Raw genomic sequence first — 526,465 nt, 5'->3', positions numbered from 1 at the left:
GTATGATGTAACAAGCCCCTGGAATTCAGAGGCTAGCATTCAGGAGTTGGCTCTAACTTTTGACCTTGTAGAGGTGGATCTGCCCTGTGTCTCTTGTGTTGTGTATTCCAGAATAAGTCACCCTCACACTTTCTAGAAGTTCTCTAATCCTCTGTCTATGATCATGCTATAATAGTGCTGAGATTGGAGATGAATGGCACCAAACCTAGCCTTTCAATTTAGCTTAAAATCTGTCTAAAACCTCAAAATTTGCATTCCATCAATCAATCAGAAGCAGGGCTAATGATCAGGACCTGTATTACCAGCCTTCCATTTGCTACCAAAGAACTTTGAGAAAATCCACTTCTTGACACATATGCGTTGAATTACTCTTTTCAAAACATGCAGAATTTTTAACAGTTGCAAAATATTTACATGCATCATTTTATTATGGTTCCTTAAATATTTTATTATGTTATTAATCTACAGAGGTGGATATTAAAACAAAATCATTTGAACGAATTATAATTGTACAAATGAAAATATTAATGCCATATATTTGACAAGAATATTTTACAAATGCCACACAGATTGCCTTGTAATCTGAAATGTTGTATACTTGTGTGTTTATTTTAGAGGTCTGAAACATAACATGATTTAACAGTAAATAAATTTTAGACAATTTAGTTCTTTAAACTCATTCCACCTATCTCTATTTTACAACCTATGAATGTCATGCCATGGTTCAGCACCAAAAACCATATAAAAGTTTCTAATCAAATTTCTTATTGATCTGAAGTGGTAGATTTGTTTGTTGTTTTTCTTAAGTTTAATAAAATACATTATAAATGCTACTTCCAAATGTATCTTTTGTCTAATGAGACTATATGAAAACTTGGGTTATATTTTCTTATTTTCATTTCACAGACAGGAAAAGGAGACAGCACAAACACCTACATGTACACACACACACACACACACTCAAGAAAGGAACTTAAATGTCATGAATTTAATTTGTCAGTGTATAAACTGCCTTTGAGACACTAAAGTACATGTAGTCTCATAATACCCTGCTCTTTTCTTTCTATTGTAATTTTTAAAAAGAAAACACAACAAATGTGTTTCTTACCCTTCAAAATATGGTGTTAGGAAATAGCACAGCAAGCTTCCTCACCAGTTCCAATAACTAGCTCAGTGCTACTGAGTGCCACTCAGCATTAACTGGCCAGAATCACTCTTTCTTGTAGCTGTGTCCACAGTCTCTAGATGAACCCCTGAGATTTTAAGTCATGCTTCACTCGACACCTACAACCACACCTAGCTTTTCCACATGATTTCTGGGGTTCAAACGCAGGTTATCAGCATTGCATATCTGCCTGGCTCCTAAGTATGTCTTTGTCTGAAGCAACTAGGACAGATATAATTTTAATTTTTATGACACATTTTCATAATTCTTGAGACAGATAAAAAATCAACCAACCAACCAACCAAAACCAAATACACACAAATCATAACTACAAAGGATACTAACTCTTGACCTGCAAATCTGAGTTGTTCCTGGTTCTGCTTCTCCTGGCAAAAGTCTATATATTTTAGAATAAACCATATTTTTATGCCTGTAGTATGAACATCCAACTCCCTTTGAAAATACTTATTTAAAATGTACTGGGATTTCTTTTTGGATCTAATTTGCCTATCAATCACCAGATCACTTTCAGTCGGCCAATATAAAATAATCTGTAATCCACTTTCAGAAATACTCACTCTGACTAGACCACCAGGGACCAGGGCGAACTTTAAGAGTAGAGCTAGGAATAGCCTTAATCATGTCAGACACACATTCTTTCATTCTTTCAAACCTTTACATCCTACTTTTGGTTTCTAGTCTCTTGTTAAATCATAGAAAACAAAGACACTCACAGAAATACAAATACTAATAAAATACAAGTTGTCAGACAGAATCTGAAGCTATTGGAAAGAAAAGAAATATTTTGTAAAGATCTATTTAATATGTTGACTTTCCTCAGTATCTCAAGAATTATGCAAGGACTTTCAGTCTTCCAACTGTGATATATTTCTAACCTTCATAAAGTTAATTAAAATAGTATGATTTGTAGCAGTTGGGTAAAACTAAATATTACAAATACATGTAAAGCTCTCAGTAACTGTTCAGTATGTATATTTCTCCTGCACATGTTGTTTTTACTGAGTGGATGCAAAGCATGTTTCTGTCACAGTCCAATATTATGGTCATAACTCCTTATTACTGATACTTTTCAAGTAACACTTACCCCAGGATTTTCCATAGCTATTTGTTCAAAGAGCCTATGAGTGAGAAGAGGAGCTACCTAGTTTGTAAGGACCCCTATGTTTGGATGCCTTACCTCTCTTTTAGGATTTCATTATTGCATTCATCTCACAAATGGAGGACCTGAGCTTGTAAGAGTTAGTTACTTAAACTTGATCCAGACCATACAGTAGTAAAATGTCAGTGTTTGGTCTTCATTCATTTGAGTTTCCTGTTGAGCAAGAAAGGTGACCTCTCCAGAATAGTTTCTCACGTAAGTTATGTAGCTGTTAATGCTAATATTAATGCTGTTAAGTAAAGTCTAACTTTGTAATGAAGTAAGAGTAGTTGCTTAGTAAGTACATCATCATTTTAAAGTGTGACTTATAGCTGAATTTATACATTTAAAGCATATTCAACTTGGGGGGCATATCTCCAAAATGAATTTGATAATGATAGAATCTTGGACAGTTTACATACAAATTAGTAAGATTTCTATCATCAAATAAGAAATAAATCATGAAAAGTCCATAGCTGCAGGTTATGGAGGTACTCAAGTGAATGTATGCAATTTCTATTTAGTAGACGTCAAAAAATGATCGCATCCATCAATTTTACAAGAATATTTTGAATTACTATTGTGCTATGAAGTCTATGTTGAAAAGTATTTTATTATCATGTGTTTACTATTGCTTCAGGAAGACAGTTTGTAGCACTTTTTTGTTGATAATCACCTTTAACGAGACTAGCTAACAACAAAGTGTTTGTACTCCAGTGTTTGGATGATATTAACTACTGTGACCTAATAACTGATACTCAGAAGATATTATAATCTTGCACATAAACCTGAATGTTGAGCAATGTTGCTGGCAATCTCTGTGGTTCTTCAGGCAGCTGGACTGTTTTAGCAGCTGTGTGACTAATAAAACATGACATCTGTTTTCTAATATAGAAACATGGCATTAATGCTGCTAAGCATTATTACAAACTGGGTCAGACCCTGGTGACTTGGTCTCTGGAAAAAAAAAGTGATAGTGCTACAGTTAAGGAATAACCTGAAACAAAGTGGAATGCATTATTTTCTTTTTCCATATACCATTTTTTCCACAAAACTAAATGCAAAGCATTGCAAAAGGAAATAAAAAGATCATGGCACTATTATTAGCCTATGCACAGAATAAACTGCATAATGAATAGTGTTGGGAAGAATAGGAGAAATATATTTATGGATTGGCTATTCTACTATCAATTTTTTGAAAAATGCTCTTATTTATCTTATTTAAATAGGCTATTGTATCTAACTATTATAGAAAACCTTGTGAGATGATGCTTTTATCTCAGTTTCATTGATAAAAATGAGAACACACACACACACACATTACTGTTTAATGGTGGGAAACTTCTTTCCAATATTTTATACTCTCAGAAAATGAGCAAGAGTATTTTGAAGAACAGCTATATCATTGGGTTCCACAGCAACCTTGGAATGGAAAAGATGGAACACAGTAGCTAGAGATGTCTAGTTGTGTCATAGGTTTTGACCAGATGCCAGAACCCCTTCCAGAAGCTTGGTTAGTGTATCTCGGTTCCGCAGAAAAGCCAAGCTCTACTTTCCAAGATTATTCACTGAATATGGAAGGCAATAGAAAGGGCAATAGGAAGGCCTTATGGAGGCTGAGATGGTTCTTACTGGTAGAACTGAGCCAAGAGTTAGGTATTTCACCGAAGGCAGGGCCTGGGAGGCACATGACAGCATTCAGTTCAATGTTTCAGGTAGGCAATGGCATCAAACAATATCATCTAGCTTAAGAAAAAGTAGTAGGAAATGATATTTATTTTCTGTGAGAAATATTCTCACATATTGTCATTTTACAAAGGAATAGATAATCATATGCATTGCATATAAATAGAGTAATAAAGAGTGTGAGGAGGAAAGGTAAGAAAAATACCGCTCGTAGAAGGTCTGTTTATTGTTTTGAATTCTTTAATAAGTACTTGTTTTCTTACACATTGTTAGAATTCCCAGCTCTTATTATACCGAGAGAGTAAAAAGTAAGAAAAGTTGTTTACTGTTCAGCCACAAATAAATTGCACAGCTTAAGACAGCATTAGTATGTGGGATTGATTCTTAAGAAAAATTTGAAATCTCAAGAAAGATGACAGAAAAGCCACATTGCAAGGGGAGTTCTAAAAGTATTTCACAGGGAAGAGAGATGTTAAGACCAAGGTGAGTATGAACATGTAGCAGGCTTCAGTAGTAGAAGAGTAACTTTTAAAAAAAGAAAAGATCAGTGTGAGAGAAATGTTACATTTATTAGTTAAAGCACATTCTAGAGCAATGATTGTAAATGTGCATTTTTCTCTGAATTAAATTGAATCTATGAGAAATTTTGTCTGAAACAAGTATATGATTTTTTTTCTGCCTCTTATTGACGATGGCCTGAACAGTCATTGTGCATTGCAGGCTGTTTTTAGTTAAGTTGGGTGACTGCTGCCTTTAGGTTTGCATCTCTTCCTATTTCTATACCCTTTTGTTAGGCCTATTTCTACTCATTTCAGATCTCTTTCATTTTTAAAGAGAAATGACATGAAGATGAAAGCAAATGACAAAAGTTGATAACATTATCTAAAGAAATATTGCCTGGACAAAAACAAGTGACAGTTTGAAGGGACACTGAAAAACAGGATAAAGTTCTGTTGTCTCTGCTTATTAAGCATTGAGCGGTCAGCCCTGATGCCAGTAAATCTCAGGAAATAGCAACCTTGTTGGCACTTAGACAAACCCTCAGTAAATACTAAAGTAAATGCAAAGTTGAGAACAAAAAGAATGCAGTTTTAGTCACATAGATGTGCACTGGGCATATTTCACGCGATAATGTGAAACTGTTAGGACTAAAAGGAGGTGTTTCCGGCATTGCCTGAACATTTCTCCATATGACTTTTTTTTGAGAGATTATCTATCACATCTGATTTTTTCCCAAGGACAAGGCTGTATTGTTAGCAGCCATCTTCTCTGTTAAACTACAGTTTTGAGATATATCTTGTAACATAATTACTAAAAATAATATTCACCAAAAGATCTATGTATTAGATCTCAGGATAAAGTTTAGACTGGCTTAGAGACAATATTTTGAGGCTGCTTCTGAAGAAAAACTTGTAACTTTGTTAAAATGTCAACAAACAGAAGATATAAGGCCCAGAGAGGAGCAGCATACTTCTATTACAGAGAGAAAATCTTCCTTTTATAGTTTCTCTTGATCCTCACCGCAGTGCTCCTTTTGATCTTGGGTCTTAGAAAGCTTAATGTCTCAGAGACAAAGTCACAATAACACACAAGATGAGATTAAGATACTGAGCAAAAGGCAGAAAAACACCATGTACTTGTCGAAAGAAATGATCACTTCAGGGAAAACAAAAAGTGGTTGTTAAATTTTGGACTGGAAAGAAACAACTGATAAGTCTGTTGTGGTCAGCAAGAGGGCCCCTCTTGAAATTGATGAAGGGAGGAGAGATAATAGGGATCGGTTTCTTCAAAACCAGTAGTTACAGTGAACGCTTGCAGTGCGCGTTGCACTGCCACCCTTCTGCACAAATAGCCTTGTAGCTGCAGTGCATGTGCAACTATTCCCCGCCTGTTCTCTGCTGTTTTCTAATCCTTACTCACATTTGCCCAGTCCACAACTCTTTTTACTTTATATGATCTTTTCTGTGAGTCGATTCTTCTGTCTTGTGATGGGAATCTGTTTTGTCAATGTTGCTAGAACCCTTCTTGCTCTCTTAGTGTGGATACTGGTGCTAGGGTGAGGGCAGACACTGTGCTGCTGGTGGGGAGGGTGAGCTATGAATCAATACGAAGACATTTTAACCTATGATATTACAGCTGTCTTAGACAGAGGCACAAGTACAAACAGTTCTCTGGGTACTTTCTGGGTATCACCATCACTATACTTACAGTCCTTCCATTTTCTAGTCACTATGAAATAAAAATATGTTTTCTCCCTCAATACTTTGCCCCTTAGTTGCTTAGTTGGAGGAGACCACACTTCCTATGGTTGTCCTTTTGCATTTGACTCTCAATTGCAGCTTACCTAAGTGACTTGGGTAACTTACTCATCCAATCTGAACTTTGGTTTTCTACCCACTTTAGTGATGTCTAGTCATTGTTTAGACAGTAGACTTGAGTGTTGGCTCAGACACTCAAGTGGGGGGTGGGGTGGGGAGGGTGTTGTTTTTTGTTTGTTTTTTAACAGGTTTGCTAGTTACTCACATCTTTCCTTTCAATGTGATACCAATTATTGTATTTTGACACATTTTAGTTGGATAACTAAAAACAAGTTTTTAAGCTTCCAAATTATGATTTTTGGAAAATTGTTTTTGTACATCTTTCCTTTCCCAGGTATTTAATATGGGTCCAAGGGTATGAACTTCATTAGTTCTTAAGTAGCAGAGAAGAAAATGAGAGCAGCACACACATATTAATAGATTATGCTCCATCTTGACTCCTATGGGATTGCACCAAGCCATATGAATTAGCTACCTATACATAAATGCATTTAATTACTGTTATATTGAGTCAAAGAGAAATGAAAGACTTGTGGGGTCCATAGTCATAAGGATAGAAGATTTTGCTGTCAGTCAAAAAGAGAGAAAAATACATGAAGTAAAGATTGACTCAAAAAGCATCAGACTTCAGCCTGAAATTATATGTGATCTTATCAAATTATATACAATGTTACTTTTATAGTTATTCTATTAAATGTGAAATGTAATGAATGATTTTGAAGTGTTGTTAGTTTCTCCAAAATAGGAAATTAATGCAATATAAAATGAGCCTGTATTATACCATTCTGTTTTCAATTGACTTTCCAGTGGAAGCAATTACAGAATATGCTTGGTTTAATTTAATGACTTTCTCACATAGCTGTTATAACAGTCATTACAAGACAGTATTTTATTTGTCATTCATTGTCTTTGCTGTTTACGTTTTGTCATTCCACTTGTCTTGAATACTGATAGGGAAGAGAATGTATTCCCTTCCTGTTCAATAGACTAATTTTAAGGTATTTAGAAGAATAGGTACTTAAAATACAAATTCACATTTACTACTTTGTACATCCACCAAACTAGATTTTGTTAATTTTCTTTCAGGTTATTTTAAAAAATAAATGTACTAAACATAATACGTGACATGTATAAAAATTGTCTGGTAAAGCATACGGAAAGTTTGGTGAATAAAATATTTGCTCCATTTTCAAATATTATGAATATGTGTATTGTTTAATATTATCTTGCATTTCTGTACTGCATTTCATCTTTTGAATTAGCTCCATTAAGGACATACAAAACCTTAGAGGAATTTTAATCCAGCAACAATGCTACTCTGGCTTGAAGAGAGACAGGTGCTTAGCATACACCTTTAATCCCTCTGGCTAGAACACAGACATGCCCTTAGTACACACCTTTAATCCCAAACAGTGAAGGTAAACTTTGTTTGTAGAAGGAAGCACCTATGCTTGAAAGTGATGTCTAATTGAGGGGCAGACAAAGTGACAAATCAGAGAAAGATCTGACAGAATGAGTCAGAGATAGGATATATCCAACTCTCAGGAGAACAGAAAAGAAAAAGTTAATACTCAAGACAGAGGGAGATCAGAGGGAGAGAGAGAGGAGGTAGTTTTACTGGAAGAGTTTTACAGAGACATGTTGTAGAGAGAACAAGCTAGACACAGGTAAAGACAGAATGAGCCAGAAAATGAGGAACTGGAAGATTAGAAAAGATCGCTAGAGTGAGTTTGATGCCAAGCAGAGCAATTCGGTCAGAAGCTGAGAGAAGCCAGTTTGAATCAATCAGCTTGGAGAAGAGTTTGAGCCAGAACAGCCTAGCTGAACCAGCCAGCCAGAATTTAGACAGAGTTAGAAAGGGTGAGCTTCTTCAGCGTGGATCTCAGAGGCTGAAACCATTCTACGCCTAGGTTAGAGTGTACAGAAGCTAGAAGCTTTCAGGACTAGGCTTAGGTTAGCAGGTGGAGGCAGTAAGCCCACAAGGAAATGACTGCATCTGGTGAATAAAAGATACTTTTACATGAAAGATGACAAAACATTTTCTTTAGTATTAAAATAATGTCATCCACAAATATTTTAAGGAAGTCCTCTGTAAGGTGCTCCAAAAATAAAACATCTCCAAAGAATTGTGTTTTTGATGAAGAATGCTTATAAGTGATTCACAAATCACCTTCTGGCCATGATAAGCATGAAACTGTCCCTAGAGGAAGATTAACTCAAGTGATGTATGGCCAAACTTTTTTTTAAAGCAAACACAATAATTTTCAGAGTTCTACCCCGCCCCCCACCACCGCCACCCAGAGGATCTGCTTATAGGATATGCCGCAGCAGGGTTCTGAAATCTGAGGACAGAGGTATGGTGTTGGTGAAGGTGGAGACATTGATCACCTGCTGATTTTCAAGCAAGTGAACCCAGATAATTCGAGCTATCTTTATTTATACGATCACAAGCCTGCTCACTTGAAGTTATTGCTTATTCTTTAAAGAAATTATAACATCAGCATTACATAAGCCTCACCCCCCAATACTGCCAAGACACGGTAAGCAAGTCTTCAATAGTTCCTTCCTCACAAATATGTCTGCCAGATATATTGGGCCAGAAAGCTGAAATGGACACTTCAGCATTACAAAGAGTTTTGGGTGACTATTCAGGCAGCAAACTGTCGCTTTCATCTTCTCATATGGAAAGCTACTAACATGCACTCCCGGCATACTCAGGAAATCAGTTTTATTCCTTCTCAAGTCTTTGATGGGGTTGAAGACCACATAGTTTAATTTTAAAATTAAGCTTAGTTGTTTAGGGGTTAAGATGTTTTAAGGTCTAGGTAGATGTTTTAAGTTAATAATGACAAGATATGATAGATATCGATATTCACTCAGAATTTTAACTGTATCAAGATAGGAAAGATGTTTTCTTCAAGGCTGTCAAATACAAATAGCCGAAACACTAAGAATGTAACATTTATATAATTCCTGATTGTGTCACAGTTGTATATATGTGTAATAATATAAATGTATATGTAGAAATAAATGCATATGTAAAAAATTAAAAAATGTTAAATAAAAAACAAAGACCCCCAATAGTTTCCCTTCCTTTCTCCCCTCCTACTAAGTTAATCATCACCCCCACCCTGGTTTTCATCATAAAACACAAAAGTAAACTTCTAGCCAGCCATGTCTTGTGGGCATGAGCACATACCCAGCTGGCAGCAAATGCAGTTACACAGTTATGCAAGAAGAGAGACAGATTAACCATTTGTGAATATAAATTAGGTCATCAAATAACACCCCTTTGTCATAATAGCTTTTTAATTGCAGACAGAGATGTGCTCATTGTACCAAGCAACACTTCCTGACATGCACCTATCAATTCCTAATAGCATCTTTGCAAGAACCATTTTTTAAGGCTCTATCGATCAGACACAGCTTCCCCATTGTTTAGGTGTTGTTTATTAGACACAGATCTCTCGTTTTTAAGTTTCTGTTGATAGGACACAGTTTCCCCAATTTTTAAGTCTCTGCTATCAGACACAGCTTTCCCAGAACAACTATGCAAGCAGGACCTACCGATTTCCACAACTGCCACAAGCTCACTCAGTGTGACTAGAGCTGTTTCTTGAGGGACATGATTATGTATCCCCAAACACCCAGGATTAATGGTCACATGTGGAGGATATATAGAAGTAGGGGGAGGAGAGCTGAGTTTTACCCCTTGTAAGAACTTTGAGAAAAACATAGAATCTTCCACAGTGCTTTCAGCCTGCATGATCCGGCCTTGCTCATGACTGAAAAAGGGAAACTAAATACTGCTGTGAGTATTAACAGCACAACAGAAGCAGGGAGAGCTTGTAGCGTGCACGATCTAAGTGATAAGCATAGAGGCCTCCAAAATTTACCACAGTTCCTTGCCACATGGGAAGGGGCCTTGACACAGTAGGGTCCCATCAATGAAGCACTCATGTATCATTCCCTCGAGATGTTGCATGGTCAACACCAAGGATATATATTGGAACATTACAAAAAATTTTTGAACATCTTTGACATGGGAGCTCAATTCAAATATAAGTTGATGCTTCACAACAAATACTTCAATGTTGAAGGGTTTCTGAATCCAGCGGTCTGTAAGAGCCATCCTAGATGAGAAACATCATTCTTATCCATTTGCAGAGTGGTTATCTTCTTCTCCATTGTAATAGTGTCCTCCCGGGTACCTGCCATAACCTTTTCACTTCTGTTTTATAGACTTTGGACTGTACATCTCCATATCTGTATCTTTGATATTAATTGTCTTACTTGTGGGTCTATAACTATAGTCCCTACCAGGTTTAGGGTATTCACGATTTTCTTACTATCCCTTATTATTTATTTATTATTACTATATTATTTATCGCCTTGTTGTTATTCATTATTACTTTTTTATTACCCCTTTTTTTATTATTTATTGTTCTTTATTATTGCCTTGACCAAATACCTGATGAAAAGCAGCGTAAGTATGCATGGGGCATTTGGTTCATAGTTTGAGTGCGTGAAGTTCTTTATGGCAGGAAAGGGGTGGCCACAGGAGCTTCAGGTAGAGGGTCACATGTGTCAACAGCCATGAAGGGCAATAAATGCTGTGGCTAGAATTATTTATCTTCTTTTTATTCAATTTTTGCAGTCAGATTGGGCTTTTACCACAAATAGCCTAATTTATAGAAATTCCTCTTAGATACACCACTGGCTTATTTTACTGATGGGTCTAAATTTGGTCTAGCTGGTGATAGATATTAAGTATGAGGCTTGTGCTTTTTTATCTCTACCTCCCTGGCTGGGCTGCCTCTCCAGGCTACAGAGGAAGAGGATGTGCTCAGTCCTGATGTGACTTGATAAGCCGGGATGGGTGGAGAGGGCTCCCCATTTCTTAGGAATAAGGGGGCATGAGAGAAGTGGGAGGCAGGGTGGGACTGGGAGGAGAGGAGGGAAATGCCTATGATTAAGATGTAAAGTGAGTAAACAATTTTTTTTTAAAGGGGCATCCTTCTGTGAAGAGGACCATGTGCTGTCATGGTGCACATGGAACCAGAGATTTGCCATTTTCTATTTACATGACATCCAAGATTTCTTTGCTAAAACCTTGATATTGCTGAGTCTTCACCTTCACAACCCCCCCCCCCTTCCTCCACACACCCAAAGAGCACCAAAGCTGTGGGACAGACATCCCATAACGCTGCTGGACCTCTCTTAATAAACATGTTCACTGATGGTGGAAGAGGGGACTACAGAGCAAGCTCCTCTCCTTCAGATCACATGACGATGAATTCTAGTTCAGAAATTCAAAAGTAAAAGAGTCAGTCAGAAAGACTGAAAAGTTGGAGGGGTTTAGAGAATGTGAATACTTAGAATGTTACAAAAAAATAAGAAAAAAATTATTGCATCTTTGGGGGCATATTTTCAAATGTCCAGTAACACTGATTTTTAAAGATTAGTGTGTAAATCATAGCTTAATTTTTAAGCTGTATTTGGCTTTTCAAAAATAATGTATACCAAACAAGGAACACAATGCCATTGCTAATTTACTGAAGTCATTTTTTAGAGTCATGAATTGAAATTTTTTCTGTAAATTTATACATGGATATAATATATTTACAGGGAGTGGGGCATTTGAAATTGCGAGTTTGCCTTAAGGATACTTGACAACATATAATAAGCTTTCATATTTTATCACTTTTCTTGCAGAGGCCTGGAGTTTTGGTGTATGTATACACCTGGGAATCAGTAAACATAAGCACATTCTAATCTCTGTGGAGGCTTCAGCCTTTACATGCCGCAAAGAATCATTAAAAACATAATGGCACCCCTGAGTGGCTAAGCATGTAGATATCAGCCTAGTTGGTAAAAATTGCAGTTTGTTCATGTTGTCTAGACTTGATACAAACTTATAAATTAAAATGCACTTACCGTTGCTTAAATGGATCAATTGTGAAAAAAAAAATTTTTCAAAAGTGCTCTCAGCTTAGGAAAATGCCACACTCAGTGAGCTCTTGTTGGCCACTGAAGCAGGCAATGTTCCAAAGGCAGTTTATATACTGTGCTCACAGTCTTTGATGTCACTTCAAAGAGATGTATTTGTTGATAAAGAAACATTTAAGAACTGATTTGTTTCCAAGTGGCAAATGTTAGATTAACAAGAAGACTTTCCTTGAGGCTTCACTTTTCTGCAATTCTATTTATGTTTACAAATAGCTAAACCTCATTTCTGGGGTTACCTAATGTACACGTGATTAACATAGCATTGCTGTAGATTGTTGATATTAAGAAAATACAGCTGACTTGGCAATGTGAGCAACCAGATCTTTTTACGCATAAAATTTGCATCCTGAGAAAGCAGGGCAAAGTATAAAGTCTCCACTTTTAAAATCAGTGGTTATTTAACAAAACAAACCAATACAATATTGCCTTTACTGTACTTGACTTCCGTGTGAAATTTTGCTTTATGGCTATACAACTAAATCAAAACTAATGCTGGTTAAGTTAAGATGGTTTGGATACTAAATAGTGTAGTTTGAAAGGCTATATGATATGTAGCCGTTTGAATCAAGTCTGTTAAGTCATTTTCCTAATTTGAGAGCTAAACTCTTAGCTACTAGTATGTTTGTCTCTGGTGGGATAAAGAATGCTGGCAAGGAGCTGAGAACCATTCAGAGAGATTTTAAATGTTTTGTAAATTTCAATCCAGTGTCTCTATCACTCCAGTTTGAAAAAAAAAAAAAAAAACTCAATCATTTAACTCATTACTGCTTTATTAGATCACTGAAATGTTTAAGGCCTAAATAATATTTATACACAATCAAATTTCTCTGAATGTTATTTGTGAAGACAAACTAATTCCAGTTGAATAGAAACCCAACAGAACTTAAAAATAAACATTATATTAACTTGAATACTCAGTGTGTATTTTTGTTTACATCTGAAATCTCTTAACTACATCTACTTTCTGTTTCTTACTGTCTGAGTTAAATATTTTCTTATTTTTCTCATAGAAATACATATGTAGGGGGCTAGAGAGATGGCCCAGAGGTTATGAGCACTGACTGTTCTTCCAGAGGTCCTGATTTCAATTCCCAGCAACCATGTGGTGGCTCACAACCATCTAGAATGAGGGCTGGTGCCCTCTTCTGCTGTGCTGTTGTACATGCAGATACAACATTGTATGCATAATAAATAAATCAATATAAAAAAGAAATACGTATATATTTTTAAGATAATATTAACATTGCGACCTTCAGAAGAAAGTATAATTTATGAATATCTATTAATTCTTAAATGTTATATTTATTACTAAGATGTTTTTTGCCGGGCATGGTGGTGCATGCCTTTAATCCTAGCACTTGGGAGGCAGAGGCAGGTGGATTGCTATGAGTCCAAGGCCAGCCTGGTCTACAAAGTGAGTCCAAGACAGCCAAAGCTACACAAAGAAACCCTGTCTTGAAAAAAAAAAAGATGTTTTTGAAGGAAATAAGGAGATTGGTGTATGAAAATCTGTAGCTGATGAATTAAAAGCTTGACAAGTGGGCAGTTGACCTCTGCCTTGAATTTTGTTAAGGGTTTGATATACATGACATACTTAAATTAATTACCAGGTAACAATTAGTTGAATATTTTTAGGCCAATCTATGAGCAGGTCAACCTTATAAAACGTATTCATTCTGAGAAACTGTAAAATCTAAACTTCTGACCCCAGAGGCTTCTCCCAGTTCTTAGAACTGCTAACCTCAAGAGTTCCACCCTAATTCCCAGAATAGTTACATACAAATTTACAGATATCAGATGTCCTTACAAGAAGTTCCCCCAGGCCAGATGTCCTAATATCCATATGGATTCCAGTGATAAGCAACCCCACCTGCTTTGTGGTTTTTGCTTTTAAAACTAGCCTGTAACAGCTATTTGGGGTCATTCGCCTCCTGAGTGCTGAGGGACCCTGACACATCAACAATTGGGACCTTTGGTGTGTCAGTAATAAATTTTACCTACACCTATACCTCTCAGCTGGCGTAACTTGAGTGGTTTCCTGCGGCGACCCCTCCCCTTCCCGAATTGGACTCCCAGGGTCCAACATTTTGGGCCAAGGTACAACAATTCCTATGACTTTGGCTCAAGTCAAAGAAAATCTTGAAAAAATAAAGTATATTTGCAACACACACACACACACACACACACACACACACACACACACACACACAGAGTTTGGCTGATCAGTTATTCTTAGAAATATGGCAAAACATATTTTCCTTATAAATTATTATCTTATTGCAATGATCATGAAACCATTACTGTTAAATAATAAGACCATATACCTGGGCAGCAAGCTATCTTATTACTCAAAGTCATGGTTAAATAGTACTTTAACACATTTCCTGATACATAGAAATCATTTCATTCATTTGGTATTTAACCTAAATGAGTGGTAAGGTATCTTACTCTCTTTTCCTGTTGTTGTAATTAAATACCAGGACAAAGGAAAATTAAGGGAGAATGAATTTATTTTCGTTCACAGTTCAAGGGTACATTTTATGCAGATGGAAATGTCAATGACCCCAGGAGCTTAAAGCAGTTAGTCGCATTGTGTTCACAATCAGGAAACAGGGACATGGCCTCCCCCTTTCTCCTTTTAAAGAGCTCAGAATTCTACCCTGAGAATGGCAACACTCGCCACGGTAAGGCTTCCCAAATCTATTCATCCAATCAAGATAACTCTATACAGCCAACCTCGAAACTCATCTCTTAGGTGACTCTAAATTGTGGGGACCCGGGCCAAATATGTTAGGACCCAGGCCAAGTTCTGCTATGTCAGAAATCCTGTGCTTAGGCTGTAGGCTGTGACCTTCGAGTTGCTGACCTTTACCTCACCACGAGGTCTCCTGTTCCACGCTATCCCTGGACTATTTACCTTTGAAAGGAGTAGAGAAGTCTCAACTTGGACCCACCCAGAGGATTTAGGAAGTTCTTACAAGGAACTACTCAGAGAACTAGGAAGTTCTACAGGGAGCGATTTAGGCTATTTTGCATTCTTCCCCGGGGGCTAGGGTGAATGAGATAAGAATAGATCCTATTGACCTTGCCCTATATATGTTCCTGCAAGTCGGCAATAAAGTGAATCTTGATCAGAAATCTCCTGACTTGATTAGTTATTTCTTGCATCTCTGTATCCTACTTTCAATCCCCACTCGCTCTTTCAGGTGAACCCTGATTCGATTTTTCCCGCGGGATGGGACCCGACACTAAATGTTGCCAAACTGACCATCATCAGTAACCACTACACCTCCACACCTTGTTCAATATATCAGTTTTATGCCATAATCTTCTGCCTCTTGTCCCCAGTGGTGCACGATTCTCTTATAGTGTGAAATGCAGTCAGACCACTTTTAAAAAGTCTTTACAGTCTTGTTAACAACTCTAACACTTTAGAAGATCTGTACCCAGATCCCGAGACCCCCAGAAAAGACCGCCAGGACTCAGATATCGATGCAATACACATGAGGACCTTTAATCGACTTGAGCATGCCTCTGACCGTCACCAACACAGTGGTATCCAGAAAGAGCCCTGTTCGAGTCGATTCAAGGTTCTCATGTATATTGCATTGGTATTGAGTCCTGTGGTCTTCTCTGGGGGTCTTGTGATCTGGGTCCAGCATTTGGGGGCTCGCCGGGATTCCCTAGGCACCTAGAACCCCGAACCAGAGGGCCTAAACCCAGGTAAGTGTTGTAAATGTCATGCCCATGTGTCTTTGTTCTTTGTCCTCTGGTGAGCACTCAAAGCAGTGTGAGATTGCAACAGGTGTGAAGTTTACAGATAAGCTGGCTGTGTGCGGTTACTGATAGACCCTAGATGATATTATAGGATACCGCCACCTCGGGCGTCTGAAGGATGCCTTAGACCTTGGGGGGAAGGAGAGCCCCAAAAGTGGAATGCTGGATCCCAATAGTGGCATGCTAGATCCCAATATGCGGTGATAGTGAACCCAAAAAGTGTAAAACTGGGTCTCTAAGACAGTTTAGTTGACTGGCGGAAAAGGAAGCAGGTCACTCCCACACTCGCCTGACAGAATTTGTTGTCTAGCCTTGTGTCTGTCTGTCTGGTTATTTGTGGTAATTGTTCTTATTTGTTTGGATGAGACTTTGGACAACTAAGACATATGCTAAGAGACAGACCCCCCCCCCCCATATCCCTGTACTGAATTCTGGATCGTTTCAAGGAGAGCCTGGTTACTATATAAGCTGCTTCTGGTTAAGTTTCTGGAGGAATGTAACAGAGCCTGCTAGTTTGCAGGATCTGAAGTTCTGACTTTTTATTCTTTTTTTATGCACTGTACAGGTATAATCCTGTTTGTATGGTCTTTTTGCGTTTCTGTTTGCTTGTAACCATCTCAGTTGTAGAAATTGGCCAGGTCTCAGGGAGCCTGGCGCCTCCCACTTCCTACTTGAAAACTCAGTTGCTGCTAAATCCTGGGTGAAGAGGCCTCCCAAACACAGAGGGCCCTCTGGGAAACCCTGCCACAAACATGGAGGCTACTGGACCCTTGCTGGGTAGCTGCTGTTCTGGTCTTCGTTAAAGCTTTTTCCAGCTTGCAGTCTGGTTGCAAGACTGCCCTTCTCCCACCAAGCACAGTACATTGGTCACCTGATCCTAGACACCACTGAAAAACCCCAGCTCCTGCCTACATTGATTGAGTTCAACAGGTGACAAGGTACTTTTCCCTTGAAATTACAGCTAAAAAAGTTTTAAAAAATGTTTTGTCTGTCTACCTTAAATGTATTTATATATATGGCCACTATATGTTTGTTACTTAAATATATAAATGTAAAGTATTCTGTACACCTTGGTTTTAAATTACTTTGTTTATTGGAAATGGTTAAAAATCTTTAACATATGTAATAAAAAGGTTAACTTAAACTTGTTATTTTAAAGTTGGAGCCATTAAGTAGCAAATGGTCTAAGCCAACAGGCCTCTAAAGGTACTTTTAAATTATGGTTTTTATGTAATTCTTGTCTTGTATTTAAAAGTAGACTTATAAAAGATAAAAGATTAAATTTTAAACAATGTTTCAATGAACCTGTCAGAGGGGGGAATGAGATACCAGGAGAACTAAAATTGAATTTCAGGGTTACCAGGGCAAAGGTTAAGACGTAGGCCTACAGGAGATAATCTATCCAGTTGCCAAGAAGAGCCCCACTAGAGATAGCATTGCCTAGTGACTGACCCAAAGGGTCTCACCAGAGATAGAGTTGATAAGAGACCCAGTTTTATGGCCACATTTTTTTCTGCCCACTGCAGATAGGGTTAATAAGAAACCAGACACTTCCCTGGACAAGGTAGTGAACAAAGAGAACAAAGAAAGCTAAGCCATGGGCGGTCTTGGCTCAGCAATGAAAAGCATCAGCTGCTTTTCTGGGAGACCCAGACTAGATTCCTACCATGTACACAGTACCATGCAACTATCTGAAACTTCAGTTGTTGGGAACCATGCATCCTCTTTTGGGTTATGTTGGCAGCAAACACACAAGTGGTACGCAGACAAATTTGCAGGCAAAACACACATACGTATAAAATCAAAATTAAAACTCAATAGAATTGTTCATACAATAGGAAGGGATTGTTACATAAGAAGAAAGAGTCACACATTTTTATTTCTATTTTTTCCATTTAGAAAGTTGAGAGAAATCTGAGAAGTAAAATAATTACCTTAAAGAAGCCCAGGAACAACATGAATATGTAAAGTATAGTTTGCTCAAATCAGGCCAAAAACAAAACAAAACAAAACAAAACAAAAACCAGAAAGTTAATAATGAAATTTATTTTAATTAGTTTCAAAAAACTTAGAACTAAAAAAAAAATTGCATGAGATAACAATTCAGGAAGAACAATGAGGAAAATGTGTTAAACAGATGAAAAACTATGAACTCAAAGAATGATTATTTGAGAAGACTCTGAGAAGAGATGAAAAGGAAAGAATATTATGAGATTCATGGGACAGAGCCTAAGCTTACTCACTGCTGGCCAGAGGTAGCATGCTGAATGCTTGTGTGGAGGGTGGATCCAGTGTTCCTATGCAGCTCTGACCTCTACAAACTACAAGAACAACTCATAAGCCAAGATGTTCCCAGTGGCATAATAGTGCAGTGGTTATTATAAACTGTTATAGTAACAACCAATCCATCTCTGGTTGGATTCAAGGCCTTTTCCACCTTAGGAAATTCATGTCAGGCAGTATACACATGTTTTAAAAACAACAAGAAAACATGTATATGGAGGTCACAGTGCTAGGGAAGAGCTTATTACTGTGGTCTCTCTAAATTGATGTAGCGTTGAACTGGCTTCTAAATGCTTAAATTTATAACCCATAGATTATTGTTGCTTTCGGTTTAATCAGAGAAACAAAACAAAACAAAACCCATCTCTTTACAATGAATGGTGGTAAGTGCAAGGGAGAATCTTGCATCCTCATGGTGCTGGAAAAGAAAAGCTGACCAAGTGCATAGTCCCAAACAGGACATTTATTCCAACCCTTCTGGGGCTCAGGAACATTGTAGGAAAAAGCAGAGAAAAATTCATGGACTCATAGCAGCTAAGGTTGACTGCTCCACACCTACATAAGGCAGGACCTGTCAACGCTCAGGTAAGGTGGACACAGAGGTCAGGGGGCTCATCCCTCCAGGGTAGAGAGAACCGTCAGCTTCACATGTGTTCCTGTTGGCAGTACTACCAGGCTCCATTGGATAGTTTCAAGGCCCTGGTCACTTGGAAATGCATGATTTAACTCCATGGGTCACAAAACAAAACAAAAATGCATAAACTTGGGTAAAAAGCCTGAAGGGAGATGTGGAGGGTGACAGGGGTGGCAAGATCATAAGAGACAGTGAGGAGTGAGAATAATCGGAGCGCATTACATCCATGTGAAAAAAATGTCAAAAAGCAAAATTTAAAAAATTTAAAATTTCATACTTCTACTATGGGAGATGCAAGTGTTTTTTTCCTATAATGAAAACTAACATTTTTGAAATTACACCAGAGAAAAACCTCCTTTGCACAAAATTAGTTAAATAGCAAAATTATATAGAATTATGTTTAGATACCCAGAAACCCTAAGCTGAAAATGTTTCTGAAATATACAGATAAGACAGCCTTTATATACAGAAGTAAGGCAAAAAAAAAAAAAAAAAAAATCTTCTCAGATGGAGTTTGAGTATTGTAGATAAATAATAGTTTTGTTACATATTTCCGTTTCTTTGGTATCTGGAAAAAGTCAACTAGTATAATATTATCAGCAAAATGGGTTAGTTTCCTTATATATTACTGTTACCAAATATCTTACTCACCTTTGAGCTTATCTATAGTGTTCATTTTAGTTATTAAAAAAAAAAAAAAAAACAATACTGATCTCCCAGTTAATTTCTCATCTTTAAAAATAGTGATGTAATGATGTAGGCTGGCCATGGTGGCGCATGCCTTTAATCCCAGCACTTGGGAAGTAGAGGCAGGTGGATTGCTGTGAGTTTGAGGCCAGCCTGGCCTACAAAGTGAGTCCAGGACAGTCAAGGCTACACAAAGAGTCCCTGTCTCAAAAAAACAAAAACAAAAATTGTGATGTAAATATATGCATTTAGAAATGGAATAGTTTAATAACTTCACACCTGTATTTTCATTTGTTTTAATTACATTTAAAATCTCCTAAATAAAATTGCCAGATGGAAAGCTATTACTTGATAAATGATGTATGGAAAATTACTTCTATATCAATAAAATTAATCATGTAAATTATTAATCAATTAATCATGTTAATGATTTTATTAACTTTTTAATCTCATTTCCCCTTCCCCCATTTATCTAAATGTAAAGCAGGAAATACTTAGAGAACTTTAATATATCTTTTGGAGAAATTGAGGACAGCCATGTGTCTGAGAGTCTGAGACTACATACCAGACTACCAGTCTGCTTTGGATTTGTCCAAAAACAAACAAATAAATAAGCCTGATAACTCCCCCTAGAATTTAAGTGGAAAAAACACAGCATCTTATTTTATAGCCCTATCTGGTTACTTTCCTTGGGCTCTTTGATATTTGAGGAATGTCTCTTGCTCTCCCAAGTGAGTGCTGTTTGCCTTCCAAGTCCCTGAAGGGCCTGGCCACAGATGTTCATGCCTTTGGGAGTGCTCTGTTTTCATAACGGCCTGGGCTGATGCCTACTATGCCCTGATTTTTCTTGGCTTATTTATGATACAGTCTATACCAGAGCTAATGTGATCCTTAACATGCCCTGCACAACTAGGTTTCTGTGGTGCTGATGTTCTTGGATCCATTGGTTTTTGCTTGTTTTCTATATGAGCCCCTGACTTTCTGTGATTCAGGTGAAACAGACATTAGCAGCCCCTGCCTCTAAGAACATTGTAAAGAAAGCTGGGAAACAATGCAATCAGTACCCTTGTTGGAGCAGTGAAGAGGTCTGCAATAAATCCATAGGACTCTTTGCTGCTGCTCTGAAGCTTTGAAACAGGCCAGTTTACCTTCTCGTCTGCAGGGTGCAATTCATTAGACTCCTGCTATAAAACTTTTATTGGAGAAGCTGGATCATAAAGTCAACCAGAAAGAGAGGATTTGGTAATAAGTGGTGTAAGTGCTGTAATAGGAAGAATAAAATGCTACAGACAAAATAAAGGTATTTATTCACTGCTGCTGGGAGTGAAATGGATTGTAAAAGATAACAAGACGAATTCCCAGGAACAACAGATTCTGTTTTCCAGTCTCCTGTGCTTTAGGAGGGCAGCTTGCATGTTGCTTTGAAACCAAATTGTTTTCTATGCCATGTTATTCACCTACATCTTTATCTGTGAATTCACATGTACAAGTATGTGTATTTAATACATACCTGTGGGCTTAAAGATGATTCTTTCATTCATTCATTTATATACATTGCAAAGCTGGCAACTGAACCGTGTATAGACCAGGCAAATATCTTGTTGCTGAACTTTATTCCCAGAGCCCTTTTTAACTTTTTATGGAAATTTTGGGAAGGTTGAATCCTTGTACTCAAAAACTTTATCCCTTATGATTTGAGTAGGACTTGTACAGATGAATTATTGAATAAATGAACAAAATACAAACTACCTATGTGGAAAATTGACTACGAAGTAACCAAACAAATGTTGTACCCCAACTCAGCTTCTCTCTCCTTAGCGCTCACATACCCTGTCATCTTATATATTTGTCTATCTATCATTGATCGTCTTTCATCTATTTATCTATCTGTCTGTCTGTCTGTCTGTCTGTCTGTCTGTCTATCTATCATCTATCAATCAATCATCTACCTATTCTTTTTCTTCCTTTCACTGTTGATTTTCATATCTTTCAGAATTGGAATGAAAAAAATGTGAGATATCATATTCTAAGAATTTCCTATAACATCTCAATTCATACTATAATTGAGTATTTGAAGAAAGTGCTAGCAACTCCTTCCCCAAATATCTCATTATATTTAGCTAATTTAGTAGGAATTTTTCATGCTATGAGGAGAAAGAAAAGCTTCCACTCTATTTTGGGGGAGGGGTGGGGGAGCGTATGTTCTTGAGACAGATGCATTCTTAAAATACTACTCTTACCAGCTCTTCATCTCCTGTCTGTACTTATACTCAGATAGTTTCTTCTTGTTTTTCACATATCATAGCCCCTCTGCTCAACTCTTTTTTAAATAATATTTATGGAAAACCTTATAAAATGTTGCTGAGATATCCAGGTACAGGAGAAACTGCTGAGAACGAAGACATTCCTTTTTTGGCGTTTATTATCTCATCAGGAGAAAGAGAAAAACAAAGGGCAATTCATTTACAGTTGGCAGAAACTGATGAAGAATAACTAAGCAGAAAGCCCATGGAACCAATTATAGTGGTTTCCATGCCAAGTATGGAAACACATGCTTGGCAAGATGATACTTAAGCAAGGACTAGAAAATAAGAAATGATGCAAATATCTGGGAAGTTGTACTCACGTAGAGAAGACATTGAGCGCTCTGAGATAGGAAGCTTCTTAGTAAGGTCAGATAAGTGTACGGAGGCTCATTTGGACATAAGATGGTGAGGCAGAGGCACAAGGTGACAGGGAAGTTAGTGAAATAATTATTTCATGTTATTTAGGTGTAACACTTCTTTGTGACTTTTCCTAAGGGCAATGTAAAGAACGTTGAGTCACCCTACATGAAGGGACACAAACAGAAAAAAGAGTGGTTCAATCTAAATGCAACCTTGTGAATCAATACCTTTATTGGGATTACTTTGAGGAACACAGAAGAATCAGAGGCAGTTAAACCTCTGGAAGTCTCCTGTGGAAACTTCTAAGCAATAATTAAACAAATGTAGAGTTCCTTCCCAGTCAACTGTTTACCTCTATGTCACTTTGGGAAGGGAAGTGGTCTTGGGGGGTTTGGTTAAAGGCTTATGAGGCCCATGACTCTTGTAAATACTTACTCCAATATCTACCTGTAGGAAATATTAATAGATCTGATTCATGAGTGATGATCGAGGCTGTTCTGATTCAATATAGCAATGCATAATAGGAAGAGACAGCTTTATTATACTTCTCCTAGGGCTCTTGTGGTAAAATCTCAGAATAGTAGAGATGGAACTCTCAGGAGATAGCAAAGCTAGTTGGATCACTGGGCTATAATCTCTGCAAAAGACTAAGGCAGTATTCTAGAATGCTGAATTGGTTGATGTTAACAAAGTCATCTTGTGCATTCCTACCATATTGTCATCTGTGATGATGTTCTCACCAGAGCTGTTGTAATGTTGGTGCCATCTTGAAACACATGGACAGTGAAATTAATACAGCCTCTCGATTTGATAAGGGACACGGGCTCAGACAATCTGTTAAAGTAACATAACATGGACTAAAACAGCTGCTCTGGCTGAGGCAGAACCTAGTTACAGAAGCTCAAGTAAGAAATTAGAAGAACTGTTAGTTTCTTGTCAAAGAGATGCAGGCTTAAGTTAGGATGCAAGTGTTGGGATTGCTGTGGAGTTTTCAGAACCTGAATAGTTTCTGAGACAAAATATGGCCAGGCATGTTGAAAAGTGAAAGTTTGAAGGAAAACAAGAGTGGCTAATTGCAGAAATTCCCATCTACCTTTTCAGGAAGCAAGTGACCCTCTATTCTTAGCCCCAGGAAATACTTCCATCTTCCAATAAATAGGCACATAGAGAGTAATGAGCTTCATTCTGATATTCTGTATGTGCATGTGACTATGCTTTGTTCTAACTCGCTGCTCTCACAGCCTATTACTTTCTCCTTGGATCTGGTTCCTTCTGATTCTGCTTTCAGAGTAGATAGATTTTGTGACCATCTCTTGTTTCCCCTCTCCTCCCTTAAGCCATTTTCTCCTTCCCTATAATCTTCTCTCTACTTTCATGTGTTTAATATATATATCATATATAATAATACATGTGATATTTGTCTTCTGCATCTAGGTTATTTTACCTAATACAATGATCACTGGTCCATTATTTACCTTCAGTCGTTCTGTCACACTATTCCTGGAGAGACGTTAACAAATGTTTAATCACCTCTGATAGAAAAAGAGCAATGAACCAAAGAAAGCAAAATACCAATGTCCACCTTGGTATACCAATGAATTTATTGAAGTTATTTATAAGAATATGCATGAAGGTTTACTTATAGCAGCAGAAATGACTCAAAGATAGCTGAATCACAAAAGCCCACTTTAGCATGCCTGATAGCTAAACAAAGTCTGGAATTTTGAGTGCACTGTTCAACATGCATGAATCTCAACAGACTGAAGAGTATCTCTGGTGGGTCGGGGTGGTCTGGGTGTCTTCCAAGTAGCTCAGTTGATCTCTTCTTCTGGGCTGCTCAGCCGCTCTCTGTGGCTTGACTTGTTTGAGAGCGAGTTCAGCAGTACTTACAACTTATATATGCTTGGGAAGGGAGGAACCCTGTGTTTCTTGTCAGTTTCAGGGACTTCCTAAAACCTTTGAGTTGTTTATTTCCTGTGGTTGTTGAGTTTCTCTACAAGATGGAGTGTTTTGCCCTCTACTCACAATATTCTGGTGCTTCACTTTCCTGTAAACAGTTGTTATCTGTCAGAATTCCCTTCTCAGACACAAGATTTTGATATCAGAGGAAATTGCTGTATAACGTACTGTCTCAATAGCATCCTTTTACTGCTGAATATAATTCCAGTATATACAGCATCCCTTAATTTAGATATTCTTTCAAAATATCTTCAGGATTTCAGGATTAGATTGCTCTTCATTACATATTTCTCTTCCACTGGTGAACTCAGTGGGCCTGAGTCAATCTGCTTAGCCTTACCCAGGGGAAGTTTGGCTCTACTTTTCTCTAATGCATCTGCTGGACTCCTGGGTTCTAAGTTGCCCTCGATTGGCATTATGCCTGTAGCTGTTGCCTCTCTACTTACTATGCCTAGCAGTCCAAACTGTCTCCTTTATCTTGAGGGATAATTATCTTTCCCTTGGCAGACTTTATCATCTTCACCTGAATATGCCTATCATAAATGTCTTCTGTGACTCCCCTCTTTGGCTTTGAAGCCTCCCAGAAGCTCCTTAACACAGAGTTCCACTTTCTATTAATGTTTGACTTACTAACTCCAGCTCTACACAAATTTTGCCACACATTTCTCTTTCAGTAACCCAAATAGACCTCCCCCTCTGCTTTCCCTTTTTCTTATCTCCCCTAGATTGCCCTCTTACTTTACATATATTTTTAGATGTGAGTCTAAGTCCATTAGATCAGGCAAAAACTACTTTATAAAAATCTTACTCCACCAAAATGCTCAGAAAAAGCCACTAAAGCCATAAGGTCTCTGCTCAATGGGCTTTGTCTTTAATTTCACTGTGATCATAGGCCTCTTTGCCCAGTGAACTAAGATTTTAAAATTCTAGTCCACTCCATAGCACCTGACCCTCCTCTAACAGGATCCTCCAAACTCTGATATAACCAATATTCTTAACTGCACTGACAAACTAGCCCATCTTGGACAGATTTCCCTCATATTATCTCAGGCTATGCAGCCTTTACTTTAAAGAAGAATAGGTGGTTGCTGTTCACTTTTTCTGCCTCCACAGCAGCCAGACTGATGCCATTCACTCCCATGACCCACAACCTCACAATCCAGGCAATGACAGGCACTCTCATTGCTGCTGTAAAACTCTTTCCCAATTCTAGCAACTCAAGTTCCCTGTAAGGGACCATTGCTAAGGCCCATCTGCATGTTTCACAATAGATTTTCCCTTTTTTTTTTCTACTACAGATAATAACTAAAGAGTATCTGCTTATGCTTTTACCATCTCTATATTATCCTCTAAAATACTTGCCAAATCCAAGGCTAACAGAGAGGAGGCTAGCCACATCTCTCTTTCTTGTTGTAATCCCCCACCCCATGTACAAATGAGTTCTTTTTTAGCTACTCTCTTGGCCTCATATGCATTCCTTGGTACATACCACAAAGCCTGCTACTTGCCACCAATGTTGGTTCCTCTAAAACTTTAATTGCTTTCAAAGGATTTTCAGATTTATTTGTTAAACCCCACCAATAAATCAGATGTGCCACCCTATACCAGATCAGAAGACTTCCATCCTGGGATTCCTTCCGTAGACACTCCTAATCCTGATAACTCAGCCTTAGTTGCACATCTCACTACCCATAGCAAGAACCATGCAACTGTTGCCATTTTACAAAGGCACATTAATACACACCTCAATTACATATCTTGCTAAGTATTACCAGGACAATGTACTCACCCCTCCCAAACTCATATTTGGTTCTGTTGGGTCCCTATTCAGGTGTCAATTATGTTGTGTGATTGACTTTTCCTAGGCAGACACAGCACACGTATATGCCTTTCACTCTATAACAGACCAACTCTTGAGGAGTGATCAACCTAGTGAATCTGGTAAATTTCACGAACTTCCTGAAGCTTTTGTAAGGTTTCTGTCTGAGTGTCCCTACAGGATGTAACATTGAAAATATTCAGCTGCTACACACACAGGGGCAAGTAACTATGCACGCCAAATGTAGGTTCCATTTATCAAGATGGCTGGTAAACAACTTTTAGTCTTTCTAGTAGGGAAGAGAAGCCTCAAGTCTAAGACTGGATAGATGGATGATGAAGATAAGTAATATGCCTGCTAAAGTTAACTCCCAAACAACTCTCAAAAGTCTCAAATTGCTCTTCACACTTATGCCTTCTTATTTGCACCAGTCAACCTAAGCACTTAGAAAGCAGACTATGTTAATTAACCCCACTACTTGCTGATATTTGGAATGTATAGATTTTTATATTCATGTTAATACTTAGAATTCTATTAATTTATTTCAATATTTAGTACAACCTTAACTGATTTGAAATTGTATAGGTTAAGAAAATATTAGAAGGCCTGGGGGACATGAGGGTAGGAGAGAATATATCTTAACACAGTAAATGCTATATATGCCCATGTCCCCTGGAGGGGGGAGACCTGGTGGCACTCAGAGGAAGGACAGCGGGTTACCAAGAAGAGACTTGATACCCTATGAGCATATACAGGGGGAGGTAATCCCCCTCAGGAACAGTCATAGGGGAGGGGAATAAGGGGAAAAGGGGAGGGAGGGAAGAATGGGAGTACACAAGGGATGGGATAACCATTGAGATGTAACAAGAATAAATTAATAATAAAAAATTTAAAAAAAACTTATAGCTAAATTTTTATGCTAAGTGCAGGAAAAATTGAAACATTTTAACTTAGACCAGGATCAAGACAAGGGTGTCCACTCTGCCTGCTCTTACAATAGGATAAGAGAAGAAAATAAAAGGGATATCAATAGGAAGGAAATCAAGATAATCTTACTTGTAGATGATAAGATTTTACATGTAAAATTCATAAAGACTTCTCTAGAAGCTTATAGAACTGATCGCCATTTAAAGCAAAGTGGCAGGATGCAGAGTTACCAGACAAAAGTCATGGACATCGTCAAGACATCAAATGATGACAAATGCTGGTATGAAACTCAGGAATGGAGAATGCTTATTCGTCATTGATAGCAGTGTAAATTGGTACTGCCAGTATGGAAATTTTTGTGGTTGTTTCTCAAAAGTTAAAAATAGAACTATAATGTGATCAGCTCTGGACAAATACCCAAAGGACCCTACATTTCCCCACAGGGATACTTGCTCATCCATGCTTTTTTTTCTGCTACCTTTACAATAGCAATCAAATAGAATGAGCCTCAATGCTCATGAGCTGTTGGATTGAAAATGAACACGTGGTACATGCATGCAACTCAGTTTTGTTCACCTGTAGAGAAATATAAATTATTAAATTTGCATGAAAACAGATGCAACATGAAGCATTGTTTTAAGTGAGGCAATATCAGGTTAGAGTTGCTACTTTTCACAAAGGCACATTTAAACACTAATTAAGTGTAAAGCCAGGGTCCTAGGGACAAAAAAAGAGGCCTAAAGGATGAATGGATAATAAAATAGATGTAAAATGAAAACTGAAGGGGATAACAAAAGGTTGGATTTAAGGAAAAAGGAGGCAAGAAATTGTGGACAAGTTACTTGGAATAGCAGCTAAACTAAGGATAAGAGAAAATGCCAGAAGAGAACATGTTAATAAATGAGTTGGTCATAAAATAAAATACATTGCAAGGTTTAAACATGCACACCCTGTGAGTAAATACAAAGCTGCTCTGAAACCACAGGTTACTAGGCAAAAAGTGCTTTGTCCTAATAGCAAATAGCAAAGGAGGCCTTTGAGGACTCCAGCCATTTACCATGGCTATTGGTTACCCACTAGAATTGATGGTAGGATCTGATTACTGAAGAATCTGCACACTTAAGTCAGAGGACAAGGAGAACATGCTGGAAGTTATAATGTTAAGAAGGGTGCTACTGAGGCTGCTGTGGGAGAATTGTCATCAAAAGTCTGCGAGCTGCACTACTGACTAGTCTGCCAAGAAATGCCTACTGATGCAATAATGGCAAACCAATAATGTTGGAAACCAAATGTTCTGTGATCAGATTTGAGTCCTTGTTCACATTAGGGGATCCATGCCTGAAGTACAGTGCTCAGGTGCAAATGGAATTTTTGTATCAGCTCTTTTCAAGGCTCAATCACAGAAGGCATGGTGTGAGATGTGAGATGTTAAGATACTGGATGTGAGATCTGGAGGAACAAGCCAAGTGCTGAGGGTATTCTGAATCTCACAGCAGTTGATATATGTGCTGGATTTTGCTCTCAACATTCTGTCATGATGGGAAAGGCCGATGATGAGGAAAGACATTGGTGAGAGCTAGAAGTTAAAAGAGAGATTAATTGGTGGTGAATAGGATCAAACTACATTGTATATGTGTATGGATATGACATAATGAACCTAATATTATATATAATTATTGTATGCTGTCTTAGTCAGTGTTCTATGGCTGTGAAGAGCCACCCTGAGCATGGTAACAATTAGTTGAGTTGGTGCTAGTGTGCAGTTCAGAGGTTTAGTCCATTATCATTATGCCAGGAACCATGGCGGCATGCAGGCAGAATGGTGCTGAAGAGGTAGCTGGGAGTTTTAGACCCTGATTCCCAGGTAGCAGGAAAAGACAGAGAGCCACTGGACGTGGCTTGGCCTTCTGAGACCTCAGAGCCCACCCCCTGTGACACACTTCCTCCAGCAAGGCCACATCTCCCTATAAGTCTATGGGGGGCATTTTCAGTCAAACCATCATATGCCAATAAAACGTCCCCCATAACACAGATTTACAAGTGATGGGAAGAGGTGTTGTTGCAAAAGAAGAATTAATTTCCATCAAATTTCTTGAGTGTAGATGGAAGCTGATGATGTAGTAAATACCATGTTTGGGGTGAATGACACAGCATCCGTAAAGCTGTCATCCATGACAAAGAACAGACCAAATACTTTTAGGAATATATTTCTACCGTACAAGCTATAATATCAAATACTTTTGTTAATAATAGGGTCTTTTACACACAGAAGATGAACTCTGCTAGAAACTAGTTATATTGTTGAAAAACTTAAAATGTAGACTCCAGGCATTGTAAGATTCAGAAATGTAGAAACTAAGAACTCTGCTAAACCACAGTAATATAAGAGGAGGAGGACTAGAAGGAGGAGGAAGAGGAGGAGGAGGAGGAGGAGGAGGAGGAGGAGGAGGAGAAAGAGATGGTGGCAGAGATTAGGGCAAAAAAAAAAAATCGATGGCATGAAGCAGATGGAAAGATTAGCATCTTGTGCACAATCCGTGGTGGGAGAAGCTAACAGAGGCTTTATAGAATATACTTAGGAAGTTTTGAAATAAGTATGTTAACAGAGAAGTCATGAATCCAGATTTTAGAAAATAAACAAAAAAGTGCTAGAGGGCAAAGGAAAATGTACTCTGTTCATTGGCATAGCAATTGCTTATAAAAGTCAGGCCCTAGACTCCGCCCCCAACTTCAGGTGAGGGAGTAAGGTGCAGGTCAAGACAGAAGCCAACCAAGAAGAAAAGCCTCCCAGGGCTAGGTGGCTTCAGATTTTCTCACAGAAGTACATAGTCCTTATTATGTTTTGAAAACTTCTGGCCTCCAGATCACCACATTCAGACCAAATGTGCTCTATGGCCTTTAGTGCTACCCCACCATTGTGTGGCTATCCAGAAGTGAAAGTCATTGGTGCTGGGACTACCAGAGCAGAGGGAACTGTCTCTGTCCCTGGTGAAACAGATGACTGAGACTGTCTAACTGCCCTGGGCAAAGTGACCTGAGAGGACCTTGCTAGATCTTCCTCAGGGAAAGCATAACTTGCAACTAGGTGGAACAATTCTGATGGAGAATTTCTGACTATTTATGAAACATTTCTTTTAAAATCAAGCTGGGCCACATTTTCCAACCACCTTTCAGGAGAGTCTGCCTTTGCCACCAGATTCTGACTAAGGTGATATGATATGTACATATAATTCTAAGACTTGTGAAAACACCTGTGACTGACCATCCCTTGTGCTTCAGGCTTAAGGGTTGATGCCTAGTGTGAGGATGGAAACCATCAAAATGTATCTATTACAGAACAGCAACTTAAAATTAATGTAAAATTATACTTTACTAGTAAGTTTTTTTTTGGATCTAAAAGATACTTATGTTTAATTACTTTATTCAGGCAAAGTCCGTATAATAAGGTGATCTGAAGTTTACATCCTTGTCTGGTTTTCAGAATATAATTTTGTTGCTGAGAAATCACAGATCCTGGCCTATAACCATTATTCCTTTGGAATCTAGCCAGTTGACAACAGAGCGAGACAGTTACTTTTAGTATACTCTAACTAGTCCACAAACCCCACCTAATGGCCCCAAAATCAGTTAGAAAGAAAAACAAAACAAAACATACCTGCTTGTTGACCCAAAAGAATGCGTTACTGAATTTTACTACTTTGTGGATCATATTTCTCTTGATTGTTCAAGATTCATCAAGATAAATTCACTTTATCAGTGCTAAAATCTAGGTACAGGACTGCCAATGTCTCTGTACCTAAACACTCTTCAACATCCAAAATGTTCCGAGGACCTGAGATGACCATTGCTTCCCCATTTATTGACTGCACTTTGTGAGAAGACAGACATCACATCTGTATTTTTGTCCAGCTTTACAAGCAATTCTTAGGGTTTAGCTCAGCTGTTTTACAGTATTTCTTTGATTTGGAATTCTCGAACGTAAAGCCATATAATATTGATTTAAAAATGACTGCTTCTTCAGCTAAAAAATTGGCAAACTCTTTTGATAGAGAATCACATAATCAGTTTTACAAATTCTTAGGCCATAGAAAACTTTTGACTCATAGCAATCTTTGGTGATCTTTTATTTTGGCTTTTGTTGTTATTAATTAAACAATTAATTTATGACAAGATTTATATATATATATATATATATATATATATATATATATATATATATATATATATATATTTCAGGCTGGCCTTGAATTCATAATTCTGCCTTAGAATTCTGGATGTTGGAATTACAGACAAGAGTTGACAGAAATGGTGTATATTCTTATTGAAATATTTTAATAATAATATTTTAAAATATAAAGTCTTTATTAGCTCCAGGACATTGTGAATAAAAAAGATAGTTTGGCATTAGTACACAATTTTCTGCAATGATCTTGCTGTTTAACATATGCCTTCTCTCTGGTAACACGAAGACCTTTACCTTAAAGAGTGTTGTGCAAGACAAAATATAAATAAAATCTTAAAATAATTTGAGATTGTATTACACACTCCAACAGCCTCATGAAAATTCACAATGTACATCAATATATGTTTAATATTTGAACATTAAAGATACCCAGTCAATTAGTTTTATTTTCAGAAATTCTTCCAAAATATGGAATATTTTCTCTAGATTCCTATTAGTATATTAAAATGATTTTCCATGGGATATTTTATAGAACTATTCCAGGATCATAAATTCTTGGCTGTGAGTGAATATTGTGAGACTCTAATTTTTAGTTCCTGTATTGCAGTTATCTTTCCCCAATTTCATGATCTAAATTGACGTATTCTAATCTCCAGTTTCTTCTGGAACTCAATCTTTCCTTTTCCTCTTCAGTAACGGCTCCTTACAGTTTCATGCTCTCTTCTGCAGGCATGAGGATCTTTGGTGTTAGGGACAAATTCTTTCTTGGGAGAGGAGTGTAATTTAATGAAAGCAGATCAGTCTTTCTATGACAACCTTTTATTCATTCATCTTCCATATTGGTTTACTTGCCCGAGCTTCATCTTCAGCTTTTTATTTCCATTTCTTTCTTCGGGAAGAAGTGAGGGTCACAAGAATTTCACAGCCCAACCAACCACATGCATACATGTTTTTGACAAGAACAGGAACTTATAAATATATAGAGGTGGCAGGCTGTCTCCTCCTTGTCACTCAGAATCACCTAGTGACTACAGAGTCATAATTGTTTGGAATATGCTGAAGTCAACACTCTGGGGATATATTTTTAAAATACATATTGTGTGTCTTCCTGATGTTGCTACATGCCCGTTGCTGCTTTGGGATCTTTCACGTTGTAAGTTATATAATTCTCACAATAGCTCTGGGGTAGCTGTTACTTTCACTTGTAGTAAAAACATCAGCAAACAATGACACAGTGAGGATAAACAAAGCGTTTGGGAACAGCCATAGTCAGAAAGTGGCCATGCCGTGACGCAAGCTCTTCCTCTAGCTCCCCCACTATTCTTTCCTGTCCTTCTGATGGAAAGTATTTTTAAATAGATTCTTATGTGAGGAGAGGTGCACGAAAAGGTGATGATAATAAGGTGGTTCTTTCAAAGAAAAAGTAAAGTAGCTTCTAAATGTTTGTATTATGTGTGTTGGTTAAGGGCAGCTGAGGAGAGAAGCGGATGGGGTTTGTATCCATTGTATGTGTGCCACAGGTGACTTGTCTATGTCTGTTGTTGTCATGATTCTTATTAGTTTTTCCTGCCCTGCCCTTAAGTGTCATCTGAGTTTAATAATTTGTGTTTCAGCATACACAAGTTAATTGCATATGCTTAATTTTTTAAATATGATAAAGGCTTCTGGGTAAGAACACTAATTTTTAGAAAATGGTCTAGAAACATTACAGAGGTTTAAAAAAAAAAAACCATCACCATGCTGAGAATTTAGTGACTAGACTCCTGCTTGAATCTGCAAGGAAAAAAAAATTAGGTGTGCACCTTCAGTGTGGAGAGTGTAGACTGCAGGAATCATTTCAGATAACTTAGACAAATCAGTCTTGGTTTGAACCTCAAAAGCAAGCAGATTAGTGTACCCATCACCATCAACACTCAACACTGCAGTTTATTGATTTTGTGGTCTATCTTCATCAGCAAGCATAGGGGGAAAAAAAAGAAAATATATCAGTGTAATATTCTCTCTCCTGATGCAAGGTCATTTGTACATTTGTGCATCTCGCTCCTTGTCATGTCAGGGTACTTCTGCTTCCCTGTCAGAAGTAGTGTTGTTGTTTCTTCTTGGAGCCGTGTTACACATTTTTTTTCTTTTATCCCAAGTCTGGTAACTGAAAATGTCCTTTGGTAGCTACAAAGAGTTGTCCTGATTCTTTTTTATCTTTTCCAACAGCTTTCTCTTCTCTCTTCAACTGTGCTGTTGTGCAGCCATGCTTGTATTATGTTTCTGGGAGGTCATTTGGACTTCTGAAGACAATTGTGAGAATTAAGGAACTAATAAAGAGAGACTTAGATTGTTGATACTATGCAAGAAATACTTGCGCTTACATGAGTATGCCTGATTATATAGAGACATTTTTAATTCTATTTTAATTCATGATTATTCTATTCCTACAGATGCATTAAACATCTCATTAACAATTAATATATGATTGTCTTTGTCAATGAAAAAAAAATCTGAGACTTAGTGGCTTCCATGGTCAAGTACCAAATCACCAATCTGTATCCTCTTCAGTAGATTGAATTTTTAAATTAGAAGCCACTCCCTTTTCCCCACATTCAGTGCCATGCAGATAGGCAGCCTTTAGTTTTTCCTCTGATCATAAATGAACAGATTTGTGGGAAGAAATATTGTGAGATCTTTAAATCAATGTGAAAGAACAATAGTCAGAGTAGTTTAAGTCTTCAATCTAAGGATTTTAAAATTCATCTGTGGGGCTGAAAGATAATGCGGTCTTTGCTGAAACACACTTCTTTTTGGCAGGGAGGCCTTGCCAGGGTACAGAGGAAGAGGACACAGGCAGTCCAGATGAGACTTGATAGACTGAGGTCAGATGTTAGGGGTGGAGGGCTCCCCTTTCTGAGGACTAGGGGAGGGAGGGAGAAGCTATGAGGGAGGGAGGGTGGAATCTGGAGGTGATGAGGGTGGGGCTACAATTGAGTTGTAAAGTGAACAAATTTTAAAAGTTTTTAAAAAGGGAAAGAAAACAAAATAAATCTTTTAAAGAAAAATTTAAAAAGAAAAGAAAGAAAGAAGAATAGAAAACCTGGCTAGAGATGTAGATTTGCAAACATAAAATTACATTTAGAGAGCAAACCAAACTCTTCAACCAAATGCTTTAAAAAACATGTGTCTGCAGCCTGCGAACTAGAGAATGACTTAGTGTCTGTAAAAATATGTGCTCAGAAATTGCATTTAACCTTTAAAAACCAGATAAATGAGGATAATTCATAATTTCATGTAACATTACCTATTCTATGACATATTTTATGTTCTGCACATGTGATACACTAACAAAAAGACATTTTCATTTATTTTTATAGTGTTTCATGTAGCTCTGTGTGAAAAATTATAGGACCAACTACATATGAATAGCATAATCTAAGCATATCAAAGTATCTCTATTAATGCCCTGGCATTAATAGCCTGGCACCTAATGAACTGAGAGAGCAGTGAAAGTCATTCAAGGCAGAAATGGAAGTCAAGTCTTATGGGATTGAGAGACAGTATTGCTGTATTGTAAACAGGAAGAAATTAACGAGGGATGGAGAAATAGATTTCCATAGCTATGCTGGTTGCTCAATGTTCAAATATTAAAATGTTAGGAAATCAACAATGCCAACACATTTAAGAAATATATTAAGGAAGAGACAAAAATAAGGGCTTTAATAGCTCCCGTACAAATGTTTAGAGTATAAAAATTGTAGTATAATTGAAAATGCAAATGGATTGTTACTTGAATTTTTAATGTAACTTTTTAAGTGCAGAAAGAAATATATGGAAGGCAAATCCTCAAATTACATTAAAATCTTGCTTTGGATTTAAAAAACATGTATTTATGGCGATATTAAAAGTTTGGAAATAGTGAATGATCTGCTTCTGTTTTCATGCAATAATGCCCATTTCATCAGTGGTATAGGGTATGATTTACGAAGAGGTGGAAGATCCCATTCAGAGTCTATAGCAATAAGAGGGCTGGTGTTAGTCTGTCATATAACAGTGGTCAGAAATTTGAGGTGAAGTAGAAAATTAAGGTTCCCTATTATGACGATATAAAATCTGGTAAAAATCAGGAGGGCATTAGTGGGCCTAACCTCAAGTTCAGTCTCGTCCTACTCCTGCATAAGGGTCTCTTTGCTCAAATCCACCCAGATTGGATGCATCATGCTGTGTCCCCATATCCCTGTGTGTTTCCTTTCTTTCCAGCATATCATTATATTCAGATGAGCTGCCTATGTAGTTCACCTGTGGAAACAAAAGGTCATCTCCTCCTTGGACCACAACATTTCTTTCCTATATCCCCTGGATGTTCAATCTGTTCCAAACTCTAGGCTCCTCGTTGGCCTGTGTGGCACTCAAAGTCTTGCCTGACTGCATATGGTTACTAAACTACTGTTGACTGTGCCTGTCCTATGTTAGACAGTAAAAGCTCATTCATTTCATAAAACTATGTAGAAATCCCCCTTCCACCAAGAGAAGGAACAGTGGGCTACCAAACAGACAGCAAATGAGAGGAGAGTAAAGATCCTTGCTGTCAAATAGGATAGCTTTGGGGACATGTGGCTCTTGTACACTCAAAATGTGCTGTCAAAGTTTTAAGTGTTACAGGGATCAAATGCCAATGAGATTTTGAAACCCAATCTAGACATAGAAATATAAATTTCTCAATATTTTTAATTGTTTGTCCACTGATATATCTTGGATGTGTTATATCTTTGTTGTAAGGACACAGAAAATAATGTTGTTTGATATTTATAAATATAGAATAGAAACATGTATTAAATTGTTTTTTTATCTATGGGAGAAAAATCTTTCATTAGCTGGTTAAAGTTGAGATTTGTAAAGAACTCACAGACACTTTTCTTATCATTTTTAAGTAAAGATTGATAGCTTTAACTCTTTATTATATAATGCCTTTGTATAATATATTTTCACATATGCCACCATTAAACTTCTCTTTGTTGACGAAATTAAAGGTCCCCACCTGGTATTTTTGGCAATGTATCCACTGGGTTAGAGAAGAATCACAGAGAGAGACAGAAAGAACAGAGAAAAGGGGACTAATCAGAGAATAAATGAAATGGTGTCTTTGGGATGAGGATAGGTGATCTGAACAGAGACGTGTTAACCTTGGTCTGAACGCTGATCACCAGAACAGAGCAGAGAGCAGCACATCATCTACTTTGGGATAATGATAGGATTATTGGTTCTCATTTGAACAAATACAATTATCTAGTTTATTATATATACTTTATTATTAACAGGAGTAGAAAATACACATTCCTGTTTGATGGGAAAGAGCCAGGGCTAGTTACACATGGTATTAGGACTGACATGTTTAAGCGCAATTATTTCAGAGATTGTGCAGTTATCCAAACATATTCTTACCAAGAAGTTATAATTCCCTTATGGGTATTTATTTTATTGTCTTTATTTTACAGAGGAAAAAAAAAAAAAAAAGACTGTGGCTCAAGGAAGTTCCACAAATTATCTAAGGCCACAAAGCTACTGAGAGGTAGAACCGGGAAGAAGACGCCAATTTTGAAAACCCATCCCCAAATCTGGGGAACAAGCCTTTGATGTGTGACATCCAGGGAGTGTGTATTCAAAGCTGAAGACATGGGAAGAAGTAGTTGATGGGCGCTCAAAGACCATCTTCAGGAGGAACATCATCACTCCAGTGGCTGTCCCAGCGGTAGGGTTTCTTATCAAGAAGAGACAGCCAAAGTCCCTGATGCTTGGGCAACAACCGCTGTTTTAACAATTTCACTTCGGTCAGTTCAGAGTTTTCTTTTTGCTTATCCAGGGTTTCTCGCTGGCTTACAAAAAAATTATTTGTGTAATCAGAAACTCTTTAGCTTTCTCAGATACAAACTATTTATATATAGTTGCACATTTTGAAAGGTGTGTTTAGTTTTCTGCCAGAATGGCATTCCAAAAGCTGTTTTTGAAAAAAAAATTTGATATGCACAGATAACTAGATTAGACAATCTGCTTTATGAAGTCAATTGGTCAGTGTTATTTTTGAGTACCTCCACCTTTCTCTGGCAAACAGCGTTTTCTGCCACTACAGAAATAGAAAGCTTTAATATTGTTTCTGTATAAATACCTTGTGTTTCCTGTAATTTAAAAAAAATCAATCAGTAAGTCTAGATATAGGTTACTTTGTTACATTAAAGCAGTAATATTTAAAAAGCAACAGAAGAGTAAATGTAAGTTGGGTTTGTTAAAATTTAGGAATTAAAAAAAAAAAACCCTATAGGACGTGTCTGTGTATACAAACCAGTAACGATGTTCTTCATGCCTCTTCAATTGTGTTTGGGTTGTTAGTAAATAGAATCTAAATTTTATTTTAGATGTATTTTTACAGTGTAACTTTTAGGAATTAATATCTGAAACATTTAAGTACTATTTTTCCAGTTAACAAAATGAAGTAGTTGACAACTATACTTGTAAGTCGGGAAAGGCCCCTAAAATCTGGAAAAGTATGAAGACACATGCCAATATGCCAAAGGATTTTTTTTTTTAAAAATCTAATATTTAAATAAATGTATATTGCTTAAAACTGAAGATACAATCTAAAATTCTAACAAATTACACTATTAAATCCTGAGACATTCTTGAAGTGAGAAGAAATCTTAAAAAGGAAAGTATTAAAGTTGAGACTTCCTAATTACTACAGTGCAGCCACATCTAGATTCCCTCAGACTTTTAGATGAAGGTTTATTAAATAATTAATACAGTTGCTCACTTCATTATCAAAGATAGCAAGAAAAATATACATAATGATTGGAATAACCAGAAAAGAAAGAGAATAGTTAAATTTTGGTGACTTTTTGATTTCAGTTATTGGTAGGTGGGTAACTGATGTTATACATTATTAAAATGTGATAAAAATGAGGAAAATCTATGTCACTCTTAAATTTGGTGATGAGTTGGATGTTCTTGAGTTATATAGATTTTATTTGATATGATAATATCCTCTTCTCATTCTAGAACTATCACTTTAATCTCCTGTGAAGGAAAGAGAGTGTCTCTAGGTCAAGAAAATAACTCAGTGCTCCAGTGGGGAAGGCAGGATGGCTGCCCATTTGAAGTCAGGCTGAGCTACATAGCAATAGCCTGTCTCTGCAAAGCAAAAGAAAGTGGCAGAAACAATGTACCTGGGAGGAAAATGGTGAATAAACAGGAATGGTCTAAATAAACAATTATGGTTATTATTTCCCCATTTTAGTGACATGCATAACACTGATATAAGTAACAACGGTGAGAATTTAAGGCCTGCAGCTAAAAGTGAAACTGGAAACTTATTATGATTTATACCAATAAAGAAGAAAAAAATTCTCATTTCTTTTGATAAAGGTCAAGATACTTTATATAGGAGTGCTAAAAACATCATAAAATAAGGAAAAATAATGAAATATAGATGACAGGTTGAATTCTTGATAGGTAAAAGATACCAATACTCCTTTAGAATAGCAGATTTTCTTTTGTTTACCTAGTCCATCTCGGCTCTCCCGAAAACAAAAACAAAAACCTATGTGCTGGTTATTGAATTAATGCAAGAATAAATTCTCAAATATTGAAGATGAATGAATTATTTAGAGCTTTTAGGAAAAAATGCTTTGGAGAAAGATTTGTGAGTAATGTTCTCAAAGTCACCTTGGTTAGACTGTTCTGGTGAAATTTTACATCATGATTCACAAAAAAGATAAACAAAACTTTACCAGACCATAACTGACAAAGAGGATAAACTTCCAGCCAACAAGACATTATATAGTCTTCAAATATTATAGGAACCTGTAACTCAAAACAAAAATAGCACTTCTTGTCTGAAAATGGATTTGTGAGTTTTATGTCTATGAAATTGGGTTCAACTTAGAGTATTTGTGATGTTCAAATAGGTAGGTTTAGGGTAAAACTTAAGCTTCAGATATCTTTAAAATAGACAGTAAAATTTTATTATAGTAGATACAGTGTCATATATGAGACATCGTGCTCTCAAGAGATGGACACATTTCTTACATAGACGGCACGATGCCTATTTAGACCTGCAAATTCATCTGTGTGTTTACATTTCTATTCAATAAAGGGTTTTCTCTTCCTAGTTAGAATAGAGAAATATATATATTAATGCTGCGTCACTGCCAAGGTGACAAAACCTAGATTGGTAATGCGGTAAGATCATGGGCCAGTTAATGATGACCCTTACCTTCTAGGGTACTACAGTTCAGATTCACACTCTCTTGTGTTTCTGGAGCTCTCTAGAGACCGTTGAAGGTTACTGAGGATGCCATGCCCTTGTGATGACATGGGACACTCAGGGAACGTGGGTTCACCCCATCCAAGGACAAGGTGGACCAATAGATAAATGATGCAGATAAATATGCTGAGTAACATTAGCCCTTATTTCAGACATTGGTTTATATCTGAATTCATTGATAGACACTTTACTCCTTCCTTATCTTTTCCTCACAATTTTAATTGGTAATTTTCATATGGTCAGACCATTAGTCAGGTGGTGACCTGACAGCTGGATAACAGAGAAAGGGAGATGTTGATGATCCCCAGACTAGAGACTGGATATTGCCACAAACCCCACATTTCGTTTCCCAAAAGCCTTAAGTAAGGATTAATGCTAATAATTGCCAATGCGTGCATATATGTCTTCACTTGATGAAAAACATCAAAGGGAATTTATTCACAGTCCTCTCCTGACAATCACAAGTGTATGAAAAGGATAAGGTTGCATGGTTTGCCTTGTCTCCTTAGGGATGACTCAGTGTCATGTTCTCCTTGCAGGTGCTACCTCACTTTCTGCAGCTCCTGTCTCAGCCATGAGGGCAGGGGCTGCCCCAGCCTGTGCAGCAGCTTGGAGAGCTCCACGTTGTGGCCGCGGTAGTAATTGGAGAGGAAGGCTCTGGACTGGAATCACAAAAGGAGATTTAGAAGACACTTAGTTCATCAAGCATCTACACTTCAGAAATATTCTGGCACAATATGTATCTACAAAATGATAATTTGCTATTTTTCTTCCATCATTTTACATTTAGAGAAATTCTGACTAAATCATAGATGTAAAATAAAAGAGGTACAAGAGTGTCTTTGGAAGGTTAACTACTGTTAGGGCATTAAAACATTCTGAGACACACAGAGAGAAAAAAAATTCAGTATCATACCAGAAAATGAGGATGTGTTCATAAACGAGCAAATATATGGGGTTGAGTAAGATAAAAATATATAGATGTCCTTTAAAATTACTCCTTATTCCAAAAATTAAAAAATAACTGTTGGTAGAGATATAAAAATTAATTATTAACATAATTGAGTACCTTATAGTTTTTAAATTTTTTATTCAGGAATTTTCTCTTCATAAAATATTACATATAATATCTTTGAAAATATAAGCTTACTAAAAATTTCTTGGATTCCTCATCAGTCTAAAAAGTTTGGGTTTTTTTGTTTCTTGGGTTTTTGTTTTGTTTTGTTAGATAAACATGGGGCATTTATGTTTTAACATTTTCTTCAAAATTTTAAGGTTAATTTTTATTTGTATGCACATGTGTGCCTCTCTGTGTATTTTCATTGTGCTCAGATGCCTGCAGAGACTAGAAGAGGACGTTGGATATGCTAGAGCAATGTTGGAATTACAGCAAATACTTCTACCAATGAGCTACATTTATGACCCCACATAAATGTGTGATTATATGTATGTAAAATACGTATGTGTTTATATGTGCATAGGTATAGATATTATATTATGTATATATACATGTGTATATGCACATATTTGTATATTTATATAATGTGCATACATATATGTGTATACATGTATATACATATGTATATATTTACACATATACACACACACTTTGGGAAAACAGAAAATCTTTACTTGCTTTTCTTTCTGCCATATTCTTGTACAATAATCAAATAAACATTTGTCTTGTTTTGTTATCTGCATCCTGTAAAGTTTATCAATACTTTCATGTATAAATATTTGTAGTGATCAAAAATATTTCCCATTGCATAGAAATTCTACCATCTCTCTAAGCTTTTCTCCACATTTTTTTTTAACACAAATGAATTTCTTTCTTCACTGAACTCCAATAAAAACTTTTGTGTACTGTAGAAACGGATTTAAGACAATTACATTTCATCTTGCACCATTCTCCAAGCATTTTGTTATTTTTCTTCCCTTAAAGCAGATGGTAAGCACTTCAAATGGGGAATAAAAAGTTGATAGTAGTGGGAATACTAGATCGATGTTTGGGGCAGATTAAAGTGATTTGTGAAGCCCTTTAGAAATTATTGAGTTCAAAAGTATATTAAGGACTTTTTGGGACTTTTATCACCATAGCAACACATGAAGAATGCATCCTGGACTTGCCCATCTTGCCTTAGGAGAAATTCTCACAGTATCCGGCTGGTTTCCCAGTTATCATCTCATAAAAGGCACCTTTCCACATATTATCATTTCTACTAATTTTTTTGTCTTTTTATAGTTTGGTATTATTTTACACATCTTATTATAATTCAGTGACTCTCAGTTATTCACCCCACCAATAAATTTCAGTTCAGAGCCATTTTATCCTTGTGTCTTCTGCGTTGCTTAGCTCAGTGTCGGCCATGTTAGCAGAATTAGATGTGGTTGTGCTGATTAATCTTTGTCAACTCGCCACACACTAGAGACATCTGAGAAGAGGGAACTTCAACTGACGAACTGGTTCCAACAATTGGCCTGTTGGCATGTCTCTGGGACAGTTTCTTGACTTTTAATCAATGCAGGATAGCCCAGCTATCCTGCTGTTCACACTACTGTAGGTAGTGTGAACCCTAGGCATGTTTTCCAGGAATGTTTCCTGAGCAAGCCAAGGAAAGAAAGCCCATAAACAGCATTCCTCCATGGTCTCTGCTTCCATTCCTGCCTCCAGCCTCCTACCTTGCTTTACTTCAATGTTGGATTGTGACTTGGAAGTTGTAAGTGAAAACTCTTTCCTCCCCAAAGTTGTGTTTGAGTCATGCTGCTTATGCTAGCAACAGCAAAGCAAACTAGTGCAGGATGCAGTGAATTAGGTGTTAGTAACACTTCATTTTTTATATCTATGCTTACTAACAGAATTATTTTTAAGTCTTTTCCAATATGGAAAGGACTTACTTTTCTATATATATATATTTATGTCTGAGTTGAACTCTAACAGAAATAAGTTTCTAGTGACATTTATTACTGCTTTATCTCTCTCTAACATCTCACTATATACAACTGTTGAGTACCAAGACATATCAGGAAGAAAAAAAAAGAAGCAGATTTTTCTTCCTAGTTTCAGACAGTAACTTCATTTCTCCGGAGACATTAAAAGCAAGGAAACATTACCTCTGGATCCATGGGAGGGTATTTTCGGCCTTTGCTTTTCCCAAGGCATTTGGTTTTCCCTCCTTCCAGTAGTTGACACCAAAAGCCCTTTTGGGGATCAAACCTACAATACATAAAACATATAATAGTTGAACATCATATTCAGTAAATGGCCTTACCAGACAGATAAAAGAAAGTATTTTGTATGCCTGTTGCTTTCTACATATGTTAAGCTGATTGGAGAAATGATAATAGACATTAAGGATGCTATATTTTAGTATATATTTTGAAGTAGTTCTACTTTATGGGGAAGGCAGATAGATGGACTTCCAGTACAATTTTGTGTTGAAATTGTTGTGTTCCATATTTTAGTTATGAGTCTATAAAAAAGCAAAGCTCTAAACATTACAACTACAGCCTAAATAAAAAGGGCCTTTGTATATTTTGCTTATTTATGACTGTAATTTCCACATCAAAATATATAGAAAGATTTCTATAAAAATCACTTAGTGAGTTATATTAAAGGAACTGAATTTTAATAGGTATATTTGTAAGAGAGAGTGGCCCCACAGAGTCAGTATAGAACACACCCAGACACCAAATTCTGAGCACAAACATTTATCACCTGAGAGTGGCAAGTAGGGATGGGGAGGAGTGTGCTACTGGACCAGGTACAGGGAGACAGCAAGCAGCAGCAGCAGGTGGTTTGGTTTGGTTTTTTTGTTTTGTTTTGTTTTTTGTTTTTTGGTTTTTTTGTTTTGTTTTGTTTTGTTTTAAGAAAAAAAGAGGGTGCGGGGATCCTGTGCAAGGGAGAGTTAGTAAGATCTAGTGGACCTGTTAATAATAAATTTTGACTGTTGGACCTCGGTATTTTGTCTCAGAAATGAGTCAATGGCCAAATAAGGGAATGGAACTAGAGGACTAATCTAATGGTTAGATGATTCTCATGGCAGTATTTCTGTACTGAAAGGTTTTCACTTCTGCCACCTGCTATATAGCCCAAGACTATTTCACCTTCATATTGGGGAGGTATCACATTCAAATATGTGTAGACTTGATACCTTGCTGTTATGATACTGAGACATTTTACAAAACAGTTACTTTTAAGAAAATAAAGTATATTTTCCTGAACTAATAGCAACCCGTTCAAAGACACAGTCATTAGAAATAATCATTAAGAGAATGTCAAGTTTATGGAGGAAGGCATTCTGGGTCTTTAAACCTCATCCTGTGCCAAGGCAGAATACATGCATCACACAGCAACATGTGTCTAAGACCATTTCTTTGCCCTTGCTGGTAAAGTTCAAACATTAAACCACCATTTCCTGAAGAACACATTGCCGCAATCTTTCAAGTTTACAAGATGTAAGTTAACTGTTTATATCCATACACCTACCATGTTACATCTTTCCTAAAATGACAATATAATACAATAAAATGGGAATCTGGATTTTCCACATTGACCTCATCATACACTAGATGGCTTCACGGTCTTCAGTAATCCTCAGCTCTTTCTAGTGGAAACTCCGTATACAGTAGTGTGTGAAATACAAAGTTACAGCCACATGTAGATTGAGATCCACGATGTGATTGACATTGTAGTGACACACACAGCTTTTTCTGAAGATAAAATTGCTGAGAGGTCACGGCTGACAGCACTGACACTGAGTGAGGTTGATCAAGGGTACCGTCAAAGCTCAGAGGATTTCATCAATCAAAACAGACCATTTCAAAATTTGGAAGAATGAAGTGCACAATTCCACTGTTACTAGTGAAAACATTTCAGGCAGTGTTTTTTTCCCCTTAAATGGGAAAATTAACTTACTTAAAATCAAGGTCATAATCAAAAACATCTCCCTGGTTTTCTCAGCCAAGGAACAGCCTGCAGTTAATGAAGGCTCTTTCTGATTCCTTATCTGTGGGTCAGTCAACATCAAGGCTTTCGCAAACCCAGAGAAGAAGCCAATGCCACCAACATGTCTGAAACCTCTCCAGTGTGCTGCCCAGCTTCTGGAGCACGTGCAGAGCTCCAATGCCCACCGTTGTTTCAGCCAGGCAGCCAGCCAGGTACCATTTGGGATTAAAACTTCAGAACTCACAGTTTAAGTTCTCCTTGTCATTTCTTGCACTTGCTATGTTGATCCAGCCAAAATGCAGAAGCTGAATCTGTTGCTCCTAATTTAAAGCTAACCTAGTGCAAGGAACAAAAGTCTGAACAGGACTAATAGCAGGGATAAGCACACACACACACACACACACACACACACACACACACACACACACACACACACCAGCTCCAATCATCCCCAGTAAGTCAATAAGGACAAGATGCCCAGTCCAGTGACCACTCAAAGACTGATCAGCCACAAACACCAGTGCTCCAAGCAGCAATTCTGTTTTCCAAATGATGAAGAAAGCGCAAGAACAAGAGACAGTTCACAGGCACTGCCTGGCACATACATGCCAACCACCTGAAAAGCTTCTTGACACTTGCAGTTACAGCCAGCTGCAGATAAGTTTGGATTTTGAGAGAGCCCTGCTGGCACACACTGTCCTTGATTCTGGGGCCTGGAAGGGAAGCAATGCTGTAGCTTTGACCCAGTCAGATCCCTAGACACTCACAGAAACTCTAATGCTATTTAATTCTGTGGTTGCAACTTAGTTGCAAGAGAAAGGATGTGTGGCCTAATTGTTTTGCGTAAAGCCAAATACATGAGAATTTCTGTTGAGAACTAACAAGATAGGACAAATGAAAGAATGAACCAAATAAGAAGGGGAAATTTAAATTTATCGCTATGGGACTTGCTGCATGCATAAAACATGGGAAAGGTTTGCATTTTTGTTGCTCAGCAGATGTTTTAGAAATATGAAGCATAATTGACTGGGATGTAAAGTTAATTAGTTGCAGAATATTTTGTTGCCCTGGGCCCATTCCTATAATACCATTACACCTGCAATTTGCCTCTGCACATATGTTTTCTCTTTTATGGCAAGAGGGGAATTTTCTTTAGCTTCGTTCCTGACCTATTGTTAGGAAGACCTAACCCATGCTGTCCAGGTTGTACTTGTTACCAATTAAAATCAAATAGATCAGTAGTCAAATGGATCAAAGAAGACAGAGTCATTTCCAACCTGGACTTTTCAATCTGCTCCCTGTGTATTACAGGGCTTCCTTTAGTTTTCAATAATTTCCCAAGAGAGAGAGAGAGAAAAATAAACATTCGTCCTGCTGTGCAAAATGAGATGGGGACACCGGCAGCACAATGGCCTCGACCAGCATTTTCTTCCTCAGGATGAGAATATTTAACTGCATTAAGGCTAAATACAACACTGTTAACAAAACTCAAGTGTCTGGACCCATGCTGACCGCGTCTTCCCTCTCAGGTGTCGGGTAAGCTGTTGGCTTTTCTTGTTCTGCGCAGCAGGTGTTGTGAGTCAAAACTTGGTTCAGACTGAGGAATGAGCCATCTTGGATACTGAAGGTCATTTTAAGCATAGGGGTTTCTTGACCCTGACTGTCTGGGGTCCTGTTCCATTTACTGCATAGCTAACTTTATAGACTCTAACGGACGGCTCTTCTCTAGGTTGTATCAATTCATTGTTTGCATTTTATTTTAACAGTCATGAAATTGTGAACATAATATTAAAGCCTTTTCAGAGAATTGCTAAACAGTGCTTAGGACATGTGATGGATGGCATTTGACTCCCTTTATTTTACCAAATGTCACTACAGTGACTAAATTTTGTGATATGTGAGATATATTAAAATCTATATATTTTTGCTTGTTTATAACCTCCTTCATAAGTATGATTTTACAGGTTTATTAAGTCATAAGTAAGTATTTGTAGTAAACAGGACAGAACCATTACCCAGGGTACTGCTGAGAAGGGCAAGATATGCTGGCATCAGTAACTATTAATGCAAAATGCATTATGGGGAGCTCTGTCTACTCAATCAACAGGGGCATGCCTTGTGCTGATGCTGTTTCCATGTGTAGGTAAGGACTTCATTAGGATTGTTTTGGTGGATAAGGAAAAACCCAATCTCATTACTGCTTTTCCTGTCCCTCCATTACCCTCTCTAATTGTCTAATTGCTGAGTCTAATCTGCTGTGAACTGGGAAATTATATAATCAGGCTTGTTAGAATTTCGTCTAAAATTTAATAGGCTTTATATCAGAGCTTGGGGGGCGCAGTCTTTTATGAGTAAAGTACATGGCCTCTTAAAGTGTGTTTCAGCTGCTTGGAGCACTTCTTTTTGTTAACTTGCTTCCACCGTTTTAAAATTGCTTGAATAGACAGTCCTGTTTTCTCAGGATGAGGACAAAATATATGACACTCCACATGTCTTTTTTTTTTTAACATAGCATTTTCCTGCTTGCCAAGACAGGGGTTGCATCTCCACCTCTTGAATTTGAAGTTGATTAACTGATTGTTGTGCCCAATAGAATGAAGCTTTATGGATGTCAAGTCTAGGTCACAGTAGTCATGGCGATCTTAAGCCGCATGGTCCCTCCGCTTTGCTTTCTGTTTCAGAATGCAGCCACTCACTGCATCCTGGAAAACGAGAGAGAGAGAGAGAGAGAGAGAGAGAGAGAGAGGAGGGAGAGTAGGGAGGAGAGAGAGAGAGAGGAGAGGGCGGAGAGGAGGGAGAGAGAGAGAGGAGGAGAGAGAGAGAGGGAGGAGAGAGAGAGAGAGAGAGAGAGAGAGAGAGAGAGAGAGAGAGACTCCATGGAGAAGCCAAAGATGTGAGTGAAGTGTCCAGATAATGTCAGTCTTTGGCCATTTGAGTCATATCTAGGTACCCAAGTCTTCCTAGTCATGACCTCACGTATCGATGGGTAAACAATAAACCTTCTGAGATTCACTCTCAGAGGTGCTTAAGTGCATGAAGGCTCAGACCAAACAGCCTGGCAGAAGTAGAGATCAGTCGAACAACCTGGAAGGAACTGGGACCGAAGAACCAACTCACAACAAATGGGCAGCAGTCAAACTGCCTAGAAGCAATAAAGACTAGCTGAGCTGCCTGGATGAGACTCAGACCAACTGAGACAGCAGTGATGAAGACCCTCCGACCTATAAAGCTCCCTGCAAGCTGTGGGGTGTGCTCCAGGTTTGCAGTTTTGTCACCTGTTCTGGGACAAACTTTTGGCAATAACAGTTGTCTTTTAGTTATTTCAGCTCCTCTATTAACCCAAATTAAATTCATTGGCTTGCCAAAATGGATTTTAGTGGTATCTGTAATTTTATCTATTGTCAGTTCTCTATCTGGACTAAGCAGACATTTGTTCATATCTCCCCAGGAACAACATTACACAACAAATACGAATGCACATCTCCATATCTGTTGTAAATACTGTTGACTATCTCACGGGGAATGATGCTTTCCATGTTAACCTTCTACCTTGCACCTAGAAAGCAAATTGTTTTCATCTTTGTTACTTCAATCATAATATTGTACACAAAGTAGACATATAAAATGTCTGAACAAAGTTATATTGGGGGGCAGCTCAAAAACAATAAGATTTACCATAATATAAAATATCTATTATACTGTATAATGCAAAGCATTCTGTTGTTCAAAGGGAGATGCCTTATGAGTAATGAGGATATTTCTTTGACTGTGCCCAAGTAGCAGAATGATGTATAAATTCATAGCTTGTATTAATGATGTTATATACATACATAACAGTGATAATTTATGAGGGCAAATAATGAAAGTGAAATCAAGCATGCGAATAGACTCACGTTAGTGCTTCGGAGTAATTATAATGAGGTGTAACTCCTAGAAACTTCTGGACTTCATCCATCACAGTAGCTGGGTCAGATCTCAGCTGTTGTCCATCAATAATTAGCAACTGCAAAAGCACAAAACAGTCACTTTAATAAGAACAAAAACTGAATGAAATCAGCCAAACCGACTGTCTTGACCTGGTATGGCATTAATAAATCAGGCCACTCCATAGAATATATTTAAATGTTGCTCTTGCTTCTTTCCTAATTAATAATAATTAAATTTTTCCATAGGCCTTTGTGCATGTGTGGGAATTATGAACTCAGTTTATTCTTAAGCAGATATATAAACACAAGTGTCTATTGCTTTGGAACTTTAGTAGCGACAGAGGTTTCCCACCTATAATGTACATTCCCAGCTAACCATCCAGGCTACTAATGCCATCACTAACCTTGGAGCCAAAGGCTCAAGGGTGACTACTTAGGAGAAAGTATCCCATACAGTCTTACACACAATGATTTGGGATTTGTAAGGAAACATTAGAAAGGGAAAATGTTTGTTTTTGACTTTTTCACCTTGGATGACTGCTGGAGAATATCAGACTTGCCCCCATGGGACTGTATAAAAAGAGTGTTAATATCAAAGTCTCCTTAGAGCTTAAATTGTGCCTTGGGCTGGAATGAAGAAAATGGAGGATGTAAATGTTTTCCTTAAATCTTACTGCAGTCCTAGCCCATGTCTTCTGGGCTCTTTTCTTTATGGCCACCAAGCCCAAGAACCTGTTCTTTACTAATAAGTTTCCCACATAACAGGGAGAACAGCAGGAATCCTCACGAAGACTTCTACAAAGTCCCTGACTAAATGGCTTCTCTACTATTTGTTGAGAACTGGCAATTTTGAATTATATGAGACTTCCCTTGTGTCAATGTATTCCTTGAAAACAGCTGATAATCAAAAAAGTCTTCTAAATGTGCACTTTAGAATCATGTAACTATATTGAATGGTATTAATAAAGTAAAATTATGTAAAAATTATAGCCCTCGGCGTCTTTATTGTAAACTGTGGTTAATGGTGAAGTTCATCATGTTTTCTGTTTGTCAGTGCAATGCCATCCTGATATGATAAATGGTAACTGTTTTCATGCCATTACCTGGGAAGTAGAAAAGTAGGTCAGCCATCTTTCTATGTGTACTGCATACCACCCAGGTACCAGACATCTCCTCTGCAATGTTTTTAGATCAGGTGGGGCCCAATGTCCTGTTGTGATAACTTCATAGAAATTGAACCTCAGGGCAGCTGGATCTTCATGAGATCGTTGGTGCTTTAAGAAAAAAGCAAAGTGTAGAATTAGATGTACTTTTTAAAATGTTTGCATCAGTCTGTGTGTGCAGTTGTGCACTTTGCACATTTCTTATTTTGAAGACCAGACTTTGACTAAATATAAAGCAACAGCAGATACATTTGGGTTGTTTTGCATTCAATATATTTAGGCAAATGGCAAAGATAGAATGAAAGTATTTTCTAAAGGGTCTGATTAGAGATGAAAATATGTCAGAGACAGAAACATTATACTTGGTAAACAAAAATCTGTATGGACAGGAGTGAGCTCATGTGTTACTTGGCCACTTTCTGGTGGTTTCCTCTCTGTGCCAGGTCCTTTGCATACAAACACCTCAGATTCTGATTTCTAATCATTGCTTAGATGTCCTAGTCAAGTTAAGGTTGTCCAAAGTGGTTTTGCTCTATGGGTCTTCTCAATATCAAGGCATAGGAAACTTTCAAACAAAAGCACCATTTGGCAAAACAGCAAAGCCCAACTAATGAGAGACAAATTTAATCGTACAGTTGTTTGGAAATATACTAATCTCATCTATAACAAATAATGATAGATTCAAAATATAAAAAGGTATGAAGCATAATTGTTGTCTTTAAGGAAATGAAACATAGTATGGCTACAGTAGAGTAATAGTTTAAAATGTCATATATTTGACTGATATATAAGAAATTACTTAATGGTGAAATCAGGCCAATAAAGGAGTAATCCAGACTAAGAAATGAAGGGAACCCCAATAGTGTCTGAAACCTTTGAACTAAAATGTACCAAGAAAAACTTCAATAATCAGATAATAAAAATATAAAGAAGGAAAATAGAAGTGGGTAATGTAAGGTAAGTGTGAATTAAGGTAGAAAAGGTGTGTGCATATAAAAGACCTGAAGTTGCATTCTATCTAAAAGTTAATATAAAGAAAATCTAAACTAGAAAAGTCAGGGTAAGATATAGGGCATGGCATGTTTAGCAATAGGTGTTAGGTTTTACATGTAAATTATTCTAGAGAAGCAAAGACACAGTTTAGTGAGAGGTCAAAGATCAAGAGGTTCCTTAAGTAGAGGATGAGTGAAGCCAACGTTTTGTTTAAGCATCTTGCTGAATACATCCTGCAGATTACCTAATCAGGCTAATCAACAGGCTAAGCAACAAAACATCTAGAGATTTCATAAATTAGAAAAATAATTGTGAATATGCAGTGTGTGCATATTAAAAGAGTACAGCAGGGCTTGAATATCTGTTGTGAGCAGTGACAAGAGTGTGCTCAATCTGTTCTTATCGACTTATACAAATTTATCATTGAAATTTCTTTATACCCATGCAACGAAGATTAGCATAAAAATATGACCAGAAAGCCACAAAGGAACATATTTTATAGAAAATAGCACTTTAGTTTTTCTGTGAGGTCCATTATAAAAATGTGGGGTAGAAATTACAGTGGCAGGTGACATTTGTGAAGCTCACACCTGCCGAGCTTTAGATTAACGGCTGTTACTGAAAAGACAGGTCCACCTAAGTAATAGGTTTCATTATTTTGAAATGTGGGGCACTTTGGGGCCCTAGTCTCAGCAATACAGGCAATAAAAAGTATTATCAGAAAAAATAATTCCCTTAAACCTGTGAATTCAAAGAATTTATTTGGAAAGCAGTCAGAAACAAGCACTGTATTGTGTATATTCTATTTCATCCAAGCAATTTAATCTATATAAATATACAATTTAGTCTATCGTAAATAGATTATACATTCAGCATTCTCAAAAATATTTGAATTTAAAACTTTTAATTCAAGTTTACATCTAAGTGTTTTGGTAGGGTTTTTTTTTTTTTTATAAATTAACTTTATTATAAAAAGCCTTGCAAATAAAAAATTCCACACATCCACATTAACCAGACTCACAATCTATATATCTTAATGAACTTTTAAACAGTTTGACTAGGCATTCTGAAGTTCTGGGGCTTCACCTTAGACTTTACACTTTCACTAAAGAATGTATCCTACGCGCTCATCTGCCACCAAAACTAAAAAGTCCATAATGGAGTTAGAAGTCAAAAACAATTATCTGTATATCCTCTTTCATAACTCGTGTTTATTGTTTTTATTCAGTCATTCTACATACCCTAATAGCCTTTTTTATTTTTTTGTACTTTTATTCATGTTATGCACTATGTGCTGGCTAAATTTATATCAACTTGGCACAGGTTAGAGTCATATGAATGAGGGAAATCTCAATTAAGAAAAGGTCTAATAGTAGGGCATTTTCATAATTAATAATTGATGAGGAAGGGTCCAACCTATGGTAGGTGGGATCGTTCCTGGGCCTCTGCCTCAGCTCCTATCTCCATGTTCCTCCCTGTTTGAGTTTCTCACCTCGTTTTCTTCAGTGATGAACAGCGACGTGGAAGCATAAGCTAACGTGTTTCTTTGTAGCAATAGCATCCCTCATTAAGATACCTAGTATATCATTTTTGGCAGCATTTTTTAATGGGCTTATCTTGTTTTGCCTTATAAGTTTTCATTTCAAAAAGGTATTTTATTTTGGCTTCTGTCAGTGAAATACAAATAATGTAATTGAGAGTCAATCAAATATATTTCTCACTCTGAGATCACTTTATGAGTTTTAAAAGGAAAACCTTTTCTAAAATTCTCTCTACTGAGATCTATTAAATTTTGATAGCCTAGGCTGGCTCACTTTTTTGTTTTTTTGTTTTCACAAAAATCAAAGTGTATTAATGCTTTTTTTACAATTACTTTTAATAGTTTAGTAACTTTTTAGTAAACTATTTCTTTTTCTCTCAAGATATTACATAAGTGTTCAGTATATCTTGCTCTTATCCACACTTCACCTCCCAATTCCCGGTCCCCTTTGGCATTTCCCTTCCAGCTTTATATCTTCTTTTATGTTTACCGATTGATTAATTGATTGATTGATTGTGTAACCCACTGAGGCCAGTTAGTGCTGCCCATACGCACATGAGTGCTCAGGTCATCCACTGGATCATGGCCAACACATGAGTGGACACACTCCGAAAGAAAAATGATTTTTTTTCTTCCCCAGTAACCATCAACTGCCAACAGCTTCTCAGCAAGGGCTGGCCCTTCGAGAGCCCCCTCCCTGAGCCCTGCTGAAACTTTTCATTGCCTTGACCTGCGCAGGTTAAACGCAGGTAACCACAGCTGCTGTGACTTGTGTGCAACAGTTATGTCATGTGCAAGAAAATGACATCTTACAACATCCCTCGTTGTTTTCTGGTTATTTTATTCAGTTTTATGTTTTTAAATATGTCTTTCTATCTACTAAAGTATTTGCCACAAATGTCTCATTTTGCATTTTTACAGAATTGGTTGTCCATTTGTTTCCTACCGTATCTTTAATCTTTTCTCTGTAGAAACCTGTTCTCTCTCTAAGCCTACTTTTAATCCTGTATAATAATGATGGTTTTTGGTTTTCTCCTTCAGAGTCACACCTTTGAGTTTTTAACAATGGTTGCCATAATTTCTTCTTTCCCATTTCTGTATTTGTGGGCCATACACACATGCTTTCATTCTTTTAACCCTTTTAGTAATGGCCACACTTCCTTCACGTCATTTACTTCCATGAAAGTGATTCAGACCCTTTTGTGTATTTCCCTCACTTTTTAGCAACTCTTTGGCACTTCAGTCATAGCCCCCCATCGACAGCATTGCATTTTCTTGTACTTAGAGCCACTGTGTTCACCGTAGTTCTTCAATTCATCTTTCTGTGAATTTTTCATCTCTGGACTCTGTCGCTAGCTGATTTCACTATTTCTGCTTTCCATGCTTCATGCCTCTGACTCAAAAATTCCTGTCCATAGCTCAGGTATCTCCTCAGAGTTTCATATGTCTGTCTCTATTATATACATTAGCATAGGGCTCTGTACGTGTCTATACACTGTCATCTCCATAACTCTTGCATTCTACCTCTCATGCTCACACACTTTCCCGCACTCACAACCTGTTTGCCTTTCAGCATTTCTTATTGCATGGCAATAAGCTGCCCAATGTGAAAGAGACTTTGTTTATTCTTGAAATCTCTTCACCATGCTCTGTTAGTTCTAATCCCTAACAACATACTTTATACTCCTTTCAGTGTCTACTTGATATCTCAATAGCTTTATCTACTTTAGATTTTTTTTTTTTTTAACAATAGCTTTAATGTTGAAATCTCTGAATGGTCCTTCAAACGACCCCAACCTATACTTTCCATAGCAGATTTTTATGTTTACTAAAGAAAATATGGTACTGGTAGGTTTTAGTTCCTCAGAAGATGGCACACCTGGTGGATTTCAGTCTCAATTTTTTTAAGTCATCACATAGATTTTCCTTGGGGCCATAATGGCACTACTGTTGGCCTTTTAAATGTGGTGTGAGTTCTTACAACCACAGGACTTTGTCGATAATATTATTCCTCTGTCCTTGTCTTCTAGTTCATACAGTTGAAATGTATCCTTCCCTCAATTTTAAGTCCAAAGTTCATGTTGACCATGGAGAGCGTTTTCAGCATGCATTTACAAACTCCCTCAAAAGAACCTAACAAACAAATGTAATTACACATTATTATGTATAAAACTTAGATAAAAATACTTCCACCAACATCTTATTGATTCAAATTATAATTAAATATAGAAGCACAGTGTTTAAGCCTATATTAGTCATGTTTATTTTATTATTTGCTATTATTTTATAGATAGGTATTCAATGTACCTAAACATTTGTCCATCCATTTGATGTTTTTCTTATAATCAATTCCAAAGTTAGTTATCACAACCCTATTGTGCTATCATCAATATATTTTCAGTAATTTTCCAAATATAATTTTACAGGAATGTTTGAGAACTTTGTAGTCACATCTTTCCAGCAAAGTAATACAACACGGGTCTCCTCATTATATTAATGAAACATGTCATTTTAATTTATATTTTATTGACCTCTACTTATTTGGCAATTTTCACATGAACTATTGAGTGGTTACACTTGCTGTATAGCTGCCTGTTTGTTTACTTTCCTCACTTATTTATTGATACTATTATTTATTTATTTGACATGTTGGAGAACATGCATAAATTAAAGCACAAAATAATTTTCCTTGTGTTGTTAAAGACGTAATCCTGAGATACTGACTTTTAGTTTCAATATGTTTTGACAGACCGACATTTTACATGTTTGATTGATTTTAGAAATATACCAATTCTTTTTTTTTATTACTTTTTCTGTTATTTTATAGGTTAAATTCTTTGGACAATTCTATATGAGTTAAAATTTTAACTCTTTATAGTTGAATGAATGGATGCATGGATAGATAGATAGTTAGATAAATGATAGATGATAGGTAGATAGATGATAGATAGATAGATAGATAGATAGATAGATAGATAGATAGATAGATAGAAACATAGTTTTATTTTACATTAAGATATTTCCACATTTGACAGTTCAGTGTATCTGGGTTTTATGTAATGGTTAATTCAAACTATAACTGATTGTACGCAGCACTCCTCTTCAGTCATACCTGGTACCAGGAATATGCCCTGTCCGAGGGATCTATGAGGATAGTAATGATCTTGGCTTTGGGAACAAGAGATGCAGCTCTCTTGGGAGCCTCTTCTGAGTGGAAGTAGTTAGCGCTCTTTTCAAATAGGAAATCACTGGTAATGTTTGAAGGAGTGGGGAAAAAGTCCATGTACCTGCAGGTAGGGAAAGATAATTAATTAATTCCAGCAATATTTTTTTTTTTTAAATTCTGCTGTGCTCTGAGTAGGAGGAATTTCACCAGGCTTTTATACATTTTTGCGTGAAGTTCAAATTAGTGTGTTATAAAATCATTCAAATGGGCACAACGGGGTGTACTTCGCATGTGAAGCAACCCAGAAGGTTGTGTTCTTTTTTTCCCCATAATCCACAGACATCTTTTTTATTTATTTGTTTGTTTGTTTTTCCTCCTGTTTTTAATTTGTTCACTTAACATCTGATTTTAGCCCCATCCCTCATCACCTGTGGTCCTCCCTTCTATCCCTCCTCACTCCCCTCTCCACTAATGCTCTGAAAGGAGGAGGCCTCCTCCCCTATTGTCTGACCTCAGCCTATCAGGCCTCATCTGGACTGCCTGCATTCTCTTTCTTAAAGCATAGCAAGGCCACCCCACCAGGGGAAAAAGATCAACATGAGGGCACCAGAGTCTTATGACTCCTAAGGCAGAGAAAAGAGCAAGATGGATTAAGTGGGCTGATAGTGAATGATAGGAAAATACAATAAATCTGAGCTGTTGCTCTCTGCTATCACAAACCAAATCTAACTCTCCAGTTTATGGCTGTAAAATCCAAAATTGTACCATCTTGCTTGACTGCTAGTTTAAATAGTAAATGTGTGTTTGCAAATTTGAGTGCTAAGATTCTTAAGGTTAGATTAAAGTCCACAAGACAGAAAGACATGTGAGTCAAAATAGCTATTAAAATTAAACAGATTAGGCATAGCTGTTCTCCTTTTTAACATCTATAAAATTTAGTAGTATATGCAGTAATATCAGCACATTATAATTTATCCAGAGTAATTAAGGGGATATTTTCTGCCAGTTGATCCTGCAATGGCTCCATAGGCTCACTTCTCCATATGCTGTCAGAACATTCCTCTGTGTGTAGATTATAGAATCAATATGTTCTGAGGCTAATTCAGTACACGGCTTTAATTATGTGTGTAACCCTCTTTAGAGCTCATCACTTCTCTCACCCTCAAATGCTCTAGAAAAAAAAATGAGAGTAATTAAGAATTCATATAAGACACTTATTTTCCTCTTTGACATTTGTTATTATGTTTCCCAAATGAAGAGTGCTGAAGAATCTCATCTGTATTCTTGCTTGAAAATTTGTGTTCCATTTGAGCTCAGAGATAAGAGAAAATTGCTTTTTTTTCTTTAATAATTTTCACGCAATTCAAAAATGTAGAAGTAAGACAGGAAGGTAGCATCTTCGCTGCAGAGTGAACAGAGTGTCACTTGAGATGAGGAGTGAGATCTGCTCACTGGCTTTGCCCTTGTCAGGCATTAATTCTAGAAGGTTCATGTGTTATGGTAGCACACAAAATTACATGCTACAAATTGTGCATTGAATGGAATTTTCCTCACATGAGATTTTCCTATATGCTTAGGAAGTACAAATCAAATCTAGGCTCATAATTTCTTGGAAAGTTGGGATATAGCCAGAAAATTTTCCCCAGAGTGAACACCATCTCCAGTATTAAGTTTATTAATTTTAGCTTGTGGAAAGTATTGTTATTTTAAGTATTTTCCATCATTTATCAAGTGCCAATTAATGCTTATTCTGTGTGTGAGAGTGGAATTGATATAGTTTAGGAAAAGCTCTATTATAATTTGCATGAAAAATATTGCCTACATTGCAATTCAACGTACACAGCTCATGTGGTTAATGAAGACTCATATCCCAGAGAACAAAATAAAGCAACCTCAGGCATTGCTGTGAAGACAAATTATGTGTTTAATAAAATAAATTGAGGAATTGTAAAATAAGAGTATGCTTAAAGAGAATTTAAAATATCCTTATAAATAATTCTGATGAAAAATACCCTGCAATGCTCTTTATTCAATCATATTAACTTACCAGAAAAATATTATCATTATTGCACTGTCCAAATCAAATTATAAGCAACACTGATTAAACATATCATCATTATAAATTAATTTCTAATTCACTGTGGTAGAATTGAGCATAACAAATTTATTCTGTAATTATGCAGATGCCATGCACACATCTGTAATTGCTCTGCAATGATGGAGCATGTGTTAATATTGGAGTTCATTTTTTGTTGTTATCCTTACCACTCGATTCCCTTGTGATAGTTGTTGCCATTGAAAAATTGAACTTCTTCAAAAGTTTTCGGGCTAGGGAGATTGCTGATGATGGAAGGGTGCATAAGGAGAAACAAATAGAGTGCTGTTGTTCCTATTACAAAGGAAAAGAGAGTATGTTAAATGATAGTAAACAAAGAGATTAACACATCAATGTCAAATTTTAACCAAAAATAATATTCAGTAGACCAATTATCTCCTTGCCTTCAACTAGGGACTTCATTTTAATAGCAATCCAGTAGTGTTTATATTAGTCTTTGTTGTTCTATGTATCTAAGTATCTGATTCAATATTGCTATGTATCCAAAGCAAAATGGATGAGAGACCCTGTCAAGACAGAATTTAAGAAATCTGGTTTCAATTTCCCTCTGGAGTGAGGTGTCACAGGTATAGAAGGCCTTTCTAATTTTTGGAAATAAATCTGGTGAATCTTTGCTTGATGTTTAATTTCAGTCAAGTAGATCAATGTACTCAATAGAAGCTGATATGCTGTTCATCATATACCACAGGAGTGATCGTTGGTGATAATTCTTGATTTAAAAATATCCACATGAAGAACGTTGTGTCCATTGGCTCCCTTGATAGGGAGGCCTGGTGGCACTCAGAGGAAGGACAGCAGGCTACCAAGAAGAGACCTGATACCCTATGAGCATATACAGGGGGAGGAGGTCCCCCTCAGTCATAGTCATAGGGGAGGGGATTAAGGGGAAAATGGGAGGGAGAGAGGAATGGGAAGATACAAGGGAGGCTACAAGAAACTTAAGTTTATGTGTATACTTGAGACACGTCCATAGGTAATAGAAGGACTGAATAGAGGTTTGAGTAGCTAAAGAAAGGCACTAACAATGTATCGAAAGGAGCCATCACTTTTCATGGAAGGCATATTCAATATGTAGGATATTAAACATATTTAACATGTGGCTCCAAGTTTTATTGGTTGATTAAATAAGGAACATAACACCCCTTTAAAGGACAGGTAGGGGCTGGAGAAATGGCTCAGAAGTTAAGAGGACTGACTATTCTTCCAAAGGTCCTGAGTTCAATTCCCAACAACCACATGGTGGCTCCCAACCATCTATAATATAGCCTGATGCCCCCTTCTGGCCTGCAGGTGAACATGTGTACCACTGTATAAATAATAAATAAATCTTTTTTAAAAAGTAAATAAATAAAGAACAGATAGACAATATTTAAGCAAAGTTAAACACAGTTGAGGGATTTAGTTTCCTAGATTTGTTTGTAAGTACCATTTAATTAATTAATAATCAATTAATTATTTTTCTGAATAAAAAATTATAGGGAAAAGCTATTTGGTCTCATGAGTGACAGCTCTAAGACTCTGGCTAATCCCATCTGAATGTCTTATGTAGGAGCTGTCACCCAAGACATCTCTTCTTTGTCAAATGTTCTTAGACAACCTTAGTGCTGTCATAGTTATTTATTTTTTTAATAAAGTTTAAATGAAAAACAAAACAAAACTAGGTACAAGCCAGAGACATGGAAATAGGGACCCTCAATTGAGAACTGACTTCTGTCAGGTTAGCCTATAGGGGGAATTTTCTTGAGTAATGATTACTCTGGGATGGCCCAGCTACCCCTGGGCAGGTTATATTGGGAATTAAAGTGTAAGTAACAGATAAATGTGAACTTGGGGCAAGCCAGTAAGCAGCATAGGGCTTCTTCTTCAGGTCTTGACTCGAGGTATCTGTCTTGAATTCCTGCTCTGACTTCCCTCAGTGATGGACTGTGATCTGGGCATGTAAGCCTGATAAAACACTTTCTTCCAAGTTGCTTTTGGTCATGGTGCTTATCACAACACAGGAATAGAGAGCAAACTAGGGCATACAAGCTTTAAAAGACTAGTTGCTAGCCAAGCTACACCTGGGTTATCTCTGTTTCTGTGTCTGTCCTCTCTCTCTCTCTCTCTCTCTCTCTCTCTTTCCTCTCTTAGATTTTTAAATGCTGAAAGCATAGGTGGTGTGTGCACACCAAGTTTTGTGAACTTTAGATGTACCTGCCTTGCCTGAAGCTATTCTCATTCAGGTTGTGTCTTTTAACTGACTTGGCAAAGAGCCCACAGTTGATATAATGCAGGGCTTGTGATTGGTTTCTAGGTAAGACTCGTAGTTGGTGGTACTGGAAGCCATGCATATACATATATTAGTAAAATTAAAGTTCTATCACAAATGTGACATTTCTTTTTAGGCAATAGAAGCAGGCTACTTCTTAGTCTTGGGTTAGTTGGGTTCTTCTATGTATTGCTTTTTGAATTGCAATACAAAGCTCAAAACCTTTTTTCTGTTTTTAGCCATTTAACAATATTTGTTTTTATTGTATTTTTATTAGTCCTTTGAAATTTTTGTACCATCTATTTTGATCATATGCAGTACCCTTCACCTTGCTTACTCCTCCCAGATCTGTCTTCTCTAAACACCCAACAATGTGTGTGTGCTTTTTTTTTTTTTTTTTTTTTTTTAATTTTAGGCCATCAAACCCAATTTGTGCTACCCATAGTCTCTTGAGTAGATAGTATTCCACACCCTCTAATCTCTGAGCACTGGGGAAGAGTATTTAATATAGATATCCAATTTAGACCTGCACTTTCCACAGTACTCATTATTCTTAACTAGTTAGGGTCTGTCTGTTAATTGTCATCTATTGAAAAAAAAAAAAAAAAGAGCTGCTTAATTTACAGGTATACTAAGAAGTCACTAGTAGATAGTTTACTCCTATTCTCATTTGGCAAAGAGATAGTAATAATTTCTTCTGTAAGGCCCATGGCCTGTCAATCTGCAGAGTCAAGGTCCAGATGATGAGTAGTTAGTTAGTTGGTTACTCTCATAATGTGTATACCACTACTGCAACTGTATGTGTGTGTGTCGTGTGTGTGTGTGTGTGTGTGTGTGTGTGTGTGTGTGTTTTCCAGGATAGTTATTGTAGTACTCAGAATACAGAGCTAGATAAAATTGATGATTCCTTTCCCCCTCTTCCAGTATCATGGATAACAGTATTCAGATCCATGAAGGCTAACCAACATGGATGAACTTATGGGTCAGAACCAGCTTGAGGTCTCCATGTTCTATGGTTCAAGCATGTAGTATCTTTAGCAGTAGAGTCTTACCATTAAGACCTAAAAGGGAGCCATGGATATTGGCAATGACTTGTAATGTTTGATTGATGAGACCTTACTTGGCAATAGCTCCAAAGATGGTAACTATATCTGCCAATGGCTATTTCAGGCTATGTTGCCTAGTAGGGATTTGGTTGCTCCATTCTAGGGTAACTACACATAAACTTTTTTATTTATGCATATACTTAAGTTTATACTTAATAGATTTCTATATTACTTTTTGAGAGACAATTTGTGTTACTTATCCCTCTTCTAGATTGTTCCCCTCACAATCTAACCCTTCCTGTTCTATTAGCCTCCTTTGCTCCTTCATACCACTTCACACTATCTCCCTGCTCTTGAATGCTTCCCCTCCCTGCACTTTGCCAATTTCCTGGCCTCTATAGGTATTCCAAATGAAATACATATATCTGGAGATTAAAAGATAAGCATATTTAGAAAAAAATTTATGTTTTTATTACGTACAGTGTTCTGCCTGCCTATATGCCTGTACTCCAGAAGAGGACACCACATCTCATTATAGACGGTTATGATCCACCATGTGGTTACTGGGAATTAAACTCAGAACCTCTGGAAGAACAGTCAGAGCTCAACAACTAACCTCTGTGCTACCTCTCCAGCCCAGATAAAGCAGAGATTGATGAAATGTCTAGCCAATCCCTGGCCCAACCAAAGACCTATCCCAGGGGAGAGAGCCAACCCTTGATACTATTAACCATACTCTGTTATGCTTGCAGAAAGGAGACTATCAGAATTGTTCCCTGAGAGGCTCTAACCAGAAGTTGTTGGAAACAGTTGCTCAGACTCAACCAAACACTGGGCAATGCATAATGAGCCTTATGGAAAAGTGGAGAGAAGGAGGAAAAGACCTAGAGATGATAAGAGTTGGAAAAGAAGACCAACAGAACCAACTAGCCAGAACCCAGAGGGGCTTGCTCAGACTGAAGAATCAACCAAGATCCATGCATGGACTGGACCCAGGCCTCCTACACATATGCAGCCAAGGGGCAGCTCAGGGTTCATGTGGGTCTTCTAATAAGAGAAATAGGTGCTGACTCTGATGCCAGCTTTTTGATCACTTCCCCCTGGAGGGACTGCCTTGCCAGGCCACATGGGAAGAGGACACACACAGTCCTGATGTGACTTGGGGTGAATGGTAAGGGACCTCCCCTTTTCTAAGGAATAGGGGAGGAGAGAGAAGGGAGAGGAAGGGAGGATGGGACTTGGAGGAGAGGGGCGATGAAGCTATGACCAGGATGCAAAGTGAATAGAAATAGATGATAGATAGATAGATGATATTGTTTCCATATTTTTCTCAATATGCTTGTTGTTTATTTATGGAAAGTATGCAGACTATTGTGTATTAATTTTGTATTATTTTACCTTACTGAATGTATTCATCAACTGTGGTCTTCTAGTGGAGCCTTTAGGATCTTGATGTTGAAAGCCATATCTAAAACTAAGGATATTATGAGTTCTTTCTTTCCTATTTACATCCCCTCTATGTCTTCATTTACCTTATTGATTTGGCTAATACTTTAAGTATTATATGGAACAGGTATAGGGGTAGAGTGAACATTCTTTGTTTTTTCCTGTTTTTGGCACTTTTCCTTATTAAAAAGATGTTTGGTAGAATATGTTTAAAATTTATGTATGTTGATGAATCTCTGGAATAAAGCCTACTTTATAATTTTAAATAATCTTATTAATTCTTTTTGAATTTAGTTTTCAAGCATATTGTATTGAAAGGCCTAGTATCTATGTTCAGCAGCAAGACTGACCTATAATTTTCTATTTTAAATGGATCTTTGTCAGATAATTGTGTCATGATGATATGGGCTTTATAAAAACATGTGGAAATGTTCCTCCATATTTTTAGTAAATAAAACATCATGAGAAGTATTAGTGCTAGTCCTTTCTTTATATTTTATAGAATTCTGTATAGAATCCAAATGACCCTTGATTTTTGTATGTGAGAAAATTTTTAATTACCATTTCTATGATATTGCATACTAAAATGGATATATTTAAATTATTTATTTTATCTTTATCTTTGGTGGGAGTTTGTGTGTGTGTGTGCATTTCTTTTAGGTTATTACATTTGTTGAAATACAAATTTTTAAAGAATGTCTTTATTAGTCTTTGGATTTTCTCAGGATCTCTAGAAGTCTCTCCCTTTCAGTCTCCAATTTTGCTAAATTAGATATTTTCCTTATTTTGTTGAATCTAACTAAATTTTGCTTGTTACTCTTTTGGGAGTATCAACTTGATTTCATTTGTCCTTTGTATTTTTTATTTTCTATTTTATTAATATTAGCCATGATTTTGATTATATCTTCTCTTTTACTTTATAAGAATGTTCTTTTGTTTTTGAAAGACATTAAGATGTATCATTAATGCTTTGAGGATTTTCATATTTTCCAATATAGGTGCATAGTACTATAGATACTATTATTTCCAAATATTTTGGAATGTTATAATTTCATTTTCATTAAATCCTAAGATATTTTAAAATTTCCTTCTTGACTTCTTGACACAAATATAATTCACATTCAGAAGGGTATTGTTTTGTTCTTTTTAGTTTAGTTTGGCTCATTTCTATTGCCAGTTTTATTCTGGTGTACTCAGTATTCATATTGTTATTTTCATTTTTTATATGAGTTGGGACTTGTTTATGTCCTAATGTATTAAATTTTGGAGAAAGTTTGATGTGTTGCTGAAAAGAATGCTATTTTTCAGTGTTTAGGTGAAATGTTCTGTAGATCTTTCTAAGGTTACTTGGTTTATGATGTCATCATATTCCAGAATTTCTCAGTGCTAGGGTAAACTTATTTCAAGCTCCTAGGCAGAGATGCCGAAGACAAAGGACTATATCTTATAACCAGAAGACATGGCCTAGAGATTATAACCCCAAATGTCAGATAAGCAAAAGAAAAAAATCAATATCTAACCCTACTATGGAGTAGTACATTTCTGAATATTGTAAAAAAATAACATTTGATAACTTGACACAAACCTTTAAAGCCAGAAAGCCTGAAAAGACATATTCTAAGCCCTAAAACCCACAAATACCAACCAATATTATTATAGCCAGCAAAACTATCTGTTAAAATTGGAAAAGAAATAATGTGAAAACCAGATAAAGAAGCATATGACAATGCCAGCTCTACAGATGATTCTAGAAGAAATATGCCAATCGATAAGAGAAACATATTCATGAAGTCACAGAAAACAAAGTCACTTTGGACTGTTTCTTGGTCTCAAGGATACATAGGGCTACTAGATAGTTTCAGTTAAGCTGAAGACAGAGCTCTAGATATCCAGGTTACAAAGTGGTTGCTAGAGTCCCTCATGGGGAGCCATCTTGGATCTGGGTCTCAACAACATCCTTCTCATTGCCTTAAGTTGTCTTTATGCTGACTAGTGATGGCTAACATAGTAACACTGAAAATGGATGGAATTCTGGGTTTCCAGCTCTAGACACCAACATCTAGATGTAGTCCAGGTAGAGGCCCTGCAGGCTATTATTGATATCTTTAACATTCAAAGTTCAGATACCACAACACTAGCTACACAGTGTAGACTTAGTGACTTTGAAAGCCCACTGTTTGTTTACTGAGTACCAGAATGTAGGTAAAAAGTTCCAAAAGATAATGGTGGACAAAAGATACTTTGGAAATTACAAAATGGTGGAAATATCAGGAAGCAACAGGAAAGAAGATATAAGACCTGAGAACAGAGGGCTGCAAAGAGTTGAATCACTGAAACAGTGAACTTCGTTGCTTTTGAAGTTTCAAAAGGCTTTATATGTTTTGGCAGGGGGGCACTCCTGACATCGGTAGTTGTGACCTACAGCTGTGGGGTACAAGGCTCCTGGCTTTAAAGGTTCACTGCTTCCTCAGACCTGAGCACCCTAGTGCAGTAGGTTTCTAGCCATGAGAACTTTGAGCTATAAGTCTCCATGGCTAAAATGTCTAGAACGATAATTTTTAGAGGTGTGCAGATATGGCATACAGGATCTCACACATGTCTACACTGGGAAAACTACCTCTTATTTTCATGTTAGTGAAGTGAAAGAACCTAAGCCAACTGTTTTTGACAGAATTTCAAAGAGTTAAAAAAGAATCTGTATACAAACCTAACACCCGTTTGAAAGCTTATTATTTAAGAAATAATCATTCATCCTATTGGGACTCTAGATGAGAGAAGCATGGGAGAATAGCAAACTAGAAGGATCCAGAGGGTCCTAGAAAGCTACAAGAAGAACATTATGATAGGCAGATTTGGGCCCAGGGGTCCTGCTCAAACTATGGCTCCAGCCAAGGACAATACAGGCCGTAAACTTTAAACCCCTACCCAGATCTAGCCAATGGACAGGACATTCTCCACAGTTGAGTGGAGAGTAGGGTATGACTTTCACACATACTCTGGTGCCTCATATTTGGCCATGTCCCCTGGATGGGGAGACCTGGTGGCACTCAGAGGAAGGATAGCAGGCTACCAAGAAGAGACTTGATACCCTATGAGCATATATATACAGGGGGAAGAAGTCGCCCTCAGTCACAGTCATAAGGGAGGGGAGTAAGGGGAAAATGGGAAGGAGGGAGTAATGGGAGGATACAAGGGATGGGATGACCATTGAGATGTAATAAGAATAAATTAATAAAATAAAATTTAAAAATAAAAAAATAAATAATCATTAACGTAAATCAGTGAAGGAAAGAGAATGAGAGAGAGATAGTTAAGAACTGAATGGAACAATGAGAGACTGAGTGTCAACCAGAATAAGAGTCTCACACACAGTAAAAACAAAAAGTTTTTAAAGTTATGAGAACAGTCTTTAAAGAATTAATCTGATTTCTTTTGAAAACTATGGCTAACAAAGAAGAAAATGTGAAAAGAACCACAAGTTCCAGAGAAAAGTGAGTTAGACTGAAAAGTGGAAAGGACATGGAATCTTGGGGCTCCATAGCTGTTTTTTCAGACTTGAAAAAAAAATTAAATAATGATGAGGAAAAAGAAAGAGGAGAGATACAGAAAGGCTTGATTTCTGTGTTTAAGACCTACAAGAGAGCTGAGAAAATTGATAGTTTAATATCTATATGGGGTTTGAACATGGTTGGATCAGGGCACAGATAAATTAATGCTTCAAAGTTATTGCTGCATTTCCAATAATAGATATTTTATGACTTCACTCAGTATAAAGAATTGTTAATCTTCCTGTGGCTGTGGTATTTTAGCCAGATGTGAGAAACAGAAAATCGTAGCCTCTGCAATCTGAACTCTACATCTTCATGCCATCAGGAGCTGGAGGATGTGGGGTGTCCTTTTGTCCTTTGGCAGCAAGGACAGGAAATGCAGGCTGCCAGGGAGGACAGACCTGTGGCTTAGTGTTCTTATAACAGGGCATGCATCCTATGTCAGCTGCCATAAAATATCTGTGTTTTTGTTTTCTTTTTATCATTCATTACCAGTCATTTGTTACACAATCCTTTTTATATTCTTTGTGGAAATGGAGGACAGAGTTCTATCTTAGTAATAATCAAGAAAATATTCTATTTTTATATAACCAACCGCTTTTAATTTCCATACTAAGGCAGGAAAATTATGAAAAAATTAATTTTGAACAAATGGCATTTAGAATTAGCTGCTGAACTTGTTGCTATTAGAAAACTTCTTTCACACTGGTAAAACAGTTTCTGAGTGATATGCGTGCAGAACCTTCTAGAACATCTAGAAACATCATGTGGACTGCCTTAAGTCTAGGCTCTTCTGTCTTCTGTCTATTTTCATCCCCTGGTTGATTTCAACAAAAGATTCCATCTATGATCCAGTGTGGGTTTTAGGCTTATTTTTTGCACCTCATTTTTATTTCAAGAAGTGAATGTATCATGGGGCAAAAATTAAGTGTGCTCAAGGGTCGAAAGTTAGTTGACACCCGAGACCCCTCCTTCAGGATTTGCAACCTCTTGACTGCAATGGAACTCTTGCTAATATAGAGAACAGATATCTGTGGTTGGATTTTTCAAATTATTAGAACCATATTTATATTAGAATAATATATTCATTCCACATGAATATTGACATACAATTTCTTTGATCTGAGGAAAAAAACTACTAAGAGTTTTATCATTGCCACATGGATAGGGAACATATTAAAAATAAAGGTATAACATATTGGTATTATAAATACAAATAATAAGGAGGAACAAGATTTATGGTTAATAATGTGTGGTTTTCTAGAATAACTAAGAAGTAATAATATTCGATGACAAATGATAGAGGGTCTGTCTTTAAATTAAATTTTAAACAAAATTTTACAACACTGGGGTGTTTTATTTCTTTACTATTTATTCTCGAGTTAGCAGTGCTGTAGAGAGTTGCAGAAAATTAATGCACCTTTTAAACAACAGAAACATGATATATCTGAAAATATGTGTTGTATTTCCACCCTCCCTGCACATGTGTTAACATGCTGTTGTAATGCAATTTACATCCCTAGAGGAAGAAAAGATTTCTACAGGCAATATCTAATAGTCGAGAAATTTTGCCCACAACCTTTAAAATGATCTACTTGCTTGTATTACAAATATCTTCTGTGCAGCAGGCATATTTACTGTGACTGTTTGCTTTGTGTTATGGTTTGTGCTCTCCCTGGTGAAGGTGCTTCAAGTCCAAGTAGTGAATTCAAATTACAGCAACTCAATAAAAACTTTAATTAATCAGGATATAAGCAAAGTATATAAAACTGTCACACGCTGAAGAAAGTGTAAAATATTCTAATTGAAAGTGTCATCTCATTGGTGAAATACTTTCACTCTCTTTTACTACATCCTGACACAGTTGTCCTTCAGTGCAAAGGAAAATACCAAGGGCTGGGGAAATTGGGGCATAGCAGAAAACAATTCTGCAGCACATTAATGCTTAATGATTATTTTTAACAACACCCATATAAAATAACTTGTGAGGAATAGCAACCGTAGTTCTGAACAGAAATCGATGCAAGCTGCTGTACAGTGTAAAACAGTCTGAGTATGAATAATAAATCACCTTTTTATAACTTAACTTGAGGATTAATTAGACAAAGCCACAAAAATTAAAATCCAGGGGAAGAGTGACATCAAAACTTTGTCAAAACTTTGATATGCGTGTTAAACAATTTAAAACCCCATATCTAAAATATTTAGTGTTCAAGTCTCCTTAACGGCAACAGTAGCGTCTTTTTGAGGACTGTAGGATAAAAGGTGTATCATGAAGAGGTTTACAGAAACTCAACAATGAGCTTGCACAGGTCACAAAACAAGATCCCATACTGCAATGTCACATGTATAATGACAACAGGGCAAGAAGCATCACGGCCTAGCCTTACCTGTTTTCTGTGGCCCGATTACAAGGAATTTTGGCAAATGGTCACAAGTTTTCTCCCTCGACCAGATGTCTTTGTGTCGTTTATCATCACATGGATTCTGCAAGAGAGAATAGCATATCTTACTGAACACTGAATCCTGGTTCCTATGTGTCTTAACAATGTTTCAAAGAATACAGGATGAGATTCTTGCCTGATCTCCTGGGCATTACACCCTGTCCTGGTTCATTGATTCCCAAATCCCTTCCTTGTGTGGTGATTAGCTGGTACCCCTACCCAAAGCTGGATAGAGCACACCCTCAAATCAGTCCTGCTGTGAAGTTCATGTGATCTATAACAGATAGTAACAGAGACCCTACTCTACCTGTGGCCTGTGTTTTATGTCTGTCTATTAAAGGGGCTTTAAGTTGACTGCACCTCATGTGACTATAATTTCACAGCTTAGTTTCTTTTTCTTTTTCAAAATTGACACATCAGTATATTGGAGGCTGGATACTTTATCTTCAATTCAAGATTACTTTCTTTGAGACATGTTTCTGAAGATGATACCAGTTGGATGAGTTGTTTTGAATTATAATTCTTCCTACTATCCTGACTAATGTAGATAAAAATCATAGCTTTCAATATTCCATTCTAGGATAGAATGGATGTTTTATGCAATTAATGATGCTAGACCTGTCAAGAAATGGTTACACAAACGAGCCTCCATTTTTCAATTAAAGAATGCAAAACTGAAACCTTTTATGTCATTTTGACACTTACTAGTTAATTTGTTTAATCTCATTTATTGATTTAAATTTTTATTTTAAAAGATGAGAGAATAAAAGTGCTAATACGGCGAATATATTATTCCTAGGAAATGCTTTTATAAAGCTTATTGGGATGTGACTGGCCTCAAATTCTTGAGTCCAAGTGGTCATCCTGCTTGGACCTTCCAAGCACTTGGGATTACAAATACATATCACTATGGTTTTAAATCTTTTTTTTTTTTTTTTTAATTAATTTATTCTTGTTACATCTCAATGGTTATTCCATCCCTTGTATCTTCCCATTCTTCCCTCCCTCCCATTTTCCCCTTATTCCCTTCCCCTATGACTGTTCCTGAGGGGGACTTCCTCCCCCTATATATGCTCATAGGGTATCAAGTCTCTTCTTGGTAACCTGCTATCCTTCCTCTGAGTGCCACCAGGTCTCCCCATCCAGGGGACATGGCCAAATATGAGGCACCAGAGTATGTGTGAAAGTCATACCCCACTCTCCACTCAATTGTGGAGAGTGTTCTGCCCATTGGCTAGATCAGGGTAGGGGTTCTTACACCCATCAGAATGGCTAAGATCAAAAATTCAAGCGATACCACATGCTGGCGAGGATGTGGGGAGAGAGGAACACTCCTTCATTGCTGGTGGGAATGCAAACTAGTACAGCCACTTTGGAAATCTATCTGGTGCTATCTCAGAAAACTGCGAATAAGGCTTCCTCAAGACGCAACTATTCCACTCCTTGGAATATACCCAGAAGATGCTCCAGCACACAAGAAGGAAATTTGCTCAACCATGTTCATAGCAGCCTTATTCATAATAGCCAGAACATGGAAACAGCCTTAGTGTCCCTCAGTAGAAGAATGGATAAATCTTTTCTTTTTAACGTTTAAAATTAATTTGGTTAAAATTATTTTCTCATAACAAAACAAAACAAATGAACATATAAAAAAACCCACTTCACTGTTAAAATGAAAGCACAATGCCTCATAGATTAAGGTCTTTTTGCTTGGGCACTGCCCTTTTCTGACAGAATGCCTGGATAAACTCTCAAGAGGACAGGGAACAGGGAAGAAGATGTCTAGTGTCCCAAGACAGTGCCAGAGCCACCAGATAAGACTTTGAGTAATTAAAAATGAGCCCAAAGCAAGAAGACCCACAACAGAAGACAAGGATGGAAGGGAATTTTGGCTGCTACTTTGGCAACAAACGTAGCAATTCCCGAAACAATCGTCTTTAAGGTTTCCTAAGGAGTGGGTTCTTGGAAATCGTGTAGAAACTGCCCACTTGAAGTCAACCAATGTAAGAAACAAGTGGAAGTGAACCAGCATGTAGTATTTCCTGTAGAATTCAGCTGTTCTGCTGAGTAAAATGTCTGCAGACCACAGGCCTTCCCGGACCTTCAGCTGTTAATGGTGTTCGGGATTGGGCTCATGATGAAAATGCTTAGTGCCATCTGACTGGCAGGTCACACTATGCATCCCCTCCTCCTTCTCATGGGCGGGCCATATCCAGTGTTCAATATGAGGTTATAGGAGGACCCACTCCTCTCAGGTGACACAATTGTGTGTGTGACTAATTCCTCATGAAGGCCAAGGGAAGACTATACTTCATTGAGGTCACATTCTTACTCAGATTTCCCTTTCATCTCTCCACAATTTTCCTTATCGGTTTCCTCCAAAAAAATATTTCCTTTGTAAATCCTTCTAACAAACACACTTTTTTTGGCAGCTGCCATTCACACCTCATACAGTTTGAAAATGCACGTGATCTAAAAGTACTTTACATCCCACTCCCATTGAGACTATCTTGAAGTATAAATATGACAATATTATCATTTTTTCTTTGAGAATTCCACTTATTCGTGCTCTGATCAAATTCACCCCATGTCCTACCCTATAATTCCTCGTTATCAATTTTCTCTTCCAACTTCATGTGATCCATTCTTACAGCCTGTATGTGCCTGCAGTGGGGCTATGTTGGAGCATGTTCAGCCTCTCATCGCTTGGGTCCCTGAAGAAGATTCTCTTAAGTTTTGTAGCATCCATCAACTTCAATAGCGCCTCAGCCATGGTAAGACTTTATTACTACTCCCCTCACCCGTGCTAGGATTTCATGTGGCTTTATCTTCACCAGATCGCGGACATGCTACCGCAAGCACTGTGACCTCAAACCTGCAACTTCCAGTTCTACCTCGAGAACCCCTTTGTGGTAGTAACTCATTGCCTCTGGTTTTTACAAAATTTCTCTCCTACTTTGCTCCATTATTTCTGAGCCTTGGGAGGGGAGACATGATACAGATATTGCATTTTGGGTTAAAAGATCAACAATTCTTCAAGACCGTTGATGTTGATGCATGTGATAACTTACTTAGAGAAAAAATTAAGAAATATTGCTTGGATTTTCCAATGAATTCATGCATTTAAAAAAGTCAGAAATTGGTTTTAAATGTAAGCTGTTAAAGACAGTGTGTCTTCTTTTAAAAATGTAAAAACATGAAATCCATTATACGTTGACCATCATCTATTTTTTTACAATATTTCTCTTCATTATTACATCTTCAACCCTCAATTATCTAGGCTTAGGTTAACTCTAGCTGTGGTTTCCTACAGTGGCAAAGAAGGCTGGTCTAGCATCATATATTTACTTTTAATTTGTTATTGTTTTTAGTTAATGATGAAACATTCCTTATTTTACTTAGTTCCCAGGTCATCTAACTAGATACCACATTACATAGCCTCTCTTGAATCTGTCCTCTGATGAAAAAACTCTTACACTATTGAAAATGTGACAATGACAGGAAGTCTCTTTTTAAGATTAAAACCGCTTCTTCTGGGTTTCTTCCTTTTCAGTTATTGTTGGCGACAAAATGGCTATAACTGAAGAATAAGCCTGCCTTGCACTCAGAGGTGAAAACTATAGGTGGGAGAACTTACTGGTCCCATGCTCTAGATGACTATATGGGACCGATCTGTGTTTCCTGCAGTGCTCCCTTTAGGACAGCAACAGGAGTAAGGATCACATTTCTGTCTTGTTTCAACCACAGTGTATTTGAATGCCACTGTACAGCATCACCTCTAATCTCATGTAATGTCCTTCAGTGTTCTCTTTCATGAAAAGTAAAGCTTGAGAAGGAATGAGGATCGATACACTCCTTGCTTCAGCTGGACCACTCCGCTGTGCCTTGTAGTGAAACACCACTGAAACAGCCAGTGGTCTGTAGGGACCATAGTTCCTTCATCCTTTGAATGTGCTTCCTCTCTTATCAGTGTGCAGGCCACAAGTGCTTGATGCCTGCTCCTGGACCACAGTGAGTGCCACTTGATGTATTAGCACTGCTCTAGTGCATCAGTCACACTACATTCTCCCTCATAGAAAGAGGAGAGTCTGCTTCACAGTCTGAATAATTTATTTTCCTGTTCGATGCCCAATTTCTTTACCCAGTTAATAGTCAAAGTTTTGCCATTTTTTCTAGCTTATGCTAGCACCGACTCCCAACTCCCTTTAGCCCAGTCAGCAAGAACCTGAGCCCAGGGGCTTTCTGTGTTTTAATCAATGGCCTTAAATCCCTAGACCTCAGTTTCTTTATTTGTAAAACAATGATTAATAGTTTCTACCACATATGGTTTTTCTACACATTGAATTTGTTACTAGTTCTAAAATAATAAAAGCTGTATATAAAAGGGTCATTATTATCTCATTCATTGCAAGCCTCCTCCTTTTCTTTGCCCTATTAAGATGGCTTGAGCAAAGGGAACTTAATTTGGCCAATGGATTAGACTATTATGAGCAACTATCAACAGTTCTGTTTCCTTCCCTTGGGTACATAGCAATTTCTCAGTACATGCTTTGTATATACTTTTGTGTCTTATTTTCTTCTTCATATTTCAATACTTAAATTTATTTTGTTCATGTGTGAAATAATTGCATACAGTTAAATTATAGTTGCTGTTTATCTAAAGTCCATTGGCAAGTACTCTGACAGTAAGGCCATGTTCTGGGCCATGTTCTGTGTTCATCAAAGCTAGTCTAACACATGAAGTGCTTAATAAATGCTTGAAGACTGAGTGACTGACATGCTCACTTCCCGAAGACACAGGAAATATTAGGCAGCCTGTACAGATGGATTCTGATGCATGCTTAAAATCTAGTATGATATGAGCTGTTTAGACATTTGTTTTCCAAATTCCGAGAGAAACAAGCACACAGAACTCTTTACTATCCTAAATACTGTCTCTCATGGCATCCCTGAAACTGAGATCTTAATATGCATCTATGCAGTCCAATTTAGAACTTACATGTACCTTTTTTTGTATGACATGTATGACCTCCTTTGTAGATTTTAGTCCCTCTGCTGTCTTTTCAGAAATTAAGAAGTGTTCAGGACCTATGGTTACTGAATTTCTCGACACACAACTCAACAAAAGCCAGCATTAGGGCTGGCGCTCTATTTGGTCAAATGCAGATTTCTTACAGCTTAGCACAAGGCAGAACAAATGAATGCATTACTGAGTGTCACCAAGCAAAGTCTGTTGCCAATCAGTGAGAGCCTTCCTGGTTTTTATATGTTAAGGAGGCTGCTTAGGTTCACATATCACAGTGCATGTCTTTCTTGCTCATATTTCTACCTTATAATTGATGGAATGAAAGCTTTCTGGGCAAGCAAAATGGCTCAGCAGGCTAAGGGCTTGCCACCAAGCCTAACAAAGTAATTTAAAAATTTTCAGAATCCATATCATAGAGGGAGAGATCTGACAATTCCACAGCGTGTCTTCTTCCCTCCATTTGTGAAGTTACATGTGAATGGACACACACACACGCACACACACACACACTAAATGTAAAAATTAAAATTTCTCTCTTTCACACACACAGAGAAAGAGAGAAAAAACAAGAGAGAGAGAGAGAGAGAGAGAGAGACAGAGAGAGAGAGAGAGAGAGAGAGAGACAGAGAGAGAGACAGAGACAGAGACAGAAAGAGAGAAATAAACTTTCCCCTAGCTGTCAAAGAACAACACTGGTTAAATTAATGTACTCAGATATTGCACTAAGAGATACAAGCTAAACGTACAATTATTTGGGTACTAAGATGGTCGGGTGCCCACTGCTCCACCTGCTTTGCTAGAATAAAAGTTGACATCATTTCAGACCTCCCCACAGGTTTATTATGGTCCTGGCCCAGTGCTCACAGCTCGGCAGACTGTCTTCTTTATGACTGTGCTGTATCTCTATTCTAACTACCTTGGGGCTTTCTAGCTGCCTCTATTTCTGCTGTCACCTCTTCCCTGGCATATTGAAGGGGCCCCCCTGCCTGTTAGTTACAACTGTATTGACAAAGTATTTGCATTTTCTATTTTGCATTCTGCTAGCGGTTGTTTAGACTTTCCCTATGCTGAGTTTCAAGATATTGTCTGATTATTTCAATGCCAACGAATATAATATCCAACTTTTATTGATCACTTTAAACATTCCAGGCATTTGCTTGACATAGATTATTTCTAATCCTCAAAGTAACTTGGCAAGACAGATTTTTATTATCTCTTATTTATAGCGGAGAAGGGTAAGATTCGAAGGGTCTTACTGAAGGTCACACAGCAAGGTAGTTCAAATTTGGAATCTGAAGCTGGAGTTGTCTCTGCAGTTAAATTGTGGGGAGGGGTGGTGGGAGGAGAGGACGGAGAGACAGAGACAAAGAGAATGACAGTAAGGTAAGAATGCAGTTCGTAAAATCTTTCCAGGCAGTGACAGAAGCAGTTCCTTCACTTTTATGCTCTGTTCTAGTTCTATTATTTTAATTTTAAAAGTCAGGACATGACAGGGCACTTATGTAGAATCCATCTCATTCTGCAATATGCCTATCCGCGTGTAACTGATATAAACACATAATAAATCACAATAAACAGCGAGTTACTGCTTTATGTATCTAGCAGTATAGATATATTTAAACTTTGAAAACAAAATTAAGTTAAAATTGCTTCAGGCAACCTATGTTTACAGTGCCAGGCTGAGAATGTGCTACTCTGCCCTCATGATGCCAGGTGACTGGGGAAGGGGGTTGGTAAGTGGAATATCTGAAGCAATTTTACTTTTAAGCAAGTACATAAGTGCTGTACGTGGAAAATTCTCTGAAGCAAAAAAGCAAGAGTTAAAAACTGAAGCCAATACTAATGAAACCACACGCCCACCCAGGATTAAAACATGGATCTTGAAATTGTCATGCCGTCTAATTCATTCTGAAGGGCATGCTTTCACAGACAGGAGAAGGACTTTTGTTCCCAGGAGACCTGGTTAGCCCAAGCCTACAGTACTCTCTGCTTCCGAGAGTCTTGCTGTTTTCCTTGCTTCTGCACCGGCTCCTTCCAGGCTACCACGCAATCATCGGTTGGGAAGCGGTTAGTGCGGTGTGGGTCACATGCCTGTTCCAAATAGCGCGAGGCCCTATCTACACCCCAATGATGGAAGGGCTGTTTCATTAACCACAAAACACAGACTTTGCTCTTCTCTTCATCTCCCCATCCGCTTGCCTTCTGCTGTTCCACCCTAGCTGATGCAACAACGGTATAAAAGGCGTTCGTAACTATTACTCTTTCTCTTCTCTACATGAAGATGTTTTGAAACGTCTGCTTGTTGGGTTTCTTCCTTGCACACATCTGTAAAGAGCTGTTGCCAAGGCTTCACCACACAGTGGAGTGACTTGCAACTTTCTGTCACTGTCACTTATGCCTTACACAATTTACACGCACTGATGAGATATTTTAATAAGATAGGGATGTTTATTCTCAGTGCCTCGATCAATAAATCCTCATGGCACCTGTGGGAAACAGTCCTGATCTCATATTCTGACTGTACCTGTATTTCTTGAATCCCCTCTGTGTCCCTAAACAGCTCGGGAGAGCCTGGCCTTCCTGAGAATGCTGACCAATAAGAACTCTTTTCACAGATCTCCTGTGGCACCTGGTGGTCTCATTATTTTTCAGAGTTCACTATGAAATCATCAAATAGCAGAGAGGCATAGGATAAGCACCAGCCTGTATGCACGGGCTGACCGGTGAGGGCCGTGGTTCTGTGTGTGTGACTGGGGTAGGTGAAATTCTCAGCAATGCTACTGTAGACACAAGCTATCTCTAATTTACCCCAAACCACCTATGTCTTGACACTATACTAGAGCTGTATTTATTAAGGCGAGTGGTTACTCTTAGTATTTCCTAAGAAATGTTTTCTTAGGAAAACCCAGAGGGTTTCATTCTATCACTTCCTCTACTAACAAATGGCTGCAGACCACTGTACACAAAACTTTTTGCTACTATTTGCGATTTTATAAATATCCTATAGGAAATAGATACCCAACTCAAAAACAAAAAACAAAAAAACAAAAAACAAACAAACAAACAAAAAACAACAACAAAAAACAAGCCTTCGAACTCCCATGAGTCAACTGGTTTAATAGGCGATTATTCATTTGGTGTACACAGCCAACATTCAAGCTATTAGAAGTTTCCATTAAGCACACATAAGACAAGTTTCTTTTTTGTTGTTAAATGGGGTGCTTCAATAAGCTTATAATTATTTTAGAACATAAAGTATGAAATTATTATATATTTCATTATTTTTAAGGAGTTATCTGTCCTGACTACATCCTAGGAAGTATTTCTGTGGTAAATTGGCAAATTAGGCTCTTGATAAGAACATATCTGAAAGTGATTGATAGGAAATAGAAAAGTTAAGATTTTATGTCATCCTCAGATTTCACAGTCTCTGACACCTTGTAGAATCAAAATGGTGGTGTGCTTCACTAAAAATAAAACAATTTAGACTGGGGAGAGTTATTTCCACATTTGAAGAGCATTCCTGATCATTTAAAAAACAGTGTTGTGGATTAAGGAGGTGGGATGTTAATACGTAGACAACTTTTCACTGGAAAAGTAATTAAACTGTCTCAATTATTAAAATGACTTTAATTAATAAAAAGATGATGTCTGTGTCATAACTAAATTGGCGATTTCACTATAAGGCTGAAAACAAAAGAAAACAAAAACAAAAAACAAACAAACAAACAAAAACCCAGATAGACCCGAGGTTTGAAAATACTATTTTCCTCTTGAAGTGGGATAATTTCATCACTCATAATCTTTTCATTAGCTTCATTTACAAACAAAACCTGCCTCTTGCCGATCAAGGCATTGCTGTTCACTGCCAGAAAGCCACTCAGAACTTCCCTGTCTCAAAAATAGGTTGTTTTCCTAACTTTATATTTTTCTAGTCTTCATTATCTTGTAAAAATGTTGTCTACTATTCTTTCTGTAAACCATCTTTCTTTCTTTACTCTCTTCCCCTCTTTTTTAGTTTGCCAAGACAGCAACCCCGGTGGACTTAGAAGCATCTAGAAGGCTGTGATACTCCTATAAAGTATACCTGTAAAGACATGTGCTGAGCTATATGCCTGAGGAAGGAAGACCCTCCCTGAATAGTCTCATCCCATGGGCTGGGGGACTGAGACGAATGTAAGGTGCAAGAAGAAGGAAGTTATTACCCATTCTTCTGTCTCCTGGCGCATCATGATGTGCACTGTTTGGCTCTATCATGCCCTCACTGCCTCCCTAGGCTGAGTCTGCTCAGTCATGAACAGTGCATTTGGATGGGTGGGTGGAGGCGCTAATAAATGTTGACAAAGCAGAGTGCTATTGTGTGTCGACAATGGAGAACCCAAAGGGGCAGGGCACAGACAAGAAATGCTCCGAGAGTTACAGCGGCTGCATGTGCCCCACACAATATGAAAGCTGTGCATTGGGACTTTGTGTGGGTGTCACAGGAGACCAGGCCCAGAGACCCAGGAAGACCTGGGGAGTTAGTGCTGGACCACATTGTGGAACGCAAGGGACTAGATGACCTATGCAACAGCATCAGGGATGGCCGCTTTCGAGAGCAGAAGTTCTGCCTGAAGTGCTCTGGCCTGGGACATCAGGTATACTTTGTGGAGGAATATGGGTATGCTCACAACCTCAGCCTTCCTGAGATTACGTTGCTGCAGGCTGTCACAAATACCCAGGTCACTGATGGCTTCTTCGTGAAGCATACCACGGATATTAAGGAGTCAGCTGGCTACCTGGTCCTTTGGACAAAGGGCCTGGAAAGGCTGTACCAGGGCCACGCCCTACACAGCCATCCCTAGGGAACCCCAGGGGATGCTGAATCAGGAGTAAAGCCTTCCATAAACCCTCTCTGCTCACTCCTCACCTTCAGAGACTTCAGTGTAGAAACTGTCAAGAATAAGGCCCAGTCTGTGCGAGAAGCCAGCAGCTGATGCAGGTGTGTGGCCCAAGTGGGGAGAAGGCAGCAGGTCTGGTGGATTAATACAGCACCCCTGCCAGGCACCACGCTGCATATGAGGCCTGTGCTACCCCTAAGGAGCAGGAGATGCTGTTGAGCACTATCAAGTGTGAGGCTCTGCAGAGAAATCTGAGATCTGTTCTGAGCAGGACTCTGTTCCAGCTGTATTGCAGCCATTCCCCTACCAACAGAGCTGCACCAGGAGACACACCCCAGCACCCATCTTCATCTCTACCAAGGCTAGGACCCTTTGAACTATAATAAAAATATAAACGTTTGTGGTAAAAAAGAAAGAGTGAAAGAAAGAAAGAAAGAAAGAAAGGGAAAACGAAAAGAAAAGTAACTATCAGAGACTCACAATCACCATGTAGCCCTGGCTAGTCTTGAACTTGTGATATTTCTATTTCAGTTCTCTACAGTACTGAGCTTAAGGGCATGGACCACCACAACTGGTTCATCTCCTTCCTCCCCTCATGATTCACGGATAGTTGTTCTTTATTGCAGGTCAGATTCAAACTCATGGGCAGATTCCAAGTTTCCACAAGGACGTCATGATAATCCTAGGGGTTCCTCCCACTCCACCTGCCTCTTTCTCTAAGAAGCAACTGTGCTGCTTTTGTTACTCTCTGTGTACCTCCATTGTGAGGTTTTATTGAAAGTGGCTTTAGTATCATTAGGTTTCCAGCTTGTAAATAAATGTAAATATAAAGTATGCCTGTTTTGCAAAATAGGCATGTGTCTACAACATGGGTGGTGATGTCGCAACAAAATTATAAATAAGCTGCAAAGTAGTAAAGAGAGTAAAAATGTGAAACAAAATTTACAAAGGTACTTTTTTTTTTTTTAACACAGTAAGGAACTGCTGCAGTTTGTATATCCCATGGCAGTAAAACTTTCCTTTGTTATGTAACTATTTCTGAAGTGTAGTTTTAGCAAATTCCCACCGAAGCCATCACGAGATTTTTCCAAGCTTCAAGAGAGAACCCGTGATGGAAAGAGACTTGTCTTTCGGAGCATAAAATCACCAAACTGCATCTGAACACAAGTGAGAAAGCCTGGGCTTGGTCCCAGCTCATGTCTAATAAGTTAAGGGACTCATTTCAGTTCCCAAGATTGGGTTGGATGTCCCTAACTTGTTTTGTTCCTACCATTTTTAACTCTGTGTCACCATCCATTTGTTACTTCACCAGACAAATATTAATAGAGGTGCAGTGTTGATGCTGCCTGTTTTGGGATTTGTTTGTACCGCTGACATTCAAATCTCATCATTTCTAACTAGGGCCCAATGCTTTGTTATCTAGAAACCACCAAAGTGCTAGTTAGTCACTTGCAGTTAAGAACTGGATTTACTTCCCCACATCTCTTGCTCTCTAGCTCTGGAGACACTGGCAGAGACCAAGAAGACAGATTTTTGAGCATTTCCCTGGACACACAGGAAGCAAGAATCTACTTCATGCTTGGATGTTAGTTGGCAGTGAGACTCTAGAGCAGGTGAAGGGAGATGGAGGCTGAGCTAACTTGACAGTTTGAGAGCTTAAGAGCATCGATTATATCATGTGTGAATCTGCCCTTCCCAATGCATTCATCTTTGTGGCTTTGGTTCCTATTATAGAAGGGTTTTGTTGATTCATGTTTTTTTAAGAAGAAAACTATTTTATGCTCTGCAGGGATTATTCTATCAAAATAATAAGCAATAAGAATTAAAAGGCAAAGACTATAATTTTAAAACGTTAACATAGTGAAGACAAAGCTGTTAAAAAGCCAATCCAGGAATTATACTTTTCGTGTGCGTGGATATGTATGTCTGTATTGAGCAGCTTTAGAATAATCTATTTCCCATGAGATATGAGCACTTCCACATTTTGTAGCTGTTCTTCCTGCTGCCTATTGGCAGAGACTCACATTGCACTTTTTAATTAGGTGACAAAGCAACCTCACATATAGAGTGGTTGGTGCTAATGAAAATTTACATAAGGAACCAAAGGAAACAAACAGATGTGAAGATTACCATTTTGCACTTTTCATTCTATTTGTAGTAATAACGGAGTGTGAATTGAAAACGTAAAGGAAAATAGCAGTTGAGTTCTATTTAAAAGTGAAGGTTACCAAATAAGAACTTCTACTCAGAACTATAAAGAGGCACCTGAACGTTTCATTCTCACAATAGTGAACAGCAGTGAAGATTTACTACTTGCCTATCTTAACTCTAGGTAATGGTGACAGGGTGTATGTATTTATCAGCTAATTCTGGTTTGGCTTCCATGTAGAGCTGAGGGTAATTTCCACTTCATTTCAGTTAGCTTTCTTGAATGTGAATACAGAAGCAGACACAACCATGGGGCAGGTGACTCAGAGCCCTGTATACTGTATTACCACTTCACCAGTTTGATTTTTGACATCACTCTTGATTGGTAAAGTCTATCCAGTTTTCTGCTATAAGTCAAATGCTATCAATATCTCATATACACAAATGATTTCCTCTTGATCCTAACTATTCTTCTGTTATCCGTTCTTTGTTTTGTTAGTGGAAAATGTGTTTTCATTTAAATTTTTAGTAAAAATATTCATATAAAGAGACTTATGCACAGGTGAGCAAATGAGTCACCCAGTAAAAAGACGACATTTCAATTGTAAATTGAACACGCTTCAATAGTGTAGCTCTTAGCGTTGTGTATGGCAGCCTCTTAAGCCTTCTTTAAACAATAACATTAGTAATATACATTGTGGGCTCTATGAATTAACTATACTCTTTTTAATGCTCTTATTACTCTATACTTTACCTAGGTATTAATTCACTATTTTGTTAGGCAAATATTTATTTTATTCTTATGATACAAAACCAGTCCTATGCACTCATCCCATTGTGCTATTTGAAGGTAAACGTGTGCGCACTAGCACTTGTTTCAATATGTCTATACTTTTTTTTTTTTAACATTTCAAAATGACTTATTTCTTTTAAGAACAGTCCTACTTTTATTTATAACTGTAAATTTATCTCAATCTGCCACCACTGTAGTTTATAACTGCATATTTGAAAGAGGATTCTATTGATGTTTGGAAACATCATGTTGATTAACTCATGTCATAGCAAGGATTGTTTGTTTCTACCTACTCTTGTAAGAAAATAAGAATATTGGGCCAGTGAGATGGCTCAGTGAATAGAGAAGCTGTCTGTTGCATCCGGTACATGTAAGTGCAATCCTCTGAACCTATGGAAAGGGTAGAGGAAGAGAACTGCCTCCACAAAATTGTCCTCAGATCCCCACCTTTGTACAGTGAGATGTGCACACCAACATCCACATTCACATACACACATATACACCACAGAACAAACATATCAGCTGTTTTAGAAAGGTGAACAGTAATCTTGATGATATCCAGTCATCATCAAAACATTTTTCTTGTTGAAAGTTCAAACAATCTTTAAAAAATTAAGCTCAATGTTTAAGGAAAAATTTTCCCCTAAAAACAAATTAAAGCTTCGAGCCACTGAGGTGATTGATCCTTTATGGCAACAACCTGTTTAAGATACATATTAATTTGAAGTTTTAATTGATGTATTGTATGTTATGTGGTTTTGTGGGAATCATAACAGTGAGAGCAGGTGTGTCTCTGACTCTTTTGCCTGCTCTTTGGACTTTTCCTTCCCTTGGTTGCCTTTTCTACTCTGATAGATGGGACTTTTGTTTTGTCTTATTGCATCTTGTTTTGTCCCATTATTCTGTTCTCTTGGAGGCCTCAAGAGGAAATCAAGGGAGAGTGGATGTGGAGGAGAGGGAAGGTTGGTGGGGGAGCTGGGAGGAGTGCGGGGGGTGGGGTGGAGGAAGGTTGGTGGGGGGAGTACCGGGCAGGTGGGGGGGGGGGGAGAGTGGATGTGGAGGAGAGAGAAGGTTGGTGCAGGAGCTGGGAGGAGTGCCGAACGGGGGAGAACTGTGGATGTATGATATGAAAGAAGAGTCTATTTTCAATTACATACATACACACACACACACACACACACACACACACACACGTATATTAGTGTGAAAAATAATTGTTTTACCTTATAAAAGGGAAGTAGGCAGTCTACTGTAAGGACTTATGTTTACTAGCTGCTGCTAAGTTATCAAAAGAGGACACAATTTGAGGCAAGAGGTCTCTTTAAAACATAATAAAAATTCTCCTCTGGAATAGGGAGAAAATAGAGTATTTTATTCTTCATTGCATGTCCTAGAGCTAGCATTGCTGTATTCGTGGCAGATCCTTAGTGAACACAGGTGGAGAGAGTCCTGGCCATATGCACACGGGGCTGTATGCTGTGGTGGATGGAATAAAGAGAGGCAGATGTTCTAGAAGAAAGGAAATGGGGAAGGTTCTGAAAGTCCATTTTTGCAGTAATTTCTCATTAATGATGATGCTTCTTTTCTACCGACTGCTTAGCAGGGGAACATCTGATCTGCTCTCTGCAGCCAGCTCATTGATTGTGTGGGTCGATGCAATCTGATGCATAAAGAACCCAGTAAGTGGGAGGCAGTGCCTCCTGGATAACTGCTCAGAAGAGATAGTTTACATTTGATGCTTTCAAGCTGTGCGGCTTCACAGAGAGTCAAATTAGTAGTAAAAGCCGTCCTAAAACTGACCGGACTCTCTTTTATTGATATGCCTAATGTTGCAGAAATTAGTTAGGCTTAAAGAAAAGTGAAATATACCAAACAGACACTAAAACCTTATGAGTAGAGGGAAGATGTTAATCTTTCCTTTTCAATGTACTCTGTGGTGTGTGTGTGTGTGTGTGTGTGTGTGTGTGTGTGTGTGTGTGTGTGTGTCTGTGTGTGTGTGTCTGTATATATATATATGGATTCATGACAGAATCTTGTATGACAGAGGCTCTTTCTGGTTTCTCTTTTTAGTTTTCTGAACTGTCCCCAGTACTGACCATTTTACAGCAGCTAGCTAGTACTTGTGCATGCCCAAAACTCTAACAATAAAACACTACCCTACTGCCAAGTTTCCATATGAATAGAACAAATAAGCAAAATAAAACTGCAAATATAAACGTTTAAATTGTAAAAGATACAAAAATATTATTGAAGAGACTATGACAATTGGAAAAGGGAATAATTTGTATTAAATATCTATTTCAATATGGCCTAACATATTTAATTTATTAAATTAATATTTATTTAATAAGTTCCTTATATAAATTAAACAGTAACCCATTGCTAACGTTTTTCCTTGTCGTGGAGAAAAGGTTTGAATGTTACCTGCCAGAGAGGGTCTTTCTGCTCAGGGAAGAGCTCAAAGTACTTGTGGGCCAGTTGCAGCGGAGGCAGAGTCTGCAGTCTCAGGTTGGTCCAGCTGTGCACAAAGTTCGCCAAGTTCACAAAGGTGTATAACCCTAGGCGGTCATTCCCATAATTAGACAGATGTGTCATGAAAATGCTGATCTGAAAAAGAAATTAGAATGACCACTGTATTTCATAAGTGTAGTCTCAAATGTGGCAGTTTGGGACCCAGGCAACAACTCACCTAACTTCAGAATTTCAAGGGAAGTATAGTTATACTTTTGGGTGAGAAGCCACTTAATTTTTTTTTTCTAAAGTATCATTTAAAATTCCTCTTAAAATGAAAGCCAAACTGGAGATTGTCCTTAGTGCATTGCTAACCAGAAGTACACTGCCATTTTCAAAATGGGCTTTGCCCTATTGTGAAGTCAATATCATGAGGCTCCAATCCAGTAATTTCTGAGAAACCAGAATGAACCAGCTGTAAAGCAAAGCAAAGGTTCCACTTCTCTTCTCATGTAGATGCACTCTGATGGAATCAGGATGGCGTAAACTTGTTTCTTTGTATTATAATGAGGCTCTTATTTGTTTTCTTACTGAAAATAAGGTTAAATATGATAAATGTTTGAGGATATAACTAACTAATTGAAACATTCCACAATGTATGTATAGAAACATTACAGGGAGGCACACAGTGTTTATGTCTTAATGGGTGCATTAAAAATAAATTTAGTTTAAAAACCACCTTTGCAAAGGTATTTTTTTTTTTTGCATTAGCCAAGAACTACCACATTCATTAATCTTTTACAGCTTTTCAGACCTCATGTGAACTCTAAAAATATTCTGCCATTTCTTTGTTGCACTTTGTATACCACAAACTACGAAAAAGTGACAAGGTTCTTGAAAGACCATGCAAGAATTTTCATGGTATTACAGATATATGACTTAATATGCAGTCCATCAGGCATTGCAGCACAAATTCAAGGATTAAATATAAGGAAAACTGTACAATCCTGCCCTAAGTTGCAGAGACTATTAATGCATCTCTAAAAAAAAACTCAATCATTTTCTAGCAATAATAATTCATGCTGTTTTTAGTTTCCATATCACTTTCTAACATGCATTTTGAAACCTAGATGAATTTTACTACTAGTTGGACCTATATGTATTTTAGAGCAACCCAAATATTCTAATTAAGGACTTTATTAACTTCATTTTAAAGTAATATTCCCATATTGCCAGAGTGAAAAATATTAGGACATGTGTCTGAAATTGAACCATAGGCAAATGCTCAAGAAAAGCCAGGAATACATGGCTACTGCTTGTATAGATGTACACTTTCTCTTCTTTTGGAGATATTATCACTTTATGTGGTTATTCATTTTGTTTGGAAATAGTAAAATAAAATTGGGAGTACAGAAACTATTCCAACACCATTTTTCACTGCAACATCATTAGATTAGTATCCAAGATGTAATGTCACTGAGCAACCATACATGCCCAAGAAGGAAGTTTTTATCTGAAAAACATAAGTGCAGTGTTTTGCACTAGCATATAGTAAATGGTATTATGTTGAGAAATTCTAATTTCAAGAACCAGTTTCATAATCTGAAGGTCTTTTCTCTTTGTAAAAGATGTTATCTTCCGTCTGTCATACTAAGACCCTGAAATTGTCCCCAAGGACAGCTACTTGAAATTATCTGAAAGTCCTCACGGTCCCTGAAATTAAAACTGAGAGGATGAGAATTAGGCCCATGGGCCATACAGTCTTCAAATTATAAAATTAATACCCCAAGTATGTAAAACTGACTTGTGGTAGTCATGAATCTAAGATGTTCACATATATCAAATCATTAAATTCTTATTGTTCTCTTACAAGGTAGGTAGTTTCATAGACCCCTTCATAAATGAAGAAATTGAGCCAAAGAACAGTTATGTAAATTGTCCAAGTCTCCATTCATTGAGTAAGATTCAGAATAGGAAAGAAATTCCAAAATCCAGCAACATGCATGTGTGTGCTCTTTTCCTTGACCATTTTTTAATGCATTGAACTTAACATAATATATTCTCTCTCTCTCTCTCTCTCTCTCTCTCTCTCTCTCTCTCTCTCTCTCTCTTTTTCTCTCTCTCTGAAAAAAATCTGTAGAAGACATTGGTAACCCTTTATGTACCATTTTGGGACACACTTTTTTTTCTTGAAGTAGAATTTCAAAAGATAACTTATTTAAGGTATATTTTAATATTGAACCTAGGGTCTTAGCTCTGTCACTGGTCTGTACCCCTTACCCTGTTTTGTTGCTGTTGTTGTTGTTTTGTTTTGTTTCTTAAGACAGCGATTCTCTCTGTAGCCCTGGCTGTCTTGGAATCACTTTGTAGAGCAGCCTGCCGCGAACTCACATTGATCTGCCTGCCTCTGCCTCAGCCTCCCGAGTGCTTGGATTAAAGACAGGTACCACCACACCTGGTCCTAGCCTTGTTTGTTTTTGTTTTTTTGTTTTTTTTTTTTTTTGACACTGGATCTTAATGTTTCCTAGGCTTCCTTGAAATTCACTTTTCTAAGTTGCTTTTGTTCTTTTTAAGTTATTTATTTCACTTTATGACTGACTAGCTTGCCTGCATGTATTTCTGTACACCACATGCTTGTCTGGTGCCCCTGAAGGACAGAAGAGGATATTGGATCCCATGAACTGGAGTTTCAGATAGTTACGGTGCGTCCTGTGGATACTGCGAATTGAGCCTGGGTCCTCTTCAAGAGCAATAGTTTCTCTTTTTGTGTGGAGCTTTCTCTCCTAAGCTGGCTGTGAATCTTCAATTCTCCTGTCTCAGCCTATTGAGCACCTGTGATTTCAGTCCCACAGATTTCTGGGATCTTAAAGGTAAGCATTAAAGACAATGAATGGGAGTGTTATTTCTGAAAATAATAACATCCCTTTCGTATTCTTGCTCATTTCTTCTTCTCTAGGGTTATAATCAAAGATTCATACTCTAAAAGTCAAACAATTGCATTTTTTTACACATAGACCTCCAGTTAGACCAGCACCATTTGTTGAAGATGCTATCCTTTTTCCATTGAATGGATTTGGCTTCTTTGTCAAAAATCAAGTGACCATATGTGTGTGGATTCATATCTGGGTCTTTGATTCGATTCCACTGATCAACCAGCCTGTTGCTGTGCCAGTACCATGCTGTTTTAATTACTATTGCTTTATAGTACATACAGTTTGAGATCAGGTGTGGAGATTCCTCCGGAGCACCTCTTATTGTACAAGATTGTTTGAGCTATTCTAAGCCTTCACTTACCAGGAAACTGGGACAGAGGGGAGGACATCCTATTGGGACTCTAGATGAGAGAAGCATGGGAGAATGGCAAAGTAGAAGGATCCAGAGGGTCCTAGAAACCTACAAGTAGAACATTATGATAGGCAGATTTATGACTTTCTCACGTACTCTGGTGCCTCACATTTGACCATGTCGCCTGGAGGGGGAGACCTGGTGGCACTCAGAGGAAGGACAGCAGGTTACCAAGAAGAGACTTGATACCCTATGAGCATATACAGGGGGAGGTAATCCCCCTCAGGAACAGTCATAGGGGAGGGGAATAAGGGGAAAGGGGGAGGGAGGGAAGAATGGGAGGACACAAGGGATGGGATAACCATTGAGATGTAACAAGAATAAATTAATAATAAAAAAAATAAAAGTCAAACAAAACAAAAGAAGGGATATTTACAACAAGGTTATCTGCATAGTGAGTTTATGTAATTTATGAGGAAATTTAAAGTAAGTCACTGAACTGTTAGCTGACACAATAATTTTCCTACCTGAAATGCATTTGGCATCATTTGCATAAGCTCTTTTATCCCAAGTAGCAACTGAATTTGCTGCAGGGCTTAAGTTTGGATCTTCCAGAATCTAGCATGGTATCTGTAGTCAGACCTCACATAAGCGGTATTATTATGAAGTCACTACAGCCATGAAGAAATAAGAAAGCTGAGGTGGTATCCCTCAGCATAATTATCCCCAGGTCTGAAATTATTATAAAAGCAAGGTGTAGGCTGGACATCATAAATAATGCCATAAAACTTTAGAAATCTACCATCTGCCTCTATCACTGTTACTTTAAGATAGATTTTTAGGCACCTATAAATAGCCTAAAATCTGAGCAAAAAAATATAAATAAAAATGGACTCTGAAAATCCTATAAGGATTATTTATTTATACATCACAGGTAAGAGGATATTTTCATTTCATTTGCTTATTACGATGATGATGTTAGGAGGTCGTTACAGAACACTAGTTTTTAGCAGTTTTTCCATAATTTCTGTAGAAGCTGCTTTGATTCATGAAGGAAGCACAAGACTTCATCCTGGGGAAATGGGAAAGCAGCCTCTGGCACAAAGCAGAGATGTCTGATGAGCTGTGAGAAGCCAAGGCTGGTTGCTGCACTAAAACTTCCCTTAGCTGCATGTGTAAACGCGCAGCCAGCCACTATGGCTGCAGTGACTGTCATATGGGGCATTGTGTGCACATGCTTTACTGCTTAAGAACAAATTAGTGCTGCTGGATGGTCAATTGACTGCACTTTAAGAAAAACAGTTTTGCAAGCACAGCTTAGCTGTGCATATCTGGCTTGCTAAAAGCATCTTTTGTGCAGACAGAGCACTTTAGCCTTAGCATTTCTGGACAAATTGCTTATTTAAGAGGGGGAAAAAACTGTTCAGAAAGCGTAGGGTGAGGACAAATTAAGGCTGTGGCTTGAGGTCTAAAGAAGGTAAGTCAAGGGATAAATATGCAGGACAAGATAATAGCAAATAATCTGACTTACAATGTGCCGCTGCTACTTGTTATGTGTCAGTGGCTGCTGCTCTGCTCACTGCTCCCTTTAATTACTCGTTTTGATCATTATCTTCTTAGCACCTACTAATAATACCTTGACTTATTATGACCCACAGGATCACCTAGAATACGTATGACTATGCCACATAGGTGCACAAGATTGACAGAAGTCCCTCTGTACCTTGAAATATATTACAGCACAGAGATACGAGCCAACTCAAAAAAATCTTCCCATGGCAGACTACAGGCAAGTTCATCTTAGTCAATGGATTATTTCGAGAGTGAGGTATGGAGTGCTGACATCTTTAAGCCTCTTGGAGCCAGCCTTCCAGAAGTCAGGAGGTCTGGGTAGCTGTGTTTCTGTGGTTAAGCATGCCTCTGGGCCATCTTTATCTTGTCCTGAACACTCAAGTCTCTCAACTCCATTATAACAAAACAAACAAACAAACAAAAGAAGTTTAAATGTTTCCTTCTCCCAGGTGTAGGAATATAAAAGCAAGTTCACAGGCTTCATTATAGGCTAGTAATTCATTAGGAATTGGGAAGGTTTCTCGTAGGCTGATGGCCAGATACACAGTATGTTTCAGAATCTACTATTAATGGAAGAGATTAGGAATGTCCTTATAGTTCTTATGGTTCAAAGATTGCACATGCTTGTCATCCCAGTACTGGAAATCTGAGGCAGGACTGTGAGTTCCCAACCACCCTGATATACAAAGTGTAATGGAAGCCTACAACACAGTGAGTCTCTGTTTCAAAAAAAAAATTTTTTTTAAAGGTTTTAATGTTCAATATGTCCATCTTCATAATAGGAAATTAGATGACTATAATTGAGCTTTTATTGATAATCTTTTTTTTTTTTTTTTTCATTTTTGTTTTTGCTTTTGCTTTTCGAGACAAGGTTTCTCTGTGTAGCCTTTACTGTCCTGGACTCACTTTTTTGACCAGGCTAACTTCAAACTCACAGCAATTCACCTGCCTCTGCCTCCCAAGTGCTGGGATTAAAGGCGTGCGCCACTTTGCCCGGCTGGTTATTGATAATCTTTGGCTGAGTATAAAAGTGGTGCTGTAGTAACGGATGGCGGATTTGTTGCCCCCAAACCCCACCTGGGGTACAGGGTCTCATAAGGCTGCCCTTGAACTCATCATCAACTGGACTTACTCTCAGTCTTGTGAGTCCTGAGGTTTCTGATGTGAACCATGGCACCTTGTTCAATTAATTGTTTTCTATAATCATTCCTCCTGTGTTATAAAGCTCCTAGTGTCCAACGTGTACAAAGAAGAGAAAGGGAAAATAACAAAAATAAATACCTCATTTTTATCTATGAAACTGAGCAGTGATATTTTCTGTGTTAGGTTAGAATATTTTGAAAGTAAGCACACGAAAAGTTCCCATGCTTTTCCAGCTTGTATGGCAAATACAATGTAACTGAGCAGCATGTCGTCATGAATATCAATAGCCAGAAAACATTACACGGTCTCACAATTTGAAAATTAGGGACACCTTTTATAGAGCACATTGTTAATTAAAACACACTTTAAATATCTGAGTACTTAGATATGAGTGCTACCACAGACTTTAAAAATAAACTGTAAAGTAAGTATATCTTTCATAGGGGGGAAAAATAAACTGTGTAGCCCAGAGAGACATGAAGCTCACTTGAGGCAGCTTGCGCCATGTTCACAACAGGATTGCTCAAGATAAGCATCAAGTCTTAGCAGTCAGATTCTACTTTTGTCCCTGTGGCTCTGACAGCATGCCTCTTTTCAGAATGATTCCATTGTGTTTAAAAATATGTCCATTAGCTGGTTAAATTATTGATTAGGCTTTTAGACGTGAAAGTGGATGGAATTCAGGGGAAGAGCCCCGATGCTTCATCTCATGGGCTTTGGCACTGAACTCAGAATTGTTGTAAAAAGGGTAATTTAGATTTTTTTCTTTTATTCTAAATGTAGGCTGTAACCACACAGAGAGAGTAAGCATGATGTTATGCTTAACACTGCCAATTTGCATGCAATGCTACCTCATTTAAGCACAGATAACACAGTTGCTGGTCATAATTTCAGGTACTCATATCTCTTTAGTTTGGTGATATTAATGTCTTGGTAGAAGCACGCATCTATAAAAATATCCAAAGTAAGGAAAGCTTGCCAAACCCTAGGTAATTATATTCTTCTGCCATGATCTTGAGGACCACTACTTACAATAAATAGTGTGTATATGTCCAGATGAAACAAACATTGTGAGCCGGGCGTGGTGGCGCACGCCTTTAATCCCAGCACTTGGGAGGCAGAGGCAGGCGGATCGCTGTGAGTTCGAGGCCAGCCTGGTCTACAAAGTGAGTCCAGGATGGCCAAGGCTACACAGAGAAACCCTGTCTCGAAAAACCAAAAAAAAAAAAAAAAAAAAAAAAAAGAAAAAGAAAAAGAAAGAAAGAAACAAACATTGTAATAGTTGGCTACTGTTTTATCTTTCTTTACTGGCGGAGAGGGCAGGGAAGAAATGTTGATTTACTAATAAAACTCCACAGTGTGATTATGTTCATTTTCCTTTTGTTTGTTCAGTTGTTTGAACTAGAAACTACACCTCTCTAGAGAAAAGGACACAAGAACAAAGAGGTGTGATGGCCTGCCCGAATCAGAGGGAAACGCCAGGAAATCCAATATCAAATGCATAATCAAGTCCATTACACACTTATCCTGTGAGGTGGGTAGATATCATGTCAGATATTCAAACTACAGCAAAATAAACTTAAAGACAAAAGAGTCCATGAGTTCAGAATCTGTTTTCGCTCATATACTCTGTCTCTACCAGAATGTTGCCAACACGTTTGTTGCAATTCGTTTTATTTTTATAATCTCTGTTATCATCTCAATTGTCTGGGTGATTTATCTGTAACAACTAACAATAAATCAATTGGGAATGTTTCTCTCAATTCATTCATGTGAAATCTCACTTACATATCTTTAGGAATGAGGGCCATTAAAGATGCAAAATCTGCATCTAAATGCACGCAAACCTCTCATCTCAGTACTGACTCTAGTATTTCCAGACAATAAATACAGAAGTTGAAAATAATTATTCCATATAATAATATTTTACGTCATCAGCACCTCCAACAGGCATTGAGGAAATGGAAAGTAACTCTTGTCCTCTGGCCTCAATCAGACATTTTGAGGATTTTGAAAGACTTTTCAAGGTATATTAGCTAAAAGTGACTCTTACAGGGAGAAAGGCGACAAAGAGAAAGAGGATAGAAAGAGAAGGGACAAAGAGGGAGAGAGTAAAGCAAAAGAAAATTTTAGAATCAAATGTATTTGCCTGTAGATCAAGGTGGGTGGGTGGGTAAAAGAGGCTTCTGAATGTGGCCTTGTGCGTGCCTGTATCTCCACTCAGAATTAACTTTATTTATTGATCTTCCTCAGGCTGCTTTCCTTACCAGAGGGGCTTCTGTGCGGCATGTGACTTTCATTGTGGTTTCATATAAGATGTGCAATACCACAGCATTCATATTTAATCACCACTCCTAGCTAGCGTTTTAACTTTCCATACCCCTAACTCCTCAAAGGACATCTTTTCTTGGATGGGTAAAAACTAAACACTTTGAATTTGGAACATACTTAGTGAAGAAAATAATGTGTCGATATTATTTTTATTTATACTCACTGTGGAAATCTGAAAGTATCCAAAAATGACCTTGAGCCAATGTAATAACTTATTCACATTGTTTTGCTTTGCAACAATGGGAGGTTAAAGACTTGAATCTTTGAATCTAGAATCAGAATGCCAGGCTCAGCAGAGTGGTACTCTGAACCACATGTTTCTACACTAGCTAAATGAAAACAATATCTTAGTTTTCATGTGTGTTCTAATACTTAAATGAATTGTGGTATATCAAAATAGCTTATAAAGTGTAAAACATGGCATGTTCAGTTAAAGTAAATTTAGAATATAATAATGCCCTGTGTTTGTGGATTTCTTTTAGAGGTTTTAATTACCTGTAGTCAACCACACTGTAAAAAAATATTAAAGGCCGGGCGTGGTGGCGCACGCCTTTAATCCCAGCACTCGGGAGGCAGAGGCAGGCGGATCGCTGTGAGTTCGAGGCCAGCCTAGTCTACAAAGTGAGTCCAGGATGGCCAAGGCTACACAGAAAAATCCTGGTCTCGAAAAACCAAAAAAAAAAAAAAAAAAGAAAAGAAAAAAAAGAAAGAAAGAAAAAGAAAATATTAAGTAGAAAGTTCCAGAAATAAAATATTCTTGAATTTTAAATAATATTTAGTAAAAGTATATTGTTGATTGTTCTTTTATTATTAAATCTCTTAATATACCCAATTTGCATATAAATTTCATCATAGAAAAATATGTACAGGAAGCAATATGATGTACATGGTGATCCTGGGCTTTTGGAATACACCTATTGACTGTAGTTATTGTACCAAACACATATGAAATTATTTGAATTATACTTCATAGATAATTGTGTTTCATAATCAAAGTCCATGTTTCTTTGTCTATCTGAAATTATATGTGTATATCATGACTTCTGAGAATGAATATGACTTCTGGTCAATACAGAAAATATTGAATATCTGTGTCCTAGTGTGACTATGTCTAAGCTTGATCACTAGCAAATGATGCTATTATACAGTTTCTGTGGTGTTTGTGAATAAATTAAAGTTTTATCTACCAGACTCACCAGTGATGGGTGTAGTTTAAAATCAATTTAGGATGGGATTGTTAGACAGAACCCTCATTTTCAAAAGTACTAATCATGGAGGTTAGAAGCAGATAGCACTAAGGTATAGTGTGATGGGCAGGCTTCTTGCTTTCTCTTGGGAGCACTGATGCTTGCCACAGCATTTATTTATTTGGTCATTCATAGTCTGTCCCTTGATCCTCACAGTATAAGGGAAGCTGCTGGCCACTGCTGTAGCCTCACTTCTTTCTAACATGAGCACATGATAGGTGTTCAACAGCAATGTGTCAAGTGGACCAATGTCTCCTTGGTAACACTAAACTTCCTCACGAGCAGCAAACATAGAATAACTTAATTGCTTTCCAATTATTCTCCCAGCTCTAAGGACATGAGGGCAAAAACAAAACATTCTATCCCACAACCCTGAAAACAGCTGGTATTTAATAGGATGGGATGAAATGCTAAATTACATTTTTATTTGTGTTTTCCATTTCTGTGATGAGACTAAATGCAGCAGAGGTTCCATTCTGCATTTGATTATTTACCAGCGTTCCCAGTTTTTCAGTCATAATATTTGGTTAGTGAATTATTAACAAATCAGAACTGTTTTGATTCAGGACCCGACGAGCGTGTAAACACTGATCTTCCTGAATAGCAAAGCAGGGCTGCCGCCTCATCAGAGCAGTAAACAGGGCAGCTGTTCTAACAGAGAACAGAAGGCTCCTGATGGACTGCAGTGCACAGGACCTCTACTTCTCATTTGTCTTCTAAGTTAATAGAGGCTTAAGTCACTAAAGGGAAACATGTTTGCGACTGAATCACCATTGCATACGCTTGTGTTTTGTTTATCTGTATTAGCCAAATCAGGACTGGGAAGTTAGGTGTTATGCTTTTGATCAATGATTTACACAATGGAGAAGTACCTCTGTTGCTTCCCATCTGAGCTACTGACACTACCTGGTTTTTTTTTTTTTTCCCCTTAAAAGATCAAGCTTCTTTTCAACAGTGTTACAGTGATGCCACATAAAAGTCACCAAAGGACAAATGCACTAGCCTAGGAATGATGCTGGATAGTGAAGTCACTGGGTAGAGAAAATACGCCCATTTGGCATCACTGTATACTTCTGAAATGGCATCAGGAAGATTTAAACTTGATTTGATCAATTAAAAACTCATCTTAAAGTGTATTGAATAACCAATGAATTCACAAATGTATATTAAATGCCTGTTATACATCTGTCAGTATATTAGAATTAGAGATATAATAGTGAGTAAATTCTGTGTGCTATTTGTCTAGAGGAATTAAAGTTATGGAGGGGATACAAAGTAAGATAGTGATCACCCTTGGATGTGCAGGACCTGAGTTGTCAGGACCTGGAGTGTGCAGGACCTCAGGCAGCCCGGCAAACGGCTTTTTGAGTAGAGAAATGTGTAACGTGGAAATGTGGGAAATTTCAGGCAAGAGAATATGTCAAAGAAAGAATGAGTGGTATGGTGAAGAGATTAGGTGACAGGGTGAAGGCAAACACCAGAAGCAGCCAGAAAACAGTGTAGTCTGGAAATTAAAGAAGGTAAAATGTGACCCATGCAAAGGGAAGGTGCCATGAAAGAGTGAGATGCCATTCATGTTGTACCCTAAAATTCTTACGTAGTTTGTGATTTAATGCCAGCCACAACAAAGAACAGTTAAAGGACTAGAAGTAGGGAGAGAGCAGCACAAAAATATATTTTGCAAATGAAAGTCTCCTATTTCTTGTACAAAAGGAGGGAGGCAGTAGGTTTAGGATGTCGTTGCTAGCATATAGCTGAAAAGGAATAGTGATACCTGAACAGTGATAACGGGAATGAGAAAAAGTAAACAGATTCAGAAGATGGTAGATTTTGAATCTTTAGTGATATGAATTTGAGTTAATTCTCTTATCATTTGCATTTGATTATCATCTGGGATGAAAAGGAAAATCAGAGTTGATACTCAGATCATTGGCTTAGGAGAAATTCTGTACCCGCTGCAACATGAGAGATACTCCAAAGAGAGATACTCCACCTCTTGCTTTGACTCTCAGCTATTGAAACACAAACACCAAAGAACTAAAACAGGAGGGAACTTTCCTCCCAGGAAGAGAATCACACATTCTTGACAGTTTTTACTTGTACAAGTTCCTTGTCTTGTGTTTTATCTTTCACAGAAAAGGCAGAAAAATTAGGGATCTTTCAGATTTGGTCAAATTAAATGTATCAAAGTTCCTTGGTCAATTTGTCTCCTATTTTTTTTATTTTAAAAGAAGTGGCAGGTTTGGCACTCTAAGTGCTCATGGAACTGGGGACAGTGGAGGGCTGGGCAGAATAAAAACTAAGTACCTAGGAGCTAACAAGGGAAGCCTAAAAGCACCCTGTTGCCACTGAGAGACCAGGTGAGCCCCTACAAATTTATACAGACTTAAGTCTGGACAGTATTTTCCAGCAGTGCCCTAGTTCTAAGCCAATTGTAAGTCTATGGGAACAAGATGTGTAAAGTAGCTCCAGGAGCCCCAACAGTTAAGGCTCAATGCCCTGTCTCAATAAGCCAATTAAAAAGAGAAATAATGATGGAAAACAGAGAGAAGAGATCTGTTCAGGCCACATAGCAAAGAGGAACAAGTTTTCTAATTACTCCAAGCAGTCTAAATAGTAAAGTGAATTTTAAGTTAAAAAAATTAAAGCAAGGATCAAGAGATATGCATGATTAAGCAGCCCTGATAGAATGGGTGCATTGATAGTTGCCTTAACTCAGGGTCTTCAAAGTAGTCTGTAGAAGTTCTTAGTACTGTCAGTATCTTGAGGGACTCAGTCTGGTTCCTTAAAGATGGTCAGTTCTGCTTTGGGATTTAGCTTTACTCTTGTGGATAACTGTAATCTTGGAGGGTAGGGGTTGGGGTGGACTATCCTAGAAGATTTTGTTCTTGCTAGGATGTAAGGTGTCGGAAGTTTAGAGCAATAACTTATCGTGAATAGGTTAGACAGACACTCCTGGAATGGTTTGCATGCTGATCTACAGAGGTAAGCAGGTGACCCAAAGCAAAGGAGACAGGCTTAACGTGAGGGCAGTGCTGCCAGGCTTTAATTCTGCTTTTAGTTACATTCTAGAGTCAACTGATGAGGCAATGCTTTTACCAAAGGCAACCTCTAAGAGTCTGCTTTAGTAAACAACATTGCAAAAGACTGACAGTTACTTGGACACTGTTTAAGTCTATAGTATTCACATACCTTATAACTGCTCAAACGTCAAGACAACCTTCAGATACATGGCAATAATGAGAGTAGTAATATACAGTGCATTCTTCTCAGGAATAAAAAGAGACAAGATGGAAGCCATCTTATGCTGTGTCAATACACTTTCCTCTGCTGATTGGTGTGTTATGGTGGGAAAGGGGGGAAATGATTTGTGCAAAAGTATCAGGTAGTATAACATACTCATCATAATGATATAATAAAGACAAAGAGAAGCAAATAGAATATTCTTTAAAATGTTGGTTACTGAAATGTCTCCATAATCAATGACAAAAACTACATCAAATAGCCAGGGAAGAAACAGTAGTCACACCAGAAAAATCAGAGGTAAAACTTTTTTTTTTTTTTTTTTTTTTTTTGGTGCATAATATTTATTTATTTATTTTTTAGAGTTTTTTTATTAATTTATTCTTGTTACATCTCAATGGTTATCCCATCCCTTGAATCCTCCCATTCCTCCCTCTCTCCCATTTTTCCTTTACTCCTCTCCCCTATGACTGTGCTTGAGGAGGACTTCCTCCCCCATGGACAGAACATTCTCCACAGTTGAGTGGAGAGTAGGGTCTGACTTTCACACATACTCTGGTGCCTCATATTTGACCATGTCCCCTGGAGGGGGAGACCTGGTGGCACTCAGAGGAAGGATAGCAGGCTACCAAGAAAACATTTTTTTTTAAGTTGTGCAATTATGCAAATAACATTGGATTTTTTTTTCATAAGAAACAGTGTTTTTGAGAAAGAGAAAAATATTTAATGTGTGAAAAGAGAAGCACCAATCTAGAATTCTATGTTCAATAAAATTGTTTTTCAGAAGTAGAGTTCATCCTTTGCGGTGCAATGAAATCCCACACCATATTTTCCCATGTGTCAATCAGCATCTAGGCTTTGTCCAGGTATTTTGAAAGAAACAACAGTAAACTAGGATAGGCATGTGTCTCTATGATAAGAAATAGAAATCTTGGTTTATATACCCAACGGTAACATAGCTGTGGTGTCATGAGGCAAGTCTATTTCTAGGTCTCTGAGGAACTTCCATACTGATTTCCATAGTGCCTGCTCTGGTTTACACACCCAGCAGGGAATCGGTCTTCCTCTTTCCCCACAATTCCCACCAGCATTTGCTGTTACTTAGTTTCTTGATGATAATCATGCTGCCCATGATAAGAAGGATCTTAACATAGTTTTAATTTACATTTTCTGATGGCTAAGAATATTTTATAAGTAATTATTGGCTATTTGCTTTTCCTCCTTTCTAGACTTTTCTTTTCATTTAATTAGGCAGTTTACTTGGTCAAAGGGTTTCTTTTTCTTTTCAGTGTTTCACTTTTGCAGTTCTGCAAGTAGTAGTCTGGATATTAGCTTTCTGCCTGAGGTAGGTGCAGAGATTTCTTCCATTCTATAGGCTAATTGGTCACTCTGATTTTTCTTTGCTGAGTAGAAGCTCTTTACATATGTATAATCCCATTTGTCTTTTTTGTACACTGCTAGAGTACTTTTCAGAAATATCACCTATGCTTCTATCTGCAAGTGTTTTCCCTGTACTTTCCTCTGGCAATTTCAGTGGTTTAAGGCTTTATATCCCAGGTCTTTTATCTATTTTGGATTGATTTTGTGCCGAGTTAGAGATATGAGAATGATTTCATTCTTCTACACGTAGCTATAAAGTTTCCCCAGCACCATTAGCTGAAGAAAGTGTTTTTCTTCAGTGTGTGTTTTTGACATTTGTCAAAAGTGAGGTGGCTATAGCTGTGTGGGTTTATTTCTGGATCTCTATTCTATTCCATTGATCTGTGTGTCTGCTTTTGTGTTAGTGCCATCTTGTCTTTGTCATTATGGCTCTGTAGTGTAATTCAGTATTAACTATTTTGAAGCCTCTAACACTGTTCAATTGCTTATGATTTCTTTGGTTATTTGGAGTCCTGGTATTTCACTTGATTTTTAGGATTTTTTTTTTTTCTAGTTCTGTGAAGAATGTCATTGCAATTTTGATTTAAGTCACTGTATGGAACTGGGAGTTATTTTAAGTAAAGTGAACCAGACTCAACAAAACAAATACCATATGTTTTCACAGATAATAGGTGGGACATGAAAGTTGAAAGAGTTTTCCTGAGAGGGTTGGGAGAGCAGGGGCAGTAGGGGAAGAGGTTGATGGAGGGAGAGGGAAGGAGGAACAACGAAGTGGAAGTTTTTGTGAAAATATGAAAATGCCATAGTGAAGCCCACCACTCTGTGTGCTAATGTTTAAAAGAACAATAAGACAGAAAGATAATAATGGAGAAAAGTGAGGCATGTTTCTGTTCTAGAGTACTTGAGTACTTGCCAAGCATGTGAAAGACCTCCAGTCTCTCTCCCTACAAAAGAAATAGAGAGACTCTCTACAAAAGAGAGAGAGAGAGAGAGAGAGAGAGAGAGAGAGAGAGAGAGAGAGAGAGAGAGAGAGAGAGAGAGAGAGAGAGAGAGAGAGAGAGAGAGATACAGAGACAGAGAGACAGAGACAACGAGACAGAGAGAGGGCATAAGAGAAGTAAAGATCTATCACATCCTTCTCCAGGGGCTAGTCAGATGAGTCATCCTTACATCCTTTATATATGCCTTCTCCTCAGCCCATCAGATCTAGCCTGAAACTCATGTCCTGGACTGCTCTAGCCATCCCAGTCTACTCAACAACCAATCTCTAGATTTCTGCCAGGGCACATTCTACTCCCAACCCACAGGCCTTTCCTTTGCCACATGCAGCTTATGTACCCTATCCGACCTACCACCATACTCCAGGTTTGAGAGAGAAGGAGCATCTAGTTCAACAACCTTTATTCCACCCATGTCATTTCCAACTTTAGGCCCAAGCTACTCTCATATCTTCTCTTTTGTGCAAACCTATTTTGTCCATTTCACACTTATACATAACAAAAGAAATGCATGTGCCCAGATCTCATTGGAAATATACAAACGATATGAAAGATCATGCTACCGTCTTCTTTCCAAAACCCACCAGCGCTGTAACAATATTTACAAATAAGAATTACCTAGATGAGCACCAGAACACAACAGTTAAAAGAAAAACTGTAGCCTTCTTCGAAGAAGAAGGGAGTTTAAAGAAGACACAATGAAAGAGTGCAATAAAGTTACGGAGAAAGAGATAAAGGAGAATAAAGACCTGATTGATATCCAAAAACAAAAACAAAAATGTAAGGCTGATTAAAAGGACAAATCCAGGATTTGAGAACAGAATTAAGTCAGGAGATAAAATCATTGAGGAGAACTCACTGAAGTGAAATTGGAATTGTAAACCCCAGTAACTCAACCAGAAAACTCAAAAGAAAGTCTTGCAAGTAGTATAAATCAAGCAGAAGGTATAATGTCAGGACTTCAAAATAAAGGAGAGGAGGGATCTAAACTCTAAACCAAATAAAGCAAACACACACACACACACACACACACACACACACACACACACACACACACAGCCCACAGTTAAGGAGAATACAAGAAGTGCTCAATAACACTGAAAAAAAAACAAAACAACAACAAAAAAAAACAAAACAAACCTTCAAAATATAAGCATAAATGAAGGAGAACTATCCCAAGTCAATGCCATCTACCAGATTTTCAACATGATTGTAGAAGTTGGCTCAGAAACCTTTATAAATATGTTCAACATTCTTAGGCACTAGGGAGATGCAAAAAAAAAAAAAAAATAGTTTAGATTTTATCACACCCAAGTATAAAGGGCTAAGATTAAAAAAAAAAAACAAATAAAACTAAACAAAAACAAACAAACAAAAAACACAAAGGAATATGGACGTGGGGAAAGGGAAGCATTGATTCACTGCTGTGGGAATACAGCATGTCCAGCCACTATAGAAATCAGTGTCGAGGTTTCTCAAAATGCTAAAAGTAGATTTATCCCATGATCAAGCTCTACCATACACTTAAGGGTCTCGATATCCTAATATAGAGATATCTGTTTATCTATGTTAATTCATTTAATAGAATTAGGGGGAAAATCATTCATGGTAAGGTAATTCAGACCAAAAAATACAAACATCACAGGTTCAGCTACATTGTCTCATTAGAATATCCATAGAGATCAGTAACTGCTAAGAGACTATAGAGAGTGACTTTCTAAGGAAGGGAGATAAGTGTTCTTATATAAAGGATTAACAGGAAGTGATGGCACAGGAAGAGGAAAAATGAAGTGAAGAAGAGAAGCAAGGATATAGGAAGGTGTAAGAGGAAGAATAAATAACACTAACAAATTCTTTTAAAAATCACATGAAAATTAGAAGCATAGATATTTATACATATAAATTTACAAAGTTATAATGTGGTTATCAAATAATAGGGCAACAATAACCCTACTAAAAATCACAGGATAACAATGAAGAACTCTGTTGCCAGAAATGAGTTAACTCTTTTACAGTTGCTTCCCAGTGAGTTTCTATAGAAGATCAAATCTCACAGGCTATTTCTAATACTTTTTGTTACACTCCAGAACTTAGTGGTAAGACACTGTTCTTGAAGACACTTGACTGGCCGTATATGGATGCTCTACTCACTGGGATGCTTCCTCCTCACTGACTAGCTTCTGTAGTTAGTGCTCAGGGGTGCTATCCAAACTACCAGAGGAGATAAGTAACAATCAAACTTACCCAACTATGAACCTTGAGAGCTACAGTGACTCTTGCCAAGACATGAACACAGGCCTGATAAGGGCATGGACTTCAGGGGAGTATCCAACTATGTTCTGATTGGATATGAGGAGAAACCCATATCTGGCACCATTGTTGGCCTAATGACCAGAGCTTACATGGGCTATAGGCCCCAAGGGAGTAACTGATACTATTATTTTGCTAAATGGGCATAGTACTAAACTAACTCCTAATGACTTATCACTACACACATAAATTAATGTGTTCATTAGCTCTCATCAGAGAAATTTCTAATTGCAATAGATATGATTAATATAGAGACCTACAACTAACTTAGGTTTAGAGAACAAAAGACTACAGACTCCTCAACCCTCACCTGGACTTTTATATCACATCTCCTTCTCCCAAGATCAAGGAACATTGAGGAAGAGGGGGTGGAAAGGGTATAAAAGCCTGAGGCAGTGACTGACAACAAGGAAAATGTCTTCCGGACACAGCATGGCAGCTGGACACATGAACTCACAAACATTGTGATGGCATGCACCATAACAGGAAAAGCCACAAACAGACTAAATACCAGCTGGAGAGAGAAATTGGGCACAAAAATCCCACTGCTGGCCAAGAAGCTATTGGCAAGTGTTAGATTCTGAGGGACAGGGGAGGGGGAAGGGGGGAAAGAGAGAGAGAGAGAGAGAGAGAGAGAGAGAGAGAGAGAGAGAGAGAGAGAGAGAGAGAGAGAGAGAATGAAGTTGCACTGTACATATTTTTTTGAAGATTAAAGTTAAGTAGGAAGAGAAGAGAGAGTTAATCTAGGAAGAGTTATGATGGGGGAATATAATCAAAACTTGTATGAAAATCTTGAAATAAAATATATATATATATATATACAAAACAAAAAACAACTTTTTGAAGTAGTAATGGAAACAATGAAATTCACAGTTACCAGTGTCTAATTTGTAATGTCACAGTAAAATGAAAAACATCTTGTAAACACAAAAAGGTTGTAAAGTTTTATAGTATCTATTACAGAGGAGTCTTACACAGGTACAGAAACAGTGTTGCTCTTTGTGACTCTGTGGAAAATACTACCAAACTGTGGTGGTAGGCCTTTCTTTCAGAGGAATATAACAGCAAATACTTCACTGTGAACTACTTATCCGTCATCACAGTATAGCAACAATGGGCATTGACATAACAACAGGAAAGGAGTGCACAGTCAGTATCCCTGGTAAGCTGGCACGTTGTTCCCAGAGAAGCAGAATCAGAATTCAAAAAACGGCATTTTTGTCGACTCTTTGTCTCAATTAACTTTGGTGGGGTTCTTTTTGTTTGTTTTGGTTTTGGTTTTGCTTTTCGGGTCTCTTTTTTGTGTGTGTCTTGTGTGTGTGTGTGTGTGCGTGTGTGTGTGTGTGTGTGTGTGTATGATTTCTGTGTTTTTGTGGATTTTATTTGTGTATATGTGTATTTCTTGTGCTTTCTCTTTCATATTTGTTTTTTTTTTTTTTATTAATTTATTCTTGTTACATCTCAATGTTTATCCCATCCCTTGTATCCTCCCATATTTGTTTTTAATCCTCATTTGTGTGCTTTACTGTTTGCCTGTTTGGTTTCTAATGAGAAGGAAAGGAGGCATGGAGTTGGGTCGGTAAGGAAACTATAAGGAAAATATATTATATGAGAAATTATTTTAAAGAATCATTCACATTAAAAAAAAAAAAAACAAGAATGTCTAAGTCTCTGTCTGATCCTTTGAAACCTGTAGTAAATTCTTTGTTGTGTATGTTTACTGTGAAAATTTTTATGCTTCAAATATGAAACATGAAGTCCGGAGGTATTAAAACATATTGAGAGGGATGAGTGCCTGAATGTCCATATGTTTGGAGGCCAGAGGAGGCCCTTAGACAACAGTCCTCTGCAGCCATTCATCTTGGGCTTTTGTTGTTGTTTTTGTTTTTGAGACAGAGTCACTGAACATGGGACTTGCCAAGTAGGCTATACTGGTTGGCATGGGAGCCTCACACTCTGTCCCCATCACTGTGATAGAAAACATGAGCCACCACGTCTGGCCTCTTTCCTGTTTTGGGCAGAACCCTAGGTTGTCGTGTAGACACGACACATATTACTCACTGAACTTCCCATCTCCAAACATGCTTTTAATGTAAAGAGTGAAGTCAGGAGCTTCAGAAAACAACAAACATGCAAATGTTGATCAAAACATGCAAGACAGGACTGTATTAAAGATCATGGAGGAGACGATCACACTAATAAACAGTATCAGGACTGTTTACAAAAATACTTACCTTTACATGCAGCCATTATGTTCACTGCAGAGCTTTAGACTAGCAAGATAAATTAGCTTTTAACTGACACTATCCACAAAAAATAAGCAGGCATCCATGCATGGATACATTTAATAATTACTCCATGAAATGAAAGAAAAACTATCTAGGTCATTAATTTTGTATTTAAAAATCCTTTTTAAGCCTTCTGCTTCCCTGAGCCCATTCCTCTCATTTGTTAAGGTAGCAAATTTGTGTCCCTCTCATACAAGTTAACATTTCCATCTTTGAACAAGCAGTGAACAGGAGAAAGCAGCATTCTTCAGCCCATGAGTTTTCCACTTGGCTGCCACTGGGTAACCCTCGAGTTGATCATTACTGGTTTTATGATGGCAAAGCAGGGCATGGATTCTTCTTATCTAATTGTTGGCCTGATTGCTAGCTGACTTCTTATTTGAGGGTATGCCCTGTTGTCCATTTCTTCTATTATTCACCTGAGAAAGTTAGTAGACTTGCTCATACCAGAAAGTGATTAAATTTTACTAATGATGAAGAGTTCCAGGTAGAAATCATGCATCTGGAAAGTTCCATTCCATCCTGCTCAGTCAGTATGACTCAAGCCTCACAAGCTGCTTACCTAAACACCAGTGAAGAGGGCAGCAGGAGGTTAGGGTGTTAAAACACTACTGCTTGCAATAGCTTCAGTGTGTTGGTACTTACTTAACTGATGAATTGATGAAGATGCTAACACTTAGCATCTTCTTGTCTCAATTTTCAATAAGCTTCAAGCAATTTATTTTATTGAAGTCCACTCTCTATAGATACAATGTTATTACTTTGTAGTTTCTTCTAGTTAATCCACAATTACTACAAACACCCACTTTAGTTTTTTAATTTTGTTGGTTTTGTTACTGCTTCCCCATCACCTAGTAACCTTTTACTCTGGCCCTTGTGCTGCCAGTAATGAACAGTTCCTCTGTAGTGAACATAGACCTTCATGGTAGAATCTAGCTCTGACACTCAACACTCATTTTGATGGATGGGGGCAGGTGTTGCCCCATATTTCTAATACCATGATAGATAAGACTCACGAACATATCTCTACATAAGTTTTATCTTCCACATTTTATTTATTCTTGGTTCCTTTTGTCTTTTATAATAATTTCTACCTGTTCATATTCTACCATACAATTAAGCTCAGTGATGAGTTCATAGCACCTGTATTTACACATGCTAAGTAACAGCCTTCTTTCTAGACAACTCTCATGATAGTATAAAATATGCCCATCTCCATTTTCAAAGAAAAATTCAGAGAGTTTATATATTCAAAAATATGCGTTTGATCAAAAGTAAAGCTATGCACTTTGCCGCTACATTGGATATTCATAATCCTTTGTTAGGAAAATATAGACATTCTTTCAACTGCCTATTCAAGTTATGTGTGAATAGCTTATTTCAAGACATCCTTTTGGTCCTACTTCCTCCAGACAGGTGATGAATATACAAACTACACAACAGGATATTGCTTATCAAATATTAAGGGCAAGACAAACAAAGAAGTGCGGAGCAGACCAAGACTGACCTTGAAGTATGTATTGAGTCAAGGAAAGAAGCTCAGGATCATAAAGTAAATGCTGAACCTGAGCACTCTAGTATAGATATTAAAATCCTTGCTCATATTAGATAATAAATACTTAGGCTAAGCTGTACTTGGAGCAAAGCACAAAACTTGAGAGAGGTACAGAAAACTGATAATCCTTATAGAAGTTGACAAAGACATTGAGAAAATGCTAAAGCAAAAATCAATCATGAGCTCTTTTAGAAATTCTGCTTCCAAATGGAGCCGGTCACTGTCCTCGGAGGTTAGGTGGAAGAGGAAAACAGTCGTGGGTCCTAGGTTTAAGGGGGCCTCACTTCTAACGTCATCATTTCCCACCTGGTTTTAAAAATGTATCTCTTGACAGCCTCACTGACTCCATCAGTGAGAAAAATAATAGTGACATCACCTTGCTTTGTTGTTGTTGTTGTTGTTTTATATGTAGGAAAATACTTGGCTAGAGTGAATAAAAAAGCTCTGAATGTAGGATATGTTCACAAGATGCAACGGAGTTAGGTTTAAGGGAAAAAAATTAAACTTTTTCTGGAGCAATGCTTTAGTGCTTTTCATCATCTATAATTTCTTATTTTTTTATTCTCATGGATTTTTTCCAGTTATTTTTATGTATTTTTACTCATTATGAGCAGTTAATAAAAGAAAGTTTTGTTTGTTAAATGTTTCTTGACATGTATGTTTGTAATCAATATCCAGCATTTTCTAGGAGGAAGATTCAATGCAAGCATAACTTATTAAGGGGAATATAAGATTATAAATAACATGTTAGGTCCACCTTAATTAAACAATAAGTTATATGTTGGTAATGATACACAAAGCCTAAGAAACAACATTGCCTTAGAAATAATTGGAATAGGTTACCTCACAGGGTTTCTAACTACAAGAAGGAAACTAATGCCATGTTCTGTATGTTCTATAACTAATGCCATGGTCTGTATGTTCTGTAACTAACGCCATGGTCTGTATGTTCTGTGAGAACTTGTCCTCTAGGTGACAGTTACTTCTTCCTGAGTTCCAGGAATAACCATGTACTACCAGAAACTGCACCTGCCAGCAGTCTCCAGAAATTCCACCTGGGCAATTCGCTATAATCAGCACCCAATGTACCTCTGAGATTAAAAAAATAAAACAAACAAAACAAAACAAAAATCAAATAACAAAAAAAACCTCTACCTTAGCCTCCACCCAACCTGCCTAAAGGTCAAAATTCCTGTGACACATAACCTACTTAGGCTTTTTCCCTTTATAAATTCATTACTCTTGAAGTAGTGGGGATTAATTGCCTAACTCCATTCCATCCTGTGAACATGTCCTACATTCAGAGCTTTTTATTCACTCTAGCTAAGTATTTTCCTTCATACAAAACAACAACAACAAAACCCAGTGATGTCACTATTATTTTTCTCACTGATGGAGTCAGTGAGTCTGTCAAGAGATACATTTTTAAAAGCATCACTCTCCTATCCTGCTGTATCAGGAAAGACTGTGGTCTGACCTTGAGCCTGTATTAAAGGATCCTGTGTGTATTGCATCTGTATCAAGTCCTGGTGGTCTTTTTTTTTTTTTTTTTTTTTTTTTTTTTTTTCTGGGTACAACATAACAAACACCTTCTCTTAGGAGTTACTAACATCCATACAATAATATACAGTCATGAAATACAATGCAGGAAATTCCTTCCAACAGAAATAAAAGTTGTTATTCTAATCTCTGGGTAGGACACCTAGGACGAGAGATTTCTTACATTGTAACTGCTTTTTCCAGTGTCTTCATAATTCTCTTTATTCCTTCAGGAATCAAAAGACTGGGCTCCTCCACTTAGTCAGTCCTGTGTTCATATGGCACACTTTTCTGTCTTCCAGGAACTTTTCCTATTAATTACTCATCTTACGTAAGGATACACACTTGCAAATTTATTCGGCCTACTCCTCACTATCATTTTGACTAAAATCATCTGATCGTTTTATTCTCAGATAGGCTGGAATTTACCTATGCCCTGGAGCTGTTATGCAAACTTTCTACTACTGCCTCTTTCTCAGAGAATTCTTTAAATTACCTGCCCCACTTTCCCTCAGGCATTGACTCATTACTATCACCATCTTTGTATTTTGCTTAGGGTTTGACCTCTTTCCTGGAGCTTCTCGTCTCTCTTCCAAGTCACTAATGACTGCTCTGCATCTGGTAACCTCTCCCTCTTCATTTGCATTTTTATATTCAAATTTAGTCTTCCTTTGTCTCTTCAGCTCTGTTTGAAGGACGACAAACCAGACTGAACCTCTATCCCTAAACCCACAACTATTTCAGCATCAGCTATCACATTTCCACCATAGAAGTCCTCTCTCTACACCCCAGAGACCTGCTGGCATTTAAGCTGCTTCAAAACTGTTTGAGTCCTGGGTCTTGACCCTGATACAGCCATGTGCCACTTGCATTTCTTCAATTCCTATCTTTTTCTCATGTCTTACATATACTCTTTTCTCTGTAAATGCATGCAAACATTAGATCTTAGTCTTTTCTATCAAACACAGTTAAACTTGTGTTTAGAATAAAGAATTCAAATCCTTTATCTCCCCCATTTTGTAAGACTTTTATGCAAATTTTTAATCCCACTACTCAACAAAGCAAAACAAACAAACAAACAAAAAACAAAAACAAAAATAACCTATTGTTTCTTGTAAGTGTAACAGTTCTGAGGGAAAAGATCCTCAGTGCAAGTGTTATAGCTCTGAAAGGTATCCTGGCAGTCAGGAGTCAAGGGATACCAAGAAGTCACACCGTACAACAAACCTCACAAAAGAAATTTATTGAAGGGGGCCAAAAGGGTGGCTATAGGGAAGTAAACAGGAGACAGGTTTATATAATGTTTCTTTGGGGTTCTTTTTCCAGGTTAGAGATTTCTAGTTTGGGGATTGATGGGATTTCAAGTCAAGGCCAGAGATTGGTGGGTTTTCAAGGTCAAGGAATGGTGGATTTTGATAGGTTTTCAATCCCAGAATTGGGCTCTGACCTTTTATCCTACATTCACCATCCTGCTTTATTCTAAGAACGTAAGTGACTCAAGTAGACTCTTCTTAATTTCCTTTGCTCTGATTCTTTTAAAACTATCTAGTCATAAAATGTTGTGAGTCTATGCCCCAGACAGTGGGGAGAAGATACAGTCTCCATCTGCATTAAAATAAAAACCCCCTGCAGTCTGTTTGTTTAGCCCTATTGAAACCTTTCAATTTGAGTGGTGGTCTTTTTTTATTTATTTTTTCTCCTTGTGGTCCTGAGCTTTTTCTAGCAACATCTTCCCAATTTTACCTTTGCAAAGTCTATGTCTCCTTCAAGCTTACTCTGTGAGCAACTGAAGCATTTCCCAATTTCACTCTGCTTTTCCTTACATATCGCTTGGTGTTTTCCTTATAGTGCACAAACCATATAAAATTGTCAATTTGTGGGAGAAATGTATGAGCACAGGCAAGTTTACCTGGTGTGCATGCATGTTTTTCCTACTAGATTTGAGCTCCTTGGAGTAGAGATAAAGTTTTATTTATTTTAAATTGTTTGGTACATTTAAATTTATTGTCATTTAATATTTATATACTGACTGTAAAATTTTGTAATGAATACCAGGTATAACATTTACAGGTAAATACATTATTAAGAATGTAATTAGGGGCCTTGTAGCTCATTTCTCATTCATTGTTTATAATATTCTTTGCTTTGAAATATGAAACATATAGAGAAAGTGAATATAAGTTGTTTACATTGTACTTGGGTATCTAGTTGTCTCATTTCATTTAAAAATTAATTTTAAACTAAATGTTTGATACAGTTTCACTTTGCCATGCTGGCTGACCTCAAACTCCTGCAGCTCTGCCTCTGCCTCCGTAAAACATGGATTAAAGATATGTGCCAGGACACCTGGCACTTCATTATTTTCTTCTCTGGTGTAAGAATTATCCCCTCTTTCAGTTATTTTTTTTCTCAGCACTGTGACAGAATATGTGATGGAAGTAACTAAAAAGAAGAACTTATTCTGGTTTGAGATTTAAAGGAGTGCACTCATCAGAATATGTAATGGAAGTAGCTGAGGAGGACTTGGGATTTAAGGCAGTGTAATTCATCATGTTAGAGGAAAAACAAAACAAAACAAAACAGAAGCTGAGATTTTTGTCTGAAGTAGTAGCTGAAGTGTGTTAGATAGTTATATATTAGTAGGCTTAGGGCACATGATCAGAGATGAAATAGTCTTTCATAATCAACAGCATGTAAAAGCAAGGACTGGCACTGCAGGTCCCTCTTTCTCGGCCATAGGAATGGAATCTGAGTTCTGTGAGGAGAGGGGACAACCTGAAACGCCCAGAAGGTCATGGTAACTAAGCCTGATTTTTAGAAGCCCTCTACACCTTGCAACATTATTAGACATATAATTTCTGATAAGCAACAGAAGCATAACATGGCCCCTTCCTCTAAAGGTCAGATGTAATAGACTTGTCTAACACTCATAAAAGAAAATAGCCCTCAGGAAAAGCCATCTGTTTTGGAGATCTTAGAAATGTTTTGCCTGTTTAAAGGGAAAATGGATCAGTGGTCTCTTAGAATTATCTCCTTTTACACATTTAGAGTGCTCTGCTCTGCGATGGTCCCCTTGGTCCTCTTTTGTCCTTTCTCACTCTTTGACAATATGTGTTTCTCTACATTGTAATCTATTCTGGTTATCTTTTACTCTGCAGCCTGTCTCCCTTAGACAGAGAACAACAGGACACAGGAGCAAAGGAGAATCTACACGGAGGTTCCTGTGACATCTGTCGGTGTTTCTGCCTAAGAGTGACTAGGTTCTTCCTTCATCTTCCTCACAATAAATCTCGGACTCTTCTTCCTTTGGTTGGTGCATGGGAGTACATACATGCTTGTTTTGCTTACATCTTCCCTCAACACACCCCTGCCCTGAGTTTGAGACTTCTTTATTTTCCCATTTGGGGACTATACGCTTCAAAACTCTCACTCTTGCTCTATATCTGTCTCTGGGTACATGCATGCTAACTAAAATCAGACGCTTTTCACAAAATAGTAATGGCTACCCACATTTGATATTTTCCAAGTACCCCTATTGACATGTGATAATATCTATATGCTTCCTGTGTTAGAGTAAAGCAGGAATACAGGTCATCAAATGGTAAACTGTTCTGGTTTTTGAGGTACTTACTTTGGATAACAGTCTATGTTTTGAAAGAGACTTCCCTTGTGACTATTAGCTTCTAAAACATGGCCAACATGTGTAGTTTTTTTTTTTTTTTTTTTTTTTTTTTTTAATTTGGATTTTTCTCTGAACTCTCCAGGTACTTGTAAGACAAAATTCCTGTTATAAATAAGACAGTATTATTGTTGCAGGATATTTCATCTCAATGTGATCTATGAGATTGTGAATTGTAAAAAGATATCTTTGATCCCACTGTGATCCCTAACATTGCACTATAAATCCCTGTTTCTTGTGGTTGAGCCCCAACACACCTTTAATCCAAGAACTTTCTCTTTATTGTAAACAGGTGATTAAAGTGTGGTTCAACCAGCCTTACACACACCTTTAATCCAAGAGCTATCAGTACACAGGATTTAATAAAGTTAACCCTAGATCAAGAGGCGGAGCAAGAAACAAGTTGGCAGGATTAAAGAGTAGGAGGAACTTTGACTTGAGGGGTATTTAAGAAAGCATGTAGAAGTAGAAGGGGCCTTTGGCATTTTTAGCTCTTGAGCTTTACTCTTGGGATTTTAGCTTTAGCTCTTTAGCTTTTAGCTCTTTGCCTCTTATCTCTCTAGCTCTTGAGCTCATCAGCTCCCTGGCCTTTGGCTTTTTGGGCCTTGAGCTAGCAAGCCTTTGGCCTTGGGGTTTTGAGTCTTTGCCTCCTAGGCTGTCAGCTTAGCTATTAGGCCTTTTGGGCCTTCTCCACTGGGACATGAGCTCAGAAGGAAGTTCAGCTGGATGCTTTCTCTGTCTTTCTGAGCTAGCAGGCTTTTGACCACAACATCTGGCTCCCAAGTCTTTATTGGTAATATAGACCAATCTGGGATTTTGTGTGTGTGTGTGTGTGTGTGTGTGTTTGTTTGTTTTCAAGACAGGGTTTCTTCCTGTGGCCTTGGCTGGCCTCAAACTCACAATGATCCACCTGCTTCTGCCTCCAAGTGCTGGGATTAAAGGCATGTGCCACCATGCTCGGCTTGGGATTTTCAATTAAAACAGCATATTATCTTTACCATGGACAAAAGGGGGGGGACTTAATTTATTTTATGTTTTATCAAGATAATTGATTATAGTTTGTGTCAAGTTTGTCAAACTCTTAACTGTTTAGAAAACACTCTCTACAGAGTGAAGGTTTGTTTAAAATATCTTTTTGTTCATTTTTATCAAAGTGTTATAGAATAGCAAAAAGTAAGGCAGTATTCATTCTTCAGGACTGGTGTAATTGACCCTCTGGGTGTTCAGTAGAAAGACCTAGAGGTCAAACGCAATAAGGATAAATAGGCTAGAAGAATAGCCTGTATTTTGTCCTTGCTGTATGTAAGGCAGGTTGCAGGGGACAGTGGCATACATCTAAAAGTATTACATAATCCTGGTATGTTGCACATCGTTTTGATCATAAGCACCACAGATACCACAAAGGGCAAGAATTTAGCCAGTGTATAACTGCAAAGAGAAAGGTAATTATATAAGGAAATATCCTCAGTGCTCCTAAGGGACACCCCACATGTTCAAGACACTGACCCACCGTAGCAGATGATGGGAGAGGAAAATAAGTTTACAGAGTAACCAGTAATAAATCTTGGTGGACCTGAACAGAACAACAATAAAAAGCTCAACATTTAGACAGGGATGTGTTCTTAAAAACTCATGAGAAGGGGTTACCAAGGATTTTAGTAATTGGTAATAATACAGAACAAAAAAACAGGGCTACTGAGAATGCCCAGTGGGCAAAGCCACTTGCTGTCAAGTCTGAGAACTGTCTCAGAACCCACATGGAAGCAGAAAGTTGACACCTACAGATTATCCCCTGACCTCTCTATCTATGATGTAGCAGCACCTATACAGAAATAAATGTAAAACAAAACCAAAATCAGGCTAGATTTTCAAGAGGGACATCAGTGATGCCATCTTTATCTACCTCTCCATTAAACCCCCAAGTATGAGCTACTGAAATGCCAGGTACAGAAATCATAGCAACCTCAGTGTAATCAAATTAAAAGAACCCTGAGCCTCTGAACCAAAACCAATATTTTCCTCCATTCTGAAGCCTATGTGAGACTTCAATCTCTAATTAATACTCGTGTCCATTATGGGTTGTTTACTATTTTCTGTTACCCCTGTCATACAACAACACTGGCTATTAAAATTATCCTTTTATGTGCCTAGAATGACTGTCTTCTGAATTGCTTCACCCAGCAGCTGATGGAAACAGATGCAGAGACCCACAGACAAACAAAATGCTGAGCTGATGAGTTCTGTGGAAGTGTGGGAGGAAGTTAGCAGGAGCAGGAGGGGTCAAGGATACCACAAGAAGTACAGAGTCAACTAGCCTGCGTCCATTAGGGTTCCCAAAGACTGAATCACCAACCAAATAGGATGCATAGTCTGGGCGTAGACCCTCTACACATTTGTAGCAGATGTGCAGTGAGGTCAACATGTGGCTTAGTTAGCAATGGGAGTAGGGGCTGTCTCTGACTCTGTTGCCTGCCACTGGATCCCTTTCCCCTAGCTGGGCTCCCTTGTCAGGCCCCAGTGGAAAAGGATGTGCTTAGTCCTAGTGCTGAAACTTGAGGTGCCAAGGCAGGTTGATACTGCTTAAGGGAAACCTGTTTTCTGAGAAGAAGAAAAGGGGGATGGGGAGAGCACCTGAAGGTAGGATTGGGAGAAGAGGGAAGAGGCTGGGATCAGGCTATAAAGTGATTAAAACAAAACAAAACAAAACAAAACAAACAAAACAAAAACAGCCCTTGATTTTGTTTCTCAAGATCTCTTCATAGCTACAACAATTCTTTTTGTTTCTAAGATGACTCAGTCTATAACTAAGTCTCTAGGAACTAGATATTAACTTCACTTCCACAGACTTCAGTCCTTTGGAAAAGTGGGATGGGCTAAGCAGATTCTAAGGCAATCCATTTTAAATGTTTCTAGGAACTCATTTTACCTGGAAGGCAATCCAATAACCAATACTCTTCCTTAGGAGTTCATATAGGCCCCCATTCAGCTCATGGCCTTAACCTTTTGGCTGGGCCTTATCATACTTTTTTTTTTTTTTTTTTTTTTTTTTTTATTTCGGTCATCTTTTATGTGACAAAGCCCTGTCTTTAAGTCAAATTGCTTCTAGGCTTAGTGAATTCCAACTCTGTATTACTTACTTTTTTTTTTTTTTATTGCTGTGATAAAATGCCATTAGCAAGTCAACTACAGAAGAGTCCTTGATATGGGACAGAAGTTCTTGGCATCTGGAGCAGATGTAAAGGTCTCTAATCTTGACCAACAAACATAAACATAAGGAGAACTAGTAATAGCTTGAGACTTTGAAACCTCACAGCCTGCACATTTTCTTTCTCCAACAAGGCCACATCTCTTAAATTTCTCTAGACAGTGCCACCAACAGGGAAACACGTGCTCAAATGCCAAAGGCTATTTGAGACAATTTTATTCAAAACACCACATCGTTATCAAAGAATACTGTTGGCACTCCCTAATTCACCAGGAAAACAGGATAAATCTCTTTAGGATTCAAGTGCTTACTGAATATTTCAGAGGGCGCAAAGGGTGAACAATCAACTTCTCTTTGGAATAGTCATTTAGCCATACTTTTATCATTTCCAACTAGGCCTATGTATTGCCATCTGGGTTTATCACTCTAGAGTTAAGTTTTAGAAAAAATGACAACCAAGAAGAGTATTCACCACTACCATAGACCTTGGTAAAGTCAACACAGAAAATGTTAAATAACTGTTCAAATAAAGAGTAAGAAAAATTTATTGTTACCCCAAATTCATGTACAGGCACCCTTTGCTTCAGTCTCTTACACCAAAGGTGACAACTCTAGATCACCCTGCTGGTTTACCTGTGTTAGAACTTCTGGGCTGGGATGGGTATGGTCATCTAGCTTCCACTTTTGTTTCACCTATAGGATAGCATTTCACACAGCAGAACTCTTTAAAAACACATACTAAACATACGAAATGCATTTGGGTTTAAAGGTCACAGCCAAGGGAATTCCTCTTCTCATTTACAAAGTCTAAATCATATGACTTTAGGCATACTTACAGCTACTCAAAAGACACTTGAACTACTACCAAGGTTGGCTGCTGTGTATATATCCCTCACATTCCCACAGGTGCCTCACCTGCCCTACAAGATCTACAGAATCAGATTCTGTCAACATCACCCAGCACCATCCGTTTGACAAAAAGCTGTAAGGCTGGAATTCTTAAGGAAATGAATTATACCTGAAATACTCAGAAGTGATTCTAATAGACTTTAGATTATTTTTAGAGTCTGTTGGTTTAATCTCATTTATTTCTTCTTATGTACAGTCAATCTACCCTCAAATGATCTATTAACAATCTAACTGTATATTTAGGTAAGTTAACTATCCACTGAGGCCTGAAAGTCAACTGGAGTGGAAAGTCTAAACCTGTCTATGCTCATGGCAGCTGAAAGTGGCTAGATCTACTCAGTGCTCACTGTTTAAATGGCTTGAAGAGTGATTGTTAGGTTGCTACCTGGCTATTTATGGGATGAAAATTCATTAGGAATGGACATGTCATTGGAATCAACTGTTTATAAAATAACTGACCTCAAGACCTCCTTCCTAAATACTAACTTTCATGGCATCAGAAGGTACCACACAAGCTTTCAAAGAAAGAAACCAACCAATAGTAATAATCTGCTATGATGCCTATAAAACATAATAATGCCCAGCATGGCACAGTAATCCTAAGGGTTCATTAGTGCATCTAAGGCTCAGGGAACACTGCGTAAGACTGTAAATGGCAGAGGATCAGGGAGGGTGCTGTGATATTGTGTCTCTAAGTAATATCAGAAGCTTCACCCATATAGTCTCATCAACATGACTTCCTAAACATGAACAGAACAAAGACACAAACACTATATGCCAAAATGGATGGAGGAAGGGCTAAGGAATATTGATATTAGGAGAAATAATCTTCCTCAAGAAATAGCATGCCAGTTGGTTATCCAGTACCAAATTATCAGCCCTGAAAAGTACAGAAAAGTAACATTACACAGACTGAACAGGTTGTGTTTAGGCATTTAGAAATATGTGTGTACATAAATAATACATACATACATACATACATACATACATACATACGTACAAATGCAAATAATGGCAATCAATGAAAAAATAAGCCACGAATGTGAGATAGAACAAGGAAGGGCACTTAGGAGGGTTTAGAGAAAGAAAAGGGAAGGGGGAAATGATGTAATAATAATCTTTAGAAGTAAAGCAAAACAAAAACAAGAGCAAACAAACAAACAAACAAGTCTTTTAATACTAGGCAGAAGAATGAGTCTAGAATGATATCTCTGGCTCTGGAGAAAACTGTGATAATATGGAACAGTGGGATAGTATCTTACATGCTTCCAACCCTAACATGGAATAAGAAATCAAGTGTGGGCAACACGAAATATCTTTGTGTTCACAGATAAGCAGCAGACAACCCAGCAATGTAAAACATACAGGGTTGTCCCTTTAAAGGAAGGTGTGTATGACCTGTTTTCTACTCAGAATGATGGGATCTGACGTGGTTAATAGCCTGGTGACCGTTCTGTTACCTATATGGCCAAGATCACACTGGTTCTTCCTTCAGAACCTTATGGTGAGCTTGTCAATCTATGGAACTCATTTTATGAAAGATGTAACAAGTAATCAATCTATAGAACACTTATGGAACACATGTACTTTACAAAGAGTATCAATATAGTCACAACTGAAGCTTTATTGTACAAAAGGCATTGAATTAATTATCACCAGGAATTTTCCATTACATTGTGCTGCATGTAAGTATACCTAAAATAAGCTATGAGGTCAGACTCTTTAACTTTAAACAATACCAGCTACTGAGAGCCATGTTGCACTGGAATACTTTCTTCCCTCCCACAGCCTATTGCTCTGCTGGCTCTGGTGGTCTCAGAGATCCATGTAGCAACGGGTTGGACACAGGACTCGGTTACACCCATCAAAACTTAAGCCTCCTTAAGCCCACCTCCTCCAGCTAGGCACCACTTGCTTAAAGATTTATAATACTACCAAGCAGTTCATTTAGGTATTTGTACCCAAGAATGTGGTCCATCTTGATGAGCTTCCATCTATATGAGAAATAGGTATTTTGCTGATTTGGATAACTTTCTCCACAGATGTTCATCTTATGTTCAGCTGACTCATGCCATTGCTGAGGTTCACTACCTCTTTACTGATTTTATGCCTAATAGAGTTTATCTCTAATAGATACTGAAGTTCAAGCTAAATAGTGATTAGTTCATTTCCCTGTAGCGGTTATATCATGTTATGTCTTCAACAATTTGATGCTGTGTTGCTAGGCACATAGACATTGGGAAACACTAGTTTGAGGCTGGAGCGATGGCTCAGCAGTTAAAAGCACTTGCTAATCCTGCAGAGGACCAGGATGCATTTCCAGCACTCACACAGTGGCCTCCAGTCGTCTTTAACGTTAGTGCCAGAGGACCCAGCTCCTTCTGGTCATGATAGAATCAGCCCTGTACAAACTTCACTTAAACCTTTATTAAAATTACAACTTTTGCTTTTACACAAACTATTTTGATGATGTTTTCCCCTCCTAAAATTCCTCCCTCTCATATCCTCTTCACCTCCCTCCACACACAACTTTATATTGCCCCCTCTGTTTTTCCAAATACAAACAACAAACAAAAAATAGCAACAAAATGAAGCCAGAAACAAACAAAAAACAAAACTCATAAAAATGCAAAATAAAAATAAAAACAAATACAGAAAAAAAACAATAGACAAAAGGAAAGAAAAAATCATGTTCATTTTGTGTCGTCCAATTATCTCTGGTATGGAGCCTACCCTGCAGTGAAGGAGAGATAAACCTGTTTTTTAGGATTCCAAGTGCGGGATCGGACTGGTCTCGTCAGAGAACAGGTGAGGCTAATTCACTAGAAGAGCAACCACCTCGTGAAGGAGCTTAATTGTTGCCAGCTGAAAAGATCCTGTGAACAGACTCTGGGAGGAGATATATAAATGAGCCCAGAACTAGAGGCGTGGGCTTTTTGGAGACTTGGGATAGATTTGGCTGTTCATCACTGCAGTTCAAGACGCTCCTAGAGAAAACCACTAGAGGGAAGGCTTTGGGGCTCCGGGTCCTGCTGAGGCTCTGGGTTCTAGTTACCCCAGGTTCCAGCGGAAGAAATCTTACAGCTCATGCTCGGAGAATTGTTCCTCAGAACTGATAATCCTTAAGGTTTTGTTATTATGTCCATTAATCCTCATTTCCTATTGTTTTGGTTAGTCAGGTTATAAGTGGCGTATGCTTGGTCACTAAGTTGTTAATAAAATATATTGGTTAAGAAAATTGAGCCTACACTGCAGTAGTTTACTCTCCATTTGAGAAAATAAATTTTCCCTTTCCTAGTGAGTATCAGTTGGAAATACTTCTTGGTTAGGCATGAGAATCCATATGTCCACTGCCCCCTCTCAGTGCTGGAAATCTGGTTTGAACCTGTGGAAGTCTAATTATTGATCTCTCTGTTTTTCAACATTTCTTTCAAAATCAAAATTTTGAGGAGCAAATTTTATCTTCAGTTAAAAGGTATTTTCTTGAAACACAAAGATTTAGATTAGTATCTCCACAAACATCCTAAATATTTCACTCTCTTCTCTATTTACATGATGATACCTCAGACCTGATTCCTGTATTTGTTCCTCCCTAGGCAATGTATTTTCTTTTTTTTGCAATGTATTTTCTTAATTGTTCATTTCTGTCAGAACTTTTAGTCTATGTCTTAATATGGTTTGCATATGAGGTGTTTAGATTTTAGTTTTAAAACATTTTGGTTTTAATTGATCAATCCCTTTGGGGTTTTCTTAGCTTTGTGGCACTGTAATTTAGTGGCTGGTATTAATTTGAGAAAATTCTCATTCAAAATTGCTTCAAATATTTTTTTTTCATTTTTCTCTATTGTCCTGGTATTCATATCATGCACAGATCATTTTCTTTAACATTGTTCCTCAGGTTGTAGATGTGCCCTTTATTCATTTTTATTTATTTATTTTTCTCTCTTTGGGTTTTTTGAGGCTTCTACAGAGGTAGGTTCAAGCTCAGAGATTCTGTTTTCAGTTGAGTCCCAATCTTTGTAAACTTAAAGAAGGCATTCTTCATCTCTCTTACAAAATGTCTATTGTGTTCCGTTCTACTTATGTTTGTTTTTAATTGCTACCTATCACATTATTACAGCTGATTATATCGTCTGCACAGTCCTGTGTGTAGTTTTTATCCAGCACATCCTTGCCATAGTATTCATGGTTGCTTAAATGTTTTTACTGCCGTTTCCAATGTGGCTGGATGGTGTGGTTCTTATATTTACTCTGTCTCCTCAAAATATGCCCCGTGTTTCAGTGCTTTCATGATTTCTTGTGGTAGCTATACAAAATTAGCAGGCAATAAGAACAGTTCTAATGGAACTTAGTGTCTCGACAGTAAAGTGAGACACCCAGGAGAGAATTATGTTACTACTTCTCATTCTTTCACTTATCCTTTCCTGTTGGCATTTCATGTGCACTGTGTAAGGATTCTCTTTGTATTATTTAGATGCTGTTTTTCTCTGCCCCCCCCCATATGTAGTTGTAATCTAGACATGGCATTGTTAGTGCTTATTCTAAGAATCTCCTGTCTCAAGTTTATGTAAACACAGCTCCCCATTTATTTTCTGATTTGCCAATAAAGCTGATCAGAGGAGAAAATAGGAGTGGACTTCTCTGTTTCCAACAAGGAGAGGGTAAAGATTCATCAATCCGTGAGTAGAGGTCCAGGAGAAATCACGAGAAAACTGTTGGAGCAGAAAAAGCCTTAAAATCCAAGTACACTGGGGATTTTGGCTGGGAGGTGCTTACATTAAAGGATCATATTGCTCAGTAATTACGCATGAAAACACGTTAAATGAAACTAAGTTTCTATCCATTATTTGGGGCTATCTAAGCTATATCACTGACTGCTCTTCCAGAGGTCCTGAGCTCAATTCCCAGCAACCACATGGTGGCTCACAACCATCTATAATATGATCTGATGCCCTCTTCTGGCCTGCAGTTGTACATGCAGGCAGAACACTGTATATATAATAATAAATAAATAAATATTTTTAAAAAGAAAAAGAAAAAATGCCAACTTTAATATACACTCAACACATTGCCACATGGCTAAAATGGGCTGGATTTCTTATATTTCTATTTAAGGCTAATGGAATTTAAAATAGGTTTTTCTTTCTTTCTTTCTTTCTTTCTGTCTGTCTTTTCTCTCCTTCCTTCCCTCCTTCTCACCTCTTTTTCTCTCTCCCTTCCTTCTTTTGCATCTATTATCTATTATCTATCTATCTATCTATCTATCTATCTGTTTGTTTACCTATTATCTATCTATTTATCTACTTATCTATCATCTATCTATGTATCTATCTGTCTATTATCTATCTGTCTATCTATATACTATATGTGTGTGTATATATATATATATATATATATGTATATATATATATAATCTATCTATCAACTACCTGTCTATATAATCTATCTATATTCTACATGTACTCATTTATTCATGTACCTGGGTGTGCATGTGCCATGACATGCATATCAAGGTCAGAGCAAAACATTCAGTATAACCCCCTTTCTCATCTTGTGGGTTCCTGGGATTCAACTCAGGCTCTTAGACTTTGAGAAAAGTGTCATCATCCTAGCTGCATTTTTTTTTGCTTAATTATTATAATATGGTTTATCAAAGTCTCATGAAGGTCACCCTGGACTCAAACTCATTAGTAGATGAGGGTTATATCTTGATCATCTGATCTGCTTCCTTTACTCAAAAAGCTAAGATTATAGGCATGCACCAGTGTGACCAGTTTATATGTTCTAATGATTCTCCTCATGGCTTCATGCTTGAAAAGCACGCTGTCAACTGAGCTACATCCTCATCCATTCACACCAATGGGAGAGTAGCATGTGATGTCCCTTTACGTATGCTTCCTTTGTTTACTAATTTGTACTGTACAATCTCAAGAATAATGATTGGCATGAGAATATTCACTTCAGTTGCAGTTATCAAAGGGAAAGTTAATAGGATGATGTAGATGTCTTCAGAGAATATTTTAAAACTTTCTCTGAGGTTGACATCATGTGTTACAATTGTGATCATGCTTTAGAAAATATTCATCTTGGTTTCAATGATTTACATAAAAGTAGTGGTTAAAATTATAAATCTTTAATTAGTCATATTTATCAGAAAACATTGGGTAAAGAATTAGAGATATTTTTTTGGTTCACCAAAATTATCCTTTCTCTCCAGATTATATTTGAACAAAAGTTTTTATGACCACAAAGTCAGACAACATAATTTAGTAGCTATGTGTGCCACATACAGAAGTATGTGTTCATTTTGCTTCTAACAAGTAATTAGTAAGAATTAATAACTTGATACCTGTATTAGGTCATTTTTAGTTGTGTGATTAAAACAACATAGAAAAGGAAGTTTATAGGAGAAAGAATCTATTTGGGCTTACAGTTCCAGGGGACTAAGAGCCTGTCATGGAGGGAAAGTAAGAAAGAGGGAGGCATGGCAAGAGGATCAGATAGCATTAGGTACATAGCATTGGTGAAACACCAGCACAATGCACTAAGAAAGATGCTAGGTGGTGAAACCTTAAAGCCCATCCCCTGGTGCCACAGCCCCTCCAGCAAGACCACAATCCCAGAGCTATGCAAATATCACCACCAAGTCTTCAAATCCTAGCCTTTGGGGGGCATCTCATTCTAACCCCTACAGTAAGCAAAGTGTAGAAACAAATTAAATTTGTTAATTTAAACTTTACATAGTTGTGATTAATGCAAATTTCTGTTTTTCTCACTAATAACCTGGCATGTTATAAATACTATAGAATCATTCCATGTAGTTATGGGCAATAAAAAGATATAAACACACAAACATGAGGAAAGCAGAAATTGGTTTTGTGCACTTAAAGTTAATTTGACAATATCTGACAAATTACTGTTTGTACATGTTAGGAATGGGTGAATCTTAAATTATTTATAATATTATACTAATACTTTTGATATGTTTGATCAATGTACCTTTCTTCTGATTTACATAGGTTTTATAAAACAAAGTAAATATTGACAATATTATTGATGAGTATACAAAATTCCCAGTAGCTGTTAGTTGTTAGTCCTTAATACTCTTTACTAACTACTGTCTGTGCACTATATGGGCTATGGAAATTTTCAGATAATCGATATGTTTTAAACTTTTGTTGTTTTTCACCATTCATACAAGTAACAGTTAACTTAAACTTCAACAAACCCAAAATGGAATTAAGATTTTACCTATTTTTTTTATTTGACACAGGGTTTCTCTGTGTAGCCTTGGCTGTCCTAAACTCACTTTGTAGACCAGACTAGCCTTGAACTCACAGAGACTCACCTGCCTCTGCCTCCTGAGTGCTGGGATTAAAGGCATGCACCACCATGCCTGGCTAAGATTTTTCCCTCTCTTGGTACAAGTCATTAACACAGTTAATATAATCTTAAAAATACTTCATCCACACCATCAACAAGAAAGAAAAGGGAGAAATGAACAAAGAAACAGGCTGTCATAATTTATTTGAATTTTATTTCTTTTCCTACAGGTCTTGTTCAAATATAATGACTAAAATTATTTATTTTCCCCTCCACTAATCACTGGTAGCTTCAGCCTAATTAATATACCACCCTATAGAATCCTTGCATTTTTTTTTTCTTCCCTTAACCACTTCACTGCTGATTGGTGTGAATAAAGCTTACTAAATCCAGTCTATCATCCCAGATACAAGTATACATATAATATTTAGCCTTTTAAAGCCATTGTGTGGCACATAAAAACCAAATCTCTCTATAATGGGGTTATAGAAAATTCTTATCAATGTATCAGAAATATACAAAGAACACTTACCCTAATTTTTCAAATAAGAATATCCTTTTAAGAGAGGGCAATGGTTGTATTCGATATTGCATCAGACCAAGGATGCTGATTTTATCTGTTTTTTTTAGAAAATTTCAGTTATAAAAATTGCAAAGATCAGTGAAATTGAGATATTAAAAAATACATGTTCTGCTTTCATTCCTTTGTGTTTAACAGACTGATTATAGTCAGCTTATAACAAATGATGCCTCTTTTATGATTGAAAGTCCTTGCAAGTAATAATTAAGAGCCATTTGGAGCCCTACTATGCATAAGCAAACCTTGGAATTAACTTTATCCATTATTCAATAAGTTCATTAGAGGTTATTATAGTTTCAAATCAACCATTTTTTCCAATTAATTTTGAATAGTGAACGGCACAGTTGCAATTCTGTTCTTTTCCATTTAGTTTCATTAAAGATTCATTTTGGATAATCAGAGATTTTTGTATCAGCTGTTTTTTACCTTAAAGGTTCTCTTCTGACACTATAATAAATTATCTTCTCGTCTGTGCTAGAAGGTAACTGAATTTCTTTCCTCAACAGCCCTCTCTTTGACACTTGTTCATTTATTACTGTTTCTTTCATCAGCTGACTCCCTTGAGGCTAATTCTGATGAAATGCTTTCAAACAAGGAGTACTATTGGTTTACATTAACGAGGAAATGGTGGAAAGGCTGCCTGCGAGCAGGAAAAATTAGAGAAAGAAAAATTATGAACCTTGGGATCAATTTTTCTATGAGTCATAACATAATTAACTGTAAAATATGAAGTGGAAAAGTATTATTCTCAGTAGACTCTGATATTTTGCTTCATTTAGGAACTTGTATTATGAAGGAGACACATTGAAAAGAAAGATAGACTTAAAATCTTAGTTAGGAAGAAAAATTGTGCTGAAAAGCTTGAGTTAGGAAGAAACAGATTTAATCAGGTATCTGGAGTTGGATGATAAAAGTCCCTCTGACTTTTATGTTTGTACTGTAATTTTTCTATCATGTTATCACACATTGGAGTATTACTTGTGAAAGGAGATATTTGGGGAAGATTATTCTATAGATGAGTGTAATTTCTGAACTTTCACACTGTAAACAAATGGTTGTGACTGATCCATTCTTTCTCATAAAGTTAATCTCTCAGGCTTAAAGCATACAATGATATGGGAAGCAAGTGCTAAAGTTTGGATGTATTAGTTGAAGGATCGTTTGTTTTTAAAACATTTGGTGTTAAGGAGAGATATACTCTAATATGACCTGCGTCTCGGCTACCAGGAAGCTTGGGGCCACGTGGACTGGGAAGTACCTAAAACTCCAGATTTGCTAATGACCATGACACATGTATTTTTCACAATTAACTTGCTCCTCAAGTAAAGATTATTTTGCACATTTTTAAAAAAAGCCTTGCTCTCAATGTATAAAATCAGTTAGTGATTCATGATTCTATTTTGTCTGAGACTGCCTCTTAATTTTGCAGAAACGAAGCACTATGTCAGCATAATTGTACGAGGAAGTGCAGCAGAATGAGGGAAGAATTAACTACTCTGCTGTGTGAAGCCATCTAACTAGCTCAGAAGCCTCTGTAAAATCATTTGTCCCTTATACTGTTTGAGGCTCCGCGAAAAGGTAGAGACAGCGAGCATGCGTCTTTGCTCTTTCAATTCCTCCTCTGCTTTAGTGTCATATCTCAAGATTGCCATTTGATTTCTTGTAGAGAAAGAAAACATCAGGCTAGAATCTTGGGCTCTGCCGAACTTGCCTTCAAAACCCAGCTCTGACACGCTCTGTATGTCACATCGTACACACATTATTTAGCCTCCATACACCTCAGGCCCTGACTTATTAATACATGGTATGTGACAGCACATCTCCTACAAAGTTAGCATGAGGCTTAAATAAGTTAATATATACAAAGAAGCAAGACAAAATTATGTTTCAATAAACATTGCAACCTCTATATGGCGTGAACATTTGTAAGTACAAGCCCACATTGATTTTTCAGAAAGAAACCAATGCACAACCTCATTTTCAAGTTGCTCGCCATATAAAACAAGAGTTATAAGTTAGTAGATATTTTAATGTGGTAAACTCACATTTAGAGAATTATATAGCATAATATGGAAGTTCAGAGTCAAGCACTTTTCTTGGCTAGGGAGGAGGGTAACTTGGGAATTTTCATTAAGGATGTTGAATTAAAATGGGTGTAGAGGAAGAAATAGGTGGACAAAAAGATAAACGAGAGAGAAAGATGAGCACAAATTCGAGTTCATAGGCACGAGAAGAGCAGGGCCCTTTCTTTTACATTGTTAACATCAGCAGTGTCGCATGGTATAATCAACATAATGTTGTGAGGTCAAAGCTACCCTACGCGTCTTGAATGGTCCCCTGAAGATAAGTCACTAAGGAATTTTGGGACAAGTAACACAAAAGATTTTTGTTGAAGGTAAATTAGGAAATAATACTGGTGATAACTATTAAAGAACAGGGACATAATCAAGTTAATAAAGTATTGGAAAACTCTCATGTTTGCATATAGCAACCGTTTAGAATTGAAAATCTTTTACATAATTCTCATGTTGGGAGAAAAGTTATCATGCTTGTATACTAAATAAAAGGTGGTATCTTAAAAAAAAAAAAGCATGGAGAATATCTTTAATAAAACCAGAGAAGAAAATTTCATACATTTAAAGAAAAAGGTGTCCAAGTACAATAGGCCTAATAATAAATTTAAAAAGAAAAAAGATACTCAGATAATATATTGTGAAGATTTGAATGGGATGTTACCCATAGTAGTGGGAATTTAAACCCTTGGCCCCCAGTTGGTGGTGCTGTTGGGGAGGTTTAGGAGGTGTAGCCTTCTTGGAAGAGTATGTCATTGGAGATGGGGTTTGAGAGTGAAAAACACTTGCCATTTTGAGTTCTTTTTTTTCTGTTTTATGCTTGCAGTTAAGGATGTGAGCTCTCAGCTGCATCTTCAGCTGCCATGTCTTTGCTCTGCCATAATGGACTCTAACCCTCTGGAACCACAAGCACAGATTAACCCTCTCTTTTATGAGTTGTCTTAGTCATGGGGTATTATTCCAGCAATAGAAAAATTAGTAATTTAGATGTCAGGACCAGGATAATGGGATAATGTTGTGATAGACTTGCCTATGTTGTTTTTGTTTGTTTGTTTGAGGCACAAGGAAGACTTTGGAACTTAGGCCTAGAAAAGTGGTTGAACTATGTAATCAGAGTGTGATGGGCCTTCCTAGTAGGAGCTTGGCAAATAGTAATGCCATTAAATCTATGGCAGCCAAGATCAAGAGGTTTCAAAGTTTAAACAAGATTACCAACGGTGCCAGAGACTATTCTTGTAATATCTTGGCAAAAATATAGAGTTGCTTTCTACCCTCATCCTGAGGCTAAGAATAAAATTATTGGACTAATTATTTGGTGGAAGAGATTTTAGGAGATACTATTGATCCTGTCCTGTTGTTATTTGCAGTCATTCTCATGCAGGTCTACAATGAAAAAGAGAAAATGGGGGAGTAAGAAATACAAACTGCACAATTTGGAGGGAACAAAAGATGCTGGAAAGCTTACTGTGCAGTCAAGAACTCTTCTTGGAGAGAGGCTACAAATGTTTAGGAAAATAGTGCCATTGAGGAAGGATGTTATGTGTACTAGAATGAATGGAAAGCAACCATTAGGGCATGACCTCGGGCACTATGCCTCCAAGTTGTGAATGAAAAGGCTCAGTGCTTTCCAGTTCCTAAAAAACACCAACAAACAAAAGCTACTGCAAATTTATTCAAAGGGAAAGGGAAGAATCTACTCAAGCTAGCAACCTAATTTGTCAGTGTTATCTGCATGGCAGGGATTCTAGAGTAAGGACATCATGGAATCTTCCTCTGTGGTTTCAGAGTTTTTCTGAGGCCACACGATGTGTGATAGTCCCTGTGTGAAGTATTCTAAACAAATGGACTAAAAAAAAAACAAATACAGCTATTCTAACTTCTCACAACATAAACTTCATATCAAAATTATTCAGAAGAAGTGAAAAGCAACACTTCACACTCGTTAAAGAAACAGCTACACCACCACCACCACCACCACCACCACCACCACCACTGCTACCACTACTGTACTGTACAATACAATACATTCCCACTAACTAGTCATAGTGAGAGGATCTGACATTGCCAAAAGGCCCTTGGCTAGAGTCACATAGCCTCCATAAGCACCAGCCAATCCCAGTTGGAGTCACTTAGCCACAGGTAGGACTCTGCTAGAAGCCTTTAGAAGAACTCACAAGCTTCTCCTTGTCATCACTGTCATTTTGTATGGATGGTTGACCCCTGCATGCAGAATGTTTCTGCAGAATAAGCAGTCCTTGTGTTTACATACAGTTTGAGTCTAGGGTCTTCCTTCAGTGATTCTCAGATCCTTGCGACTGCATTAAATCAACTCTTAATGATTTATTGTTATACCGGTAGATCAATGCATGTTTCAGTCCTCATTAGAAAAACTTTTATTTCTGACAGTCAGTAGTTAACACAGAGACCCACAGTCATTCAAGGTGGAAAGAGTAAGATACTGAAGAAAGCTTAGCCCTAAATGCGACATTTTAAAAAAATCTCATCATCCCCCTAAAACTACAGGATCATTGGAGAAGAGGGGATTAGTAGATTAATAGATAGAATTGATGTCTTCTTGACATATCTGGGCAGCTACACGTGTGAACTCACAGTAACTGAAAGCGTACACAATCTCTATGCAAACTCAATACAGACTACATCTCAGCACGGAGAGGGGTCATAGGCATGGAATTTCTTCTCCCATAGCCAAGGTGTGATTGTCAATTGACAGCCACAGCAGATATTTAAAAGTGAGAGAGTTAAGAAGGCCACAAAGTTGAGTGGATAAGAAAAGGGAATGGATCTAGAAGAAGCGAGAAGTGGGTGATTATGATTGAGCAGAGTGCATATGTTTCTCAAAAAGCTATAAGTAAGCCTTTAAAAATAAAAATAAATGAAACATGGCCAGTGAGATAACTCTGTAAGTAATGGTATCTCCTGCCAGTCTTGACCTCTATGACCAGGGTCCACACAGAAGGACAGAATGGAGTATGTGTTCTTTAACCTCCACATTTATGACATGAACATGCACATATGTATGTATACACATAGACGTCCACTGTACATACATTCATATATATATATATATATATATATATATACTTCAGAATATCTTAAACAAAATTTCACAAACTTATATTACAAATACAATGCATAGAACAGAGCAATCAGTTCTTTTACCCCACTACCATGACCTCTACTACCATCTTCCTAAAAATATGTTGATTTGACCTAGATTCTAAAATAGAAATATATCATATGTTTATATATATATATATATTGTTCATGAAAAATTGCTTTGTTTTGCACGTAGATATCCTTTAGTGAAGAACAGAAGAAATAATGACCATAAAAGAATAATTCAACACTTTCCCTTCATTGTTAAAATGTTGACGAATAAGGAATATTGAGCTGGAGGGACTGGAGAAAGACAATAAATCACATCATGCTGACAGAGTATCAGGGTTAAAAGCTTAAAGCCTCTCTTTTGAGAATTACTGAAAAGCAAAATTATTAATTTAGATTAACTGAAAGAGCATTCAGTGATTGAAAAAAATCAAGACAGTACTAATTTCTTGAGCTAATTCTCATTAGTATAGACAATTTTAAGGGTAGTGTGAAATTAAAATTTTGTGGCTGTGAGTAGAAAAGTATCCCTTAGATGCCAAAAAAGTTGTTAATATCTTACTTGAAATGTAGATTTTATTTTTAATTCTGATGTGTAGAGAGCTCTTCATGTTGGGTAAGTATTTATCAGAACTGTAATTCTTTGGCTACAGTAAGCAGATGGCATTTAGAGGGCATTTGTTTGCTTATCTTATCTATTCAGCATTTATGAGCTGGTTCTTTATCATCTATAAAAGCAAAGGGAACATGAACTATGAGCTACAACAAAGAGATATTGTGAGACCTTGTGAGCACCGAAGAGATATTATCTGCGATACAGATTCCATCTCCTCATGCCTTCAATCTGCCAGAGCACATTTTCTTCAGATGCAGTCAAAACCTCGGTAAAGGAATAGGAAAATTAAAGGCGAGGCATGCATGCAGTCTGTGAGCAAAAATGGAAGGCTCATCTCATTCCTCCATGTCCTTGTTTCTGCAGAATTGCCAGTTGGGGAAGTGAACATCTTTGTTACAAGAGAATGAAGATAGTAAAGCATAATATTTCAACATTATGATTTTCAAGAGGATGGTGTGTGTGTGTGTGTGTGTGTGTGTGTGTGTGTGTGTGTGTGTGCGTGCATGCGTGCACATGTGCGCACGCTCTCACGTGGGTGCGTGTGCAGGCATGCATCATAGCTTGCTTTTGTCCTAAAAAGAAAACATTTTCCTTGAAATTATTAGCAAGTGATAGCCCTGTATGAATAACATTTCTAACTATGCAGACAACATTTGGTATTGAAATGTATTCTTGTGCTCTGCAGGTCCATCACTCAGTCCTAGTACTTTATATGCTGCCCCAGTGCTGACTTTCTTATTGCTATTCACCTCCTGGACTATGAACTCACTGAGCCAAAGGACTCATGTATTGCATGTCTATAATTTATTTTTAAATCAACATATCAATAAATGTGCCCTTTATGGTTATTTCTCCCAAGGGGTCTTCTCACTGGGTTGTCCATTTTTGTAAATTATCTTTTATATATTCAGTTTAGGCTAAATTATGAGGCCCGTCATTGCCTTCTCTTTCCTCTATAGCCCGCAACTTATTTGCAAGCGATTGCATATTTCACCAACCATATCTCATTAGACACACTATTACCACCTAGTCTGAGTCTAAGTTCTGCTTCTCAATAGCCTACTAGCTGGTTTCCTTGCTTTCCTCTTCCTGGCTGCAGCCTTATCGCCCACTCTGCAGCTGTATGATTTTAGATTCAATCTGTATCCGAAACCTCTTCTGGAGCTGCCAATGGAAGACTTCAAATGTCTAACCTCTGGCCTCAATGCATATCTTCAAGAACACACACACACACACACACACACACACACACACACACACACACACACAGAGAGAGAGAGAGAGAGAGAGAGAGAGAGAGAGAGAGAGAGAGAGAGAGAGAGACAGACAGACAGACAGACAGAGAGACAGACAGACAGACAGACAGACTCACTCACATATTCATGAAAGTCACACACTCAGAGGGGTGTGGGTTTAGAAGATCTACAAAAACAGTAATAACAAAAAATGTAGGTGCGAAGGAGAAAGAAAGCCTTAGGTGAAGCAAGTGTAGCCTATATAAATACTCTAATAGATGTTAGCATGGAGGAGAAATGGAGGAATTTCAAGTCTGTTGACCTAGATATGTGCATGCTTAATTCACTCTGTGCCAAGAGGAAGCTGAAATGTCCATTTCTAATGTACTCATACTGAAAGCAGAAAATGAGCTGGGAGAAGGACATTCACCATCATTTCATTGTATCTCAAAGTAATAATTTTCATTTTATTTTATTTTTATTTATTTATTTATTTTTTGGTTTTTTTGAGACAGGGTTTCTCTGTGTAGCCTTGACTGTCCTGAACTCACATTGTAGACCAAGCTGGCCTCAAACTCACAGCGATCCTCCTGCCTCTGTCACCACGCCTGGCTCTCAAAGTAATAATTTTTGAAGTAAAATTATTTAATATGTGAAATTAACTAATGACTAAATACTGCAACTAAATATCTTTAGGTATATCTTTAGGTATGCATCTTTATGTATGTCTGCTACACTGGTAAGATCACCAGTTCAAAGCAACAAAATAACTGTCAAATAAAATAATATGTTCTTATTTCATTTTTGAACACTTAATTAATTGTAATATTGTTTAGCTGGGACATTTAAGTCTGAACTCACAGAAAGAAAGAACGGAGATAGTTCCCAATGCCAAGAAGAGGGTAGTTGAAGAAAGTAAATATGTGAGTTCTTGTTAGTTCTCCTAAAGAGGGCAAGCATTAGGAATTTATTTCACTGTGTGAACTCAGTAATAATGGATAGTATATTCCAAAATTTCTAAGACAGATTAATGCACAAAAATGACAGGCTAACTAGCTAACTTGAGTCTTTCTGTTCTTATAGCATTACACTGGACACCGCAGCTTGTTATGACTTACAGTTAATGTAAGCAAGTTGGGATTTATGGGAAAATGACTATTCTTCTGTCCGATTTGAAGAGAAATCATTAATGAATGAAGATCTGAAAGAAGGATAGATGTGGTACTTCCAGACATGATTCAAAGGGACATTTTCATTATTTGCCTAAAAGAGTAAGACAGCAGGTTCTGTCTTCCCTCGTTATATTACAGCAGGTGAGTTTTTAAAATGAGCATTAATAAGTTAATGAGCTCATACAAATTAACATTTATCCAATTTCTGAGTATGAAACAAGTCAAGGAAAAGTCAGTACAATTAGAACTCTTTAAAAATAATAGTTCCAATTATATCTCTATGGCCAAACATATATATACACACATATATATGTATATGTATATACGTGTATATATATCCTTTCTTCCCCTTCCCTGTTCACTTCATTCTTCTCTTCATTCTTTTGTCAAATTGAGGATTAAACCTATCACTTCACGTGTTCCAGACAAGCACTCTATCATTGAAATATATTCTTGGTGCTGTTTTTTGTTTTTGTTTTTGAAGACACGGTTTCTAACATTGAGTATAATTAATTCTATATTACCTAATAATATTATAATATTCTAAACCAAATGAGTTATCCAAATGAGTTAATTTGGATTGTTTTTAAACACTAACATGGGTTTGACTATGCTTACGTTTGATATATAACTTTCTGAAGTTTTCAGTAAGAAGTAATTGTACCCCTCAAACTTGCTAATGTATAATAAATGTCTTGAAGTGTTGATTTATTTTACCCATTGACATCAAGACCTCTACATTTTTATTCCTATGCTCCCATATGTAGAGAAGCACCAACCTGAAGAAAAATGATTTTGTGGCATAGGATGAGATCACTACCACAATGCATTTTTTTGGCTATTAAAAATAGACTTAAATAACACTTGCATATAGCTGTGTGTGCCAACTAAGAATATTTTTCCAGTATATTCATTAGCTTTTCAATCTGCTCTGGTGGCATTCCCCAGTAATGACACTATTTCTTAAAAGAGAACTTCACAACTGTATTTGTATTTGTTTGGAATTCCAGTAAAATATATATGGTACACTATTGTGGCTGTATAGAACGAATAATATATATATATATATATATATATATATATATATATATATATATAATGCATATTTAAATCTGTGTTTATGAACACTTTGATGATATTTGTTAAAAGTAATTTTGTTAGTATTTTTTCAAAGTCTTGTGTGCCATGGAAATAGAAGAGATTGATTGTATCTCATTGCCCACAGGAAGATAAACTAGTTGCACTTTACTAACTTGCAGGCATATTAGATGCAAGCATTGGATGGTGTGTGAAGTAGGGAGAAATGTTAGGTGTTTAGTGAAAAAACTACCACATTCAAAGCCTCTTTTGTCCAGATTTTCTTGGAACTTCAGCAGTTAAGGTTGCAGTCCATATTCATTATTTGGGGCTTGGTTATGTTAAATTTGAAGTCATAGGAAGCTTAGATAAGGACCACTTTAACTTCTTTCCTGTCCTTTTGACCACTGTCTTGTGCAAGGTTTGAAGAAAGTCGTGTTTCTCTTTTTTTGTGATCTTTGTTTTCCTTTTTAAAAATATTTTTTATTAATTTATTCATATTACATCTAAATGGTTATCCCATCCCTTGTATCTTCCCATTCCTCCCTCCCTCCCATTTCCCCCTTACTCCCCTCCCCTATGACTGTGACTGAGGGGGACTTCCTCCCCCTGTATATGCTCATAGGGTATCAAGTCTCTTCTTGGTAGCCTGCTATCCTTCCTCTGAGTGCCACTGGGCCCAGGTCAAATATGGGCACCTGAGTTTAATCTTCCTTTTACGAGGCTTCTGAGTCCTATCCTTTCTCCTCATCTCCTTCCTGCCCATCTTCCTATTGGTTTTATTTGGTTGCTTGGTTTAGCTTTTTAAGCAGTCTCATGTTGCTCAGGTTGGACTCAGAACCCTTGTGTAACCAAGGGGGAATTTGAATTCTGGATCCTCCCCTTTCTGCCTCATAATGCTAGATTATTGACAGGTACCAGCACACTTGACCGTTTTAAATTCTTGTCATTCCTGATATTACCAGCAGAGAAAAGGTGACTTTCTCTAGACCTCTAGGTACAAGTGTAATATTTTTATATCTGTTCCTAACATTTCTCCTTTGTTACTCAAAATCTGATCTTTATTTCACCTTAAATTATTAAACTTGCACTATCTATAATAAAATAAAAATGAAGGAGAAAACTGAACAGAATATATTGCTCAGCAAAATGGGGAACAGGGCAAGGTCCTTCCAATAGTGGGTAGGGTAAAAATATCCCTGGAGACAAATGTTCTCACTCACTTTACACAGTGCTCAGCAACCATAGAGAGAAGTGTGGTCCATGATCTCCCAGCTCCATCTGCTAAGAACAAAGCAAGAACCCAGTCAACTTCTTAGAAGAAGCACAAAGAGATTGGACTTTGCTATAATGGGGACAGTGAACCAACTGAACTTGAATTTGATTGATTTCATTTTTTTCTCTTTTCTATTCATTTATCCCTTCCCCTGCCCTACTCTCTCTTTTTTTCTCACATATTATTTATATGTATATGTATGTATGTATATATGTATGTGTATGTGTGTGTGTGTATATATATATGTATGTGTATATATATATGTATGTATATATATATATATATATATGTATGTGTATATATATATGTATGTATATGTATATATATGTCCAAAACAAGAGGCATGGATTTTTGGTGTTGTCTGTTCATCATTCCCCTTCAAGATGTTCCTAGAGAGAACTACTCCTACAGAGGATGAAATAGAAGTAGGAAAGGAAGAAAAGGAAAAAAAGAAGAAAAATACAAATGGAAGTCTGCTATCTTCCCATCTCTCTCCCATGAACACTTCACCTCTAAAATTTATTTCCACACCCATTTTTATTTTCTAAAAGTTCTACCAAGGAACTGAAATTCTCTCTGTATTTTATAAAACAAAAGGATCCTTGTTTGAGAAAACTCAGCATTTTGACAGACTATTGTGACTGAACAAATAACAATACGATCTTGCCTTCCAAATCTGAGTGTGTCATCCTTTGCTCACTCAACACTGTACCTATCCATGTCTAAAAGCCACACACCTACCCAAGACATTTCCAGCCCCATTTCCTCTCATCTATACCCCTCTTTCTCTCTTTCTCTCTCTTTATGATTTGTTCTTTCCAGACCCTTTGCAATTATCCCTTCAGATAACGGTTAGCTCATTAACTGGGGTGTGAATCACGCATCTTTCAAGAAAGATACAGGCTTTGTCCAGATCAGATGATACATCTTTTGATATAGATTTTTAAACTAGTTAAGATAGAAGTCATTTTTATCTTTCTTTATTCACATGATTCTTTCTTCTTTCTTTCTTTTAGCAGCTGACAGCAACTTTTCTTCATATTTTCTATCGTGTGATAACCTGCCCTCTTTTGTACAGATTTTACTTTTAAATAAAAATAAGTCATCTGCCCACTAACAATGCATAATGTACACTTATGTGACAGTATCTTTATGTTCACTTCCTTGTTCAATAAATATTTATATTGAGAATAAAGAATATATATAATGAGATAAGAAACATGGACGCATATGTACTTGAATTAATTACTTTACCATGCTATAATAAAATATCATGACAAAAAGCATCTTATGGAATAAACATGATTATTTTGTCTTGTGGTTCCAGAGGAATATGAATCTATAATTGTGGAAGATTCAGAAAGTTTCAGGCATTGCAGCAGGAACAGGAAGTTTCATTTGCGAGCTTTAAGAAAAGGGAGTAAACTAGAAGTACAGTAACCCTATAAACTCAAAATCTGCCCTGATCATGTACTTTCTAAAGCAGTGCTGAGCCAGCACCCAGACTGTACTACCAAATGGAAAGCAGTTGTTCAAATCTCAGAGTCAGTGGCAACCATTTGCCATTTAGATTACCACATTACTAATAGGATATAAAGAATATTTTCTACTAAGACTGTTAAAAGAAGTATTTGTTGAAGTAATAACAGCTTTGAGGTGAACATAGAACTGTAAAAAACAATACCTATGCTGTTACACATATTTTCAACCTTTGGAGTTAATGGAGATCAGTTATTGCTCCTGAAAAAAATCATGTTTTCTCAAGGTATTTTACTGTTTAGACAGTAGTCAGCCTTGGTGAGACATCATAACACATTAGTGGAAGAGCAGAGACATATACCCTTTTGAGGTTAGTAATGTAAACTATACTAAAAATCTTCTTAGACACTCATGGAATATCTATGGTCTTGCTCATTAAACTGTGAAGTTACCTCTATGTGCCACAACAAACAAATAAACAGGGGCTAATGTTGACTTTGTCACATTTACAGATTTAAATGTCTAATTTGTTGTTAGATATTATTTTTACTCAAACATTTTGCAAAACTTCATAAATATGTATTATATTTATATCATTTATGCATTCTTTTTTCCTCTTCAATACTTTATATATCCTTGCAACTCTCTTTAACATTTATGGCATCTTTTCCACTAATTATTATTGTTAATCACGTACAAACACATGTATGATTAAATATCAAATATAACCTGCTATGTCCATTAAGTGTTACTCCTATGCATATAGTTTTAGGGTTGATCACTTTGTTTTGGATAACCATTTAAGGCAGTGATTTTCAAACTTGTGGGTTGTGAATCCTTTGGGGGACAAAAATCTTTTCATGGGGGTCCCCTAAGACCATCAGAAAATACAGATATTTACATTTTGACTCATAAGAGTAGCAAAACTACAGTTATGAAATAGTGATGAAAATCATTTTGTAGTTGAGACCACCACAACACGAGGAACTGTATGAAAGGGTTACTGTGTTAGGGAGGTTGAGAATCACCGTCTTAAGGCCTCACTCCAAAGACCAATTTTGCCTTCCTCAGCAGTAGTTAATTGCCTACAACTCTTAACTTAGGGATAGAGCTCTATGAAACTTCCACATCTATGTTTCCATGTCAACTGTGGTTTACACTACATTCTGTTGGACTTTCATGAGTACATCTTCCCTGCCATATACAGAAGCCAGATCTCTCAGCAGAATTTCTGGACCACTGGCTTTTCCAAACTTTCTGTCTACTTTTCCATGATGATTCCTAAGATTAGGAGTAGAGGTTTTATTGTAGATTTAATCATTGGTGCTTGACATCACATTGTCAGTGGTTTTCCAATTGTTAAGCTCGGTTGGTCTCTATCTATTGTATAAAGAAGCTTCTTAGATGAGAGTTGAGAACTATACATACTTGTGGAATAAAAATATATATTTAGAATGCAGTTAGGAGTTATACCGCTTTATGAAAGTAACTTTAGTAATTCTTCTCTAAAATCTATGACTTCACTAGCCACGTGTAGTTGGCTACATTTCCAGGAACAAATGAAGAATTCGAAAAACAAAAACCAAAGCGTCAAAAAACAAATAAACTAATTTTTAAAAGGTGGGCTGTGAATCTGAGAAGAGATATTTCAGAAGAAGAAATTAAAATGTCTAAGAAATATCTCAAAATTGTTCACCATCCTTAGCAATTAGAAGAATTAAAATTAAACCACCTTTGAGATTTCATCTTACCCCAGACAAAGTTGACTAAGATCAAGAAAACAGCTGGCATGGGATGAGGAATAAGGGAATCCTTATTCATTGTTGATTCTAGTCACTCAGAAAATCTGTGGGAAAATCCTCTAAAAGCTAAAAACAAGTCTATTATACTGTGGTGGTTTGAATGAGAATAGTCTGCAAAGGTTTATATTTTTGAGTGTTTGGTCCTTAGTTGGTGGAGCTATTTGGGAAGGATTAGGAGGTGAGGCCTTGTTGAAGAACCTGTGGACTTGTGGAGGAGGTAAACACTGGTGATCTGTGAGCTTTGAGGTTTCAAAGCTTAGCTTAAGTTTAGTCTCTCTCTCTCTCTCTCTCTCTCTCTCTCTGTCTCTCTCTCTCTCTCTCTCTCTCTCTCTCTCTCTCTCTCTCTCTCTCTCTCTCTCTCTCTCTCTCTCTCTCTCTCTCTCTCTCTGCCTGTTGCCTGTGGATCAGAATGTGAAGCTTTCAGTTACTGTTACAACAGATGTCTGTCTGCTTCACCCCATGAAAATTATGGGTTAACTCTGAACTGTAAGCAAGCCTCAAGTTAAATATTTTATTTTTTAAGAGATGCTGCTCTTCACAGCAGCAACAGAACAGTAGCTAAGACACATATGACCCACCTATACCACATCTTGGCATATGTCCAAGGACTCAGCATCCTAGTGCGCAGATACCGTATGCTCAGCCATGCTCATTATTGCTCTATTCATAAGAGCTATGGAATGGAAACAACCTAAATTTCCTTCAACAGATATGTAGATAATAAAAATGTGATATGTACACACTATGGGATGTTATGCAGCAACAAAGGAAAGTAAAATCATGAGCTAACTGTTCAGCAAATGGATGGAACCAGAGAGCTTTATGTTGAGTGAGGTAATACAGACCCAGAAAGACAAACACTCATGCCTTCTTTCATTTGGGAGTATATAAGCTGAAGTAACCACAGAAGCCAGGGTATTTATTTTTTATAATTATATATATATTTTTATTTTTTTATTAATTTATTCTTGTTACATCTCAATGTTTATCCCATCCCTTGTATCCTCCCATTCCTCCCCCCCCCCATTTTCCCATTATTACCCTCCCCTATGACTGTTCCTGAGGAGGATTACCTCCCCCTGTATATGCTCATAGGGTATCAAGTCTCTTCTTGGCAACCTGCTATCCTTCCTCTGAGTGCCACCAGGTCTCCCCCTCCCGGGGACATGGTCAAATGTGAGGCCCCAGAGTACGTGAGAAAGTCATATCCCACTCTCCACTCATCCTATTGGGTCTCTAAATGAGAGACACATGGGAGAATAGCAAAATAAAAGGATCCAGAGGGTCCTAGAAACCTACAAGTAGAACATTATGATAGGCAGATTTGGGCCCAGGGGTCCCGCTCAAACTAAGGCACCAGCCAAGGACAATACAGGCGGTAAACTTTAAACCCCTTCCCAGATCTAGCCAATGGTCAGAACATTCTCCATAGAAGCCAGGGTGTTAAAAAGGGATAATAAAGGTCAGTTGCTCTAGAAATGGAGATAATTAAGATACAGGTGAAGTAAAAATGTAGATGGGGAAAAGGAGTAGGGGCTTTAATTGGGAGGGGGAAGGAAGATAATACAGAGGAGAGGAATGAATAACACTAAGGGTATTTGAGAATGTATGAAGTTATGCCGCTTGGTGTGATTATGTAATTCCTAAGAACCCTAGACTAATAAAATTCCCAGTTCCAGCCTGGAGGTGACTTCTGATCTCGCATGTTTGAAGAATTGCAGGAAAGATGAGTGACGTCATCAGAGTGTAGATTAAAGTAAAACTTGATATCCGTAAACAAGGAAGTCAAGGGCCAGAGATTTTAGAGTTTAAATTTAATTATAAAATTAAATTAGAAGACTCTGGCATCTTAAGAATGGTCATGGTGGTGTTTTCTTTATTTAAAATATCACTAGCCTTGTTCTGGAAGCAATGGGTTGAATGGGACCAGAATGGTCACAGTTCTCCGTGTAGACATCACCTGGTGGAGATGTTGCAACGATGGGCATCAAAGTTAAAATTTAGTGACATTTTATAAAATAGAGTTGAATGCTTAGTTTTCAATTTACTCTTCAACAGATGTATATGAGGACATAGTATGGACATAAATTTTTATTTTATTTTATTTTTATTTTTGAGACAAGATTTCACTGTGTAGCCTTGACTGTTCTGGACTCCCTCTGTAGACCAGGTTGGCCTTGAACTCAAAGATCCACCTGCCATTACTTCCCAAATGCTGTTATTAAATGAGTGTGCCACTAGACCTCATGGACATAGCTTTTAAACATGTAAAGATAAGTCACTAAAAATTTAAGAGTCATTTTACATGGTAGTCAATATAATTTTCAAGAAGTGTTCATTAAAAAATAGCCTAGAAACTGTCTTAAATTGGCAGAAATGTGATGTATTTAAATTCCTGTTTTATCTTTCTGAATTCCCTAATTCCTCGACAGTGCATATGAGCCTAATACCTCACCCATGAGGAGTGCTCTGTCATAGAGACTTGATTGCTGCAGCAAATTGTTTAAGTGAACTACAGAATGGACTTCTGAAAAGAAATTGCAGGAGGATGGCAATTTCAACAGCACATCTTTTATTCACATTTGATTTGAGTGTGTACCTGTGTGTGAAAGAGAATTTAAGTGGCTATAATAACAGCTTCAAGAAGGAATAAGATTCTGTTACTTAGATTTTATATTTTGAATAGCATTATTGAACACTTTACATTGCATTAAAAATGACAGCCACAAATCAGCAAAATACTCCATGTTCAGAATCTTATCTTTACATTTTTTAAGCGAGTGATTTCCATAGTGTTCCAGGAGGCTGGTGTTATCTAAAACTTTCCATTTACTTGAACATGACCTTTTCCTTATTTCTAAATCTCCTGGCTGCCTCTCTGGCTTTAACTAATGTTCTCACCAGGAGGTAATTGAACACTGACTGTTCTGTTAGGTGGGCAGTTCAATGGAGACAGGTCTATAGGATCAATGGCTGAGGACAATGAAGAGTATCCTATCTCTTTACAAAGCTAAAGAAACCTGACGGAGTTTTCTGATTGGATTGAAGGCTTGCCTTTTCTCTTAAATTCACCTAATCTTTTAAATCATCTCTGTAAATATGCAATAACTGGTAAGATATTCAATGCTTGATAATTTTTACATCCTGAATATACAAGTTATTTTAATTTTACTGACCATTCATTGGGGAAGAGTTGCATAGCAGTAATATTGAATGTGGAATATTAATGGGACAGCAAAAACCAAACTTATAATTATAAAAATCAAGAGGCCTTAAATGAGTAACATTAGTAAGCAAAACTGAAGTAAAACCAAAAACAAAGTGAAAACTTGGGCTGAAACATCTGAGGTGCTTTGATCTAAAGCAAAATCAAACGAAAACAGCAGTCTTGACTGACCGAGCAAGCACTGCATTTGATGACTCAATTTGTTCACTGGGATGAAAAGTAATGATAGAAATTTTATAATTTAAAAATAGCTCAGAAAGCCCAGTCAACTGACACACCACCCAGAACATTTTCAGTAGCAACACATGTAATGAACTAAAACCGTTTATAATAGAGGATGTCTTTATAGCCTGATTTATGTGTCAGAGCATGGAGGAAGAATTAGACAGAATTCAAAACCCAGAGTCACCGGCTTTCAGAACAGCTCACATATCATTTGATATTAAAACTGACTTACACTTCTATTGTTACTGATGGGAATTTACATACAAGTTATCACCATTTCTATGTACTCAAAAATATTTGCATTTCCTGTGCAAAAGGATAAAAGACAATTTTATTTTGCTCATTTAACATGCAGTAATATTTAAACATACGGATTTTGCAAGATGTTTTTTCAGTACTGAGGAAACCATAGTGAATTGACAAAATTTTAGAAAAATCTTTTGAGGTTTTGTTAGTGGATTCTGTAGTAACATTCCTTTATTTTACATAAGAAGAGAAACAGTTTCCAGTTCTCTCTCCCCCTTTCACATTCCTTGTCCTCCTTCCCTTCAGGTCCATCTGTCCTTTCATTCCTGTCTCCTCTCCTGTTTCCATTCCTGCTTTACATTTCCTTTTCTATCTTATAAAACAATGTAAACAACTCCTGAAAGAAAGCACGTCTTAGACAGATGCAGTTACAATGGCATATTTTTTCATTTGCTGATGATGAATCATTACAGTCAGTGTTCTGAGACAGTATTACCTGAGGGTGTGGAGCTGGGCTATATGCACCATGAAGGCGAAGAGGAGCTTAATAAACTAAATAGTCCACTGTGAAATGTGTCACGCACACAGCTGTGTGTATAGAGAGGGGACATTCAGCTCAACAACTGTTCGGACTCCAGCGGTCAGGAAGTAAGACTCAAGGTGAAATCTGAGTGATAAATAGTGAGGTCAAGGTAAGAAAAAGTAGTAAGGATGAAAAAAAAAAAAAAAAAAAAAACAAAAAAACAACAACAACAACAAAAAAAAAAAAAAAAAAAAAAAAAACCCATACCACTTGCTTCAGAATTGATGCATACTAAGATCTTCTGATCCAGAAGCAGCCCCCAAACTTTAAACACAAGTAAAAATTACAATTGTTAGTTCATTCAGTTGCACCTTTATTTAAAGTTATCTCTTCTATTCAACAGAGTAATGGAGTTTGCACTGTCAATAAATCATGCTGAACTTTTCAGCATCTTATTATTGCAGGATCCTACAACTTTATCTTATATTCCAAATATGGTACCAAATCTGCAAATTTTCAATAGTAATTTGCTATATATAACAGCGTGTCTATTCCCTCGGATCGGAAGCCCTCCTACTATCCTCTCTCCATGGCACACTCCAAGCATGCTACCCTTGTGTCTGACGAACCTTTGTTTTTGTTCAGGTCAACTCAAATTCCATTCCCCACGGACCACATTATATTGTATTCTTTGCATTAAAAATACACATGAACAAACACACAGTACAAGTCTCATAGAAAGAGTTTACCAAAAAATGTTCCTTAACAAAATGATTGAGATATAAGTTTGGCAAACTAGAAAATTTATGCCACTCTAGCCATTCGTTATGAATTATGCAACAAGTTTCTCATTGTTTTAATTGATAATCTAAAATACAGTATTAGATCATTTCAAAGAAGAAAATAAATATGAACTAAAACTCACTTTGGTGATAGATGCAGGTGGACAGTAAATGATAAGATTTATAATATAATTTCTTATTGGATTTCACCAAGTTCAGAATCTGCATAAATACTTTATCTTTCCAACTCACCATCAGTTTATAAGTCACTATTGAAACAACAGGAAAAAGTTTCCACTTTTCTAAATCTAAACCCAGGAATTATCCACATGTTTTATATAGAGAGATGATATGCTTTCATTATCATTATAGTTGACTCTGAAGAAAAGTTGGAGAGAAAGAATAAACAAAGAAAAACAAGGTAGAGTGAGACAAACCAGTGTTCGTGCTGACTGTATTTTGCTTTGTTTTGTTTTTTCTCTAATTGTTTTTCTCTGTGTGTAGTTTACACATATGCAGGTGTCTGTGTCTCTGTGTGTTCCGAAGCCAGCGGAGGGTGTCAGTGTCTTCTTTCATCCCGCTCCACCTACCACTTTGAGACAAAGCTTCTCCTAAACCTCAACAGAATGATTGCTTATCAGATAATCTGGCAGGCAGCAAGCTCAGTGTTAGTATTTTTTAAAATTTATTTTATTAATTTATTCAGATTATATCTAAATTGTCATCCCCTCACTTTTATCTAAGTGCTAGTATTTTGCTTCAGTTTGCCTAGCTGTGATGTCATCGCCAAACTGCCATGTGGGCATGGCCCTGCCCAGGGCTATATAAAAGGACAGTCCAATCTTGCCCCTCCCTCTTTCTCTCTCTGCCCTCTCTTTCTCTGTCTCTGTCTCTGTCTCTCCTCCCTGGGGTACCCCTCCTTGTTTCTTTCTCTCCCCATACTCACTTAATAAACGTCATATAATATCTGTTGCCTTGCACCTTAATATCTTATTACTTTATGCCTTATTATCTTAATATCTGGTATCTTGCATCTATTTTATATCTTATTATTAATCATAAAATTGGTGGCCCATTACGAATAAAAGCTCTTCCATGACTATTTTAAGTTATTAAGCCTGGGATCCTATATACTGAACTCCATTCTTCCAAATTTCATTCTAAATCTCCATTCATTCCGGTCCTAAGCCATTATCACCTTACCTTCAGACCGTGATTCTAAACTAAGGTGACGTAAATTTCCGCTGCTACGATCTCTCCCTGGCTCAGAGCACAACCAATTGGCACTGGCTAGCCGTCTGAATGCCCCACCAGTAGCTATTGTCCCTGCCAGCACTGTTTTTGGTAAGCAAATGTCCACCACAGACAGTGACCAATTTTGGGCCCCTCTGGAGGAAGGACTTTGGGTTGGCCATGCTCTGCCAGCTAAAGCCAGACGCCTGTGGCACTGATAGGTCTGGATCGCAGCCCAGCCATCTGAGGCTTCCTTTCTGGGATGCCAGCCTTCGGCTCTGGGGGTTTCATGAGGGCTGAACAGAGCCAAGCCCCCTCCCCTGGGCAGGACTAGATAGAACGGGGTAGGCAACAGAGCCATTGCGCAGCCTGCTGTGCAAACGTGCCCACGCGCTGGCAGCTACAACAGCTGGGCATCATGGCAACCTGCTAGCATTTTAAATCTGCCCACTATTACAGTCGCTGTGTTGGTTCAGGATGGAGGAGGTGGAGCTTTTGCAACCACCATGGCTAGCCTCCATCTTTAAGGACAGCCACATGACCCCTGCCTGCTTTCCGCAGCTGCCCTGGCCCTTCCCCCTTTCCGGGATTCAGTGATGTACACATGCTTGGCCCCTACGCACTAAGCCCCTTCTGCCAAAAGGCAGGCCTGAGAAGGCCAGGGTTGGAGTTAACCTTCTTCGTGAGGTGACCAGCAACAGGCAGCTTTGCTAACTTGGTTGATCATGGGCTAAAAGATTATGGGCTGAAAAAAATCAAATACAACTGCCCCTTTCTCTAAAACTATTTTCCAACTCTTAAAAATGAAAGTTGTCTCTAATTTCTTTTTCTACTATCAAAAAAAAAAAAATCATACGATTGTTTATTGGCTATATTTTTACCCTGATCCAAGGTGCTTTGTTTCTAACACGGCTTTACTAATTTCTAGACAAGTAAATAAATGCTGTTTCTCCTGTCACCAGCTAACCTGGATTCAATCATTCCTGGCTAATGGGTTTGATACGGTTTTAAAATTATTCTATAATATTCTACTGTATTAACATTTATTTGATTACAATGTTAAAATTTAAACCACTGCCTTAAAACATGTTTAGCCTAAAATTCTAAATGTGGTATTATTGATCATTAAAAAAAAAAAAAAAAAAAAAAAAAAAAACTGTCCTGTTCTCTTTTATGGACTGTTTTTGGATTGCGTTTATGTTTCTAAGGCTCAAACTTAACAGGCATAAAAGCTAAATTCCTAGCTTTAACTGCTAAAGTCTTATAAATGACCAAGTCATTTAACATGTTCAAAAATGTATTTTTAGTCATGCTAAGAACCAATGTGAGTAATTATATTTTCAAGGTCAAACATAGAATGAGATCACAACATTCTAGTTTATGTTTACCAAGAATAGTTTAGAACAGATAACTAGCACTTAACTCAAATATGCCAACCCTCAAACTTGTCAGAGATCTGTTGAATATGGCATTTAACATATGTAAAACAGAAATTATTATAGAAACAGAGATTCCCAGATCATAACGGTAGTTCCCAAGGTCTCAGAACACTTGTGTGCAATGGCAAGTGACTTCAACCGTGGAGTGTGGTTTCTGGCCATGGAGCAACACTGCTCCCAACCTCAGCTATGGATCAGCCTTTGGACAAACTGGACACCCGGAGAGTCATTGTCTCATTTTGATGAAGACAAGGTGAGGTCAGTCTCTTCCATGTTCACCTTCCACAGAAATAGCCTCTCATCCTCTGTGCCTGATGCAAGACTGTCTCTACCCATGGTGCCATGTTGCCACAGGAGACAACTGGGACCCTGTCCTTTACTGAGATATGACTTAACTAGTTATCCCTGTCATTTTTATTAATACATTGATTCCTTTAGGTTACAATTTATCCTTCTCAAGTCTCTGATCACATTGATGGCTAAGCTGATGTTAGTTTCATAGCTAGGAAACAGACAATGATCTCCTTAGCCCAAAGTAATCTGCCATGTTAGTTCATTGGTCAATTCAATAGCTAGTTAAAAGTATTAGTTACTAGATCTCTTATATAAAAGGGCATACAGGCTTGCCTTACTCACAGACGTCAGGTTAAAGATAAACAGACTTCAGATACTTTCCCGTTCTTTTAGCTAAAGGACAGTGACTGCTTACAGCAATTTCACCTGTATCTTAAAGCTTCCAACATTTATAAATGTTAAAAGGTCTAAGAAAGTGCTCCAAGAAGGTATTTTATGATTGATACATGCAAGTTATGAATGTTAGAAGGTCTGAGACTGTGGTTTAAGTTGGTAAATGCAAGTTATGATGGTCAACATGTCTCACGGATGCTTCATTACTTCTTGTTGCTATCCTATTGCTAAGACATTGTTGTATTAACTGTTCAAAGTATTGACACTGATCAACGAAACCCTAATTTATTAACATAACTATGGTAAAACATTCTACTGTATGATGCTATCGTAGTTCCAAGCCCAAGATTTTAACTTTCCTTTGGTTTGTCTTTTCTTAAAATGTTTCTCAGTGTGCTTAAATTACCCAGTCCTCTAAACAGAGGGAAGAAGCTCCTCTGTCATGATGTGTACTGATGCTAAAGTGAGCTTTTCCCTCCTGCTCTACGGGAGATTTCTCTCCTCCATGTGTTAATGCTCCACAGAGGCTAGAAAGGCTTCTGCCTTCGCTAAACTCACCCAAGAGTATTGTGCCATTAACACAAAGTTCTTTTCCCAAGCCTTTGCTATGTTCTATATCTACCACGTTTTCCTATAATGTGTTCATCTCTAATAATGTATATTTTACTACCGATTTCAAACAAGGATGACACTAACGTGTCTAAAATTTATCTCCCTTTATGAACTTAAAAGAATTCTCGTAAGCTACAGGAAATCCATCTCTCAGGTCAAATGAAATTCAGATAAATACTGCAAACCAATGCCTAAGTTTCTCATCTACCACCTATCTCAATTGGTGACATTCCTTCTCCTTTTTACTGGTTTTGGGACTCCCTTCTCCCTTACTACCTGGTTGCCACTTTTCTGCACCCAACACCAGATACACTTCCCCTTCCTAGTCGTGTAAATGCTTTCCTTTTTCTGAGAGATGGTTGACACCTCTCTGGTTCACTTGGAGTGGAGGTGCCAAACCCCCATCCTCCTCACTGACCTACAACTAGGTTTGTTCTCATCAGGCGAGCTTTCAGATGTAGCTGCTCTCCTGCAGCTGTCCTTGCCGTCCACAGCCACTGTCTACATCCTGGTCACCGGGTGGCTACTTCTCCGGAGTCAGCTCATCCTCTGTCGAGCTGCACTCTTGGTTGCTGGTCAGGGCTGATGAGCTACTGACCAGTCTGTATCTGTCCCTTGGGTCCCTGTCTGTTTTAGGGGATGCCCTAACAGGTTACTGACTTCACCTCCCTGAGGGAAATGTCCAGATGCCTGTTCCTCCTAGCATGCCTTTGGGATGTCTTTTAGGGACTCCCAAATCCCTATGCCTACATTAAGGGTTCCTAAGCTTACATGTCTCTGCAACCAAATTTGGACAGTTCCAAAGCTAAAGCCTTTTAATTATTGCCAGCAATCCAGGTAAAATTGAAGGAAGCTCACTATATCCAAACCTTTTTTTTTTTTTTCCTCTCCCATGTTCAAGCCTTTCCTAGGGTGAAATAGAAGGAAGCTCCCTATATCCAAGCTTTTTTTTTTGCTCTCCCAAAATTCCAAGCATTGTCAGCATTGTCTCTTTCCTTATTTTCAAGACTTTTCTCTTTGCTTTCCCAAGACTTTCAAACATACATCTAAAGGGAATTCTCTCCCTAACCTACTATCTTTGTCTTCACCGACGTATATATTACAGTATCCTGCCAGACTTCCTAAAGCAGCTACCCACAAGTGTTCCTGTCCAACTACACAGATTGTGCCAGCTGGACCTGCATTGTTCCTCCTAGCTGGACCTGCATTGCCCTTCTCAGTAGCAGATGTTCTCAGACACAGGACAGCAAATCAACAGGCTGTTCTTCTGGAACCTCGGCAGTATTTCAGCCTTTTAAGCCCCTGTTGCCACCCTACTGCCCTCAGGAAGTAGTTAAGATGATTACTTCACTCCTTGTCCATTTGCAAAAGGCTGAAATGCTGTGCTCCAGGCCCTGGACAGACAGCTCCAGGTCCTCCCAGTACTCCTCAGTCCCTATCTGCTGCAGGACATGGCTGACACAGCCTGCCCTCTACCCTGAACTTTCAGGACAGAACTCTTCCTTCTTTTCTAGCATATTATTTGGACATTTATTACTACTGCTTTTTTTTTTTTCTATTTCTTTACTCCCTTACCTACATTTATATACTTTAAGTTACCATATGTAAATACAATCCAATGTTCCTCATTTTTTATTTTAAATTCTAGGAAAAGGTAGGAATGTTAGCATTCTGCTTCAGTCTGCCTACCTGTCATGTCCTTGACTACCTGCTGTGGAGGTGTGGCCCTGCCCAGCTACATAAAAGGATAGTCCTACCTCAACCCTCCCTTTTACTCTTCCTCTCTTTCTTCTTTTCACTTTTCCTGTCTCTGTCTCTGACTCTGTCTCTGTCACACTCTGGGGTACCCCTCCCCCCTTCTCTTCTTCCCCCATGCTTATTTAATAAACTCCTCTACAACATAATGTCTGCTACCTGGTATCTCCTATTACCTGATAAGAGATAATTAGGATCCCCCCAAAACAGAGGCTTTTCTATCACTTCACTTCATTTTTGTTGCTCATCTCTCCACTTCGAGATTCTCCTAGAGGAAAATGCTCCAGAGACTACTACCATGTTCCAGAAGCTGCAGTTACGGTTGCTTTTGCTGAATTGCAGGTTTGCTGTTTAACTGGTCTGCTGGAATCCATATGACAAAGAGTGGAATCATGCTGAGGGGGCCTGGTTAAATAAGCTTAAGCAATTCCGTGACAGGCTTCATTTTCTTGTTAGTTTAGGACAAGCCTAAGTCTCCATTTCTCAGAAATGAACTCAGCAGTTACTAGAAATATTGCAGAAAATGAGCAGCCAATCAGACATGGCCTAGCCATCTGGCTAGAGGAAGATATGATTGCTTAAGGCTGATCTACTGGCTGTCTGGAGATCTCTTATCTTATGATTAACTAATGATTAAGGTTGCCAGTGTCTTTTCAAGTCTGTCTGCTTTTTCAGTCTGAGTGCTCCAATAATGTTAAAGAATACCTAACCGCCCACCCTGTTGGAATTCCACCTGGTCACCATTTTGTCTAAATGGTGACTCCAGCATGCTGGATTTCTACAGGATAAATGCTCTTTATTGCTTGCATACTATTTGGGTCCGGGGTGTTTTCTTCAGCACACTCTGGCCCCTAACAACCCCAAGGAACTGAGTCTAAGACGGTCTATTTCCTCTGTCCCTATTAACCTTCTTTTTCTCCTATTTAGGACAAGTGGGTTGGAAAGGAGGTAGAGGCATTAAAGAACCCTAAATAAAGAAGGTTTTAGAAAGATCAAAGCCTATATAAGTGTGTTTAACATCTATGTTGCTTCCTGAGTTCTTTATAAATGATCTTAGAGAAATAAAACTAAATGCTAAAAATATGCACACCACATATAATTTTCAGGAAAGATAATAAAATACCAAATGTTGAACTCTGTGGGAAGGTGAAAACAAAGAAAGTTCACATTTCTAATTTTTATTTAATGAATTTTAACATTTATTTTTAATTTAACTAACCCACAAAACATATAAACTCTGGTGGGGGAGAGGCATTCTTATTTCCATATCATCAATAAATGTCAGGAATACCATGCAGGTTTAATCTGTAGGTTAAATTTTCAAAATATAAAGAGAGGAAAAATATTTTGTTTGTTTGTTTACATTTAGCACATTTTAGCTAATGTTCACATAAATAGGAGATTGTAGTTTTGCTATGAAAATTTATTTATGCTAAAAAGCCTTCTACTATTTTCATTCTGTGCTTTGGGAAGGCTAAATTATCTAGTTATATTGTATGAACTAGATTTTCCCAATAAAGTATTGTTGTTTTCACTTATTTTTCTAAAAAAAAAAAAAAACAATATTGAAAGACAAAAAAACCACAATGCAATCTTATGGACTTGTTCATAGTCTGGAAATATAGAGGAATGCAAATTGTATTTTCTCAGGGCTTGCTCCAATTGCTACACTGGAAAGATGCCTGCATGTCTATGCAAGAACAGTGGTTTTCTTTTAGTTTGAGAAGACAGGATTCAGGGTAAGGAGGCAAAACATTTTGTTCTTTGGGAATAGCATACTTTAAATCCTATGTTACTAATTTATAAGTAAATTCTGTATTAGAAGATTACAACATGAACTAATAAAGAAGTCAGAAAAAAAAATCAAAGTTTGGTCACATTTTCTGCCTCATTATACTATCTTGATTCTTGGTTTTCAGAGTGAACAGAAAAAATAATATCATTCATTGTAAGGCCAAGGATCTTAGCTGACTTCAGATTTTACAAAATCCCTGCTGTGAGTGTGAATCACTGTGGAAATGGTGATTCATGTCCTTTTGTAAAGGTTAGTCCTGCAATCTTTAAGGTAGGGGGAAAATCAGATAAGAGGTGGAGGGAGGGGGGCGTAGGTGATTGTAGGCCTCTCTGTGAGGGGAAATAGAATTTTTCACAATCTATACACTCTGTGGGAGTCCATTCTTCTCACAGCTGGTGACTGTTCTCCTGGGCCTGAAGGCAGAGACCCAAAGATTCCAATAATTCTAATTGCTTCATAGTGTCTGTCTGGAAAGAAGCAGATTCATTCACTGCAGTAGATAGACAAGCCCACTGTTAATTTCTATAAAAATAAATATGAACACCCATAGAAAGCCCACAACTTCTCGTAAGAAGTATCCGTGTTGTGTTGTTCCATAGGAAAGTGTGTTTCGAATAGATGCAATTGTTTTGTTCTTCATGAGATGTGTAGCATTGGTGCTCTTATGGCAGGATCAGAGGTGCTCAGGGTGGTATGGCTATGCCTGAAGATTGAGTATTACTCTCTTCTGAAATGGTCCAGGCTTTAGAATGAAAGTTAAGATTCTCAAAAACATATGCCTTAATATCAAAGGAATGTCACTTTGTCTTATTTCATTACAAGGACCAAGAAATAGATTTCTGTAAATGAACTTGCTTATCTGGCTCTCTCTTATTTCACAACTGAAAAAAGAAAAATCCTGAAACTCTGGCTCAGCTTATTTTGTGCTGATGTTCCCCTGTGTATCATTGCTGCCTTTAATGTGTCTGGAGAGCTAGCACTAATCCATGGCAGAGTGTGCTTGCAAGAGATTCCACAAACTCACAGGCTGATGATACACAGGGAGGAAAGCTCCTTAGCCAGTCTAAGCGTATGAACATTTCAGCAACAGTGCATGGGGAAGTTGGATATGTCTCTGCACTTACTGCTCTGGTTTAAATTAAGATTCTTCCACTGTTACTATCTTTGCTCCTTCCAGGCATCCTGATTTTTAAATTCCTTTAATATTAGCTATAATATTTCAGTTCCATCAATGTTACGCTAGACACAGACAACAAAAATAAGTAGTGATATCTGGATTACAATATGGCTGATAGATAGTGTAACTCAGAAATGTATTCCTTATTGGTTTTGGTAATCACTTCTTTGTCCTTTAAGAGCTGCCTTCCTGAAGTCTCAGCTTCCTCAGACTCTAGGATAAACTCTTGTCTGTGCTGGGACATGGGCTGCCATGTACTATAAACTGAGGCTTCAAAATGAATCAACATCTGGGCTGGCCTGCCAATAGGTTACGCTTGAATTGTTTCAAGCTTTGATGATGGGCAGCAAGGTGGGGAGAGCTAAAATGTTACAGGTCCAAAGCCAATACTGTGTTGGGTCAGTCTATTACCTCCCTTTCTCAAAAACTATTTAATGGGATTAATTTTGAGTAACTATGTAGCAACCCTATTAGGTCTTATCTTTGTTCCGTGCCTTCGCAACAACCTCCTCTGAAGCAAAACAACACAAACAAGAACAGCAACAACAACAGAAGCAAATAAACAACCAAACACACAACAACAAAAGAAACTTTATGAGCACTCTCCCATCTGCCGGTTCTGTCCTTAAACCTTCTGTTTACTTTCTACCCACTGATCTCCAACTCAAAAGAATTTCAAAGCTCTACATAGACTTCCTACTTTATCCTTGTTAATATATTTTTAATTTTTTTTGCTTCTTATATCCATAAATGGCTCCCTTTTTTATCTGCATGCTGCTCTGACTGAATAACATCTCCTCTATGAATCACCTCAGCCCTAAAGACTTACACCTGCTATTTGCTCCACATACGGAAGGCCTTTCATAACCCTTTGATGTCGAATTCCAGTTCATAGACGGTAGCTGAGTTGTCAACCTCTATCCTTAGGTCTACTGCTCTACTTCCCTTTCCTGTAAAATTATTTTTTTTCTACTTCCTTATACATATGTAAACAAAACTCTGGAGTATAAAAATGTAATGTTAGAATCCACTTGCTGTTCACATCTTAATACACGTAGGCCTTTTCCCTTCACTAACAGGCATCTCTAGCTAATAGATTTCTGGATGCCAGGATCTCCCTTCTGCACAAGTGAGTTTACATCAAAGGGACACTTGTGGCCACACATCTTCCCCACCCCTTCCCTGCTCCTTGCCTATGGACCAGAGCCTGCCTCCAGGCTTATTTTGTGAAACAACACTCCCTCAACCCCTCATCATCCCATCCCCTCTCTTCACAAAGGCATAAGAAGACATTCCCTACTTCTGCTACTTGGCCTCTGATTCCTCTCTTCAGAGATCCTGCTGTACTGCTTTCTTTGGTGGCTGGGGCCTGAACTGTCAGATTCTCCATCATGCCACTGTCTGTCTGTCCATGGAATCGATAGCTGTTCTAATGAACTTCATACCCCTAAAATCCACCTCCATGTCCCCCTCAAACATCCATGTGAGACTCCAGAAATATATTATTGTAGTTCAATTATAGTCTACTGTCAGTTTCAAGCATAGCACTATTTCAGGCATGTATTTACTGGTTTATCTGAACTTAACAAGAAACTAGTAGACTTGGCAAGGAATAGTGAATCTAAGCATTGGCTTGAACTTTAGAAACACAGTAAATATACTGTACTCCAGAAATTGCACTAAAGAATCCTGGATTTTCAAATGTATCAATTAAAAAAAGACTAACAACAACAACAACAAAACCCTAGAAACTCATATTTTCATAATGTACTTTGTATACCACAAAATTAAAATTAAGAAGAGAAAAACTTAGATCCAGTAGGGCATATTCATTTCAAGCTTTTTATTCACTGGTGACACCATTTGATAAGATTCCAGACATTTTCTTTTATTTTTTAAAGCTATTGTCAGTTACTGCATATTTTATACGGTAGTGTCTCTACTTGAATGATGGTGAACTACCTGGTATAAGCTGTTACACCTCAGACATGATTAAATTATATTTCTTCCTGTCTGAACAAAGATTATATTGAAAATACAAGAAGGATTCGGCACTAGGGAAATACATGTTAGTATTTGACAAGTGAGGAACGGTGCAGGAAAATATCAATATGTGATGTGGTCATGTAGGAGTCTAAGAAAAATAACAGAGAGTCATAAGAATGTTAAGTGGACAGGAGCCTAGCTGTTCTTTTGAGATGTCATTCATATAGCTCTATACAGTTTTCTATCTTGATGCTAATTTGGCCAAAGCAATTGGTATCCAGGGAAATCAGACACCCAATTCCTTGTAGTTCCCTGAAAAACAAAGACCTAAAATATAATGAAAATTAAATTTTAGCATGTAAAAATTATTCAAACTCACATTTTCTGCTACAGGGGCTACTGGAAATTAGTGTTATATTTTTAAATGTGTAACATTACAGAAACCGTGAGGTAGAGAGATGCACAGTGGTTAAGACTGCCTTCTATGGTTGTGAGCCTAGCCTTTAACGGCTGAGCCAGGGGAGAGTGGGGTCTGACTTTCACAAGTACTCTGGTGCCTCAATGGGGAGACCTGGTGGCACTCAGAGGAAGGATAGCAGGCTACCAAGAAGAGACTTGATACCCTATGAGCATATAGAGGGGGAGGAAGTCCCCCTCAGTCACAGTCATAGGAGAGGGGAGTAAGGAGAAAATGAGAGGGAGGGAGGAATGGGAGGATACAAGGGAGGGGATAATCATTGAGATATAATATGAATAAATTAATAAAATAAAATAAAATAAAAAGACTGCATTCTACTCTTGCAAAGGACCCAACATTGGTTCCAGTCTCCACAGACAGTGTTTCACAACTGCCTACATCTCCATCGCCAGCCGACCTAGGGCCCTCCTTAGGTCCTGCTTGCACATGGACACATCCACACAAAAGCACACACTGAATTTAAAATAATAATAATAAGCTTAAAATTATCGCACCAACAAGATGCATTTCTGAATGCCAGATAGTCAATATTAAAATTAAATTAAAGAACCAACTGTTGTAAAAACAAAAAAGGACAGTACTTTACTGACTTTTGAACACTGAAATAACAGCTCCCCATTGATATAGAAAACACAAGGAGCAGGAATATTTATGTTGGCAGCAGGATGGAAAAATATGCTGCCCCTCTTAGTAGAGCTCATGCCTTTTAGACTTCAAGGTAGTTATAGAAGTTCAATGATAGAAAAATATAGAACTTTCAAGTAATTTAATCTAGTTTCCTTCCTCCAGGCACACATGAATTCCCAAGGTGATAGAAAGAACTATATATTTTCTGATTCTATATTAAGCACATTAGAGATGGGGGGTGGGGGCAGATACTGGTGCTTTATGAGCCATCAAACTTTTATTAGCCTTATAGTTTCATATGTATATGTATTTATATGCACATATACATAAACATAACCATATACAAATTCAGACACTACTGTCCAAAATTCAAAGTGATTCTGTCACATCTGCAAGTAGCATTGTGTTCAGGATCCTAGTCATTGAAGATCATTTTCCACTTATGCATGTATCTACTTGTAAATGTTATCAGGCTTTATGTTTCTATTCTTATATATGTTGATGTGTTTTTTTCTTCTAAATTGTAATATTCATAAAGATACCCATTTACAAGACCAGTTTGTAATGTTTCAATGAAACTCACATTTTATTCTTAATGTTTTTAAGTGAAAAACAGTTTTAAAGTACAATTGTTTGACAGTACATAAATCATTATTGCTATCTCAAGAATAAAAGAAGTGATTGGCTCCCACATTCTTACAGAAGTTCTGTTAGGGAAAAAAATCTCAGTTGCATAGAGTTTAGTCTGTCCAGTGAGGGCCTACAGCTATCTCTGTACAATGTTCGCCATCACACATGCTGAGATTATTCCATTAGCTTTCTTTACTACAACTGGAAGTTGGCATTACTCCCTCTTAATTTGTATCTTGCTAGATTTGGTAGATTTGATCTGTATTCTGTACAAAGAATAATTGATGCTAGCATTATCAATTGGTTTATTCCACCTTCAGTGTCAGCATTGTGTCTTGAATTTATGAACAGTATATTGAAAATTTGTGTTAATTCTTCCATCATGGAGGTCAACTAAGTTTCAATTTGAGCTTTTTTGTTTTGTTTTGTTTGGAGATTTTTATTATTGCTTCTGATTCATTCAGGTTTTTTAAAAGGACTATTTAAATTACTTACTTCATTTTGATTTAATTTGTTAGGTCATATATATCTGGAAAATTATCTATTTCTTTTAGATTTTTTAGTATATGCCTTTATAACATGTCCCTATGCTTCTCTGAATATCCTTTACACCTGTTGTAATGTTTTCTTTTTCATGTCTGATACTATTAAGTTGTATCCCAACTTCCTTTTGGTAAATTTGACTAAATATTTGTCAGTCTTGGTAATCTTCACCAAGAACCAAATTTTCACTTATTGTCTATTTTGAATTTTTAATTTCCTCCTTTAAATGTTTAAATTATATAATACGTACATTATTTCTTTCTCCTCTTTCCTCCCTGCAAGGCATCTCATATACCCCTCCTTGCTCTCTTACAAATACATGGCTTTTTTTTTTTTCATTAATTCTTGTTAGTAATGTCAAAAGCTATACTCACAACCTCACCAACATGACTGCCTAAGCATAACCTGAACAAAGACAAAAACAGTAGCTATGCTAAAGTGGTTGGCGGTGGGGTGTGGACCACAAGGCTGCGACTTCACACAAAGAACTTCAGCCTTACCTCACTTTTAATTTGTCTACCTGTCTATTTATTTGTTGTTTGTTTTTTTCCAAGGACTTTGGGTGAAACTCGGGTGGAGCTCGGCATGCAGTTTGGGGCCAGAATCCCTAACTGGGCTTGGCAGACAGGTTGGTCCCAGAGACCCTAGCTGAGCTTTTGGCACAGTCTCGGCTGTAAGACTCTGGTTGGACACAGTGCACAGTTTGAATCCAGACTTCCTGGCTGAGCTTGGCGGATGGTTCGGGCTTGAGTCTCTAGCTGACCACAGCACACGCTTTGGGGCAAAAGCCCCTAGTTGAGCTTGGTGCACAGTCCCAGCCCAAAAATTCTGGCTGGACTCTGCGTGCATTTTGGGCCCAGAGTCCCTAGCGGAGCTCAGCAGATGGTTTGGGCCCTGAGAATCTAGCTGAGCTCTGCACGTGGTTTGGGCCCAGTGTCCCTGGGTAAACTTGGCAGGGGACCCAGAAGGCTGTGGATACTTTGGCCTGATCCAACGCTCATTCAGAGACCAAGAACGATTGCAGGAACCACAGTACAGGGGATCTGAGGATCACTAGCTGTGAGAGTCTAAAATGACAGGGCTAGCCTCCTGCCATCTTCACCAGTGAAGCATCAGCGCTTCTGGCCTAGGGAAATCATGAGAAAACAAGTGAATCTATCATCAGACTCCCTCCATCCAACTCTAGAAGCTACCCAAGAAAAGCAGAGACGGCAAGATGTCTAAAGGACAGTGTAAAAGCAAACGCAAAAAACCCCAAAACAACATGGCGTCTCCAGTTTCCAGCTATCCCAAAGAAAACAACCCAGAGAACTCAAACACAATGGAAATACAAGAAAATGACCTCAAATCCTTAGTAATGAGGATGATAATGGAGGAAACAAATAAAATTCGTAATCAAATGCAGGAAGACGCAGACAAACAGGTGAGAGACATAAAAGAAGCACATAGAGTGGAACTGGAAAAATTGCAGGAAAATCCAAACAACCAGATAAAAGAAATAAATAAAACGGTTCAAGCTCTGAACCTATAAAGAGGCAATGGAAGAAATTCAGGAATATACAAAGAATCAGATGAAGAAATCAAAAAATCAGTTCAAGATCTGACGATGAAAATGGATTCAATGATAAACACATAGACAGAAGAAAAATGAGAACATGAGACCTCAGAGAAGGCAAGCAAAACTGAGGTGAGGTTTTCTAACAGAATCTAAGAGATGGAAGAATGAATCTCAGGTCTAGAAGATACAATCACAGATCTTGAAGCAACCATTAATGAAAATGCCAAATCTGGAAAACTTCCTGACACAAAACATCCAAGAAATTAAGGACACCATGAAAAGAAGAAATCTGAAGATAATAGGAATTGAAGAAAGAGAAGATATCAGACTCCAAGGCCCAGAAACTATTCTTAACAAAATCATAGAAGAAAATTTCCCCAATCTAAAGAAAGAGATGCCTATAAACATACACGAGGCCTACTGAACACCAAATAGAATTGACCAGAAAAGAAAAACTGCCCCACACATAATAATCAAAACACAAAACATACAGAACAAAGAAAAAAATATTAAAAGCTACAAGGGAAATGGGCCAAATAACATTTAATGGCAAACCTAACAGAATTACCCCCAACTTCTCAGCAGAAACCATCAGAGCCAGAAGGGCCTGGACAGAGATCCTGCAAACCCTAAGAGACCACAGATGCCAGGCCAGACTACTTTACCCAGCAAAACTATCAAAAACCATTGATGGAGAAAACAAAATATTCCATGACAAAAACAAATTCAAACAGTATCTATCCACAAATCCAGCTTTACAGAAGGTACTAGAAGGAAAACTCTATCCTAAAGGGTCAAGCTACAACCAAAACTACTCAGGAAATAGATAACTATCCCATGGCAAAAACATAATTACACAAATGTTCGACTGGAACCAACATCAAAATTAAGACTCTTAACAGTCACTGGTCACTAATATCTCTCAACATCAATGGTCTGAATTCTCCAATAAAAAGACACAGACTAACTGAATGGTTGCATAAACAAGATCCAACATTCTTCTGCATTCAAGAAACACATCTCACCCATAATGATAAGCATTACCTCAGGGCAAAAGGTTTAAAAAAATATTCCAAGCACATGGTCACAAGAAGCAAGCAGGCGTAGCCATTTTAATAGCGAACAAAATAGACTTTCAACCAAAAGTAATCAAAAGGGATGAGGAAGGACACTTCATACTCATCAAAGGTAAAGTCAACCAAGATGACATCACAATTCTGAACATCTATGCTCCCAATACAAGGGCACCCACATTTGTAAAAGATCTGCTAAAAAAAGCTTAAACCACACATCGATCCCCACACAATAATAGTGGAAGACTTCAACACCCCACTCTCACTGAAGGATAAGTCATTGAAACAGAAACTAAGCTGAGAAATAACATCATTAACCAAAGCCATGGGTCAAATGGATCTAACAGATATCTATATAACCTTCCACCCAAACAAGAAAGAATATACCTTCTTCTCTGCACCCCATGGAACCTTCTTCAAAACTGATCACATCCTGGGTCGCAAAGCAGGCCTCAATAGACACAAGATGATTGAAATAATACCTTGTATCCTATCTGATCACCATACTCTTAGGCTGCAATTCAACAACAACAGAAATAACAAAAAGCCTACACATATGTGGAAACTAAACAACTCTCTGCTAAATGACACCTGAGTCAGGGAAGAAATAAAGAAAGAAATCAAAGAGTTTCTGAAATTCAATGAAAATGAAGGAACAACATACCCAAATTTGTGGGATACATTGAAAGCAGTGCTATGAGGAAAATTCATAGCACTAAGTGCTTTTAAAAAAGAAACTGGAAACATCACACATAAGCATCTTAATGACACAACTGGAATCCCTAGGAAAAAAAAAAGAAGCAGAAACACCCAAAAGGAGTAGACGTCTGGAAATAATCAAATTCAGGGCTGAAATTAACAAATTAGAAACTCTGAAAACAGTCCAAAGAATCAACAAAACCAAGAGCTGGTTCTTTGAGAAAATCAACAAGATAGACAGACCATTAGCCAAACTTACTTAAAGGAGAGAGCCAGTATTGAAATCAACAAAATCAGAAATGAAAAGGGAGACATAACAACAGACACTGAAGAAATACAAAGAATCATAAGATCCTACTTTGAAGGCATATATGCCACAAAATTTGAAAATCTAAGGGAAATGGACGATTTCTTGATCAATTTCACTTGCCAAAGTTGAGTGAAGAACAGATAAACAAGCTAAATAGTCCCATTTCCCCTACAGAAATAGAAGCAATGATTGATAGTCTCCCAACCAAAAAAAGCACAGGGCCAGATGGTTTCAGTGCAGAATTCTACCAGACCTTCAAGGGCGAGTTAATACCGATACTCTTCAAGCTACTCCAAAAGATAGAAATTGATGGAACATTACCAAATACATTCTATGAGGCCATAGTCACATTGATACCTAAACCTCACAAAGACTCAACAAAGAAAGAGAATTGTAGACCAATTTCTCTTATGAGCATCGATGCAAAAATACTAAATAAAATACTTGCAAAACAAATACAAGAACACATCAAAGATATCATTCATCATGATCAAGTAGGCTTCATTCCAGGCATGCAGGGATGGTTTAATATATGGAAATCCATCAATGTAATCCACCATATAAACAAACTGAAAATAAAAAACCACATGATCATCTCCTTAGATGAAGAGAAACCATTTGATAAAATCCAACACCCGTTCATGTTTAAAGTTTTAGAGAGATTGGGGATGCAAGGCACTTTCCTCAACATAATAAAGGCTATATACAGCAAGCCAATAGCCAAAATCAAAGTAAATGGTGAGATACTCAAGGAAATTCCTCTAAAATCGGGAACAAGGCAAGGCTGCCCACTCTTTCCATATCTCTTCAATATAGTACTCGAAGTTCTAGCCAGAACAATAAGACGACAAAAGGAGATCAAGGGTATCCAAATGGGAAAGGAGGAAGTCAAATTATCCCTCTTTGCAGATGATATGATAGTGTACATAAGTGACCCTCAAAATTCTACCAGAGAACTCCTACAGCTGATAAACACCTTCAGCACATTGGCTGAATAAAAAATTAACTAAAAAAAGTCTGTAGCCTTCCTATACACAAATGACAAGCTTGCAGAGGAAGAAATTAGGAAAACCACACCCTTCACATCAGCCACAAACAATATAAAATATTTAGGAGTTACTCTAACTAAGCAAGTGAAGGACTTGTTTGAAAAAAATTTCAAAACTCTGAAGAAAGAGATTGAAGATGACATGAGAAGATGGAATGATCTTCTTTGCTCATGGATCGGGAGAATCAACATAGTAAAAATGGCCATCCTACCAAAAGCAATCTACAGATTCAATGTAATCCCTATCAAAATACCTACACAATTTTTTAAAGACATTGAAAAGTCAATTCTGAACTTCATATGGAAAAAGGAAAAACCCAGAATAGCTAAAACAATTTTGTACAATAAAGATCCTCTGGAGGAATCCCCATATCTGATCTCAAACTGTACTATAAAGCAATAGTAATTATAACAGCATGGTATTGGCACAGCAACAGGCTGCTTAATCAGTGGAATCGAATCGAAGACCCAGATATGAATCCACACACATATGGTCACTTGATTTTTGACAAGAAGCCAAATCCATTCAATGGAAAAAGGATAGCATCTTCAACAAATGGTGCTGGTCTAACTGGAGGTCTATGTGTAAAAAAATGAAACTGGACCCATATTTGTCACCTTGCACAAAACTCAAATCCAAGTGGATTAAAGACCTCAACATAAAACCAGAGACACTAAGTCACTAGAGGAAAAAGTGGGGAAGAGCCTGGAACATATTGGCACAGGAGACAACTTCCTGAACAGAACACCAACGGCCCAGGCCTTAATGTCAACCATTAATAAATGGGACCTCATGAGGCTGAGAAGCTTCTGTAAGGCAGGAGACACTGTCAAGAGAACAAAGCGACAGCCTACAGACTGGGAAAAAAATCTTCACCAACCCTACATCTGACAAAGGTCTAATATCCAAAACATATAAAGAACTCAAGAAATTAAACACCACCAAACCAAATAACCCAATTGAGAAATGGGGTTTGGAACTAAATAGAGAATTTTCAACAGAGGAATATCAAATGGCTGAGAAACACTTAAAGAAATGCTCAACCTCCTTAGTCATCAGGGAAATGCAAATAAAAACAACTCTGAGATTCCATCTTACACCCATCAGAATGGCTAAGATCAAAAATTCAAGTGACATCACATGCTGGCGAGGATGTGGGGAGCGAGGAACACTCCTTCATTGCTGGTGGGAATGCAAACTAGTACAGCCACTTTGGAAATCTATCTGGTGCTATCTCAGAAAAATGGGAATAGGGCTTCTTCAAGACCCAGCTATTCCATTCCTTGGAATATACCCAGAAGATGTTCCAACACACAAGAAAATTTGCTCAACCATGTTCATAGCAGCCTTATTCATAATAGCCAGAACATGGAAACAGCCTAAGTGTCCATCAGTAGTAGAATGGATAAAGAAACTGTGGTACATATACACTATGGAATATTACTCAGCTATTAAAAACAAGAAATTCCAGAAATTTGTGGACAAATGGATTGAGCTAGAAATGATCATAATGAGTGAGTTAACCCAAAAGCAGAAAGACTCAAATTGTATATATTCACTTATATCTGCATACTAGCCCTGGGGCATGTCCCATGAAAGCCTTCACTTACCAGGAAACTGGGACAGAGGGGAGGACATCCTATTTGGACTCTAGATGGAAGAAGCATGAAAGAATAGCAAAATAGAAGGATCCAGATGGTCCTAGAAACCTACAAGTAGAACATTATGATAGGCAGATTTGGGCCCAGGGGTGCCGCTCAAACTAAGGCTCCAGCCAAGGACAATACAGGCAATAAACTTTAAACCCCTACCCAAAATCTAGCCAATGGTCAGAACAGTCTCCACAGTTGAGTGGAGAGTGGAGTATGACTTTCTCACAAACTCTGGTGCCTCATATTTGACCATGTCCCCTGGAGGGGGAGACCTGGTGGCACTCAGAGGAAGGATAGCAGGTTACCAAGAAGAGACTTGATACCCTATGAGCATATACCGGGGGAGGAAATCCCCCTCAGGAACAGTCATAGGGAAGGGGAATAATGGGAAAATGGGGGGAGGGAAGAATGGGAGAATACATGGGATGGGATAACCATTGAGTTGTAACAAGAATAAATTAATAAAAAATTAAAAAATAAAAAATAAAAAAACAAGTTTCTTACTCCAACTTTTTGTTTCATATTCTGTGTGAGTCCAGCATGCCAATCCAACAGTCCTTTCTGTTGATTTAAATAAATATTCACTTTGAAGGGAAGAGTTTTAATATCCAGATAACTTATTTCTTTTTTACTTTAAGTCACTATTTTTGTTTAATTTAAAAATAGTTTATAATTTTTATACAGCACAGGTTTGCATACATTGATTTCTTTATGACTTTAAAATATTTTATATAAATTACCTAACAAAAGCCATTTCAAACATAGCAGATACTTCCTTAGAGTTTTATTTAGAGCATGCACCCTTTGCGCTCTGCATGAAATTTTTTTACATTAGGTCAGGTGGCTATAGCATGAATCCCATTATCTCCCATGTTCCACGTGCAGTGAGATGTAAATGAAGACATGCTTCTCTGAGACCTCAGAAACGAAATCATTATGAGGGGAGAATCAGAGAGATGAAATGACCCAAGCATCTCATGGTGGTGTATTCCCTTAGAGCTGGACCTGCACACATGTATTTATTGCAAACATTGATAGGTAAAAAGACAGAAATAAACAAAAATAGACTAAATTCTGTATGAGATGTTACCAAAAGTTAATAAAGGAGCCTTATGTCACCTGAGTGTAAGATAACAACCCATTGTTACATATTTTCAACTCAGATTCCCACATATGGATACTTTTAGCGATTTTAAGTGGGTCTACTGATACATTAACCTAGAAAGATATTATTGAAGCTGAACAAGTGCTGATGATTAAATTTAAAACGTTAAATTTTGGGTTCAGACCTATATATCAATGTACATATTTGCTACATTTTAACAATTAAAAAACATTGAGATGCCAACTGATAATTATTATATTGTAAATATAATATAATAAGCATCCACACATGCTTAACGAAGTTTTTTTCTTGGCAATCATCATAAGGAATCATACTTTTTGAAGAATGAAGTCTTCTGTCTCTGTAGTATGCCTAGAATTTACCAGCCAGTCTTGAGAGGGATTGTAAAGGAATTTCTGAAAGGGAAGTTAATATAAATATATAAAAAACACTCTCAAGTAAACGCCTGGCTTCACACTTCAAAGAAGTAGGGGAGAAGACAACACTAAGCTCAAAGTTAGCACAGAGAAGGATACGGTCATGATCTGAGCAGAAAGAAACAAAATAGAAGGACAGGGTCTCTCTGTGTACTCTGGACTGCCCTGGACTGGCTTTGTAGACCAGGCTAGCCTTGAACTCACAGAAACCCGCCTGCCTCTGCCTCCCTGAGTGCTGAGTGCTGGGATTATAGCTGGGCACCACCCTGCCAGGCTCCAAGTTGGGATTAAAAAAAAATTAAACAAGTTGACAGAGTAGAAGTTGTAAGCACACCTTCCTCCAGGCTGCTTCGCAAACTATGAAGTCATCACAGGCCCCCCATCACCAAGTGTGTGCCCCTGCCTAGGTTATAAAAGGGCAAAATCACCTTGTCTCTCTCTTTTGTTCTCTCTCTCTCTCTCTCTCTCTCTCTCTCTCTCTCTCTCTCTCTCTCTCTCTCTCTCTCCTGTCCCTTGTGTGGTACCCCCCCTTTTTCCTGTTCTCCGCATATTTCTACAATAAACCTCACATCATATATGTTGTGTGGTGCATATTTCAGATTTAACAGAAATAAGATGATACATTTTAGAAAATGGAGTCAGGATGTGATAGAAATTGATCTACATTCAGATTTTTAGATGCCCCAAGATAGGAAAGATGTTTTCTTCATGGCTGTCAAATACAAATAGCCAAAACACTAAGAATGTAGCATTTATATAATTCCTTATTATTTCATGGTTCTTCTTGCTATAGATAGTGTATTGTAAGTACGTGTAATAAAATAAATGTATAAATAAAAATAAAAAATGTTTAATTAATAATAACAAAAAAGAAATGGAGTCAGAGACGAAGGAAGAAACATTATAACAGACACTACAGAAATACAAAGGATTTTGAGAGTACCATAGGTATCGCATATCAACAAATCAATGTACAAGACAGAATCTGCTAGACATATTAGTCTAACCATTGTCACAAAGAGAAAGTCCAAACAGAGCAATGAAGAAAAAAGTTAAGCCAGTAATCAAGTTTCTTAACAGGGGCTAGAGAGACAGATGTATTAGCACTGAAGAGCACTGGTTGCAATATGCACACTAATGGATGAGAGAAAAACCATGAGGCTTCAACCCTATGCAAAGAATTATAGGCAACTAAGGGATGCTGAGAGTAGGAGACACAGTCATCCCCAGGGAAGAGAACATCAACTGGTTATTCAACACCAAATTTTAAACTCTGTATATGTAATACACATAACATTATACAAAAGAAGCAGGTTGTATGTTAAAATATACATTTATATTTATATATACATGCAATAACGATTATTGAAAAAAGAGGCTATGAGTTTCAAAGAGAGAAATAAGGCTATATGGAAGAATATGGAGGGAGGGAAGGAAAAAAGGAAATGATGAAATTATATTAATCTCTGGAAATAGAACCGCTTGTTACCCAAAGTAACTCAAGACTTGCGAATTTCACTGATGATTAAGCAAATATTTTGTGTTAAAATTAATTTGTGTCAAATTTGTCCTAAACTTTGATGAGGAAGTAAACTTCCAAACAACCATAGTGAAACCAGGGCTATCCTAATAGTAAGTACGGAAAACAACAACACAACAACAAAGGAATTACTTGTTAATGTACCTTATAAATATGGGCATACAACCTCTCAGGGGCCGGAGAAGTGGGAAACACTAGCCAAACAAATTCAATGTTATATAAAAACATTCTTCACCTTGCTCACACAGGATGTAGGATGAAAGGACAGTGCAGAATATGAAAACCATTGAATGCTATCTCTATCAAGTTAAGAAATGAATCAAATGGATATATAATTCTATCATAAATTAAATGACTTTTTACTCCCCCACCAAAAAAGAAATGAACAAAGAATTTTAAAAAATCTAATCATGTACTTGTGTATAGAAGAGATTTCATAATGCCAACATCTTTCCATGATAAAGCTTCACAAATTAGGGATAAAAGATAATTATGCCAATTCAATAAAAACAATATATACATTCGATCCACAGCCAACATTATACTCACTGGTGAAAAGTTCCCCAGAAATCGAATTGTATCAAGGAAAGGATTTGAAACACAGATTTTAATTCAGTTTCAGTAAAAATATTTTGCTCATAAAGAATAGAATCATGAGCTGGGTATGGCAGTACACACTTTAAACTTCAGCAGAGGCAGGGGGAATCTCTGTCTTCAAGCCCAGCTTTATTTATGTAACAAGTGTTAGGCTAGCTAGGTTATCTAGTGAGACCCTGTTAGAAAAAATAACCTCAAATTTAGATTTTAAAATGCAACTTATTTGAAAACACTGATGCTATTGTAAAATGATTAGAACACATACTGGATTTAGAAGGATTGTGAGGAAAAGTTCACCTCCTTTGATACTTTTATCCAATTCTTGGGGTCCTCCTGGATACTCCTTGTAGAAAATAGTATGTGTGAACAGCCCACAGGTCTGTCGAGGGAGGACCTAAGGGCAAAGAGGTAAAAACAACACACTGTTGAGATTGACTAAGAACTGTTACCACTCTCATAACTTTACAGCCAACAAAATGTTCCTGTTATCTTATTACAATCAAAAGTTTTGTTGCTTTAGTTTTATAAATGCCAATATAGCAACTGAATCAAAGAAATACAGTGTATAGAATATGTGCCCAGTTAACCTAGTTCTCTAAATCTAAACTATTGCCTGACCCGTAAGGAATAAAGACTTGTTTTAGGGTTTGGCTTCCATGGTTACACTTCTCATTGCATCAAGCTTCTCCTCTCCTTAATTCTGATGCTCAGTCTTGCATAATGCGCAGGGGATAGGATTCAGAATCAACATTCCTCACCATTTCTACTTTGTTTTGTCTCTGCTACACACAAACCTTAAATAGTATTCAAACTATTGAATGACTGCTTCTGGAATATTTTGTGTTTAATTCTGCTATACATCTGGATGTTCAGCAGACAAACTAAATAAGCAAATTGACTCTAAAACTCCTATTTTGAATAATAAACTATTTACAGTATAATCGGATACACACTCAATTATCCAAGAAAACTAGGATGGTATTTATCTTTCAGTTAATTTTCATGATGAAATTGAAGGTAAAAAAAAGCACGTAGTCTTGTGTAAAAGGAACGTTTCCTTTCATGACATGTTGGGTGATCATGTAAAGAAAGAAAATCTCAGTACTTTCTCTATTTTTAAATTTGTGTAGATAATTCATTTTATTCATCCTGATTTTGACAAGAATAATGCAATAATGAGATAGAGACTGCATAATTGGCATTATCAATAATTTCAGGTAAAAGTCTGTGTTCTTTGGTACACTGCTGCTACATTATAATAATGTGGTAATTAAATTCATATGATAAAATTTACTGAATACCAAATACAGCTAATTATACACTCCTACCTCTTCTTTTTAGATGGAGATTAGAAATAGAGATAGAAAGATCAATGGATGGAAAATTCTAGTAGCAATATCAGTATTGGACTGGGTTACTGTAAATATTGAACAGAAATAAGATAGTTTGTAAGCTGTTGCCTTATCTTGACAACTAATGATGGGAATATCATCAAGTATACATAGAACTGGGGTGGCTATTTTAAAACTGGCTATTTTAGAACTAATAGAATGGTGCTCCTTTTAAAAAATGAATTATGCTAAATTTCCACATAATATTCATGTGGTTTCACTCTCATTTATTATAACAAATATGTCATTTTTAAATTGGATTTTGAAATTTTTAGCTAATACACATGGAAAATATTTTATGCTACTTTCCCTGAAATATGCAAGAAAAAAAAAAAGAATGAAAGTGTACAGTGTCCTAAGTGCTCTGAATGCTTCAGTGTCAAAAACACTAGACAAGTAGATTTTGCTTTTAGATGTTACTGTTGCCTTCTATCTGTTGGCCATGAAGTAATTGGAGAGTTATTTTCTGGATCCATGGAACAACATATTAGTAAAACCACTTACACAGGTAGTACTGAGGAATTCCTTAGGAGAAGCATAGGAGCCCCTGACCAAATTTTACTTTGAAAACGTCAGTGGATATTCTATCCAAAACACACCCCCACTATTTCCAGATTGTTCCACAATCACTAAAATCCCTCCATAGCCTAGAAAGCAAGCTTGTAGTCGAACAGTATGTCATCATGTGTCCAGTCACCTTCAAAGCATGTTGGAAACTTCTGAAAGTCATGTACAAGAAGTTCTGTGTTACATCCTTAGAGTGTGGATCTTTTCACTTACACACAGGTATCAAGGGCCTTTGGACACAGCAGTATGTGCTCACCATGATGCTATTGTGAATGAAGCCCTTCCTGTACCGTGCAGGTTTCAGATGTGGATACTCTTCAGTGCTGGTGACCTGAATACCCCAGACCTTCTTCCAAGCTGCATACAGCTGAATATGGACCGGGTAGACCCCTGAGTGATGTGGGGCCACTGCATAGCCCAGGTTGATGGGTATTCCATGTTCCTAAAAGAAGTCAGAAGAACATCATCATGGAATGGGGCAACTGAGTCAATTATCAACGTTTATATTTAATTGGCATATATATTGAGATCCCCATTAAGTAGAGGAAATATAAAAATAGGAAGATAGAGCTTTTAATCTTTCTTCAGTTATTTAGCTTCATAGAGATCTGATGTGACTATAATGAATGCAGCATTATACTGGGCTTCCATTTTTGTGTAAGTTTGAGAAAATGATAATGTTGTGATTGTCCTCTAAGCCAAGCAGCCACCATTTTAGGGCATTCAGGTGTCCTTGCAAATTATAACCCCAGTTGTGCTTGCTGATGATTTGCATCCTTGAATACCAGATTAAGAAAGGGCCTGCGTAGGGGTTTAAAGTATACCGCCTGTATTGTCCTTGGCTGGTGCCTTAGTTTGAGTGGGACCCCTGGGCCCAAATCTGCCTATCATAATGTTCTACTTGTAGGTTTCTAGGACCCTCTGGATCCTTCTACTTTGCTATTCTCCCATGCTTCTCTCATCTAGAGTCCCAATAGGATGTCCTCCACTCTGTCCCAGCTTCCTGGTAAGTGAAGGCTTTCGTGGGACATGCCCCTTGGGCTAGTATGCACATATAAGTGAGTATATACCATCTGAGTCTTTCTGCTTCTGGGTTAACTCACTCATTATGATCATTTCTAGCTCAATCCATTTGTCCACAAATTTCTGGAATTCCTTGTTTTTAATAGCTGAGTAGTATTCCATAGTGTGTATGTATCACAGTTTCTTTATCCATTCTTCTACTGATGGACACTTAGGCTGTTTCCATACCCAGATCTAGCCAATGGTCAGAACATTCTCCTCAGTTGAGTGGAGAGAGGGATATGACTTTCTCACGTACTTTGGGGCCTCACATTTGACCATGTCCCCTGGAGGGGAAGACCTGGTGGCACTCAGAGGAAGGATAGCAGGTTACCAAGAAGAGATTTGACACCCTATGAGCATATACAGGGGGAGGTAATCCCCCTCAGGAACAGTCATAGGGGAGGGGAATAATGGGAAAATGGGAGGGAGGGAAGAATGGGAGGATACAAGGGAGGGAATAACCATTGAGATGTAGCAAGAATAAATTAATAATAAAAAAAAGAAAAGATAAAAAAAAGGGCCTGCAATTCTCACTTGTCTCTAATTTCCTTCTATCACCTGGTATATGCAACTCTGCCCTAGTTGCATGTGACCTCCTCCAGAGAAGGGTCGGGAATTTATAGGCCAGGGATGACTGGAACACCATCTGTGAACTATGCGGTTATGGGAAAGGTCTCACTCTATTTGTAAGGATTTTCACATGGAGCATTTGGGGAAGGAGTACTTACATTCCTGTTATAGGAAGCCCACTGAAGCTCCTCATAGTGAACTTTGGCAGAATCATGGCTTTGTTTGTCATTGGAATCCCAGGAGAAGGGCTGGACATTGTCTATTTCTTATCTGGGAGGGAATTTTACCTACAAATAGCAATTGCATTTTGCCCTTTATCAGGCAGATGAAGAAAAAATGTATAATTTAGAAATTTCTAAACATAGAAGAGGAAGACAGAAGAGCACTGTATGTGTGTCTGTGCATGCGCATGTGTGTGTGTGTGTGTGTGTGTGTGTGTGTGTGTGTGTGTGTGTGTGTATGTGTGTGTATACCAGGAATGGAAATCTCAAACATAAAGTAATAAGAGATTTTGGGTTTTGTTTGAATTCAATAGTATTTGAAGCTCCTGAGTTTAGAGAACTAAGATGTGTTTGTTATTGATTTCAAGAAAAAAACTACTGGACTGTCAAGATCAAAGTTTAGGAGTTATTACTGTGGTAATAATTAGTTGAAAATGGATAACAAAACGAAATTACACTTGGTCAGTTTAAATGGTAGGGCATTAATGAAGGCAGGAATAAGGAAAAGTTAAAGTCCAGGATTATTTCTACGTGAAGTCTAAAGGGAAGGTAAAAGTTAAGATCTCATCCTTTGTCCATAAACTTTAGAAAGCCAGTTAACTTTACAAGGCATATACCTTATCATGAGGTACTCTGGGCTACAGTCAACTCTATACGACTGCAAGTATACATTTAAAGCAAGAATATGAAAACATTTTCAGTCATTGATATTCTATTTCTAGGTGTGTGAAATAAATATGCTGTTTTTCTCATTTCTACTTCTTGTCTAACTTTCCCTTTAAATGCTTATTTGCTTTATAAAGTCCCCTTGTAGGACTGCATCTCATCAACTGAGCTTATACATGAGGATATACAGTCAGATATGAAAGTTGATTGAATCAATAAAAAGAGCACACGATCGTTGATGATTGCTGTTTATATTGTTTGTTAGAGGCACACAGCATGGGGAAAGAAATCAGTCTTGGATGAGAAGCAAAAACTGAGTTAATCACATGTCTTCAGTGCATAACCCACTGCCACATTAGCCCCAAAAGGGGGTCACTAAATAGTTCACGTCACTATCACTTTCCTAGCATGGGATGACCCTTAATGAGTAGCCAAAGTCAGTTCTTTTTCATCAAGACTGTTTTCTTACATCTATTATAATAAATGACTCAATAAAAATACTGAATTATGAAATCAATGCTGTAAAATCAGCTAGAGCTTTTTCCCAGGCATGAGGGAAAACTGATTTCTTAGTACTAGCAAAGAAACGTATTTCCTGAAAAATCCTCTCTCCTCTCCTCTGCTCTCCTCCCCTCCCTTCCCTCTCCCTCCTATTCTCTCTCCTCTCCTCCCTTTCTCCCCCCTCCTATCCCCTCTCATCCCCTCCCTTTCTCCCCCCCTCCTATCCCCCCTCTCATCCCCTGCTTTCCTCCGCCCTCCTATCCTCTCTCCTCCCCTCCCTTCCTTCCCCCTCCTATCCCCTCTCATCCCCTGCTTTCCTCCCCCTCCCATTCTCTCTCCTCTCTTCCCTTCTTTTCTCCTCTCCCTTCCTATAGAAATCAAATCCCATTCCTCATTTATGCCACATAAACTTTCTAATTACTGAACTAAACACCAACCCTTAAACTTGTATTTTCTGTACAAAACAAAGTTGGAAAACTTCAAAGAGGTAGCAGTTATAAAGCCAGGGTTCATCACAGGGTCCTTACTGAACTGCAATCAGCCTTACTTCTATTTGGTCTGGTCTGCTGCCTGGTACATGGTTAAGCCATAATGAGGGACCATCCAGGAAGCAAGGTGTCCCCCCACCATCACATTGACAGTGAAATGGAGAAGGACTTCCTTTTGAGAGCACTCCAGGGATGAGGGTGCTTAATCCCTTTTGGCAGGTAAATAGAATTGGTGTGGCTCTTTTGCCTGGAAAGGTACTTGTGACACACAGGAAGGGGAAATACTTTCCTGCTATGTTGCTATTCTTCCAAATGTTTTGTACAAAGGTTTTTGTAAGTCTCCTATAACTTAGTAAGTGACAAAACAACAGTGTAGGAATCCTACTATTCTTTAATAATAAATTTGTTGGTCTCATTTTCTACTGTCGTGTGATCCTTTATTCCCAATGTGAGGCTTTGGATGTCAAATAAATATGGTAGTGTCATAGAAACATAGAGACAAGAAAAAAGTCTGTAAGGCGAATTGAAATAACAAACAACTATAGTCATCTTACAAAAAGGCATTTCACTTTTGATATGTCATAAGAGGAGTTGTAGAACTTTTCATGAAAAATCAAGAGGGAAAAGCAATTGACTCAGTGAATGTGAAGGAAGGGTCAGTAAAAATGAGTTTATTATACTTATTGATTTCTGGGGGCTCAACGTAATACTCTCTGTAAGGTCATGCTATCGCAGGGGCAACTAGAGCTCAATCAAAATAGTAAATCATACTAGGTAATTATGAGTTCATACTTTTTCAATCAGAATGATAACAGAAAGTGAAAAGTAATTCCCTAGTAACCCTTTTCCTGTTATCTAGGGGCTTATTGAACTAGAAAGCTTCATTCTTAACTGTCCACAGCTTAAAATCCAATTCACAGAGAGTTGGTCAACTAAAACATAAACTAAATGTCATATTTACACAAGATCACAAAAGATACAGGCTTCAGAAGGGACTTCAATGTAAATATAGGAAACACTCAAGCCCTCTAAGATACACATAAATGACAGTTGATAAAACAAAATTGAAATAAACCTTTTATTATTTATTAACAAGGACACATGATCAAAATATTTAAAGGTAATAAGCATCACAAACATCTAATATAGCTAATAAGCAAGTGCCAGCACTGGGTTTTAAAAGTGACATCATTTCAACCGCATTTCAGGATCACCCAACCCTCACAAAAATTCACCAGTGTTTGACACAAGTCACATTTTCCCACTTAAATTCCTATATTCTGTGGGGGGGGGGGGGAAGCATGGTGGTGGTGGTGAGACAATGTAGCAAATTATTGATATGAGCAGTAGGGTCATTGTCAAAGAATCAGTATATAATAAAATGCATTTAGGACTAGAGTTCATAACAGCAACTGAAGTGAAGGCACTTTTTAAAACAACCCCCAGTGATCATGTATTCCTGGTAATTGATATGCTTAATATCTATTAAGTGGCTTTCAGTTTATTTCTAATGTGACCCTAATGATAATTTTGTTACAAGAATTGGGAACTATCCAAAAATGTGGAAAGTGACGCTTAATGGCTGTTTCATGTTAGTAAGTGTGAGAGGCAGTACCACACCCAGGCTCTCAACATTCCGTCTGTGCCTCTGCTTAGCCATTGTCAGCATCTACAGCAACTGAGCGGTATTGACTCAAATATATGTTTTGGAAGCAGAACAGCTCTCCATTCTGGTTTTTTTTTTCTTGGAAAAGTTATATAGAGTACAATTTGCCATTAAAAAAAAAATCTCCTTTGCTGCTAGCACTTTTCAATGCAAATGAGTTTCAACCAATTAGGAGTGCTCAGGACAACTGGAGAGCAGTAGGAAGCAAAGGTTAAATTCTTTTTGGAGAGGAAGACCTTGAAAAACAAGATAATCTGCTGGCAGTGCTAGTGCATACTTGCAGGGCGACGGGAAGCCTGCCACGTGTGAGTCGGCTCTAGTGGACTCTGAAATAGTAGCCCCTGGGGCACCAGTTCTCTATGGCTTCTTTAGCCCCTGAGAAGGTCAGGGTGATCTGCCCCTCTGCCCTTAGAGATTTTGCAAGCCCTCAAGGCACCAAATAGAAGCTGTCCTTGTGATTTTTTTTTTTAAATTTGGAAACCTGAAAAACAGAGGTAGTTTTGCATTTCTTAATATATATAACAGGTTTAACAGATTCAGGTAAGGCGTCTAATGGTTTGTCTTCTAGAAAAACACGGGGAAAATATAGAACCATACAATATTAATTTTTATTATCTTATATTTATATTATAATTTACTTAGGTGCTTGATATTGTTAAGTGTCTATTCACTGGCCCGAGTAAACATTACATATAAACATTTTATAAATTTATATGTGCATATAAATATGTGCTTATGATTGTGTGTGTACATGGTATGTGTGCATACGATGGCTGCATGTTGTGTACTTGGTAGCCTGCAGATAGCCTACAACAGCCTCCTACAGGACTAAAGACTTCCTTGCAGACTTTCCTACATTATATTTTCAATACGTCATCAATTTGGCTCCAAAATCTCCTATAGGAGACTATTGATGATTTACATGATAAACACTAGAGACATAGCCTAGCAATCAGATTTGCTCGGTCTGGTGGCACAGAATTAAGCCCAACACTTTGGAGGTAGCGGTAAGAGGCTCATCCACTCAAGTTTGTACTCTGCTATATAACAAGTTGCAGATGAGAATGAGGTACACTGAGGTCCCATTTCTAACAAACAACAAACAAAGAATTCAATTCCTTTACACTTGAAATAATTATTTTTGAGTTCATGATTTGTGTCAAGTGCTTTCTTAAGTTCCAGGGCTTCACTGGATGTAAGCTACCATTTCTACTGCAGTTTGAAATCTGGAGACTGCTACAGAAAAATATAGGTCAATATTTCCCAGTTCTTGCTGAACTTGGCCTATGAACATTTGACTTTAAAAAATACCATTATCATTTGAACATTGTGTTTTGGTGGGAAAAATGATGTCCTTGACATAAACATCTATTAAGATTTCAATTTGCTTCCAACTAACACTAACTGATGAATCAGAGCATTGATATCTAGCATATAAACTAACTTTGTGGTGCCTTTCAAAGATCAGAAATTGTGTTTACGTTTATGTGCTTTCATGTCATTGCTCCCTCACTTTAGGTTGCTTGGTTGGCTTAATTTGATGCCTCGCAGACTTTCTTCCATGTTGACCTTTCTACAATGCACTTTCAATACGTCATCTAGTAGACTCCAAAATTTTGTGTATATATAGTGATTTTCCTTCTCATAGCACTAACTACAGCCTAAAATGCTGCAGGGAATAGTACTAGTAAAATAAATTATTTACTGCTACAAATGGTGTCACAGTGTGTGATGGACTCCAAGGAAGGTGGCTAAAATTCGATTATGGTTTGTGTGACTCTGAGGGGCTTACATGGCTTTTCTGCTTCTCCAACTCCTTATTTATAAAATCAAGTTAAAATTATTAAAGGATTAAATAATGACACATATAAATAAGTTAATATTTACAGGGTTAAAACATTATGAAGTCATTAGCTCCCATTTAAATATTTACTGGTTCAGAAAAATTACTTAGATCATTTTAGGAAATATGTCAACTTTTGCAAAAACAAATATAGGGGACATAATTTTTAGGGAAGAGTAGTTACTAAAGACAAAAGCACAATAGAAATTTGCATTAATAGAAAAAACATGTTGATTCTTGTTAGTTTCACAGAGTGACTAAGAATAGAATATCAGAAATACAGTGATTTGTAGTTTACCACTGTCAACCTTTTCTTCCACAGAAGGTGTAAAATATCTCTCTGGGTTCTGTAGCTTTCGTGTAGCTACTTGAATTTAGCAAATAGAAAATTCTGATAGGTAAGAGGTAAATGAGAATGAAACTAGGTAATCTTATTTTCTCCCTGTAAAGTTATTTGTGCTGTAAGACTACTTCAATCAAAGGTTAAAACAGCTATGAAAGAGGGCTTCTCATGTTTGGTAATGGGTTTTTTTTCTTAGGTGGTTTTTGTCTCTTAGAAGGAACACTGTCAGCACAGCTGAGAAGAGTTCATTAAAACTATGATTGTGTATTTATGCACATTATGTGCATATGCATTTTTTCTTATAGATGGCTAGTTAATAGTATTAACTATTGTCTCCTTCTTGTGGTCTTTTCAAACATACTTAGTGTTATTTTATCCACTTTCCTTTTTCTTCTGTATTTACATCTCTCTCTGTTCCTTGAAGACCCTGTCCTTTTTCCATTTTACCTGTCAGATAACTTATATACCGAACAAGGACAACACCAATAGGCATGTAAAAGTGGGCAAGGAATAGTCCAGCACACCTCAATCCTACACAAAGAATTTCAAGCAACCAAGAAGAGCTGGAGCCCCAGTAGATTTTCCAGTGCCAAACGGCCAGCTTTTATTTTTTTATTTTTTTATTTTTTTTTTATAAGTCAAACCATTTTAATAACCTTGTGATTCACCAGGCTGAAATTTTTATTACATTATTACTTCCTCCTCCTCCACATTCCCAAAGGTTTAGAAGAATGGAGGTGAACGTCACCCACAACTGAGGGAGAAAGAGTATTCAGAATAAAGTTTAACTCTTCTTATCAGCCTATGCCTTTCTTTGTCTCTTCAACCCTTCCCAAACATACATACAAGTAACATTATCATTATATGGACTAAACAGGTTTTATACACACACTTACACATATTCTATCTCTCTCTACACACACACACACACACACATACATACACTAAGGATTATTTAAAAGCATTATGAAAAAGATGCCATGAGCTTGAAGGACAGTGGGGAAAGGTATATGGGAAAGTATGGTGAAAGGAAATAGAAAGGGAATCTGTTGTGATTATAATATATTCTCAAAAGAAAAAAGAAAACAACCCTGAAAGTATTCTCCATCTACACAATGACAGCCCCGACTCTCATCCCACCACACTCTCTCTATCAAATTATATGCGATCTTTTTTTTTTTTCCTTACCTTTTCAAGCCTGGGAATTAACTAAGTCTCTACTTGTAATAGGCCAGCCATAGGGCAGCCTTTCCTGAGTGTACCCTTATATCCTGCATGAACTATTTCAAATTATCCTTTTATTAAATCATAGATGGTTAGCATTGCTGTTTCAGTTTTATGGAACCTGGTATGACATAAGTAGCTATTGTAAAAGTTCTCTTAGAGTCCAGAAGCACAGGTTGGTGGGAAGGTGAACCGGCGTGACATAAGGAACACGATGAAGAAAGGTTGATTGAAAGGCTGATCGCTACACTGAAATGTATTGGTTTTGATGATTTTGCACCATGGTCCTAGGATAATTATAAACCATCCTAGTAATTGGGCAAGGAGATTTATAAACTAACACAAAGAGGTTAGAGAGGTATGGGTGAGCGTATAAAACCTTCTTGTGATTCATTTTGAAAGAATCAATTAGTAAATATTTTTCTGAAAGCTTGAAATACCATAATGGACTATAGAGAGAAAACTGACAGTGGGAAGATTCATCTTATGGTCATACAGCCATAGCTGGATCTCACAGAAGCCGGGGGGAAATTTAAACAGTGAATTGGAGTATCTAAGCCATGATGGAAGGGCTGGACACATTGCTTATTTTTCATAACAGTCTATCCATATTTCTGAAACAACATGGGATATGATTGAGATTATTCTTAATATTGATAGTGCTTGGAATGGTGCTCTATGCATTGTTGTGAAATAGATGAAAATAAACCACTGTAAAAAATTAAATCACAGTTTCTTAAAACTCCCTTTGTTGAAAGTGAAATTAATGAGGTGGTGCATGCAGAAATGAATACACTGTTAGTAATGAGATTGTGTGTTCAACGGTACCTTGTTGACTTAAGGCATCGATTTGTTCTCTTACGTATACAACTTCAGGAGGATGACACGTGCTAAGGAAAACAAATCCCATTATCTATTTTTCCTTTTAATAAGGGCTCGAGACCTTATTGTCATTCTTGAAAATGAGCCTAAAATCATCGATTTTTCCACTGGGTTTTTCAGGACTGAAATTGTCTTCTGTTTTCATAAGTGATAAAAGCAATGGCTGTGCGACCCTGGAAATTGGCTGGGTCAGTCTTGACACTCTTTGGATTGAAGCCTGGTAAATGGTGACAAATCTCTGGAGGGCTTTGTGGTACAAATGGATTTTTCTTGGAGAAAAAGAAACAGCGCAGCAATAGCATTGCTTCTACAGCATTGAACTTTCTGATCCTAAGTAGAGCTATTTTGGGCAATTGAGACGCATCCTCTAATATTCTTGCTCCTACTGATAGCCTACTTCGCTGCTTAAAGGGAACTAAGAGAAAAGCTAAGCCATCTTTCACTCTAACTGTGTGGTGCTGCACTCCAGCAAGTTTATTATTTACATTGCTAAGAGTATGTTCAATACTCTTACTTTATTTACTAATCATAATTTTATAACTTTGTTCAATATAACATCATGTAATATATACTCACTCTATGAATAGGTTGCACAAAGGCATTAGGGATATAACAGTGAAAAAATAGACAAAAATCCCTTTCATCAGTGAGTGTATATGTTAGTAGGATGAGCATAAAATTATAAAAAATAAGTACGTGAGTTAGTATAAGAAGATGAACACTAGAATGGGAAATAAAGCTGAGGTACGGGGAGGAATCAGGGCATGGGCCACTCTACTAGATTATCAAGCACATGTGTCAGAGAGAAGGAGATGATGTGGTTGAAGACTTGAAGTTATTGACAAACAAGAGATGATTCCAGGCAGTAGGACTTCTGCAAAGAGATTGTCAAGTTATGTTTTGAAAGATCTATAGACACCACTCAGGGCTGCTTTCCTAGAGTGTAACTGCATGACATCACTGATGCAATAGTTGCAGACCTTTTAGACCCATAAATGCTATTAGTGTGTTGTTACTTACCTTGAGCAAGAGAAGAAGCAGCTAGAAAGTTCTGAGCAGATAGACGGCATTGCTCAGTTCACCATTTTAAAGTCATGTGGCTGTCATGATAAGAAATGATGGAAGGAAGGCAAGGAGGACCTGAAAATGCACAGAGGGTATCACACAGCTCTGACGTGAAATAGAAGCAGGTTGGGGCATATGAGCATCATGCAGCTTGTGAGAAATAATTTTATTGTGAATATATTTTCCCTTTATTTTTCTTCTGCGTGTGTGTGTGTGTGTATGTGTGTGTGTGTGTGTGAGAGAGAGAGAGAGAGAGAGAGAGAGAGACAGACAGACAGACAGACAGACACACACACACACACAGAGACAGAGAGAGAGACAGAGACAGAGATAGAAACAGAGACAGAGACAGAGAACATGTCAGCAGTCTTTTTTGACTGTTCTTTCACTTTATTATCAGGCTCTCAGTCAACCAGAGCTCTTGATGTGGCTCTGGTGATTTCCCTGTATCTGCAGTGAGGGTGGAATCATGGGCAAGCCATGTGGCTTGTTTGTGAGTTTCTTGGACTCCTCTTGTTTGGATAATGTGTGCTTTACCCTCTAAGCCATCTCCCCAGCTTCATTTTGAGTATTTTATAAGAGATTCAATACAGTTCAGGAAAGAAAGAATATCTGGAAGGACTGAGTGCTATCAAGTCAGAGAACGAGGTTTAAAGGTGGGCAGCTTGGAGGTAGAAAGATAGAGAGGAACATTCTCCTTGGGGACATACATCTGTGTCACATCATCATGCCTAGTGTCTAAAGAGGCCTGAAGGTCCATAACACAGCACACTAATAGCAGTTATGGGCCTAAAAGATCTGCAACTATGTCTGTGTGCCATGATCGCCTGCGCCTAAAGAGGCCTTTAGTACCCATGTGTGTGCTAAAATTGAACCTGGGTCCTTGGAAGAGCAACTATGCTCTCAGCTGTAGTTTCTATACCCGAGATAAAGATTTTATGTAAAGCCATGTGACCTATTGATATAAAACAAATAAACAAAGCATTATAAGCAGAGAAAAGAAGATGTATAAGACAGAGCCAGAGAGGCATTGATATTAAGAGGCAAAGAGAAGAAATTAAACACATACGCTGAGAAAAAGGATAACATATGAGGCATGAAGCATATGGGAGCCACAATGTAATGGTGGCTGACTAAAAGCTGAGAGATATTCTTGTGTTTTGGGAGAATATTTATTATTAACTTTGTTCAAATTTTGTTTGGGTTATATTTGTTGAAAGACAAATTTCATTTTTTTTTTATTTACTGAGATACTTTAGTAAGAGTTTTTGAAAATAGAAGTGGAAATGATAGCTCTATCCCAGGACCCTCTATGAAAGTTCCCCTTAACACCTTCCAGGTCAAAGTCTTTTCTGTGAGAATAGCTAATTAATGGAGAAAAAAAGCACTGCTGCTGACAAATACAATTATGATTTAATGATGCTAAGTAAGGGCTATAATTAATTGGACTGTATAATGGATGTCAACAACCTGGCTAAGAATAGTTGTTCATCAGAGTAATGTAAGATATGACAAAAGAACCAAGGAAGAACATGAGTATAGCAACAATTTAAACATGTACAGATGCTAGAAGGAAGCATTATATTTCTCCTGGAGCTAGGTGTGGGAACTGAACTCAGGTCCCCTAGTAGAGCTGAGCCATTGCTGTAGCCTTTATGAATTTAATTTGAAGCACCTGAACTCCTCTACTGAGACAAGAACATGATTTTAATAAATGATATGACTAGGACTCAAGTGATCAAAATTACATAGTAAAAATATTTTGCATATGCATGGTTGATTACTATAAATTGTTTTAAAAGAGAATAAACATAAATTAAAACATAGCATTCTATGAAACACTTGGGACTGGGCTCTGATACAAAGTGATAGGTTAAAAAATTATAATGGAGATGACAGACTGTCTTGGTCAGTGTCCTATTGTTGTGAAGAGACGCCATTACCATGGCACCTTTGGTTAAGGAAAGCATTTATTTGGGGCTGACTCATAGTTAAGAGGTTTGGTTTATAGTCATCATGGTGGACTGTATAATGGGTGTCAATCAACAACCTGGCTAAGAACAGTTGTTCATCAGAGTAATGTAAGATATGACAAAAGAACCAAGGAAGAACATGAGTATAGCAATAATTTAAACAATTTAAATTTGATATACCACTTAGAAATGATTCTGTAGCCTGAGTGAAAGCTATAGAAGCAGAAAATTGTTTTAAAAAGCAGAAATCAATAGCCTGTTTTTAGATAGAGGAATAATTTGGAAGAGAGGTAAGACTCTGAACTGGTGGGAATAGCCAAGCGGGAAAAGGGACTAGTGTGGTTGTAGAGCCTGTGTGGTTGTTTGAAGGAAAATGGCCCCCATAGGTTCATAAGCAATGGCATTATTTGAAAGGATTAGGACATGTAACTTTGTTGGAGTAGGTGTGGCCTTATGGGTAAAGTGTGTCACTGGGATGGTCTTTGGGGTTTCAAATACTCAAGCCAGGCCCAGTGACCCTCTCTCATCCTGCTGCCTGTGGATCTAGATGTAGAGCTTTAAGCTATTTCTCCAGCACCATGTCTGTCTGAATGCATCCACGCTTTCCACCATGACGACTACAAACTAAACCTAACTATGAGCCAGCCCCAAATAAATGCTTTCCTTAACCAAAGGTGCCATGGTAATGGCGTCTCTTCACAACAATAGGACACTGACCAAGACATTCCGTCATCTCCATTATTATTTTTTTAACCCATCATTTTGTATCAGAGCCCAATCCCAAGTGTTTCATAGAATGCTAGATTTTAATTTATGTTTATTGTCTTTTAAAATAATTTATAGTAATTAACCATATATACACCAAATATTTTTAGTATATACTTTTGATCACTTGAATTCTAGTCATATCATTTATTGAAATCATGTTCTTATCTCAGTAGAGGAGTTCAGGTGCTTCAAATTAAATTCATAAAGGCTACAACGATGGCTCAGCATGTAAGAGCACTTTCTGCTCTACTAGGAGACCTGAGTTCGGTTCCCACACCTGGCTCCAGGAGAAATATAATGCTTTCTTCTAGCATCTGTACATGCAAAAACTCAAAAATTGTGTCTTTCATTTGTGTAGCATCATAGCGAAATTGCTTTTGTATAAAGGCACCTGTGAGAGTTTGCTTGTAATTGATGTTGTTTCACTGAAATAAGAAGCAAGACCAACATTTTAAAAGGCAAAGAAATGATGTACGCACTAACTTGAAAGGTTGGGATTAAGACTCTGTGCTTGAGAAGAGAAAGCCATTGTTCTAGTCAGGGTGACCATTGCTGTGATGAAACACTACGGCAAACCAACTTGTTCATCACTGAAGAAAGTCAGGATACAAACTCAAACAGGGCAGGAACCTGGAGGCAGAAGCTGAGGCAAAGGCTTGCTCAGCTTTTTTTTTTTTTTCTTTTTTCTTTTCTTCTTTTTTTTACACAACCAAGGACCACAAGCCCAGAAGATCACCACCCATAATGGGCCGGGTCCTCTCCATGAAATGATAATTAAAAAATGCCCGAAAGGCTTGCCTACAGAAATCTTTTTGGAGACATTTTTTGATTGAGGCTTTTTCCTCTCTGATGGTTCTAGCATGTGACAAGTTAACAGAAAACTAGATAGCACAGCTACCTACAGAACAAAGGTTTGTATGGTGATGTCAGGGCTCTATCATAGGTCCATTCAAGATCTATGGGCAGTTACACAGGGAGAATATTTAAGCCTGTGTCCCAGGAAGAGTCAGGTTTAGAGACACAGGCATACACTAAATTTAGATGTGTATGGAACCTAGGCTGAGTGAGTACCGAGGAATATGGGCTAATGGAGGTTGTGATGGGGCTATAAAGACTGTATCATGAAGGATGTTCGGCAGTATGCCCTTGATACAATTTGGCCACCCTTCTGTTATAATATGTATGTGTCTTCAGATTGTTTCATCTTCATTGTATGATTTTTCAGTATAAATTTATTACTATGTATATTATTGGTTTTGTAGTTTTTACTCATGGGATCACTTTTCTGGTTTTACTCACAGGAAGTTTGTAGTTGATACATAAAATGTTACTGTACAGAAGTTTGTATTTACAAATTCTGTGAAGTTAAGAATTCTAACAGTCAGCATATAGGTTTTCTATATTTAAATCACATTATCTATTAACACATGCTGTCACTTCCTCCACACCTTAAAGGAAAAAAAGAAAGTAGTTGAATAAACCAGGAAATAGAGCCAAAGAGAAGTGGTGGTCTGCAAAGACTGATATCCCAAAAAGGCAGAATTGCTTTACAAACTATTCCTTCCTCTCCACAAGCAAATATATTTGAAGATTTAGTTTAATAACAAGAGAAATGTTATTGACATTAAGAAATTAGCATTTTCATGGTATCATCCACCCAAAAGAAATGACAATAGGCAAATATTAAAGTGTGTTAAAAGTAACATAGGAAGCAGAATGTAGTCATATACATAGTTATGACTTTTAAAAGTAATTTATTAATTCATTGATAATTATATATAACATGGCTTAATCATATTTGTTCCCAACTCCTCTCCTTAGCTACTCTTTTATATTTTTGGTTGTGAGGCCATCATTTAATAGCCCTGTCTCTTCAGTCCTGCTTAACTACTCCCAGATCCATCCTATCTCTTTACCCTCTCAATATTCTGTCCTTATTTTTAAAATTGAATAAGCCATTCACTGCAATTTTGATATGGTAAAATGTTGTAAAGAGAAGATGAGTAAAAAGTTACCTGACTAGATTTTGTCAATTTGACATAAGCTTGTATCACATAGAACGAAAACTCTGTGTGAGGGTCCAGCCTACTGTAGCTGGTGGCACCCCTGGGTTTGTGGTCCTTGGAAGTTTACCTAAGGGAGGTGAGACTGATTGTGAGCTTCAGAAGTAAGTGATAGCCTGTGCTCCTCTGTGGTCTCTGCTTCATTTCCTGCCTTCAGGTTCCTGCCTTGAGTTCCTGTTCTTTGTGAGATACTATAAGTTGAAAGCTGAAACAGACTGTTACTCCACACCTTGATTTGGTCTTGGCTTTTTTTCCCTCAGCAATCAAAATCTAACTAAAACAGAGACTGATACCAGGATTGAAGAGTATCGCTGTGACCTTTATACCTGACCATGGTGATTTTGTGCAGACTGTGGAAGTGTTTAAAACCTAGGGCTATAAAAGTTATTCAAAACTCAGAGCCTAAGAGTTCTGGGAGCTCGGGAGACAGGAATCTTGAGTACAATCAAGATGATGGAAACCTGGCTTGTCATGTTTTGGAAGGAAGTTTAAGAGTCCCTTAAAGTCTCTAGCAGGGCGATCATGTGATATATTCGAATTATGAATCTGCGACGGCTGGTTAGCTGGGGTTCAAGAATTAGCTGTGATTAACAGGAGACCAGTGCCTTTGAAGTAAAGCATTTGTTTTCCTGGGACATTCGGTATACTGGTTAGCTGGAACTGAAAAAATCAGCTGTGGTTAAGAATGGACCAGAATCATTAACTGCAAAGTTTTTGGCAAAAGTATCCTCAGTGTCAGCACTCAGAAACCATGGCCTAAAGGACACCAAAGCTGCACCCCTAGGCTGGGAGCCAAAAGTTAACAGTGTACAAGAGTGACACAGGTGATCCTGAAGGAGTAGTTGGCAAGACATTTGCAGGCTTGAAGGGGTCGTGGAAAGATGCTGTGGCCTGAAATGGTGAGAGGCTAGAGGAGGCCACTAGTGAGTGTTCAGACTCAATGGCAACGGACTGCGAACTGGAGGTCTAATGGAGAAAATATGAAGTTTTCTACCATGTGGCAGGGTCCATGAAGAGAGGTCAGGAGAGATCAGAGTGGAGGCACAACCCAGTTCAGTTTTGATTCGAGTACACCGGAGACGTCAGGACTACGGGACTACCGAAGATGGCAGTAGTTTTGAAATGGTGTCAACCTGAGACTATGAGGCAAGCTGCGTGGGCTGTGAACATCAGAGCTAGTGAAGCGGAGTTGCCCAAGTCCTTTGGGGTCCAGAAGATCATAACTGCATCTCAGTCGCCGGATACTGTGTTATATACACAGCTGGAATTTGGTTTAGATTTGATCTGCCTTTCCTCTAGCAAGAAAACATATGTAACTTGTTTAGATTTTACAGGATCCTACATCTGAGAGACTTTGAGCTTTTATAGAGCAGTTAGAGTTCTAAAGAGATCATGGAGGTTTTAAAATGTTGAAACATTTAAAGACTGTGGCTTTTTCTTTCTTTTTTTTTAATTGATGGTTAATCTTTTTTTATTAATTTATTCATATTACATCTCGATTGTTAGCCCTTCCCCTGTTTCCTCCCATTCTTCCCTCCTTCCCATTTCTCCCCTTCTCCCCTCCCCTATGTCTGTGACTGAGGGAGACCTTTTCTAAGGTTATATTTCATATTTTGATGCTATCATGAGATACTGAAGGTAAAAAGGAAAGGAAGGATTATGGTTCAATTGTGATATATTTTTGTGTTAGGTTGATAAGGGCTCAATTGTACTGCCTAGTCTTTTTGTTGACCTGACACAAGTATGGGTCACATCGGGTGAAGGAATCTCAGGTGAGAAAATGGCCCCACCTGATAGGCATGAATGTGTGACTATGGAATATTCTCATTAATGATTGCTATGGGAGGGCCCAGTTCATTGTGGGTAGTGCCACTCCTAGAAAGGAGGTCCTGAGCTGTATAAGAACGCAGTCTGTACCGGAGCAATTCAGGAAAGCTGAGAGAAGCCAATTTGAATCAGTCATCAGCCAATTTGAGGAGTTTAAGGCAGAACAGCTGGGTTAAACCATCTAGCCAGAGCTGAGAAAGAACAAGAAAGGGTGAGTTTATTCAGCAGTAAGCCTCCTAGACTACAGTTATATCGGGTCAATAAAAGTTACTTTTCATTAAAAAAAAAAAAAAAAAAAAAAAAAAAAAAGAACGCAGTCTGTTAAAGCCATAGAGATCAAGCATGGGATTCTTCTGGGATCTCTGCTTAAATTCCTGACTCCAAGTTCCCCTTCTACTTGAAAATTATTTTTTAAATGATGGAGTGTCATCAGGATGTATAAGTAATATAAATCCTTTATGAGTTCCCAGTGGTTGTGGTCTTTATTATAGCAACAGGAAGCAAAGTAGATTAATGCATTTTACATATCATATGCTACTTAATTTTCATAGTTTATTCATTTGTACATTTCTTTCAATAAATTGATTTATGTAAATTTATTTTGATGTAAATTTTTTATTACAGACTATAAAAAGAATTTATCTTTTACCTTTTAGCTTAGGTTTTTGACCAAAGCACTGATTTAGATTAGGTAGTTAAACTGCATGTATGTGCTAAATGAAAACTTTTGAAGAAGTCTAAAGAGTACTTCTTTTTCTGACTCTGAAATCACTTCAAACTTTTTGGATACTTCCACTGTGATATAGCTTATTAGAGTTAATGTCATTGATTTAAATATCTTTCTGCAGTGGAACACGTCTGTAATGTTACTGTCAAGTCAAGCTGAGATTTCCATTAAGAAGCGCTTTCCCTTTTAATGTCAGCTGAACACATTTATGGGGAAACATTTCAAAGTTCAGGATCTGCATGAGCCATCTCTCTACCTCTCACTTCCTTTTATCAACCCCCAAATTCTATGGCACTGCATTTTGTGATATTATGCACTGTGCCTTCTCTAAATTAAAACCCGTCACATCTGTGATTGTTTCCAATTTTGTGGAACATTTGCTACCATGTGAAGCAGGTTAAATTTCATCATAAAAAAAGATGAGTTTATTTAAATTATTTGTACCTACATATCAACAGAATTAAATGAATAGTCATATTCACTTGAGCAACTGCTGTGTAGATTATTAAATGAATTTCCTCTAGATAGGTTCACGTGCTTTAAAATAAAACCACAGCTAATTACCTCACTTCTGTTTTGCTATCAACATATTAAAGTGGTGTCATATTTGAAAATAGAAAGGACAGATACAGATCTTATCCACAAACAAGGTCACATCAAAGCATCAAGCCTGAAGGATGCACAAGCTTTAACCGTTCCCCCTGCCTTCATGTTCAGAATTAATTTCTCATATGTCTCATGTGTGAAGAAATCACTGCAGAGAGCTAAGGGGCAACGAGGGAAATATTACAAAACTATAGAGGGAATCTAAAGACATTAGCAAGTTGAAAGAATTTTTCAAACTCCAGACCTAAGACTAAGGTGAGAAGAAAGCAAGAGAGAGGCCAGACAGACACCAGAGACAGACAAGTGGATCTATTTGAGGAATTATAGTATTTACATTTTATATTCAGCACAGCATAGTGAGGACGAAAAAAAAAATCAAACCATTTTTTAAATATCCCCGAAGCTTAATAATTAAGAACAAGTTTGATCATTGAAATAACATTATTTAAATTTATCATCAAGAGTTAATTATGCTATTATTAACCATTCTTTGAATTGATCACTAAACATCTATCTAATATTTGATTGAGAAATACATGAAAAAAAACCTCACTATCAACTTTTCTTAAAAAGTGTTTGGCCATTATGTTATGGATTTTCTTATATATGAATATTCCATCAGAACATCTATTCTGATACAATCAGGAGAATATAAAATCAGTCTCCCTCATAATAATAAGTGAAAGAATGCCATGGTTAGATACAAAAGATCTCTATGAAACATGCAGTGGGTTCAGCCTCTGTACCAGAAAAATAAAAACAGAATAGGATGAAAACCTAGAAGCTTTCCCACACAATAAAACAAAGAGAAATAGAAAGTGGTTAGTTGTCAGCCCTGTGGTTCTTTTGGCCTTTATGTAATACTTGCAAGATAAATATTCTAATTTAGCTAACAGCTCACACACTAGGTGTTAGGAAGGACAAACAGCGGAAGGAAAGAACACATGTAATCTTGCCTCACTGGAGTTCCTACCACCCAAGAGAAAGGCTGATAACCCGTGCTGCAGCTGGCCACAGAGTCTCTGTAAGTAAACACTGTCTTCAGCTTTTCAGAGAAAAACATAAAACTGTAAAATGCACATTTATTTATAAAGGATACCCAAGTAACCCTAAGGCAACTGAACCCTGAAACAAGGAGCTAAGAGTGAGGGTTCCACATCCTGTTACTAAGCAGCCTGGTTTCTAATCTCATGTGTGAAGGGCAAACAAGAATAATGATCTAGAATATTATGGAAAAGCAATTAGTTAGAATCTTTTAAGTAGGAACACATTGTTGCCTGTTATGAAAATATAGAGAAATGGTATTTCCTATGGCAGGGTTCTAAGCCAATGTGATCAATACAATTGGCTTGTCAGTCCTGGTGCACAGCATCAGGGTGAAATGCTCCTCACTTTCCTGCCCTGTGCTTTTTCACACCTCCTAAGTCTCAGTTCTTTGAAATAAAATATATTTCTTATTCTTTTCCTCAACAATGGATGCTCCATTTGTAGGTTTATTAAGGAAAGGGCTATTGGAGTGTGTTTATATTCTGCAGTTTTCCTAAAGACAGAGTGGGTCCCCCAAATCACTGATGGATAGCTGGGCAGTAGGGCTCAGGAAGTAATCTTTATCACCAGAACTCCAAGTGTACATATCACTGGATCATAGTGCATGCCTCAAGATTTACAATTTTTTCCAGCAACTATGTCACCAGTGTACTTTGTTTAATTTATACAACACATCCAAAATATAAAACTCACACTTGGCGTGGTGATGCAATACCACTAACTGTGGGCCAAATCCTTCAGGCAGTAGTTTCTTAATATATACATAGCTTGTTGCTAAATGGATATAGATTTTACTAAAGACTGAAGCATCTTTTTGTTGGTTTTCTGTTTCTTTTTAATTTAACAATAATATTTATTATTATTATTATTATTATTATTATTATTATTATTATTATTATTATTATTTTTAATTTGTGTTTGGAGCAGGTAGGGTTTCTCTATATAATCATGTCTGTTGTTGTCCAGCATCTCAGTATGTAAAACAGTCTGCCCTTGAATTCATAAACTCTGCCTGCCTCTACCTTCTGAGTGCTGGGATTAAAGACATACACTTCCACACTTCACTAAGATTGAAGCATCTTATTTGGTGCACAATTCTGTTTCTTCTCTCTCTTCTCTCTCTGGGCACTGCTTTCCTGTTTTTTTTTTTTTTTAGTTTGTTTGTTTTTCGGGTTTTTTTTTTTCTTTATGAAACCAACCTATTTCCACACATCATTTCATTTTTTCTTTATTTTATAATTAATTAGAGACTCATTCATGGCTCTACTGTATTCTGGAAATTTCTTAAATACAATCCAAATACCTTATTACACATAACACATATTGCCTAAATACAAATCCTTGAAAATAATCTTCATTTTGCTTCTCTAGTGTCAATTAAAGTGTCAAGCAGACAACTAATAATTAGTTATCTATGGAGAAAGGAAGGAAGTAATGAACTAAAAAATAAAAGATACAAAGACAATGCAGAAGAAACAGAAAAGACAGTGGAAGTGCAGACTTACTTTTCATACTAGAAATGATTACAAATTTCTGGATGTGATTGGTAAACAATAATGTTAGTATTTTAATTTGTAGTTGTAAGTGAGCAATTGTTTCTAATATTTCAATTGTTTATTTACTTAAATTGGCAAATAAACCAGGCTGACCTGGAACTCTCACTCCTTCTGTGTCAGCCTCCAGGGTGTCAGGATCAGAGGTATGCCCAACTTCATTCAACTCACTAATTAGTTAACAAGTACTATTTTGTCTATTTTGTCATCTCCATTTGGTTTTGGTGAAATAGTTAGGAAGACACTCATCTCATGAAAAGTCTGTGATCTGCATGTCTCTGAGGTTTTGGATGACCTTATTTCACTATCTTACCTTAATGTTTTTATTATGTTAAAGATTCACTGAGAATGAGACAGGTTAACTTCTGGCAACACCCAGACTACCTCAAAGAGGATGATGAGCACCAAAGAACCTCCTTATGCAGATGGCTTCAAATGTGGCAAACAAGCTACTAGGCAAAATGTTCTCATTTCTACCACAGACAGAATTATGCCTAGGACAAGGGAAGCTTGGATGCAGGCAGAATCGATGGCCAAACTGCCAAGACAGGGTGAGCAAGTCCTCAACAGTTCCTGCTTCATAAATATGTCTGTCAGATATATTGGGCCAGAAAGCTGAAGAAAATGCTCCAACATAATATAGACTTTTGGGTGGTTATTCAGGCAGCAAACGGTCTCTGTCATCTTCTCATTTGGAAAGCTACTAACCTGCACTCCCAGCATACTCAAGTTTATTCCTTCTCAAATCTCTGATGGAGTTGAAGACCAGGTAGCTTAGTTTTACAATGAAGCTTAGTTGTTTAGGGGTTAAGATGCTTTTAGGTCTAGATAGATGTTTTAAGTTGATAATAACAAAATATGGAGATTGTTCTACATTCAGAATGTTAGATGCACCAAGATAGGAAAGATGTTTTCTTAAAGGCTGGAAAATACAAATAGCCAAAACACTAAGAATGTAACATTTATATAATTTGTGATTGGGTCATGGTTCTTCTTGCCATAGGTAGTTTATTGTAAATATGTGTAATAATATAAATGTATATTGTAAAAAAAATAAAAAGGTTTAATGAATAAAAAAATAAAAACAAAAGAAAAGTATGTGATTCCCTTCAGTATTGAGTTCTGGGTAGGTGGAATGTTGCTGAGAATGTTCCAACGCAGTGTTCCTGCTCTCAACTTGAATGTTGCATAAGATTGCCTGATAATATTACTCATTGACCTGACAGCATCTAGAATCCTCTGGAAGTTGGATCTTCGGGTGTGTTTGTGTGGGTTTATTTTGATGGCATTAAGTAAGGAAGGAAGACACAACCACTGTGGATGGCACACATTGCCATGGCTGCCTTCTTGAACTGTTTAAAATGGCAAAAGAGAGCCGAGCCCTGGTAAGCCTATTGTCTTTCCCCTGCAAACTTAATGTGAAGAGCTGCTTCAGGTTCCTGCTCCCTCCACTTCCCCAGCGTAGTGGACCATGTCTTACTTAAATCAGAATCAGAATAAACCACCTTAAGATGCTTTGGGAAAGGTGTTTTTAATCACATCAACAGGAAAGGAAACAGAGATACCTTGAAAAGTCAGTAGTCTCAGGCAGGAACAACCTCGAATTAAAAAGTTAAGAGTTATGTGCGTCTTAAAGTGATAATATTAGCCACGATGGTGATGTGAAATATTCTTTGAAATACTTAATCACGAGAGATTCTATTAAGCATTAAAAACATATACACAAAAGGGACTTTGTACCCTTGTTACATACTAAAGAATCATTTACAGAATTTGCCAGTGTTACTGACAGAATAATTAGTAAAGATGGAATTTAAAGTAATATTCAAAGCCAAGAACATGTGCTGATAAGTTCAGCTGAATGTCAATACTCACAAGAAAGGATTTTAATGTTTAACAATAGTTGAGGTTTTTTTTACTTGAGAAGAGCATAGCTTTTTCTGTCATATGTGTGCACTGTATATTATTCTGTGTAACACAAACAGAGGTAATAGTTAGAGAAAATACTAACTTGCTTTAAAACAAGTCAATTAAATATTGTGAAAACCTGCTATCTTATCCCTGGGTTAAAATTACTGCAACTGCCTGTGTGTCAGTCCCTGACAAGAACAGAAGCTCTGAAATATATGACATGTTACTTAGAAGTTGCACATCATAAGGATGACGGCAAAAAACCACACAACAGTGGGAATGGGTTCCAGATTATTTTCTTACCAAAAATAATGATTACAAGTATTCAAATCAGATAACGCAATCCTTAATAGATTAATACAACTCCTCTCTGGTAATATAAACAGTCCTTTTCTGGCTCTTGGGATCACCCAGTATGCAAATGAATTTTGTAGGTGGCATTTATTTTCTTGAATTTAAACAAACAAGTTCAGAAATGAAATCACTACTTGACAAGAGAAAGATGATTCAGTTAAAATAGAACTTTTGAGAATGGGTGTAAGCCTGCCATTGCCTTCTGCCAGGAAAATCAAATAGATAAATATCTCTTTTAGAGAGAGTCTGTCTGAGGGAAATTCTTAAGCCTACCTGCCAATAACATAAACAAGCCAAGGGCTTTTCATGATATAATGCATGACAAGGAATGCTATTTTTCTCTAAATCCTTTGTTAAGCAGTATGAATATTAATAGGTAATGAAATACCAATTCCAATTTGAAGCCAGAGAGTTTGTGCTATTCTTCTTGTGGGTTTAGTGAAAATGGGAATTTATGAGAACCTTGAAGGCTTCTTGAATAAGCTAGCCAAGAACTTCATTAAACAATATTATCCCTCTTGTCAAAAGGGTAAAAATCCTTACCTACTGTGAATGAGTTCTTAAAAGAAGTAATACACATATGTTATTTTGTTAAATACTGCAGTCAGTACACTATATATGTACTGAGGATCAAGCCATGGACTTGTGCATGCTAGGCAGGCATTTTATCACTGAAATACATCCCTACCCCTTGTCTGTAATTTCTTCAGCAACAGAAAGTTCCAGTCTTTAGAAAAACATGATGAAATAATTTCTGTTTAGTTATTAATTTAAAATCATCAAGGTATATCCATATTTCAATGGCTAAAGTAATATATAGCTTAAATGATGTTTTTAAATAAATATACATAATTCATAATATTTTAATATTTTTGTGAATATTATATAAATCAAAAGTCCAACCGAAAGTCTTGTTATCCTAATTTTCTTGACTGAAATACAAAACACTAACATGATTATAATAAAACCTTGAAAGTGCAAAAGGCAGTGATAGAGACAAATTTGGAATATGATCATAGGTTATGCCTGTGAACACTTTTTAACAATATTGAACATGAAAAATAGATGAATATTAAACATAAAAGCAGGAAACACTATGATGTAATTTCATATGTATTTATCAATAGATATTTAAATAGTTAAAACCGACATCTGCAAATAAATGCTGCATATCAGTAACAAAGGCATTAAGCCGTCATGTACGTAAATTACAAGTTTAGAGGTTGATGTGCTACATTCTTCCCCCTGTGACTTTAATGTGCTCCTCCTTCCAATGTCATTTTTCTCATCATAAATTTCAAATGAACAGAACTGACTAAATATGAACATATTCTGTTTTCAAAACATTTAGCAAATACACTGCCTCGTCTTTCAGGGGAAAATATTAGTATTGAATTTCATTAGTTAATGCTTTTTAAGAATTACTTTTGCCCACTCAACTTTAGGATGAGAAAATGTTTCCATAAAAATTAGCCTGAGAGATTTAACAAACAAATATTTCCAAAGCCCTGGTGAGTTTTAATTTGAATGCACAATCTAGGAATTACAGCACATCTGAGCAAAGTATCAGACATTCTAGATCCCTTGCAATCACAGGACTTAAATATAAAAGGAAGATGGCAAATTAGGGGCAGAAAATTAAAAAGAGCTGAGATTAAAGGATATTAAAAATGAACTAAATTAAAATTCATTCATCCTCAGAGAGCGAGAAATAGAGGAAGCAGATGTTGAGGAAAGAATATAAGTAGAACACTTAGCAAAAGAAAATAAAGGTTAAAAAAAAAAAAAAACCCTGAAGTTTCCCTAACCCCCTTTAGAAGATGATGTCACTACAAAGCATTCTTTGACTTAATCTCTTATAATTTTCCCTTAAAAGCGTATGCACAGTGTAGACAATAAAACAGAATAAAATTATCTTATTAAATTAAAAAACTATAGAACTTCAGAGGAGCTAGGTGAACATTTATTCTCAGGAGGAGCGAAGAAAATTTAGATCAAGGCCAAACTCAATAAAACCAGCAACGCTGGACCAGGGGAAACTGCACAACGGACTTATCTCACAAATGCAAGTTGACAGCAGTTATCAAGGACTAGCTGGCAACAACTAGAAGAAAGACAAACCAAAGTCCTCTGTGACTCTATCAAACAGCAAATAGGCATCTGAAGCATATAAAACATGCACCAATTGATTGTCTCCTGGGGTTAAGCTATAACAGTGATATTATCTTAATGATAAGTCCCAAGGGCCAGATTGCATGCCGACAGCTCACTAAAAACTGTTGGAGATGGACTCAGGGAGGACAAAACTAGAAATACTAGTGCGGAAGCTACTGCCATATGTTGGGGCTCATATGGAGCTGCTGTGTATTCAAGTGTTAATGCTTACGCCCAGGATCCTTACTGTCCTAGAGCAAGTTCTCATGTATTCAAAATGATGTTGTGTGACCCTTGCTTCCAAAATTATCCCTGATTGGTCAATAAAGTTGCTGACAACCTGGATGTGCAGAAGAGAAGTAAGGTTGAGTTTAGGTTCCTAGGCTTGGGGATGGGAGAAGGATAAAGGAGCAGGTCCGCATGGGTTAGCAATAAAGGAGAAAGTTTGTCCTTAGCATTGGTGTGAGGGGGACAAGCAGCCCAAATGGAAAACGTGCATGTGTTTATGGTGGTTTTGGCTGAGAAGTATACAAGATAGCTTAGAAATTTAATATCTGCTTAGCCCTAGTGCATTAAGGCTTATAAAAAAAAAATCTAAAAGGTTTCTGTATCTTTACTTATATAATAGCAGGTTAAGAACTTGGGGTTTGGGGCTGGGGGTCTCACGTAAGGACCACAAGACCAGGAGGAACAAGTGGGGGGCGGGGGAGAAAAAGAGGGAGAAAGACAATGTGGCCTGATCCAGCGTCTAGGCAAGATGACTGGTTGGCAAGTCACTTGGGAACATAGCCAGATTACCTTAGAAAATTAGTTTGAATCATACCTGCCCAATTAATGTGCTAAGACTGGTTTCTATGGCAATTATTGGGGAACTAGCAGGGTATGGAAAAGCCCTATAGAATTTTATAAATATTCAACTACAGTTTGGCACCTCATGTTAGTAGCTGTTTTAAAAAAAATATGTTGCAATTGTCCTTGGCTGGTGCCTTAGTTTGAGCGGGACCCCTGGACCCAAATCTGCCTATCATAATGTTCTACTTATAGGTTTCGAGGACCCTCTGGATCCTCCTACTTTGCTATTCTCCCATGCTTCTCTCATCTAGAGTCCCAATAGGATGTACTCCCCTCTGTCCCAGTTTCCTGGTAAGTGAAGGCTTTCGTGGGACATGCCCCATGGGCTAGTGTGCAGATATAAGTGAGTATATACCATTTGAGACTTGATACCATATGAGCATATACAGGTGGAGATAATCCCCCTCAGGACCATTCATAGGGGAGGGTAATAAGGGGAAAATGGGAGGGAGGGAAGAATGGGAGGATACAAGGGATGGGACAACCATTGAGATGTAACAAGAATAAATTAATGAAAAATTTTAAAAAATATGCTGCAATTTCTCTCTTAACCTAGCTAGCACCCAAATAACTGAAACTAAACTCATATTTATTTGACAAGCTTTATGACAAAGGAACTGAATAGTGCTAATCTGTTTTAACTCTCTAAACTAATCTGGCATTCTCCCAGCATAAATCCTCAAGATACTTGTTTTTATGGGGTTCCAACTGTTCTCTACTGATGCATCCTGAACCTTTCCTCATGGCTGAATCCCCAATTCATTTCCTATCTTCTTCTCTTCTGGCTGTCAGGAAGTCCATCCATGTTCTCTCTCTTCTGCCCAGTTACAGGGTGTCCAGCCTATTTTATTTAATCAATCAGAGAATATTGGGGAGCAAAGTTTACACAACATCATTTGCCATATAGGAGAATCTACTCATCTGGACTTGAGACCCAGAAATCAACATTTGTATACATAGAGCCAGACCAACCCCCAACAAAGTACTATTTTGAAAAAGACAAGAGAATTTGTAAGAAGGCTCAACAGAAAGTTTATTATGTCAAGAGAAATAGTTAATGGATTAATAGAGATTATCAATACTTAGATTAATGGATTTTATAAAGTCTAAAAAAAGAATGAAGAAAAACATTCAGTGCTACAGAAACAGGATTCTGTGTGAAAGGAACCAATATATGTACGATGGAAGTACTAGAAACAACAGAAGAAAAATCAGTGATGGTAGTTAAAAAATACCAATATGTTCAACGTATCCAAGAAGCTCAATGAACTCTAAAATAAACACAAAGACATGTACAAACACAGAGTAAAAATGTGTAAAGCTAAGGACAAGAATATCTTGAAAGTAGCTAAATAAAACTACATTGAAGAAAATCACATTAAGGTTGACAATTAACTTGTTATTAAAAACCATGGAAATAAGAAGGCGGTGATCAGACATATTCAATGTGTGGCAAGACTGAAAATCAATAATTACCCTATATTCAGGCAAAGCTACCTTTTAAAATTAAGATGAAATGAATACAAGAAAATATGTTGTCAGACTTTGGGAATGCATCACCAGGAACCTTGTCTTATTAGAAAAAAAAAAAAATTAAGAATTCTTTAGGCTCACAGAAAATAACTAGAAAACCTAACACCTCCTAGGTGATTGCAGAGTGTGGTAAAGATGCCTATGGGATCGAAGCAACCAAAGCAATTGTCCAATCCCGGGTGCACAGAATTAAATCATTGGGCATGAGATATGTGGAGATGTTATTTATTTCTAATATCAACACAGAAAGGGTGAAAAGCTGAATGAAAAAGGGAAAAAGAACAGCAAAGGGAAGCTTACAGCCATGACAACGAAGGAGAGAACAATATACAAACAATGCTATAAACATCTGTATACTGGAATTTCTTATTTTGGGGTTAAAATGTAAGCATATGTCAATTATTAATCATGACAACACAAGGCTGAATGTTTAACAGGTGCAGAAATGTGTGTAACAATGACAGCAGAGGCGAAAGGAGAGAGAGCTAATCAAAAGCGCCATTTCCATATCTCTCTGGATTATGTCACTAAACAATTGACACAGATGCTGAGGAGGTATATGTGGTGAGCCCTGAGCAACGGTTCAAAATGAAGCAAACTGGAAACTAGAAAATATGTTGAAAAATGAAAATAAATATATGTACCCAAATATTAAAAACTACTACTCAGTGTCTAGGGGTAAGCAACAGGTATGAATAGCTATCTTCAAAATGAAGCATTTGAAGTTCATAAACTAATTTTGCTCCTAAAAACTGAAGAAAGAATAGCATATCAAATGTGAAGGAACTGAGAAGGAAAAATTAGTGCAAAATTAATGGTGAGAACAAAAGGTGAAAGAGAAGATCCACTGAAACCAAACTATGGCTCTCAGAAACTTAGAAGAGAATCAACAAACTAGGAAAACTGTATATACAAAAATAAACAACTCCTCAAAAGTAAAGAGCAACCAGAACAAAAAAAAAAAAAAAAAAAAAAAAAGCAAAAACAAAGAGGGCTAGACTAAATTGCAAAACTCAGAAGTTTACATAATGGCAGCAGTACAAGCCATATTAAATAAAAACCACTACCACAGAAGGCTTTGAATACTTCATAGCAACAAATTTAGTAAGCGTAGATAAAAATGGTCAGCTAATGAAAACACACTGCCAGATGGACTAAATTAGAAATAGAAAACCTGAGTAAATTTATAATAAATTAGTTGTCTTGATACCTTAAAAAAAAAAAAAAAAAAAAAAATCCCACAAAGAAAATCCAGGGCCAAGTGACCTCACTGGTGGGCTCCACCAAATGTATAAAGAAGAATTGATACCAATTGCCTATAAAAGATCTCCTCCAAATTAGAACAGAATAGAAACTTACCATACAATTTCAAGGCCTGTTAGTAGTTGGAAAAAAAAAAAAAAAAAAAATGATTTTATGTTAAAACTCGACATTACAACATTTGTGAATATATAGCCATGCCTAGTTTAATGATAGGTATATGTCATGAGAAGTGTGTCCTATTGTGATATTGTTATGTGATTACACAACAGAAAGATCACCTACGTAAACTAAGGTGGTCACTTCATTTAGTAGTGGGACTTATAGAACCACCCTTATAAATTTAGTTTGATAACACAAAAACCTTGCTTTGTGGCAAGTAACTATAGATACACAAAACAGCAAAGTACTAGTAGAACAGTCAGCTACACACAGATGTAGGTGTATTAGAAACACCACAAGTAAGTGACGTTTGTCCCAGAAATGCAAAGCTGTTTGGGCAGTTGAAAGTCAGTTAGTATAATAAACTATTCAAGGAAGCATGGGCCAGACAAATAAACAGCAAACCCCACACAACGAACCCAATACTCTTTCATGATAAATACACTTATATGACTAGGAATAGGCTGGGGCTCCTTTACTCGGCATCAGTAGCTACTAGAGCCACACATTAATGTGTTTAATGATGAAGGATGGACTACTTTCCTTAAGCACCAAAACAAGGACATTAGCAGCTACCATTTTCAGTCGAAAATGCCCTGGAGGTTCTGGTTAGGGAAACTGGAAAAGCAAGCAAAGGAAAACTTGACCGGACTACCAAAGAAGTAGATCTGTCTCTGATTGCTTACGATGTGATCTTACATATAGCGAATCCCAAGTAATCATGAGAGCTCTAAAATAATACAAGCAACCAGTAAAACTGAAGGCTGTGCTATACCTATTCAAAATGTAATGGTGCCTTTGTTAACAATAGTAAACAAACAAACAAAGATGATTAACATGAAATTTGGAAACAGTCCTACAGAGGGAGAATAGTCTTCCGCTGGAGCAAGCACAATAATTGCTTATCTCATGCCAAATGCTCACCGCAGCCCTGAAAAGCTAGATATGGAAGAAACATACAAAGTGAACAAGATGTATTTATGTATTTAGGAACCCATACACACGTGTATCAACAACTAAAGAAAAAGAGGGGAAGGTTTTGAGAGAGAACAGAAGGTGTTCATGGCAGGATTTAGTGGGAGGAAAAGGAAGGCAAACTAATGACATACCATAATCTCAAAAGATAAAACATTATTTAAACAAGAGAATGAAAATCCATGTCACTAGGATGATTGTAATTTTAAGAAAAGAGAGTATTAAGTGGTGAAGAGTGTGTTGTAAAGCTGCATTCTCCTCATATGCTGGTAGGAGTATAAATGGTACCAGTACTGTGGAACAGTAGGATGCAAACACTGAGTTAGCATATGACCTAGAGTTTACACAATCCCGTTCCTGAAAAGTAATAAAGAGAAACCACAGCATATTTCCATACTGTCAATCGTATGTGAATGTTCTTAGTGGTATTGTAATGATAACTAAAAGTAGAAATTAACGAGGATCTGGTGGAATAAATAAAATACAATATAACTTTGCAATAGATTATCATTTGAGAATGAGTTGGAAGTCTCCAGCTTATGTGATTCTTGAAAACTGCATGCTAGGTAAAGGCAAAAACGAAATAAGTTACATGAGTTCATTCATCTCAAATATTAAGAATAAGGAACATAAAATGACAAAAGGTTTTTTCTTAATTCTTAAGGTGTGAAAGGTGGGCAGAGTGGGTACTAGGAGGTATGGATAAATTTCCTTTTTAGCTGTTAATAAAATTAAGGTGAAGTTTGGCCAAATATGATAAAAACCTACTGGAGATGACACTAGCTATGTGTGAACTGTATCATATGCTAATATTTCTCTAAGTATCATTTCTAAAACTGAGGAAGTGGGAGCTTCGACAAAGTAGGTAATGCTACAGACGGCAAGACCAACGAGTGCCCAGCAGAGTCTCTGTAGATGCAAAAAATTAGATGAGAGGAAGGGAAACTTGAGATGAATCTAACAGTTCTGTCTTGGGATGTTATAATTGTCCTTAAATTTGAGGAAAGAGATTATATTTATCTTCTGTTCGAATATCTTTCAACCAACTATCTTTTAATCAATGATTAAATTAAGTAAAATCATAACAGTTTTAAACAGGATTTCCTACTTGGGAAGGTTTACATTTGAGACAGGCTTCAAAGGACCTCCTGTTGTTCCCTTCCTTAATTTCCTTTCTGCTGTGTGAGAGACTGAGCTAGTGACTGGTTGCTGCTGATCAGTGCATGATAAAGGCAACAGGTAGAGCTTCTATGGACACGACATTCTCCACAGTTGTGTGGAGTGTGAGGACTGACTCTGACATGAACTCTGGTGCCCCATATTTGACCACTTCCTTTTGGAGGGGAGGCCTGGTGGCACTCAAAGAAAGAATAAGCAGGCTACCAAGATGAGACTTGATACCCTATGACCATATAGTGGGGAGGAGGTCCTACTAGGTCTTAGACCTAGGGGAGGGGAAGAGGGTGAAAAAGGGAGGGAGGGAGGAATGGGAGGATACAAGTGATGGGATAACAGTTGAGATGTAATCTGAATAAATTAATTAAATTAAAAAATAAAAAAGGCTTAAAAATTTTTTCAAATGTAAATTTAAAAAAGAGAGAAATTTTTCTATCTCTTTCTCAGAGCGCCATCCTGTCATGATGTGATCTTTCTCTTGAAGCAGCTCATGTGATAAGGAAATCAGGCAGATCTAGATAAAACCTGGTGGGAAATTGATGTCCCTAGCCTCCCAGCTTGTAAATAACAAACCTTGTCAACAAACCTGAGCTTAGAAGTGGTTTACCCTCCAAGTAAACCTCCAGATCACCTGCCATCTCAATTGAACTCTCGCCTGAAGTCTCCTAAGAGATTAAACCTGCAGCACCCAGTTAAGTTATTGCCTACAGAACCACACAGACTGCTACAAAGTTAGTGTATATTTTAGATGTTTATGTTGTGGATAATTTACTATAGATTTCTAGTGTCCTCAGTAGAAGAGGGATAACCGTGAGTATTTGTTCTAAATGGGTATGTGTTCCACTGAGTCTCTCAAGAGCTCAACTTATTATCAAAATAGTCATTTGTTTATTATGCTAAGTATACAACTTAAAATCTACTCCATTGACAACATTTTTAAAATTATTAATTATAATTTATTCTCATTACATCTTGACTGTAGTCCCTTTGCTCTTACCTTCCTGTTCCCACTCACCCTCCCTCTTCCACCCTATTTCCCTCCCCTATATCTCTGACAGGTGGAATCCTCTTCCCCCACCTTCTGACCACAGCCTATCAGGTTCATCTGGATAGCCTACATCCCCTTCCTCTGTGTTCCAGCAGGGCCTCTCCGCCAAGGAGAAATGATCCAAAATTTGCAGTTATTTAGTCACTGTAAGTATCAATATGTGTTTGTGAATGTGCTGCAACATGTGTGTAGAGATCAGAGACCAACCTGAAGGTGCCTATTTTCCCCTTAACGTTTGTGTGCTCTCAGATGAGGTTTAGTATCTCAGGTTTGGTGGCTAGCACCTTCGCTCTTTAATACATCTCTTCCACAACATTTTTGACTCATATATCTTTTGAGTTGCACAAGGCTGCAAGACATGTAGCACAGTAAAGCTGTACCTTGCATAGACTGACAGAAAGCACTGTTTTTTTTTTAACCATACTTTTCTTCAATTATACTCTCACTCCCTTTAACTATGAAAGTTACACAGCTAACAGAGCATGAAGTTCATTTTAGAATATTCCACTGTTGTTATTTGATAGCTACTTGTGGGTTTGTGGTGGCAGCAGCATGTGTGTGTGTCTGTGTATGTCTGTCTGTGTGTCTGTGTGTGTGTGTGTGTGTGTGTGTGTGTGTGTGTGTGTGTGAGAGAGAGAGAGAGAGAGAGAGAGAGACAGAGAGAGAGAGAGAGAATCTGTGTTTTACATATGAATGTGAATATGTACATATGTATGTGAATATGTATGCTTATCTGGAGGCTAGAGATGATACTGAAGGTCTTCTTCTAATGCTTTCCACCTTAGTTCTAGAAACAAGATCTCTAACGGAACATAATTATGATTCATTGATTGGCTAAGGTGCTTGCCACTGAGCCCTAGTGATTCACAGGCATTGCAGGGGCACAGCTATGTCCTACTTTATACGTGGATACTGGGGATCTATACTTAAGTCTTCGTGCGTGCACAAAAGCCATTCAGCTATCTTGTTTGATCTCATTTGTGTTTTATTAAGTATAACTTAAATGCCAGCATTTTCATTTAATGAGTACTGGATCTGATTATGAAACAGGTATATGTAGATTTCATAAATATGTGTAACTTTACAACAACAGGACTTAAAGCCATTAATTTAAGAACCTTCACTTACTTAGTTTAAATAAGATACTTTGCTGTTCGGTAAAATGTGAGGCAACAGCATCATTATGGAAAATGTTAGCAGTGAAGACAAAATGCTGGTTCTTTCCCCTTCAGGACATTTTCTCATCTGAAATAATCAGTGGACTGAAAAGCCCCACTGGCTTAGAAACTTTAATGAGTGTGTATGCTAAACTTAAAACAACAAAACATATTTTCCCCACAAGTCTATTGTAGAATAAAGATAAATAATTCAGGTTTATGCTACAGGCATTTTTTTTCTCTGTGATTGAAATGGAGATGTAGGCCAAATCAGAGATGATTTTTGGCCACTTTTTCACTAGTTGATTTCATGTTACCCAATGTCTCTGGCTTTCTTAAGCCTTTGTTGTCATCTTTGAACATTTGCTGTTTACTGACATGCTCAAGCAGCCAAGTGACAGCAAAGGTCTATGATTTATTACAGGAGATAAGTTAAAAATATTTACTCTACTCTTCCATCATACTAAGTATCAATTGAATCCTAATTGACTGTTTTGATGAATAAATTAACACCCTCTGTGCACACGTACAAACATACCTATACACACATGGCATATGTGCCCATGTATGAAGCATGTACATGCATACTTACCACAGAGTTACTGTACTCATGGATTGACTGCACATACCCCCCTACACCACCCTGTACAGACAGATTATGAAAGCGCATGAGCTTAGCTTAAACAATGGCAGAGCTTCATAGTAGTAAAGCTTATGGCAAAACAATGAAATGACCAACACTTCTTTAATGTGTTATTACCATTGTTTTAAAAACACATTTCAAGAGAAAATGCACCCTATCCAGAGAGATTTTTAGAGTCCTACAGATATGGACATTCTGACTGGATTTAAAACAAACTATTTCTAAAAATATTGTACCAAGTCTTACTACTGCATTTGAATATTTTGTGGAGATGTTATAAAAAAAAAAACTGTTTTGAAACTCAAAATCTTCTATCACCCACAGTCCCAACAAGGAATAATTAGGAATGTTAGGAAACACGTTTTAAAGAAAGAATTGAGTACATTTGGTTTTTATGCATATAAATGCTCATTTAGTTTGAAAAAAAATCTCTTTCCATAATTGCTACAGTTGCAGCAGCTGAGTATTTCAAGATGTTCAGTCCAAATTCTGGGACTGATGTTGTCAGTTATCACAAATTTTAGAGCTGGAATTGATCAGTGGCATTATCTGGTCCGGTGCCTTTCTTTGGCAGATGAGCTGATGTAAATTAATTATCTAAAGAAAGTTTGTGGTGTAGAGAATGAAAAACAGAGCCATTAGCATTTTGGGGAAGAACATGAAGCATGAAGACATTAAATAAGTTGCCAACTTTACTAAAGCTGGTTACAAGCAGTTGGGACTAATTTTTAGCCTGCCAATATCTATCTCACGGGTGCTTTCTACCACTCTGTGCTATCTTCATATTGTTGATGTTTCACAAAGCTACCTGGACACAGGAAGATGATTTTATAAGAAGGACATGTTTCTTGACTCTGGAAAGTAAACCTAGTGTTGTGCCATGTTGACAGGAAGGCGGGGCTCTCAGAGACAGTGCTTAGCTGACCTGAGTTTGGTGGAACTGAATTCTGGAAGGAAAAGGGTTTTCCTTTCCCTGTGTTTAACAAGCTTTATTTGGGTTGTAATATTTTGACTTTGAAACATATAATAAGATCTCTTTTAAACAAACTATATTTATAGGTTTAAGTGTAGCTCCCAGCATCACTGACTAAACAAATGTAATTGCTCTGAATGGCCTCTAAAAAGCTTTCTGTGTTTCATTATGAAGCATTTACATCAGAGTATTTTCCAGAGCTCTCAGCATGTCTGTAAAAAAAAAAAAAAGGAAATTACTCACACAGGTGACATCAGCCATTATGAAATATAACTTACAAATCTAGGGAGCCAGGCAGGAGAGGAGGTGGATTTAAGACAAGTGATAAACATGTTCGATTTTCAAGGCAACCACAACATGAATGTTTCTTAGCCTGTTTGTTTTCGAGTAGGGCAAAGGTACTTATTATAATGCTATTCGGCGTCTAGAAATTTTTAGAAAATGCCCACAGGTTATAAATCCACATTGAAAATATATGCTATAACTACTTAAAGCAAAATATAACAGCATGTTTGCCTGGATTTAGAAAGGAGATAATTGGATAAACAGCACATATAAGTCAGGTACTGGGTGTTTGACTTTGTTGTGAACTCACATGTGCACAGCTGTGCCATGTGGTAATTTTTTCTATACTTCACTTGTGAGTGTGTAAGAGAGAAACCAAGATGCAGGGAATTTTTTAATTATTAAATATTATATATATATTTATATTATTACGTATACATACAATAACTACTTATAGCAAGAAGAACCACGAAACAATCAGGAATTATATACATGTTTCATTCAGAGTGTTTTAGCTATTTGCCAGTCTTGAAGAAAACATCTTTCCTACCATGGTGAGTCTAAAATTCTTAATGTAAATCAAATATCTATCCTATCTCATCCTTATCAACTTAAAACATCTATCTAGACCTCAAAACATCTTAACCCCTAAACAACTAAGATTAATTGTAAAACTAACCTATTTATTCTTCAACCCCATCAGAGACTTGAGAAGGAATAAAATTAATTACCAGAGTATACAGGGGTGTGAACAGTCTCTGTCATCCTCTTATTTGAGAAGCTGCTAACATACTTTATACTCTGGTAATTAATTTGTGAGACAGGAACTATTGAGGACTTGCTTACCCTGTCTTGGAAGAGTTTGGCTCTTGACTGACTGCTTCTAAGCTTGCCTTTTTTGAGGCAGAATTCTGTCTGTGGTAGAAATGGGGATATTTTGCCCAGTGGCTTATTTGCCACATTAGAAGCCATCTCCATAAGGAGGTTCTTTGATGTTCATCATCCTCTTTGAGGTAGGCTGGGTGTTGCCAGGAGTTAACCTGTCTCATTGTGTGTGAATCTTTAAAACAACAACAAAAAAATTAAATGCCACATTCTATATGTCTGAGGTTTTTGAGGACTTTATCTTTTTTACTTTGACTTTCTATAGAATTATATCTATCTGTTACACCTAGGATATATATTCTTGTGATTAAAAATAGACTAGTAATTGATATGATCATGAATTGATCAACTAACAATTAACTTGTATAACTTATTTATCCTAAACAGCCTACAATAGCACTTTAAAAATATTGGAAGTGAACCATTTTATGATGCAGAGGACTTAATTGATTTGTACTACACCGAGCAGTCATTCACGGAAGAACAGAGTTCACTTAAGGTACTTTGGTGCCCTAATGCATGATCTTAAATTTTTTTTTCCCACATCTGTGAGTCAGGAATCTCTTCCTGCAGGTATGACTCTGTTCTAGAAACTTAGACAGAAAAGTGAGGTGTTCTTAAAAAAAAAAAAAAAAAAAAAAAAAAAGCAATGAGGTATTACTTTATGGGACCCTATTGTGTTCTTTGGAGAGCTCTGTTCCCTAAGAAGGCTTTAGCAACGGCAGCCATGCAGTTCAGAGGCATTGTATGTGGTCGTGATGGTGTCCCATGCCGCTTGTGATGGCATGGCCCACTGTGCAAGCATGAAAATGTTCTCACTTTTTCTGAGGACACGATTTTCATCTTCTATTAAATGTTTGAAAGGATACACAGCTCAATTAATACCTAACACAAGGCAAACTTTTCCACTGAATATAAAAACATCTTAGGCCTTGAAACGGTAATGTGTTTTTACAAATCCACTGTACAATGGTGGTGAGAAAGCTGCAGACACAATGCAGGAGTGCGGCAGTATTCCAATATCATCTTACTTAGAGACTTGGAAATTCAAACTCCACAACATTTTTTTTTTATGTTTCAAAATATTACTTTCTTCAGTAGTATCTTCAATTATTTAAAAAATGTAGGAATGTACATATTCTTTATCCATTCTTCTCAGGAAGGCTCTTTGCATCTGGCCTAGGTCCTTTGCATATTTTGTTATGATTATATACCTTGGTGTTCTTGTGGGACTCCCAACAGTGGGGAGCAGAGACTGTCTCTGACTCTTTTGTCTGGTTTTGAGACCCTTTTCCTTGTACTGGGCTGCCTCGTCCACCCGGATATGAAGGTTTGTGCCAAGTCCTATTTTAACTTGTTATGCCATGTTCGGTGGTCGGTTGAGATCCCATGGAGGCCTGTTCTCTGAAGGGAAATGGAAGGGTGGATCTGAGGGAGAGAAAAGAGCTGGAAGGAGGACTGGGCAAAGATGAAGGAAAAGAAACTGCGGTCAGGGTGTAATGTATGAGAGAAGAGTGAATGAATGAGTGAATTAATGAAAAAAAATGGATGAATTTATAAATAGATAAATAGATGTGTAGGAAAAAAGTTTCTTAGTTTAGATCACAAGGACAGGCTATGTTTTGCCCCTACTGTGGGGATGGCTTTCCACTACATGGGAGTCTAGTGGGAAAGTTTTGGAAATGCAAGTCTCAGGCTTTGCAAATCTATCGAATCAAGAATTGAAAGCCAGCTATTCCACTCTTTGGAATATACCCAGAAGATGCTCCAGCACACAACAAGAAAATTTGCTCAACCATGTTCATAGCAGCCTTATTCATAATAGCCAGATCATGGAAACAGCCTAAAGTGTCCCTCAGTAGAAGAATGGATAAAGAAACTGTGGTACATATACACTATGGAATACTACTCAGCTATTTAAAACAAGGAATTCCCAAAATTTGTGGATAAATGGATTGAGCTAGAAATGATCTAATGAGTGAGTTAACCCAGAAGCAGAAAGACTTAAATGGTATATACTCACTTATATCTGCATACTAGCCCAAGGGGCATGTCCCACGAAAGCCTTCACTTACCAGGAAACTGAGACAGAGGGGAGGACATCCTATTGGGATCTAGATGAGAGAAGCATGGGAGAATGGCAAAGTACAAGGATCCAGAAGGTCCTAGAAACCTACAAGTAGAACATTATGATAGGCAGATTTGGGCCCAGGGATCCTGCTCAAACTAAGGTACCAGCCAAGGATAATACAGGCGGTAAACTTTAAACACCTACCCAGATCTAGCCAATGGTCAGAACAGTCTCCACAGTTGAGTGGAGAGTGGGGTATGACTTTCTCAAGTACTCTGGTGCCTCACATTTGACCATGTCCCCTGGAGGGGGAGACCTGGTGGCACTCAGAGGAAGGACAGCAGGTTAACGAGAAGAGACTTGATACCCTATGAGCATATACAGGGGGAGGTAATCTCCCTCAGGAACAGTCATAGGGGAGGGGCATAAGGGGAAAAGGGGAGGGAAGAATGGGAGGACACAAGGGATGGGATAACCATTGAGATGTAACAAGAATAAATTAATAATAAAAAATTTAAAAAAAAAGAATTGAAAGCAAGGACCTAAAGTCTGTGTTTTGAATACTTTCTAGGTGAAAAACACACACTAAACTTAGAAAGTAATTGCTGGAACTTTTCAATTCATCTATACTTTTTTTTTTTTTTAAATTCATCTATACTTACAAAGTGTAAGTTTTAAAAAATAATTCTATTTTACCATGATAGAATGGTGAAATACCATGTATTTTGAAATGCCTCTTTTTTTGAAATGCTAGAATAAGATGTCAATTTCTGAAAATGACCTTGAAAATACATCATTTTTATTGCCCTGTATGGAACTCACATATTTAATATCCTTATGCATCTGTAATATTTTTATGAATATGTAAAATAACCATGCATATCCACTCATACCTGACACAGACTATCCTAAAGCAACTTAAATATTTAATATATATGTGTATATATAAATATTTAAAATATGCTTCCCATTCTATTTTTATGGGATTCCACCAAGTTCATTGTTTCAGAAGACATTATCAGATCACAATCACTGTGGAGAAATGCCACAATCAAATGCACTCACCAGGGCAAATTCTTTGTTGAGAATCATCTGCTCCACTAAAGATGACTCATTGTGGAAGAGGTGGGGCTGCATATGGCTCCACATGTGAGGAAACCACCAGAACTCATCCACAGACCTCAGCAGAAGGTCATCTCCTTCATCTTCCTCTTCAGTCCCTGTAAAACACCGACAGTGGCTTTCTGTAGCCTTTATTTAATTCTTTATGCTACTTTCTCAACAGAAAAATAATGAGTTTAGTGTAAGCTACACCAGAGATGATGGGCATGAGTAAGGTGTGGTGGGTACTGCTGACCACAGAGGCAGTTTAAGAGTACTCGCTGCTGATGGTGCTTAGAATTTGGACCACTTGCTGGCAATCAACAATAAACATATATATCTATATATGCATATAAGCATGTATATGTTCTTAATTCATAATGACTTCTTACTGAATATAGAGACCTTGATTAGTGGAGATTAAAATTTTCTTCAAACTTTTCTAGTTGTGTCTACAAATGAGTTGATAATTTGATGAATTTTGTTAATTTTTTCTGATTATGAAAAACATCATAAATCTATTGAAGGGATATCGAAAATACAAGTAATTTATAAAGGAAAGCTAAACTAAATTAAACTAAAATATAAATGGGATAACCTAACCAGTGAGAAGTATATTTGAATTTTTCTTTATAATCTTTTAGTATTTATTTTAAAGAATGAACATTTATTCTGCAAGTGATTGTGCTGTATTATATTTCATGTTAATGCTATACACACAAAATTCCAATTTTTCATACACCACTGTTTTTATTTATGTTTTTATAATAAAGTTTCTATATATCATAACAATTTCATAAAGCTTTAGTAGTGAATCTTATCATTATTCCTAAAAGAATCCTGCTTTGAGAATTGAAAATTTGTCTCCTTTTTTTTTTATTATAGAAACAGTTCTCTGCCCAGTGTATAAGAAGAGCACCTTGGTTCCTTAATTCAAAGTAAAATAGAAAAAATATATTTCTGAGAGAACTCATCATCTTCAGCTATCCAGAAATATTTTCACTCTATGGAACTATACATATTTTGTGTGATGTTATAAATTCAGACACATTTTTAAAATGTTCCTAATTTAATCACATAATAATTGTTATATATTCTCAAAACACTAAACTGAATAAATAAATTAAAAAATGTTTTGTTTTCTAGGATATCTTTGTTTAGTTTATTCTTTCTTTTTTTAATTTTTTAATTAATTTGTTCATATTATATCTCAATGGTTATTCGATCCCTTGTATCCTCCCATTCCTCCCTCCCTTCCATTTTCCCCTTACTGCCCTCCCCTATGATTGTGACTGAGGGGGACTTCCTCCCCCTGTATATGCTCATAGGGTATCAAGTCTCTTCTTGGTAGCCTGCTATCCTTTCATACCACAATATATTTAAAAGGTAGGTGTTCAATTTTCTTTGGGTTATTAAATTAAGGGGCTATGCATTCATGTTATTGTAAAGGTTTTTTTAAAATGTTCCATTTGTGAGTTCAATGAAAAAGATTTCCTTAGTCATGGAAGAAATGATATTAAGTGGGCAATGGAGTTTGGATTCAATTCCTGTAACTGAGTCTCTTCTTTCCTATTTAATTATCTGTTTGATCTTGAATAAGTGTAATTTGGAGTCCCAGTTTCTTGGTTTAAAACAACAAGGAAAATACTATTGTCATAAAGTCTTAGTAAAAGGTCAAGAAGATCAACTGATGAAAGCACCTCAACCTTGTTACTTCCAGATAGAAGTGCAATAGCTACAAACACCTTCCAAAAATCAAATCCGCTAATGTTTAATTGCTTTCATTTTAACGCATATTTTTACACATTCTTAAAGGTTTAGCCTGCATAGATCATACCTTTTAAATCAAACACCGGGACTTATTAAGCTGCGCTTGTAGCACACTACTTTCCTAGAACGCTGAATACTGAAATAACTGAATTGTGCCTTCTTGAAAATAGTCAATAGCCTTAGCCTTCTACCATATAGAGTTAAAGAACAGAAGTCTGGAAATGAATGAAGTCTTTATGAATGAGATGACAACATTTATAATTATAAAGATTATAAACAACCTTTATGAGTTGTCTCAAACAGTTGGTATCAGACTCCTAATTCACTGACTTTTGTAAGTGTTGGATTCCAAGCTAAAAATTGTTTATCATTTCCACTGGTGCGGTGCTTACCTACAGGTGTCTCTTCACTGTCTAATTAAACTGACTGGAGTAAGGCACTTGAAACAGTTGCTTATGTCATAAGAGATGAAAGAATTACTAGTTCTCCCGCCCTCCCTTCCCCCCCAAAAGCCCAGTCTGTTTTTCTCTGAGTACAAAGTATTTGGGAAGGCTTTTGTTCCCTTTCAGCACTACTGATTTTTGTTGTGCATTGCAGGAAGCACTGAAACATTTCCTTGACCAGGAACAAGGTCAATTACTCAATTTATGGAATATTGACATAAACAGTTGAATGACTGATCATGAAATACCTGCAATATTGTATAGAAGGTTATGCTAATTTACAAACACTCTAGGCAAGGTTGAAAGTGACATTTTTTCAGGTTACTGCATTTTAAATATCATGGATTACATTCTGCCAGCCTTTTTCTTATTTTATGCTGGTCATATAATTCAAAGCCACACGAGGCTGACCCTTGACACTCTACATAGCTTAATGAAAAATATGATAGCAAGTCATTGCTGGTACAACACAGTAGAATGTTAAGTGATTTCAAATCTAAATGGAATTGCTATACTTAGGCAGTCAGAGCACATACTTTTACAAACTCATGTTACAGGTCAAAATGTTATTTGTAGTTCATAATAGCCATATTGACACCTGTTAAAGATATTGAATTAGCTGTTCTCCAATAAACCTTCTACTTCCAAGCTAAGGCAAAATTATATCTAAATGATCATCACTAAAATATATAGTACACTTTGTTCTTACTCAAATACGATGCCGTTTTTTTATTAAAATTTTTTTTCCTGTTTTCTAGATCACATGTTTTATGTCAGAGTGACATACACAAAGGTTAATATTGTCACCGATTTTGCTGGGTCATTGCTGTAAGATAAAGATGCACTTCTGAAAGTTCTTTAAATCTGCCCCCACGAGGTTTTTTGATTTTTGTCTTTGTTGTTGCTAAGGACTGAACACTGAACCTGAGGTAAATGCTCTCCTACTAATCCACAGCCAGGCAGGGGGGGTGTCAATAATGCTTTCAGCAAGATATAAACTATAGATTAACAGACACTGAGGCAAAATTATAAGAAAAATAAGATAAGAAACATACCATTGGCTCCTTAATCTCTTTCGCACAAAAATCTGTTCATTACACACGAAATGCTCTAATTTCCAAATGTGAAGGTATATTTTTTAGGTTTCTCTTTATGTGATACTATCATGACTTCACATAGGTGAATATTATAACCACCTATATCAGCTACCTGTGTGACTCGTGGTAGCCAGCACAAGTTCATTAAAAGATGCCTACTTTAAAAAAATGACACCTACTATCCCCATATTAGAAAAGAGATTTAAATGAGTATTTCTAAGACCTTTATTCTCACAGAAAATACTTTCAAAATTACTATTAATAAGAAATTACAATGGGAGGTAAGCTTATTAACACCATTTTGGAGATGTGGAAACTAAGGCACAGAAAGTATAATTGATTTGTGTATGTTTATATAGTTAGTAAAATGTCAAAACCAGGATTTTAACACAGCCCATCTGTTTCCAATGTCTGTGTTTTAAACCACAATGTTTAAAGAAAAATGAAAAAAAAAAATACACAACTAAGAAAACAATTTTGTTTCTTTCATATTTAATGTTAACACTTTTTTTTTTTTTTAACTAAGTGAATGTTTAGGGAGTAAAACTGAAAACCAGGGAAACCAATCTTAACCCAATTTCCAAACACTATTAATGACAATTAATGATCTTATTAGGTTTAATCATTTATTAAATTATAATAATATTGAAAATTCTCACTAGAAATCATGTCCAGTTAAAAATAAAATGTATAGGGCTACCATAAGGTGGACTAAGATGAAGCATTTCCATCCACTAGAGCTTTCATGACACATTTTCAATCAAGATCTAAACATTTCCAGACTTAAAAGTTTCATTTTGCATTCCACATTTCTATTTTTTCTTTTTAATCAACACTATGAATTCCTCTCTCAGTATGCCACCTGTAGATGAGTACTTTGAGGGAAGGTCTAATAATATTCCATTTTAGGGTGAGATTGACTTTAACCTGTGAAGGTCAGAGAGGTGGACAGGTAGGAACACATGATAAATGCAAATACTTGAAGCCATTTACGGCATGCTACACTAGAAACATATGATTAAATGTATTCAAAACACTGAGACTTTCAGTCAGCATCCTCCTGTACTGGGAAATCAGATCATCCAGAGAGGGAAGAAACAAGGCTACCTCCTCATGCTTTCATGTCACAGCAACAAGGACACAGAAGGAGTGAACTTCCTTGGCTGTCCACTGTCTTTTCTATAATATTAAGACTTCTGATAGAAATGTGACCAGATATGGGTGATTCATGTTTTTACAATACTAGGTGGCATAACATTCAGCACTTGAGGAACTTATACTCATTAAAATGAAGTCAACATAATATGATTGCACTCTTGAAAATTATTTTTAATACTCCTTTAGACAACACAGGATATCAGTTAAATAAGAGTTATACATTTATGAGGAGAAAATTAATTGTTTGGGATTTCTGTATTTGTACATACATAGGTCTTATTTGGTAATTGAGCTAATACCAGAGCCTAAAATTACAGAATGTTTCATTTATCATTTCTTGGTGAGGCTAGGTCAAACTTAGAGTCAATGAAGTCTGTTTAAAAGATATAATCTGATGCCCCCTATTTGACCACATCCTCCTGGTGAGGAGGCCTGGTGGCACTCAGAGGAAACAGAAGTGGGCTATCTGGATGAAACCTGATAGGCTGTGATCATACAGTGGGGGAGGAGGTCCCCTTGTGTCATAGATCTAGGGGAGGGGAATAGGGTGAAAGAAGGAGGGGAAGAATGGGAAGATACACGTGAGGGAATAATAGTCTGGATGTAATCTGAATAAATTATATAAAAATAAAAATTTAAAGAAAGATAAAAAAGATTCAATTAAAATGTGTCTTTTGGGGGAGCATTTTAATAACTGTTTTTGAAATATTAACAAGAATTGTCCTGTTTATTTCTTAATGGCGGTGTACTGTGCCCATGCTCAGGATGATAAAGAAGAAATGAGAAGTGACATAATTCCTATCAACACTAACATCTGGCAGGTTTAATATGTCTAAGCATAAAAAGGAAATACAAGCTGAGTTGATTATATAGTACATTTCAGCCAAAAGAATGGATTTACTTACACTATGAAACTGTGGAAGACAAAATTGTACTGTTTGTGCATGAACTCCAAATAATCTCATAGTTTTAATTCCCTGTGTGAGCAGAGACAGCCATCACACTTATCTGCTTTATAACTTCATCATTAGAGCTTCTTCGGGCTGAACTCATTTCTTAAGGAGACTTTTGAAGAAAATTTACAAAATAGTGGCTCTCTTCAAAATTATAAGCTCGATTCACCTCACTCGTTCAGAGATGACTGGCCAAACTCTCTGCTAAATTTCCTTTAAAATGTAGAATCATTTGATTTACCCACTATTCTAAGTACTAATTTTCATTCTATTACTTTAAACATATTTAAATATTTCAAAGTAGAACAAAAATAACCAACAAATGTAGGAAAAAACAAACAAACAAGACATTTCTACTTCATTCCTCTAATAAACCACACTAAGCTTTGCATTAGACAGTCTCCTTGAGTAAAGTAGCTGTACTTAGGATGGTTACAGGGTGAGCTGCATGAGAGCATGGAGATGACCGTGAAGTGTTTCTGTTAAGATTCTATGAACCTATAGCTTTACATCTTAAAGCATTTAGCCCACAGCTGATGAATGCAAACAAATCTTGGATGTCCTCTTCACAGAGGTCCCAACACATATTGCTTTACTATTGTTTTTTCCACCATGTAAGGCAATACACTTTATGACCCTAGTTCTCTAATGCAATATAGCACAATGCTACTGTTCTGAAGATAAAAGGCAAAATCTGAATGTGCAAATGAAAAAAGGTAAGAAAGAGGAGGTCATAAAAGAAGTACATAAATACCAAACCTGTATTGAGAATTTGTTTAGGGCCTGTGAATAAACAGAAAGATAACTGGATGGAGGTGGTGAAATACATGGTGATTATAAGGATTTTAATGGATACCAATTCTATTTAGTGAGAATAGTTTTAGGAAAATTTTCTTCAAAGCAAGGTAAATTAATAAGATGACTTTTAGTGTCTACTACATTACTTTGAGATTATAAAATCCAGATTGTATCACCAGGTGTCTTTTGAAGGAAAAATAATATATACAAAAGTATCTATCAACCCGACAATTCAATGGTTTAAAAAATGCTGCCCAACGAGGTTCATCTTACCATCACCGTCATCAGCACTGTTCTTACACTGCACATTGGTTGGTGTGACACAGACAAAGGAGCACAGTCACACATGGCACAACAACGACGGTTTCTTTTTCAGAGTTCAAAAGTCAACCTCTTCCTCTTTGGCCTTTGATTTTAGTTGGGTGGTTTTTAGGTTTTTTTTTAAATTTTTTTTGCCAAGTAAACAAACTCATTTAAAAAAATTAAGCTGCTTATACAATACACCCAAGTTTCCCCTCCCCATAATCAATATAGACATACTATTTCTACTGTTTATGAATCTTTTAAAATTCTACATCCTGTTTATATGTATCTGCCTGAGAACACAAAGCTACTTCTTACCTGTGTGGTAAAACTTCCCTGAAAATCCAAGGTTGAAGGTAAAATTTGCAACCTGAGTGCGCAGTAAATTTTGAGTCTCTAGCAATGCCTGAAATAAATAAGAAATTAACATGATTTTAGAAAAATAAATATGAAGCCCTGGGATGCTTTTTTTCCCACAAATATGTGTGCAAGAGAGAAACAGTAAGCGCTTTACGGAGCCTCGGTGTCTGATGGGCATCAATTGTGTATTCATATTGCAGCTATTGTAATTATTTCGGATGTTATTTCATTGAAGGTCACCAAACTGTGAAACAGTTAAATCCTAAGCACATTATGCATCACTGAGAGCCAATTCTCCAACTGCACAGCCTTGAAATCATTTTTCATTCTGTATGAGACATTTCTTGAATTTCATATGATTATATTTTCCTTCCGTGGGGAAGCTTTTTAAGAATTGTTGCTATGGACAAGTCCTATACATGTCACTAAAGTACGAGGTAGAAATTTTACTTGCAGTACATACAATTCATTATGTGGCTGGTGGCACTTCTATGATTCTTAAGATTAAAATTATGAATTGGAAACTTGAGTTTTTACTTTGTAAACTAATGAACAATGTACATTTTTATAAGGCACTGTTTGAAATTCTAAAAAAAAAAAATATGGAGTAAATATGATGTATGTGGCCAATTCCACAATGAAATATTCTCTAGTCTCCCAACAAAGAGAATATTTCTTTAATTTCTAGATTTTGAATTACACTGTCAGAACTTGCCATTTATATGTTAGGTAAGAACCAATTGACAATCAAAAACCAGAATTACTGATTCTACTAATCCTTCAGTTATAGCCTCCTATCTTAATCTATATAGCATAACTCAGATCTCTTTCAGATTTTTGTTTGCATATTGGAATGTATATTAATTTATTGATTTTTTTCTATTTTTCAATAGATTTTACAAGACTTTATTATGATTATTAATTTCAATGCATTTTAGTTATTGCTAAAATAGTGCAAAAAACAGTTCAAAAGTCAACCAAAATTTAGATTGTTTACTTGATATTAGTCATGGTAAATAAGTTCACGCTTCAAAAAATTTTATGGTCCTTACTGTTCTTTGTAAATTGTTTAATTTTAATATAAGAGTAAGAAAGAAACATGGACAAAAAGAAGGAAGATATGAAGGAAGGAAAAAAGAACAAGTAGTATTAATAATATAATATATTCAGTGGTTAAATAGTTTCCAAGACCATAATTAGGTAGAAACAATCATTTCCAGTTTTTTTTGAGACAGGGTTTTTCGGTATAACAGCCCTGGATGTCCTGGACCTCACTTTGTAGACCAGGCTTGTATAGAACTCACAGAGTTACTCCTGCCTTTGCCTCCTGAGTATTTGGATTAAAGGTATGATCCACTATATATGGCAATCAATCTTATTTTAAGGTTATCAATGAAATAAAAGAATGAAAGAAAGAAAGGAAAAATAGTGGGAAACTATACTCATTAGTTTTGGTCAATTCTAGCCTGACATTTTTTATGAAGATGAAAGTAAAAATTAAAATGGTGTTGTTAAAATGCGTTCTTTCTTTCTTTCTTTCTTTCTTTCTTTCTTTCTTTCTTTCTTTCTTTCCTGAGACAGGGATTCTTTGTGTAGCCTTGGCTGTCCTGGACTCATTTTCTAGACCAGGATAGTGTCAAATTTGCAGAGATCTGCCTGCCTCTGGCTCCCTGAGTTCTGGGATTACCAGTGTGCACTACCATGCCTGGCTATGGAATTTCTTCAGGTTTTTGTTGAATGACACAGAATAAAACCTTTAAAACAAAATTATGCATTTCCTCATTTGTCCCCCAGTTCACTGTTCAGTTCTTATGATTACATATTTTGAAAAACATGTTAGTTTTTTAAATTTCCTTCTTTCCTCTCTCATTTTATCTACCCTAGCTTCTGTAATGATGCTAGGTTCCCAACATAGGAAGTGTACTGGAAATCTGACATCTGTAGGAGAGTCTATGAATGACTCACATTTTATCAGCCATTTTACTTCTTTAATTTGTTCTATATCTATAAAATGGGATAACAAACAGGTTATTTTAATATTACTTCAAAGGGGGCTGCAAAGAATCAATTGCTACACAGTATGACTTCAATAAATAGTGTACAATAAACAGATTCAATAAATTCTTAAGATGTTTCTCTTTCCTATAATTCATAAATCCTTGGATATTTAAATCTCCATTTAGGCTACCTGTATCTCTCCATTCCCCACTTCATTATGTAATCCTTAACCTGAAACATTGCCTCTGCCTTCTATGTGTTCCCATGTCTCTCTCATCTATCCTCGGCTTGAAAAGCCACCCTTATTCCCAATCTGCTTTCCTAGACGCCGTCCATTCTGTAAATCTCTATTCAAATGCCATCTTTCTGGAGGAAATCAATCTTTAATGCCTCAAGCCTTTTCTTTTCTTCCTATCCCAGAGAGTGTTTCTAAATTAGTTTCTTAAGATTTAAATAAGTTTCTGCGTTATTATACATACTCTGCATCTCATTTCATTCTATAGTCAATAAGAATGTTCAGGTTGAACAAATCTTATTCATTTTTTTGTATCCCTTATTGGAAGGTATAATGTTGTGCATGTGAAATGTGTTCATAGTCAGATAAAAGCACATGGTAATGCATAACAATAAATAGGATTCATTCCATTTATTTTGTTTGTAACTTTTTTTCAATGCTAAAATGATAAATATAGATCAGCCAAGTGTTGTATCTGAAGAGTAGAGACAAAGACTTACATCTCACCAGCCTACTATACAATATCAAAATCGTGTACCACTGTGTTTCGGCTACTCTAAGGAGGGATTAGAGGCCAGGGCACATGGACCTCTTATCCTCGCACTGCTTAACTCTGTAGCATCACACAGACATTTCCATTGATGAAAAACAAACAAGTGACCAGGAAGAAATAGGGCTCCTAGTACAGTGCATGTCATGACTACCATGGGAGCAAAACAATAAATGCTATGCGAAGAAAACAGATGGACTCATAAGTGTCAAATATGTTCAAGGTGTCTTACTTTGTGCTAAGGAAACAGGCTTTGTGTTTTCCCAACCCACAGAACAGGCAATTTTCCATGTTGTCAGTGATGACAATACAACATATAAAAATCAATTAAAATTTAAACACAACTATCTAAGATAAGTTTGAAAATAAAAGACTTGAAGATTACAGAAGAGATGAAATATAAGAAGTAATTGAAACACAGGAAAAATCTGCAACTCCAGGAGCAAGATCAGAGCAAAAACAATATTTGAAGTTAACAGTGGATGAAACCTAAGGAATCTTTGTAAATCAGCTTCAGGTTTTGGAAAATATTGTTAATAGTCTGGAAATGATATATCTCAATTTGAGAGTAAAAAGTTCAATAAAAGTGAAATAAAATAAAAGGAAAATACCAGGTAGCTATAAGTATGCCTTCATATATGAATATGCTTAAGGAACTTAACTTGAAATTAGATGTAAAATAAAATACAGTCTGGATAATTGTTTTTAATTCATATAAGAGAATTTATCTAGAATTAAATTTTATCCTCATTCTGTTTATGAGGATCTCACTAAAGAACTTGATAGGACATTAAAAGTAATAAGGATGTAATATCCTTTTAAAAACACAGTTTTTCATTATTGAAATTGACATTATTACTTTAATTTATTCTATGATTGCATAATGAATTCTTCAGTACTAATAAAACAAGTTGATCTTTGTCCTTAAAGTGAATACTATTAAAGAGACAGATGGAATTCAAACTTAATTTGTCAGAGCATTTTCTCAATTAGAGTGTTAAGATTCTCAATTCCAGAGGCCAGAATGAGCCCCTGATTCAGAGGCCTGCCACTGGAATCAGGTGCATATTTTATCATGTGCTCCAAAAAATGTAGAGAACTTCTCACTAGCCATGTAAAATAATATTCAGGATGCTAGGACAGTTCCTGCTTCCCAGTATGCCCTCTGCACAGGTAGGTTGAGGACAGAGGAGCCTATGGGCTCTTACTTGAATAACAACTGAAATCCTTTTAAGGAGATTTCAAGGAACTCCAGAAACGGGTAAATACATTATACACGTGTCCCATGTTTCAGTTAATTCTTACACACAGGCTTGTATATGAGTTTACACTTTTTCATAAGTGTATTCAATTAATAATGCATGCATATCTATATATGTGCTTTGATCTATTTTTATGAAATCTGTTTTATCCATTTCTTGTTCTTCCAGAATTTCTTGTTATTTTTAGATATTACAGAATAATTACATTTCCACTTCCCCTTCCCTTCATTTACCCTCCCATTCTTCCTTTTATTGATAACCATACCATCACCCCCTCCCATTTCTTTCTTTTGCTGAAAAAATATGCTTTTCATTCAATATATTCTAATCATGTTTTTTCCTCCCCAAAGTCCTCTGAGACAACCAAGTGTGGATTCTGTCAGAGAACTGATTTTTCATTTAACAGTAGTGATTGATTGGCCTTGGATTCTTGGTAAGGGATGGGGATTTATGTCCACTTTTTATCTCAGTGCTGGGACTTCATCTGATACAGACCTGTGCAGGCCTTATGCATACTGCCACAGTCTGAGTGAGTTCACATGTGCATCAGTCTTGGTGTGCCTAGAAGGCTTTATTTCCTCACTGTCCTCCAACCCTCTGGCTCTTATAATCATTTTGCCTCCTCTTCCATAAGGCTCCATGAGCAACAAAGGGAGGGATTTGATGGAGTCATCTCATCTAGGATTTAATGTTCCAAGGTCTCTGCACATTGTCCAACTCTGGGGTATCTGTATTTGTTTGCATCTACTACAGGAAGAAGCTTCTCTAATGATGGCTGAGTAAGATTAATCTATGAGTGTAGCAAAAATGTCATTAGGAATTATTTGATGATGATAATTCCTCTGCAGAACAGTGGCATTTGGTTTTCTCATAGGTCATTTGCCAATCTGGTTACCTGTTCTATACCACACAAGCATTTTCAGGAGTGGGTTCCATTCATAGACTGGAGCTTAAATCAAATCAAATGTTGGTTGGTTGGTTTCCTCATAAGCTTTGTGTCACTATTGCACCACTGTACCTTGCAGGCACGTCATCAAAGTAGATCAAAGACTTTGTAACTTGATTTTTATCTTTCTCCTTTTGTAGGTTGAGGAGTACCTTCCAGTATTATGAACACTAGTTTCTGAAGTTGAAGGTTCTAGGTAGGCACCACTTAAATTTCTCTATGTTCAATGAATTGTGTCAGTGTCATCTTCAACAATAGGATCTTATCAACAAAGTTTGTGAAGAAAAACTAATAGACTAGGTTATTTGGAGCCCCTGCAGCAAGATAAATAAATAAATACTCAGATCTAACACATTTTTGTCACTAGAATTTTCATTGGTTGACAAGATATGTCCAGTTGGGGCTATGTCTTCCCTGGTGTTTAGAAATGTAATGTAATTCATATTGCCTTCATATGTGTATATAGTTTAGGATGCTTCTATTCTATTAGCTTTTGATATGACTCTACAAATTGATATTGGTTTTAGAAGTCTTTTCCCATATTTCCTGCTTTATATCTCTCTTTCCTCCTCCCTTCACATTTGATCTTCCCATTCTCACATGGCCATCCATAGTACCTATTCTATTTCCCCTTATTAATATGATCTATCATCCTTTCTATATTCCCTTGTTTTATATGTAACCTTTGTGTTTATATAGATTGTATCTTGCTTATGAAAGAATTAACAGCTAAAACCCACATATAATTACTTATATGTAATGGCTTTTTTCTAGCTTTATCTATTTACCTGAAATTTTCATTTTAAAATCAGCTGTATAATAATACATTCTGTAAATGTGCAACACTTTCTTTATCAGTTCATCTACTGACAAATGTTTAGTAGATTTCCAATTTCCGCTTACTATGAATAAAAGCAGCAATAACATAGATGAGAAATGTCTCTGTAGAAGGATGAAATATCGTTTGGGTATATGTTTAAGAGTGATATAGCTGGATCTTGGAGTAGATCTATTCTCAGCTTTTTGAGGAAAGATCACACTGGTGTTTATAGTGGTTGTACAATATTATATTCCCACCAGCAATGGATGAGTATCCTATACTCTGTCTCCTTACCAGCATGGATTGTCATTTGTTTTAGTGTTCTTGGCTATCTGTAATTTTTATTTGCACTTCTCTAATGACTAAAGATGTTGACCATTGCTTTCAGTGTTTCTCAGCCAGTTATGTTTCATCTTTTGGAAGTATGCTGAGACCCTTGCATCATTATTTAATTGGGTTGTTAGTTGTTTGATGTTCAATTTTTAAAATTCTTTTTGTTTTTTGTTTGATCCTTGTATGAGATGTGTAGTTAGTGAAAAATCTTTTCCCATTTACAGGCTTCCCTTTTGTCCAAGTGATGGTGTCCTTTGCCATGCAGAAGCTTTTCTGTTTTTCAAGGTCCCGTTTATCAATTGTTGATTTTAGTGCTTATGTTAATGGTGTTCTCTTAGGAAGGTCTTTTCCTGTGGCAATGAGTTCACAACTACTCACCAATATCTCTTCTATCAGATTCAGTGTACTAGGTTTAATTTTTAAGTCTTTGATCCATTTGGAAAAGAGTTTTGTGCAAAGTGATTGGTATGATCCTGTTTGCACTCTACACGCAGTCACCCAGTTTGACCAGCTCCATTCATTGAAGATACTTTTTCCCCAGTGTGCATTTTTAGCTTCTTTGCCAAAAATCAGGTGATAATATGTATGTGGATGTGTTTTTGTCTTCATTTCAATTGTATTTATCATCAGGACTTTTAATTAAAATGCCATGCTGTTTTTTTTTTAAATAAGATAGCGTTGTTGTATAAATTTAGATTAAGGATGGTGATAAGCTTCCCCCCCCCCCCAATTTAAGATTGTTTTAACTATCCTATTTTTGTGTGTTTCCACATGAACCTGAGAATTACTTTTAAAGACCTGTAGAGAATTGTTTTGGAATTTTGATGAGATTGCATTATATCTGTAAATTGCTTAGGTAGGCTTTTACTATATTAATCCTACTGAAAATGAGATTGAAGATTTTTCTGTCTTTGGATACGTTTTTCAATTTCTTTCATCACTGTCTTGAAACTTTTATCATACAGGTCTTTCACTCATTTGGATAGAATTACAGCAAGATATTTTTGAGTGTGGTTATTATTGTATTGTTGCCCTAGCTTTATTTTCAGTCCACTTGTATCTAGAAAGCCTACTTCTTTTGTGTACTAATTTTGTATCTTGCTACTGTTCTTAAAGTGTTTATCAACTGCGTAACTTTGCTGGTGAACTGTTAGAGCTGCGTGTGCATATAATTATATCAACTGTATATAAGGATAATTTGACTTCATCTCTTACTATTTGTATCCCATAGGTCTCCTTCAGTTGACTTATTGTTCTAATTAAAACTTCTAGTACCATATTGAGGAGTTATGGAGAGAGTAAGCAACCTTGACTTGTTTCTGATTTTAATGGAAATACTTTGAGCTTGTCTGCTTTAGGTTAATGTTGAATGTGGTCTTGCTGTAATTTGCTCCTATTAGTTTGACATGTTCATTGTATTCTTAAGCTCTCCAGGACTTTTTTCATGGAAGGGTGTTGACATGTTTCATAAGTTTTTCTGCATGTAAGAGATGAACATGTTTTTTTCTTTCAGTATATGGATTACCTCTGTCAATTTATACGTATCTACATATCTTTAACCATTCCTACATCTCTGGCATGAAGCCCACTTAATCATGGTGGATGATTTTTAAATGTGTTATTAGATTCAGTTTGTAAGCATCTTATTGAGATATTTTTCCATTTATGTTCAAAAGGGAGGTTTTTCTATAATTATCTTCCTTTGTTGGGTCTTTATATACTAGATATTAGGGCAACTGTGACCTTGTAAAAAGAATTGTACAGTGTTTCTTTTTTGAGGAGTAATTTGAGGAGTTTGAACATTAATTATTAATTGAAAATCTGGTAAAATTTGGCACTAGATCTATTTGACCCTGGCTCTTTATTGGTAGTAGACTTACAATTACTTCTTCTCTTTTACCAGTAGTTATATATCTGCTTAATTTACTTATCTTTTTTAATTGAAACTGGTATATATATTTCTTTTTAAATATATTTTATTAATTTATTCATATTGCATCTAAATTGTTATCCCATCCCTTGTATCCTCCCATTCCTCCTTCCCTCCCATTTTCCCCTTACTTCTTTCCCCTATGATTGTGACTGAAGGGGATCTCCTCTCCCTGAATATGCTCATAGGGTATCAAGTCTCTTCTTGATAGCCTGCTATCCTTCCTCTGAGTGCTGCTAGACCTCCCCATCCAGGGTACGTGGCAAAATATGGGGATTTTACATTTTTCAATTTGTTCGAATACAGGTTTTTAAAATATGCTCTTATGATTCTCTGAATTTTCTTGGTTTCTCTTATATCCTTTTTTTCCATCTCTAATTTTGTTAATTATATCTTTTCTCTCTGCCTTTTAACTAATTTGGCTACAGTTTGCTTAATGTTTTTGTTCTTTTCTCAAATAATAAACTTTATTTTATCATTACTTTGTATTGGTTTTGTTTGTTTCTATTTCATTGACTTTAGCCTCCAATTTGATTATTTCTTACTGTCTACACCTTTTGGTTTTTATTTCCTTTTCCTCCTTCTCCTCCTTTTTCTCCTCCTCCTCCTCCTCCTTGTCCTCCTCCTCCTTCTCTTCTGTCCTCCTCCTTCTTCTTCATCATGATCATCTTCTTCTTTTAATTCATCTTCGTCTTTCTCTCTCTTTTCTTCTAGAACATTCAAGTGTGCTCTTAAGTTACTAATATGAAATTTCTCTGACTATTTTTTTTTTCAAGACAGGATTTCTCTGTGTAGCCTTGACTGTCCTGGACTCACTTTGTAGACCAGCTATGAGCTTACATCTTAGAACCACCTGCACTATGTCCCATAAGTTTTGTTAGTTGTATTTTCAATTTCATTCAATTCTTTTAAAAGAGGTTTCAATTTCTTTCTTAATTTATATCTTCATGCATTAAAAAATTCGTTAGTGGCTTGCTGATTTTCCGTGAATTTGTAAGTGTTCTACTGCTTCTTTGTTGCTAATATCCAGATTTAATCCATGGCAATCAAAGAAGATGCACAGTATTATTTTTAAAATTTTAATATATGTTGAGATTTGCTTTGTGCCCCAGTATGAGCTTGTGCCATTAGGATCTGCATATATCCCTGGGAATGGTAGCAGAGTGGAAATAAGTGGCCACAGCAGATTTTCTGCTACAAATCTGTGGACAAGAGTGGGGAACTAGGAGGAGAATGAAGACTGCCTACCTTCTCCCTAGCAAATGTGGCCGGTGGGCTCCCAGGGAGTCCCTGTGGGAGTTGCTAGCAGAGTCAACCAACCAGCCCCACATATTCCTTCTTTCTCACCCACAGCCTCTTTGTTCTTTAACTGTATATAACATATTATATGTACTGGGTTATATATGTATAAATCCAAATGTAACCTGCTCGGTTTATACAACATTACTTGTATGTATGTTTTCAGCTTGACCATTTGGTATTGGATGACCAAATGATGTGCTCTTGCTTGCAGAAAACCACCCCTCCCATTCCTAGCATTCCCTAGTTGCCTATTTTTTAATGCACGGTTGAGACTTCATGGCTTTTCCTGTGCACTTAGGAATATCTATTAAGCGCAGGATAGTCCTGCCCAAGCCTCTTTAGTTTTGTGATTGTTTAAACCCCACTTTCCAGATAACAAAATTATTTCATCTAAGATAGCAGCTCAAAAAGGCTAAGATTGAGCACACTTGTCTTCTCATTCAATTTAACCTCCAGAAGCTTATGTCCCATTAAGATGACTGCTTGGCCACATGGCATGTAAGTCGTCAATTCCATGAACATCTGGTCCAAAGAGTAGATACACAAATGACATAGGATAGGATTGCCTTATAAAGAGAATATGAACTTTTTGAAGTTTGTTATTGAATGTCCCTGACTCTCTTTATACCACTTTCTCCCTTAAAAGTAATGTTCAGTTCCTTTTAATGTTATATTTTGATTTTAAATGAATTCTTACTGCTTATCAAAGAGGAATGTATCTCTTGAATTTATGACTCCACCAAAAATAACAATAGTAAATAACCACAGTAGACATATTAAATGATATTCCACTGAACATTTTATTTTTGTGTAATGAATGACTTAATTAATATGAAATAAACAAATATCCCTGAGAATTATGCTGACAAAAAATGTGCCATTTAGGTTGTTTGGTTCATTGGGCTGCTATTTAGCTTAATCTGAAAAAAAAAAATGAGGCAAAAGTCAACTTATACTTTGGTTTTTTTTTTCACCTGTCTCTTAAGTGATCTAGTCCTATCTTTTTCTCTAATCTTCATCACCAGGTCATCATGTCACAGCTCTTTTCTTCACATCCCTCTTTTCTTGCATGAAGAGTGTACTGTTGCTATGCTTTGGCACTCTTCTGTGTGCTGGTGATGTGGCAGAGGAAAACCATAAAATCCAACATTACTGAGCTTTTTCTACATTTGGTAATGTAAATCGCATTCCTTCAATTATTCCATCAAAAAACCCCAATAACCCCATTGTTAACTCTACTTTACAAATAAGGGAAACAAGCTCATTATAAATTCTTGACACACAAGCCTGACAAACTTGCAGGTATACATGTTAGAAATCAATAAAATAACCATTTAACTGGAAAGTGGTTTAGTGTATGCTATTGTTTAAAAAAAGCGCCACAAAATACTTACATGCCATAGTGTAGGCAACAGTTCAATGAAGATGTCTTTGAAAAAGTGGTCATTTAGTTGAGGTCATAATAGAAGGATAAACTTGTCCAAAATAAAGGACATGGGAATCTCCTTCAGACATGAGAAGTAGAAACAGTGCCATTAAAATCATGTGATCTCACTAACACATGCTCTCTATGTCACTTCACACAAAGTGTGATTCACAGTTTAATGTGAGTCATCTGAGTACCTGCTAAGGAGAACCTGTTTCATCTCATCTTTCCTGTTAATATTACTCAGCCATAACTGAGATAAAACATCTACAATAATCAGGTTCTATGAAGAAATATTTGTGGTCATTGGTTTAGAGGTTAAAGTCCATGGCTCAGTGTTCTTTTTAAAATTGACTTTTAGTAGTTACAGATGCAGGAAGAAGACAAAACCGATTAGGAGGCTTTGGTAGCTAAACCAGCAAATGATAATAAAAATGGGGCTTCTGTTTGAGACACTGCAGATGCAAAAACAGAGGAAAATAATAAAATAGTGTGGCTGCAGCTGGTCTGGTATGGTTAGTGAAGTGGGCCATAGTTTCAAGAAATATTCAGGTTTCTAACATTAAGTGAAGTAGAAAATAATTGGAAATTTAAGAAAAAATCAATACTTCCAATACCACTCCCCAGTCTTTTCCTCCCAAAGTACTAGTGCACTGTGGAAACTTCACAAGTCACCTTAATAAAAAAGACTGTCCAGCCATTTATTTTACGTATTTTTCAGCAGGGTCTGGATGCAATACTTTAGAGACAAATTATGAACTTAATGTTTTCGAGGGATTTTCTCATAGCACAAGATGGTTTTTGAATAATGGAAGGTCAAATATCACACTGGGAAAAAAATACTGACAAGGAGAAGATAGTGTCTGAAAGCTGATTTGACCTTGTAAAGTAACATTAACTCATATCACGTGGAATAGAGTTTGCATTTTCTGTCTGATTATCAAAGAACAGCAGAAGGTTATATAAATCATTAAATTTCAAATGCATTTATAGAGTTGTAAATTTTGTCTGATTGCATCAGCAAAATAATCCATGTGTCTCTGAAGCCCTTTGTGTTAGGTACAAGTGGGGTTGTCAAACACCCTACACTTGGTTACTGGTGAGGTTATGCTTACAGAATTTTTAGCCACTCATACGTGTCATTTTCAAAAGCATGCTAGGTATGCATTTCCTTTTGTTTTCTGATCAGCAGTGCAATCTCTCCCAGGACCAAGAATTCACTGAGAGAAGCATGGGATGGTGCTTCTCAGTCACTACAACACGCAGTTTCTCTTAGATGTAGTCTTAGCTTCAGTTTTCCTAGGTCATTTCAGACTGTCTCAGAGCCTTACTCACTGAAACTGTCTCTATCTCTCCTGTTAATATTACTCAGTGATAACCATGACAAAGCTACTAAATTAATCAGCTTATATGAAGACTTTTTCTCATGGCTTCAGGCTAATTGGTCTGGTTAAAACAGGCACTAGTAATATAGTACATAGTGGGTGTCTACTTCCAACTATCAAAAGCAAAAGGAGACATAGAACGGGACTCACATCCATCTCCTTCCTCTTAGAGCTTACACTACCTAGTAGAAGCAGAAGCTGAGAACCAAACTACAAACACAGACTTTTGGAAATTATTTAAATCCCAGATACCTATATAACTGATTATAACATTGAATCAAATGAGTAAACTTGAACAAAGTGGAAATCCGTTGTGATCTTTTAAATAGTATGGTTTAAGTCCTTGGCATTCTCCTTTATAAATTGATTCCACCAAGACTTATCTTTAATCCTAGTATTTAATGAACTCTAAGGGTTTTGACTCCCAGTCTACACCATGACCTACAACATTTTTAATTGCAAAAATAGAAAAACAAATTGTAACTGCAGAACTCATCATTTGCAATATGACTAATTTCTAAAGATGTTTTTAATAATGTTATCACCAAATTAGTGGTATTATTTTCCAAATACCAAAGTAGATGAAGAAATAATCAAGCCATATTAAGATAAAATTAGTTAATAGTGTTTTTTCTTGAGGTAGTAGAACAGTGAAACTAGTCAGTGAAAGCTGAATGAACAAATGGGCAGCTTTGAGGATAATAAATCAATTAGGAAAAGAAACAAAACATCCACACAGTGACAGTAGGTGTCAAGTGTCTCAAAATGTGCCAGATGTCATCATGAAGATCTGAAGTGTCCTGGATCTTTGTCCTTTGTGCATCAGGCAAGAACTTAATGTGTAATTTGTAGCTTTGCAAATTTCAACTTTTATGCAAAAGGGTGATATAAGTCTACTGTTTATGGAAGCTCCAGAGAAGATACACACCAAACACCATCTTTGGATTTGGTTGGAGAGCTGGAACTTATAATGTTTGCTGTAGTAGATAACCATGAACAGTTTTACATAAAGTGTTAGCCAATGAAACAAAATTCCTTACCAAGAAATTCGCTTTCCAAATTGCTTCATAAGTCTTTGAAACCTAATAATACTGTAAGAATCAACTTTATGATCAAAGTGCTTAAGAGATGCTATAATATAGCATAATTTTGAAGGGTGTTAATTGCATTAATGCACTGGGGTTTATTAACAGAAAAAAAATCTTAAAATTGATGTGCTTTAGCATTTCTTTAAATGATCAGCAAGTAGCACCCATCCCACTTGCCCAAATTTGTAATATAGTCTTTTTAAAGACAAATGAATAAAATTTAGTCATTACAGGATTGCATTGTCCTTGGGTAGAGGTATTCTATGAAGCTGTACCAAATGTCTTGAATATGGTTTACCATTTATTGTGCAATTCAAGTAGCAAAAGAAAAGATTGGGACTGTATATAAAATATGACTCTATAGATGTTGTCACAGAATCATTTAGCTGCCTGCAAATGATCTGTACAAAGAGTATATTTTCTCTTGTTCTAACATGTGCTATCTCAAAGAAGCCTCAAATTCATTTTAATTTTTTAGTATTATAGAATTAGTTAAATGTGTTAAAAACAGACTCTTAATAAATGTAATACTATATTATCTTGGAAAATATTTTTCTTGCTTAAAATTAAAAGCAACTGCTAACTTATTTTTGTTTACAAAATTATACGCTAAGTTGGCTTGGTCAGTAAGGGTGCTTGCTACTCTTTTGGAAGACTTGGGTCCTATTTTAGCACCCTTGTGGTGGCACTCAGTGACCTATAATTACAATCCTAGGATATCTGAGCCCTGCTTCTGATTTCCCAGGCGTCAGGCATGCATATAGTATATATACACAATTTAGTCAAAAATTTATACACCTAAAAGAAATAAGTTAATCTAGAAAGAATTTCTAAAAAGTATGTATGTATGTGTTTTTTCTTTTATTAAAGACAGATTATTTTCTCACATAATATATTATGGTGGTTCCTTTCTCTCCACTTTTCCTAGATCATTCCCAACTCACCTTCCAACCAGATCCACCTCTTTTCTATCTCATTAGAGAATTAAGTAGTGTCTAACAGATTGTAATAAAATAATATAAGACAAAAACTATCACATCTGAATAAACAAAACAAAGTGAAGGCCGATTCCCGAGAAGAGGTACAGGAAGCAGAGACCCACTGTTTCTCACACTCAGGTATTGCATAAAAACACTAAACTGGAAGTCATAACATATATTCAAAGAATCTCTGGGCTAACAATATTTAAAAAATAAAAATAACATAAAATAATAATTTTCTGATACAAGATTATAAAACAATAAACCTCTAAAGAAGCCTTTGAGTTGGTTTTCTGTTGTCCATCTTAAAATGTCTATTTTTGCCAAGTTACTTTCTCGTATTTAATCTCTAGAAACACTCATTCATTGTCATATGCTGATTAAAATTCTTTTTTGTGGCCTTTTAATCACTTATTAGTTACATGTATTTTCATATCATTAAATTTTCCTATAACTATAATAATTCTGAAAAATTTTTTGAGCACAGAAAGACACCTTCTATGCTTGTCTTAAAACATTTTATAGGCACACAAATGCACCTTGGGAGCTTTAGAACTTTGTGACAGACTTTAAGGATGTTGAGCTATGATGACAAAACTCAGACTCGTGGCATGGTTTGACAGCTGTGTTTTTCCTATAAAAGTGCTACTAAGTATGCCTGGAACCACAGAGGAATACTGTAGATGATATGTATTTGAAATTTCAATTTGAACCTCTCTTTTGCTGCCACTTTATTCCAGATGAAAAGGAGAAAAGTACCTTCCATTTCCTGCCAATGTCCTCCAGTATCACAAAGAAGATGCAGCTAAGGATGATGTTGGATGTGTGTAGAGATGCAGCAAATAATTGACAGGTCTCCAGTAGTTTGAATAAAAATAACTTCAGCACCAATATGTTTTACATGTGACATAACATGCTTGGGAAAGGTGGCGCAAGAATAAATACATCTTTTAATTTTATTTATTTATTTTTTTGTTTTAAGGCTTAGTCTCAGTATGTACACTAGGGTGGTCTGAGACTCCATATTAGGCCAGGCTTGCCTTGAAGTCATAGCAATCCTGTCCCACTGTGCTGGTACTGCAGGTATGTGCAACTATGCTTAACATAAATATGTGCAACATATAATATGCTGGCTAAAACTGTCTTGTTTTTGAATAACAATATCAGTTTTTAAATACATCTTTGGAATAATAGATAAGCATTTTGAAAGAATGTTTTAAATTTTTATCATTATTCATATTTGCTCTATTTATAATATAGTGAATATTTCAAATATTTTATTAATAGCAATGTATATTGGATAAAAATACTATATAAATATAAGATAAAGCATTCCAAATAGTTACCTTTAGGGAATTAGAAAAGAAATAACTTTACCACGTATGATTGAATCACGAGCATAGCCATCATTAAAGAAGCTTTAATTTCCTCATTACTGTGGCAAGTATTTAGTATTTCAAAGATTCAAGCTTACTGAGAAGCTTCACAAAAGCTGATTCGTAAATAAGTTTAGTTAACAGATCAACGTCGAACTTAACTAAACGGCACTGGCATTACTCCCCTCTGGTCTTGCATTCTACAGTCATTCATTAGTGCTCTTCTGCTAAGCAGCCTTCTCAATCCAGCTAGAGCACCCTGCCCCTCGAAACACTCACACCTACCTGTGTATCAGGACTGTGTGCTCTGCATGGGAAACTGGGTGAGCTTTTTATTTTCATAAAGATATTGCATGGTCATCTTATTGTACACTAAATAAATATTTGCAATGTTTATTTTAATATAAGCTTATATTTTTTTGAAAAAATTTCTTGCGACATAAAAATAAGTATTTGGCAAGAATGTATTCACATATATGTGCCTCTGCATTTGTTTCCAAGAGTCATCCCCAAAGACTATCAAGTTGTGAGTCACTTTATATATGTTTGAGGACTGAGGTCTATTTTGTTTAAGTTCAAATAGAGTAGACGTTTCTCATTATTCTGCCAGCAGGAAAAAGATAATAATCGCTTCTAGTTCTTTTTCTATGAATATGAAAAACATCTTTATGGACACAGAGCCATGATTATCATAGAAACTAAGGCATAAATTCACACTGTAGTGTAATTTAAGATGGGTTTTCATGGACAAGGTAAGCCAATTACCTTCTGAGGAATCTTGCTTCCTGTCTGCCTTACAAAAATAAAGTTGATCCCGTGAGGTCTTCCTGTCATTCCTAGCACTGTATAGCATACAATGCTATTTACAGTCTAATTACCATTCATATTTGTCACAAGACAGACTATATCATCTGATCACCACTGACTAGTGTAAAAGCTAGAAGTCTTCAGGGCAGGTAACACAGGTCACTAGGTCATAGAAGACAACAACGAAAACAAAAGGCGTGAAATGAAATAGCATCCAGACCTGCTTTTGTTCTACCCAAACACAGGCAACACTGAAAATATTTCTTCATGAATGCTGTCCTTTTCTGTGACTTATACTATCCACTTTCAGGTATATTTTTACTCAGATGCTGCTGTTTAAAGTTAAGGGTTTCGAACAGATGAAGTATATCACCATTCTTACATAGGCAAGTGGTCTTTCAATAGCTAATACCATCCAGCTGTTCAATGCACTAGCAGATTCAGCTTTGGACAGTAACAAAGAGCTCTTCAATTACAAGTTCACCTTCCAGAAGGTGACACAGATGGTAAGCAGATGATCTAATAATGTGTGGAAGTGGGGACAGTAACGGCTAAGACACTGGAGACTGTTGATCAGAGAAATGGTGGTCAGAATTCACATTTCAAGGTTTGCTGAGAATTTGAGCAGCTGACTGGATGAGGACAAATACAGGATGGAGACAGTTTAAAGAGAAAGACATTTTGTACAGTTGTGAAATGTGAATGGTAAAGTTTACATGAAGCAGGAGGAAAGTAACACAGTTTGAACCACACTTTACCGATTATGTTTGTAAGACGCCAACTATCAAAGGATGGCTTGAGAGCAGGTTAGGCTGTGTGAGCATTGAATGTAGTATGTGGTGACTTCTGGATTGGTTTACATAATTTGGAACCCAGAATAGTGTTACTTCAAGACCCTCAGGACAGGCCCATGTGGTGTCACCAACCAAAGAGCAATCGCAGGCTGAACCTAGACCTTTACACACACGTAGCAAATATGCAGCTTGTACAACATGCTGCTCCCCTAACGATGTGAATAGGGGCTGTCTCTGATTATGTTGCCTGCTTTTGCATCCCTTTCCCGTAACTGGGCTGCTTTGTCAGGCCTCAATGGGAAAGGATGTGCTTAGTCCTTCTAGGTCTTGAGATGCAAGCTTGGGTGGGCCCTTTGTTGGCCTCCCTCTCTCTGAGAAGAAGAACTGGGGGGAGGGCCTGGAGCAAGAAGCATTCAGGTGAGACTGGGAGGAAAGGAGGAAGCCTGGGATCAAGCTCTAAAGTGATTAAATATATAAATAAATGAAAAAATTAATACTTAAAAACAATCCCCAGAACATCACTTTGTGAGTTAGCTTTAGCAACATGAAGCAGGTGTTGTTAATCTATTAAATTAATTTTGTTATTGTTTCTGTCTTTGCCTTATAAGAATTGAAATATTTTTACATGATTAGTATTCATTAATGAAATAAATATAATAAGATAAAAGTTAAGGAAAAGGGGGAAATTTCTTTAAAATATATATGAATTGAAGTATGGTGCAAATGATATTTCTTACTTAATAAGCATTACAGATTAAATAAATTAAACAAAATGTCAAATAATTATTTAAAGAATCTGAACCAAAGTGGAGTGAAAAACTCATTATTAGTAATAATTTTATTCAAAAATTGTGCGGTAGAATCATGGTTTAAAGAATTTCTAATATTAACTATCTGTGAAATTTAGTATGTTGCAAAAAGCCAGCACTAGAGTTTGTAGGATGAGAGTCTTCATCCTGTATAAAGGAAGCTTTTTTAAACCACTTTTAATTGTTTTTCTTTTTTATATATATTTATATGATTACACATATATACAATAAACTACCTACAGCAAGAAGAACCATGAAACAATTGGGAATTATATAACTGTTACAATCACAGTATTTTGGGTATTTGTATTTGAAGAAAACATCTTTCTTATCCTAGTGAGTCTTAAATTCTAAATGCAAGTAAAATATACTCTTAAGGGATTTCTTACCTATCTGACTGTTGATCAGTCTTTGGCGCTATCACACTCATTGCTTCCTAAGTGCACATATCTCTCACTATGGCAGTGAATACAACAAAACTTATCTTACATCTTGCACACCTGATACACTCACACTAATATCTACAATTACCTTTAGAGGTTTTTCATCATCTTTATTCTTCTAATTATTGCACCTATCAATCATGGCGTATATTTTTCTGTAATATCATGTTAATCACTGACATACTTCACATTTACACAGTACATTTTTGGGGACTATTTCTGTGGCAACTTTTCACGGCTAATAGGAAGCAATTTGCTTTCTTTTATTAACTGCATTAAAACGTCATGCCCTAGACATCATCGATGGTAAACATTTGATTCTGCTCAAATTTAATGCGCCGAGGCATTTTGCTGTGCCGTATTAGGTTTATTTATGTGCTGTGTTCTGCATTGTTAGTTGCTAATGAGACTTCAACTCTTATTGCTCTAAGGCCTGAGCACTAACCTCATTTTAATGAGTTCATTATTTGCTGTCTTCTGAAAGGAAGACAACAAATTTTCCTTTTAATTAAAGGTCAAAACACCTCTGGCAAAAGAAGGGGAAAGAGGATATCAAACCCTCTCGAAGCTCAGCGATAGCTCTCTCAGTTTTCTGAGCTAAGCAAAATCAGTGTGGACTCGGGCAGACTGATTTTTTTTTTTTAAAAGAATATAGACAGCCCATCATTCTCTAGGGGCCTAAGTGCAGGTAAATTGAGGACAAATGAAAACACTAAAACATGATACCTAGTGCGCTAAGTCTTTGTAGAAAACGAAAGTCACCCAAAGTAATTAAAGAGGCTTTACTCTTTTCCAAAAACAGGGCCATGTGGATCAATACCACTGCAGGGGAAAGACTCCTATTTGCTTGATGGAGTAGAGAGAACATATGTAATGTTAATTCAGGCAAGAAAAACTATTTTGATCATTTCATCATAGACAGTGAAGAATAGGTAAATTATTATTTTTTTTAGACGACTGCTTCTTATATAATGGACAGGATACATATATTCTGATGAAATAAGCTTTTCAAGCATTTGCACTCCTGGGGATATCACAGGCACCATACAACTCTATCCTCGGGAGAAAGCTGAAATGCCAGCAACATATCATAGGAGAGAAAGTATGAGGCAGCTCATTGTGGGAAGTTTAATACAAATAAAACCAAGAAATAACCAGGGGGGATGTTTTCACTCATGATGTGGTCACTTTGTGATGACATAGCCATTCTTTACGTGAGTGATGTGGAGTTGGTATGGTGCAACTCCGTGCTGCTTGGAGTTGAACCCAGGTCTTCATCCAAGCCTTCAGAGCCCCAAGCTGCATCAAAAGCCCAAGACTCAAGTTGTTAGCAAGATTCCTTCAATGTTTTCACACAAAAATGCAAAGATAATGTGCAGCGTGTCCCTGTACCCTGCACTTACTGCATCATACACACGTTAGTGAGGACTTTTGTCAAAGTTATTAATAAGAACCAATGATGTATGCTTTGACTCTTTGCATTATTCATTTCTTTATCATGTCTTTTCTAATGTTAGTTTTCAGTCACAGGCCTCAGATGCCACTTGACAGTTAGTTGTTCTGCCTCCTCTCACAACTCTTTGCTGTGAGATTCACAGTGAAATTGAAAACTTCATAACAGCTTTAGAATTACATCAAAAATTAGCAGAAATGACAAAGTTGTCATGAATCCTCTACTTTCCAGCACCTTCTGTTCTCTTTTATTCACATTTTCTCAATACAGTGGCATACTGGCTCCAAATGACACAGGTATATTGATATTATTATCTTTACTAACCAATATCCACTGTTTAATTAAAGTTAAATTATTGTTCTGTATTTATAGATTTGGATAAATACGTATGGTAACATAGCACTCACCATTATTTCCTCATTCAAGCCATAAAGAAAATAGACTAGCATATATCTACAGTGTGGAACAGTTTTCAGTACTTTAACGTTCACTGAACTCCTCTGAGCCATTTTCCCATCCTCCTTGCAGCAAATGTCTTTGTGTTGTGCTCATAGTTGACATTTTAAAAGTGTCGGTTAGCAGAATTATTCGGTATTTACCTTTTAAGATTTGTCTTTTACATTTAGCAATATTCATTACAGGTCTCTCTACTCTTTTCCTGGATGGATGCCTCATTTCTTTTTATCACAGGGGAACGTTCCATTGTCTGGATGAATCTCGGTTTTCTTTCTATCCATTGGCTTCTTGAAGGATATCTCAGTTACTTTCCAGTTCTGATAAATCTGAATAAAGCTACTGTAAACATTCATATAAAAGCATCCTGTTGACATAAATTTCCAATTCACTTGGGCAACTATCACACAATATATATCTAGATTGTATAATGAGACTACTTTAGCTTTGTAAGAGTCATAGAAGCTGTCATCCAAACTAAATGAAGTTCATTGTTCTACATGCATAAGAAGTCTTTGTGCAACAACAAAACAAAAGTGACTAAAAGACAGCACATGAAGCCTGGCGTGGTGGCGCACGCCTTTAATTCCAGCACTCGGGAGGCAGAGGCAGGTGGGTCGCTGTGAGTTCGAGGCCAGCCTGGTCTACAAAGCAAGTCCAGGACAGCCAAGGCTACACAGAGAGACCTTGTTTTGAATAACAAAAAAAAAAAAAAAAAAAAAAAAAAAAAAAAAAAAGACAGCACATGAAGATATAACAAAATAGAGCGGATGAAGATACTTGTAGGATACAAATTGGGGAACAGAGTAACAGAGTAAGGGGAAGTACAATTACAATATACAGGTGTGTCTCTGTCTCTGTCTCTGTCTCTGTCTCTGTCTCTGTCTCTGTCTCTCTCTCTCTCTCTCTCTGTGAATGTATGTGTTTGTGGACACTAACTGCCATGACATGCATGTAGATGTCAGTAGAAAATTGTGGGAGGCAGTTTTTTTGTTTTTATCATGTGACTTCCAATGATTAAAGTCATCAGGTTTATAGACAAGCAACCTATCTGCCTTATTCATCTTTCTAGCCCAAGTGATAGGATACTTTAAGAACACAAAACAAATCAGAGTTTTAAGTATGGAACCTCAGTTCCTAATATTTATAGGACAAAAGTAAATTAATACTAATTTTATAATTAGTTCTCAGTTCCTAATATTTCTAAGGCAAAAGCAAATTAATACTAATTTCATAAATAGTTAATGACAAAAGTAACCCTGCTTGTAATATTAACAATTCTGAGGTCATGGTTCTGTGACCTCATAATCACCAAACAAATATTTTGTGAATTTTCTCTAGGACATGAATATTTATTTTATACATCATGTACTTGTGTTCCTATGAGTAGTTGTGTCAGTAACATATTATACAAAGTAGCAGTGAACAGATGAAAATATTGAATTTGTTGTTGTTGGCATAATACATGATAAGTTCTAATGTGTGTCATATCTTATCTGAAAGGGATGGGTGAGATTTCATTGATTATCATTGAAATATGAAATGTGGCTTGACCGACAAAGCCTGCACCAAAGACCTGGAAAAGCCTGGCTGTGCAGTTTCTGGCTTTCTTTTCTACTAGTGTGTGTTCTGTGCTTGAGTTGTCAGTGCTGTGTTTAATCATTAGTGTATTCTGAGGAAGAGTTTTTAAACTACGTTCTTCTCTTGTGAAGGTTAATTTAATCAAACTAGTTCTTGAAGTCTGTAAATGTCTTCAGCCTTCTTAATAAACTACAATACACAGCAATTATCTGAAAGTGAATCTTTGAGAGAGGTTGTTATTGTCAAGCCCAGTTACTGTGACTCTCCCACACTCACCTCCTCATGATGCTGCTCATATCATCTATTAGGGGTGACTAGATGACCTTAAAATCTAGTCGACCATCATTACTCATCCATGCTAAATATTACTTTAGGCAGTATTTTTCTTAGTTTTAGATGCACATTAGTCAACATCCCAACACTTTGTATTCAAACTATATTGAAGTAGTGCATGCATCTCAGTACTTTTTTCTGTTGCTGTGATAAATTTCTCTGACAAAAAGCAACACAATTGACCGAGGGTTAGTTTTGCCTTACAGTTTCCTAGATTATAGCTTTTCATGGTAGTAAAGACATATCGGTGGCAGGGAAGCCATGTTTGCCGAAGCAGGAGCCTAGTTGTACACATTCATTCACACTCAGAAAGCAGGACACAAATAGGAAATACAGATGGGTTAAAAAGACCAGGGCCTGTCCCTTAGTGACATACTTCCTCCACCACCAGGATTATGCCTCCTAAATATTCCATAACCTTCTAAATCAGTGCCACCAGCCGGGAACCACAAGTTCCATCACATGAACCTATAGTGTGCATTTCACTCTCAGAACACAATAGCATGCCAGAACTCTTTCTAAGTAGTCCATGCTACATTGAAGTTAAGAGTTTAGACAAGTTAAGGTGCATGAGGTTGTTGATGCACTCTACCATTTAGCTACTTTGACCCTTTGGCTCTTTCATATCTTCATAGGAGATGTGAAGAAATAATAACATTTATTATATTATTGGGAGCAAAACCTACACATATTCTACCACTGAAGAGGCATATTATGAATAATACGTGTTGTACAGTGAACCTTAGAAGTCACAACTTGCTACTATTAGGTAAGGAATTCATCATGTATGATCTAGATTTATAAAGTAATAATAATTTGGAGAAAAACACTATACATATATGGTTCAGCATTTTGGCTTTATCACGTCTCTTTGTCAGTTATCATAATGAAAACTTTGGTGGGGAGTGTTCTCTCTATCAACTGATGATTAATTTTCTATTGGTATACATTAAAACCCTCCCTTTTGCTCTTAGAATAATAATATACAATATGTTATAAATATACTTCACATAGGTTAATATGGTTACTATTATTTTTAGCAAAGTGACTCAAGGTCCTTTTCCTGGAAGGAAACTCTTGTAAGAGATCTAGTATATTCTATATTTCAAATGTATTGGACTTATGCTCCTTAATATCATGCAGTAGTTCAGTTTCAACAGCTTTAACTTAGCTAATAATACATATCTTTTTTTAACATGGAAAACTAGTTTTTGGTTTGTTGAATTTGCACTGTTGATTGCTTATGACTCTAGTTCCATATTTTCATCAAATTCTATCATTGTGGAGATCAAACATGACCATATTTTAAAATAATTCAGCCTCCTCTCACCTTGTTCAATATTCTTTACCTTTCTCTGGCTCTTCTTTATCTTCCAAAGGGCTTAATATTTTCTCTCATAAAATTTACTTATTAAATATTAACTGTATTCAAGATACTACAATGAGAGCTGGATCCAATTCCCTTCTCCATACCTCTTGCCAACTCACCTCCCTTTCCTCCTCTTCCTTTACTTCTTCCTCTTCCTCCACCCCTTTCTCCTTCTTCCCTCCCTTTCCTCCTCTTCCTTTACTTCTTCCTCTTCCTCCACCCCTTTCTCCTTCTTCCCTCCCTTTCCTCCTCTTCCTTTACTTCAACCTCTTCCTCCACCCCTTTCTCCTTCTTTCCTCCCTTTGAATACATTCCAAAATGCTAAAACAGTCAGAACATAGCTCTACAAATATGTAGGAATGAGATGAGCATCATGTTTGACATTCTTAGAAATCAAGTTAACTAGGAGCTAGGTACTCAACTCTCAACTCCTCTAGGGATCTAGAGAAAGATATTTCCAGTGCAGCTGTGATTATCCTTATCTGATGAGATGAATAGAAAAATCACATGTAGCTATGCATTGCATTTCCCTTATGAGACATTGCACTTCTCTAAGTACTTGAGCATACTGAGTCATATCATTGTGATACAAAGAGAATAATTTGAAGAAAAATATGAGCTTGAGGAATAATTTAGACTTGTTAAAAACTACTACCTGGTTTTTAAAGCTATCATTTTACTGATTAACTAATTAATCAAGAAGCAAAGACTAGGTATAGAGGATAAATTAATCAGGAAATGACAGATAAATGAAGAAAGTTATGAAATTTCCATAGATTCTCAAATTACTGAATAAGAGCATGAATTATCTACTTTTCATCATGGAAGTTAAGAGATCTCTGAAGTTCTGTCTGATTAGTAACTACTGTAGAAATTAAAGTGACTATTTAGAGACTGAGTAATTTTAGACTGATTGTTTTGACTCACACAATCTCTCCTTAAAATATCAAAGCAAAATTTAATATTTGTTCCATTTTTATAATTTTATTTAATTTGAGCAATAATTAATTAAGGTAATTACAAAATATCCTTTTAATTACATTGTGGATTAAAGCCAGAGCTGTCCTCTCACTCTCATGAGTATTGTTAGCACAAAGTTAGCATATCAACTACTTATAATGATTTGATGATATATTTCTGGGTTTGTGTTAAGTGATTAGACCAATACTAGTCTGTACTACTCACCTATTTTCCAAGTAGTGTTACCTCTGCCATTTTCACTTAGAGGCAATGAAAACTAAAAGCACTGTGACATCTCTCTCATGTCAGGACTCATCACTCCAAGACAAACATTTGGCAGTGATGATCATGTTAATTCCTGTATGCACTTACATTATATGCATGTATAGGCTCATTTTTCCTTTCCAAGTGTACTTCATTCAGAGAACTTCAAAAAAATAAGAAAGCAGATGACGTTGAAACACCCTGGTATATTTCTCTGAATTTCATTTTGAATTTTGTGAGAAAAGCTTCCCAACTTTAGTTGGAATGCTTCTGTTTTTATGTCCGTGCTGGAATTTTACAGGTGTATTTAAAAATGTCTCTATAATGTTATTTATGAGGTAAAGTGGTACTTATTTTGGATATACTAAAATTATCTTGCTGTAAAAAACTTATAGTGGCCGTCAACTGATGTGTATTCTTAATCTTGGTGTGCCAATTTTAAAAACAAGGGGAAAGATCTGTCCCAAAGAATAAATAATTTCATGAAAGAACTCAAGAAAAGCATCAGATGTGTATATTTAATTAGGATATAAGAAATTGTTTTGCAGCTAATCAAGTTCTTCATTCTTTTGTTAATTAATTAATTAATTTTATATCTCACTTGTAGCATTCTCCCTCCTCTCTTCCAGGTCTCAGCCTCCCTCCTTCTTCCCTCTCCCCTATTCCTCAGAAAAAGGGGAGCCCCATACACACCCACCCAAGTTCATTAAGTGACATCAGGACTGAGCTCATCTTCTTCTCCTATGGCTTGGCAAGGCAGCCCTGCTAGGGGAGAGTGATCAAAGAACAGGCAACTGAGTTCATGTCAGAGACAGCCCCTGCTCTCCTTACTTATTCTGCCTATAAGATACGTAGGGAGAAAGATAGAGCAGAGATTGAGGGAATCTGGCCTAACCTGAGACCTACCCCATGGGAGAGATCCAATTCCTGACACTATTAAAGATACTCTATTATGCTCAAAGGCAGGAGCCCAGCATAGCTGTCCTCTGGAAGGCTACACCCAGCAGTGGATCTAAATAGAAGCTGAGATTCACAGCCAAACATTAGGCGAAGAGTATGGAGTCTTGTAAAAAACTGGAACAATATATAGAAGGACCTGGAAGTGATAGGAACTCCACAAGAAGACCCACAGTGCCAACCAACTAGGGCCCAGAGGGGATTTTGGAGACTGAAGCACCAACCAAGAACCAGGAATAGGCTGGGCCTAGGCCCTGTACGCACATGTAGCAGATGGACAGATTCGTGTGGGACCCCTAAAAAGGGGAAATGGAATGATTATATAATTGCCCAAATATCAAGCTCAAAGTAGAGAAGGTACCATTGTTTGGTAGTTAAATTAGTTAAATATTAAGCTTGAATGGTAGAGGTAGACCTGCCCTCATCACCAACAGTTTTTAAATCTAAGGAGTGATGCTAATTGGAATCTAGCTATTGGTCAAATGCATGGGACTAGAGTCACTCTCAGGGTCCAAGAGTAGTTGTTACTTCCTAAAGCCTGCCTGGAGGCTAATTGCTGTCTATCTAACCCTGGTTCAATAACTGTGACCCTTACATAATTACTATCCGGCAAGATATTTTACATATCACTGATCCCTCTTGTAAGGTTCAGGCTAAATGGGCCTGTCAATCACTTGGGCAAGAACATGTCTCTTTGGAAAACTCTCTGATACAAAGATCTTAGAAATGTGAAAGCCATCTCAGATGTAAATCTGTACAATAGTCCTTCTGGCTGCGGACATCTCTTCCTCAAAGAGATTCTATGTCTGCATCAGTCCATTTGGTCACTGTCTACTCTCAGGCCCTGAGGGTATATTTGCTCTGCAATGGTCCTTTGACACTGTTCACTCTCAATCGTCGAGAGTGTTCAGCTTTGTATGGCATCTTTGGTCATTGTACAGTCCGTCCCTTTAGGGTATCCCATGTCTGTGTATCTTATCTAAGTTTTCAGTGGCGCTCACAGGACCAGGATGCTAAAAAGATGCAAGAGAAAAACCCTAGTGACATTAGAATTCTGTTTTCTTCTCATTCTTTTGTTATATCGTCTTGTTTTGATTCCATGTCTAACTATTTTATGTCTAAATATTATTTTCATGGTAAGAACATTTTATTTTATATATATTTCTACTTTGAGATTTTCATATTGACATTTCTTCCTTTCATTTCTTCCTTCCAAACCCTCTCATATAGCCCTCTTTGCTCTTTTTCATTCATGGCTTTTTCCCATTAATTTTTATTGCAAGCATATATCTGTAAGTTTATACATTTCAATAACAGAAACAGGTGAAAGACATTATAAGAGCAGGATTGTCAACTCTCTGTTATTTCTTACATACTGTCTCAAATACTTGCTTCTAAATCTGGCCCAGTCCCCTGCCTATACCAGCCAGCCAGGATGATCATCTGGGAATCAAGTAAACACCTCTCATTTTGTATTATGACAAACTCCTTAGGTTATTTAAACAAGGCCAATATTAAAAATCCAATTTTCATTCAGTAAGCATTCCTCCACTAGTTTAAATTGAGAACTCAAATTACTTGCCAGTGAGCTTCTCTTTATTCAAGCAAAATTAGAAAACGACCCTGGAGAATTTCTCTTCCCTGTGCTTATAGGTGGCTCATAGACCAAAATACAAAAGAAAGTCACGTTTGGAAAAAAAAAAAAAGAACTACTTGGTTTTACTCCAGTGAATTCTTAAAAATCAATGATGCTTCAAGGTGTTGTATTGAACAGACACCTCAGGCACCTATGGAGCTGCTGCCTGACCCAGCCACACGTCTTTAGCTGGATAAATGTGTATAGCAAGGGAAGAATCACGGACACTTTATTCACATCCTTAGATCTTCCTTCTTATCCAAGGTGATGCTGTGACTTGTGACTCTCTGGCTAGTAAATAAATTTGTATTTGCTGTTTTGGGCTTTTGCATGCCTAGGTTATTTTCCATTTCTACTATAGTTCTACCGAGGAATGCTCTTCCTCCTAACCAGCCTATAAACACACATTTCCGTGGTGCCTTTCTTGAGTCTACTTTCAAAAAAATTAATCTGTTTCCCATATTAGTTTCTCTCTACTTTCCCTAAAACATTAAGTCATCAGTGGAAGTAAAAGAGACGAAACAAAGCGCAGAATGGAGATACGCTTCTTACATCCCTAAAGGAAGAATTGATCTGTCAAGAAGGTGCTAAGATTATGAAAAGCTGATAACAACCATCTTAACACAGTGTGAAGCATGTCAGCTTTCAGGCTGTTTTTTTTTTTTTTTTTTTTGTTTTTTTTTTTAGTGTAGTTGAAAAATAATCTGCCATATTGTTGTCCAACTATTCTAATACATAATATACAAAGCCCTACTGTGCTGTTGGGGTTGTTAGGTAAATCAATTTTCCTGTCTCAATTTCCTGAGCTCCTGAGAATGCAAATATGAACCGCCACACTGGCTTTTGTCCACGTACTCTGAATGCCAATAAAAATATTATACCCAATCGAAGCCATTCCATGAGATCAGCCATACAGAAATTTCCATGGGATTTTTTTTCTTGAGTTCTGGCAAGCCCACAAGGCCTTGCATGGAAAGAGTGAGCTTCATTTGTCTTCTTATTTCCCACATGGTCAAACATGCAAGATAGCTTACTCTAGCAGAGGGAAGCAAGTAGTTGGTCAAAGGGAATAATTAACACACTCATAGAGACAATATGATATATGATAAAAAATAATCCTGCAACTGGTGTTTTTACTGACTCTATTAAAACCTGTAAAAAGCCCAATTCTGAACAAGTAAGATAGCTCAGTAGGTAAAGGTGGTTGCTGCTAAATCTGAGATCTGAAGTCGATATCCAGGACCCACATGGAGGAGAAAAGAAGTGACTCCTGTTAGTTCACTCCTAACCTCTCAGTGGGTACTGGGGAAAGTGTGCCCTATACCTTTATATCACATATAAACCTACGCACTGTCATAGTTAGGGTTTCTATTGCTGCAACAAAACACCATAACCAAAAAGCAAGTTGGGGAGAAAATGGTTTATTTGGCTTATACTGTCACATTGTTGTTCATCACTGAAGGAAGTCAAACAGTACAGGATTCTGGAGACAGGAGTTGATGCAGGGGCCATGGAGGGATGCTACTTACTGGCTTGATTCCTATGGCATTCTCAGTCTGATTTCTTATAGAACCCAGGGCCACAAACCCAGGGATGGCACCATTCACCATGTGCTTGGGCCTCCCTCATTGATCACTAATTGAGAAAATGCCTAACAGCTGGATCTCATGGAGGCATTTCCGCAACTGAGGCTCCTTCCTCTCTGATGACTCTAGCTTGTGTCAAGTTGACACACAAATCCAGCCAGTACACACACACACACACACACACACACACACACACACACACACACACACAGAAATACATACATACATTCATACATGTACACATATATGCACATAGTAAAACAATAGAATAATAGGCAACTGTGTTTCCTGGTTCTGAGTGTTAAAAAATCTTTTCATATAGAAGAGTATTAAAATGTTTATTAGAAGTAATAAACTACATTAAAAGTATGTCATTTATGATACATAGGATAATATGGTATGTTTCAATCATCACTGTGTTTATTCTCCAGTGGTAATAACTTTAAGTAGTGTCATCAATGGAATTGATCACCTTTGGAGTGGAATCCTATACTTAAGGGACATGGAGATTAATCATTTTCACCATCAGGTCTTCCCTCCCTCCTGCTTTCTGCCATTTGTGCTAGTCTAAGAATTTTTGCAGCTGACTATTAAACTTCCCAGTTGTGTGGCTACATACAATGCAGATGATTCAGACTGCAGTTCTCTGTCTGCAAAGCAGGTATCCTGTATTGAGGCATCACCCTGGCTCTTATGCTGTGGTTTCAATGGAACCTTTCAGATATATCCTAATGGAAAGGGTTGCTTTTTGCTTGGTTACAAGTTGAAAATGGGAGTCCCCAAAGTGCAGGATGTGTAGGTCATGTCTCATGCTGTGTGAACCCCATTAACTATTTATTCACTGTGTTGCAAGACTCTGGAGGAGAACATTCTTCACCCCTTTAAAGGCCACAGGGAAAACATTGTAAAGAAAAGGGCTTCTAGTGTAAGTGCTACAACTCTGCTTTCAGCCTCACTGCTCCTCTACACAGCATCAAAATGACATCGCAGGGCAGGCAGGGGTGGTGGAGGCTGTAGTCTGACTGTCATTTCACCTCCATAGACTTTCTTTTTTTTTTTAACATACCTACAAACTTGGATAATATTTCAATATTGTCTTCTTTTACCTAGAAAATTGGCCCATAGAATTTTACATTTTGCCCATTGGTTAAGTGGCCCTTAAGTTAAGTTGTCTAAAAAAATATCTCCCAGGTCTTGAATATAAACATGGCCTAATCTTCTCAAAGGAAGTTTACCTAATTATCCAAGCTCCGTTGCCAGGTATGGTTTGCTTGCTGCTCCAAAATGGGTCTGAAATTCTGAGACAAATTGATAATATGACTTGTTTGTTTGCTATTGTAATATAAAACACATGGGGAAATATATTTCACAAGAGTGTTGTCAAGATCTACCTTGTTAATTGTCATGTCACCAGTACCGAGATTCATTTGTGTTGCATATCAAAAGCATAATGTATTTTTATTACTAAATAACATAGGTGAATATACTATTTTGAATTATATGTCTTGACAAAATATTTAAATACTTGCTCATTTTCTTAAAAGTAGCAGTAGGTACAATCACACACTGTATCTATTAACAATAGATAACAGGTGACATATAATACTAAAAATGACTAATAACAGACCATATATATTACAGAGTACCTATATGATTATAAGGGACATGAAAACTACCATTTGGTGAAGCAAAATGTATATGCATGTGTATAAAATATTAAATTTTATAAATATTCCAAAGCCATCTATTACTATCCAGATCATTTGATGTTGAAACAGATTTGATCAGCTTATTCATCTAATGTAAGTATAAAATGAAGGTAAAGTGAGTTGAAGCCATAGGCATATACTACCATAGCACAATACACTGTCCTCTCTAGTGATGTCATTAAGAGCAATGTAGCACTGACAGTTGAGTACATACAGAATTACGTACACAGTGCAGGTATTTGGTTATAGCCCTAGGTGATAATGCTGTTGTTTTACATTTGTTATATTATTTTTACTACATAACTTACTTATCATTCATTAAATTGCTAGTATTTACTATATAATATTAACAGTATGTGGTCTGTTTATGAAAGTAGTTCACTTTAAGAAAGAATCTAATGGGAATGAGCTCACGCCTATCATGTTACTACAGTTACTAAATGCATCAAAAGTCCATGCATGGTTACTGATACAACTTTGTGGGATTGTGAAAGAACACCCATTGGTGTTTGCCTAATGACATGGTGACCTAATGATGTGGTTTTCAGAACATATCTCAGTGTTAAACGACACAAGACCGTGTCCCAGAGATTATTAAGTATTTGAAAATATAGCATTTATTGTTCTCAGCATATTTACACACTGATGGATAAAAATCCGCATTATATCAGTGTGAGTCACTCTTGGTTCATTTGAGTGAAGAAATTGAGGCTTGGGAATGTTAAGTATATGGTCCAATATAACATCCTTTTTATGAGATAAAGAGTGAATTTAATTATCTCCAGTGTTTACTTAGTGGTGTTTAATTTTTTTCTTCTCTCTCTGGATTTGATTTCAAGCCTGTGATGCACTAGTCGAATGCTAATCAGGTGTTCCTCCAGCTTTCAGTTCCGTTATGTGTGAAGCAGAACTGAATCCACCCTATAGCTTTCTAGGGAAGACTAATCCTAAGTTACAGATACAGCTCTCGGAGCTGATTCTTGTCACATAGAAAGCACTCAATAAAATTGAGTAGTCATTATTAGCATGACAAGTTTAGCAGTTTTTTTGTGATTGCTTTCTGGATATTTATGCATTCCACAAAGAGTAGACACAACTTACCAAGTGAAAAGGTTGGACACATAATAAATGTAAACAAACGCCAACTATCAAACATCTTAGCATGTTAGTGAAAAATTCAGAATCCATTTTTGAATATTTTTTAATATTTCAGAAAACCTTTTAATCAGAAAGAAATAAAAGATACTGACAGTTCTCAACAACTCCCCTTTTGGCAATCTCAGCTTAAAGGTCAAAGGTATTATTTTTCATCTCTATCTTCAAATTCTGTGCTGAAATTATACACTTTGTGAATCATTTATCAACAGTAATTTCAATCTGTATTTCTCTGTTGTAATCTAACCATACAGAATACAAAAGTATATACTTAAAAGACTTAATTTTATTAATGATTAAAACTATTTTATGTATCTGATTCACTTCCAAAATATCAAATCAGTTTAATTTCCTAATATTAAGGAGGACTTGTCATACTGTACCAATTCAGGTAAGTAGTAAAATTAATTGGCATAAAACTACAAACATGGGAGAAAAATCAAATATTTACATTTCAGCATTTTTGCCATATTTCCCAGTAATTTAATTTCTAATTTCATTCATATATTGCTTCATGAGAATATTCATTTTGTAGGTATATACTAAGAAATCAACGTTTTTTTTAGCACTAAACTAATGATGACAAACCAGTGTTCATTTTTCAATATTCATTCATTCTTATCAATGCATTCAGTAATAATTATGTTTATATATAGTCCAATGGGGGTTGTCAATCATTTCAAAAAGAATGTAAGACTCAAACTACTTAGGGAAAGCTCTAACCATCTATTCATATTAGTACTAAGACTTGATGTAACGCTATTTTTAATTGTATTATTCTTTTGCAAAAAATTTCTGTCCTTGGCTATTGAACTCTGCCATGTATCCCTGGAATCACTGAAATTCTTTGCCCATTATACTAGGCAATGGCTTAGTCAGTTTGGAATACTGTAACCATATACTGCGAACTGAATAATGTTTACACAACAGCAATTTATGTCATATCATTTTGTGGAGAAAGATTAAAGCAAAGGCAAAGGCAGATTGATATGTGATGCTTGGTGTACTAGAAGCCTTTGAACAGCCCTCTCACACCAGGGGAAGGCTGAATGAGCATTGAGAGCATCATTCCTCTAATCACATCAAGACCTAATATCTCCTGAAAGGCATTGCTTTCCAACATACCATTATCATCTTCAGCATTAGGACTTGAGTTTTGAGAGAGGGAGAGAGAGGAGGGGGGGAGGGAGAGAGAAATAGGAATTCACATCATAGTATTGACTTTTTTTAACATGATAATCCTGTCATCCTTACACACACACACACACACACACACACACACACACACACCTACACACACACACACACACACACACACACACACACACACACCCCTACACACACACACACACACACACACTTTGTACTAATAATAGCATCTTAACTCTCCTACACTCTTAAAGTGCTACTGGGAACCTTAATGTCTACCTGCCTAGCCCAACAGATAAGCATGGGTTGAATATTTTGTTACTCAGAAGTCTCCTTCTGAGAATGGCTCACATACAGAAGGTTTCATCTGATTGTCCAATTGAGCAAACACCATGATATTAGTCTTCCTCCAACTAAACTATATCCTGTTCTCTGTTCTAAGGTGTGTTTTATTTTATTTCTGCATTTACATAAATATATGAGATGTCACACGTATTCCAGGATATTGATTTGCTTAAGAGAAGCTGAGTGTGATACTGTTTGGTTTCAAAGGAACACTAACTATATATAGCTCTCACTCACCATACACAAGTGACCTCATTGTATGGTGGGTATATGAGCATCTCTTTCAGTCTGGACCTCATTATGATATTTTATGGCAACATGATGAATATTTATTGGCTAATTGACAAAACTTAAGAAAACTCTTTTCTTATTTAAAATAATAATTTAAAGTTTTCAGTATTTATCATCACGAGTTTAATCTAATTTTTCTTCTACTGTGGCCCTTTCCAAGGGAAGTATTATTCTCAGTCTGCAAGGGACATAGAAAATTATCAAGGAGCAGAATGAAGTAATGCGTGAACCCTGTCCTGCTTCTCAGGACCTCCTTCAGCTGAAAGTCTATATTCAACACCATATACTCTAACTTTCTTCTACCCAAGGTTAAATAGAAAATACCTTCCTTAAAGTTATTTTATATATATATATATATATATATATATATATATATATATATATATATATATATATATATATATATGATAAAATGAAGTCTAAGATTTAATACAGGTTAGTTATATTTGATCATCATTTTAGAAATACAAAAGGCACAAAATTCAAGTGGATGAGGCACGTTCATATGTTGACTCTGCTGTGAGCATCAGTCACCCCTGAGCATTCTGGTATGCAACACTGCTCTCTCCTCACCTACAGAAGTGGCTTCCTGCACTTCTAGAAGTCAAGCAAAATATCCGCCCTTTCCCTATCTTGTTAGGTTGCATCTCCCAAGCTTCTCTTTACTTCCAATTGGTAACTAAAATTAAATGGTTAAAAGCATAAAAAGATTAAAATTCAATAGTTCCTTATCCCATAAAAGCAAAGGTTCCATATCTGGAAAAAAACCCCACAAAAATATAAAGGTCATTTAAATTATCAATTTGTAATAGCAATGCCTATTTAGGATTTAAGATATGGATTACCTAGCAATCATCAAAACAATAAACATGCAGAATCTTCAGCCAAGTGGTAAGGAGTCTACAGTCTTCTGAATGGCATAATGCGGCTTTGATTCTCATGGGAGTGAATGGGATTTTGCACTGTTTTCACAGCTGGCATTTGCTAGCAGATTATTCCCCAGCTCCTCAACTTTGGAATCACTGTGTGTGGTGAATACAATTGCAGGCTTTCTGAGCTGTGGCTGATACAAAGCATGTCTACTTGTCATTCCGCAAGTAGGCCTGGCCCTGAACACGAGGTTGGTATAAATACATCTTCATCTTGCTGCTTGCACGCTAACCATCCCTTCTCAATCAATCCCAAGGCACAGTACAATTTGAGCACATAATAGAAAGTTATTCCAGTATAACAGCCTTAGCAGCTCAGTGAGCTGGACATAACATGTGTGGTATTTCTTTAGAACTTAATATTTCATTCTTTCAGGACTAATTGGGCAAAAGTTCTTGGTGTTGCTTCTGTGTGGATGATAGAGGAAAAAAATGGAAATCATTTACCCTTTTTCTCAGGAAAATTAAGTTGGTTACAGTTTAATCTTCTGGTGATCAAACTGAAATAAATTTGAATTAACAGCACAGAAAATTTTTCAACCTTACTGTGAAACATTTCTCCCTAGTTTTAAGGAGGGCTTGATTTTTAATTTTCAAATGCTAAGATTGTGTTGAATCTTTAACATTATAGTACTTAATGATGCTAATTTATCATTAACTTTATAAATGTCTATTGAATGGTAATTATGAATTTGTTGTTACACTGCCTAAAATAGCAATTTTTTTCATCTCTCCTCTTAATTATTTCATAAGCACCTGTGGAGCACATGTGTCCTCACCTCTTAGGCAGTGATGAGGAAGAATACTGGTACTCCACCCTTCTTTTATGATTACTTTATGTTAGAAGAGACAGCCTACAAACTTAATGAACATGCTGACATTGTAGAAATTGACAAGTCAAGTGGGGCTACTGTTTTAAGATCATTAAAACAGATCGTGTTATACAAAGCAAAAAAAGCAGGATCTGATGATGAAGCAAGGTCTCTGAGGCTTGGGGAAATGATATTTATATTTCAGGACTTGATCTGGAACAAATGCACCGACAAACAAAACAGAAGATCACCTTTACCAACATCTCTCAGAAGGGAAAGAAAATGTACAGACGACTTGGCAATGTCCATTTAAAAATGAGAATTCTCTCTTGACACATGTAACTGAGGTATACACACAGATATCCATGGTGGTACATTACTCACGTGGCCCTGGTGTATGATTTCTGCTAAGGACCTGGGATGGGTAGGACAACGCTAAAGAAGAATATTGGTCTAAATACATTACAGGATGAAACCATATTATTATTATTTCCTTTTCTCTATTTGTTTATTTATTAATTTATTCAGATTACATCTCTATTGTTATCCCATCACTTGTATCCTCCTGTTCCTCCCTGCCTCCTGCTTTCTCCCTATTCCCCTCCCCTAGGTCTATGACAGAGGGGGCCCTCCTCCTCCACTATATGGTCACAGGCTATCAAGTCTCATCCACTCATCATGGTGCTCTTTTTGTAAGTTTCTAGGATCCTCTGGATCCTTTCATTTCCCCATTCTCCTATATTTCTTTTACCTAGAGACTATATTATTTAATCATTTTTTTTCAACTAAATTAAAAACAATGGGATGGCCCAAAATCAGTGATTTTTTTTTTCAAATGCCTGACCCAATAGAGAAGTCCCTCCTCAACCAGAAGAAGATCCTCAAGACACAACAATGTCACATTTCTGTGCTGTATCAGGATAGACACAATTTAAAGCCTGCTTTAGTTTTCCTAACTACATACATTTTTTAGCAGATACACATAACATGCAATAGAGTTAAATGTAGAAACTATTATTTCGTAAATATCTTCATCTTTCCATTATTACTATAGTTACCAGTAACATCTTTTCCAACCCTTTATGGCATCATGATGATATAATTATCCAATGACTCTATCTCAACTGTCTAAATCTAGGTCTATTATATAATATTATTGAAGATTTTTCTTTCTTAAAATATTTTATTTTATTTTTCCATCACCATTTATTCCATACAATTTGCAGCTCTTCTCCCATAGTCTGGCTGCAAATTGCAGTATCTGTCCCCATCCCCAATCGGATGGAGTCTCTCAGATGACATCTATGTTGGGCTAATATCCGCTTATAAGTGAGTATATACTATGTGTGTCTTTCAGGGTCTGGGTTACCTCACTCAGGATGATCTTTTCTAGTTCCATCCATTTGCCTGAAAATTTCAAGGTGTCCTTGTTTTTCATAGCTGAATAGTATTCCATTGTACAAATGTACCAGAGCTTCTTTATCCCCTCTTCGGTTGCGGGACATCTAGGTTGTTCCCAGATTCTGGCTATTACAAATAAAGCTGTTATCAACATAGTTGAGCAAATGTCCTTGCTGTTTGGTGGAGCATCTTTTGTGGATATGCCCAGGAGTGATAAAGCAGGGTCTTGAGGCAGAGCTATTGCCAATTTTCTGTAAGGTGCCAGATTAATTTATAAAGTGGATGTACAAGTTTGCTCTGTTCCCCTTTCTCCACATCCTCGCCAGCATGTGCTGTCACTTGAGTTTTTTATCTTAACCGTTCTGATAGGTGTAAGATCTATCTCATAATGGTTTAGATTCTCATTAATTATACTACATATTCACTAAGTAATAAAAACATGCCAAAATATAATGCCTTGAGAACAATTTATTGTGACTTTGATGTCTTAAATGATTGACCGAATATAAACAGATAGAATGATCTCTACATATAGATTTTGTTCTTTCCAACATAATCTTCGTTTCTTCTAAAGTTTAGTGAAGGTTCTGGACACTTTGCTCATTCTTAATATTAACAAAATCAATGATTAAGAAACTGTCAGCTATCTGTACCAATAGGATTAGAGACAATGTTGAATGTTTAAGCTTCTCATTAAATAAGTATTAGAGAGCACAAAATGTCATTCAAGATCTATTCTAAAGATTTTTATACTGATTATCACTGAATTTTGGTCTGCAATGAAATTGTGCTTGCTTTATTTCCTCATTGGCACAATGCCCACCAAGTAGAAAATGGGAGGAAAAGAACTTGATAGAAACAGTTACAGTATTTGTATTCAGTTTGCCTTCAGTTGACACTCAGACACAGTTTGCTTATCCTGCCATCAAACTTATCTCACTCTGCTGTGCTGCTCACTTGTCTCTTGAATGGTTTGTATTCACTGCTTTGTGATACTTCTGTAGATGCTAAACAATTACCTTAACCTCCTTCCATGGATGCCATGCCATTCTGCCTCTTATCTCTTATTCTAGAGTTGAAGTAAATTCTTATCACTCACCTCTTCAGATACTCTATTCAGCTCTATTTCTTCACTGTCCATTATACTTCATGGACCATAAAGTTTTCTGTTTTAACAACTGCTTCAGATTAGCATTAAAGCATTACTTTTTCTCCAGCAGTCTCTCAAAGATGTTTTTGAAAAATGATTGACACATTTTGAACTGACATTTCTTATCATCTCTACTGCTGTCAATTTAAATACCTCCTTTTTGAGTGAATGATTTAATGTGCAAAAGAAATAACAATATTCAGTAATAATAATCATAATAATAATAATCATAATAATAATAAAATAATAATAATAAAATATATATATCTATAATAATCAACACCATAAAATCAAAGTATTACCATGTCTAGTTATTTAACTATGTTATCTCTGAAAACCTGTAAAACTCATTTCCTACTCTAATACAGTTCTCTAAGACAAAAGAGTTTAACAAAGAACCCAACTAATAAAAGTCGAAATAATAACATAAAGTATAATGCTATATCATCATATGTGAGTGGTGTTATAAATGTATGTATCACATTTGTTATTTAATAGAAAGTTAATATTTAAATACAATATAAAGAATATATAAAATGGAACATGAAAATATCGAGTTCATATAGTAGATAAAAGGCAGAGTGTGGAGAGAGACAGAGATGCAAAAGGAGAGAAAGAGGCGCAAAAAAGTGAATTGGGATGGGATTAATAGACCACCAAGAATGAAAACAGAATATGCAATAGATCCAAGTTTTCAGAAAAACAAAAAATAAAATTAAAACAAATAAATGAGTAACAATGGACTCTAAGCATCAGTGACGCTGTTGCTATAAAATAGTCAACCAGTTATTTTGTTTGAGTTATTTTCCCTATTAGAACTGGGCATTCTGAAGGTACTTTTTCATCCAGCAAAACTTATTTGTACACTTATCAGTGATGGATGGGAGATTTCACTTATAGATGGCTGGGTTTCCTGACGGGAAATTGAAGTAGCATCCTAAATTTTCACTACTTTAGGCTGTGGTGGATCAATGCCACTCTAAATCAACCGTGTTATGACTTGATGTCTGAAAAATAAAATCACCACACTGAAATCAGGTCTTAAGTGACTTCACTCACTCTTTTCTGTTATTGGATCTTCTTACTCAATTTAGATACCTAAATTAAGTCAAATAAACACAATATTGGAACTTTTTTGATACAGTGGACTTTTAGCATATGAGCTCAGACATATTTTCAGTTCCACAATTAATTATAAAAGCAAAATTACTTTTGTTGAATTATTGAGCCTTTTGTCAAGTGACTATGATTCTATTGAGTCATTATATTTCCTATATGAAAATTGTTTTCACTTGGTGTGTAATTTTTTTTTTGAAGTTTAAATTCACAAGGGGTACAACAACTACTTTTAATCCTTGGTGGTTGTGGAGTGGTAATGAAAGATGATAGCTCCATTGGTGTATTTAGTGTGTGTGTAGCACCCATATCTCCTTTTAGGCAGTGAGATATTTCCATAACATGCAAGAATTTCTCATGTTCCTTCATTAATATGTTACTTATGGATTAAAAAAAAATAAATCCTGGACTTTAAAAATGGTAGCAGAATATGCATTTTAATCATTCTTTTGTGTCTTAGATCACATTTGAAAAAAAATCTCTTCATCTTTGTATGGCTTCAACAAAGTCTATTTCAATTGTTATTTTTGTTTTGCTTATTTCAATGACTCTCCAGTGTACCCTTAATGAATCTCTCAGGTCAAATGGCTTTTAAATGAAAATTATTTTCTTGTTGTTTTTGAGAGATAAGGTCTTATTATGTAGTTCTGGCTGTCGCAAAACTCACTCTGTAGAGCACACTACCATGGACCTCACAAAGATCCACCTGCCTCTGCCTCCCTAGTCCTGGGATTAAACATATGTGGCACTGTGCCTGGCTTCAGTATATTTTTAATATTTAATTCTTTTTCATAACAGAGTCAGGAAATAGTCCAATTGCTGTTTCTCTCCAATGCTCTCATTATTTCTAATGTCTTAAGCAAGGCTTTGGGATGGCACTTACAGTCAGTTGTGTATCATACTACCAGGCATACCCTCCATGCTCATGTCTTACCATCTCATTGTCACTAACTATTTTAGATCCTTCCAACACGCTTCTGCATCACTAACAATGAAAGCATAATAAACATATTTAGTGGCTATGTATTGTCCTATCCTCTGGGCTCAGTTTTCAGCTATTTTCCAGACCCCCATGAGCGTCCCATTAATCATCTAAGTTGAAGTCATATGAATTTGAAATTTAAGAAAAAAATTACTTCTTTCCTCTGGTTTTTTTATTATGTACTCCAAGGGAAAGAAAATTATGCTAGTGTTTCATATTTACCCACTCAATTCAAGACCTAGGGCAAATATTATGCTTTTATGGAAGCATAGGGTTCTCATTCTTATCTCTCTGAGCCATCAGTTTGAGCTTGTTCTTTAGGAGGAATTGGCTAAAAGGCAATCTTCCTTAAGTATACTATTAATGTCACATAATTAACTTTGCCTTGGTTCTTTATTGGTCTTAAAAATAGCCCATTACTTCTATTTATCATCAGCCTACACTGTGTCAGGCTTTATGTGTTTGGCGTTTAAGTGATTTTAAATGATTTAAGTGATGTCTCAAATCGTAAGTCATTGAGGTTATTTTTTTCATATTTGAGATTATAATTATAATATTGCTTATAATATTATTAATTATAATATTAATTATAATATTTCTTCCTTCATTTTCATCCCTTTAATCTCCCCCTCATTCTCCTCTCCACCCTCCTTTTTAATTTTTACTATACTTAGCATGCATATTTGAATATATACTTAAATATATACATTGTACATATATAACATATATTACTAACTATAACTTGCTCTGTCCATATAATGTTATTTGTATGTCTGTATTCAGAGTCTCTTTTCTAACTAATTCTTATTGTACCTCTCCTGCTCCCAGCTTTTCTAGCTTTCCTAATATTAGGGCAATTCCAAATATTATGTACCAACTTGAGGGACCTTAGGGTACCTTGATATTTAGCCAAATATTATTATCTTTAAATAAATGTTTCTATGTGAGATTTTCCTTATAATCAGCTTATTGAGTAAAGTGGCCGCACTTCCTATTGTGAGCAGGGCTGTTCAATCAATTCTTCAACTGTCCTGATAAGAGCAGTGGTCAAGTGACAGGGAACCCAGGCCTGGCTGTTTGAGCAGACATGCCTTCGATCTCCATGTGAAAAGCCAACACTTCCTCTGTACTGAGCAGAACAAATTTCAAACTGAAGAATGGAACATGAGCCCTATGCAATTTCCAGCTTGCCAAATGCAAGTCTTGGGGCTTTTTAGCTTCTGTGGTCATCATATCAAGTTCCTTGTAATGAATCTCTGCCTCCATGATGATGCCTAGCAACAGCAGATCTTGATACAGAAAATGTCTCAAGAGGAAGACATTTTCATAATGTGCTTTCTAATTTGATACAAAGGGCCCTGACATTGACTCTTTTATTTGAATGATTTTAAAACATCAAGTACTACATTTCTAGTTGTAAACATAGTAATTATATAGGTTCTAGAAATACAGACATAAAATTATCCAGTGGTAACTTAGCAGAAGTCCAGTGTGTGAATGACTGTGGATACCATTGTATTTGGGAGAAAACACATATGAAAATATCAGTGGACTACCCATGATATCCCTGAGTAACCTGGGAAAGATTAAAATGAACTCAGGCTTTCAAATTTGTGCCACATGTATCACAGCCATATAAATGACCTGAGTACCACAGTATGTGCCCTTAAAGGAAACTAAGATATCACGCAGTGGTTGAACTTCAAAGAATCAAAGGAATAATTTTATCTTGCAACTATCTGAATTACAATGTCAGTCTAATGACCTATCTCAAAGAGAGTCTACTGCTGAAGTGAGAGCATTGATTGGGAAGGAATGAGATCTTGAAAGTTCCAGGTGGGTTGGGTAGTTTTGGGTTGCTCTCTTGGGGTATAGATGGTTATTTTCAATGGGAGTTGGATATAAGTTATTATTTTAGAATAAGTTTAATTTTAGATACAGTGGTATAGAATTCAGATGTAAGATTATTCTTGATACATATTAGATGTATTTCTACTCTAATATGTCGTATTGTACCCACACAACTCAATTATAATACCAGGTTTACTTCTAATACTTTAAATGTGCTATTGCAGGTTATTTAAGATAGATGAGTTATACCGGTTAATTGTTAGTTGATCACATCATGGTCATATCAATTACTAGTCTATTTTTTATCACAAGAATATACGTTAAGTGCAACAGTTAGATATGATTCTATAGAAAGATAAGCTAAAATAGTTAGATAAGGTCTTCAAAAATCTCAGAGACATACAGAATATGGCATTTAAATGGTTTTATTATTTTAAGGATTCATTGACAATGAGACATGTTAAATCCTGGCAACACCCAGCCGACCTCAAAGAGGATAATGAGCACCAAAGAACCTCCTTATGGAGATGGCTTCAAATATGGCAAAAAACGCCACTGGCCAAAATGTCCTCATTTCTACCACAGACAGAATTCTGCCTAGGATAGGGCAGGCTTGGATGCAGGCAGAGTCGATGGCCAAACTCTGGGAAGACAGGGTAAGCAAATCCTCGATGGTTCTTGCCTCACAAATATGTCTGTCAGATATATTGGGCCAGAAGGCTGAAGAAGATGCTGCAACATTATAGAGAATTTTGGGTGACTGCTCAGGTAGCAAACTGTCTCTGTCATCTTTTCATTTGGTAAGCTAACAACCTGCTCTCCTGGTATACTGAAGTAATCAATTTTATTCCTTCTCAAGTTTCTGATGGAGTTGAAGACCAGGCAGTTTAGTTTTACAATGAAGTTTAGTTGTTTAGAAGTTAAGATGATTTTAGGTCTAGATAGATGTTTTAAGTTGATAATGATGAGATGTGATGGAGATTAAGTCACATTCAGAATTTTAGATGACCAAGATATTTTCTTCAAGGCTGCCAGATACAAATAGTCAAAACAATAAGAATGTAACATCTACATAATTCCTGATTGTTTCATGTTTCTTCTTGTTTATAGGGAGTTTATTGTATATATGTAATAATATAAATATATATGTAAAAATAAAAAATTATAAAAAAAGAAAATTGGAATGATAATAAATGGAGGATTCTGAGACAGGGAGGATATTTCCTTCCTAAAATTTATTCACTTTTTTTTTTTTTTTTTTAGTGCAAGGTGCCAATATAAACAAAATTTCCATGTACACCTGAACTGGCCTTTCTGCCTACATATGAGGAAACTGAACGTATCTTAGGACCTATTTCTTACTCTCTTGAGACATTTGCTTTGAATGCAAGATTTTGTTGTCTCTCCTCTGGATCTATCCCTTACATCATTCATGCTACCAAATGTAGAACTGCATAAATGTTTAACAATAACTCTGGAGAAGATGTGTTGTGCATCAAAATAATTAAATAATCACATAAGAATGGATAGGAGGAAAGTAGGATGCTGGTGATGGCATTTGAACTTGGAACAAGTTGAATTTACTAAGGTGGAATCACCAAACAGGGAACTTTAAAATTGTAGTTTCATGCTGAAGCTCAATAAGTTAGAAAGTGAACCTTACAAATTGGTTGGTTGATTGTATCAAAAATAAACAGAAAGGTGGCCCAACTTTATTAAGCTGTAGATTTGTTACAACTGTGTGTAGAGGAAGGGATTCAAAGTTCAGGGAAAGTTGGACACATGCGTGTATTCCTTATTTAGATATACTCATGAACATTTGGAGGGGGCAGAAGTTTTTCATCAGTACTCTTAGAAGTAAATTTGGGACTGCCGTTCTGGAATCTTTAAAGAACTCTGACAGCTTTCTCATGTAGCCTTGACTTTATTGTCTGCAAGGTAAGTCACTACATTGAGAAACCTAAAAGCCTGTTGGATGAAATTTCTTCTCAGGATGAGAAGTTGAGATACTCAGCTCCAAAAAGTAAGGCACGTCACAATAGTGGACAAATACAGTTTCAGATCATGTGAATAAATTGAATCTAAAAAAACTATAAAGAGAAAAAGAACAAGAGAACTGCAATCAATTTTCACACCTTAGCCACATTGCAGGACCCAAATGTCTTCAGTGAAAGGGAAGGAAAAGCTCCTCTTGGAAGTAGCCCACTAGTTATAAAAAGTTTATAACAACTTATGGATAATCTTAGTTGTCAATTTGCCTATATGAAATTAATGAAAACTCAAAACTTGAAATCATTTGAGGTGGGATGATCAACCTTAACTCTAGACTGCAGTTTCTGATTGTAGCCCATAAAATGAGATGGGAAAAGGAAGGCTTGGGTTTTTGCCTGCTGATTTTCAGTCTTGCTGGGAAGTTCATCTATCCTGCTGCTGAGACATTTCTTCACTGGTATGAGAACATTTTTCCTAGTTATTACAACACAGACCAAAACCAAGATGTGGCATCAAGCATCATGGACTGACCAACTGTCAGATATTTGGCCTTTCCATCGGAAGACAGAACGAGCAGGACCACAGCTTGCAAGCCACGGAAATAAATTCCCTTTTGTTCCATATGTATCTATCACAGCCACATATATGACCTGAGTACTACTGTATGTGCACAGCCACATAAGTGACATGACACTACAGGATGTGCCCTTGAAGGAAACCATGACATCATGTAATCTGCTCCCTCTGGACAGCTCTGCTGATATAATAGTATCAACTTTTCTTTCAGGAATGGTGATACTCATGCATCCGAATGCAATTGTTACATTTGTACAAGGTAGCAGATAGATGGACCTGGTAGAATGGCAGTGCACTTTCATATAATCAAGTAGGTACTGCAGATGTGATTTTATGGATTGATCAAATTGCTACATCCCAAGTATTATGTGCACATTTACTGAACTGACAAATACCTTTCCGTCCATGCTTGTAAAAAGGAATTATAAATACACATCTTCCTTTTAGCAGGAAGGAAAACAATAAAAGTGTATCCTGCTATCACGCTGATATATCAACTTTCTAACCTTATTCCCTAATTTCTTTTATGAGAATCCCAATACCCTTCCTGTCTCCAAGACAGCACTTTGACCACTTTGGACTATTATATTTTTGATATTATGTTGATTGCATTTAAAGAGCAAGAGGGATATTCAAAAGACATTTGTATGTCTGAATGTAAGGAATACATGCATCAGAACTCTGTGAGCCTTCTAAAACACCGCAAAGGTGAAGGGTGCAATGGTGTGAAGCATGCAGAGGTATTTCTCCCAAGTGAAAGATAAGTACATTATTCCATTATGTATTCCTCAATTATGCATGTCACTCTGTTGTACTATTGAGTGAAATAAAAAGGTGCAATTTTTGATATTGGAAGTTATCCCAGTAGGTGAAGATGCTTCTATGTAAGTATAAAGACCTGGGTTTGATCTGCAGAACCTCGGAACAAACCATTGAACATGGAGACACTCTCTTACAATATGAATACTGGACAAATAAAGACGTCAAGATCCATGCATCATCTCTCATACAAGCATCCATATAGTGATAATTTTGGAATTTTGGTTTCATTAAAAACTTAGAATATTATAAGAGTATGTTTTTGTTTTAGTCCCAGGTGTGGGATATGGGGCTGCTTTGCACCAGCTGACTATGATTTATCCTCTCGTAGATGTGTGATTTTGCTAGCCGCAGGTAGTTTCTGGAATTATGTGATAGTTGAAATTCTAGGGACTTTTCAGAGGGTAATATAAGTACAAGGAACCATAGAAGTGTGCTGAATTATTGGATTGTTGTTGCTTTCACAAAAAAGAAAAAAGACATAAGAAGAAGGAATTCAATATCCTGAGAGAAAAATCAAACTTGCCCAAGGAACTCGATGGCCCTAATCAGCTGGAAATAGTCTAACAATAATGTCACCCCCATACCGACCCCTGACATTATTCAGGGATTTCATTCCTTTCCTCTCTATTCTCTATCATGTATAGTGTTGGGGAATTTGAAAGAACAGGGAATGGTGGAGGAAGGTAAGAGAAAAAGAGCACACAAAGTAGCTAATGGCGGCTACCCATCCATACACATGAATGTATAGACAGATATACAAAGATACTTCTGTTACAAAGCATCCAGAACAAGAAGAACCCCCACTAGTCTAAAGCTGTCATATAAGTTACTTTGTATTTGGGCCGTATGATTCATCAGATCAGTGTTTCTTAAAGTGGAAGGGGTATATCTGGATAGCTTACTTTGACAAATGTTATCTACTATATCAAGCTATGAATCTGCCCAATTATAGCAGGACTACATCATGAAATGGATAGAGAATGTAAGAAACTGGATCCAATAGTCCTTAAATGTATATATGAGTTACATGTAGAAGTTGTCCCAATATGCATGCTCCCCATTTTCATTGCTTTTCCTCAGTCTGAATCCATAGTATTGTGAGAAAATCCTTACAGTTAGCTGACAATGAAAAAAAGTTATAGGGGGAGGTAATCCCCCTCAGGAACAGTCATAGGGGAGGGGAATAATGGGAAAATGGGGGGGGGTGGAGGAATGGGAGGATACAAGGGATGGGATAAACATTGAGATGTAACAAGAATAAATAAAAAAAAAAAGAAATTAAAAAAAAAAAAAGAAGAGACTTGATACCCTAGCATCATATTCAAGGGGAGGAGGTCCCCATCAGTCACAGTCATAGGGAAGGGGAATGGGGTGAAAGCGGGAGGGAAGGAAGAATGAGAGGATGTGTGGGATGGGATAGCAAATGAGATGTAATATGAATTATTTTATTTTTCAATAAAAATGTGTTTAAATAAAAAAAAAAAGAAAAAGAAAAAAAGTTGTGCCTGATGTATATATTTCTGTCTAAATGTCAGAATATCATTCATACACCATAAAAAAGTGGACAAATTCAACAATATAGTCTTTTTAGGGACATCACTGAGAGTCAATGGTGATAGAAGTCCTTTCTAGTGTTAAGAACTTGAAGGGACTCTATTTATAAACATGATAATAAAGAAATTTTGTGGAAGACTTCTGTGGATGGGTCTTTGTAAATGGCAAAATATTTGATTAAAGTGTAGGAGTGGTGCCAGTGACAGGAGAGTCCCATTCACCCAGGATAACTGGCTAGGGCTATTGCACTATCCTTCAGAAGCAGAAGTCCATTTAGTGTACTGTAGACAGTATTACTACCCACATCACTCAAACCACCACGTGGTAGTAGGCGAATATTGTGCTGTTTCAGTCTGTTCCCATTGGAATAGATATTCTGGGAATGTTTTTTTTTTCCATTTAGTATTTTGTTTTTATGCATTTCCAGCACTCTTTGACATATTTATTAAAATCAATCAACCATTCCTGGTGAGTAATACAATTATCATCAATCAATCAGGGTCAACTGTGGGATTCCCCAAAATAATGTTTTTTTAAACCACCTTCTTCACCATGATGACTCATTTTGTCTAATAGAGTTATAGAATAGTTTCTGATGGACCATCTAATTGATGATATTTTACCATGGAGGTAAAGTTCTTCATAAAACTTTGTTCAGGAATCCAAGAGGAATTACAGAAAAACCACTAAAACTCTGAAAATACACTACCAAAATCTTACTTGTTCTTACAGGATTGTGTCCTGACTTCCTAAATTTCTTGTCTCTAAAGAGCGGCATGTTTATACCAGTATATATAATAATTATGTGGACACGCAAGATGAAAGAGGGGATATTGAGAGTGATAATGACACAGAAAAAACCACGTAGAACCCACACACTATATGCACACATATATAGAAACATACACAGACCACACTAACCTAATGGGAGAATAATACTCCAAAAAGACAACACATGGTATCCCAATACCAGGAATGAGTTACTTCAGAAATGAGCCACTCAATTTTAGTTCTCAGTGGTTATAAAAGCTCTTCCCACAGTACCAAGTTATAATGGAAGATTTGTACTATTTCTTTGGAATATTATAAAGGAAGTTGTAGAGATAATACATGCCTATATCTTTATCAGTTGATTTATTGCAGATGCACTTTAAAATATCAATACAATGAAAAGCCTTTTTACTGTGGTAGGAATAATTCTGATCTACAACTATATTTTTACCTTTGGAAATGGGTCAATGATAGTAATTATGAAACTTACTTTTTTCAGTGAGATTGCATTTTTAAACCAATCTTTATCTTATTCCATTTTTCTTCACAGTACCCTATTTCTTTGCTTTTGATCTAAATATTCATCTAAATTCCTAATGTTCGTTCTTCCTGCTATATCTCCCCAGTCTTCATTTTGTCCACAAGGTTGTTATTGGGTTAAGAAAAGATGCCTTTGTTATGTAAAAAATTATTTATTAACTATGTTAAAATATATTTTGTACATTTTTCCAAATACACAAATTTAATCAAATTAATGTTTATCTAGTGGGATATTTATATTTCTCTTTAAAACAAAATATAGTATTTATGGGAATTAAAAAGTTCTTAGCCTTAATAAGAGAGTAACCTAACTACCCCAGGCTAGTAAGGGGATGTATATGTGAGGAGAACCTACAACCTTCACTTTACTAAACTGACAATTTGTTATTGCATTCTAAATATTTAACCTTATAGCCACAAATAAGCATTGTCTTCACCTCTCAACAAAGGAACTTTTCTTTTTAGCAGATGGAAACAGAAAACCACACATCACATGCATAAGATACTGATTGAGGTGTGTTCAATCTCAGCATCTACAACAAGGCTAGGGGACACTGGGGGTGAGGCTGAGGAAAGTTTGTAAGGGCTGGAGGAGCAGGGTGCTTGTTTCTAAGAATGTCTGAGATGCTACATCCATGAGGTCTCTAAAACATGGCCACATTAACAAGATGAAGGCCGATATAAACAGATACATTAGTGTGGAAGGAGAAATATCAGGGACCTGAACCTTAGACAAATATCAAAAATCTGAACAAAAACAAACAAACCATTAACGATAAAAAGTATAGGCAACTAAGAAAGGCTGAGAGTGGGAGATAATATCTTCCCTTGCCAAGAGTTTCCCTATTGGGTATCAGGGGTAGCCCTGAAATCATATACATCTAAGTAACATTATATGAATGGAACAGATTATGTGTGTGTGTATATATATATGTATATATATACATATACACATACATACATATGTGTATGAGAGTGGGTGTGTTTGTATGTGTGTGTGTAAAATAATGAAAGGAAAAGAGGCCAGAGGTTACAAATTTGGAAGAGGGTGGTGTTGGGGTGTGGGGTTGAGGAAAGGAAAGAGAAAGTGGAAGAAAGCAGAAACTAATGTAATTTTATTTTAATTTCACAAAAGATTTAAATTGCTAAAATAAAAATTTCTATAAATGATCTCTGATTAGAGCTAAAACTGGTAACAGATGGCCATTTCCCCCTGCCATTGATAATATCCCATGATATGAAAGGAACCAGGTGACATGCTCTCATCCTGCCACCTGGGTGACCTGGTACGTACACTGATTGGATTCTGCAGGAGGGAAGGAAGGCCTACACTCTGCTGTGCTCCCATAATGATGCCTTTGGCTGTAGATTGTGTGTTGTAATTAGAAATCAGCATGTATGATGACCTTCTCCTGGAGAACGTCAAATAAATTATGAAAACTTCAGGACATAAAAATAAACAGATTTCATGGCCTAATTTTACATCATATTTTCAGGACCCATAGAATATTTTCTTAGATGTAGTAATAAGTCATCAAAATAGTAAACCTTAGCATGAAGGATACGTTCATGTCACTGAGATGTTAGCATCACTGAGAGTCCTGCTTATCCATAACCTTAACAGGATATAGTCACTGTGATATTCAGAAACCACTGAGTATGAGTCTGCCTTAAAAATTGATTTTGTTTCTCATAAATTCAGTACTTTTCCTGAGGACTATTGACTCTTATGAAAAAAGGGAATATTATTTTTAGATAATATGTGTATTTTTCCTTTTTTATTTAAGAAAAACACACCAAACTTAGGTTTGAAGATTTTATTGAAATGTTTCTATAGAATTTAATGTAAAGGCAGAATCTAAACCATTTTGGTTTTTTTTCTGTCTGTTGTATGTTATAAAGATCATAGTCAAATGAACATTAAACATTAAACATAAAATCTCATTAGGTTACTACTATGTTTGCTATCCAGTGGTAAATATTTATTAATTATTGCTGAAATGTAGTTTAGCATGAAAAATACAGAGATACAATGTAAAGTGATGAGTATATTTCAGTTTATTAATTTTAAACCTACTAGCTCTTGTTAACAACAAAATACATATTTATTCAAGCTCTATATTTACACAGTGTGACTTTATTGATAAGAATTGAATAAATTTATCCAAAATCTCTTGCTTGTTCCTTTTTTCTATGGTATCATTAAGGTTAGTAGACGAACACTTAAACAAAATTACATTAAAGACTTAAAATAGTACTATGATTTTGTATTTACGTTACTGTCTGCTAGTATTATTTTTGAATACTCTTTATTTTTAGAACTTTTTTACTATGGTGTCATTTAGTTTAGTAGCTGAACACTTAAACAGAAATTATGTTAAAGACTAAAATAGTACTATGATCTTGTATTTATGTTACTGTCTGCTAGTATTATTTTTGAATACTCTTTATTTTTAGAACAATAAAGCCCCATTTCTCTTTTAGTCTTTTTGTTGCCATATTTCCAATTAATAGCCTGTATATCTACATTGAGTAAATTTCTATAGAGAATTTACATGCCTATCTCAACAAATGAAAAATGGTCTTTGGTAAATATCAACATTACCTCATGATAAAAGCCATGAAAAAAGAATAGAAAGAACATACCACAACAGGACAAAGTTTATGTAGGACAAACCTATAGTCTACATTATACTAAATGGGGGGAATGAAAGCATTATTTCTGAAGTCAGAAGGGTGAAAGCACTCTCTCCTCTTATTTAGTGTAACCCTGAAGTGTTAACTAGAATAGTATATGACAATAGAAAGAAAGAAATGGATATAACTGAGTAATAGTCAAATTACCTACATGCATTTGCAGATAAGACCATTAAATAACTGGATGGCTACATATAGAAAAAGGCAAATAAACCCATATTTATTACCATATACAAAACTAAAGTGAATTAAAGACCTCGGCTTAACCTGGACACCTTAAATCTGTTAGAAGAAAAAGTGGGCAAGAGCCTTGAACTCATTGGCACAGGAGACAATTTCCTGAACAGAATACCAACAGTTTGGGCTCTAAGACCAACAGTTAAAAAATGGGATCTCATAAAACTGAAAAGCTTCTGTAAGGTCAAGGAAACAGTCAATAGAACCAAACAAAGGCCTATAGACTGGGAGAAGATCTTCACCAACACTACATCCAGAAAATGGCTAATATCCAAAATATATAAAGAACTCAAGAAATTAAACAGCAAGCCAATTATCCCAATTAAAAAAATAAGGTAGAGAGCTAAACAGAGAATTCTCAAGAGAGGAATATAAAATGGCTGAGAAATGACTCAAAATGACTCTGAGATTCCATCTTACACCTATCTGAATGGCTAAGATCAGAACTTTGAGTGACAGGACATGCTGGCGAGGATGCAGAGAAAGAAGAAACACTTCTCCATTGTTGGTGGGAATGCAAACTCATACAACCACTTTGGAAATCAATCTGGCACTATCTGAGGAACTTGGGAATAAATCTACCACAAAACACAACCATACCATACCTAGGCACATACCCTAAAGATGCTCCACCATACAAGGACATTTGCTCAACTGTGTTCATAGTAGCCTTGTTCATAACACAGAATCTGGAAACAACCTAGATGTCTCTCAACCAAAAATTTTATAAGAAACTATGGTTCATTTACACAATGGAATATTATTTACTAATCAAAAAAAAAATACCCAGATCTAGCCAATGGACAGGACATTCTTCACAGTAGTGTGGAGAGTGGGGTCTGACTTTCACATGAACTCTGGTGCCCCATATTTGACCATGTCTCCTGGATGGAGAGGCCCAGTGGCACTCAGAGGAAAGATAGCATGCTACCAAGAGACTTGATACCCTATGAGCATATACAGGGGGAGGAAGTCCCTCTCAGTCACAGTCATAGGGAAGGGGAATAAGGGGAAAATGGGAGGGAGGGAGAAATGGGAGGATACAAGGGATGGGATAACAATTGAGATGTAATATGAATAAATTAATAAAATATATTAAAACATATTATTAAAAAAGAAAAAGAAAAAAAGACATGCATAGTGTATACTCACTCATAAGCAGATATTAGCCACTTAATAGAGGATAACCACATTAGAAAACAGATATTTGATGTGCCAACCAAGGTCCATGTATGGTGTTGATCTAGGTGCTCTGCTCAGATATAGTAGATAGTCAGCATAGTCTCCTTGTGGATCCCACAATATGGGAAGTAGAGACTACTTCTAACAGAGACTCTGGCCCCTAATCATTGCCATGCCCCAGAGGAAAAGGACACAGATAGTGCAGATGACACTTGATATGTTGATGTCAGTTGTTAGGGGAGAAGGGCTCACCTTTCTGAAGACTGAGAGAGGGAAGGAGAGAGTATGAGGGAGGGAGGGTGGGATAAGGATGTAATGAAGAAGGGGACTACAATCTGGATGTAAATAATTCAAACCGCAGAAGAAGCAGGCAATTTCTATTACATGTGAATACCTCTGAGAATGAATACCTATGCATAGACAAGCCTTCTTCTTGGTCACAGAATCCCTGTGACTTATTAGATGCCATTCTTTATATGGCATGAATGAAGATTTGTAGATTTCTTACTTCTGCTCATACAAAGAGCATAAGACCAGCCTTAAATGTTCTGCACATCTGACACACTGCATACATTTCTAATTTTAGGACTGTATAATGCTTGTGAAAAATTATATGTTTTCATAACAAAAGAACCAGACACTGATGCTGGATCAGACCTGACAGGATTCATTACTCTCAGCAAGCTGGATCGCTGACATCCTGCATCTTTCTTGTTCCAGCCCCAGACACTTTAGTTGCCTTTACTCATCAGAACAGTATAGCTTCCTGGACAGGTTCAAAGAAAGTTTCAGATCCCTATTGGTCTAGCATTTCAGAATGTCCCACACAGGACTCTATTAAGGCTATAATTTGTGAACATTTAGAAACTGGACCACAAATGCTATTCCTGGCTTGTTTAACCATTTCCCCCAATATTATTTGGTCCCATGCAAAGGTATTATTTGCCACAAAGCAGCCTGAAAAACCTTAAGAGAATGACATCCCATCTAAGGGAGGTTGGGTAAGTTTCTGGTTGCTCTCTTGCTTTACAGATGCTTATTTTCATTGGGAGTTAGATATAAGTTATTATTGGTCTTACACAGACAGAACACAAGGTTGGACTCAGGGATGTTTCTCTTTTCCTTTATATTTAATTCATAGGTGTGAAGATGGGGGTTTAGAAGATAGAAGGAGCTATAGAAATATATAGGGATGATAGAACAGAAAGTAGATTATTGATTCTATTCCTCAACTTAAGTCCTTAATTGTTACTCACAAATAAGGTTATTTTTAATTCATTGGTATAGAATTTTGTATATTGATGTAAAATAAGTTTAATTTTGATACAATGGTAAAGAATTCAAATTTAAGATTATTCTTCACACACACTATATATACATATATATATATACTTATTCTAATATGAGATATTGTACCCATACAACTCAATTATAATACAAGGTTTATTCCAATACTTTGAAAGTGGTATTGCAGGCAGTTTAGGATAATTAAATAATAAAAGTTAATTGTTAGTTGATCAAACCTGGTCATGTCAATTACTAGTCTGTTTTTATCACAAGAGTATATATCCTAGGTTTAACAGATATGATTCTACAGATAGATAAGGTAAAATAGTTAGATAACGTCTTCAAAAGCCCCAGAGACCTATAGAATATGGCATTTAAAGATGTTTTTATTATTTTAAAGTTTTTTTTTTTTTACATCAATACAGGTTAGCTCCTGGCAACACTCAGCCTACCTCAAAGAAGATGATGAACATCAAAGAACCTCCTTATGGAGATGGCTTCAAATGTGGCATATCAGCCACTTGGTAAAATGACCTCATTTCTGCCACAGACTGAATTCTGCCTAAAAATGGACAAGCTTGGATGCAGGCAGAGTCAACAGCCAAACTCTGTGAAGACAGGGTAAGCAAGTCCTCAATAGTTCCTGCGTCACAAATATGTCTGTCAGATATTGGGCCAGAATGTGCAAGATGATGCTCCAACAATATAGAGAGTTTTGGATGACTGTTCATGCAACAAACTCTCTCTCTCTGTCTGTCTCTCTCTCTCTTTTATTTTGGAAGCTGCTAACCTGCACTTCTGGTTCAGAAAGAAAATGAGCAACAAAAAAAGAAGTCTGATGATGTGGCTTTATGGTAGAACTCTTGCATAGCATATAATTGTCAATAGTCAGCACCACCCCAACCAGACAGAGGAACAAATCCTGTAAAGGATGTGGTGAAAGATGATTCTTATACTGTTAGAGGGAATGTAATTGGTATAGCCACTGTGGAAATCAGATGGATATTTACTATAAATTAAAAATCACTATCATAGCCACTTCTGGGTATATATACCTGAAAGTTTCTAAGTCACCATACTTGTATCACATCCATTCTTGACCTATTCACATAATGCATATGTACACATTTAAATAAAATTTGATTATTATGTAAAGTATAATTTCATGTAGGAATGTATAACATATATATTCAATGTGTCACTAGTTTGGTTTTAATTTATTTTTTTTTCTTTTGGTGCAAGCAACACTCAAATCCAGATAGGAGTTTCACTGACAATTAATAGTAAACTTTTGCTTTGCATCATCTTTCCATGTAAAATATCTCTTGATGTATAGGAGATACAGACAGGTAAAGCAGTGCGGAAGGAACTGAATGAAACTGAAAGAAATATGTACTTACAGAAGATCTGCTAAATGATTTTACATGTGAATGTATGTGGAACTCAATTTCCTTTTTTTTTAATGGATCCTGTTCTGAATTATGAGGAAGATAAACTGATAAAGAATCCATGTGCAGGCATGAAGAAAAAGGTGAGGAATGTAATATGATGTCACTAAGGATATAGGTTGAGAGCCTGACCAATACCTTATTGTCACAGGGCACAACAGGGAAAAAAAAAAGGAATTATACATTAATGCAGTTGGGGTACATATGTGTGACTAACCAAAACTTAGTTTCTTCTGTGTTGTCCACTATCCCTTTAAAAATGAATGGACAGCAATGCCTCTACTATAAGAAGTCTTGAGAAGGTCTTATGATTACTTTGCTCAATCTTGGTGAATAGGCATTGATACTTGTTTATAGGCTCAACTCCTCGGCAATGTATTCTTCTCTTCTCCCATGCCAATAGGAAGCACACTGAGAAAGAAACCATATAAACAATCTCATTCAGAATTGTCTAAAACTATATCTTGAAATAAACTAAACCAAGGAAGTGAACAACCTCTAAAGTAAGAACTTCATAACACTAAAGAAAGAAGTAAAAGTAGACACCAGAAGATGGGAAGACCACCCATAATTACTGATTAGAGAAATTAGTATTGTGGAAATGACTATATTATCAAAAGCATTCTACAGGCTCAATAAAATCCTCTTCCAAATTCCAATGTCATTATAATAGAACAAAAGAAACTAAATAACAAGGAGGACCATAGGGAGAATGTTTAATTTTCATTCAGAAGGACAAATAGAGTTGAAACCAGAAGCAGTTGAAAAGAAGTAACAGGAAGGGAGCCTACCATAGAGGTCCTCTGAAAGACTCCACCCAGCAGGGGATGCAAACAGATGCTGAGACTCAGCCAATCTTCAGTGTAGGGCACAGGGAGCCTTATGGGATAGTTGGAGAATGGAAGGATCTGGAGGGGTGAGGAGCTCCAAAAGGAGACCAATGGGCAGAGGACGGGAATGCTACAGAGAGTGATGCACCAATCAAGGACCCTGCATAGTGAGGACTTAGATCCTTTGCTTAGATGTAGTAGATAGGCAGCCAAGTCTCCTTGTAGGTCTCATAATACAGGGAGTAGGGGTGATTTCTCACATGGAGTCTGGTGCCCACTGATGGATCACTTCCCCCTGGTGGAACAGCCTTTCAAGTCCAAAGGTAAAGGTAGAGGTAGAAGATACAGGCAGTCCAGATGAGACTTGATAGGATGAGGACTCGGGTAGAGAGGGAGGGAATATGAGGGAGGGAGAGTGGGACCAGGAGGCAATGAGGAAAGGGGCTACAATGGAGATGTAAAATGAACAAATTTAAAAAAAAAAAAAAAAGGAAGAAAGAAAAAGTAAAAAAAGTTTTAAAAACCTGCTCTGAATAACCGAAGCAATCCAGAGTAGAAAGAATACTACTTATGATATTAAATCTATTCATTAAAAATGTACTACATAGTTATAGTAAGAAAGCCAGCACCTCATTAGTACAAAAACAGAAATATAGATCATCAAAACAGAATAGAGGGCTCAGATATAAATCCATGTAACTACAGCCACCAAATCTGTGACTAAGATGCTAGGAATATATGTTGGAGAAAAGACAGCATTATAAGTTCTGAGAAAAAATGAAATATCCACACACTTATATCAGAAAACAAAACAAAACAGAACAAAAACAAATTAAAGACCATGAGATCTGAAACCTAGAAACTGCTAAGGGAAGAGTAGGACTCAGATTGCAAATATCGACCAAGGCTAGAACATTCTGAATAACTTCAGCAGGTCAGGAAATGAAGCCAATAACAGACAACTGTAACTGTGTAAGTAAAAACCTTGAGCACAGCAAAGGAAATGGGATGAAGAGACAAAAATGGAGAATAGAAGCTGAGTTTAGGTTGGTGGTGGTTGGGGAAGAACGAGAGATAGTGGTGAGAATGTATCAAAAACAGACTAGCAGAATTTAACAAAAATATAATGTGTTAAAACATCAGCAGAGAAGCAATGAACTTTTGTAAGTGGCCATTTTATTTCTCTTTTGTTGCATCCTTCTCTTACCTGACGCTGGTAGTTGCAACAGCATCTAATTCTTAAGGAAGTACAGTTCTCAACAGACATAAAAGCCCCCTCAATGGCAGATTTCTGCCTCTGAAAGGGAGAGGAGAAACCTTACCCAAATGAAGAATCAATTGGGATTTTGATGCACTAAATATCTTGGTCTGGGTACTTTTTAATTCTTTTCATTGCATAGATTGAGAATTCCTGGTACTATGTGTGCTACATGGAACAGTTTTATCCAACTACGTATTAGACTTTGAGCAATTCCTCCAGTCACCCCACTCCCCATGCCTCTCTCACTTCACTCCCCTTCTGTGAGTCCCCCTTCTCTCTTCTAGAATTACACATCTACTTTCATGTCACATAGTTGTAAATTATTTTATGCATTTACATAAAATACAGGCACTACAGTATTACAGAAAATATGTACTATTTGTCTTTTTGAGATTAGCTTACTTTGCTTAATAGGATTATCTGCAGTCTCGTTCATTTTCCTCCAAAGGCATAACTTCATTCTTCACTGCAGAAAGAATAATTCCATTTTGTGTATGTACTACAAGTTTTTCATTCCTCCAGTCTTACTTAATTGTATTTGTTATACAGGCTGCAAATGACATTGATATACACGTTATTACACCTAAGATTAAAAACTCAAGTGACAGCACATACTGGTGAGAATATGGAAAAAGGAGAGCACTCCTCCATTGCTGGTGGGAATTCACACTTATACAACCCCTTTGGAAATCAATCTGGCATTTTCTCAGAAAACTGAGCACAGCTCTTCATTAAGAGCCACCTATATCACTCCTGGATATATCCAAAAGATGCTTCCGCATACAACAAGGACATTTGCTCAACTGTGCTCATAGCAGATTTACAAGAGCCTAGCAGCTTTTAAAAACAAAGAAATCATGAATTTTACAAGCAAAGGATTGGAAGTAGAAAAGATCATTCCGAGTGAAGTAATCCAGAAAGACACAGTAAGTATGAACTCACCTATAAGTGGATTCTAGCCATGTAGCACAAGATAAACTTACTACAATGTATAGACCCAAAGAAGATAAGTAATAAGGAAGACCCAAGGCAGGAAGCTTAACTCTCACTCATAAGGGGAAAAAGAATAGACAAAGGTAGTGGTTGAATAGAGAGAACAAGATAGGAAAGGGATCTTAGGGAGCTATGAAGGTGGAAATCAGACTGGGGAAAACTGAGATGGGAGAACTGAAGACCTGTAGAGAAAAGAGAAACTGTGGTTGTGAGCATCTATGTGACTAGCTGCAGTCCTAAGTCAGGTTAGGTGCCCAGGAGGATATGAGGAGGACTTTAGCAGAGACTCATAGAGGCAGGGGCCACAGAGACTTAAGAGGGCATCCTCTAACTAGACATATCTCCTAGTAGATCGATGGGAACACCTACTCACCCACAAAACCTTCAACCTCAACCTAACCTTGTATACAAGATGTGCAGGGATAAAGAAAGGGCAGATAGAGCAGAGATTGAAGAAATGTCCATCTGAAGCCTGGCCAAACCAAAGACCAACTCCATGGGAGACAGCCAACCCCTCACACTATTAATGATTCTCTGCTATGCTTGCAGACAAGAACCTAGCAGAGATGCCCTCTGAGGTGTTTCACCTATCAGAATTTGAAACAGATGCTGAAACTCACAGCTAAATATTGGACAATGAGTCAGGAGACTTGTGAAGAAGTGTGAGGAAGGTAAAAAGGACCTTGAGGAGATAGACTTTCCACAAGAAGACCAATGGAGCCAACTAACCAGGGCCCAAATGGGGCTGCTAAGCTTGAAGCACCAACCAAGGACCCCCTACTCAGATGTAGCTGGTGAGCAGTTTAGGCTTCATTTGGGTCCTCTAGTAAGGGGAGCAGGTCTGTCTCTCACATGGACTCTGATGCCAGCTTTTTGATCACTTCTCTCTGGCAAGGCTGCCTTGCCAGGCTAGAGGGGAAAAGATGTCATCAGTCCTGATGTGACTTGGTTAGCTATGGTGGATTGGAACTGGGATTCCCCCTTTCTGAGCAATATTGGAGGAGGATGGATGATGAAGAGATAAGGCGGGACTAGGAGGTGAGGACACTATGACCAGGATGTAAAAGTAATGAATGAATGAACGAGCAAATGAATGAATTAATTTGTACACAGAAAAAATATTCCATTGCCACCTAAAAGAGATAAAAACTTCCCATTAGTGCCTCAACTGAAATGGGTTGTCAGCTAATTATTTGGTTTCTGGATCGGTAAGAGTAATATGTTTCCAAGTTTATGTAGGATGCAGCAAGCTTACTGAGTCATTTTCTTGAAGTGTGGTTATTGCATATTTGCAGTAACAAACAATCCTCTGGTGTCTCCATTTTCCTAAGGACGACATTAGAGATTCATGGAATTTTTTGAAGAGTTTCTTTTCCTTCTTGAGCAGAGGTGACAGAGATCATATGAGACACTTATGATTCTCAACATGGGTGTTGGATTAGATCTCTTTCATCAAGGAGCAGTAGTAACACAATGGTTGAAAACCCTTTATGGGGGTAGAGTTGGTAAGTACACTCTGAACTTCCTGAGTACCTACAAGGAAGAATCTAACACTATGATGTGTAGCCACCCATTAAATTTGCAGATGTGTACCTCAAGAGAAAATGTGAACAAATATAGAGTAGGAATAGTTTGACTGACATGTGATTCTTGAAATCCTATCTTCATAGCCCAAAAAATAAAACATATAATAAATATAATGTCACAGAACCATAATAAAGTACAACATTGTTGTTCAGGGACAACAAAAAGAGTCAAAGAAAGGTAAAGGGGAAGCTGTCTAAAATAAGATTATATGTATCTGAATTTATGAAAATGCTTTTTCAAGAGTATCAAGAGATCAAGTGATGTTAATGTCAGTATAACATTAGAAAAAGACTAATTAGGAACAGGAATTAGTAAGCACTAGGGGAAGAATTTCATTATAGAAACTGGGTATAAACTAGATGACCTTGGGTGAAAACTGAACATTTTATTACTTAAGATCCTCACAGGAAACAAATGTCACATAGAAATTAGTATAGCCATAGAAAAATGTAATAAATGGATGACTTACAAAAATGAGAGCTTGGAATAGTAGAACCACAAAGGATAGGATTGTGGCCAAAGACCTAGAACCATGCATTTTATTTATCATTCAGGGGATTGAGGCCATAAGGTTGGCATATTTACCAGACTGGGAAGGAAATGACTTCTGCATTGGGGAATTAAATCAGATTGTACAAGGAAGCAAGGTAACAACCCCAAAGTGGCATTGACATTGTCGCCTTGCTTTCCTCTGGTCAAGCCTTTAAATGCACTCTTCATGTGGTAGCTAGAGTTCAACGTAGTTCATTGGTGTAATTTCTGTGGAACTGAACAGGTCATGTAGGAAGCCCATTGGAAATGTGATAGAAAGGAAGGTTACAATCGACGCTAGATTACTGATAAAACACTGTAAGTGCCACTTGAGGTGGACCAGTATTGTACACAATAGAGAGCAGACGAATGCCTTTGAGAAGGGAAGCTGGGAAATACAGCATCTGAAGCAGCCTGTTAGGATGAGATTCTGGCATGGAGACAGACAAAAGGGAACATGCTAGATGCTCTAGAAGAGGGAATGAAACTTCTGCTGTATTAGCATCACCAACAAAAGTAAGATCCCCATGTTGGAAGGCTTAGCTGGGTGTACTTTTCTTTCTTCATTATTAGAAGGGAAATTTAAATGAATTGATTGTTACTTTAAGAAAAATGAGTGAGTCATATACAGATATATTCCAAAGGCATAAAGAGGGCAGGTGGCTATTTGTCTGCACAGTATGGTGAGTATCTTAAGTCTTATTTAGTGATGCAACAATGGAATATAGTACAATCTGAACTATATGCCTGTGAGATAAAAAGAAAAATTATAGACTAGTCTTGCACGATACAACAAAATATCTATATTGGGGGTTCTCTGATGCCAGAATTGTTTTTTTTTTCCCCCTGGTTCTAGAGGATGGAAATTTTAAGATCAAGCTACAGGAACCTGGTGAAGTTTCTTCCTATTCTTAAATGCAGAAGCCCCTATATGCCACTGTAAAGTGGCTTTAATCTTAAACATGGACATGAGGTCTCACCTGAGAATATCATTTGGTGGATGCTTTCTAACTTTTTCTAATTATTTTCTCATCTCATTCCTTTATTTTACAGAAGTCATATTGGAATGAAAATCTGAAAGTTCTGATCACATTCTCCATCCTCTCTGCCATTCAACTAATCATTTATAATACTAACTTTGCTCCTCTTTCCCAAAGTAACAGAGAACATAACAAGCTTGGTGTGATCTGATTATTGGAGGGTCCACATTCTCCAACATCTACTATACTCAGTTTTAAAAGTAATAGAATTATATATCATTACTCAGCTCAGTTTCTGACATCTTTCATTTTCTTTCCAAAAATTTGTAATCTGCCAGGTCCAAAACAAAACAACAAAACAAAACAAAACCCATCAGATCCCCCAAACTGCAACAGACAGTCCAAATATCCAGCAATGGCCTCAACCTGAACAATTTCTGAAGGATTTCCGGCGGTTAGGTAAAAACCAGCATGTTTCAGAAAACTTCTAAAACTGGTTCCCATCTGGCAAAAGGAGTCATTTCCCTTTCCTCTGGCAGAAGGGACATATGGCTTTCCAGTGACATAAGCCTGGGGTTGCATACCAAAGTGCATGTTGGCCTCAAGCATCCTTCAGTGTCATAAGGACACATTTTACAGGCCTCTCACCAGTCTCCTGGTCCTTCCCTCATCCCAGCTACTCATGTTCCTTATGGTGCACTGTCTATTGTGTATCTCTGGTTATTTTCCTTCTCTCTCATATAACCCTGACATGTCCAGTCTGCTGGCATTGCTCAAACTACTTATTTTTCTTTCTTCCTTAGATTCTTCTAAATGTGTCTTGCTGTTCTGTTTCTCATATATATAATAAAAACCTTATTAGCCACATCATGAAGCAGTCATTGGGAATTTCTTAGAGCACTTTTTTTGGCATAAATTATCTGATTAAATGACAGAGGTAGCTTATGAAAGAATTTGCTAGTGCACAGTTGTAAAAAAGATTATGTAAAACCTAATAAAAACACAATTTTGTTGCACAGTAGCATATGCATGTGATGTGAATGACCATAACACCAGTGGTGTGAGTTGTAAAAACTTAAAGACCACAATTGAAGTAATGCATACATTTAAATTGTGGCCTATGATTTAAATTGGCCTTCAATGGTAGATAACAAAGTGAGATAGTATTGACTACATCATTAAATAAAGTGTGAATCTGAAAAGGTTCAAGAGGAAAAGGAAGGTGTACTTTAAGAGCAAGGAATAACTACTTATGGACATATGATATTCAGCCACCATGAAATTTGAAAATGTAAAATCATGCTATGTTACTTTATATATATTGGCTTGCTTTTGTTTTAAAAAAACAGAGTGAAATATTTAATCTGCTCCCTTTCCCTGTCTTTGAAACTCCCAAGACCACTACTTGAGAAGTAAGAACACCCACAGATTTTTATATGCATTGTGATTGTTTAAACTTAATTACTATATCACTCATATAAGGCAACAGAAACACCTTGTGGATTTCTGTCTCCCTGCTCAACAACTCTTTTGTCAGCCACATAACACGAATGTTAACAAAGAACAAATTCTAATTCATTCTATGAGAGTCAATTATAGAATTCTGCTTACAATGGAAAATGTCATTACCAGTCAGGATACAGAAAGATAATGAGAGCCTAACTTGGATTTATCTTTTGCCAGTATGTGAAAGGCAGGATAATTGGGACTCTAAGCTTTAGCATAGCTGTCTTTAGGGGAAAAAAAAAAACAAACCACAAAATTCAAATAAATGATTATTTAGACCCTCCACCTTGGTTTATTAAGACACTGTAGCTTCAGCAGGGAGTAGAGTAAAAATTAATTTTAAAACAGATGTTATTTTTTTCTTTTTATTTTAAATTTTCATCTCTCAGAAAAGAAGTTCATTTTACCTTATCATTTAATGTTTTTTAATTAATTCTTATAAACCTAGAAGAAGTTTTGTTATTTGTTTGAGACACATGTAACCCAGGCTGGTGAAGAATTTCTGAAGTAGCCAAAGATGACTTTGCAGTTCTGATTGTCCTGAAACCACCTCTCTCTCTTAGAACTGGGATTACAGTTGTGTACAACGTTGTCCTGTTTCAAAGCCGGAATCCATTTTTAAAATATTTACTATATTAGTAAGTCTAAGAATGTAAAAAGGAAAGGTAGGGTGGAAGGGAGAGAGATGAGTGAGGGAAATAGAGAGTATGAATGAATAGTCCTTAAAGTTCTTGCTGCAGGAGGTATATGCTATTCCAGTTTAAAAAATATTATTTTTATGTTTACACTGCTATTTTAAATATAAAATATCCCTGGTTATAATAATTTATAACAAATTATTTATTTTAATATAATAATTGTATTAATATCAGTTTTATTGAGTATTAAACAGTTTCTGTAACTGTATTTCACAACTATATGTGTACAAGTATGTATTATAGTTACAGCATAGTCTAAGCGGTAGTAAAAAATGTAAAAGTATTTAAAATAGATAATTTCATTGAGTTATTTTAGTAGGTCAGCTAAAAAAGCATATTTATGTTTTTGACCATTCTAAGTCAATAGCCTGTTATAAAGAAATATATGAAATTTCTAATTTTATATAATCATCAGTGTCTAGTCACAAATCTACCTTACAATTTCTGTTGCTAATTTGGAGATCTCTTCTGAAGTCCAGAATCTACATACAGTGTCTCCAAAGAGAATAGGAAAAACTTATCTACTTGGTACTTCACATGTAGGTGTGATCTAAAAAATTACACCAGGATGAGATTAGTACCTAATATTTGGAGAAAAACCCCATACTTTTTATTTTTTAATAATTTAATTAATTTACTCAGATTACAACTAATTTTTATTACATCACTTGTATCCTCCTGTTCCTCCCTCCCTCCTACTTTCACCCTATTCCCCTCTCCTATGTCTGTGACCAAGGGGGACTTCCTCCCCCACTATATGGTCATAGGCTATCAAGTCTCATTTCGATAGTCTGCTTATTCTTTTTCTGAGTGCCACTAGTCTCCCCATCAAGGGGAGGTGGTCAAATATGGGGCACCAAGGTTAAATTGGAAGTATAATTTCATAATGTATTTTTATCTCCATTTAATAATTTTAGTAACAAATAAAAACAGATGAAATAAAAAGCAAGGGTTAATTAAAATAATGTCCTTTATGTTACAGAAAACATCTTTTTGATATTCCTTTCTTTGATAATGTGTGTGTGTCTTAAAGGAAAAGAATAACATAGAGTAGGTAACAGAAAAATTTAAAGAGCTTTCCTAAAAAGCCAAATACAACTGTTTAAGACCAATGAGAGGGTCTTCTGTATCTGAGAGACCGAAGAGAATGAGATGAAGTAGAATGAAGCCTAACCAAGCCAAGGATAAAAAGAAAAAACGTACCGTGGAGAACAAGAAAACACGGAGCCCGTTTTAGCTGGACATGTGATTATTTGAATTGGCACATATGAATTGAAGTTTGAGTTGGATATAATGTAATTTTTGCCCAAAATTTGAATTCATATGTCCAACTAAACACACACACACACACACACACACACACACACACACACTCATGCAGACAAACACACGTTACTTTCTAACTTTCTGTGTAGAAACCACGTGAACCACTAGTAAGAGAATGTTTTGACTATTCTCATATGGTTATGAGTATGTTTTAATATTTCTGGAATATGAATTTAATATATATATATTTCAACAAAAATTTTAGAATTAATGATTAAATATTTGATTGAGTAATTACCAATAAATAGGTAACATTGAGAGTCAAAGTGTAAATTCTAGTAATTACAATAAGTCTCAACTCTGAGTCAGCTTTATTGACTCAAGTCTAAAGCCAAATTCATTAATATTATGCCATTCAAGTAGCTTATGAAAACTAGAAAAATGAATTTGTGATGATATATGTGAAGAAAATAGAGAAGTGGGTTATGACCTAGAGGGAAAAGCAGATTGTCATGTGAAAGAACTGGAGGTATTCTCACAGCTGAGTTATTCCCTGTTAACATATTTCGTCTTTAATTGATTGCATCAGCAGCAAAACTCAATCAGCACTGTTGAAACAGAATTAGAACTCTTGTCCACTTAAGATTGACAGGAAATTGTATGTCTGGAATCAAGTACAGTATTTGACAGAAAATACCTGTTCAATGCCATAGATGAGTGAATGAAGGGATTGAAATGTGGGTTTAGTTATCGTAAAGGAATGAGAATCTACAACTAGGTTTAACAACAATCAGCTTAACCAAGCTTTCCAAGTATCCTTAGGTCTTTTTTATATGGCACTACCTAAGAATTTCATCAAACTAGGTTTGTTCTTAACTTCAGATGAGGGAAGGAGAAGGCCTAGAAATTAGTATGACAATGGGAAAAGAAACTCTCAGCAAAATATACCACCATGATGCTGCTATGCAAGACAGTAAGAGACAAGTCCGACTCCAGCCTTCTGTGGTCAGACAGCGAGGACATGTCACCGGTCTGAGAAAGTTTCAGGAGAACTAACACTACTTGTTAAATGGCACTTTAATTCAATGAATTATCAGCCCTTTAAGACTGCAAGGCACTCCATCTTTACTATCAATATTTATATTTGTATAATGAGTCATAATCTTGAATTTTCAGAAAATTAAAAGAACTTATTTGGGGGGGGTTTAATATCCAAAATATATAAAGAACTCAAGAAATTAAACACCACCAAACCAAATAACCCAATTGAGAAATGGGACTCGGAACTAAACAGAGAATTCTCAACAGAGAAATATCAAATGGCTGAGAAACACTTAAAGAAATGCTCAACCTCCTTAGTCATCAGGGAAATGCAAATCAAAACAACTCTGAGATTCCATCTTACACCCATCAGAATGGCTAAGATCAAAATTTCAAGTGACACCACATGCTGGCGAGGATGTGGGGAGAGAGGAACACTTCTTCATTGCTGGTGGGAATGCAAACTAGTACAGCCACTTTGGAAACCTATCTGGTGCTATCTCAGAAAAATGGGAATAGGGCTTCCTCAAGACCCAGCTATTCCACTCCTTGGAATATACCCAGAAGATGCTCCAGCACACAACAAGAAAATTTGCTCAACCATGTTCATAGCAGTCTTATTCATAATAGTCAGAACATGGAAACAGCCTAAGTGTCTATCAGTAGAAGAATGGATAAAGAAACTGTGGTACATATACACTATGGAATACCATTCAGCTATTAAAAACAAGGAATTCCCGAAATTTGTGGATAAATGGATTGAGCTAGAAATGATCATAATGAGTGAGTTAACCCAGAAGCAGAAAGACTCAAATGGTATATACTCACTTATATCTGCACACTAGCCCAAGTGGCATGTCACACGAAAGCCTTCACTTACCAGGAAACTGGGACAGAGGGGAGGACATCATATTGGGACTCTAGATGAGAGAAGCATGTGAGAATAGCAAAGTAGAAGGATCCAGAGGGTCCTAGAAACCTACACGTAGAACATTATGATAGGCAGATTTGGGCCCAGGGGTCCCGCTCAAACTAAGGCACAAGCCAAGGACAATACAGGCAGTAAACTTTAAATCCCTACCCAGATCTAGCCAATGGTCAGAACATTCTCCACAGTTGAGTGGAGAGTGTGATATGACTTTCTCATGTACTCTGGTGCCTCACATTTGACTATGTCCCCTGGAGGGGGAGACCTGGTGGCACTCAGAGGAAGGACAGCAGGTTACCAAGAAGAGACTTGATACCCTATGAGCATATACAGGGAGAGGTAATCCCCCTCAGGAACAGTCATAGGGGAAGGGAATAAGGGGAAAATGGGGGGGGGGGAGGGAAGAATGGGAGGATACAAGGGATGGGATAACCATTGACATGTAGCAAGAATAAATTAATAATAAATAAATAAATAAATAAATAAAATTTTTAAAAAGTGCCCCTTGGGCATTCCAAAACAATCTAGGATATTGTCAGGGGTATATATGGTTCCCCCATATTGAGAGTAAAGCCCTATTGTTGAATTAGACATCTATGGAACTCAACACAGAGAAGTCAAGCTGGTGGATACCTAGAGCCTTCCCCCATTCTGACTAGGGTTCACAGTACTGGAAGGTATTCTACATGCTACCAGAGGAAAAAGGTAAATACCATCCACCAACAAACCTTGTGATCTACAAAGGTGATCATTCTTCAAAATACGTTAGTGCCATAGTCACATAAAAGTTATAAGAATAAATAACCATTATCTGATTGGAATTAAGGCTCACTCTATGAGATGGAACCTATTTCAAACTGGTTTGCCACGAACCTGAGACTGGATAGGCCATGGACTTAGGTGCAATCCAAATACTACTGTTCTAAAAATAATCATAGTTATAAAATAACTACTAATGACATTGTGCTAGACTATTAGATATGTGTTTTGTCCAGCCATCATCAGAGAAGTGTCTCTTACAGTTGATGGTAACACATACAGAGACCAACAGCTGGACAATGTGTAGAGGTCAAGGGGCTTTGGAACATTCAGTCCTAAATGGAAAGTCTCCATCAAATCCTTCCCCTCAGGGCTCAAGAAACTCTGCAGAAGAGGAGGCAGAAAGTGGAAAATCTAGTGGGAATGGAAAACAACCAAGAAACAACTCTCAGTACAACAGGACCAATGTATACATGAACCCACAAAGACTGTATGTAGTAGCATGCACAGGAACTGTAGGTGTCTAAGTCACATGGGGTGTCAGTGAACAGAACAGAAGAGGAAACAAGGCCCCATCCCTAATCTGAAGTTATTTCCAGTTGAAAACTGCTCCCAAACAAAAATTATTTTTCTTTAAGGTAGTGTCACTGACAGTACACATTACACTTAAAGGCATGACCCACGCTCAGTGGTAGAACTCTGGTATTTTTTGGAGGTTCTTTGACCTCTAATACTTAATTTAAATAATTTTTAAACCTTACATGTTATTTGGTTACATATTATGTTTTCTGATTTTATATTTATGGGCTTTCTTTATGTGTAAATGCAATGTGTGCATCTCAGCATCCTTATATGTTTATTTTATTTTTTGGCTCTCTTCCCTATTTGTTTGTTTTGTCATATTCAGACTTACATTTATATTATTATTTATCATTAATACTATAGGTTTTGGAAGTCTGTTTTCTACTGAGAAAGATAAAATATCTGAGGATTTGTGTGGCTGGGGAGAAGTTAGGAAACAGGACATGGTAAAAGAATATATTGTGTGAACATTTTCAATAAAAAATATTTTTTCTTATACATTATATAATAAAAGACCGCATAGTTAGAAAGCTCCTTCAGTCTATGCTCTTATGTTTGCGTTGAGTCTGAGTTCTGAAAAACTCAACAGTGAAATGAGGAATTTGAAAGAGCTGTATAATGAACAGCAACAGCAACAACAACAACAAGAAGAAGAGCTGGGCATGGCACACACCTTTATTCCCAGTACTCGGGAGGCAGATCTCTGTAAATTCAAGGCCAGTCTAGTCTACAAAGGTAGTCCAGGACAGCCAACTCTGCACAGAGAAACCCTGCCTCAAAAAAAAAAACAAAAAACAAAAAACAAAAAAAACCCAAAACAACAACAACAACAACAACAACAACAAAACCAAACAACAAAAAAAAACAACAACAACAAAATTGAAAATATATATTAATGCGGCAAAGTTTTATTGCAGGTGAATTCATGTTCTATCTTTACTGAAATAAGAGGTTGTAAATATTTCACATTATTTTTTTTTTAATGTGTCAATTGGGGAAATGTACTATTTAATGTGTAATCTACAACTCAGCTTTCTGACCCTAAGTATATTTTATTCATCTGTTTTTGAGAGAAAAACTATAAACATATTTGAACATTTATTTACTTTGTGTGTGTGTGTGTGTGTGTGTGTGTGTGTGTGTGTGTGTGTGTGTGTGTGTAACGGGCACACATATTCCATGGAACATGTGTGGAGGTCAGAGACAGCTTTAAAGGGTCGGTTTTCTCCTCTGTTCTGGATTGTGGGATATAAACTAGGTGATCATGCTTGGAAACAGAAGTATGTACCTCTCAGACATTTTATGAGCTCCCAAATATGTATGTTTTTGTTATGTTTTTCCTCCTCCTTTTTATAAGACTTAAATATTATGTGTATGTGTGTTTTGACTGTGCCTATGTATGTGCACCATGTGTACCCTCAGAGGCCAGAAGAAGGCATCAGATCCCCAGAAGTTAGAATTCTGGATGGTTGTGCATCACCATGTGGGTCCTCTGCAGCAGTAATAGGTACTCACAGGCAATCCAATCTCATTTATCCCCTTTAAAATCTGAATTATGAAAGTATTCTGAGAACATGGTGGAAGCAGCAGACCTTTCTGAATTTTCAGCAGCTTTTTTTTTTTTTTTTTTTTTTTGCAGAAACTAATAATTAAGAGGCCACATTCAAAAATCAAGTAGGGAGCAGTCACTGCAGTGAAAGCCACAATACAGGTGGGTGTGACTAACTTGCCTACAGTAAAGACTAAATGACTTCAACTTCCATACGACAGAAAGCAAAGACATTTTAAAAAAATTATTTCTTATCCTGTGATAAAATGTTCTGACAAAAGTTACCTAGTAGAGATGGGACTTGTTTTAGCATGCAGTTCCTGGTTATGGGCCATCATAGCAGGGAAGTCACAATGGCTGGTGGTTGAAGCTGCTGGTTAGATCAAGCCCACAGTTCAAAGCAGAGGCAGAAACATACTCATGATTCTTTGCTGGCTGGCTTGTTGCATTTAGCTTGAATTCTCCATTTCTTTAGAGTTCAGGACTCCCGTGACTAGAGAATGGTGTCACCCACTATGGGCTAAGGATTCCATCGCAATTAACCCAATTAAGAACCCTCTCCAGACATACCCACAAGCCCCGCCCCCAGACACACCCAAAAGCCCCATCCCCCAGACATACCCACAAGCCCAACAGATTGTTGACTATCTGTTTCTGAGAATACCTTTCCAGGTGATTCCAGGTTCTAACCATTGCAATAGAGGACTAATAGGGTCTGTGAGATATTGGAGGATGGACCACCAAACACCTGCTTGGTGCCCATGGAAAGCAGAGCGTGCCAATGACAGAGGCACTGCTGAGAATGGGCATGGTTTTACATGTCTCCTTTCCCAGGCAGGCCAAAGCACTCTCTGCAAAATTTACAGTGGCTAAAGAGATCAGTCTATAAACCTGAATTGCAACCAACAGTACTATCTATTATAGACAAAGTCTTTAGGAAAAAAATGAAGTGTTTTTTTACTTAATTTTTGTAATTAACTTTTCAAATAAATTCATAAATATTTAAAATACAATTGGAAAATAAATGTAATATACAACCATTCCCTCATTTAATCACACCGTTGTCCACTAACCTAAATTAATGTATTTTAAGCGAAAATTTCTATGCATTCATATATAATATGTCTTAAGTACAATAATGCCTACAAAGAAAATCTAACTGTGATGAGCAATCCCATTGGCATTATTATTCTACCACGGTGATGCTACTTTAGAGAGGTGTGCCTCTACTTGTTCTCTCTGTCATGAGCTCCTCCTAGCATGGGGGATGAAGGTTGAAAGCTTAAGACAGAACTGATAGGCTCCTGTTTGGGCCTGAAGAGTTTAGCAGGGCACTAAAATTGATCACAGATTTTATATTGAAACAATGAGCGTTCCTCCAGCATGATTTGTGGCTAAGAAATGCCATGTCCTTTAGTGGGAGCCAAGTCTTTTTCGCAAAGCAGCTGAATCCACTGTTGGGCCAGAAATGGAACAAGATGCAACTGGAGGTTTCATTATGCTAATAGTAAAATGAGCAAGTTTCCTCTGGTCAAAAGTAAAATAAGCTGAACCACAATATGCTCACAAAATCTATAAATTCTTAAGTAGATTTAAGTATATGCTAATATGTTTTAAAATTCATTAACTCATAAAAATTTTAAAAATCAAACGACCATGATTGTATAATGTGAGGTAACCACACTCTGCTTTGAGAAACAGGTAAGATGGACTGTGCATTTTTTCATCTTTCCTTTATCAAATGTATCACTGAGTAATTAAACAGTGACAAGTGTTTTTTATGGTGTATTACAGCTAATGAATGAAGAAAGAATTACAATATCATTTCACAGCTCCTAATGAATTAATGGGCCTCGACGTGGATCATTAATTACTGCTAGAATTGCACAGAAAGACAGACCTTGACTTTATGGAAATGACAAGCTACTTTATGAAGCATCTTATTTAAACACTGACCATGTATATGACCTAATTTATAAGCCAGAATATCAAATTACACCAAAAATGTGGACAATCCTAAAAGCAAGATTGTGTAAGAAAATGGCATTTGATTTCTTTAGACATTATAATTATTATTAAATTGAAATACCAACTTTAAGATATAGAATTAATTTATTAAGTAACTCAGCCTTCCAGAAAAACTTCTTCAGTTCCTCGAAGCAAAACTCAAACACGTTTTAAGAATCCTCAATATTAAATATGATGAGCACGATGCAAATCAGTTCAAGGTGATTCCTGGTGAGCTCTGTGCTGACAGGCTAGCTAATGACATTCTCTCAGAAGGATTACCACTGAGCAAAACTCTATTGCTGAAATATGAATGTAAAGCAAAAAGATTAAATGTCTTGTTTTGAAGTTAATTTAATCACAGGGCTTTGATATCTTTTCTCCCTTTCATTGCAAGGATGTTACTGATCATTGCAACGAGAATGTGCTGTGTTTCATTTATTTCTTCCTGACACACCACATTATAGTCTCAGGCCCTGTGCATAGGTTTGAATTTTCTTAACCCAAAATATTCAGACTATGTTTTTCAGAAACTTCCAATGTAACTTGAGAAATAAGACTCAGTAGTATGTTTTTTTTTCTGGAGAAGCAATGGCTATTGGTGACTGATTTTAGGTATTTTTTCATAATGTCATCAGCCATTTAAGTTTCCCTAACACATCAACTTTAAGATAGGTTCTGGTGCACAGTGACATATTTATTTAAAGGCTGGAGAGAAGGCTTGGTGCTTAAGAGCATGGGTTGCTTTTACAGGTGACTGGTGTTCCATTCCTTGACTTCACATGACATCCCACAAACATCTAACTCCAGATCTAGAGGGGCTGCCATATTTTCTGGTCTCCAAACAACCACTAAGTGTTCAAGTGATGCACAGACACACACAGGCAGAACAGATATCCACAAAAAATGCAATAAATACATTTATTAAATTACATCACCATACCAAGTGCAGGGGTTCTTAACTGCATAGCTTAAGCTCAAGAAGACAAGCCCAAGGAACAAAAGCCATCCCCAAATGTCTTTCACACATGCATCTTTTATTTTTCAACTGTCTATGTTATGGTTTACCAAGGTCAAAAGAAATACAATTGTGTGCTCATAAGTCTCTGGCAATTTGATCCAAACTGGAGTAAATGGTTAGAGAGAACTTAATTTTAAATATTTCTTTTTTTATTTAATTAATTTATTCAGATTACAACTCAAATGTTATCCCATCACTTGTATCCTCCCGTTCCTCCCTCCCTCCCACTTTCACCCTATTCCCTTCTCCTAGGTCTATGACCAAGGGGGCTGTCCTCACCCACTTTATGGTCATAGACTATCAAGTCTCATCTTGGTAGCCTGCTTATTCTTTCTTTGAGTGCCACCAGGGCTCCTCTCCAAGGGGAAGTGGTCAAATATGGGGCATCAGAGGGGATCTGCTCAAACTATTGTACTAACCAAAACAATACAAGTAGTAAACACTGACCCTTACTCTGATTTTAAATTTTTCTACAATCATATTGGCATATGGGTGAGAGAGAGAGAGAGAGAGAGAGAGAGAGAGAGAGAGAGAGAGAGAGAGAGAGAGAGAGAGAGAGAGAGAGAGTGTAGGGGGCATTTTCTTGATTAATGATTGGCGGATAATCCAGCTCCTGTAAACCTTGCCAGGCCAAAGCAGGTGGTAGTTCTGGCTTGAGTTCTCTTCAATATTTCTATCTCCTTATTGAATTTGGTTTTCAAATCCTGAGTTGTTTTCATCATTTCATTCAGCCTTTGTGTCTGTGTTCTCTTGGGCATCTCTCAAGTATTTATTCTCCTTAACCTTACTGAGCTGTTTCTTTGTCTTAGAGTCTTTGCATTCTTGGTAAAATTTATATTTATTATTTTAAGCTCTGTGTCCTAGGGTCCACGTAGGTAATTCTCACGAGAGAATGTTTATATAATATTGGAGGATTTTAGGAGAACCAGATCGCTTCTTGGCTTTCAATTGTTAGTATTTTTGCAATAAGAACTGGGCACGTGATCTTATTTCATTGGCTCTGAGCTTGACAATAAAATAACAAGGCACAGGAAAAACTCACCAGTATAGGCTAGAGCTCTGGTGAATCATATTTTTAGTTTGCTTTACTTCAATATCCACTAAGAAAGCATATCCAATTGTATACTGATGCTATATTGTTATTAATAAAATTATATTATATTATTGTCATAAAAATCAGGCTTTGACTCTTTCTCTTCTGTGCCTAGGAGCTGCAGGAGTCATGGGTTACCATGTAGACATGGCCATATCCAAGAACCACACCACACACAACCAGTCCCAGAAATAGCACAGAAATGGCATCAAGAAACCCAATCACAAATATATGAATCTCTCTCTGTCTCTGTCTCTGTCTCTCTGTCTCTGCCTCTCTGTCTCCATCTCCGTCTCTCTCTCTCTCTCTCTCTCTCTCTCTCTCTCTCTCTCTCTCTTTCTCTGTGTGTCAAAATTTAATTGAATTTATTTTTTAAAAATTTATTGACTTTACATCCCAAGGGTAGGCCCCCTCCTTGGTTTCCTCCTGGTCCCATCCTCCTCTCTTTTCTCCCTACACCCGCATCCTCTAGTCCTCAGAAAGGGGAGCCCTCCTCCCCTACCAACTGACTGCAACCTATCAAGTCTCATTGGTACTGTCTGCATACTCGTCCTCCAGGGCCAGGAGGAAGTGATCAAGGAGCAGGTTCTTAAGGGAGATGACCCCAAGTTCTTAAAAAACCCATGCTTTGCCAAGAAACACTACAAGAAAGTTCTGAAGATGATACAGGCTAACAACGTAAAGCAATGAGTGTACGTTCAGGGAGCATTAAGGACCTTGTGAATCTAGCGTCATTAGCCCAAGATGCCAAGGATCCCAGCTGCAAACTCAGCAGTCTTGCTTTCCTTCCTCATCCCAAATTTGGAAAGCAGACTTGAGGTTACAAGGCCTAAGGTCCCAGGCTCTGCCAACCAAAGCCCACAGTTCAAACTACAGCAGAGGCAGCAGCTCCAGCTAAGGTGCAGACTTCAGCCCAGAAGGCTCAGGCTTCCAGAGGTGCTCAGGCCCTTGTGAAAGCCACATAGAAAGGATTCTGTCAAAGTGAAGACGCATGGACTGGTGTGACACATCCACCTACACACTATTTACAGATGACTAGTGTCCTATGCGGTTTTTACAAATAACTCCGAAGCAAACTCTGTTTAAAACAATAGACAGAGAAAGAGCGCTGTGGGTTCCGTGGGGAGCAGTGCAGGAAGGGGGCATTCCTGCATGGTTTCTGCCTCTGTTCCCACTTGAGTTCAGTCCTGACTGACCTCAGTGATGGACTATGATCTGGGAATATAAACCAATAATGTTTCTTGCTCATCAAGTTGCTTTCACTTTGTGTTTTGTCACAGCAGCAGAGACACAAACCAGGACACATAGTTTCAGCATTACACAGTTCCTTACATAGTTAGACTCCCAAATTCAATAGTAGCTAAATAGGTGGTTATTTCACAGCTGTGCATTGGGTTTTCTCCAATTCCTCTCTCAGATATTCAAAATCACATAACACATACATCTGGGGAGTATGACAAGGGACCCAGGGTGCAGTGACTCAGATTCTACAGGTGGAAATCAATAACATTAGATTTACACAAGCCTCTTGTACACTCCATAGTTTAGATGCTGCAATAATGATAAGGGACCGATGAAATGCCAAAGTTCTTGCAAAAATCATAGGCACCTGTGGTTCAATTCCCAACTGTGGCCATAACCAATACATACAGTAGAATACGGCTAAGAATTGGCTCAGATATTACAGCTACTTTAAGATTACATGTTTAACTTTTCACGCTAAAGAATTTTCAGCTGTCATCAAAATTGTCTTTCACATAATTTAGCAACTAGAGAATGTGATAGAGTAGTTCATCATTAGCTGTACATTGCTATTTTTATATAAGATGCACTTATGGGTATAAGTGACACATGTTAGCAAAAAGAGAAAGATTTAAACTATCTGAAGAGGGACTAGGGTAATAGGTGACATATTTATTCAGCATCAGCCATTTTTTTTTTTTTTTTTTTGCAGAATACATAAAGTTTTGAGTTACATAAAAGCAATACGGTGGAGCGAAGAACATAAGAATCTTCATTTTCAGATATGAGAGAGTTAGAGTGAAATGTAATCAGCCAACGAGTGTGGCCTCGGGAAGCTATTAAAATGTCTTTTGACAACTGAGTGCCTTAGTCTGTAAAATGGGGCATGTAATACACAACTTGAACTTTGCTCTTATGATTTACATACAGTAACCAACATGCTACTGTTTGGCGTGAAAATGACATAAATACTGACTAATAAAATAACAAACTGGTGTAAACAATAAGGTGATTGCCTGAAATGTTATCTACATGATGTTAAAATCCTACTACATTTCAGGATAAGAGTGAATTACTGCTTGGAGTAGTATAGGATTGACTTTTTGGAACACTCAGGGCTATGACTTCCAAAAATTTGAACTGTACATACAAAGAGTGTATCTTATATTGTGCTAAGACTGTATTGTACTGTTTTATAATTTTTAAAACAATTAATTGTACTGGTTGACTGTTTTTTTTTTAATTACTGTATTCTTTTTCATTAAAGTAGAAGGAAGTTTGTGATTTATTTTGTTATTAATTTATTCTTGTTACATCTTAATGGTTATCCCATACCTTGTGTCCTCCCATTCTTCCCTCCCTCCCCTTCTCCCCTTATTCCCCTCCCCTATGACTGTTCCTGAGGGGGATTACCTCCCCCTGTATATGCTCATAGGGTATCAAGTCTCTTCCTGGTAACCTGCTGTCCTTCCTCTGAGTGCCACCAGGTCTCCCCCTCCAGGGGACATAGTCAAACGTGAGGCACCAGAGTGCGTGAGAAAGTCATATCTCACTCTCCACTCAACTGTGGAGAATGTTCTATTGGGACTCTAGATGAGAGAAGCATGTGATTTATTTATAGAATAAAATGAGAGTGTAGAGACTAATCTTCTGCCAGAGTGTGGTGAGTGACTGACGCTGCATGAGCTGCCACTAAAACTACAGGCAGACATGGCCTTAACAATGACCTGTCTTTCACACTGTTAGAGTCACTAACACTAAGAGTAGATAGATGGTCATGTACAGGAAACACAGACATGGGCAACCTGGCACCTGTGAACAGTACAGTATGGAAGAAGAGAAGTGAATGGTCATTATGTGCCACTAGAAAAACATGTCCACCTTAGTGGTATAAAGCAGCTGTTCTCAACCTGTGAGTTGCAGCCCCTTTAGCATACCTCTGTCTCTGATAATACACTACATTTCATAAGAGCAGAAAATTATAGTTATGAAGTAGTAATAAAAATGGTTTTATGGATGGGAGTCGCCACAATGTGAGGGATCGTATTAAAGGGTCAAAGGGTTGCAGCATTAGGAAGGTTGAGAACCACTGTTCTAAAGGAAGCTAAAAATCTAACCTTGAGGTAGGCCAGGGCAAAATAGGCTGAGGGGGGCTGACGGGGAACCCTCAAACATTCCAAGTCGGGGGTAGAGGTGTATGTCTGTGGCATAGAGTTTTTCTAGCATGTTCCTTGAATCCAATTCCCAGTACTAGAAAAGATCAAGGAGGAAAAATCTTAAGTTCACTATGTTGAAAACTTTTAAAGTCTAGGCCTGGCCCATTTTTATAGATTAAAGGCCAAATCAATTATGCCTTATGTACACAGAAAGAAGGCATAATAAGCAAATTCCAAAGGAATACATAATAAACACACAACACACACACAGCACTTAATTGGTAATTATGAAAATTCAAAGTGAATTTTTCTTAATGATTTTTCACTTTTACATTATTTCTATTTCTCTTTCCTTCCTTCAGTCCCCCCTGTGTCTTTTCTCTTCCTCCCTCATATAATCCTTATTACATGTTACCAAATTCATAGCCTCTTTTTCCTTGATTATTCTTATTGTCTGCATCCCTAAAGACACACATATATTCACACAACCCATTGGGTCATTAATTCCAAGAATATGGTGAGGAATTAGGGTCTGACAAGTGTTGATTCTTGGCAAGAATGTGAAGCAATGAGGGCAGAGTGCCCTCTTGGTGGGAATACACATTAGCAGAATCTAAATTTTACTTTTTTAAAATAGTTTTTCAAGACAGCGTCACTCTGTGTAGCCTTGGCTGTCCTGAAACTCACTCTGTAAACCAAGCTGGCCACGAACTCACAGAGACCTGCCTACCTCAGCCTCCTGAGAGGTTGGATCAGAGGTGTGCTTCAACACAGGGCAGGCTGGCAATTGGGCTTTTAGGACAACTTGACAAGAGCAGTTTCTACGTGAGACCTGGAGGCCAGACTGAAGGCTTAACCTAAAAGCACTTGCTGTGTGTGCCTGATGTTCTGAGTTCTATCACCTACTGCCAGGTTATATATAATCAGGTGCTAAGTAGCAAGTATTTGTAATTACAGATCTTCAAAGGGGGAGAGAAGAGGGCGAGAATAGACAATCTGCTAGAAGCTCCTAGGACAGCTAGCTTGTATGAAGCACAGAACTAGACACTGGGGAGTCTCTGCCTCAACACAGTAAACACAAGGGCACGCCTCTAACATTTGTCCTGTGACTGCCATTGAGGGACATACCACATGTATTTGTGTGTATGGTGTATATGTATGTTATATGCATGGGTGTATACAATAAATAAATAAATGAATACATTTTTTAAAAATGTATAATGAGAACATAAATTTTTCACTGTAAGATTAAAGAGATGTAATAGTATTTCAGGAAATATAAATAAATAAACCAATTTATACAGAAAAGGGAGCACAGAATTTGCCTAGACAATAAAAGAATTAAAATATGAACCAATATTCAATCAGATTTTAAATTCTGAACTGTCACAATTAGCTTGAGTCATCAACGTGACACACATGGGAGGAGTGAAACAATTGTGCCTTCTTTCTGAGTTTCAAATCTTCCTCGTGTCTATGGTGTACTTTCTTGATTGGTAGCTTATGTAGGAGGGCACAGACCACTGTCAGTGGTCCTAGGTTTCATAAGCTGGCTGAGCATGAGCCAGAGAAAGCAAGCCAGGAAGAAGCACTTCCCCATGGCCTTTGCTTTAGTTCCTGCTTTCAGTGTCCTGCCTTGAGTGCCTGCCTTGGCTCTACTTGATGAACTGTCAAGTATAAGATGAAATGTAGCCCACTCCCCTCCAGCATTGCTTTTGGTCATGGTTTTATCAGGGCAACAACACTCAAACTAGAACAAAAATTCATGTTAATTATGTAAGGTGGAAGGACAGTATCACCCCAAACAAACAAACCGAAACAAACAAAATGAAACCTCCTCTGGGTAATTAAAAACAGCAACAGCAGCAAACACCAAAAAATGTATTCGTGGATCTTTATTATTCCTTTTCTTCCTGGATCCATCTTTCTAAGCATGAAAGGTTCTGCATGCTCCTGCCATAGGGTTAGTGTGTTTTTGATGAGTGACTGGTCTCTCCACTACAAAGACCGTCATTGAAGAACTGTTCCTCTACCATCTCTTGGGCCCCGGTTACACTAGAAGAGCCCTGCCTATTTTGGGATGCAATACTCTTTGGGTGCTTAGCTACTGAAACGCCAAGTGTCAATCAGGTCATAGTGGCCAAAGATGTAGAGTTTCAGATCCTTCTGTTGTTGCTTTTGAGGCAGGATCACACTCTATAGCCAGCCCTGGACTGGAACTCACTATATAGTTCCTTCTAGCCTCAAGCTCACAATATCCTCCTCAGTGTCCTAAATTTTGGGGGATTACAGGCAGTGTCAGCACATTTAGTTTCCCTTGCTCAGATCACTTTTTAAAAATATTTTTTATTAATTTATTCACATTACACCTCAATTGTTATCCCATCCCTTGTATCCTCCCATTCTTCCCTCCCTCCCACTTTCCCCTTACTCTCATCCCCTATGACTGTGACTGGGGGGGATCTCCTCCCCCTGTATATGCTCATAGGGTATCAAGTCTCTTCTTGGTAGCCTGCTATCCTTCCTCTGAGTGCCACCAGGCCTCCCCATCCAGGGGACATGGTCAAATATGGGACACCAGAGTTCATGTGAAAGTCAGTCCCCACTCTCCACTCAACCATGGAAAATGTTCTGTCCATTGGCTAGATCTGGGTAGGGATTCGAAGTTTACTGCACGTATTGTCCTTCCCTATCTCAGAAAACTGGGAATAAGGTTTCCTCAAGATGCAGCTATTCCTCTCCTTGGAATATACCCAGAAGATGCTCCAGCTCAGCTTACTTTTTATCAGAGGGCACATAATCCAGAAATGTACTCCATTCTTCCTTACCTACGCTGAATGTAAGCACCTCACCGGGAAATATCAAGGCAAGAATAATCTTCTCAGGTCATGTCTCTATCAAATCAAACCAAGATAACATTAAGAAGTTTCGTTGACGCACCCCTTGCTTTCCAAGCATTCTTTGTAAATGTGTGTTGGGCATGGGCCTGAGTACATGGTCCTTCTGCACCTCACTGAAACAAAGCCAGCCCTCTCAATACAGTGGAAGCCTGCTGCAGTGTACATCCCCAAGGTGAAGACCTCTGAGTGTGACTGAATGGACTGAGTTAAAGATCTGAGTTCAGGATGGCCTCCTGAAGCTACGAGGCCAGGATCAAGTGGCAGAAGCTTAATTTTGCCTTCTCCCCTGTGTGTAGGAATGGGAGCCATTTCTGTTAAGGCTGTGTTTTAGCTCATGATGAAGTGATCTTTTTTCAGAAATTTAAAACAATGGATTGTAGGAAGAATTTCATTTCTGGCTTTTTGATTTTTGTTAAAGAACTTATTGCTTGGAAGAATGCCCACTAAGAACAGGCCAAAAAGAAAATGAAAGAGTTATTAATCCTTAAAAATTAGTTACTGTTCACAAGTTAAACATATTTTAGATAGTATCAAAGCTTCTCAAAATACGTGCCTTTATATGGAGTTAAGAGCACCTTATCACAGGTTCATCACTTGGTGATATTCATTCATTTAAGTAGAATTGATGTATTTCCCAAGACATGAGATTTGTAAGTGACCATGGACAAATGCACAGGAAAGTTAATATGATACAGTTATAGCTAGAGACTTAAAAAGATAAAAGCTATTATTAATTATACCAAATAATTACTCAACTAGTCTTAATAATCAGCTGTTCTCGCCTTATCAAATATCTAATACCCTTAAAGTTATTGGCAATATTAAATTATATAATATGTGTGAGACTCACATTTTAATAGTACACGCACACATATATGTGTATATATATATATATATATATACATATATATATTTCCAGGTTGTAATAAAATAAACACTATTTTGATTTTTACCAATCCTTCCTGGTGTGTAAACCTCATGAGGTAACACCGTGTGATGAATGTAAGAAAGACTGTCTGTTTGTAAACTGAGTAAAATATTCTGTTGTAGAACAGGAAGATTGTAAGTTTTGAATTGAAAAAATAGCTAAAGAGTACTTGATCAATGTCGTAGCTGATCACTAAGAATAACTTTTGAAAATGAGATTTTTGTTATGTGAGTCATTTAGTATTTATTTTGAATAAGTTAGAATAATTGAATGATATTATCAAATGATAGTTTTCATCCCTTAGCTATATGATCTTGCCCTAAGGGAAAAGAGACTTGTCATTAAAACAAATTTTGTGCTGAAAATAAATCTGAACTGGAGTCACTTCTCTCAGGTCCTGTGAGAACATATATAGACAACATAAGTACAATTATTGGTCTAATTTATGAATCAATTAGAAGAGCAGGCATTGGTGAGCCTTTTGAAGACTACCAGCAAGATGGAAAAGGCATTTAAAGAGGAAATACTCAGTATTCTTAGATAAGTTCATTCCTTAAAATTATGCTCCAGGACATCTGATTTCATGGGTTCTATGCAACCTGAAAGTTACAATTCTTTGCGTCTCTCCATCTCTTTATATATCCATGTACTTCCAGATTAATATCACTTTATCTGATACACTTTTCTGGGTAATTCTCAGTGGGTATTAGAATCTCAGTTTTCTGTATGTGTGGAACACTTTATGGCTGGGCAGCCCTCTACCTTAAATGACTAATACAGTCCTCCACTAAATTAAGTATAAAGACAAAATAATTTTTCCAGACACTCAAGTCAGGTATACCACTTACTGACTTGTTAAAGCTGCTAACCTAGTATGCAATTATACTCTGCAGGGGGAACAAAAGCAGCCCAAATTTAAAAAAAATCAAAACTAATGAATCTTCATGTCTTTGCTCCCTCTAAAGTTGCTGCCTGAACTTCTTAACTGTGACCTCCTCTTGGGTTTCTAGCTCCTGTAAAGATATAATTTTGGCAATGACATAGCCATTTCTATATTGCTCCTAACTTCCTTAAATATTAAAGTTTATGTTTTACTATTCCAGATTATTGAACATAAAAAATATGTAATACATGGTAAGTTTGTTTTAGCATAAAGAAAAGGAAGAACTGCACAAAGACATGCTAATGTGTTTGAGTCCCTCAGAATGAGGGACTCAGATTGTACAGTGGCTGTAAGGGGTTGTACTAAGTACAGAGGGGGCATTAGACAGGAAGTTGCTGAATTACTTTCATTGTTACTTGGTATAGTTAGCTAAGGCAGCATAGTTTCCAATGTATTCTAAGGGCATTGCTGTTTCTTCTTCTTCTTCTTCTTCTTCTTCTTCTTCTTCTTCTTCTTCTTCTTCTTCTTCTTCTTCTTCTTTTTGTTTGTTTTTCGAGGCAGGGTTGCATTACTGTTTCTAATAGGATTTCTGCTACAACCACCTGTAAACATTAGTAAATATTAGAGATTTGAACATTTTTCTCTTGACACTTTAATGGGATACCTGGGTCTTTCTTTTGAGTCCTAAAACAATACCAGTGGTACCTTGCTGTAAGTCATGCATGTACACCTCAAAAATTATATATTAAGGCTTACTTCATCTGTGAAAACTAACCTAAAAGGTAAGTACTTTGCTCTTAATGTGTTCTTTCTTCCTGCCCTACCATTTAACAAATTTCAGAAAAAGTAAACAAAACTTCACATTTTAATTTGAAAGTAAACTTAGGCTCATTTTCAATCATGGTAAGACTAGAAGTTATTTCTTCATACCTGTGCCATTGATTGCTATACACCCGTTTATTACTTATCTTAAATGCAATCTTACCCTCAATTCTAGCTGGTGTTTGTAGTAAATTCTGAAGCCAAACATACTGTGCAGGGCTGCTTAATGTGATGTAGCACCTTAACTGGCACTGATTCAAAGCAAGAAGTTTGATTCACAAGTTATAGAGAAACAAAGAGGTATGGATAATAAGTGACAAGATGGCATCGAATGAAGTCACACAAAATAGGCAATGAGAGACCATTGGTGGCAAAAGGAAGCGTAAGAAAATTAAGCTGACCCAACCCCCAGTGGACCAGTGCTACTGTGCTTACATCATACGTGCTATTAAGAACCTACCATTGTAGAGGGATATTCTAGCTTGGGTACTTGCTATTGGATATTTTTATTTCCCCCTAAATTACAAAGTATTTTTTGGTTATAACATTATGAAGTTACAAACATTACATAGTATACTATTTTCAAATGCCTTTTACAACAGTTTAAAATGATTTAAATTTTTCTATAAGGCTCACCATTGTCTTTCTTATAAAACAGTCAAGTTTGGAAAATGACACGGCTCTGATCAGTAATGCACTTAGTAATAAATTGTACTAAAGCAATAGAGCTAGTTTACCCTTTCACAGAAGTGAAGCCATCCCTATACCCAGCTAAGTTACATGAAATCATGACAGGATTATGGTGCAGTTTACAGAACTAACTTAGTTTCAAAAAGCTGCTGATTTGCCTCGGAGGTTCTTTCCAATCTAATTTACGTCCCTCATCCAGGGAGCAGCTTGGATGATTGGTGGTTTCATAAAGCATTCTGAAAGGCCATTTCATTGGCCGTATGAAATAAACTTAGAGTGAGATTCCCTCTGCCTCATCTATGATAGAATGCCTCTTTCACAACGTGCAGTACAACTTTTATTGGAAATTGTCGTATTGCCGTAAAGTCAAACTCTTTGCTGTATGTCTGGTCATGCTCAGTGAATAAATATTTATGCCATGATTTAAGCATGGTCGTACGATCACTGTTGCTCACTTTGCTATGATTTCCTTATTCTCAAAGACTGATCCTCTTTTTAAAAAACCAGTTAAATTATAGAAAAAGAATTGTTTATGTGTCTGATTGCTTCTGGTCAAAGATTTTGGGTTTTGAAAGCTTGGTGTAGTCAATCTTAATAACCATGGCAACAGGAAAAACTGGTGAGAAAAAGTAAATCATTTTTAATGGTTCTTCCACTGTTTTGATTCCCTCCCTGTAACACATTACGCCAGCACATTGCTGGGATCACCTCCTTATATGGTGAGTAATCCTTAAAATTTCAAATTAAGTGGGCTTAGTATTTCCCACACATCATTAAATTTAAGCAGCTTTTATATCCATCAGCTATTCAACATTAATAAAAATAGACTTGTGTCAAATTTGCATATTAAAGTAAGTTTAGTTACAAACACCCTGAATAGCTTTATCATAATTCTCCTGGCTTACTATTTCATTTCATTCCCCCCATACATGTATTATTTTAAGATAAAATATTCTTTTAAGAATAATGAAATATGCCATCAAGTATTAGTTTATACATAATATTTAGACTCAAATATAAGTCTTCCATTCTTGAAATTGCAGTTATTAATAAGGATCCTGAGAAATAGCATTGCCATGGCAATGGATTGATGGAGAAGTAGTCACATGCTGTTGTTGGTCCTGTGATTTTTAAGAACAAATTGACAAATCAAAGTAGAGAAAAGTTAAACAGATAGACATTGCCTTATCGTGGAAGGTATATCATTTATAAAAAAGGATCCACATATCCATTGTGTGTGTGTTTATATATATATATATATATATTGCATAAGTACATTATGTATATAATCTATGTATTATATATTGTACATTTATTGTGTGTTTATATAATCATTATATATATTATCAAAAAAGAGGGCATCCATCAATATATAGTCACAGAAGTTTATAGTTTTTATTTAGCCACTGTATGAAAAAAAAAAAAACAACAGTTTATCTCTTCTCTGTTTTTAGTGTGGCCACTCTAAAGCAAACCCCTGTCAGTGAAGTGCCACTTGCTTCTTTAGTACAATTGCTGCTTGTATTGGATATAATCTCTGATTTTCAACAGCCACAGCTCTCTTAGAGTGGGCCTGGATACCCTTAGTCCTACTTCTCCTTTAGATCTATAAGAATGAATTCTATGTACTCATCGACACCAATAGGACCGATTTAAACTCTGACTTTCAGTCCCTTTTCATAAAGGATTTCAAAGACTCATTCTTAGCCCTCGCATACTGGAATTCAGTCTTTTTTTTTTTTTATCCCACTGGTACTATGAGTTCAACCTAACCTTTTCTTACTTTTTGTTCAGTTCCTTGTAACTTCTAAACAGTCACACATTCAGTACAGTGTGCTCGGAAAGCTGCTCATTATTGTAACTCTTACCTTGAGCGTGCTTCAAAACTGTGATGGGATTTCTCACTCCCTCCTTCTCTCTCTCCCTCTCTCTCTTGCCCCTCCTCTCTCTATCTCTCTGTGTCTGTCTCTCTACCTCTCTTTCTGTCTCTCTCTCTCTGCATAATAACTGCATATATGTGTGTTATATATATACATATATGTGTGCATTTATATGTATATATACATATATGTGTATATATGCATGTATGTGTAAAGTAAAGCAAAGCAAAGAGAAAGATAATCAGTTAATAGTAATGTCATGACTGAGGGGATGGCTTAGCTGGTACTGTACTTGCTCCATATTTGTTGAAACTGTCCATATCCGGTCACAGTAGACAAACTTATTTTAGCTGTTCAGAGTTCAGATTCAGCATCCTCAAGTGCCTTGATTCTGGGTAGAGCTAGTGGCTCACCTGCAATCCGGCATGCTGAAAGTCGGAGACAAGGTGTCCTTAGAGGAAGCAGCCTAGCTAGGCCAGCTTCCTCTCCAATTTTCCATTCAAACGAAATAGCTGCCTTAACATAGAAGACGGAGCACAGCTGAGAATCTCATCCAACATCAACCTCAGGCTGCACATGTGTGTGCACTAGCGCTCATACATGTGCAAACACACACACGTATGCGATACTTATGTTGCATTTTAAAATAAACCCGAAGGAAAAGTGCAATGAAAAGATTTTGCTTTCAATTTGTCTTGAGTATGATTTGAAATCTATAGAACACTGAGAATAATTGCTTGCCCAGAACAGAAGCTGAAAATGTCTTCATCATTGTTGCTTTTTTTGTTACCATTTTTATGTCAATGGCACTTGTTGTCATCACTGTTTCACCTCTTTTCCAGTTAACGAAATGTGTGAGTTGTATTCTAATCATGAACATATATTACAGTTTCCATCATAAGCATTAGGTTTTAATTTTATCATACAAAATATTGACATTAGATTTACAGTTAATATTTGACACACATGCCTGAATATTTCTGTTTTTTCTTCCAAAAGTGACTATATCAACCATCTAGCATCCACTAATAAGTGACTTTGTACATAATTATACGTTTGTTATTTGTGACTAGAAGTTTCCTACACAGCAATGCTCATATGCTACAGGAAGAGCTGTATTAAGACAGTTGTATTAAACTATGTCTACCAGATTGATGTTTTTTAGGGCAAAGCACATGGTTGGATTCCATCACAATCTCAAGGCTTAAAGTAAAATGACTGTTCTTGAACAAGGAAGTTAGTAAACAGATGAACATGTGTGTGTGTATTTAAAATAATGACAGTGTGTGTGTGTGTGTGTGTGTGTGTGTGTGTGTGTGTGTGTGTGTGTGTGTGTGTACACATACCCATGTGGAAGCCAGAGGCTTCTTTCCCCCTTATAAGTTGAAATAGAGTCTCTCACTTGAATCCAAGTGATTTGGCTGGTTTAGGCACTAGCTTACTCCCAGGCTCTCCTTGCTTGTCTCCTGTGTTCTGTGATTACAGGCAGGATGCATGTCCACCCATTTGTGTGGGTGTTAGGGATCTGGACTCTAGTCCTCACCTTTCCTAGCAACCAATTTACCCACTGTACCTTCTCTCCAGTTCTTGAAGTGACATTTATTTTTTTAAAAGCTTGTTTAAAAAAAATTTTTAAAGACTGTTGAGTTATATGAACAACATTAAATGATGTTGCTACATTGATTATTCCTATCTTTGTATCTGAATGGCAAAGTCACACTGAGGATACAATTGCAGATAAAAATGCAGTGTATATCAGAACTCTTACTCAGCACCAAGGGCTTTTAAGCTAATTATTGGGTGGCTGCACTCTGATGGGTGTGCTTGTGTCTTAGACCCACGCTATGTTGTCTTCCTTTGTGCTGTATGGCAATTATTTTTTTTTTACATCACAATGTGTTTTTTCCTAAACATAGCCTAACACTGTACACTTTATTTGCTATTCTTTATGCTTTAGGACACATTAAATAAAGAAGTGCTTTCCTATGGAGATATACAGGGCGCTGGACTTATTTCTCCTGCTTTAAGATAAGTTCAGCAATGTTTGAATTTAGCATTTGCAGAACCTGTTTCAATTTCAAGGTCTCTTTCAATTTTTCCTCTTTTCAGTGGAAGTGGAACAAAGTGAAATTGTATCCACAGGAGCTACCAGCTTTTATATATTTTTTTTTAAAGTAGAGCAGTACGAAGGGCTTAGAATTAAATTATATGCCCTTTGCAGGTAGTAAAAATTAATTGTGCTTTTTATTAAAAAAATTAAATGGTTTCATAAAAGTCAGAACAGATGAGTAGCTGAGGGTGTGGAAGGTGTTCTAACATCTCTCTCTCTCTCTCTCTCTCTCTCTCTCTCTCTCTCTCTGTCTCTCTCTCTCTCTGTCTCTCTCTCTCTCTGTCTATGTCTCTCTCTCTCTGTCTCTCTCTCTCTCTGTCTCTCTCTCTCTCTCTCTCTCTCTCTCTCTCTCTCTCTCTCTCTCTCTCTCTCTCTCAGAGAGTGGGGGTGGATAAAACTGGGAGAGAGAAAATTTCATGTATGAAAGCTAGGAATCAAAAGCTCATGTTTCTTACATGACTATGTAGTACAGAGTGGAAAATGTTAGGATATTTCTAAATATAAGGATGGGTAGCTGTCAAAATAGGAACAGCATCCGTACTCTCCAAATAAAACCAAGTAGGCAATTGATTTCTGATCACACAACAAGGTGGTAAAATGAGAACTGGTCCAACCAAAGCAAAGAGAGAAGAAATTTATGGCGGCCATCCTAAGCGGTTGGGGGATGAGTAACATAAGTTTATAGAGTAAACGGTTCCAAATCATCAGCAGACATCAAATCTGTGGATAAAATTATTAACCGTTATGAGTTCAAAGGTTTCCTAAAAAAACAAAACAAAACCACAACAAAAACCCTAAAAAACCCAAAGAACAACAACAACAACAACAACAACAACAAAACCACCCAGGAACACCTTTTCATGTAGATCCTTTGAGTTACTTCTTGTTCCATTTGCACATAGTGTTGAATCAAAGAATCTTTCTTTAAATGACAATGTATTTAAAAAGCTTCTCCATTTGTCCCTAGCACCCAGGGCTAGGTACAGCCACCTTCAAACTTTCTGAAAACCGTGATACCAATGGAAAAAAACAAATTCTAAAACGCACAAAAAGAGGACCAGCGAAACTCCTGAAGCTTTTGCAAGCTTCATCATAGAAAATAACTGGCTCACCTGCTTGGAGCATTAATTATTCCTACTAAAGTCCAAACCTTTTGCTGTAGAAACTGTTCCACATATTTCCCATATAAAATGTATTGCTTATATCCTGGCACAATTCACTACAATAATAAGCAATGGTTATTTGGTTATATAAATCATTCTAGAGGAATTCATTTCTCTCTCTGGGACAGTTCTGTATGTTCATAATCAGTGCCTTCCTATTTCATTCTGTAAAATGGCACAAGATTTGTTTCCATTTGTACCAATGAGGGAAAAGACCAGAAAAGGGTTTCTGGTCTCAAATGAACTGCCTCAGCATGGACATTTTTACATCTCAGTTTGCAAAACTTTGTGAGTGAACACGTGAAGATATTTAATGCAAACCACTGTAAGCTTTAACTGCACATGCAGGATGCATTTCTTTCTTTTGTGATCTCTGAAGAGATCACAAGGCTTGCGTGCCTTCAAGCATTGTGATAACTGATCGCTATCAAATGAGTTTATATTAACAACCTTTTGAGACATTTAGAAACCAGCATTAAAACTGAGATTAATATTGCTTGGCTGAAGTAAGCTCAGTGAAATTTTTGAAGTGAAGACCTCAGGGCTGTGTGAAGCCTCAGTAATGAAGAGCTCCCAGAACAAGTACTTATATGTGAGAATACAAATATAAGTATTTGTATGTGAGAATTTGTATTTACAACCTCAGCAACTATATGAACACTATGTGTGCTACTATGTGCCTATAACCCACGTGCTTGGAGATGGGTAGACACACCAGTCCTGCTATCTATCTGGCATAGAGCTCTATCCACAGCTGTAAGCTCCAGCTTCAGTCGAGAGCAACAGAAGACCCAGATGCCAACTTCCAACTACCTTGTATGCGTAAAATGGAAGATGTGGACTTGCATACACACCTATCACGCATGTGTGCATGCATGTGCATGTGCACGAGCACACACACACGGTAAATTAAATACTTAACTTTCTGTCATACATTTTGAACATAGCATAATAAGAAACAAATGGTAAAGGTCCATCTTAGGCATGACAGATATTTCTGGAGGGCATTGTGAAAATCCAGGAGCTTAGGAAGTAATAGAATTTGCATTTCCAAATAGGATTTTCACTACCCGGCAGCAGTTATTCATAAGGGCATTTCTGTACATACTAGCAGTCTCCCATATTCCCACCAAATTGTAATTGCTCTCCTGTCATTCACAAGGGATATCCCAGGACCTCCATCTTGGCCTGAAGGCACAGATGACATTGAACATTTTCACTAAGTACTTGCCATGTGCTGTGACTACAACCTGTGCAGCTTGGAGTATGTCTGGGTACTTAGCAGAGGTCATGATGACAAACTCTTTCCGAAGCAGAACAGAAAATGGTAAAGAGGTCATCATGCTTCCCACGATGGCATGCTAATTAAAACAGCACCTATTTAAAGTGAGTCTCAGGCTACAGGAGTGGCGGAAAGTGAACCTATGGACAAACCAAGACTGATTTTATCTTGTCTATTTGTAAGTATAATGAAGCGCTTAGAGGAGTAAAATTGGTTTAAAATAGATAAATTAGGTGAATTTTAGTATATCAGTAAGTGACCAGATTTCCACCTATAATTTAGGGTATTAAAATTATTTCCAATGGTCTATTACACATAAGATTTTGTAATATAACTCCATTATTGAGAATAACTAAAATGGCCTAATGATATGTAGTTTATTTACATTATAGTAAGATATCTGATACTTCCATGGTAGCTTAATGCTATAGATATAATTATAGATTTTTTAAAAACTCTATAGAAGCCTTAGACCTTATCTTATATTTGAAACATTAATTATGCACAGTAGCTCATGATACAATTATAACTTGAAAAGGAGTACATGTTAAATTGAAAATAAAATAAAAATTATGGATTCCAGTTCTAGTGATCTCCCTATATATATACTGATTACAAGTCTCTTTATAAAATGAGTTGAATGGCTCAATATTTTCTGCTTATACTACAAGGCAGGAAGGCATTTGTCATCCTTAAAAGAAACTTGGGTAACTAGGGTAGAGGGTAGAAAACAATATATCACCCATACCGAAGTTTTCTTTATATACAGAAATTCTTAATAAACTATGAATTTAGGTTATTTTTCAGCTCATACATATTTGTATATTTTCTCATAACAAGCTTATTCTGAGAAGAAAAAAACCTCATCAGTCATCTTACATCAACTTGATAAGGTATACTGAACGTGAAATGTGCTTTTACAAAATATTTTAAAAAGCTATTGTTAGCAGGTAAAATGATTTATTTTGAAATTAATTCGGGTTTCAAAACACATCATCTTGAACAGTTGTGCTATGCCATTTAAAATATGTATCTTAGATATTTAAATTAAACTTGAGTATGTATCTTTGAAATTAATTTGTGTGAGCATAGTATTTTTTGCATATGCTTCTATAAATTCTACTTATTTTTAATTTTGTTGCAATTTATTTTTTAATTATAATTGTAATACTTGACCATAAATACACATTTTTAACATCAAGAAATTATGCTGAATAATTTTTAAAAGGTATGATGTCACTGGCTTGTTATTCCAGCTGTAGAGAAGGTGAGTCAGGAGGGCAGTGACAGATTAGTCTAGGCTTCATAGTGACGTCTCGCCACTCTGGGCTATATAATAAGAATCTTTCTCAAATTAAAAAAGGTAAGAAAAAGAAATAAAACAGAGGGAAAAAAGTAAGAAAACACAAATAGTTGCATTACCACTGATGTCTTACCAATAGCAGATAGTAAGTAAGTACAAAGTTTTGATCTTGTGTTAACTTTCAACAAAAGAACTGGAACAAGGAGAGTGAATTTGGGTCATTCACCAAGGTAGGCTAAGATCTGATGCATTTCAAACTCAGAATATGCATTTGGAACCACACATAGTGGGTTGTTAAAGCTAGATTAAATATACCTCCCTCATATTTAATTAAACAATTGAAAGACACATTTATATTTTATGTATTATTATTTTTAAGAGAAAAGTCCTTTGTGTATTTGTTGTTTATTAGAGATTAATGAAGCACACTCTGGTGATTAATTACAGATTTTATTATATATTCATTAATTAGATAATTAGACAAATTAGACACTTTAGTTAATATTATGACTTCATAAAATCTATGATGTTATCAATTAAGAATCTGTCCCAACTTCTGAGATGCTACAGAGGGAAACTGTAAGTGAATTATTAGAACCCACAAAAATAATCAAAATATATTTTAATCACAGATATGTTTTTTCTTAAATTTTGTATTATTCAGTAAATTAAGTCTCATTTTCAGGCAAATTTCTTAGTGTCACTTATAAATTGGATCATTTAATTTTCACACACACAAAAAACCCTGTTGGTTAAGGTTATCAGGGTTAGTGAGGATGTAAGACCTAGAAGTTGTTTTTATATATAACACATAATTATAGTTGATGAGAAACATATTTAAGATTCCTCCTTTCTCCTCATCAGTTTTTTGCATACTATTTTAAACTACAAATGGAATATTTCTCAATCAAGTTTTCTTCAGTAAAACTTATGCCCCAAGTATATAGATTTTTCATGCCATTTTTAAAAATTTTTTATTATTAATTTATTCTTGTTACATCTCAATGGTTATCCCATTCCATTTTAAGAAAAAATTAAAAACTGAAAAAAAAAAAAAAACTTCCCCTCACTCCCCTTCACATTAAGAACATCCAATAGAAGCAAACAAAATTCCATTTCTTTGTTGAACAAAGAGAGGACTAACCACCCATTGCAAAGAAGACTCGGTATTTTGATTCCATTGTTGCTTTTGAGAGGGCAGATGTCGTTGAAAATTTCCACCTGAAGAGTGCAATCAGAAAGATGTAATCAGGCTTGTGTTGTCCTGAGTCCTTAGCAATGTACCTGGGTAGGGATTCACTTTAGTTTATTCTGCTTCTGCCTTCATGAACAGGGTTTATGAATTGGAGAATCATTGTCATTCATTGATTTTTGAAAAAGTCACAGCTATTATCTCTTTGAATATTTCTTTTTTATTATGTTATGGAGGTATGATTAGATTTGCTACTGAAAAGAATTAGATTTTCAGACTACATTAAAATAACAAAATCCATTTTTATTCTATTTCTATGAAATACAACTAATTCCACAGAGATAGAGGAAGTAAAAAGCACACACACACACACACACACACACACACACACACACACACACACACACAAACACCGAATTTGTGACCCAAAAGATTAAATTAGAAAACTGTTGGATAAAAATAATATCTTAGAAAACTGTTTCACATATGATGTTAAGTTGTGTTATAATGTGACAACTGGGGTCCACTTTATCGGGTAGATATAGTAATTCTAAATTTCTTGAAGCTCAAAGAAAACCCAGCGGTTTATAATATAAAATTTTACAGAGTGACACTGTTAATAAAATTATTGGTTAAGTTATTCAGTTAATGGAGATATCAAACCACTAAAAATTATAGGGTAATGGACAAAAATATGAAGGAATTCAAAACAACTGAGCAACAGAATGAATGGCTTTTTCAAAGTAGACCTCTGAACATTCAAACTGAAGAAATACAACTAATCTTTGTAAAAACCATATAGTGCTGGAGGAGGTCCCCCTCGGTCTCAGACCCAAGGGAGGGAAATAGGGTGAAAGCAGGAGAGAGGAATGGGAGGATACAATTGATGGGATAAAAAATTAATAAAATTTAAATTAAAGAAAATAAATTTATATATCAATTTAGACCAGTTTAAGAGAGAGAGAGAGAGAGAGAGAGAGAGAGAGAGAGAGAGAAAGAGAGAGGGATGATATTCATTTACTAATAAGAAATTTCAAGAAAACTAGAAAAGATTATCAGAATTCTTAAATGATAGAAGAAAAGAACAAATAAATTTGTTTGTACTTTGAGGCAGGGTTTCTCTGTGTAGACCAGGCTGTCTTCACACCTCACAGAGACCTGCCTGCCTCGACTTCCCTGAGTTCTGGGATTTCAGGCATGCGCCACCATGCCTGAAATCATATAATTTTTATTATACGAGTATGGGTGTTTTGCCTGCAACTATGTCTGTGCACTATTTGTATGTAGTTCCAAAGAAGCCAGAAAAAAAATGTCAAATATCCTGGAACTAAATTACAGAAAGTTCTGGAAGAGAAGCCACTGCTCTTTTAACCACTCAGTCATTTCTGCAGCTTTCACAAAGATATTTTTTAAAAAAGAAAGAAAACATTCTAATCAAAGCAAAAAAAAAAAAATTTAGTAATTTTGAAACATTTCAAAATAAAATTTCCAAGCTTAGATAACTTAGAGACTTTCTAACTGACACATAGCATTTTAAAAACATGTAGAGCTGACAAAACATGAATAAAAAAGTTACTTCAGTCCTAGCACATAGGAGGATCATGAGTGATGCTTGTCTGAGCTCGAACTGCCAGCCAGCATGGTTACATAGCAAGGCCCTGTTTCGAAAATCCAAAGTCAATAAACAACCAATTCCCAAAAGATCACATGTAATGTATTAAGTAATGATGTATTTTACTATGGTATTTTCAATATTTTCATAAATCAAATAATATCACTAAGAGATGTGAGGGGATGTCTGAGATGCAGAGAAAAAACACTTGTATGTGTACTTTCTGAAAAAACAAAGTCGCATCTTCTGAAATCAATAATAAAGACAGATGTCGTGAAATTAAAATAAGAATAGCAGGGGTTTTACAAAATATGTGAAAAATAGTTATTAAATGTGTAATAAAACCATTCAACTCCTTAATCAAGGGCTGCAAATAAGAGCCCAGTGAATTTCACATCTGTAGAATGGAAAGAGTTCAAATCTGACAATCTTAACATAGGAAAGAATGGTCATTATAGTGAAAATAAGTAGTGAATCAGACCTAGAAGTATTAATTATATGAAAATCAATTCCCAACATAACTGCAAGTAGAAAACTATTTGCAGATTATATATATGATGAAGGTCCGTATTGCCAAAGGGGGGAAAATCTAAAATTGTAAACAATTTATTGTTTAATGATATGTGCACATGTAACAAATTTATAAAGAAAATGATTCACAGCAAATTCAGGATGTGGGTTTTCTTCTGTGGGAAAGCACGGTGTGCCATTGGTATCATGTATGGTATGTATCATGGTGTCTGTGGTGTGTAAAACACTCATCCTACCATCTAATAAGTCACAGGACTTTCTTAGTATTACTTCTAGTGTATATTAAATACTAAAATTCTGATAATAAAGAAACATATCTGGATATTTGGTTGAGCAGGGAGTAAAATTCCTGGAAAGAAGCTGTGTCTGCAGAGACTGATCAGCTGATTCAAACTGCAGTGATGTGCATGGGTTGGGATGTTTCAGGCCCAGAGGCTAATCACTTTATCTCAGCTAGCTTTAACCCCCTGAACAGCTATTCTTTGCCCATCTCTGTGTCTGAACTAATAGCCTGTGCCTAATAGATAAAAACGTCTCAGAATCTATTAACTTACCAGACTATAAGCTTCCGCCAACATATAAGCTAAGAATTTGATCAGATAACATGCCAGGACTATAGAAAATCTTCTCTGTCTTGCTATAAATTTCTCTTGATGTACCCAGCACGTATTTTAAACTTGCCTTGATTTGGTATGTTCTTTGTTCTGTAATCAATAAAACTTCATTGACATGATTCTACATAGGAACATGGAATTTGAGGTAACCTAAATTAGTGTTCTTGGGTTATTTCCCTCAAGGTGAGAGCTGTAGGTGTTGTTGTCACTGCTTTTGTGGCTTTTTTTCTTTCTTTCTTTCTTCTTCTTTTCTTTCTTTCTTTCTTTCTCTTTCTTTCTTTCTTATTTCCTTTCTTCTCCTCTCTGTCTCTCTTCTCTCTCTTCTCCTCTCTTCTCTCCTTTTCTCTCTCCTTCTCTCTCTCTTCCTCTCTCTATTATCTCCTTTCTTTTCTCTTCTCTCTCTTCCTCTCTCCTCTCTTTCTTTCTTCTCTTTTCTTTCTTTCTTTCTTTCTTTTTGCATTGACATGTTCATTGGAAATGATCAACCATAGCCAGAAACAGAAGGGATAGCTCTGTTGTCCACAGGTAACAAATAGGGCAGTGAAAAATCAAGGCTAAGTCTAAGCTGCTCTAATGCATGAGCCTGCTTTCTGATTTATAGTAGCAGTGACACATTTCATCTCCCTTAGGATTGAATAAACAAGTTGTTGTTTTCCATTATAATTCAATTTATCCAGACTAGCTGTGTATTTCCATCAGGAGTACAAAAGCAGTATTTTGGTGTTTGCTTTGTTTTCTGGTTAGTCATTTTACTATATAAAACCACACTAGTGATATAGTGATAATAATTATAATAAAACATCATGGTTTAAGCTGAGAAGACAAATCATATTCTAAGCCCATTAATTAATTAATCAGTATATTTAATTACTGAGATGATAATACAGAGAAAACACCATCTTGGAATAACTCCAGTGCCTCTAAGTCTTTGCCCACAACCTTCAAATATTTGTTTCTATAAGGTTTTATGGGTCTGACTTTCACACGAACGCTGGTGCCCCATATTTGACCACGTCCCTTGGATGGGAGGCCTGGTTGCACTCAGAGGGAGGAAAGCAGGCTACCAAGAAGAGACTTGATACCCTATGAGCATATACAGGGGAGGAAGTCCCCCTCAGTCACAGTCATAGGGGAGAGGAGTAAGAGGAAAATGGGAGGGAGGGAGGAATGGAAGTATAGAAGGGATGGGATAACCATTGAGATGTAATATGAATAAATTAATAAAATATTTTTTAAAAATTAAAAAAAAGGTTTTATGTTTCCATTCTTTGAAGATTTAGACAGTTCAGTAGCAATTAGCAAAATACATTTTAATATTTTCTTTTCCTATGCACTCAACTACTATAATTTGACTATAATAAAGATCTCATAACTCTAGTTCGGTCCTTCCCTTCAAGTTTAAGATCAATTTCTCAGTAATTACCTTGTCTTACAAACTAATCAAGATAAACTTACCTGTGAAGCCCATTACTATCTTCCCTTCTTGAGTGCAAATAAACCCAGGGGCTGCTTAATCTTTAGAACAAAATCCTACTTAGATTTAAAAATGTTAGAATATTGTGAACATAAAACTCACTTGTCACCCGTTTTGTTTTTATTGTTTATTGTTTATTTATTTATTGTGTATACAGTACTCTGGCTGCATGTACACCTGCAGGTCAGAATAGGGCACCAGATCCCAGTATAGCTGGTTGTGAGCCATCCTGTGGTTGCTGGGAATTGAACTTAGGATGTCTGGAAGAGCAGACATAGCTCTTAACCTCTGAACCATCTCCCCAGTCCTGGTCTTGTTTTTAAAATATACTTTTAGGGTAGTAGTGACCTATGCACTGTGGATAGGCATGGGACTGCTTAATAAACCAAAAAGAACAGGGAAAAACCAAAACCATACATATTTAAAACAGTATTCAGCATCTGAGGAGATGATAGAGTTAGTAAAATTCTTTGTATATAAGCATGAGGGTCTCCCACACCAATGTGAAAGCTGGCCCTACTGAAAGGGTAGTACACTCCAGACACAGTACTGTTTTTCTTTCCTTCCTGGAACTTATTAGCCATTGAGTCTACTCAATCAATGAATTTTAGTTGGAGTGAAAATCCCTGTCTCAAAATTCAGGTGTGCCTGGAGAGGAGGAGGAAGCTACCCAACATTAAATCATGGCCTCCACATGTGCACACATAATGTGCATAGACTCACAAATAGACACACAGACACATATATACACACATAAAATAATAATAATGTATGAAGAGAACCCTTCCATAATCATTATGAGTTGATATCCTGAGCACAGGTTAAAATGAAGCATATGTATCAAGCACAAATATTTTTTATCTTAAATTTAGCATGTTTATAATATCTAGTGCCGTCAGGACAGTAAACATGAAAACAAGCAGAACTGTTTCAGTAGACTTTAATCTGTGAATAGAATAATATTGTGAGTGTTTAGTCTCCTTCTTTGTTACTCAAACACTGTAGAGTATTATAAATTTCAGGGATATTTATGGGAGTGTTATTTGATACATCTCAGAGTGAGGTCAGGAGTCATATTGAAATTCTTATTTAAAGGGTAATAAATAACTAAAAAAATGAAAATGTTCTGATGAATGAGCCTTCTCTGTCTGAGGAGCACTGCATCATTCTTAGTCAACTACTCTTTCATTTTCTTCGCACCCCATGAGACATTTAAGCTCACGCAGAGCTCTTTCCTGCTCTCCCTTTTCTCCAGAGTCTGGCTTACAAGAGGCTTCCAGGATGGCTATTGTCTCGACACATGGAGTAATTTCACCTGTGTGAATCTGATTTGTCATCCTAGATGGGTCATTCTACCTGTTTTATTTCTTACTTGATCCATTTCCCCCAGTTATGGCTGCTATGGCTGTAGCCATTAAACCCAGGGAGTTTTAGCTGTACACTGCCACAATAGTGAAATAAAGCTACTTTTTCTTTCAAAAGCCAAAATACAAATGTCCTGCTCTTAGTTTGGCTAAAATCATTAAAGTTTACAGTCCTTTAATCATACTCTCAATCTTTGAAGCACTTTGTCATACACACAATTCCATAGAGATTGATTGAGTCATGGAGGCCACTGAAGCCACTGAACTTTCCACTTATTTATTCTTCATTGAACACACACAGGACTCTAATTTTACTTCATAGGTTCTCTTTATGTACCCCCTTAATCATGATCACCTTCCTCATTGAACACACAGAAGACCTCAATCAATTTTATATTGTGGGCTCTCCTTATCTGGCCCATTTATCCTGATCACCCTGGAGCTGAGTTGATTGTATCTTAATGGCTAGTTAGTCTGTTCAACTCTTTCTTACTTCTTATCTCATTTGAATCTCAACACTGTTGGGCAGATTTCATTGGCATTGCAGATCTTTTTATCCTGAACTGAAAAGATAATGAACACATTCAAAGTTAACTCTTTAACACAGAATCTAGTAAGCAAATCAATCCTAAGCCAGTATCATACAAAATAAAGCAGTTATTCAAACGATTATATTTTCTTTCTTATTCTACTTAACTTGATTATATAAGGACATATTTATATTGCTTTGCTTCACTTTACTTATTTGGAAAATATAAAATATTATTTCTTAGTGTTTTAATCTGTTGTGTCCATGTATAAAATGAGCATTAACATAATAATTAATGTTCTAAGAGTGATTACAGATAAGCTTGTAGATGACTTAATCATATCATCAAAAACATGTCTTCTGACCAAAAATGTTGTTCTTTAATTTCACCTAAAATCATGTCACCTTCTAGATGAAAAATCTATGTAAATCAAATGCTACTCTATAGTGAGCAGACCCAAGTCTTACATATACAGCAACAATGAAGCTCTATATTCTAGTTTCAAACAATTTTCTCAAGATTTCATCTTACTACCTCTTATGTAACCTACCATGACCTTCAGTCAGTAGATGGAACTTACCATTCTTAAATGAGCTGTGTTCTTTCAGCAAAGGCTTAGTTTGGGCTGACTCACTAGTACAGAGTGCAGTCTATAGCTCAGCATGCTAGTGCGCTATTAGTTCAGCACTAAGAGCTCCAAGCCACATAGCCCATGCTATTTCTTGGAAGAGAAAAATATTGTCAGCTTTTTCTGGTTCCTATAGTCCATAGTAAATTGGTCATAACATTCACGATTTTTCCTTCACTACAGATCATAGTGTGCACCCCTACCTTTTGCTAGCCAAGCCAGCATCTGTGCTTTACATGTTTTGAGGAGGTCTCCACAGATGTCAAAAAGGGATGTGAATTGGGCAAAGAAGTGAGAATGATGCCTCAGTGAACATTGACATCATTAACCTGGATCAAGACTTCGAAAAGTGCAATATCAGGTTGATTATTCCCAACAAATTTAAACATGGGATGATTTGAAAATAGTTTTCTGGTATAATACAGTCCCTCGTGTTTATGGAAGAAGAATTATATGGACACTTGCCTCAGGCTGCATGTCATTTCTTCCAAGATTCTAGAGATAGACTACCCTTACTAGCTATTGGCCTAGAAAAGGTTCTAGGTCATACAGATTGCATAGAGGCCACTTGGGCTATTAGCCACCTCTGGTCCTGGTTGTGGAAGCTTGTGGCAGGTCTGGCTATACAGATAATGTGAGGGCCATTTAGACTATTAAATATCTCAGGTTCTGGTTGTGGGAGCTTGGAAAGCTTCTTGCAGTAAGAGTCATTTTAATTATTATGTTTCTCTGGTCCTGTTTATGAGAGCTTGATATGGCTTGGCCAACAGATAATGCAGGCTGTTAATCACTTCTAATTTCCTGCCTTCCGGAAAAACAAGTTATATGCCCTTTTCTTTGAAAGATTAGTCCTGAGAGTTTAACTTGTTGGTTTCTCTGGAGATCTGTGGGCGCAAGGACCTTCATGCTGTGCTCCCAACATCTTTTGTGTAGGGTTTATGAAAAGAAAACATAAAGCGCATAAATGAGCAAAAAATAACTTATGTATTAAACTAAGTATTAACTTAGCATATATGATATATTTTCTGTTAAATACTCAGTCTGATAAATATATCCTTGGTACACAGTTTCTTACTTTTTTCTTTCTTTGGAAAAAGTTTACCTATATGTGTTTTTGAAATTTTCTTTTTAAATGGAAAAGGGCATTTTCATCCCCATAAAGTTGTCTTTTTATGGAGCATATTCACCTTTGTCAGTTCACTAACTTAAATAAATTACGCTGCTTCACTGAAATCAATAGGAAAAGTCTGTCGTGAATACTTAGATCCCCTCAGTCATAGTCATAGGGGAGGGGATTAAGGGGAAAATGGGAGGGAGGGAGAAATGGGAGGATACAAGGGATGGGAAAACAATTGAGATGTAATATGAATATATTAATAAGATACATTTAAAAAGAATTTAAATTAAAAAGTTATGATGAAACATATCCTATCCGGTAACTGTTTTCTTTCAAGTAAAACTAGAAATTGTCTGAGACCACTACTACATTTACCAACATTTTCTACGTAGAGCTTTTCTCTTCAGCTAATCAAAAGTGATGGTATGCTCAAAAACAATGCAAATCCATCGAATTTATCTGGTATTTATGTTGAAAAGAAACTACTAGTAACAGAATCTGATTGTACTTACTTATTTATCATTAGCCCAATGAAGGAATATTACACCTGTCAACCCCACAGCTGGGCACCTACTAAAACTTGTGAGGTCCTGCAAGCAGTTATTCCCTGGTGCCTATATGAAGAGATCTAAGCTGAGATTTGAGGGATGTTTAGGTGTCTCTCCTCTGCCCAGGATGTTAGGGCAGCTCTTCTGCCTGCCATACTCCCTGCCATACTCCCTGCCATACTCCCTGCCATACTCCCTGCCATGTGCCTTAAACTAAACTCCATACTGTCACATAATGATGTGTATCCCTATGGATCTGAGCCACACCCATATTTGTTCTTTCTCTGGGTGTAGACCTCTGCCTCCAACACAAATTCAAACACTATCATCCTTAACCCTTGCTTGGAGTAAATAAATTATTATTGATTTACTAGATATTTATTCTCTTATGATTTAAATGAAGTACAATTCTCAACTAAATACTTTAAAATCAATGTCTAAAGCTGCTTCTTACATATTTTAGGACACAACTAAATGCATGAGAACATTGTCTTGCTCCCTTCTTTTTTTTTTTGAAATTGATTCCTGTTTGATTAGATGTTAAAAGAGATTGGTGATTATTAGGAGCTCAGATTAAAGAAAAGCTACCGTTTGCTGAGGTCATTAGGAAATGTGTTACAGTTGCAAAAGATATAGGACTTGTGATATATTTTTTCTTTTTAATTAACACATGTTAATTTTATGTATTCATGGATATAGTGTGATATTTCTATACTGTACTGTGCAATAATTAAGTCAGGGCAATTAACATTTTTCCAATCACTTATGTTTGGGGACTTTGAGCTCTTGCGTGCTAGCTCCTTATTAAACCTAAAATAGATGACTATGAGCCATAGGCATGCTACTACCATGCTGTGCAACACTAAAATTTTCTCTTTCTGTGTGTTAGTGCCTATTGCGCAATGATCCTCTGTGTCACCACTCTCTTCCCTTCTTAGCCTCTAGTAATCATTGTTCTATTTTATTACACTTTGATATACTTTTTGAAGTGGGAAACTAAACATTTTAGTCAATATATTGAAGTTGAAAGATTATGTTGAAACAGAAATATAGAAAATGTGGCTGTGTAATAAGGTGGACAAGCCAAACAGAAACAATTTATATTGTAAAGCAGTAAGGATAGATATAGAAAGTTAAGTTTATCTGGATCACAAAGGAGCTTAAAGTAAGTTTAGTTTTATTACCTAGACCATGGTCCTTTGTCTTATATACAGTAGGTAGTCAAAGAATAAATGGATGCATTTCATCAAAGACATGTAAGAATGTGTGAGCCTGCAGCCTGGAAAGATGGCTCAGCAGTTGAGAGCACTGGCTGTTCTTCTAGGAGACCCTGGATCTACACACAGTACTCACACAGTAGCTCATAACTGTCTGTATCTCCAGTTTCTGGGGGATCCAATGACCTCCTGTGGCCTCCATGGACACCAGGCACACGTGTGGTACGTAGAGACATACGCAAAACGAACATCCAAAAGCACAACATTTAAAAATTTAAAACAACATATAATACAGTTGCTGATAAATATGAGGGTGGATTGCAGAGTAGTGTAATAAGTAAGTGTCAGCTGATACAGCAGCTATGAAAACCAGTGTAGAGGTGTCCAAAAAAGTTAGCAGAAGATCTACCACATAATCCAGCGACACCCTTTTAGGTATATAAGCAAATAACTCTATGTCATACTATAGAGGTAGTTGCCCACCCATCTTCATTTCTGCTCTCCCAAAAAATAGCAAATGGAAAAAGCCTAGGTGCTCATCAACTAATGACTGGATAAAGAAGATGCAGCATATTTACACATTAAAATGTTATTAAGAAAGATGCAGTTATAAATCTACCGGGTCAATGGATGGAGCTGTGAATAACCATTCTGCATGAAGTAACCTAGACCATTTCCCCTCTGCCTCCCTTCAGAAAAAAAGCAGGCATTCCCAAAACATGAACCAAATGTGGTGCAACAAGCTACTACAAGACCAGGGACATAGAATCACACCAAGGCTGGGCAAGGCAACTTAATAGAATAAAAGGGTACCACAAGTAGGCAAGTAATCGGGGACAGTCACATTCCCATTATTAGGATTTCCACCTGCACCCCAAGCTACTCAGCCATAACCTGTATAGAGAGGACTTGGTCTGATTTCTATGAGTCCCATAAATTGATCCTTTGGGCCGTGTTCTCCTTTATGGTGTGTCCCTGATGCCCCCAGTTCTTCTGATGCTTCCTCCCCTTCCTTCACAGGACTCCTTTGGCCCTGCCCAATGCTGTGACATTCTACATTTGTTCCTTTCAGTTACAGCAAGAAGTTTCTCTTGGCTCTTTGATAATGATACTGCTAGGCTCCAGTCCCAGCGCTCCGTAGCCAGCACAAACTGTTGGTTGAAGTTTTTGTGGCCGGGTTGGTGTTATAATCTCCCTATCTGACAGAAGATGGCTGGTTCAGGCTCTAGGTCCCCTATTACTAAAGGTCTTTGCTAGGGTTACTCTCCATTGCACTCAGTTCCCATCTCACTAGTAATATGTACTTTTTAAAATTTTGAAGCTTTTTTTTTTAGTATAATTTATTCAGATTTCCTCCTTCTTTTACCCTATTCCCATCCTTTAGACATCTAACAGAAGGGTACCTCCTCCCTCACCACATGACCACAGCCTATTCATAAACATCAGAAAATTACTTAAGTGGTCATAAGAGTCAAGTTTGAAGAGAGGAGGGATAATGCATTGGTATAAAAAGTAATAAGGAGATGATGGGATGGGGATGGCTAAACTGGTGTTAGGAAGCAAGAGGATAGAGGAGAGAGTGTAGGGATAGACAAATAACACTAAAGACATTTACAAAAAGAAACATGGAAACCTACTGTTGTAGAAGATTGCATATATATATACATATATAGATACATATATATGAAAATGAAATGGAGATATTGTATAACAGAGAAACAATATCTCAGTAGGCATCAGAGACTAACAAATAAAAAGCTCAGATTTGGGAATGGTTTACTTCTTTTGATGTTGTTGTCCAGTGAAGTGCCACAGACCCTAAACATTACCTGCCATTGCGTATGCCTTTGATTTCACCTCCCAACTTGAATTTATTGCTTTATTGCTAACAACACCACAAACATGAGTCATAGAATGTGATGAGACCAAGCTTGTACAGTTCTGCAAGCTTCATCCTTCCTGGATAACATTCTTAGTACAGGAAAGCACTGTGCAAGCTACCAAAGGAGAAAAGGAATCATCAGTTATATTGAGCAAACATGTGAGTCACAGGAATGACTAGCCCAAAAGACGTAGCCACTGATGCAATGACAACAGGAACATCATGGGAGTAAGCAATCACTTAGTGGTTTGATTTCTTTTCAAATGGATAAGGGAGGTACGTGATGTAGGGATGATTTGATGAAGATACCAAATCCATATAAGTAGCTTAGGTGAGATAGAACCATGCAGTTAAAAGAGAAACGCTATGTGATTGATCTTAAAAATTCATATTCTGTTCATGACACAAAATATTGTACTGCAAAAATGCTTTTTCTCTCTTCTAAGTGGCTAAAGGATGATTCAGAATTTTTATCTCAAGTCAGAAAATTAACTCGAGTAAATATACACCAACGTGTGCACATGAACATACTTATATGGTCTGTTTATCTAAGCACCTACCATCATTATAGGCATAAAATAAAGTACTATCATAAAGAGGCTATTCCATTATTTACTCTTAAGTGCTCCTAATTTTTCCAGACTAATTCTGAAATTTGGCCAGAAAAACTCAGTCACACAGTTAAAGCAAAAATTGTCATTTGTAATATTTCTATTTCCCCTATTAATTTTATTTAAAAATATCATAACTTTTCAGAAAAATATACAAATGTGTCAGTAGATGTGTGATATTCTTACACTAAAACAATTACTGTACAGTGAGAAGAAGGCTGTATTTAGCTTCATCTACTAGTGTTTTGTTGGATGTTACAGTAGTGGAAAGTCACATAAAACTGAAAACCATGAAACTATCCAGACTCTTTCTACATATAATTAAATATTCTTTCCAATAAACCCATATATAAAATAATTAAAATATAAACAAGTATTAAATATAAAGGATGAAAAATATAAATCTACCGCTGAAAAATGGTACTTTTATTTACTTACAAGTAAACGACATACTACATAGCTTTCAATGTTTTTTTTTCTTTTAATTTCTGTTTCAGTGTTTTTAAGGAAATGTTACTTCATGTGTGACGATGTCACATAACAATGAATACATTGCAATCTGAAAATATCTTAAGTTAAATGTATACTGGATAGTTTACCATAAGGTGACATGAGCAAAAGTCATTTGAGAAGAGGTAACCACAATTAAGGAAATGTCTCTAGAAGACTGGGTTGTAACTAGGCCTATAAGGCATTTTCTTAGTTAGTGATTGGTGATGGAGGGGCAAGCCTGTTGTGGATGGTGCCATTCCTGAGTTGGGGGTCCTGGGTTCTGTAAGGAAGCAGGCTGAGGAAGCTATGAGTAGCAAGCTAGTAAGCAGTCTCCCCCTCACCCTTAACCCAAAGGCTTCTGCATCAGCTCCTGCTTCCAGGTTTCTGCACTGTTTCAGTTCCTGTCCTGACAATTCCTTTGATGATGAGCTGTCACAAACAAGTGTAAACCTAATAAACCCTTTCCTCTCCAACTTCATGATTCATTGCGGCAATAGAAACTACGAGTTAAGACAACTGAACATCACAGCCAGGCCTAGCACATTGTAACTGTGCTCAGAACAGGGATATCAGATTAAACTTGATGCATTTCACTTAACACATAACCTATTTTATAGTAAAAGGGACAATAAATCACTTGTCTTTTAAAATACTGCACAGAAACTTAAAACAGAAGGTCTACAGGAGTCTACTTTCACACCATTGTAAGTGCAAGTTATTATAAAGTGAGCCAATTCAGGGGCTGTGAATCAACATTACATGAAAAGAAGACATAAGTGGTCCAATAATTATTTAAGAAAGAACGCCAGAAAACTTTTTAAATAGAGAAGGAGATATAAATTCAGATATGAGAATGTTGAAGATTTCCTATGGATTCAGTCTAAATAAGCCAATAACAAGGACAATTATAATAAAAAGTTTTTTTAAAAAAATCACTGAAAGAAAAATGATATGACTAAAAACATCAAGAAAAACAAAAGCTAAAAATATATAAAGGCGCTGACAAGAGGTGTGCACATTTTAGCAGAGACATTGGAGACCAAAAGAGAGAGACGTAACTAAGGATAAGGGCAGAAGAAAGAAAATAACCATTTCTTATCCAGAAACTTTGTTCTGAAAAGCTGAGAAAGTGAAAGAAAAAGTTAAGGCAGTAAAGGCTTTCACGGGTAAGCCAAAGCAAGAAAGTTCATGGCCACCACACCTGTACTAGAAGGTTGCTAAGAAGCAGCATGGAAATAATTGAAAGTACAAAACTGATTGCTAACTGGAGATTTAACACAGTCTAACACTATAGTGTGGAGTCTAAGTCTCTTTTATCTTTAGGGTGGATATTTAAAGCCGAAATTTGGAATAATAGTTGATTTGCCAAGAGATAAAAAATAAAATCATAAGGGAAATGCACATCATTTGAATCATCCTTCCTGTGAACCTTCTGTATGTGTGTAAGAAGAACTGTTCTGAAAATCTGAGTGGTAGTGAGCAAGTGTGGAGAAGGAAGTATTGTGCACTGTTAGTGGGAATGTAAATTAGACAGTCACTGAGAAGAGAGTGAAGCTTATTTCAAAATGTAGTTATTCAAGATAGAATTACTGTGATGTCATGGTTTTAATAAGAGTGGCCCTGTAGGCTCACATATTGAAGGTTATCTCATCAGGGAATGGCACTACTTGGGAAGGCTGAAGAGGAAGTGTGTCACTGGTGTCAGGTTTCAAGGTTTCAAAAGTCCAAGGCCCAGCCCATGCCTCGCCCTCTTTCTGCTGCCTGTAGATCCAGAGGTAGAACTCTCAGTTACTTCTCCAGCACCGTACCTTCCTGCTTGCCACCATGCTCCCCTCCACAAAGCTAATGAGCTAACTCTCTGAAACTGTAAGCAGCAAGCCCCAGTTTATTGCTTTTTTATATGATTTCCTGTTGTCCTGGTGTCACTTTACAGCAATGGAAACCCTAACTAAGACATGTGTGATTCATAATGCATATATATATATAAATGAAATAAAATCTGTATGATAAAAGTATCTGTGGCCCTTGTGCACTGTAGTATTCAAAATATAATAATAAACTGTGTCTGTTAAAGAATAAATAAATTAAAAATGTTATATAAATATATAAATAAATATAAATTATAAACATATATATATAGAAATATTATTCATCTTTGGAAATGCAGAAAATTCAGTCATTAGCATAATCAACCTGACATTATACATGTGAAATTTTCCTGGTACAGAAAGCTGAGCTTGTACCTATTACTTGAAGCTTATTGTTTGAGTTCACAAAAGCCAAGTAGAATAGCAGTCAGTCATCAGGGATTACAGAACCTGGGGTCAGGAGATGCTCATAATAAACACAGGAAGTTTTTCTTAAAGGGGACTGTTACAGTAAATCATGTGATAATGTATGTTCCAAAATAATATATATATATATATATATATATATGTATGTGTATGTATGTACATATATGCTAACATATATGTATGCATACATGTATATATACATATATACATATGTGCACAGAATCTTTTCAGTTATTTCTACATATGAAAATTTTACATCTTTGTTAAGTTTCACTATTCTGTTACTTTGCTTGCGGTTATACAGTTTAAAAAAACCACCAAACTTTGCATATCTTATGAGGACTGATGAATAACTATCAGTTTTCCCTTGCAAATAAATGCCCTTGCTAGGTTTGGGTTGGTCAATTCAGTTTAAACTTATAAAGATCTGTTAATTCATATTGTTTGAGGTCAATTAGAAGCTGCTGTTCTTCTAGGTTTCAGACTAGGAATCCAGCACTTGGAGAACATTTTGAAATACAAAAACTATTCTAAATTTTAAGATAAAATATTATCATTTACATTTGACGAAATGAACAATAAATACAAAAAAATATTAAAGCACAAAATTTAGATGATTTAATCTTAGGCCACTTAAACACTTTGTACCTGATACAAATGATTTATTTGTATCCAAGTGAGATGGTGTTTTGTTCAGAGACTCATTAGAAACAGTTTTCTTGCTTGCATGCATTTTGAAGATTATTTTTAAAATGTATACTAGGTTTACTGATATCTAGACCTTATCTACTAGTGGTCATAACATTTCAGCTATTATTTGAAGTAGCATACAAGGTTCATTTTTGCAAAGCAAACAGCTGAATAACAGAAGACTGAGAAAGACATTACAGCAATCTTTAGTTCTCTTATAACCGCAACAGCAATAAATTTGTGTGTATGATTTCAAAAATTCTTTGCACTGTATCAGTTTAGCTATATGCAAGACAAGATAGGATACCAGAAAACAGCATCTGAGAATGTAGGACTGAAAGTAATAAAAAAGAATTATTTCCAGGAACCTCTGACTGTGCAGTTAACCTGTGCACTGCATTTTGCTACTTTTGCTTTTTATTTCTGTTTCTGTTACCTAGGCTGTCTTTAACTCTTGCTTCAGCCTCAAAACTAGCTGGAACTAGAAGTTCATCATCATACCCACCTTTGTATTTGGCCTTTTCTATATTTAGTTGCAACCACAGGGCCAGTTTGCTATAGGGTCAAATGAGCATAGCACTGAAATACTGCCTATTGACACTCCTATCTTATCCAGAACAATATCATAAATTAGTAGAGATAAAATGAAAGCTTCTTAAAGTCAAGCATTTTTAAAACTATTTTTGTTAATGCCCATGTTTACAGGGGCATTCATAAAACAGTAGAAATGCTTCACACAAATGAAAACTGCATGCATGAAGTTACAGAAAGGACTTGGCCTGTGTTTCAACAACCCTGATCGAATCCAATGCACATAGTTATTAGTTGAAAATCAGAGTCCTATAACTATATTAATCTCAGAGTTACAATCTGCCACATATTCAAATTCAGAGGTACTGAGAAGGGATTTTGTTTAGGATGGGAATGTATAACAAGAAGTAGTGAGATGTAGATGATTCATACTTTAAGTTATTTCAGCGTTTCTATTCTACTGTGTTCTCTATCTGTCTCTGCCTGTCTCTCTGTCTCTCTGTCTCTCTGTCTCTCTGTCTCTCTCTCTCTCTCTCCTCTCTCCTCTCCCTCTTCCTCTCTCCTCCTCTCTCTCTCGCCTCCCTCTCTCTCTCTCTCTCTCTGTGTGTGTGTATGTGCATGCTCTTGGATGTATACAATAGTTAAGAAATTAAAATCATTGCTTAAATCAGTGATCATATTAAATTATTTCAAAGATCGCATTTTATCAAAATCACTAAGCTAACAAACTTTTCCATGTTCTTACCTTGACATCTTTGACATTCATTCTTGTTCCCTCCTTCCCCACAAATATGTCATCAATGTCCACAAGGATGTACCTGTCCAAGGACAATGTCAGCCTCTTTCCAGACAGGAAGGAGATGGCGTCTAGGAAGATGAGCTTGTGCAACCAAAAGTTCAAGTTGTTACCAAAAAGTACTCGCTGGATCCCGTCGTGAAGCCCCAGGTCCTGAATTATTGTCGCATAAAGTGTTTTGCTGGACAAGAAAGAGAGGGACTTCTCTGTCTGTAACTCAGTTAAAAGCACTGGCTGGTAGGTAGAATGGTTATATTGGAAAATCGTCCAGTCTTCCCCAGGAAGAGGTCCCTTTTCAACCTTGGGGCCTTTGGTAATATGCAGAAGAGGAGACTGAGGGTTCACAGAGCAGTCCTTCAGAGCTAGATTATTGAACAAATTCAAAGGAAAACCTTTCAATTGTGTAGTCGGTAAGCTGTTCTCGTTGGCTTTATGAAAACCAATTATGCTAACACTGTATTCTATACAGTATTTTTCCAGAAGCTCTCGGTTCCATGAGTCCATGCTGACGTACTTTAGAATATTTTCATAAATTATCAATGTGTACTTCCCTTTGGCACTATCGGTTAGAGGTGGTATGTCCCCCTTGCCTGGCGCGATGACCATCTGGTACTGAAACCGGCTGGACTCCAAGATTGCTACAATATCTTGACCAAGTTGGGAATACTGGCTCTCTACAAAGAGGAGGACAGTGGGGTCAGTTTTGGATGTGTCAATAGGCTTGACGGTTTTCAGCTCTATGGACCGATAAGGGAGGATTTTGATGTCAGCGCACTCAGCTTCCGCAGTAGTTTCAATAAGTGTCATTTCCTGTTTGTAGCCAGAGTACAGGAAGTAGGCAGAAATGATGATGCTCACCAAGCAAAAGGTAGCCAAGAGAACAATCAATGTTCGAAAGCTTCTCCGAAACCTCACAATAAGATTCATTTTTAAAAATCAATGCTTTGGGAGCCTTTTTTTTTTTTTTTTTTTTTTATCGTGCCATGAAGAACATATAACAAGATGTTGCAAATTTCCCTTCCCAAACATTCATGTAACCATTGCAAATCATGGGAGACTCTCGAAGGGGTCACAAACGAGTCAAATTTGGTAGGCAGTGGACCAGGACGGCAACAGCTGAGACGCTATGTCCAAAAGCAAGAATTGCTGCAAGGTCCTTTAAACATCATCTGAAAGAGAGGAGAAATGTGATAGCTAAGAGCAAAAGGGAGGGGTGCTCCTGTTTGTGTTTGTATGCTTCCTGATACCTAATTAAAGATTATTCTAGTCTTGTTAAAATGGCAATATACTAATTGCATCTGCTGATTACTTGGGTCATAATATTTGACACATAGTCCGTTTATATTTTCATGGCTTCTAGAAAACTTCACATATGTTGATTTGCCTTTGTTCAGATATCCACATGTACATTAGGAACATATATTGAGATCACTTTCAACTAGTTATCTGGAAAGGAAGGGAAACAATGGAGGTGGAGAGAAAATTAGATGCATGATGTTAATACTTTGGTAAATTAGCTATTCTGACATAAGATAGTGACCTTTCTCTTTGAAAGCAAAAAGGAAAAGATATCAATTTTAAGTATTAAAACAGTTCTTTCTAATATGCAATAGTGATAAAAAACATATGGGACCAAATCTGTCAACCCAAAGAATAAGCAAAATTTAAATGTGACATTTATTTAACATCGGTTTGTTCTAAGTTATGATGATAGATCCATATACCACAATGGAGTATGCCTGTGTTTGCAGCCAGCTTCTGTCTTGACTGCAGGACTTACCCTTTATAGTCAATTTTCTCATTTCCCCATCATTAATGATAATGGCAAGTCGAGGTAAAAAAAAATCTGGCTTTAAAAGTGGTATAGAAGTAATGTTTACTATGTCCTGCATCAGAACTAAGAGAGGTTGGGATGATATTTTATGTAATGCCAAGAAATGTAATCTACTCTGTTTGCTTCTCTTACCCAGTGTTGTCTCTTAAACTAGGAAAAGGAAAAGGATAAGGCAGAGCTTGTAGATAGGGATATAAGACAATGTTAGAATATTAATTATATATATACATATACATATATATAGTGTGTTATATAATTTGTAAATGTATAGATATATACACATACAAATATATATATATATATATATATATATATGTGTGTGTGTGTGTGTGTGTGTGTGTGTGTGTGTGTGTGTGTGTGTGTATCAAGGCAATTTAGATAATTTAAAACATATTTGTAAACAAGCCATATAAAATTAAGAAAAAATAATTTCTGGATAATAGGAAGGCTACTTTAAAAGATGTTTGAAAAATGTAAAAATGTGTAGTAAGTTTTCTTAATGACTACAGCTTTATATGCTAAAAATTTAATTTGACCTTCACCTAATCTTCCATTCAGGATGAATTTGAGGACTGGTTAGCAGCAGAGTCATTTGGGAACTCTCCCTTCTTCTGGCTCTCCTGATTCAGAGAACATGCAAGGCACAGTCTGTGAATTACTTGTACGTCTGAAAAACCAGTATTTCCAAAATCAATACACCAAAGAAATCAAAAAGGCTTCAGCTCAGTTTTTATAAATAGGACTTACTTATGTTTTAAGAAATTTATAAACATCAGCAGAACGACCCACTCCACTTGTCACAGCAATGGAAGCCTTTCCCAAATGTCAGAATCCTGACCACTGCGCGGCGTTGGTGAGTGAAATGAGAGAGGGTCTTTAGGAGCTGCGTTACTTGCCCCAGTTTGAGATCCAAATAACGTATATTTTTTCTGTGTGTTATCCTTCCAAGTGTGGTGTATATAGACCACAGTGGAATTCACACCTCCTTCATAAATACCCTTTTTATTGTCATATATGTTTGAATAGGTTCAGGGATAAATCATTGCAAATTTCTAGTCATGAAATTAGTATCCAAAACAATTAAAAGACTATTGTAGTTAGGGCTGTTGTTTTGGTTTGTTTGTTTCGTTGTTTTTTTTTTTTTTTTTTCCCTGAAAATGAGAAACTCAATGAGAACTGGATGTAAAGGCTGGAAGTCACATTTAAAAATATCAGGCATTTATTACTTGAAGGTGCTCTGGTGAGAGCAGAATTTATCTGAGGTTGGAGAGGGAACAAAATAAGTCTTCTTGCCATTCGCTCCTTGCTGGAGTCATCACAAGGCATCACCTGCTCTCGTTGTTCTGTTATCCTTCCGTTATTAGTCTATTGTTTTTTTTAATCAGAACATTTCAATTTAGGTGGACTCTTAAAAGATCCTGATTAGGCTGTAAAATGTTTTTGACTAGAGAGATCTATGTTCCACCAGTTGCCCTGCTGAGGAACAACCGGAAGCTACAAACTTAACAGTCAGTGTAATTAAATTTAAACCCAATGAAAATAGCTTTCATTTCAGTGTTACAAGTCAAAACACTTACTAGAGAAGTGACTACATAAAATGCAGAGAGACCACCAAGGTGAACTGGTTAACTCAACACAAGGTGTAAGATGGATTGAGTTGAACATTACAGTATTTTCGCTAGGTTTGACTTTTGGTAATACCTTGGGAAAACACACTTGATCAAAACACCCCATTGCTATATTTCATGAATTCACATCTGTTGTCAGTAATTCTGCCGGTAATTTGCATACGCTTCTTATTAATGAGCCATACATACTCAATTAAAACTGTACTGTTTAAACATTTAACCATTTGTTTTAATTCACCAGTCTCCTTTGCGTTGAGTTTTCAAATTTGTAACTCTTTTTCGAAAAGATAATGCATTTTCCATACAAAAAATAAAATGAGACCAGAAGAGAAATAGTGACACACTTTATATACCATAAGGGAAGCAGTGCTTTAAAACATTGTTACTTGTATGTTGTATGTTTGTGTGAGAGTGTGTGTGTGTTTATGTTTTTGTGTGCTTGATGCATGTGTATCGGAGTATCTGTGTATTAGGGGAGGAATTCTGCTATAAGATAAGTTTTTGTGCCGTGGGAAAATGTGAGGTCAGAGAAGGCGCAAATTATTTAACGTCATTTTCAGAGAATTATAAATAAAAATGGAGTTATTGCTCAAGATTAAGGTGGTATGTGATACCGAATATGAAACCGTCTCTTGTTTACTCAATAGAACCGTAGACTAAACATCTATAGACTTCATTATTTTTTACCTGGAGTTCTTATCAGCTTCTAGGCTACAATATATCCTAATGATATTTTCAGGAGCAACCATATATTCATAAATCATAGCTGTTTCCAAATTGAAAGTTTAAAGCAATGAATAGCTGTTGCATTTAATCAAAATGACAATGGTTTGCGATTTTGTGGCATTCTAAAAAAAAAATTCTATTCTGGTAAATAACCTGTTGACTATTTCCCAACTTTTATGCACTTCATATTTTTTCCATTTTTACTGACATAATATAAATTTATTTTAGTGCCCAGAGTGTATATTTTTACTAGTGGAAATTCCTAAAAGTGCCATTTTCAGACATGATGATAACATTACTACCCCAATATTATACAGTACCATGATATTATACTAGGTACATAGCTCTGAGCTATCAGCTATATTCACACATCAAAAGATTATGAAGGGAAGTCAGTAAATAGAAGAGTAAATGTCAGGCAATTTCTTTTATCACTGTTTCCTGCAGATACATAAAGTGTGTATGTACCATTTTCTTAGGTCTTATTTCTGAGATGAAGAAACAGCATGATTTTTTAAAATAGAGTGTATCTTTATGATAATCAAGTGGAAAATATGTAATCATCTCATTTATTTTTAATAACATAAGGACATCAAAAATATGACTCTGTTTATATGTACAGTTGCTGTTTGCTATGTGAAGTTTAAGACACTTAACCGCAGTAGTAGAGATACTGTGTATGGCCAAGGTGCGCTCTTATCCTAACCTACTAATGCTCAGTACTTGAATCTTGTTTTTAGACTGAAGATTTCATCACTGAGTTATTTCCTTGATGACTAAACTAACAAACAAGCCTACAGAACACAGGGTCAGAATTGAAGAGAACTAATGAATTTAGAGCTCCTGAGTTTAATTTAGGTTTGCCTGCAATCCTGACAGTTCTTGTGGGACCTTCCGATGATCATGGGCAGATCTGTGACATCTGTCTGGTTTCCTGTGGATGTAGGAAGGAAGCTGACAGAGGGCATTCAGAATCAAGCATAGACAAGCCAAAAAGTCTTGATGTGTGCTTGGATTTGTTTCTAGATTGTTTTCCCCTTGGTGGAAGAAATAAAGGTGCTCCTGCCAGACCTCAACAAATGGACATTCATCAAGAACCTACTATTTTTCAATAAATGTACAAATTCAAATGGATCATGAACAAAACAGGCTATGTTCTATTGTTTTAATCTACTCTTTATTTCCTCTCTTGGTTAGTTATTTCTCTCTCCAAAAACCTGTTGTTGTTGTTGTTGTTGTTGATGATTTTTTTCTTGGTTTTTAGTAGTAAGTGATTTTCAAGTCATCAGTTTAAGACTTATACTCAGAAAATTAGTTTTATAGGTATGAGTGTTAATCACACAATATGCATGACAATGTTTACAATCTCTAATTGCCCTTCTTTTCTCTTAATATTAAAAATACACATGGGAGCCACAGAATGCTAGAGAATTGCAGTACCATGGCATCCTTCCCTGTTTAGATATAATTTCAGCACTTTTCTCTTGAAAGTGGGATTTGTTTTTTCTTTTCTATAAAGCATATCATCCATAAAGATGCTATGTAAAATACTACTAAAAACTCATAGCACTGCTCATTTCTTAAGAAAACCCGTATTTGACCACTTCCCCTGGATGGGGAGGCCTGGTGGCACTCAGAGGAAGGATAGCAGGCTACCAAGAAGAGACTTGATACCCTATGAGCATATACAGGGGGGAAAAGGTTCCCCTCGGTTACAGTCATAAGGGAAAAGAGTAAGGGGAAAATGGGAGGGAGGGAGGAATCGGAGGATACAAGGTATGGAATAACAGTTGAGATGTAATATGAATAAATTAATAAAATATATTTTAAAAAAGAAAACTCATGTGTTTTCAGACACTGAAAGCATTTTTTAAAAAACTGAAACTCAGAAGGTTGAGATAAAATGGAGCTTGTTTAACAAACCCTATTGTGATTTTCATGATATGTGACATTTTAATGGATTGATTACACAAAAACATCATTTTCGTCTTTCCCTCTTACTTGATATCGTGACATAACTAATTATAGTAAAACTAATAAGAATGATTAAATGATTAGGATTAAATGATTAAATTAAAACGATTTTTCTTTCATTGTCATTTTCCCCCCTTTTTCTACTCTTAAAACTTACAAACTCGTTAAGCCTGCTCAGATCACTCCTGCCCAGCTGTATGATTCACGAAGAAAACTGAGAGTGCTGGTTGAACAGCTTCAACATGATATAGGAAAGTGAGTGGACTCCCTACATGAATGTTTCCAACCTGGGTTCAAGAAATTCTCTGTTTGCTTCCCTATGCCTGAGAACAATGTGTATCCAGCTATTGCCTTTGGGTCCAAAAGTTTTAATATTTCTCTTCCTTACTCTTCAAAGCTAGGGATAATATTTCCCTACTGACTGCAAGAAGCACACACCCCTGTTTCTTTTGTAAAGACATGTGATTTTTTTCATGGTCTCGGGCTCCCCACACATTCATTACTCTTGCTGTATTGACGCTGCATTTATTTCAGTTAGCAGCTTTACGCAGAATAGTCTAGTCATCTGTATTTCACGCTCATCCTCTCCAGGCCTTCTATTATAGACATTTTCTGTAATTGAACAAGAGCATTAACATTTTCCTTCACATTTAAACTTAAATTAAAAAAAATATCTCTAGAGATGTAAAAGTAACACATAAAAAAGTGATTAACCACGTAAGCAATAATGAAAAGACATCTGGGAAATTTGTGTTGCTGTAACAAGGTAGACTTAGATCAAGGAACATTATTCGAAATGGGCATTCTACAATGACAAAGGGGTTATCACACCAAGAATAGACAACAGTATTCAATATGTGAGCCACTAATAGCAGAAATCCAAAAAAACTGGAACGTTGATTGACATGAAGAGTAAGCAGATATTTATACAATCGCAGCCCCAGACCTTAATACTTTTCCTTCAATAATTGCATAGAAAAAATTGCCACGTCTATCAACATTGTGAATCAATTTAATCTAATTGATAGGAGGGATAAATGGGAGGATAAATGGGATGGGATAATAATTGAGATACAATATGAATAAATCAACAAAATATATTAAAAAATAAAATAAAATAGAAAAAAAGTGATACAAAATAAATGAATGCATACACCCTCTTTTCAAGTACACAGGAAATAATCACCAATATAGATCACATGCTGGACGACAAAATGACAAAAGTCTCAATGGCCTCAAGACCAACCAAAGAACCATAACTGGGTAAAGCTCGATACAGCTCTTCCCATCACTGCTTAATTGTCCAGTGCCAAATGGTCAGTCCTGAAAGATATACATACAAGCAACACTCTCTGTGCTCAATGCATGCGATAACAATTAACGAAGAAAGAGGCCATGTATTTGAATGAGGACGATGAGTGGTACATGAAAGTTATTGATGGGAGCAAAAGGAATGGAGATATGTTGTGATTAAATTGCAATCACAAAAATTAAAAAGTTAAAATTATTAACATAAAAATAAATAAATAAAGATAATTAGTCTTAAAATGTAAGTATTCTGGCCAAAATAAAACGAAAACTAGATGTCAATAATAACAAAATGTCTACTATATCTCACGTACTTAGAAATTTACACACCTCTAAATGAACTTAAATTTTTGCAAGAGTTTTGCTGCCATATTCTTGTGAAATTCTCTTACCTTCTTTTTGGACTAGAGATGTGAACCATTTGCAATTGTGAAATGCATGGGGTTATTTTTCATTTCTCTAGGCATGGTCTACTGTTAACCATTTTTAGGAATCCAGCTTGGGTGAAACTTAGTAATCTTACAAAAGCTCATTGGTGTGTGTATTCTCAGTGTGCAGCTTACATCACAGTACAATTCAACTGACAAATCTCACATAGATTGCCATAAAGGCAGGGAGTATGATTCGCTCAAAGGGAAATCTTCAATATTCTGCAGAGTACCTGGAATTTCATGCACGCACACACACACACACACACACACACACACACACACACACACACACACACACAGACACACCCTTCAGAACCAGTAACAACTTATTTACTTTGTACATTTATTTACTCTTCTTTATCTAAAATATCAACTCTTATGGAAAGAAAGAACAGATAAGATCTCCAGTTTTTTTCATTGGGAAAAAGGATGCTTAGGAATGTTTATATTTCCGTTTCCATATGTGACTCCATTCTCTTTGGGAGATGAGGTGTGTGATCACCAACATATTGCTTATTTCTGCCTTTTACCTACTGGTTATAAAAACCCCACACACCAAAACAAAAAACAAAGAACGTTGAAATTGGGATTATCTTTGTGACTTCAAACACTAAAATTCTATAATCATGCAATTTAATGACTTCCTCTATTTGTGACAATCATTCACTATCTTTTTTTTTATAAATCTCTCAGGAACATGCTATTCCTATACTTTATTTGGGAACACACTTAAATATTTCGTTAACTGATTTATGGGCTTTTCTAAGGTGACTGTGTATATTCCCATAGCACACTCCATAGTTTCTCCTCTCACAGTCTGGTATTTTCCCTTCCTTCAAGCACAATTCAATACTAAGTTATAAAAACAGTATATCTGATATGATATTAAAGAAAATTATAATATTTTAAATGTTTTGCAACAATAATGATCAAGTCTATGTTTTAGAAATTGGGCATCAAACCACATGAAATGGGTTCCAAGTCACTTGTGAGACTACTGTGATGCATGATTTTGCTTGATGAGTCTCAATTTGTCAGATGTTTTAGATGTTATAACACACACACATATATACATATATGTTATATGTGTAATAACATGCTTATACATAACCTTAAGTTTTATGTATTGCAAGGCCCATGCATCTCTAACCATGTTCTGTGTTATGGGTAGCGAATGCACTTAAAGACAATTGTCTGTCTGGTTTCCCAATGTTTCTCAAGATCACTAGGGTAACAGGAGGTTGGGGATGCAAGGGAGTGACCTTGAGTTGATTTCAGTTCTTCCACGGGGACTTGGCCAGCAACGACTTTGTGAGACATAATAGCGAGGTCCTTGCAGTGGGTTTAGAGCTAGGCTGAAAAGCTAGAACATCTCAGTTCACCACCCTCACACAGGCGCTGACATGATTGCTTGTGTGACAAAGTTAAAGAGGACCCACAAACATACAGATTGTCATTAACCAGTCTCCATTTGTATGTCCATATGCCTCATGGTGTCTAGAAAATGTACAATTGTATTAATGCTGGTGTATTTTCCTTCAGAATTTATTTTTTATTTGAAAATTCCAAATGAGATCTAAACTTTCTTCTGATTTTAGGTGTAGCTATCATCTTAAAATTATTTTAGGTCTTTCTCAGCCTATCATAAATACATGGCACACAATGCCATACATTGGCACGTTCATTATCCTCTCTATTTCAATCATTAACTCTCTAGTTATGCTATGTTCTAGGGATCTTTTCCCAATGTCCTTTTTTGTTGTTGTTTATTGCAGAATTTCAGGAAAGTAAATTCACCTCTTGTTAATCAGAGCCAGCATTCGTGACACCCATAACACTGCCCATGTCAACAGAGTGACATGTGTCCCACAGTATGCGCTTTAATCTTTAATAAGTCATGAATACTTAAAGGTATTTTTGTATAAAAAATGATATATTTTTAAACATATAATGGGTAGCATATTATAAGTACATTATCTTTACTGAACTTGTGCAATACACAGGACATTGATAGAAATAAATGATGACTTTAGAACATAGGGAAAATATTTAAATGAAATAATTATTTTTTTCAATCCAATCAATATGTCATATAAATGTTCTATAAAAGGAAGTTAGTAAATCCTTTTGAATTTTGGTTTGGTAGCATTTGAAATCAATGGCCTGAATGAATATGCAATATTCATTTCAAGAACAAAATAAGACATTTATTTTTAAAATAAGTATTTATTTTTGAAAAATCATGAGGGTCTCCTAAATCTCTCAACACAAGAGGGCAATATTCTCTTATTTTTACTGCAAAAATAGACCCATCACACCTGTACTCCATATAAAGATTAAAGGGAAAGGAAAGCACTAACTAACAAGATGAGTCCACGGAGTGAAGGTAACTCTTATTGTGATGACTGTGCTGTCAACATTAGGAGAGATCAGGGAGTCTTAATGTTAAACATTAATTAAGCCTTAATTTCACACCTAATACATTTTAGTCAATTCTATTTCTCACATTTGCAGTGATCAGCTATTTGTATATCACGTATGTAGTTTGCTACATCTGAATTTGCATTTGTTTTTACATAGATATTCATGTTTATTTTAAATGCATAGCTCACCTAAACATGTAGCTGACTTTTGTGAACTTTCCAGGTCTAGATGATTTTCTTAAAGGAACAAGCTTTTTTTTTTTTTTCATTAATTTATTCTTGTTACATCTCAATGTTTATCCCATCCCTTGTATCCTCCCATTCCTCCCCCCGCCATTTTCCCATTATTCCCCTCCCCTATGACTGTTCCTGAGGGGGATTATGTCCCCCTATATATTCTCATAGGGTATCAAGTCTCTTCTTGGCTACTTGCTGTCCAGAACAAGCTTTAATTCAATATGATGAAGTGAATTTTTTTCACACTGATTCCACATTAAAAGTTATCTAAATTCTTATTTTATTTTATTAAAGATAAAATGCATTTTTCTTATATTGATATTCATTTTTTACATATCACTGTTATGTGAACATGCCTTATAATAAACTAACTTAATAGAAGTAATTTAAAGTTCTAGGTCTACTTAAATTATAAATAATACATAAAATGTTTAAAACAAATTTTACTATTCATTTATTTGTACATGTGTGCATCTCTCTCTCTCTCTCTCTCTCTCTCTCTCTCTCTCTCTCTCTCTCTGTGTGTGTGTGTGTGTGTGTACTTGCAGCACATGGATGCATGCACAATACACTCTTGTCTTCAAGTAAAGACCAAAGGATAGCTTTTGGAAGTCACTTCTCTTTACTAGTCTGTGAACTCTAAGGTGGATGGAAGATTCAAAATAGCTTGGTTGTCAGGATTGGAGGTACATGCCTCTCTGCACCATTTTATCTATCTAGCTTTCATTTTTAATATTTTTAAACAAGGCACGAAAACCTTAAAATTATATAATTAGGCCAAAATTAACATAAAATTCATGTTTGTGCTATGATGTTGGTTATCATACAACTCACTTTTCAGATATTAGTCAAGAACCATATCTGAAGAAATTTGAAACTGTGGCTATATTTCTATTCAGAGTGGTATTATCATTTATTAGTAAACAGGCCTCAGGATCCCAAATTCTGCTTCTCTGGGTAGAAGTTTCAACATGATGTGCACCCATTATAATTTATTGATTACCTGAGACTCTGGAAAAATACCTCTTCATCTGCAACTGCCTTGTGTATGATTGGAGAGATAATGGATCAGTAATGGTCATGCAATGAATCATCTTGAATAAAATGTATACAAACGTGGGAGGCTCATTTTCCTTCATGCACTGAGGGTTTCTTCAAATATACCTTCCTCTTAATAGTCAAGTAAATAGTAAAGAAAGGTATAATATGAATTCAGAAAAAAGTAACTAGAAGAAAACTGTCAAAAGAAGACTATGATTTCTAGGACGAAATTTAAAATATTAATTCAGTTCAGGTTCTAGTTAGTCAAGTATATATAGTATAAAAATGAGAGGGTGAGAATGAGACAGAGATCGGGTACTGGTGTGAAGTATGCTTACTATTAGAAAGAGGGAGGAGGAAGGGTGAGGGAGAGGGAGAGAGTTATTGAAGTTTCCACCTCAAACCTAATAGAAGGAGGTTAGCGTACTGTTTAGTAGTGGAGTGCTTGCCTGGCATGCATGGACTCAACCTTGCATTGGAAAGGAAATAACAAACAAACAAACAAAAAATAGTAGTGTACAAAAAAGTGAGAAGATAAAAACAATTTTAAAAAGCATGAGGCTCACACCTATAGTGACAGTACTCAGAAGGCTGATGTAGAAGGAGCAAATACGTGAGACCATGCAAATGCATTTAGTAAGTTGCAAGCCAGCATGAACTACCTAGTGAGACTCTGCCTCAAAAAAACAAAGCACCAAAAACAAGACCACACATTTCATTCATTGTTACACACACACACACACACACACACACACACACACACACAGAAGCACACACACCCAAATGTACACACGCACACACACAGATGAAACATTCATAAATAGTTCTGCTGCTCTTATTCATTATAGTAAGAGTAAATGAGCTAAATTTTCTTTTAAAAACCAAAAGTGAGCAGATTAAATAACACAAGGACATACTGAGTGCCTGGGATGTACAAAGAGCAGTGGCTGGGGAGTAGCCTTGGCAGGTAAAGTGCTTACCATGAAGAACTAAGCAATTGAGTTTGGGGGTCCCAATCCTGAACTTGCCAACAAGCAAATACGTTCTTTACAATCTTTCCAAACTAATCTTTTGAGGATCTTTTGTAGGTCTGATCTTTTAACCAATTCTCATGTAGTATTAGGGGGTACTAATAGTGACTGCAAGTGTGACCCCTCTAACACTGTATTTCTGTTTATAGGCCTATTCTTAAATGTTTTTTTTTTTCTTTTCCCAATCATTTCCACTGAGTCCTTTGGTCATATGTCAGCTGTTTTATCAAAATGAATAAATGTGTGTTTGTAACTAGTTCATAATATTAATATTATACATTTCACTACCAAGCCACAATTCCCCTATATAGTTCTTTGCCTATCAGCCCAACCTTAGCAGTACTGAAATATCAGACCACCTGTGAGTCATTATCCTTTTTCTCTTTCATCTTAACTCACAGAGTCACACTCTCCACTTTGTACTTTATGCAGTCAATCATTGGTTTCCTTTTCTTTTTCTTTCACAAGTGATCAAAACCTTTTCCCCTTTTGCTATTCACTCTTTTCTAAACAAGAACACTGACCAAATTATGCATTCTAAAAAAATCACTGAAAAAGAAACATCCTATTCTGGTTACATTCAGGATCCATGGCCTTCCCTGGTATCTTAACTGTAGAATATACATATATTTTGGTTTATTAAGTCAGCCTCCTCTCATGTGTTATTGTTTCATTTATTTTTCTCCCTTTTCCAACTTCTGCCATTTCATACCTTTTGTGACTCTCCTTTGATGATCATGTGACAAAAAATGTATCAGAGACATGCATGCCCCCACCATATGTACTCATTCTATTTTCCCACTTGATAGATTGCCCTTCTGCCTCAAGGTACCTAACCAAGGTGTGCTCATTGAAGATGATGCTATGATACTGCCCCACCCCATGGAGCTGCAGTAACATTTTCATCTTCTAGTGAACTATTCACACCAGCAAAGAAACATTCTGTTGTTTGTATCTTCTGTCACTCACCCCTTAATACATCACTCCAATTCTTTTCAGAGTATAGCAAAGCTTTTGCAGTGTTATGCTCAGTGTTTTTAGAGCCTGCTACAACTGGGCTCCCATAGATATGTCATCAAGAAACTCCCTGTTGAGGATTTTGTTATCAATAACTGATCTGTTTTATAGATCAGCAGCACTGTGCACCAGTCTTACACAATGGCCATTCAGTTTTGCAGAGGAACAATGAAAACAAACAAACTTCAAAGCTCATTAGACAGGTACAGTAATTGTGATAGTGTCTACTGAAAAGGCAGACAAAAAAGATCAATTGAAGAGAATAGTGAGTTCCTAAACAAACTCTCTCTAGAAAAACTGTCCTTTGACAAGGGAACAAAGGTGAATCTATAGAGAAAGGGTACTCTTTTCAAGAACTGATACTAGAACAAATGAACACGACATGTTGTGAGACAAAGACCATATGCACTTCCCCCAAATTACCTCAACTAGATCATAGATCACTTTATAACATATTGTACATTTACCTGAAGGTAAGTATAAGAAGCAAAATTATAATACTTTTAGAATATAAGATGCAAGAAGATTCATATGCCCTTGGTTCTGACAGTGAATTCAGAGCTCAGCATCAATCTATGAAATATTTCATTAAGATCTTTTCTCCGTGAAAGTCACTGTCAAGGATGAGAATGTAAGGTACATAATAGAAGGATTTATTTAGAGCAGGCATAACTGACGTTAAAAAACTCATACAAATAATTCTTAAAAATTCACAGTAAGAAAACTACCCAACTAAACAGAATGTTCACAAATGAATATGAAAGGATGGCTGTTACTGAGAGATGTTCCATATACATTCTGGGATTACAAGCCATAGGAGCAATGGGATACGGCTACTTAAGCACCTACGACCTGGGCTGAAGTCCAAACATCTGACTATACCAGATGCTGTGACAGTGTCAAACAACAGTCCTTCACATTCATTGCTTTTGAAAGAAACATCTGTACAATGGAATGCTAGTCAGTAACAAAATGACACGTCAAGCCACAGAACCTATCCAAAGACTGTTCAATATATGTTACTAAGAAAAAGAAACTATAAGAAAATACTACAAGCTTTATGATACTACATATGAGAAAATTTGAGAAAGACCAAAGTACGGTGACAGACGAAAGATTAGTAATTGAAGAGAGGAGAAGAAATGAAGAGAGTATAAGGGAGGTATAGGGTTTTTTGGGTAGTAAAACTAATCCATTACAGCATCTGTAAGACCCAAACAATCCCAGCACCATGATGAGATTTAGGTAGCTTTAATAAGTCACTTTTGGATTATTATTAAAGCTGATATCGTTGAGTGGGCTGTACTCCGGGGAAATTGTATCTTCTTAACAAATTCCCTAAGAATTTAAAGCTGTTCTGAAAACTAATGTCTGTTAATGAGAACAATGACATTTCTATTTTGTGGTGTTATAAGGTTTATGTATGAGAGAGAAGATGTGAAAGTATGTATGAGTGTGTGTGTGTGTGTGTGTGTGTGTGTGTGTGTGTGTGTGTCCATTATTCAGTGTGTATGATGCATGCAGGCATATGCATGTCGATATCAAAAGTAGGGTCTCTCCTTCCATCATGACAATTCCAGGTATCAACTTCTAGTTCTCAGGATGGCAGTAAGTGCCTTTGCCCAATGAGTTAATTCATAAAACAGAATGACATTCCTCAATTTACTTTGTTAAATTCTACTTTGTCATAATGTGTGTATTCTTGTCTGTAAATACAAACAGAGAAGTCACAGAAAAACCTCAGTCAGGCTATGTGTCAAGCACCCTTACCCACAGATCCATTGGGACAATCCTGAAACAATATTTTTAAAATGCCTATTTGTTTTCTTTTTTTTTTTTTTAAACATTTATTTATTTATTTAATCACTTTACAGTTCGACCCTAGGCCACTCCATTCTCTCTCATGTCCCCCTTGTCCCCTCCTCTTTCCCTTCTTCTTAAAGAAGGAGAGGCCCTCAAAGGGTACCAATGTACCCTGGCACCTCAAATCACAACAGACCTAAGAGCATCCTCTCCAACTGAGGCCAGCCAAGGCAGCCTAGCTATGGAAAAGGGATCCAGTGGCAGGTAGCCTAGTCAGAAACAGCCCCATCCCTTGTGGTTAGTGGAGCCACATGAAGACTAAGAATGTTTACTTGTTTTCAATCCCTCTGTACCCCCATGAAACCCTGAAGGTACCCCCATTCTTCATTTGCTACTTCTTTTCCTCTCACTTTTTTCACTTCCTTTTCAAAAAATATTGTGCTGAGCCACTAATCTCCACTAAGAGCTCAAGAAAACTTATGCTAGGAAGATGCCACACTTGAATCCAGACATAAAGGAATAATCGACTGTGCATTTCCAAGAGAAAAGCCAACATAGGGAAACAGAGGGAAAATAAAGTAAGTTGAGGAGGCAAGAGTGGTGGGCAGGCTGAGAACAACTGGAAGAATACAAAGAGATATGAAAAGAGAAGGTTTAATAGGAACGCTGATTTCGTCTCTGTAGGTGGGATACCCAAGGAAAGTATCTGGAGATTTCAGAGAGGGAGAAAATTCGCACATGCTGGAGCCATCAGAGCAGGATTTTCAGAAGACTGGAAATTGTTTTAATCAATTTGCTTGAAAACACCATTTATTAAATCTAACTAACTAACTAACTATATATATATATATATATATATATACACACACTCATATATGCTTGTTCAATATTTAAATGAAATAGTCTGAAAAAATAAGTAAGCAAAAACTATTTAACCTATTCAATAAAAAATAGAACAAGAGACTCTGTTTTGTGGAGAAGAGAGAAAAGGGAGACTTGAAACAGAAAGCAAACTCTCCATTCAAGAGCAGAGACGGAATGGCACAAACAATCTTACTGACATACAATAGTGTCTTCACTTTCAACACTTTTCTCTGGAAACTTAAGTTCATCTAACTGATAGTCAATGGCAATGAGATGATTGGCATGAACTGAAGGTTGCTCTGGCCTAGCTCAATACTCATTCTATAGAAGCCACTGTCCCAAGGTATATTAATTTGCATCCTTGTTAATAATCTCAGCAGACTAGCATGGAATTAGTCACCCATTAAACATAAAGCCCTTACTTTGTTCTCATAGTCTTATACCTAGAGGACTCTACAAAGATAGAGACCAATGAAGCCAGAATATAGAAACCTCATGACTTCCAAATGAGCAGAAGGGTGAAGAAAATTATTTTATAATATTTAAATAAAAGTTTCATCTCAACAAACCACGTGGATCTTTCTTAAAGTACAAGTTACAAAAGTAACTGCATTTTAATTGGCTTTTGAAAAATGATTTCAGTGTGTTTCTAATCCTGTTACAATTGTATTTACAACTTATCATAATACTATTTGAAATTTCCTACAAACATTATTTTAATGATTTTCATTTTGAAGTTATGTATTACTTTATCGTTATAAATGAAGTTTGCCAACATCAGAGTTAAGTAAAGACTGTTCTTTCTTAAAGCTAATTTCAAGCATTACTTCTCCACCACCCACTGTCTATGTAAAGTCATCTAAAGTAATCAATACAAAATTCCCAGAGAAAATTTAGATCAATCTGGGCAACATAGTTAATGTCTACTTTGCACTTGAGTGGAAGATCTCATGATTTCCCATTTCCTTTTTCATCTTCATGTGGCATTATAATGGTGTTTATGTAACATTTAATATTACTGACTAAGCAGATGGTAATTGAAAACAAATCCTAAAAGAACACTAGAATAAAAATTCTAGTTAACAAAATAATTGTGTAAGAACTTGAAGAATGACAACAAGGAGACGCTACTATCTAGAGAAGTGGTGTGACAAAGTCAACATCATCCTTTGCTCTTATTCTATATCACTTTCTGAACATCAATAAATATATTTTCATTGTCTGGCAATACATTTATTAATAAATTTAGGAAAATAGAAAAGTTTTTGTGCTGATTATTATTTTAATCAAAGTAGTATCCAGTGTGGTTTCCTTTGACTTATTTAATTTGCTAGGAGCCATATGGGTAATGCTGTATCCAAAGTAGACATGTTCCACTCAGTTACATTAGTAGTTTCAGTATTTTCACATTTTTGCTCTATATTTATTTCAACTTTTTATAGATACAACACAATGCAGTGGAAGATTGTTCATCATTTGGAAATAACATGAAATGTAATATGTTAAAACTATCATCCTAATGAAAGATACAAAATCCTCAGTTTTGAAAGGAAAAAACAAAATTGATATAAAATGTTGAGAAAATATCTGAGATAATGCTTTCTGAGCTGCTGCTTTGTTAATACTTGAGAACTGAAGTTTAGCAGTGTTAAGGGTGGATATACTAAATGCAATAAGCACTGCACTAAAAACTTCACTCAGCAAGTTGACTTAATAAAAACTAGTGGACAATTATCAAGTGTAAAATGTGATGTTCTTTGGAACATTTGGCAACTAGGAGTTAAAGTGATCTTGTTAACCTGTGGAAGAATGAGATCACTTTATAATATACAAATAGATATATGAAAAGATAAAAAATACTTATCATTATACTCCCAGTCCAGGTCAATATTACTAATATGTTATATAAAGTTGTGAACTATATTGGTATGGACCATTAAGAGATGGCGGTTATGCCTTATGTTTTCATTGAGTGATTATAGCAGTGAGAATAGAAAATTTAGCATGAATCTGTGCACATGTATTAACTTACTGGAGAGATAGATTTCCAGATGACTTAAGAAATGGTTTATCTTGCTTCTTTCTATCTGGTTTCATATTTGAAAGGTTTGTCTTCTTCATTCCTTCAATTTGCACAAACCTCCTCTTCTCCACCATGCCAGGGAGTCAAGTTAGATGATTAGGAACTTTTTCTTAGTGGTTTCCACTCATATCTATGCTTCGATTTCTTTATTCCTTTTGTTTCATTTACTGGTTAGTTTTTAAGGCTAGATGAATGTATATTACGCATTCATCAGTGAAGTTTGACCTTTTCTATTAGATCATCAATATTCAAATATGATGCAGATATAGTAGAGACAGGATGAAAAGTTGACTGAGATCTTTATTTCCAAGTGGAAAGTATTGAGAAGAGGTTAGAAATAGTCAATCCCCATCCAGGGTTGCTTTGAAGCAGAGCCAAAATTATACTATAGGTCAATGTCAGATTACTGATGCCTATAATTAAATTTTAATTCCATTAATTTTAAATGCCCGAAGTTTCCAACTTTGCTAATATTTTAAAATTTATTTTCATATCCTACCACTACAGCACTTCTATAAAGTAGGCATTCTAACCCCACTCATAGGGTCTGAACACTGGCCACAGAAATGTTTTTTAATCTTCTAAAGATTTACTCAGAAAAAGGGCTAGCTGGACTTAGAACCAATATTGAGTTAGCAAAAGTTTATTGTTATGGTGCCCTGTGCTAGGTCTTGACATTTATTTTTAAAACTAACACTAACTTGTACGGCTTGCATAAATGTGTGTCTGAATAGAGGGCTTCCATTCCCAAAGTATTCAAATAAAAACTATGAGCAAATAAAAGTTCAGAGAAAGCACGGATATTGTATTTATCAATGTCATTATTTGCATATCTTAGTTACTAGACTGGTTTAAAAGACCAATAAAGCACCATGTTTACATTTGAAAACTATACTTTCAGAAAAACATTTTTTTCATCACTTCTTATTTCCAAAGACATTAGACACTATATAAATAAAACTTCTGAGAAATTCTGCTGGGTTCAGTGCTGGAGTCAGGTAGTCAAGAGTGCTTACTCAGAACATTTTTATGTTAACATCATAACACAGAAAAGCAATAATAAAACTTTTAAGCAATATATATATGGATATATAGATATATAGATATATCTGTTATTTAAGGCAGACGATGCTTTGTTCTAAATCTTCCAGACGGATAGTTTGACCTGTGTTGGTTGCTTTGATTAAGCAGTATCTCACTGATTTCTGGAATTACTTTTCTTGATACTGTAAAGAAATGCCTTCTTAATCTCTTTCATATTTTAGTTTTATTATATCAGATATAACACTTATACTTCTGACAATAAATACTGGTCCTTTGTGGCACCTTCTATTCAAATATCACCATTTGTTTAACTGTTGAGTACATGGCATAGTTCCCACATGTTCCTCGTGGTCTTCATTTACCCAAACCCTGCTTACTGTCTACTCTTTTTTTTTTAATTTTTTTTATTAATTTATTCTTGTTACATCTCAATGGTTATCCCACCCCTTGTATCCTCCTATTCTTCCCTCCCTCCCATTTTCCCGTTATTCCCTCCCCTATGACTGTTTCTGAGGGGGATTACCTCCCCCTGTATACTGTCTACTCTTTAAGCAGTCCTTTTTTTCCTGTTTTTTTCCCTTTTTTTATTATTAATTTCTTCAAATCACATCTCAGTTGTTAGCCCATCCCTTGTATTCTCCCATTCCTCCCTTGCTCCCACTTCCCCCCCCCATTCCCCTCCCCTATGTCTGTGACTGAGGGAGACCTCCTCCCCCTGTATATGCTCATAGGGTATCGAGTCTCTTCTTGATGACCTACTATCCTTCCTCTGAGTGCCACCAGGTATCTCCATCCAAGGGACATGGTCAAATATGGGGCACCAGAGTTTGTGTGAAAGTCAGATCTCCTTCTCTACTTAACGGTGGAGAATGTCCTGTCCATCGGCTAGTCTGCATGGGGGTTCAAAGTTTACTGCCTATATTTTCCTTGACTGGTGTCATAGTTTGAGGAGGACCCCAGGGCCCATACCCGCCTGTAGTTTTCCAGGACCCTCTGGATCCTTTAAGCACTCTTACACTAAAAACTTTATTTAAATATGAATGGATGACTAACACAGGAATATCAATTATATCATGAGGTAATTGACACTGAGATATAACCATACAGGACAAATAAATGGCGCCTGGTGCAATATTGAAGAAAAAGAAGAAGTGCCAGAGAAGACTGTGCATAATCCAAGGCATTAGCAACCTAAGAATGACAGATAGAACAAATGATGTCAGATCTGTTCTAGCAAGATGGTTGACAATCGTTTCCTTGATGCTGACACTATGATTTCATTAACGCCTTCTTAGGCAGTGTTAATGATATAGTACATAGACTTACCCCAGTTTTGCCTCTTATTGAGCTTGAATTAATTTGTAATTGGTGAAAATTACATATATTTTCAGGTAGTCAGTAGTTAAACACATCATTCTAGATCATTCTTTAGATCCACCACTCAGTTAACTGAGTGATAGTTTTGGACTTTGTGGCTCATACACATACCAGTTTGTGAAAATAAGATGCTAAACCAGCTCTACTATTGCTTAGGCTTCAACAGTATCATTAGCTTTTAGGAGATACACATGGGAAAAATAATATATGTCAAAGTTAGTTTTTAAGGACTTCGAGCCAAACAGAATAGAGGCAAAATTGAAAACTCTATTCTGTAAAATCTTATAGTTTTATTTTACAAGAAAGAAACACCAAGGTTACTCCACAGCCCAAACTTATCCATGTAGCTCCCCAGAAATGTGAAGATAACCAATAGGAGAAGAAAAAAATCAGTATTTTATCTTGCATATTATAAGAGATTGCAAGAACTACTCATATTATTTTTCTTATGGGGAAAAATAAACATCTTGTTGAGTTTGACACTTACATTTAAAGTGTATTTTCTGAGGGACAGTTTTTGAGAAGTATATTTACTAACAAGCACTATCTATAATTTTCATTTTTACCTTTGCTCCCCACCTTCATTTATTTATCTTGACAGGACTCATGGCCACTTCTCTTTTCTACCACCAGAGGACAGTCCTCATGAGAATGGGATTCTCTATCCTAGTATCTATCACATAGTAAAGAAAGTAATATTTATTATTATGATCACAGAAGTACTAAATTGAGTTCATCTTCTATTGGTCAATTTTCAGATCACTTTTGTGGTTAGTAAGAAAATGTTTTATTTGAAGGAAAGCTCCCTTACAAACTAAGATATGAGCAACCATATACTCTAATTAATCCATAAACATAGCTTACAAATAGGTGTTTGTGCGTCACTTTTCCTTTTAGAATTCATGAACTCTTACTTGGAGTGACATGAAATTTCAGGAAAGATGGTTTGAGAAGCAGATCACATTTACATTCCGATTCTAATTATTCTGTTGCTCTTTAAAATAATGAACAGAATTAGGACTTTTATGTGCATTTGTAGGAGCATATGCATCTCTACATCTGTTTCCTCTCCTTGTATTAATCTTCAATGTTGCTATATTTATTTCTGAGGTTTAAATGATTTTTTTTTAAATGTAGGCGTGAAACACTATTCAGTGCATCAAGAACTCTTTAGAAAAGTCTGGTGAAATATGACAAATCTTGTGGATAAGGTAGTCTACAACTGGGTTTCTGATTCCGGAATGGAGTCAAGCCAAACTATCTAAATGTGTACAATCGCTGTCCATCCTATCTTCTTCTCCCATTAGCATGGCACTTGTCCTTTTGGCCTGCTATTTGGATGTTACTATGTTTAAACTACTAAATATATAAATGATTAATAATGATGTTTAAACAAAAATTACAATGAGCCTTTACTTTTATTATTTTATTTTTAACTCTATAGCATATTTTGGTGTTGGAAAATATTCTGCTGTGCATGAAAGAGAACATATGCACAGGGAACAGATAACACTTTGTAAGGGATTTAGAAAGTAAATGTCCCGTCAACATACCAGGAAAATAGCTGTTATCTTGAGAGCGAATTTTCCTATACAAATTTCCCATTTTATATTGCTTCATTCCTTCCTGCTTTGATCAACTTTTTCCATACTTCTCCCTGCTTGCTTACAGTGTTCAACCCAGGTCCTGCATTTACTGTCACTCTGGACACGAATGGTTAGCTCACCAGCTGTGCACTAAACTGTCATGGCAAAAGTGAATGGTGGGAAACACAAGCAAAGAAGGATACCTGTGAGACAGACTGGTTAGGGGATGATCTAACCAGTACAAATGAAGAAGGATAAAAAAGAAAAGCAAGGACAGCAAAGGTGAAAACAACAGGACAGTAGAAATAATCAGAGGTGATGTTTCCCCACATTTACTTTTTTGCTTGGACATACTGCACCTGGTCTGTTGACTTTCAGTTTCTATGTGGTTATAGTTTAAGATTGGTAAGTAATTTTAATGAGGACTAGAGGTAAATCAGGGGTGTACCACTTGCTTTGTATGTATATGTAAAAAGTCCTGTCTTTGAGCCCAAGCACTGCAAGAAAAGATATTTAAAAAATATAAAAGAAAAGCAAAATCAGTTAGATATGATGATAAAATGTTTGGATTTGGATGATCTCAATTTGGGAACATGAGGGGTTTATGCTAACATCTGCGTGTCTGTTGCTTTCTTACATGCGGATTTTTATTGAAGTTTTTGAATCTTTCAAACAGCTATTTGTATGACCAATAAGGTAAGATTTGGGGACAAAAATTTAATTCTACAACCCAATAATGTTGTTATCTAGTTTGGTTTCAAAAACACCCCAAACGCATCAGAGCGTGTTGTCAAGCAATTGGCCACAAGTCATTTTAGCCCTTCATGTTTTCACAGGCACTCCTTTAGGTTTGAGTAATTAACAATAATTATTCACTTACAGTCCAAAAGGCATATTATGTCTTTTTAATAATACTTAAAAATAATATATATTTGTATTTATTCAGAGGAACATCTGAAATTCACTACTGATTTTACCATCATAAAATCTATTTTGTTAAACCCCTGTGTCATGATTGAATTATATTCATTTTTGTTGTTGTTGTTTGTTTTTTGAGACAGGGTTTCTCTGTGTAGCCTTGCCTGTCCTGGACTCGCTTTTTAGACCAGGCTGGCCTTGAACTCACAATGATCCACCTGTCTCTGCCTCCCGCCTACTAGGATTAAAGGCATGAGCCACCATGCCCAGCATGAATTATTTTTATATTAAGAGTTATACTAAATTGTATGGCTCAGCCGTTAAAGGCTAGGCTCACAACCATAAATATACTAAATTGTAATCAGACAAAGAATATATATATATATATATATATATATATATATATATATATATATATTGTAATATCTAAAGCAACTTTAAAGGTAGAAATGTACAGGAAGTTACTATTTTCATCTCAAAATTATTCTCATTTCAAAACTATTTTTTGAAATATCTGATGCTTTAGTGAGTTTGATATTATTTATCAGATTATCTGAATTATTGCGGAATCTCTACCTAGACACGATTATTACTTAAATGAATTTTTAAAAATCTAGCTTGAAATGGGATATGGTCCCTTAGAAACAGAGATAAAGAAAGACTGGGAATATGCTACAGGCACATGAGTTCTATGTTATCATCACCTGTTCTAACTACTGAAGATTAAAGGAAAAAAAAAGTCAAAAGGAGAGTACACTTAACACTCTGTCTAACAACATAGCTGAAAGTTTCCTAAGTGTTAGGGGGAGGGTGGTTGGCTGTTACATCGTGATGGCTGAAGGCAGTAGCCTAGTGTCTGGCACCTGACCTATTTCTCTCACTTTGTGAACTTACAATAAATGACAGATAGCATCTCCTTTTCCTAGTTATTTAGTGGGTACGTAAGGAATAGGAGTTCACCTTTTGTTGTGTATCTACAGCGCCGTAAAGGTGTTTGGAAGCTCTACTTTGACAGGACTTTTTCTAGGCTGGTTGCTTGAAGAAAACCTTGAAGTTCTTTGTTTTGGCATAGGCCCATATACAGCACATCTGATCTCCGTGCCATTCTAAGCTAGTACCTGGACAAGGCATTTCATCACTCCTATCCTTCCCGGTGCACAGTGTGCTTTACGGGATTTATGCAATGATTTTATTCTAGCAACCTTTGATAAAGAAGAAACCTTTGTTACTTTACAGTTTTGCTGTAGTCTTGACAATATATTTGCTCCTGAAATATTCTGGTTTGTACAGGTTAGACTTAAAACATAATGCGTTATCAATAAATTTCAGCCCAAGGGAAAAAAATTAGCCTTCTGGGTGAGTAGCTCCTCAGGCTTGGCTGACAGCCAGGACTGAAATTCTAGCTTTACTTTATAAGTTTCCCCAGCAGCTTTCCAAATCTGGAGAGGCAGCCTCAGCCAGAACCTTCTAGTTTGAACACAGTATGCTAAATGCTTCTCTCTTCTCCCTGAGTAGTTGCTACTAAATGAAATAGAGTATTATGGGATTTTATTCTCACAGGCTACTTTTCTATTCAAAAAGAAAGTGAGAGGAGATCACAGATACATTAAACTTCTTGGCAACAAGTATGGTATGGGCTACAAACATGTATGTAGCATTTAAGGACAGTAGCTCTGGTGTTGAGATTAATTAAGAATCTGATTTTTTTTTAATATGATCCTAGCATAGCAGCCTTCATGGAAGAGGAAAGAATCAGTACAAAAAAGATATAGGCGTTTTCATGCAATAAAAAACCAAAAAACCTGTGTCTTGGGTGAATGTACATACAGGTATGATATGTGTATGTGCGTTTATATCTTGGTTTTCAAATATAAAAGATGAAACTATGGTCTATATATTTATATTCCTATAGATTTCTCATTGATTTATTAAAAATATAATATAATAAAAGTATCCAAAGCTTTTCTTTTATACAAGAGTTATGCCAGAATTTTGTCTGTATTTGCCAACAAGGATGACTTTAATGCTATAGTTTGGAAGTAATACAGATTACAGTTTTCTCACATGGTTTATCCAAAATCTTCCTCTGCACATGAGCATGTTATAGAATAATTAGCATCCTAAAGTTGCCAGAGGATTCTCTATGGAAAAACGGCAATAATCACAATGCTTTCAAATGTCTATTTCTATACTGAGATAAATATAACTGGCAAGGTTAGTTTTCTTATCCAACACTAATGATTTAGGGATCCTGCATAGAGACACGCATCCTTCCGATCAGTGTTTTTATATTCTTGACTTTAACTTCATGGAAACAAAATAAAATATATGTTACTACCTAAGATTCTGGTTATAGCTAATTGGCACAATTCCAGTAAAGCAAATTAAAATAGTGTTTTTTTTTTTTTTTTTTCTGGAGAAAAACAATAAAATCATTTGGAGAAAATCATTGCCTCCTAGTTTGGGGGAAATTCAAGTAATTCTAGTAACTTCTGTCTTCAACAGTTTCTGCTTATACCACGAAATACAAGATTTTAATTATGAAGTTGACAAGAAAGTGAATAACTGAAGCTCAAATTACAGAAGCCTGACAGTATCTTGCTACAGAATTTACACTAAAACAGCTATGATGCCAACTAAACCAAAGACCCCCTAGAAAAGACGTTATGAAGGCAGGCGGAGAAGAGTCTGACAGAGAGATCATAAATTGGTGAAACTTTTTCAGAGCTAAGTGAGGATCAGAACGCAGCCTACCATAATAAACAATACAGCACTTCCAAATACTGTCACAGAAACTGAGAAGTATAGCATTTTACACATTAGGACAAGTTAAAAGGACATAAATTTTTAACATTTTTGAACTTCAGTTTTTCTGACATACATATTGGAAACACCAACTAAAATCACCTTTAAACATCTCCCATTTTCCAACGTGACTTGTGCAGGGGGCTTTGGCGGGGGGGGGGGGGGGGGGGGGGGGGGGGGGGGAGGGGGGGGGGGGTGTGCTGACAGTGTACTGAGCTGTTGGTGTCCTTACAATCTAGGATAGGAGTATGGCATAGATTACTCTAAGATGTTTTCATTTCTAATAGGAGCTGAGGAACAACATCTATTTCTTTATAAACAGTGAGTGACTGTGACCTACAGTTTCAAATGTGTGTGCCAGCTGTTTCTCTCAAAAAGCCATGAAGACAGAGAACACCTATAAATCTCAGTTCTCAAGAAGAGTTCTTATCTTGAGCAATTTGCATGCCACGTTGTCAGTAATACTTCCTAGAAACATTTAAAACACCAGGCACAGTTACCACTAAAGACTGAGTTTGAAAAATTAGTGATTGCAGTAGGAACAGGGCAAACCTGTTATCAAGAGGGGGTGTTTTGGTGTAAATGTTAGGGTAACGGTTTAAAATTAATTTGGTATTGCAGTTCCTTTTTTACAGCAGGGCAGCGCATTCTATATACAGTGCAAATATAACTTCTACAAAGCATACTGACAGGTATGTACACACATGCCAGAATAGGAGATAGAATCTGGTCCGAAAAGTATCTGTTTCTATATAAACCTTCCACAAATAAAGCTTTAGCGCGTCTAACTTGTTTATGAAGCTGAGCCACGCGTACCCAGTCATTGTCAAGTTTAGCATATTAGGGCAGTAACTTACCTGGAGAAGCATTTCAATTTCTTTTTTTTTTCTTTTGCTAACTTGAATTTATCCGGAGTTGGAAAACGAGATATCCAGAATTCAGGTTTACTTGGCTCCACGTTAATTAGGGGAGCTTTCAGTTCGTGCCATCTGCCTCAACAGGATTCTGAGAGCACTCCTCAGCTCCGGTGTCTGAACCCTTCCAGCAGGCTTTTTATTTATACACACATTGTCCTTTTCAAAACAAGCAGCCAGCTGGAATGATTCAGACCTCTGTTCAGCACACCGTTAAAATGCAGCTTCCTTCTCGGACACGAGCATTACACCAGGGAGCAGACTGGGTACAGCAAAAAGGCTATGAGAACTATTTAATCACCGGAATACCAGCTGCTCCTGTCTGCTTCTGCTACTGCTGCTGTGGCTCTTGCTTAGCTGGAGTCGGTCTTTCCCTCCCTCCCTCCCTCTTTCTCTCATATCTCCAGAACTATGAAGGCAGCTCTGCCGGGTTATGATTGGCAGAAACAGCCAATTTCTTCAGCTAATCATCCTCAAGACTTTCAAGGACCTGAAGCTGTTGTGATGTCATCCAGGCAGTGGGATGGATGTTACACATGAACACATTCCAGCAGAAGCTAATTCAGCAGCCGGCTGCCTTTCTCTCATACAACACTGATTGATTAGATGCTCCTTGAGGATTTCTATAATCTTTCATTGTACAGTTGGAATATTCCAGAAAAATCTGAGAATAACGTTTCACTTTGCAGCTATGATACTGTATCAACTGTTGTAGCAGGTTAATAAAAGTTTGTGATGGGCTTTCTGTTGTGAATATGAGCCTGCCAAAGAGTCTAATATCAAGCAGGATAAAAGCCAGTAAGGAGCAATAGAAAACTTGGAGAAATATCTGTGAGCTACCAAATCCTGATATATATTTATAACAGTATAACCATGTGTTATAAATAAGAACACATATATGCTTATAATTGTGTACTGTTATTTAACTGAGGCTAAATCTGATTTGCTAAAGGAAACTACACTTCTATTTCTCACATTAGATTTCTTTTAAAGCAGAATAGATCTGCAAACTCTTTTCTACTCTGCTCCAGTGTGAATTTCTTCACTTATAAGTAGTACCTGTAATCTTGGGGCAACTTAAAAAAAAACTATGACTATAGATTGGGTGGCAGATGTTGGTGTAAAGGCCATTAAAGCTTAATGTTTATGATATGGTTGGCATTCTGTATTATTGGTGTTAATGTATGCATAGAATTTGAAAGTTTCAGATACTCATGTGCACAGCAAATTGAGAAAAAAGCATACCTGTCAATATTGCAGAGTATTTAAAAGTTCTTTTTAATAAAAAGAAAAATAAATATTAAAGGAAAAAAAATCTATGTTTAGAAAACCTTTAAGAAGTGTTCAGGAAGTTCTTCTTACCTGCTGTCAACATCTGGGTTGTAAAGATGCATTTGAAGGTCATGACAGAATTTTCTTAGTGATGCACATTAAAATTGACATGATAAGCATATTTCAGATAAATCTTTTATTAATGCTATGATAAGATAATAATAAGAAGAAAACACTGTGTCATAGTTCAGCATGATTTTAAAAAATTATTGAATTCTGATTGAAAATTTCTATGTTATGTAGTTTTGTCTCTTTGATTATGGTGCTTAGAAATGAACCCAGAGCCTTATAGTTGCTAGTAAAGCATTCTGACAGCCTACAACATCCCAACCATAGTTTTGCTTATTTTATAAATTTAATTTTATTTATTTAGTATTTTAAGGTCTTTGAAAATCGCTTCAGTGAAAAGGAACAGTATTGCAAAATACTTGAGATCATTAATCCATTTCTGTATTTCTATTTCAAAAACCAACAAAAAAAAAAGCAATGTTATATGAATTGTTGAACTTAAAATGACAGCTCAGTGATTCTCACTACAAATCTACCCCATAAAATCTTGGAGGATTCACAACCTTGGCATAGTGATGAAGGTGAACAGTATAGAATAATTACAAAGGATATATGTTGATCAGGTATGTTTTCCCTCTAACATTAGTGTACAAATGAATTTTATCTAAAGATACAAAATGATTTCTCAAATGAAATCATTAATACCATTTCAGTACTTTGACAATGGAAGTGTTACAATGTTAGTGAGTTAGATGGTATTTATTAAATGTTAGTTATTAAAAAATATCCAAGGATAGGAAATTAAAATTCTGTTATAGGAAAAGGAAAATATCAACTAATTGACCTTTCCTTTTTATTAAAACATAAAGCAAATATTCAGGATAAAGTATAACACAATATAAGTATAAATAAATTAAAGTTGCCAAAAATGTATTTCTTCTCCTGGAGAAACTGGAGTGATTCAAATATCCAGACTAAATGATGAAAATAAAAAAAATCCTAATGTAATTTGCAAATGACACTTTTCATATAAATTGCCTTTTTACATTGTATTCTCCAGTTATTTCAAAAATACTTACTCATAAAAGTGTTATCTATTGTTGTTTTTTAACTTGTCTTGTTCAGGAAATAAAGATAATGAACACTGGCATTGTGATGGGGATATATTATACAAAACAGAATACAGATGAAAATTATTGGCTAAAGAACTGATTGGTTTACTTGTTTATTGAGATAGCCTGAATTCTACAATTGGCCTTGCACTTGAGTCAGATATAACATCTATTTCATTAGTTTTTAATAAGATACAATATGCAAACATTTGGCTTACTACTATAGTTGAATAACAGAAAATAGATGTTCTTAATTTTGTTTTGACACCATGGTAAAGGCAATCTAATTTTTCTCTTATTTACTAAGCCTGGATTTAAACTTAGGATTCAATGGATATTTTCCAACTTTAATTCAATATATTGTGCCAGTCAGGTTTGTAGGCCTACACTTTCTAGTTGTTTCAGCAAGATGTAAAGTCTTTAGCCAACTCAAAAATCTCTTTCTTCAACTGAACTTACCTTATACATAACATTTTAATATCCAGTGAAATTTCAACAAAATGGTAAAAAGTGTTATGTCTTAGCCATCATTTAGAAATTAAAATCTTGAAATTTGAATACATTGTTTATTATACAGTAAAATGAATAAATATGTATAGCAACAGCCTAATATATAGTAATCTAATAAGATGTACTTTCTAATATGTTTATATTATCATTTTGTTTGGTTTGGTTTCTGGTGACATGATCTCACTCCGTAGCTCTAGCTGGTCTGGAACTTGCTTAGTAGACCAAGTGGCTTACTTCTGCCCCTTAAATGTTGGGATTAATGGTTTATGCTACCACTGGCTCAAAGCCTTAATTGCAAAGGAAGGTCATTAGTTTTGTTTATTTGTTTGTTTTTGTCCAGTCAGTTTATTTGAAGATGAAATTGTGAAGTTAATCACAAAATGTTAGACTTCATTATAATTGTAGAAATTTATGTAATTGCAAAATTTTAGGATATACATTGCTTATTATTAGTAAAGTTTATTATTAGTAAAGTTTAAATGCTGATCTTTTAAATAAACTGAATTTTGCATGAACACATGATAAGTAAATGTGCATACATTTATATACTTCTTCATTTTTTCCTGTTTTCTTTTATTTAACGTTCATTAAAAATAGTGATTTTAAGTGAGAAGAAATTATCTAATTTATTGTTCTCAGAATTTTGAGTGAACATAATTAAATGAAAATGAAAGCCAATAAAAGTTTATGAATACTGAAGCACATGAACAATGTTGCCACTGTCTGTCTCTTCTGTTTAATAGATGGAAGGTTTTATCCAGAGAGATAAGAATCCATCACCATCATGCCAGGAAATTGTGGCAGCAGGCAACAGACAGACATGGTGATGGAGCAGCAGCAAACATGGTGATGATGGAGCAGTTGAGGACATGATGGTGGAACAGCAGCAGACCTGGTGAAGGAACAGTAGCAGACATGGTGATGGAGTAACAACAGACATGATGATAGAGAAGCAGCAGACATGGTAATGATGGAGCAGCTGCAGACATGATGATGGAGTAGCTGCAGACATGATGGAGTAGCTGCAGACATGATAACAGAGCAGCTGCAGACATGGTGATGGTGCAGCTGCAGATATGGTGATGGAGCAGCTGCAGACATGGTGATGGTGCAGCTGCAGATATGGTGATGGAGTAGCTGCAGGCATGATGATGGAGCAACTGCAGACATGATGATGGAGCAGCTGCAGACATGATGATGGAGTAGCTGCAGACATGATGGAGCAGCTGCAGATATGGTGATGAAGCAGTGGCTGAGTACTCACATTTTGAACCACACACAGGAAACAGAGAGCTCTAACTTGAAATGTCACTAGTCTTTTGAAATCTCAAAACCTGCCCCCCTCTAGTCATCCCTATCCTCCTAGTGTTCTCAAAACAGTCTCTAACTAAGTAAAGTTTCTCCAAGGCTTATCTGGACATCTCATTCAAACTACCACAGATGTTTTGCCTGCATGTACATTTATGTAATATTTGCATCCCTGTTGCCCATGGAAGCCATCAGATCCTCTGGAACTAGAGCATAATTGTGAGCCATCATGTAGATACTGAAAATCTAAAATGGATTCTCTGGAAGAGCAGCCAGGATGTTTGACCTCTGAGAAAATTCTCCAACCCCATAAAGTAGCTTTCTCATAGGTACCTTTCTAAAATCTAATCTAGCATGCTGTCTTTTTAGAGTTCTATGTCATCCACATTTACCATAATTATCAACATGATTCAACTTAATCTATTTTTTCTTTAAGCACTTTTTCATTAATTTATTTTTATTTTTTTAAATATATTTTATTAATTTATTCATATTACATCTCAATTGTTATCTCATCCCTTGTATCCTCCCATTTCTCCCTCTCTCCCTCCCATTTTCCCCTTACTCCCCTCCCCTATGACTGTGACTGAGGGGGACCTCCTCGCCCTGTATATGCTCATAGGGTACCAAGTCTCTTCGTGGTAGCCTGATATCCTTCCTCTGAATTTATTTAATCACTTTATAGTCTGATTGCAGCTCCCGTGCCCCATCTCCTCCCAGTCTTACCTGTACAACCGCTCCACAATTCCACCTTTTCTTCTCCTCAGAAAAGATTTTTTTCCATTGGTTTTTCAAAAAAAAAAAAAAAAAAAAAAAAAAAAAAAGGATTTCTTTTACTATGAAGAATTATTCTATTGCTTCTAGTAATACAAAAGGCTTTGGCCATTTTCATAAAAGAAAAAGAATAGATTAAAAGATTTAAAATCATTACTGAGTCATATTCATAGTTAAAATGTTTGGGGGAGAATGCTTCTAATTGGAATGAGTAACTAATATAAAAAACCTTTCTAATGGAGGAAAAAATCCCCTTGCTTTAGCAATTATTCGGATCTGAACTCAAGTGGAGACCAAGGAGAAGCATCTTTGCTTCTTTTGTGTCGGTACACTTTGGGTAAAAAATTAGTACCAAGTTTCATTACTTTCATTCACAATTGGCCTACTGCAGACTTCAGTCCTATTTTACGTTCACACCTCTTGTTAAATAGTTACTAAAAGGGGTGCAGTAAACAGGGCCCTTTGTTTTGAGGAGGTATCTTGTCAGAGTCACTGAAGAGGGTTGTTTGGCCAGGAAATTAGCATGTTAATGCCTCTAATACGTCATTTGACAAGCGAAAGCTCTGAAGGCCACAAGGAAAGAACCAGGCTCAGCAGCCTGATTTCAGTTTGGCCAACAACTGCCTACAGCAAGAAGATTTTTAATAAATAGCAAATCTTGGCTCAAGCATCATTGAATCACAAGAATATTTGTTGTGGAATAGAATGATCCAACTGTGTCCTGAGGTAAGGTAGGGGAGCCCAGGAGAAATCACATTTCCAATTATTCTGAGGTCTAAGTTTTCCTTGTGAGGGTTCACAAAGGTGGTAAAATTTCATAAGGTACATTTATCAGGCTGAAGTTTCCTTGAGATTCTATATGTACCATTAGAGCAGTTTTAAATACAGAAAGTGTGGTGTAAATACAGCCGGAGAATTTCCTTTATTTCTTTTCTAATCTGCATTTTCCAAAATTTTATCATGGCTTAGTGGCTATTTTTCTCTGAGGTATTAGACTTTGCAGGTCAAACCACTTTATATTTTTGTGATTTAAAGTCCCAAATTTTCCAAGTGAGAAAATCACATGGAAATCAGAATCCTAATTTTAGAGTAATAAATTTGATAAAAAAACTTGTGTGTCAAATAGAGTATTCTGTTTCATCTGTTAGTAAATGTCTTTTAGCATAGGTATCCCAACCTCATTTGTTTCCTGTCTGTTGCAGTGCTGTGGGGGTGAATGTTCTGATCAGCATGGGAAATCTTCATTTTTACAAGTCTTAGTAAATCAGTTTTTGGCCAGTTAGCTTGAATGCCTCACTCTAAATTACCATCACTATCACTCAAGAGGAATTCACTAGCTCTTCAGCCTCTGTATTGTTTGATCGTACACGATACGATATGTCTGTGTGTGATGTGTGTACATCTGTGTGAGTTTGTATGTATGTGCATATATGTGTGTATGTGTGTGCACATGCATGTTTAATGTTTTTATGAGTTGTATTCTGTGTGTATATATGTTTACATGTGTGTATGTATGTGTGTATGTGTGTTTTGTCTGAATGTATGCATGGTATCTTTCTTCATATGTATGGTGTGTGTGCATATGTGCATACATATGTGTGTATGTTTGTTGTATATATATATACATAGTGTGTGTATATGTGCATTCAAACTGAGACATATATATATACATATATAAATATAGATACATACATAAATATCCACATATAACTAAACATACTCATATGATATATGCTCACATACATCCTTGCATACACACATATACACACATTCAACATACATACACAATAAAACAAGTGACTGTCTGTATGTATGTGTGCACCTATATGTGTTGGTATGTGTGAGTGTATGTGTCTGATATGTATATAGTTTTGCATATGTGTGTAGTACGTGCATGTCCTTGTTATGTGTGTGTGTGGTGTATGCATTTTTGTATGTATATTCGTATATAGAGTGTGTGTGTTGGGGAGTAGTGATTGGGTACGTCTGTGTTGCTTGCAAGTTAGAGTTAAGTGCTGAAATGTAGTGATTACTGATTATAAACTAGCTGGCAATGACTTATATTTTCCATATGCTTGAAAGTAAAGTGATCTAATAACCAAATCAGGCCGATTGCTACACTCAACCAACAACCTGCTATTACACACTCAACATTATATTGCTAACATTGTCTTCTAAACAGACACGAACAGATGCACGTGTGTGTGCCATCTTGTATGTGTGTGTTCACCAGTCATGTTGTCTGTGCTGAGTACAAGAATCGCCTCTGACACTTCCTATTCTCAATACATAAAGCAGCATAATCACATGGGGTAGGTACCCTTTTTAAACTAAACTTATGAATGACTGAGCAAATAGAATGTAGCAATCAAAAAATAGAAAATGGAGACAACGGTATCTTAAGATTTATCACAAGAAAGTTTTATGAATGAAACTTGCCCTGTTTCTGTGACTTCCAAAAACAGAAGTAATGAATTTCAAATAGAAAGTGGGAAGATGCAAAGAAAGTGAATTTACATAGACAGGAGCACACAGATAGATGATCCATTTTAGAACCATGACGTCCTACTATTCCTAAGACTCAGGAGTCAAATCATTTTCTAAGAGTCTCTGTTGAGTTTTCATAACTTAAAGATGTTTTACAAACAACTCTAAACTGAAAAATATACTGAAATTTGTGGATGCTCCTTTGTGTGAGGGATTCATTCTCTAGATTGTAGTAATAATCTCTTTCATTTAGAAAACTAATTTCGGATTCCTTTTCTAAATAGAATATTTCAGTAATGTAATTATAAACTTTGACAAAATAAGCACATTTCGTCGAAAGATGTTTTTAAAACTTAGATACAAAAATTGGATGTAATAGTAATAAAATAAAATGTGTTCTGACTTTACAGTATGAAGCTGCGTAGTGTGAAGTAGCTGTGACCAGCCCGCACCTCGGCTGTGCGTGTGTGTGAGAAGACAAAGGGCAGCTGCAGTAAAATAAAAAGAGACAAGAAAGGCCATTTGATAATCACAGAAATAAAACAAACAATGCACACCATTCTGCTTCTTCATTATTTTAGTTCCCATAGATGGCAATATTGTATAAAAGATAGAGCACCAAGAACCTGCCAATTCCTCTCTGTTGATTCGACTTAAAGAAAACTGCTGTTGCTATAAATTTGATGCTGCATTCCCCTAGACTCTGACTAATGGGCAAATGGCACAACAGAAACACAGAGCAGACTCATCAAACGCAGAGAAAATTAATTTTCTATCCTACTTACTGGCAGATTATTTGAGTGAATAGCCTCCAGGTTTACCTATAATTGGACTCAATCGCCTGTCAGCAGGCTTGATTCCATTCTATAGTTAGCTTACATATTGACTTAAATGCATTTGCAAATAATGTAGTCTAGTAAAATATTAAATAGCAATACCTTCTCTAATATTTTGAAAATAAAAGTAAGGCTCGGGAAATAAATAAAATGGATTGGTGATAAAAGTAGATTTTGATTTTTTAATTCAAGCTTAGTACTTCCAATATAACCCTAATGTAGGGGTGAGCCGTGGAGAAGACCTTCAAGTAGGCATGCATTGACTTGCTTTCATAGCTCTCTTATAATTTAAAAAGAATTTGCTTCATAGAAGCATTTTCTGTCCAATGAGTTAGTAGTAATTTCTATTTTTAAGAATATATTGAAGATAATGGGTGGATGGACAAGGTACATTGTAAGGCATCGTTTAGATGTGATATTTTGAATATCTGACCATTTATAGATTACAGTGCATAGTGATATGAACATAAGACCTGTGATATGTGTTGTAATAATGGTCTGTCTGTCTGCTAAGCATAATAGCCAGTTTCCATCCAGAGAAATAATTGTGCTAAGCAACGCTTGTTATGGCATGTGTCTTCCTATTTCACTATGATAATATTGCATAGGAAGTATTTTAATATTCATATAAATTTATGGCTGCCAACAACAAATAGCCAAAACACTATGAATGTAACATTTATACAATTCCTGATTGTTTCATGGTTCTTCTTGCTGTAGTTAGTTTAGTGTATATAAGTGTAATACTGTAAATGTGTACGTAAAAATATTTAATTTAAAAAAGCTTAAAAAGAAGATAAATACTTTGAAGAAAAAAAATAAATTTATGGAAAAGAATACTGCTGTAAATTAGGTTTTTCAGTCCTTTAGCTATAATAAATAAAAAGGTAAACTTTTTGCTTAGATTATTTATTTGTATATGAGGGTAAATAAACTATAATAAATTGTTTCTTGTTAATTAAATCATGATAATTTTAAAAAACTTATTATTTATCAAGTGTAGTTTCTCAGATTTAAATAGTTAATATTGCCCTATCTGCAAGAGTAACCATGGCCATCAAATAATACTCTCTTTTGTTTGAAATTGAACATTTAAAACAACATGGCTTATGTTCCTACTTTAGGCTGCCACAGGCATTGGAGGGAGTTACTACTTGAGCATGAACCACTATTGTGTCTATCTCTTCCATGCCCAATAGAAAGAAAAGGCTACTGGCTATGCCTGATTTCTATTGTCATAGGCTTCAGCTGTCTGATATGTTTCAATATAATAATTTTAATAATATCTTCAATTTTCAGCCTGATGAACATTCTTATAATCCCAGCATTAAACATGAGAATTATTTAGGGATAACTTTTGTTTGAAACACACACACACACACACACACCACCACCACCACCACCACCCACACCCACACCCACACCGAATCTTAAAATTATCTTTAAATCATTTAATAAAGATGTTCTAATAGAATAGTTTGCTCTATCTTCTATTAGTGTGTCTGGTATGAACAACAACCATCTCTAAGCCCTGTCCTGTGAAGAGCATGTCAAAGTGTTACTATGAATGAATCTCTTCAGCGAACATTCTTTCATATTCCTCTATAACCTTAATGAGTATTTGACCCAATAACGCACCTGCTAAACTATAGGTGAGATGGGATCTAAGCATCCAAACGTTCAGCTTTAAAAAAAAAAAAACACCAAGCAGTTGGAAGCATTCATATTCCAACATCTATCCCATTTAACACACAATGTTGTCTGTATAAGGGATTGATTAGAGAACAGCAGGAACTATTAATGTGTAGAGACACTCAAAAGCACAGACAATTAACATCATAATCACTGACATATGCTAAAAAATAAAGGAATATGCTTTTTATTTCCTCTATATAGACTATGCAATTATTTATAAATTATACAGTTTTATTTCCTGATATAAAAATGAAGGATGCCTGGAGAGATCCGGCTTCCAGTCATTTGCGGATCACAGCGCACACTCATGCATACCTGAACTAAGAGTCTCCTGTAGTAATTTTTTTCCTATAGTAATTTGTACTGTAGCTCCGTACAGTTCACCTATTTTTAAATTCATCTGTGTAATGCCGTTCATGTTGTTCTGAAATGTTCACTTGATGTTATAATGAAGCACACACCATGAGTCGTGTAGTGCATTTTAAACCACACAAATGTAGGTTCTTCACGTGTGTATGTAGGATGGAGTACAAACCATGTCAAATCACAAGTTTTCCTAAGTACAATCTCTGGAACTTTGTCCTAATTTCTTTTTCCTTTTTTGCTGAAACCTGTTTTAACTCTTCTCACAACACCGCAACTATCTGTCAAATTGGCTGTCAATAGCCAATGTTATTCTTTGAGGAATATAGAATTAAAGAGGCAGAACAGAATATCATACAAACACGTAAGTAAGTAAGTAACTAAGTAGTAATATAACTTTCCCATAATAATGTAGGCCTATTCCCGATTAGAATAACACTGTTGAATTTGGGTTTTGTTGTGATAAACACCATAACTCAAAGCAGCTGCTTCCCAGCTTGTTTCCCATGGCTTGCTCACCCTGCTTTCTTATATATCCCAGGACTACCTTCCCAGGGGTAGAAAAGCTTATGGAGGGATAGACCCTTCCTCACCAGTTCTCACATTAATTCCACAATCAACATGTTAAGTTGATGAGAGGTATATGGTACTAAAATCAACTTCCAAGTCAATGTTAAAGTGGACTTCAAACTAAAATGAATATTTTAATAGATAGTCATCTCAGCTACTTCCTCACTCAAAAGTAATCCCTGCCACAAATAGGGTTTTTTTTAATAAATAAAATATAATGATCTCAGCTTTTTATTCCTATTGAAAACCAGATTGTACTTTTCCATATGTATATATGAAAGACCCTATACGAATTGTTAAGTTCTGTATAAGTATGTACTTTATCTTTCAAAGCTTATAAAACATAGTACTCCAAAATAACCTCAACATTAGATAATAGGAGAAGAAACATGTCACAGAACAAGTCACAGTTTCTACATTTTTTTCAAATGAGAAACTGTGTTCTTAACACTCCACTACTACATTTCTCAGAATGTGCTTGTGCGATGTCATTGAACATGGGCACATGAAGCACAGCGCTGTCCACTGTTCCCTAGGCACCGGAAGAGCCCACACTGAGGGCTGGACTTGAGGCCAACCAAAGCAGTGAAAAGAGCAATGTTGCATCACATTCTCTACTTGTTCATGATTTTGACAGTATGGTTTGAGAAATAGAACTTATTTCATCAATCACATGAACTATTTACACACAGTTACTCTAAATTATTTACGAGGTTGAAAATATGAATATATTCAATACAAACTTGTACCAAGAAGATTTTAGATTCCCTCACATAAGTTACTTATTCTAGAAAACACAGCCTTGTTTTAAAAAGCTAATAAATATTTTGTTTCATGTAGTTATTGAAACACTACTCATTGTACAAATATAAAAACTTAAAACCAAGTCATAATGCAAGAGACCATTTACCTAACATGTCAGCATGATAAATTCTCAATGGACACTTGACACATTATTGAAGGGGAGAAAAATTAGCTTTCCATGTTAAAAGCATCCAAAAATAGTTCTTATATAATGGAGTGTGGATAGGGGTGCACTAGAATAAATTGAGAGACTAGACATGGTAGACTGAAGCCGCGAAGGATTTTTTTAATTATTTACTTTATTTTTTGAGATTTAATTTAATTACATCTCTCTTCCCCTCCCCTTCAACCTTGTATGCCTACGTATATACCACTCCTTGCTCCGTTTCAAATACATGCCTGCTTTTTTCATTAATTTTTGTTACATAAATTCATGTATGTATACCTAAAGACATAAATACAACTTGCTTAGTCTGTATTACGTTACTCACACATATGTTTTCATGTTACTCACATGTATATGTATTTGATATGAGATAACTGTTCAGTGTGCTGTTTGCTTGGGAAGACATTCTTTAGAATAATACTATTTATGGAAAGATTAGAAAGCCATCATATTTCTTGTAAAACAGCAACTGCAAAGAAAGGAAATGTAGATATAAAAAAGTTATAGTCAAAGACATTCAATTTATCATGACATGATTTAGTCTGATTAAAATATAGACAAATTAATTTTTCATTGACTCACTCTTACAATGTCATTTTATTTTGTTCAGACAGGAAGATGAGGCCAGGAAACAAACAAAAAATAAGTTGCATCTAAATTGAAGTGCTGTAGTTATTAGCTGCTCTCTTTGCTTTCTGATAAAACTAACTGGAGACACGGAAAACCTCTTGTGTAGGAATACATAAACAAAGGGATAATAGAGTTTTAAGCACTCATCTTTGATTACTAAGATGTTAGAATACTCGCCCAGGAACATATATGGATGTGAGCACAAAAAATTCATAACATCATGAACTATATCAGCAAACAATGGGGGGTGACAACTGTAAATCAAGTGTGACCTTTCAAACCTGGAAGGTCAGACAAGGTATTAGTGTTTTGAACTTCCTGTATGAGAATACATTTGTAATTTTTAAAACAAAATTCTGATCAAATTAGGACAGATCTTAGGAAACCCTGATTGGAACCTGTATTAGTCAGGGTCTGGCAGAGCAGTAACTCCTCACATTCCTGATGCTGTGGCTCTTTAACACATTTCCTCCTGCTACTTCATAACTATAATTTTGCTGCTGTCAGGAATCGTCACGTAAATATCTGTGCTTTCCGATGGTCTTATAGACTCTCTGTGTAAGAGTTGTGCGAGCCCCAAAGGGCTAACCACCCACAGGTTGAGAACTGCTGCTCTGGGGGAATGGAACCACAAATGTGTGTGTGTGTGTGTGTGTGTGTGTGTGTGTGTGTGTGTGTGTGTGTGTGCGTGTGTAATTTTATTAGACTAGTTTACATGGTACAATCATTGTCATCCAACAATGGCTGTTACACTGCACAGAGACCAAGAACCCAATTGTTATTCAGTCTTCAAGGATGAGTGCTTTAGCCATCCCAATCTGGCACTGAAGTCTTGGAGGATTCCTGATGGAGTCACAGGTATTCAGGTTGTCTGAAGTGAAAGAAGCTTGTTCCGTAGCCTGCAAGGGAATCTATCAGTAACAGCAGCAATAGGGTAAATAAACTTGCCAGGAAACATGAAAGCCAAGTGCATAAGAAACACAACGATTACTTGCTCCATATCCTTTTCATCTGGACAACTCCAGGAAAGTACTGCCCATATTTGGGGTGGATTTTTCAACCACAACTAGGGCAACCGATGCAACCATCATGGACATGCCCACAGGCCAACTCAATGTAGCCAATCCCTAACTGACATCCGATCCCAGGTGATTCTAAGTTATGTAAAGTTGGTCAAGATAACCATCACAGTTTCCACACTATGTAAATGCAGACGTTTGTTGTTTATAATTAGCTGAGTGATATGAATAACCTTAATAGGAGTTAATGAAAAGAGGTAAAACAAATGCAATCCAAATTCAAACAAAGCAGCACAGCACACATTAAGTGAGTCTGATAACTTACAAGTACCTTTTCTTGATTAACTCAGTCTCTCAGTCGGCCTCCTGAGATAGAAATAGAAATAGTGAAAAACACAGAGGGTTAAGAATCTCATTAGTTTAGAAAGAAGGGATTGGAAAAGGACGGTGATTTGGTCAACAACAGGCCCATCATTTTCATCTGAGTCCACATCAACACAAGCAGAAGTGACATTAAGTTTTGCTAAATGTCAAGATACTAGGCATTTTCATTTACCTTTATTTAAATTACTATTAAGTAATCCAACCCTTATATTTCAGTATGTCCTAACTTTAAAACAAATTAGAAATACTGTAGTAGAAAATCAGGCATTAAATATTTATTAAAATACCTTTAGAGACAATCAATTAAAAAGAAAGGAAAATCCCTCTCAAATGATAATTAATGAGCTGAGAAAGTCAATAGCAAATTAAATGGAACAGAGCAGTCAAGCCTAAGAATTTATCTAGTAGCCTGAGGAGACTGCATGTGAAGTCTGCACAATCTGGTGTGATATGGACAGAGATGGCTAAATGCTGTTCATGCTCTGTATCTATGACTTAGCAGGTTTTTCTCTATTCTCTGGAGACAGTGTCTCTCCTTGAATATGAAGGTGTAATAGCAGCCAACAAGATTCTTGAATCTTCCTGTGTCTGCCCACACTTATGGAGTACAGGTGCATATAGGGATGGAAGGATGGATGTGTGTGTGTGTATGTGTGTGTGTGTATATATATATGTTGTTTTATACAGTTTCTTGGACTTTGAGCTCTGGTTTTCAAGCTTACACAGCTCTCTTAACCACGGAACCATCTACCCAGCACTGAAAATACTTTAACAAGTTTTCTAAAATGATGTCACTGTAGTTAGTAGATTAAATTATCCACGTTCATTGAACAGTAGTGTATTACATTTATGCTTTTCAGGAAATCATGAAAGTATGTGATTCCATTTCTTATTAAGATACTTTCTAGAAATCTGAGGAATAATTCTACGATCTGCTGATATTGTAATAGTAACTTTAACTGTAACACGTCCTCAGGGAAGATAGCCCAGATCAACAAAGGCGGTTTACATGAAGCAAAGGCTTCCTTGCTTCTTGTGAAGCAAGATGGATTTCCTTGTCATTATGTTTTCTTCTAAATTACCTTTCATTCTTTCTCATTCCATGTCTGCTTTTGTATGTATGAACAAGGAATTGAGATGTTAGTATTGGTCCTCTGTAAGAAAATACCAGAGGATCAGTAACGGCATTTGAAGTAAGTACATTCAGAAATATAGTATGTAACATAAAAAGGTTAACGCCAACCTTAATTTTAGTTTTTTTCCCTTTAATTATTAGCACCAAAGCAACATCAATGGAAGTTAATCTGACATTTGATATTATTGTGACTGTTATTTTAAAACTAATTGTAGTTCCAAATTGATGATAAAATTAGTTCACTTTGCAATTAAAAGTGAAAATTTCGATAGAACAGGGCATCATGGGAAAGCAATATGTTAACAAAATTAAAAGAGTGAATTGAGATATGCCTGATATTAAATTTGAAGCATGAATAATTCATGAGTGATTTGAAACAACCATTGCAAATGTATTCCCAAAACAAGAGGCACAAACACTTGTGTGATTTTCATAATTTAGAAACACTTGTAGATCTAAACAACCAGATTAATTGAACTGCTATATTTTTTATAAAGAAACTAATAACTAATATTGAATATATATAACATTTTAGGTATTATTAAATACTAATGTATCTTCTTTCCTTCTACCTATTATCAATCAAGTTTAAAAGTGTAAGTATATAAAGAACTAGCCCTTTGAAGAAATAAAATTGATTGGGTTGAAGACCAGAGATTTTAATTTTACAATCAAGCATAGTTGTTTAAGGGTTAAGATGTTTTTAGATTTAGGTAGAGCTTAATTTTACAATTAAGCATAGTTGTTTAAGGGTTAAGATGTTTTTAGGTTTAGGTAGATGTTTTAAGTTGACAATGATGAGATATGATAGATATTGATTTACATGCAGTTTTTTGGTTGCACCAAGATAGAAAAGACATTTTCTTTAAGGCTGCCAAATTCAAATAGCCAAAACCTTAAGAATGTAACAATTATAAAATTCCTAATTTTGTCATGGTTCTTCTTGCTGTAGGTAGTTTATTGTATATATGTGTAATAGTCTAAATGTATATGTAAAAGATTTAAGAAAAAAGAAAAAAGAACTAGCCTTTTGTAAGGCAATCTTAATTTATGTAACAATATTTATCCTTTTTTTAAGAGTAATTTTTTTAATTAATTTATTCTTGTTATATCTCAATGTTTAAACCATCCCTTGTATCCTCCCATTCCTCCCTCTCCCACCCCCGCCATTTTCCCATTATTCCCCTCCCCTATGACTGTTCCTGAGGGGGATTACCTCCCTCTGTATATTCTCATAGGGTATCAAGTCTCTTCTCGGCAACCTGCTGTCCTTCCTCTGAGTGCCACCAGGTCTCCCCCTCCAGGGGACATGGTCAAATGTGAGGCACCAGAGTACGTGAGAAAGTCATATCCTACTCTCCACTCAACTGTGGAGAATATTCTGACCATTGGCTAGATCTGGGAAGGGGCTTAAAGTTTACCTCCTGTATTGTCCAACCTCCTTAGTCATCAGGGAAATGCAAATCAAAACAACTCTGAGATTCCATCTTACACCCATCAGAATGGCTAAGCTCAAAAATTCAAGTGACACCACATGCTGGCGAGGATGTGGGGAGAGAGGAACACTCCTTCATTGCTGGTGTACAGCCACTTTGGAAATCTATCTGGGAAAAATGGGAATAGGGCTTCCTCAAGACCCAGCTATTCCACTCCTTGGAATATACCCAGAAGATGCTCCAGCACACAACAAGAAAATTTGCTCAGCCATGTTCATAGCAGCCTTATTCACAATATTTATCTTTTAAAGGGATTAATCCTTTAAAGGAATTAATCTATATTTTGTTTAAATCCTTCCTGAATGTATCTATACCACTGGAATATACAGTCTCAAGATTGTATTTTTAATAATCTCCATATGGCCGGGTGTGGTGGTGCACACCTTTAATCCAAGCACCTAGGGATGCAGACATAGGGAGATTTATCTGAGTTTGAGGCCAGCCTGATCTACAAAGAGAGTCCAGGACATCCAGGGCTCTGTGTAAGAGAGAAAGCTTATCTCAAAAAACAAAAAATCAAAATAAAACAAGAAACCCTACCACATCCAATACTTAGTGATATAATTACTAACTACAAAAACAAGGAATAAAATCACTAAAATTAAACTTCATAAAGGCAGGCATGGTGCTGAATAAGGGCAATGATAGGATGAATAGCAAGATATCTTTATGACTTCATATCTTATAGACTCTTCCATATTCTACATTGAAATGAGATAGACTCAAATCATATAATTTTCAAATATAGAACATTTCAAACAGTTAAAATAATTTCTCCTTGTAACCCTGCATTTTCATAAAAAAATAAATAATAGGTTCTGATAGAATTCAAAATCTGCGGCTTGCTATTTTGAACATTTTGTTAGATACTAACAGAATAGAAGGCTTCATCTGCACAGGCTCTAGTCCACATAACAAGGCATGAAGTTGACATGAAGAGAAGTTCAGTACAGGTGTGGACCATTATAATGTGTTTGTTATAAAGTACAACTCAGAAGAGGATTGGAAGTAATCTTAAAGTAAAAGAAAATAGTGACCTTTACTCTTCATAAGCACATTTGAAACATAAAGGCTAGTACAAGGGGTTGGTTGAAATCTCTGAATAAAGCAAGGCCTATTTGTGACTACAATAAAAGCTGCCTGGGACCAACAAGGAGACTGTGCTGCCTGTGGATTATGTCTAAGCAGGGAGGCTAGGTCCTCATCATGTTTGGTCCTTGGCTGGTGCATTGATCTCTGCTGCAACTCCCATTCCTGCTTGGATTTGTTGGGTCCATTGTGGAGCTCCTGTCCCCTCCAGGTTCTTCTATTCCCAAACTCTTCCATAAGATTCCCAGTGCTCCACTCCAAAATCTGACTGTGAGTCTCAGCATCTGCTTCAATCCTCAGATGAGTGGAGTCTTTCAGAAGACCTCTATGGTAGGCTCCTGTCCTTTTCCTATCTTCAAGCAGTTCGTGGTGTCTATTCTATTTGTCCTTCTGAGTGAGAATTAAGCATTCTTCCTAGATTCCTCCTTGTTATTTATCTACTTTAGGTCTGTGTATTGCAGTGTAGTTATCCGGTATTATGTGGCTAATATCCACTTATAAGTGAGTATATACCCTGAGTGACTTCTGGGTCTGGTTATCACACTCAGAATGATTGTTTTTTGTTCCATCGATTTGCCTTCAAATTTCAACATTTTCTTGTTTTTAGTAGCTGAGTATTGTTCTATTGTGTAAATGTACCACAAATTCTTTATCCTACGGGCCATAGGGGCTACCTCTGATGTAGACCTAGTGCCCACTGATTGATCACTTCCCCTTGTGGGGAGGTCTTGCCAGGCCACAGAGGAAGAGGATGCAGGCAGTCTAGCTGAAACTTGGTAAGCTGAGGTCAGATGATAGAGAGGAGGGCACCTTCTTTCTGAGGACTAGGGGAGCTGGGAGTAGGGATGACAGAGGGAGGGTGGGACCTGGAGGAGAGAGGGAGGAGGCTACAACAGGGATGAAAAGTGAATAAACAAACAAACAAAAAGGTTGTCTGGATACTTGAGGGAGCATATTACAAATTCAAGGCTTTCTTGGGCTTCACAGTAAATTCAGGCCTACCCTTGGCAACTCATTGAGGTGGTATTTTAAAATAAAGAAAAAGAAATGACTAGGAATATAGCTCAGAAGTAGAATGCTGGTGGAACACCAGGAGTGACCCATGTTCAATCCAAGATGCATAAATTCTCTCTGAATATATGTGTTGGTGATTATGATCTTTCCATATTCTTTATAAACATTAAGAAGTTTTTAAAAAATGTTTGCTAGAATGCACATGATAGATATGTGAATTTTAACTCCACTAGGAAGCTTAACTTTAAAAATAACCCCCAAATAGAACTTTTTAGTGCCACAACTTATGAAAGTCGTATGTTCTCAGATGTACATGAAAAATTGGAGTTTTTAAGATGTGCACATGCTTGTTAATGTTTAGTACTGTAGACAAAAACTGATTCTTTGACCAAGGTATGGGACATAGACAGGCTTAGTCTCCATCAAATTACAGTCTGTAACATTCTGCTATCAGAGCACAGTTCCTGTCCTTTTTTTCTAGTGGCCTTGCATGGTTTCAGTGGCCATTCACTCTGATCATCCCTAGGAATACTAATAGCAGGTTTTTTTCCTACTACAGTAACCTAAACCTGCACTTATAACACAGCCATGCTTATCCAATTGTAGTCAGTACTAGACATCATGCAATGCATTCTGAATGAAAATAGGATATTGTTGGGCCATATAATCCTAATCAGTTCAGACAATGTTGAGTTCTGCCTGCTTCTTGCAACCAACTGCCTCTTGCATCTTAACATGTTTGGAAACATTTTATAAACACATAAAACATTCTGCATGCACAACTTACTATCTACAAAGCAGTAATTACACTTAATATCCTAGGAAGTTTTTATTGGATAATATAAAAGTGGCAAATGACTTTATTATTTGTTTAGGGATTTCCCGTAATAGTCATTTAAATGAACATCAAAAGGAGAGACTTGTCAATAGTCAATAGTCAATGTTAACTGACTTCTACTTCCCTGAATTCTGTGCAACCCATTTTAAAATGTTTACCCTAATTTTATTTTAACAAATCCAGATGATTCTACTTGATACTCAGTGTCAATTCCCACACTACATGATTTCGGTCTTGAAAGGTTTCAAATACTAAAAAATATCTAAACTTCAGCTTCTCCTCAAGACTACGGTCCTGTGAAAGCAAGATTCTCTCATAGCACATAAATCATAAGATCATGTTTGTCCTATCAGTGAATTGCCTGGTCATGTTGTAGGAGAGTTACTCTCTGACGTCAGCATTCATAAACTAGTCTGTTAATAATATGAAATGATGCTGTAGAGCTCTGATTATAAATACATTTATGCTCATGCTCCAACTAAAATAGTTTGGAAATGTTGTCCATTGTTCACTCAAGTTTTGGATAGACATGAATACTTTTCATCACATGCTTGAATAGTCAGAAGATATATAGTATTTTATGCATTTTAAATATGCTCCATCCTCTCCACATGTAGAGTCCATATTAGTGTTTCAAAATGTTTGCTTGTTTGTTAACTAGATTCTGTGATAAAGAAGAAAGGATGATTACACAGTCATGTGCCTTTAGCTGACAAAGGTGGAGTAAATTGTTTTGAATCTGATTTTATTCTGTTGGTTGCACTTGGTATAAGACAAACATATCAAGGATAACTCAAGGCTTTCAATTGGCATCACTGTAAAAGAGTGGACAGAAATTACATGGGAAAAGTCTTCTGGATTTGAGACAATGAGAATGATTGTCACAGCAACTTCAGATGCCCATGAGATTCACAACCAGGATTTCCAAGTGGCTCTTGAACATGGTCATCTAGACACATGATAAAAGTTCTAGGGAGTTGAGTCTATAATCGCTTAAGACATAGTGTATAAATCAAGAAAGCGAATGAAATAAGTGTTCATGAGGATATCTGCAGGGAAAAGGCTATTCAAGGGCTAAAGTTTAAATGGCTTCACTGGTCCAATGAGGAAAAAACTGAAGAATCAAAAGAGGAAATCAAGAGCAGCCAGTAAATCAAGATTAAGTCAGGAGTGTGGTTTCCGGGTGCTTCAAAAAAGAGAAAGATTAACCATGCAGAGAGTTCTATTGGATCAATCAAAAAAGACTGAGGGAAGATCATACTTCATATGTAACATTAAATATAAAATTTTTCTTTGTAATACTAAATAGAATCTCATTTTCAATTTCAAAGAAAAATAGAGATATAACTGAGACACTGGGAAGAGATAATATAGTGTGTGTGAGTTTTTGCATCATGCGTGTGCTTGTGCATGTGCATGCATGCATGCTTGTGTGTGTGTGTGTGTGTGTGTGTGTGTGTGTGTGTATGGAGTATATATGTTTTCCTGTGAATATGAGCTGAGCACATGCACATGTGACTGAAGCTGTACATGCATTTATATGCGTGTGGAGGACTGAGGTTTGCTTTCTGAGTTCTCTGCACATTATTTTTTCACACATGGTCTCTCAGTGAACTCACTGACTTGGCTAAATAGACTAGATAGTTCACCCCAGAGATCTACCTGTTTCTGTCTCAGCTTAAGATTGCAGATGTGTACCAGAGATACTGACTCCTCTGTGTATGCCAGTGATCTGAACTCAGTTCTTTATGCTTGCTTGGCAAATGCTTTACCCACTGAGCAATTTCTCCAGTACCAGATAACACTTTTGATAACATCCTTTTATTAAGGAAATAAATGTGGAATGTTAATGGAAGTATGTGCATCCAAAGTTTTATTATTTTGAAATTCAACTGATACTAACTCTTTTGTAAACATATGGGAAGATCCTATTGAGAAAGAAAATTTGATAGAGTATGGAATGAAGAAAATATTATGCAATATTTTAGAGGTAGGACATGATCTTTTGTGTAAAAAAAAAAAAAAAAGGATCCCACATTTGGTAGTTTCTGCATGGTAACAAAGGGAAAGCTATGTGAATGTTGAGATAGCTGACATCAGTTAAAATGGTGTAAATTGAGAGCTCTTTAATAAAGGAAGAAACATAATCAGAAAGAGTCTGATAATAAAATATTAAGCATTCAAAGAGATTATACACATAAAAACCACATTTCTGGGATAATAGTATAAAACACAGGAAGGAATAGGTGTGTTCACATTGGGAAGTTTTAACTGCTGCTTTCAAATTCCTTCAAGCCTACAAGAATAAGGAAAAATAGATTTAGAATTTTGACAATGTGTATTTATTAGGAATTTTAGGAAGTATTACAATTCAAATTTACCATGGGGTAAGAAAATTTGATCGTAGAGTGAGATGTGTCAAACTTTTCATCCCTATGCAGCAGCACACAGAACTCATACTAGCCTTGCTGTAAATGGAAAGGATGAGGGATTGCCTGAACCAGGAAAAGAGGCTTTAGATTGGGATGGAGACAAAGATGCATGAAGGGGGGAGTTAAGACTGAGCGAATGGGAGCCAAGATCCACATTCACACCTAAAGGCCAGGGTCTGAGCACTCCATTTATTACTAAACAACCTTACATATGCTAACTGTTTGTTCTGATCACAGGAACCATAAAGCACATCTTCTCTGTGATGTGAATATATTGACTGGAAACTTTTCTAGCATGTACTAGGGTTTTTTTGTTTGTTTGTTTTGTTTTGTTTTGTTTTTTACTTCTTTCCTCTAACACGTTTGATTTTAAATGCTGAATGATTTAGTTATATCAATAGTTTTCTACTAAAACCATCATCTTGGTTGTCAATAGTTTTCTATTAAAACCATCATCTTGGTTGTTTTATCTCAGGCATTTGTTAATGAAATAGGAACTTGAATAACATTCTAGTCACCTAGTGTTGTAAACCTTTCAAATATCTCATGGGGCATAGAAAATTCTTCCCCCATGCAAATAATTCTTGAGTTTTGCAACTTTAACAATTTTAAATCTATATGAATTGACAATTATTTATGTGAGTTTTTTGTATACATCATGTTTTTTCATGTCTGAACATTGTAGCATTCCTAAGTGGAGTTGGTTAATGTTTACAGTGCTTTATAACTTTTTGTAGTAGTAAGCCTAGAAATTGTATTTTTATTGAAAATATAATTCTTTCTCACATAGTATATCCTGATTATTGTCTCCCCTTACTTTTACACCTTCCGGTTTCTCCCCGCCTCCTTCTTCATCAGATCCACCCCCTTTCTGTCTCCCATTACAAAACAAATATGCTTCTAAGTGATAATAATCAAATAAAATAAAATATAAACTAAAACTAGTATGTAGGACAAAGCAAACAAACTGAACAACAACAACAACAAAAAAAAAAACACAAGAAAAGGTATAAGAAATAGACAGTGACCCACTGTTTGCACACTTAGGAATTTCAGAAAAACACAAAACTGGAAGCTATAATGTATACCTGAAGACCAGGGAGGCCCTGTGCATTCTCTCCCAGTCTCTGAATTATTATTTAGGGGCCCTTGCTTTTCCAGTGTCCTTCATCCCCTCTGGCTCCTATGCTCTTTCTATCTCTTCTGGAGGATTCCCTGAGCCCTGATGGGAGGGATTTGATGGAGACATCCTTTCTTCAAAGCATTTTTAATTTAATATTTTTTCAATACAACCGACCACAGTTTCCCTTCCGTGCATTCTTTCCACTCCCTGTCCCACGTAAACTCTCCCCTAAATCCACTTTTTATCCATTTTTCTACAGAAATTAGAGAAGGTAGCACAGCGATGTACAGCTGAACAGGGCAAAACAAGTTGCCCTAAGTCTAGGCCAAAACCTCACACACTGAGGCTTGATGAGGCAGCCCAGGAGGAGGATAAGGGTCCCCAAAGCAGCCAGTAAAAGCCAGAGCTACTCCCATTCCCACTTTTACAAGTTCCACAAGAATGTCAAACTACACAACCATAAGATATATGCAGGGAACTTAGCACAGCCTCAGGCCGGCTCCGTGACTGCCGCTTCAGTCTCCGTGAAGCCCCACGAGGCCTGCTTTGTAGATTCTGTGGGCTGTGTGGAGACATCCCTTTTAAGGCTGAGTATCCCAAAGTGTCTCACTCTCTGTGTAATATCTGGCTGTGGGGTCTCTGTGTTTGTACCCATCTGCTGCAGGAGGAAGGATTCCAGCAAATTTCAAGAACACAGTGCATTAACAATTGTGGTTACCTTGCTGTATCTTGTTATCAGTCAAATTGAAGACTTGTTATCTTTTCACCATCATTTCCCCAAAGACCCCATGTCTGAGCCTAAATGCTCACTCACTGTTACATGACATGTAACATGTAACAGTTACAGGACATGTTACATGCCCCCTCACACTCCAGCATTTGTCTTCCTCGTCTGATGCATTTCACTTAAAAGAAGGCATCTTGTACTACGCAATCGGCATCTCCATCAAATTATTTTAAGTGTATATTATAATACAGGTGTACATAGGCCAGAAGACAAGCTAGGGAGCTACACTGAGGAATGTTGCTTACCATTGAGGCAAGGCTTCTCTGTGTTCTGGAGTTCACCCATTGGCTGGATGGTTTGTCTGAAGACTACAGGGATCCTCCTGTCTCTACCTTCCTCTGCACTGAGATTACTATGACGTCACCACCCCCGGGTTCTTGGAATCAAATTTAGGTTGCCATCACTGGGCAGTAAGCACTTTATACATGTGCCTATCTTCTCTGCCATCAATCAGTTCCTTAAAAGTAATATTCTTCCCTCTAGAAATTAGTATTTGAGGAAGTTCAAAGGGCTCTAAAGTAGCATTGAAGTTGGGAGCTAGATGCGCTGAATTGGATATAAAATGTTTTTTGTAGCGGCTTTCCCTGTTTTGTATATTAGAGTTTGGGAGGAGTCTTTTGTTTATTTTCTTTGTTCAAAAGAGAGTTCAAGAAGGATTGCTATTTATTTATTTATTTATTTGTTTGTTTATTTATTTATTTATTTATTTATTTATTCTACTTAGGTTTTTTTTTTCAAGACGGATTTCCTTTGTATAACAGAGCTCTAGTTGTCCTGGACTCATTCTGTAGACCAGGCTGGCCTAACTCACAGAGATCCATCTGCCTCGGCCTCACGAGTGCTGGAATTGCCCAACTATAGTTATTTTTTATCAAAGTTCAGTAGAATTTGACTGACTCTATCTGGGCCTGAATATTTTCATTTAAAATGTTTTTATTACTGTTTCAATATATTTCTTTGTTGTAGTTCTATTTAGGTTGTTGGCCTCTTCTTGGTTTAAGTTTGGTAGTTAGGATTGATGAAGAAATTCATTTCTTTTAGAGTTTCCAACTTAAAAGGATACAGATTTCTAAAGTATTCCCTTGTAATATTTTGCATTTCTTTGGTGTCAGTTGTGATGTTTCCATGATCTTCTAGTTCTGTTAATTTGGATTATATCATTCTTTCTTTGGGCTTGTTCGACCAAGGAGATTTTTTTTTTTTTCTTCAAAGAACTAGTTCTTGGGGTCACTGATTTTTGTTCTAAATTTGTTTGTTTGCTTCTAATTCATTAATTTTTATTTTATTTTTAAATTATTTCTTGCTATATATTGGGTTTAGATTTGATATTTATTTTTGAGTTGCATCATTTATTTGTATTCTTTTTTTGTTTTTGTTTTTTGTTTTGTTCTTTTTTTTTAATGTAGACATATAGGGCAATAGACTTCTCTCTTAGAACTAATTATTATATGTTCTAAAGATTTTTGTTGATTTTTCTTTTTATACATTTTTATACTTGTGTCTGGTGATGTGAAGATATGCAAGGAGGCCAGAGGCATCATACTTATGGAACTGGAGTTATAAGGAGTTTTAAACCTTCTGCTGCTATAGATTTTGGGAACCAAACTTGGGTCCTCTGAAAGAGCAGTAAACACACTGAACACGGGTCATCTCTCCTGCCTCTCTACTAAATTTTAATACATTTCTATTTATAGAAGCTCAGACAAAATAAAACCAAAAGAAACAAAGTGCTTATTAATTGTCAACCTATTTAAATTGCATCTACATTTAATCATGACACAGGACACATGTGTCAGGGAAATCCTGAGTTTTTCAAATTTTAACCCTGATACATTTTCAAATGAGAACTAATTGTTAGGGCAAAATTACTGAAGTTTCAATGGGAAGTTTTCTTTCCTCCTAAATATTCTTTTGTTAGAGAGTGAAACCTGAGAGAAAGAGACTTCTACTAAACTGTTTATGTACTCATAAATATTTAGAAAATCAATGCTCACATTCATACTATGATGCAAATCTGTCATTTGAATGAATAGAGAAGTGAATCAATCAACAAAAACTTTATATTGGATATTTCCATAATGAAGTACCAAACACTAAAGGCAATGAGAAAATTGTGTTGTTAAGTGGGAGGGGCTGCAGTGTTGGATTGTTAAATAGCTGATGACATATTGATTCAAAAAATCATTTTGCTCTTTTGTAAGAACCATGTTGGAATTTTTCTGTAAAAAAGAAATGGCAGACAGAACAAGAAAGAAATAACAGATATTACCTGAAAATATTTACTTGAAGTTATAATGGTCTTTACTTTTACAAAAAAAGTTGAAAATTATATTTATATATAACAATGAGAGATTCAACTCAGACCTTTTCATGCAGCATGTCATTCACACAAACACCATAGGTGTGTATATATATAATTACATTTGTAATAATATATACCTAACTTATCTCAAAGAGCTTATGCACATCCAGAATCTTACAAAAATCTCCAAAGCTACACACACACACACACACACACACACACACACACACACACACACACACACACACACACACACACACACACACACACACACTGGATTGAGACATTGTTTTCAATACATATTTCCTGTACAAATCTGATTTCAAAATTTCCCCCATATCATGGAGCATCTGGAGTCTGAAGGAAGAGAGGTGGGTTGACCATAAAAACCTGCATGTAGACTTTCCATGATGAGATGATCATAGCAGGCATAATAATAGATATTTTATATAACTGATGACTGGTGAGAAATGGTGACAGTGACTCTGCTCTACCTTCTAACCAGTCTTCACAAACTCATTTTTTATTATATGTATGTGTGTGTTAAATATATGTGTGTGAGTGTGGAACATGTGTGCATTGGCATGCATGTGGGCATCAAAGGATAACTTTGGGGAATGGACTCTTTCTTTCCACTAGGGGCTATGGAAACTGAACACAGGTCATCGGGATTCTGCTTACAAAACCATCTTGCTGACCCCTAGTCAGTTTTTTCGATGCCCTAAGAGGAGCACTTGCTAGATGTTGATGGAGTTACTGTGTACTTCTCTTGTTTTCTCTAGAACACTAAGTCATGGACAGCATAGCAGCTGTGTAACATTGAACATGTTCCATGCACCTTTCTGTATTTTCACATTTATTCTCCAGCTATGGCAGATAGTCAGTGGATCAAGAGAAGACAGATACAATGAATGTGTCTTGAGAATCTTTCTTGAAATGCCAGGAAGGGGTGTTACCTCTTTCTTTAGAAATGTAGGTGTACAGAGAAAAGACTATTATCCATTTTAGTTAGACAAAAGCCTAAAGGAAGAAGGCAGAACTAGAGGGAATTCATGTGAATCCACAGAATTGAAGTGCACGTACTGTGCTGCCTGTGATTTTTATGCTATTTCTGGACTTTGAATTATGTGACCCACTGCACTTGCTTTTTTGTTTAAGTGATATTGAATAAAGTTTTATGGGACTTGTTGCTTAAACTAAAAGAGAAAACTGGCCAAAATTCTGTGATCCTTTCATAAGTTACTAAAGCCCTCCTTGGCTTTATACATCGCCCCTCCCCTTTTAACTTGTAACCCACCCAAGAGGTTGAACTTAATTGTATTATCCTGTATTAAGTCTTTCATGATCACTGAAGTCAGAAATAATTAATTGCTTCTTTGCCTTCCCAGTAGTAGTGGCAGTGATCTAAGCATGTCTTGCATGTTACTTAGCTATTTTCCTCAAGAATTTCCTCACTGACTTTGTGATTAGAAAATGAGTTTCAAACATCATCTCTTCCGATTATAAATTGGAAGTTCACTAAATTCTTTGAATTACAGAATAGAAGAGTAAAATATGACACTTCAGATATCTTATATCATCAAATAATGACAATAAAACTAAGTCTTTGATAGCATAAAGTGGTAGAATATATGTTAAGGACTAAAGTATTTCCCACAAAGAAAAAAAATATGTTGAAACTCGAACTCCCATTACCTCATAACAAGACTTTATTGAGAAGTAGAGTCACTGCAGATGTCATGGGTGAAGATGAGGTCATACTGGAGAAGAGTGGGACTATAATGTACTGCGACTAGTGTCATTACACAGAGATAATAGTGTGCTAACAGACACTTGTGTGAAGCGAGCACTCTGTGATAATGAAGACAGATGTGGCAGAGATGCAGCTGCAAGCCCAGTAGCAGCAAAGAATTCTGGAGACTATTAGATGAGAGGCAGAAGAGAGGACCCAGACAATGTTCCTTGTTAGTAAATTGATTTGTAATTTTATTCTTAAGGATGTGAGATCATATTTCTGCTGTTTTTCCTAAATATATTTTTACTATCATTGTTAATTTAAAAAATTATATGCTTGTGTGAATGTACATTCATACATGTGCATATGGACTGCCTATGGATTCTGAAGAAGACATTGGATCCTCTACAGTTGGATTTAGAGTTGATTGTAAGCCAATATAGGTGTTGGAAAATGAAATCTGATCCCTTAGAAGAGTAGAAAATGTGTTAATCACTGAGCTATACCTCCAACCTCCTAATTATGTCTTAATTAACATACTGTAATAGTATTATGGGATGCAGAAAGATGGCTCAATACACTATATGCAGTGTGTAATGATTGAATATGGGCAATTAGAAGCTCAATATACTTAAAAATCTTGAATGCCTCTTTGTTGATGAATGAATTTGTTCTTATTTGTTATCAAATATGCCATAGTTTGTTCTAAACTATAGACATTCTACAGTGGTGCTATAGAATAAGACAAATATTGTCCTCTCATATAAAGTCTGCATGAGTTTTGTCACTAACTTTTCTTTTTTGATAATTTATTTTGTTATTTTTCTTTATATGTCTATGTGATCATTTGCCATCTGTGTGCAGGTACCAACGCAGGTGAAAAGATACTATCCAATTTCCTGAAGGTTTAGCTGCAGGTGTTTGTGAACCTCCTGACATGGGTGTGGGAAGCAAACAGTATACTTAAGATGACATGAACTCTGGTGCCCCATATTTGACCACCTCCTCTTGGTGGGGAGGTCTGATGGCACTCAAAGAAAGAATAAGCAGGTTACCAAGATGAGACTTGATAGCCTATGACCATATAGTTCGGGAGGAGTTCCCCTTAGTCTTAGACCTAGGGGAGAGGAATAGGGTGAAAGTGGGAGGGAGGGAGAAACAGGAGGATACAAGTGATGGTATTGCAACTGAGTTATAATCTGAATAAATTAATTAAATAAAAAAGATGTGTCCACTGATATATCAAACCATATAAGTAGAAACTTGATCATGAGATGTATAGTTCAAGAGTTACATTCAGTGTCCTCCAGTGTTTAAGACATGTGGTTTTAGCCACTGATCCACATCTCCAGCCCCATCTCCTGATTTTTCTTTGACTGATACATGAACATATCTTCCCTATTATAGCCTACAATAGAAAATAGCAACCATTGTGATACTTGTCTCTTCATGATGCTAAACATATTTCTTGCCTTATGTAACTAAAAATGTGTTCCATTAAGTATTAATGTTTCCTTTGTAAAAGGGACAAAAATTACCAAGTTAAGAAAACTTAAATTCTTATGTAATAGAATCAGATTAAATATTATATCTTTTAATGTTGTCATGGATAAGTAAATTGAAGTTTTTGAAAGTTTGTTAATTAAGGAAGAACAATTTAATTGTATTAAGACATAGATAAAAGGCATTACACATTTAATCTTCACACAGTGGAACTTATTTAACTGGAAAATATTATAGAGAATATTTGAGAGGACATAAAAAGGCATATTTCTGTGCTTTTACTCAAATAAAAGCTCATTCAATCATCTATTCTCTGTTTTATAATTGTGCATCCTCTATATCCACCTTATTGAACAGAAACGTGAGAATTATTACCCCCATACTACCATTAGACAATCTCTTAAAATAGTGTGTTCATGTGTACTACACAACTCTCTATGTTCATGTGTCCTACACAACCATCTATGCCACATCCTTTCCTCTATAGATTCTATTTATCGGGAAATCCAAAATACCTGATACTGTGTATATGCTTTTAATGAAAATATTTTTTCTTGCCTTAACTTCTCCAAGTAAATTTTGACCTGATTTGTCCAAGTGTATGAGGCTTTGTCACTGGTGACTTTTAAGGCATATTTTCTCAAAGTACAAGCACATGAACTCTGAGTAATTTGTGAATTTTGGCTTCTAAAAACGTATGTCTCATATAATATTGAGTGTCAAGCAATGTTTATTGTGTAGTTGTGTTTGATATACTAAATGCTAAATGGTATGTATGGATAGACATATAAATCAAATCAAGTTATACCCACTGCTGTGAAATCGATATAATTGGAATCTTAAACAATGTATGTAGAGTTGTATTCTTTGTCCCTGATGTATAAGAAACATCCACTTGCAGGATGTGATCTTAGTTACAGAACTTTGAATGTGATGTAATATCACAACTACCTACTGGACAACTGAAGTATTAACTTGCCTTATTTGATTTCTAACACAAATACTTAAAGATACACTATAGAACTTAATAATTGTATTAAAGCTTACTTACCTGTCACACAGAAGCACTGCTTTATGCTTTACTTAGACACATATGTGTACACGCCAGAGATAGGTTATTATTGACTTTTAAAGGTCTGATCTTTTTTTTTTTTTATCTCTCATTAGTTTAGCTCAGTAAATTCAGTTGTTAATATAATCAAATTCATGCTAACTATGAAGATAATTTATAACCTTTTGTTCCTCTTTCTTTCCTTCATTTCCCTCACTATTGAATCTACATGATTTTTCATTATTATATTCCCTTCCAGCTTTGCTGACTACAAAATACTTCCTTTTCTCTCTCTCTCTCTCTTGAGCTGTTTCCACACTCCACAAGCTGCTCTCCTTGGCAGATATCCTATGGCTCTGGCATCTCCATATCTTGGAGTCTCCAGCAAAATCTACACTTTGTTTTTAAAGCTTCATGCAAGAGTTTCCCTTGGCGTCCATGCAAGAATACTCCTGACACATGCCTGGTAAGCCCTTCCTCAGAGGCTTTCCTTAACATGAGGGAAGATTCCAAAGCCCTTTTTTGTATCTTTGTTAACACTAAATCCAGAAATGTGGCTAACGCAGTTGATGTTTTTCCTGCTTGCTGAGACTGCTACCTGGTCCCCTCTAAGACTTATATTTGTATAAACTATATAATTTTTGGTCTGTTGACAGTTTTTAGGTAGAGGGAATTCTTCAGGTCTCTTCCTTAACAGGTTGCAGGAGCAACTTGATGTAGCCTTCTATTATCAATTTATCACATTTAGCTTCATATTTTTCTTTAAACTTCTCATTTACTTGAACATAAGTTATAGTAGGATGCAATAGGGCATTCTTTTCCTCTCAAACTGTAAATTTTCTATTTCTTTTCACTTTGCTTTCTTCTTTTCAGTGTAGATCTGCATACAAGTGATTACTAATAACCACCTGAAACAGTCAGTAGTAGGCTGTCTTTAATCTCTTCTGCCAAGATCATTAATTCCAAACCCTTCAAGTTAGACTCAGGCAGATTGTTTGTGGATAATAGCAAAAAGCAGCCACATCTTTGGCAAAATATCACAAGAATGACCTCTATTCCAGCTCCTAATATCTCCTCCCCACTGCCAAAGCTTCTTGAGCTATAATGTATAGTGTTCTCACCATTAATGTCTTTCATGCTCCTACTATGCTGGTGCATTAAACCTCACTTAAATTGTTTAACTGCTTTTCTAAATCAACCTCCAGAAAATAATCCTTGTTTCTCCAAACAATAGCATGATCAGGCCAATGACAGCAATATCCCACTCCTGGTACTAATTCATGTTTTAGTTACTGTTCTATTGTTATGAATGGACAACAAGACCTAGGCAAATTATAAAAAAAGCATTTAATAGTAGTCTTGCTTACTGTTTTAGAGGGGTAGACTATGATCATGCAGGAAGCAGACAGACATGGCACTGGAGAAGCATCTGAGAGCTTTACATGCTGATCCTCAGGCAGTAGGCAGAGAGAGAGAGAGAGAGAGAGAGAGAGAGAGAGAGAGAGAGAGAGAGAGAGACAGAGACAGAGACACAGAGAGAGACACAGAGACAGAGAGAGGCAGAGAGACAGACAGAGAGATAGAGACGGAGAGAGAAAAAGAGAGACAGAGAGACAGAGAAAGAGACAAAGAGAGACACATAGAGATAGACAGAAATACAGACAGACACACACACACACACACACACACACACACACACACACACACACACACGGGGGCGGGGGGCGGTTGGGCCTGATGTGGGTTTTTGAAACCTTAAAGTAACAGCTAGTGACAAACCTACACCAATGCTCCAATAAGGTCACACCCCCTAATCCTTCCCAAATAGTTTTACTAACTGAAAACCAAGTATTCAAACAAATGAGCCTATATGGTAATTCTTATTCAAACCACAGTAAAAAAGCATCTAATAGACAAATCTTCTTTCACAAGTCTTTAAGGTGACATCAAATTAGACAGATCTAAGCCTTCCAAAGCTTCCATCAAAACAAAAGCTACTTTTTCTAGTGATGTTTATGCATACAATGAGTTCCTTTAGGATTTCTTTGTATTAGTTAATCTAATTACCATTTTTCTTACTAGCTACTTTTTGTTTATCTGGCAGACTTAGAGGTAAAGAAACCAAGAAGATAATAGTGATGCATATTGTGACAAAATAAAAAGCCAGACACAATTTACGACTTAAAATGAAGATATCAATAGTATATTATTAAAAATCAAATATTAATGCAACCTCATTGGTACTCTTAAACGGAATTATAATGGAGAAGTTATATATGTATGTGAACTTTATGATTGTTTACATATTAGATTGTCAAAACTCTACCATAGAGCTTTCTAAAGCATGGTATTTTCCAGTCTTTAAAATGAAAAGAAGAAAAATTACTCAGTTTCTAAATTTAGAATTATTTTCTTGAAATTGTGTGGTGCACTGAAGAGATCTATGTGTGAAGTTTTGCAAACACTTCATGTCATACAAGAACTGACAGTGAATCTGAAGATGCTCTTTTCCCAGCTTCACAGTTAAGTGTAGTCTTTGGGGAAAATACCAGGTCTTTGTTAAATAAGTGTGATAACTTGAATTTCAGCCATGTTTCATTCTCCTGCCAGTAATTTGTTTCATATAATAGTGCTATTTTCAGGCAAGATATATTTAATTGGAAAGGTCAAATCTTTGTAAACTTTATTTATATGAAAACTGGCTGTTAACCATTGGAACTCATTTTAAAGGAGACATGGGTGTTTTATCTACAAACAATGAGTAATCTTCATAAGCAAACTTTATATTTTCATGAATATCATTGAACTTCAGGATAATTGTACCAGTATACTGACCAGCTAAGTCATGCATATTCTTGGAATTACTCCTAAAAAGATCTGGAAAACAGTCACAGCCTGAATACTTTCCCCAAATCATTATGGAGTTAAAAAAAAAAAAAAAAAAAAAAAAACTATTTGTATGTACTCTACAAATCCTCTTTCTTATTATTGCCATTTCACATTATCCTAAAATAGATGATCGTTAGACACTCATTCTTAGGATTTAAGATTGGTACTGGAGACAAATCACCTAAAATAGTTGAAACAGATCACATGCATAGAAAACCAGGATGCACAGTGTACACATAGGATTGGGGAAGGAATGAGAAAAAACAATATTACTACACTGAAATATAGATTAAGGAACTCCCATGTCAACACTCCACAGAGGTAAGTTTCCTTGACTTCCTTAGCAGTCACTGTGTTCTACTATAGAAAAGCATTTGAATGAATTTGACCACCATGTAAAATTGGGCAAAGGAACTTGGGAACAGGAATTGTGAGGTGAACCTGTGATCATAGAGGTAGAAGCAACAAGTACAAGGAAAGCTGTAGGTAATTGACCTTTACTTGGCACTGTAAAAGTGAATAACCATTACATGTCTTTTTGTAGAGATTAGCTTAACAAAAACATTTAATGAATTTTGTTCAGGTAACTCAGCAGAAACTTAATGACCCTAACAATCATCATTCTTTTTACTTATTGTGAGACAAGTATTTGTTGCAGTTTACTTCCAATCCAAATTTGGGATTACTGCTAATATTTTGCAGAAATTAGTCCATAGTTGAAAATTAATAAAAGTACAATGGCATAGTAATATGTTAAATGTTCATTGGATTTAAGGTGCATTTTTTAAAAGTGGTAATAATCTCTGCTACATTTATTATAAATAACTCTATCTCTGTTTCTAGCAATAGAGACAGAAATACTAGGAGTATTATTCATTACTACGGAAGCAAAGAGGACAAACAATGAAGAAATCAGGACAATTTGTAAAATTATTAGAAATTTATTTTAGTAAAAAATGGATAAGCCTGCATGACACTGATGAGTTTTATGATAATGTACACAGTATTGCCAAGAGGGATGTCTCACTCCTGTGATCTCAGTCTCCAGAGGCTGAGGCAAGTGTACTGCTATAGTTCAAGACTAGTCTGATATAGTAATTCCTGGTCAGCATTGCTATAGTGAAATATATCATATATCATATATCAAATAAACACACACACACACACTTTTATACACACACATGGACACATGCATATGCACATACTTACAAAATAATAAATACTTATGCATTAATGTGAATGAGCTTATACTCTATATTTTTAAGTATGTGATATGGTTATGTGCATGGGTGTTTATGTTCAGGTACAGGTGCATTTGTGCCAAAATACACAGTATGTAAATCAAATGACAAACTTGGGCATCTATCCTCACCCTATACATTGCTCAAGACATGGTCTCTTTGTTGTTCAGGCAAGCTGGCCGAAAAATGTTCAGGGACTTTCTCATGTCTACTTGTTACAGAGGCACACTGCTGAGCCATTTTTATGAGAAGTACGTGGATTCAAACAAACTCCTGAAAAGCATAACTCAAAAAATACTAATTGGGGTGGTAAGCTAATTTAATAATTTCAAAAGCACATGTCCAAGTGGATGTACAATAAAATATGGCATAAAGGACACAGTGTCTGAAATATATTAAGATTTAATTAAAAAGGAAAAATATATTATGACACCCTATTGCTGATGGGAAAATATTATAAGTTGATTCTAGGAGTACTGATGTAAGAAAGAAAGGTACATATCCTTTTTCTACAAATAGATATTATAAGATAGATTTAAGTGTTCTATATCATGTCAAAATTGACAGACAACTGGACAGAAATTTCTTGCAGGTGCATTATAACCATACATATGAATGTTAAAGGCACATGTCTAGTCATAACAATTGAATCCAAAGTATAATGATGAAGATAAGAGAAATGATACATGAATAACATTCAGTCTATCCAAACAGATGGTATCCAAATAATTGGCTTCCAAGATTTCAAACCTACCAAGCAACACTAACTACCCAAAGGCCTGGTATATTGGATAATACAACAATACACTACAAAACAACTATTGTTTAGTGGATCTATGTCTATATTGCATCATATTAGATAATGTGTGATATGCATTTATTTTGTATTCAAAGTCACGCAGTAAATATGGGTAGTCCCACCACTCTCATGTTACATTTCCCTCCCACTTAGTAAACTATATTTTTACAGGAAAGTGTGTATTCTCAGTATAAGGACAAGAAACGATTGTGATCTGTAGAAAAACATCAGTGTATTTTTTCTTACAGATTCTACTTTTAAAGCTATTTTTATGTTTGCATACATTAAGTACAAAATTTGAAGTTTCCTTTTGATATTTCTATGCATGAATATAAAATACACTGACAATTCACACCCTGTGATCCTTTTTTTATCTCTCTTTTTTTCTCCCCCTTTCCTTTTTCTTTTCCTAAATAGGACCTCTTCTAATTTCATAGCTTTAACAATCTAGATTATACATATGAGGGAGAACATACAATGTTTCATTTTCTTTTTCTTTCTTTCTTTCTTTTTTTTTTTTTTTTTTTTTTTTTTTTTTTTTTTTTCTCTTTTTCAAGACAGGGTTTCTCCGTGTTAGCCTTGACTGTCCTGGACTTGCTTTACAGACCAGGCTGGCCTCGAACTCACAGCGATATGCTTGCCTCTGTTGGGATTAAAGGCATGCACCACCACCACCTGGCTGGATATTTCGTTTTCTACATATGGCTTTTTTCACTTACCTGAGGAGCTCCAGCTCTAAAGAAGGTGATCACATCTTTAGTTATATCTGAGTAAAACTCACTGCACAGATTCGGCACACTTCCTTTGTCCACTCATGACGTGTCCCAGACGGTGGGAAAAATCGAATCAGGGTTCACCTGAAAGAGGGAGTGGGCATTAAAAGTAGGGTACAGAGACGTGAGAAATAACAAGTTAAGTCGGGAAATTTCTGATCAAGATTCTCTTTAATGCAGCTGAGTAACACTTTATATAGTAAGGTCAATAGGATCTACTCTGATCCCTCTCTCCCTAGCTTCAAAGCAAGAAGAACACAATAGCCTGAAGAGCTCCTTGTAAGAACTTCCTGTTACTGAGTAGCTCTCTGAAAGGAATTCCTTTACCCTCTGGGTGTTTCTCATTAGGGACTTCCCTAAGTCTTTCAAAGCTAAATAGTCCAAGGATGGCCTGGAACACAAAGACCTCTCCTGCAAAGCTCAGCAACTGGAAGGTCACAGCATGCACAGGATTTCTGACATGGTAGAATTTAGCAGGGCTTCCCACACATTCATCTGCGGGTGAGCACCTAGGCTGATTTCATAGCACAGGCGAATGTGAATAATACTGTAGCAACCTTGCTTGTATGCATTTTGATTCTTCTGGGTACATTCACAGAAATAGTGTATCTGGCTCCACAAGTAGTTCTATTGGCTTATATAAAGCTTTTTCCTTTATACTAAAGAACTTTGTTTTCAAATTTGCACACAATATGCGCAGGAGCTAAGATTCTTTAGAGTGTCCTTCATTGACCCCACCTGTGCCTTCTTAATATATCACTTAATTATTCTCTGTGTGTGCAGTGCTGAAAGAAACTAATCCAGAGTTTCTATCTGATCTATTTTTGTGCTATCATAATGTGCTAAGTGAGTGCTAATGAATATTCACTTAACAAATTAATTAACAAGAATATTAAATGAGAACACTTGAAGAGAGAACTCTGACAGAATTTCTAAGAACATTAGGTTTTAGTGTTGGCTGTGTTTAACACAACCCCAGAGAAGATTGTCTTCTTGTGTGACCCAGTGACACTCTTTTGTTTGTGTATGCAATGGCTGACTAGAGATGAGGCAGAGCTGAAGGAGAAGCATGGGTACTAGGAACTCATAAAACAGTTACTCAGTATCTGAAAAGAAGGTGTGAACATTCTCCACAGTTGAGTGGAGAGTGGGATATGACTTTCTCACGTACTCTGGTGCCTCACATTGGACCATGTCTCCTGGAGGGGGAGACCTGGTGGCTCTCAGAGGAAGGACAGCAGGTTACCAAGAAGAGACTTGATACCCTATGAGCACATACAGGGGGAGCTAATACCCCTCAGGAACAGTCATAGGGGAGAGGAATAATGGGAAAATGGGAGGGAGGGAAGAATGGGAGGATACAAGGGATGGGATAACCATTGAGATGTAACATGAATAAATTAATTAAAAAAAAAAAAAAACGAAGGTGTGCAAGTCGACTGTGTTGGATGTGGTTCTTGGGGCTGTGTACAGCCATGTCTAAATGGCCACACCAGGGTGCTATGGCTGAAGGTTAGTGTTCTCTGTTTGCTTCTTTGTTTTGTTTGTTTATGTATGTTTTGTTTTCTGATACAGAATCTCGCCTTGTAGTTCTTGCTGTCCTGGAATTCATTTATATGCTTATTCTTATAGCTACAAATCATCCAGTCTCTGAAGCAAACAGAAACTAATATAGAAGCCACAATTGGCCAAAATGTACAGAACAACTGGTACAGGATGTAAAAGCCTTGTAGAGAATTCTATAGCATAAAACTTGCACCTAAGGCTCAAGGAATGTCTCTGGAGAGGAGGTGGGAAGGTAAAAAGAGTCAGAGATCTAGGAAATTTCCAATAAGTTTGTATCTCCTAAGAATAACAAGGAAACTATACACATGGTACTTTAGTAATATGTCTTGCTAAACAATACCCAATAGACATATTAACAGGAAAGGGGGAAATCTCATGGGATGCCATCTCTAAACAAGAACTATAGGCTACTGAGGAGTGCTGAGAGTGAAAGAAATAGTATTTTCAGGGATAAGTCTCTTAATTTTATATCTAATACAAAGTAGTCAGCCCTGAAAACTTATACATAAAAGTAAGACTAAATAGATTCAGCAGGTTATATTCATATATTTGTGCATTTATACAATTATGTAACAATACAATTATATAAAAGTGGGGCCATGAATTTAATAGGAAGTGACTTGGGATACTGAAAAGGTTGGAGGGGGGAGAAGAAGAGATGAAATGATATAATTATTTTTATTTTTTAATAAAAGAAAAAGCATACTTAAGTTCTGTCTAGCATCTGAAAGATAGAGACTGAAAAATGAAAAGCAGGCCTCATGGTTTCTTCACTTGTAGGTACTTACTGTGCTGGATTGTTGGAATGTGGAGATGGAATAGTACAGGATCTCACTAAAGAACTAATTAACTTGTCTATCTCTTTAACAAGGCTTAAGCTGAGCCTGGTCCCCTAAGAAATTTTCCCCATGATCAAGTGATTGACTCAGCCTGACTGTAATGTTAGCACCCCCTTCAACCCCCCACATAAATATTGTAACCTCTTGACCAGATATTTTTTCTTGTTGGCCCTTAACTGTTACTCTAAGATGCCATGTGTCTGAAAAGTAATTCCCAAATCATTAAGGAATCAGGTTAGGGAATGGAGTCCTCAAACACTTCCAAAATTTCTGGCCTCTGGCCACGACAAGGCTACTAAGAAAGATGTTCATCTTTTCTTTAAGGTCTTTTTTTTTTTTATCTCAAATTACCTAATTTCTGCATCCTATAAACTTTATTTTTAATAAAGAGTGTATTATCCTATAAAAATTATCATGTAATATGTTTCTGATATTTAATGAATTGTTTAAATAGTTGAATACAAATATTGTCAAAGTATGACAGAAGAATTTAAGCAATTGGGGAAGAAATGTTAAAACATTCTTTAAACTTTGTATTTTTCTGTAGGTTTTAAAATTTTTGTAACTATTTATTTATTACATATAAAAATTACCATCATTAAAGACAATGGTGATAAGAGGAGTGCTGTGTGACACTGTTCCAGATAGGGAACAAAGGAAGGCTATCAAAAAAAATCCAACTTAGTGATCCAGTGAGTGTTATAGCTGCTACTGCATACAGATTTGTATGGTGGTTACAAATCTGTGATAGAAGTGACTCAAACATAGCCGGACCAATAAGACCATGATCAATGGATGGGTGACTCATAAAATCTTGTGGAAAATTTAAGCTCACTGCACAATTTGCAATGAGTTCAAGAGGATGAAGAGTGCTTTTCCAGAAAGATAAGGTTGTTGGGTCTTTCATTCAGCTCAGCTGCTCTCTGCCTTTTCTAGGCAGCTCAGCACCTCTGTTTTCTCCAGGTCTGAGCCTCTTCTTGGCAGTTCATCTTGACTGAGGAGAGATTCTTCTAGACAAGACCATGGGTTTCTGTCTATTTCATGTCTTGGATGTCTTTTTGCTTATGCTTGAGGAGGGAGCGATGTACTATATTTGCTCAGTTTCAGGAACTTCCTGAAGACATTTATTCAGGGTTCTTAAACACTTCAACCTCACTTTTAACTCACTGACCAGAGGAAGGAGGAAAGAATGTTAAAAGGAAAAAATGGGTTGTGGACCTGTTTAGACGTCATTCCTTTGGCGAATTCCACTCTGACTTATCAGGATACCAGAAGTCCAGTCCAATAGCCAACCCAGAACAGCACACAAATCTGAAGACATTGTATAATCCAGCAGAAACTGCAAGGCTTCGCAGAATTCCAACAAGTCTGTGGAAGTGGCCAGAGTCAGCTGGAATAGCACGAGAAGTTCTCTTCAATGTTTCTCTCTGCAAAGCGAAGACCAGGGAAGACCAGCAGAGTTCAGCAAAGACCAGCATGATGTAGAAATGCGAAAATCCTCATCCAACTGTCTGTGGTTCTCTTTGTGCTCCTTCCAACCATCACACACCCTCTCATGTGTCTGCTCACAGCAAACCCTCACATGCTCACTCACAAGACTTGTTCCAGAAAAAAACGCCACATGCCCTCTCACAAGACAGGTTTCAGAAAAACACCACGTGACACAACCGAGTCTTCAAGGAAATCAGAAACTTCCACTTAATTTACTTCCTAAGGTTAAAGAGCTTTTCTGCAAGATGGAGTATTCCATCTCCTCTTAGAACTTCGTCTTTATTCACCTCATTTTTTTTAACATCCTGTGTCTTAACGAATTTCCTCCAAAGCACCTAGATGAAGATTTGTCTTAGAGAAAATCATCATACAACAAGGAGAGATTACCAACTTTTTTCTCTCATCTCAGAACCTGAATTTAAATACGACATTTTACTATTGATTTGATAAAAAAATATTCTCTGAGCCAATCTGGTGTCTTTTATTTTATCTCACCTGGAGAAAACATACCATTCCCATCTCACATTCATACCTATAGATACATGGATTCATACTGTCAGATCCCAGAAGTGAGGTATTCTTGATTCTTTTGCAGTTGCTTCCAAAGATCCATGGGGAAACGCTTGGATACATTGGTTCTCAATGTATCTGGTTGTTCAATGTTATTAGATAAGATTAGATGGGAAGGTAAATGGGTGTTAAAATTGTTCAACTCTTGTTTTGAATGGCTTCAAGTCTGCAAACCTAAATATTCTTTCATTAAAAATGAATATAATTCACAGGAGAGGAAAGCGTCATTGCAAAGGGAAAAGGTTACACAGAGAATTTACAAATCTTCTAATTTACTCTTAAAACTCATGAGTGTGCCAGAATAAAAGACAGAAGCAGAGTGCTCTCAGAAATTTTTTGTCTCCTGAATGTGGAGTTCTACAGAATTTGCTTACTAGAAACACTTGCTGCATGATCTGGAGGTAAGTTTGTTTCTGACTTCATAGCCGCTTAGGACGAGAGTGTGATACGACTTTCTCACGTACTCTGGTGCCTCACATTTGACCATGTCCCCTGGAGGGGGAGACCTGGTGGCACTCAGAGGAAGGACAGCAAGTAGCCAAGAAGAGACTTGATACCCTATGAGAATATATAGGGGGACGTAATTCCCCTCAGGAACAGTCATAGGGGAGGGGAATAATGGGAAAATGGGGGGGGGGGAGGAATGGGAGGATACAAGGGATGGGATAAACATTGAGATGTAACAAGAATAAATTAATAAAAAAAAAGAGAGAAAAAAAACAATGTTTAAACTTGCAGATCTCTCTCTCTCTCTCTCTCTCTCTCTCTCTCTCTCTCTCTCTCTCGTGTGTGTGTGTGTGTGTGTGTGTGTGTGTGTGTGTGTGTGTGTGTGTGTGTGTGCGCACATGTGTGTTGTACTTTGTGGCATGACCATAATAATTTTATTGAATAAGTTATGAGAAGTCATATCCATGAGTACAAATTTGTTACTATAAAATGTTCTTGTTCGAAAAGACATTTTTAAAAATATAAAATTAATATACAGTGTGTGTCCACAATTTTAACTAGATTGATACTCATATAATTTCATTGGTAAGTGATTTATATGAGGCCCATACATGTATAAACGGGGGATTTCCTGGAAATGTGGATGATGAGGGCCAGTTCAACAATTGTTTCAAAACGGACCATTTTCTTTGAGCTACACTTTTACCAGGGTTTTATTTAGAGATTGATTTGATAAGTGTCCTGGGAATCTATTCCTTTTTTGAGCTAGTCACAGGTTGATAAGCTCAAAGTGATGAGGTGTAGTTTTATGAAGCCAAAAACTTTAGCATAAAAACACCATTGACCATTGATCTGTTGCTTAGCAGATTTTGATTCAGTATGCAAGGATCTAGCTTTATATTAATAGATAATGGCATGGTAACACGGTGCTTCCAAAAAGTCAGTGTGACCACCTTACTTGTCAGAGTTCTACCTTCTGAAATCAACCTTCTGTTCTTATTCAAAACCTTGATCAAACATCACAGTTCTTATTTCAACTATAAACACAAGGTATTTAATTTTTATGTACTTTTATTCTTACTAAGTAATGAGTAATAAACTAAAATAAGTAACATATTTTAAAAGAAGCTAAAATAGCATCAGGTTTTAAGAATCATAGAAAACAAAAAGGTCATAAGCAAACAAAACAGGAAGAAACTCAACAGTTTCTGAGCAAAAGAAATAATAAAATGCAATGAATTTGCAGTCAGAAATAGTTGATGATGCACTTATTTCCTGTATAGTGTCTACCTCTAAGTAGCAATTATAAAACACATCAGTGGGATGATCATTAAATTGAAAATAACTCTGATATTTCAGAGCAGAACCCTCATGTTACATGTTCACTTAAAATTTCCCAATGTTTCAGTTAATGAGAAAACAAAACAATTTACGCTGCAAAGTTAAAAGGAAACTTATCACTAATATTTAAGAAGATCATAAAATACAATGTATAAACTAATGTGTCAAAAATTATAAGTCAACATTTATATTACAGAAATTATCAATGATGTTGTTGCTTAAAGTTTATCCTACAGAATGTAATAGATGACAAAGTAAATTAGTCATTAGCTCTAAGCAGAGAAGTCAGGCACCCACCTACATAATTTACTTTGTGTACAGACAGAATAACTTACACCTGGATTTGCAACACAATACACTTAAAATGTTTGAGAGATCAATGGAACATCATTATTCTCACTTGGGAATGTTAAACGTGAAGACTCCTAGGACAGGGGACAGATAATATGGGTCACATTTCCCATTCCCACTTACAGTGTTATAATAGGAAGTGTTAAAGATTCTCGAGCAACATAATATTGAATCCTGAGAAGACAGCTCTCCTGGCTTCTTATATACGCTGCTAAGCCATATTTAAAGAAGAAAATGAGTAGAGGAAAAGAAAATTAAAAGGAGGCCAATTATCTTCTAGGCAGAATGTTATATATCATTCCTACCCATTCTTCTTCCGTTCCAACTTCTCCTGTGCCTCCTCAACTCCCTATAAAATTACTCATGGTTTCTTCTGTAACACTCCCCCCCCCCAAAAAAAAAACCAAACAATAGAAAAACAGGCTATTGAGTCCCTTCAGCACTGCTCATATGTGTTTGTGCTTAGGGGTGACCACGTGAGATTGGATAATTTACTGGGGTGATCCTCCCTGGGAAAGACTGGCTTCTCCTCTCTCAGAAGCTATTAATTTCCTGTAGGTCTTTATCTAGGCATAGGTCCATGTGAGGTTTTTCTGTTTTCCTTGAGATATCATGTGTTTGATCATTATTTGGATATTTTTAAATTTTTGGCATGTTATAATTTCCTTGCCACTTGTAATAGACACTATCGTGCATCAGACATTCTGATCTTCTGGCTGTTAAAAGGCCCACACACACCCCGCCCCCCGCTCCCTGTCTTCTTTTCCTATGTTTCATGAGGCTTAGAGTAAGGATTGTGTTGAGCCATATGCATTTTAGGTTTGGGCCCTCGGAGTCTGTTCTCTGAAACGTCCTTAGTTATGTCTTTCTTAATGATTTCTGTCTGTTGCAAAGGTAAGTTCTTTGACGGAAGGTAAGATCTACACTTGTCTGTGGGTGTAAGGGTTACTATTTAGAGTACAGTTGAGAACTACAGTGGATTAGGAAAGTGGCAGTAGTAGGCTTATGGCCTCAGCGTCCACAGGTGATTGGCTATGGTTATAGTCCCAGGCATGAAGATCCACCTAGTGAAGGCCTTAAGGAAGCAGCTGTTGGTTAGCCCTTGTAATATAAGTGCCGCTACTGCGCCATTGAGAATATCTTGCCAAAACTGTCCCTCTTGCAGTTCATAGGCTTTATGGCTAGATATATATTCTCATCTGCTTTTCCATTGCTGTGATGCAACACAGTATACTTTTGGAAGCCTGTGTTTATTTGCCTTACACATCCCACTTACAGTCGTTCCTTGAGGGAAGCCAAGGCAGGAACAGGAGCAAGGCAGAAACCTGAATACAGAAACCAAAGTAGAGACCCTGGAGGAACAGTGCTTACTGATTTTCTACACATGACTTTCTCAGCTTGTTTTCTTATACTACCTGGGACTACCTGCCCAGTGGTGGCTCCACCTACAGTTTTCTGAATCTTCCCTCATCAACACACACACACACACACACACACACACACACACACACACACACACACACACACACACACAAAGATCCCCTGACTGATTTGTATGTGTGAAAGCTGGTCGAGATAACTCCTCAGTGACAGTTTCTTTTTCCCAGTTGGCACGAGCTTCTCCAATTTGAGAAAAATTCAACTAATGCAGGAAGATCATTAGTTGCGTTTTTCCCTTAGCAGCTCCCAAATGACCTTTGGTTACTGTGAGAACTGTAGGAGGGGTTGACTATAGTTCCGTTCCTCCATCCCTGTGTTCAAACTGTGTAAGGTCTTCAGCAGTAGGATCTTACCATCAAGTTCTAGGAGGAAACAAAGACAACAGCAGTGGTCTATATTACTTACGGTTTTTGTTTTAGGCTACCTTTCCCTCATGTCCACAAAGAAGAACTCAGATAAACACCAGAAAACTAAAAGCAGGAAACACCTTTCCTAGCCAAATAATACCCATGTGTTTTATATTAAAGCAGCAGGCAGCCACTGATTTGCTCTTTTTACTGTCTCCGTTTTCCAGATGGCACCATAAGTCAGTCAGAAACTTGAGCACAGGAACTAGAAGTGCAAGCTGTTGAGGCAAGCAGTGAGCTTGAGAGCCTACCTGAATACTAGAAAGTGCAAAGAGTTCTTTAAGTTACTTCTTCGCTGACAGGCAACAAAGTTGTGACTTAGGAGAAAAATTTTATGTGTTTCCTATGCAAAATGTCCAAAGCTGTAAATAATAGAGAAGCATTGAAAACTAATAGAATTTATGCACCAATTACTTTTTTTTCTGAATGTTTCCTATGGGGTCAAAATGTACATAAAACCTCAGCTCCCAGTGAGTTCAGAAACTGCCATGCAGATCAAGTTCTTAGTTTTTTTTTTTTTAAGAGTTATTTACTTTAATTTACTTGTATGAGTATTTTGCCTACATGTATTTTTCTGTGCTGCATGCATGACCTGTACCTGTGGAGGTTGGATTTTTAAATCCCATGGAACTGAAGATTTGGATGGTTGTGGGGTGAGCTCACATAGCTGGGGTGGACCGTCAGTGTAAATAAATTTTCCTGTCCTGCATCCTCTGCCAGAACGAGTATTCTTAAGCCCTGAACCATCTCTTTAGTTACACAACCAAGCTTTTGGTGCATGATAAGATGGCGTCTATTTGTAAATCAACCAAGATACGTGGAGTTGTGCTAGCAGGAAGAATTCATTACCAGTTTAAGTTTATGGTAATGGATGTGAAAATCAAGGATGCAATTCTTAAAGCCACAGCCATCATGAACAGAAAAAAACAACAACCAGAGATCAGACACATTTCATAATGAAATGATGTTCACATGTACTTTGATTTTTCTTTTCCATAAATTATAATACAGGAAGCTACCACTTTTCATTTTTCATTATTACCTCGCTTAAAAACTAAACAAACAAACAAAACAATCTCTATGAATAAAACTGTTCAGTGTGTGCTAGCGTTTCACATCCAGTTGGTTAAGGCTTACAGGAAAGGTGAGAAATCCTGAACAATCCCACATTTGACTACCATAGCAGTGGACTGGCATTAGTATAAATGTAACTATGGATGTACAAGCAAGGGTTTCCCTGTCTTTCTCTCTCTCTCTCTTTTTTTTTTTAAAGCTGTGTCATGATATAGTGTGCCCACGTCTTTATGCGTGTGCTACTCATATTTCATGGTTGGCCTAGACCTTCAATATAAGTAGGGAGCAGATGATGCATCATCTTCTCTTTGGACAGAATGTCATCTGAGGACAGGAGTGCCATTTTAAGTGTCCCATGGCAAACAACGCCTGGGAATACTACCCCTAATTGTGAACTGAAACTAACACTGCCCACTTACTTCCAGATAAGCAGAACACAATGCCTGTCAGTACAATGGCACCCAAGAAGCAACTTCAAGCTCTTCACGCTAAAGGAGATAGAGAGGCAGGGCATGGTGGACACCTTCCAGGGACGATAGTCAGTTGATTATTCGGCTGTTGGACACAAGGCATCTTTTTCAATTGAACAGGAAGGAGATGAAGAGATATCATTATATTCCCATTACAAATAGCTGCAAGTAAATGTGCATCGCAATGAGACTCAGGCAACATGCATAGGCTTGGCATAACAATGGGGCCGTAGAAGTTTCATTTCGTTCTAATTAGGTAGTAAAGCCCTCACAAGACACTCAAGAGTTCAGGCACGTTATTAAAGCGAGTAGAGGAATTCTTGTCTATTTCAGTTGATAAACAAGATATTTTAAAATAACTTACAATATTTTTATCATTTAGAAATTTAATATTAAGACGTTTTCCTTCATTTTGTATATCTTATTAAAGAACAATTATATTTCCCCAATATTTTCTATCCTATTTTGTCCCTTATTTTGAGTATAGTAAAATATAGTGAAATATAATGTTAGTTTCCCTGGGGATGTTTTATACAGGTACAGTATTCAAAAAAAAAAAAAAAAGCTTTAAAACAATGTTTCTCAGCTTATTGGTTTGGTGAGGCAGGGTCTCATAATGTGCTTCTGTCTAACCTGGGACTCACATCAAGCTAGCCTCAAACTGACAGTGGTTCCACCTCTCTCTGCCTTTCAACTGTTGAGATTAAAGGTGTGTCTCACTATACCTGTCTCACTGTTCATTTTAAGGAAAAATCAATATAACAAATATGGCGTCCTCTCCCGTGTGTTCACAGAGTAGCTCTGTAGAAATTAGATCTGTGTCAAAGTTTTAAAATGGGATAGACATTTTATTACTGTTTTATTTTATATGGTTCCAAGTAAAAGTTTAGTAAAGTATTATCATATGGAAATTAATGATAGTAATGCAAAACTCATAGTTACTGAAATACCTGACATATACCAATTGTTATTAATTTAAAGAGCAAGGAGTCTAAATTATTTTAGTTGTTTGACTCTAAATCATAGTTGTAAAATGAAGTTATGTAATTTTAGTACAACTGTGTTATTTAACTATAAATTATAGACTTTGGAAATAGATGGGAAAAAAAAACTTGAAAAGATATTATCCAAATAAAATCTATGTATTTAGATTGTTTCCTAATTTAGCATCCCCCCTCAATTTTATAAGCAATTTTATTATGACATTTAATATCAATTATTGTCAAAATACTCTCAAAATGTTATATATATGTACATACATGTATATATAATATGCACACATGCTTATAGCATTTAAGTATGTAAAACTGATAACCTTCATTCATATTCAACAATATTTAGTGAAGTATCTTTTATAGATTTACAGAGACAGTGTCAAGTAAAAATTGACACAGTTGATTTACTCACAGAGTTTGAAGGGAGAGGAAAACATTAACTAAACACAATATTTATGATAAATGTTGAAGGGAAGAAGAAACAAGTTCCAAATATACAAATAATTGGATCAAAAGAAGTTAAGTGCTATCTGTTTAAGTTAAAGTGAAGTTAGCAGAGTTAATATTGAAACTTCTGTCAATATTAATAACAATGTACAAAAAGAGGATATAAACGCAAGGTTATTGAACTGAAGAAGTTAAAATGGCCTCCAGATACATAATAGAAACCAAAGAGGTTGTCTTTGGGAAGGGAAAGAATACAAGGGAGGGATGGGAAAATGCTGTGTCCTACTGTGCTTCTTTTTTTTTTTTTTTTTTTTTTCTGGAAAATTTTAACATTAAGACTAATGGGATGTCATTATGGAATTTTAGAGGGAGTTTCCCAGTTTTAGATGCAGCAGTGAACAGTCTGGGGACTAACTTTTAACATTTAATTTATGAAACATTGATTCTTACTCCAGTGGCATACATAGTAGATAGAAATCAAAACAATTTAAATATGTTCAAATGACAAAATTGAGACCATTGAAAGCTTGAGGGAAAGAAAGAGTGTAGTGTATACAAGTAAGTATCTACAGATCCTCCTTGAAACAGCTCACTCTGGAAGAAAACAAAAAGTGGTAACAACATTGAGGATTTTCAGAGTGGTTTTGGTTTAGGTCATTGTAACTTTGAAGGCTTATAATTATGATTAATTGGCAAAAAATGTATCTTAAGTACATCAAGACAATTTGAAGTACACGTATATATTACACAGACAGGCTGAGATAACGAAACTAGCTGAGTATTGAAGAGAGATAATATATAGATATATATATCCTAACGACCCCCCCCCCTATATATAGATATATATATAATATATATATTTATATCTCAAATAGCTTTTATTTTTGTGGTGAGATACTTAACATTCACCTCATCAAATTTCAAATATATATTGTATTGTAGGTCTATCAAACCAGTGTGGCAAGAAAATAGATTGCAAAAATTCAAATGTGTACTTGATCTTACTGATTCTAAACTATGGAGCTTAGATTAATATGTTTGGTTTCAAGTGATTTTGAAATATCTTTTTCACAATATCCCAATCACAATAGGTTAGATAGACCAGGATGAAGAATATATGGCATGCTTTCTCACATACTTTTTAAGTCAATCTATGCTGACTCATACAGAACAGGCCAAATAGCACTTAGGGTTACAATCAATACACTGACTTTGACTAAGAAACAACATGTATGCATATAATATATATATATATACTAATATATATATATCATACACATATATAATGTATATGCCAAAATATAAATAAAATATATCTAGTAACATCAGGATATACTCTAAACACTTTAAACGATTTTATTGTTAAAATCTGACACAGACATCAGTAACAAAGGTCTTATGTGGAAGCTTTACCTCATCTAGCATAATATTGTTTTAATACATTTATCTGTGGTTTGTTAAGATGTCGAAATGAAGTGAGTCTATGTCTATTGTTGGCTTGCAGAGGAAGTTTCTCCTGTATTCTCTAAACCATAAGGTTATTAATCATCCCAAGCTTTGGTTTAAATGAGCATGTGGTTTAGTGATACAGCTATGATGCTAAGTATCTGAGTTCTATTTTCAGAAGTCCACCTGACTTGTACTTGGTGACTTAGGAAGTCATTTAGCTTCATGGAAACAGATTTTTATGTATTCCTACCTCTCTTAAAAGTATGTCAGTGATCAGCCAAAACAATCAATCAGTGATTGGTTGTTCCAATCAGTGGCTACCAAGAAAAATATCCGGGAATCCATAGGGCATTCCAGAGCTAGTGAACAACACTGGTGATTTTAGAGGAATTATCTACTGGCAACACCGAGACTAGTCACATTCTTGATAGATGGATTGTGGAAAGCAGTTCTTTACACTGCTTCATTACCTCTGTCCTTTCAGTTTTTTTAGGTTAATTGATTCACGATATATATAATTGCCAAGAAATTTGTTTGATTTGCTAGCTCATAGGACGTTATACAATGTTGAATATACATACAATTATGTTCCTAATTAATTAAGATATTAAAGTAGCCAATATGCAAGTAAAAGTAAAATGATTAAAATGTTCCTGCCAAGAATGATGAAGATCAATAAAATAATGACAAATCATGCAAGTAAGGATGTGGAGAAAGGGAAACACTCAACCTGGTGGAAGTGCGAAGTTGTACAGTCAGTATGGAAATCAGTGTAATGGCTCCTCAGGAATCCAGGAATCCATTTAACTCAAGATCCAGCTATACAACTCTTGGACATACACCCAATGGATGTTTCATCCTATTACAGAGACACTTACTCGGCCATGTTCACTATTGCTCTATTTATAATAGACAGAAATTTAAAAACAACATAGATGTCTGCCAATGGATGAGTGGATAAAAAAAAAGTATACAATGGGGTATTACTCAGCTGTGAAAAAAAATGAGATTCTTAGGAAAATTCATGGAAATAGAAAAAAATCTTCCTTAGTGAGGTAATCCAGACCTAAAAAGACAAATATGGTATGTATTCACTTATGCGTGGGACCTAGCTACTAATTCATTGATAAACTAGCTACAATTTGTATAACCATACTGTTTATAGGGATAGAGAGGAGAGATAAATCTTTTTAGGATGGAAAAATAGAACAAGAGTTGTGAATGAATGTGTGTGTGAGAGAAGGCATGAAATAGGAAAATCAAGTACGACATGTGAGGAAAATAGGGAGCAAGGGAGGGGATGGGGGGGGAGATAAAATTAAGGTCCTTTTGAAGGCTAGTATGACAATCTAGTACAAGAGAAGCTTGGAAAATATATTCACATATGAAGATTATCTAGATAAAATTGGCAGAAAACAGGGTGACAGAGCCCCAACTGAACATCTCTTGCCAACATATGAAGCTTCTAGTTACCAGGAAAGGGTTGCATCTAAACAAGTTGTTAGCTACAGGGGTCCCGTGGGAAATCCCAAACAACTTAGGCTATGACCAAGGATTTGGTGTCTCCACATACTGACAATTAAGCACTATTGCTGAAGACAGTAGCTACACAACGAATTGACTAGAAAAATGTGGATCCAGTTCCTACTTAGAGCCTTCACCCCCTACTTACCAGTGTTCGTGCGACTGTAGGTTATTTTGCCTGCTACCAAGTGAGCAAGGCAAACAACCCAGCTGCAAACCCTTTGATCCACAACGAGGATCAGCCTGTAAGTTACAGTGGTGCAATGGTGGGAGGATCAGCCTGTAAGTTACAGTGGTGCAATGGTGGGAGGATCAGCCTGTAAGTTACAGTGGTGCAATGGTGGGAGGATCAGCCTGTAAGTTACAGTGGTGCAATGGTGCCTCAAAGCTTACAGGATAACTTCCGAATATTTGATTTTAAGAGGCTACTTAAGTGGAGTACAGTGGAGGAGAATGCAGTACAGGATTGCAGTACAGTTTGTGGAGCCAGTACAGTGGAGTTCAGTTGAGTTTGGTGCAATTCAGCTGAACGCAGTTGAGTTCAGCTGAGTTTTTGCAGTTTTGTTCAGATCATGCAGTCAGTGCAGGTCCGTTGGTGGAGTTCAGATTCAGTTTTTCCAAACAGAGCAGTTCAATCAGAAACCAAGAGAAACACATTTAAATCAGTTAGCTTGGAGAGGAGTATTAGGCAGAATAGCTGAGTAGCCAGCCAGAGTTCCAAAAGAGCTAAAGACGGTGATCTTATACAACAGTAGGTCTCAGAGACTGAAAACATTGTAGGCCTGCGTTAGTAGAAGCTGGAAGCTGAAGGTGTAATGATCCAGGCTTGCAGACTGTACAGAGATTAGAAGCTCCTAGGCCTATGCCTAGGGAGATGTTAAATGTAAATGCTCTGGCCTCAGCCCAAGCCGTGTATTAGTAAAGCTTTTGGATGGCTCTCCTCTCATCTCTCACCTGAGGAAATAACATTTACACCTACTATACTCATAGGCCAGTGCCTTGCTCAATCATTATCAGAGAAGCTTCCTTCCATAGCAGGAGGGAAAGAATACAAAGACTCATAGCTATAAAATATGCAGAGAGGTCTTGACACCCAGCCCTAAACAGGATATCCCCACCAAATCCCTCCCTTTGGTGCTCAGGGAACTCTGAAGAAGAGAAAGCAGGAGGACAAGCATCAAAGTGTTTAAAGGACACAAGAGAAACAAGATATCTTAAACACAGACCAAACAGTGCACACATATAAACGCACAGAGACTGTAGCAGCATGCACAGGGCCTGCATGAGTCTGCACCACGTGGGATCTTAGACTTGAAGTAAGAAATGAAAACACTCCTAACCCAGAAGCTATTTTTGAACTGATAACCATTTAAAATGAAAAAAAAAAAAAAAGTTCTCTCTCAGGGGGTCTTGGTGGGCAAACAAACCACTGTTAGGGGTAGGTCCCGTGTACTGTGGCAGATGGTCACCACTAAGGGAACTGAACAGCATTTTTGGAGGTTCTTTGTCTTAGAGCACTGATTCACACTATTCCTTTTTGGTTTTGTGTTTGATTGTTTGTTTTCCTTTAACCTTACAGATTCTTTATGTACACACACACACACACACACACACACACACACATACACACACACATATATAATGGCTTCAAGTTTTGTATTTTTAAGGCATTCCTATATGTGCAAACCTATGTGTCTATATGTGTTTCTTGTGCCTTTTTGGCTTTTAAAAAATATTATTGTTTCTTAGATGCATGTTTTTTAACCTAATAAGAGACTGAAAAACATCTGGATCTACGTAGGAGGAGAAGTGGGAAGAGTAGAGGAAGAAAAACCCTAATAAGAATATAGTATATGAAGAAAATTTCCAAAACATATAAACCAAGGGGTTCTAATTTAACAGTTTTGTGGATTGGTAGCTCCTAAATTCTTTTGATTCTGTTTTTCTTTGTAGAGTGTATGAGTACCCTCCTGAGCTGAGTGTCCTCTAATAAATGCCATCACGATGTCTTGGGAGCTCTGTGCTTTCTGTGTAGCTCTCTAAGAGCCATGCTGTAAAATTGCTGTTACAAGGTGGTAAATTTATTGTTGTTTCAATACTCATTTGTCCTTCTAATGAAAAGGTTTCCCCTCCCCATCCAGCCTCAGGCCCAGTGCATCCATGAGGTAAAGCACAGCTGTCCCAGTGACATTGGGCTTTACTGTGAGTTTTAACTTGATCAATGACTCATGAACACACATGTCAGAGTTGTCTTTGGAGACTCTTCAGGAATGATACAATGGTTCTGCCCTCATATATTGTCAGAATAGCTTGTTGTCTCTAATGGCTGCCCTCTTCAGCCTTGATTCTGAAGTAGGAATTTCACTGAATGATAAAGGCATCTATCCACCATCTCTCAGGACAGGAAGTAATTATTGCTGTATGAGGTACTGAAATTTAGAGTGATTTCCATGACCAGGAAAAATATACGTACAATAATCATTGAAAGGGAGGAATGCTTAATTTCACATATCATAAAATTCTGATTTCAAAGTTACTCCCTACATATATTTTTTTTTTCTTTTCAGTTCTTCTCTCATACATCTGGACAGCAGTTTCCCCTCCCCTTAGCCTCTTCCACTCACCTTCCCACTCCCTCAGATCTACCCACCCAACTCCCCTTAGACAAGAGCAGGTTCTCCTGGGACATCAACTGAACGCAGCAAAAAATAAAAAATAAAAAGCTACAGTAAAACCAGAAACATACCATCTTATCAAACTGGGCTAGGAAACTCAGTAAGAGGGAAAGAGTTCCATAAACAGGCCCAAAAGCCAAAGACCTTGCTGTACTCTGGAAGTTGGGAGAGTAATTAAGAGTGTTTTAATTTTTCCATAACAAAAGTGCTAAGCATTTAGAAATGGCTCGTGCTATAGAGAGTATCCTATTTCCTTTTCTTTCCTGAAGGAGAATTTCATTGAATATGATTTGTATTTGATACTCCTTTAATTTTGGCTCTTGACACTTGTGTCATTTCACTCAGACTTTGTGATGTCACAGGAGTATTTTTAATTAACTTTCCTATGGTCAATAGGAAACTTTGTTCTTTCAAGACTTCCTTTTGCCTTACTTTTACTTTTAGTTTTTAATAGTCATTGTAGTAAGGTTAGTTGATGCATACTTTTTGTCAACTTTTTAATGTTTTATGTTCTTGACTATTTGAATGTTCTTTCAAAATCACTTCTCATCATTTTTAGGAATAATAATTGTAATAATAATGACTAATATGCCACACTGCAGATCTGATATAAAGGAGATTTGGTGTGGGAAAGGAGGAGGAGAGGAGGGCACCCATGGCAGAGCGTGAAAGAGAGACAGAAAGAGTGAGTGAAACTGAAGAGAAAGAGTAAGAGAGCTAGGGAGAGGCTGGCAGGGTCCTCTTATCGGAAACACACCTGGCAGCGGCAGATGATGATGTCAGAGGTTGCTAAGGCCCTGAAAGGCAAGTTAGTGGGAAAGCCTGTAAGCTAACATTTCTTCCCTTTTGTTTAACTAAAACAAACAAACAAACAAACAAAAAACAGTCAAACTTCCACAGTGAACTGGCATGGCAGCCCTGCTCGGGGAAGTGATTGAAAAATATACAACAGAGTCGTGTTCAGAGACATCCCCAGCTCCCCTTACCCATCAGATATATGTGTGTGTGTGTGTGTGTGTGTGTGTGTGTGTGTGTGTGTGTGTGTGTGTGTGTGTATGTAGGCGGCCTAGGGCCAGACCAGACATCATGGTCCTTGGTTGGTGCTTCAGTCTCCACAAACTCCACTGGGCCCATGTTAATTGGCATTCTCTGTCTTCGTGTGAAGCTCCTGTCCCCTTCAGGCCTTGCTCTTCTTACCTCATTTCTCCACAAGGCTCCCTGCACTCTTCCTAGTTTGTCTGTGAGTCTCAGCATATGTTTCCATCAGCTGCTGGGTGGATCCTCTAAGAAGACAGCTATGTCAGGCTCCTGTCTGAAACCATAGTAGATTGTATTTAATTGTGTCAGGGGTTGGTTCTCTCTTACAGAGTGGCTAAGGATTGCTGGACATTCCCACAATCTCTGCTCTTTATTTATTCTTGCATATCTTGCAGGCAGGGTAAATTTTGAGTCCTGTCTGATTAGAAGGTGGTCTCTTCAGTCTACATGTCTTCTGCTACTAGGAGTCACAGCTAGAGTCACTCCCATATCCTCCCAGGCCACCATGGAAGAGGATGCACTCAGTCCTGATATGACTTGATGTGCTGGCGTGGGTAGGTTTGGGGGCTTGTCTTTTCTAAGAAGTAAGGAAAAGAAGATAGAGGGGAGAGGGAGGGAGTGCCAGACCAAGAGGAGAGGAAGGAGGGGCTACAATTATGATGTAAAGTGAATAAATAAGCTAAGTTTAAAAATCCAACAAACTTAGGAAGGGATGCTGAGGTGGAAATGAGGGTGTTGTGATTAAAAAAGACTGATTCCTGCTGATTTGAGGGCAATGGCATCTTTGGGGACCCTAAGAGAATATGGTGGGGTGCAGAAGTCCTGGGAGAGCCAGTTGTTTCACTGCTGTGCAGGATGTGAGAACATGTGTGGCAAAATGTAGGTCTGAATGGGGACACTGTTTCCATGGGGGAAGAGAGAAATATATCAGCTACAGGTTTGACCCCAAGGTGTCCCAAAGGGCACAGGGGGACCAGAAATGAGTAGGTACAAGAAGGCCAAGCACACCATCACATGTTTATCAGGGACGGAGGGCAAAATCTTGTGTAGGCACAATTTCACCTAGTATAGGAGTTTTGACAAGTAAGAAAGAAAGAGAGGAGAAACCATGCTGATAGGAGAGGAATCTCATCTACGGAAAGGGTCCAAATGAAAGTTGACAAAAATGGCTGTAGCTGCTTTCAGCAACCAGTGTTGAATGCAGAAATGTAGCAATCAGGGAACTGGAAAGCAAATCTATTGTGGGTGGGCATAGAAGGGATCCTGGTGTGCCAAGACAACAGGAGAGCCGACCCAGTTTCATAGTACCAATGTTGAATTAATGATTAATATGCACTGTAACATGTTTGGTATAAAAGAAGTTTATTGTGAGAAAGGAGGAGGGAGGAGAGAGGAGGGCTCTCATGACAGAGGAGAGAGAGAGGGAGGGAGAGAGAGAGAGAGAGAGAGAGAGAGAGAGAGAGGGATAGTTGATGGGCTACCTAGCACAGCAGCAGGTGATGATGTCAGAGGTGTCTAGGGTCCTGAAAGGCAGGCTAGTGAGGCCACTTGTATGCTAACAATGATGAAAGAAAGTTGAGTCATTTTTATTGTCCCACATAGTCCTAAATATGGTTATTTTAAATAGTTTTTTTTTCATTAAGATTGTGAAGATTCTGACTTGGCATTGAGTTCACTGAATCTGTCTCCTGTTATCAATGTCTTCTCTATTATTGAACCCATCCAAAATATTTTGAGTCTTCAGATGGTGTACTACAATGTTTCAGTTCTATAACTTAATTTGTTTTACTTCAAATAACTGCCTTCAATATTTTGGGTTTTTACTTCTTTCAAAGTAATTTGCACTAGTCTCTTTGAGCAATGTTGCATCCAACGCATTAACATATTCTTCAGATATTTAACACAGGATTAGTTTCAGGATTAGCATCAACTCCTTTTTCATCTCAGTTGCAATTTTCCTGTTACTTACCATGATAAGGTCACCTACTTATTGTGAACAATGCATTTGGTAAGAGTTCTGTGTCCTGTTTTAGTCTATTACTAGAACACAGGCATTTCTTTCCTTCTGTTTACCAGGCCCTAAGCTACACTTTTAATCACTTTTCTCAAGATCAACCCAGTAACTGCCTCTGTGGTGCTAATTTGGTTGTATTTCTTTTGGGTCATCTACTAGACCCAGTGTTGAGGCCTATAATGACAAAGGAGTTTCCTTATCTGGTGTCTCTAAAGGGTCAGTTCACTTGAGGATTCTCTTTGTACTTAGAAATTCCCAAAGGGATATTTCCTTCCATTACTTCCAGCTACATTTAGCCTCTTGAAGAGGAAAGGTATTTTATTCCCTGTGGAGGATAAAAACACCTCATGACCCAAAAGGAATGGGCTGTGGCTGAATTTCTTTTGTCAATATTACACTCCAGGCAGCTCTCAGCTTCTTCTTTTCATTGTCTCCTCTGTCACAGTTAGTTGGTGATGCCAGCAGGACTTCAGTTCAATCAATAAAAAGAGTGTATCTGTCTGAGTTGTCTTTTTCTGCTTGTCTGAAGGCAAAATACTATGGCGGCTTCCATGGTGCTGGTGCTGGTAGGATGCCTTGTTGCTATGTTATTACTCCAACCTGGAACCACTGGGCAGTTTACTTTCCTCTTTTTACCTCTTAAATTTCCACATTGCTTGCTTCTTGCATTCATTGCATTCAGGTTTGTAGTTGTACTTACCAATGAGAGACAGGGAGAAGTTAATTTGTACCATCATAGGCAAGCAAAAAGGCTTTCAAATATAATTTTTAAAGAAACATTTTTAGTGGTTGAACACAAATCATTTTATTCAGTTTGACTCTGCATTAGTCAGGTTTCCTTGTCACCATCATCTTAAAGGGCTTCACTTAGGCTGTTCTAACAATCTGGTTAAAAACTAATGAACATCCTCCAGGAAATGACTTATCTCTTTTAAAAGCACTCATCAGCTGACCCAAGGATATCCTACTTGAAGAATTACACTTCTTAAAGGTCTCTCATTCCATTGGTCTGCAATGAAGACAAAACTCTTGGTACAGGGACTTCTGGGATAAATCATATTTTAGGAGAATAGTCCTGATTTAGATTGTGGAGCACACTGCCCAAAACAAGAAGTGAGCTGGGTGGCAAAATAGATTTGAAAACGTCACCATTGACCTAGGATTGTTCTTATGACTATTAACTACTTCATTAAAAATGCCTGGTTTAGGTACATACAACAACGTGTTTTCCCAGTCAGTTTGTTAAAAGTACGGCCAGCACAGAAAATATTTCCTATATGCATCTATTTTTCAATGCAGTATAAAAAAAAAAAAAGTGATTCAACAATAGAGGTTAATTTCACAGCTCAGAAAACTTGAACTCTGAGCTAAAGCTTGTGACATTTGCTTCTGAGGATCGTAGGGATCCATTGCAAGGCTCTCTATATGGTTTGTAATTGATATTCTCCTTTCTATGTTTCCCCTTGATTTGAATATTTGTGTTCATGTCATACGAGGACACAACTAAATACTCAAGCAAGGACCATATGAATGACTTGTTTTATCTCTGGAAGATTGCATGTCCACATTACATCAGATTCTGAGAGACTTAGGTGTAGAATTTTGATGCATTGCCACAAAGGAACCCAGTTAGATCCATAGCAGAAGCTTACTTTTTCCTAAAAATGGTCACAGATAAGGTATCCCTCTGATTCTTCCTGTTTCTCATTTGTGATTTATCATTGTAGTTATACATCTGGATTAGATAATATTCATGCTCTTCCTATTATTTTAATACCCAGCACTCTGGTTGTAGTCATTACCATATCATCCCTAGATTATTATCGCAGCTCTTTAAAAAAATTTATTTTGATTTATTCAAATCGCATACCAATTGCTATTCTCTCACATGTATCTTTCCTTTCCCACCCACCCTCCTTCCTTCTTCTATGCTATTGCCCTCACCTACACCTCTGACAGAAAGGGTCCATCTTTACCACCATATGACTATAGTCTATCAGGTCGCATCTGGGTAGCCTGTTTCCCCTTTCTCTGTGGGCTCACCGGGCCTCCCCACCGAGGGGAATTGGTCAAATTGGGGACACCAGAGCTCATATCAGAGGCAGTCACCACTCTCCTATAACTAACCGTGGAGAATGAGCTGTCCATTGCCTAGATCTGAACAGGGGGTCTCAGCTTATTGCATGCGTTGTTCTTGGTTGGTACCACCACACAACGAGGTGGTTTGCTCAACTATGTTCACAGTAGCCTTATTCATAATAGCCAGACTCTGGAAACAACATAGATGTCTCTCAACTGAAGAATGGAAAAAGAAACTGTGGTACATTTACACAATGGAATACTACTCATCTATTAAAAAAACAAGGAAATCTTGAAATTTGAAGGCAAATGGATGGAACTAGAAATTATCCTCAGTAAGGTAACACAGACTCAGAAAGGCATGCATGGAATATACGCATTTATAAGTGGCTATTAGCCCAACATAGATGTCCTCTGAGAGACTCCACCCAGCAGGGGATTGTACCAGATGCTGGGACTCGCTGCTGGACTCCAGGTGAGAGTGGTATGAAAGAATAGGGGGATGGAAGAACATACAGAGTTCATGAGCCCCACAAGGAGACCATCAGGCCCAGAGAATCTGGACCCAGGGCAAGCCTCCACAGACTGTTGTACCAATTTCAGCAGCTCTTTAATCTGATCTCCTGCATCTGCTTTTTGCAGTTGCAGAGTGTTCTCAACACTGTAGCTAGTTAGCGTGATTCTGTGAAAGTGTGTGAAAAAATCATGCTATAAATCTGCCCACTGGCTTAGGTTATGTTTACTTACTTTCACTTCTTGGACTCCTGAAAGTTAGTAATTGAAGGATTTTTGTTGCTCCTTTACTATTGCATCTGTCTACTTATCCCCACTCCTTACTATTCTTTGCACTTTGGAGGCCTGAGCTTACTCTAAAACTTTTGCATTTCTTCTCTTTGCCTCTAGTCACATTTATTGTGCTTTCTAATAGCTTGTCTCACTTACATCTCTCATTTATTTATTTTGCTCACTTGCTCCAGGAGCTCTTTCCTTGCACAATATCTTAACTTACACCCCATGACATTATATTATTTCATTTTCTTCTTCCTTCCTTTGAAGGAATACTGTTTAATCTTTTTGTTACTCTTTTGTCATAATTAATACTGAGTATGCTCTTTGTTTTTTCTATTCATTTTATACTGACAATTCTCTAGCATAAAAAGCATGTCTTTTAAATAACGTTTCACTGAATAGTTGCTGAATCAAATTTTAGATGTGAAAACTCTCATCAGATAGCTGGTATTTTGCCTTAAAAATTGTGTAGACGATGAAAAGGTGTAAGGCATAATTGAGGTTATATTGTTTAAATTCCACAGATTTTAACTGATATGTGCTTTTTAATACTTAAATATTTAACTAAATAGTATAAAATGTATACACTATTTAATATTAGAATGTGAGCTTATCTTGAAACTTCTGTTTTATTTAATGGACACACCTACTAATTTCTTGTCCTTTCATTCCTGCTATACTTTGTACACTCACAAGGAAAGGAAATGGGTGCTTTAAAAGGCAACAGTTCTCAATCTATGGGTCTAAACTTCTTTGGGCATTGCATATCAGATAGCCTACATATCATATATTTATGTTATGATTCATGACAGTAGCAAAATTACAGTTATGAAGTAACAACAAAACAATGTCATGGTTGGGGTCACCTCATCATGAGAGGCTTTATTGAAGGGTTACAGAATTGCAAAGGTTGAGAACCACTGTTCTAAAACTGTCTTGGTAACCTCTAATGTAGAATATTAATTCATGGAGGCCAGGTCTCATCGATGAGTTGGAGGTGAGGAAGTTTTTTGTTTCTGTTCTTGCTATTGGATCACTCCTAAAAATATTACCTTCCTAGTTATGAGCTCACATTGATCTCACAAAATCAACATCTCATATTGCTTGCCATGATTTAAAAATAGTATGTGGTTTCATTGATCACCAAGGCTTTTCTGCATTGACATTTGGCATACCAGATGTCAGTATGAGTAAGCAAAAAGGACAACCTAGGGCTTAGGAGGGGATATAATAGGCAGAGACCTTCAGTGCACTAGACTATTAGTGTAGTTTACTAAGGTTTGCCTTTATACATTCTTACCAAATATCAACTTTGTTTTCTTGCCTCTAATAGCCATTGTTACCATTATATTGCTTCATTTTCCCATAACAACGTATTCTGTTCTGGCTTAGTTTTTGTGAGATTAGATTCTATGTTGTTTGCGTTTTTATTCCCATTGTTTTACAAACTGAATGATATGTAAATGCCCTGAGCAAATGAATGGACTTGCTACTGTGTAAAAAATTAGAGATTGTGTGAATCAACCAAAATTAAATGCTGAAAGATAAGAAAGTTGGATAAAAACATAATGAACTCATATTGTATTTCAGGATATAGAAAAGAATAATATAACCTGAGATTTATGACTAATAGCACTAAATGTTCACACTGGTAAAGAAAAGATCAGTTCTGCTGTCAATATGCAATGTTCTCTCGAGTATTTCAGGAACAAATTCACTGGAGAGTTTGAGTTACACCAAATGGTTTCCGCAGGAATGAATGAAAGTTGTGTCACAAAGAGCACATGTCACAAACAGCTAATTTTTCTTGTTATTGTAAAGGGCTTAATATAAAGAACATGCCTATACCTTGATAGATTTGTATAGATGTGTGACCTCTGAGTTTTATGAGTCATTTATTATAAAAAAAAACTCTATGATATGATCACATGTTCTCTTTTAGGAGTAGTTATTTAATACAGGCACATAGAACTGGGTAGGAGACAGCTGATGATTGAAGAATAGGTAGGTATGCAATCCAAGGCATGAGAAGGCTAAGCTCATAAAAGGATGTGTGTGCTTCTCCCCTGAGAACAGAAATACCATGTGGCTTATGAGCATGGAAGAAATGAGGGAGGACAGTGTCAAGGAATGTAAAAATTAACATTCACCCTGAGTGCAGCATTAAATGATGGACAGATAACTGGAAGACTGTCTATGGATAAGAAAACATGGGATTTGGGTATGAGAAAGAAGATTGTCACAGCAACACACAGAGTCTTTAAAGACAACTAGCATAGTCATTGTTAGCATGACATAAAAGTCATAAAAATGGTGGTTCAATTTTTGGGAGATTATGGGCACCTGAATAAAATAAGTTATATGCCTTGATACTTGAAATTATGAGGAGTATGAACATATCGTAAGATGGCAAAATTATTAAAAAAGATTCATGATAATGACATTGACAATCTTTTTATTTCATTATATTTATTCTTCTCTTTCAATTGCAGTTTCCCATCTCTCCTCTCTTCCCAGTACTCCCCCACCTGACCTCTCCCCTTATTTTCAATCCTCTTTGGTTTCCCTTTAGAAAACAGTAGGCCTCCCAGGGTTATCAACCAAATACAGCATAACAAGTAATAATAAGACTAGGCACAAATCCTCATTTCAAGGCAGGCAACACAGTATGAGAAAAGGAACCCCAAAACAGGCAAAAGAATCACAGGCACCCCCTCTTCCACTGTTAAGAGTCCCACAAGAACATCAAGCTACACAACCATAAGATATATGCAGAGGACCTAACGCAGATCCATGCAGACTCTGTAATTGTCCCTTCAGTCTCAGTGAGCCCCTATGGGCTTCCAGTGGTGAGAATGGGACACCAACTCAGCTACAAAACCTCCATCTTACAATTTGTCCAGCCGACAAAGATGTCCTGGAGAATAGTGGCACAGAGCTTGTGGGAGTGAGTGGCTAATCAATGTCTGGCCTAACTTGAGGCTTGTGCCATGAGAGGCAACTCCTGCTTGACACTGCCTGAACGTCCAGGAACCAAAGGCTGGGTAGCCCAGAGGTAGATCCACCTCAACTGTCAAAAAAAGAAAAGTCAATGAAATTATTCCTCATGATACTAATGATATTCTGCTAAAGGTATCGTGCTATTCTAATAAATTGGTGCCCATCCATATTGTTATCAGAAAGATTTCTCCCAGAAGCTGATGGGAAGAGGCCTAGAGATCCACAGCCAAATATTAGGCAGAGTTCCGGGAAACCAGCTGAAGGGGCAGAGGAAGGATTGTAGTAGCCAGAGGGGTGAAGGACACCAGGAGAATGCAGCCCACAAAATAAACTAGGCATTGGTAATCTTAATGAGTTAAAAAGAAACAAGAAGAATATAAAAAGCTTAAAGGACAAATTTTTGAGATAAGCTAAAAAATATTAATATAAAAATGAAAATTAACTCCATAAGTACCAAAGTTTATGAATTTATTCATAGGCATATTTTGCAAAACAACACAGAAATACAAACAAAGTTAGGAAGTAAGGAAATTTTTGTTTGTTTGTTTTTGGGGGGGGGGCAGAGTCTCACTATGTAGAATTGGCTGAACTAGAACTCACTATGTAGACCAGGCTGGCTTCAACCTCACAGAGATCTGCCTTCTGCCTCACAAGAGCTGGACTTCAAGGCATGGAGCATCATAAACAGATAAGGTGAGAAAATTTGAAATCAAAGTGTTAAGTAAGTTTCAGCCAGCACATAAATTTTCCAAATACTAGGGATATAGAAATGCCATAATAAGTCCATTATTTATCATGATGAGAAATTCATAATCCTTGTTTGTTTAAGTTCTTGGTGAATGTAATCAATGAGTACCACAGGAAATAACAATACCAAAGAGTGAAAATCTATTGTTTGGAAGCAATATGAATGAGTTTAAGGAGTATTGAATAACTCCTTCCAGATAAGCTAAGAGTAATAGATACTTCTACTGTAAATACAGAGGCCTGATGCTACACAGGAAACGGGAAGTTTCTACTGATGCATGAACGAAGATATAATACAATTCTACAAGGTCTTTGAAGGGTCAGAGGGGGTTATGAATAATGAGATTTATGATCTGGAAGCTGCAATCGAAGGAAGTTAGTAGGCACCAAAGCCTAAAACTGAGGAGTTAAAAACATGTATTGGTCTTTTGAATACTACAGGAGGGATGTGTAAATACAATTTGGAGCAAAGGTGACTGTCAAGTGATTTTGGTATTCTAGGATTCAGTGGGTTTTACCTCTTTTAAAAGGGACATGGGATAACATTCTAATGACAAAATGAGAAAGTAATCTCTACTCTCATTCAATTTCCTCACTCAAATTCTTTTTTCTTTTTAAATATATTTTATTACTTTATTCATATTACATCTCAATTGTTGAGAGGATACATCTCTTGTATCCTCCCATTTCTCTCTCCCTCCCATTTTCCCTACTCTGCTCCCCTATGACTGTGACTGAGGGGGACCTCCATCTTCTCTATATGCTCATAGGGTATCAAGTCTCTTCTTGGTAGCCTGCTATCCTTCCTCTGAGTGCCACCAGGCCTCCCCATACAGGGGACATGGTCAAATATTGGGCACCAGAGTTCATGTGAAAGTTAGTCCCCACTCTCCACTCAACTGTGGAGAATGTCCTGTCCATTGGCTAGATCTGGGTAGGAGTCTGAAGTTTACTGCACGTATTGTCCTTGGCTGGTGCCACAGTTTGAGCAGGACTGACCCCTGGGCCCAGATCTGCCCACCATAATGTTCTTCTTTTAAGTTTCTAGGACCCTCTGGATCCTTCTATTCCCCCATTATCCCTTGCTTCTCTCACCTAGAGTCCCAATACGAAGTCTTCCTCTCTGTCCCACTTTCCTGGTAAGTGAAGACTTTCGTAGGACATGCCCCTTGGGCTAGTGTCCAGATATAAGTGGGTATATACCATTTCACTCTTTCTGCTTCTGCGTTAACTCATTAAATTTTTTATTAACTTCCAGGTAATAGGAAGCACTGTATTTATATAAAGTAATTCTCACTTTGTACAAACCAATGGAAAATGTACCATTTTTAATACATTTTCATCTGTGTCACACAATCTCAGAATCAGGAAAGAAGGCAACAAGTCAGAGTAGATATGTGCTTGTTGTTAAGATACGAATGGCAGCTGCATGCTTACAAACATAAGCAGACCCATGTTCAATATTCCTAGAATAGTCTTTATATATATAATGGTCTTTGATCAAGGTTTTCATTTATGTACGTTAGAAAAAAAAAAGGTAGACTTCTTGTGGTACTCACACAGTGAAGAAGAAAATAGAATAAGGTGGAAAATCTCCAGGGTCAATTTTGGGCATTCAAAAACATGTACATACACACCCACATGGGCCAGTAACACAAACATACATGTACTTCACATACGGATACATGAGAAGCCACAAAATGATGCTGTTAAAGGCAAAAAGGAAACAAGTGTTTGAGAGACTATCAAGAAAAGAAAAGCCTGGTAAGCTCTGGAGACACGTAGATGCCTAATGCGATGGTGACTAGCACGTATGCTACTTAAAACAGAGGTGCAATTTAACCCAGCAATCTCACATTGAACACATGATGTCAGCCAGCACGTCAAGGAGGCATGTGCGCTCCTGTTATTATCCAGCACTACACATTATCCGGTAATGGTTAAGAAATGTTATTGACGTGTAAAGCCCAGGCTGGTCTTGAACACATGATCTTTCTGTAATGGTATCCTTCAGTGAATCTTAGTGGCATATTCTGATCAGTGGCACAACTGATAAGGAACAGTGCACCTGTGGAAGAGGGAGGGACTGGGAGGGAAGGAGGGAAAGAAATCTGTATTTGGAATGTATTGTATGAGGGAACAATAAATTAAAAGGAAAAAATAAGATTAAATAAAAAAGAAATGTCACCTACAAAATACGTACGTAGTGACGAATGAATAAGAAATGTGATATAAATACACAACAGAACATTATTCAGCCATTAAAAAAACCCTTAATCATTTTAACAGGACTTATGGAACTACTGATCATTATAGTAAGTCAAATATCCAGGCACGAAAAGACAGGAATTACATGATCTCACTTAAGTGATATATCTGAAATATATCAGATGTCAGTAGAGCTTATGTCGGCATTTACTAGAGTCTAGGAACAGTTATTGCTTGGAGGATATCGGGTGATGTAGGTCAAAAAATGTATAGTCATAGAGAGGAGAAAGGAGTGCATTTCTGTAGTTTTATTCGGCAAAATGAAGACTAAAGTTGTGGCAGCCACTGGATTCCGGAAAATTCTAAGAAGGATGGATGTTATTGTTGTTACCTGGATTATCTATTCCACAATGCATACATGTTTCATGACACTATGTTTACTAGACAAAAAAATGTGTTTTATCTTCCAGTTTAAAATATATAAAAGAAAGATAATTGGAGGAAGGAGTTTATGTCTGAACACAGACACAGGAAATGTTAGTAGCAAGTCATGTTAATGTATTTGCTAAAAGGATTTGTTCTTTATCCTTTTATCTAACTGCCATTTAGGTTCACTTTTCAAGGCAGAGGTTTTGCCATTCAAGCAATTTAATTTTGATTATCACCTCAAGTTTTTAGGGAAGCAAAGGTCTGATCTCTCCTTCTGTCTCTCTTTTTCTACCTTCCTATTAATACTAATAATTTCATAATTACTTCATTTGGCAGGTTGTGAATATACTATTAAAATAGAATTTTAGTAGAAAATTCTCTGTTAATGTTATTGAAATTATTTCCTTATTTCTTAATTGAAAGCTTTGAAAGAACACAAACTACAATTTACTGACAAGTCCAGTAAAATCTTAATTTTACTTTGGGAACTATGATGTAATTCTTAATGACATCTGTTTCTTCCTAACAAGTATTAACTAAAAAATTTTAGTACTTCATAGTTTAATGCAAAAATGTTACTTCTTTTATGACTCAGTTTCTTTCCCTGATGGATTTCATGTTATATTATTCATGAATGTGAAAATTTCTTTTGAAATACAAAACAAATACAAATAAGATAGGCAGTCACATATAGATGAATTTATGATTATTTACAATATATGTCTAATATTAAAATTTTCTAAAAATTATAGGCTAATATAGATAAATCCTCGATTATTCACCTAAATTTCCAGAGAGATTTTCTTTAATTTTTTTAATTATTAATTTATTCTTGTTACATCTCAATGGTTATCCCATCCCTTGTATCCTTCCATTCTTCTCTCCCTCCCATTTTCCCCTTATTCCCCTCCCCTATGACTGTTCATGAGGGGGACTTCCTCCCCCTGTATATGCTCATAGGGTATCAAGTCTCTTCTTGGTAGCCTGATGTCCTTCCTCTGAGTGACACCAGGTTCCCCCCTCCAGGGAGATATTTTGCTCTGTCTGAAAATTGCTAAAAGGTTAGTTGATATCCTGAGAGGAATTCACATGGGACAGGTGTTAGACACAAATCAGTATAATCATTCTAGAAGATAAATACCTGATCGATTCACCTATAAGACATGATTCAGGATTAATGGAACAAACCAATTAAGCCTTCCAGTAAGTGTATTACATATTATCTTTGGTTTAATGAATCATAAAGAAATTTATTAATTACATTTAACTGAATAAAACGAGTGATGAAATTGTTTTTCATTTAAAGAAATATAATCACCCATGTGGTTTACATTATTGGTTTTTGTACTGGTTAGTTTTTGTCAACTTGACACAAACAAAAACTCATTTGGGAAGAGGGAATGTCAAATGAGACACTATGGTCAACAAATTGGCTGAGTTCTGTGCCTTTGATGCATTTTTTATTTATTGCTAATTAATGTAGCATGGTGTAGTCCTGAGAATGGATGATGATCCTCTGGAAAGATCACCTGGGCTGTATAAGGATTTCTGAACTGAGACCAGGACAACATCAGTGAATTGCATTCCTTCATGGTCTCTGCTTCATTTCCTGTCTCCTGGTTCTTGCCTCCAAGTTCCCAGTCCAAATTCCTGCCCTGATTTCCTCGAGGATGGACTGTATCTTGGAAGGCGAAATAAGCCCTTTCATTCTTAAGTTGCTTTCGGTCGATATTTCATCACTGTAATAGGAAACTATTCCAGTGTCAGTTCATCAGCAAGTTAATCCAAGGCAGGTACCTGGAGGCAGGAACAGAAGTGGGGTCTATGGAGGAGGGCTGCTCAATAGCTAAATCACTCTGAGGTCAACCTGCTTGGGGATGGCATAATTCAGTGGCTGAGCACACTTAACATCACTTAGCCGTCAGGGCTATCCTTCGGTTAAGATGATTCTTCGGTCCTCGGGTGATCCTATGTTTTGTCAAGCTGATAAAAATTAACTAGCACAAAGCCACTGATGCCAAGTGCAGCCTCAGTTGTAGTGGGGATGCAGCAAAGTGAAAATCTGGCTGGAATAACCACTAAGGAGAGTCTCAAGTGTACGGTGGAGCTGGCCCGAGACTGGGAGATAAACTATGGGTTTTGCAGGTGGCAGAGCTGGAGAAGTGATCCTGTCAAGGCCCTTTGGATCCCAGAAGATCATGAGTGCTCATAGAGGTAAGTAAGCTTCAGTATTTTAGGTACATTGTTGGACTTAAGTTTTCTTTGATAGAATTATAACTGTGCTCTGCTTCCTCTTTAGTAGAAGGAGAATATATACAAGGTATTTTTTATTTTACAGGGGCCCACAGATAAGAGACTGTAGACTTTTTAAAGAAAAATTAGAATTTTAAATCATTGAGAAATGTTTTAAAAGCCTGTGGTACTTTAAAGTGGCACTGTACTTTATCTTATGATAATTAACAAGATCTTGAGGACAAGAAATAGTTATGGTGTAAAGTGATGTGTTTGTGTGTCGCCATTGACAAGGAATCGACTGTTGTCATAGTTTTGCCATTTTGACATAACCTAGTCATATCTGAAAAGAGGAAATATCCACAAGGATTTTCCTGGATCAGATTGGCCTATGGGTATCTCTGTGGGTCCAATTTTTTGGTTGCTATTTGATAACGAAGTGTCCAGCCATATTGTTTAATTTCCTACATTAACTATAGTGAAGTCTAATTCCCCAACCTCCAAACACAGCTAGTTTCCTAATCCTAAAGTACAGCTGTCTCACTTCTTTCTATGCACAGCTAGTCCCCTAATCTGACAGGTATCTGGACTCTGGCGTTGCGTAAGGAATGTTGGTAAAGCAGACATTGTGAGGATATTGTTCTGGCCACATAGACAATAAAAATTTTACCAAGTAAATTACTGTATTTTAAAAATTATTATATAGTTTAGAGTGTGTATATATTGTGTAACTCAGTATTGTTTTTATATCAGTAATAAATGTAGAGAGATTATGACTGTTATAGAGATCCTCCTCCACTGTTTATTGCTACCAATAAAGTCCCACACTGTTTGAGTTGCTGGTCCTGATGTCTTTCATTGTTAATGACTTTTCACTTGGTGATCCAGAAGGACGCTCCCATGAATTCCATCATAAGGACTTTAAACTTAGTGGCCTTGCTTTAATGCAATGCAAACTGAGCTGTTTCCTGAAGTCAAGGCTTTATCTTTCTCAGCTTCTGACCTGCTCTCTTTGTGCTCTGCTCTGCCTTTTAGGTTCTCCATCTGCATAAAATTCCTCCTTGACAGCCTCCTAGATTTGCCCTGTTCACATTCTTTCTTTAACCACAAAATGGTCTTCTCTGCCTAAAATTTACTTCTCCAGAAAAGCCTCTTTATTCCAACTGGCTGGTACTAACTGCTGATGTACTTCACTTACCTAATCTAGTTCTCTGCTCTAATCAGAGAAGCAGCCTCAGGCTTTGTCTGTCTGCCTGCCTGTCTGTCTGTCTCTGAGCTCTGACTGCTTCTCCTACTGGGACAGACAGTGCTGCTTAAAGCACACCCATCTCTCCTCCCGGAGCTTTTTTGCTAATCCTTTGAAAATCTATCTGCTTTGTCCTCCTTTTTCTCCTTGGCTGGCCTAACATTTGAGCATCACTCTTCTCCTCCTGGGATCCTGGCCAGAACTTGCCTCCGAAATATCCCAGTGACAAGCGTACCATGCCTCTACCTGCAGTGTCCTCTGGTAAGACAAGAATTGAACATAAAAAAAGAAATAAACAATATTTGTCTCATCAAGCTTGATTTCAAAATGTTTGATTATGCCAAAGCTCTATCTAAACATTACATAGTAGTTGACAATTATAACCAGACATGTGTAACTGACCTTCCAGGTATTAAATAGCCTCATCGTATAATGATGTGTATGCAAATAATGTTAACTTTTTTACATTGTGCCATGTAAGTAGTTTGGATTCAACTTTATTTTAATAATATTTTTTCTAAATGGTACTATGAATCATAATAAAATAAAAGCAAACAATTAAAGAGAACAAAATATTAAAAAATATAAGCATAAAGCTATTTTTAATATGGAATTTCACCTCAATAAGATTTTGTCCTAACATGGCTAGATATTTTACCACACCTGTAAGAAAATTGGAAAGTTTAAGAAAGTCATGTAGGTAATGAATCAGTTATATGAGAGATGTAGAAGATGAAAATTATGAAGTTATGATATGATTATATAATATTAAAACTTCTTACACAAAAGTTCAATCATGTAAATTATTTGCTTATAAGTGTTCGATTGATTCCTGAAAAAACTATTACACAGTAGTTAAAAATAGGAGACTGGGGAAACTGACCTTCTTAGTGTCAGTAAGTAATCTTGATGGCCTATGCTGGGATGGACAGGGGAATTAAAAGGAGCAAAATTTCCCAGTGCCCTCCAAGGTCAATTAGTTTCATGGAGACCATGGAGCACAGTTCTAGTGAGACCTCTTCTGGCAGGCTGTGAAGACCCCATCAGTTGAAAACTAGTCAACGTCCATTCAACAAAATAGAAGATCAACAAAGCGAAAAATATTCCTTCATTCTTCCAATTGAAACCATGGTCAATAAAGGACTTTAGCTTCTCCTCCCCTAGAGAGAGAAGTGTGTGACAGGAAGGCTGGAGGTGCCCAGTGAACCTAGGCCCAGATCCCAAATTAGCATTGACAATCAAAGGAAAGTCCCTAATTTTATGTGGTGGTGAACAAGCAGCGAAAAGGAATACTGAAAGTTGATATAGTTGATGATAGTATGGAACAAACAATGGATAGGCCAGTGTTTGCAGGTGTTTTTGGGGGGCTGTTGACAAATCAAGTGGAGTAGTCATTGGTATCTCTGCTATAATGAAACTCAAGGACTTTTGTGCTTTTCCTAACCATAAGCATAGTGCTGTTTGTGAATTTCTGATAATTCTTCCCATGTCTCTGTTGCTTTTCATGGTTTAAAAATCAGACTAAGACTACACCCAAAACAACCACCACATTGGGGTGCAACTTTAACACTAAGCCTATGGATATTCATAGTAAAATCCAGTTCACTGTATGAAAATCTCAGTAATGATCCTATTCATCTCTAGATCTCATGTACTCATTTCTTGTCTTAATTTTATCCACTCTCATTTGTTGTTGATCTATACTCTACGTGTCCTGTGACAATCCAATACTATCTATCTTAAATCCCCTTGATCAGCTTTCAATGCCTGGAATTCAGTAAGGATGGAGACCTTAAATCTCTCTATCCTACCCCCAAGGACGCTGTAATCCGTTAGACAGACTCAACATCCATCTTCTAAATGATTTTATGGATCGCAACTCCTGAGGGGAGAGTGATAGGTGGCTAGACAGATATTACCAGGCTTGGAGTCCATAGAGGAAGGTCTTACTTGTCACAACATCCTCTTCCTCTAAAATATCTGATACAGAGGCTGCTTGACGATCCCCCACAGGGACGATATGGACCTTATCCAGCAGGAATGGGTTACATTAACGTTGCCCCTTTTTCACTTTTCTAATAGAAACCAAGTTTGTGAGTGTTAGCCAGGTCCATCTTATTTTGGACATTGCTGGCAGCTTCTGTGATTCAGAGCTATAGTAACTTACTGTCCCAGATTCCTGCCACTGCTCCGTAGCAGAGCCCCTGATAATGACTGGGCATAAGAAATCTACAGCTGATACCTGACATTCTTTTCCTCACCAGTCACTATTTCTTGTCACTCATAGAAATGACCAATCTCCAATTACAAAGGAAATTCTTCAACCTCCTTACCTTCTCCCACTCATTTTTGCCCTATAAGTACCCCATTTTATAAATAGTTGAAGGCTTGGAGTGTTCTAAAGAAGTGCTCTGCACATCTTTCCCCTCAATATAGGTATGCACAGTCTTTTAAAAAATGGGAAACATGATGAAAAAAATTTACAAACTCCAAGTAATTAGAGTAATTTGTCTATCAGATATTATCTTGAAAAAAAAAAAAAAAGAATGCATAAGGTCCCCGGTTGGAAGAGCTTCAGCTTTCTACCTTTGCAGTTTACAGTTTTCAATCATGAGATTATCCGCTTTTGTATCAATTTCTCACATTAATTAAAGTCACTGAAATAAATTATTTTCAGTTAATTGTAAAATTACCATGATACACTCTAAAACATGAATTCAGGACAAATGTAGAAAAATGAAATTCCTGGCAAACTAAATTGACTGTGAGAAAGAAGGACACATAGTAAAAGTGAGAAAAAGTTATGATGGCAGTGGGGAATCCATAGAATGTCCAGGAAAATTTTGGTCCTAATGAAAGTTAAAGAGCTTAACAAAAGTCTTATGCAGCATAAAATAATAATTTTTAAAGTTATTTCATTATTTATTTCTGTATATGTGTGTGCCTTTCTATGTATGTCAGTGCAGCTCTCGGAAGAAGATGCTGAACACCCTGGAACTGGAGTAACAGCTGGCTTTCAGGCACCTCACATGTGGTCTAGAGTCCAGACTATGGTCCTCTGCAAGATCAGAAAGTGCTATTACCCACCAAGCCTTATCACCAGCCTACTAAATGGATATTTAAAAATAACTTTGTCATAGATCTTTCAAAACATAAGCAATAGAAAGGAATATGGGATGAGAGCCTTTCATTTATTTATCCCCAGCTTCAACAACTAAAAACATTCCTATTAATTTTTCCACTATCTTTCAGGATTAAAAAAATCTTCAGTCTGCTCTTGCAATCATTTTTGCTTAGTATATAACTGACATGCAATTATCAGATCTAACAAAATTAATAATCCATTTATAGTATCTAATGCACTGTCCATAATCTAATTTTCTTATGTTAAGGGTTCTGTGTGGAGATAGCTTGTTCAAAGTAGAACACCAAGTCTACATGTTGTATTTAATTATTACAATTCTTAATCATCCTTTAGTTCTTTTATAGTCTGGCCTCTTTCATTCATGTCATTGATTTCATAAGGAAACCAAGCCCAATTTCATTAGTTACATCCTACACTTGATTGACTGCCTCTCTGAAGTTGTATTAACTTGATCCTCTTTCCTTTATATTTCTTGTAAGATATAGAGGCTTGATTAAACTCAGATTCTGCTCCTTAGATAAAAAGACTGTCTCTGAAGTAGGTCTTCTGATTTTGTCATTTATAAAGCACACAAAGTCTGGTTATTAGACTAACAGTTTTAATGCCCTCTGTCTCCACTTCTTATCTCACTTGCTATATCCCTCCGGAGAGATTCAAATTTATTTCCTAGCCAAATGTCAAAATAGTCTGGATATAAATTAACAATAACTATGTAAAAGGCTAGTGATTCAAGATTACAATTTCTTAGAGATGTTGTATTTGTTAGGTTTTTCCCTTGCTTCAACAAAAGGAATTGTTTGTATGGAGAAGAGTCATAGCAGTGTTCAACTTAGAACTGTCCCCATAGGTTCGTGTATTTTAATACTTGGTTCCCAGGTGATGGCACTGTTGGGGAGGGTTAGGAAACTTTAGAGGCGCATCCTTATTGCAGAAGATACTTCACTAAGTGAGGGCTCTGAGAGTCTGTACCCTTCCCTCATATCCAGTTTGCCCTTTTTGCTTCTTTTTCCAGTTGTGTTGTGATCTTTCATCTTTCCACTGCAATATGGACGGTCCCCCTGGGATCATAATCCAAAACAAATTTAGACCAAAAATGAAAAAAGACACAAATAAGGAACGCCACTGTTGAAGACAAACAGTTCTGCAGATGACACAGCTAGGAAAGGTTCTTGTCTTCAACACCAACAACCGTAGATTAATCCTTGGGACCCAAATGACTAAAGGAGGAAACTCTTTCTTTGTCCTCTCTTTCCCCTAATACTTCTTCATCCTTTTCTCCATTACTTATCTTCTATTCTTGTGTGAATGTTAGTATTTAATATTAATTTTCATAATCATTTAGTTTAGAATCATTATGGACACGACGTGAGGGCATGTCTGCGAGGGCCTCCTAGACTGGGTTAGTTGAGACAGAAAGACACACTTAGTAATTTTGGGTTGCAACAGCCTGTGGACTAGGAATCTAGACTGCATAAAAAGGAGAATCTGAGTGTAGTGGTCATTTCTATGCTTCCTGACTGAGGATGTCAGATGATCACCCATCTCAATCTCCTTTGACCATGATTTTCTCACTATGATGAATTATACCCACAAACTATGAGCCATATTGAATTCTTCTTTTCCTAAAGTGCTTTGGCAAGTACCTTGTCACCATGTTGAGAGACAATTACCATTTTCATCTTATCAGTTCTCTTTGGAAGACTTTTGGATGTTAGTCACTAACACAATATCTAAGGCATTAGGTCATTATTATAAGTAATCATAATTAAGGAAATTGAGACATTGTTAATCAAAGACAATCAACCACATTTGATAAGATCTAATTAGGTACAGGAATAGAAAGAATTACATATTAATTTTATTATCTAAGGATACCAATGGGGACAAAAATGTTCAAGAAAGAAACATTCATTCCAGAAGAGTAAAAATGCCTCTTCATTCTGACTGACTTTACACCCACAAGGAGAAATCATTGTGACTCTTTTCTGTCAAAATCTTCAGGTAAGTAATGAATGTACTGATGAAGGGATCTCACACTCCTTTTGCCTTTGAATCCCATTTGTTTAAATATTTGGATCCTCACAGGTGTCTGGTTATATCCAGAACTTTTTACTTAAATGTCTTTCTATGTTTTAAAATTGTGAGTTGAGTTTTAAATTCACCCCCCCTAAGCTTGATATTAATATTCTTTTTCTTCTTCTGCATTTCTCTTGAATAGGATTATATTTTGTTATTCAATAATGAAAGTATTAAATGTCACTTACATTCTTTTCTTAAGTGCATTTGTTTGGAAATAATGAAGAAGCCTTGGGAAGTTATAGGAGTAAAACCTTTGTACCATGAAGCACATTCTCTGTGCAGAAGATTTATAAAGTTAGAGTCAGAGGGATAACTAACACTTCACAGGAGAGGCAGAATGTGAAAAGCTAGTGAAACTGGACAGAGGCATAGTGATCCTAGAAGCCACTTAACTCCTTTTTCTCCACACAGCACTTTTGAAAATAATTATGGCATGATGTGCTTCTTTCACTTCTACCATGTCACAATTGTCTTGCAGTCAAATTGTTAATTAAAACAGTTCTCAAGAGTAAGGAGCTGTCAGACTTAGGGTAAGCGATTGTTTGACAAAGCTTTTTCAGCAGCATGTCAAAGCCAACTTTAGAGTGATTCTCCTATATTTGCACTGCACAGAAATGGTCACAGAGAAGAGCATGCTACAGAGGCTAAAGCACTGGAGACAATAAGCTGAGGTTTAAAAATATTAGATGTGTGAAAAGGACTTTCCAGAGTCTCCATTTCCTATATATATTACATATTATGGAAAATGTTAATACAATCAATTTAAAATTTTTAAATGCATGTTTTCTATTTTTCATTAAGACATTGTTTTAAGAACCTTTTCTCTTTTAAAAATTAAAAAAAAATTATCAGTTAAGTTCTAAATTGAAGTATAAAAGTGTAATGTGCCAATTAGTGAGTATCAAAGAGGTTAAACTGTTACTTACCAAAGTCAAATAATGTTGGGATAACAAATAATATATATATAAGAATTTTCACAACTAATAAATTACAAAAATAAATGTTAATTTCTAGGCTCATATTTTAGTGGGATGAGACAGAGAGTGAAAAATATATAAAAAACAGACTATGTTTTAAATAATGATAAGTGCTACAGAGAAAATTAAAATAGAGGAAATTAGTTGCTATTTAAATAATATTAAATTATTTAAATGTTGAAGATTAAAGGGCTTCATTAGCCCAAATGTCCTTTGGTGCAATATCTGAAAGAAAAAAACTGCAGAGACATATTGATCCTCTGAGCAGGACAGTTTGAGGTTGAAGAGAAAGGGTTTGGAAGCATCCTCCTTGCTACTCAAAAACAGCAGTAGGTTGAGCTAGACCCAAATGTCAGCGATTATGGAGTGAAGCCAGGTCTACAGGGGTGATGTTGTTCAGAGATTGACCTTGTCTTCTTCGATAAGCTGCTGTGGTCTTTGACATTTACTTGGAATGAAATGGAGATCCACCAGAGGATTTTCTGATTTATGAGCTAGACTTTAACAGGATTACTGTACTGCTGTGTGGGAGAGCAAGCTAAACTGTGGCCAGGACACAGCCAGAGAGACAAGCTCACACGATTTACAGTTATCTAGGAAAGCGAAAGGGCAATATGGTCGGAGTGGTAGGGATGGGAAAAAACCAGGAGGATTTTGGCCATATTTTTAAAAGGTGCTAGAAGACTTCCTAGATGTTAGAAGTGAGACTGAAAGGAAGAACCAAAGAAAGAGAGAAATTAGCAAGTTAAGTGTCCAGTCAAGTATCTGGAAAGATGGCCTTGTTTTTGAGGCAAAGGCATGATCATAGAAATGGGATGATTCACAACAAGTATATGTGAGATGATCTGCGATTGAAAGTGCATATTTAAGAATTTTAAATTAAAAGAGATGAAATCTATCAAAATAAAAATAAAAATATCTTGTAGGTGAGTGTAAATCCAGCGTTCAGAAAATAATTCTGTAGTATAGGCAACTATGGAGGCATCTTCAGGACAAAACACTACTTGAAATTATAACATTAGTGATGATATAAGAACACTAAATGGAAGACAAATGTGTAAAGGAAAACTTAAAGAATCAACTGACAGGTTGGTGGGACAGCCTAATATTGCAGATAAACCTGAACTATTGAACAAAATGAGAGTGAGCATAAGACCAATGGAAGAAGACGACCACACACAGGAGTCTGAAGACAAGTAGACACGTTTCAAAATAAAGAAAGCCGAGCATTTCAAACAGATTAGTGAGGGCCAAGCACATTGAGAAATGCTTGATGGTATCACTGTAATGTGCAATGCTGCGTTGTTCGTAAGAGCAGGAACATCTCCACAGACATTCATACCGTTCACTTAGGAATGTATACAGAACGCTGCAGCATCAATTTGGATAAGCACATTTCCAGAACTGCCATATGCTCTATTCCAGATATCATATTCTCCTATATGCATTGCTTGAATGTAATTAACTTTTCAGGGAGATGCTGGATAAAATCTATCAGGATAATCTTGAGAACATGTATTGGGAAGGAGAAGCTGAGCAAGTGGAGAAATTTGGTGATTTGACAGAGAGATAAGTGAAATTGAAGTAAAAATAGCCTAAATAACTGCTATCAGCATTTTGTTCTGGTTTGTAAGAGTTCCTTATTCTTGCAAGAGCACTGTTTGTTTGTCAGAATTAAATTACTATCTATTTAAGCTATCATTTGTTGAGCTATATTCTTTTAGTGACAAGGAATCCTATGTTATCAACCAAGGTATTTAAATATATATCACTTTTCAATATTTTCATGAAAGATTACTTCAAAACAGACAAGTAACCTAAATATAACTAGATTTATAATGGCCACACAGACATATACCACTGATTTAATCTCTCTCAGGTATTTTGAGGAAAAAAAAAAGACATGCATGTGTCAATGATATTTCACTACATCCATATACATGTTTGGATTATTTTGCAAATGATTTTTGAATTACAAGCATATAAGTTTCAAGGTTCTCGATGATATAAATATGTAAAATAAGAGTGATATAAATAATGGAAATAATGTGTCACATCTCCTTGACTCAGCTGGTTGAGTGTGGCTGGTCACATTTCAGAGACAACTATTATCATGTTTTCAAAGCCTTCTGTTCAGGCATGTCTGAGCCAATTGTAACCACATCCAGTTTCACTCCACATGCAAACCTGGGTTATCAGAAGTGTATTACTGCAAACAAAAACACAATATAAAGAAACAATGCCTCTTCATAAGTTTATATGTTCTCATTCAAAATAGAAAACATAGGCAAGCACTCTATCACCTATTATCCTATAGAAGCCAAATTGAAAGAAGAAGAAGAAAAAAATAAAAACAAGAAGGGTTTTTGATGACAGAGGAAATGTGTTTTATTTCTATTATTTTTTTTCCTGAAATTTAAAGAATTTTTGAATGTTAAGTTATTGTTCTCAAATGTGCTTACATATCATTCCATATGCATTGTGATGTGTACTGTGAAAACATCTCCTGCAGCTTTACTTGACAACATAAATAGCCTTTTACTGTCTTCAACAAGCATTAAAATAACATGTTTAATTCATTGCCTTTGTTTAAAAAGGCCAAAAGGGCTGTTGTAATTTTCCAAAAATATCAGAAGTCATGTTGTTACATATAAATTGTGAATTAATTGAAGTCCTTGAAAAAGAAAATACTGTGTGTCAGAGCATGCATGTGTACGTATGTATGTGTGTGTGGTGTGCATATGCGTATAGTGAGCATACATGTATACGTGTGTATGTGTGTGTGTATATGTATTACGTGTGTGAGTGCAGTGTGTATGTATATGTGTGTTTGTGTGTGTAAGTGTGTGTGTTTGTTGTGGAGAAATTACCATAGTACCCATGTAAAGAGGATGACTGAGGAAGTCAGTTCTCCTTCTACCTGGAGATCTCACTTAGATTAAACTGTCAGGATTGGTGGCATGTGCTTTTACTTTGCTGCGCCTTTCCAAAACTCTTGCGTTCACTCCGTCTGCCTTGGGGTTGCTACTGCTATGACACAACACTTTGAGCAAAAGCAACTTGGGGATGAAATGATTATTTTATCTTAAACTTTCGTCACTGAGGGACATCCTGGCAAGAACACCCTGGTAGGAACACGGAGGCAGGAAATGATGCAGATGCCAGGAAGCAATGTTGCTTCTTGGGTTGCTGTCCATAGCATGGTTTCTCTGCTTTCTTAGATTACCCAGACCAGCATCACACCACAAAAAAACCTGAGTCTTCCAATATCAATGACTCAGAAAATTATCATACATTTGTGTATCAGACAATTTTAAGGAAACATTTTCCACATAGAAACAAACCTTTTAAAGTATGTATAATGTTTCCAATTGTACAAGTGTGAGGAGGGTGCATTTACTATTACTATGATGACTAAACTTCTGTCTCCAGAGTTTGGGGCAAACATGTGTGCTGCTCAGTATGTAGGACTTGCACTCACAGTACGCTGGAACACTTTCCTGAACCATGTTGTACAGCATGATATCGTACAGCATATGCTGATGTCTGCTTGGGCCTAAATTTATTTCCTTATGAGACAGGAAGAAAATGAAGCTGGCACAAACAAATTGAAGGTAGTTCTGTACATAACAAATGCTAGTTAGATGTTCTACCACTAGGCTAAACACAAGTGATACATAGATTTTAGACATAATGTTAAGATAGAAAGAATTATTATTTCTTTTGCCTTTAATGAGTAGTATGTCTGTATGTGCTTTGGAAGACGTAGCAGTTTGTTGGATTTTTATAATATTAAGTCTCAAGTCTTAATATTTCTAGATATATACATACTAGTTGAAGAGGCAGGTAGGACATGAAGACAAAGTGCCCTTGTATATACTAAGTTCTGTGAACTAAAGTGTCTTTTAAAATTACTTAAGGGATTTGGACAGGGCCTAAACATTCTAGCTAATACATAAAAACACTGGGTATCTTTAAAAGGGTATATTTTAAAAATATATATGTATATGCCATTAATATCTTTTCCATTTCTTGGCTATATTTTGCTCACATGACATTGGTAAAAACCAGAATGCACAATCTTATGTTTGGTTGAAAACATTTGAATTTCTCTCATTAAGAAAGCAAAAAGGGGGCTGGAGAAATGGCTCAAAGGTTAAGATCACTGACTGCTCTTCCAGAGGTCCTGAGTTCAATTCCCAGCAAGCACATAATGTCTCACAACCATCATTAATGTGATCTGATGTCCTCTTCTGGCCTGCAGGCATGCATGATGGCAAAGCATTGTATTCATAATAAAAATATAAATCTTAGAAAAAAGTCTTCATACATTAATTAATTTTACAGCCTGACTAGTTTCCCCTCCCTCCGTTTCTCCCAGTTCATCTCCCAAAACGTATTTCTAATTTTGAATTATATCATACTACCAAGAAGAATCTCTGTCATTGTGTATAGTTAGATCAGAGTCTAATTAGATGTTTTTTACTTCATTAAATAGTATCTTATTTTCTAATTAATCTGAATAAAACACTTCCCTCCAATAGTTTATCCTGAAATGTTTTAGGGAGTTGTTACTTAAATTTAGCTGTATACTTTTAAAAAATAGAATTCAACAAAAATCTATTATAACACACTTACACTATTTGTTATTCAAGCTTTGTAGCTATTAAAATGTATTTGAATTATGGGCTCAAATTTTAACCAAGGTCCCCCATCCTAACCATCCACAGCTGAAATCATCCTTAATAATTTTATCTGACTTGATACATAAACAGCAATATATTGACTTTATACTCCATCTGGATACAGCTAATAAATTTGGGTTACTCAGCTTTAAAATTGTTTTGCAGGGAGAAAACTCATTTAACTCATCAATTGTGTATCCATAGACACTGTCTTTGGCTTTTGGAATATAAATAACTTACTACATTAAAGCAACTCTGTTGTTTTCCATAAATGCTATCCATGGAGGAAGTGTTGAATAAATAAAATTTAAAAATTGGACAACTAGTACACACACATTTCATAACATGTTTGCTTTGTGATTTAAGTGACATTATCAAAACATTTTCATAAAATCTGTAAATATTCCATGTGAATTTTTAGTTTAAATGATATATTAGAGTATCTCCACTCTCAAAGAGTGGACACATTGAAACAGGTGACGCTTATGAAAGAAAATCTCATCTGAGATTTTAGTTTAAAATCCTCAGAAGTGAGCATGGAAACTAGAGGAGAGCAAAGAACCAGGAAAGTAAGCAGAAACCATGAGAGTGGGAAGGAGAAAGCAATAGAGAGGGCCTAACAGGAAATAAGTGATATGAGGGGTAATGGGGGAAACTTGGAGGGCAGTCTTTAACTGAGAGAGGAGAGAGGTCAATACAGGAGGAAAAGGGAGGTCGAACAAGTAGCTGTAAGCATTGTGATGAAGCCTGAGAGAATCAGACCGTTTTATAGTTATATAAAATTCTATAAAATATGCTTTGTATTTTAGCAATCAAAACATTGAAAAACCATGAATTCAAACAGAATTATTTTTAAAATGGTATTGTGCAAAATTCAGAGGAAATTTAAAGTAAACTCTATTACCTTTTGCATATTTCTTCCTTCTGCATAAGAGACAGATATTTTTGTCCATTCTCCTCTACATTCCAGTCATGGGTATTATTTAAATTATTAACTAAAATCCACAGAAAGATAAACTAAGCATACCACCTAATAAGCTGAATGTACACAATGGATAACAAATTCATAAACATATAATTTCAAACTACAAATTCAAAATCAATAAAAATGTGTACTTCTGCTTTAACTAGTGTGAGCATAAATAAGTATTCATTGTATATTATTTGTAACAATTAAGAGTATAAGTTACTGGTTTCACAACATATAAATAAAGTAAACCTTTTTGTCTGCTTATTTGTTTTTGAGACAGGGTTTCTCTGTGAAGCCTTGGCTTTCCTGGATTAGTTTTGTATACTAGGCTGGCCTCGAACCCACAGTGTTTTGCTTGCCTCTGCCTCCCTGAGTGCTGGGATTACAGGTATGTGCCTCCACAACCAGCTTAAAGTCAGCTTTTTGACATACTTTACAGGTAGAGTCTCATCACTTAAACTTAGTGGAAGTCAGGTTAAACACATCTTCTGAAATGTAAAGAAAAAAATGTGGGTGGAGAGAAGCCTCTACAGTTAAGAACATTGGCTGTTATTCCAGAAGCCCCAGGTTTGATTGCTAACACCTTTATAGTATCCCAAAACCAATTATAAACAAATTCCAGGGGAACTGATATCCTCTTCTGGCTTTAGTTGACACCAGAAATACACATGGCACACATACATGTATTCAGCCAAAATACTAATACACATAAAATAATTTTAAGAGTATATATGTATATAAAATATATATGAATTAGTAACATATCTTCCTATACTTAAAAATATATTAAGAACATATATATGCACATACGTATGTAACAGTAGTTAGTAAAATAAAGGAGGCCATAGATTTGAGAAAGAGGAAGGGGAGGGGGGAATATGGAGTATATGAGGGAGGACAGGGAAGGGATAAATAATGTAATTATGTTTTTATGAAAAGAAAAGACTTTAAGGCAAAGGAAGATTTAACATGGTTTCTGAGCTGTGTGGACTATTTTGGAATAACTGAGGTAAAATTAGCTTCTATGAAAGGAAACATAAACATCTGCCTGTGGGTTCCTTGCTTCTTCCCTAAATATACCAGAAAGCTCAGGATATCTCCATTGAAATGTCAAATTAAATATTAACAGGGTAGAAGTAGACTAGTACAAATGATGGCTGCGGTTAATACCTGGAAGATCTTTTGGATGTCCCATATTCTGTTTTGTATATTTTTTTTCAAATATGTGTTCATGATAAAGAAACCAAAAAGTAATTCAGTCGAAATTGTCAAGACCCTATTATTCCAGAAGTTTATGACTCACCATTCAATATATTGTCTACAAGTAAATTTTTTTTTTTTTTTGGAAAAATATACCATTAGAGACATTACAAATCTAATTTGTCAAAATAAAAACTCTTATCTTTCTATGGTTCTCATCTTTCAGGACTCAGATTTTCCATTCAGAACACTCAAGAAATCATATGGGTACTGCTTGCCCGCCTGTGCTATCCTAACAACCAGAGTGTGGAGAATGCCTTCAGTGGCATACGCATGGTGATAAGATGACAATGATGGGTACCAATCCTGGCATTTCACCCTGAGACAGGTACCATCGATAGTGGTACCAATCCTTGTGTTCTTTTTCATGCTGCATAAGCAGAGCTTTCTAACCTGTGAGATTCCATGAACTATCTCGTCCCCACCTCTAGCTTTATGGCAGAAACAATAAGATTGAAGGTGGAGACCAGAGATATTGCTCCTATGTTTATGGTGGTTTTATGAATTCAAAATCAAGACCTTATACTTTTATGACAAGCATCCTACTCAGTTGGTCAAGGAGATTTTTAATATTTTAATATTGATCTTTTCTTTTTTAAAAAAATATTTGGTTATTTGGGAATCTCACATCATGGACCCCAGTCATGCTCAATTCCCAGTCTTCCTATGTCTGTTCCACCTCCCCCATGACTTTCCCACCAAACAAAATAAAACGAAACAATTCCATTTTAGTTTGTCCACATACTCACTGGAGAATGGTCAAATTCTTAGGGTCAAGGCCCCCAAGGAGGAATAAGTCTTTCTCTGCTTGTATAGATACCAGAAGCCATCAACTGAGGAGAGGCATGAGTTAGTCAGAAAGAGGCAGGCTCTCCTGTGTCATGGATATAAATATGGCCTCATGCGCTAGCCCAGACCAGGGACATCCTCATGGGCTTTGGTTGTGTCAAGGGATGAAGACATCCGCAAGGCCCCTGGCATATCAAGGCCAGTGACCACAGGTCACAGCATGATCTCAGGTAACCACTCATGCCTCTCATCAGGCATGCCCCCTCCCCTCACCATGCAAAGAGCAAAGCCTGAGGACATGACCAAGGCACGAGGCAGTGGTGCAGATTTCATATGTTCACATGGATCTCAGAGTTCATTGCAGCCTAGGGCCACCGCATGGACTATAGTACCCAGCATGACCACTGGTAGCATTGTGGACCATGGTGGTCTTTGAGGAGATCCAATCCAGAAAGTGAACCTTTCCTCATCTTGGGCCTCAGAGGTTATCAAGGGACAGGGGGATCAGCAGCCTGGAGGCAGGTTCATGGGCTGAGTCTGTATCTGCATTAAACTCCAGGCTGTTGTACACCATCCCTTTTGACCCTGCTTGGTGATAATAGTGTCACGAAGACACGTACTCTCTCTCTCTCACCTGTTACCTCCATCACATGTCTATCCAGTTCTACCTCTCTTCATAGTGTGTGCACTACTCTGTTTTGTATAGTCCACACCTTCCCATCACATATTTGTTCATCGTGTTGCCTGCCACCCCAGGCAATTAATCACTAGAGCAGTATCACAATTACTGATTTCTTTTCAAAGCACTAGACAACCTAAAATATACAAGAAAGGCAAGTATTAGGTTGAGAAATTATGAAAATATGGAAGTATCATAAAGGAAAGGGGAAAACGTAGAGATGGAAAAGGTTATTATAGAGAAAAACTTACAAAGTAGTGTAAATTATTTTTATTTTTTTCCTAATCCCCTTCTTTTTCTGTTTTTTTTTTTTTTTTTTTTTTTAAATTCCTGTGTCACTGTGTGTGAGGGATAGGACACAGTTAGGAATAGGACTAGGGAGGGGAAGCTACATCCACCCCTAGCTCAGTCCATAGGTGGAAAAAAGTGTGTTAAGCATACCAATAAGTAAACCTATTAATAAGCATATCTTATCTGGTAGGGGGATTATATTATTTACTATAGCTTCATGTTCAGCTTCAAAGTGTGGGGGACATCGAAGTGGAAATAAGTGAGATACAGTTTTGCTTTCTATATTTCTTCAAAAACCCTAACCTGGAGTCATGCAACTGTCAGCGGTTTATTGAGTGAATGTGTGATCAAAAGGAAAAGTGCAGTGCATGGACTTGGAGGCTGGACTTCAAATAAGACCCTGCGAAGATCGACAGTGTCACAGGATTACCCATCATTCTAGAGAGGAACCCGGAGATAAAGATTTGTTCACGTTTCCCATACTGTACAATTCCGTGATAAGTTGATCACATGAAATTACACCTAGAAAACCATAAGCAATGGCCAACGGTGAACACGGAAAAGCATGAGAATTGCCTGAGGGGGCGATGTGGCCACAGAATCATATCTACCTCCCTCTGTGTTGATAAAGTTATCAAGCTGGAGTTGCTGGGGATTGGAAAGAAGATAAAAAAAATATAATGATTGACCAAAACCCCAAAGCTATTTTTCCCATTTATAAAATTAGGGAAGTTTCATACTAAGAATATGGCATGTTCCAACAATGCAGATCTGTTTACACTAAGATAGTGGGCACAGTGTGAGTCACCATAGAAGACAGGTGCAACATACATCCTCCAGAGGAACTCCCTTCATCTCCAGTTGTGGCAAGCCAGCAGCAAAACTAAAAACAAGAATTCAGGTGCTCATGAGAAAGCAAATATTTTTCAGACCCAACTAATAGCAACGGAATTAAAGTTGTTCTGTGTTAATTACAACTATTCATATAGCCCTATTGCAAAAGTCGCTATTTCTTATTTTATGTATTCCCAGAAGTGTAGGGAAAAGGAGATATGTTGATGAAACTAATTACCTGGTAAAATTATTTTTAAAATTATGCAGAAAATGGAGCTTCATTAATATGAATCAATAATGCAATTTAGCTGCTCAAAAGGCTAATGCAATCTCAGCTTCATTAATTGAACCAGAGCATCGAATCACAGGAAATAATAGTTAGGCTGTACTTGAGTTTATTAAAAAATTATTTTAGAATACATCCATCTCTAAGATTTACACTTTGGCAAAAACACCCACACACAGTAGAATGTAATAGAAAAAGGCAACAAATAATCACGTAAGAAGCAAATGCCATTTTCCTCCCAAGATATTATCTGTCTGGACAAACTGTGTCTGGCTTCTTGAGCACCGTTTTCTCAAATTTTCCAACTGTGTCTGTCTTACATTCAGGTCATAAATGATATAAATACATTCACTTTTTTTGTCTAACATTTCTCACTCATTTTTAAAGCACCATTTTCCCATCATTTCTTTATTTACCTACACAGACATATGGACTCTTTTTATGTTAATGTGTTGACATTAAGACAGACAGTACTTTTATGAGAATGGAATTTTTCCTACCCATATTATTCATATATTTGGAGGTAAGCATGGTATTTCACATATAGAGTAAGTCATAGAGTGTGGAAAATATTTTAACAAATTGAGGATATTTAGAGAGAATTCTTAAAAACAAAACATAATGACTTCATAAAAATAGTCAGTTGCTTCAGAATAGAAGGTAAGAGTAATGTTTTGGATTTCAAAGAGGGTGTAATTTGGTATAAGAAATAGCTACCATATACCTGAAGCATCATTCAATAGGAAGTTATTTTATGCAGAGCATAACATACAAAAATTGTACTAGATGTATATTATAGTAGAAAGTTTTAAAAATAGTTTAGTGTTTTTTTTAAGAAACTTTCAAACTCATCTTCAATCTTGTAGATTTTATTGTGATGCAATCTATAATAGGTTGTGTTAAAAAAAAAAAAAAAAAAAAAAAACCCTACTAATTTCCTTTCTTCTTTCTTTCTTTCTTTCTTTCTTTTCTTTTTTCTTTTTCTTTTTCTTTCTTTCTTTCTTTCTTTCTTTTTTTTTTTTTTTTTTTTTTTTTTTGATAAGTTTTCTCTGTGTATCCCGGGCTGTCCTGGCATTTGCTCTGTAGCCAGACAGGCTTTGAGATCCACCTACCTCTGCCTCCTGAGTTCTGGGATTAAAGGCATGCACCACCACTGATTAGCAAAGCTAGTAACATTCATGTGACTGATAAACAAACAATTAAAGCAAACCATTTAATATAGAATTAATTGCATTTATTACAAAATATCTTTGGCATGTTAGGCTATTTTTCTTATCATTATACTGTCATAATTAACCTGCAGTTGTCGACTTGACATACCTGGCAAGAGAGCACATGAGGAATTATTTGGCTAGAATTGCCTGTGGAACATTTCCTCAATTGCTAACTAATGGAGAAGGATCATCCCACTGTAGGCAGAGTCATCCCTAGGCTGGTGGGTCTGGGCTGTCTAAGGAAGGAAGCTGACCAGGAGCAGGGGAGCTAGCCAGTAAGCAGCAATCCTTCCTGGTCTCTGCTTAAGCTCCTAGTTTGTCCTGGTTTTCTCAATGATGGACTTTAACCTGTAGGCAAATTCTTTTCTTCCACAAGACATTTTTTTGGTTACTGTTTTATCAAAAACCAAACTAGGATGCTTATTATCATTTTACTTTCAAAGTTTAGAGTAACATACGGTGGTGCTATTCTGTAATACAACTAATGTTTAAATCTGTTTGTATTTCCTGTGGCTATTTCATAAAAGGTATTTGTAGGTATTGACTCTCTCTATTAAATTTAAACAATATGAGGTGAGTATTTTGTAAAAAATATATGAATTTGAAATTGGAAGTGTCCATACCTATTTTATGTGCTTTTGTTTTTTGTCTTCTGAGGCAGGGGCATCTGATTTCACTGTGCCTAAACTGGAGCTCACCAGGTAGCCCAGAGTGTTCTGAAATTCACTCCCAGCTCCCTCAGTCTCTATAGAATGATATTATAGATCTGTGCCACCATGCAGAGTCAAGTTGTGATTTTATTAGAAAGACTTTTAATGCTGTAACAAAGATTAATCTACAGATTTTTCAAGTCTTGGAGAGAATTTGATCTAGCTACCTTGGTCCAATATTTGTCTCTTGTTGGCTTCAGTCTAAAGTAGGCTCTTGCCCCAAAAATAAAGTAATCAAGTTTTTCCATGAACATTGGACTTAATATTCTCCAAAAGTTGTAACAATACTTGCCATTAATTTTTAGTGGCCCATATTGGGTTGGAGGCACTGTTTTTGATTAAAGACTAAAGCTTGAGCTAGTTCTCCATGATTTCTAAACAAACATCATATATTACATGATGTTTAACACATCATGTATAAAAGTAATAATATCTTCTGCTATTGGTAGTCGGTATGTGGCCAGTAAGTGGATTGCAATACACTGATGCTCATGATCTTGCAGTATTTGGGTACATGGCAAATATTTATGAGCTAACTTATTCATGGCTTCACAGACATAATTTGGACATTCTGTTTTCCATCTTTCTAAGCTTGGTTCATTTAAAATTAGTTCCTAATCTCACTGTTTTCCTGATAAAAACCCTTGTTCCTTTACATATTGGCCCATTGTCATTACTGATTTGTGCTTCCTCCATAGTTTTATTAGTGCATGGAGAACATAGCCACAATGAAAAAATACTATAAGGGAATTTGTATGAAGTTTTTAATACCTTTCTTAGAATCAATAATTCATTGTGCTTTGATGAGGGGTCTCTGTCCTCAACTCCTTATCCTAAAATGCCACGTAAGATGTTTCTCAGATGCTTCTCATTAGTATCTAGGATTCACCACATATCATTCTGCTAGTATTTGCTTAACAAACACATTGGAATAGAGTTGCTTTGCTATTACATATTTTTGATATATAGCCCAAACTGTACTTTTCAGACAGACTGATATCAGAATGGTGGGTAAATAGATCAATAGATGATTAATAGAGAGACAGACAGACAGACAGACAGATAGATAGATGATATATAGAGAGATCAATAGATACCAATATTGTTAACTAGATAGGTACAATCAAAATGTCATAGTGGTTTTATAATGTTTATATACAATAGTAATTGCTAGTATATTTTAACTTATTTCTACATTTTGACTTTATTGTATTTGTATGAGTGTGTTGCTGCTTGGGCATAAGTATACCACATGATTGCCTGGGGCCTGATGAGACAAGGAAAGGACACTGAATTGTCTGGAACGGGGGTTACAGATAGTTAAGAGCCACCATGTGGGTGTTGTTAAATGAACTTGGGTCCTCTGCTAAAGCAACAAGTGCTTTCAGCTGCTGAAACATCTCTTTGGCACTCAATCGCTAGTATCTTCTTTTCATAAGAAAATAATAAGGTTATAGGGAGAACTTTGAGTAGTGAAAAATATAAACTGTGTATTTGTCATAGTTGCCAGTAAAGTAGTTAAGAAAATTTATCTCAAGGCACTATTGTTTCTCAAAGTTTCTCAACAAATCTCCAAAGACAAGCTCTTTCTCTCTCTCTCTCTCTCTCTCTCTCTCTCTCTCTCTCTCTCTCTCTCTCCCTCCCTCTCCCTCTCTCTCTTTCTCTCTCATACACACACACACACACACACACACACACACACACACACACACACACACACACAAAGCCCAACTTTGTTAGTCTTTTTTCCTTGGAACTCTTAACTCCGTCCTGCTTTTTATCCTGTCTGCACATTTTTTGTTTTGACACTTTGCCTACTGTTATGACTTGGGGTATTACTCTTTGTTTCTGCCTGGTACTTTTTGAGAATCAACTGGATTGTAATTATGAAAAAAAATCAATCTTATATTAGATGTTAAATAGTATAGGTTACCGGTAAACAACGTTTTATAGGGCACAGTCTCTTCAAATGTATTGACAATGTAGTTAGAGATTATACTGGCTCAGTAAATGGGCTGTTGTAGGTTCTCCTATAATACGTATTATTTCACTAGCTCCAGGTAGTTGGATACATTTTGATCACCAGGCATTATTTTCCTCCTGTTGAGTGGGTCCCAATCTTAAGTCCAACTAGAGAGCTGCTGGTTTGTGTCAAAATATGTGTAGACTAGTAGTGTTACCATGTCACACTGCTCATTGCTGTGGCTCATGGGCATCATAATTGGGCAGGGCTACTGGAGGGTTCCTTCCTGGAGAAGCCTTCATGATGCTTTCTGGCACTATGAAAACTACTTTCCAGAGAGAGATTTGAGGTAGGAGCTAGCGCTGGTCCTCTGCCCCTGCATTTGAAGTACGTTGTGCCTGCAGCAATAGGGACTTGCCTCCCACCTCTAGGAAAAAAGCACAGGTTTTGGGAGTTTCTTGCACTCTGACAAACAACTCAAAAGAGGCCTTCTCATGCATGATATTGGTGTTTTCTTTTTTCCTTTTTTAAATTTCTTAACAATTTTTACACATAAATACACTACACTACACACAACAAGAAGAACCATTAAATCAGAAATTATATTAATGTTACATTCATAGTGTTTTGGCTATTTGTATGTGGCAACATTGGAGAAAACATCTTTCCTATCTTGGTGAGTCTAAAATTCCGAATTTAAATCATCTTTATTAACTTAAAACATCTATCTTGACCTAATACCATCTCATCCTCTAAAAAACTAAGCTTAACTGTAAACTAAACTGTCTGGTCTTCAACCACATCAGAGACTTGAGAGGGAATAAAACTTAATTGCCTGAACAAACCAGAAGTTCAGGTTAGCAGCTTCCAAAATGAAAAAATAAGAGAGACAGTTTGCTGCCTGAAGAGTCATCCAAAACTCTGTATAACATTGGAGCATAATATTTAGCCTTCTGGCCCAATATATATGTCAGACATATTTGTGAGGCATGGACTATTTAGGACTTGCTTAGCCTGTCTTTGCTAAATTTGGCCATGCCAGCATTCAAGCATGCCCATTTCTAGGCAGAATTCTGTCTGTGGCAGAAATGAGGACATTCTGTCTAGTGGCTGGGTTGCCACACTTAAAGCCATGTCCATAAGGAGGTTCTTTGATGCTCATCATCTTCATTGAAGAAGGCTGGGAGTTAACCACTCATGTTGTCAAAAATACTTTAAGATAATAAAAATACATCTTTAAATGCCATATTCTGTATGTCTTTGATGCTTTTGAAGACCTTGTTGAACTATTTTACCTTATATATCTATAGAATCATATCTATATGTTAAACCTAGCATGTATAATCCTGTGATAAAAATATACTAGTAATTTACCTGACTATGATTTGATCAACTAACAATTAGCTTGTGTAAATTACTTAACCTAAATAGATGTCAATATCACTTTCAAAGTATTGGAATTAAGCCTTGTATTATAATTGAGTTGTATGGGTCCAATATCTTATATTAGAGTAGAAATAAAAATAATGTGTGTGAAGAATAATCTTATAGTTGAATTCTATACCAACTTATTTTGCATCCATACACAAAATTCTATACCAGTGAATTAAAAATAATCTTGTGAGTAACAATTAATGCATTAAGTTGAGGAGTTGATTCAATAATCTACTTTTCATCCTATCATCCCTATATATTCCTATATTCCCCCTTCCTTATTTTTAACCCCTATGTCAACTATGAAAGAAAGATAAAGGAAAAGAGAGGCATCCATGAGTCCAACCTTGTTTTCTCTCTTAATAAGACCAATACTAACTTATAACCAACTCCTATTGAAAATAATTATCTGTAGCTCAAAAAAGCAACCAAAAACCTACCCAACCCCCTTTAGGTGAATGGGGTGTTGTTGCCTTAAGGTTTCTTCTGGCGGCTGATATGGGGTGAATAATACATTTCCAGGGACCCAAATAAAAGCATGGTACATTTATTCAATGGAATACTATTCAGCTATCAAAAACAAGGATATCTTGTAATTTGCAGGCAAATGGATAGAACTAGAGACAATCATCCTGAGTGAAGTTATCCAGACTGATGTATACTCACTATAAGTGGATATTAGCTGTTTGATAAAGGATATCTCCATTAGAATGCAGAAACTAATGTAATGGTGAACATAGACCCTCTTCTCAGATGTAGTAGATAAGCAGCACTGTCTTCCTTGTTGGTCATACAATATGGGGAGTAAGGGCTACTTCTAACATGGACTCCGGTCTCCCAACATTGATCACTTCCTCCTGGCAGGATGGCCTTGCCAGGGCACTGAGGGAAAGGACACAGGTAGTGCAGATAAGATTTGATTGGTGGAGGTCATATGTTAGGGGAAGAGGGCTCCCTTTTCTGAGGACTAGGCGAGGGAGGGAGATGGCATGAGGGAGGGAGGGATAGTGGGATTGGGAGTTGAGGGTGTAGCCTACAATTGGGATGTAAAGAATTCAGAATTCAGAACAAGAAGGTAACTTATATTGTTAATCCTAACACATGGTGTTAGTTCTGAGACTGGCTGAGACATGAATGTCTATGTATATATAGACAATGCTTCTTGTTGGTCACAGAGTCCCTATAACTTACTAGATGCCATTCTTCCTACGGCATGAATTAAGATTTACAAACATCTTTCTTCTACTCATACAGAGCAGAGAACCAGCTTTAATTGTTCTGTGCATCCTGTACACCTCATACATTTATAATTTTATGACTGTATAATGCTTCTGATAATCTATATATTTTCAGAACAAATGAACCAGACCCTGATACTGGATCAGACCTGACAGGATTTGCTCCTCTCAGCATGCTAGTCATTGTCATCGTGCTTCCTTCATCTTCCAGCACCAAGCACTTCAATTGTTGTTCCTCATCAGAACAGGACAGCTCCCAGGATAGCTTCAAAGAAAGATTCTGGTCCCAAATGCTTCTGGGCCAGCATTTTAGACTGCCCCACACTGGACTTCTATTAAACCTGGAGTGTCTCAACAGGTAGAAACTGGCTGCAAATACTATTCCTGCCTTGTTTAATCACTTACCCCATTTTTGGGGGGCCCATGCAAAGTTATTATTCACCCCAAACCAAGTAGATGTTGGAGTTTCATTAAAAAGTCTATGACTCTTGAGTGGACATGGGTAGCCACATTGGAAGAAATCCACTTAAACTATAAATGTATATTTGTGCAGGATACACATATGTAATACATAGTCAGTGTAGATAATGAACAGTTGAATTTTGATTTTTCCAGACATCCTTACTCTTGTTTTACTTTCTTCCCTCCTTCTTCTATATTTATGTCTTCTTCATTCATAGGGAGAGCCTCCATGGAGTCTCAACACTAGAAACAAACAAACAAAACAAAAACAAAGAAACAAACAAAAAACAGGCAACTAAAGACTGCCAAAAGCAAGAGAAATATACCCTCCCATCTCCATCCACAAGAAAGAAGTGAGTCACTTGGTTATCTAATACCAAATGTTCAGTCCTGAGAACATATTCATACAAGTAATATTAGGTGGACTAAGTAAGTTGTATTTATATATTCAATAACAAAGAAAAAGAGGCTACAGATTCGAACGAATGCAAAAGGGAGTGTAGATGAAAGGGTTGTAAAAGGCACCCAAATGTGACTTTCTGTGTTCTGCCAGGACTTTTCTCATATATATATATATATATATATATATATATATATATATATATATATATATATATATATATATATATATAGTGAATTTTGATATGATGTGATTTTGTTTTCATTTTGGTTTATGTATTATTTATTTTTTAAAATTAGATTCCTTTCACATGTCCTTTAAAATTATTAATATTGCAATTTTTAGTACTAGTACTGCTGTTTAGTTTAACTGCCAAATGAAAGTAACTTGGAAATACCTAAAGGAAAAAAAATCATTTTGTTCCTAAGTGTTTCAACAGCACATTACTCTGATCATTTTCATTACTTTTCTTACTTCATTTAAATTATTTTTCATCTGCTTTGGACTATTCCTTTTGAGGTTTTCTTCCACTTCTATTTTCAGATAATAATATTGTTCAATTTCATATGTTCATTAGCTTTATTATTACTGTGACCAAATATCTGTAGAAAACAACATAAGGAAGGGAAAAATTCTTTGAACCCATGCATTTCCAAGTGTCAGTCCCTTATAGTGAAAAGAACAATCTAAGACCGAGCAGTTCCTATCATGGCAACCTGGAATCAGACCAGAAGAAGCCAGAAAAGGGTGAAAGTAACACAAGTCCACAAATGACACACCTCAAATGATGTAATGTCCCAACTAGTCCACCTTTCCTATTCATCATATCATGAACCCATTCTAAAGAGTAATTCCTTGATTAAGTCAGAGATAATAGGATCTAATCACTTATCAAAAGTCTATCATCTAGGAAAGAAATCTCTGATATATAAGCTTATGGGGGAGATATGATATTTAAACCATTTATCATTTATCCTAAATTCAATTCATATGCTGAGAGAGAGAGAGAGAGAGAGAGAGAGAGAGAGAGAGAGAGAGAGAGAGAGAGAGAGAGGAGAGACAGACAGACAGACACAGAGACACAGAGACACAGACACAGACAGACACAGACACAGACACAGACACAGACACAGAGACACAGAGGAAGAAAGATATCCAGAAACAAAATCTCTACATATCTACACCAGAGGAATTGTAGGTTGTTCAGTGAATGTGTAAAGATAATATAAAATACAATTTGATTAGGGACCCAGAGCCTGACAGTGAAAAATGCTCTTAACTCCTTACTATCAAAGACTTGAATGAAGCTCATATCATTTCTGACATTTCTTGACACTGATAAATCTCACTCATAATTTTAAAGTCATCAAGATTCATGGAGTATGCTTCCTCCTCTTCATTAAAATATGACAGTCAAGATTATTATGTTTGATTTAATGGCTTTGAGAGGAACATGTAGTTAGATATGGCAACAAGGAGCATCAATTTTAATAAGATAGAATCCCCAGGTTACCTGGTCTTGTATGGAAAAAACTATCAAGCAAAGAGAGGTGGTGGGTGAGAAAGAGTAGAGACATGACTGCGTGTACTTGTCTGTACAAAGTGCTGGCTGGAAAATTCACATTACATGGCTTTTTGTGTGTGTTCTTGAAAATTAATGTATATAGAATGATCAGACATACAGAGTTTCACGGTGTGAGGGATGGGACATAAGTCAGGAAGGTGTGATTTAAGTGGGAAGACACACTGATGAAATTTATAAGCATATAATGTTGGAACATCTCCAGTCTTCTGGCCCAATATATCTGACAGACATACTTGTGAGGCAGGAACTATTGAGGAGTTGCTTAGGCTGTCTTGCAGAGTTTTTATGTTGACTCTGCCTGAATTCAAGCTCGCCCATTTTTACACAGAATTCTGTGTGTGGTAGAAATGAGGACATTTTGCCCAGTGGCTTGTTTGCCACATTTGAAGACATCTCCACAAGGAGGTTTTTGATGATCATCACCTTCTTTGTGGTAGGCTTGGTGTTGCCAGAGGTTAAGCTGTCTCATTGTCAATGAATCTTTAAAATAATAAAAACACCTTTAAATGCAATATTCTGTATGTCTATGAGATTTATGAAGACCTTACCTAACTATCTTGTCTTATGCTTCTATAGAATCATATCTATCTGTTACACCTAGGATGCACATTTTTGTGATTAAAAATAGAACAGTAATTGATATGACCACGATTTGATGAACTAACAATTAACTTCTATAACTTACTTACCCTAAACAGCCTTCAACAGCACTTTCAAAATATTAGCAGTAAACCTTGTATTATAATTGAGGTGCATGAGTATAACACATCATATTTGAGTAGAGTAGAAATATATATAATGTGTGTGACGAATAATCTTAAATTTTAATCCTACACCAATGTTTCAAAAACGCAAGTTATTTTGCATCAATATACAAAATTCTATACCAGCGAATTGAAAATAACCTTGGGTGACTATTCAGGCAGGAAACTGTCTCTGTCATTTCATTTTGGAAGCCGCTAGCTTTCACTCCCTGTATACTCAGGTAATTAATTTTATTCCTTTTCAAGTCTCTGATGAGGTTGAAGATCAGATAGTTTAGGCTTACAATTAAGGTTAGTTTTTAGGGGTTACGATGCTTTTAGGTCTAGATATATTATATAAATTGATAATGATGAGATACGACAGAAAGTTTTATATTAAGAATTTTAGACACATCAAGATAGGAAAGATGTTTTCTTCAAGGTTACTAAATACAAATAACCAAAACATTATGAATGCAACATTTATAAAATTCCTGATTGTTTCACGGTTTTTTCTTTCTCTAGGTAGTTTATGTAAATATGTGTAATAATATAAATGTATAAATAAAAAAAGAAAAAGAAAAAAAGGAAATGTATAAGCACATATAAAATATGCTCCTGGACTCTGATTTATATAACTTGTTTGTATACATTATAATTGATGAGATTCCTGTGCTCCTCATGTTTGCAATTGGTATTTGTTACATTTTGCAGCAGTTCAACATTGGGCAGCTGACACCCCCATGCCTTGCTTTTTCTTTGTTCATTGTTAGAGAAGGTATGCATAAGATAAAGCATGTATTTCATATTGAACTGGTATTTGTGAAGATGTTTCCATGCTCCATACTTTTATCATTAATGAAAATAAAGATAATAGAATTGTAATCCATATATAATATGATTATATAAATATAAATATATAAATATATAATATAAATATATAAAAGACTATGAGTTCATATAGTTTTTCATAAAAATTCTTTTCAAAAATTATGTTGAAGTAAAACTTTAATTTTTTTTAATTTGTGAAATACTTGAAATAATTTATTATATTCTGAATTATTATTGTTGTGTGTATCTGCATGCTTTCCTCCACACACTTGTGGAGGAAAGAGGACACTTTTGTGTAGTTGGTCATTTTTTTCCACCTTTACGTAGGTTTCAGAGATCAGTCAAACTTTTATCATTTTGGGGGTAACTTACACAACCATTCTCCTAAGCACCTATCCTCTTTTTAATGAAAAAATATCATTATAAAATCTTCCTGGTACACCAAACTGGAATGAGTATATGAAGTTAATAGGCCTAATGAAATGAGACTGCTTTTCAAATTCAGGTGAGAAAATCTCTCTCTCTCTCTCTCTCTCTCTCTCTCTCTCTTTCTCTTTCACTCTCTCCTTCCTTCCTTCTCTTTCCCTCCCTTCATCCCTCCCTCTTATCTCAGTAAGTTCCTACTACTCTTGTGGAGCTTGAAAGTGAAGCATGTAAAAGAGTTGTCATATCCTCTAATTTATGAAAGTAGAAAGGGATTTAAAATTGGATTGCAAAGTTCTCTTCAATGTACTTCATTAAAAAGTAGTTATTTTAACTTTTAAATTTACTATTGGTTTACATTATACTCTGATTTTTCTATTTGTATTAATATTTAAACTGATTACATTATTGCCATGGATTTGTTGAGATATCTTAAAAGAAAGTACAGAAAGCACTGCCAAGTCTACATCTGATAAAAACCTGTGTCTAGTATGCAATTCTAATTACAATGTTAGAATTACTTGGAATTATGGATCTTATTAGAGCAAGGGGTGAATCGTCATTTTTTCAGTAACAGAGAGACATATAAGTAAATATATAGAAGTTTTGGCTAAACACAGAGAAGAAAGATTAAAAAGGAGACTCCTATTCTGAAAGTTTAATTAAACAAAGCTTCCAAAAATCAAGGTTTATGAAAGAATATTAGTGACTACCAACGGGAAAAAAAGTCCTAAGGCCATGAGAATCATGTAAGAACATTCTGATTCAAAAAAAGAAGCTCTATAAATTTGGAAAAAAAACAACAGTAACAAATAGGATCAGTTATGGTGAAGATATGAAACTTCTGTTCCTTACCTCTTTTTTCATTAATTCCTTCTCTCTTTTTAACCCCAGAGCAGGCTGTGCTGGCCAAGTGAGGGAGATAGGAAGGGAATAAAAATCCATGCAGAAAATAAGAAATAGGAACTAGCTGCTCAGATTTTGTTTCTGTTCAAAGGGACATGTCGTGATTTGTAATAAAGTCCTCAAATGAACAAAAGTGCAGAACATACAAAGAGTTGAAGAGTGTATTAAAAATGTCCTCTAAAGAAAGAAAATACCAACAAACAAAACAGGATAATGGGAAAGTCAAAAGGATACAGTTAATAACACACTCCCTCAAGGTTCACAGTTTAAGAAATATTTCTAATAAAATAGTAGAAAGCAAAAATGATTAACAAAGAATTTTTGAACATTATTTAAAAGGAATTTCAATCCAGTAACATACCATTTCTTATCTATTTCACAGGGAAACATCTTTTTTTAAAAATCAAATTTTCTTAACTTGAGGCAGCTTCCTAGGATAGATTTTGGGTGATGACACAATGAAATGTCAACTAGCTTTGAAATTGCATTGACTCATATGTAAATGGATCATTATCTACTGTTTTGTGTCAGTATCTTCCAGTCCCTAAGTCTATTGTATATAAAGCCATTTGTGATTTAGTAAGACTAAATAGGCAAATAATTAAATTAGTGAAAGATTATCTAAGATTTGAGAAAAGCATCTAAGTAGCTTTTCTAGGTACCGATATTTTATTTATATTAAGAAAAGACATATATATATGAACTTCTGACTATCTGAGCTGCAGGAGACATTACAAAGTGATAGATCCTGGTTTTAATTCACAAGGATTCCTGGGCTTGAGCCTATTCATTGTAGTTAGTATAGATAATTTAACACTGTGACTCATTTCGTTTTTCCTGAAAATAAGGTGAAATTTTGTTACTGTGAAAGAAGAGTAAACCCCCATGCAGGCTGGACAGAGAAATGTGCAGTATGAGAAACTCTTTCCAGAATTCAGAGTAGGTGCTCACAGGAGAAAACATTAGGTACTCTTGTGAAGGACAGCGACTTGCTCCTGGACACATGGCAAAGGATGGGCACAAGGGAACAAGGGTGTAAAGCTTCATTCCAGAGGTTACAAAAGAAAATAAATGACAGCATTGAAGAAGAGATGCTACTTCTGTATCTAGAAGTATTTATAAGGCACCATTTTTATCAATATCCTATTTATGGAGCTTCTGGAAATTTTGCTTAGACTGATTTTTTTTTTTTGTCAAAATACAATAAACATGGTATTTTCAGTTAATAAGATGAGTAATGTTCACCTTGACCGCCTACTCTCTACCTGGCTGGTTTTCATTTCAGTTTGAATAATTTTATATACAAAGAACTTGAAAGATGGAGGGTTTTGTTATTAAAATCTCTGATTTTGTATTTGAAGTAAATATGTATGTAAAGAAAGCCCAGAATATAGTAACCAATCAAACAGTGGGTCTAATGAAAACTGTCAGGTGGCAAAGAGAATGCACAGAAGAGAAAACAAATGTGTGTATAAATGCAGGCTCCAGGATTCACACCAGCATTTTTACACACTGAGCAGACACTGGCAGCCATGGTACTCACTCAGGCTGGCCTATTATTAGCTGAGGATGACAGGTGTGTGACAGGTTCAACCTGATCACAAGGATTACATTTAAATATAAAGGCACATTTCAAATCTTCTGAGAGACACAGTGTGGCAGCTGGAGAGCTGAGCTTAAACTACATGGTGAGGAAGATTCTGAGAAAAAGGAGACTCCCTGCAATTAATCACACATGTCAAGAACAGTTAAATGAATCTGTTGCATTTGAAAATAAAGAACGCTCTCTGCTCTCTCTCTCTCTCTCTCTCTCTCTCTCTCTCTCTCTCTCTCTCTCTCTCTCTCTCTCTCTCTCTCTCTCTGTGTGTGTGTGTGTAGGGTAGGGCATTCAAGTACGATGTGTTGACTGTGGCTCTGAAAGGAGAGTGTAAATAATGATGTAGCAATTAGATAAACACCAATTAAGACATGGAACCTAAAATAGCCTTGTTGATTTTCCTCTAAAATTTTAAAACCATTAAAAAGAGCAATAGACAATTTTTTTCTACATGATGACAAAGAGTATGCTTTTTTTTCCCACTGGTGTTCTACTTTATTTTATCTTTCTACCTGGGTTCTCTCTGTAATGGCTTCTACTATAGCTCCTCTTTGGTCTTTGCTTCTGTCTCTCTTCACCATTTTCTCTCCCCTCTGTCCATTCCTAACATGAGATGCTTGTAATGTCGCTAGACTTGTTCATGACTAAATTTCTATCCAATTTTCTATTTCTAGCTGACAGTTTCTATTCATCTAAATAGGTATTTTTCACAACTGCTAGTTTTTGGGCTACAATGATAACCTATGTTTTTGCTTATGCACACTGGTAGTATAAAGAAAAGGCTATTTATTAGGGGTGGGTAGACAACATATCCTTCAGTGGGCTATCAGGCCAGCTTAACAGGAGGAAATGTATGCAAAGGTAATCAAGATATATGGATGTTGGGATAATCTCTTATATATTATGTGAAAGTTTCTTTCTATTATGATTTCTGTACCAGCAGAGAGCTGAATATAGGTCAGGAGTTTGGTATCACTACTTTTATGAAGCATCATCTGTCTCAATGTTTTGTAAACATTCTTCACCATCAACCTTCTGATTGGCCAGAGAGGATCGGTGGGACTTCCCTACAGAGATATGAATGCTGGGAAACAATCCTGCTCAGGGAGATTTCCCCAGCCAGAGATAGAGGAAGAAACAGGTGCCAGCACTGAGAAGAGGTGTAGATTAGTATAAACGGGTTAAGTTAAGTTATATGAGATATTTGGTAAAGAGCCTAAGCTTAGGTAAAGCTTTCATATTAATAAAAAGTCTCTGTGTCATTACTTGGGCATCTGGTAGGTAAAGACTTCTGGTATATTGCTAGGTAAATTAAAGGTCCTAGGGGAGAAACTATTAATATTGTTTTCCTGAAGGGTTATGTTGTCATACTAACTTTTAAATTCCTTTTATATTGATTGATTTGTGAAGATCTCAACCTTAGATAGTCACGCTTCCTTTTTTCTTATATGATAGTGGTTAATGCAGAGGGTCAAAACTGTTCAAGATAGAATAAATGACTGTGTGTGCAAATTGACCACCTGTAAACCTTCCATACAAGACTCCACCATCAGATCACAGGAAACATCATGGAAAAGATGCAGACAAATTGCAAGAATCTGAGATGTCAAGGAGTGTTATGGGAGTTTGCCTGTGGAAATACCATGGCTGTTACTCACATGAAGTAAAAGCAGCTATGGCTACCTGCAGCAAGACCTCCCCAAGTTTAAGAATGTCAAAAATTTAAGCAGGGACAGGGAAGGAGATCCTATGTCTTACCCTTGTCTGAGAAAATGGTAGCAGCTGATAACTGCTGAAGAAGAAATGGCTACTTCTCTTTTGGGAAGGCGAGACATTACTATGTTATCCGTGCTCAGTAAATGACTCCACACACATGTATAAATGGGCAGCACTAGTTGATCTCAGTAGTCTTTTGTGCTTTTTTTTTTCTTTTTAAGATACGAAGTTTTTGATGCATATATGAGGGAAGTAAGAGGGAGGCAGTGAGGTATGGTAGTGACAAAGAAACATAATAAAATGAGAAAAACTGAAAAATGAAATAATCAAAATGATATACATTTTTGAACTAAAAGGAAAAAAATGAAGGTGTATGTTTTGGCACTAACATAGAATACATAATAGAAAATCTACATCATGAACCAGTGTTTTTGATAAGTAATATACTTTATACATATTTTATATACATAGTTTTGGTGAAAGTGGTCTATCATATGAAACTGTCTTTAGACCAAGTCTTAATAAAGCTTTTTGTGTGACTTTTGGTAAGTTTTTGAGAGTATTGGATTTATCCATAGAAAATACATATGTAAATTAAACAATTATTAATCTAAAGGAAATTTAAGTGAACTGTTTAAAAAACATATGAATTGATTATTTGTTAAAGATGAAAGCAAGTATTCTAAATTAGATGGATATTCTTTATATTTTACAGAAGAATTAAATCTTGATATCTTGATTGATATTAAAATACAGTTTAGCATCAGAGTTGATCAATATTTTGATAATTGTTAGTACTGAGAAGGTTGTTTGCACATAAATATTACAATGGTAGAACTATTTCAGAAATTGTTGGAAAGTCTATTTTAGCCTCAAACCAACATATATTTCATTGTATTTTAATGAAATTCAAGTAACATTTCAAACAGCAGTGTTAAAACTAAACATTGTAGTACAAAATAATTCGGAGATATACTAATTTGATATTTACATAATAGTGATTAACATTTTATAATTTTTAAAAATTTAACTAAATTTTCATTAAAAATTAAAACAACATATTTTCTTAAATAAATTGCAAACATGTCACAGCTATATTTAAAGCTCACTAAATTCTAGAAACAAAATGTTCCTTATATCAATCAAAATCTAAAGTAGTGAAACACAAAACTAAGGTAACACTGTTATATATGAATGCTGTGATTATATCCTATTCAATGTTATTCAACACCTCAACTGATAGATAAATATTTAGAGATTTTTAAAAACATCTTGCTGGATGAGACTTCAGTTTTATACAACATACTACAGACAAATGAGAACTGGAAGCAAGGGAGACGGCCTTTACCAGGGAATATCAAACCCATTGGCTGGCTGTGCAGTATCCAATGGCCAGCCCAGAACATTATACAGATGTACCCTGAATGGGATATATAGGAATATCTCTATCTCTCTCCTCTCCTTTCCTGTATTCTCCTCTCCCCTCCCCCTTCTCTACTTTCCTTTTGTCTATCTGCCAACTATTTATCCTCTTATCATCTATGTACCTATCTATCATATATCATCCATCTATCTATCTCTGTATTTATTTCTTTTCAATTGTAAATAGGTTTCTTTTTAACATATACATTTATGTTATTACACATGAGTATAATAAACTACATACAGCAGCAAGAACCATGAGACAATCAGGGATTATATAAATGTTACACTGATAGTCATTAAGGTATTTGTCTTTGGCAAACTTGAAGTAAACATCTTTCCTATGTTGTTGGGTCTAAATTTCTGAATGAAGATCAATATCTATTATATCTCATTTCTATTAATTTAAACATCTATCTTTGTCTTAAAACATCTTAACCCCTAACCAATTAAGCTTAATTGTAACACTAAATTATCTGGTCTTCAAGCCCAACAGAGACTTGAGAAAGAATAAAACTTAAATACCTGACTGAGCTAGAAGTGCAGGTTAGAAGCTTCTAAAATGAAAAAATACCGAGACAGTTTACTGTCTTAACAGTTACCCAACACTCTCTATAATGTTGGAGCATCATCTTTACCCTTCTAGTCCAATATATCTGATAGACAAATTTGTGAGGCAGGAACTATTGAGCACTTTCTTACTCTGTCTTGGCAGAGTTTACCATAGACTCTGCCTGCACCTAAGCTTGACCACTTTTAGGCAGAATTCTGTCTGTGGCAGAAATGAGGACATTTTTCCCAGTGGCTTGTTTGCCACATTTCAAGCCACTCTATAAGGAGGTTCTTTGATTCACATCCTCTTCTTTGAGGAAGGCTGGGTGTTGCCAGGAGTTAACTTGTTTTGTTGTCAAAGAATCCTTATAATAATAAAAACATATTTAAATGCCACATTCTATATGTCTTTGAGGCTTTTGAAGATCTTATTATCTATTTTACCTGTTAAACCTAGAATATGTATTCTTGTGATAAAATTAAGCTAGTATTTGACATGACCATGATTTGCATCAATATATAAAATTCTATACCAATGAATTAAAAATAGCCTTATTTGTAATAATTAAGGCCTTGCATTGAGGGATAGATTCAATAATCTGCCTTTTCTTCTATCCTCCCTCTATAGTTCTCTATCCCCCTTTTTTTCTTTTCAGCTCCTATCTCCTTAACTAAGAAACAAAGATAAAGGAAAAGAGAGAAGTCCCTGAGCCCAGCCTAGTTTTCTTTTTGTATGAGACCAATAATAACTTATAACCAACTCCTGATGAAAATAAGCATCTGTAGACAAAGAGAGCAAACAGAAACTTACCAAACCCCCTTACAGGAAATAGGACATTGTTCTCTTAAGGTTTCTTCAGGCTGATTTAGGGCAAACAATACCTTTGAAGGGGCCCAGAAAAAAAGGATTCAGGAAAATGGTTAAGTAAGCCAGGGATAGCATTTTTGGTCCATTTTTCTAAACATTGAGAAATTCCAGGCTTAATAGGAGTCCTCTGTGGGACAGTCTGAGATGCCAGACCAATTGGGATCTGAAACTTTCTACAACACTGTCCTGGAAGCTGTCCTGTTCTAATGGATACCAGCAACAGAGGCATCTGGGGCTGGAACATGGAGGATGCAGGATGACAGCATCCAGCATGCTGAGAGGAATGAATCCTGTCAGGTCTGATCCAGTGTCAGTATCCAATTCTTTTGTTCTGAAAACATAATTTCTCACAGGCATTATACAATTCTAACATTATGATTGTATGAGGTGTGCAGGATGCACAGAGCAATTAAGGCTGGTTCTCTGCTCTTTGTATGAGCTAAAATAAGACATCTGCATATCTTCCTCCATGCCATACTTAGAATGGCCTCTAATAATATGTCACAGAGAATCTATGACCAGCATGAAGCCTTGTCTATGCATAGACATTTTTATCTCAGCCAGTCTCAGAGCTATTCCTATGTAGTGGGATTAGCAATATAAATTACCTGCTTGTTCTGCAGTTTGAATTATTTACATCCCAATTGCAGCCCCCTCCCTCATCACTTCCAGATCCTTATACAAACTTCTGCTTTAGTTACTACTCTATTTATGTGATAAAATTCCATGACTAATACAAAATATTTTTAAAGTTATTAATTGGAACGTACAGTTTCAGTGAATAGAATGCATGATGGCCTAGCCAAGGCACGGTGTTACTCTAGTGCAAGACCCAGTATGGTTAATCTTTCAACTTGTAAAAAGAAACTGCCTGATTAATTCAGTGCTTCCAAAAAGAAACTACAAAAGAAAACAGAAAAATGTTAACAAAAGGGAACAAGCTCCATCCCAAACAGGCAGTAGAAAGTAGTAGCATTATGCAATTGTTCAATTGTTGAAAGCTTACATCTTAGTCTGCAGTTGTACACACACACACACACACACACACACACACACACACACACACACACAGAGAGAGAGAGAGAGAGAGAGAGAGAGAGAGAGAGAGAGAGAGAGAGAGAGAGAGAGAGAGAGAGAGAGAGAGAGAGAGAGAGAGAGGTGAGGGACTCAGAATGTATGAGTTACAACCATGTTGAAACTTCAATTCCTTCTCCTAATGACACACCTCCTCAACCAAGCCATGCCTCCAAATCCTTCCAAAACGTTTTCACAAATTGGAGATTAAATATTCAAACATATCAACCTATGGACACAAATCTTATCCAAACCACCACAGTGTTCATGTTCAGAACCTAACCTACAATGCAGTCATATGAGACAATATAAGCAAGTAGTAACAGAAAATTCATATTACCTTGATTTTGAGTAAAGTTGTTATTATTGTTCATTCAGAAAACTTTTTATAACCCATATATTCAGTATCATGATATTATGCAAGGTTTTGACTCACCGATTAAAGAATTATGCTCCAGGTCATGAACATGACTTTAAAATGATTGTTAAGACCACAACTCTCTAGGTCAATTCGAGATACAAAACTACTTTCATGGAGAAGTATGCAGCATTTAGGATACTCCTGAGTTCATCTTGGCCTACTTCCTTTGCTCAGCATGTAGGAACCAGCTTCATTCCCTACCCAGCCTATCTTCTGTCTCACCCATAGGAGATGATTTGCTCTTCACAGAGAGACATGAGAATTACAATGAATTTTCCTCTTTTTAGACATTGCTAGTCAATCTGAACATTTCTTCTTGGCCTTGTCCAGGTGGTAGATTACTATTAGTTCTTCATGACTATTTTTAATGTTCAGCCTGTGAAGATGTTATATTACCAAGGGCATAATTTCCTTATCCAGAGTATGGTACTAGAAAAAAGCTTTAGTGCATAAGCATCCATCAGTTACTCTGTTCTGTTCTTGGCCTTAAGTGCTCTTGGTTCCTGAACTATTCTGGAATGCATCTTCCATAGATTGTGTTTCATTCCTTATTTTATCTACAACTATCTACAACACTTTTACTTGGAATGTTTTCATCATTTTTTCCATGAATGTAAGGGATAGGGCCTTTCACCTTAAGTCAGTAGGTGATATTACATTTAAAATTTGAATTGTCTGAGCGGTTTCTTTGTCTATATTTTGCTTTTATTTTTAACCATAATCATTTCTCTCATTCATTATCCTCCCAATCATCCCTACATAAGATCAAATGACAACACATATTCCTTAACTGCAAATAAATTGCCCTTTTAGAAGGAATTATAACCATTTCTATGCAGAGCAGCCTCCTGAGAAGAAATGCATTGTGAACCGTTAATTTGAACTCTGACTTCCAAATAGTTATGTGCTCTCAACATGTTTTTGTTAATGGAAAAAAAACTTGGCAAAATCAATTCTACCTATCTCTAGATGCATTTCTGAGCTTTTAAAGCATAGATGATTTTCAAGAAACACTCATATTATCTCAGATTTTCTTAACCTTTCTCCTCAATTGTCATTTTTCTCAGTAGAAGTACAATAGTGAAACATACTGGCTGTAGGAAATACTGACTTTAGTGGTTATAGTTGAACACCTATTGTGTTCCTCTGTCATCCCAGAGAATCCCTTATATAATTAAGGAACAGCAGATAATCTTTCTTTCTTCTATAACAGTTATAAAAGACTAGACCATATCAGACTGAGCAGCACTCAGGAAAAAGGAGGGCAACCTCTGAATATATTATGTGACAAAATTTTTTCCTGGGGAGATGTAAAACACATATATATGTTCACGTATGCATCTCCAACACCTACACCTACACACACACACACACACACACACACACACACACACACACACATTTACTAACCACAGAGAATGTGCCTACAACCACCCAAAGTAATGTCTACACCAATGTCTAATGTGCTGAACCAGTGAGTTTTAATTAGGACTACTCACGGAAATATGGGTGAGGGTTACTTACAAGGAGCAAGGCTAGGTCAAACATAGCTGCATCACTTGAAAACTCACTTCAAAGTTGGTGACAACTCCTTAAAATTACCACCATCGAACTCCTGATGTAGCTTACAGGCTGTTTCAAGATACAAACATCTCTTTTTGTCTTCAGTTTTACTGAACAGTCAGTCTCCAAGCCCAGCAAATGCTTACTTTCTTTTATTCAGCAGAAAAGGACCCTCAAATGTCCAACTGAGAAATATTCCTGTAGAAGGAGATCTGATTTTCACACAAACTCTGGTGCCCCATATTTGACCATGTCTCTTGGATGGGGAAGCCTGGTGGCACTCAGAGGAAGGATAATAGGTCACCAAGAAGAGACTCGATACCCTATGAGCATATACAGGGGGATGAAGTCCCCCTCAGTCACAGACATAGGGAAGGGCAATAGGGGAAGAAGAGGGAAGGGAGAGGAATGGGAGAATACAAGGGATGGGCTAACAACTGAGATGTAATTTGAATAAATTAATAATAAAAAAAGGAAAAAAGAAAAAGAGAAATATTCCTGCCAGTGCAGACTGAAGATCCTTCAGTTTGAGATGTCTGCCAAATAGGAGGAGATGGAAATCACTTCATTAGAAAATGAGGAAAGGGCACAGAAACACAAACTGAATCCCTAACACAAATAAATTCCTTGGTTCAGCTGTGAAAGACTTAAGTTTGGAGGGGAAAATAAAAGACTAGAATTCAGGTGATGTCAACAGCTAAAATACCTTTAGTTAAAGGCAGAATGAGGGCATGTTCATATCTGTCTGCACTGCCGTCATGACAGCAAACAGAGGAACTCAGGGACCAGAGTAGAGGGAAACATAACTCATGCTTTAAGCTGGGATTCTGTGGCCAAGGGTACGGAAGGAGTTGAGGGGTTGTGTTGGAGGCAAAATAGGAGAAGTTAGCTATTTTCTTTAAATAAGCTCTTTTCTGGGCTTGCTTTCTTTTTTTGATGTGGTCAAAGGTCAGCTGCTCTTCTAGAATCCCCAAATAGCTAGTTTTCTGAAACTTAGAACTCAGCTTTTGAGCCTTGGCTTTGGCCTAGGGGTCAGAGATTGGTGGGGGTAGGGATTTTTATACTTAGCTTCTATAACATTAAAAAGTTGACATAGATAAATGGTGATATTAGTTTTTATAGTTGTGTGGTTGGCAATATTTTAAAATGTTTTATTTATAAAATGATATAATTCTGGTGGATATATATAAAAATTCTCCATTTCATGAATGGCAAAATGGATCTCAATGTTAATATACTATACGGGAATCTTGTTGCTATCACTTCCAGAAATTTGACTTCTTCATTCCTTAATTTGCAAAGGTCAAGCCTCTGGGATGTTGGAGTTGTTAAGGGTGAAAATGACATGCTAATTATGCTTTTCACAATACAGTGTTTGACATGTACACTAAAACATTTTTTAGTATGTTGCCAATATTTTAAACAAAACAAATGAAAATAATGACAATACTTGATGATTTTTGTAGATGGGATAAGAAGTGTTCTCTACTAGCTCATGTATTTGAACAGTTGGTCCCCAAGGTGCTGTTCTTTTATGGATCCTTTCAGATATGTGGCCTTGTTAGAGAAAGTATTTTATTGGTGGATGAGCTCTGAGAGTTTATAGCACTGGTTCTCAACCATTAAAAAGCTGTACCACTTTAATACAATTCCTTGTGTTGTTGAGACCCTCATTCATAAAATTATTCTGTTGCTGCTTCATAACTGTAATTTTGCTACTGTTATGAATCACGATGTAAATATCTGATATGCAAGTTGTCTGATATGCAACCCCCAAAGGGTTGAGAACTACAGGTTTGTAGCCTCATCTCCTTCCATTGCCTTTGCTCTTTATAGACTGTCTACTAAAGATATATCAACAAACTTCATGTACCTGTTTCCTCTTCATGCCATAACATGAATCTCTGCAGTTAAGAACTCTATTGCAAAATGGAACTGCAAGCCCAAACAAACTTTAATTCTTATGTTGCTTCTGGTTATATTTACCTTCTATCACATTCATGACGTATAAATCTATAGTAATTTAGAAAAATGTATTTAGACATAACTATAAAATTTGACCAATAGAACATCATATAAAAACTAGCATCACACAAATAAAGAGTAGTTTCATTTAATTATTCTATGGGTGGGGGAAGAACTCCAGATAAAGTTAAAGGTCATTAGCAGAGGGTGGGTGCTTCCAGGAATCTCCAAGTGCTTGCTGAATGGGTTTCTTATCAGGAAAGTGTTGGGCTTGTAATCTCTCTGAGGGCTATGTTCTGTTCCTTAAAGGTTCTGTGGTACCCCCGAACAGGCAGAGAGAGAATACATTGAGAAAGTGAATCTGCCATCTTATACCAAGTTCAGAGGCTATCCAGATATTCAGACTCCAACATTAATAGCAGATCCCACAATTTTTAATTGATTGAGGGTCACATAAACATACATTTAAGAAAAACAATCATGCCTTGCACTTCACAATGTATTCAGAAATCAATTCAACATTAAATTAAATTATTAATATAATGTCAAAATAAATATTCTGGAATAAAATATACCTTAGAATCATCAAGATTTTGGAGTAGACTAATTTTAACTGCCCAGAAAAGACATTAAACACATTAACACATTAAAATGAGTTTATGAAAAGATGACAATGTGGTGATTAAAAGAGATTGGATGTAAATGTTGTTTTTGTTTCCTCGGATGAGGGATAATATGAGAGTCATATCAAAGGTATACAAATACATGGCTTGGGTTGAATCTACAATGTTTCCAGGCCTAGGCATGGAAACTTCTATTCTCCATACAATCTAATCTTCTGCAAGCCCAGACCTCGAAGGCTTTAGCTTCTAGTCTCTGTCTGCTTACCTAGGCAAGAATGTTTCAGCCTCTAAGACTTATTGTTGCAGAAACATAGCTTTTCTGGCTCTTTCTGAACTTTGGCTTTCTTGTTCAATCTGACTGATTCAAAACTGGTTTCTCTCTCCTTCTCATTGAGTTTCTTACCTTAGAAAAACTGGAACATTTGCTATTAATTTCCCTCAAATAATTGCTATAATTTCTTTGTCAGTCTTTATTAGTTATCCATGAGGTAATGTCATCTTGGGATAGGATGCTATAATCTCATCTGTGTCTTTTCCTGCTAATTGACAAAGTCTTAAACTTTCTTTAGCAATCCCTTTAGAAACCGTTCAACACCTATTTTTAGTTTTTTACTCTGTTTCTGTGCTAAGAAGATTCATTCTAAAATATTGTCTTTTCTCTACATAATGAGTCCAGTAGGGAAATGAGCAGAAGGCAAGATAACTAGAATAGAGTCAAGTTTGGGATATAGCTGGTCCACATGTGCATCCTCAACTTCTGCTCTACCTGGGTCAATTATTTCTCTGTATCAATTGTTAATATTCTAGGAGTGTTTAAGTTCAAATCACTTTGTAAAGTCTAGAACAAGTTACTCAACTCTTGAATAGTTAATCCAATGATAGACCATAATCCTGTAATATCTCTCCATAGTTTTTGATACTCATTAAGAGTTTGTAACTGATCTCTTCTGATCTGTAACCTTTGTTGTTAAGTCTTTTGTTGACTTAAGTTAAACCCTAGATAGTTGACAGAAATTTATATCAGTATTTTTGCAGGAGCGTTCTGTAAACCACAACTAGATAAAATCCTGTTTGCTTCATCAAACATTCTCTCTGTTATATTTGCATCAGAATAGGCCAACTATATATATATGTGTGTGTGTGTGTGTGTGTGTGTGTGTGTGTGTGTGTGTGTTATAGACATCATCTATATAATGGTAAATTTTGAATTGAAGAAATTGTTTAAAAATCATTTCTACCCGCTGTTGTCCAAAATATTGACAAAATTGGACTATTTAATATTCCTTCAGTAAGAACTTTTCTTTGGTACCTTTTCATTCATTGTTATAAGTGGGTAATACAAAAGTAAAAATTTCTCTGTTTTGCTTTTTTAAGGAAATAGCAAAGAAGCAGTCATTTAAGTCAGTTATTATTATAGGCCATCATTTTGGTAGTAGAAAAGGTAAAGGAATTCCAGTCTGTAATGGAATTTTAGGTCAGTCAACATCCTCCAATTTTCAGACTTGTTCTAAAGACAAATACAGGTGAACTCCAAGAACTTGTAGATTGTTCTATATGCTAATTGTGAGATCAGGACCACAATGTAAAAGAAGGACATAAGCATTAAAAAGAATTTATCGAATTTAATGTGACAAGCTTTGAAAGCTCAACCAATGTTTATTGCAAAATAGATACACAGAAATACTTTCATGCAGAGTGGGCAGAATTTGCTGAAAAACTAATTTTGGAAATGTGGTATTTAGCTAGGTGAAATGTAAAGTAATCAAGAATTATTTCTAGATTTCTGACTTCATGACTCAATTTTATGTGTATTTCTTTAATTTATGTAAAGAAAATGTAATGACAAATGGCTTTGTAAAAGTAGAGTCCAATTTAAGTGTGATTAATAATTAAAAGTGTTATATATAGATAAGTCAAGTTTACTGTTGCATAAATCAATTGAGTCCTTGAAGTCTGGATACAAGATATACCTCAGGGAATTGTTAGATATAGTTATTATATTAAAGCTTTAAAAAATGTCAAATGACATAAAAAGAAGCTGTAAACAGAAAACATGAACTTTAGGACTAAGAGACAGAGTTTTTAATATATTTATTGCCTGTAAAAGAAGAAGAAGAAAAGCATTGAAGGAAGCATAAGGAAAACCATTATTTGTTATAAGTATAAGGGACAGAAGTTTCCCAAGAAAGAAGATAACCAAGTTGGAAGTTTTGCTGAAAAGAGACTCAAAATAAAAGTTAATCAAATTCATTGTATTTTGCTGAGGTATTTGACAAATATATATATATATATATATATATATATATATATATATATATATATATATATATATATATTCAAGGGTGTCTTTGAAGTAAAGCAACATGCTAAATACTATTTTTCTAAAATGTTCTACATATGGTATGTTTAAGATTAGAGGTGTAAAGGGGCTGGGATTAAAACAGCTTGAATGTGGATAAAAGAGAGTTAATGATTAGTTCAATATATTTAGGAATCCATGACTTTAACTGAGCCCAGAGCATCTTTATCTATCCCTATGTCTAGGCTTGGAAGCTTCTAGCCTCCATACATTATGCAATTCCAGACCATGACAGCCTTGGCTTACAGCCTCTATCTGTTAACCTAGTCCTAGAATATTTTCAGCTTCCATGACATACTGCTGAATATGCAGACCCTTTCTAGTTCTTTCTAAAGAAAATATTAACTTTTTAAAAATTCAGACAGAAAACAACTAGAAAATCTGGGACAATAAAATGATCAAATTCAAATAATAGCAACAGATGGAGGAGAAAGTACAGAAAATACTTTCAATAAAGCCATGGAAGAGAATTTCTCTAACTTAAAGAAGGAGAGGCCAACCAAGGTACAAGAAGGTTACAGAACACCAAAAAGACTAGACAAGTAAAAACTTTTCCCTTAGCATATAATAAAACACTAAAATATTCAGAACAAAGAAATAGCAAAAAGATACAAGAGGAAAAGAGAAAGTAACACATAAAGGCGGAAATGTTAGAATATCATCTCAGTTCTCAATGGAGCCTCTAAAACAAAAAAAGGTCTGGGCAGATGTTCTACAAATTCTTAATAACTATGCACAAACACAAGGGCACAAAAGATCATAAAAGAAACATCATGATGGCTTAAATCACATATTGACTCTTAGATATTGATAGTGGTCTTCAATACGAACTTTCAAAATTAGACAGGTCATCCCGACAAAAACTAAACATCAAAATTCTGGAACAAACTAGCATTATTAGCCAGGTGGACCTAACAGATATCTACAGAACATAACAGCCAAACACAAAAGAATATACCATCTCAGGAGCTCATGGAACTTTCATCAAAAGACCACATACTTGGACACAAAGTATGTCTCAACAGATACAAGAACATTGAAATAACACTCTCCGTCCTGTCTGACAACAACAGACCGAGGTTGCATATCAACAGCAGAAACAACAGAGAACTTACAAATTCATGGAAACTAAACAACCCATCAATGAATGAAAAGTGGGTCAAGACAGACATTAAAACAAATTATAGAACTGAATGAAAAGAAAAAAGTATTTCAAAACTCATGGGGCACATGAAATGAAAAGAGAAGAGTCCAGGACCAGGTCAGATAGATTTAATTCAGAATTCTAGCTAACTTTCAGTGAAGAGTTAATGCCAATACTTAGAAAATGATTCCACAGAATAAAAACAGAAGGAAGGTTGCCCAATTTTTTGTGAGGACACATTTGCCCTGATACATAAACCACATAAAATCCCAAAATAGAAAGAGAATTACAAACTACTTTCCCAGTTTATAGCAAGCCCTTGGCCAATGTCATTTTAAATGGGGAGATTTTTTTTTAAATCTACTAAAGTAAAGAACAAGACAAAGTTTCTCAGTCTCTACATAACTACTCAATATAGCACCTGAACCCTTAGCAAAAGAAATATGACAAGACAAGTGAATGAGATAAATGAGACACAAATTGAAAAGTAATTAGTCAAATTATCCTTAGTTGTAGGTAATATGATAGTATGCTTAATTGATCCTAAAAATCTCACTGGGAAAATTCTATCCTTGATTTTCTATAGTATTTTGAAGAAAGTAGTAGGATGCAAAATTTACTCACAAAAATCAACAAACTTCGTATATACAAATGACAAACTGAGAAAGAAATCAGGAAAAAGACACCCTTCAAAATTGCCTCAAATATATAAAATATCTTGGGATAACTCTAACAAAGAAAGTGAAAGACTGGTATAACAAAATCTTCAGATGTTGAAGAAAAAAATAAAAAAGATATCTGAACATGGAAAGATCTCTCATTGTTCATGGATCAGTAGGATTAATACAGGAAAAATGACCACCCTCTTTTGAGGCCCCAGAGAAGAAATATCATGTTCTGACTGTGTTCTCTTACCTTCTCTCATTTTTAATTTTTAGTTTTATTTCCCAATTTCTCCTCTTATTTTACCCAACGGGTCCTTTGTGCATGTTATTGTTTCTTATTTTGTGTTATTATGAAATTCCTGAATATGGGAACAAGTGGCTTTCTGCATTTATGTCTGTTTTTTGTGCCTTTTCTTGGACTCCTTTCCTTTTGTTTATTTTATTCTATTCAGATGTCCTTGTCTTTGGTTTATCTTTGATTATTTGATTATTATTCCTTAGAGGCCTCTTTGTTCTTTAAAAGGAAACAGAAAAAAGTGGGTACAGATGTGAGTAGAACTGTGGAAGGACTGGAAAGGGTAGAGATAGGAGACATCACAATCAGCATATATTTTTATGAAATAAATACATATATGTTTTTGATAAAAGAAAAATTAAGAAAAGTAGAAAAATATGGCAGACTCATTGGAAAACACAAATTATTCCATGTACCTCAATGTGGTAATTCTACCAACAATAACAAAAAGTTAATCATGTTGATTTAGCAGAAAGAAACAGAACACAGTATTTTCATCTCATCTAAAGAATTATTGCATACTCTTAATTCCACTTTTGTGAGGTTGGGGCAGTGTGGTGTTTTGTAATCAACATAATATTTTGAGTCTAATTACAGGCACAGAAACTAGAAGATTCTTATGCTTCTATAGATAGTTATAAAGACAAACGCAGACAGATTAACAGAAATAACAAAACATAATCAGAATTAACTACCCACAGCCACTAGTGATAATCTATTTGTGAGCTCATGTTTTCACAAAATGCACATCCTTATGTCCTTGTCTAAATACTCTGGGTTGTTTGGGCTAAGTCTGATGTAACCAGGAGATACACATTTTTTGGCCTAGGCCAGTAGTTGGTGTTCTAGCAGACTCTCCTCATTGCAGCAATGACTAAGTAAGCGAAGCAAGGACTGACATGGGACCCTTACACAATAGAATCTTAGCATTGCAGTTACCACATTGCAACCAGAGGCCCTCCTGACTGAAGTAAGTAAAGGAGACTGCCGAGGAAGAGAGTTAGACTCCAGGATAAGAGAACACAGTCAGAAAATGAGATTCCTTCCCTAAGGCTTCAAAGGAAGTTGTGCATATGTTAAAAACCATATTAAATACCATGTCATAGTGTGGCTGGGCATTTGCCTTTTTCTAGTAGAACTTAGCTTAAATGTTTACTACCCCACAGTAGTTAAGAACTTAAAAAAATATATATATTTAATGTATGAGTGCTTTACCTGCATGTACACATCCAGACCACAAGAGGGCCTCAGATCACATTATAGATGGTTGTGAGCCATCATTGTGGTTGCTGGGAATCGAACTCAGTACCTCTGGAAAAACAGGCAGTGTGCTTGACCACTGAACCATCTCTCCAGCCCATTAAGTAATAACAACATATTATATTCTGATTGTTTTTCTACTCTAACCATTTATTTCCTGGTTCTAGATCAGCGGGAGTCTGGGTTTTAAGGTATTAAATTAGAAATTTTATAATGATAAATCTTTAACATGCATGGTTTTATGGGAAAATTTTTAACATCGTTTAAGTGTGTTTTTGAAGACAAGGTCTTATAAAATTTATAGTGACCAAAGAAAGATAATTTAAAAATTTAAAGATAGTACTACTGATTCTCTGTAGTTTAGGAAAGAGTAGCATGCCAATGGATTTTTGTGTCTCTATACTGTTCTGTTTTTGTTTGGTTTCCATTTTATTTTAGGCATCTAATCTATTTTCCAAAATTCCCTAACAGGAAGATTGCCAGTGAAGTCAGGCAGGCTCTAATTCTGCTGGTACTGTGTCAGTATTCACTGTCTGGAGTATCAAAACTCAAAATGACACTTGTGCTCTAAGAAACAAGCTGCAAGAAGAAAATGTTAAACATAGCATTTTTACATAAGAATCAAATATAAAAAGGTAAAGCTGTGAACTTTGGGTTATGACTTTGACCTTCTGTTGGCTTCCTTGTGGGAATTTATTGAAGCCTTTTAACTTTATACCAGTTAAAGATAGTATAACAGGGAAGAGCCTCTTCTATGTTTAAATTCCATTAGAGCATTGTGGGTTTTCACTTCCTAAATGGACCCTTTAACTTCTGAAGGAAATTCTTTGAGGTTTAAGCCTATTTGTTCTCAGCAAATATATGATATGGATGAGTAATAAAAATATTTTTGAAAAATGATTAATTATTCATTTTCTTACTGTGAATTTCTAACTGGAATATATTTTTAAAATTAAATAATTTGTTATGACGTGAAGGTTTTATGTTTACAGTGAAAACCAGCTAAATTGTATTTAGTCAAGAGTAATTTTTTCAATTATAGGAGGAAGTGCTAAATAAAAAAGTGCTCCAATATGACCAAACATTATAAGCCATTTCAAGCATGACTATGCAATTGTTTCCAAACATTCTTCATAGTTATGGTTAGATAATCTTTATTGTAGTTGTATGTTGGTGTATGATGTAGTGCAGGACTGTGGGTGAGTACATGCCATTGAACATATTTGAAAGTCTGAGGACAACCTTCTGTAATGGGTTCTCTCCTTCTACCCTGAATTCCAGCAATCAAACTTGGGTCATCAGTTTGTTCAACAAGTGCTTTTACCTACTGATCATTCCTATTAGCCCTTGCTTCTGTATTTTTATATAGACCGGATTAAACTGCAGAACTTTGTGCAAAGCAAAGTGCTGAGCTTACTGGATCATTAATATGTACATACAAAGCGCATGATTATGTGTACTACATGTATGAAAATAACTTTCATCTGCTCATGAGTGTTGCATTGATGGTGTATTTGGAAACTGCACACCCATGTTTCTAATGGATTATAGCATCCCGAGGACAAAGAAATATCGGAGCCTTATTGACTAGCCTGTACTGCCTAGCTCCTCTATGAAAACGCACTGAAAACAGCACTCAGTGCCTACAAAACCGCAGAAGGTCAAAACAAATTGAAAAGAGTGGAAATAGATGGTTCTTCCTTTGTCGATTTATAACAAAATGCCTGCAGGGGGCATAGCTGACAAGAAGGAAAGTAGTCTCCCAGCTCCTGAGCACATAAATTATTAAAGATGCCAAAAGTAAAATTGACAGTTGAAAACAGGAGATCGTGTGAGTCTGTGTTTACCTGTTGCCTCCTGGCTCACTTCCTCACAACCAGTTCAACCTCTGACCCAGAAACGTTGTCTTCTAGAAAAACTCAGTAGTTGAAATGCAACTGGGGAAGAAAATAGGTTTAGACTTGGGAGTATAAATAGAATCAAGTGGAAAGTGGAGCCCATTTCCACCTCTACCGCTTTTCTGGGAATCCAAGCAGCTATATAGTATGTCTTGAGGAAGCAGGAAATGATAGGATCCAGGTAACAAAGATTCATTATAGCTCAGCCGGCAGTAGAGGCTCAATCGAATGCTTTCCCTAGAGGGGCCGCCAGATCCAGTGGCCTCTTGTAAACCCACTAGGGGCCAGACACTGCTGTACTTTTGAAGTATATCACCAATAACTGGTGAAATAAGGAAACTTAAAAAAAAAAAAAAAACAGGGGTCTAATAAAAGGAAGCAATTACTAATGTATGGCAGGTACAGTCAAGGAAGATGCCCACTTGAGAATAAGAGAAGCCACTGTCTTCTCTAAATGAGAGGTCTGTTTAGAGAGGAATATTGAGAAAGAAAAATGAGGCTTTTACAGTATAAAAGTATTTACTGAGTTAAATAAATAAGATAATAACAGGAATAAATAAATTAATTAAATTTTCATTGTGGGCTCTAGTCTAGAAAGTACATCCAGTGTATGCTCTTTGACACAGTCTGTACATGAATACCTGCTATTTCCATTTCAACTCTCCTTATTAAAAATTTATTCCCCATCATAAATTACTATTTGAAACTTTTGATATTTCTAAATATTGTGGTTATTTAAGAGTATGGATCTGTATTATAGGAAACTCAGAAATTATCTTTTTTTTTTTTTGCATATATGTACCTACACATGTAAATCACTGCTTCATTGTGCCTTAGTAGTGCAGGCTGCTGCAAAACAGAGATGATAAACAAACAAACAAACAAAAAAGCCCACCAAAGTTAAGGGGGGCCCTCTGTGACCTACCTGCACACAGGAATTTATAAAAAACGGACAAAATATTTTCATGTTTCCAAATTTCTTAATTGCTAGTGGGTGGAAAGAAATGATGAAAAAGTGAGTTGTTTCCATATTAGGAATGTATAAAGTCTCTGGAGAGTCTGTATATGTTCTGGCATCATGACTGGGCTACAATTTTTCCTTCATTAGTGGCTTCATTATAAACCATTAATTAAAAAAATTTTTTTCCTCATATATAGTTTCCAAACAATTTTTATGAGATGGTACATTATATTGTTAATCAAGTAAGTTGGTTTCTTGATAATCTCCACTTTCAATTCCAAAATGTAAAAAAAAATTAACTAAAAATTTCTTGTATTTCTATCACTTTAGTTTTTGCTCTTTTAAGCTATTTTTAACTGTACTATAGGCAGCAAATGGCTCACATATGTACATCCTGCATATCAGTTTGTACATGTTTGTACTATGCATACACTGCATATGAGTGTACAGTATGCAGACACTGTACATTAATGCTGATATTATCTTTAAAAATAGTGAAAATGGAAACTTAGTTAAGGAAATGACATTGGGTTGCATGTTGCTTTCATTTATTTGTCTTAGACACTTTGACTAACCATATGCAATTCTAAGGTGACAAATGCTTAAAATAAAACCTTTCTCCTAGATTTAATGTAAGTTATAATTGTAGTGCCATTCATACAATGTCTTTAATCAGAGCCATATCTTAGGTTGATACAAATGTGCTCTAAACATGCAGCTTTAACCTCCACTGATTTCAAGGACTGTATCATTATCCCATTTTCCAGGGTGAGGTGATTTCTAATTACTGCACCCGCTGATGCTTAATTTCATATAATAAGCCTGGGCTAATAGATGAATGGTACTGTGTATTTCCCAGTGTTACATACTTTGAGTAGAATGAGGGAAAAAACACCCATCAAACTTGGTGTCAAAGGTGAATTTCTCATAACAAAATCTGTGTTTAACCTAGGCTTAGGCTTACCAACAAATTTTTTTTTCCTATAGAAACAAACAAACAAAAGGACAATAAAAATGCAAAAGCCTTGTTTGTCTTCTCAAGTATATTAAAATATAAAACAGTCCAAAATGAATACCACAGCTGTTTTGATACTGGTCTATGCATGTCTTGCAGAATTTATTTAAACTGCCCAAATTATTGCTCAATGTGACCATTTAGTGAATGAGTACCATGTGTGAACTAACCAGCATTTTCATGTGCTACATTTTTAATAGTATTGAAGCTATTTAATGTCCAGTAAAAAGGAATCAAAAGCCTGAATTTCATGCAAATATTTTTTCAAGTTGCTCTATGCAATTTTAAAATATCTTATGATATATAACTAGGTTTTAAGTATATGAGTAGTGAGGTAGCAAGATTTATCAACAGGCAGCCAAAGGCTAACAAAGCACCTCCCTACTTTGTGTTGTATATTTTTAGAAATAGACTTGTGTTATTTCTGTTGAAGTAGGTAAGGCATCTAAATAAATGTACATTATTTTCAGGCATGGCTTGATATTCCCTCGCTGTTCACTCTTTTGAGTGCAGAAAGTGGTTTTTGCTAGCTCCATTTTGCTGCTCAAGGAAAGTTGAAAAATCGATAGCTGCAGGTTGATGAAACCTAAATCCATTTGATTCCTTTCCAGTGCCATTATGCAGACAGTCAAGTGTGATGTATTTAGTTCATGCCGCACTTATTACTCTCAAGCACAGCTCCTCATCAGGGAAAAATTAGAGCAGATGAGAAGTAATCAAGACATTCTAGAGAGGTTACAGATATCCCCCTTCTAGCTGCTTCTCCCTCAATGCCCCAGCCCTTTGGCTCTCTTAGTTTTCTGCAAGAAAAGAAGTTAACGTTTATACCACAGTGCTCCAGAAAGTTCTGGAAAATTTTTACGTGTCACTCTATGCTACCGTATTTTTACCTAGTAACAGTTACACTAATGATGAAATATGCATATTCCTGAATTGACAACTCTTTTCCTTACTAGAGATTCCACGCCACCATTGTGGCAAAGTTCAAGCATGGTAACAGAAGCAATGGCTATTTAAAATAATCTGGATGCTCTTGATGGTGCCTGAGCTTATAAAGAAGTGGTCCTCCACCAGTGGGTCAAGACCTCTTTGGTGGCTGCTATATATTAGATACTTACATCATGATTCATAGATGTAGCAAAATTAGACTGATGAAATGCAGTAAGATAATTTTATGGTTGAAGATCACCACAACTTGAGGAGCTGTCTTAAAGGGCTGCAGCATTAGAAATCTTGAGAGCCGCTTATATAAAGTGGTTATACAATCCAAAGTTTATGAAGATGGATTCAGTGATGCTATACTTTGTTTCAAGTTGTTCGTCTGTTAATTACTGGCCAATTAATTTTAAAGACAGTGCGTTCTCTAGTTGTCAATTATTGTATATCGTCGTCACTTTTTAAAATTTTATATTGGAAAGTTGTACTTTCTTTAAGCTCAACATTGCAGTGAGAAAACAAAATGAGTCACCATTTTAAAATAGGCAAAAGAACATTTACTCTGGGTTACTTGCCAAATAGTAGTCCCTTATAGAGCCAATGCTTGTGTGCGCAGAAATATTTTTGTACTATACCTATGCTTCTGACATCTCAAGTAAATGCTTCAGACAAATTAACTGACAGAAGTTCTTGTGCCACACTTCTGTAATTCAGGTCTACCAATGAAGAACCCAATATTTAATCTACAAGATTTCTTGTGTTAGAGTCCCAGTCAACGCAGTAATGAGAAATCTAAGTGATTCATCTAGAAGCAAACATCTGTTCTTGGTAAGACGCTGGCTTGAGATCCTGAGTACCCAGAAGTGTTTTGGTAAGTTTGTATTCCCAATCTCAGTTGTTCCACACTTGTTTTGTAGATCCGCACGCTATATCTACTCTAAAACATATATTAGAATTTGAGGTGACTAGCTGCTCACAGAGATAGGTTGAGACAAGAATTAGCAGTTGTTAAAATATGTGTTATTAAATATGTGTTATTAAATACGTGTTATCGTTTCCCTAAGATGATGGAGGAGCTGTGCTGAGAAGGGAAGCCATATGGAAAACTCTGAAATTAAACCTTATCTATCAGACAGGAGAATGAAATGAGGAAATATAGAATCCCAGGGAGAAACCAACACACCATTCTATAATTTAAGATTAGGAGGATGTGATATCCGGTATTTGTGCTGAGTTCATCATAACCATTGTACAGGATGAGTTGTAGAAAAGCTGACATGAGTATCAAAAATGTTAAAAATCTTAGCCAGAATCACATTTGCTGTTCTAAATGTGGCTTCCTATCTATGGATAATAAGCAAGACAGCCTTTTAAACATACCATTCTTCCATTGATAAAATGATATTGTATGCTCACTTTCCACCAGTTAAGAAAACAAAATTATTTGCTTTGTGTGAAAAGAAAACACCAAGCATACTAGTCATTCCACAGAACTCTGCGGTTGCTCCCTTTTAGGTGCAGTACAGAAATTGGGTTTGCTGAGCAGAAAATGGTACGCATTTGGAACAAAATCCACATAAAATGAATACATATGGAAGATTGTCCATGAAAGACAAACAGCACAAAGACTCAGAGATAGCCTGCACTAGAGAAACTTTCCTCTAGGTTGTTTAAATAGTAATATTGGCACAAATGATTAAAGGATAGAGTAGTAGGTAGAAGTGTTAAGTGTGGCAGTGTCATAGAGGCGGTCTTGGTATTTGCATGGGGATAACAATGAAGGAGGAATATGGGGATCAAAACACAAGATCAGAAAGTCAAAAGCTTTCTTATTTGTAAGATAAAGGAAAAAGACCTTGGGCACCCTCAATCACTGTCTAGATTGAGAAAAATCTTGAAAGAATTAAAAAAATGATAGATATAATAATAGTGAAAAGTACAGTTTGTTTCAACACACACATGCACACACATGGGCGTGCACACACACACACATGCACACACATGGGCGTGCACACACACACACACACACACACACACACACACACCCCAACCTATAACATACAGATGGAAGTTATACCCTCACTTTGAAAATCTAGTGACAGAAATGATATGAATGACACTATCAGATGTGTCAGGTACTGCACCTGTCTGGGTTTTAATGGATGGATCTCTGTATACCTTGAGCATAAGTGGTGTCTGTAATAATTTTTCTGCTCTTGAGAAACTTAGTGAGTCAAGTGAACCCATGTGAACTTACAGGAAACCCATTATTCAAATGGAGTCTTCGTTGGTGACCGAAATGTCTACTGTGGAGTGCTCAGAGCTCTGACTTCTTTTCTCATTCTCTGTGCTTACCTCTGTTCACCTGAGGACGCCTTCTAAAAACATCCTCTGTTTGGTCCTTTTTGTTTGACTCCCCTCCCTAAAGTTGCTCTGCCAGCCTTTACTGGCATCTGACACTAAATTTAGCTTGGCTATTCATTTTCCTTGATACAATCATATTACAAAGCGGTACTAAAAAGTTAAGATGTGTCTCAATTTTGAAATGCAGCATGCTTTATGATTTTTCACATAACTGTCTTCTCTAATCTGAACCCAGGGGTCAGACTTTTACATTTCCTACTGCCTACTCCCCACTACTACATATTTCGAGATTCTCTTCTTTCTTCCCCCAACAAATAGCCAGTTCCACCCAATCCACTACTATTTTCAGCATAAAATTTCCTGTCTCTGAAATTAAGAAGATAAATTCATCTTATATCATAAGTAAATGAATGAAGGACAGAGAGAGGTATATTTAAAATGCTATTTGGGCACTATGGGGAATTAGATAAAGGCATCTGGATGCTTTCTGTTTAAATACTGTATTTTAATGATATTAAATTTAATAGAATTAGACACAAAAGAGAATTGTTGAACTCCTGAACAAACTGACATTAGTTACCCCTTAGGGTATATTGTTACTTGAAACACTTATTGTATTGTGGATCTCCATAGCATGTATTTATTAAAGTCTTTCATTGCATTTTGTAATCACAGAAATACAAATTGTATCAATTTACTTTTGATTATTCTTGGGAATTTGAGTGAATATGAAACAGTGCTTTTGAGTTTTTAAATTTTATATACTGGTAAATGAGATGTAGACATGAACAGTGCTCCAGCTAAAATGTCTAATATTTTTGGATAATTCATTATAAAAATATAAAAAATTAGTAACTCCTGCCATCTTCAAGAAACCAAGAGGTATGATTCCTGAATACACATTAAAAAAAAAAAAAAAGAAAGAAACAAGAACTATATTGTACGGGAAGCAGAAGAGACCCCAAGTAAATATTTGAAGAGCTGCCGCCTTCCTGAAGGAATGTGTATTTTTGATTTGAGTACAAACACATCAAGCCCCAATAGTTCAGACACCTAGGGAATGGCCAAACATACAGAGTGAGGTTCACAGGACTGGCAAAACCTTTTTCTGGTCTGAGTTTGAATGGTGACAGTTTGTGGAAGTATGACTGTTTACAAATGATTGCCAGTGTGTGCAAAAACTAGTCTCTGCAGCATTCTCCTGGAGGTGTACAGCCCGAGATTGAAAGGCTATAAATACTTGGATGTTTCCAGCACCAACTCACTCTGGACATGGCACTGTTGCACTTATACAGAGAGGAAAGCATGGAGATTCAGAAAAAAGAGAGGAGGAAAACATTCCCAGAAGACAGAGGCAAGGGGATCCATGAGTTCAAGTTGAGCCTGGTTTAGAGCAAGTTTCAGGTAAAGAAAAGCTTATATCTAAGCTTGGTGGTATATGCCCTTAATTCCAGCACCCAGAAGACAGGGCATGCAGATCTCTTGAGTTCTGTTCATACAGTTTCCTTAAGTCAGTGAGTTGAGATGCAGCACAGTAGACCTGAGTTTGTGGCACTGCAGGTTGTGGAATTCTGAGACAGTTTTTTTTACCAGGAGAGTTTTACTGAGAGAAGTTGAAGAGAGAACAAGACAGACACAGGTGAAGACAGAAAGAGCCAGTGAATGAGGAGCCAGAAGATTAGATCAGATTGCTACAGTTAGTTTGAGGCCAAGCAGAGCAATTCAGTGAGAAACTGAGAGAAGCTACATTGAATCGTCAGCTTGGAGAGGAGTTGAACCACAGCAGCTTAGTTGAACCTGCCAGCCGGAGCTCAGAAAGAGCTAGAAAGAGTGAGCTTACTCAGCAGCAAGTCTGAGAGGATTAATACATTCCAGACCTAGATGGGATTTTTAGGGGGGCTAGAAGCTTCCAGGAATAGGCCTAGGTTAGCAGACCGAGGGGGGGCATGAAGCCTCAGAGACAATTACATCAGGCTAATAAAAGTTACATTTACAATACTGAACTTTCCTTTCTCTCTTTTGTTGTGCAGCTAGAGATACATATTGAAGCTGGCAGAGGTTACCTAATTTGCTTTCAGGTCAACTGTGGTGGAAATGTAATTTAAATCCTCTGCCTTTGTTTTAAATTTTCATATTTTTCTGACATCTTTTCTTTTTAATGGATATAATGTACATGGTTTTGTATACAATTGTTTAAAATTAAATATACAGTGATTTATTTGTGAATTAATATATTGAAAGTTTTCCCAATCAAGCTATTCATTATGTTATATATTATAGAAAACAGAGTAAATTGAAGTTCTTTCTATAATGTATTTTATATTAGCCTGTTCTGTGACAGAAGAATGACATTGCCTTGTTTATAATAGAGCACATGAAAATTTATATGTTGTAAATTAAACTATATATGAAAATTTATAATCATTAAAGTAGAACTCTAATGTTGACTTAGCTATGTACTGTTCTCCATTCTATTAATATGTTATTATTATGCATATTTAGAATCCACATTTTTTTAATATATTAATTGGTATTTCCTTAAGGTAGTTACTTAATTTAGATAAAATATCCAAAACATGATTTGGTTTTTAACCATGGAATGTCCAAGAATTTACAAGATTAGAGGTAATGATAAAAATTTTAACTAATGATTTGAATACACTAAAATATTGAAGGTATGTAAAAATATATAGCTATACTAATCAAAGTAAAGTACTAAAAACAGGCATGCTTAAATACCAGTTCACCCGGTGATTTTTTTTTTTTTTTTTTTTTTTTTTTTTTTTTGTACGAAGCTGGGTATTTTATTTTAAATCCTTAAAGGTCTTCAGACAGTCCATTTGGTTTTAGCACTTTTCCAATGCAAACTATATTTACTATTATTAACAGACAAATTTTGAAACATTTACTCCCTTCTTTCCTTTTTCATTTTTAAAATATATTTTATTTATTTATTCATATTACATCTCAATTGTTATCCTATCTCTTGTATCCTCCCACTTCTCCCTCCCTTCCATTTTCCCCTTACTCCCCTCCCCTATGACTGTGACTGAGGGGGACCGCCTCCCCCTGTATGCTCATAGGGTATCAAGTTTTTTCTTGCTAGCCTGCTATCTTTCTTCCGAGTGTCACCAGGCCTCCCCATCCAGGGACCATGGTCAAATATGGGACACCCGAGTTCATGTGTAAGTCAATCCCTACTCTCCACATAACTGTGGAGAATGTCCTGTCCATTGGCTACATCTGAGTAGGGGTTCGAAGTTTACTGCATGTATTGTCCTTGGCTGGTGCCATAGTTTGAGGAGGACCCCTGGGCCCAGATCCGCCCATCATAATGCTCTTCCTGTAGGTTTCTAGGACCCTCTGGATCCTTCTATTTCCCCGTTCTTCCTTGCTCCTTTCACCTAGAGTCCCAACAGGAAGTCTTCCCCTCTGTCCCACTTTCCTGGTCAAGCAACACCGCATGCTGATGAGGATGTGGAGAGAGAGGAACACTCCTTCATTGCTGGCGAGAATGCAAACTAGTACAGCCACTTTGGAAATCTCTCTGGCACTATCTCAGAAATCTGGGAATAAGGCTTCCTCAAGACCCAGCTATTCCACTCCTTGTAATATACCCAGAAGATGCTCCACCACACAAGAAGAACATTTGCTCAACCATATTCTTAGCAGCCTTATTCATAATAGCCAGAACATGGAAACGCCCTAAATGTCCCTCAGTAGAAGAATGAATAAAGAAACTGTGGTACATTTACACTATGGAATACTACTCAGCTATTAAAAACAAGGAATTCCCAAAATTTATGGACAAATGGATTGAACTAGAAATGATCATAATGAGTGAGTTCACCCAGAAGCAGAAAGAGTCAAATGGTATATAGTCACTTATATCTGGATAGTAGCCCAAGGGACATGTCCCATGAAAGTCTCCTTTTTCATTTTTATGTGGTGACTTTGTAGTCTAGACTGACCTTCAACTTGAAATCATCCTCCCTCATCTTTTTTGGGTGTTTATTATTGGTGTACACCATGACACTTATAAAGAGCTGGGAAATTCTAGGCCATTTTACCTTTTGCTAATAATATGCAAAAATTTGGTACATGTTTCCATAATTCCAAAAAGATTTTCAAAAGCTATTTAAAGTATTGTGCAATCTATGATATGTATTAAAAATAATTTTACATATACAGAATATAAAATAGAAATTTGAGTTTCTACTATCACTCTTTAGTCTACTTCATGATTTGGGATGAGGACCAATACACAGTCTTGAAAATTTTTCATTGTTTTCTTCTCCAGATTTTCATATGCTGAATTAAATTATTTTTATTTATTAATTAGATGCAAATTATATACAATGGAAATTAATATTGCTATAATACAGTTTCTTAGAGTCTAGCTTATTTCATTTCTTACAAGAAAACTGGCTTTTTTCTGATAATGAATCAATATTTAGCAATTATATGAACAATCCTAAGCAAATAACTTTAATTTACTAAGCATTTGTTTCTCTTTGTAATTTTGACTTTGTTAAAAACCTTGATCAGTGTTAAAACATTGTTGTCACATTTTCAAGAAGTGAGACTTCTATTTCTTTTTTAAAAGTTATTTTAGCAGGAGAAAAATGTTCTAGATAATGTAACATAAGCTGTATATATGTAAAAACATGTACATGTATAAATTATAACATATATTATGCACTTGTGTGTGATATTTTGAGACAGATGAGGGAGGTTGTTGTACATTCAGGTGAGTATATGAGTAGTTTTGGTTTTCTGGATACTAAAACAAATTTCTTAGATCTCCTGGTGGGCTTAAATCTGTTTTTTTTTTTTCTTCTTCTTGTTATGCTATTCTGCATTCTTCACAACCCTACAATTAAAATAATGTTTTTTAAAAAAGCATACATGTATTATTTCTTCTGTATGTATGTTTTTAAAAAAATTTTTTTTTTATAAATTATTACTGCAACTATGATCTGGAGTCAACCTGTCAGTCTAATTTTTATGCAGGCATCTCTTTCTGAGATGTCTGGTTCTAAGTAATCTTTACACTACTGAACAAATGACTAGACAGTTTTCAGATCTCAGTAAGAAAAATATTACTAAATCTTTAATCATGCCCAGAGGCAACGCATCAAAGGAATCAACTACTGTAATGATTAAGACTTCAATTAACTACTTTGTCAATCAGTAATGCATCCCATTAGACTATTCTAAGAACGTTCAAGGCATTATTAGCATAATCTTCACTGTTCTTATTCCATACTTATTTCACATACCAAATACAATGAGCAGAAATTCATAGTCCCTGCCACCACATACCTTCCATTTCTTCATGGAACACACTGAAGAGTAATAAATGTGAACAAAAGGAAATATTTGTACCAAAAATTCTGCAGCTATGGAGCAATGTCAGATACACGTGCTTCTGTAATGGATGAAGAGAGAAAAACAAGTGAGGCTCTCTCTTTGGCTTCAGAAAGCAGGACCAGAGCTCTTGGTAAATATCAAAGCAGCTAGAGCTTCTCAATTAATGTGAAATATTTGCCTGTCTTACAAAGTAAGTGCAGGAAAGATAACCAATAGTAATCATGGCTTGGCTTTCATCTCTGCAAGGCTGAGAAATTTGCTGGCAATAGGATCTACGAAATCCTCATGAGATAAATGAAATTTCTTTTTCTTTTTTTTTTTTAATTGTGTTAATGATGATTATATTTTTTTATTTTTATTTTTATTAATTTATTCTTGTTACATCTCAATGTTTATCCCATCCCTTGTATCCTCCCATTCCTCCCCCGCCCCATGTTCCATTATTCCCCTCCCCTATGACTGTTCCTGAGGGGGATTACGTCCCCCTATATATTCTCATAGGGTATCAAGTCTCTTCTTGGCTACTTGCTGTCCTTCCTCTGAGTGCCACCAGGTCTCCCCCTCCAGGGGACATGGTCAAATGTGAGGCACCAGAGTACGTGAGAAAGTCGTATCACACTCTCCACTCAATTGGGCCCAGGGGTCCCGCTCAAACTAAGGCACCAGCCAAGGACAATACAAGAGGTAAACTTTAAACCCCTTCCAAGATCTAGCCAATGGTCAGATAAATGAAATTTCTTAAATGCAAACCTCTATGTCACTTAATTCCATAAGATAATTTATCCTCTTTGTCTATGTATTTTCTGCTAGGGTAGCTATTTACCTGAAATGCCAATTTAACTGAAAGAAAATTTCTGGCAATCTTTGGGAGAGTGCGTGAGTAAATGAGAATACACACTTGTCCTGTCATTATAAATGTGACCATCTATTATTTAATATGTTTTCTGACACATGAATCATCAACTGAAGTTAACTCTGTCCAATCTTCTTATTAATAAAAAGAATTTATCCAGTTTTAACTGAAGTAGAAAACAAAAGATGATCCTGAACTTGTGTTCCTTCCTTGTTCTACAGTACCATGTGACTAAAGTCTAAAAGATGAGATACTGAATCTGTCTGTGTGCTTCTGAAGGAAGAGGCTTTCACCTGGCACCCAGGCATTCAGATCCGCACAATCAATGACATTCCATGCTCTTTCTGAAGTGCATGAAGTCTGAAGGGTAGCTGAACTCCTTTATCCAACCACCTAAATTATAAGGGAACGGGAATGACAGTGGAGTGTCCTGTAATTTTAAATAATTATTACTTGGTGATTGTGATTTTGCTTCACTTAATAGGTAAAGAAAAAGTCACTGGAGCTTAAATAATAATTTTCATAAAATGATATTTTACAAAAGACCTTTGTTTCAGTTAAGAAGTCAAATTGTTCAACCAACAACCATAAAACAGTTCTTTTAATAAACCATGTACAAACAGATCATACACTAAAGAATTTTTATATTTCATTTTAAGTACATTTTGTATTGTCTATAGTATGACGAGGAGCAGCCAATTGCCTCTTTCTGACTATCTGAAGCACGTTGATTATTCAGCAATAGTGTCTCTTCCTGTTGTACAAAATATGCACTATTTTACATAGATTAAATGAAATATGGATTTTGGTGTCTCCAAGTTAATTCTTTTGATATTTGTGTGGTTATTTTCTTTTGTCCTCTTTTTAAATTTAATTAATTAATTTTACACCCAGGGCACAGTTTTCCCTCCTCCCTCCTCCCGGTCTCTTCCTCTCAACCACCTCCATGCCATCTTCCCTTCAGAAAAGGCTCAAAAAGAAACAAAAACAGAGGCCTTGTAGCCTATAACCAGTCATGACACCACAAGTTGCAGTGGCACTATTAACATCCCTTTATGTTGTATCTAGGCAAGACATAAGCAGAAAGGGATGCCAAAGCGGCCAATAGAGCTGGATCCAGCTCCTGATCCTGCTCTTGAGTCCCCGATGAAGACTGAGCTGCACCACAGTCACATTTGTGCAGAGGGCCTAGGTCCCTCCAAAGAATGCTCTCTGTTTAGTGGCTCAGTCTCTGTGGGCCCATATGGACCCAGGTTAGTTGGTTCTGGATGCTGTCTGTGTGGTGTCCTTGACCTCTCTGGCTCCCTCAACCCTTAATCCTCCTCTTCCACAGGATTTCCTAGGCTCTGCCTAATGTTTGGCTGTGGGTCTCTTCATCTGTTTCCATCAGCTGCTGGGTGACATCTCTAAGATGACACTTGTGATAGGCACCTGTCTGGATGTATAGCATAATATCATTAATAGTGACAAGGGTGAACTCTCTCTCTCTCTCTCTCTCTCTCTCTCTCTCTCTCTCTCTCTCTGTCTCTCTCTCTCTCTTTCTCTCTCTCATGTCACGGGTCTCTAGCTGGTCAATCATTGGTTAGCTGTTCCCTCAATTTCTGCTCCATTTTTACCCCTGCACATCTTGTTCAAAGGAGAAATTGTATGTCTAAGGTTTTCTGCTGGGGTGGGAAGTCTTTCTGGTTACAGGAGATGGCAGTTTCAGCTTCCATATTGCCCATTTCTAACAGTCTTATCTAGGATCACCCTCATAGATTCCTGGGAGTTTCCAGTGTCCTAGGTTTCCAGCTCTCCTGTCAGAGATATACCTTCCCCATGAATATCATTGCTCTCTCCCTGTACTCTATCCCTTTGTCCTCCCTCCCCCACTTGATCCCTCCTGCTCTCTTGTCCAATTGCTTCCCAACCATTTTCCCTCCCTCCATATATGACCCCCCCACTCCTGATGTCTATTCTACTTTTCCTTTTCAATGAGATTCAAACATATTCCCTTGAGGCTCTCTTTGTTACTTAGCTTCTTTGGGTCTATGGATCATAGCATGGTTATCCTTTACATTGTGGCTAATATTTACTTATAAGTGAGTACATATCATACATGTCTTTCTGAGTTTGGGTTATCTCACTCAGTATGACATTTCCTAGTTTCATCTATTTGTCTGCAAATTTCATGTCTTTGTATTTAATGGCTGAGTAACACTACATTATGTAAATATATCACATTTTCTTTATTCATTCTTTGGTTGAGGGACATCTAGGTTGTTTCCAATTTCTGACTATTATGAAGAAAGCTGCTATGAACACAGATGAGCAAATGTCTTTGTTATATAATAGATTATATTTTGGGTATACACCCAGGAGTAGTAGAACTGGGGCATGAGGTAAGAACTATTCCCAATTTTCTGAGAAACCACCAAACTGATTTCCAAAGTAGTTGTACAAGTTTGCACTCCTACCAGCAATGGAGGACTGTCTTCCTTGCTCTGCATTCTCACCAGAATGTGCCGTCACCTGAGTTTTTGATGTAGGCTGTTCTGACTTTTGTAAGATGGAATATCATAATGGTTTCAATTTGCATCTCCCTGATGACTATGGAAGTTGAAAAACAGTGCTTCTCGGCAATTAGAGATTCCTTTGTTGAGAATTCTCTTTTTATCTCTGTACCCCATTTATAAATTGGTTATTTTGTTTGTCAGTGTCTAGTTTCTTGAGCTATGTGTAAGGCTAGCTATGAAAGGTCAGGGGTAAACTGAGGTGGAACACAGAGTTGGCGACTCGTCACCCAACCACTTCATCTTTGAGTGTACACAGATTGATTCTCTGAGCCAGAACGGCTTATAACAAGTGCCTGGAATCCTTGTGTCCATTGAAGAGAAAAAGAAAATGGGAAAGAAACACACACACACACACACACACACACACACACACAGTGGATGGAGCAAGCTTCACAAGCTCCAACAATTTCACGCGTTCACATATATACATACATATATACATACATACATAAGTTCATACATTGAATGGAGCAAAAGTTCAACAAGCCAACTCCCACAACTGTACACACACACATACATACATATACATATAGACATTTAGTTGATGGAACAAACTCTAAAAAATGAGCTCCAACAACTTTATTTTTCTTCTATAGTTTATATACCCCAGGAAAATCTTTCCAGCAATCCAAAATTAAAAACGCATGGTTTCGTTCTATTTTTCTTTAAGAGAATGGCTACAATGAATATAGGTAGAAAAAAAAAACATGTTTCTCATTACCCTCACATGATCAAATGCTTTACAAATTATGGATGAAAAATAAGTGTAAAATTGTTCCCAAGATCTCACTTCATTTAACTAAGCAACTTGTTATAGATTAACAAAATGTAAGCAAGCAAGGTAGTTTTCCCAGCCAGTTAATCTTTACTGGCCACATACAATTTTAAATTACAAAAAAAAGATCAATTATCTTAAAAAGTAATCTTATAAAAATGTTAAAATTATAACAAATCTAAACTTTTGTATAAAAATATCAACCATTTCTACTTTAAATCCTCAATGTGTAAATCTACTCATTAACAATTTCTCTTAAATCGTATCAGAAAGCTGTGGACCAAAAATGGATACAATAAATTAAATATCACCTTGGTATTCAGCCAAGCTTAAGCAGAAGAGTCATGTCAGCCAATGCTTACTTTGGCTACTGTTCATGCTCCCTAACACCAAAAAGCCCTTAGGTCAGTTATTAAGAGTGTGAGTTTCTGCACTTCAAATTGGTCCTCAATATTTTCTACATCAGTACTACCGACAAAAACATCTAAACCTAACCTTAATAAGCAATCAGACTTTCCAAATTCTTTCTGAGGGTAGTGGTCATTGCTAACAATCTGCATCTCTAAGTTCTTTCTAAGGCTGGTCATAGAATCATCAATCTGTTCCAGCAACAATGCTTGTATAGATCAAACCCTGTAAGTGAAAATGATACTGCCCAGTGAGGGTATGGAATCCCCCTTAGAGTTTTTAACAATACATATGAGGGATGCGGTGACCATGGACACAAGTTCTCAGTTGGTCTGTCTCTCTGAGCCACACCCATTGTGTTTCTGCTAACAGGTGGGAAGCATCCCATGAGTTCTAAAGCTGTTTCATTGTTCCTCCTGCAGGTCCGTCAACAGATTTCTTTATATATTTGGATATCAGCCTTCTGTTAGATGTAGGATTGGTGAAGATTTTTTTTTTCCATTTTGTGGTCTGCCATTTTATCTTTTTGATGGTTCCTTCACTTTACAGAAGCTTTTCAGTTTAATGAGGTCTCACAACGAGGTCTTAGTGCCTAAGCTGTTAGTTTTCTGTTCAGGAAGTTGTCTCTTGGACAAGTGCATTCAAAGCTGTTTCCTACTTTCCCTTCTATTAGATTTAGTGTATCTGGTTTTATGTTGAGGTCTTTGATCCACTTGGATCAGTTTTATGCAAGGTGATCAATACAGATCTGTTTGCATTCCTCCACAGGCAGTTAGGACAGCACCACTTGTTGGAGATGCTTTACTTATTCCATTGTACAGTTATGGTTTCTTTGCAAAAATCAAGCATCTATATGTGTATGGGTTTACTTAAATTCAATGTCACTGATCAATCTATTTTTATGCCAGTAGCATGCAGTTTTCATTACCGTTGCTCTGTATTACAGCTTGAAATCAGGGATTGTGAAACCTCCTGAAGCTATTTTAGATATTCTTGTTTACTTTCCATATGAAGTTGAGTATTGCTCTTTTAAGATATGTAAGGAATTATGTTGATATTTTGATGAGAAGTGCATTGAATCTGTAGATTAATTTTGTTAGGATGGCCATTTTTACTTTGCTAATCCTACTTACATGGGAGCATGAGAGATCTTTCCATCTTCTGATATCTTCTTCAGTTTTTTTCTTCAGTGATTTGAAGTTCTTGTTCTATAGATCTTTTACTTGTTTGGTTAAAGTTACACCAAGATATTTCAACTCGTTTGTGGCAATTGTGAATGGTGTTGTTTCCCTAATTTTTTTCACAGCCTATTTATTATTTGTATAAAGGAGAGTTACTGATTTTTTTAATTAATTTTTTATCCAGCCACTTTGCTGAAGGTGTTTAACAGCTGTAGGAATTACCTGGCTGAATTTCTTGGAGTGGCTTATTATATTATCATACCCTCTGCAAAGTGCCCACTCTGTCCTGCACAGCTGCCACAGGAGCTGTCAAAAATGGCAGCATCTGTTAAAACTGTGGTTCCTGTCAGGATAGCAAGGCCTCCTCAGTATGTTGCCATCTTGAGACGCAGCTTCAGGAGCTGTCCATGGTGTCTGCATCCTCGTCCCTCCTGAGGCTGCGGCCATAGTGGGATGAATTTGCAGGAGATGTCCATGGTGGTAGTATCGCTACAGGGAAATGCTTCTGTGACAGGGACTCCCTTTGTAAACCTTGAATACTTTGTAAATTTCGTACACCCTCAAGTCAGGAAAGTGGCTAGGCTTCTCACCGAGACATCTCTAACTGTCATGGCAGTGTTTCCAGCCTCTGTAACTGTCACAAAGTTCATCACCAGCCCCTTAACAGGACCCGTCCATATTATGCTAATTTTAGGTTAAAGGTCTGAACATAAAGCCACCAACACATGAGAAAGAAATCATACCGATCCTCAAGTTTCCCACTGAAATCTACTAATCAATGAACAGGAAAACCTCACCAAACCCTGAGCTCCCCCAAACTCAGGATTTGAAATATCACCAATCCTCACCCTGGAAGTCTCTGAACTAGAAAGCTCCACCCCCTAAGAAATCTTATATAAAGGCTTTATCTGCTCAGTACCCGGCTTCATTCTCCCTGGAAGAGGGGAAGCCACCCCGGATTTGTCTCTCCTCTTCCTGGATTTGTACCACCAATAAATCTCTCTTAAGAGATTTGCTTCCTGGTATGACTCTCCTATCAGAAGAAGTAAAGAAGCAAAGAAATGAAAAAAGAAAAGAAGCAAAGAAGGAGCAGATCTGAAGCTCCTGAGGTTTTTGCAGCTCCTCTGGTGATACCCTTTCCTGAGAGTTGCAACGCCTCTGCTGAGGAGGCTTTCTCTCAGAGCTGTATGATTCCTGGCCTCCCGTGTCTCTAAATAACCTCCCTTGGGTCACTGTTATACCTTAGAGCTGTGCGATTCCAGTGCTCCTGTGTCTCAGGATGCCCTTCCATTGGGAAACCTTTTTTCTCTAAGAGTTGTGTGGTTCCTGGGCTTCTGAGTTGCAGGATACCCTTTCACCCAAGCAGGTAAGCCAACAAATCTTCCTTTCTAATTTGTATCCCCTGATCTCCTTCATTTATCTTTTTGCTATAGATAGAACTTCAAGTATTATTTTAAACAGATATGGGGAGAGTAAATAGTTTTGAATTGTCCTTGATTTTACTGGAATTGCCTTAAGTTTTTCTCTATTTAATTTGATGTTGACTCTCAGCTTCCTGTGTATTGCCTTATTGTGTTTATGTTTGTGCCTTGTATCTCTGATCTCTCCAAACTTTCATTATAAAGGAGTGTTGTATTTTTGTCAAAGGATTTTCTGCAACTAATGAAATGATCTTGTGATTTTTTTCTTTAAGTTTGTTTATATGGTGGGAACATTGATGATTTTTGTATATCAAACCATTTCTGGATCTCTGGAATCAATTCTATTTGATTATGGCGGATGATGTTTTCGTTTGCATGTTAGGTTTGCATGTATTTTTGCATCAATATTCTTAAGGGATATTGGTCTGAAATTATCTTTCTTTGTATGGTTTAGGTATTGGGGTAACTGTGGCCTCATATCATGAATTTGGAAATGTGACTTTTGTTTCTATTTTGTGGAATAATTTGGTGAGTATTGGTATTAGCTCTTCTTTGAAAGTCTGGTAGAATTCTTCACTAAAAAGCATCTTGCCCTGGTGTTTTTTGTTATTGTTTGTTTTGCGGCATTTTAATGACTACTTCTATTTCCTTAAGTTGTGTACTTGATCTTTTTTAACTTTGGTAAGTTGCATCTATCAAGAAAATAATCTATTTAATTTAGATTTTTTTATTTTTTTATTTTTTTGTGGAATACAGGTTTTAAAAGTAAAACCTAATGATTCTTTTGATTACCTCAGTGTCTGTTGTTATGTCCCTCTTTTCATTTCTGATCCTGTTAATTTGAATACTTTTTCACTCTGCCTTTAGTAAGTATGGTTAATGATTTGTCTATCTTGTTGATTTTCTTAAAGAAACAACTCATGATTTCATTGATTTTTTGTATTATTCTATTTGTTTCTGATTTACTAATTTCAGTCCCAAGTTTGATTATTTCCTGCCATCTACCGATATTGAGTATTTTAGCTTTTTTCTTTTTTGTCTAGAGATTTCAGGTGTACTGTTGAGTTGCTAGCATAATATGTCTCTAATTTCTTTATGAAGGCACTTAATGCTATGAACTTTCCTTTTAGCACTACTTTCATTGTATTTAGTTTTCATGATTTGGGGTATGTTGTGTAGTCACTTTCATCAAATTCTAAGACAGTTTTAATTTCTTTCTTTCTTTCTTCATTGTGTAGAGTTGTTCAGTTCCTGTGAATTTGTATGATTTATGTTGTTTCTGTTGTTGTTGAAGTCCATCTTAATCCATGGTGGTCTGATAAAATACAAGAGGTTGTTTCAGTTTTATTTCATCTGTTGAAAGGTGCTTTGTGTCCAATTTTGGTGAAGGTCCCATGAGGTGATGAGGAGAAATATATTTTTCTATATCCAAGTGAAATGCTCTATAGACATCTGTTTGGTCCACTTGATTCATAACATGTGCTAGTTTCATTTTTTCTCTATTTACTTTTTGTCTCTCTGTCATGTCCATAGGTGAGAGTGGAGTACTAAGTCTCCAACTGTTAATGTGTGAGGTGCGATATGTGATTTAAGCTTTAGTAAAAAAAAATTTTGTGAAAGGACATATCCCTTGCATTTGGGGCATATATTTAGAATTGATATTTCATATTGGTGAATTTTTCCTTTGATGAATATTAAGTGTTTTCCCATCTATTTTTGTTAATTTCAGTTGAAAGTCTATTTTATTACATAAATACATTTGCTGGGGAAATATTTTTTCAGCCCTTTACTCTGAGGTAGTGTCTATATTTCTTACTGATATATGTTTTATATATGTGGGAGATTGATGGATTACTTTTCATATCCATTCTGTTAGCCTCTGTCTTTTTTCTTTGGTCTCTTAAGGATTGAAAAATATTTGCCCACACTCATCTGGCTTTTAGAGTCTCTTTTGAAAAGTAAGACATACATCTAATAGTCTGCCTTTATATGTTACTTGGCCTTTTTTCCTTGTAGCTTTTAATATTATTTGTTGTGTACATTTAGGGTTTTGATTATTATGTGGCAAGAGGATTTTCTTCTCTGGCCTAATCAGTTTGATACATATCTTTCTGTAGCTCAGGGAAATTTTCTTCCATAAGTTTTTGAAGATATTTTCCATCTTTCTATCTGGGAATCCTCCTCCTCTTCCTCCTCCTCTTCTCCTTCTCATATTCCTCTTTGTTCTCCCCCTCATCCTCCTCTGACTCATATTAAAGGTTTGATATTTTCATAGTCCCATATTTCTAGGATGTTTTTTGTCAGGAACTTTTAGATTTAACATTTTTGATCTATGTAGTCATATCTTCTATTGTATCTTCTATGCCTGGGATTCTTTCAGCCCCTATATTCTGTTGTTGATGTTAACATCTGTTGTTCCTGTTCTCTTTTCTAGGTTTTTCCATATACAGGATTCCCTTTTTTGTATTTTCTTTGTTGCTTCCATTTCCATTTTCATGTCTTGAAGAGTTTGATTCAGTTCCTTTACCTCTTTGATTGTATTTTCCTATATTTCATTAAGGAATTTATTTATTTCCTCTTTAAAACCTTCTATCATCATCATAACGTTGAGGTTAAAGTCATTTTCTTGTGTTCAGCTGTGTTAGGACATTCAGATCTCATTGTCCTAGCTAGGCTACTATACTGGATGCTCTGGTGGCCCATATTGCAATGGCTGCTATTCGTTGTGTTTTCACACTAGCCTTTAGTCATCTGGGCTTTGCAGTTATTATAGGCATAAATACTGACTTTTGAGTTTATAATTGTTGGATTGGTGCTTCTTGGAGGTTTTTCCCTTGTTTTCTGTTTCCTTTCTGTCTACTGGCCTGAGTGGCCTTGAGGTCTGGTGAGTAGCTAGTCTTCAGCTCCAATAAGGTGTTTCCTTTTGAATTTTTATGGACTGGATCATCTCAGAGGTTTCAGGTGCTGCCTTTATTGTATGTCTATTTTCATAGCTTTTGGAGAAAATACTTAAAAGAAAATGTGTCCAAGGACACAGCTCCAGTATAGGGAGAGCTGGAACATGCAATCTGATATCTTAATATAGAGTGAAATCATGGATTAAAGAATGGGAAAAACACGGCCCTCCATATAATGGAGGGCTAATGAATGAAAATGAGTAAATTATCACTTTGTAGATATACTAGATGCTGAAAACATAAATCCCAATTCACTCTAAACCTATTGTGTTAAGTCATATATTGATTAGAAAATACACATTCTACTATCGCTTAAAATTTGTTTTTCATTAGTTGTACTAAGAATTTACTTATGTACCCTGGTGATAATTATTAAAATGAATTGTCTCTGTTTCTTAGCAAAATTATTTTCATACAATTTAATATGGATTGATATATTCTATTCATATGCATATTTATGTAGATAGATACATGAAAATAAGTACTCATTTTATTCTTTATTTAGAAAGAGATTTGGCCGTGTTGCCTGCTTTGGTCAATTAAACTTAAAATAAAAAGTATGAAAAGTAGTACTATTTGTTAAAACAAGTACTACTACATTTTTCAAATACGTCTTAATATTTAACTTTGATCTTTTTCTTTCTTTATTTCTTTCTTTCTTTTTTTTTTTTTTTTTGTTGCTGGACTGATTTATTTATTTATTTTTTATTAAATAATTTTTTTTATTGATTTATTCTTGTTACATCTCAATGGTTATCTCATCCCTTGTATCCTCCCATTCTTCCCGCCCTCCCATTTTCCCCTTATTCCCTTCCCCTATGACTGTTCCTGAGGGGGATTACCTCCCCCTGTATATGCTCATAGGGTATCAAGTCTCTTCTTGGTAACCTGCTGTCCTTCCTCTGAGTGCCACCAGGTCACCCCCTCCAGGGGACATGGTCAAATATGAGGCATCAGAGTATGTGAGAAAGTCATATCCTACTCTCCACTCAACTGTGGAGAAAGTTCTGCCCATTGGCTAGATCTGTGTAGGGGTTTAAAGTTTAATGCCTGTATTGTCCTTGGCTGGTGCCTTAGTTTGAGTGGGACCCCTGAGCCCAAATCTGCCTATCATAATGTTCTACTTGTAGGTTTCTAGGACCCTCTGGATCCTTCTACTTTGCTATTCTCCCATGCTTCTCTAACTTTGAAAGGAGAATAACAAAGACAACTTGAAACTGGTAAGCATAGTTAATCATGAAGAGTTTCCCCACAACTGATGAAAATGAATTGCTGTTTTACAACACTGAGATTTGTGTCATATGTTGCAACATTATAATTTAATCTCAGCTGACCAATAAATTACTTGCTTTGTCTATAGCTAAACAGCATTAAAAAGTGTTCTCATTTTTTATAACAGTAACAGATTTTTTGCCATAAAATAATAATAAATATTAGATAAAATAGATACATTTAATTTGAATTAAATATTATACAGTATATATATATATATTTCATATATATGTGTATATTATTAAAACATCATGACACTCTGCTGATTTGAATAATTTAAGTCTTTATGTACTAGTTAAAATTCATTTAGAGTTTAGAGACCTGGCTCAACATTTAAGACAAGGTATTACTCTTGCAACAGATCCAGGTCTCAGTTTCCAGCACGCACATGGTGGCTCAAAACTCTCTGTAATTACATTTGCGAGGAATCCAATGCTTATATGTCTGATGTGGTGCACAGGCATGCATGCAAATATATATTAATATCTTCTACATTTCTGAACACAGATTGATTCCCTGTACTCCTTCCTTTCTCTGGGAACCTAAGAATGCTCTCTATGGAACTGTGAGTTCCGGTGTGCTCCATCATTAGTTTTCTCCTCTGTTTCTTGCTGTCATTCTAACTTAGAAGATCCTCAGCCATGGACTGTTCTTCCTACTGAGTGCCTGCTCATAGGGTAAGAAACTGTGCTTTCACTTAGCTGAGATAGAACTACCTCTGCTACTTTACCAAAGAATCACTGTTGAGGGGACCCAACACTGAACATCAAATCTCACCTAGGTTATTAAAAACCTGTCAAGGTGGATTAACAGAAAATAGGATTTCAAATGCATTTTTATGGGAATGTATTTTTATTATGTTTCTTTTTAATTTATACATTGATATTATTACAGATGAATAAAATAAATGACATACAGCAGAAAGAACCACTAGACAGTCAGGAAGTATATAAATGCTACACCCATAGTGATTTAGCTACTTGTATTTGGCAAACTTGAAGTAAACACCTTTCCTGTCTTGTTGGGTCTGAATTTCTGAATGAAGATCAGTATTTATCATATCTCATTTCTATTAGCTTAAAATATCTATCTTGATCCCAAAACATCTTAACCCCTAACCAACTAAGCTTAATTGTAAGACTAAACTATCTGGTCTTCAACCCCATCAGAGACTTGAGAAAGAATGAAACTTAAACATCTGAGTGAACGAGAAGTGCAGGTTAACAGCTTCCAAAATGAAAAAGAAAAATGAATGATATAGTTTACTGCCTGAACAGTCACCCAACACACTATAATGTTGGAACATCATATTCAGCCTTCTACCCCAATATATCTGACAGACATACCAAATGCTTTCTTAAACCATGGTGAGCAATACACCCATGCCAAAAGACATGACCAATTACCTAACCAATTGTCCTGATTCATCATAAAAAAATGAACAAACAACATCATTAAACAAAACCAAGAAAATGTTATCTCCAAAAATTAGTAATCCCATATTAATAGTCCTCAATAAAATCACCTTGACACTTAAGACAATGGATCAAAAATAAGATTTAGAAATACATTCAAGGACTTGAAAGAGGAATTGAATAAATGCCAGAACAAAAAACGAGCAAACAGAAACCATGTAATGAAATAAGGAACAAATAAGGATATGATAATAGAATTCAACAGAGAAATCCAAAAAATCCAAAAATGAGGAAGAACTTGTGGTTTTGTATTGTTGTGGCTGTTGTGTGTAGGCTTCTTTCTTTTGAAAGCCTACTTTATTTGGGGTTCTTTAATGCCTCTACCTCCCTTCCAATCCTTGTAGCCTAGACAGGAGAGGAAAAAAAAGGTTAAGAGGAAAAATGGAAGTAGACCTTTTTAGACTCAGTTCCTTGGGGAGGTTCCACTCGTTATTCTCAGATTCCAGCAGACTCCTTAAATAGCAAACCTGCAATTCAGCAAAGCTACCACAACCACAGCAGTCAGAACCTAGACACATTCTCAGGAGCATTTCTACCTAGGAGTCTCTTGAAGCAGAATGACAAACCAACAAAAAATGCAAAACAATGCAAAAATAATTGATCTGTGTTACTTGGACTATTTATACTCTCCCATAATCTATACAGGATGGTTTTCAACTTGCAAAGATCATGATCCCACAAGAAGCAATTCTTTTTCTATTGGACAAGCACCACAAGGCCTCTCACAAGTGTGTTTCCCATCTCACACTTGGGATCAAAACAAAAAAATGTTTACACCCACTACAGTTGTGTTTTGAGGCAGAAAAGAATTAACAGAAGATAAGTGATTTGAAACAAGGGAAGTGATATTTGAGACATGGAGTATTAGGGATGGATGGGGAGGGAAAGTGAGGGGGATTGGCATAGGGAAGGAGTGTTAATTCAAATGAAAAGTGTAGGAAAAAGATGTATTGTATTTGCATTTGCTACTTTGTTAGACATGGGTTTATTAAGAAACAGAATTTAGGGTATCAGGTAGAAATTTAACATGTTGAGTAGGTCTGAAATCCAACCTGATACATATGAGTACACTCAAACATAAATTTAATAAACTAATATAAGTTAAAATAAATTATATTAATTAACTAAAACTGAGAGTTAGAGTTAATAAGGGAATATTCTGCATGTTTGGTTAAAACCAAGGATTACTAAAAGAGAAACCTCAATGGCAGTGTAGGTTATGCTATGATTTGTTGGTAAATTAGGTTCCAGAATCTACCAAATCAATACCTGATCTTACCATTCTTCTTGGTTGCATACCAGAACTAGATGATAAATTGTTGTTGTTGAAGAATCCACTTACCTTTTTCACGACCTATAAAAATATAATGGAGTCATCTAGTATTCATAATTCTGGAAGGTGCTATACAGGCTCCTAGGGGAAAGGGCATCTGTGGCTGAATATGTTGTTTTAGTTAACATTAGCTGCCTGTCAATTACTGATGAAACTCAGGACAAATGTATAACTGTGGTCTCTATTATCACACCAAAGAATAAGCTGCCCTCTAGTCTCATTCAGGACCTATGGCCCAATGGCTTCTCTCAGCTTTCCTCATTCTCCCCTCTACCCTGTAGCCCATGAGCATTGCCTACCTTACCACAATTTCTGACCCATATAAAACCCTGCCATTTTAGCCACACACTCTTTTGGCTCTTTTCCCTCTAATCCCTCTCTCTTGGTCTTATGCTTTTCTATATCTTTTCTCTTTCTTTCCAAGTCTCTCCCTCTCTCCTCTCATGGACTGTTTCAGTCTGCTAGACATGTTTAGTCTATGACTTCTCCTTCCCACTCTGGACTCTTCCAGATGCCTCGGTCAGTACCTTCGCTCATCTCTACAACAAAAACATTCTACTCAACCACGTTTTGGAGAGTCCGTATCTTCATTTCACTCACTGTCAACTTGTCACAATCTAGTGTGATCTAAAAAGGGAATTTTAATCTAGTTCAATGGTAGGCATATGGTTAGATTAGTGAGGTATTGTCTTGATTGATAATTGATGTAGGAGGACTCAGCCTTCTGTGGCCTGGGCCGTTCTGTGAAGTGACGTTCCCGGGCTGTGTAGTAGACTATATAGGAATAAGCGGGTAAGAGAGAAAACAAGCAACTTTTGTTCATGCTTTTGCTTCAGGTTCCTAATTGGTATTCTTCTCTGGCTTCTTTTAGTGATAGTGTGCTACAGAAATATAAGCCAAAGATATCCTTTTTTTTTTTTTTTTTGCTGAGTTACTTTTGATCAGCACAAACATTAAAACTAGAATACCCATCAGTGAGAATATCTAACTTCAAGGCAAGACGGATACATCTGATAAAATAGTGGCATGACTATTGTAGGGATAAGGAAACACACTTTTTTTAATTAAAGTTGAGATCTATTCCACAAGAAGACATTTAAAGCTGATACTGTAAAACCAGTTACGAAGCAATGCCTTGAGGTAGTCTTATGTACCCTAGAATTGAATGAACTGCCATTGCTGTTCAGCTAAATTTTCAAGTACCAAACCAATGCTGTTTCAATCCTTTATCAGAGAAGATTCCCTTTGCAATAAATGACTGTGTAGGCAAAAGCACATATCTAGTGCTGAACCTTATACCAGGTATTTGTACCAATCCCTCTATAGCTCAGGGAGCATTGTGGAACAGGAAGTAGAGTGTAAGAGCTAATAGTGAGAAGTTATTTAATGCTGTCTTCTGGGCATAGCATAGACAGTGTCATCATGACCTCCTGGCAGATGAGACTGCCTATAATAGATTTATGTAAGACATAGTCAAACAAGAGTCAATCACAAGTGGAAGAGGCCCTATTATAACTTGGCAAACTATTGGATACTAATGGGTTCTGGGGGTTACCAAGCTCTACAGATGCCTACAAATATATGGTCACTGGTGATTATTAAAGTCAGTAGGTCTAAAAAAAACCAAAATTACATGAATGTGGGAATGTGACTTGTAGGGAAGATGAGACATGTATACCAGGGATGGGCCATGTTTATAGTAATCAGAATGTAGCTTATAAATGTGTGAAATTGTCGAAGAACAAATTCAATAAAAGTTGTGAAAACATGTGGGCTAGAGAGACGGCTTAGTGATTAAGGTCAGTGGCTTCTCTTCCAGAGGAGACAAATATAATTACCGGTACTCATGTGACAGCTCAAAACTCTCTGTAACTCTACTGCCAGGGAACATGATGCTCTCTTCCCGCCCTCTGCGAGCATCAGGAACACATGTACATGCAAATCACCCAAGCACATAAAATAAAATATTTTAATAAGTTACAACGTGTAATTTAATGTAGTTGAAAAATAAAAACCAAGTGAAACTTTCCTTAGAATAAGAGAAGTATAGTCTTTAGAAAGAAAGCTGCATTTGTCAATTTTCCCTCTAGGAGGCAAAAAAAAAAAAAAGGATATTCCATTTTAAGATGACATCCCATTTGGCATTTTGCTTGTCAATTTATATATTTCTTTTACTTTTTATGTTTGGTAATTTTGAATTTATTATGATTATAAATGTATACCTTTCCTAAATTCTGGAGAATTTTGTTCTTTATCTATGAAACAATGCTTCTCTCTCAAGTTTCCTCTAAAAATTTTTGAAGAGTCACTTATTTGTTAGAACTTCTAATTCTCTGTGTAGGTTTATTTTCTAGATATTATATTAATTTGATTCTCTGAAGCTTGTCTTCTATTAAATTACTTAAATTTTCATTTAATTGAGTGATTATTTTTCAGCAGCACCTACTTTCATGTTCAATCCATATTTTGAGTGTTTTATTCAAGCTATAATTTACTTAAAAACTTTATTGCTTTACTTTTCATGCATGCCTATTGATTGCTTATCTTTACAATCCCAATTTGGTGTTTTCTAAGCATTCATGTTCAGGGATACATCTATGCATAGTTCAGATAAATTTAAGACTAAAATACTAAAATAAGCCTGTTATTTTCAGAAGATAAATTCATCTATGTAATTGAGTATGAGCTAACTTTCCGTGTTATTTTTTCATCATAGTTCTGAACTAACTAAGAATATGCTACTGAAGAGGGTGAATTGCATATGAGACAAAACTTCTGCCTCCATATTGTGGAGCTCAATGAGGATATCTAATAATCAGTTTGCATCCCTCTATAGCAATAATGCACAAGAGGAACATTCTATCTTCTGGAAGTTCACTACTACTCGTGTTAAGACCACTTTTCAATGGACCCATAAGATTCATCTTCTTTCCTGGAGCCTAAATGTTTAACAGGAATTTTGTGTGCAGCTGTAATAATAAAACCCTAACTCCAAAATCATTTTGGTACACATCTCATATCATATATAAAACATCTATTTAAGAACCCATTATTATTGACATTTTAACTGTATGATTTGAAAGTGCTATGTATTTTAATTAGTGTGTGTGTGTGTGTGTGTATTTTCAAAAGTTAAAGATAAATTTAAATTCATTAAATGAAATAGCACATGGGTGAGAATATAAACTTTCAATTGTTATTCTTTATCTATTTTGCTATCCAAATTCTGAATCTTTGAAATTTGAGGAAGGTTAATATTATTGTAACCTGATTACAACAATATTATTTGTTCTAATGAAATAAACCTTGCATTCATATCTTGTGTTTTTGAAAGTATCCATATGATATAGAAGTCTTCAAGTAAGAACGACTTTAGTGTAGCTGGAGAGGTGGTTCCATGCTTCTCACATTGCAGTGTGGTGGCAGTTAAGCTCCTCTGCAAAGAGCTAGGAAAGACAATTCCTTTCCAGATGCAGAATGATTATACTGCTCTCATTTCACCTGAACATAATTTTAATTAGCAAGAAATAGTAACCTTAACATTTCCAAACATATTAAAGTATAAATTATATTATAATCTGTGTATTAATACATTTGACATAATTTCTAGATAAGCAACAAAATTGACCTACATTGATTTTTAACTAGACACAGATAGTTGTTACAAAACATTTTTGTCTCTTCAATATAATAAAATAATATAAATACTGGAGCAGGGCGTGGTGGCGCATGCCTTTAATCCCAGCACTCGGGAGGCAGAGGCAGGCGGATGGCTGTGAGTTCGAGGCCAGCCTGGTCTACAAAGTGAGTCCAGGATGGCCAAGGCTACACAGAGAAACCCTGTCTCGAAAAACCAAAAAAAAAAAAAATAAAAAATAAAAAATAATAATATAAATACTGTTCCTCAAGACTTCCTGAGCACGGCCTGTTGTTTGGCTGTGGGTTTTTGCATCTGTTTCCATCAGCTGCTGGATTAAGTTTTTCATAAAACCATTATTCTAGGCTTCTGTCTGCATCCTCAACAGAGTATCATTAATAGTGTCAGAGGTAAATTCTCTTCCATGGGGTGGATATCAAATTGTGCCAATCATTGGTTGGCCATTTCCTCAATAACTGCTTCATCCTTATCCCTACATATCTTGTGGGCAAGAAAAATTTTGAGTTGAAGATTTTGTGGATGGTTTGGTGTCACACCCTCTACTGGAAGCCTTGCCTGGCTATAGGAGGTGGCAACTTCATGCTCTGTATCCCCACTGCTAGGTATCTCAGCAAAGATCATTAACCAAAACTCCTAGGAGCCTCCCCCATGCCAAAGATGCCAGCTACACCACACCTACCGATTTGTGTTCTCTCTCTCTCTCTCTCTCTCTCTCTCTCTCTCTCTCTCTCTCTCTCTCTCTCTCTCTCTCTCTCTCTCTCAGTTCTCTTCCCCTCATGGAGGCAGCAAGGTCAAGGACACTGAAAGCAAACCTACAGAGTCAACTAACCTGGGCCCAAAGGTTTACAGACACTGAGCGACCAACCAAAGGGCATGCATAGGCTGGACCTAGGCCCCCTACAAATATATATGTTACAGATGTACTGCTTGTTCTTCATGTGGGTCCCCTATCAATTGAAGTGAGACAGTTTCTGATTCTGTTGCCTGCCTTTAGATGCCTTTCCCATAGCTTCGCTGCATTGTCTGGCATCAGTGGGAGAGGATGCACAAGTCCTGCTATTATTTGATGTGCCAGAGTGATTGGTATCCATGGGGGGGGGGATTTTCTCCCTGTCCAGAAGGTGTGTGGGAGAGGTTATTAAAGAGGGCCTGGGAGGAGAAAGAGTGAAGCAGTGACCAGGCTGTGAAGTGTAAATCAATAAATAAATTGTTGGGAAAAGAAAACGAAACAAAAAATAAAGAGAATAAAGTTTTAAAAAGAAACGTGATCTGGGACACACAAACCAATGTGAGTTAGGCGCAGGCTACAACCCACATTAGCAGCCATCCTGAGAAGGACTGTGGGATACCTGAGCAGCTTTGGGCTTTGATCTCTCTCCACCCGCTCCTTTCTGAGCTGGCCCATCTGGGTCACAGAGAGTAAACCAGCAGAGCTGAGTCAGTACAGGCCACAACCCACATTAGCTGCCATTCTGAAAAGGTCTGTGAGACAGCAGCACAGCTTTAAACTTGGAGCTCTCTCATCTTGCTTTTCTCCTGCCTGACCCACTGGGACATAGACAGAGAACTCAGCTGTGCTGAGCTAGGTACAGGCTCCAACATCCATTATCCACCATTCTGAGGAGGCTTCTGGGAACTCTAGCAAACAGCCTCTGGCATGTGGCCCTCTTTGTCTTCTCCTGACCTGCCTGGCACATGTGGAACAAACACAGCAATCTCATTGGAGGAACCTCCAGGCCTACTAATACCAGGTCAAGACCACAAGCAACAACACTCAGAGCCTTATGAAACTACCAGAAACTGGTGGTCCTACCATAGAAAGCCCTGAAGATACTAAAACTCATGAAGCACAAGAAGATTTTAAATCTGAGGTGATAAAAATGATAGAAGCCTGAAAGGAGAAAAATAGACCTCTCCAAGAAATAAAAGAAGATACATTCAAACAGATGAAGTAATTTTAAAAAATCCTATAAAGAATTACAGCGAAATACAATTAAATGGGAGAAAGGAGTGAAAGCAATGAGTAAAACTATTAAATACCTAAAATTTGATATAGAAGAAATGAAGAATACAAAATGTGAGAAAATGCTGGAAATGAAAGAGCTAGGGAAGAAGACAGAAACTACAGACACAAGAATCATCAACAGGGTACAAGAGATGGAAGAAAGACTCTCAGGGATAGAAGATATGATTAAAGAAATCGATACAACAGACAAAGAAAATGCTAAATCTAGAAAGCTCCTGACATAGAACACTGAAGAAATCTGTGACTCTATGAAAAGATAAACCTAAAAATAATAGAAATAGAAAGAAAAAAAGACAATAAGCCCCAAGGCCTGCCAAGCTCCATAGAACAGCACTGGGAAGAGTGAAGAGGAGAGAAGAGAGGTGGATCCAAGGTAGGGAGAATTAAGCAGGCTGTGAATGGCTGGTTAAGAGAAACCAACCCACTCAACTGTGGAGAATATTCTGACCATTGGCTAGATCTGGGAAGGGGTTTAAAGTTTACCTCCTGTATTGTCCTTGGCTGGTGCCTTAGTTTGAGCGGGACCCCTGGGCCCAAATCTGCCTATCATATTGTTCTACTTGTAGATTTCTAGGACCCTCTGGATCCTTTTATTTTGCTGTTCTCCCATGCGTCTCTCATTTAGAGTCCCAATAGGATGCCTTCCCCTCTGTCCCAGTTTCCTGGTAAGTGAAGGCTTTTGTGGGACATGCCCCTTGGGCTAGTATGCAGATATAAGTGAGTATATACCATTTGATTCTTTCTGCTTCTGGGTTAACTCACTCATTATGATCATTTCTAGCTCAATCCATTTATCCACAAATTTCGGGTCACATTTGACCATGTCCCCTGGAGGGGGAGACCTGGTGGCACTCAGAGGAAGGACAGCAAGTAGCCAAGAAGAGACTTGATACCCTATGAGAATATATAGGGGGACGTAATCCCCCTCAGGAACAGTCATAGGGGAGGGGAATAATGGGAAAATGGGGGGGGGATGGGAGGATACAAGGGATGGGATAAACATTGAGATGTAACAAGAATAAATTAATAAAAAAATAAAAGATAAAAGGAAAAAAAAAAGAGAAACCAACCCATGGTTAAACAACTAGCTAGGGGAACTAGTTGTTGAGGAGAACTTAAGGAGCAGAGGAAAAGAAATACGTGGAAACTCAGGCATCTGAGGTAAAAGCTGAAGGTCTTAAAGCTCAGGAGAACTTTTGTATCTGTCTCCATCTCTGTCTTGCTTGCTGTCTGTCTGTCCAACTAGCTAACTATCTTCTTGCTTGCTGTTACCCATCTACTATCTCTCTTGTCATTCCACATCTATCCATGTCTCTTGCTGTTCCCGATCTCACTCTACCTTACTCTCTTATGTCTGTTACTTGTTTTCCCCTTTTTTTCTCCTTGGGCCAACGTAGTATATTATGGAAATGAAGTTCATATTTTTTTCATTACAGATGATATCATGATTTTTTTGTTTGTTTTTTTCCATGTTTCTAAAAATTTTTTATTAATTTATTCTTGTTACATCTCAATGGTTATCCCATCCCTTATATCCTCCCATTCTTCCCTCCCTCCCATTTTCCCCTTTTTCCCCTCCCCTATGACTGATCATGATTTTTTTTTAAGCATTACAATCACCAGGGCAATCAAAAATCAACAAAGTAACAAGAAGATACAAAAAGCTCTGCACCCTACAACAAAATCAATTAATTTTCAAGGAGCGGTCACCATGACCTGATTGCTATTTTTTAAACAATACACAGGAATGTTTAATTATAAATTTCCCTGGGATAAAGCCAATATGTTTACAAGATGATCATAGCAACATAGCTAGAGCTAAATATTCCCTAAAGAAAAATCTTGACCTACTTCCAGTTGCAAACCAACAGGTGTGCTATCCAAGCCTAGGCTAACTACCAAGTGGTCCCCTTTGTAAAATATCCATAAAGCATGATGTTCCAAGCCCACCTTCTATTACTCTCAAAGCAGATTCTAAGGAAATGTTTCTACAGGTATAAGTATCTATCCAGGTTCTATTATGTCTATGCCTTACCTTTCTTTCATGCAGTTTCTGTTTTGGTGCTCACAGTCATAGTAAAAAACTCTATCATTGTCTCAAGCCTTTGTCCAGAGTCTCTCTTTTAACATTCTCTGTGGGAAAAAGTTTTCCTTGTATTATTTTCCTTAGGGCTGAGAAATAAAGAAAAAAAAAAAAAACAGTTTTAAGAGAAATAGTAAATTTCTAAACAACATTAAAGCTGGACCATACATACTATTTAGGAGCAGTGGTGATCAGCTGGAGATCTTTGGAACATTGTCAAAAAAAGCCTCAATAGTTGTTATAGATGTTTAGAAATCATCCTGGAGAGGAACAGGTCTCTGAAACTTGGTCAACGAAAGCCTCTAAGAGTTATTCTCATGTCTGTGACAAAGGCTCAGATAATATTTTCAACAAAATCATAGAAGAAAATTTTCCTAACCTAAAGAAAGAAATGCCCATAAGTATACAACAAGCCTAGAGAACTCCAAATAGATTTGACCACATAATAATAAAAACATAAAATGTACAGAACAAAGAAGGAGCATTAAAAGCTGTAAGAGAAAAAGGCCATTTCACATATAAAGGCAAACCCATAAGAATTACACATGACTTCTCAACAGAGACTGTGAAAGCCAGAAGGGCCTGCACAGATGTCATACAGAAATTAAGAGACAAAAAAAAAAAAAAAAAAAAAAAAAAAAGAAAAGAAAAGAAAGAAAGAAAGAAATTAAGAGACCACGAATGCCAAACCTGACTACTATACTGAGCAAAACTTTTAATCACCATAGATGGTGAAAACAAGGTAGTCCATGGCAAAACCCAAGTTTAAATAGTACCTAGCCACAAATCCAGTCCTACAGAAGATACTAGAAGGAAAATTGCAACAAAGGAGGCTAACTACATTCAGGAAAATCCAGGAAATAAATGGACCCACATCCAATCATCAAAAAAACAGGGGGAAAGACACACTACTACTACTACCACTACCACCACCACAAGCAATAAAAACAATAACAACAACCAAAAACAAAAAAAAAAAAACAGGAACTAACAACTACTGTTCATTAATATCTCTCAACATCAATGGCTTCAACTCCCCAATAAAAAGCCACAGGGTAACAGAATGGACATGAAAACAGGATCCATAAATTCTGCTGAATACAAGAAACACACCTCAACAAAAAGATAGACATTACCTCAGAGTGAAGGGCTAGAAAACGGTATACCAAGTGAACAGACCCAAGAAGCAAGGTAGAGTGGTCATTCTAGTATCTAATAAAATAGACTTTCAACCAAAACTAATCAAAAGAGATGGGGAAGGACACTTCAAACTCATGAAAGGAAAAATATTCCAAGGTGAGGACTCCATCCTGACCATGTATACTCAAAGGTAGGAGCACCCACATTTTTTTAAAAAACATTACTAAAGTTTAAATCACACACCGAACCCCACGCATTAATAGTGGAAAACTTCAACACCCTATTCTCACCAATAGACAGATCATTTAGACAGAAAATAAATGGAGAAATAATAACACTAATAGACATCATGAATCAACTGGACCTAACAGATATCTACAGAACTTTTCACCTGAACACAATATACCTTCTTCTCAGACCTCATAGAACGTTCTCCAAAATTGACCATATAGTTGGTCATAAAGTAAATCTTAACAGATATTAGATGATTAAAATAACACCTTTCATCTTATCAGACTACTAAGACTTAAAGCTGAAATTCAACAACAGAAACAACAGGAAACCTACAAACTCATGGAAGCTGAACAGTTACTTTCCAATGACCTCTGGGTCATGGATGAAATAAAAAACGAAAAAGAAATCAAAGACTTCTGAGAATGCAATGAAAATGAAGTACAGTATACCAAAACTTATGCAACACAATGAAAGCTTTCTGTCATGGTTATGAAACATAAGAACAAAGAGTCAGCCTAGGGTTGTCTGGAGCTTATGATGCACAATGAAGGCCTTTCATCTATATAATTAATTGCCACTTTAAAAAATCATCGATATATTTATGTTATCAGTTTATTGAACAATATAAATTATGAAGGCTTGTGGTGTAGAGAAATTTTAATCCAGCAGCACGGATGCTCCAGAAAGGATACAGCCAAAGGCCCTTAGTACACACCGTTAATCCCTCTGGCTGGAATCCATACATTTAATCCCTCTGGCTAAAATACACACAAGCCATAAGTACATACCTTTAGTCCCAAACAATGAGAACTAACTGAGGGGCAAACAAACTGATAAATCAAAGACAGTTTTGATATAATCAGTAAGAGATAGGATAGGCCCAACTTTCTTGAGAACAGACAGCAATGAGAAGCTACTTAAGAGCTGTGCAGAGCGGGAGAAAGAGAGTTTGTGGAGATAATACAGTAAGTTATGAGTAAAATACAGTTTGGTGCTGTTGAATTCATGGAGTTCAGTTCTTGGAGTTAAGGGGCAGTTTTTCCAAGGGGAGTAATTCAGCAAGAAGCAGAGAGAAGCTAGTTTGAATCAGCCAGCTTGGAGAGGAATTTAGAGCCAAAACAGCTGAATTGAACTAGCCAACCAGAGTTCCAAAAGGCCTAGAAAGGGTGAGCTCATTCAGCATTAAGTCTGGGAGACTAAAACATTCCAGGTTTGGATTAGAAAATAGAAGCTGATAGGATATCAAGTCTCTTCTTGGTAGCCTGCTATCCTTCCTCTGAGTGCCACCAGGTCTCCCCATCCAGGGGACGTGGTCATTTATGGGGCACCAGAGTTTGTGTGAAAGTCAGACCCCACTCTACAGGGGGAAGAGGTCCCCCCTCAGTCACAGTCATAGGGGAGGGGAGTAAGGGGAAAATGGGAGGGAGGGAGGAATGGGAGGATATAAGGGATGGGATAACAATTGAGATATAATATGAATAAATCAATAAACTGTATTTTAAAAAAGAAAATAGAAGCTGAAAGCTGGAGCATTAAAGGTCTCTCTTGTAGAAGATTAGATTGTATGGAATCTGGAAGCTTCTAGGCCTAGTCCTAGGTATTGTTAGATAGAAACTCTTGGTTCAACCCAAGCTATATATTCGTAAATTTTGGGTATGGAGCTCATCTCATTTCCTCCTCTGAGGAAACAAAAACAACATTTACTGAGAAGAAATACATTTTTCATTTTTATTAGCTCATTTCTTTCATTGTTTTTGGATATAACAGTATGAGCAAACTATCTTCCAAATAAAGAATTTGTAATATATTATGTTTATAGGATGATGTTTCATAAAGATAGAAGATCAATTAGATTTTTCTTTAAATTTCTGCAGGTTTCTTTTTTCAGAGCACTGTTCTTAAAAATTAATTTTGAGAAGCTAGTTTAGAAACTTATGTTTTGGTATATATATCAATACTTTCTTTTAAAATATTTTGAAGGTTTTACTTTTATTATTTTTAGCTCTCTCTGTCTCTGTCTCTGTCTCTCTCTGTGTCTCTGTCTCCATCTCTCTCTCTCTCTCTTTCTCACTGTGTGTGTGTGTGTGTGTGTGTGTGTGTGTGTGTGTGTGCGTGTGTGTGTGTGTTGGAAGTGTGGGCATAGTACATAAATATGAAGTCAGATACTGGGGGAGGCCAGATGTTTCAGATTTTCCTGAACTAGAGTAACAAGTGACTGTGTGCCTCTAACATGGGTGCTGGCAAGCAAACCTGGGTCCTCTGAAATAACATTTAATACTCTTAAGCAAAGAGCCAACTTTCCAGTCACTAGTTACCTTCCTATATATGCCATTCCTCCTCATGTCACATATGTTACACATATGTGTAACACATATATTTCTTGTCTTTTCTTCCTTCCTCCTTAAACTTTACCACCAACTCAAAGCAGTCTTTTTATTTTCATGTATTACACATTTATGCATATACTTCATGTGTCATAAGTATATCTTACATATATTCATATCTAAAATATTCTATATATAATTTTTTAATTTTATTAAATACTTTTTTATTTTTTACATATACATTTATATTATTACACTCATGTATGATAAACTGCCTACAGCAAGAAGAACCATGACACAATCAGGAATTATATGAATGTTACATTCTTAGTGTTTTTGGTATTTGTGTTTGGCATCCTTGAAGAAAATATCTTTCCTATCTTGGTGAATCTAAAATTCTGAATGTAAATCAGTATCTATCATGTATCTTCATTATCAACTTAAAACATCATTCTAGACCAAGAAACATCTTAACCCCTAAACAACTAAGCTTAAATGGAAAACAAAACTATGTCTTCAAACCCATTAGAGACTTGTGAAGGAATAAAATTGATTACCTGAGTATACCAGGAGTGCAGGTCAGTAGCTTTCCAAATGGGAAGAAGACAGAGACAGCTTGTTATCTGAATAATTATCCAAACCTCTCTAAAATGTTCAAGCATCATCTTCAGCCTTCTGGCCCAATATATCTGACAGACATATCAAGGCAGCTCCCAGGACACCTCGAAGAAAGCTTCCAATTCCAATTGGTCAAGAATTTCAGATTAAATATAAATTTAAACATATATTCCATTTTGATATCTAATTTTGTAATTCCATCTGACTTCATTTAATTATTTCTAATTCTATCCATTTTCTGTATGCCATTATCTAGCTCTTTAAATTAGAATAAAATATGTGTATCACATTTTTTATTCATTCATTTGCTTCCCCCCCCCCATTAAATCAGCATATTTTGCCTGGCACATGTGTATCACATTTTGGAAGGTTCATTGATATAATACCATCGATGCCCTTTATTTTCTAGAATCCTCTTGACATCTTCAGCAACTTTGATATTCTTTCTTTTTTATTTTTCACATTACAAGTATACATGTCGTAGAGATGTTTTTCTCCAATCATTACTACTTAAGGTCCTAAATGCCTTTTGTGTTTGAATACCTATTTATTTCCATAGATTTCAGAAATTTTCAAGAATAATTTTGTTGACTAACTTTTTTAAGCCCTGAGGTTTATCTCCATAAGTTCTACTTTCTGTCACTCAACCAAGGAATAAGAAGGCTAGAGGCGAGTTTGGCTTGAATTACATTTTTTTTTTTTTTTTTTTTTTTAGTTTGCGGCCCATTTTTTTTTTTCAACCTTTACAAATATTCTATGACTGCTTTTGTGATTTCACAAATCTTTGTCTCTCACTTTGGAAGTGACTCTTTTTTGTTTTACTTAGACCCCAGTCCTTGATTGTGTCACACAGGTGCAACACTTAGCCCAACATCTCATCCAGGAGTCTCTTGTTACTCTCTATAAGGCAAATGTATATAATATATTGATAATGTTTTGTCTTAAAAGAAATTCATGTCATCTTTTGGAACAGAAAGCACAGTATTATAAAATAAAATGTAGAGTAGGCATTTTACTGTTTGATGAGTACAGGGTACAGAGTACATTTAGGACCTTGAAATATCAGGTATTTCGATATCGTAGAACTCGAAATACCTGAATGTACTCTGTACCCTGTACTCATCAAACAGTACAATGTCTACTCTATATTTAAACTATGGAATACTACTCAGCTATTAAAAACAAGGAATTTCCAAAATTTGTGGACAAACGGATTGAAGTAGAAATGATCGTGAGTGAGCTAACCCACAGGCAGAGTGACTCAAATGGTATATACTCACTTATAACTGGACACTAGCCCAAGGGCCAGGTCTTATGAAAATCTTCACTTACCAAGGAAGTGGGATAGAGGTGAGGACATCCTATTTGGACTCTATGTGAGAAAAATATAGGAGATAGGGAAATAGATGGGTCCAGAGGGTCCTAGAAACTTACAAGAAGAACTCTATGATGGTCGGATCTGGGTCCAGGGGTTCTGCTCGATCTAAGGCACCAACCAAGGACAATACGTGCAGTCATCATCAAACCCCTACCCAGATCTAGCCAAGGAACAGAACATTCTCCAAAGTTAAGTGGAGACTGGGGACTGACTTTCACACGAACTCTGGTGCCCCATATTTGGCCATGTCGCCTTGATGAGGACGCCCAATGGCACTCGGAGGAAGGATAGCAGACTACCAAGAAAAGACTTGATACCCTAACATCATATTCAGGGGGAGGAGGTCCTCCTCAGTCACAGTCATAGGGAAGGGGACTGGGGTGAGTGTGGGAGGGAGGGAAGAATGGAAGGATGCATGGGGCATAGGATGGAATAGCAAATGAGATGTAATATGAATTATTTTATTTTTCAATAAAAAATGTGGAAAAAATATCAGGTATTTGTTTCATGTATTATCTTTCAAAGAACATAAAAGTTTTAATTCCATCATTTAGAAAAATATATATTAAATACACTCCCCCATCAGCTTAAAGGAATGAAAAACAACTTTCTTGTCTACTGACCATGCTTTTCTGCCTTGTTCTTGCATTAGTCAGGAGGGAGTCATTGTCTGGGTCCAAAGGATTATTCTGATGTTTCATTTTAAGAGATGTAAGATAATTTTTCTCAAGGTTCATGAAAAATGGTCTGTGTCTTCTGCCTGAAATTTGAAGATGCTGAATTTATGCTTCCTGGGAGAAGGCTCACACTGAATATATTTATGATTGTTGGTGCTGGTCGCCATTTGAGGATTTATGAGAACCTACCAACCTCAAATACCAGAGAAACTAAAATATTATGTTTAATTCAAGTTCCATACTTGAAATTCTAATTCATTGTATGTTTTTGCTAAAAATTACAAATGTGTTTTTAATGAAGTTTGAGTATTTTTAATTGAAGAATTATCTGTAAAACATTTTAATAAAACTACTGCTAAAATTTATCCTATGTGAATTTCAATATTACAGTTTAATTCTTTGTCATGACTCTACTATAAACAACACTATTACATGTAGCTGAAATTCACTGTGTGGTTTTTATGTATAATAATGTAATATTATACAATGATTACACAGTAATTATCTTAATTATGTTCCTACATTCCACCCATTTCTTATGTTGAAAAGTCCAAGTATTTTATTATATAGGTGAATAAAGTGAAAATTTACTAAGGTAAGATCTTCAGCCAAGCATAGAGACTTTGGTTTGGCCAAGGAATAACTGCCTTTACTTTACTATTTCAGTAGCGCACTTTGCCTCCTTTTAAAATGTGAGGCCATTATAAATTCATATACAAATAACATTTTCAATCTATTTTCACTTATTTTAAATTTTACACATCACTAAATATCTTTTACAAATTTTGTAATAAAAGTTATGTCTGCTTTCAGTTGACAACTAATTGCAGCCTCTTGGTAATTTTAAATCTACTTAAAGAAAGTATAGATTTGGAGCTTTTGTGGGGGAGTGATCATTTAGTCTTAGGAGGAAAAGAGAGACATGTTCTACTGGTTATATGGAATCTAAAAAATTGATATTTATTATTGATGTATTTAGAACATCACTAAAAATCACTAAGCTATAATAAGAAAAATAAACAAATAAACAAAAACAACCAAGCAAAAACAAACAAAAAATGAATGGTGCAAGAACTGGAGCAAAGAAATTTATTTTCTTTAAAAGGATTTATTACTGTTTATTTTATGTGTATTATTGATTTGTTTAAATGTAACTATGTGCACCATGTTTATACCTGGTACTGGTAGGGGTTAGAAGATGATTTTGGATTCTGTGGGACTGGAGATACTGATGGTTGCGAGCAGCTATTAACGTAGCTGAGAACTGAACCTGGGTCCTCTGCCAGAGCAGAAGGTACTCTTATATACTGTGACATCTCTCTAGACTCTAATGTTATTTGTTTGTTTTTGGAGAGTGGAGAGTGTATCAGGAGTAATTCGTCCTTTTCTAACTACACCTTAGGTTTATAAAATTTTAACTACAACTTTGTGTGTGTGTCTTTTTTTTTAATTTTTTATTAATTTACTCTTGTTATATCTCGATGGTTATCCCATCCTTTGCATCCTCCCATTCTTCCCTCCCTCCCCTTTTCCCCTTATTCCCCTCCCCTATGACTGTTCCTGAGGGGGATTTCTTCCCTCTGTATATGCTCAAAGGTATCAAGTCTCTTCATGGTAACCTGCTGTCCTTCCTCTGAGTGCCACCAGGTCTCCCCCTCCAGGGGACATGGTTAAATATGAGGCAGTTAACCCAGAAGCAGAAACACTCACATGGTATATACTCACTTATATCTGCATACTAGCCCAAGGGGCATGTCCCATGAAAGCCTTCACTTATCAGGAAACTGGGACAGAGGGGAGGACATCCCATTGGGACTCTAGATGAGAGAAGCATGGGAGAATAGCAAAGTAGAAGAATCCAGAGGGACCTAGAAACCTACAAGTAGAACATTATGATAGGCAGATTTGGGCCCAGGGGTCCCACTCAAACTAAGGCACCAGCCAAGGACAATACAGGCAGTAAACTTTTAACCCCTACCCAGATCTAGCCAATGGACAGAACATTCTCGACAGCTGAGTGGAGAGTGAGGTATGACTTTCACATGAACTCGTGTGTGTGTGTCTTACAGAACACTTTCCTTTTTATAATTTTATTTTAGTTTGTTGTGTGTTGCATGTGTCTATTTGATTCTGTTTAGATGCAAAAGCACATGTGGCTGTGTGTGTGTGTGTGTGTGTGTGTGTGTGTGTGTGCGCGCGCGCACACACACACACACACACACACACACACACACACATATTGAAGGAAGAACTCAACGTCAAATGTATTTTCCCATTACACTGACCATAGTTTTTTAGACAGTTTGTCTAACTGAACCTAGAGCTCACTAATGGACCCTAGACCACCTTGGCACTAAGCTCTAGAAATCCCCTTTTCCTTATCTCTCCAGTGTTAATTATGACAAAGTACTTCAGTGTTTGGGTTTTTTTTGAATGGGTGCTTTGCATGTTGCATGCTTGCATTGAAAACATACTATAGAGACAACCATTTGCCTACCCCTTTGCAGAATATTTTATTTATTGATTCTAACCAACACACTTATTCACACAGGACATTGTTTTTAAAATTGAATAAAGATTATTCATAGTATTGAAGAACTTTAGGATTACTAAGCATAGCACTTTCAAATAGCAACATTGGAATCTTTAGATAGTTTGGTTTCAATAAGCTCTATGACATAGTGTATAATATTGCGTAACTAATCTGGATATGGCTCATCACTATAATCCTAGTACTTAGGAACAGAGGCAGGAGAATATGCATGAGCTCAAGCAAGTCGAGGCTGGAAAAGAGGCTGTAAATCCAATAAAATTAATTGTTACCTCCATAACACTTGTGTCACTATTGCAAACATGGGCATATATTGATAGTCATTCTTGCAGTTCAAATGGTTCCCAGCTAGATAAAACTGTTGTTGACTCTCCCCTCAGCAGCATACAAAGTGCTATCCAGAACTCTACAGGCTACCTAATTGAAGAAAAAAACTTATTTATCATAAATAACTTGATTTCTTCATGTCTTATTATCAAATTGTGTGGTGTCTTTAGCATAATATATTACCTTCAAGTTTTGGAGAACAAACAAGTTCAATAACAATAGTTTGTATTGATTTGGACGCATATAGGACACCCATAACCAACAAGTCTAGATGAGGTATTATACCCCTGGAGCTGGGCTTTCTTTTGGTAACAAGTCATTATTTTATTGATGTGAAGACATACCATATGATGACCAAGACAGCTTTTGTAAATAAAAACATTTAATTGAGAGGCTTTCTTTAAGGTTCAGCATTTTGGTCCATTATTACCATAGTAGGAAATGTGGCGGCATTCAAGTAGGTGCTAGAGAGATAGCTGAGTCCTATGCCCTGGTCAGTAGGCAGAGAGAGTGAACAAGTGCCCTGTATTGGCATTAAAAACTCCAAAGACCCCTCCAGGTCCCTCTATTCCCCAACTCTTCCATAAGATTCCCTGTGCTCTACCCCAGAGTTTGTCTGTGTGCCCCAACATCTGTTTGGCTCTCCTGCTGGGTGGAGTCTTTCAGGGGACCTCTATGGTAGGCTCCCTTCCTGTTCCTTCTCTTCAAGTGCTTCCGGTGTCTTCTGAATGAGAATTAAGATTTCTTCTTAGGGTCCTCCTTGTTATTTGGTTTCTTTATGTCTGCGTATTATTTGGCTAATATCCACTTTTAGTGGGTATATATGATATATGTCCTTCTGGGTCTGGATTACCTCAGTCAGGATGATCATTATTAGTTCCATCCATTTGCCTACAAATTTCAAGATTTCCTTGTTTTTTGATGTCTGAGTAGTATTCCATTGTGTAAATGAACCACAGTTTCTTTATCCATTCTTCAGTTAATGGACATCTACGTTGTTTCCAGATTCTGGCTATTACAAATAAAGCTGCTTTGAACATACTTGAGCAAATGTCCTTGTTGTGTGGTGGAGCATCTTTCAGGAATATGGCCAGGAGTGGTATGGTTGGAGCTCCACAAGGAGACCAAAGGAGCCAACAAATCTGGGTGGTGGAGGAGGGTGCTCTAGGAGGGTGCACCAGAGACTGACGCTCCAAACAGCACTATGCATGGTGTGCATGTCAGCCCTCTCCTCAGAAGTAGTGGATCTGCAGCACAGTCTCCTTGTGCATCTCATAATATAGCAAGAAGAAACTACTTCCGACATGGACTTTGGCCCCACAAGTTGATCACTTCTGCCTGGTGGAGCAGCCTTGCCAGGACAGACAGGGAGAGGATACAGTCAGTCCAGATGAGAATTGATAGGCTGAGGTCAGATGTTAGAGTTTGAGGACTCCCCTTTCTGAGGACTAGGGGAGGGAGTGAGAGTGTATGACAGAGGGAGGATAGGATTGGGAGGCAACAAGGGAAGGGCTACAATTGAGATGTAAAGTGAATAAATTAAACAAACAAATGAACAAACAAAACCTATCCCCAGTGACTTACTTCTACCTAGAAGGGCATACCTAGTCCAACAAGAAAATGACTCCTAATCCTCATTAATCCTTTCAAATAGTAATACTCTCTCGTGACTAAACATTCAAATATATGATAGTGGCCATTCTTATTCAAAATACCACACCAACTTATGGCTTCCAAATAGAACCTTATTCTTCTGTGTGTGGTAACTCCAATTATATTATATTATATTAATTACATTATATATATTTGTATTATGTTTTTATACACATATATGAAGCTTATATAATAGGTTTTCTCTTTTTCTACACTGTATGACACTCCTAGGCCTCTCTCCAACTAACCTTCTTTTCATATTACATGTAAATGTTCCTTAAGGCTATGGAGACAATGAATTGCATGTGATGTGAAATTTAATTGCCAGTAATTGTTACTTACTGGCATATACAGAGTTTCAGGATCAAGTTATGTCAGAAGCACACACAAGACTGTGTGTTTTCATGATATAGAATTCATTGAATAAGAATCAATTCATAAATATTATTTATTAACTTATATTAATTCTAAGGACACACATTGTACAACACACACTCTCTATATATAATATATCATATATATCATTGTATATCTATATGACATATATATGTACTTATACAGTGCTTTATATATATGTACAACATTGTACAACACTATATATATGTATATGTGTATATATGTACACGTTTTACTTATCTATTTGTGGACAGAATTGTTACAAATGATTAAAGAAGCTTCAACAGACTTCAAGGAACTTAATGGAGGCCTTCTTGAAGGAAGTCGATGGAGACTCAAAAGTGATCTCTTTAGGGAAGTGCAGTATCAGATAATTAAGCTTGTTGGAGGTTTACTGGTTATCCTTGCAGAGTCAAGCCATATGAGGTCTAAAATGAATCTAGGACTTTCCTAGTGGATGAGTATCCTGCCTGCCAAGTCTTACCTCCTCCTACATACTCTTTTCAGATAGAGAGTGCAACTTGAGCTGCAAACCTCACCCACTCCCACTGAAAATCCATGCTTGTTCTCACCCATAGCTTGAAAACCTAGACTTCATCCCCTAATTCCATTACACCCTGTCCGATAAGCTTCACTTATCCCTGGTGTGCATACCTGACCTCTTCTATGAGCAATGCTAAGATTAGTGCTGCGGTCTCCACTACCCTAAGAACACCTCTCTCTAGGAAAGGCACAATACTCACACCAGCAACTCCACCCTTCATTCTGACCTATCTGGGGAACTTGTGTCCCCCTGACTTCATGCTTTCCTTTCTGTACAATCCTTCAGGCATGCTGTTCCAACTTATGAGTTAACCGCATAAGCATCCATGAGGAGCTCTTGCTTCCCTCCATCTTCCCAAACTATACAAGCTACTGTCGTTGCTCTTGGTTACCCACCAGAACTTGAAAGTAAGAACCTATTACTGGAGATACCATATTCTTGAATCATAGAGCTTGAGAAAATTAAGCTGTCAGAGACCCGGAAGTTGCACTCTTACTGATAGCTTTCATAGAATTAAGAAGTGTGATGTAAACCACGGGAGGAGAAAAATAACCATCAATTGTACCCAGTGAGGAACCTGTGGTCTGCAATAATGATTGGTCTGAAAAGACATTAACACTTGCACAATAGAAGCATGAATATAGCTGGAGCGCCAATCATCTCCTGGTTGAATTTATGACCCATTCCACAGGTGATACCCATTATCAGGCCAAGAACATACAGATTAGAAAAGAAAACCTAGAGTAGAACCTACAACCATTATGTTGCTAAATGCAGGTAGGATTAAAGTGGCTTCTACTGACATATGATCATAGATCAATGTATATGTCATCCCTTATCTAAGAGACTTTTACTATTTGCAGTAAAATGCAGCTACCACAGTGACACATAATTGGAGTATATGAAGAGAATAAGAGATTGTAGAATATTCTGTCTTAAAGAAAACATATATAATGTAGCTCTGCCTCGTGGCTAATGGTCATTGGGAAAAAAGGTGAGGAGAGTGTATAAAATCCAAAGGCAGCACATAAGTACAAAGAAATGTCTTCTTGCCACAGCAGGAGCATCTCACATATAAATTCACAGTGGTTACCACAGCAGGTACAAATCTTTTGCAAGGCCAGACCATATAGAATCTCAACAAGGCGATAGGAGCAGTGTATCCAATTCTATCCCAAGCCATAGCACTATTAGCAATTATTAGCTGCTGGGAAGAGAGACAATTTTCTCTAAAGATATAAAGCTTGGTAAGATGATGACTGTCAATGATTGTAAGATGACATATCCAAAAGTATTTGGGCAGCACAAATTAGTCTCTAAGGAATTTTAAAAGGAGACACAATTTTGGATGAGTAATAAAGGAGAGAGTGATTGGAGGAATACTTGGAAGAGGGGAGTAAATATAATCAGAAGTCATTATACGAAAAAATTAAAGAACTAATAAAATGTAATACATAAACAAATAAAAAGATGAATATATTTTATACAATTTAAACTGTTTGGTGTATTTTAAAAACTGAATTTTAAAAAGTGCACTTGGCTGTAGAATTGATATGTAGAAATTTGGAGGCCAAAAAAAGGCGAAAGGCAGAACTTCATCTTGATGTAAGAATCAGCAAATAACTAATGACAATCTGAATATGCTATGTCAACCTTGGGGACAGAGCCAAGCTGTAGCCACTAGTGCATCAAGGGGTTTCTGTTTGTGGATCTTTTGGAACACGCAGTAGGTTGTCAGATGACGTTCCTTTGAGAGCAACTACCATTGCAACGCTAAGCATTCTACTCTTATTGAGTCCAGGTGAAGGTGTTGCATCTTTCTTAATTCTGGTATAATTGGTAAGTTCTTGAGGATTCATCCTGCTTAATTTGTTCGGTTACTAATGGCACAATAATAGAAATATGTAGCTTTTGTCATTCCAAACATAATTGGTAACACAAACCCTCACTTGACACACCATACACCAATATATTGATATATCTACACACACGCATATATTTATATATATAAAATCAATGTCAGGATGGAGCTGTTTCTTTAGGTACAGATATCAAGCTTAAGAGGAAGCCCTCAGAATTTACAGAATGTAGCTGCTAAGTGAAAAAAACAAATAAATACACGAAGCAAAGAAATGGATCAGGCACTGTAAACAGTAGGCAGAATGGAGTCTGAGTAACGTACGTCAACAGCAGATTCTCCTATGAGCGAACGCTTAAGGAGCTGTCTGAGAGTCCTTCATCCTTGATGCACACAGCTGGTATCAGATGTTAAGTTATGGCTGCAGTGTCATGTCATCACAGACATGGTGTCTTTCATGTTATCTTCAACCTGGTTTCTCTGAAAGCATTTTTAACCTACCCATGTGAGCTCAAAGACTCAGTTCACCCAGGTCCACATGTATGTAGGGTGGCTTTATTTGTCTTCCAAGAGCAAGATCATCTATCAGGCACTGTTGGTAGGTCGAACCTGAGAGGTGGTTCCAGGATTCAGTTTCAGCCTCAGTCCTGGGCCTGGCGTCACCCTTCTCCCTCAAAATCATGTTGAACAGTGGTTAAAATATAGGGTCTTCTAGGACAATGCACAATTTGGGGGGAAAAATCACTATTTTATAATATGGCATATAACTAAGTAGAACTCAGTATGATATCAACAAATAAAAGGGTATCCACGTCAGTGCACTTTCACTTACAAATTGATTTTTTCCAAATTGACAATTATGTATATAGAATCATTCAACATATTTCTATTCCTCTACAGTGTCTTTAATTTGAAAAGAATTTAAGATTTCATGACGTAGAATCTAGCAGTGGCTTGTTTATTTCTGCGATTCTGCAAATTTTTCTGACATGGTTAAAAAAAATGTGTTAGGCAATCTACTGTTGATATTCAACTGGTTTCTAGACTTTGGGTGCCTTTAATTGCGCTGCTATGAACTTCCCTGTAAATGGTTATGCAGAACACGTGGCTGCATATTAGTTGATAACGTGATTCCCTCGTTGGAGTCTGGCTTCATCATCACAAAGCCACCCTTGTAAGATGTGCCTACACCGGTGTTTACATTAGGGGGCCTCATTTATTCTCCTTTCCTCATAACGGCCTAGTGCTACATTATGATATGTGTATCTTGGTGATTTTTTTTTCCTGCACATTTTTTTTTTCTAATTCAGATTGAGTCCCTCTCAGATGATGTCTGCCCCAGAGAATGCCTGTTAATAGCCTCCTCACTCTCGGCCTCTTTCCTGCCATCCTGGAATGGCCCTTGCTCAGCAGAACACTAATCAGTGCTCAGCAGCTCAGTGCAATGAATTGCTACTGCTCTCCTCATTTGGAAACTTGAAGAAATAACGTATTTAGAGAGTTAAAATACATCCGACATCCCCAAAAAGTTGGTTACCACTGACTTGAAATTGTATTCCCAGCCATTGGAATACATTACAATGCTGCAATTGTGACGTTTGATATACTAGGTTTTCTGTTGTTTGCCTTTCATTTTGCATAGTATATTAACTTCTATTTTTTGAAACCTAACAAGTTGTTTGAGTTTTAGAGTAGCTACTTTTTAAAAATGGACTTACATATAGAGTTGGAGATTTTGCTTTCATTTTTTTCTTCTCTTCTAGCTCTGGGCTTCTTTCCAATGTGTAACATGGCGGACAGTGCTTCAGATCTCTGTCATATTCGTTAATATCCCTGGAAGGCCTCGTTATTTTTTTTTTTTTTCCTGTGGATGAAAAAGGAGGAGGTATACCTCTGGGAAAAAGGGGGAGTGGGGCTAGGAAGAATAGAGAAGGCTAAACTATGGTCACAATGTAAGGTATGAGAGAAGAATATGAATAAATAAATAAATAAAATAAAATAAGAAAAGAAACTGCCCATGTTGCTTCCAGTTTTGTTTTGTTTTGTTTTGTTTTGTTTTGCATTAGCATTTAGTCTTTACAAAATTCAGTCTTTTATTTTTCAGTTAAAAATTTTATAACAATACCAATTTAACCAATTTTACTACTCAGATAATGTACTGATAATTTCAACATTTTTTCTAAATGTTATACAAGCCTGATGCATTAATTAGTTTGCTTTGGCTCATATTCTGAGGTATATTGTTACTAGGGAAGATATAGTGATTAGAGAAAGCTCAAAATTATTCCATGTGAGGTTCAAGCAGCAGTTTACAATGTGTCTCCAAGAACAAGAAACTGGGCCTCAAAGTAGGGCTGAGCCCATCCTTCAAGGTGCATCCCACAGTCACCCCATATTCCAGCAAATTTGGACTTTCCAAAGGTGGTATACAGGTCCCCAAAACTTGAGAGCAAACATTAAACCCATGAACCTGCTGGGGGAGCTTTATACTCAAATTACAGTACCAAGTGTTAAAAACAAGATTTACTGAATTGTAATGATAGAACAGGACTCTCAAGAATGGATACAAAGGCAAGTTATCTTTCTTAGTCATGTTAGAATGGTTTAAAACATCATGTACAGTATTTTCTGTTTCTTATTTATCTTTTCCCAAGTCCTTTCCCCTTATATAACAATAAATATTGGCATAATACATTGAAACATTTAAATTATGGTATTATTGCAGGAACAATATTTAATAAACATAATACTGACTATTCTTGGGTATATTATATCAAAGCAATGTTTCAGACAGAGCTAGGCAGATAAATGAGATTTTTATTTCAGATTTTACAAATAGACATCAGAGTGCAATAATAGGAGACAGAAAATTAAGAAAAATATGTTGAATTGAAAGATGGAGGCATTATAAAAGGATAGTGTGAGCTTCAGAAAGTCACTGGGGTGTGCTAAAAATAGAGTTGGCTTAATATTATTATATTTCTTTGTAAGCTGTAAGGATTTTCCAGAGTTTGAATCTCACTCTATCACAGAGACTGAAAGACTGAGTGATATCATTTCAAATGAGTGTCTCCTGTTTACTTGGGAAGATATCTTTGCCTTGTAGAATTGCATCTCAAATAGCCAGGATGTAGTTAGAGATGATGCTGGTTTAGTAAGTGGTGGCGGAATGTTCTCCTCCAGGATCCATAATTTCGCTAGCCCTGGGGAGCTGTAGTTGGTTAGGTTTCCAGAGCAAGCGTGATTTTCCTCTTTTTCAGCAGGCCTTAAGTCCAATTACAGAGCTCCTGGCTACCACAAAGGTATTCACACAGCTATTACGTCCTCATGATTGCCATGCCTTGCTGATTGTTGTGACTCACATTCATCATGCCTGGCTTGGTCAAGTCCCTCCTTTGGAAGTTTTCGTGTTCTCTTCTGGTACCATGAAAGCTGCAATCTCTGTGACCTAGAACAGTTTATCTTGTTGCAAGACAGAGTGGTGCAACAAGGGCCACAAATTATATGGTAGTAACCAACTACTTTCTGATTTTTGTTAATGGTCACTCTATGAGATGGAACACATACCTGGCCTGAGACTATATAGGTCATAGACCCTAGGTTAAAAATTACTACTATTTTTTGTTAAAGGAACAACCAGCAAAATAACTCTGTAGACTGATGCTCTGCTCAAATGATGGTGCCCTTTGATATACAGAAAAAAACAAAACAAAACAAAACAAAACAAAACAACAACACCAAGAATGTCAAATCTGTTCTGTCTTGGTCTACCGTGGGGTATGATTGATATACCCAGTGTCATTAAATTACAGAAAAATACTTTTTCTTTCCCTGAAGGTTTCAATCTAAATAACTTCTTTGCATAGGGTATCCACTTCCCCTTCTCAGTGCCTGAATTTTTTTCTGTTTTCAATCATGTAGATCTTATGCATGCTGTCAGTCTCTGTAAGTTCATAAACATATCTTGAGTCTAGAAGATGTTGTTTCCCTGGAGTTATCAACTACCTCTAGCTTTTACAAACTTTCTGCTCATTCCTCTAAATAGATTACTGAGCCTTGAAGGGGGAGGGTGTTCACAAAGACATCATCCTACTTAGGGTTGTGTCTTCCAAACCCTCTGCAGATTGTCCAGTTGTGGGTTTCTATGTTATGATTCTGGAAGAAGTTTATTTGATGATGTCTAGTGATGCAACTGACATGTGGGTATAGCAAGCCAGCCACTGGGAAAAATGTCCTCGTTTCTGCCACAGATAGGCAAGTTTAGGTACAAGCAGAGTCGATGGTCAAACTCTGTCAAGACAGGGTAACCAAGTCCTTAATAGTTCCTGCCTCGCTAATGTCTGTCAGATATATTGGATTAGAAGGCTAAAGATGTTGGTCCAATGTTATAGAGAGTGTTGGCTGACTACTCATGCAGTAAATTGTGTCAGTCTTTTTTTTTTTTTTTTTTTTTTTCATATTGGAATCTGCTAACCTGAACTTCTGGTTCATCCAGATATGTAAGTTTTATTCTTTTTCAAATCTCTGATGGAGATAGTTTAGTCTTTCAATTAAGCTTAATAGGTTAAGGGTTAAGATGTTTTAGATAAATATAGATGTTTTAAGTTAATAGAAATGATATATGATAGATATTGATCCTCATTCAGAAATTAAACCCAACAAGATAAGAAAAATGTTTACTTCAAGTTTGCCAAATACAAATAACCGAAACTATCAGTGTATCATTTATATAATTCCTGATTGTCTCATGGTTCTTGCTTCTGTATGTAGTTTATTTTATTCATGTATAATAATATAAATATATATGCTAAAAAGTAAACAATAAAAAAGAAAAAAGTTATTAAGAAAATGGGGGGGGGAGGAATGGGAGGATACAAGGGATGGGATAAACATTGAGATGTAACAAGAATAAATTAATAAAAAAAATAATGTAAAAAAAAAAGAATTATCAGATAAAATGAAAATATTTGAATGACATAGAGCAGCATGATGGAAGTTTTAAAAAATTGGTCATGCCTTACTTATGTCAGATAACTTCTTTTTAATGATATTTCATTAACATCTTGTCACTATTAACTTGTATATTAATTTAAAAATTACATTTTCGTACAGGTGGTAAGTTCAAGTATGATTAATATTAAATGGTTTGTATCTAATCCATGTTATTAAATTAGATGTTATTAGAAACATGATTATTGTTTTCTAAATGTCTCTAAAATATGTTGTATATTTTTGTTCATTGAATTAATTTTTATTTATTAGTTAATAGTAGTTATATTTATGAGTTAATGAACTATATAAAACAATATAATTAGCTCTACGCTTAACACTCACATTATAACTTTTAGTTTTCATTAAACACCTTAATAACTATATTGGAGAGCATTATTCAAAGCCTGCCTTAGAAAACACTAGAAGAAAAGGCTAACACTATTTGCAGCTATGCGTCTCATCATGTATTTCTTCTAGCAGAATAACAAACGTGTACCTATACTAGCAGACAATACTTGATTCTTTACATGGCTGCTGTTTACCTTATCTCCTAATCTGTGGGATAAGAATTGTCCAAATGCAAATAAACTGTTTCTTTCATTGTAGCCATGTTACTAAATTGTTTGTTTTTATATTTTTAAAAGTCTCATAAACTTAGCTAAACTTCAACCAACTCCTGGATGCCTCACTGTCCTCAGGCTTTGTAACTGCAAAACTACACAGCATAAAACCATGTATGCTACTTATATTTCCATTTCCAGGGACACTGTATTTTTACATACCACCAAATTTGCATCTGTGGCCAGTTAACTACTCTGACCTAAGACCAAATAATAATAGTTTAGGTTAGCACAATGTGTTAGAAGGAGGGGACAACTTGAACTTACAAAGCCCATCCATATTTGGTGTTTATTTATCCCTTGGAAAGATCAATTTTGTTTCCAAACTATAAGTGTGCAAACCAAAGTCTCTTTTTATTCATATTAATTTTGGTTTTATTATTTTAAACTAGTTTTTACATAGAGAACATTTTTTGCTCTCCATTTGTTCCCTGAAGATTGCTGAGATATTGTATAAGATATGTGACTTTTCCTTCCTCACCTCCAATGACAGATAAGGCCTGAACAGTAGATTATAAATAACCTCATTATTTGTTGTGAAATAATTAATTACTTAATAATATATAGTACTTGAAACAGACTTCATCAGGTATACACTGTTTATAAAAGTGAGGATAATTATAGAAACAAAACACAGTTTAATTTGAACTGTTAATGCCTCCTTTGCTATATTTTCTGTCATGATTGGAACTCATGTGCAAGAAAGAAGCCTTGCGGATCCAAGCACAGAACAGTCTGTAATTGGCAGAGCAGACAAATACCAACCACCTGACGAAGCATGCATATTTCAATGAAGCTAGGGGCATCTGAGTTTGAGAGTGACTTCCAATACCCAGAGCTACCACTCGGTCCAGCTCTCACAAATGCAGAAAGAGTAGCAGATAATCCGAGTTAGAAATCTTGGAAATAGTTTAAGGCACAGCAGATGTATTTTTCATTATCAGCATGGAGAAAGCTTCAAGGACTTAATGAAGTTTATAATAGATAAAAGAAGTTCTACTCTTTTGTGATTGTAAATTTTTATATTACACCTTTATGGAACAATAAAAAAAAATTATTTCTTTTGAATGTAATTGCTTTTGACTACCCACAGTCGTAGTACATAAGCTACCATGTGGGTTCTGCTTGCACTTCTATAGTGATGAACCCACTTTGATAGATCTAAGCTGATGAACACACTTCTTACGTAGGTGCTTGTCTGGGGACCTTCTGAATTTATAAACAGTTTTAAACTTGTCTAGCTCTCTTATTCATTGGTTTATCATTTTATGTCCCAGTATTGCTTCTCACTTTGATATTTTATATAAAAATAGTATTTGGTTGTAGGGCGATGTGCTTTGTGAAAAGACTAAGGCTTCTTGTTTCTTATGTTTTATATTGAGACTGTAACTTTAAACTCATTGGTCCTCAACACAAAAATCTCTGTAGACTCAAAATGTAGCTAAATCCTTCCCTTAAATATTATGATTATCTTCTTAACTTCAAATGTTTTCATTTGCTAAAATTTGTATCCTTTGTAATATATTCAAAACAAACCTTTAAGTGCCTCCTTGGGAGCCCGGCGCTTCTCTAGGGGGATCTGGAAACAAAAAATATAAAAATCAAGATTTAAATTAAATTCAGAAGTAGGCAAAAATATAACTGAATTATCCTGCAGTGAAGTGCTATAATGAAAGGCACAATTAAAAGAGAAAGCAAAATGGATATGAACTCTGTGAGTCTGCAGTTTAATATACTCAGCAACTAGGACACAGTGATATGCATCTATAATGTTGGTACATCAGAGGCTGAAGCAAAGGTTCGTGGATCCATTACACTCTGGGTTACTAGCAGATGTGCTGTAAACACAGAGGAGTGAAGTGCTTCTGCAGTACAGTTACCTTTGAGTCTTTAGAGCAAAGTAGAAAACCACACACACCAATAAGCATCATTAACTCAGAGGAATACTTGAACAAAGTTGTGGAAGATGTTAAATCCAGTAGTGCATTGGTTTTTGGCTGACCTTAGATGCAGATATTCCTGGTTCTTGGTTTTCTAGACTGGTACTTAATTATTCCACTGACACTTCTTGTTTTATATTATCTGACGATATATTATGTACCTTAGCTTTTATAATTATGTGCTCTAATTTGAATGAGAATCTTCCAATAGTCACAGGTATTTGTAAACTTGGTCCACAGTGGGCATTGCTGTTTGCAGAGATTTAAAGGAATGATTTTTGCTGGAGGAAGTAAGTCTGTGGTACAGGTATTCTATTAGTTTTCTGTCTTTTCAGGTTGTATGATAAGATACAGTGATCCAGCCCACATATGGGAGAAAATTCAGTTTTTTAAAATTATGGCAGGGTGAGGCATGGCAGCAAATGGCTAGAGCCTCTCCCTACCATGAGCAAAAACTCCATTACCAAACAAAATCATACAGAAGAGACAGCAAACTGACCAACGCCAAAATTGGAAACAGGAACGGGGAGTTGTTACTAAGAAACTGAACATGCATTTTGGAGGAATGTAAAAGATTGTGGAACTTTGAACTAGTAAAATAGCTTTTAATGTTGTAAAGAGAACTTCAGGTTCTGTGACACTAGGATGGTGAGAGCAATGCAGGCTATGGAGATCCAACTCAAAGTGTTTCATATGGAAATGATATTAGCAAGTGGACTTTTGGCCACTCCTTGGATATTTTGGCAAACAATAACGATGCCCTCTTCTAAGGAAATGCCTGAGTAGATTGGCAGAGATTTATAGCCCTATATTTATACAGTTTAAAGTGAAAATGAACACTAGGGGGCTTGATGTGACTGCATATGCTGGAAGAAAGTCTGTGATTGGTAAGCAGAATTAAAGAGAAACAGGGCCTGTACTGGAACACAGAGAAATGTGCCCTCAGGGCTAGACTCCACCAGCTGAGCTCATAATTTGAAGAATGGACCAGAAGTCCTTTTCTGCTATTTGGAAGCTGCTGCAAATCTGACTCAAGGGTACTGAAGTCCATCTGAAGCTGGCATCTAACTGGAAAGTATTGCTCACAGGGTGTTTGCTTTAGATGATGAAGGACAGAAGTGTCAACATTTCATGAATACTTTCTCTAAAGTTTAAGAGAGATGCTGAGGCCAGAAAACACATAGAATGGGAGTTCCTACAAAGTTATGCACCGAGTTGGGAAAGTGAAACCTAAGCTTTGTGTATGAGAAGGCACAGTAAAGAATCTGCCTACATGGCCTTTCTATGGTATAGCTAAGGTTAAGATTTTTGTTTTAATTTTAAGTCCCACTATTATTGTAGATCATAATTACTTCCCATTGATTTTTGAGTTAAACAATTTGGAAATATACAGAATGGGAATATACTCTTTAAAAATTATTTAGCTATGTTTTATTACTTAGTGATATTAAAATAATATAACACCTTATTTTTGCTGCAATTCAGCCAACCTTATTAATTTATTTATGTACTTTATATCCCAGTTGTGGCCCCTTCTCTCCTCTCTTTCCTGTCCCACTCATCTCTCACCCTCAGAGAAGAGGAGACCCCTACTCACCCACCCCAACTCATCAAGTCACATCAGGACTGATTTAATCTTCTTCCCATGTGGCCTGGCAGGGCATTCCAGTCAGGGAGAAGTGATTGAAAAGTAGGCGACAGAGTCCATGTCATTGACAGCCTCTGATCCCCTACTAGTGGGCCCATGTAAAGCCTGAGCTGCCTATTGGCTACAACTTTGTAGAGGACCTAGGTCTAGTTCATGCGTGGTCATTGGTTGGTGCTTCCAACTCTACAGGCCCCTCTTGGCCCTGGTTTACTGGCATTGTTGGTCTTGTTGTGGAGCTCTTGTCAAGTATTAGGTCCTTTTATCTTTCCCCCTACTTTTCCACTAGATTCCCTATGCTTTGCCCAATGTTTGTCTATGAGTCACAGCATCTGTTTAGAATTGCTTCTTGGAGAAGCCTCTCAGAGAACAACTCTGATAGGCTCCTATCTGAAAGCATAGCAAAGTATTGTTAATAGTGTCAGTGGTCAGTTGTCCTGCATGGGGTGGGACTTGGGATGGACTAGGCATTTTGGATATTCAATCTCTTCTCTATCTGCTCTGTCTTTATCCCTGCATGTCTTATAGACAGGGTAAATTTGGATCAAAGTGTTTTGTGAATAGGTTGGTATTCTCCTCACTCCAGTAAGCATCTTGTCTAGATATAGTGTCCTCATCAGTATCCATGGAAGTCTCAGCTGTAGTTTTCCTCATATCCTCCCAATGGCCTATTATGACTTACATCTCCAGCTTACCACAGAGATGCCCCACCCAGTTTCTCTTTTCTCTACAGTCCTTCTGTCCTCCCACCTGTGTTTTCTTTAAGTCTGGTATCCATCCTTATTTCTCTCTGCACTCCTTCTACTACATGTTCTGTTTCTTCAGCCACTATGTCTGTCAATGGCTATTAGAAGTTTCAGAGTATCCTTCATATCTTTCCAGAAGCCTATTCTGACTTAGGTCTCCAGCTTGGCTGAGAAATGCCTCCATCCATAGCTTCTTTCTTCTTTGCAGGCATTCTGTCCCCGCCCTACTCTCCCCAGGTCTGGATACAAGAGTAATTATAAATAAAACAATAACTCACTTGTATACAAATGACGAACGGGCTGATAAATAAATTGGGGAAACCACAACCTTTACAATATCCACAGTAATATAAAGTATATTGGTTTAACTCTAACCCAGGACGTTAAAGATATGTATAATAAGAATTTCAAGTCTCTGAGGAAGGAAATTGAAGAAGATATTGGAAGATGGAAAGATGTCCCATGCTCATATATCAGTAGGATTAACATAGGAAAAATTACGATCTTACCAAAAGCAATCTACAGATTCAATGCAATCCCTATCAAAACACATAATTTTACAGATATTGAAAAACCAATTCTAAGCTTCATATGGAAAAACAAAAATCCCACATAAGCTAAAGAAATCCTATACAATAATATAACTTCTGGAGGTATCGTCATCTCTGACTTCCAGAGATACTACAGAGCAACAGTAATTAAAAACTGTGTGGTACTGTCATAGAAACAGAATGGATTCAAAGACCCAGAAATAAACCCACACATCTAAGGACAACAGATTTTTGACAAAGGAACTAAAACCATACAATGGAAAAAAGACCACACTGCCAACAAATTATGCTGGTCTATCTGAAGGTCTACGTGTAAAGAAAAAAAAACGCAAATAGATCCATATACATCACTCTACACAAAACTCAAGTCCAAGTGCATCCAAGACTTCAAAATAAAACTGGATACAATATACCTATTAGAAGAGAAAATTGGGAAGAGCCTTGAACTCACTGGCACAGGAGACAACTTCCTGAACAAAATAACCACTGCTCAGGCCATAAGATCAATAATTAATAAGTGGGACCTTTTGAAACTGAAAGCCTTCTGTAAGGCAAAGGACAGTATCAATAGAATGAAACAGTAGTATACTTTTAAAGTGATTTGCTACGATTCTTCGGTAATACTTCCTACAATCATTACATATATTTCATCTTTTTTCAATTATAGAACTAATTTTACAATTAAAAATGTTATGGAAAACAGAGTTATATATGGCTATTAGCAATTCATTAGCTTGTGAGATTGACAAAATATTCAGTAAAATTGTTATCATTACAGAAGAGAAATTTATTTCATCTAAATCAGCATGTAAAAATGAATATCATCTACTACTATTATGAATATACATACATGCTACTGTTTTTTATTTTCATTTATCATTAGGATATTTACTCTAAATAGGAATATCATAGTTATAGCTCAAAATTTCAGCATTTTAATATATTTTAACTACTTTGGTGCCCTTTCCTACATGGAGAAAATAAGGGCTTTGATTATTCCCTTTCCATTCCAATGATAACTTAAATGACTCAATTTAAATATCTAAATATCCCTATGTAATGTCAAGGAAAGTTTTGTATGGAAAACACTTTATTTGCATTTACTGGACAACTATGTAATATATATATATATCCAAAAGCATATATAATTATTGTACTTAAGTCCAGGTCCATAGAAAGACAATAAATATGTCATGTCTTCTTTGCACTTTCATCTGAGGAGCTATCCAAGTTATTAATATATAACTTATAAAAGTATCTAAGTAGATGCTCAGCCTTAACTCCTTTAAATGTATCATAAACAACCTTGTACTATGCTGATGGTACATATAAAATGTCACTTTTTAATTTAAATGAATCCAAGTGCTTGTACTGTGCATGATAGCCGATTTGCAATTATGATCTCCATGATGAGATTTTTTCCAGGAAATGAGAGAGGCATTATCATTTAAATGAAGTTATAGAATGGGTTGGTTTTAATTTCTGACCTGGAGGTCGACAGTTACTGGGTTTAATGATTCTTCTTTAATAAGGAAATCCAGGCACATTTGTATAATGAGAAATCATAACTAGTTATGGTCCACTATGAAGGCCTTTCCTTTCGGTATTCTGATCCATGTAAGTTTGACTTTGATTCAAAGAGCTAAGGCATTTAGAGTTTAAGATATAACTTTATTACTCAAGTTATGAAGTTATCCTTTATTTACTATGAAGGTTTTAATATTCAGTGTTTGACACAAGGTCATATATACAAACTATTTTTAAAAGATGTTTTTATTGCCTTTCTGATAACTCTAACACTACTGTTTGACTGTATCTGTTATTTTTTCAAGATTTTCTTTCAGATATTTAAAATGTCCTAGTCTTATTTCACATAGAAGATACTCAGAGCAGAGATACCTGGGCATAAAACTTTTTACTGCACATTAAAACAAAAAATAAAATTTATGGCAAGATTACAAACTAACATGTTCTTGTCAATTGAGAATTAGTCAGCAAAACATATAAACTACATTGTAAAAGCAACACAATCCCATCTATATTTCATAACACCAGAATCGCAACTTAACCTTGAACTTTGAATAATATAAATTAAAAGGATAAGAAGAAATGATAGGGTAAGTAGTATGACAGCAGGCCCACACCTCTCTTTCTGTTCGTATAGATCTAACCCTCCTAGTTTTATATCCCAGATCTGTAACAGAAAACATGCAGTGGTTTCCCTTTCCTCTCTGACCCCATCCCCAATGGATGACAAAGACCTTCTTCAGTCTTCATTTTCCCACTGAACTGATCCTGTTATCCCAGCCTCCAACGCCGGCAGGCACTCTCTGGGAACACATTAGCTGAGCAGGGCAGAGAAACAGATCAGTGTCTTATTCAGCCATCATTACAGAAGCTTCCCCCTGCAACATGCATTATACAAAGAGACAGCCCTTGGAACACAGGATTCTAAATAGGACGTCTCCATCATTTATCTACCCCTGTCAGATCTCAGAGCTGAGGGAGACCTGCTGAAAAGAATGTGGAAAGATTGTAAGAACCAGAGGGGATAGAGGACACGAGGAGCACAGAGCACCCTGAAACAACAAAGTAGGTATGTAGGATCTCACAAACACTGAGGCAGCAAACACAGGGCCTGAACAGATCTGCACCAGTATTCTGAATATCTATTATAGCTTTCAGTTTAGTATTTTTATAGCATTATTGAGTGTGTCAAGAAGTAGGTCTCTGATTCCTGTGCTGATGAACCAGCCTGCCTCCAGCGATCTTATAGTAAAGACAAACTAGGTTTGTTCCTGTTTATGTTTCTCAAGGATTAGGCTATGCACCACCTGTAACCTTACCTACAAATGCTTCTGTAAGGAAACTGCTTGTTTCAGGAAACGGCAAAAGGTTATTATGACTTCCTGTTGTTAGGACTAACTTGTTATGCTTATGCTATGCTCCTGTAACCCCACCTAGTTTCTCTATTTGAAACACCCTACTCCTAAACTATTAAAAACTTATCTTCCTCACATCCAGTACTGACCTCCTGATCCCTGGCTTTGGAAGAAGTAAAGTGTGTGTGTGTGTGTGTGTGTTGTGTGTGTGTGTGTGTGTGTGTGTGTGTGTGTGTGTGTGTGTGTGTGTCTGTGCGTGCGCACGCGGGCTTAAACTAATTTACTGCATTAATTAATTTGGCTATGATTTTTGTGGTTGGCTGGACTTACTCTCTCTCATCTTGGTAGGAACAGTGCCTGCTCTAAGAGCTCCTTTCCTTCTGTTAGGTTACCTACCTTTTCCAGCCTTTGTCGGATGGTTTCTACTTTAACTTATTACATATTATTTTGTTGTGTTTGGTTGTTATATCTTAGAATGTGTTCTTTTGTAATGAGAGCCAGAAAGGGAGTGGATCTTTGGAGAGCGGAAGGGAGAAGGAACTGGGAGGAATAGGAGAGGAAACTGTTATCAAAATGTACTGTGTGAGAAAGAATCTATTTTCAATAAAAGAAACAAAGCAAAGCAAGTGTTGGTTACTAGAAATTCACCCACTAGAATTTAACTAGGCATCCAGTAAACACAGAAGTGAACTCATTTCTAGAAGGAAAAAAAAATGATAAAGATGAAACAAATACTCCTTTCTTTTTTCTTTTCTCTTCTTTCTTTCTTTTTTAGCATAGGGTTTCTCTGGGATGCATTGGCTGTTTTGGACTCAGCTTTGTAGACCAGGCTGGTCTCTAACTCACAGAGAAACACCTGCCTGCCTCTTTCTCTCCAGTGCTAGAAATGCAGGTGTGCAACCCTGCACTCTGCTCAAAAATGCCCATTTTAATGTCTCTGATATTTAAATTAGTAAATTTTCATTCATAATTCAGCATAAGAGCAAAGCCAAAATCTGTTCTACTACTGAGGAAGGAATTTGGTTATAAGAATTTAATATGTGATAATATCAGAATAGGAAGTGAATATGTGAAATATGTATTAAATATTTAATGTTTTTGCTTTAAATATTTTCACTTAAATTACTGAGTTTTCTTTACTTGAATACCAAGAACAAACTCTTTTTCCAGGTAATCATGAATAATGAACATGTTTTAGTAGCTTAAAAACAAGTGATTCTTTCACAAATACACAGCCACAATTTTAAAATATAATAGTGATACAAATTTGAGTTCTTAATTTTGGTCATACCACACTGAAAATAAGGGCTTTATTTCATGATTACCATCTGTGGAAGCAACCTTGAGATCACACTTCCCCACAGCAAAAGTGTTACATAAAATCATAAAATAAGCAAACATAGATAAGACTCCTGTACTCATGTCCTCAATGACTGTATACTTGTCCGACAATAAATAAACAGTAGGCATTGTGTCAAAAGAGCACTTTACTGACCAAGTGTTGAAAAGCCGATGGAGACCAACAGAGAGGGACAGTTGATTGCAAAGAAGGTAGCAGAGTTCATTATAACTGTGATATTGTTACTGAAAAAGCAACAGCGTGGCAGATCATGCCTTTGTGTAATAAGTAGACAGGGTGGTTAATGTGGAATGAAAGCACATCCACATGAGGTTAGCAGAGTGCATTTTAGGCTCATTCCCAAGGACTAATGCTATGAATAAATGGCATGTGCTGACTTAGAGGGAAAAACAGCAATGA

General features: G+C 36.5%; 1 protein-coding gene and 1 pseudogene across 1 annotated transcript; one reads left to right on the top strand and one right to left on the bottom strand.

Annotated features, from left to right (window-relative positions):
* Nucleotides 1-39,450: 39,450 nt before the first annotated feature.
* Nucleotides 39,451-322,707, bottom strand: Ndst4 (N-deacetylase and N-sulfotransferase 4). The gene is made up of 13 exons (XM_051166027.1): nucleotides 321,490-322,707; nucleotides 212,313-212,400; nucleotides 205,437-205,591; nucleotides 166,091-166,276; nucleotides 164,142-164,270; nucleotides 83,424-83,606; nucleotides 68,099-68,195; nucleotides 57,570-57,693; nucleotides 55,251-55,425; nucleotides 49,546-49,716; nucleotides 48,410-48,519; nucleotides 42,683-42,785; nucleotides 39,451-40,233 (listed from the first exon to the last, which is right to left on the bottom strand). The coding sequence occupies exons 1-13, from the start codon at nucleotides 322,465-322,467 to the stop codon at nucleotides 40,114-40,116; spliced, it is 2,619 nt and encodes an 872-aa protein (XP_051021984.1). The 5' UTR covers nucleotides 322,468-322,707; the 3' UTR covers nucleotides 39,451-40,113.
* Nucleotides 74,551-78,441, top strand: LOC127206110 (crossover junction endonuclease MUS81-like; annotated as a pseudogene).
* Nucleotides 322,708-526,465: the final 203,758 nt, after the last annotated feature.

This window comes from Acomys russatus, chromosome 23 (genome assembly GCF_903995435.1).
Source record: "Acomys russatus chromosome 23, mAcoRus1.1, whole genome shotgun sequence".
NCBI classification, from domain to species: domain Eukaryota; kingdom Metazoa; phylum Chordata; class Mammalia; order Rodentia; family Muridae; genus Acomys; species Acomys russatus.
The sequence above is the reverse complement of the archived record's forward strand: the minus strand, read 5'-3'. Positions and strand labels throughout refer to the sequence as shown.

What these genes read in the sequence shown, in the direction of transcription:
- Ndst4 (XM_051166027.1), bottom strand. Translation starts at nt 322,467, where the DNA reads ATGAATCTTATTGTGAGGTTTCGGAGAAGCTTTCGAACATTGATTGTT. An exon ending in TCAACAAAGAATTTGCCCTG is followed by an intron (nt 166,277 to 205,436) that starts GTGAGTGCATTT and finishes GACTTCTTTTAG; the next exon opens with GAACATGGAATACCCATCAA. An exon ending in TATCACAAGGGAATCGAGTG is followed by an intron (nt 55,426 to 57,569) that starts GTAAGGATAACA and finishes CCCTACCTGCAG; the next exon opens with GTACATGGACTTTTTCCCCA.